General features: G+C 43.0%; 1 non-coding gene and 1 pseudogene across 1 annotated transcript; one reads left to right on the top strand and one right to left on the bottom strand.

The window, feature by feature from the left end:
* Nucleotides 1-67,563: 67,563 nt before the first annotated feature.
* Trnas-cga lies at nucleotides 67,564-67,638 on the top strand. The gene has a single exon. It is a non-coding gene; the product is annotated as a tRNA-Ser (tRNA).
* Nucleotides 67,639-198,354: 130,716 nt separating this feature from the next.
* LOC124723985 lies at nucleotides 198,355-198,472 on the bottom strand (annotated as a pseudogene).
* Between the last annotated feature and the right edge of the window lie 378,244 nt (nucleotides 198,473-576,716).

The following is a 576,716-nucleotide window of genomic DNA, read 5'->3' as shown; positions in this document are numbered from 1 at the left end:
TCAGCTCGGAGACCATGGCTGCGGTTACCCTTGACGCTGCATCACAGACAGGAGCGCCTGCGATGGTGTACTCAACGACGAACCTGGGTGCACGAATGGCAAAACGTCATTTTTTCGGACAAATCCGGGTTCTGTTTACAGCATGATGATGGTCGCATCCGTGTTTGGCGACATTCGGGTGAACGCACATTGGAAGCGTGTATTCGTCCTTGCCATACTGGCGTATCACCCGGCGTGATGGTATGGGGTGCCATTGGTTACACGTCTCGGTCACCTCTTGTTCGAATTGACAGCACTTTGAACAGTGGACGTTACATTTCATATGTGTTACGATCCGTCGGTCTACCCTTCATTCGATCCCTGCGAAACCCTACATTTCAGCAGGATAATGCACGACCGCATGTTACAGGTCCTGTACGGGCCTTTCTGAATACAGAAAATGTTCGACTGCTGCCCTGGCCAGCACATTCTCCAGATCTCTCGCCAACTGTATATGTCTGGTCAATGGTGGACGAGCAACTGGCTCGTCACAATACGCCAGTCACTACTCTTGATGAACTGTGGTATCGTGTTGAAGCTGTATGGGCAGCTGTACGTGTACACGCCATCCAAGCTCTGTTTGACTCAATGCCCAGGCGTATAAAGGCCGTTATTACGGCCAGAGGTGGTTTCTTTTGGGTACTGATTTCTCAGGATCTATGCACCCAAATTGCGTGAAGATGTAATCACATGTCAGTTCTATTATCATACATTTGCACAATGAATACCCGTTTATTATCTGCATTTCTTCTTGGTGTAGCAATTTTAATGGCCAGTAGTGTAGGAAAGAGTTACAGTCAGGGAAAGTAACAGTCAAATTTCACGGACAAGCCGTCATAGACCAGTTGCGTCACGTGCGTCTAGTCTTGGGTACTTTACTGGAAGTGCGCAATTGAAATCGATCATTCAGTTTATGCAAGAGGCAGATAGGAGGCGAAAGTAAAAGGAAGAAAAGAGACGGTAGGAAGAAGACCAAGGACAGGAGACCCTCATTAACTTTATTAGGGAAAATCAGAAGCGACAAAACAAGGAGCAAAAGATATAGGACGAAGTCAGGAAACAAACTGAAGAAATTCAAAGGAGGGCTAATGATTGTGTCGAAAGAGTGAATCAGGTCAGAAATTAAGTTTAATGGTGTAAAAGCTTATGTTGAAGACATTAGGAAAACATCAGCTGACAGACGAGAAGAAGCGGTAGAACCTAAACGTGAGGGTAGAACAGTCAGATTAGTAACACGAGATGCGCGAAAATATGCCCAAATTGCGCGAGATCGGGCAGCGCTGGCAAACATGCAAACGAGCTCAAGCAAGAAGGCTATTTCTGCCCTTAAAAAACAGGGACACAGAGTAGTTGAAAAGACAAAGGAAGAAATGCTAGAAATCAAAGACGAGCAAACACGTCTCACTACCCAGCAGAATGAGCTGGTGGATGAGATGAGACAAATGTGCGAAGGGGTCGCTCAAGTAGAAATTGAACCAGAAGCAACAGCACGTCGCCGTGAGTTCGTGGGCCACCTGGAACGTCAAAGAAAAAATTTTGCAACTCAACCCGTAGCCACATCTCCGGCACAGGCCGATAAACGGCAGAAATGCCCGCTTAAATTGGGGACCGCTCGCAGTCAGCGGCGCGCAGTGCTCGAAGTACTAGGCCGGACCACATTTGCGCACCACTCAGTCGTACGGATACAGGACTTCATGGCTCTGGTGACACTAGACGGGGGTATAACAGTGTTCAGGGATCGATCGGCTATGAAGTCTTTGGCGGACGCTTCCCGGATGTTAGAGAAAGTCCAGTGCCACAAAATAACGAATATTTCGACTCAAAACATTTTATCTCAATTCAGAATTTTGAGGTTGTTGTAACGGCGACTGAAACAGTTGTGGGGTTGAAGTGACGGAAAACACGGCGGGACCCGTGGAGCGGCTCGCGAACAACAACACAACGGAGAGGACGGACACGACCAACGAAGGACCTTACGGCAACAACAAGTACGAGACAACATTTTGGCGACGAGGCAGACGGTGGTCGTTGCTGGTATGGAGGCGAAGTTGGTCTGTATGCTGGCGCAACAGCAGCAGCTCATGCCGCAGCAGCAGCAGCTCCAGTTAGACATCTTACGAAAGTCGCTGCAGTTGCTAACGGACAAAGTCGATGCCGAGGACGCGTTCCCACAACAGCTTCAGAGTCCTCGGGTGTCCGATGCTTTCCCACGTCCGCCGTCGTTTCCACCCTTTAATGACTCTAACGAGGACTGGGAAACCTACTTACATCGGCTGAAACAACATTTCACGGCTTTTCAAGTCACACACGACTCCTTGCAGTGGTCGTTGTTTTTGTCTTGGGCCTCCCCGGACACGTTCTTTCTTCTCCGCAAGTTGCCACCGTTGTCCGATCCTGTGGCTCTCTCTTTCCAGGAGATCTGCCTTTTGCTGACAAACTATTACTCCCAACGCTACCATGTAGTCGCCTCTCGGCTGGAGTTCCGCCAGTACCATTAACAGCCTGGTCAATCGTATCGTTCCTGAGTCACGGACTTGCAGGGCCTCAGCCGTCGATGCGATATACGTGCACTAATCAGCAGAGTAAGGCATCGGATGCGGGCTCCCTGATCCGCGATGTGGTGGTTCAGCTGGCTCCCGATCCTGAGGTCCGTTCTGCGTCGTTGAAACTCGACAACCCCTCATTGGAAGAGATTCTTCGCATTGCCCACTCCGGTGAAATTGCTCAAGCGGCGTCACCGATAGAGTACTTAAGCACCTGCTTGGCCCCTGCAAGCACATGTTCCACTGTGACGCCCTCACGCTAAATGCGGGCCAGGAGGCTCGGGCCGCTACAGCTTATGGCGCGGTGGTGCCGACACCTCTAGGGATCTTCGACGTCCATGACGTCTGGCGGGGATTCAAATTCCGCAGCGCGCGGTACCAGACAGGTTTACAAAGAGAACCACAATTCATTACATCCCAAGTCATGGGTTTCTCAGTATGATAGGATAGTACCCGAGTTACGGTCACTACTATAAAAATTGGAATTTGTCTCTCGATACCTGGAAGATTCGATAGCAGAGCACATGTGTAGTGTTGAAGCAAACTGCCATAGCTACGGCGAATTCAGAGAGGCTTTCTTAAGGACCTACCGGTCACAGGACATCCAAGAGAGGATCACACAGGAGATTCTATTAAGTTTACGAAGCAGCGGGGAGCCGCAATCCGGTCAAGATTCTCGAGACGCTTGTCAACAAGAACCGTTGCCTGGACCACTTGCCGTGTGGTAGCGTTCTCGCTTCCCGCGCCCGGGTTCCCGGGTTCGATTCCCAGTGGAGTCAGGGATTTTCTCTACCTCGTGATGACTGGGTGTTGTGTGATGTCCTTAGGTTAGTAAGGTTTAAGTAGTTCTAAGTTCTAGGGGACTGATGACCATAGATGTTAAGTCCCATAGTGCTCAGAGCCATTTGAACCATTTTTTTTGGACCACCTGCATAGTGATAAGTACACAATGCAACACTGCTACATGAAACTGCCATTGAGTTATCAGGGGCTGCTCATCGGCAAATTTAATGACACAGTAGAGCCCTGCGAAAATCTCTACGGGAGTTAGAATTTATCAAGAAAGCACAAAACGCGAGGCGCCGAATCGGACATAATGAACGAAATTCAAATTCAGATGGCTCTAAGCACTATGGGACTTAACATCTGAGGTCATCAGTCCCCTAGACTTACAAGGGGAGGCCATGACGTTTGACACGCGGATTTACTGCAAACTTCGTACACTCGTAGTACTCCACGAGGACAACAAAATATCAAAGCAGTAGCGCGTACTTCTCAAACGTTATTTAGAAAATCGCAAGACAATTTCGGTCGTCAAATATATACCAGTGCGTGGCCATTTTTACCATGAGCCGCCTGCAGCCGAGTTGTTAGCGTTCAAGCCCGCCGGCATGGTTACTCAGCGTGTTCGGTCAGAGGGCTGCTCGCCTTCTGTAATAGAAAAACTGAGTAAAGGAATCAACGATAAACTTGAACGGATGTCTTGTGACGTCCGCCCAGACCAAACGCAACAAACTATATCGAATAAAATGAAAAAAAAGCCCGTAATCGGTGGGTCGCTGGATCGAGTCCCGCTCGTCAGTTTTTTTTTTTAATTTAAAACACAGTCATTTTCTTTGCTATTTATATTACAATTGATGTAATGGGAAAAATACGTGTTATCGGATGAACTTTTATTAAATTTGCAATGTTATTTGGCAGTCTACAAATTCTTATTATCACAAATAATATAATATTCACAACTGCCGACTATTGAACGGCCAAACGCATAAAGTGATACTGAAAATGTATGCTTGTCCGTGATTTGAGAAATCCTTTGTACATGGAAGGAGCCCGAAACGACTTGTTACCTCCAAGTTTTGTCCGGCACAGACGGCTTTCGAAAGATGTACAATTAATCGTCGCTTTCGACATCACGAGTACAAGTTGCGGGATGGTATTTTTCGTAAAAACATGAAAAACAAATTTAAACGGCACCAGCTGCATTGAATAAATGCGATGTTTCCGCACACGCAAGGTCCTTTGAGGTTTTCCGTGGAAAAACAAACCTCGTTAACATTTTCAGAAACCTCTCTTTCAGCCGATAACTTGGAAGCAAACCATGCATAGAGCAGCATTTCCTTAAATATCGGCGCTGATCATTGCCCATGCAGTATCGAGTGTATTTTAATAGCGTCTTCACGAGAAGCAATTTCTCGTTCTCTTTCGATTAAATACGAAAATTTTGAAGACACGGGCAAGCACACATTTTCAGTATCACTTTATGCGTTTGGTCGTTTACTAGTCGGTAGTCCTGAATATTATATTATCTATGATAATAAAAATTTGTAGACTGCCAAAATAACATTGTAAATTTAATAAAAGTTCATCCGATTACACGTATTTTTCCCATTACATCAATTGTAATATAAATAGTAAAGAAAATGACTGTGTTAGAAATAAATAAAAAAACTGACGAGCGGGACTCGATCTAGCGACCCAGCGATTACGGAGCTTCATCGCTAACCGCTTTATCTTTTTTCCTTTTTTTTGGTTCGATGTATTTGGTCGAAGCGGACGTCACATGATATCCATTGAAGTTCGTTATTGATCTTTTCACTCAGTTTCTTTATTACGGAGACACGCCAGGTCTCTGACCGAACACGCTGAGCTACCGTGCTGGCACTACTCGGCTGCAGCCGCTTCATGGTAAAAATGGCCAAGCACAGGCATATATTTGACGACCGAAATTACCTTGCGATTTTCTCAATAACACTTGAGAAGTACGCGCTACTGCTTACACATTTTGTTGTCCTCATGGAGTACTAAGAGTGTACGAAGTTTGCAGTAAATCCGCGTTCCAAACGTCGTGGCCTCCTCTTGTTAGAACTACTTAAAACTAACTAACCTAAGGACATCACACACATCCGTGCCCAAGGCAGGATTCGAACCTGCGACCGTAGCAGCAGCGCGGTTCTGGACTGAAGCGCCTAGAACCGCACTGTCACATCGGCCGGCTGAATGAAATTCTCAAGGTACATCGGGTGGAAATAATGACCTTTTTTTTCATTTATTGAATTTCGATTCCCCCCGAAGGGGGCGGGCTCGCAGCAGCTTAGTATGCCGCTCTTCAGCCTACAGACTTTGTTTGAATAAGATGAAGAGAATAAATAATAAAAAAGGCGATAAAATCGGAGACTTAAATAGTAAACAGGGATACAAAAAATTGTGGAACTTACAACATAGAACAAAGGGCCGATGATGCGAATAAAATACGTACTAAGCAGACAGGTAAAATAAAAGACAGACAGTTAAAAAAACACGGCGACAGTCTGGTTTCTGTTCGCAAAAGACATAGAAGTCACACCCAGCGACAGCATGGTTTCTGTTGGCAACACGAAAAAGACGAACAACACTGAACATTCACTGGAACACTGCACTAAAAAGTTGGCAAATGTGACATACCACAGCCGAGAGCAGGTGGGGGGAAAACGGGACAGATGATGGAAAAGTAAGAAAGGGGGAAGGAGAGGAAAAGCGAAGGGGAGGAAGGGGGAAAGGAGCCGATGGAGGATGATGACCCAGAAGAGGGGAGGGGGGGGTGCTGGGCAGGCGCGACAGGGAGTGGGGAAGGCAGAGGAGCGGAATACAGAAGGATGCGGGGGGGGGGGGGGGAGAGAAGGGAGGTAAGGAGAGATTTGGTGGGGAGAAGACAGGATGGAAGGGGGGGGAAGAGGGAGCCCAGGGAAAGGACGGAGGAAAGGAGGGGGGTGAGAATCAGGGTTGGTAGGAGGGATAGATGGAGGGAGAGAGGGCATCATCCAGGAGGGGGAGTTGATGGAAGCGACCTTGGGAAAGGAGATGAAGGGTGTAGAGATGGAGGGTAGGGGGGACACAACAGTGAAGATGTGGCAGGGGGCGGGGTTGGGAGAGGAGAGGAGCAACCAGGGGCTGAGGGGGATCAAGGCGGCGGGAGGTGTAGAGGATGCGGACATGTTCGAAGAAGAGGAGCAGATGTGGGAAAGGAATGAGGTAATTGAGGATCCGCGTGGGGGGCGTATACGGAAGGAGAGGCGGAGTGCATGACGCTCAAGGATCTGGAGGGACTTATAGAATTTGGGGGAAATAATGATGGGCAAAACGCAAATAGAAACAGGTCGACAAAAAACCAATATCAAGTCCAAAGGTTTAATAAGGAGCCTCAGTGGAATGTCAGAGTCTGACGAGGGACGCATGGTGGTAACTTTTAAGACAACAGAATTTTCAACAGGAGGAAAAAGCAAAATTGTAAGCAGTTCATGCAGCTGGTATGGAACTCACAAAGGAAACTCCCCATCGACCCGCAGCAGATTTAATGGTGAGAGGGCGCTGTGGACAGCCCGACAAAAACTGAACACAGATCAAGCATGAAAAGAGTGAGATGGTGGACTGGACTGTGAACAAAAAAACAAAATAGAAACAGTTAACCGTCTAAGAACAAGAAGTACAATATAGAGCAAGTGTAAAGTTAAATGGCGTCGGAATTAAGTGGTTACGGTGTCGGATTGCCATCCTTGCGCACCTTGTTCAAACCTCCCTCATGCCCTTTTTTCCGCTGTTCGTGTTATTCAGATTTGTGTCTGTGTTGTGGTGTAACGTCCGTTTGCAACAGCCAGGTGTAAAGTAGGGACTTATAATGACAGTTGATTCTGCACAGCTACACTAATAGCAGCCGAAAGGAAGTGGCTTTCGAATGGGAACCGCAAACATTTGATTACAAGGCGGCAAGTCAGCCGAATCCTCCACCGGAAAACACGTCTGACGTGTCATACACGGCATTAGTGGCATTGCGTGTGTCATATGATAGGAATCTCTTATCGACACACCCAATTTGTACGATGGGTAAATGAGTGAGATATGCCTCCTTGCCTGATACAGGTGTTTGTATAAATATGAATGTGATCACGCCCAACGAAGTGATGAAAACGTGATAGTTTGTCACATAGGCCGCAACAAATCAATGCAACAGTTTCACAATCACACAGTTTGTCTGTGCTCTGTTAAAATATTTGTTTTTAACATTTCTGAAGTTGCGTTCCGTTTTGGAAGTCTTGACTCTTGAATTCGTTTGTTGTAACAAAGTTCACACCTGCTTGTTTGTTGTTTTCATTTCTGTGAGATGCCTATGTCGTATCTCTCCTTCTCTCACTATTGATCACGTTTACTTGCTACTGTAACGTTTTCTTACCACATGACTCATATTCCATAACTAATGACAACCGCCGAGGCCGGCCGGTGTGGCCGAGCGGCTCTAGGCTCTTCAGTCTGGAACCGCGCGACCGCTACGGTCGCACGTTCGAATACTGCGTCGGGCATGGATGTGTGTGCTGTCCTTAGGTTAGTTAGGTTTAACTAGTTCTAAGTTCAAGGGGACTGATGACCTCAGATGTTAAGTCCCATAGTGCTCAGAGCCATTTGAACACCCGCCAAGACCACAGAAAGAGGAAAAACATTTCAATGACCGGACGGAAAGTTCACAACGTTGTAAAAAAAAACATTGCAGAAGGTAGTTTTAAACAAGACTCGCTCACTTGGTAGTCTAAGACCATGACCACTTACCAACGACGCCGTTGTTGTCGGTACTGCTCTTCATTACACATCTTTTTCTTGGACCGTTCACTGTTTCTATTGTTTTTTCACTCTTCAGGACACCTTCTTCCTGTTTTCATGCTTGATCTGTGTTCAGTTTCTGACGGTCTATACATTGGGCCATCTTACCACCAAATCTGAGGCGGAGCGATGGAGATTTTCCCTTGTCAGGATCAAACAAGGAGTACTGGAAGGATTGGTAGGCGAAATCCGCAACTCGATCGCCAGAATGACGTAATGGAAATCAGGCCACTTAACCCCTAAAACAAAAACCGCAGCCAAAGTCCGCGTAGGAATTGACGGTTCTCCGCTGCGGCCTGAGCCCAAGATAAAAGTCGCGCATAAAATCGGAACGGGCAACAAAATTAGACTTGTACAGTTATATCATTAACTTAGTGTTAACAATCAATTGTTTCCATTTCATTTATGTAGTCATTCAGAGTTTTGTTCATTATTTGTTGATACATACACATTTTGGATGGTTTATTATTTTAATTATTGTATAAAATCTTTTCCTGTGACATCTGGTCAATGAGTTAGGCGCTTGTAATTTTCCGTACAGCATTAGCACTTTGATAATTTACCACAAATGTGAGACGTACTGGTATTCTGTGACTTTTCGCAGATAGAAAACTTTTTCATGGATGGGAATGCGCCGATTTATCGGTGGAAGACTCTTGGGATTATAACAAAACTGCAATATTGGAGTGCCTGCATTATTCTGATTACGATGCGAAGTTCCTTAGGACATTCGTGCATCAGCTTTACAATGGAACGGCGGCAAGGAAAATTTGTGCAGGACCGGGACTCGCCGGCCTCTGTGGCCGAGCGGTTCTAGGCACTTCAGTCCGGAACCACGCTGCTGCTACGGTCGCAGGTTCGAATCCTGCCCTGGGCATGGAAGAGTGTGGTGTCCTAGGGTTAGTTAGGTTTAAGTAGTTCTAAGTCTAGGGGACTGATGACCTCAGATGTTAAGTCCCATAGTGCTCAGAGCCATTTGAACAGCGACTCGAATAGGATTTCCCGCTTATCGCGAGCGTTCGCCTTACCACTTTTTTTGTTAACATAGGACGTTTTCTTTGGTGGGCAAGTGCCCTACCCTCCTTTTTTTAAAACTGAAAACAAAACAAAAGTCCCTGTTTGTTGGTATTCCACTACTGGCCATTAAAATTGCTACACCAAGAAGAAATGCAGATGATAAACGGGTATTCATTGGACAAATATATTATACTAGAACTGACATGTGATTACATTTTCACGCAATTTGGGTGCATAGATCCTGAGATATCAGTACCCAGAACAACCACCTCTGGCCGTAATAACGGCCTTGATACGCCTGGGCACTGAGTCAAACAGCTCTTGGATGGCGTGTACAGGTACAGCTGCCCTTGCAGCTTCAACACGATACCACAGTTCATCAAGTGTAGTGACTGGCGTATTGTGACGAGCCAGTTGCTCGGCCACCATTCACCAGACGTTTTCAATTGGTGAGAGATCTGGAGAATGTGCTGCTCAGGGCAGCAGTCGAACATTTTCTGTATCCAGAAAGGCCCGTGCAGCACCTGCAAGACGCGGTCGTGCATTATCATACTGAAATGTAGGGTATCGCAGGGATCGAATGAAGGGTAGAGCCAGGGGTCGTAACACATCTGAAATGTAACGTCCACTGTACAAAGTGCCATCAATGCGAACAAGAGGTGACCGAGACGTGTAGCCAATGGCACCCCATACCATCACGCAGGGTGATACGCCAATATGGTGATGACGAATACACGCTTCCAATGTGCGTTTACAGCGATGTCGCCAAACACGGATACGACAATCATGATGCTGTAAACAGAACCTGGATTCATCCTAAAAACGACATTTTGCCATTCGTGCACCCAGGTTCGTCGTTGAGTACACCATCGCAGGCGCTCCTGTCTGTGATGCAGCGTCAAGGGTAACCGCAGCCATGGTCTCCGAGCTGATAGACCATGCTACTGCAAACGTCGTCGAATTGTTCGTGCACATGGTTGTTGTCTGTCAAACGTCCCCATCTGTTGACTCAGGGATCGAGACGTGGCTGCACGATCCGCTACAGCCATGCGGATAAGATGTCTGTCATCTCGACTGCTAGTGATATGAGGCCGTTGGGATCCAGCACGGCGTTCCGTATTACCCTTCTGAACCCACCGATTCCATATTCTGCTAACAGTCATTGGATCTGGACCAACGCGAGCAGCAATATCGCGATGCGATAAACCGCAAGCGCGATAGGCTACAATCCGACCTTTATCAAAGTCGGAAACGTGATGGTACGCATTTCTCCTCCTTACACGAGGCATCACAATAACGTTTCACCAGGCAACGGCGGTCAACTGCTGTTTGTGTATGAGAAATAGGTTCGAAACTTTCTTCATGTCAGCACGTTGTAGGTGTCGCCACCGGCGCCACCCTTGTGTGAATGCTCTGAAAAGCTAATCATTTGCATATCTCAGCATCTTCTTCCTGTCGGTTAAATTTCGCGTCTGTAGCACGTCATCTTCGTGGTGTAGCAATTTTAATGGCCAGTAGTGTACAAAATGAGGTTAACAATTTCTTTATACAGGGTGAGTCACCTAACGTTACCGCTGGATATATTTCGTAAACCACATCAAATACTGACGAACCGATTCCACAGACCGAACGTGAGGAGAGGGGCTAGTGTAATTGTTTAATACAAACCATTCAAAAATGCACGGAAGTATGTTTTTTAACACAAACCAACGTTTTTTTGAATGGAACCACGTTAGTTTTGTTAGCACATCTGAACATATGAACTAATACGTAATCAGTGCCGTTTGTTGCATTGTAAAATGTTAATTACATCCGGAGATATTGTAACCTAAAGTTGACGCTTGATACCTCCGACGTTCAGTTGCGTGTTGTAACAAACACGGGCCACGGTCGGCGAGCAGCATCTGCAGGGACATGTTTACGATGACGACCGTGTTTAGGAGTGTGGCTGTAGTGCACTGTTGTGGTTTGGTCTAGCTGTCGCAGTGTCAGCATGTAGCGCTTGCTGCTATTGTTATTCTGCATTCGTCTCCGCACGCAGACCAACTGTAGTACACCGTGTTACCAGACGTCTGTGATAGTGCAGTGTTGTAGGAACTGTGACCATGGTGTATTCGAGCTCTGAAAAGGCGGAGATGATACTCATCTATGGCGAGTGTCGACGAAATGCAGCTGAAGCCTGCAGGGTGTATGCAGAGCGGTACCCGGACAGAGAGCATCCAACGTGCCGCACATTGCAAAACATCTACCACCAACTGTATGCAACAGGTGTGTTCGTAGCACGCAAACGGGTCCGTAACAGGCCCGTCACAGGAGAAGCGGGTGCAGTTGGTGTGTTAGCTGCTGTTGCCATGAGCCCACACATGAGTACACGGGACATTGCGAGAGCCGGTGGACTGAGTCAAAGTAGTGTCATGCTCGTACTGCATCGTCACCGCTTTCACCCGTTTATGTGTCGCTACATCAGCAATTACATGGTGATGACTTTAATCATCGAGTGCAATTCTGTCAATGGGCATTAACAGAGAATGCGTTGCAGTTCTACCTGTTTACCGATGAAGCGGGTTTCACAAACCACGGAGCAGTGAATCTACGGAACATGCATTACTGGTCCGTGGACAATCCTCGCTGGCTCAGACAGGTAGAGCGACAGCGACCGTGGACTGTCAAATTATGGTGCGGAATCATTGGCGACCACCTCACTGGTCCTCACTTCATTGCAGGGGCCCAAACAGCTGCAACATACATCGCGTTTCTGCAGAATGATCTGCCAACGTTGCTCGAAAATGTCCCACTGGAAACGCGTCGACGTATGTGGTATCAGCATGATGGTGCACCTGCACATTCCGCAATTAACACTAGGCTGACCCTTGACAGGATGTTCCACGGGCGTTTCATAGGACGTGGAGGACGCATAAATTGGCCAGCCCGTGCTCCTGATCTTACACCTCTGGACTTCTTTCTGTGGGGTACGTTAAAGGAGAATGTGTACCGTGATGTGCCTGCAACCCCAAAGGATATGAAACAACGTATTGTGGCAGCCTGCGGCGACATTACACAAGATGTACTGCGGCGTGTACGACATTCATTACGCCAGAAATTGCAGTTGTGTGCAGCAAATGATGGCCACCACATTGAACATCTATTGGCCTGACATGTCGGGACACACTCTATTCCACTCCGTAATTGAAAACGGAAACCACGTGTGTACGTGTACCTCACCCCTAATGGTAATGTACATGTGCGTCAGTGAAAAAGACCAATAAAAAGGTGTTAGCATGTGGACGTAATGTGCTGTTCCAGTCTCTTCTGTACCCAAGGTGCATCACCGTTCCCTTTGGATCCCTACGTAATTCGGTGCTCTCCGAGACACACGATCGAACAGCGGAGGAGTGGTACTCAAGCGTCAACTTTAGGTTACAATATCTCCGGATGTAATTAACATTTTACAATGCAACAAACGGCACTGATTACGTATTTGTTTATATGTTCAGATGTGCTAACAAAACTAACGGGGTTCCATTTAAAAAACGTGGGTTTGTGTTACAAAACTTATTCCGTGCATTTTTTTATGGTTTGTATTAACCAATTACACTAGCCCCTCTCCTCACGTTCGGTCTGTGGAATCGATTCGTCAGTATTTGATGTGGTTTACGAAATATATCCAGCGGTAATGTTAGGTGACTCACCCTGTATGTGAACTTATATAAGCTGAACACAATAACTGTAAACCAGACTGACGTAAAATTAACATCGTGATAAGTAGTAAACTTTGGGAAGTTAAACATACGTCAGAAATGAAAAATACAATAAAATTATGTTAAAAAGAAATACTTCTCCAACTATGTTTCAAATGTCAATGAATATCTGTCACAATTTAAAGCAAGTCCTGCTTCACTTATAACATGTAGGTGAATTTGAATTTCGGTAACAACCACTGCACTGTCATACCACAAATAATATTTCTGTATTGCTTGAAACCTGGTAAACTGAACATCATTGTCGCATTACGAAAAGAAAGAAAAATACTTCACAGTGGAGAATAGTGTTTCCAATCCCCCTTCCGCTGTTCTGTCATCCGGGTACGTCTTCTCGTGAGTATATACGGTATCCACGGTTCTTATAACCCGTTCATTCTTTCTTCGTGTCGATAATTTAACTTCTCCTATCCAGGACGTTCCAGCTATGCGGGGGCTCTTGAAACACACTCCATAGGAAGTTAGAGAAATACTGTCGGTATTTGGGATTGTTCACTATCTTTAGATGCCGTTCTTTTAAAAAGGTCCAAAAGCCCATTACCTTCTTTGGGCCATCTCTGAACATAGAGCTATGTCTGGCCTAGAAGCCACGTTACGGCATTCGTTTTGGTACGTGGGTAGTACGTCCCGTCCGGGAAGAATATAATCCCTTGTTCAATATTGTGTTGTCACATTCGAAGAAAGAAAGCGATCATTTGTGTCTCCAAACACCACCCTTCTGACGAGGGGCCGCATATGATGCGGCGTTCATCGTTGTCCAAATTTTGACACTGAGGGTATAATGGTGAATCTGTCATATGAATCGCGTGAAGTTTGGAATGGGTGACATTTCTACCACTAACTGTTAGGAACCACATTGCACGTGTCTCTGTGTCTAAGGAAACATGGTGTATCGATCGCCATGCTACTTACCAATTTATATGTGGATGCTTCCTCTCAATATCATTGCTGCGTCGTCCGGTCGTTAGTATCCGATAGATGTCACGCAACGTTACAGGTCTGGTTTCCGGCAGAGCCATCTCAACTTAGCTGTATTCTATAAAAAAAAGTGCTTATATGTGCTGGACCGCCACTGGCGTCATTCCTCTATTAAGATTCCTGCCAGACAAGTTTGGTGTCTTCTCCACAGTTTTAACATTGTGCTGATATACAGGGCCACCGGACGATCACGAACATGAGCAAGACCAAGTCCACTCCTACTAAGAGGGGGGGGGGGGGAGGTGTCGTATCTTACTTTAAATAGTAGACCTGCACTCACAAAGGCCGGCCGGAGTGGCCGAGCGGTTCTCGGCGCTACAGTCTGGAACCGCGCGCCCGCTACGGTCGCAGGTTCGAATCCTGCCTCGGGCATGGATGTGTGTGATGTCCTTAGGTTAGTTAAGTTTAAGTAGTTCTAAGTTCTAGGGGACTGATGACCGGAGAAGTTAAGTCCCATAGTGCTGAGAGCCATTTTGCACTCACAAAGGAACCGAACGCCACCAGTATTCGTCGGGCTATCGTCACCAGCATTGGGAGTACTTGAGAATGCGGAATTCGTGACACCAGGTGGGTGTTAACATACATGACTGGTTGGATCATGTCTAATGCCCGTGTGATGTTCCCCCTAGCGCCCGTCCGGACTGACTAAACTAGTCTCTTATACACTACTGGCCATTAAAATTGCTACACCACGAAGATGACGTGCAACAGACGCGAAATTTAACCGACAGGAAGAAGATGCTGTGATACGCAAATGATCAGCTTTTCAGAGCATTCACACAAGGTTGGCGCCGGTGACGACACCTACAACGTGCTGACATGAGGAAAGTTTCCAACCGATTTCTCATACACAAACAGCAGTTGACCGCCGTTGCCTGGTGAAACGTTATTGTGATGCCTCGTGTAAGGAGGAGAAATGCGTACCATCACGTTTCCGACTTTGATGAAGGTCGGATTGTAGCCTATCGCGATTGCGGTTTATCGTATCGCGACATTGCTGCTCGCGTTGGTCGAGATCCAATGACTGTTAACAGAATACGGAATCATTGAGTTCAGGAGGGTAATACGGAAGACGTGCTGGATCCCAACGGCCTCGTATCACTGGCAGTCGAGATGACAGTCATCTTATCCGCATGGCTGTAACGGATCGTGCAGCCACGTCTCGATCCCTGAGTCAACAGATAGGGACGTTTGCAAGGCAACAACCATGTGCACGAACAGTTCGACGACGTTTGGAGCAACCTGGACTATCAACTCGGAGACCATTGCCGCGGTTACCCTTGACGCTGTATCACAGACAGGAGCGCCTGCGATGGTGTACTCAACGACGAACCTGGGTGCACGAACGGCAAAACGTCATTTTTTAGGATGAATCCAGGTTCTGTTTACAGCATCATGACAGTCGCACCCGTGTTTGGCGATATCGCGGTGAACGCACATTGGTAGCGTGTATTCGTCATCGCCATACTGGCGTATCACCCGGCGTGATGGTATGGAGTGCCATTGGTTACACGTACGGTCACCTCTTGTTCGCATTGACGGCACTTTGAACAGTGGACGTTACATTTCAGATGTGTTACGACCCGTGGGTTTACCCTTCAAATGGTTCAAATGGCTCTGAGCACTATGGGACTCAACTGCTGATGTCATTAGTCCCCTAGAACTTAGAACTAGTTAAACCTAACTAACCTAAGGACATCACAAATATCCATGCCCGAGGCAGGATTCGAACCTGCAACCGTAGCGGTCTTGCGGTTCCAGACTACAGCGCCTTTAACCGCACGGCCACTTCGGCCGGCGTCTACCCTTCATTCGATCCCTGCGATACCCTACATTTCAGCAGGATAATGCACGACCGCATGTTGCAGGTCCTGTACGGGTCTTTCTGGATACAGAAAATGTTCGATTGCTGCCCTGGCCAGTACATTCTCCAGATCTCTCACCAAATGTAAACGTCTGGTCAATTTTGGCCGAGCAACTGGCTCGTCACAACACGCCAGTAACTGCTCTTGATGAACTGTGGTATCGTGTTGAAGCTGCATGGGTAGCTGTACCTGTACACGCCATCCAAGCTCTGTTTGACTGAAAGCCCAGAAGTATCAAGGTCGTTATTACGGCCAGAGGTGGTTGTTCTGGCTAGTGATTTCTCAGGATCTACGCACCCAAACTGTGTGAAAATGTAATCACATGTCAGTTCTAGTATAATATATTTGTCCAATGAATACCCATTTATCATCTAATCTTCATAGTAGATTGTCAGTACGAATGAGGCATTCTAGGTCGAAGGTGCAAGCCCTAGCGAAGGCTAACACGGATGCCGGCCGGAGTGGCCGAGCGGGTAGAGGCGCTATAGTCTGGAACCGCACGACCGCTGCGGTCGCAGGTTCGAATCCTGCCTCGGGCATGGATGTGTGTGATGTCCTTAGGTTAGTTAGGTTTAAGTAGTTCTAAGTTCTAGGGGACTTATGACCACAGCAGTCGAGTCCCATAGTGCTCAGAGCCATTTTTGAGCTAACACGGAGTAAACAACCGTGTGTGAGCGAAGCTCCGCAGCATGGACGTGAACAGCCGTCCGAGCCTCGCGACTGCGGAAAGCAGACTTCCCATTTGGCCCTCCGTGCACGACTCACGGCCCCTACCAAACTTCCATATGTCGTCAACCACGCGTTTTCAACCTGTACTCCTACATCCATTATGCATATTCCCATACAGGTCAGACGTTGTATTTGAAAGTCGCTTGCTCGGTATCGGCAGATAAATACGACATTACATTGCCTGTGTTATTCTGATTGTGGGGCAGGCAAAGTTCCTTTGGCCCTCGCGATTAACACTTTAGCATTGCTGTATTAGTAGCTTGTCTCGTCACAGCAAAGGTATGTGCTAGAACAGCATGAAAATTGCATTTTTAATTCAGAAGTAATTGCACAAATCTTGGAGACACAATTCTTCCCAGAATCCATCTTGGAATGTAGTAATTGTTCGGTTTCTTCCGTTGATATTTTGTGCGTTGCCAGCGGGGCGAATGCACGGTATGTTCCACCATTCGTAGCGAGGAGGCGATAGTGGTGCAACAGTAGTTGATTTGCGATCCGCTCATGCATATTGGCGTGGTTTCAATCATCTACGGATACCGATGGGGTATCTTGCAAGAGGGACATCGTTTGTCTAGGCCAAAGGCGTGTTGACGTTCAAGCATGGTTTTTTTCGTCGTGGTTCGATTAGGTTTATCGCCAGTGGAGCTATGTGTTCTCGTTGGTGGTTTTCGAGTATGGTTACGCTTGTGGATAATAGCCTATGACGAGATATTTTTCCGCTGGTGATCCTTTTTCGACTGTGGTTTTCGCTTATGGATTATCGCCAACAGTGCGATGATGTTTGCCTTTTGATAATTCGATTGTGGATCGCCAAGACCAGAAGCGTGTCATCAGCAAAGTTTGGTGAGCATGGGGAGTGCCAGTCACAGTAGTACGTTTCTGGATAAAAAAGGAAGATAATCACGGATTCTTGTGCATTACAAATTACAAAATCTGGTATCTTATGTCTTTGCAGCGGCTGTTTATTGATGATATCTGTACGACGATTTCTGAGAGTTGTATGTCAGTTTCAGGGGGAAAAGCGAATTCGTGAACAAAGTCTGATTTATCCTGATATCCTGGTAAGGGGTGAGCGGATGGCGGTGGATGGTATTCGTCTCGGCTTCTGTGTCAGATAGATGCATCAGCGACAACACCCAAAAAGTTGGCATTGGGAGAAGTATCCAGATTATCGTAAAGAAGAAAGGGGTATAGGTAGCTGGACCTGGTAATGAATAGAATATAATTATAAGTAACTGTTGCATGGTGTGAGAGTGCTTGAGGTATGGATGTGCAGGCTGTGCCCACTTAGCCCATTGGGATGTATGAGTAGTGTTGGGAAAACAACAAAAAGATGACATACACTACAGCAACACGACCACACTACTAGAAAATGATTAATTTATGTTTTTAGATAAGCGATTAATGATCAATGTTTATTAAAATAAAAGAAATGTATCTGTGAAAGACTGCAATTTTGTAAAGGAGCCTTAGTAGTAACATTGTTAAAATAAAAGAATGCAGTAAGGCATGTGTCAGTTCTTTGCATTAATCATAGTGTAAAGTTTCAACTACAAACAGTTCAAGTTTTTGTTATGATTTTCTATCTATGTGTTTTTGTAAACATTCATTGTAAAAACACAGCACTAAGATATGCGATACGGATTGTGCAGAGGGGTAGAGCCTTCCAAACATTGATCTAGAAGCAGACCTGTGCTGGGCTGGTAGTACTCATTGCAGTGCAGCTGCAACACCGACTCAATGGAAGGCCTCGGCGCTTGTTCGTGACGTCACGTCAGCTAGGCACGGCGAACGCCAGGTCTGTTGCAGGCATACTCATAATGGTGGTGTCTGCCTCTCTGACACAGGAAAATGTGAAACTATTGGCGGTAGTTGACCAACACACATAGTTCTGAGAGATTTCTGCAATCAGTTAATTGTGCAATTCATTACACTTCTTAACAAATAGTCTACTCCTGAACTTAAGTTTCCACCTGTTTTAAGGATTGACATACAAAAACAACTTCGTGGTCCAGCAGCAACAGAATTTGTGCTTCTTTACCTTATTTGTAAATCTGAGGAAGTGACGTTTGTATCTTTAGGTACCTTGGTTAACTATGGGGTGAGGAGCACTGAATGTTAATGAAATATCTTGAGATTGTACACGTTGGGGGAGCGGGTGGGGGACAGAAGAAGAGGCAAAAGAGAGATACTTGTTTTATCAAATAAAATTTTTTTATCTTATAAGGTTTCTCCTTTCTGTTGCAAGAGGGGAATATTTATCTTTTCTAATGTGCATGTTAAAGCTCAGCAGTATTTTCGATGTATGAAGCTATTTTGTTTCCTGTTTAGAATTCCTTTCGTTGAAAACGACTGTAAACTAATGACTGGCAACAGTTGGACATTTACACATGTAAATTAGTTCATATTTCCAGTGACGATGTCAAACGAAAATAAATAAATAAATAAAAGAAACGAGTTCATTGTAAGGGCGTTGGGTTAAGTTTCGATAACAAAACGGATCAAGTAAATATGGCTACTTGAATGTAAAATTTCCGAAGCTTGAAATGGGGCAAAGCATCTTCTCATATTGATCTACGTCTGTTTCGACAGGATTCAGTAATACAGAACTATGATCTTCATTTGTAGCTTTACGATAGTAAGAAAATCTTTCATCTAAATAAAACTGCAGAATCCAAAACAATACCAAACATTTTGTCCAAAAGTAAGAGATTTATAGTGATGAACACGCCCAGGTGTTTCTGCCTGCAACAGACCTGGCGTTCGCCGTGCCTAGCTGACGTGACGTCACCAACAAGCGCCGAGGCCATCCTTTGAGTCGGTGTTGGTAGCTGGCGGGGCTGGTGTGACGTAGCGCGACGTCGCCTGCAGCTGGTAATGTGACGTCACCACATGGCCATCAGCTGAGTCGAGCCATCGCATGGCCACAGCAGCAGCTGTCAGCTGCAGGTGACCTGTCCCCCCCCCCCCCCCCACATCTCCCTACCCCAAAGCGACAGGGCAGACAGCCGGCTGACGTGACTTCATTGGGGTGGCTCACAGACGATAGATGCATGCACAGAGTCCCTCTCGGCCCTTTCGCTCACGCCAATGGAGAGGGAAAGGAATTCCAGACACTGTGGCACATCAGCACGGAGGCCTTACCAGCAGGCAGCAGATAACGAAGGTTCGCCCCTGACGTCACGCGCCCAACTGGGGCCACTATCGTTTGATGCAAGAGGCTTGAAGAATCAAATCTGAAGGCAACGCCACCGCCGACGAAAAACGTGGGACTAGAGAGCTCCAAACCAAGTGATTAACGTCTCCGGACACTCGCCACAATACTGGCAACTGCTGCTGGAGGACAGACTTCAACAAGAGCGACAGTCTGTCAACTGCTGCTCCATCTCTTGACTGTCAATAGCCCAGACGCCAACCTGTTGCTACCATAGACAGGAGGCAGGTCCTACTGCCACCCATGATGCTATTAAGTAAAGGAGTAAGGTAACCCTTCTCTTAGAACCAACAGAGCCGCCATAGCTGCCATGTCCAACTTGTTACACACCTAATGAGTTTATTTGTGTGATTAATGTAAAGTCTCCCTAAAGACCCTTGAGAACGGAACAATAGGAGACTTGAAAATGTTTGCCTTTTTTCATTCTTATTTTTGTGTGCCTTCCTATATTTATTTTATTAGGTTAAATGCAATTTCTACTTTTCTTTCCTACTACGTTTGACATGAGGGACAATACCATTTTCTGATGTGTACTGGGGTACAAGGTCACTCTCATCGAAAATTTAACATTGACAAAAGATCACACAAAACAAATACACTAATATATAAACCAGCCCGCCCGGTTGGCCGTGCGGTCTAATACACGGCTTTCCTGGCGGGAAGGAGCACCTTGTCTCCAGCACGAATCCATCCGGCGGATTTGTGTCGAGGTCCGGTGAACCGGCCAGTCTCTGGATGGTTTTTAGGCGGTTTTCCTTATTCCGCCTCAGTTACACTACGTCAGCAATTGCTATGCAAACAAGTTGTCCACATACGCGCACACCACCATAACTCTACCACGCAAACATAGAGGTTACACTCGTCTGGTGTGAGACGTTCCCTGGGAGTCCACCGGGGGCCGAACCGCACAATAACCATGGGTTCGGTGTGGAGCGGTGGAGGGGTGAAGTGGACTGCGGTAGTCGTCGTGGGATTGTGGACCACTGCGGCTGCGGTGAGGACGGAGCCTCTTCGTCGTTTCTAGGTCCCCAGTTAACATACATACAATATTCAAACCACTTTTTGAGGCTGACTCGTGTTTTTATTTTGTCTGTCATTTGTGTAATGATTAAGCTTATACATTACGGATATTTTAGAACACATGACTGTTAATTGAATGTAAATACATAAAACTGCAACCAGTCACTTTTTCGAACCGTTATTTATTATTCCTTGAACCGGTCCTCGAACCTCTTCAGGTCATCTTCAGATGTTTTCCCGGAAGTTACAGACCTATTTCTAGCAAATACTTCTTGTCACAGAGCCAGCACCCAGCATTATGCTATGAACAGATATGTAACTTCTGGAAAACCATCTGAAGATGAACCTGAAAAGGTTCGAAAACCGGTTCATGGAATAATAAATAACTATTCAAAAAACCGACTGGTTACAGTGTCATGTATTTACATTTGTATCAAGCCTCACTATGTTTCACATGTCATTTATATGTTGTTTATTTTGTGTTAACTCTATTTACACCATTGAACTAAAGGAACAGAACCTTACTATGAAATAAGGGTGACAGATGACACAAGTCACAGAAACACGCACGCGACTTGCCTAGATATGCTGAACACTTGGATAAAATTTTGGCATTTCATTTGTCTCTATAGAGGATTGAAACATTGTGAATGCTTGGGTAGCGGTAAAAAAATCTACAAAGTCTATGAGGCAGAAAATGTTCAATACCAAACGATATTGTATTGTGGTTAGGATAACCAGTCATCTCTGAGATCAGCTTCGGTGTGAATGGGTTACTTAAATGTCTGCATGATCTTTTAACCGTTCGCTTACTGCACTTACAATCAGATGTTTATGTCACTAACCTGAGGGTCCACAGGAAGAATTCTAACATCCAGAAAATCACGTAACTTTTGCAGGCATGCAGCAGTGTGTGTGTGTATAACCCCTGGTTGAATGAGATCAAGACAAGGTGTGGTATTTTTAATTAGTAAGGCTGTCATGGTCCAGCATGTCATTCTCGAAGTAGCCGGCCTCGGTGACCGAGCGGTTCTAGGCGCTTCAGTCCGGAACCACGCGACTGCTATGGTCGCAGGTTCGAATCCTGCCTCGGGCATGGATGTGTGTGATGGCCTTAGATTAGTTAGGTTTAAGTAGTTCTAAGTTCTAGGGGACTGATGTCCTCCAATGTTGAGTCCCATAGTGCTCAGAGCCATCTGAACCATTCTCGAAGACCCAATTAAAGTATAATAATTTCTTCTGCCCCATGTCGCACTAACCTTTTTATTGAAGTATGACACTCTCCATGCAGAAATTGTTGGGTAACGGGATTGGATCGGATTGTTTGGGGGAGGAGACCAGACAGCGAGGTAATCGGTCTCATCGGATTAGGGAAGGACGGGTAAGGAAGCCGGCCGTGCCCTTTCAAAGGAACCTTCCCGACATTTGCTGGAGCGATATATGGAAATCACGGAAAACCTAAATCAGGATGGCCGGACGCGGGATTGAACCGTCGTCCTCCCAAATGCGAGTCCAGTTTGGATAACGGGGAAGTAGCCAGAGGAGGCACACTAGTCTCTCATTTTAACAATACTGTCAGTCAGATTAACTTTCATATTTTAGGGTGTGATCTCGGTGTTACCCAGTCCAACATTTCCTGCATATGGTTAATGACTTTTTCTGCGTGAGGAAATTGTGGGTAGAATGTTCTTGTGACTGCATGTGTAAGCTGTAGAGAGTTTGTACCCAGGTGAGACCAGGAAGAGGAAATGAGATGAATTGGGGCCGCAAATGCTGAGCACAGTGACCCATCTGTGCAAGTCATTCACGGAAACAGTTTTCAGTGGTTCTTACCTGCAGAGGGCTTCTGGCCAAAGCTCTCTTCTCCTTCTGCTTAGGATCGGACACAAGAGCGGCAGATTACAAAACATTTTACCTGGGCCAGGCGCCAGTGTGTCGTGGAAGACAGCTGGGTGGAGGATATCATTTCAAAGAAACTGCTGTAAACTGAGCTATTGTGTAAATGACAGGAAGGCCATACAGCTCTGTACATTCTCATGTTAGAAGATGGGATGATACTAAATGAGTAGCTGGTGTACACTGGAGGTAGCACTGCAATCCCTGTTCCCCTGACGCCAGGAAATAGTCAGGTTCTTTTAGTGACAGGCAAAAACGTATATTACAGGGGCACGACTGTCTGGGAAGCTTAACAGTTTTCTTTCAGAAACTGGATATGGTAGGTCTGGAAAGATTGGATCATTTCCTAAACGAGGGACGTTGTCCCATGTAGGCAGATGTTTTTTGCCGAAACGTGGCCATTGTTACCGTGAGAACGATGCCTATATAGTCTACAATCTTCTTTTTACAGACAAGACAGACTTGGAAGCCGGCCGTTGTGGCCGACCGGTCCTAGGTGCTACAGTCTGGAACCGCGCGACCACTACGGTCGCAGGATCGAATCCTGCCTCGGCCAAGGATGTCTGTGATACCCTTAGGTTAGATAGGTTTAAGTAGTTCTCAGTTCTAGGGGACTGATGACCTTAGAAGTTAAGTCACTTAGTGCTCAGAGCCATTTGAACCATTTTGAACAGATTTGGAGTCGCTGATTGGCTTCTGTCAGGATATGAAAAGTAGAGGCTTATTCCCCCAGTGTGGGAACTCCGGTCATGTGTCTAGATTGGCTACCAAGCCAACAGAACCGTCAAGAGAGGAGATTCGTTCAGAAGAAGACAGTTCGATTGGTTTGTGCAATGTGGGGACGGTTTTCGTTTTCCTATTTCGGCTCCCATACCGAGGCTTAGTGGAAAGTGGTGGTGATTCTTCTGGGTCTTTATCTTCTGGACCTCCCCTCCTGGGGATCTTCAGGTCTTTCCTTGGTGGGTGAGACTTGTGGTCTGTATCTCGTGATGGACTAAAAGCCTGTTGCAGTTTCCAGCTGTACAGTGGAACATCATAGATTAAGGGTCGACCTGCGACAGCAATCGCACAAGTTGCGTACGGGCCGCAAGGTGCCGCCACGAGCGCAACCGTATATAAGTGCCGACGGAGTTCGGCCAGCTCTCATTAGGTTGGCATCTCATTTTTGCCTATTCCCTTATTTGCTTAGTTGCTTAGCTCTTATTCGTTTATGGCTAATGTTATTGTGGTCTCTTTCAGCCATTCTGATTGTTTTGATTTACTCCCAATTGAGAAGTGCTCATTTTGGCATTTCACTTTAGCATATTTCTCATTTTGCTAATAATATGCTCCTTAGCTTTTTACAGTTGAATTAATTAACATAGTCTCATGTACTGTTTGTTCATTTCAGCCTGTTCACATTTTGATGTTCTTTAAATATTGTAATAATTATCGGTATCGGAAGCATTTCTTCCCTTAAACTTGTGTAAAGTATTCTCGATGTAGGATTTGTTCTGTGACACAGGTGTAAGGTTTTGAATATAAATTATATACGAAACTGTGCTTTAAAAGGAATTTATTTTTTCAGTTGTACTACCTCAGACGACAATTTTATGATATGGGGGAGAAATTTGAGGGGCGAACCCATGGAAATAGTCTTAAGTGATCCCCTTTAAAAATAAACATTTGTGTGACACTGAATGACGTAACACTGTAGGCACCGAACATATATATATATATATATATGTCACAACAGACAGTGGATTTGCATATTATCTTGGACATACTGTGTGCCACGGGGTTGAACTTATTCGTCCTGCATCGGCCAACTGACGTTGCACAATTGCAGCTTCCACCATCGTCACTGTGAGTCAAAATGGTTTGGCCAGATCAGCGAATGGGTGCACCTCACACTGAAATCTGTGGGTATTTCAGGGCTCTGATAGGGAAGTTTCCTGCTTTCTGATAATCAGAACGCCAGACCGTGTAGTTCGCATACTTTCGTGGACTCGTCAGAACATTACAGCTGCCAAAGCCGCCGTTTCTCGCCCACAGCGCGCCTTTTTCTGCTGCCGCATGAATCAAGGTGAAAGGGTAAAGTACTGCTTCACCAGTGTAGGGCTGTTAAGTGATATTCACAGTTCCCTGTTCTCAGGTAATCCGTAGAGTGTGGTATAGTTGATCGTAGTTGATTACATATAAAATAGAGTTAGGCCTCACAGTGGATTCATATAAACAGAGTCAGATTTCGTTGTAAAAGGGATTAATTCATGGGAGAGTTTGTACAGCTTCCACTCCAATATATGCTTTGCCTATCCAACACTATTCCTTATCTGATTCTTGTTTTACATTTTAGTGTAGGATTTATCAACTAGTTGTAGTTACACTACTGGCCATTAAAATTGTTACACCACGAAGATGATGTGCTACAGACGCGAAATTTAACCGACAGGAAGAACATGCTGTGACATGCAAATGATTAGCTTTTCAGAGCATTCACACAAGGTTGGTGCCGGTGGCGACACCTACGACGTGCTGACATGAGGAAAGTTTCCAACCGATTTCTCATACACAAACAGCAGTTGACCGGCGTTGCCAGGTGAAACGTTGTTGTGATGCCTCGTGTAAGGAGGAGAATGGCTATGAGCACTATTGGACTTAACATCTATGGTCATCAGTCCCCTAGAACTTAGAACTACTTAAACCTAACTAACCTAAGAACATCACACAACACCCAGTGTAAGGAGGAGAAATACGTACCACCACGTTTCCGACTTTGATAAAGATCAGATTGTAGCCTATCGCGATTGCGGTTTATCGTATCGCGACATTGCTGCTCGCGTTGGTCGAGATCCAATGACTGTTAGCAGAATATGGAATCGGTGGCTTCAGGATGGCAATATGGAACGCCGTGCTGCGTCCCAACGGCCTCGTATCACTATCAGTTGAGATGATAGGCATCTTATCCGCATGGCTGTAACGGATCGTGCAGCCACGTCTCGATCCCTGAGTCAACAGATGGGGACGTTTGCAAGACTACAACCATCTGCACGAACAGTTTGATGACATTTGCATCAGCATGGACTGTCATCTCGGAGACCGTTGCAGCGGTTACCCTTGACGCTGCATCACAGACAGAAGCGCCTGCGATGGTGTACTCAACGACGAACCTGTGTGCACGAATGGCAAAACGTCATTTTTTCGGATGAATCCAGGTTCTGTTTACAGTATCATGATGGTCGCATCCGTGTTTGGTGACATCGCGGTGAACGCACATTGGAAGCGTGTATTCGTCATCGCCATACTGGCGTATCACCCGGCGTGATGGTATGGGGTGCCATTGGTTACACGTCTCGGTCACCTCTTATTCGCATTGACGCGCACTTTGATCAGTGATAGTTACATTTCAGATGTGTTACGACCCGTGGCTCTACCCTTCATTCGATGCCTGCAAAAACCTACATTTCAGCAGGATAATGCACGACCGCATGTTGCAGGTCCTGTACGGCCCTTTCTGGATACAGAAAATGTTCGACTGGTGCCCTGGCCAGCACATTCTCCAGATCTCTCACCAACTGAAAACGTCTGGTCAATGGTGGCCGAGCTACTGGCTCGTCACAATACGCCAGTCACTACTCTTGATGAACTGTGGTATCGTGAAGAAGCTGCATGGGCAGCTGTACCTGTACACGCCATCCAAGCTCTGTTTGACTCAATGCCCGCCGGCTGGAGTGGCCGAGTGGTTCTAGGCGCCACAGTCTGGAATCGCGTGACCGCTACGGTCGCAGGTTCCAATCCTGCCTCGGGCATGGGTGTGTGTGATGTCCTTAGGTTAGTTAGGTTTAAGTAGTTCTAAGTTCTAGGGTACTCAAGGCCTCAGATGTTAAGTCCCATAGTGCTCAGAACCATTTTGACTCAATGCCCAGGTGTATCAACGCCGTTATTACGGCCAGAGTAGGTTGTTCTGGGTACTGATTTCTCAGGATCTATGCACCCAAATTACGTGAAAATGTAATCACATGTCAGTTCTAGTATAATATATTTGTCCAATGAATACTCGTTAATCATATACATTTCTTCTTGGTGTAGCAATTTTAATGGCCAGTAGCGTGCTAATGGGTTAATAAAACTTGACATTGTTTTGTATATTTCAATATGCCACTTTCTCATGCACACTCCCTCTACTATTCACTGTTTTCATTTTATTGTGGTGGTACATGAGTAGCTTCACTCAGACATACATTTATGATTTAAGTGCGCGATGGCCCGCAATTGCGAGGCACAGCTTGTCATACAGAAATTTGATAAATTACGTTACCAGCCGCATTTGTTCCGGATCTTGATCTGTTTGTTGATTGTTTTATAACTATGGCACAAATGTAGGTACTCAAAGGATATGTAATGTTTACAGCTAACAGCTGATTTTATTGCTATAGTAAATTTCGTTACAAGTATTTCATTGCTATAAATAACTTCTGTCATAAATTACCATGTAAGTAAGTTCCTTTTTTGTGTCCGTACTGTTGGTCAGTTTTAACTTGTTACTTGATCAGGCATTCCTAAATAACATAAGCAGTCTTGAAATTCCTGATGTATCTCATTGACTAACTTGAAATGTAGCTTGTAAGCGACTCTGCAATATTTAAGAGTCAGAATTCACAAATCTCGTCAGCGTTTATTTGTCACTGGGTAGATTTAGTACACAATTAGAGAGCTATCATAGGTATTGATCACTATTACTATCAAATTGACATATGATTTTGCAGACATTAACTTTATCGAGTAAGAGTGATACATACATCAATCTTAGCCCAGAAAAAAATTCCCACTCCTTCTTCTGTTTCATGACCTTTAGCGGTATAACATTCTCAGTCGCGATTTCTAGTGCTATACTTCCAAACACACTATGGGGTGACAGAAGAATGTAACGACGTTATAATATCGTTCTCCACAGGACGAATGCTTTTTCTACACCATGGTATTGATCAGTACAAATCCTATTTTCTTTGCACATTAAAACGAATAACACGTGCCTGTGTCTAATCAGGCAGGCAATTTGCTTGCAGTAATGTTTTTACACTAAGGATGGAAATTTAGAACGAAAGCTATTTTACAATGTAACTTTCAATCCGTCTTGATTGCAAAACGCTTATTCATATGACCGGTTTCGGTTCCTCTAGAACCATCTTCAGATCTGTAAAGATAATGATACTGATTTACTATTTCATGAATGCGAGCCTTTTTCATTTTATCTGATCAACATCAAATGTACCAGAACGTACCTGATATTTCGGTTACAGGAGTAACCCGTCCAAATACAACAACTTTCACATGCTGCGTCACATAAAATTGGTTGGCAGAACGAACGTCATTTATATTAATTATAACACTTTTAGCGACAGGTGGCGTCTGGTACATTTGTTACATTATAAATGACGTGCATTCTGTCAACCAATTTTATGCGGCGCAGCATGTGAAAGTTGCTGTATTTGGACGGGTTACTCCTGTAACCTAAATATCAGGTACGTTCTGGTACATTTGATGTTGATTAGATAAGATGAAAAAGATTCGCATTCGTGAAGTAGTAAATTAGTATCATTCGCCCGGTTGGCCGTGCGGTCTCACGCACTGCTTTCCGGCAGGAAGGAGCACCGGTCTCCGACACGAATCCGCCCGGCGGATTTGTGTCGAGGTCCGGTGAGCCGACCAGTCTGTGGATGGTTTTTAGGCGGTTTTCCATCTGCCTCGCCGGGCTGGTTCCCTTTATTCCGCCTCAGCTACACTATGTCGGCGATTGCTGCGCAAACAAGTTCTCCACGCACGCGTACACCACCATTACTCTACCACGCAACACGTCTGGTGTTACACGTTCCGTGGGGGAGGGGGGGGGGGGGACACCGGGGACCGAACCGCACAATGACCCTGGGTTCGGTGTGGAGCGGCGGAGGGGTGAAGTGGACTGCGATTGTCGTCGTGGGGTTGTGGACCACTGCGGCTGCGGCGGGGACGGAGCCTCTCCGTCGTTTCTAGGTCCCCGGTTAACAGAACCTAACATAACTTCATTATCTTTACAGATCTGAAGATGGTTATAGAGGAACCGAAACCGGTCATAGGAATAAACATTTTGCAATCAAGACGGATTAAAAAAAGTGGTTCAAATGGCTCTGAGCACTATGGGACTCAACATCTTAGGTCATAAGTCCCCTAGAACTTAGAACTACTTAAACCTAACTAACCTAAGGACATCACACACACCCATGCCCGAGGCAGGATTCGAACCTGCGACCGTAGCAGTCCCGCGGTTCCGGACTGCAGCGCCAGAACCGCTAGACCACCGCGGCCGGCAAGACGGATTAAAAGTTACATTGTAAAATCAGTGACTGCGGCTATTTTATCAGACATTATGTCTGTTTTTGCGAAAGATATTTTGTTGTAATTACTCAATGCCTAAGTACGATATACGCCCTTGGGATGTGAGAATTGCAACAAAGGATCTTTTAGAACGAAGACGCATCGCACCGCGCCAACGCGGCCAGAAGGTACACTACTGACAGGGATTTTCGGGACGTTCGCGTGGCAGCAGCTCATTTGGAACACGGGATGTCAACAGTCGTACGTAATTAATAAATATTTCATCCAGGACATACAAAAGTTAAACCATAAATACATCGTACATTGCGAAACGAATACTGTTTCGCGTGTATGTAGAAAAAGTGGTGTCAGCTTCAGACGCGGAACAGTTTGAGGTGAGCGGCTGCGATGACGTCCTTGCAGTCGACGTCGGGGCTGTGCCTGGCGAGCGCGAGGACGAGTCCAATGAGGAGCCCCACGACGAGCAGCCCCAACGCCGCCACCACCAGCACCAGCCTGCGCTCCAGCTTGGTGCGCGGCCGGCACATGCAGTACTGCTCATGCACCACCGTCCTGCAACACACCCCTCCACTTAGCACAGCTGCTCTGCTTTCACTATTACGCAATACACTGTGTATACACTACTGGCCATTAAAACTGCTACACCACGAAGATGACGTGCAACAGACGCGAAATATAACCGACAGGAAGAAGATGCTGTGATATGCAAATGATTAGCTTTTCAGAGTATTCACACAAGGTTGGCGCCGGTGGTGACACCTACAACGTGCTGACATGAGGAAAGTTTCCAACCGATTTCTCATACACAAACAGCAGTTGACGGGCGTTGTATGGTGAAACGTTGTTGTGGTGCCTCGTGTAAGGAGGAGAAATGCGTAACACCACCTTTCCGGCTTTGATAAAGGTCGGATTGTAGCCTATCGCGATTGCGGTTTATCGTATCGCGACATTGCTGCTCGCGTTGGTCGGGATCCAATGACTGTTGGCAGAATATGGAATTGGTGGGTTCATGAGGGTAATACGGAACGCCGTGCTGGATCCCAACGGCCTCGTGTCACTAGCAGTCGAGATGACAGGCATCTTATCCGCATGGCTACAACGGATCGTGCAGCCACGTCTCGATCCCTGAGTCAGCAGATGGGGACGTTTGCAAGGCGACAACCATCTGCACCAACAGTTCAACGACGTTTGCAGCAGCATGGACTATCAGCTCGGAGACCATGGCTGCGGTTACCCTTGATGCTGCATCACAGACAGGAGCGCCTGCGATGGTGTACTCAACGACGAACCTTAGTGCAAGAATGGCAAAACGTCACTTTTTCGGATGAATCCAGGTTCGGTTTACAGCATCATGACGGTCGCATCCGTGTTTGGCGGCATCAGATGGTTCAATTGTCTCTGAGCACTATGCGACTTAACTTCTGAGGTCATCAGTCGCCTAGAACGTAGAACTAATTAAACCTACGCGGTTGCTCGGTTCCAGACTTTAGCGCCTAGAACCGCACGGCCACTCCGGTTGGCGGCATCGCGGTGAACGCACATCGGAAGCGTGTATTCGTCATCGCCGTACTGGCGTTTCACCTGGCGTGATGGTATGGGGTGCCATTGGTTACACGTCTCGGTCACCTGTTGTTCGCATTGACGGCACTTTGAACAGTGGACGCTGCATTTCAGATGTGGTACGACCCGTGGCTCTACCCTCCATTCGATCCCTGCGAAACCCTACGTTTCAGGAGGATAATGCACGACCGCATGTTGCAGGTCCTGTACGGGCCTTTCTGCGTACAGAAAATGTTCGACTGCTGCCCTGGCCAGCACATTCTCCAGGTCTCTCAATAATTGAAAACGTCTGGTCAATGGTGGCCGAGCATCTGGTTCGTCACAATACGCCAGTCACTACTCTTGATGAACTGTGGTATCGTGTTGAAGCTGCATGGGCAGCTGTACCTGTACACGCCATCCGAGCTCTGTTTGACTCAATGCCCAGACGTATCAAAGCCGTTATTACGGCCAGAGGTGGTTGTTCTGGGTACTGATTTCTCAGGATCTATGCACCCAAATTGCGTGAAAATGTAATCACACGTCAGTTGTAGTATAATATATTTGTGCAATATATACCCGTTTATCATCTGCATTTCTTCTTGGTATAGCAATTTTAATGGCGAGTAGTGTAATATCCGGTAGCGACGAAGACGCTGTTGGCCCGACAACGGCGCCCGCCTACTGTGTTGGCCGCCTACTGTGTTATCGTCAGTCTGCCTCAGTGTGCGCCAGAGCGTTAAGCTGTCGGCGCACAGACCGTGCTGTCGAACGTTAACGTTGAGCGTGCCAAGTTCATCGTGCTGCTGAACGCTCAGGAACGATGCGACTTGTGCATACGGTACGTCGGCCCCAACGTGGTATACGCAATCGCAACGATCTCCAGCTGGAGTTGCGGGATGTTTCTATTTTGTAAATCACACTGTTTACTCAACGGGCGCGAGCAAAATTCTCACGTTAGCTCTATTAAAACGCACATTTCCTCCATAGTCCACGAAAAGGAAAGTACCATGTCCAATCAATAAGGACACAAGCTTATAAAAGTTCCACTACAAACACTGCGGTACAAATTTGGAATACTTCTCCGCATAAGATAAACATTATTTCATCATTTCCACATTTTAGTAAAACTCCGAGGTCAGTCTTACTTGATCACTGTTCCTACCCAGTAGCAGAATCTTTGCAACATGCGAATTACGAAGCACAAAAGAAAAAGGAGCAAATTATCTTTATACAAGTAGCGCAAGCTGTCCTGTAGATTAAGCCAATCGAACAAAGTCACCCCTCAAGAAAAGGTGTACTTATATTTGCATAACATCAAATATTGTAGTATATACTTATATTAAACTAATAATAATGTATCAGAACCTAATAAAAACGCGAATGCTTGGAAAAAAAATTTGGAAGTGTCAATGAGTGAACCACCGCCCCAACAAATATCTGAATTCCCAACTGTGGTGTTACCCATTACGCTAAAACAACAGCACACACTGCGTCTTAATCATATTATCCTACTCCTTGCTGGAAACCTTACTCGTAGATATGCTACCAATTGAAATTTGATTTTAACAAATTGTACCATGAACAATGTGTTTTAGGTGGATCTTCAGTTTGTCGCTGCCTTCAGATAGCACACTCTCATAATACGCATATTACAATAATTATTTTGCCCCGAATATGATGTATCTCATTATTTTATTGTAGCGAATCACACAATTAACAACGGGTTTTCCAGTGATTCTCAATTTGCTGGTGCTCAGAAATGGCATGTACAGGGTGCTCCATTAATATTTCTTTACGTACTACACGACTATGTAATAAAAAGTGGGGGTTTTTTGTTTAAAAAAACGCAGTTGATATCCGTTTGACCTATGGCAGCGCCATCTAGCGGGCCAACCATAGCGCCATCTGGTTTCCCCCTTCAAGCTAGACGAGTTTCGTTCTTTGTAGTTTTTTCGTTTGATGCTTATTTCGTGAGATACTTGGCCCGGTCGCTATCAATGGACCACCCTGTATACATATAGGCTTGAAATGAATGCCATATGGCGCCTCATAACTCTGTACTGAAGAGAGACGGCGTGCGTGTGACGTAGTTGGCGTTGTGCCATCTCATTGGTCAACGCTCAGACGCACGCTCAGAATATCTGACATGTCAGATATTGCTCTGCACGTTCGGAAAGACTCCCGAACGATCTTTTCCACGCTATGACGTCAGAAAATCGGCACGATCACCGCTCAACGTTCTGATGCACGGTCTGTGTGTCGACCCGACGGCTTCACGTACATCGTGTTGTTCGGAAGACGCCGTACAATACCAGTTTTGTGACCTCGCTGTGCGTGTGGACGGTCAGAACTTTGCCGTTGAGGGACTTTCTTGTATTTACGGAAGAAGTGTCTCCTAACTTCTCCTGTGGACACACGTATTTCTTGACGGGGCATCACAGCTGTTTCCACTCACAACTTCCGGGCTGATAGGCCATGGTGATGCATAAAACGCTCTCCTGACGTTTCGTCTCTGACTGCGAGAGATATCCTCCGAGGTAAAGCTGCGACCTACAAAGAGAACTCGAGGAAGCGCTGATTATACAGGGTGGTCCATTGATCGTGACCGGGCCAAATATCTCGCGAAATAAGCGTCAAACGAAAAAACTACAAAGGACGAAACTTATCTAGCTTGGAGGGGACAACGATGGCGCTATGTTTGGCCCGCTAGATGGCGCTGCTATAGGTTAAACGGATATCAACTGCGTTTTTTAAAAACAGGAATCCCCATTTTTTATTACATATTCGTGTAGTACGTAAAAAAATATGAATCTTTTAGTTGGAACACATTTTTCGCTTTGTGATAGATGGCGCTGTAATAGTCACAAACATATGGCTCACAATTTTAGAGGAACAGTTGGTAACAGGTAGGTTTTTTAAATTAAAATACAGAACGTGGGTACGTTTGAACATTTTATTTCTCTTGTTCCAATGTGGTACATGTACCTTCGTGAACTTATCATTTCTGAAAACGCAGGCTGTTACTGCGTGATTACCTGTAAATACCACATGAATGCAGTAAATGCTCAAAATGATGTCTGTCAACCTCAATGCATTTGGCGATACGTGTAACGACATTCCTCTCAACAACGAGTAGTTCGCCTTCCGTAATGTTCGCACATGCGTTGACAATGCGCTGATGCATGTTGTCAGGCGTTGTCTGTGGATCACGATAGCAAATATCCTTCAACTTTCCCCACAGAAATAAATCCGGGGACGTCAGATCCGGTGAAGGTGCGGACCATGGTATGGTGCTTCGAAGACCAATCCACGTGTCATGAAATATGCTATTCAATACCGCTTCAACCGCACGCGAGCTATGTGCCGGACATCCATCATGCTGGAAGTACATCGCCATTCTGTCATGCAGTGAAACATCTTGCAGTAAAGTCGGTAGAACATTACGTAGGAAATCAGCATACATTGCACCATTTGGATTGCCATCCATAAAATGGGGGCCTATTATCCTTCCTCCCATAATTCCGCACCATACATTAACCCGCCAAGGTCGCTAATGTTCCACTTGTCGCAGCCATCGTGGATTTTCCGTTGCGCAATAGTGCATATTATGCTGGTTTACGTTATCGCTGTTGTTGAATGATGCTTCGTCCCTAAATAGAACGCGTGCAAAAAATCTGTCATCGTCCCGTTATTGCTCTTGTGCCCAGTGGTAGAACTGTACGCGACGTTCAAAGTCGTCGCCATGCAATTCCTGGTGCATAGAAATATGGTACGGGTGCAATCGATGTTGATGTAGCATTCTCAACACCGACGTTTTTGAGAATCCCGTTCCTCGCGCAATTTGTCTGCTACTGATGTGCGGATTAGCCGCGACAGCAGCTAAAACACCTACTTGGGTATCATCATTTGTTGCAGGTCGTGGTTGACGTGTCACATGTGGCTGAATACTTCCTGTTTCCTTGAATAACGTAACTATCCGGCGTACGGCCCGGACACTTGGATGATGTCGTTCAGGATACCGAGCAGCATACATAGCACACGCCCGTTGGGCATTTTGATCACAATAGCCATACATAAACACGATTCGACCTTTTCCGGTATTGGTAAACGGTCCATTTTAACACGGGTAATGTTTCACGAAGCAAATAGCGTCCGCACTGACGGAATGTTACGTCATACCACGTTCAAAAATGGTTCAAATGGCTCTGATCACTATGGGACTTAACTTCTTTGGTCATCAGTCCCCTAGATCTTAGAACTACTTAAACGTAACTAACCTAAGGACATCATACACATCCATGCCCGAGGCATGATTCAAACCTGCGAGCGTAGCGGTCGCCCGGTTCCAGACTGTAGCGCCTGGAACCGCTCGGCCACTCCGGCCGGCAATACCACGTATTTATACGTTTGTGACTATTACAGCGCCATCTATCACGAAGCGAAGAAAAGTGGTCCAACTAAAACATTGATATTTCTTTACGTACTACACGAATATATAATAAAAATGGGGGTACCTATTTAAATAAAAACGCAGTCGATATCCGTTTGACGTACGGCAGCGCCATCTAGCGGGCCAACCATAGCGCCATCTGGTTTCCCCCTTCAAGCTTGACGAGCTTCGTTCTTTGTAGTTTTTTCGTTTGACGCTTATTTCGTGTGATATTTGACGCGGTCACTATCAATGGACGACCCTGTATAGCCAGTACAGAGGGCGCTACTGTCCATAGCGTGGCGTCGGCCATGAGACTGTCTGTGGTAATGCTAACATTCTCGATTGAAAGTAATCCATCGTTACGTTTCCCGTGAAACGCTGACATCCAGATTTTATCACGCAAGTACCGGGATGGTTCCTTTGTAGAGCCTGTGATTCGTCTCTAATGACTTTGAAATCGACGAGTTCTTAAACGCTAATTTTCTTTCCCTTTCTTTCTGAAACAGGCAACGCTCTATTAATCCCGCATGCAGTTCTTCAGTGTGTTCCGACATCTCTGGACCGCTAACGTTTCTTGTCTTTCAGACTTCTGACAATGTTCGGGTATAGCATCTAATGTTACATACGGTACAATTTTCCAAACGGTATTGTAAGTCTGAACTTCTCTTAAATTATCATAACAGAGTCCTACATCAAAAGCCGTTGGCATTTGTTTTGCCTCGGAAGTTGTATGTAGCGCTGTGATTGCTAGTATTAGGAACATTCTCTCTACATGGGCCGTACCTGAAATTGAAACTACTGTGTTAATCTGTTGGAGGGACTTTTGATTCTTTCGACTTTTATTACTACCTTCGGGGTTTCTATGCGTTCTGCTTCACATGGCCCTTGCCACTATGACTCTAACTTTCTAGATCTCTCACGTCTTACTGAATCATCAAAGAACAACAGTTTGTCACCCACTTTAAATTCTTTCGGGCTCTGTGTCTCATCAAATTGTTCCTTAACGTCTTTCTTAATCTTTACTATGAACTCTCTTACTATTCTGTGTGCTGCCTTGCTTTTCACATATGATTCATTATCGTAAGTTATCTGTGTTGACCCTTGTTGCAATATTCTTTCTTCCTTTTGCTTGCCCCATTTTCCTGTCAATATGCAGGGTTGGCATGGTGAATCGAATGTGGCAATGTTAGTTGAAAGGGTGGCTGGATGCACTAGCTACCGCCACCACGTACCTCCCCCCCCCCCCCCCCGGAAGGAATTTGTGTACTCCAACTGACTGCGACTAGTGTAATCCATGGAATAGTGCAAAACTGTTCAGATGTCTGCGAGCCGTGTAACTGATGTACGTGGGGACCAGCCCGGTATTCACCTAGCGGGATGTGGAAAACCGCCTAAAAACCACATCCAGGCTGGCCGACACACTGGCCCTCGTCGTTAATCCGCCGGGCGGATTCGATCCGGGGCCGGCGCGCCTACCCGAGTCCAGGAAGCAGCGCATTAGCGCGCTCCGCTAACCTGATGGGTTACTCTTGTTGCAATATTCCTGGTTTGTTTACTGTTCTAGCATAGACTAGTTCGAATGATGCGAACCCTGTTCAGCTGTATGATGTGGTACTAAACACTAAAATTGCTTACTCGTATTGTACCCAGTTTTTGCAAGAACTTTGATCATCTGCTACAAAATGTGTAAAATATTCAACTAGTGCAGTATGACTCTTACTCATATGCAGTTTATCGGAAGAAGCAAGCGAGGCCTGCAATAAGCACTTTCGTCTGTACAGACAAACGTTTACCAGGAAATTCTCATGAGAAGAAGGCAATCTGGACATAATAAACAGGCTACTACTGATATCTCATCCATAAATAATAGGTATGACACCGAAGCCAAAGAAAACCAGCGAACCTTTTTAAAAAAACATTACGTTTACTGTTCTCAAGCGAAGAACTGATTAGTCAGGTCCCTTAAGCTCAAAATGATGATGAAGATAAACAAGACTGGGAGACATCATCTGGATAATACGAGGGCGAGTCAAATGAAAACCTTAAATTTGTAATAACAAATCGAAATTTCGCGCCGTCATCCTGTAAGTTGGTAGGCGTGCTACAAACAGCGTGCAGAATAGTCTGAAGGTGGCAGCATAGTGCAGACGCACATACCGTCGCAGTATCAGTATAAAGATCGCCGCCCCACTTGCGACTTGCACCAGGGAAGAACAGCTCTCTGTTATTCGGTTTTTGTGTAGTGAAGGTGTGAAACCTATTGAAATTCATCGGCGGATGAAGGTTCAGTACGGTGATGCATGTTTGTCACAGCAGCAAGTCTACGAATGGAGTAGGAAGTTCGCAAATGGTGTGACTTCAGTGGATGATGCTCCTCGTCCAGGTCAGGCACAACGAGTTGTGGCTCCACAGAACATTGCAGCAGTTGAAGCCATAGTGAAGGAAAACGGCCGAGTGACGCTGAATGACAGTGCAGCATGTTTACAGATTAGTCATGGGTCAGCACACCACATTGTGCATGATGTGCTCAAGTTTCACAAAGTGTCTGCAAGATGGGTGCCACGGCAGCTGACTCCTGAAATGAGAGACCGACGTGTTATTCTTGTGAAGAACTTTTTCGGCGCTTTGAACGAGGAGGTGATGGCTTCCTTGCAAGAATCGTTACTAGGGCGAAACCTGGGTTCACTTCCACCAACCGGAAACGACGAGAGAGAGCATGGAATTGCGCCATTCCTCATCACCAAAACCAAAGAAGTTTCGAACAGAACCAGCAGCAGGGAAGGTTATGCTGACACACTTTTGGGACGAAAAAGGCGTCATTTGGAGCATAACATGCCTAGAAAGACCACTGTCACCAGTGCATCATAGACAGATCTCCTAAAAAATTATTTGCGGCCTGCAATCAAATCAAAGCGACGTGGATTGCTGTCAGCAGGTGTCCTTTTGCAACATGACAATGCAAGGCCCCACACTGCCAGTGCAACAATTGCAACAATCACAGTCCTGCATTTTGTGTGTCTTCCTCATCCACCATACTTACCAGACCTTGCCCCGAGTGATTTTCATACGTTTGGACCACTCAAAGACGCAATGGGAGGAAAGAAGTTCCGTTCTGATGAAGAGGAATGCCACGCAGTGCATGAGTGGTTGCCCGGACTGCCAAAGGAATTTTTTTCTAAGGGAATTTATGCACTTCGTAAGCGCTGGAGGACTTGCATTTAAGGTTTTCATTTGAGTCACCCTCGTACATGTTATTGTAGCTAAGAAATAAAGAATCTAATAAAAATACCATAATTCTGTTTTATTTCATGTTATAAATTATGTAAACACATTATATCCTACAAATATGTTCTCTAGGGCCTCAAGTACAGAAAATACCAAACACTAATTATGGCCAACTTTTGGCATCAAATACCCCCATGTGCGGCTTTTGGGCAGTGCCTGTTTAGCCACTTCATGACTGGAATGTCAGTGTTGACAGTAGGAACGGGAGGACAACACAACACCAGTCCCCAAGCGGAGAAAACCTCCGCCAGGGTCTGGAATCGAACCCGGGCTCTTCCGCTTAGCAATCCGCTCACGATGACCCCGCAGCTAACGAGGCTGACCGACTGGTGTTAGCAGAACGGACTTATTAACAGACGGACAGCCAGCCAGATACAAGGGTGTCGTCAGGCGTGGGCCAAGAAATGTGATAGGACAGCTGATATTTCCTGGACACAAAAATGATCTGACAGACAGGGTGAGCAGCAATCTGCAGCTGTTTGGTTATGATGCTGTGATGTACGGGAAGATACTGTCTTTGGGTGACTGTAGGTGGATACATGATGGACGGCCTCTGTGGCCGAGCGGTTCTAGGCGCTTCAGTCCGGAACCGCGCTGCTGCTACGGCTGCAGGGTCGAATCCTGCCTCGTGCATGGATGTGTGTGATGTCCTTAGGTTAGTTAGGTTTAAGTAGTTCTAGGTGACTGATGACCTCAGTTGTTAAGTCCCATAGTGCTCAGAGCCAATTTTAAATACTTCTCATCCTTTGTTTGTTGTTGTTGTTGTTGTTGTTGCGGTCTTCAGTCCTGAGACTGGTTTGATGCAGCTCTCCATGCTACTCTATCCTGTGCAATCTTCTACATCTCCCAGTACCTACTGCAACCTACATCCTTCTGAATCTGCTTAGTGTATTCATCTCTTGGTCTCCCTCTACGATTTTTACCCTCCAAGCTGCCCTCCAAAACTAAATTGGTGATCCCTTGATGCCTCAGAACATGTCCTACCAACCGATCCCTTCTTCTAGTCAAGTTGTACTACAAATTCCTCTTCTCCCCAAACCATTTATCATCCACGTTTCACTTCCATACATCGCTACACTCCATACAAATACTTTCAGAAACGACTTCCTGACATTTAAATCTATACTCGGTGTTAACAAATTTCTCTTCTTCAGAAACGCTTTCCTTGAACAGTACGCAGAGGCTTACGTAGATACTGTCCATATGCAAAAATGGTTCAAATGGCTCTGAGCACTATGGGACTTAACAGCTATGGTCATCAGTCCCCTAGAACTTAGAACTACTTAAACCTAACTAACCTAAGGACATCACACAACACCCAGTCATCACGAGGCAGAGAAAATCCCTGACCCCGCCGGGAATCGAACCCGGGCGCGGGAAGTCCATATGCATTTCTTGGGTTAGTACTATTAGTAGATCGTGTCATTATTCTGTTCAGTATTAGTGGACTTTGTGGAAAGTAACCCCCATCCCTCCCACCGCCCATCTGGCATGTCTGCGGACTGCGTCGCCAGTGCTTTATAATGCGCGCTGCGGAGGATCGGTGTAACTTTGTGAAACAACCTGTGGTTGCTTTTTGCAACGTGGTGGGGTAGACAGAGTGGGACAACACCTGTCTGCAGACCTATAATGCAGGGAACTGCAGGACCACATTCCGGCGACCGAACTTCCCTCGCCGGCCGCTGTGGCCGAGCGCTTTTAGGCGCTTCAGTCCGGAACCGCGCTGCTGCTACCGTCGCAGGTTCGAATCCTGCCTCGGGCATGGATGTGTGTGATGTCCTTAGGGTAGGTAGGTTTAAGTAGTTCAGCTGTTAAGTCCCATAGTGTTCAGAGCCATTTGAACCATTTGAACTTTCCTCGTGCTCCTACCCTTCAACCTGTTACAGCCCCAAAACAAAATTAATCCCTTAAATTGATTCTGCTGCACTTAGACGTGGTACACAAATATAGTAATTGTTCTTAACCTACTTCAGTTAAAAATAAATATTACTTTTATGCCACTAAGAGGCTATTTTTAACCCAGATAGTCCTGAATTATTTGTTTTTCAAAAATTGATTTACATCTTATCTACATTCATTCACAAGGTTGTAAGGAAGAAAGTAAAAACAATTTTGAGTATTTATTTTTGTTTAGTATTTCCAAAAATGGGCGTCCTTCCAGAAGGACGTCAGGACAATAAGGGAACATGTTTTTAAAGTATATGACATTGCACAATTAACTTGTTTTGGTTTTTATACTTTCAAATAAACATAAATGAATTTGAATTATGGGCTAAAACAGCTAATAAATACAAAAAAACAAAGAAATAACCTATACACATAATTAATGCTCTAGTATGATAAGACAAAAAGCAATAAACATGAAGCGGTTCGTCACGTTTTACACATAGTAGTAGATTTTTTGTGGCAACTTCGAGATTTCAGCTGCTTCTTCTTTTTTGTTATCTCGTCCGTTGGTAATTCAGCAACATAATGTTTTCTTCCATCAAATCTATAATCTAGTTTTGCCCTCTTACTAGGACATTCTCTGCTGGTAGTGACTCTTTTGTTACTTTCAAGAATTGCAGTGACAATTCGACGACGAAATGTCAGATGATCTATGGGTTATTTGTTGTGCTTGTAAAGATCCCACGCATTTTGCTCTGCAATGTCTATAGAATGTGCAATGATCGTGAAATACCACTTTTTCCCTCTTATAGAGCGTCTATATAGGGATTCATTTAGGTTAGTTCGATCTATGCCTCCCATATGAGTATTGTAGGAGTGTAATAAGTTAGGTTGAAGCATGCTAATCTTTTTCTTTTGTTCCCTGGAAAATCTAGCTACAGAGCGTAGTGGTTGCACTCTGTCAAAGTTGGTGGCTACAGTAACAACATTGTTGTCATTACAACGTACAATGGAAATCCCGGATGCTGAGTCAGAACAAATTTCATATGATCCTCTATTTTATCATTTTATCTACAAATGATAGAGTACAATTCTTAACTCTGTTTCCTCTTATTGTTCCTGTTGCTTCCACGGCCCTCTCTTTTAGGTCATGTAGCGTAGTAGCATTGAGCTGACTTGCTGGTAATTTATCTACACTTGGATTTTATTCAGCACCCGAATCTTCATCTGATACGTCATCAGTTGAATTTAGAGGAGGGTGTAACGTTACATTCACTCCAGTATTAGGTATTTCCTCATCTTTTGATTCTAACATGTCCAAAAGTTCCATAAGTGTACATAGTTTTCTGTGAATACAAAATGACAACATATTACCCTGACGTCCTTCTGGAAGGACGGTTGAAAACATTATTGAATTAAAACTGACGAAAACTTTCAATCGTAATATGAGCCCATAAATAATATAGGTTAATTCTTTAAGATATTATATGACAAGTTTCAGAATTATTGACGCAATATGAAAGAAAATATACATACCCATCGATGACAAGGTCAGTCAGTTCGTCCATGGTAAAATCGGCCCTATTTTGAAGAAACAGTTTCTCACTCACTATGAACGACAGCGTTAAACTGACTGTCGCAGCGCGCAACTGACTCTGCCTACTTCATATAACAATGCGACACAGTCCGTTGCAACAATGCATTATTTGCAAAAATAAATAATTTCAACAGTGAGTTATGTCGTCCTTCCAGAAGGACGTCAGGGTTATCTGGGTTAATAATATAAGATTTCACGATCCCCTGCAATGCGAAAAGTGTTAGATCTACTGAAAAAATGAATAGGATGCTTTTCGTAGGAAGTTTAATGTAGCTTAATTTGAGAAACATTTTCGCTAGAAGCCAAGGTTTTCGAGTTATTCAAAAAACGTAACTTTTAAACGAACCCCCACCCCAACGCGCACACCTCACGGTTGAAAGTTTCTAGAATATTGCTCATTTCACTCTTCCTTATCACTGTACAAAAATCTGTGGCTACACGAATTTTTTCTCCTATTCATCCTGTTTTCGTCTTCATTGCCTGGGTTCTAACGCCTGGCGCTACGTGTGACTGCAGGCCACTACATCACCGCGTTCGACCGTTAACATCACCTCGCTCGGCGTTGCACAATAAGCTCTCGCGTGCCATTCCGCCTAAGCATTACCTTCAGTTTTCCACAGGGAAATTTATGTATCAAGTCAAAGATATAGAACTAAAGTGTCGGTCTTCGGCAGTTTCTCCAACTATCAAAACAAAATCTGTTTGATCACATACAAACTGTAGGTTCAAATGGCTCTGAGCACTATGGGACTTAACTGCTGTGGTCATCAGTCCCCTAGAACTTAGAACTACTTAAACCTAACTAACCTAAGGACATCACACACATCCATGCCCGAGGCAGGATTCGAACCTGCGACCGTAGCAGTCGCGCGGTTCCGGACTGAGCGCCTAGAACCGCTAGACCACCGCGGCCGGCCAAACTGTAGGTATTAAATAATTTTCTATGGTTACTAATAACACGAACCTTCTTTAGTGATCTGAAGGTATCGTCGCACATTCATTGTCGATACAACTGAGAGAATCTAAGTGGTATCACTGAGACCGTAAGACTAGCCCTCCTCAAATCATTCAGTGTGAAGCCTGAGTCTTGAGCGGATGAACAGTTTTGGACAAATCGAGAAGGAGTTAACTTATTAACACTGTATATTGAAAACTGAGTTCTCCATTACATAGGACAGGAAGGCTTCACTTCAGTCGCCTCAATGAGGCGGAATGTTGACCGACCATTCACAAATCCTGTTTGCCAAACGAACAACACGCATGATTCTTCTGCAGTTACCGGTACTTAACTGCAACCAGAAACTATAAATAATGTGGTAAACGTGAAATGAGGACAAGCTGATGTTGGAAGGGGGAAAATTACATTGCACATGCAAGGAAAATAAACGATCATCTAACCAGGTTGTCAGAGTATACAAAATGAAACCCCGAAACCAAATATAAATATGAAGAAATGCGAGTCGTCCGTATGCTTATTCTGCCTGCCCTATAAGTCAGATTTGTTGTACCACAATACATGGACTCTATTCAAGATAAGTAAATGTTCAAGTAAATAAAGAACCGTATTAATCCTCACGTCCATTTCTGTTGAGAAAGAGGATACCGGCTGTGTTCAGAGTAATTCTGAGACCAGAAAACATCGACTGCTTGTGAATGGCATTGCTCTGTGTTCAACTATGTTTCTGCACCGCCCTGGACGACCATCGGGCATGGATGTGTGTGATGTCCTTAGGTTAGTTAGGTTTAAGTAGTTCCAAGTTCTAGGCGACTGATGACCTCAGAAGTTAAGTCGCATAGTGCTCAGAACGATTTGAACCATTTATTTGGCCCAGTCACTATCAATGGACGACCCTGTATATACACTGATCAACCAACATTATGTCCATGTGCCTAAAAGCCAGTATGTTCACCTTTGGCATGGACAGCAGCAGCAGTGCATCATGGCTTGGAACGAATGAGACCTTGGTAGGTTGATGGAAGGAATTGGCAGCACATCTGCACATACAAGTCACTTAATCCCCGTAAATTCTGGAAAGGTGGTGGGGGGAGGGGAGGGGGCGGGTGGCGATGAGCTCTGACGCAACAGTCAATCACATCCCAGATGTGTTCGATCAGGCTCAGATCTGCAGACCTTGTTGAGTTAGGGGACTAGCACATCAATTATAACGCGCCGCTGTGTTCCTAAGACCACTCCATCATACTACTGGCCTAGTGGTAAGCCACATTATCTTGTTGAAAATGCCACTGCCATCGGCAAACATGATAGTCATGAAGGGGTATACGTGATCTGCAACGAGTGTACGATATTCCTTATCCATCATGGTGTCTTGCACAAGCTCCACTGGACCTATGGATGCCAACATAGATGTTCCCCAGAGATCATTGGAGCTACTGCCAGCTTGCCGCCATCCCACAGTACGTATGTGAAAGAGCTGTTACCCCAGAAGACGGTGGATTTGCGCCCTCCCGTCAGCATGATGGAGAAGGTATTGAGATTCACCAGACCATGCAACGTTCTACTTCTGTGCAGACGTCCAGTGGCAATAGTCACATGCTCATTTCACTCATAGTTGCCAATGTTGTGGCGTAAACATTGGCACATGCATCGCTCGTCAGCTGTGGAGGCCCATTGTTAGGTGTGTTCGGTGCAATGTGTGTTAAGACTCAGTTGTACTCTACCCAGCGTTAAAGTCGGATATTAGTTCCGCCACAGTCTGTTGCCTGTCCTGTTTTACCATTCTGCCCAGCCTATGGTATCTGGCATCTGTGATGAGGGATGGCCACCCAACCCCACAATGTCTGGACGTGGTTTCACCTTATTTTCACCAGAGTACTCCTCGAACACCTAACAAGATGTGCGGTTTCTGAAATGCTCGTGACAAGCCTTTGGGCCATCACAGTCTGTCCTCGATCAAACTCAGACAGCCGGCAGGTGTGGCCGAGCGGTTCTAGGCCCTGCAGTCTGGAACCGCACGACCGCATGGATGTGTGTAACGTCCTTAGGTTAGTTACGTTTAAGTAGTTTTAAGTTCTGGTGGACTGATGACCTCAGATGTTAAGTCCCATAGTGCTCAGAGCCATTTTTGAAACTCAGACGGTTCACAAGCCTTCCCATCCTACATAGAGGCAGCACATTCACTGATACTACATGCACTGTGCGTGTGTCTGACTTGCAGATTCCTCTTCATGTGATATATATATATATATATATATATATATATATATATATATAAGGTGTAAATTTTAAGTTGACAAACCAGAATTACTAGAAAAATAAGCTTCACACGAAAAAATGTGTAGAATCGAAAGTTGATTATCTTTGGGGGGGGGGGGCATCTGCTGGTGCTGAAATTAGCCCGCCACCCCAGCCTTGCTGGACTCGGGTAGGCGCGCCGGCCCCAGGTCGAATCCACCCGGCGGACTAACGATGAGGGCCGGTGTGGCAGCCAGCCTGGATGTGGTTTTTAGGCGGTTTTCCACATCCTACTAGATGAATACCGGGGTGGTCCCCACGTTCCGCCTCAGTTACACGACGCGCAGACATTTGCTACATGTTCGTACTACTCCATGGGTTACACTATCCGCAGACAGGTGGGGTACACACATTCTATCCCAGGGGGTATGAGGTGGCGACAGGAAGGGCATTCGGCCACCCCTCAGAATTAACACGCCAAATCCAGTTAACCATAACAGCAGACCCCGCCAGTCGGGATAAATGCTTGGAAAGAGAAAGTGGCGCATCTAGCAACACTCTTATGCTACTGGCACAAAATATGAAGAGACATCATCTTTCATATGTAGAAGCTCATCGTCGAACTGTGTGTCACACAGCTCCTTGATGTTCCGATTTTTTTGCGTCAGTGTATAATGACCATTGTACTACGTTTTGGTGTGTTACTCGAGAAAGGGCAATCTTTATGTGGGACTTCATTACCACCCAGTGCTGTGGTTTAAAATACAAGCAGAAACCTTCACTATACAGACACAGTACAATATCAAGAACCAGTTAGAAGAGTTGTGGGCTACAATGCCTCACGAGAGGCTCTACAACACCTGTCCGAGGGAATCAGTGTATGCATCCAGGCCAGAGAGAGGGCAGCTCCTAACGATAACTGAGATCATACAGCCAAGCTCTTTCCAAATTTGACTCGATATTGTAATTACTGGAATAGCATGACATACCATCCCACCATGACGAAGTTTCATTTCTTTTTAACCTCCATTTCTGGGTTCTTCACTTTCTTTGTCGATCAGAGTAAATTCCGCATGTCACTGTTCGGTGTATAGCAGACGAAATTTCGCACGAATATTAGCAATGGTCAGTCCTACTCCACTAGTGCATGGAGCGAGGTCATGCCCTGAACTTCCTCAGCTTTCTTGGCCACCAGTTCTCTATAATTTACCCAATTTATGTTCTTGGACACCGGTGTTGCGTTTCCGTAAGACTTGTATCAACTTGTTACGACCTTAGCGACGCGTTTTTGAATGCGTTCCATGTTTGTTGTAATGCCTATCAGAAAAATGAAGAAAGCTGTAGATATAATTTAGAAATTGGAAATTTGTGGTAAGGTCTTATGGGGCCGAACTGCTGAGGTCATCGGTCCCTAAGCCTACACACTACTTAACCTAACTTAAACTAACTTACGCTATGGGCAACACACACACCCATGCCCGAGGGAGGACTCAAACCTCCGACATGTGCAGCCGCACGGACCGTGGCATGGCGCCTAGACCGCACGGCTACCCCGCAGGGCCGATATAATTTAGACTTGGGTGCATTAGAACCTTGTATTATTTTTCATAACAGATGCAGGGTGTCATATCGCTTTGTAATATTCATCTCCGTATGTGAGAGGCTAACAATCTGTACAACTAATAGGATATTTGGGGTTCTTCCTCTTTGTTACCAGCGCTATCTTGTAATTATCGACACTTAAAGAGAGTTTCCTCTCCTTACACTAAGTGTAAATATTGCCTTCGTCCTTCTACATTTCATAGGCTTGGTCAGGGAAAATTTATCGTTATTTAAATGCTAAGTTTACTCATGTCCGTACTGAAGATCGTCATAGAGATTTTTCTCCATTTCACCACACATGGAGGAATATGATTCGAATGGCGGTCATGAAAGTAATCATAATTTCTAAAACTTTTTCTAATATAGTGTTGTTAGTCACCAGATCACATCGAACTGAGTATCCCAATTACCCTCCGAAAGCTCACTTTAGTGTCGCAGGGACACAAGGAACAGTGTATTCAATGATCGCCCGTCTATGAGATGGGTACTTTAATAATTTCAAATACTTCTGTCCATTCTAACCGATATCCACTGCCGACATCTCTCTTCAGGAAGCTACGATGTCTCCAGTCATGTTGATTACTTTTTCCACTTTTTTGATAGCATTCTTTCAGCAAAATACACTACTGGCCATTAAAATTGCTACACCAATAAGAAATGCAGATGATAAACGCGTATTCATTGGACAAATATATTATACAATAACTTACATGTGATTACATCTTCACGCAATTTGGGTGCATAGATCCTGAGAAATCAGTATCCATAACAACAACCACGCGCCTCAACAACGGCCATGATACGCCTGGGCATTGAGTCAAACAGAGCTTGGATGGCGTATACAGGTACAGCTGCCCATGCAGCTTCAACACGATACCACAGTTCATCAAGAATAGTGACTGGCGTATTGTGACGAGCCAGTTGCTGGGCCACCATTAAGCAGACATTTTCAATTGTTTAGAGATCTGGAGAATGTTCTGGCCAGGGCAGCAGTCGAACATTTTCTGTATCCAGAAAGGCCGGTACAGGAGCTGCAACATGCGGTCGTGCATTATCATGCTGAAATGTAGAGTTTCGCAGGGATCAAATGAAGGGTCGAGCCACGGGTCGTAACACATCTGAAATGTGACTTCCACTGTTCAAAGTGCCGTCAATGCGAACAAGAGGTGACCTACATGTGTAACCAATGGCACCCCATACCATCACGCCGGGGGAAACGCCAGTATGGCGATGACGAATACACGCTTCCAATATGCGTTCACCGCGATGTCGCCAAACACGGATGCGACCATCATGATGGTGTAAACAGAACCTGGATTCATCCGAAAAAATGACGTCTTGCCATTCCTCCACCCAGGTTTGTCGTTGAGTACACCATCGCAAGTGCTCCTGTCTGTGATGCAGCGTCAAGGGTAACCGCAGCCATGGTGTCCGAGCTGATAGTCCATGCTGCTGCAAACGTCGTCGAACTGTTCGTGCAGATGGTTGTTGTCTTGCAAACGTCCCTATCTGTTGACTCAGGGATCGAGACGTGGCTTGTTCGTGCAGATGGTTGTTGTCTTGCAAACGTCCCCATCTGTTGACTCAGGGATCGAGACGTGGCTGCACGATCCGTTACAATCATGCGGATAAGATGCCTGTCATCTCGACTGCTAGTGACACGAGGCCGTTGGGATCCAGCACGGCGTTCCGTATTACCCTCCTGAACCCACCGATTCCATATTCTCCTAACAGTCATTGGATCTCGACCAACGTGAGCAGCAATGTCGTGACACTATAAACCGCAATCGCGATAGGCTACAATCTGACCTTTATCAAAGTCGTAAACACGATGGTACGCATTTCTGCTCCTTACACGAGGCATCACAACAACGTTTCACCAGGCAACGCCAGTCAACTGCTGTTTGTGTATGAGAAATCGGTTGGAAACTTTCCTCATGTCAGCACGTTGTAGGTGTCACCACCGGCGCCAACCTTGTGTGATTCCCGGGTTCGATTCCCGGCGGGGTCAGGGATTTTATCTGCCTCGTGATGACTGGGTGTTGTGTGCTGTCCTTAGGTTAGTTAGGTTTAAGTAGTTCTAAGTTCTAGGGGACTGATGACCATAGATGTTAAGTCCCATAGTGCTCAGAGCCATTTGAACCATTTGAACCTTGTGTGAATGCGGTGAAAAGCTGATCATTCGCATATCATAGCATCCTCTTCCTGTCGGTTAAATTTCGCATCTGTAGCACGTCATCTTCGTGGTGTAGCAATTTTAATGGCCATTGGTGTAGTACGAATCCTATGTGAGTTAATTAAATAACAATGACTAAAATGAACCACGTCCCACAGTGTCTTAGAAACAGACTGTCCCAAGCTAGGCATTTGTCATGGAAACATAAAGGCACGGAAGAGGAGTGCTGTGAAGGTTGCCTTGTTCGATAGCATACGCTAAGGGGAGTGCCTCAAATTGAGTACCGTCACTACTTGTGTTTACGAGAAGTCTATTCGAGCAGCTGCAATGTAATCTTCATTTGCTTCTATTTCTCGTGGTTGAAACTCTCAATAAATTTTTTCTAAACAGTGCTTCTTTTTCAGGTCAGTTTCTTCATTCAGTACCCGGATCGGGAATTATGTGTGTATCTGTAATTCTTCCCCAGTGTTCATGGTACATACTTTAGATATTTTCTGTAAAAATTTTACACTGTTTTCAATGCGTTGTGCTTTGTCATTTTCATTTTTAAGATGTAGGTACAGAGTTGACTAATTGCTTTCGCATGATCTCGTAAGTCCTTTGAATCTAATGTTGATACTTCTGACCGTTTGTGCTATGTAGAATTTAATGATAAATTTTAGTTGCAATGGGCAACTGTGTAGTAGGAATAATTGCAAACATATTCAGAAATACACTATGTGATCAAAAGTATCCGGACACCCTAAAAAAAACATACGTTTTTTTATATTCGATGCATTGTGCTGCCACTTACTACCAGCTACTCCATATCAAAGACCTCAACAGTCATTAGACATCGTGAGAGAGCAGAATGGGGCGGTCGCGGAACACGTGGACTTCGAACGTGGTCAGGTGATTGGGTGTCACTTGTGCCATACGTCTGTACGAGAGATTTCCACATCCTAAACATCCCTAGGTCCACTGCTTCCGATGTGATAGTGAAGTGGAGACGGGCAGGGAAACGTAGAGCACAAAAGTCTGACAGAGACCGCCGACAGTTGCAGAGGGTCGTAATGTCTAATAGGCAAACATATATCCAGAACATCACACAGGAATTCCAAATTGCATCAGGATCCACTGCAAGTACTATGACAGTTAGGCCGGAGGTGTGAAAACATGGATTTCATGGTCAAGCAGCTATTCATAAACCACACATCACGCAGATAAATGCCAAACGACGCCTCGTTTGGTGTAAGGAGAGTAAACATTGGACGATTGAACAATGGAAAAATGTTGTGTGGAGTGACGAATCACGTTACACAATGTGGCGATCCGATGTCAGGGTGTGGGTATGGCGAATGCCCAGTGAACGTCATCTGCCAGCGTGTCTAGTGCCAACAGTAAAATTCGGAAGCGGTGGTGTTATGGTGTGGTCGCACTTTTCATGGAAGGGGCTTTGCACCCCTTTTTGTTTTGCGTGGCACTATCACACCACAGGCCTACATTGACGTTTTAAGCACCTTCTTGCTTCCCACTGTTGAAGAGCAATTCCTGGATGGCGATTACATCTTTCAACACTGCCGAGCACCCGTTCACAATGCACGGCCTGTGGCGGAGTGGTTACACGACAATAACATCCCTGTACTGGACTGGCCTGCACAGAATCCTGACCTGAATCCTATAGAACGCCTTTGGTATGTTTTGGAACGCCGACTTCGTGGCAGGTCTCACCGACTGACATCGATACTTCTTCTCAGTGCAGAACTCCGTGAAGAATGGGCTGCCAATCCCCAAGAAACCTTCCAGCACTTGACTGAATGTATGTCTGCGAGAGTGGAAGCTGTAATCAAGAATAAGGGTGGGCCAACACCAGACCGAATTCCAGTATTACCGGTGGAGGGCACCACGAACTTCTAAGTCTTTTCAGCCAGGTGTCCCATTACTTTTGATCACATAGTGTACATCAGAATAAAAAATTATTAGTTCCATCAGACAATTAATGAAAAACATTATATGTTACTACACATACATGGACGACATCCTATTGCTGAAAATGATGACATTCAAGAAATACACCAAAAATTTAAAATTTACATCGAAAAATAAACTTTACTATGTAACCTGAGACCAATGACTCTATACATTTTCTTGACCTGGAAATAAGTAACAACAAGAATACATTCGAAACATATAGAAAAGCAGCCACTACAGACAACATCATTAATAAACATTCTTGTCACCCGAATACAGATAAATAAGCACTTTTCAAATCGGTGACCAACAGAATTGTAAATGTCCCCTAGAGCATCACACAATACGAAAAGAAATCAAAACACTATAATAAATAGCACAAAAAATAATTCTCACCCACGTGTAATACCCATAATGTACAACCAACAAAAGTACGCGCAAAAAAATTATTTGGGCCACACAATGAATAAAATGAACAAATTTTTACATAACACAAACGAAAAATTAGCGTTCCACACGACCGATGACCTGAAAATATTAATTCGATTAGGAAAATCCGAAATCTCAGAATTTCCGAACCCAGGACTCTCCAGAATGTTTTGTGAAAACTTAAATAAATTCTAAATCAGACAGACAAGAAGAAACATCAACATTAGATTTAACGAACATATGAGAACATGAGAAAGCAATTGTTCAACTTTCGACCAACACCTTAAAAATGAAAACGGCAAAGCAGAACACATTGAAAACACTTTACAAATTTTACACAGAATATCTAAATGACGTTCCATGAACATTTTGGAAGAATTAGAGATATACACACATACGAGAAATTTCGCGAACGGCCTGGTCAGTAAACAAACTGACTTGCAACTGAAGCCCTACTTAGAAAATTTTATTGAAATTGCCTGCCACTAGAAAGGTTAAAGAGATGAAATCACAAATAACAAATACATAAAAATTTTAACCAAATAATAGCTATGTTACAAACACTCCATCCCTGGTACTCAAAGATAAAAAAATCTGTAAGCATCTAAGATTCTAGCTGTCAAACACTTATCACAAAAAAATTCATGTTATAAAAATTACGTGATTCTAATAATATTATTTCGTACCAGACAGCTCACAGTTGGCCCCTAGGTGCCATGTGATCGTCAACTCTACGTAGACGTAAGTAAAAATTTAAATTATAAAAATGACATTATTGATCATAAGTAAGCCGAAAATAAGGTTTACTGTTCACAATATCCACAGGTGCACTTCAAAATGGCATTGTAAGCCGAAACAGGCAAGCATGTTCTGCAAAAATCTTGAAAAGCATGCAAATTGGCTCATTACAAAATGTCATATTTCGACTTAGCTCGTGCTGTAGGCCCTACTGACAAGCGACTTTCGTTTATAATAAGATGTTGACATTCGGAAATAGCCTCAAATGGGAGCTGAAGGAGAAGTCTATAAACGCCGTAGATGCACGCTTGTTACGAAGTAAATGCTATCAGGAATCTAATTCATAAGCTAAAAGATGACATTTGTTAAAAATGACGTCAAAATGCATCCTCAGGCAGGCGAGCTCGGCCGTCGATATACGATAAACTGACTTCTGGCACTGAAGTAGTTCATTGAGTGTTGAAGACTCATAAACGCACTTCTTAATATTTTTTTTTAGTGATAGCCGATTGCAGTATTACTTCTGATCTCCTACTCCGTAGACAGTGATAGAATATTAATTTTTTTTGGTGAAATATTCAACGCCAAAAACGAATGTAACAATGTGCGTCGATGCTAATTTTAGTTTATAAAGTTGTCAAAGACGTCCCGAACAACATTACCGACCACGATGCAAATCCTACTGAAGAGTGTTGACAGGACAACTGAAGAAACAATTACCCAAGGAACGTATGAACTGAACTTAGCACTTATACAAGAAAATTACATTATGTATACTTTTACCAGCTCTCTGTGATGTGCTACCATGTGACGTACTTTAAGAGGATTACTTACTATCTGAAGATAGAGAACGATGAATTGCCAAGATAGCTTGTAAAGCCTGTTCAGTACCTCGCTTTGAGGAAGTACAGCGCTTGCGCCTAGAGCTGTGAAAAGCAGCAAGCCACCTTACGGTTGAGTTTACTTGACCGGCCCAGGAGCATTTTATTCAGCCCGTCTCAGCAAACAGATAGGAACATGCCGATGGAATGCATTCAACTGCTAAATGCAGCTATAAATGTGGTAATAAGTCTGCACAATTTGGTTGACTTCTTGAAGTAACGTCGAGAAGTATTATCCTCTGGTAGAAATGCTACTGTCACAACAACTATATTACTTTAACTTCTTTCTTTCTTTTGCTTGTGCCGTTTGCCCGCAGTGACGCAGGGTCGGCATGGTTAATCGGATTTGGCAAGGTTAATTTAAGGGGTGGCCGGATGCCCTTCCTGCTACCATCCCGTACCCCCCCCCCCCCCCCCGGACGACGGAATGAGTGTACCCCAACTGTCTGTGTCTAGTGTAATCGATGGAATAGTGTGAATGTGTTCAGATGTCTGCGAGCCGTGTAACTGAGGCAGGACGTGGGGACCAACCTGGCTTTAACCTAGTGGGATGCGGAAAACCGCCTAAAAACCACATCCAGGCTGGCTGGGACACCGGCCGACGTCGTTAATCCGCCGGGCGGATTCGATCCGGGGCCGGCGCGCCTACCCGAGTCCAGGAAGCAGCGCATTAGCACTCTCGGCTAACCTGGCAGGTAATTATATCACTATAATAGAATTTCAAAATTTTATTTTGCTTCAGCGTCCTTTGGGAAATAAGACGATGATCCCGACAGCTAAGGATATTATACCGTTTGACAGTTCCTGCAGTAAAATTTGCCGGAAATTTTTACTATAGTTTTGAGAACCGGCCTGAAAATATAGGATATAAAGTTATCTGCAATGGAGCCTAATTTAAAGGTAGAAGTCCTCTGCTTTACATTTAATATATAACGTTCTTTCCTAGAGCATGTGGCAGTGATTTGTAAAACACGCCATTCCGTTGAATACTCGTATCATCAATTTGCACTTAAATCCAAATAGACGCATACTTCCGATGCCGTTTATTACGCATTACTAGAAAACTTCCAAAAATGCCTTAGTTTTCTGTGAAGTTTCTTTGTGAGGGAATCATTTATAAGGATAGATAAAAAAATATTTCTTAATAAACGTGCTATCATAAACTAATTACCTAATAGACTCGAGTAGATGGGAATATGGTGTACGTAAAATAAGCTCTAAAAGGAAACTACGCCCCAAAAAACTTATAACTACTGAAATTTATATGAAGTGGCTATTAAAATCTTTACAAGATCGCGTATTTGATTGTCATTCTTAGAGTAAGGTAACACCTGCAAGAGTAGTGAAGGAATGAAAGAGCATAATAAGAGGAATGAGTCAGATGCTACATATTTTGGTTGTAGATTTGGTATTAACATTCCAATGGCATGGTATGCTACCCTTACATGATGCTGAAGATGCAGACGATACATTCACCCCGTGCATCTGCAATTTCTTCAGGCTAACCAAATCTGACCGGAATGAAATCGTATCTGAATCTCCCGGTTACCAACACATCATTTTATCTTTTTGTAAACACCTTCTGTGTTCTGTTGGAAAAAAATAAGAATGCATTAAGCATTCAATGAACATGATACATTACAGAAAATATGTCCACCAATATTATATTTACTATAAATATAGTTTTTGTGTCTTATCGAGAGGTATTTGATACTTACGAAACTTGAGAGATATTCCCCGCACTACCCATCTGCATAGACCCAAATGTGGACGGGGCAGACGTCAAAGTATGTATGTCAAGGGTACTGGGTGCATCTTCGATTTGATCATTGGTTCTTTTCATGGTGACTCCCTCTGAAATAAAATTAAAGCTCTTAATTTTTTCCTACCAGAAGTCATACATAATACAACTATTTGCATTTCACTTATTCTAGACATATTTAAACTATATAACGCTTACTGTTGTAAAGCCAGCGAAACGCAGATGAGTTTATGTACCTCCACCTCCATTATCTTTAATTGAACTCGCCACTGTTTTACAGGAAGAATGGTATACACCTAGATCTCTACTAGAGTTTGGAATAATCGTTGCGAGGCCATCTTCACCAGGATCTGTGTTGGGTTTTATTTGATTGACGTAACTTTTAATCATTTCCATGCTTGGTGTTTTTAATTTTCATTTGGGATACTATCGTGGAATTCCAGTCGTTCCGCCGATTTTTCACATTTCAATGGCTTTTAAAAACAGGCTGTCAGTAGCTTACAGTATTCTTCATTGTTAAGTACGCGTTTTGGATTTTCTGCCCTGAAGCTTAGCGATTGTGGAACATACCCCTATATAGAGCTGTTGAACATTTTGTTATAGTCCGTGTATTATATTTTTTAAAGCTTTCATCCATGATTTGAAGGAGCTTCTTTGTAAAGCACCTCTTGTGTGACCTATTAATTTTATCTTGTCGCTTCTTCTCAGTCTGATAAATTTTCCAATTATTGCTTGTTAAGCTGCTATAAAAATGGTTCCTAGCTTTATTTGTTAGTTGTAACTGATTCTTCAAATTCGTTATTCCACCACCTGTGCTTTCTTTGTTTGTTCTCTGGAGCTATTTCAAATGCAATATGTTTCATGGTTTCTATAAGGTTGTTGGCATTAATATTCACACCTATCAACATCTTTTGAAAATCACATTTCGTTTCGCTCAAAGTTGCGTTACTAGTTCTCTTAGTTGTACTGGTTCGTGTCATGATTTTATGTTTTGAAATAAATATCATATGGATATCCGTTGGGCAGTGATCTGAATCAATTTCCATTTCTCTAATGATTCTGGTGTTCTTGATTTCTTGAAAATTATGTCTGGAGATGGCGATATCATCATTTCGAGACTCTTTCAAATCGGGGTTTGGTTATATCCATGTTTTTGGCTTTCTGGGTGGTTTTTTGAAGCGTGTTCCATGATATTAAGATCGAATGAGTTGCATATATCTACCAATCTTGAGCAATTTGTGTTAGACATTGTGAGCTGGATAGTTTCGAATAACTTTTCGGAATGATTTATTCTTACCTAGCTTGCCATTTAAGTCCCCGGCGTGATTATTATGTTCTTTTTGTGAGTTTTCCACAGTCTGTTTTCCAGATTTTCCCTGAAGTTTTCTACTTTGTCTCTGTTTTCCTTGTTTCCTTCATTTGCTGATGCGTGGCAGTTGAGTATTGAGAAAAATTTGTTATTTCATTTAATCACTAAAAGAGAATCGTTCAATAAAGGACTCAAAATCAAAACCATTTCGGATTATATTTTTGTGAATTTCTATGGTTGTTACCAGAATTCTGAGGTTTGAGTTGGAAAGTCTAACTGCACGTTTATCTTTAAAAATTCGATAGTTTGCCTTCTCCACTGTTAGGTTATCAGCATAACGTGTTTCTTGGATGGCTGCTAGCAAGGTGGTAGTTGAAGTTCAAGACGTTTATAGTTTGGTTTGGTTTTCCGTATTTGCATAATGTGTTAATATTTATGGGTGCAAATTTATATTTGCTCTTAAACTTCAATTTGAAATTACAAAGGTTTTCAGCGTCCCCAAACGTTCCTTGCGTGATGGTGCAGACACTCAAGAATCCGAACGTCTGCTTGCACTCCTTTCACAACGGGATTGGCAATCTGGAGTAATACTGGTTTTCTTAATCACACGCCATGATTATCCAGTTTTTGCAATGTGAATAGACATTTGTCTAGCAACGTTATAACTCAGATTCTTAGTCCTAGAGTGTTCTTTTCCAGTAGGATGTCTACACTCTGTTTGTCCATCCTCTTCTGAAGTATTACTGCGCTGTATGGAACCCGCATCAGATAGGACTGACGGAGAACATTGTAAGATTTCAGAGAAAATCAGTTCGTTTTGTATTATGGCGAAACAGGTGAGAGAGTGCCACAGATACTATAAGCGAAATGGGGTGGCAGTCATTAAGACAACGGCGTTTTCGTGGCGGCAGGATCTCCTCATAAAATTTCAGTTACCAACTTTTTCCCCCGAATGAGAATATATTTTGCTGACATCCATTTACATAGGTAGAAACGATCATTGTAATAAAGCAAGAGAAATCGGAGCTCGCACGAAAAGGTTTAAGTGTTCGTTTTTCCTACGTAATGTTCGAGAGTGCAACGATAGAGATATACCTTGATGGTTGTTTGACTAACCCTCTGTCACACACTTAATAACGAATTACAGAGTAGTCATGTAGACGTAGACGCAAACATTATGGCAGATTCCATAAGTGAATATGATCTATTTCGCGTTAAAATTAAAAAACAAGCAGTCAGTTCATACCATGTTAAAATAAAAACCAAAACAGTAGATTAGGAATTCGAAACTGAAGAATGAATCAGAGTGTAGTTGTTGAACAGCAATCAGTTAATTCTAAAATGATGGGAATATTAAAAAATATCAGCGTTAATATGAATACTATGAACAGAAATATAGGTATTCTACAATGTGGTCTTACTAGCAAGGTTGAAGAAACTAGTAAAATAGATATTAATATTTGTAAAACGCAACATAATAATAGCAAGATGGAATATAATATTAGTAAACAGGAGACGAACCGTACTAATATGAAGAAAGAGAAGATTACTGAATTAGATAAGAGTCTTACAGTTTACATGATGCACTCCGCAAGCACGAGGTCCTCAGTCATACCCGCACGTAGCCCTCCGAGTTTCGCTGAGCGGGAAGGAGGAAGAGAAAAATAAAGGTTGCATCCAAACGCCACTAGAACAAACCATTCGCCATCTCAGGCGTCAAGCAGTTTGCTGACAATACTACCTGCGTTAAATTAGATTTACATTCTGCATTAGGAATACTACGGCGTATCGTCCTTGTCTAAAAGAGAAAAAGTAGAGAAGCCAGATCGTTCTATGCTGAATGGGAACTGTCATACTTTCGTATCGTTTAAAGGCCCTGTAATATGCTTGGTGTGGCATCACACGATCATGCGCTGGAAAATCAGTTACTGGAAAGTCATTACGACATCAGCCAGAACGACGGTACGAAGCACTTGTCTTCTGACAAGCCACAGTAAGTGCTGGCTGAACTGTAGGCGGCCATTAGGACAGAAACTCAGTTAATGGTAAGTGTAGTAGTGATAAAATCTTCTGTGGTCGACATCAGCAATTATTTGAATTCATTAAGCGTGTTAATGCAAGGTGTCAATCATTTAGTAACAGATATGGCGGACAAGACTGATGCTGTCAAACAAACAGAAACCATATGGAAAAATCAACTTCAAGTTCACGATAGAACATTTCCCGTATCTCAAGACAATCATCTGTAGAATAGACATGACTGACTATCTTTTAGTAATCGAAACATTTCATCATGAGTTCTCAAAGAGACTCCAGGACAATGAACGAATGAAGACGGATTTCGATTTATTTGTCAGACCGTTCCCGCTTTTCGCTGATAATGTATCTCTTTACTATCAACTTGAAGCGATAGACATACAGTGTGTCACCGAGCTCAACGACTGTTTGTTCAGTCCATGGACTTAAAAATCTTTGATAAATGTTATCCTAAAAGCAATATCCTCGACTGCACATACAAGCTTCTGAAGTTATTTCAATTAATGACCTTCTGTAAGTCCCATTTTAAAACATTTGTGCACACTAGTTGTTTGTCACTCACTCCGCCCCACTGCAGCCGCCTAATGTTCGAGTTGCAAAGTATTGTATACCGGAGTAATAAAAATGGTTCAAATGGCTCTAAGCACTATGAGATTGAACATCTGAGGTCATCAGTCCCCTAGACTTAGTACTACTTAAACCTGACTAACCTAAGGACATTACACACATCCATGCCTGAGGCAGGATTCGAACCTGCGACCGTAGCAGCCGCGAGTTGTGGACTGAAGCGCCTAAAACCGCTCGGTCACAGCGGTCGGCCCGGAGTAATAACCAGAGCACAATGTTGAAGGAGACAGGGAGATCGACACATTTGCCCAACGTGTTTTGAAATCTTACATATTCTGTCCTCACAATCGTATTCTGCACATAAAGATGCTTCATTCGAACCCAAACTCGATAAGGTAGAGTCAATTTTGTATGAATTCATGTAAGCAATATGCAAATCTAATAAGTAAATCTCAAGTACGCACCAAGGTGTATTAGTTGAGGATGGCATATACAACATGATGGCCACAGGAATTTTCGTTCTAAAGAGGAAACCAGCACGCTGGGAAGACCGTCCCTTCAGAGGGCTGGGTCAACAACATACGTACTTTGTCCGAAGCGACTGCCCAGAGGGAAGACAGCTTTTGCCAGAGCAAAGGGATAACGCCCCCCGTGTTCGACTCAAAAGCAAATTCCGCTACATTGTGTGGGAGCGCCCAGAAGGCGCATTTTTTCACAGACCGACTGCATAGTTATGGAGTTCTCCCAGGAGGACAGTATATGCCTAATGGAGATACTACAGATTTCTGCATTGGTCGATTTATACAAAACATCATTCTCCCGTTTTAAAGAGCAACGCTGATTGGCGAAATATTTCTGACACAAAGAGTCAGAGGAGTGAGGGAAGGCAGCAAATGATATACCCTTGCATCTTTACCAGAAAAAGGGGCCATTCCGTTGTCGCTCTTGGAGCGGGAACACGTAACACAAAGAACGAGGAACACAGTCTCCCCTCAGTACTTCACTGGGAGAGCACCTCTGTCGCTAGCGAATCGGAGTGACACTCTATATTGAGTCGCTCACGATTAAGCGTTGTTCACTGTGTTGGCCACCACATTTATTGTGCAGTGTGAACATGGACAGAGTACTAGTTAATCACCTGTGAGTGAGTATTGAGTGGCATCACAGTGGACTGGTTATCTGACCGTTGTACCATGCCAATAGTTAGACTAGGGGCGGATAGGAGTCCTTGACTTCATCAAGGCATAGGGAGAGTTTGATTGGCGAAGGTCAATCCAGATAGGAAGAGATAGTTGTGTTATTTGTCAGCAGCGAGCGACACAGGCATCAGTCGTCTCAGCTCACGGTATTGTGTGCTACAGCATATGCGGGCCCCATCTGCCCTCCCCAACAGTACACTCCACTACATTTCTCACGCGACAGCCTTGACCACACCTAGAAAATTTATTCAAGTTTTGTAGGCACGGCTCTTAGCCATACTGCCGAGTAAATAACATTCTTAAAGAAAATGGAGAAAAGAACCTTTCAATACTTTGTAAAATAATAATAGCATTCCTATTCATAAGAAGCAATCTACTGTTCCGAAAAGAACCCAGAAATCTATTATTATTTTATAAGAAAAATTTTCGCTTGATTTCTCAGAATTTTTTGTAATAAATAATATTTTTCATTCGTTTAATGTTTTTCTTACACTAGCAATACTCCCGTACCCAAGTACCCCACAAGTTATGTAAGAATATACAGAATATTTTTGTGTCTTTTCCTTACAGTGGACGATTCCAGAAGATATTTGTTGCTGAATGTTTTTCAAACAGTCCATGTTGGTACATTAGGAGCGTCTGTCTGACTTCTGTAGTAGTGTGAGGTGAAAACTGCTTCTTGCAGGAGCCAACGGGTACTTGTTGGATCAATCCATTGCGCAACTTGGCAAAAAGAAAACTCACACACTCACACTGTTTAACTCAGCTGTTTAGTCCACACCTAAGATCTCCACCAGTGGGCTGTGATCATGCGGGTGGGAGCCGTTAAGAAGTCACTTTTTATGTTTTTGTCTTGAATAGCTCGAAAACTATTGATTTCTCAGTACAAAATTAAATTACATTAAATTTCCTAAAAAAAAGGTACTATCCATTTTTTTCTCTTGGACTATTGGTTTCTGCCTTACATGGGATGGAAAAATCGCAGGCTGGAAAGAAGAAGCACGAGGGAAGTTAGGTCATGGGAATTTGGTCATGCATTTCCCTGCATCATAGGTCTGCAAAGTGAGGAAGGAGCAGTTCATTCCCCACTCTATTTACCCCACCACGACACAACAAACAATTAAAAGCTGTTTCACAAAGATACACCGATCCACCGCAGTGTGCCTTACGAATCACTGGAGACGCAGTGCGCAGATATGTCAGGGGAAAGTTTATTTTCCACAAAGCGCCTTAACATTACGTGGTATATAGATATAAGTTACTAATAACGCAAGAAACGCATATAGACTCAATCCACGTAAATCTCTGTACATTGTATTGTATTGTATTATATGGAACTGGGGACCCAGAAACGATGGAGAGGCTTCATCCCCACCGTAGCCCGCAGTGGTTCACAACCCCACAACAGGCTACAGCAGTCCACCCACCCCAGCGCCGCCCCACACCGAACCCAGGGTTATTGTGCGATTCGGCTCCCAGTGGAGGCCCCCCCTCCTCCCTCCCCCCCCCCCCTCCCTCCCCAAGGAACGTCTCACACCTCACACCAGACGAGTGTAACCCCAATGTTTGCGTAGTAGAGTAATGATGGTGTACGCGTACATGGAGAAACTTTTTGCGCAGCAATCGCCGATACAGTGTAACTGAGGCGGAATAAGGGGAACCACCCCGCATTCGCCGAGGCAGACGGAAAACCGCCTTAAAAGCCGTCCACCGACTGGCCGGCACACCGGAACTCGACACTAATCCGCCGGGCGGATTCGTGCCGGGATCCAGCACGCTTCCCGCCCGGAAAGCAGTGCGTTAGACCGCATGGCTAACCAGGCGGGCTAATCTTTGTACACTGTTGTACACCGCTAGAGGCGAAATTGATTCTTAGGCAGCCTGTAAGGCAGCTGTTGTGTTCTTCCGGGAAACGCCGCCTTCCTTTCCATCGCAAAGAATGAGAGCTGTGTGTTTATCTCTTAAGTGAAGATGACTGTAATGGTGTCTGTATAATGTAGTGTCGTTTCCGTGTTGGAGCTGATAAGGGACACTTGGGACAGACCCTTCAGTGTGGTAGACAGCTGACTGCTCCAGCTTTGAACTTTTTCACGTAACATCTCACTTAACAGCTCCAAATAAGTTCTCTATTAGGAAGGTCACTCCAAAAGGAATGCACAGTATTTTTGTAAAAATACAGTTTTCATTCTGTCCATATGCATTTCTTGAATTACTATTACTGGTAACTCATACCCGTATTCCATGTAGTATTCATGTACTTTGTGGAGAATAAACGCTTCCGGGAATGTCTGTGCACTGCGTCACCAGTCATTCATAAAGCGCGCTGTGGAGGGTAGTAAATCTTCATGAAACACCCTGTAGTTGCTTCTTGTGGCGCAGTGGGGTAGTCAGAGTGTATAATCACATGCTCGCTCTTCAGTCAGCAGACTTATGAAGGAGCGAAATGTATGACCACAATCCGACGACCTACCTTCCCTCGCGCTTATACTCTTCACCCTATTACAACCACAAATCAAAATTTATCTCCTACTAAGGCTTTAATGCACCTGGACGTGGAACACATTTGTGCATCACCCATTTCATTTAACAGTAAATAATAATTTGATACCAGTGAAACACTATATATAATAATCTATGATTATTTCATCCTCCGCCAGGCGGAAACAGTTAGTCCTAGAGTAAAAGTGAATAAAATCTTTTTTTTTAGGAAATTTAATTTCACTTCATTTTGTACTGCGAAACATTTTCGCTGGAAGCCGCGGCTATTCAAGAATAACATCAGAAAGAGACCTTTAAAGTTCTCCTGCCCCACCTCCACTCTCACAGCATACCGCTGGGGATTTTTAGTATGTTGTTCATGACACTCCCTCCTTCCACTGCACAAAAATTTGCAACTACCCGATTTTTCCTTAATTTTCCATCGTTCTCTGAACTAATGTTACACGAAAAGTGGTAGTATGACTACAAAATATGTCAGTCTTACACATATACACGTTAAACGTTACTTTAACAGTATTCTTGTATCGATATTCTGCACCTGTATACTCGGATATGCATTAAAATCAAACCGAATAAATCCAAGCCACTGAAGAATTGTTAAGAAATGAAGTTAATGATTTTCAGTGTACAATTTAAGCATGCTAATCACGTTGAAGAACAGTTCATCTCCTGCAAATTAACTACAAAAATCAAATGGTTCAAATGGCTCTGAGCACTATGGGACTTAACTTCTGAGGTCATCAGTCCCCTAGAACTTAGAACTACTTAAAGCTAAATAAACTAAGGACATCACACACATTCATGCCCGAGGCAGGATTCGAACCTGCGACCGTAGCGGTCGCGCGGTTCCAGACTGCAGTGCCTAGAACCGCTCGGCTACCTAGGCCGCCAATTAACTACACTTTAACACTGCCAGCTTTAAAATCCAAAGAAATGGTAATCATTCAAGAGCTACTTCTTTAATGTTACACTCATTTATTTCGTTTATTTACACTGCATTCGTAAATAGCCACATAAAAACGTTCAAAACACTAAGGTCTGTGACTTCCGCTACAGGTTAGAATCCGTGCACTTTAACACAATGAACATTTCTGATGGCCGACCGATGTGGCTTAGCGGTTCTAGGCGCTTCAGTCTGGAACCGCGCGACCGCTACAGTCGCAGGTTCGAATCCTACCTCGGGCATGGACGTGTGTGATGTCCTTAGGTTAGTTAGGTTTAAGTAGTTCTAAGTTCTAGGGGACTGATGACCTCAGATGTTAAGTCCATAGTGCTCAGAGCCATTTGAACCATTTTTGAATAGTTCTGATGACAAAAGATTATTTCACAAAGCTTTTACTCACACCACTCTGTACTACTTTGCGCTTTGACACTAAACTGTTGCAGTAAGGGTGGGGCGAGTGACAACGGCAGCGCTCGCCTGCTTAAAAGCTGTGCTTTCAGAAGGCCGTAACTGCATACTATCGGGATTATAGTCCAAATTCGTAGCGTTCTCGCTTCCCACGCCCGGGTTCCCGGGTTCGATTCCCGGCGGGGTCAGGGATTTCCTCTGCCTCGTGATGGCTGGGTGTTGTGTGCTGTCCTTAGGTTAGTTAGGTGTAAGTAGTTCTAAGTTCTAGGGGACTGATGACCAAAGATGTTAAGTCCCATAGTGCTCAGAGCCATTTGAACCATTTTTTGAATGTGATCGATTTCTGGGGCTGATATCTTTTTTTCCTTAAAATATGATGTCAAACTGCTGATGTTTCCTTGTCAGACAAATCAATACAATCTTCCGAACAAAGAACTAGAATGCAGTTTAAAAAGATCTAGATCCTAAGATTTACGTTAACCAGTCGTATTATTAAGAATATTTACCGTCTGAAGTTCTGCGAACAGTGACATACCATCATGTGGAGTCCATGTCACAAGTCACTAATACGAGGGTGAGTCCAATGAAAACCTTAAATATTTGTTTAAACATTATTAATTGTGCAGAAGTGGTACAAAGCTGTATCACTTTTCAACAAAATCTCTCCCACGCTCAATGAAAGTCCTCCAGCGCTTACAAAGTGCATAAATTCCTTTAGAAAAGAATTCTTTTGGTAGTCCGCGCAACCACTCATGCACCGCCTGGCGTACCTCTTCATCAGAACGGAACTTCTTTCCCCCCATTGCATCTTTGAGTGGTCCAGACATATGGAGATCACTTGGGGCAATGTCTGGTGAGCATGGTGTGTAAGGAAGACACTAAAAGTGCAGGTCTGTGATTGTTGCAACTGTTGTACGGGTAGCATGGGGGCTTGCATTGTCATGTTGCAAAAGGACACCTGCTGACAGAATACCACGTCGCTTTGATTTGATTGCAGGCCGCAGAGGATTTTTTACGAGATCGGTGTATGATGCACTGGTGACAGTGGTCCCTCTAGGCATGTTATGCTCCAAAATGAAGCTTTTTTCGTCCAGAAAGAGAGTCAGCATAACTTTCCCTACTGATGGTTCGGTTCGAAACTTCTTTGCTTTTGGTGATGAGGAATGGCGCCATTCCTTGCTCGCTCTCTTAGTTTCCGGTTGGTGGAAGTGAACCCAGGTTTCGTCCCCACTAACGATTCTTGCAAGGAAGCCATCACTTTCTCGTTCAAAGAGCCGAAGAAGTTCTTCACAAGCATCAACACGTCGTTCTCTCAATTCAGGAGTCAGCTGCCGTGGCACCCACCTTGCAGACACTTTATGAAACTGGAGCACATCATGCACAATGTGGTGTGCTGACCCATGACTAATCTGTAAACATGCTGCAATGTCATTCAGTGTGACTCGGTGGTTTTGCTTCACTGTGGCTTCAACTGCTGCAATGTTCTGTGGAGTCACAACTTGTGGCTGACATGGACGAGGGGCATCTTCCACTGAAGTCACACCATTTGCGAACTTCCTAATCCATTCGTAGACTTGCTGCTGTGACAAACATACATCACCGTACTGAACCTTCATTCGTCGATGAATTTCAATAGGTTTCACACCTTCACTACGCAAAAACCGAATAACAGAACGCTGTTCTTCCCTGGTGCAAGTCGCAAGTGGGGCGGCCATCTTTATACTGAAACTGCGACGGTATGTGTGCATCTGCACTATGCTGCCACCTACAGGCCATTCTGCACGCTGTTTCTAGCACGCTTACCAACTAACAGGATAACGGAGCGAAATTTCGATTTGTTATTACATATTTAAAGTTTTAATTTGACTCAGCCTAGTACTTCAATGTTCTTTCTACACGAGACCGATTTTATTTAGGAAGGACCGCTTTCAGACAGTGCCGACATATCCAGAGTGTTTGGAAGCACACTGCTGTGGACTGTTAGTATTTCGTGCATAATGAAGTCACGTATTTCGATATTGTTCCAGGGAGGCCAGTCTTGTCTAGAAATACATTTACCGGCTTTCAGGAAGCGTCCTGTTCTTGAGTCTTTTGTCCATCTTTGAGTGGTTTCTGGAGACTGGAGAAAGTTTATCACTGCCACTGACAGGTTAGAACAAGCCTGGTAAACCGGTATCCTTACTTACGGCGGTGGGGGGGGGGGGGGGGGGTAGGTAGGAGGGAGGTAGGAGGGGAGGTAAGACTAGTTATTAGCTGTTTAGTCTGTATCCACACATCGATGTGAATACACACGCAGCTGCCGCCACTCTATCCTGGCGATACCTCTTGGGGTCCGTTTATGTGGCAGCTGTGTTATTACAAGTATTTTTTTTCAGCTCTAAGTGCATGTGTTACATTATGATGTACATGAGTGGTGGATTTTCATGACAATTTCTGCGTGCAATTTGAGCAGTGAAACATTTCCATGAGTTGTCTAGCACCTGTTAGCCTTTTTACACTCCAGTGAAATTTTTGATGCCCTATCCCTTCGTACCATGTATGTATGCATGTGTACAAGTTTCTGAGCAGCTATACACTTTTAGATTGGTAAGAGGCTACTCTTCCTACACTTCAATGATACTTTGCTGTCTGAGTCCTTTTTCTGCTGTGTATCCGTGCTCAAGTTCCTCAGCAACTGTACGCTTGTAGATCAGAAGGAGACAATTCTTCCGGCAGTGGTGTAGGACAGTTCCTCACCAATTTCGAGTGGTATTGTGGACTAGGGCACACAGAAAGGCGAACACACAATCAGAAAGGGGAACAAAACACATTTCAAGCATCCTCAATCAAGTCCCATACACAAAGGTGAGCACCTCTGTTTCATTCAGTCTGGGGTTAGTGGAATAAAACGAAGTTCCAGAACGAGATTTTCACTCTGCAGCGGAGTGTGCGCTGATATGAAACTTCCTGGCAGATTAAAACTGTGTGCCCGACCGAGACTCCAACTCGGGACGTTTGCCTTTTGCAGGCAAGTGCTCTACCAACTGAGCTACCGAAGCACGACTCACGCCCGGTACTCACAGCTTTACTTCTGCCAGTATCTCGTCTCCCACCTTCCAAACTTTACAGAAGCTCTCCTGCGATCTTGCAGAACTAGCACTCCTGAAAGAAAGGATATTGCGGAGACATGGCTTAGCCACAGCCTGGGGGATGTTTCCAGAATGAGATTTTCACTCTGCAGCGGAGTGTGCGCTGATATGAAACTTCCTGGCAGATTAGAACTGTGTGCCCGACCGAGACTCGAACTCGGAACCTTTGCCTTTCGCGGGCAAGTGATCTACCAACTGAGCTACCGAAGCACGACTCACGCACGGTACTCACAGCTTTACTTCTGCCAGTATCTCGTCTCCCACCTTCCAAACTTTACAGAAGGAAAGCTTCTGTAAAGTTTGGAAGGTGGGAGACGAGATACTGGCAGAAGTAAAGCTGTGTGTACCGGGCGTGAGTCGTGCTTCGGTAGCTCAGTTGGTAGATCACTTGCCCGCGAAAGGCAAAGGTCTCCAGTTCGAGTCTCGGTCGGGCACACAGTTTTAATCTTCCAGGAAGTTTCATATCAGCGCACACTCCGCTGCAGAGTGAAAATCTCATTCTGGAAACATCCCCCAGGCTGTGGCTAAGCCATGTCTCCGCAATATCCTTTCTTTCAGGAGTGCTAGTTCTGCAAAGTTCGAGAAGAGCTTCTGTAAAGTTTGGAAGGTGGGAGACGAGATACTGGCAGAAGTAAAGCTGTGAGTACCGGGCGTTAGTCGTGCTTCGGTAGCTCAGTTGGTATAGCATTTGCCCGCGAAAGGCAAAGGTCCCGAGTTCGAGTCTCGGTCGGGCACACAGTTCTAATCTGCCAGGAAGTTTCATATCAGCGCACACTCCGCTGCAGAGTGAAAATCTCATTCTGGAAACATCCCCCAGGCTGTGGCTAAGCCATGTCTCCGCAATATCCTTTCTTTCAGGAGTGCTAGTTCTGCAAGGTTCGCAGGAGAGCTTCTGTAAAGTTTGGAAGGTGGGAGACGAGATACTGGCAGAAGTACAGCTGTGAGTAGCAGGCGTGAGTCGTGCTTCGGTAGCTCAGTTGGTAGAGCAGTTGCCCGCGAAAGGCAAAGGTCCCGAGTTCGAGTCTCGGTCGGGCACACAGTTTTAATCTGCCAGGAAGGTTTTAAAACGAAGTTGTCTCCTGCACTGTGGGCTGACCGGTCATTTCAAGAAAAATTAACAGATCAAGCGCAGGCAGAAGTCTTTACGAGTTGCGATATCATCCTCAGTCCATCCTCCTGCATCACCATTATTTGCTGAAAAGTATTGCCTCTACCCTCATCTAATAACACATCCTTTCAGTTCTCATGTAGGAGGCTATAGATGTAGTCCTCAGCTGTACGCTTACAGGTAATCCACTTACTAAATTCTGTAAGTAGGCTGTTTAGGTTTTTATGTTGGTAACGTCACGTAGCGCTCTGTATGAAAATCACTGGCTGTGCTGTGTGCTGTGTGTGGCTGGTTGGCATTGTTGGAATATTCGCTATTGTAGTGTTGGGCAGTTGGATGTGAACAGCGCGTAGCGTTGCGCGGTTGGAGGTGAGCCGCCAGCAGTGGCGGATGTGGGAAGAGAGATGGCAGAGTTTTGAGAGCGGACGATCTGGACGTGTGTCCGTCAGAAAAACGAAATTTGTAAGACTGGATGTCATGAACTGATATATATATTATGACTTTTGAGCACTATTAAGGTAAATCCATTGTTTGTTCTCTAACAAAATCTTTCATTTGCTAACTATGCCTATCAGTAGTTAGTGCCTTCAGTAGTTAGAATCCTGGCGCTCACTGTATTGCAGTAGTTCGAGTAACGAAGATTTTTGTGAGGTAAGTGATTCATGAAAGGTATAGGTTATTGTTAGTCAGGGCCATTGTTGAAAGTCAGATTGCGCTGCGCTAAAAATATTGTGTGTCAGTTTAGTGATGATCAGAATAAGTAAAGAGAGAAATGTCTGAGTACGTTCAGTTTTGCTCAGCTGTTTGAAAATCAAATAACGTAACGAGTTTACCAGCACTGCCATTCCTAAACTTTCTAAGGGGAGGTTTCAACTCCTCTCTGATTGACGCCATCATCTCGTCAATTGAACACATTGCCTGCAAATTTAATTAATTAATTAAATTACTGCTTACATAAATAAGCAAATTATTGCTCGAATTATCCGCCAATTTCATGTAATGAGAGCGTTTTTCTATCATTGCGCCAATTTTAAGCAGTTACACTATGTGATCAAAAGTATCTGGGCACCTGGCTGAAAATGACATACAAATTCGTGACGCCCTGCATCGGTAATGCTGGAATTCAGTATGCTGTTGGCTCACCCTTAGCCTTGATGGCAGCTTCCACTCTCGGAGGCATACGTTCAATCAAGTGTAGGAAGGCTTCTTGGCGAATGGCAGCCCATTCTTCACGGAGTGCTGCACTGAGGAGAGGTATCGATGTCGTTCGGTGAGGCCTGGGACAAAGTCGGCGTCCCAAAACATCCTAAATGTATTCTGTAGGATTCAGGTCAGGACTCTGTGCCGGCCAGTCCATTACAGGGATGTCATTGTCGTGTAACCACTCCGCCACAGGCCGTGCATTATGAACACGTGCTCGATCGTGTTGAACGACGCAATCGCCATCCCCAAATTGCTCTTCAACAGTGGGAAGTAAGAAGGTGCTTAAAACATCAATGCAGGCCTGTGCTGTGATAGTGCCACGCAAAACAACAAGGGATGCAAGCCCCCTCCGTGAGAAACACGAACACACAGAAACACCACCGCTCCGAATTTTACTATTGACACTACACACGCTGGCAGAAGACGTTTACTGGGCATTCCCCATACCCAAACCCTGCCATCGGATCGCCGCATTGTGTACCGTGATTCGCCACGACCCACAAAGTTTTTCCACTGTTCATTCTTCCAATGTTTACGCTCCTTACACCAAGCGAGGCGTCGTTTAGCATTTACCGGCGTGATGTGTGGCTTATGCGCAGCCACTCGACCATGATATCCACGCTTTCTCACCTCTGGCCTAACTGTCATAGTACTTGCAGTGGATCCTGACGCAGTTTGGAATTCCTGTGTGATTGTCTGGATAGATGTCTGCCAATTACACATTACGACCCTCTTCAATTTTGGCAGTCTCTGTCAGTCAACAGACGAGGTCTGCCTGTACGCTTTTGTGCTGTACGTATCCCTTCAGGTTTCCACTTCAGTACCACAACGGAAACAATGGATGTAAGGATGTTTAGGAGGGTGGAAATCTGGCGTACAGACGTATGACACAAGTGACACCCAATCACCTGACCACGTTCGAAGCCCGTGAGTTCCGCAGAGCGCCCCATTCTGCTTTCTCACGATACTTAATGACTACTGAGGTCGCTAATATGGAGTACCTGGCAGTGGATGGCAGTACAATGCACCTAATATGAAAAACGTATGTTTTTGTGCGTCTCCAGATACTTTTGATGACATAGTGTATGTTTATCTGAATACAAGCAGCAAGGCTTTAGGATAATTTTCATTTTAAAATCCCAGCCAAAATTCAGGAAATTCTTCCAGCAGGATAATACATATATAAATAAATGAATACACTTCTCAAGGCAGTACCTTAGGTCATTCCTCTCCAGCTGCTCAATAGTCTTTTTTCCACCAGTTCAAAAGTGCAGGAGGGAAGAGAAATTAGGGTGAGGAAGGGGGAAGTGGGGGATGTGAGGTGATGTTAAGAATTGAGAGGAATCGAGGTGGGGACGTCAACAATGTGATGTTGTGACATCTACCCCCATGGAGAGAAGGTGCAGGTAATATCCAGGAAGAGCCGCCATCTCGAATAAATTTGGCAACAACGCATACTGCACCAGAATGAACTTCATGCTACTACTAAAGCAGACATCATTGTATCATTGCCGAGGCATATTTCATGTATTTTTTACAAGCATTATATCACCATGAAAATCAACGTGGATGGCCAAGAAAGCCGGCCAGAGTGGCCCAGCGGTTCTAGGCGCTTCACTCTGGAACCACGCGACCGCTACGGTCGCAGGTTCGAATCCTGCCTCGGGCATGGATGTGTGTGACGTCCTTAGGTTAGTTAGGTTTAAGTAGTTCTAAGTTCTAGGGGACTGATGACCTCAGAAGTTAAGTCCCATTGTGCTCAGAGCCATTTGAACCATTTTTGGCCAAGAAAACAACTGACTGCCATTTTTACTCACATTTTAACTACGTCTGTTGCGGAAATAAATAAGTTGCTATCATACTATACATCTTATATGGATTTAAAGTTCCTTTGCCATTTAGCTCTGGTTTGAATCATTTTTCTGTTCAAAGTTTTTTGTGAGTGTTCTTACCATTAAAAAGTTAAAGTTATTCTTTACTGATCTTCTAGAATGTGCATTTCACTATATAATAAATGCTAGTGACTTTCCCATGGCTCTGTGTTACACTACCTCCAACTGTTGATCTAAAATGCCTAAAATATCATCATATGCACGGCAAACGTTTTCCCCTACGACAGTAGCTTATTCGTATTTGTAGTATCCAATGACTGACTCAAATGAAAGGTCAGCCTCCAAGCTACTTTCCTTTCTTTTTTGTGTAGATATTTATCTGGCAGACTTGTATACACTGAAATGGCAAAAGTCATTGGTTAGCGATATGCACATATACAGGTGGCTGTAGCATCGGATACACAAGGTGTAGCAGGGCAGTGCATTGTCAGAGCTATCATTTGTATTCAGGTGATTCGTGTGAAGAGTGTTCTGACGTGATTAAGGTTACAGGACGGGAACTGACGGACACTACACACGAAGTCGTAGTTGCAGCCACAAGAATGGGGCATTCCATTTCGGAAATAGTTAGGCAGTTCTACGTTCCGAGATGCACAGCGTCAGGAATGTGACGAGAAAACCAAATTACAGGCATTATCTCTCACCACGAACAACGCAGTGGCCGATGGCCTTCACTTAAGGAACGAGAGCAGTGAGATTTGCGTATAGTTGTCAGTGCTAGAAGACAAGAAAAAGTGCTTGAAATACCCGCAGAAATCAATGTGGGACGTACGACGGACGTATCCATTAGGAGAATGTGGCGAAATGTGGCGTTAGTGGGCTATGGCAGCAGACAATCGACGGGAGTGCCTTTGTTAACATCACGACATTGCCTGCAGAACCCCTCCTGGGCTCGTGACCGTTTCGGTTGCATCCAAGACGACTGGAAAACCGCGTCCTGGTCAGATGAGTCCCAGTGTCATTTGGTAAGAGATAACGGTAGAGTTCACGAAGCCATGGACACAAGTTGTCAATAATGCACTGTGTAAGGTGTTGGTGGCTCCATAATGGTGTGGGCTGTGTTTACATGGAATGGACTGGGTCTTCTGGTCCAACTAAACCATTCATTCACTGGAAATGGTTATGTTCGGCTATTTGGAGACCATCTGCAGCCATTCGTGGAATTCATGTTCCCAAACAATGATGGAATTTTTATGGATGTCCATGTGCCACTTCACCAGACTGCAGTTGTTCGCCATTGATTTGAAGAACATTTTGGACAATTCGAGAGAATGATTTGGCCATCCAGATCGCCCGACATGAATCCTGTCAAACATTTGTGGGAGATAATGAACAGGTCAGCTCGTGCACAACATCCTGCACTAGCAACAATTTCGCATTTATGGACTGCTATAAAGACAGTGTAGGTCAATATTTCTGCAGGCGCTCCCAGCGTCTTATTGAGTCCATGCCACGTAGCGTTTCTGTAATACACTGCGCAAAAGGAAGTCCTACACAATATGAGGAGGTATCCCATGGCTTTTTCACCTCATTGTATGTCCTGCAAAGATGTTATTTTCTGCATGTTGTGTTACATTTGGAAGAGCTTCCGCATGGTGCGGCAATATTTGTTTTGTATAATCACCTGCATCTTTTAATCGTACACTCCATATCGCTTAGTAATCTCTGCAAGTAGAAATGCGTGGGTATATGTGTTCGAATCTATCTAGGTAGGTTGCCTGGAGAATGAATATCACCCCCCACCCCCCACCCACTCCCTTCTCCATGGCATCCGCCATTGGCTGGCGTTTTTTAACGGTTGACAATGTTTGAATCAGACAATTTTCCGCCCATCCGTCTCCAGGAAGCATTCAAAGGGTTCAAATGGCTCTGAGCACTATGGGACTTAACATCTATGGTCATCAGTCCCATAGAACTTAGAACTACTTAAACCTAACTAACCTAAGGACAGCACACAACACCCAGCCATCACGAGGCAGAAAAAATCCCTGATCCCGCCGGGAATCGAACCTGGGAACCCGGGCGTGGGAAGCGAGAACGCTACCGCACGACCACGAGATGCGGGCCAGGAAGCCTTGGCTATCTACCACAAACAACAGCGGGTCTGACTTCAACAGTCGCTATCGGGCCCCACAGTATTGTTATTCGTGGTCCGCATGCTGGTGTGGTAAGTATTACGTCCTTCTGAGCATATTTTGGTACACCTTTGTGTTTTGACTAGTGAGAATAGATACTCCTTTTGACTATGTTATGTGATGTTAACCGGGGACCTAGAAACGACGGAGAGGCTCCGTCCCAGCCACAGCCGCAGTGGTACGCAACCCCACGACGACTGCCGTAGCCCATTTCACCCCTCCGCCGCCCCACACCGAACCCAGGGTTATTGTGCGGTTCGGCCCCCGGTTGACCCCCCAGGCAACGTCTCACACCAGATGAGTGTAACCCCTATGTTAGCGTGGTAGAGTAATGGTGGTGCACGCGTACGTGGAGAAGTTGTTTGCGCAGCAATCGCCGACATAGTGTAGCTGAGGCGGAATATGGGGAACCAGCCCGCATTTGCCGAGGCAGATGGAAAACCGCCTAAAAACCATCCACAGTCTGGGTGGCTCACCAGACCTTGACACAAATCCGCCGGGCGGATTCGTGCCGGGGACCGGCGCTCCTTCCCACCCGGAAACGTGCGTTAGACTGCACGGCCAACCGGGCGGGTTTTTCTTTTGACCAAGTAGTTGCTTCATTTAATGGAAAATCCAGGGTGGACTATAACAATTTTGACAAAGGCCTTCTTGCCGAAGGCTTATTTCGTGACAGTCTTTTTGTTGTGCCTGTCTGCGACTCAGCATTTCCGCTATTTTGTTAATTGCTTAATATATTTAATTAAGAATTCTACATTGTAATTCGCTTAGAATCGTAGAGTTCTTTTTGATCAGTCTACGTGGGTGATCAATGAGTTACATTTCTCTTTTTATTCGTGCCAACGTGACTCATGTGCATTCAACATTGGTTTTCCTTCAGCCGAGAACCACTTCGAATTTCTTAAAAATCAGATGTTTTTTAAATTTTCAAACGTAGCAATGTTAATAATAATTTGATTTCTTGATATAAGCAGATTGATGTAGCGTAAGGAGCCTCATGTAGAAGAAAAGTTAAAGTTTTGGGTCCTACTTATCCGAATTAGAGCCTTCAACGATTAGCTCGTAATGCTGAAGTGAGATATGAAATTCTTCATTTATCAATTGAGTAGGAATTTCTGCGTTTCTGGACTGCCATGTGTGTACAAAGCGGAGATACCGCTTTCACAGGGCTTATTAATGAATGGAATGAATATTTCCATGCAAAATTTCATGAAAATTTACGGAAAAAATGTGGTGGGAGAGATCTGACTTAGACTTAAGCCCGTCTGTAATACGATCTCTTGCTCCAGTATGATTCAGTTAATGATGCAGGAAGTCTCATTCCTTTGTGTTACTCCTTTGCGGCCGGCCGAAGTGACCGAGCGGTTCTAGGCGCTTCAGTCTGAAACCGCGCGACCGCTACGGTCACAGGTTCGAATCCTGCCTCGGGCATGAATGTGTGTGATATCCTTAGGTTAGTTAGGTTTAAGTAGTTCTAAGTTCTATGGGACTGATGACCTCAGATGTTAAGTCCCATAGTGTTCAGAGCCATTTGAACTCCTTAGCGTGTGTCTATTTTAATATTAATGCAGAATTATTCTCCGCTTTTTCCATGTATTCTCAAATTTTATGGCAGTACTTTTGAGACCATCCGCACTGGTGCACCCCCATAACTTCATTTAAGTCAAACTTACACCGCGGAGTGGCCACGCGGTTTGAGACGCCATTTCACGGTTTACGCCGCCCCTCCCGCAGAAGGTTCGAGCCCTTCCTCGGGCATGGCTGTGTGAGTATTCTTAGCATCTGTTAGCTTAAGTAGCGTGTAAGTCTAGTGACAGATGGTCTCAGCAGGTTGATACGTAAGGAAATCATATACAGTTGAACATTTTAAGCCAAACTTCTACAAATCCGAGACTACATAAATTTTATTGTTAGTCTAACATTACGTTAAATGTGCTTGAGTTGTCAATTATTGTAACAATTTACAGTAATTAATCAGAGTTGCCTTCCAAATGTTTCCCCTCGCCATGTACTCACGCATCCTATAAATGTTCCCCGAAAGCTATAGATTTCAAGTCAAATCCTAATCATGTGTTTATGTATAATTACCCTACTGGCCATTAAAATTGCTACACCAAGAAGAAATGCAGATGATTCATTGGACAAATATACTATACTAGAACTGACAAATGATAATATTTTCACGCAATTTGGATGCATAGATCCTGAGATATCAGTACCCACAGCAACCACCTCTGACCGTAATAACGGCCTTGATACGCCTGGGCATTGAGTCAAACAGAGCTTGGATGGCGTGTACAGGTACAGCTGCCCAGGCAGCTTCAACACGATACCACAGTTCATCAAGAGTAGTGACTGGCGTATTATGACGAGCCAGTTGCTCGGCCACCATTGACCAGACGTTTTCAGTTGGTGAGAGATCTGGAAAATGTGCTGGCCAGGGCACCAGTCGAACATTTTCTGTATCCAGAAAGGGCCGTACAGGACCTGCAACATGCGGTCGTGCATTATCCTGCTGAAATGTAGGGTTTCGCAGGGATCGAATGAAGGGTAGAGCCACGGGTCGTAACACATCAGAAATGTAACGTCCACTGATCAAAGCGCCGGCAATGCGAACAAGAGGTGACCGAGACGTGTAACCAATGGCACCGCATACCATCACGCCGGGTGATACACCGGTATGGCGATGACGAATGCACGCTTCCAATGTGTGTTCACCGCGATGTCGCCAAACACAGAAGCGACCATGATGATGCTGTAAACAGAACCTGGATTCATCCGAAAAAATTACGTTTTGCCATTCGTGCACCCAGGTTCGTCGTTGAGTACACCATCGCAGGCGTTCCTGTCTGTGATGCAGCGTCAAGGGTAACCGCAGCCATGGTGTCCGAGCTGATAGTCTATGGTGCTGCAAACGTCGTCAACTTGTTCGTGCAGATGGTTGTTGTCTTGCAAACGTCCCCATCTGTTGAATCAGGGATCGAGACGTGGCTGCACGATCCGTTACAGCCATGCGGATAAGATGCCTGTCATCTCGACTGCTAGTGATACGAGGCCGTTGGGATCCAGCACGGCGTTCCGTATTACCCTCCTGAACCCACCGATTCCATATTCTGCTAACAGTCATTGGATCTCGACCAACGCGAGCCGCAATGTCGCGATACGATAAACAGCAATGGCGACAGGCTACAATCCGACCATTATTAAAGACGGAAACGTGATGGTACGCATTTCTCCTCCTTACACGAGGCATCACAATAACGTTTCACCAGGCAACGCTGGTCAACTGCTGTTTGTGTATGTACCGATTGGTTGGAAACTTTCCTCATGTCAGCTCGTTGTAGGTGTCGCCACCGGCGCCAACCTTGTATGAATGCTCTGAAAAGCTAATCATTTGCATATCACAGCATTTTCTTCCTGTCAGTTAGGGATTTTCTGTGCCTCGTGATGACTGGGTGTTGTGTGATGTCCTTAGGTTAGTTAGGTTTAAGAAGTTCTAAGTTCTAGGGGACTGATGACCATAGATGTTAAGTCCCATAGTGCTCAGAGCCATTTGAACCATGTTTGAACCTTTCGGTTAAATTTCGCGTCTGTAGCACGTCATCTTCGTGGTGTAGCAATTTTAATGGCCATTAGTGTACTTTCTCTAGGAAGTGAATTTCATCACCAAGCAGTCGAACCGTATTACCGGTACATAACTATTGCACAATTTAATCAATTTAAGATTAGGATCTTGATAAATCTCGAAAAACATCCCAGGTGATCGACATTGCACGCAAGGTGGCTGAGAATGACACGAAAGCTACTTTAATGACTTGTTTCCTCAGTTACATATGCACGACCAGTACCAAAATCCGTGACAATGCCCATAGGTGTGCAGTCTTCTGGGATAAAGTGTCTCTTCCAGATCGAGGACAGATTTTAATAGCAGTGTTTTTAATGGGAGTAGTAGTTTTGAACTTGCTGGTTTCTGTCAAAATTAGGTGCTTTCAAGAAGCCGAGGTCAAGAAACCTATACCGGAGATTGTCTAGTGATCGCTGGAGAGCCTCGTTTAAGCATTTTGAGCAGCTTCACACATGAAGACTCTATAATCTGGAGTTGTGCTGCCTACTCCCCCCACCCCCTCCTCCCAGAGAGGGTAACCTTCTTCACTGCTTCGGCCAGCCACCTGTAAGAACAGCGGATGCCTTTGAAGATTGTAAACAGCTGTCATGGAGGCTGACTGGAGCAACTGAATTCCTCTGGCTGCATTCGGTGAGTCAGATAACTGTCAACAGCCTACTACCCATCTCCAAGTAGGACTGTATTTCGTGAGATTATCGTGAAGGTTTTTGCGTTATCTGTATTGAACTACAGACAAGTATTGTGTCCCTGGATGTTGAAACATTTACAGTCTCAGAGATGATAACAGCTACGTCAAGGAATTACGAACCTCAACAGATCCGGACTTACACAGTGAAAGGATGATAAAAATTACGCGGAAAGACTGGGCACCTGTCAAGATATCAGTGGCGCGTACTAAGCTATTCGGAGAAGAAGACTTAATAAAATCTTAAGGAAATGAACACAAAGATCCACCAGTACGACAAAAATTCCAAGAATTTTCCCGAATCTACCACGTCGTTAAAGTGTGGCAGTAAAATCTGATTGCAGTGACTGCAAGAACGATCCTAGTGAAAGTATTACTGAATCAACAGGGAAGCCTCAGTGAGAGATCTGAAGAGTGACTTGTAGAAGATGCAGTTCAAATATTTACAAACGTGTTTGAAAATGTAGTTAAGGTAGTTCAAATTAGCAAATGGCACCGTACAATAACAAACGATTCACCGTTTTTGTGCAAATTAGCGATGGAAGGTATTCCTCACATATAAACGTGCGTAACATAGACAATAATCTGTATGTTAAATTGTGTACCGCGGATAATATGTGGCGCATAAGGCGTCCATAGTTCAAAGGAAGTCAGTAGTCACAGGTGAAAAATATTTAAAGATATGAAATCACTGAATGACCCAATTTAAGATGTGAGTAGTGTTCCGTCACAGAACAAGAAAAACCCGTGTCACTTTCTTACGGTAAATATTTTTATCGTGCGGTATGAACAAAAGGTTCTCTGAATATTTTGGTACATTTTTTTATACACATATATGTTTTCAACAGGCTAGTGCAGTATGTAGTGACTTTTCAGTCTGCCACAATCAGAGTCAATTCAAATACGCACGAAGTCGTGATGAAAAGTAATACCTCCGCATTTTTATATGAAAACTCTTAATGCTTTTTAAATAAAAAAAAAGGTTATTAACACTCCACAACTTTATTCTTCGTATCTACAAATTTATTTCTCGACATAGTACACCTAGCGATGAACATATTTCTCCCAACGAGAGACCAGTTTGTGATACTGTCACTGTAGAATGTTTGACGTTGTTGACGAAACCATAACCTCACCTTCTCTTGCACAGCTTCATCACTATCGAAGTGAAGTCTTCGACGGTCTTCTTTAAGTTTCGGAAACAGATGAAAATCGGATGGGGCTAAGCCGGAACTACAGGGAAGATGATCGATGACAGTTAACCCGAGAAGTCGGACTGTTGCAAATCTCGCAGCACCCGTGTGTGGTCTTGCGTTGTCATGTTGATGGAGAGGGTGCTTCATGTGTGGAATAATTCATCGAATTCGAAACTCGATTAAAGCACGCTCCGTCTCATGCACCGACATATTTACTTTAAAAACCACCTTGTTACATCCTACAGTTCGGACCTATTGTGCGTGCGTGCGTGTTCGTGTATGTGTGTGTGTGTGTGTGTGTGTGTGTGTGTGTGTGTGTGTGTGTGCTGCTGACAAATCTGTGTGGGTTCTGCTGTCAAAGTATACTGCCGCTGTTCTTGCCTCCACCTGCCACAGCTCGAGGAACAGCCTGAATGTATATTTGGTCTATAGAGTAGATCGCGCTCCTACTCATACGCAAAACTAAAATGTCCATTAGAATAAATAAGCCATACAGAATACAAGTTACGTGTCGACATGCAATTCTTAATGGTAACTGAAGACAGGCCCACTCCTCCTATGATAAAATGTGGCCCATTCAGCATACAGCAGTTTAACGAATAATGTAAAGGGAAATTACTGTGAGTTCTGCAGCGTTAACGGAAACCAAAGGCGTGGTCGAGAAAGCTGGAGCTGATAATCTAAATACAGAGATAAGCTATTCACGTAGTATGAGATTAGATACACCTGGTATTGCAACAAGCAAGATTTGAGACTAGCTACAAACAGACAATTTACCAAAGGAGAGAGCCGGAACATTTTGAAAATTCTTCGGTAGTCGACACATATCCATATTCTGTAGCTCCAAAACTGGAATTGCTAGGATGAATTAAATGCAAAAAAAATTTCTTAAGATGATTCGATATACAGTACTCGATGGTGAACGTAGTGAAATATAGATGACATGGGATATACGCCTTATGCAAGACACAGTTTTGTTTCATTTTGTTCACCCATACATGTTTCAGCACTTTTTGTGCTATCTTGATTAGGTTTTTTCATTCTTTTCTTTCTGTAAAACTGTTATAACATGTTATCATCTTGTATGAGTAGTGAACTTTTGGTACGAAAAAAAAATCTCAACACCAAGAAGGAGTTGCGCCACACAGCCCGCCTCTCACGTAAACAAGCCTGTGTGAAGCATGCAGCCGACCACACGTCACCCAACGTAGAGTGGGGGAGGAGAGCAACTACCAGCACGTTATTACGGAGTGAGCGTCAACGGTGTGCAACTGACGGATCCCAATCAAATGAAGGAACAGGATTTGGATACCTCTGTACCACAACGGTAACTTGAGGTGTATACAGACTTTCCCTCAAGAGAGAAGCTATACGGCCGTGGTAGTAGCAATGAGAAATGCACTCGGGAAAGAGGACTGGAAAGTTGCACAGGTCACACCAATATTCAAGAAAGGTAGCATGAGTAATCCACTAAATTACAGGCCCCTGTCGTTAACGTCGATATGTAGCAGGATAGCCGGCCAGAGTGGTCGTGCGGTTCTAGGCGCTACAGTCTGGAACCGAGCGACCGCTACGGTCGCAGGTTCGAATCCTGCCTCGGGCATGGATGTGTGTGATGTCCTTAGGTTAGTTAGATTTAATTAGTTCTAAGTTCTAGGCGACTAATGACCTCAGAAGTTAAGTCGCATAGTGCTCAGAGCCACTTTTTGTAGCAGGATATTTGAACATATATTGTGTTCGAACATTATGAATTACCCCGAAGAAAACTGTCTGTTCACACACAGTTAACATGGGTTTAGAAAACATCGTTCCTGTGAAACTCAACTAGCTCTTTATTCACATGAAGTTTTGAGTGCTAGAGACAACAGATTTCAGATCGATTCCGTATTTCTGGATTTCCGGAAGGCTTTTGACACTGTAACACACAAGTGGCTCGTAGTGAAATTGCGTGCTTATGCAATATCGTATCAGTTATGTGACTGGATTTGTGATGTCCTGTCAGAGAGATCACAGTTCGTAGTAACTGACGGAAAGTCATCGAATAAAACAGAAGTGATATCTGGCGTTCCCCAAGGCAGTGCTGTAGGCCCTTTGCTGTTCCTTATCTATATAAACGAGTTGGGAGACAATCTGAGAAGCTGTCTTCGGTTGTTTGCAGATGACGCTGTCGTTTATCGACTAATAAAGTTATCAGAAGATAAAAAAAACTGAAAAACGATTTAGAAAAAATATCTGAATGGTGCGAGAAGTGGCAGTTGACCCTGAATATCGAAAAGTGTGAGGTCATCCACATGAGTGCTAAAAGGAACTCGTTAAACTTCGGTTACACGATAAATCAGTCTAATTTAAATGCCGTAAATTCAACTAAATACCTTGGTATTACAATTACGAACAACTTAAATTGGAAGGAACACATAGAAAATATTGTGGGGAAGGCTAACAAAAGACTGCGTTTTTTTGGCAGGACACTTAGAAAATGTAACAGACCTACTAAGGAGACTGCCTACACTACGCTTGTTCGTCCTCTTTTAGAATACTGCCGAGCGGTATGGGTTCCTTACCAGATAGGACTGACGAAGTACATCGAAAAAGTTCAAATGATGGCAGCACGTTTTTATTACCGTGAAATATGGGAGAGAGTGTAACAGAAATGGTACAAGATATGGGCTGGAAATCGTTAAAAGAAAGGCGTTTTTCGTTGCTACGGAGTCTTCTCACGAAATTCCAATCACCAACCTTCTCCTGCGAATGCAAAAATGTTTTGTTGACAGCGACCTACATAGGGAGGAACGAACACCAAGATAAAATAAGGGAAATCAGAGCTCGTACGAAAAGATATGGGTTTTCATTCTTTCCGCGCGCTATACGGGATTGGAATAATAGAGAATTGTGAAGGTGGTTCGATGAACCCTCTGCCAGGCATTTAAATGTGATTTGGAGAGTATCCATGTAGATGTAGATGAAAGATAGTATGAGCGTTTCTACATCTGAAAGATGGCGTCTGTTCAGTTTCCGCCCGCCTAAGGGTGACGCAATGAGGATGCAAATCAGGTTTGGTTTACATGGAGGCTGTAACGGTCGCTAGCGTTAGTTACCTTTGAAATTGGACGTGGTGAGTTGATGTTAGTCAAGAATGTGTTTATGGTGACAAAGACGCCATTATCAGCACCTCACTCAGTTTTGAAGAGGGAAGACCATCGTGTTCGGCGTATGACTCTGGCGCATCCTAATGCAACTGCAATAGCAATTTGACCAGCAGTTGGCACCACAGGGACACAACGAATTGTAACAAATCTGTTACTTCAAGGATAGATCCAAGCTAGATGCCCTGTAGCGTGCGTTCCACTGATCCCAAACCACCCCATTTGCGACTTCTGTGGTGTCAAGCGAGAGGTCACCGGCGGGTAGGCTGGAGACCTGTTGTGTTTTTTAATGAAAGATGGTTCTTCCACGGTGTCAGTAATGGCGGTGTGCTGGTTGGTCGGAGGCCACTTGAAGGCCTGCAACCAACCTGTCACATTGGAAGTTCACTTGAGTCATGATCTGGGCTGCGATTTCGTATGACAGCAGGAGCAATCTCGCGGTTATCCCTCGCCCCTGAGTACAAATTTTGTACATCAGTCTTGTGATTCGACGTGTTGTTCTAGCATTCATGAACAGCATTGCAGGGGGCATTTACCAACAGCATAACGTTCACCCACACACCACTCTTGTAACCCACCACGCTCTAGAGAATGTTGACATGTTGCCGTGGCGTGCTCGGTCAACAGATCTGTCTGCAGTCGAGCACATATGGGATTTCATCGGGCGACAAGTCCAGCGTCATCCACAACCACCATTAACCGTCCCTGTATTGACCGACCAAATCCTACAGGCATAGAATTGATTTAAACATTCTTCAAACTAGTGACAGCCTGTACCAGAAGTTAACAATGGAAGAAAATCATCATACCCAAAAATCAATAGCCCAAGGAACTATTTGGATACACATCACTGTGCAATAAAACACTCTTTGCCACAACTGAAGAATTACATAAACCATCCACAACCCAAAAGTGCATATGGCCTCCCTTTGAAATTAAATTTTCCTCCATATACCCCAGACCAGTCACTCAACCTGCCTATCTCTAACTCCCTCAGTCCCCCTCTCTCTGACTCTCTCCCTTTCTCTGTCTCTCTCTCTCTCTCTCTCACACACACACACACATACACACACACATGAACCAGACATTAAAAACGTGAACAACGTCTCAAATCCGCACACCAAATCCCAAACAAACACGACACGAAACGAATGAACAACAAAGAGCTGTAACAACACGTAATAGCGCAGAAACTTTGTTCTTATAGCATGCCAGGTTAAAGACAACATCCTAAGAAATACGTATGTTGCTTCGGCACAAAGAATGGAAAAAACACCACATCAAAAACCAGGTAACTCCTAAATAACCTTATATAAAGCGATTTTCAGTCGGAAATGAACAACAAGCAAAAAAAAGAAAAAAATGTTTTGCAGATTACAAACCGTAGATTGTGTAAGATTGTGTAGTAGGTTCAAGGTAAGGCTCTAAACAACCAATGGCTTCATTTGAGGTATGTAAACAAATGTATGCATCAATTTTATATCTAAATGTACTGTAAAATTAAAAGCTTCAGACAATCGTAAATGAACAATATGTAATGCCTTAGGTCAGTGATATAAATATGCCTCAACTCTATATTGGATGCAGACTAATGTAAAATATTTGACATTTTACAAATGTAAATATCTTGTGAAAAAAGTCCGTACAGCCCTTACAAGAGCTTGGACAGTAAAAAAAAAAAAAAAAAAAAAAAAAAAAAACAAAAAAAAAAGCTTGTCTGGGCCATTTTTTTTATTCTCAAAGCCAGAGTTTGCCGGCCGCAGTGGCCGAGCGGTTCTAGGCGCTACAGTCTGGCGTGGATGTGTATGTGTGTGATGTCTTTAGGTTAGTTAGGTTTAAGTAGTTCTAAGTTCTAGGGGACTGACGACCTCAGATGTTAAGCCCCATAGTGCTCAGAGCCATTTGAACCATTCTGAAAGCCAGAATTTGATATGTAACAACAGATGTTTTGTGGATGAAAGCAAAACTGCAATGTTTCGGGCAGTCGTTCTTCCCACGAATCATACGCGACTGGAACAGGAAAGGGAGCCGCGCGGGATTAGCCGAGCGGTCTCAGTCGCTGCAGTCATGGACTGTGCGGCTGGTCCCGGCGGAGTTCAAGTCCTCCCTCGGACATGGGTGTGTGTGTGTGTGTATGTCCTTAGGATAATTTAGGTTACGTAGTGTGTAAGCTTAGGGACTGATGACCTTAGCAGTTAAGTCGCATAAGATTTCACACACCCGCAGGAAAGGGAAGTAATGACAGTGGGACGTAAAGTGCCCACCGCCACACACAGTTGGGTGGCTTGCGCGGTGTAGATGTAGATGTAGAAAGCTGTTAGCAAATGGCTCTGAGCACTATGGGACTAAACATCTATGGTCATCAGTCCCCTAGAACTTAGAACTACTTAAACCTAACTAACCTAAGGACATCACACACATCCATGCCCGAGGCAGGAGTCGAACCTGCGACCGTAGCAGTCGCCCGGTTCCAGACTGTAGGGCCTAGAACCGCTCGTCCACTCTGGCTGGCACTGACTTTAAACATAAACAAATGTAGCATATTGTGATTACGTAAGAGAAGAATTCCAGTACTGTACAAACAAACTAGTGATGGCAAATTGCTGGAAACGGCATTTATCATAATATATCTAAAAGTAACCATCCGGTACGAACGTTAAGCTGAATGACCACGTGAAACAAATACTAGGAAAATTAGGTGCCAGACTAATATTCGCACTAAGAATCTTGAGAAAATGTAGCCCACCACGAAAGAAGTGGCTAATAGGTCAGTAGTTCGACCGATTCTTTAGTGTTGCTCAACAGACTAGGACGCTTACTAGGTAGGATAAATAGAAGAAATAGAGAAGATCCAACGAAGAGCGGCGCGTTTAGTAACGGGATCGTTTAACTGCCGTGAAAGCGATATAGAGAGGCTCGACAACCTCCAATGGCAGTCTCTACGAAAGAGGTGTTGTGCATCACAGAGAGGTTTGCTATTGGAATTCCGAGAGAGTATGTTATGGAAGAGTACGGACAAAATATTATTTTCTCCCACATACGCCTCTCGAAATGACAAAAATCGAGAAATACAGAGGTTTACCGACAATCATTCTTCCCATTCGCGAATGGATCAGTGAAGGGGGGTCAGTTAGTGGTTCCAGAAGTACCCTCGGTCACACACCGTCAGGTGGCTTGCGGAGTATTGATATAGGGGCAAAGTATCAAAGATTTTTAGTTTTATACTTCACGAAAAGATACCGACATTAGACTGATTGCAGCACTTGACAGCAGTATGCATTAGACAGCCGTAACAAGAGCACAACTCCAGCACCATTTCCAGCGTTACCGTTTTCAGTTGCTTCATATCTTCTGTTATGTCTCTGACACGCCTCAGGTTACTACTATGTAATAAGTATTTCATGTTACTCAATTTTACACTAGCCCTCCATCTACTTTAGGAGTAGGGCTTCAGAGCTATCATTAATTCCTTCACTTTCATTGGTGTCCAGTTTTAATTGTGTGTACCATAAGCTGAACAACGACATTTCATGTGTCATTCTCAACCAGTAACAAGGAAAACAGGCAGTACGTGAAAAATGTCGAATTTCATAAAATTTAAATGTGCATGCGGCAGGTCTTTCACTGATTCAGGGAAAACAATTTTTCTGTCTTATTACAGATAACGGAATATCAAAATGTAGCCACCAAAGCCTGAATGTACTACCGGTGCCTAAAAATGGGGCTTAGCTCAGAGACACGTTGAACATGAGCTCAAAAATAGTCATACTATGCTGGGTGTCAAATTGTTGACACATGTTGAACACAACAGAAATGTGCACGCATATTACCGCTGTTAATGACTTGCACCTATAATCTGTATGACAAACTGGGAAAAATAATTTCCATGCATGCCACATTAGAGTAAAATGCAAATAAAAAATAAATCATAAATATGGTTTCTTGAAGCCGCTAGCTAATAAGAGCAATAATTTAGACCCTTTTGGACCTTTTCATCTATATTGTTTTAACTTCAAAATCTTAAGAGGACTACTGTACCTCGTTAGCAAGCTGGAACTGTGTGGTTAACTATGAAGTCGTCTGAGAATCTCTGCCTTACGCAAACGACATTTCGTCATCGAGGCGCTCTCGACAATTTGACGTAAATGTTCCAACTATCAGCATATGTGAACAGACAGAATTTTTCAGCCAGAATGTGTGGTGTGATAGGTAGGGTAATTTAGCGGAGCGCAAGAGACTTTGGTCAATCCTTAGCCGTCACATCCTTCTAATTTGCCAGGAACGTTTCTAACGAGATTTCGATTTGGAATCAACCCCTAATTCATTCTCTTCGAGGAGTTCCTATTAGGTCATATGCGTCAAAGCCTGCGCGTGGCTGATAGAATTAAGCAGGGGTGCTGGACTTGGAGTCGAAAAGGAGGATTAGCTGTTAAAAATTTCTGAATGCGGTAGTTAAGACAACACACAGTTATGAAATTTGTTTAAACGCAAGCCAGATTTCATTGGGAATAAAACTACAACTGTTGTAATGCTATCCAGAAAAGAAAACCGTTAGAAGGGTCAGAATCGCACGAAGCAATGCATTCGTGTGAGCAAACAGAAGCAATTTCTAACAGTATAGATTAAATTTTATATTTTCCACTAGGACTTCAGTACGCTATTGCAAAGCCTGAAAGTAGCCTTGAGTCAGGCAGTAGTTGCCGACCGAGACAGACGCAGCAACAGGGAAGCAACCGCTTTTGTGACATTTACGAGTTCCTAACCAGGAACGAATTTTATTATATCAGCTATGTGTTTTAATAGTTTAATTTCATGAGTCTCTGATTGTAAATTTAATATCTAATAGCCACCGTTCACGCGTTTTCGTTTGCGTCGGAAAGTAAACCGATTTTGTGACACATTACAAGTTCCTAATCAGGGGCGAATTATTTAATTTCACCTGAGTGCTTTGGTAGTTAGGTTTTTGAATATCTGAGTATTATTAGCCACAGTTCCTGCGATTTCGTCAGGGTCTACAGCAGAGTTGCGCAGCACGTGCCAATAGTCCGTTTATCTGCATAGTTTCGTTTTCCACGGTCTGTAGCATGGGCAGGGACTGCTATTATTGTGTGCGGATGCGAGCCGAGTTGGTGACACTTCGCTCTCAGCTTCAGGCTGTGATGGCTTCGGTTACACAGCCTGATGCTGCAGTGTGGATGGGCACTACTGTTGTGGGCCGGCCGCGAGGATCCAACGGACGTCCAGCACGGCCGAGTTCTCCGATCGATCCTCACCAACCCAGGTACTGCTCGCACTGAGTTTGAGCCCTCAACTGTGGTCGAGTGCGAGGTCGCCCCGGGGCGAAGCAGGTGGCGAAAGACTTCTCAGGCATCCGCAAGTAAGGCCTCCCCGGCTTGTCTGACAAACAGGCTCCAGGTGCTGTCTGTGGCTGACACTGTCGCTGAGCCATATGCTGTCGCCTGTCCTGTTTCAAAGGAAACCACTCAGCTTGCAAGACCCAGGCAATCACAAAGGGTGGCATTGTTGTTAGTTGGGAGCTCCAACGTTAGGCGCGTTATGGGGCCCCTTAGGGACTTGGCTGAAAAGAAGGGAAAGAAAACTTACGTGCACTCCGTGTGCATACCGGGTGGAGTCATTCCAGATATGGAAAGGGTCCTCCCGAATGCCATGAAGAGCACAGGGTGCAGCCAACTGCAGGTGATTGCTCACGTCGGTACCAATGATGTGTATCACTTTAGATCAGAGGAGATCCTCTCTGGTTTCGAGCAGCTAACAGAAGTGGTAAAGGTGGCCAGTCTTGCTTGCAAGATGAAAGCAGAGTTGACCCTTTGCAGCATAGTCGACAGGTCCGATTGCGGACCTCTGGTACAGAGCAGAGTGGACGGTCTGAATCAGAGGCTCAGACGGTTCTGCAAACCGTGTAGGCTGCAAATTCCTCGACTTGCGCCAAAGGGTGGTTGGGTATCGGGTTCCGCTGAATAGGTAGGTGTCCGCTATACGCAGGAGGCGGCTACACTGGTAGCAGGGGCTGTGTGGTGTGGACTGGGTGGTTTTTTAGGTTAGAGGGTCTCGGGAAGACACAAGAAGGGCTTCAGTCACAGAGGGTGTAGGCTGAACAAATGGTTTAAATGGCTCTGAGCACTATGGGGCTTAACATCTGTGGTCATCAGTCCCCTAGAACTTAGAACTACTTAAACCTAACTAACCTAAGGACATCACACACATCCATGCCCGAGGCAGGATTCGAACCTGCGACCATAGCGGTCACGCGGTTCCAGACTGAAGCGCCTAGAACCGCACGGCCACTCCGGCCGGCGCAGGCTGAACACGTAGATACAGGAACCGTTGGTATAACAGTTGTAAATTGTCGTAGCTGTGTTGGGAAAGTACCAGAGCTCCAAGCGGTAATAGAAAGTACTGATGCTCAAATCGTTATAGGCACTGAAAGCTGGCTAAAGCCGGATATAAGCTCAGCTGAAATTTTTGTGAAGAACCTAACGGTGTTCCGAAATGATAGGCTAAACACGGTTGGCGGTGGCGTGTTTGTTGCTGTTATAAGTAGTTTAACTTGTCGCGAAATTGAAGTAGATACTTCCTGTGAGTTAGGACGGGCAGAGGTCATTGTTGGCAGTGCGGTAACGTTCTCGCTTCCCACGCCCGGGTTCCCGGGTTCGATTCCCCGCGGGGTTAGGGATTTTCTCTGCCTCGTGATGGCTGAGTGTTGTGTGATGTCCTTAGGTTAGTTAGGTTTAAGTAGTTCTAAGTTCTAGGGGACTGATGACCATAGATGTTAAGTCCCATAGTGCTCAGAGCCATTTTAACCATTGTTAGCAACCGGAATAAAATAATAATAGAACCCTTTTACCGACCTCCCAATTCAGATGATACAGTTGCTGAAAGGTTCAAAGAAAACTCGAGTTTGATTTCAAACACGTATCCCACTCATACAATAATAGTCTGTGGTGACTTTAATTTACCCTCGATATTTTGGCGAAAATACATGTTTAATCCTGGAGGTACGCATATCATCCGAAATTGTGCTAAACGCAGCCTCTGAAAATTATTTCGAGCAATTAGTTCATGAGCCCACGCAAATAGTAAACGGTTGTGAAAACACACTTGACCTCTTAGCAGCAAATAATCCTGAGTTAATAACGAGCATCAAAACCAAAACAGGGATTAGTAAACACAGGGTTGTCATAGCGAAATTGAATATTGTAGTCCCCAAATCCTCGAAAAATAAGCGAAAAGTATACCTATTCAAAAAAGCAGATAAAAATTCACTTGACCCCTTCCTGAGAGGCAATCACCACTCATTCCAAATTAATAATGTATGTGTAGCCCAGATGTGGCTTGAATTCAAAGAAATAGTATCTGCAGGAATTGAGAGATTTATACCAAATAAATTAACAAAAGACGGAGCTGATCCTCCCTGGTACACAAAACGGGTTATAACACTATTGCAGAAACAACGAAACAAACATGCCAAATTTAAACAGATGCAAAATCGCCAAGATTGGCGATCTTTTACATAAATGTTCAAATGTGTGTGAAATCTTATGGGACTTAACTGCTTAGGTCATCAGTCCCTAAGCTTACACACTACTTAACCAAAATTATCCTAAGGAAAAACACACACACCCTTGCCCGAGGGAGGACTCGAACCTCCGCCGGGACCAGCCGCACAGTCCATGACAGAAGATCTTGTACAGAAGCTGGAAATTTAGGGCGGACTTCAATGCTACAGCCTTGTAATGGTTTCCACAATGAAACTTTGTCTCGAAACCCGACAGACAAATCCAAGAGATTCTGATCATATGTGAAATATGTTAGCGACAAAAACAATCAATGCCTTTTCTGGGCGATAACAATGGAGATACTATCGAAGACAGTGCTGCCAAAGCAGAGTTACTAAACACAGCCTTCCGAAATGCCTTCTCAAAAGAAGACAAAGTAAATATTCCAGAATTCGAATCGAGAACAGCTGCCAACATGAGTAACGTAGAAGTAAATATCCTCGGAGTAGTGAATAAACTTATATCACTTAATAAAAGCAAGTCTTCTGGTCCAGACTGTATACCAGTTAGGATCCTTTCGGAGTATGCTTATGCATTAAATTCATACTTAACAACCATATACAACAGTTCGCTCGTCGAAAGATCCGTAAAGATGCACAGATCTGGAAAGTTGCATAGGTCACAACAATATTCAAGAAAGGTAGTAGGAGTAGTCCACTAAATTACAGGCCCATATCGTTAACGTCGATATGCAGCAGAATTTTGTATATATATTGTGTTCAAACACTATGAATTACCTCGAAGGAAACTGTGTATTGACAACTGTCAACATGGGTTTAGAAAACATCGTTCCTGTGAATCTCAACTAGCTCTTTATTCATATGAAGTGTTGAGTGCTATTGAGATGGGATTTCAGATCGATTCCGTATTTCTGGATTTCCGGAAGACTTTTGACACTGTACCACACAACAGGCTTGCAGTGAAATTGCGTGCTTATGGAATATCGTCTCAGCTATGTGATGGATTTGTGATTTCCTGTCAGAGAGGTCACAGTTCGCAGTAATTGACGGAAAGTCATCGAGTAAAACAGAAGAAATTTCTGGCGTTCCCCAAGGTAGTATTATAGTCACTTTGCTGTTCCTTATCTATATACACGATATGGGAGACAATCTGAACAGCCGTCTTAGGTTGTTTGCAGATGACCCTGTCGTTTATCGACTAATAAAGTCATCAGAAGATCAAAGCAAATTGCAAAATGATCTAGAAAATAATCTGAATGGTGCGAAAATTGGCAGTTGACCCTAAATAACGAAAACTGTGAGGTCATCCATATGAGTGCCAAAAGGAATTCGTTAAGCTTCGGTTACACGATAAATCAGTCAAATCTAAATGCCGTAAATTCAACTAAACACCTAGATGTTACAATTACGAACAACTTAAATTGGAAGGAGCACATAGAAAATGTTGTGGGGAAGGCTAACCAAAGACCGCGTTTTATTGGCAGGACGCTTAGAAAATGTGACAGACTTACTAAGGAGACTGCCTAGACTACGCTTGTCCGTCCTGCTTTAGAATTCTGCTGCGCAGTGTGGGATTCTTACCAGATAGGACTGACGGAGTACATCGAAAAAATTCAAAGAAGAGCAGCAAGTTTTGAATTATCGCGAAATATGGGAGAGAGTGTAACAGAAATGGTACAAAATATGGGCTGGAAATCGTTAAAAGAAAGGCGTTTTTCGTTGCTACGGAGTCTTCTCACGAAATTCCAATCACCAACTTTCTCCTTCGAATGCGAAAATATTTTGTTGACATCGACCTACATAGGGAGAAACGACCACCACAATAAAATAAGGGAAATTAGAGCTCGTTCGGAAAGATATAGATATTCGTTCTTTCCGCGCGCTATACGAGATTGGAATAATAGAGTATTGCGAAGGTGGTTCGAGGAACCCTCTGCCAGGCACGCAAATGTGATTTGCAGAGTATCCATGTAGATGTAGATGTAGATATCAGTAAATGATCTGAATGGATTAATTTTCCGATTACCAATTAATTAATCTTCATAAGCTTCTAAATCGTGGAACTCATTCGGCTGTTTGAAGATGTTAAACCCGCCATTGCATAACGTTATTCTATAATACCCGACCTTAAGTTAGGGCCCTATCAAATAAAATTTTGTGGTTATTAAGCAGTAAATACTGCTTTTAGAACTGTTTTAGAATAAAAAGCCTACAATGTAGCAATGATGATTTAATATTTAATTTTATTGTACGATTTAGAAAATTAAAAAATTGAATTCATTATGATATACAACACAATTTATCGCATCGTTATGAATAACTACACTCTTTTTAACAAAAGAAAAAAGTTGTTATTCAAGTCCATTCAAAATCAATATTTTAATTTTAAGAATAATATGTTGCAACTATAAGCAAACATGCTTCTAAGGCAAACGTAAAGTATCAAAAGGTATGTAACAGCCAAGTAAATTTTACTTATACTTAGTTCTGATACAATAGTTTCACAAACAATTAGTCTTAAAATGAGCCGCATGGGATTAGCCGAGCGGTCTCAGGCGCTACAGTCATGGACTGTGCGGCTGGTCCCGGCAGAGGTTCGAGTTCTCCCTCGGGCATGGGTGTGTGTGTTTGTCCTTAGGATAATTTAGGTTAAGTAGTGTTTAAGCTTAGGGACTGATGACCTTAGCAGTTGAGTCCCATAAGATTTCACACACATTTGAACATTTTTTCTTAAAATGAAAGTTTCAAACAATCTTACAGGCTAATTGGTTCGCACCTATACTTCATATTAATGAAGTTACTTATAATCTGACAATAGCTCAGGGTGGCTGCTTGAGCTTTTTATGTCACGACTCAGTAAGCTATTTTTCAGACGCTGTAGGTCTGAGAACGTCTTTTACGTTTCCTCCAATATACTCGCAAGAAATAAAATTACCTGAAAATAGTGTTCCCCAGCTAGAAGAGGTTAAGAATCTGCATCTTGCTACAGGCAGTGAAGAAGAAAAAAATTATGGTTCCTTGTTTCGATGAAATGGGTTATGGAAGACATAGTCTTTCTGCGATATCGAACTCACTCACAACTGCCAGAATTCCGTCAACCATTCTTTTGAAAGTGTTAGCGGCTTTGGCACACGTTCGACTGGGCTCTACTGTCATTTGCCGTGTTGCAACGCGGGATTTGAGGGGTGAATGTTAAAATAATTCGTATCAGTTGCCAACTGAAAACTTCAGCCAAATAAGCATATACGAAATAATTGCTTCTACGTCTTTTAGGACTAGAGGGACCGCAGTATGGTATTTAACGAATTTTTAATTTTAAATTTTGAAGATTTTGGTCTCTACACTGCATCCTAGATAGCCTGCATGGTGATGTGTCTCTGACAAGAAGGACTTATCAAAGTACAGTATGTGTCATGAATAAACTCAAAATATTTGTTGATGCATCTTGGGTTGGGTTCGGATTAGGTTTAGTTTTAGGTTTAGGTTAGTAAGAAAACCCGCACAGAAATCTGTCTCTGGCTTGAAGGAGATTTGGCAGCATATGTTAAGGATAAACTCAAAACATTTGTTAATCACGTCGGTTAGGCAACAGAACTTAAACACCCAGCTATAAAAGGCTGTTTTCTGACGTACTTGTAAAAACGGTGATGTTGACTTTTCTCTTCACATTATTATAACATGCCTTTGCCATCAGTATGTCTGTGAATGTTATGCTGTTGTGATGATGTGACGTGAGGATACAGACTTCCAACAGGGGATAACTGTTTTGAGTACATAGTTTGTTCGTGCATGACTACGCTAAAAAAATCTCCTTTGGGTAAATATATCTATTGTGTCTACCACCAGACAGTATAGGCCTACAGAGTTTTTAGAGAAAATTCACATAGCTTATAGTAAACAAAATACTAGCTGGAACATTATACTTACTGACGGAGAAATATTCTTTAAAGGGGATTGTTATCTCCCATGAAAATAATTAGCAACACTGCTAAGAAAGTAATTGCCGAACTTTATATACGTCTACTAGAACACAGGTGCAATGAAAACATAGATAGAGGCACAATTACCAAACCATTTGTGGAACAGGTACTGTACGTCTAATGGAGATGTTTCTTTCGTGAAAGGAGTATAAAATCTGAATTGTCGAACATTGAGAACCTCTACTGTGCTCTCTTGTTGTATTGATCTATAACTCAGGACGTGTTTACATGAGGAAAACTACACGAGAGGAATACAGTTCAGATCATTTTCTTAGAACTAACAAACATGGAGAAGATTTTTTAAATGATTAATTGTTCATAGCTGCATTTTTGGAGAACACTACGAGAACAATGTAAAAATTATTATAAGTTTTTATGATCAATGCAATTATCTCAGATGAATACATTTATTCAGTGACGCAGGCTTTGTGCCTGGAGGGATTACATCTTGCAAGATGAAACGCACTCACCTGGCAAGAATTACTCGCGTCTTTGCGGGGATGTGCAGCAGCCACATCTAAATATTTTTAAGCTAGTGTCTTTTGTATGGGAAATATAATTATCGGTCCATTACTGCTCCAGAGTCTCTCAAAGAACTGAAGCAATTTCTTTGCGAGTAATGGTACAGAGTCTCGTCGACGCGACTCGTGATGTAACTGAACTGATGCCCAGGAGGAAAAAAATGGTTCAAATGGCTCTGAGCACTATGGGACTTAACTTCTCAGGTCATCAGTCCCCTAGAACTTAGAACTTCTTACACCTAACTAACCTAAGGACATCACACACATCCATGCCCGAGGCAGGATTCGAACCTGCGACCGTAGCAGACGCGCGGTTCCAGACTGTAGCGCCTAGAACCGCTCGGCCACCCCCAGGAGGATCTGGGTGGCTTTGATTATTAGATTGAAGCTTTGTATGTATGTATGCATGAGCGTGGTTAAAGGTGCGTACTACAGCTGTTACATGTCACACGCATATTCCTAGATGTGATGTTTGAAATCTCGGTCTGACGGTTCTTAGGGAGAGTTCAAATTATTTCGGTGGATAACACTACCTACGTGTTTTTAGGTTTATTAGGCACTGACAGTGATACAACATTCCCATCCCATCGTATCGACTCACATATCTACACTACTGGCCATTAAAATTGCTACACCACGAAGATGACGTGCAACAGACGCGAAATTTAACTGACAGTAAGAAGATGCTGTGATATGCAAATGATTAGCTTTTCAGAGCATTCACACAAGGGTGGCGCCGGTGGCGACACCTACAACGTGCTGACATGAGGAAAGTTTCCAACCGATTTCTCATACACAAACAACAGTTGACCGGCGTTGCCTGGTGAAACGTTGTTGTGATGCCTCGTTTAAGGAGGAGAAATGCGTTCTATCGCGTTTCCGACTTTGATAAAGGTCGGATTGTAGCCTATTGTGATTGCGATTTATCGTATCGCGACGTTGCTGCTCGCGTTGGTCGAGATCCAATGACTGTCAGCAGAATATGGAATCGGTGGGATCAGGAGGGTAATACGGAACGCCGTGTTGGATCCCAACGGCCTCATATCACATCAGTCGAGATGACAGGAATCTTATCCGCATGCCTGTAACGAATCGTGCAGCCACGTCTCGATCCCTGACTCAACAGATGGGGACGTTTGCAAGACAACAACCATCTGTACGAACAGTTCGACGACGTTTGCAGCAGCGCGGACTATCAGCTCGGAGACCATGGCTGCGGTTACCCTTGACGCTGCATCACAGACAGGAGCGCCTGCGATGGTGTACTCAACGACGAACCTGGGTGCATGAATGGCTAAACGTAATTTCTTCGGCTGAATCCAGGTTCTGTTTACATCATCTTGATGGTCGAATCCGTGTTTGGCGACATCGCGGTAAACGCACATTGGAAGCGTATATTCGTCATCGCCGTACTGGTGTATCGCCCGGCGTGATGGAATGGGGTGCCATTGGTTACACGTTTCGGTCACCTCTTGTTCGCATTGACAGCACTTTGAACAGTGGACGTTACATTTCAGATGACCCGTGGCTCTACCCTTCATTCGATCCCTGCGAAACCCTACATTTCAGCAGGATAATGCACGACCGCTCGTTGCAGGTCCTGTACGGGCTTTTCTGGAAGCAGAAAATGTTCGACTGCTGCCCTGGCCAGCACATTCTCCAGATCTCTCACCATCTGAACACGTCTGGTCAATGGTGGCCGAGCAACTGGCTCGTCACAATACGCCAGTCACTACTGTTGATGAACTTTGGTATCGTGCTGAAGCTGAATGGGCAGCTGTACCTGTACACGCTATTCAAGCTCTTTTTGACTCAATGACCAGGCGTATCAAGGCCTTTATTACGGCCAGAGGTGGTTGTGCTGGGTACTGATTTCTCAGTATCTATACACCTAAACTGTGTGAAAATGTAATCACATGTCAGTTCTAGTATAATCTATTTGTCCAATGAATACCCATTTATCATATGCATTTCTTCTTCGTGTAGCAATTTTAATGGCCAGTAGTGTAAAAAAGGTAAATTCCTTTGAATCGTAGGAGGTACCAAATAGGTGCAGCAGAGGCGGAAACAGTATGGAACAGAACACTTTGCGTCCACTCGCAGTACCCCAAAACATCTTCGAGTCCATATTAAAAACAAAACGGTAACGAAGCGGATACTTTGTTACTCGTTAGAAAACGGAAGTACGTACAGATAGACAGATGGCACAATGCTGCTACAGACAATGTGCATTTAGGAATGATAAAGCAGAGAGAAAGTCAACCGCATTCTTTCCAATGTGCAACTTTTGAATGGAAAACTTTGTCCCACAACACTCCGTCGAAAGAACCGTAATCTTCGATACACGATGCTGCGACACAGTAAACACTTAATACTTCCTGCACTTTTAACAAATCTGATACCACACCACACAGCAATACTAGAGAATAAGGGGGACAACTATAGGGTAAGCAATCTCTTTCGTAAGCCTGTTGCATTTTCTAAGCGTTCTGCCAATGAATTGTAGTTTTTGGTCAGCTTTCCCCACAACATTATCAATCTTCCTGTTTTTCTTCAGTTGTTATTGTTATTTACGCCTGCATGGATTGCTTATGAGCCCTTCTGTTTCTAGGCACTATCAATAACAATGAATCACAGCTGCAGTGATCGAGCAGATTGACTCATCCCAGACAATGAGCATACAGGGGTGGACCTCCATGATAGACGTGCAGAAATATAAATAATTCATTTCCCTCCTTCTACAATAATTTTACACTTAAGTACGATGTTTAGGGGCAGTTTTGCAATTTTCTAGTCGCAGCGATGGAGGAGGATATGGATCTAGATGTACTACTAAGAATCAACACGCCAACAGACGATAATGTGAGGTCCATATTTATGTCCAGACACATTTCTACAGAAGTACCAGAAATTACCGCATGTGGTTCTTGGCCGGCCGAGTGGCCGAGCGGTTCTAGGCGCTACAGACTGGAACCGCGCGACCGATACGGTCGCAGGTTCGAATCCTGCCTCGGGCATGGATGTGTGTGATGTCCTTAGGTTAGTTAGGTTTAAGTAGACCTAAGTTCTAGGGGACTCATGACCTAAGCAGTTAAGTCCCACAGTGCTCAGAACCATTTGAACCATTCGTAGTCCTTGTTTTCAAAATCATTACACGCACAAGAGACTTATCAGTATCGTTTCTTCTTCTTCCTAGAACGAATTCTGGGTCTGCCTAGAGACAGGTTTGTGGCAATAATAGTGCACCTTAACTCCTTCGGGGATGCGTTCGCCAGGACCGTCAACGACACACCTGGGTCAGTCAGTGTCAGACACAAGTCTTTCAGTACTGAGCATGGACTCATGAACGATACGCTCCCCGTATGCAGCCACCACAAGCGCCCGAACGAAGATGCGGAACACAAGACCAGAGAAGGCGGAGAGGAAACGTCGACCAGTGGTGCACGGAACTAGGCCGCACTGCGCCAGGAGCGCCTCCTGCAAGAAGTGAATACACTACTGCCCATTAAAATTGCTACACCACGTAGATGACGTGCTACAGACGCGAAATTTAACCGACAGGAAGAAGATGCAGTGATATGCAAATGAGCAAATGATTAGCTTTTCAGAGCATTCACACAAGGTTGACGCCGGTGGCGACACCTACAACGTGCTGACATGAGGAAAGTTTCCCACCGATTTCTCATACACAATCAGCAGTTGACCGGCGTTGCCTGGTGAAACGTTGTTGTGATGCCTCGTGTAAGGAGGAGAAATGCGTTCCATCACGTTTCCGACTTTGATAAAGGTCGGATTGTAGCCTATCACGATTGCGGTTTATCGTATTGTGACATTGCTGCTCGCGTTGGTCGATATCCAATGACTGTTAGCAGAATATGAAATCGGTGGGTTCAGGAGGGTAGTACGGAACGCCGTACTGGATCCCAACGGCCTCGTATCACTAGCAGTCGCGATGATAGGCATCTTATCCGCATGGCTGTAACGGATCGTGCAGCCACGTCTCGATCCATGAATTAACATATGGGGACGTTTGCAAGACAACAACCATCTTAACGAACAGTTCGACGAAGTTTGCAGCAGCATGGACTATCTGCTCGGAGACCATGGCTGCGGTTACCCTTGACGCTGCATCACAGACAGGAGCACCTGCGATGGTGTACTCAGCGACGAACCTGGGTGCACGAATGGCAAAAAGTCACTTTTTTCGGATGAATTCAGGTTCTGTTTACAGCATCATGATGGTAGCATCCATGTTAGGCGCCATCGCGGTGAACGTACATTGGAAGCGAGTATTCGTCATCGCCATACTGGCGTATCACTCGGCGTGATTTTATGGGGTGCCATTGGTTACACGTCTCCGTCGCCTCTTGTTCGCATTGACGGCACTTTGAATAGTGGACGTTACATTTCAGATGTGTTACGACCCGTGGCTCTACCCTTCAATCGATCCCTGTGAAACCCTACATTTCAGCAGGATAATGCACGACCGAATGTTGCAGATCCTGTACGGGCCTTTTTGGATAAAGGAAATGTTCGATTGCTGCCCTGGCCAGCACATTCTCCAGATCTCTCACTAATTGAAAACGTCTGGTCAATGGTGGCCAAGGCACTGGCTCGCCACACTACGCCAGTCAGTACTCTTGATGAACTGTGGTATCGTTTTGAAGCTGCATGGGCAGCTGTACCTGTACACGCCATCCAAGCTCTGTTTGACTGAATGCCCGGGCGTATCAAGGCTGTTATTACGGCCAGAGCTGGTTGTTCTGGGTACTGATTTCTCCGGATCTATGCACCCAAATTGAGTGTTAGTGTAATCACATGTCAGTTCTAGTATATTTGTCCAATGAATACCCGTTTATCATCTGCATTTCTTCTTGGTGTAGCAATTTTAATGGTGAGTAGTGTAGATCTTTTCACGGGGGATTTAATTCCCTTTATTTCATTATGATTATCGTTCTTCCCTATGTAGTCTGCATCAACAAAATATTTTTGCATTCGGAGGAGAAAGATGGTGATTGAAACTTGGAGGGAAGGTTTCTCCGCAACGAAAAACACCTTTGTTTTAATGATGTCCACCGCAAATCCTGTGTCATGCCTGACGCTTTCTTCCTTATTTCTCGATAATACAATATATGCTGCTCTTCTTTGAACTTTCTCGATGCACTCCGATAATCCTATCTGGTAAGGATCCCACACCGCGCAGCAGTACTCCAAAAGAGGACGGACAAGCATAATGTAGGCCCTCTCTTTAGTAGATCTGTTGCGTCCTCTAACTAGTGTTCTGCCAATAAAACGCAGTCTTTGTTTCGCCTTTCCCACAATATTTTCTACGTATTCTTCCCAATTTCAGTTATTCGTAAATTCAATTCCTAGATATTTAGGTTAATTTACAGTCTTTAGATTTGACTAATTTATCGTGTAACCGGAGTTTAACGGATTCCTTTTAGCAGTCATGTGAATGACCACACACTTTTCATTATTTAGGATCAATTTCCAATTTTCACACCATATAGGTATCTTTTTTTAAGTCTTTTTGCAATTTGTTTTGACCTTTTGATGACATTACTAGATGATAACCGACAGCATCATCTGTAAACAACCTAAGACGGCTGCTCTGAATGTCTCCTAAACTCTTTATATAGATAACAAACAGCAAAGAGTCTATAACACTACGTTGGGAAACGCCAGAAATCACTTCTGTTTTACTCAATGACTTTCCGTCAATTACTAGGAACTGTGAACTCTCTGAAAGGAAATTACGAATCCAGTTACATAACTGAGACGATATTCCATATACACGCAGTTTGACTAAAAGCCGCTTGTAAGTTACAGTATCAAAATCCATCCGGAAATCTAGAAATACGGAATCAATTTGAAATAACTTGTCAACAGCAGTGAACAATTCGTGCGAGTAAAGACTGTTGCGTTTCACAAGAACGATGTTTTCTAAATCCATATTGACTGTGTGTGAATAGACCGTTCTGTTCGAAGTAATTCATAATATTTGAACGCAATATATGTTCCTTAATCCTGCTGCACATCGACATTAATGATATGGGTCTGTAATGTAGTGTATTACTCCTACTACCTTTCTTGAATATTGGTGTGACCTGTGCAAATTTCCAGTCTTTGGGTACGTATCTGCCGTCGAGCGAGCAATTGTATATGGTTTTAAAGTATGGAGCTATTGCATCAGCATACTCTGAGAGAAACCTAACTGGTATACGGTCTGGGCCGGAAGACTTGTTTCTATTAAGTGATTGAAGTTGCTTCACTAGTCCGAGGAAATTTTTTCTTCTAAGTTACTCATGTTAAAAATTGTCCTTGATTCGAATTGATTCTTTGGTGAAGAAATTTCGGAAGGCTGTGCGTAGTAACTCTGCTTTAGCTGCACTGTCATCGACAGCGCATGACACAGCCATATTCACTTCAGAAACGTGCTGAGACAATGCACCAAGAGAACATACACCTCAAGACAGCTGCACATCCAGAAGATGCAAAGTTTCAGCTCATGATGAGCAAGAGGTCTTCTTCCCATACGAATATCTGGATTCAATGGAGAGACTCAACAAAACGACACTGCATGACATAGCCACATTCGCCAAAAAGTATACAGGCAGTGCCTTTACGAATGCAAAGTATCTTGGCAGGAGTTCAATATCTCTAATTGAGGGGAGTATGCAAAGCTATATGTGGACAAGGATGTACGCATGCTTACAGATATTTTCTAGATAATGTATGCATGACCATATACAAGCTCGATCCTGCATCTATTATACTGTGCCATGGGATGCAGTGTCGAAAACTACACGTTTCAACATCGAAAAACTGACTGTTGTCGACATATTGTTCTTTTTCGAACGTGGAATTTTCTGGGAACTTCTACAGGGTGTCCATAGGCACGCCGTGGCAAATTACTTGCGATTTGGTGAGCATTTCTAGGCATCTGATGAAGTGAGTCACATAAAGTACCAAGATGTTAATAACTTATATGGGCTTGCCATGCAACAATCTCTGCCTTTTGGGGAGTTCCGGTACCCGCCCAATAGGGAATTCGTTAGGATTACAAAATTGTTAAGGCTTTCGTGGCCACTTGTTGACAAACTGCCTATTCTCTTCTGTCTCGGGTTCTTCGGCCGATGTTCATCTAATGATTTCTCTGACGTTTCGCCAGCACGAGTGGCTGGCATTGTCAAAGCTTCACCCTCCATTGCCAGTTCACCACCGGCAATGGAGGGTGAAGCTTTGACAATGCCAGCCACTCGTGCTGGCGAAACGTCAGAAAAATCATTAGATGAACGTCGGCCGAAGAACCCGAGACAGAAGCCAATAGGCAGTTTGTCGTTAGGATTAGATAAATTCACCGATATGGCAGCGAAATCTGGTGCAGCATCTGTCCTGGGGGCAGACCTAGCCTATCCTAATAGTTTGCATGGCATACACAATGATAGACTGTTCCAGAGGTCTAGTTACGGACAAAAGTTCCATCCCCAACCTGATGATGACACTTTGGGGTAAACATATGTGCATTACGTACTATAGAAATCTCCAGCAGTGTCTCAATTTGGGAACGAAAGTGATTAGAGTCATCCGCACTATCTCATTCATGCAGTGACGCTGGCTGAAGGTATATTGATGTTAATATCAAGCAGAGGGCACTCACAACGTGCGAATATGAAAAAGACTTTTTAAATTAATTAATAACGCTATTTTCGGGAAAAGTACTGGAATATCTGTGAAACTACTGCAAGATTAGCATAGCATACTGGCTGGATGGGCGTTATGGCCTACATGATTATATCGCCACGCCATATTTTAAATGGGCCATTATTATCAATCAAGGATTAGTCGTTCTGGAGATGGCTAAGATTTTGGAACGTTCACAAAACCTGTCTGTATAGATATGTGTATACTAGACCTTTCCAGGTTTCACATGTACCATTTTCATTATGTTACTTGCGAAAACTCATTTTGCATATCCAAAGTTTTAACCAATCGAGTAAGTACTCAGTTCTTTGGTAGAGCGAAACTGGTAATCATACACTGAAATGTAAGCTCTAAGATCAACTACAGTCCTTTTACCCTTTGATTCTGAAACACTAAAATTCACTCTGAGTCTCAGTTTCGGGCATATACAGTTCCAAATCCGAAGATGAAGTTTTGTCTGTATGCATAAAACTATTCACAGATATACCAAACAGAATGAGGAATCAGATGCAGCAAAAAGACCAGTAAGAAATAATAAATGTTTAACGGCAAGCTCCAATAGAAATTATGGTCAGTTTCTCGCTAATTTTTAGGCAAAATAGAACTTAGCGATTTCGGTGGTCTACGGGTATGAAACTACAGGGGACAGTAACGCAATACGCTACGCTTTGCCTTATTACAATTAGAATTTAATTTGAGAAAATGACTACAGTATTTGTGTCCTGTTATGACATTGTTTCTAATTTACCCACAAGACACTACTATTGCTGAAAACAATTTTGAATATAGAGGAAAGGTGCCTATTATGGGAGAGTTCCCTAATGTGAAACAGTTAGGTCTGATAAAATTAAGTGCCCGACTCAGTTGGAACTTAGTTCACACAGCGGCGGGAGTATACGGTATGACAGTAAGAACGTTACAGAGCTGGACATTGTACACAATCCTTGATTGTAGAGGCGTTAAATTTCAAGTTTTTTAATGTATGTGCCTGTAGGGCTTTAATATCTGAAGTTGAGTAGCTGTTGCAACAATATTCGTATGATTACATTCTTCACAGAACATAGTCGTTGGGTCACTGCAAACCGAGCAGTGTAACTATGTGGCTATGTTTAGAGCGCAACAGGTTTGTTCTTAATATACGATAGTTCGAGTAGCCTAATAGGTGCAGTATCTCATATTAGGAGACGCTATCTCGTAATAGGATAACTTCACCTTGTCACCTTAGTAGCTGGATTCATACTCAAATTCTTGATAAGCGGTTCGACAATATAGTGAACTTTGTGAAGCCATCTGGTGGTGATCCTGTTTTGCTAATATTTGATGGGCATCATATAACATTTCTTTAACAGACAAAGCAAGAGAAAACCATGTCCACATCATCTGTTTATAGCCCCATTCCACACATAAAATGCAATCTCCTCTGTGGAATTAATGACACCGTTTAAAACGCACCATCCCCAAGAAATAGAAATCTGGTGGGAAAATAACCCACGTCAAGTAGTACCTTCATTTTCATTACCAGGAAACTTGGAACGGCCAACTTCAAAGCAGGAAAAATGCATTATGATACGAACGGCCTGTAGGAAAAGGGACTCTTCCAATGTAACAGGCATGCACGTAGAGACAACGACTTTGAAATACAACAGGAGTTTGACGTACAAGATGCAGATTTTGTGTGTCCTGACTGCACTTCGGTTGCAAAACAAACGCAGAAAATGCTGGAGAGGCAATAAGAACGAGAGTATTATTGGTTTAGCGTTTGCCTATTCTTGTATTGGTCGATACCAAGCGATTTCTCTGATTGTCTCATATTAGGACGCCGTTTCCATTTCGATTTAAATGGACTTCTTTGTGATTTTCTTCACATTGGCATGTATCACGTTTTAAGTGGAACGAATTCAATAAATAAAATACGAAGTGCAATGGCTTCTCGTAGATTTCCGATTAACAAACACTACTGGCCATTAAAATTGCTACACCAAGAAGAAATGCAGATGATCAACGAGCATTCATTGGACAAATATATTATACTAGAACTGACTTGTGATTACATTTTCACTGAATTTGGGTGCATAGATCCCGAGAAATCAGTACCCAGAACAACCACCTCTGGCCATAACAACGGCCTTGATGCACCAGTTGCTCGGCCACCATTGACCAGACGTTTTCAATTGGTGGGCGATCTGGAGAATGTGCTGGCTAGAGCAGCAGTCGAACGTTGTCTGTATCCAGAAAGGCCCGTACAGGACCTGCAACAATAGTGTAGGCTCGATTGCAGCACCTGGCACCAATCACACAGGACCGAAATGACGCGTGCTCGAAAAGCGAGTCGCGCGACTCACAGCATTTTCAGTTTGCCTCAGGAATAGCTTTCAGCTGTCACCGATGAAGGACGCCTTGCGAATCGGCAGAAGAGGCCAAGCCGGCTGCTTTCCTGCCATACTATACAGCAACGAGAAGCAACTTAGTACGTATGCTGCGTAGATGTGGACTGAGGCCTATGTTCTTGCCTGACCCCAAAATATGAGATATTCTGCGACCTGTTAATGAAGCTCTTCATGTGTGCCCGCATCTCGTGGTCGTGCGGTAGCGTTCTCGCTTCCCACGCCCGGGTTCCCGGGTTCGATTCCCGGCGGGGTCAGGGATTTTCTCTGCCTCGTGATGGCTGGGTGTTGTGTGCTGTCCTTAGGTTAGTTAGGTTTAAGTAGTTCTAAGTTCTAGGGGACTGATGACCATAGATGTTAAGTCCCATAGTGCTCAGAGCCCTCTTCATGTGTCCGATGTGTTTGTGTGTGTGTGTGTGTGTGTGTGTGTGTAGGTCAAAATATTGGCAGATCTTCGGAGTGTTGTACTGAGCATAATGACATATTAAACAGAGGGAGCTTGAAAAGTCTACCACAGCTGATTACTGCCTGGAAAATAGACGCAAAATACTGTTTGAAAAGACGAGTGTCTTATCTTATGCCTCAATATATAGGAATTCTGTTATAAAGAAGGCAGCCGATATTTGAATAAATATCAACAATTTTAACAGAGGCCAGGATACACATTTAGTAATGCAAGCTGGTGGGTTCCGGATATCGAAAGAAAGCAAAGCCGGATGACTAGCGCCTGTAGGAAGGCGGGAGCGGCAGTTTCAAACGTGGAACCAGCACCTCGCTGCACGTGACATTGTTGGAGCTGTTGTGATCTGCGCAACTTGACTTCTGAGTACGAGTCATTTCAGCTCTCTGTTGCAATCGTGCAATTGTATGCGGGGCGTGCCGCTGCGAAAGACTCCGAGGGCACGAAGTCGCTTACGCTAGTGGATTTCCCCATATCATCGCTCGAATGAGTGCTCATGCGTCTCTGCTGCTCACTTTCTTACCGCGTCAACTACCCACAACACAATCAGGCGGTACTCAATCTGTCGACAGGCAGCGGTCATGACGTTTTGGATCATCAGTGTAGGCGCAGTGTGCTTCTTTCTCAGAACATGACTAATGTGGTGCATCCAGCTTAAAACTCTCCTCATCAATGCCATTAAATGTTTGTTTATTTGACTTTATGCCTGTGATTGAAATCCGAGTAACGTAGAAGTAAATATCTTCGGAGTAGTGAAGCAGCTTAATAAAACCAAGTCTTCTGGTCTGACTGTATACCAGATCGGTTCCTTTCCGAGTAAGCTGATGCATTAGCTCCATACTTAACAATCATACACAACCGTTCGCTCGACGAAAGATCCGTACTCAAAGACTGGAAAGTTGCGCAGGTCACACCAATATTCAAGAAAGTTAGTAGGCGTAATCCACGAAATTACAGGCCCATATCGTTAATGTCTATATGCAGCAGGATTTCAGAGCATGTATTGTGTTCGAACATTATGAATTACCTCGAAGGAAGCGGTCTATTGACACACAGTCAACATGGTTTTACAAAACATCGTTCCTGTGAAACGCAACTAGCTCTTTATTCACATGAATTGCTGAGTGCTATTGACAAGGGATTTCAGATCGATTCCGTATACTTGGATTTTCCGGAAGGCTTTTGACATTGTACTACACAAGCGGCTCTTTGTGAAATTGCGTGCTTATGGAATATCGTCTCAGATATGTGACTGGATTTGCGATTTCCTGTCAGAGAGGTCACAGTTTCTAGTAATTGACGGAAAGTCATCGAGTAAAACAGAAGTGATTTCAGGCGTTCAACAAGGTAGTGTTAAAGGCCCTTTGCTGTTCCTTATCCGTATAAACGATTTGGGAGACAATCTCAGTAGCCGTCTTCGGCTGTTTGCAGATGACGCTGTCGTTTATCGACTAATAAAGTCATCAGAAGATCAAAACAAACTACAAAACGATTTAGAAAAAATATCTCAATGGTGCTAAAAGTGGCAGTTGACCCTAAATAACGAAAAGTGTGAGGTCATCCACATGAGTGCTAAAAGGAATTCGTTATACTTCAGTTACAAAGTAAATCAGTCTAATCTAAAAGCCGTAAATTCAACTAAGTACCTAGGTATTAGAATTACGAACAACTTAAATTGGAAAGAACACATAGAAAATGTTGTGAGGAAGGCTAACCAAAGGCTGCGTTTTATTGGCAGGACACACAGAAAATGTAACAGACCTACTAAGGAGACAGCCTACACTACACTTGTCCGTCCTCTTTTAGAATACTGCTTCGCGGTGTGGGATCCTTACCAGATAGGACTGACGGAATACATCGAAAAAATTCAAAGAAAAGCAGCACGTTTTGAATTATCGCGAAATATGGGAGAGAGTGTCACAGAAATGGTACGGGATTTGGGTTGGAAATCATTAAAGGAAAGACGTTTGTCGTTGCGACGGAATCTTCTCACGAAATTCCAATCACCAACTTTATCCTCCGAGTGCGAAAATATTTTGTTGACACAGACCTACATAGGGAGGAACGACTACCACGATAAAATAAGGGAAATCAGAGCTCGTGCGGAAAGATATAGTGTTCATTCTTTCCGCGCGCTATACGAGATTGGAATAATAGAGAATTGTGAACATGGTTCGATGAACCCTCTGCCAGGCACTTAAATGTGATTTGCAGAGTATCCATGTAGACGTAGATGTAGAGTGTGACCTTCAGTATGTCCTGGAAGGCAGCACCGAGAGCAACTGTGCAAAAATGTTGCCATTTAGAGCGGTATCATTCTGGATAAACTGGATTCTACAGCTTCTGGAGAACTACAGAAGGGCGGCAGTAGTTACTTTTCTGCTGCGTTCAAATAACAGGTACATCACGAAGTGCGAAATATATGGAGCGTTAACTGGAAACGTAAACCAGAGCTGAAGTACGCGATACAGCACTATTATTGTGGGCAAAATTTCTAATTTACGTACAGATTCATCAGGAAATTCTAGCGGTATACAATCCAAATGCAATGCTGCGTACAAACAAAGCGAAACGTTGACAACGTTTTGACCAAGGCCGTATGGAAGCAAGTGGTTTTGGTCGGGAAGGCGGGAGGAAGGTGTGATTTCAATCTTTTCCGCAAACTGAAAAAGATCTGTATGGAAAGAGATGGGGATGTTCACACAGCGTTTCTCGAGTGGTTCCCTGACCGAGTAGCGGATTTGTATCGTCGAGGAACTGAACGAGTGGCAGGACGTTCAAAAAAGGGTAAAATGGCTCTAAGCACTATGGGACTTAACATCTGAGGTCATCAGTCCACTAGACGTAGAACTACTTAAACCTAACTAACCTAAGGACATCACACACATCCATGCCCGAGGCAGTATTCGAACCTGCGACTGTAGCAGCAGCGCGGTTCCGGACTGAAGCGTCTAGAATCTCTCGGCCGTTGTTTACATATAATTGGTGACTATGATGAAAAATTTGCACTTACAAGTGAACTGCAGCTCTCAATATTGTGTATTTTCAGCGCACGTGAGATGATCGAAAGGCGAAAATGTAGTGCGATTATCTTCATTGAAACAGTTTGAATTTCTTGATCACGGTGGCCACTATGTGGCTCCATTTTCTGTACATTATCACACAGTGTCACCGTGAACGCTAACAGACCGATTCTACTAACTTTTAATTAGTGAGCCTCTAAGAATAATTTTTGCAAAAAATATTTCCCCGACTTTTTTGTTCTATTTAAATCAAATTTCGGAAACTACTCCGCCTACAATAGTGGTACTGAATTTATTTTAACATCCCAAAAATATTTCTAATGTAAGTATTTGTTTCTCAGGGAGCAATCCTGTATTTCTTCTATAAGCTTAATTCGTTCATAATGTTCATAAATCGTAAGAGGTCTTATGATCAGCGAAGAACCTAATACGAGAAAATTATACTGGTGTAGCTCTGTAAATTATATCCACAAATATTTCCGTAATTGAGCATATTCACAACCGGATTCTTGGAGAAAAAAATGTTCAAATGAGTGTGAAATCTTATGGGACTTGACTGTTAAGTTCATCAGTCCCTAAGCTTACACACTACTTAACCTAAATTATACTAACGACAAATACACACACACCCATGCCCGAGGGAGGACTCTAACCTCCGCCGGGACCAGCCGCACAGTCCACGACTGCAGCGCCTCAGACCGCTCGGCTAACCCCGCGCGGCGATTCTTGGAGAAAATGACCGCAAAACATAGTCATTTGGCTGTAATTAAATTGCAGTACTTGAGATATAACAGTAGCAACTTTTTAAGTGGAGCCGCGGCCTGATATCTTTTCACAGAGTACAAATTCCCTGTACTAATTTCGGCTTGTTAAGTGGAAGGAAATACTAAAACCCAGTGTTTAAAAACATTCGTACGATTGTATTGTGTGACGTTGTTGGATGCCAGTCATGGCGGTGATGATCACGGAGAGACTGCTTCACAGTAAGTTAAGATTCCTAAGCACAACAATATTGTCACACTTCCCGAGCAACTCACGATCCACTGGTAAGTTGGGTACAACGAAGCAGAGGCATGAAATTTCAATAAAACATGAATAAAAATCAGTTAACATCTATTCCACTTTCCACACGTAAAAACAAATGACAAACATTTTTTGCCGGCCGATGTGGCCGTGCGGTTATAGGCGCTGCAGTCTGGAACCGCGAGACCGCTACGGTCGCAGGTTCGAATCCTGCCTCGGGCATGGATGTGTGTGATGTCCTTAGGTTAGTTAGGTTTAAGTAGTTCTAAGTTCTAGGGGTCTGATGACCTCAGATGTTGAGTCCCATAGTGCTCAGAGCCATTTGAACCATTGACAAACATTTTAGCTGATGATACAAGTTTTACACGAAGGAAGTCAATTATACGTGATACGCTAGAATTTAAAATTAACTCACTATGATCTTCAATTACAGGACGACGATATTGTAATACTTTATGTCATGTCATAACGCAGTAAGAGATATAGAAAAATTGTAGAATTTGTAACAGCGACGAGCATCGTTCGGAAAACTGAGATGAACGATTGGTTGCGTGTATTGGTATCTGAAGCGAGCATTTCATTTGTATTAATATAGTTTGGCAAGACAAGAGCGATGAAATATCGAGTGATGCCGCAATTAGCTTTGAAGCTAGAACCGCAAACATAAATACCTTGAAGCAGTCGGCGTGCTGAGGTATCACCTGATGAGCTGACCGTTGACAACAGGGAGAACACGCGCCGACTCTCCTCTGACACCTGCCCACCGATAGCAGATAACACTCTTATCAGAATCGCTCTCCTGTTTCCACGACACGTAATCTATGAGTGCAGTCCTTATCTTGGTCCAGCAAAAGACGGGCAGGAAATTGACGCACGCCGATACCACTGCTAACTAGTGCGCTTCCTTCGCGCAGGTCACGTTCCGTGCTAATGCGGAACATTGCTTATAGAGAGGGGAAAGATTTTCGTGAAAACACAGAGCACCATAATCACTATTCACTAATAAGAAGTATCGTTTTGTCATATCGTTAACGTCGATATGTAGCAGGATTTTAGAACATATATTGTGTTCGAACACTATGAATTACCTCGAAGGAAATGGTCTATTGACACACAGTCAACATGGGTTTAGAAAACATCGTTCGTGTGAAACACAACTAGCTCTTCATTCACATGAAGTGCTGAGTGCTATTGACAAGTGATTTCAGATCGATTCCGTATTCTTGGATTTTCGGAAGGCATTTGACACTGTACCTCACAAGCGGCTCGTAGTAAAATTGCGTGCTTACGGAATATCGTCACAGTTATGTGACTGGATTTGCGGTTTCCTGTCAGAGAGGTCACAGTTCGTAGTAACTGACGGAAAGTCATCGAGTAAAACAGAAGTGATTTCAGGCGTTCTCCAAGATAGTGTTAGAGGCCCTTCGCTCTTCCTTATCTATATAAACGATTTGGGAGGCAATCTGAGCAGCCGTCTTCTGTTGCTTGCAGAGGACACTGTCGTTTATCGACTAATAAAGTCATCAGAAGATCAAAACAAACTGCAAAACGATTTAGAAAAAATATCTGCATGGTGCGAAAAGTGTGAGGTCATCCATATGAGTGCGTAAAGGAACTCGTTAAACTTCGGTTACACGATAAATCAGTCTAATCTAAAATCCGTAAATTCAACTAAATACCAAGATATTACAATTACGAACGACTTAAATCGGAAGGAAACCTTAGGAAATGTTGTGAGGAAGGCTAACCAAAGACCGCGTTTTATCCGCAGGACACTTAGAAAACGTAACAGGCCTACTAAGGAGACTGCCTACACTACGCTTTTTCGTCCTCTTTTAGAATACTGCTGCGCGGTGCGGGATCCTTACCAGATAGGACTGACGGAGTACATCGAAAAAGTTGAAAGAAAGGGAGCACGTTTTGTATTATCGCGAAATATACAGAAATTATACAGGATTTGGGCTGGAAATCATTAAAAGAAAGGCGTTTTTCGTTGCGACGGTACCTTCTCACGAAATTGCAATCACCAACTTTCTCGTCGAAAGCGAAAATATTTTGTTGACACCGACCTACATAGGGAGGAACGATCACCAAGGTAAAATAAGGGAAATCAGAGCTCGTACGGAAAGATTTAGGTGTTCATTCTTTCCGCGCGCTATACGAGATTGGAATAATAGAGAATTGTGAAGGTGGTTTGATGAACCCTCTGCTGGGTACTTAAATGTGATTTGCAGAGTATCCATGTAGATGTAGATGTAGATTGTGACCATCAGTATGTCATGGTAGGCAGCACCGAGAACAACTGTGCAAAAATGATGCCATTTAGAGCGGTATCATTCTGGATAAACTGGATTCTACAGCTTCTGGAGAGCACATGCCAGAGCATTCATTCAGCAGACATAACCATTGACCTATCTTACAAGCTCCCAGTGCATAAATTTTGAGTAGTTGGAAAACAAGAAAGTACCCACACTACTTTTGCAGAATATTTCAAACGCTACACGGCAAATGAAATGGAGCCCTAAAGATTTGATTATAGCCTTAAAATAAATAAATACAATTGAACATTTTTTGTTGTTGGCGCGTACATGCCTGCAGTATGCGAAATCCCTGGGTCACAGTGCCGTGGTCTGCCGAAACAAATGTACCATGTACTGCTGAAAAGGAAAATTGGGTGGCTAATCGTTCTCTGCATTAGAATGGGAACAACAAGCCATGCTGAGCTAATGGAAGTGCTCGGATACATTGCACCATCATATCACATAGTGGTTAACTAGTCAAACAAGGCCAGCCTGTGTGGCCGAGCGGTTCTAGGCGCTTCAGTCTGGAGCTGCGCGACCGCTATGGTCGCAGGTTCGAATCCTGCCTCGGGCATGGATGTGTGTGATGTCCTTAGGTTAGTTGGGTTTAAGTAGTTCTAAGTTCTAGGGGACTGATGACCTCAGATGTTAAGTCCCACAGTGCTCAGAGCGTATGAGTGACGAACCGGCGGTTGTAAGATAATCGAGGACTGGTGCGTGAAGATGGCACGTCACCATTGATGCTATAGAGGAAAAAATTAAAATTAGTCGTGGATCAGTGTTCAACACATTTCGACATTTTGAACATGACAACGGTCACCGCCCGCTCAGAGGTAATTTTGTAGTTGTCACACACCAGTTCAGATGATTTCCTTAGCTGCCTAATCACAATGGGCGAGTGCTGGGTGTATTACTTGTACTGTATTCCAGAGTCAAAGTACAAAGCGTGATTTTTTTTAAATTTTTCAATTTTTTATCTTTCAAGTGGTAAATGTTTACTGTCAAAAACAGTCTGGATCACAATTTATATATTACGGTGACCGGTTTCGACCACTACGGTAGTCATCTTCAGACCAATGAGTAAGATCCGCCTTCTGCTGGAGAATCACTAGAGAGTAGTGATTCTCCAGCAGAAGGAGGTGCTTACTCATTGGTCTGAAGATGACCACCGTAGTGGTCGAAACCGGTCGCCGTAATAAATAAATTGTGATAAGACTGTTTTTGATTGTAAATATTTGTAACACACTGATCACTGTCACTCCCATAATGTATTCAAAAGTAATTAATTTCAAGTGGTAATTCTTAAATATTCATTTAAGCAAAGGATTTTTTATATTTATTAATATGATGTAATTTGAGTGCAATCAAACGTTAGTGAGAGGATATGCGACATACAAAAACACAAACGCACACACACACACACACACACACACACACACACACACACAGAGAGAGAGAGAGAGAGAGAGAGAGAGAGAGAGAGAAACGAAAATTTAGGTCTCCAAATCACGAAGTGGTATTTGATCCGAAACAGCCAACTGTATGTACCCCAGACTCGGCATTTTGCAAAGACTATAGTCCTGTATTTGCATCCAACTTTTTCAGTGCACAATGCTCACTCAAATTGAAAAAAAAAATGGTTCAAATGGCTCTGAGCACTATGGGACTTAACTTCTGAGATAATCAGTCCCCTAGAACTTAGAACTACTTAAACCTAACTAACCTAAGGACATCACACACATCCATGCCCGAGGCAGGATTCGAACCTGCGACCGTAGCGGTCGCGCGGTTCCAGACTGTAGCGCCTAGAACCGCTCGGCCACTCCGGCCGGCTCAAATTGAAGATCACAATATTATTCTCACGTCTAAATTGTCTACAATATTTATCAAAATAGATAACGACATCGATACTACTGGACTGAAAGAGACAATCAGAGAGCTTCCTATGTCAAATATGGCCAAGGGGAGGTGACATGTTATCATTCTCCTCCAGTTGTGACCGTAACTGTATAACATCCGCATATGATTGTCTGCAATCCATATACTTTGTTTATCTGCACGCAGCCAAGTCCTTGCAAATGTCTGGTCCGAAAGCTGTTAGCTGAAATTACCTATCTAACTGCATTCATGCATGAAGGACTTGAAATATGCTGTTTGGTATGGAAGTGTAAACAGGTATAATAGGTATACATCACAAGAAAACATTGATATTTATAGCTAAGAATATTATGGAATGTTGCATTGTCATAATACATCTACTACCCACAGATTATAAATTCAGTTTCATAATATATCTACAGCATTTATGCTATAATTTCTATTTCTTAATACGTATACAACCAGTAGTAGCTTTGAATCTCATTTTCATAATACAGCTAAAAATTCCCGTTTTACTCTAACGATTTTCTGCTCAAAGTCAACTACTCGGTTTGAATGAGCGTCGAGCGCCTGAGTGTAAATCAGCAGCCAATCATAACGCTAATAGATTAGTGACGTCAATGATCAACCTAGAGCTCCTACATGATAAGATGGATCGCCATGTTTTCTCCAGCTCTGAGAATTCGGCTATGTTTACCTTGTGGACGGTTAGTTATATTCACGCAACATTATAAAATATTTCTCACAAACTATTTGATATTGGGCGTATGGAGTGTACAGAACAGCAGTTACTGTGTATAGAATGCCGTTTTCATATAACAGACAAACTGAAATGTAATATTATACAGCTATAGAAATACAGGCTCAGAACTTGCGTGGTAGTTCGTAAATATTAAAAGCAATGAGTTCCTCGGTACCAATGTCTCTAAATATGGGTGTAATACAGTAACAAACTGTGCCTATTTATTAGTTGTCGCCCATATATAGGCACTTGTAAAAGTGGTTTTTATACCTTTCCCTCCTCTGTACAATGAAAATGCCGCATTTCTTAGAGTACATACTTATGATTAAAAGAGCGGTCTAAGGCGCTGCAGTCATGGACAGTGCAGCTGGTCCCGACGGAGGTTCGAGTCCTCCCTCGGGCATGGGTGTATGTGTTTGTCCTTAGGATAATTTAGGTTTGTGTAAGCTTAAGGACTAATGACCTTGGCAGTTAAGTCCCATAAGAATTCACACACATTTGAACATTTTTTTATGATTAAAAATTAGTTTCATGTTACAGCGCAACGAATTTTTATGAAAAGTTTCATCTGTTGTTTAACCAGTATTCATTTGTACTTCACGATAGGTATGTTGCTTGTTGAGTTGTGGTAAAAACTTCGGTCTTTCACGGTTGTGTTACTTGTGCAGGTTCCTTCACAGTGACCAACCCGACAACGTGTATGTATGTTTGTGATAACGACGTATAAATACATAATAAATAATCGTATCAACTTTGCTAACTGCGAGAATGTCTCAGGAATCAAAAACAAGGCGAACTGCTTCATTATAGTTTTTGACTTGGGGAAGAAACACTATTGTACACAGTTGGTTTCATGTTTATAACTACTTTTACTAACGAACAGTTACAATCTTGGTTCCCGGTCATCTCTCCCACAATTTATGGCCGTGGGCCCATCTTTGGCTTTATCCGGGGTCACTTGGTAATCTAAACATACGAAAACCGATTTTGTAATGGTTAGTGCAATTCACAGCTGAGCGACCACCCATATTTATGACAAATTCTTTAATACATTTAGTTATAAATCTCCACTCGCGTGGTGCCTCATGCATAAACAAGTATAAATATCCTGCACTTTGGGGAAAACATGTCGGACAGTTCAGCTTGGGTTGTAGGAGTCCTGGATCAACCGACTACGCCGAGTGCGGAGTTCTAAAATTCCGAGTACGCAGAAGCCATAGCTGCGCCATATTTGTTCACAGTCGTGAACCTCCTTCAGAAGACGCGCCTCAATTTTTCACGGAACACTCATAGTGAGTATTCATCGTCACTTGTTAATTAATGTACTGAACTTCGTGGTATTGTCAGAATATATTTATAAATATTTGTATTTTATAAGTCTGTGGTATTTTCTAGAAATGGAATGGACAAAGAACTCTATGACTCCCCTGATTTTTGCTTATCACAAGGACTGATACGGAACATCCACTGTATCACAATAGGGTAAATCTGCAACGTCTGTAATATTCTTTGTGGTCCTTATACACTGAAGAGCCAAAGAAACTAGTACCTGTCTAATATCGTGTAGGGCCCCCGCGAGCACGCAGTAGTGCCGCAACACGACGTGGCGTGGACTGGACTAATGTCTGAAGTAGCGCTGGAGGGAACTGTCGCCATGAGTCCTGCAGGGCTGTCCATAAATCCGTAAGAGTACGGCGGGGTGCAGATCTCTTCAGAACAGCACGTTGCAAGGCATCAGAGATCTGCTCAATAATGTTCATGTCTGGGAAGTGAGGTGGCCAGCGGAAGTGTTTAAACTCAGAAGAGTGTTCCTGGAGCCACTCTGTAGCAATTCTGGACGCATGAAGTGTGGCATTGTCACGCTGGAATGCCCAAGTCCGTCGGAATGGACATGAAAGGATGCAGGTGATCAGACAGGATCTAGGGTCCCATATCACACCGACAGCACACGCCCCTTACCATTACAGAGCCTCCACCAGCTTGAACAATCCCCTGTTGACAGGCAGGGTCATTGGATTCATGAGGTTGTCTCCATACCCGTACACGTCTGTCCGCTCTACACAATTTGAAACGTGACTCGCCTGACCAGACAACATGTTTCCAGTCATCAACAGTCCAATGTCGGCGTTTACGGGTCCATGAAAGGCGTAAAGCTTTGTGTCGTGGAGTCGTCAGGGGTACACGAGTGGGCCTTCGGCTCCAAAAGCCCATATCGGTGATGTTTCGTTGAATGGTTCGCATGCTGACACTTGCTGATGGCCCAGCATTGAAATCTGCAGCAATTTGCGGAAGGGTTGCACTTCTATCACATTGAACGATTCTCTTCAGTTGTCGTTAGCCCCGTTCTTGCAGGATCTTTTTTCGACCGCAGAGATGTCGGAGATTTGATGTTTAACCAGATTCCTGATATTCACGGAACACTCTTGAAATGGTCATACAGGAAAATCCCACCTCATCTCTACGTCAGAGATGCTGTGTCCCATCGCTCGTACGCCGACTATAACAACAGGTTCAAATTCAGTTATATCTTGGTAAGATATCATTGTAGCAGCAGTAACCGATCGAACAATTACTCCTGACACTTGTTGTCTTATATAGGCGTTGGCGACCGCAGCACCGTATTCTGGCTGTTTACATATTTCTGTATTTGAATTCTTTCTTTATTTCTTTCTTTTGCTACTGCATTTATCCCGCATTGTGCGCAGGGTCGGCAGGGTTAAGTACGGATTTGGCATGGTTAATTTGCAGGGGTGGCCAGATGCCCTTCCTGCCACCACCCCGAAACCCCGGGACGGAATCAGTGTACCCCAGCTGTCTGCGTCTAGTGTATATCGTGAAATAGTGTGAATGTGTTGCAAATGTCAGCGAGTCGTGTAACTGAGGCGGTACGTGGGGACCAGCCCGGTATTCAACTAGTAGGATGTGGAAAACCACCTAAAAACCACATCCAGGCTGGCCGGCACACCGGCCGTCGTCGTTAATCCGCCGGCGCCGGCGCGCCTATCCAAGTCCAGTAAGCAGCGCGTTAGCGCTCTCGGCTGCCGTGGCGGGTATACCTCTGTATTTGAATACGCATGCCTATATCAGTTTCTTTGGCGCTTCAGTGAATCTTTATATTACGTATAGATGCAAGTAGATATGTACACGTGTAGAGAAATATGTTGGAACACCCTGCATTTTCTAGAATTCAAGGAAGGATAGTTTGGATCTTGTAGTGATAAAGGTAGCCCTAGTACTGCAACACGTTACTACCTATGACTGCAAGTCAAAGTTTTCAACTTTGCGGTCTCTCTACGGACCAAAACTAAACAAAATATGCTAGAGTGAGAGGAATGGCTCCTGCGGCGCCGTATACAGACCAAGAGGCTTGTGATTTGATCTGTAACATTTTCTTAAAGATTTCATAACACCACGTGAAGGACGAAGTAACATTCCGAACAGCTGTATTTTCATTCTGATATTCAGTAGTTTGGAAGACTGTTCTCTATTGACAAAGTTCATATTTGATAATGATGTTAGTTCTGTACTGAGACGAACAAAAAGAACCTACTGAATATTTAATAGAATACTGAGCATGGTTTATGAGTTAAGCTATTTAATGTAGGAAGAAGGGCATGCTCAAATTGTTTCTTTTATCACTGAAGCAAGAATTAGTTAAAAATTTTCGGTAGTAATCTAATATACTGCTTGGAGTAGTAACTACAAAAATGTTCATGAATGTAGCATAGGTGGCTATATTTATTTTATCACTGAAGCAAGCAGAAGTTAAAACTTTTAAGTAATAATCGAATATGTTGCTGGGAGTAGTACCTTCAACCACTAAAAGCTATCTACATACCGGATAAGTAAGGTTGCACCTAATACAGACATTACAGTCATGCAGAATTTACATTCTTGAGTCCAAGTACACATATCTTAGAGTGGCTAATGAGATATTCATTTATTTTGCATTTAAATATTTGGAATTTTCGGTTTCTTGCTGGATGTCGACTGGTAACTTGTTATTATTCTACTACATCAGAATGTAAAACTTCACTCTAAATCCTAGAGAGGGGTACAGTTTATATGAAAATTGTTACTTTTAGTGTTGTAGCTGTGAATTGCTGAGTTCAGATTAAATACCATTAGGGAGTGTACATATCGGGAATTAAGAATCCCTAGGTCCTAGAAGAAGCGCCAGCAAGATGTTCAGTTATCAATTTTACACAATACTATTACCGCCCACTTCTGCAAAATAAACACTTATTTCCACAAAGTTGCTATGCCCCACAAGATGTTGGCACAGGATAAAATGAGTGCAAGAATGCCAGCAGTCTCGTCTGCAAATCAACATAATGCAAGACGTTTCTAAGTGCAAGTCATGAAGAACTGAGCTTTTGGGTTAACGTATCCACCATGCTGGTGCCACCTCAGTTTATTACCCACCTGGGTGCCTAGGTACTTAATACTTGGAGTCTCATCCATTGAATGCACCATTATTCCCTACTGCTGGTACACGTTAAGTCATTTTGATATGTTTATAATTGCACGTTATGAGTTTCTGAAATTTTAAATGATACCTTGTTGGCTGTGAACCAGCTGTAGGCTCGTTTCATTATTCTGCTGGATGTCTCCAGTATGGATATGTTTGGAATTTTATGAGTCCAGCAGTGCCACCAGCAAACACTACAGTTTTTGAGGAATCCTCAAATGCTCGTGATAAATCATATACGTAGACCAAGAACAGGTGTTAGCCAAGTGTCTAACCTTGCAGCACGACATATTAATATTTTCCCACTCTGAATCTTTTTCTTATTCCCATTGTATCATTTGTTAAAGCGAGCGCCCCTTTTTTGTTGTTAAGATATGACTTCGACCTTAAATGGGGGAGACCACTAATGCCATACAATTGTAGTTTCTGTAGCAGAACTCTATGATTACGCAATCAAAGGACTTTGCAAGATCACAAAAAACGCCAGTAAGATTTTTCATTTACTTTTACAAGAACTTAGTTTTTGAAATCACATATCGGATTCTCGGTAGAGAAGCCATTACCAGAAGCCAAATTGAGCTGTTAGAAGATTATTCTCAAGACTACTTACATTAACAGTTGCAGAGTGAACAGTGTTGTGTATCCAAATTTAATAACTGTACTACAGTTAGGCGTAATCACATAATCAATGCAAAAATGCAACCTAAATTATCACTTAAAAACCTCTTTACATCAATGTGCAAATTCGCGTGAAGGAAATGGTAAATGCCGCAGTACATGCAGGATGTAATGCATTTGAAACGCAAATACTAACAATGCTAGACTACTATAATTTCTCAACATCAAGAATAAACAAGGTAGCAAAATGTGCTCTTCAACAGCTTACTCGCGGATTAGGTAGGAAACAGTAACATTTGGTCTTAATAAACGTTCTACTAAAGTTAGTATATGTAACTGATATCGACTGAAATACGCTTTTCCAATTATGTTTACAGTGCCACTGACTTTATCCTATTGATGAACGAATTTGAATGACAAATCACTTGTAGTATTCTGCAAGAAATTTCCACGAAGTAAATACACACATAATAATTATAATCCTAACAATATGGTATATTGAATTCCACATGTTCTTACTTTCCGCTAGGAGAAATTTATTCTCTCATGACGGTGTCTTTGTGACGAATGTTATCGCTAATGAACGCCAACAATTTGTCATAACATCCCTTATCCATACGTATAGAATTGAGAAACTAAGTGGGGCCCTCTGGCTCCAATTCGTCCATCAACATGCTGTTAATACCCCCCCCCCCCTCCTTCTTCTCGTCTTTGCATCCAATGTCGCACCCAACAGCCTCTGTTTCTGCCTATTCTATCTTTCTTTTCCTCTTCCAATACAGCGACTAATATCGTCGCTGCAGCAATTTCTAGCAGATTCCGATCCATTGCTGTTTCTTCAGAACGTTGAAACAAGTATACAGGGTGGTCCATTGCTCGTGACCAGGCCAAATATCTCACGAAATAAGCATCAAACGAAAAAACTACAAAGAACGAAACTTGTCTATCTTGAAGGGGGAAACCAGATGGCGCTATGGGTGGCTAGCTAGATGGCGCTACCATAGGTCAAACGGATATCAACTGCGTTTTTTTAAAAACAGGAACCACCATTTTTATTACATATTCGTGTAGTACGTAAAGAAATACGAATGTCTCAGTTGGACCACTTTTATCGCTTTGTGATAGATGGCGAGTAATACTCACAAACATATGGCTCACAATTTTAGACGAACAGTAGGTAACAGGTATGTTTTTAAATTAAAATACATAATGTAGGTAGGTTTGAACATTTTATTTCGGTTGTTCCAATATGATACATATACCTTTGTGAACTTATAATTAAAGCAATAAATGCTCAAAATGATGTCCGTCAACGTCAATGCATTTGGCAATACGTGTAACGATATTCCTCTCAACAGAGAGTAGTTCCCCTTCCGTAATGTTCGCACATGCATTGACAATGCGCTGACGCATGTTGTCAGGCGTTGTCGGTGGATCACGATAGCAAATATCCTTCAACTTTCCCCACAGAAACAAATACTGGGACGTCAGATCCGGTGAAGGTGCGGGAGATGGTATGGTGCTACGACGGCCAATCCACCTGTCATCAAATATGCTATTCAATACCGCTTCAACCGCACGCGAGCTATGTGCCGGACATCCATCATGTAGGATGTACATCGCCATTCTGTCATGCAGTGAAACATCTTGTAGTAACATCGGTAGACAATTACGTAGGAAATTAACATTCAGCGCACCATTTAGATTGCTATCGATAAAATGGGGGCCAATTATCCTTCCTCCCATAATGCCACACCATACATTAACCCGCCAAGGTCGCTGACGTTCCACTTGTCGCAGCCATCGTGGATTTTCCGTTGCCCAATAGTGCATATTATACCGGTTTACGTTACGACGCTTAGTCGCTAAATAGAAGGAGTGCAAAAAATCTGTCATCGTCCAGTAATTTCTCTTGTGCCCATTGGCAGAACTGTACACGACGTTCAAAGGCGTCGCCATGCAATTCCTGGTGCATAGAAATATGGTACGGGTGCAATCGATGTTGATGTAGCATTCTCAACACCGACGTTTTTGAGAATCCCGTTCCTCGCGCAATTTGTCTGCTACTGATGTGCGGATTAGCCGCGACAGCAGCTAAAATACGTAATTGGGCATCATCATTTGTTGTAGGTCGTGGTTGACGTTTCGCATGTGGCTGAACACTTGCTGTTTCCTTAAATAACGTAACTATCCGGCGAACGGTCCGGACACTTGGATGATGTGGTCCAGGATATCGAGCAGCGTACATAGCACACGTCCTTTGGGAATTTTGATCACAATAGGCATACATCGACAAGATATCGAGCTTTTCCGCAATTGGTAAAAGGTCCATTTTAACACGGGTAATGTATCACGAAGCAAATACCGTCCACACTGGCGGAATATTACGTGATTCTTATACGTTTGTGACTATTACAGTGCCATCTATCACAAAGCGAAAAAAGTGGTCCAACTAAAACATTCATATTTCTTTACGTACTACACGAATATGTAATAAAATTCCGGCCGCGGTGACCGTGCGGTTCTACGGGCTGCAGTCCGGAACCGTGGGACTGCTACGGTCGCAGGTTCGAATCCTGCCTCGGGCATAGGTGTGTGTAATGTCCTTAGGTTAGTTAGGTTTAAGTAGTTCTCAGTTCTAGGGGACTCATGACCTAAGATGTTAAGTCGCATAGTGCCCAGAACCATTTGAACCATTTTGTAATCAAAAATGAGGGTTCCTATAAAAAAAAGGCTGTTGGTATACGTTTGACCTATGGCAGCGCTGTCTATCGGGCCAACCATAGCGCCATGTGGCTACCCCATGCAAGCTAGACGAGCTTCGTTCTTTATAGTTTTTTCGTGTGATGCTTATTTCGTGAGATATTTGGAACGGTCACTATCAATGGATCACCCTGTATAATTGCACGTGATTAAATGCATATCGCCATTACACTGAATGCACTGAATATAATGCAACAAAATGCACGTCTATATGTAAATTAGATGTACCTTTAGGGCTGAGACACGACAAGCGGCAAAAAGATTCAAGCAGCTTCGAAATGTGCAAAAGATACAGCTAACAAACTGCACAGCAAACACCACGAACTCGCGCGAATTTGCCCGCCAGAAGTACAAAACGAAAACCGCCAGTCGAAGTAAGTGTAGCCCAGTACCGCCAGGGCCGTTGCAGTATACACACTCGCCACGAGTAGGCGACCGGCATAAGAAAGTCGTTCGTTAAATGGGACTCGAGGCTGCTAGTGACAGCTGCGGCCTGCTATCGTAAGGGGAGTCACCGCCGAGATATGCACGTCACGTGGCGCTATCCACTGGCGAATGTTTCCCTTTGAGCCTGTGACCTAGGATCGCGACGCGGAGCGCTCCTTGTTATACCTCGCAGCTGTTCGTGTAGCGCCACTGCACACTCAGGCTGACTCAATCATAACTACACTACTGGCCATTAAAAATGCTACACCAAGGAGAAATGCAGATGATAAACGGGTATTCATTGGACAAATATATTATTCTAGTAATGACATGTCATTACATTTTTACGCAATTTGGGTGCATAGTCCTGAGAAATCAGTACCCAGAACAACCACCTCTGGCCGTAATAACGGCCTTGAAACGCCTGGGCAATCAGTCAAACACAGCTTGGATGGCTGTACAGGTACAGCTGCCCATGCAGCGTCAACACGATACCGCAGTTCATCAAGAGTAGTGACTGGCGTATTGTGACGAGCCAGTTGCTCGGCCACCATTGACCAGACGTTGGCAATTGGTGAGAGATCTGGAGAATGTGCTGGACAGGGCAGCATCGAACATTTCCTGTATCCAGAAAGCCCCTTCAGGACCTGCAACGTGCGGTCGTGCATTATCCTGCTGAAATGTAGGATTTCGCAGGGATCGAATGAAGGGTAGAGCCACGGATTGTAACACATCTGAAATGTAACGTCCTCTGTTCAAAGTACCGTCAATGCGAACTACAGGTGACCGAGACGTGTAACCAATGGCACCCCATACCATCACGCCGGGTGATACGCCACTATGGCGATGACGAGTACAGGCTTCCAATGTGCGTGCACCGCCATGTCGCCAAACACGGATGCGACCATCATGATACTGTAAATAGAACCTGTATTCTTCCGAAAAAATGACGTTTTGCCATTCGTGCACCCAGGTTCGTCGTTGAGTACACCATCGCAGGCGCTCGTGTCTGTGATGCAGCGTCAAGGGTAACCACAGCCATGGTCTCCGAGCTGATAGTCCATGCTGCTGCAAAAGTCGTCGAACTGTTCGTGCAGATTATTGTTGTCTTGCAAGCGTCCCCATCTATTGATTCAGAGATCGAGACATGGCTGCATGATCCAAATGTTCAAATGTGTGTGAAATCTTATGGGACTTACCTGCTAAGGTCATCAGTCCCTGAGCTTACACACTACTTAACCTAAATTATCGTAAGGACGAACACACACACCCATGCCCGAGGGAGGACTCGAACCTCCACCGCGACCAGCCGCACAGTCCATGACTGCAGCGCCCCAGACCGCTCCGCTAATCCCGCGCGGCTGCACGATCCGTTACAGCCATGCGGGTAAGATGCCTCCATCTAGACTGCTAGTGATACGAGGCCGTTGGGATCCAGCACGGCGTTCCGTATTACCCTCCTGAACCCACCGGTTTCATATTCTGCTAACAGTCATTGGATCTCGACCAACGCGAGCAGCAATGTGGCGATACGATAAACCGAAATCGCGATAGGCTAAATCCGACCTTCATCAAAGTCGGAAACGTGATGGTAAGCATTTCTTCTCCTTACACGAGGCATCACAACAACGTTTCACCAGGCAACGCAGGTCAACAGCTGTTTGTGTATGAGAAATCGGTTGGAAACTTTCCTCATGTCAGCACGTTGTAGGTGTCGCCACCGGCGCCAACCTTGCGTGAATGCTGTGATAAGCTAATCATATCACAGCATCTTCTTCCTGTCGGTTAAATTTGGCGGCTGTAGCATATCTTCATGGTGTAGCATTTTTAATGACCAATAGTATATATGAAGATGGTATCTTTGCCCGAACTCTTATGGGACTCGGTAAGATTGTCTTCCGCGAGTAATGAGTGTAATGGTCAAGGGCACTGCGAATGTAATGTGTGGACATTATGTTGGGAATGTGGGTCTCAAGGGGAGCATGCAAGGGATAAATCCCTGCAGTCGCACTACCCTCTGTGCCCTCGGTGGTTCAGATGTATAGAGCGTCTGCCATGTAAGCTGGAGATCCCGGGTTCGAGCTTAGCTATGTCACAGAAGCCTTCCCAACAACACGACTACCGACGTCGCAAGATGTATACCAACTCTTACAGCGCCGGTGCCCCAGGAATACCCTGGAAAAGAAGTGCCCAGACAAGAACTGGCGACAGATATGGCGCGTTACACGGAACGTTTACCTCCCAACGTCGGTGCGCTCAACGTGGTACGTGGTGGTAAATAAGAAGTTCGCAACGAATCAACGGCGGCATGGGATTCATTTGGCACACTCCACTATGTTTAAGCTGTGCAACAGTGGACACTGATGAACATCGTTTAGCATGTGGTGGGACGGCTCCGGTGTGGCACTTGGCACGACAGATATTGGCGTTCCTATTACACTCCGCTCCTCACACCATTTCATCGGACACACTTTTTTTCCCCCAAGAATATTATTTTCAGGTCCAAAAAACCAATGCAGTGCCATGCATACGGACAATGGTTGTGGGCTACGTCTACAACAAATCGGAAAAGGACAAAATGGATTTTTGGCATTTTCTCCTGGATGAACACGCGAAGCTGCAACAGCATAAGAAATACAGGTAAGACTTGGCTAATTACCTGCGACGGACATTTACCGGCCCGCCGGCCAGATGATGTGTGACGGGTGAGAGATGAGATACACGAAGTAAGCCGAAACAGTCATCGATCACACTTAACGGAACCATAGTTATTTCCGAGAAGACGACCCAGTCTTACGCCAACGTCTGGAGAACGGGTCGATAGATGGCTCTATTGCTCTATCGAACGTCGGGTGATGATCACGTGTCGCCCCCGACATGAATTTCGTTTCATTCCTAGAGGAGCATGTTTCTTTTGTATTTGTACTATCCGCAAAGTCTTCATGTCTTTTCATTTGGACATTTTCAGTTTAATTCATTTCCTTACTTAACTAACTTTCAAATTAGCCACTATTTGTCAACATTTCGACATTGTAGACACTATTTATGCAGTAGTGTAACAAAATGTATGTCAGCAAATGTTTTAAGTCTTACCTTGTAAAAGAATTATTCTTTGTAATATATATATATATATAAGTGGCAGAGCAAAAAATAAAAAAAATAAGAAAAAGAAAAGGAAAAAAAGCTGGATAGAGCGTCTGCCATGTAAGCAGGAGATCCTGGGTTCGAGTCCCGGTCGGGGCACACATTTTCAACTGTCCCCTTTGATGTACTGGGTGATCAAAAAGTCAGTATAAATTTGAAAACTGAATAAATCACGGAATAATGTAGATAGAGAGGTACAAATTGACACACATGCTTGGAATGAATTCCTTGCTCACATGGAAGTGGACAATGAATGGCCATGGGACATGCTGCGAACAGACGAAGTCCATTTCCATCTCCAAGGACATTCCAATACGCAAGGCAACGGAAAATGCGAACGATTGTTGACCGACGAACTTGAACAGTAATGCACATTGAACGGCATTGATGGTGTAATAGTTCAAATGGCTCTGAGCACTATGGGGCCAACATCTGTGGTCATCAGTCCCCTAGAACTTAGAACTAATTAAACCAAACTATCCTAAGGACATCACACACATCCATGCCCGAGGCAGGATTTGAACCTGCGACCTTAGCGGTCACGCGGTTCCAGATCGCAGCGCATAGAACCGCACGGCCACACCAGCCGGCGATGATGTAATGTGTAACGGGCGGTCCATTGATCGTGACCGGGCCAAATATCTCACGAAAGAAGCATCAAACGAAAAAACTACAAAGAACGAAACTAGTCTAGCTTGAAGGGGGAAACCAGATGGCGCTATGGGTGGCACGCTAGATGGCGCTGCCATAGGTCAAACGGATATCAAATGCCTTTTTTTAAAATAGGAACCCCAATTTTTATTACATATTCGTGTGGTACGTAAAGAAATATGAATGTTTTCGTTGGACCACTTTTTTCGCTTTGTGATAGATGCCACTGTAATAGTCACAAACATATGGCTCACAATTTTAGACGAACAGTTGGTAACAGGTAGCCCTTTTAAATTAAAATACAGAACGCAGGTACGTTTGACATTTTATTTCGGTTGTTCCAATGTGATACATGTACCTTTTTGAACTTATCATTTCTGAGAACGCATTCTGTTACACCGTGATTACCTTTAAATACCACATTAATGCAATAAATGCTCAAAATGATGTCCGTCAACCTCAATGCATTTTGCAATACGTGTAACGACATTCCTCTTACAGCGAGTAGTTCGCCTTCCGTAATGTTCGCACATGCACTGACATTGCGCTGACGCATGTTTTCAGGTGTTGTCGGTGGATCACGATAGCAAATATCCTTAAACTTTCCCCACAGAAAGAAATCCGGGGACGTCAGATCCGGTGAACGTGTGGGCCATAGTATGGTGCTTCGACGACCAATCCACCTCTCATGAAATATGCTATTCAATACCGCTTCAACTGCACGCAAGTTATGTGCCGGACATCCATCATGTTGGAAGTACATTGCCATTCTGTCATCCAGTGAAACATCTTGTAGTAACATCAGTAGAACATTACGTAGGAAATCAACATACATTGCACTATTTAGATTGAAATCGATAAAATAGTGCCAATTATCTTTAATCCCATAATGCCGCACCATACATTAAGCCGCCAAGGTCGCTGATGTTGCACTTGTCGCAGTCATCGTGGATATTCCGTTGCCTAATAGTGCATACTATGCCGGTTTACGTTACCGCTGTTGCTGAATGACGCTTCGTCGCTAAATAGAACGCGTGCAAAAAATCTGTCATCATCCCGTAATTTCTCTTGTGCCCAGTGGCAGAACTGCACAATGTGCACGACGTTCAGAGTCGTCGCCATGCAATTCCTGGTGCATAGAAATCTGGTACGGGTGCATTCTCAACACCGACTTTTTTGAGAGTCCCGATTCTCGTGCAATTTGTCTGCTACTGATGTTCGGATTAGCCGCGATAGCAGCCAAAACACCTACTTGGGCATCATGATTTGTTGACGTTTCACATGTGGCTGAACACTTCCTGTTTCCTTAAATAACGTAACCATCAGGCGAACGGTCCGGACAGTTGGATGATGTCGTCCAAGATACTGAGCAGCATACATAGCACACGCCCATTGGGCATTTTGATCACAATAGCCATACATCAACACGATATCGACCTTTTCCGCAATTGGTAAACGGTCCAGTTTAACACGGTAATGTATCATGAAGCAAATACCATCCGCACTGGCGGAATGTTACGTGATAACACGTACTTATACGTTTGTGACTATTACAGTGCCATCTACCACAAAGCGAAAAAAGTGGTCCAACTAAAACATTCATTTTACGTACTACACGAATATGTAATAAAAAAAAGGGTGTTCCTATTTTAAAAAACGCTGTTGATATCTGTTTGACCTATGGCAGCGCCATCTAGTGGGGCAACCATGCCGCCATCTGGTTTGCCCCTTCAAGCTAGACGAGTTTCGCTCTTTGTAGTTTTTTCGTTTGATGCTTTTTTCGTGAGATATTTGGCCCGGTCACTATCAATGGAACACCCTGTATATAGTCTCGTATATTTTCCCAGAAACTATAATAAATTTCCATTGAAATTAGCCTCTCTACTGTGTCATCATTTCAGTTCCTCTTTATGTCTCATATCATGTACGTATGTGCTTGTGCACATCTTTTCACCTCTGTCTCGTCGTAAAATGATATCTCAGAACTTCTTTTTGGCGAGAAAGTATAAATACTAGACTTCTCGAACTCGTCACTAACTCACAGTACAAACGTTACTTAGCGTCAGTTCACCTCCTCGCCTGCCACTGACAGATAACAGAGGTTCAGCTACTTACGATATTAAGGTTATTGCAAATTTTGGTGATAAATATACCAGTAAATTATAGTACTATGCCTATTTTCATTCACTGCTTTCATATGGCATCATATTTTGCGGTAATTCTTCACTAAGAGAAAAACTATTCATTGCACAAAAGTGTGTAATCAGAATAGTAGCTGCAGCCCACCCAAAATTACCTTGCAGACATTTATTTAAGGAACTCGCCATATTCAAAGTGCCTTCACAGCACATACGCACACTTATGAAATTTGTTTTCAATAACCCATCCCAATTCAAAGATAATTGAGAAGTGCATAGTTACAACACTAGAAGAAAGTATGATCTTCACTATTCTGGGTGAAATCTGACTTTGTCACAGAAAGGGGTGAATTATGCTTTCACAAAAATCTGTGGTCATTTGCCAAATAGCATTAAAAATCTGACAGATAACAACTAACATTTAAAAACAAATTAAAAGAGTTTCTGAATGACAACTGCTTCAACTCGACAGATGAATTTTTAAATATGAAGTTGTAACTTAAAAAAAAGTGTAATGGAAACTTATGTTAAAATGTCACATTCCATACCGTTATGAAATGTCGTATTCATGTTCTATGGAACAAATATTACTCTAATGTAATGTGTCCGGGTGCATAGGGAGTTATATCTGCATGTCTCAGCTATCCTGATAAGATGTGGTGCAACTGAGAGACAGATCTTCACTAATGTTTGTGTGTGTGTGTGTGTGTGTGTGTGTGTGTGTGTGTGTGTGGCACGCAAGCAAATTGCAGAATCAATATGAACGATGGCAAAAAATAAGTCAAACACAAAATATGGAACATATAAGATTTACTATACAATTACTCTGACACAATGTTTTCTATTTTATTCTCCCAGTATATGAGCAATAACAATCAATGAGTGAATTTAAATTGAAAAAGTATACAGTTTAGATTATTTAAATTTTTGCAAACAAAGTTTCTTTACCTGAAATGTTTTTTACATTCAATGTGTTTACAGTGGATCATCGAACTTACATTGAAGAGTATATACAATTTACAATAAAAACAAATTACGATGGATGACTCAAATTTTTGTCTCAATCACAAGAATGTGGCACTAATCTCACTTTACGCTATTTTCTCTACCTATACTCTTTCTTCCATCAGAAAAATGTAGTATTCACCTCAATCTACGTTATTTACGGTATTTACAGTTTATCTTCCATCAGAAGAAAGGTGGTATTCACGTGAAGTTAAAATCTACAATTTACAATATTTACATAAATCAAGTATTTATAGTGTTTACAGTCATCATTATTTTTGGTGCGGTGATATCCTCAGGCCAGTGCATACACCTTACCGGGAAGTATATATCTTTTTCATCCAGAACAGATAAAGAGAGTTTAAGTTGTTTAATAATCGAAACAACTTGTTGATTGGAATGAATGACAAAGTACTCATTGGTTTTCACTTTTGAAACCTGGATACACTGCTTGTAATCGTCAATGGTTAGAGTTGAAACGTCCGCTTAGAAAAATTAATTAATTACTGTGCTGATAAACCTCTTACATTATTTGATTTTCAAACAGCTGAGCAGAACTGAACGCACTCAGACATTTCGCTCTTTACCTATTCTGATCAACACTAAACTGACACACAATATTTTTAGCGCAACGCAATCTGACTTTCAAAAATCCCTACAAAAGAATGGCCCTGACTAACATCAACCTATACCTTGCACAAATCACTTACCTCGCCAAAAATCTTCGTTACTCGAACTGCTGCAGCTAAATAAAGATTCAAACTACAGAAGGCACTAACTACTGATAGGCATAGTTAGCAAATGAAAGATTTTAATAGAGAACAAACAATGTATTTACCTTAATAGTCATAATATATATAGCAGTTCATGACATCCATTCTTACAAATGTACTGTTTCTGATGGACACACCTCCAGATTATCCATTCTCAAAAATCCGCCATCTCACTTCCCACATCCACCACTGCTGGCGGCTCATCTCCAACTGCGCAACGCTATGCGCTGTTAACATCCAGCTGTCCAGCACTACAATGGCAGACAACAATGCAAACTAGCTGCAGACTGCACACAGCACAGCCAGTGATTTTCATACAGAGCGCTACGTGGCGTTACCAATAAGAAAACCTAAACAGCCTACTTACATAGCCCCCATGCTCCCCACAAAAAATTTTACAATTTGTTTTGGGCAGTGGCTAATAATGATTTGATAAAATCTTTCATAATTACAATAACAAAGATATCAAATGCACACACTTATTGATACAATGTTGGTCGAAAGCTAAAATTTTCTCACAGTCCATAAAGACAGTCCTGATCATTCATCACAGTAAAATTGCAGTGTTTTTCTCAAAGTCTGAGTAGTAAAAGAAAATGCACACGGAAGTAGTGGATTTCCATGCAGTCTTGAAGAAGTAGTGTTGTCCTTCCAACAGAAAGACAGTGCTGACTCTTGACATTCACACAGGTAATGGGCCACAGCAGAGGAAAACCACAGCAGAGTCAGTCGAAGATTTGAAGAATACTGGTAGGTAGGTCATCACAGAGTAGACCCACTGTAGTCCTGACAGAGATTACGGTATTGGTGGGCCACCAGAAGTGCAGACCAACTGCAGTCCTTGTAGAAATAATGGTATTGGTGAGTCATCAAAGACGCAGACCCACTGCAGTCCATGTAGAAATAATGGAATTGGTGGGTCATCAAAGGTGCAGACCCACTGCAGTCCTTGTAGAGACGGCCAGCAGCCATCTGTTGCGACTGTGCAGGTGCACAATCACCATCGAAGAGTCTTGCGAAGAATATAGCAAGTCCATAAACCACCACATGTGCACTCACAAAAATTTTTTTTGAAATGTCCTTAGAACCAGCAATGCTGTTATCCAGTCCCTTGCTGAATTATCAACACACGTGCAAGCACTAACAGTCCCAACTTCTCACATACTGTGCATATATTATGACCAACAGAAACGTATGCAGTGAAATGATACTTAATTTGAAGAACTGGTGTCTATACAATTATAAATTTACAATATAAGAATACAATTACAAAGGTACAAAATACATCATTAAAGAACATAACAGTACAGATAACATTTGTAGTAACACAGGCTTCACAAAAGAATAGAAATAAACATATACATCAGTGTACAGGAATTATGACATAAGTAAATACATAAAAGATCAGAATAACTTTTGAAACATCACCTTCACACATGAGCATTAAAACAAAACAGAATAACTAATGTCTAAACATCTTTGCAAAGTAAATAACATATTATCAGAAAAATTCTACAACGTAACTCTCATCAGATAAACACATAAAGACAGGAAGAACACAAATACGCAAGGGTACACAAACACATAGCGGAATAATACAAAAGGAAAGGACAGGGTTTGTTTTACTGCAGTATTTTGCAAACAAAACTTTCTTTACTTCTTGGAGATCTCCCTTCATTTACCATTATTCCCAAAAAGTCCTATCTATACCTGCTTTCTGTATTCTATTCATATTCCTTTCAAAATAATTATTTCTCAGTGTACAATACTCATTTTGGCCCAAATCTTTTTCATATAACTTCTCAATGCATTCTTTCCCTATTCTCCATAGTTAGTTTCTTGTATAGTCTACCCTCTCTTAAGCTAACTTAAATCTACTGAGGTCAGATATATATACTAAGGGACGAGGCAATGCAGCAGTACAAAATAATTAACATATACAGCAATGATAAAAAAATGCAAATTGGCAAAGCAAGCAGCAGTATAGCAAAGCAAATGCAACATTACAACTAATATAAGGCAGTGTGCAGCAACAAGAAAAATAAATCAGTAGTAAAACTGGCTTAACAGAGTAATACAAAGTGACATTCAGTAGCAATATGCCTGGCAAACAGCAGCAGCAAATGCAATAACTTATATCTAATCATGACAAAGCTCAAGCAGAAAAAATGTTACAGTAAAAATGGCCATGTTTAATACCTATTTTACATCTTAACACTAGAGTGATGCATCACCTTGACTTACTGTAGCAGACAAGTTACCAAACCTTTAAAAAATTATTTTTGCAATTCCTGTGAACGGAAATGTCTATTTGTGCTCTCTTTTCTACGAAAGTACATCATAAAATTATTCTTTACTGGGTCTGTAGACAGAAAATAGTGATATTAGTACATCTATTAAATTTTATTTTAACCAATGCTGCAGTGCAGCTAGAAACTAGATATTAAACAAAATGAGCAAATATGTACAAAGGAAGGCATGAAACATCATTCACTAGCCATATAGCATTTCATAAGGCAGTAAAAAAAATCTCTCAACTAGAAAGACAGTAGTCGTAATCAGGTGTATAGACATAAAATATTTCTCGTCATTTCATTAGGCATTTCAGTAAATATCATAAATTAAGAGCTCCACAGTGTAATCATATGTTTTCAAGTTTGAGCGTGTTGTATTTGCGATGCTTTCTACAAAGAAATGGCAATAGCGAGGATAATGGCCTTTTTTTTTAACTAATGGCTTTTTCTCCAGCCGACTGGCACACCTGGGCGCCACCTGGGACACTTAGCTTCCTTACCGAAATATTTATTACAGCAGTTTGCACTAGAATGACAGTCTCATATAAAAATTTCACAGGTCGAGAATTTGGGTTACAAATGTGTAGAAACAAAATCTTACTAATAGAACAGTGTCCAAAAAATTTTCGTCGGCATTGTAATACATTCAAGCATTTACACACATTTCATAACTCTTAAAGTACGATTCCTGTTTTCCAACATCATTTTTCACAAGTCAGAGTCCCTAACCACTACTCATTATCCCTTATCTTATTACACATATACATATTCGTCGACACTTCTTCAATATTTCGTCATAATAAATGCATAGCATAAACAAATTCCTCATATGGCATCAGCTTATTGATCATAAACATACCTCAACAGCATAATACACATTGTCATAATAATAATATCATAAAAACTCAGCCAAATCTCTAAACCTCAGAAAATATTCTCTGCTCATTTCAATAGTGTCATCTACCTCAAACGTACTTTAAAAATCATGATCCCATACCAAATACATCATTCAAAGCTCTCATAGTATCACAATGGTTCCGAAAAAATATGAACAGTTCACAAAGTACAGACAAAATACAATTTCATAAGTGTGAAGTAATTACTTAAACATGTGTCACTGATGTAGTAAAAAAAAATGTTTGTCTCTCTGAGTTAAATGATCAGATAGCTGTGTAATTATGTGTTAGAGAAATATTGTACCGATGTGTAAAGTTGTATAAGCAAATTCCATATTAGCTGGGGCTCCTTGTGCTTGCCATACACATGGTACACAAAGTAAGCGTGTACCCCCCTGAAGATTAATGTAATTATACCCTCAGGTGTTACAGATTACAGCAATGGAATGAAATGTATCATGGAAAACCTTTGATTCATTGTAATTCAAAAATCTTTAAAAATAAATATTTTAAGTACAAAATTAATCACTCAAATACGTGTACTGTAGCGCTAAACTGTGCGTCTTGTTGTAAGATAATCTCTGTGGAAGTGTCGTAGTTATCGTCCTCCGAAAGCTAAGTTCTGCAGAAGCCAATGTAGTTACCTCATGATTAACAAAAGTGAAATGCTTTGCGTATAGATATCTTAGTTATTACGCTTATTGCCGTGATGAAGAAAGTACTGTGCTGCAACGTATTGTTGTGCTACGGAAAAGGCAGTCTCAGTGTAGCTATACCACAAAAGTTACTACTAAAACATGTTTTACTTTCCAGAATAATACAGAAAAACTGTGCAGCTATAAAACAGAAACACTGCCAAAGCAACACTGTAAATTGTCACTCATTAGTAGCGTATGATAAAATCGTGTAGCTGTCACATAAACTAACCACTGTGTCATCTGGTATCTCACTGAAAGTACTTTAAATCCATAATGTATTTTCAAGTAAACCAAAATGTTGCATTAAAATCTCATTAGCAGTACCAGTATATGTTCTAAGTATGTGAGCCATATAGTCGTTACGTAATCGTGCAACTAACAAGCAAGAATCTACACACACAATAACACTGTGTCGTCTGTTCACAATGACAATGCATTCGTAATTTCTGTTTAAATAAGTTCTCTTGGTTCTTGACTGGATATTTAACTTCAAACATAATTACATGTTAACAGTTTCTCAGTGTGACAAATTGTACTAGTAGCGTGAAGTGAACAATTTTATGGCAAAGACTAAGTTAAAAAGCAGATTATCTCTCAATAAACGGTTTTACATGTGAAATGTGGTGCAAGCCTTTACTCTTCCTACTATGCAAAGCTCGAGCTTCAACGGAATTATCATGTCGTATACGTCCGTAAAGAATACTGGAATTTTTCTCAAGGTTAGCGTCTATGTAATTTTTCCCTGAGCCAGCCGGCGCACGTGGCTGCATGCGGTGCGAGTCATTGTCTGTCCTTTGTCACAAATTGTACTAGTAGCGTGAATTGAACAATTTTATGGCAAAGACTAAGTTAAAAAGCAGATTATCTCTCAATAAACGGTTTTACATGTGAAATGTGGTGCAAGACTTAACTCTTCCTACTATGCAAAGCTCAAGCTTCAACGGAATTATCATGTCGTATACGTCCGTAAAGAATACTGGATTTTTTCTCAAGGTTAGCGTCTATGCAATTTTTCCCTGAGCCAGCCGGCGCACGTGGCTGCATGCGGTGCGAGTCATTGTCTGTCCTTTGTTGGCGCGCTTCTACAAATTCATCTTGCCGAGAGGGCCCAGCCCTGTTAGAATCCCGCCAGTTCTGATGAAATTCACGTCTGTCGTTACGATTATATCGTCTGTCGTCATGTCGGTAGTTCCTGTAGTTTCTTTCTTGTCGGTTAAGTGGTGGAGAATTTCTCCCTGAATTATCACTGTACGGTGGACTGTTGCGTCTGAAGTTATTCTGTCTCCCGTGATAATAATAGCTCTGGTCGCCACATTGTCTGTTTCTATGACTGTCTCTGTCATATTCATTACTATGAAAATGCGATCTTTCTCTGTAACTGTTACTCTGCCAGTGGTTGTCATACGGGTGGTGTCTGTTTTGAACACGATTTACGTTGTAAGAATAGCCTTGTCGTGTCCATTTATTATTTCTGTCATTGCGGAATTGTGACGGATGTGACCTATAATTGTTGTGCTCCTGTTTTCGCGTTCCACGATTGTCAGTGTCAATTTCCAATTCTTGTAAGAGTCCCTGAAAAGCTTCAATGTCGTTTTTGCAACGTCCTGCCAAAATAATGTGTCGTAAATGTTCAGGTAATTTGATTAAGCAAATGCGAATGGGTTCTGAGGGGCTGTATGGGTTTGACAGGTACTGATTCTTGTGCAACATGTCTTCAAAATATTTCACAAGACTGGAAAATTCAGATTGTTCGAAATGTTTCATCATTATGATGCTATGTTTTACTCAGTCTTGTGTAGCTTGAGACCAATATGCTGAGAGGAAGGCATGATAAAATTCTCCTTCACTGTGACAATCGTGAATGACCGATCGCATTCTTTCAGCTGGTTCATTCTCTAAGTAACCACACATGAATTCTAATCTGTACTCCAATGACCAGTTGGGAGGAAAACAATGAGAGAATTGATGGAGCCACGCTTGTGGATGAATGTCGTTGCCAGAATTCTTAAATGTTTTAAATTTACGTGTAGTAATGAACAGCTTATAGTCAAAATCATCATGTCGGCGACTCGCATATTGGTCATTGTTACGTCGTGTTGGCGGTTACATTTCAAAATTCGGTGCACCTTGCCAATTTATTTCATAATTTCCGAAATGCCCTGTGTTATTATTTTGCGGCTTTTCCGTATTTCCAAGTCCCTCTTCCCGTGTTGGAGCGCGAGTGTCCTCTGAAATATGTAATTTTTGTATTACTTGTGTCAGCTGATCTTGTACTTCCCGGATTTCTCTTTGGTGTTGCGTATTAATTTGATTCTGATTTTGTTTGAATTTCCTAATTTGTTCACACTCTTCTGTGTCATTAAAGACTACCGGTTTTGTGTCATTCAGATTATCATCTACCTTCGTAGATAAATTATTTAGCTGATCCGAAAGTTCAACTACTTTCTCTGATAATGAACTAATTTCCTCCATGTGTCTTTCTGGACCAATTTTCAGAGTATCTTCTGTGTCCTTTAAGTTTTCCTGAGTTTTTGAAAGTTGCGTAACCGAATCGGTAGATGCAACTGAGTCAATTTTAGCTTGCAAGGTCTCATAATTTCCATGAACAATAGTTTGCAGCTCTATTATGGCTGCTTCGTGATTCTGTAATGCATTTTCATGCCGCGAAAAAGTAGGTTGGAAATGCTCACAAATTTGTGTTTTTACGTCATTACAGACTTTTTGACATTTCGATTCCATGTTATGTAACTCAGTAGTTAAATCTTCACGTGTTTGTTCAAGTGTGGTGTCCAACTTCCGAAGATTTTGTTCCATTTTGTCTAACTTTTGAAGCTTTTGCTGTGTTTGTCCCGTTTGTTGCATTAATTGTAATAACAATGCACTGGTGTCTGAAACATGTTCCACAGTGCTTATCGGCAGTGAATTTGCACCGGCAACATTCACATTTTGACAAGCAGAAAATGTGTCTTGACTTATTTGAGGAAACGGTGAGGACCCAAAACCTGAATCTACAATATTTGCGAGATTGTGTACTGTCATTTCGGATTCCTGAGGTGAGCTATTGCCGACCGATCGATCGATAATGCCTCCCTGTTCACTAATTGTTCCACAGTCTACGCCATTATTTGCCACCCACTCCATTTCCCTATGCACAATTACCACATTACTACTTTGAATGTCTGTTAATTCATTACACAGTGGTGCTGATAAGCTACGCTCGTCGTCACTATTATTTCTCAGTTTACTTTGGAGCCTAGTGTTACGTTTTTCACACGCCATTATTGACACAACATTTCACACGATAACACAGAAAAGCACAATTTGAAGAGCATAAATAAGAGAACACATTAACATAGCACTCAAAATAATATCTAGTTAATTGCAAGCGCAGCTGCGAAATACTTGGTGCAAATCTACATGCATGACAGAACTGTATTACTATACAAGAATGAAAAACTACAACTACAAAGGAAATTGTCTGTACAATTACGCGCTAGCAATAAACAAAGGCTGCACTAATTGCACAAACTACAAGAAAAAATCGGAAGATTCCAGTCAGGTATCCTCGGCTAAGGGTCGACATAAGAAACGTCCCCTTAGAAAAATTAATTAATTACCATGCTGATAAACCTCTTACATTATTTGATTTTCAAACAGCTGAGCAGAACTGAACGCACTCAGACATTTCGCTCTTTCAACACTAAACTGACACACATTATTTTTAGCGCAACGCAATCTGACTTTCAAAAATCCCTACAAAAGAATGGCCCTGACTAACATTAACCTATACCTTGCACAAATCACTTACCTCACCAAAAATCTTCGCTACTCGTACTGCTGCAGCTAAATAAAAGATTCAAACTACGGAAGGCATTGACTACTGATAGGCATAGTTAGCAAATGAAAGATTTTAATAGAGAACAAACAATGTATTTACCTTAATAGTCGTAATATATATAGCAGTTCATGACATCCATTCTTACAAATGTACTGTTTCTGATGGACACACCTCCAGATTATCCATTCTCAAAAATCCGCTATCTCACTTCCCACATCCACCACTGCTGGCGGCTCACCTCCAACTGCGCAACGCTACGCGCTGTTAACATCCAGCTGCCCAACACTACAATGGCAGACAACAATGCCAACTAGCTGCAGACTGTACACAGCACAGCCAGTGATTTTCATACAGAGCGCCACGTGGCGTCACCAATAAGAAAACCTAAACAGCCTACTTACAGAGTATTTGCTGACGATTGTAGTACACCTTTTGCTTTGTGCGTCATTTGCCCAGACTCAGTCTCGAGGGGATACATTTTATACGAGTAAACCCGCAAATTCTGCAGCAATTTACCCATTTAGTTCGACTTCCATCAAACAAAACATATTTTTATTCACTAGCAGTATACTGTACTCGTTATTCGCTGGGTACCCCGAATATCTAACCTTGTATGTGCATCACTCCCGATATCCTCACAGATATTGGTAGTTTTGATTTGGTATATCAGCGTCGTATATACAATTTAATGGACATTCGTTCAGTATTTATCCGCAAAGGAAACAGATAAAGGAGCATTTTCGGAATATCTAAACTCGCCATTCCAAAGTCGAGTGTCTTGACGAAGGCGACACATAGTATGCAAAGTTCAACGGCGACATTGTTTTCGTTAAAATGACGCACCTTCCAAAATTACGTATTGCAATTAATGCAGGCGCACCAACTCTGTCCTGCCATGATGCTGCAAGGCTGATGTCCCAAATCTTCCGCATGTTTTTCATGGCCTTCAGAATGCGCTATTCTTCATGTGTTCGAAGAAATTTTGCTCAAACTCTTTGCTTGCATTTATGAAGTTTTGTGCGTTGGTCTCTATATGTAGCTTCATTCAACAACAACAAAAATGAACTCCAAGGTAGAGATGTGTTAACCACTTTGCACTCTTCCATGTTTTAACGCACTTCACATCCTTGAACGACTTCGGTGATGCAATATTTATTCAGAATGTCTATTATTCCGGTATCTTCAATGTATGCTACGAATGCCACATCTTTAAATATGAACTGTCAATGCTCGTCATCATAGAAACCCTGAGCGTCTGCAATGATGTTCGCACCTCGAAACACCATTGTAGAATGCACCGGGAATGATGAAGCACCTGTTCATTTATACAGCTCGTTGCACAACACTGGTGAGTGGGCAGTAGTTGTTCACACGGTCATATAGAACTAGAGCATACGCTGCAGTGCGTCCCAGGAAATATGCCGAAGATTCACATTTAGTTTGTACATCTATAGGACCAGATTTAATTATGTCGTTCTGTTTTGAGCAGCCTATTACGATGATTGGCGCCAGCTCTTTGAATTTCCGTGGCCGTAGTAGACATCTTTCCTCTTCTTGATAGTAAGAAGCACGGAACCTCGCATACATGTCATATCCTAGACTGTATACATGTTCAATTCCACTGTAGGTGTAAATTATCATATGGGTTGAATTCAGAGTTCACGTAGACTCTAGCATTGGTTCACTTGCAGTTATCAAATTAGGTGGAGTCTTTTGTGATATTCCCTCTTCTATCGGTCTGTAATGCAAGTATGACGAATCTAGGCGTCTGCAGCTGAGAGGTGGTTTTAGTGCTTTCAGTCGGTACTCGAAAACCTCCCAAGAACAGAAAGATAGCGGTAGAAGCACACTGGCATTCAGAACTTTTAAAAGCTTCAAACGCTGCTCATCCAATACTGTGATGTGTGGCATTTTCCACATTTTTTTATTGATGTTGTTCTCGTTCTCGTCTTGACTTCCTTGAATGTATGGGTTGTTATCCGTTGCACTCCGTGCCAGAATAAATTCTTGCTTAGCATTCAGAAGAATTCGCCACATGTCTTCAAAGTATCCCAAAAGCAGTTTTAAAGATACACGCAGTAAATCTCTTGTACACAGACACTGTTCTATCCGCTGGTTCGTCATTAAAGCACCCAGAATTTTCTAAATCGTTCAAATCCGAGGGAGAAGCAGGGACATACGTTTTAAGAGTTGATTTTGTGCCTACATTGTACCGCCGACCGGTGTGTCCGAGCGGTTCTAGGCGCTTCAGTCTGGAACCGCGCGACCGCTACGGTCGCAGGTTAGAATCCTGCCTGGGGCATGGATGTGTGTGATGTCCTTAGGTTAGTTAGGTTTAAGTAGTTCTAAGTTCTAGGGGACTGATGACCACAGAAGTTAAGTCCCATAGTGCTCGGAGTCATTTGATTTGCTCAGAGCCATTTGAACTTACATTGTACCGGGTGATCAAAAAGCCAGTATAAATTTGAAAACTTAATAAACCACGGAATAATGTAGATAGAAAGGTAAAAATTGACACACATGCTTGGCATGACATGGGGTTTTATTAGAAGCAAAGAAAACAAAGTATTGCTAGACGCGTGAAAGATCTCTTGCACGCGTCGTTTGGTGATGATCGTGTGCTCAGCCGCCGTTTTCGTCATGCTTGGCATCCCAGGTCCCCAGACCTCAGTCCGTACGATTATTGGCTTTGGGTTTACCTGAAGTCGCAAGTGTATCGTGATCGACCGACATCTCTAGGGATGCTGAAAGACAACATCCGACGCCAATGCCTCACCATAACTCCGGATATGCTTTACAGTGCTGTTCACAACATTATTCCTCGATTACAGTTATTGTTGAGGAATGATGGTGGACGTATTGAGCATTTCCTGTAAAGAACATCATCTTTGCTTTGTCTTACTTTGTTATGCTAATTATTGCTATTCTGATCAGATGAAGCGCCATCTGTCGGACATTTTTTGAACGTTTGTATTTTTTTGTTCTAATAGAACCCCATGTCATTCCAAGCATGTGTGTCAATTTGTACCTCTCTATCTACATTATTCCGTGATTTATTCAGTTTTCAAATTTATACTGACTTTTTGATCACCCGGTATATACGTTCAATCCCGACCCATTTAAGTTCATATGGTATCTCATGAAACAGGATCACTAAACAGTAAGTGTAAGGTTCGATGCCGTTGCAGCAATAACATCCCTTTTTGTAAATGATCCATCAAGATATATGAAACTCTTGTATGGGAGGATTAAAGCGTCCTGGTGCTGGATGACAGTCCTAACTTCATTGTTCTTCTTAAATGTCATTGATGCATAAGATTTATGCGACCAATATTCCTGGCGTACAATACTCTCGTCATATTCCACTGGGCTAGTTATATCGAACCCTCATTGCGCGGCTTCAGACTCACTGATTTAAGAAACTCGTAGTTTGCACGTGTTATCGCCTTGCTGTTCTGTCGTGAAGTGCCACGCCGCACGTTGTGTACTTTGGTTTTATACCTGACGCCCATCCTGTCTTCGTTGACAATACAGGTCTGCTGCGATCCCCTGACTGGTTGCAGCTCGCCGCCACTGCTTCTGGGTCTCTGCAGATTCTTTAAGGTCGCTGCTGGTTCCGCGATAGATGTAACCGTACAATGATTTCCTCGCCACGAAAAGCGACAAGTTGATTATCCTGGTCCACAATACGCAGTTCCAGATAGTCCAAAGCCTGAACTGTTACCGGGAGGTAAATAGCGTTGGTAGGGGTCACAACGATTTTATACGCCGTTCCCACTGATGGGAAGAATCAGTAAACTCTATGAATCAATCTGTTGTTGAGGTAGCAGTTCATTGCAATGCTACACTCGACACGGACTATACTGACTTGGAGTATATCCACTGACTGGTTGGATCTGTAGAATTTATTAGGATCCTTCTTCAAAACCTGTCCTTTAGTAAAACCCAGTAGCCGTCCTACTATCATTTCTGATGTCTTTATTTCCGATTTAAGTGTACTGATGACCGTTTTGAAGATTTGTATTGTGAATACCGTATGCAACAGGTACTTTTTCCACAATTTCTTTTTCACCATCAATTTCCAGATGACGTTTATTGTTAGCGTCTAATCAGTGAAATAATCCACTCCCCATTGCTTAAATCAATCGGTGGGAAGTAATTCACATGTAATACTGACGATTGTTCTTTTTAAGTCAGAGTATGTGGCACTGCATCTGAACCTCGACTGACGGGTGGATGCTTAATGCATCTCCTTATATACACGCTTCTTCACAAAAGTTACGATGAACATGATGCATAGATCCCCGAATAAGTAGGTGTTACAGTCTTAATAGCGATGAAAATTGTGGAACATACGTCTTTTATCGGTGAAGTATCGTTGTAACTCTTCTGGCGGTTGCAAGTCTCCGAAAGAGTCGAAATAGTAGACGTTATTTCAATTTTTCTCAATATTCGCCACCAAGTGGGGTTCCTGGTACCCCAGAAACATATAAATTCACAATTCCAGATTCACTAGATTCCCACATAGTCTTCGGTAAAGTATCCCGCATAAACACACCACACATCTAGTTGTTCCTGGGAGTTCCGTGCGTTCTTCACGGTTCTGACAACAGGCGCTACACCACCTGCCACTGAACCCACCGCTGAGAGATTGCGACGGCAGGAATGAGGAAGGGAATAATTCCACCTGATGTCTTGGGCGTCGGTAGAACCCTGGGTGCTTTAACCGATCCTATATGCTTCAGGGCACTTTTAGCTGCATACGGGACGTGTTTTTTTAAGTAAGTACCGTTTTGAAATTAAAAAAAAGACGTGCTAAGACATCTCAATAATTTCATTTTTACATGAAAGCCCGTACGTTAATCTAAGAACTGACGCCATTACAGTCTGATTCTTCCTTGTTTACGTTGTGTACTGAGTGTTTAAGATGCCTCCGATAATCGTGAGTCCCGCCGACTGTGAAGTACGGGCTGTTATAAGATTTCTTAGTGCTAAAGGCCTAAAAGCGATCGATATTCATGGAGAGATCTGTGGAGTTTATGGAGAAAACATTATGAGTGATGGAATGGTAAGAAAGTGGGTGAGAGCATTTATAGATGGCCGCACAAATGTGCATGATGAACAATGGAGTGGGCGTCCTTCGGTCGTGAATGAAAATTTGGTGCAGGAAGTGGGCAACAAGTTGAGAGAAAACAGACGCTTTACGATTTCCTCCTTGCGGGATAACTTTCCTAATGTTTCTCGTAGTGTTTTGTATGGCGTTGTGACCGAGCACTTGAATTACCGAAAATTGTGCGCGTTGTTGGTGTGGTGTCACCGCCAGACACCACACTTGCTAGGTGGTAGCCTTTAAATCGGCCGCGGTCCATTAGTATCCGCCGGACCCGCGTGTCGCCACTGTCAGTGATAGCAGACCGAGCGCCACCACACGGCAGGTCTAGAGAGACGTACTAGCACTCGCCCCAGTTGTAAAGCCGACTTTGCTAGCGAAGCTACACTGACCGATACGCTCTCATTTGCCGAGACGATAGTTAGCATAGCCTTCAGCTACATTTGCTACGACCTAGCAAGGCGCCGTATTCAATTGATATTTATTATGTGAAGCATGTATCATCAAGAGAGATGTTCTACAATTGTGGATTAAAGTTAAGTATTACTTCATCTACGTACTTTATTTGCAATTCTCAAGATATTGTCCTGTTTCAGACCTCACGCCAGTCAGCGTGTAATTAAACGCGTGTATTTCGGCCTCCTCTAGAAACACAGTGTTGGCTCTTCTGCCAACACTGCAGTTGGGTACCGAAAATGTTGACGGATGTGCACAAAACCAAACGTTTAGACAGTGCATTGACTTTCCTTGAGCGGTACCACAACGCCGGAGAGCCAAATTGTTACGGGCGATGAAACATGGGTGGCCTACGTCACATCAGAATCAAAGCAACAGTCCATGGAAGTTGAGCAAGGGCATTATTTTGCTGCAAAACAATGACAGTACGCATGTGGCGAATCGGACCAAAGATCTCATCAAATCTTTTCGATGGGAAACTCTAGATCATCCTCCGTACAGCCCAGATCTTGCGCCCAGGGACTACCATCTGTTCTTGCACTTGAAGAAACACCTGGGCGACCAGCGTCTTCAAGACAATGACGAAGTCAAAACAGTGGTGATGCAGTGGTTAACAAGTCAGGCGGCAGACTTCTATGAGGAGGGTATTCAAAAACTGGTACAACGTAATGACAAGTGCCTCAATATTGACGGAAATTATGTAGAAAAGTAGATTAAGGTACAGGATTTCATGTAAAAATAACATTATTGAGATATCTCAGCACGTCTTTTTTTAATTTCAAAACGGTACTTACTTAAAAAACACGCCTCGTACACCGCTGACAGGATACAATTTTTTAAACACCCCTTCTCCTCCTTCTTCTTCTTCATCGTTGTTTTCTTCTTCAGTGCACGATAAGCGGCACTTATCACTTGCTTGAAATTCATCACCCCCTAAGCCCAACTTAATATTGCCACGTACGGTTTTATCAACTACAAATTCAGTAATGCGCTGTCCAGATCAGCGTCCTTTCTTCTGCGTATCGTCTTGACTTTATCAGTTAAATTCGATCAGCGGCGTGACGTCTTGGGATATCTTTACGTTTTGCGTGTGTAATGTCGTGTTCAAAACACAGCTGTCAAGCGGGTTAATCCGCTTATCATCACAGGCCAAGCGTTTTTTAGCTTTGTACCAGATCCACAGTACTATTATCCCAAAATATGCAATTCCCTCCTATAATGCGTCTCCTATCTCCCATGTTATACTGCTGCGCTGGTTGTGCGATATGCACCCCATTATACAGGGTGGTCCATTGATAGTGACCGGGCCAAATATCTCACGAAATAAGATTCGAACGAAAAAACTACAAACAACGAAACTTGTCTAGCTTGAAAGGGAAAACCAGATGGCGCAATGGTTGGCTCGCTAGATGGCGCTGTCATAGTTCAACCGGATATCAACTGCGTTTTTTTAAATAGGAACCCCCATTTTTATTACATATTCATGTAGTAGGTAAAGAAATGTGAATGTTTTAGTTGGAACACTTTTTCGCTTTGTGATAGATGGCGCTGTAATAGTCGCAAACATATGGCTCACAATTTTAGACGAACAGCTGGAACAGGTAGGTTTTTTAAATTAAAATACAGAACGTGGGTACGTTTGAACATTTTATTTCGGTTGTTCCAATGTGATACATGTACCTTTGCGAATTTATCATTTCTGAGAACGCATGCTGTTACAGCGTGATTACCTATAAATACCACATTAATGCAATAAATACTCAAAATGATGTCCGTCAACCTCAATTCATTTGGCAATACGTGTAACGACTTTCCTCTCAACAGCGAGTAGTTCGCCTTCCGTAATTTTCGCACATGCATTGACAATGCGATGACGCATGTTGTCAGGCGTTGTCGGTGGATCACGACAGCAAATATCTTTCAACTTTCCACACAGAAATAAATCCGGGACGTCAGATCCGGTGAACGTGAGTGCCATGGTGCTTCGACGACCAATCCACCTGACATGAAATATGCTATTCAATACTGCTTCAACCGCACGCGAGCTATGTGCCGGACATCCATTATGTTGCAAGTACATCGCCATTCTGTCATGCAGTGCAAGATCTTGTAGTAACATCGGTAGAACATTACGTAGGAAATCAGCATACATTGCGCCATTTAGATTGCCATCCATAAAATGGGGGCCAATTATCCTTCCTCCCATAATGCCGCACCATACATTAACCCGACAAGGTCGCTGATGTTCCACTTGTCGCAGCCAGCGTGGATTTTCCTTTGTCCAATAGCGCATATTATGCCGGTTTACGTTACCGCCGCAAAAAATCAGTCATCGTCCCGTAATTTCTCTTGTGTCCAGTGGCAGAACTGTACACGACGTTCAAAGTCGTCGCCATGGAATTCCTGGTGCATAGAAATATGGTACGGGTGCAATCGATGTTGATGTACCATTCTCAACACCGACGTTTTTGAGATTCCCGATTCTCGCGCAATTTGTCTGTTACTGATGTGCGGATTAGCCCCGACAGCAGCTAAAACACCTACTTGGGCATCATCATTTACTGCAGCTCGTGGTTGACGTTTCACATGTGGCTGAACACTTCCTGTTTCCTTAAATAACGTAACTATCTGGCGAACGGTGCGGACACTTGGATGATGTCGTCCAGGATACGGAACAGCATGCACAGCACACGCCCGTTGGGCATTTTGATCACAATAGCCATACATCAACACGATATCGACCTTTTCCGCAATTGGTAAACGGTCCATTTTAACACGGGTGATGAATCACGAAGCAAATACCGTCCACATTGGCGGAATGTTACGTGATACCACGTACTTATACGTTTGTGACTATTACAGCGCCATCTACCAGGAAGCGAAAAAAGTGGTCCAATTAAAACATTCATGTTTTTTTACGTACTACACGAATATGTTAAAAAAATGGAGGCCCCTCTTTAAAAAAACGCAGTTGATATCCGTTTGACCTATGGCAGCGCCATCTAGCGGGCCAACCGTAGCGCCATCTTGTTTCCCCCTTCAAGCTAGACGAGTTTCTTTCTTTGTAGTTTTTTCGTTTGATGCTTATTTCGTGAGTTATTTGGCCCGGTCACTATCAATGGACCACCCTGTATAGCTAATCACTAGTGTCAGTCCAGCTGTTTTTTGTCGCGGGAAAACTAAGCCCTTTAATTAGTGCTCTATTCCTTCGACGTCTTATGCCACGCTCTATGAGAAACGCGTGTGGTTCTGAGCGCTTCTGTATTTCTTAGATTTAAAAGCATCCTAGAATTTCAGTGCCACTTGTATCCATTAAAGTATAAGTTCTACGATTTGTTCTCAGCAATTTGGAAACTGTGAATATTTTCGGAGGTATGACTTCTCAGATGTCGTTTCGTGTTTTGAGAGACGTACAAAATCATCTACATTAAATTTCTGTTTACATGGACCCAGCATTTTAATATGATAGTACACCGTATTCGTGAGTCCATTATCACGAATTTCGATTGGTCTCGTTTTTATTGTCCTATGTTTGGCTCGATTATACTGTGCAATTATTTCTTGAAGGATATCTATCCACTAGTATGAGCCGCCAAGATTAAAACTCATCCACATTTGACCTTTTATTGTTCTGTTCAAACGCACCAAGATACTCGCCTTCAGGTGAGTAACGTTGAGTAGTGATGTATTTCGTATCGCTGCATTATAGTCTTGAAATACCTATTGTAAAAATCTCCACCGTGGTCGGTTTGGAGGTTGTCCAGCATCGGTTCGTACCTGTCTGCAACAAACGCTCCAACACATTCACAATATTTCTTCCCGTTTTTGGTTTAAGAGGTAATGCCCAGGCAAATTTGGAGTATGTACCAACAGCCATCAAAATATATTTGACTCCATTATTCTCATGTGAGTATTTTTTTATATCTGCAAGACACGCCTGCCATAACTCATCCAAATCCTTAATCATAACATACCTGCAAGGGTATATTTTGCGTGCTGGTTTGCGCAGTTCTCGAAGTACTGTCTCCGTACTTACTCTATAATACCTCTCTCTAAGCTCTGAAACTGTTGATACAGCCTCCTTCGAATGAGCCATATTGCCCACAGCAGCTGAAACCATGAGCAGTCGTAGTCAATCAGTTATCTCATTGGGGTCGTCGTAGCGTATAAACTGAGGAGAATGAATGCTGACTCTTTTATGCTGATGTCAATATCATCAACACTGATATACCGATCGTATGGTTTTATGATCTCCTTGTATTTCGCACTGGGTTGGTTTCCTGCTTTCCTGTGTACACCGGTCCATTTTAATATTTCACCATACATCTCCAGATCTTTGGGTGATAATTTTACTGTTATTGAGGGTTTGAGGAAAATGAGGTTCAGTAGACCTAATTTTTTTAAAAATTCCCTGTCCCCTATTTCTATTGTTTTTTAATTTAAAGTTATAGGCTGTGTGCCCAACATGTATGGGTTTTCTCCACTGATACCGAGTGTTTTGTCTATTGTAGCATTGCTGTGACGGTTAATGAATCCGACGATAGCAACATCGTCGTCATTGTGTAATTCCGCAGAAAGTTCATCGAGAGATTCAGGTAACTGGTTTGAACGTTTCTCGCAGTGTTTGCTCTCGATCCGTAGGTCCTAACCTCAGCAACCGTAACTTCTCTCGAACGGCCTTCGGTTCAGTTGACATCAGTTTATTTAGTTGACATCTTGCCATATACTAAACTGGATGATTCACAGGCTGCACCCTGTGTACATTACCCTCGACCTTTACAGTTAAGTCATGTACTTTATTTTCAATTCCATCGACCTTTACGGCTAAGTCGTCTACTTTATTTCTCAAATCGACGCTGGTATACCTCTCTGGTTCCTTAACAACAGTATATAATTCATTTATCAGTCTCAGAAGGTCCTGGGCATACGTCTCTAGATGCTTCTACATCCACATCTACATGGGTACTCTGCAAATCACATTTAAGTACATGACAGAGGGTTCAGCGAACCACCTTCACAATTCTCTATTATTCCAATCTCGTATAGCGCGCGGAAAGAATGAACACCTATATCTTTCCGTACGAGCTCTGATTTCCCTTATTTTATCGTAGTGATCGTTCCTCCCTATGTAGGTCAGTGTCAACAAAATATTTTCGCATTCGGTGGAGAAAGTTGGTGATTGGAATTTCGTGAGAAGATTCCGTCGCAACGAAAAACTCCTTTCCTATAATGATTTCCAGCCAAAATCCCGTATCATTTCTGTGACTCTCTCTCCCAGATTTCGCGATAATACAAAACGTGCTACCTTTCTTTGAACTTTTTCGATGTACTCCGTCAGTCCGATCTGGTAAGGATCCCACACCACGCAGCAGTATTCTAAAAGAGGACGGACAAGCGTAGTGTAGGCAGTCTCCTTAAGCAGGTCTGTTACTTTTTCTAAGTGTCCTGCCAAAAAAACGCAGCTCACACTTTTCGTTATTTAGGATCAACTGCCACTTTTCACACCATTCAGATATTTTTTCTAAATCGTTTTGCAGTTTGTTTTGATCTTCTGATGACTTTATTAGTCGATAAACCACAGCGTCATATGCAAACAACCGAAGATGGCTGCTCAGATTGTCTCCGAAATCGTTTATATAGATAAGGAACAGCAAAGGGCCTATAACACTACCTTGGGGAACGCATGAAATCACTTCTGTTTTACTTGATGACTTTCCGTCAATTACTACGAACTGTGACCTCTCTGACAGGAAATCACATAACTGAGACGATATTCCACAAGCACGCAATTTCACTACGAGCCGCTTGTGTGGTACAGTGTCAAAAGCCTTCCGAAAATCCAGGAATACGGAGTCGATCTGAAATCCCTTGTCAATAGCATTCAGCTCTTCATGTGAATAAAGAGCTAGTTGTGTTTCACAGGAACGATGCTTTCTAAACCCATGTTGACTGTGTGTCAATAGACCGTTTCCTTCGAGGTAATTCATAATGTTCGAACACAATATATGGTCTAAAATCCTGCTACATATCGACGTTAACGATATTGGCCTGTTATTTAGTGGATTACTCCTACTACATTTCTCGAATATTGGTTTGAGCTGTACAACTTTTCAGTCGTTGGGTACAGATCTTTCGCCGAGCGAACGGTTGAATGTGATTGTTAAGTATGGAGCTAATGCATCAGCATACTGCTCATGGTACCTAATTGGTATACAGTCTGGACCAGAAAACTTGCTTTTATTAAGTGATTTAAGTTGCTTCACTGCTCCGAGGATATTTACTTCTACGTTACTCATGTTGGCAGCTGTTCTCGATTTGAATTCTGGAATATTTATTTCGTCTTCTTTTGTGGAGGCATTTCGGAAGGCTGTGTTCAGTAACTCTGCTTTGGCTGCACTGTCTTCGATAGTATCTCCATTTTTGTCGCGCAGAGAAAGCATTGATTGTTTCTTGCCACTAACATACTTCACATACGACAATATTCTCTATGGATTTTCTGCCAGGTTTCGAGACAATGTTACGTTGTGGGAACTGTTACAGGCGTCTCGCATTCAACTCCGCGCTAAATTTCGAGCTTCTGTAAAGGATCGCCAATCTTGGGGATTTTGCGTCTGTTTAAATTTGGCATGTTTGTTTCGTTGTTTCTGCAACAGTGTTCTAACCCGTTTTGTGTACCAAGGAGGATCAGCTCCGTCGTTTGTTAGTTTACTTGGTATAAACCTCTCAATTGCTGCCCATACTATTTCTTTGAATTTAAGCCACATATGGTCTACCATTATATAATTAATTTGTAATGAGTGGAGATTGTCTCTCAGGAAGCCGTTAAGTGAATTTTTATCTGCTTTTTTGAATAGGTATACTTTTCGCTTATTTTTGGAGGATTTGGAGATTACAATATTCAGTCTCGCTACGACAACTCTGTGTTCACTAATCCCTATATCGGTTTTGATGCTGGTTATTAACTCAGGATTATTTGTTGCTAAGAGGTCAAGTGAGTTTTCACAACCGTTTACTATTCACGTGGGCTCATGAACTAACTGCTCGAAATAATTTTCAGAGAATGCGTTTGGCACAATTTCGGATGATATTTTATGCGTACCTCAGGAATTAAACATGTATTTTCGTTAACATATCGAGGGTAAATTAAAGTCACCACCAACTATTATCGTATGAGTCGCGTTCGAGAGACTGAAATTTTCCATCTATGTACAGACGCATTCTCTGACTATGCACACCTATCCTCTCAGACTGAGTTCCTGACATAGGTGCAAATTTGTCCAAGGTGTGATGTGTACTGACATACTCATCACTTTTTACATAGCTATGTATATATTGAAACTCCTGGAAGTTCCGTCTATACATACCATCATTCAGTTTTCTGGACTTAGAAATAACAAGAAACCTGTACTATGTGTGGTTCTAGCAATCTGCACATATCTTTACATAAACATTCAATGATATATCAGTTCCTACATGTGCTGGATAAATGTGTTTTAGATTCAAATGGTCTGAAAGCTATAATGAGATTTCCATTATCACTCATAAACTGTTTCTAGATTCTGGAATATGTCTGACTCAAATAAAAGCATCAATACCCATAAGGCTTCCAAAACAGAAATATCATAGAATTTTATCTAGGTTTCCCACAGTAACACCATCAAATATGAGCACTGTGTTTGGCTTTACTTTTTCTGGGGGTGGCGGTGGGGGGGGGGGGGGGGGGGATATGATTGCTTTGACTGAATGTTGTCCATGTTACACCATCAACATCCTGCAGTATCTTTTGCAATAGCTGGTACTTGGGTAGAAACAGCGTTTTTTAAAACACACATACATGTTCAAAGAGGGCTCCATATGGATGTGTTAGTAATGAAGTAAGAACATCTGTCTTGTCAAAATTGGATGGCCCTACAATTAGCGTTGTTATGTTATCGGGGCAGAGTACCCCATTCTTCTTCCTCTGGTCTCCTACTGCATCATCACAGGACCAGTCACTTAAAACTAAGTCCTGATGCTTCACCCACCCGGCTATTATGCCGATTACGTCAGGTTTCGGTGTGCAACAGGCTTTTATAGAAAAAATTAACGCTTGTAACAATAATAACAATAACAACAACAATAATAATAATAATAATAAAAAGGCCTACGACTCAATAGACAGAGTAGCGCTCTGCAGGACGCTGGAAGAATTCAGCATTGACAGAAAGACACGAGCAATCATTCAAGAAACATTAACTGACACGGTCTCCAAGGTTAAATTTATGGGGGATATCTCTGAACCATTTGAAATCCAAACTGGAGTGCGACAGGGTGACGGACTTTCACCATTACTCTTTAATATCATTCTTGAAAAAATTATCAGGACATGGGAAAAAGAAGTCAAAGGAATCCAAATTGGCATTAGAAAAGATAATAGATTCAATGTGAAGTGTTTAGCTTTTGCGGATGGCCTTGCAATCCTCACAAATAATAGAAAAGAAGCCACTAACACCATAGAGAAGTTACACGAAATTGCACAAAGAACTGGCCTGCAAATCTCATATGAGAAAACCCAGTACATAGAAAGAGTGCCACAAGACAAATTGCCTATTGTGACAACCCATGGGAAAATCGTACAAGTACCACATTTTAAGTACCTGGGAGAAATCATCCAGCCATCAGGGATCCACCTAAAGGCCAATGAGGAAAGAATAAAAAAGCTACAGAAAGCATATAAACTCACATGGAACTATTACAACAAAAAGTCCATATCCTTTAACGCAAAATTGAGGCACTACAACACTGTCGTACTTCCGGAGGCACTGTATGCATCTGAAACAACACAAATAGGTGGGCAAACTAAAATCAAAGAAATAGAGAAACAAGAAAGGAAAATTCTCAGGAAAATTTTTGTACCGATACAAGAGCAAGGAATCTGGAAGATGAGACCATCAGAATTACATAAATACACAGACAAGATTACGGATACAATAAGGAAGAGTGCAGTTCTACGGACATATCCACAGGATGAATGAAAACAGAATTTCAAAGCGAATTCTTAAAGTCATCAACTCAGGCAGGGGAAAAACAAAATGGATAAAAGAAGTTGAAGAGGACCTCAGACAAGCACACATAACAGTAAACGATGCAGAAAATAGAACTGAATTCAGGAACATCGTCAAAAAACATAAATTTGACACCACAACACAGAAGATACCAGGATGCAAATGGACAGCGGAGCGAAAGAAACAACACAGTGAACAAATGAAGAAAATTTGGGCTCAGAAGAAACATAAACAATCATCATAAAGGAATTCAAGTTCAAACGCTCTCTTAAATGGGAATAATCGAAAATAATAATAATAATAATAGATATAACAATAATATACGTAGCCACCACAGCGCAATCAACGTACCGAATGAGGTACAACGACTACACCTTACGTTATGCACTGAATCGCCGAAGAAACTGGTATAGGCGTGTGTGTTTAAATACAGAAATATGCAAACAGCAGAATACGACGCTGCAGTCGGTAACGCCTATATAAGACAACAAGTGCTTACCGCAGTTGTTCATATGGTTCAAATGGCTCTGAGCACTATGAGACTTAACATCTGAGGTCATCGGTCCCCTAGAACTTAGAACTACTTAAACCTAACTAACCTAAGTACAGCACACACATCCATGCCCGAGGCAAGATTCGAACATGCGACCGGAGAGGTCGCGCGGTTCCAGACTGAAGCGCCTAGAACCGACGGCCACATCGGCCGTTGTTAGATCGGTTACTGCTTCTACAATGGCGAGTTATCAAGATTTAAGTGCGTTTGAACGTGGTATTACAGTCGGCGCACGAGCGATGGGACACAGCATCTTCGAGGATACAACGAAGTCGGGATTTCCCTGTACGACCATTTCACGAGCGTACCGCGAATTTCAGGAATCCAGTAAAACATCAAATCTCCGACACTGCTGCGGCCGGAAAAAGATACCGCAAGAACGGGACCAATGACGACTGAAGAGAATCATTCAGCGTGACAGAATTGCAACCCTTCAGCAAACTGCTGCAGATTTCAGTGCTGGGCCATCAACAAGTGTCAGAGTGCGAACCATTCAACGAAACATCATCGATATGGGCTTTCGGAGCCAAAGGCCCACTCCTGTGCCCTTGATGACTGCATGACACAAAGCTTGTTTTGGCCCGTTAACACCGACGTTGGACTGTTGATGACAGGAAACATGCTGCCTGGTCGGACGAGTCTCGTTTCAAATTGAATCGAGTGGGTGGACGTGTATGGGTGTGGACACAACCTCATGAATCCATTGACCCTGCATGTCAGCAGGGGACTGTTCAAGATGGTGTAGGGCGTGTGCAGCTGGAGTGATATGGGACCTGTGATACGTCTGCATACCACTCTGGCGGGTGACATGTACGTAAGAATCCTGTCTGATCACCTGCATCCATTCACGCCCATTGTGCATTCCGATGGACTTGGACTATTCCAGCAGGACAATGCAACACCCTACACGTTCATAATTGCTACAGTGTGCTCCGGGAACACTCTTCTGAGCATAAACAATTCCGCTGGCCATCAAACACCCCAGACATGAACATTATTGACCATATCTGGGATATGTTGCACCGTGGTGTTCAGAAGAGATCTCCACCCCCTCATACTCTTACGGTTTTGTGGACAGCCCTGCAGGATTCATCGTGTCAGTTTACTCCAACAATACTTCAGACATTAGTCGAGACTATGCCGCCATGCGGCACTTCTGCGTGCTTGCAGGGACCCTACACGATATTAGGCTGGCGTACCAGTATCTTTCACACATCATGATGTGGTAGTTACACTACTGGACATTAAAATCGCTACACCACGAAGATGACATGCTACAGACGCGAAATTTAACCGACAGGAAGAAGAAGCTGTGATATGCAAATAATTAGCTTTTCAGAATATTCACACAAGGTTGGTGCCGCTGGCGACACCTACAACGTGCTGACATGAGGAAAGTTTCCAACCGATTTCTTATACACAAACAGCAGTTGACCGGCGTTGCCTGGTGAAACGTTGTTGTGATGCCTCGTGTAAGGAGGAGAAATGCGTACCATCACGTTTCCGACTTTGATAAAGGTCGGATTGTAGCCTGTCGCCATTGCTGTTTATCGTATCGCGACATTGCTGCTCGCGTTGGTCGAGATCCAATGACTGTTAGCAGAATATGGAATCGGTGGGTTCAAGAGGGTAATACGGAACGCCGTACTGGATCCCAACGGCCTCGTATCACTAGCAGTCGAGATGACAGGCATATTATCCGCATGGCTGTAACGGATCGTGCAGCCACGTCTCGATCCCTGAGTCAACAGATAGGGACGTTTGCAAGACAACAACCATCTGCACGAACAGTTCGACGACGTTTGCAGCAGCATGGACTATCAGCTCGGAGACCATGGCTGCGGTTACCCTTGACGCTGCTTCACACACAGGAGCGCCTGCGATGGTGTACTCAACGACGAACCTGGATGCACGAATGACAGAACGTCATTTTTTCGGATGAATCCAGGTTCTGTTTACAGCATCATGATGGTCGCAACCGTGTTTGGCGACATCGCAGTGAACGCACATTGGAAGCGTGTATTCGTCATCGCCATACTGGCGTATCGCCCAGCGTGATGGTATGGGGTACCATTTGTTACACCACCTCTTGTTCGCATTGACGGTGCTTTTAACAGTGGACGTTACATTTCAGATGTGTTACGACCCGTGGCTCTACCCTTCATTCGATCCCTGCGAAACCCTACATTTCAGCAGGTTAATGCACGACCGCATGTTGCAGGTCCTGTACCGGCCTTTCTGGATACAGAAAATGTTCGACTGCTGCCCTGGCCCGCAGATTCTGCAGATCTCTCACCAATTGAAAACGTCTGGTCAACAGTGGGCGAGCAACTGGCTCGTCACAATACGCCAGTCACTACACTTGATGAACTGTGGTATCGTGTTGAAGCTGCATGGGCAGCTGCACCTGTACACGCCATCGAAGCTTTGTTTGACTCAATGCCCAGGAGTATCAAGGCCAGAGGTGGTTGTTCTGGGTAGTGATTTCTCAGGATCTATGCACCCAAATTGCGTGAAAATGTAATCACATGTCAGTTCTAGTATAATATATTCGTCCAATGAATACCCGTTTATCATCTGCATTTCTTCTAGGTGTAGCAGTTTTAATGGCCAGTAGTCTATAAAGAGATGACGCAACCGTAGATAATTGTGGTGCAAAGATTACAGTTGACGATGTGTCATGTATTGCCCACAAATAGGGGCAATTTTCCGTTACTGACTGCCGAATAGTCACTGGGAGCAGTCACGTCCATTAAATACCTGCAAGTATTTTTTATAGTGGTTTGCTAACATAAAATTAATCCCATGAAAAGCAGATGCCAAACTTAGGTTCAGTGTTGTGTAGACCTGGTAGTTAACAAAAGCGGCGTTCCAGAGATACTCGAGTATTTCTTGATAGTGTGGGACTTTTACCAGATAGCACTGACAGACTAAATAGAGAAGATCCAAAGAAAAACACTATGGTTCGTCACAGGATCGTTTAATAAGCGTGATATTCTCATTAAAATCCAGAGACATATGCTACATGAGCGGCATTGCGCTTCACAGTGTGTTTAATTTTTATATTTCCTAGAGCTTACTTTGCCAGAAGAGTCAACCAGTATACCTCATTCTACCCTACACATTTCGTCAAAAGAGTACAAAGACAAAATTAGAGAGATCTGAGTTCGTACGGAGGTTTACCGACAGGCCGTATTGTAAGGGAAACGCAGGTGACCGCCATCTCCCCAAATTTTTTACATTACTTTCATTGCCTCCCTTATTTACATTATTCTCCATTCTGAGTTGTTATTGTTGATTAGATCTTCAGTCAAAAGATTGATTTGATGCAGCTCTTCCTGCTATTCTATCATGTGCAAGCTTTTTCATCTCCAAGTACCTGCTGCAACCAACATCCTTCTGAATCTGCTTAGTGTATCCATCTCTTGGTCTCCCTCTACGATTTTTACCCTCTATGCTTCCCTCCAGTACTAAATTGGTGATCTCTTGGTGCCTCAGAATGTGTCCTACCAACAGATCCCTTCTTCTAGTGAAGTTGTGCCACAAATTTCTCTTCTCTCCAATTCTATTCAGTACCTCCTCATTTGTTACGTCATCTACCCATCTAATCTTCAGCATTCTTCTGTAGCGCCACAAATCAAAAGCTTCTATTCTCTTCTTGTCAAAACTGTTTATCGTCCATGTTTCACAACCATACATGGCTGCACTCCGTACAAATACCTTCAGAAAATACTTCCTGAGACTTGAATCTGTACTCGATATTAAAAAATTTCTCTCTTTCAGAAACGCTTTCCTTGCCATTGCCAGTCTACATTTTATATCATCTCTACATTGACCATTCTTAATTATTTTGCTGCCCAGATACTAAAACTCATCTACTACTTTCCTAATCTAATTTCCTCAGCAACGCCTGATTTAATTCGGCTCCATTCCGTTATCCTCATTTTGTTTCTGTTGATGATCATCTCATAGCCTCCTTTCACGACATTGTCCATTCTGTTCAACTGTTCTTTGCTGTCTCCGACAGAATTGCAATGTCATTCATTAGAAAACCTCAAGGTTTTATTTCTTCTCCCTGGATTTTAATTCCTACTCCAAATTTTTCTTCGGTTTCCTTTAATGCTTATTCTATGTACATATTGAATAACACGGGGACAGGCTACAACCGTGTCTCACTCCCTTCTCAACCATCGCTTCCCTTTCATGCCCCTCGACTCTTATAACTGCCCTCTGGTTTCTGTACAAATTACAAATAGCCCTTCCTTCCCTGTATTTTACCCCTGCCACCTTCAGAATTTGAGAGTACTTCAGTCAACATTGTCAAAAGCTTTTGCTAAGTCTACAAATTCTATAAACGTAGGTTTTCCTTTCCATAACATAGCTTCTAAGATAAGTCGTAGTGTCAGTAGTACATCGCGAGTTCCTACAATTCTACGGAATCGAAACTGATCTTCCCCAAGGTTGGCTTCTACCAGTTTTTCCATTCGTCTGTATGGAATTCATCTTAGTATTTTGCAACCGTGACTTATTAAACTGATAAAAAAAATGACTCTGAGCACTATGGGACTTAACTTCTGAGGTCATCAGTCCCCTAGAACTACTTAAATCTAACTGACCTAAGAACATCACACACATCCATACCCGAGGCAGGATTCGAACCTGCGACCGTAGCGGTTGCGTGGTTTCAGACTGTAGCGCCTAGAACCGCTCGGCCACCCCGGCCGGCTATTAAACTGATAGTTCGGTAATTTTCACACCTGTCAGCACCTGCTTTCTTTGGAATTGGAATTACTCTATTGTTCTTGAAGTCTGAGGGTATTTCGCCTGTCTCATACATCTTGCCCACCAGATGGAAGAGTTTGGTTATAACTCATAAATCATATCAGCTGTGAAGTCAACTGAGAAGTGGTAAATGGCCCAGACAAACAACGCAATAAAAAAAGAACAGTGGACATGCGGCGCGTGGGATACGCCGATCTAGGGTATATTGTCATTTTAAATACGTCATGTCCATGTTCCACGAAAATGATGTCTGACAAAATTTAACTCCCTTCTGAGCTCTTCCGAACACTGATTTGCGTTCTTTAACGGTGGAAGCGAACTTGACTCCTGAAACCTAAGCTGTAAGATAAGACATTACTGACATAAAAAAGCATTGCGCGCTCCCTTATGCTGACATTGCATTCTTCACTGATCCAAAAACAATATCGAATGTGGACTCTTGACTTGACTCTCTGCTATGATGATATTGTTGTGCTACAAACTGAACACCTATTTCTTATTTTAAGTCATTGTCTTGTCTTTCTTTTGTGCGTTTACAGTACAACTGTTAACACCTTTAATCGTTAGTGCGCAGAGGTTTAGTTTTCTTCTAGGTGAAGTTATAGACTTTGTGGCGAGCAGTGCTGTTAACTTACACGGTTCTACCTATTGGTATTACTTTGCTGTTTTAAAGCCTGGCATATTATCTACATCTACGTAATTACTTTACTATTCAAAATTAAGTGCCTGGCAGAGGGTTCAATGAACCACCTTCAAGCTGTTTCTCTACCGTTCCACTCTCGAACGGCTCGCGGGAAAAGCGAGCACTTAAATTTTTCTGTGCGAGCCCTGATTTTTCTTATTTTATCGTGATGATCATTTCTCCCTATGCAGATGGGTGCCAACAGAATGTTTTCGGAATCGGAGGAGAAAACTGGTGATTGAAATTTCATGAGAAGATCCCGCCGCAACGAAAAACAGCTTTGTTTTAATAATTGCCACTCCAATTCAAGTACCATGACTGTGGCACTATCTTCTCTATTTCGCGATAATACAAAACGAGCCGCCCTCATTTGAACTTTTTCGATGTCAATCGTCAGTCCCACCTGATGCGGATCCTACACCGCACAGCAATACTCCAGAGTAGGTTTGACAGGTGTAGTGTAAGCAATCTCTTTAGTAGATCTGTTGCACCTTCTAAATGTTCTGCCGATCAATCGAAGTCTTTGGTCTGCTCTACCCACAACATTATCCATGTGATCGATCCCTAAGTATTTAGTTGAATTTACAGCCGTCAGATTTGTGTGAGTTATTGCCTACTCGAAAGTTAGCGGATTTCTTTTAGTACTCTGTGACACTCTCTCCAATATTTCGCGATAATACAAAACGTTCTGCCTTTCTTTGAACTTTTTCGATGTACTATCTGGTAAGGCTCCCACACCGCGCAGCAGTATTCTAAAAGAGGATGAACAAGCGTAGTGTAGGCAGTCTCCTTAGTAGATCTGTTGCATTTTCTAAGTGTCCTGCCCCTAAAACGCAGTAATTGGTTAGCCTTCTCCACAACATTTTCTATGTGTTCCTTCCAATTTAAGTTGTTCGTAATTGTAATATCTAGGTATTTAGTTGTATTTACGGCATTTGGATTAGACTGATTTATCGTGAAACCGAAGTTTAACGAGTTCCTTTTCGCACTCATGTGGATGACCTCACACTTTTCGTTATTTAGGACCAACTGCCAATTTTCGCACCATTAAGATATCTTTTCTAAATCGTTTTGCAGTTTCTTTTGATCTTCTGTGGTCGATAAACCACAGCGTCATCTGCAAACAACCGAAGGCGGCTGCTCAGATTGTCTCCCAAATCGTTTATATAGACAAGGAACAGCAAAGGGGCTATAACACTACCTTCGGGAACGCCAGAAATCACTTCTGATTTACTCGATGGCTTTCCGTCAATTACTACGAACTGTGACCTCTCTGGCAGGAAATCACAAATCCAGTCACATAACCGAGACGATATTCCGTAAGCACACACTTTCCCTACGAGTCGCTAGTGTGGTACAGTGTCAAAAGCCTTACGGAAATCCAGAAATACGGAAACAATCTAAAATCCCTTGTCAACAGCACTCAACACTTCATGTGAAGAAATAGTTAGTTTTGTTTCACAGGAACAATGTTTTCTAACCCCATGTTGACTGTGTGTCAATAGACCGTTTTCTTCGAGGTAATTCATAATGTTCGAACACAATATATGTTCTAAAATCCTGTTGCATATCAACGTTAACGATATGGGCCTTTAATTTAGTGGATTACTTCTACTACCTTTCTTCAATATTGGTGTGACCTGTGCAACTTTCCAGTCTTTGGGTACGGATCTTTCGTCGAGCGAACGGTTGTATATGGTTGTTAAACATGGAGCTAATGCATCAGCATACTCCGAAAGGAACCTAATTGGTATAGAGTCTGGACCAGAATACTTGCTTTTATTAAGTGATTTAAGTTGCTTCACTGCTCCGAGGATATTTACTTCTACGTTACTCATGTTGGTAGCTGTTCTCGATTCGAATTCTGGAATATTTACTTCGTCTTCTTTTGTGAAAGCATTTCGGAAGACTGCGTTTAGTAACTCTGCTTTGGCAGCACTGTCTACGATAGTATCTCCATTGCTATCGCGCAGAGAAGGCATTGACTTTTTCTTGCTGCTAACATATTCGCAATGGTACTTGCAAAGTAGAGGAGGGGCAGTTTAGCAATGATACTGAAAGCATGCTGTCACATAATTGGTTGATGTTGAAATTGCTGTGAAATTGCTAAAATGGTTCACACAATCAACTGTGATGCTTATTATTACATTACGTCGATGATGTCTTTTCCAACCCATCCATCCACTGGTACGCTGTTGGTTAAAACATAATGACTGACTGTCATCGCTTGTTTGAGATGGAGATAGAGTCTTGCTGGAGTGCAACACCTTATGTGGGTGGCTAGCAACGAAACAGTTATCATGTACATGACTGCAATTTGAGGAATCAGTCGAAACGGAATGCAGAGCCATCAGCTATCCTGTCACTGTGACAGATGAGTTTAAATGTAGTGGTCGCCAATCACCTTCGGACAGACATTGGGAAACGCTCCACAACACCACAAAACTCTTCAAGTTTCCTCATGTTGTGACTGTCATTTGTTTATTTTCTGTGTCTTTCAATTATTTTCTGTGAGAGGCAATGCATCAGAACGTGTTAATATCAGTTTAGACCTGACAGAGACCTCAAAGTTGTTACGGAAAAAACAAAATGTATGGTAGTGTACAGAACTTGTTACAGCAGAAAAAAACGATGTTTCAAACAACAACGCAGGGAGCCTTTCTTGTGACTCACGGTATAGTCTGTGGGATACGGTCATCCTCTTACAGTACAAGTGTTGACACTTTACACTGGTCTGTGCAAGCGACTTCGATCACTGGCTGCCTGCTCCAAAGAATCAATACCTGTATGTTTAATAGGATCGCCACATTGCCTCGATGCCAACATGTAGATGGTATTTGTTTTCGATGAATGGGAAAAGAGAGATGCTGTAAACATCTTGTCGATTTCTCTATCGTATGGAGATATCAAAGCTTTTATAGTTCGTAATTTTTCTCTGTTGGATGGTACATAAAACGATGATAGAGTGCTGAGGTGATAGACATGAATGGACCCTGAGGGATGACACTCAAAATACTGAACTTGACAGTGAAGAAGATGACGAAAAAAGAAACCATAAGTGAAACATAATGTAAATAGATACACACACACAACCTTTCACATAAATTATTAATCTCAGTCATAGCCACAACAGTTTAGAAAGCGTAATTTTTGCGTAAATGAATTGCCTACATTAAGTTGTATATAGTTGCAGGTGACAAACTGTAAAGAAAAACAGACACTATAAAAACTTAATACAGTACGAAAATCACACCATGTGGTAAGAAGGTATGAATACACTATTTTCTGTGCTCCTCAAAAACCTGTTATTACGGTTTGGAAACTAATATTTATATGTATTTAAATAGTAATGAACATTCCTTATGTTTAACAGCCATAACAATAAAAAACACCACTGATGAAGCTACAACTGCAGTGAAACATGTCTGGGACAAAAAACAAAATTGTGCTTTGCTAAAGGCAGACCCATTCAAAAACACATGTTACTGTTAAAGCAAACACAGACAAAAGAGCTTCAACAACAAGTTGAACATATACTTTGTTAAGTTGGTAACATGTTGGTAAACAAACCAAAGAGGAGGAAACACATAATGAAGCTAACGCAGATCACAGTAAAGTGTAAGTTATTACTTATTTATTTTAAAAACGCCAAGTGAACTGTTTGATAATTTAAAAATAACAAAACTGTATCGTTATAGATCCTGTAAGTAGGCTGTTTAGGTTTTTATGTTGGTAACGCCACGTAGCGCTCTGTATGAAAATCACTGTCTGTGCTGTGTGCAGTCTGTGGCTGGTTAGCATTGTTGTAATATTTGCAATTGTAGTGTTGGGCAGTTGGCTGTTAAGAGCGCGTAGCGTTGCGCAGTTGGAGGTGAGCCGCCAGCAGTGTTGGATGTGGGGAGACAAATGGCCGAGTTTTGAGAGCGAATGATCTGGACGTGTGTCCATCAGAGACAGTAAATTTGTAAGGCTGGATGCCATGAACTGCTATATATATTATAACTTTTGAACACTTTTAAGGTAAATACATTGTTTGTTCTCTACCAAAATCTTTCATTTGCTAACTATGCCTATCAGTAGTTAGTGCCTTCAGTAGTTAGAATCCTTTATTTAGCTGGCAGTATTGGCGCTCGCTGTATTGCAGTAGTTCGAGTAACGAAGATTATTGTGAGGTAAGTGATACATGAAAGGTATAGGTTATTGTTAGTCAGGGCCATTCTTTTGTAGGGATTTTTCAAAGTCAGATTGCGTTGCGCTAAAAATATTGTGTGTCAGTTTAGTGTTGATCAGAATAGGCAAAGAGCGAAATGTCTGAGCACGTTCAGTTCCGCTCAGCTGTTTGAAAATCAAATAACGTAAGGGGTTTATCAGCACAGTAATTCATTAATTTTTCTAAGGGGATGTTTCATAATCCCACAGAACATGCCTTTGAGTAAGAAAAAGGCGAAATGCGCCTGGGAAAAATGAATTATGTTGCAGTAAGGAAAGGCTGTTTTATTTACAAAACAAGTATTTTTGCACTTGCTGCGGAGGATGGACATGCAAACAAACTCGTCAAGGGGAAGAAAATCTAATAAAAATGTAAGAGATTATAGAGGGTAGAGAAAACTTGTGTCACGAATTTTTAACCCTGGGTAGCTGATGCCAGTAGAAACCAAAGTTACTAATGTTGTGTAGATCGATAACACAGTTTTTAAACTATGGAAACTTGGCACCATGCGCTCCGATTGGCTGAGGGATTGCCCTGTTGCCGGATGCTCTGGACAACACATGACCGCAAACGCTTTGCCTGCCGCTATCGAGTCTGTTTCCCCACGTCGCCGGTGAATTACTGTAAACGTTTGCGGGTGTGGGTGGCGTCTTGCTGGGCACCGTTCCTCATACAACCATTGAGCTTCATGCACATTACCTTCAGCTAGTCCATAAACAAAAACCATATGTCGTTGTTCTTCAAACGAATACTGTATGTGCTCCGAAGCAAAGCTTACGTGTGAATGACTCTGACGTGAGGTGGAGACAAACAGCAAGACCTATCTGACACGTGTGCGTATCACGTTGGAGAAGTGATGGGGCGAGGGACATTTGTATGTGTGAACTGACAACTGTAGTCAACCGACGAATGGCAACAGGGCAATCCCACAGTCAATCGGAGCGCGTCGTGCCAAGTTTCTGTAATTTAAAAATGGTGCGTTGTCGACCCACACAACATTAGTAATTTTGGTTCCTATTGGCATCAGCTAATCAGCGTTAAAATTTCGTGACACAATATTTCTCCACCCTGTATATACAACAGTGGGTCAACGTTCCTGGAAACCTAATACCAGACGCTCCTGAAACCAGGCGTGTCTCGAAAATGGGTAGGAGAGCAGAGGGAGTGTACAGTTCTTCACTATGCTTGCCAAATATACACCATAAATCACGGAATGCAGTGAGCTTGTCTGCTGTTCTACTTTGAAATCTAGTATGTTGGTCATAAAATCTCCATTATTGATCAAAAAGTGGGCTCGGTGTTTCGTCATAACTTCTCGGAAAAATGGGGACCCGTATACTAGAGACCGCGCATCAGTACAATAGACGTGCACATGTTTTAGAGCTCCACACACAAAAAATATACCAAATAATGTTTTATTTCCCTTTGGTTGGTATCTCCAGCATACCATTGCGGCGATGTGAACTTTGCCCTTGAATCAGCCATTTTATTGTTTTTTGTACGTAATTGTTAGTGAAACCATGTCATTACTAAACAACAGTTCCAATAATTTCATGGGAGACGTTACGTTTGTTGCCTCGCCTAGTCCACCATGCACTTGTACCACTATATTCATTGCTGGCACTCTCGACACTTTTTTATCGAAAGGGTGTGTGTTTCAACAATACCCATTTCTGCTATATAAAATTTTCCTTACTTGGCGATCATCTTCATCTGATGAATCAATCTCAAATGGCGTTACATCGAATTCGTTATTCTCCTTGTCGTCTGTGATGTGAATGTCAACAAGTTCACTCATATCTTTGGGTGAGTCACTGTAATACACGTTTTCAGCCTCTTGACACTCAAATTCTCTTATTATTTCGTCTGGATCTCTTAATGTTTTGTCAGAAAACATTTTATATGTCTGCAAAAGAAAGTACCATCTATTTTGTAAACAAAAAATTAACATAAATAACAATACAGGGTAATTTTTTACCCCGACGGATAAATTTCTCAATTTAAATGTTAAAGGATGATGGAGAATAAAGCCTGAGAGATTATAGCCTCCTCAACGTGAACAACAAAATTGAATGGAAAAGTAAACAATGACTCTCGCCCGAGAAGCCAGTAGTGCCAACATAGGATAAAAGATCATTTGAACTGGGGTAATGTTTTACCCCACCTTGTTATCTAGGGTTAACTGAAAATAGCTCTCTATAGGTACAACCACTTACCACTCCCATAATATTATTAACCATCCACAGAAGGCTTATTCTTGAATCCTTTTTATTTACACAGCAGATTGCATCAACCGAAACTTGGGAGCAGTAAAAATATTGACTGGAGGGGCAAGTAAATAACGCGTGTCGTCCATATCTTTTGCTTGCCTCCTCCATCGTCGCGTATCGCTCATCTTTAGTTGTCAGAAATCGGCAAAAATCGGAGCCATCGATCAAGTAGTATATCTGCTCCATCACCCGCTTGCCGACCTTTGAGATCCTAAAATATTCCGCGAAATAGCAGTAAGAATTTAATATCTTTGAAAATGGGCGTAGGCGACAGTTGTGTAAACACAGCGCATTGTTATCATATTAGCTATGTTAGTGACAGTAGTTTCTTGAGGAGTAGTCGTTTCATTATGATGTTGCTTAGACGAAATGACTCTGTAACAACAGAACGATTAATTCTTAACCGTCTTCCTTTCGTTTTTCCACATCTACATTTATACTCGGCAAGCCACCCAACGGTGTGTGGTGGAGGGCACTTTACGTGCCACTGTCATTCCCTCCCTTTCCTTTTCCAGTCGCGTATGGTTAGCGGAAGAACGACTGCCGGAAAGCCTCCGCGCGCGCTCGAATCTCTCTAATTTTACTTTCGTGATCTCCTCGGGAGGTATAAATAGGGGGAGCAATATATTCGATACCTCATCCAGAAACGCACCCTCTCGAAACCTGGACAGCAAGCTACACCGCGATGCAGAGCGCCTCTCTTACAGAGTCTGCCGCTTGGTTTCGCTAAACATCTCCGTAACGCTATCACGCTTACAGAATAACGCTGTGACGAAACGCGCCACTCTTCTTAGGATCTTCTCTATCTCCTCTGTCAACCCGACCTGGTACGGATCCCACACTGATGAGCAATACTCAAGTATAGGTCGAACGAGTGTATTGTAAGCCACCTCCTTTGTTGATGGACTACATTTTCTAAGGACTCTCCCAATAAATCTCAACCTGGCACCCGCCTTACCAACAATTAATTTTATATGATCATTCCACTTCAAATTGTTCCCTACGCATACTCCCAGATATTTTACAGAAGTAATTGCTGCCAGTGTTTGTTCCGCTATCATATAATCATACAATAAAGGATCCTTCTTTCTATGTATTCGCAATACATTACATTTGTCTATGTTAAGGGTCAGTTGCCACTCCCTGCACCAAGTGCCTATCCGCTGCAGATCTTCCTGCATTTCGCTACAATTTTCTAATGCTGCAACTTCTCTGTATACTACAGCATCATCCGCGAAAAGCCGCATGGAACTTCCGACACTATCTACTAAGTCATTTATATATATTGTGAAAAGCAATGGTCCCATAACACTCCCCTGTGGCACGCCAGAGGTTACTTTAACGTCTGTAGACGTCTCTCCATTGAGAACAACACGCTGTGTTCTGTTTGCTAAAAACTCTTCAATCCAGCCACACAGCTGGTCTGATATTCCTTAGGCTCTTACTTTGTTTATCAGGCGACAGTGCGGAACTGTATCGAACGCCTTCCGAAAGTCAATGAAAATGGCATCTACCTGGGAGCCTGTAGCTAATATTTTCTGGGTCTCATGAACAAATAAAGCGAGTTGCATCTCACACGATCGCTGTTTCCGGAATCCATGTCGATTCCTACAGAGTAGATTCTGGGTTTCCAGAAATGACATGATACGCGAGCAGAAAACACGTTCTAAAATTCTACAACAGATCAATGTCAGAGATATGGGCCTATAGTTTCGCGCATCTGCTCGACGACCCTTCTTTAAAGCTGGAATTACCTGTGCTCTTTTCCAATCATTTGGAACCTTCCGTTCCTCTAGAGACTTGCGGTACACGGCTGTTAGAAGGGGGGAAAGTTCTTACGCGTACTCTGTGTAGAATCGAATTGGTAGCCCGTCAGGTCCAGTGGACTTTCCTCTGTTGAGTGATTTCAGTTGCTTTTCTATTCCTTGGACACTTATTTCGATGTCAGTCATTTTTTCGTTCGTGCGAGGATTTAGAGAAGGAACTGCAGTGCGGTCTTCCTCTGTGAAACAGCTTTGGAAAAAGGTGTTTAGTATTTCAGCTTTACGCGTGTCATCCTCTGTTACAGAGCCATTATCATCCCAGAGTGTCTGGATATGCTGTTTCGATCCACTTACTGATTTAACGTAAGACCATAGACCATAACTTCCTAGGATTTTTTGTCAAGTCGGTACAGAGAATTTTACTTTCGAATTCACTGAACGCTTCACGCATAGCCTTACGCTAACTTTGACATCGTTTAGCTTCTGTTTGTCTGAGAGGTTTTGGCTGAGTTTAAATTTGCACTGAAGCTCTCTTTGCTGTCTTTACACCCACCCTGTACCTACGCTATTGGCGAGGGACTACCTCACCATCAATCGGTAAGGACGTGGAAATTTGTGTAATATGAAACAGTATCCGAACAGATGAAAATTTTTGTCGTGCCCTTTTCGAAGCTGAAACCTGATGTCCTTTCGGAAGCTGAAACCTGATGATTTATTGAAAATTTGATCCACAGTTCTCTCGTGAGCAGCAAACGGTATACATTACAATTTATTGCTCTTTCTCCTGCTGGTACTTAGTACTTGGTCGTTTCGCATCAAGATTCCAATATCGTCATAATTTTCCTCGTCTATAAACGGAAAATGTTGTCTGAAAATTACAGATTCACAGATGTGCGTCTTGAGAAAGTGTAGTCTTTAATGCTTGTTCATCTAGCTAGCACCTACGTAGCTTCTATTTTTGATTGCTATGTAACTGCATCTCTCACATTTTAGTACTCTTCGAACAGTCCTAAGTTGCTGTGTTCCTTTAATTTCTACAGCAATTCTGTTGCATTTCATCGAGGCTTACAACGTTCTAGTGGCCTTTTTCTCCACGTACATCGCAGCCGCTTGCCAACTCTCTGAAGAGTTTGTCATTTTATGCAAATTTAGACACCGAAGGAAAAATTATCGTTTTCCGCGAAAATGCTGATTGTCTGTCTTCTGCCGCGTTTCCTACATTTTTGACCGAACGTATATTCTTTCGCGAGCAAATCTATTAAAGCTCTGGGGGTCCAGTAACTGATTACTGAGAAACAGCTCTGCTTCGCTGTAATGGACTTTTCTTCTTGCGCACTGTGTAGATTTGCCGGGAATCAAATATATGAATGAAAAACCCAGTGAATTTCATAATTTATTGTTGTACGCTATAAATTGATCTTCACCACGTCAAGTGGTCCGCCCCTGGTAGCTGAGTGGTCAGCGTGACGGTATGTCCTACCTAACGGCGCGGGTTCGAGTCCCGGCTGGGTCGGAGATTTCCTCCGCTCAGAGACTGGGTGTTGTGTTGTTCTTATCATCATCATTTCATCCCCATTGACACGCAAGTCGCCGAAGTGGCGTCAACTCGAAAGACTTGCCCCAGGCGAACGGTCTACCCGACGGGAGGCCATAGCCATTCGACATTTACATTTTTACCACTTCAAGTACGTCGAAAGTTCATTAGGAGAACGTTAGTGTTTCCCACCAACAACGGAATCTCCCTGTCGCATTCCCCTCAGATTTAGTGGTAAGATGGCCCAGTGGATAACACATCAAAAGCTGAACACAGATAAAGCATGTAAACAGGAAGAAGGTATACTGAACTGTGCAAAAAGAAGCAAAATCGTACCAGTGAACGGTCCAAGTTCACGATGTTCAACACTGATCGCACTTTTGTGGCCATGGCGTCGTGGTTATGTGGTCCAGGGATTGGACTGCAAAGAGGAAAATCCATGTTCAAATCTCCCTCATACCCCATTTTTTCACAAAATTATGAACTTTCTGTCCGGTCATGGGCGTGTCTGTTCGCTGTATTCCAATTTGTGTCTGTTTGCAAGTGCGAGGGGTAAGGAAGCGACCTCCAGACGTACGTATCTGCCAATTGTTCTACACATGTACTACTTGTTATGATTTTTGCGTTCCGTTTTGGAAGTTTTGACTTGAATTCCTTTGTTGCAACATAGTTCACACCCGCTTATTTGTTGTTTTCGTTTCTGTGGACGGTTTATGCGACTTCTCGCCTGTTCTCACTATTCATCATATTTACTTGCGACGGTAATATACAGGGTGACTCAAAAAGAATACCACAACTTTAGCAATTTAAAACTCTGCAACGACAAAAGGCAGAGCTAAGCACTATCTGTCGGCGAATTAAGGGAGCTATAAAGTTTCATTTAGTTGTACATTTGTTCGCTTGAGGCGCTGAACGTCAACTACCCGAGGCGATGGATCGGCCGCCAGGCAGCCCGTGACAGAGCACTTCATCACTGGCCTCCAAGAGGCCCCTGCGATTTTTTCTTATGGGGGTATGTTAAGGATATGGTGTTTCGGCCACCTCTCCCAGCCACCATTGATGATTTGAAACGAGAAATAACAGCAGCTATCCAAACTGTTACGCCTGATATACTACAGAGTGTGTGGAACGAGTTGGAGTATCGGGTTGATATTGCTCGAGTGTCTGGAGGGGGCCATATTGAACATCTCTGAACTTGTTTTTGAGTGAAAAAAAAACCTTTTTAAATACTCTTTGTAATGATGTATAACAGAAGATTATATTATGTTTCTTTCATTAAATACACATTTTTAAAGTTGTGGTATTCTTTTTGAATCACCCTGTATTATTACCTCATGACACATATTCTGTAACTAATGTATAGCACGACAATCACCAAGACTACAGAATGAGAACACACACATGAACGACCGGAAAGAAAGTCCATAGTCTTGTTAAAAAAAGAAAAAGAAAAAAGCGCAAAAGGGAAAACTAAATACGCACCTCCCGCTTTTTGGTGCCTCACCGTGACCACACAACCACGACGCCGTGAGTCTTGCATTTTGCTCGATGTTGCACATCCTGAGCCTGGACAGTTAACTGTTTCTGTTTTGCTTCTTTTTTCACAATTCACCTTCTTCCTGTTTTTATGCTTCACCTGTGTTGTGTACTGGGCCATTTTACCACTAAATCTACGTGGGTGCGATATGGAGTTTCACTCGGAAGAGACAATAAACTTCTTGGAAATGACTACTCTTTATGAATACTTCTGGCTGTATGTGTTTCCCGGAACGACGAAATAATCTAGCACGTGTCTATGGGGTATAACAGGAATTACTTCAATATTGGCGCTATAAAGCAGTTCAGACATTTAGCGCTATCTACTAGCACAGAGTGACTATTCAAGATGGCAGTTTGGTGCTGCCATCTATTGCACCTGTCAGTTCGACACCCGTCTAGTGCTGCCCTCTACGCTACGAAACTTCTGTACTGTGTGCAACAGATGGCATGGCGTGGCTATTGAAGATGGCAGTTTGGTGCTGCCATCTATTGCACCTGTCAGCTCGACACCCGTCTAGTGTTGCCCTCTATGCTGCGCAACTTCCGTGAGTCCGTGCTGTATGCAGCAGATGGCACTGCAGTATTCGTGAGCTTGCTCCCGGCCGACCAGCCATACGAAATTCACAAAATTACAGTTATAAAAAATGTAGCATTTAAGTTCAAGAAAAGTGTATCTTCTGAAGTAGTTACGTACAAAATAGTCTTTCAAATATTTTGACACACATTTTTAAGTTTGTGAATGTTCACATGCTTCTCTTACATTACAGCAATGAAGACGGCATACAATGCTTGTGTCAAATATATTATATTCTGAACAAGTGAAAACATCTACAAAAATTCTAAGTACATACTTCTTTAGGTTCAGTATTTCAGGAGGCTGGTAGTCAAACGTTAGAATTAACTTCCTCACTATTGTAGCCAAGACACACGCATACACCCTAGAAAAATCACTGTCTGTACTGTTAGGTGGTATGTTATCATTAACTGCTTTGATAGCATTAGCATAATGAATTCAGTCTTTCTCATTCACAGGAATGGTTCGAGAACTTTTTCCATATAAGCGACGTATCACTTAGCGCCTCCCTCCCGTTTAGTTCCTCCCTCATACATTAATTGCCGTTCCTTGGGCTTTTGGTAAGACCTTTAAAACTAAATGAGGGTGGAAATGGGCTGTTTTCGCTACTAATTGCACCCTGTCAGCTTGGCGCCCCAAACGCACTCTTGTGTCGCTTGGGCCTTTAACCGGCCGTGTTTATTATCTTGCTTCACGACTTCGATGGGCGATAACTCAAACGTTTCATTCTATATCTTTCATCCAGTTTTCTGAAAGTGTATTAAGATCTGGGGTACGAAATTTTCACATTACCCGTCTGACATCCTTCTTATTGTTTCTATTTTTACGACACGTTCATCATTAAATACATTTCTGTCGATTATCAAATAAAAATTTCTCTATGAGGCACAACTTATTCCTAACATTAATCCATTATACATGTATATTTTGTGTTCCCTATTTCTGTTGTTCTTCTCCTGCCTTGTACCTTGAAACACCTGTACGATATCCCCAGAAGCACTTGTCACCAGTGAAAACTGGCCCGTTTATAGTTTTTTCTGCCTAGAGAAATTATAAACAAATGCACAGGCACATTTCATCTGTCGCTGCGTGCTCATGTGGTTCACTAGTTTGTTACATTTGTAAAATTTACTTCATTCACGATGTCGGTTCAAATGCACAGGGTGATACCCTAACACCGCAAATATTTCTCAAACGAAGATGCTGTCAAATTTCACCGGCCGAGAAATTTGAAAAATAATGGAACGGGAATGATGTGATACATGCATTATTTTACAACGAAACTAATGGCAGAAATAATTTCTGTCTCAGTGGAGTTTGCTGCACATGGTTCATTAAATATGGTCTGCACACTCTATGAAGTTCCAACCTGACACACAGCTTTATTCTGTCAGGAAAATGCATATTATAAATTGGTTATCATAGACAACAAATACGTCAGTTTCTTAGTACAGTGTGCTCCCTTAGTGTTAAGGCGAAATATTTTAGTGAGAAAGAGGAACATATGACAATATGAGGATGGGGATGGTTGCCCAGCAAAAGCGTAGCCAGGATTATTTATTTTTATTTGTTTATTTATTTATTTATTTATTGTTCCGTGGGACCAAATCAAGGAGAAGTCTCCATGGTCATGGAACGAGTCAATACATAAAATTATAACACGATAGTAGAAACAGATAAAATGAAACATAAGAAACATATTCAGGCGACAAGTCGTAAGATTAAATAAAGAAAATCAACAGTGTAACACTGGAATTTGCTTAATTTTTCAGCTCTTCCAGGAGCTCCTCGACAGAAATGAAGGAGTGAGCCATGAGGAAACTCTTCAGTTTAGACTTAAAAGTGTTTGGGCTACTGTTAAGATTTTTGAGTTCTTGTGGTAGCTTATTGAAAATGGATGCAGCAGAATACTCACTCCCTTCTGCACAAGAATCAAGGAAGTGCATTCCACATGCAGTTTTGATTTTTGCCTAGTATTAACTGAGTGAAAGCTGCTAACTCTTTGGCATAAGCTAATACTGCTAACAACAAACGACATTAAAAAAATATATATACTGTGAGGGCAATGTCAGAATTCCCAGACTATTGAACAGCGGTCGACAAGAGGCTCTCGAACTTATACCACATATAACTCGAACATCCCGTTTTTGAGCCAAAAATACCCTTTTTGAATCAGAAGAATACCATACGACATAAGCGTATGAAAATATGCGAAGTAGACTACTTTTCGTGTTGAATTGTCACTTATTTCAGATACTGTTCTAATGGTAAATAAAGCAGTATTTAGTTTCTGAACAAAGTCCTGAACATGGGCTTTCCACAACAGCTTACTATTTATCCGAACGCCTAAGAACTTGAACTGTTCCTCCTCGCTTATAATATGCCCATTCTGTCTGATCAAACTATCGGTTCTTATTGAATTGTGAGTTAGAAACTGTAAAAACTGAGTCTTACTGTGATTTAGCATCAAATTATTTTCCACAAGCCACGAACTTATTTCATGAATTACATTATTTGATACTGTTTCAATATTACACACAAGATCCTTCACTACCAAGCTGGTGTCATCAGCAAACAGAAATATTTTTCAATAACCTGTAATGCTAGAAGGCATATCATTTATATAAACAAGAAACAGCAGTGGCCCCAGCACCGACCCTTGGGGAACGCCCCACTTAACAGTGCCCCATTGGGACTGAACATCACTACCACTCTCAATATTGCGGAGAATTACCTTCTGCTTTCTGTCCTTAAAGTAAGGGGCGAACCAATTGTTAACTACTCCCCTTACTCCATAATGGTCCAACTTCTGCAGTAATATTTTGTGGTCAACACAGTCAAAAGCCTTCGTTAAATCAAAGAAAACGCCTAGCGTTTGCAACCTTTTATTTAATCTGTCCAGAACCTCACAGAGAAAAGAGAATATAGCAATTTCAGTTGTTAAACCATCTCCAAAACCAAACTGTACATTTGACAGCAAATTATGTGAATTTAAATGCTCCAGTAACCTTGTATATACAACCTTCTCGATAACTTTAGCAAACACCGATGGCATAGAAATAGGTCTAAAATTGTCAACATTATCCCTGTCGCCCTTTTTATAAAGCGGCTTCACTACCGAGTACTTTAATCGGTCAGGAAACCGACTACTCCTAAAGGAAAAGTCACAGATATGGCTAAGTACTGTGCTGACATACATAGAACAATACTTTAGTATTCTGCTATATACCCCGTCAATCCATGAGAGTTCTTGGTCTTTAGTGATTTAATTATTAACTCAATCTCCCTCTTGTCAGTCTCATGGAGGAGCATTTCTGGTAACATTCTCGGAACACTTTGTTTCTAAGAGCGCTATATGATTCCCTGTTGGGACTAGGTTTCTATTTAGTTCACCTGCTATATTCAGAAAGTGATTATTAAATACTGTACATATATGCGAATTATCAGTAACACGGACATTCCCACTACGCACTGATTCTATATCCTCGACCTGTCTCTGCAGACCAGCCACTTCCTTTACGACCTACCATATGGTTTTAATTTTATCCTGAGACTTAGCTATTCTATCCGCATAACACATACTTTTTGCCTCCCTAATAAGATTTTTAAGCACTTTACAATACTGTTTGTAATGGGCTGTTGAATTTAGATTTTGACTGTTTCTAACGTTTTGATATAACTGCCACTTTGTTCTACAAGATATTCCTATCCCTCTAGTCAGCCACCCAGGCTGCCTGTTTGTGCTAGTACCCTGTTTTGAACGTTCTAACAGAAAGCAGCTTTCAAAGAGCACGAGAAAAGCCTTGAGGAAAGCATTATATTTATCGTCTACTGTATCAGCACTATAAACATCTTGCCACTCTTGTACCTTGATAAGGTTTACAAAGGTCTCTACAGCAACTGGATCAGCTTTCCTAAACAGTTGATACCTATATTTAACAAGTGTTGCAGCATAAAAATCTTGTAGAGTTAAAATTTGTGCAACATGATCTGAAAGGCCATTCACCTTTTGCTAACCGTATGCCCTTCTAGTAATGAGGAATGAACAAAAACGTTGGCTATGGTTGTTCTACTGTTCCCTTGCACTCTCGTTGGAAAGAATAAGAGGTCTTTCTCTCTCTCTCTCTCTCTCTCTTTCTCTCTCTCAGTGAACATTTGCGCTTGCATACACATCGGCAATTCACGCTTCATCAACAAGTAGTACCATTTCAAACAATAATGAGTCAGTCAGTGGTGGAAGCAGCACAATGTAGGGAAATAAGTTTAACGTTTTTCGTCTCGTCGACAGCAAACGGCATTAGAGACAGAGTTTTACTCGGATATTTTTTATTATTCGAGGGGATAGAAGTGGTTGTGATTTTTTAAAGCAGGCTGTTCCAGCTCGTGGGCTCCGTTGTGAGCCGCGGAGCGCTCCCTGCTCCAGGGAGCAGTGTCGGTCGCTGCGACCAGTCAAGTGGGCCGGCACGCCGGCACGTGGCACGGATGGCTGAGGCAGGCGGCAAGGCAAGCGTTCTGATGTGCCAGCTGCGTCTTACAAGATCGACAACCTCACACTCTTAGCTGCTAAGACGTGGTGACGTGCTACACCAGGAAATACGATCTTCAGGAAATAAATAAGAAACAAATGTTTTACAAGAAATTGCATACTAAATTTATTGGGCCTCTGTAGTTCGAAATTTTCTTTTCATTGCAAGATCGGAAATGTCAGGCGTCAAAGTGTTCGCAGCGTTAATGCGGAGGATGGCCTTCATTGTTGCATCCTGAAGAAGCGATCGTTCCTTACTTTATAACTGTTTTCATTGCTCAGAAAAGCTGCTCACATCAAAACGTAGATCCAAACATGCACATGATCTGAGCGGCATTGTTGTGAAGTTTGGGAAATGTTTTTTCTCTAATGAACACTACCATCGTGACAAATACAACGTGTTGTAGTACCTCTCTTTCAACAATGTTGAATTTTGCAAATCAATAATCTCCAATTGAAGTGACGATGACAAGTAATCGGTGGAAACTGAAAAAGGAGTGCTGAACACCTTAAGTTCCATTTCCAAACTAGTGAGGTCTCGGAATCGTGTTTCAAACTACGCGATGAGCTGCTTTAAGTTTGTTTGGTAATCGCCGAAAGTAGTACCTTCAGGTAGTTTCAAAGAAGCAAGATGATTGAAGAACATTAGATGTCCATTACTCATCTGCCTCTCAAATAAACGTAACTTTTCCATGAACACTTTGATCTGGTCGTGCATGTCAACGATTAGCTGCCCTTTGCCCTGCAATGACAGATTTAAATTATTCAGATGCATAGTTATGTCAGCTAGGAACGCCAAGTCTGATATCCATTTTATATCTTTCAGACAACGCATTTCTTCCCCTTTCATTTCGAGAAAAGGGGTATTTCCTCACTAATGGCAAAGAAAACATCAAGAACTTTTCCCCGACTCAGACAACGAACTGTACTGTGGTAAGATATATCCCCATACTCCGCTTCCACATCTTTCAGGAATCCTTTGACGACGCACAAAATTCACACACTTCACGACATCTTTCATTACGCCACCTAGCTCTACTGTTTCAGCACACAGTGCCTCTTGGTGCATTACAGAACACGAACTATGTTGCATGTTTTGATACCGTCCGTATTACGAATCCGTTTTTAAACATACGTCTACTGGTATGTCGTTCTTAAGCCTGGCTACCAGTTTCTCTGCGTGCAACGCCTTCTACCTGACTGTATTTAATTCTGTATATTGTACCTCTTCGCAGAATTAAATACTTTATGACATACAAAACACAGCGGTCGACCATCCCTCTCAATGAACAGAAAGGTATCCTCCAATAGAGGTACAGAGCTCCCGCGGCTAGTCATAGCTGTCATTGAGCACGGATTATTACGGCTGCATGCGGCCAGGGGGCAGTGAGTTCGCTTTCCCCCTCCACGCGGGCTCCGAGCTGCCGCAGTGAGCGCTCCGGAGCGCTCCGGCTCCCTGGAGCTCGGTTGGAACAGCCTGTTTTAAAGGAACCATCGTAGTACCCAGAACAACACCTCTGGCCGTAATAACGGCCTTGATACGCCCGGGCATTGAGTCAAACAGAGCTTGGATGGCGTGTACAGGTACAGCTGCCCATGCAGAGAGTGAATGGGAAACCATGGAAAACCAAAATCTGGATGGCCGGTTGTGGCGCACAAACCGGCTCTCCCGGAAGCGAATCTAGCGCGTGAGGCACTATGTCAATCCGCCCGGTAGCAACACAGAACTGACAGACGAAAATTATAAGGTTTCGTGAAACCATAGAATAGCAACACCTGCGTTCAAATGTGTTACTTATTAGTAGTAATGAATATGAATTAAGCATGTTGTAAAAAAGTTAGATCGCTAAATTTGGTAATGTGTGGCTGCTACACGAACTTTACCGCCAATACTAATCACCACACCCGCGAAACGGCGGCCAAGGGCTAGAAGGCCAAGAAAATTTGAATTCTGTCATCCAAAAATTAGTGGAGTTCTGGAAGCTGATAAAAGCTGATAAAAATACTCCCAGTTCTCTCCCATTTCTGAATGGAACTTCACCCTTGATGAAAGGAAAACTATTGAAATTTCGCACTCGTTCACGTTTTTCTCAAATTCTTCCGAAATTACGTGTTTAATGGAAAACAAGATTACCAAGCATGTAGAGCATTAAATTCTACATCGGATCACCGATAGTGAGTTTACATGAGCATTTCGTTACGAAGAGTGCACTAGATTTACCGGGTGATCAAAAAGTCAGTATAAATTTGAAAACTGAATAAATCACGGAATAATGTAGATAGAGAGGTAACACACATGCTTGGAATGACATGGGGTTTCATTAGAACCGAAAAATACAAAAGTTCAAAAAAGTATATTGCTAGACGCGTGAAAGATCTCTTGCGCGCGTCGTTTGGTGATGATCGTGTGCTCAGCCGCCACTTTCGTCATACTTGGCCTCCCAGGTCCCCAGGCCTCAGTCCGTGCGATTATTGGCTTTGGGGTTACCTGGAGTCGCAAGTGTTTCGTGATCGACTGACATCTCTAGGGATGCTGAAAGATAACATCCGACGCCAATGCCTCACCATAACTCCGGACATGCTTTACAGTACTGTTCACAACATTATTCCTCGATTACAGTTATTGTTGAGGAATGATGGTGGATATATTGAGCATTTCCTGTAAAGAACATCATCTTTGCTTTGTCTTACTTTGTTATGCTAATTATTGCTATTCTGATCAGATGAAGCGCCATCTGTCGGACATTTTTTGAACTTTTGTATTTTTTTGGTTCTAAGAAAACCCCATGTCATTCCAAGCATTTGTGTCAATTTGTAACTCTCTATCTACATTATTCCGTGATTTATTCAGTTTTCAAATTTATACAGACTTTTTGATCACCCGGAATTATGTGAGATAGTACATAAACGCATGTTCACTGTGAGTTCATGTCTGAATCGCTATGGTAGTCTTTAGCGAAAATAGATAAAAGCGTTTACTTTAGCAATAAAATTCGGGGTAATTTTTCATTGTTTCACCAAAGCTAACATGTACAGAGCAAACTGGTAAACGATGCAAGTACAGAAGTATTAGCCATGAAAAAATATACACCAAATATTTCATTCCGAATCTCTAGATGGTAGAGATACACCATGCTACACAAACAACATTGAGAAACGTCTTATGCAACCATGTATTCTCCGCAGTAGGTACAAGGCAAGGCATAGACCGAAGACAGGCAGCTGCTGATCGAAACACCGGTGACAATCAGAAAGGCAATGCGTGAAGAGTTCAGTAACTACCAAAGCAAAACATTACCATAGGAATTTTAATTTTAATAATCAACAGCCTCAGTTGCACTGTTTACCTAGAATTTACCTAGGTTTCAGTCGAGATAACCCACCCTTCTTCAGAATAACAGTAACTACCGTTTGTCCATATTGGACATCGTGGACACCGTCAAGCTAAAACTACAAATCCATAAATTATCGTCAGACTATAAAACTTATCTGGTACTGCCTCGGCCCCACTTCGCAACCGCGATGCGGCAGCCACGTGGCTGAAACCTAGGTAAATTCTAGGTAAACGGTGAAACTGAGGCTGTTGGTTATTAAAATTAAAATTAATATTTATGCAGTTGCTGACAGGGCCGCGAAATGTTGAAGATATTATCATAGGAGCTCTCCCTAAACCTCAAGAATTTTTGGTCTTTTGGTAAGGCACTCAACGGCAAAAACTGAGTCCTCACACACTCGTTGTCGAGCCAAGAACCGAAGTAAAAAATAGAAAAACTAAAGGCGAAATATTAAATTCCGTGTTCAAATGGTCGTTTACAATGGATGATCAAGAAATATTACAGTCATTCAAAAAACAATTGTCCAAATGCTTGTGCGACCCATATTTGAATACTGCGCAAGTGTCTGGGACCCATCTCACTCCGGACTGGTGGGGGACATAAAGCGTGAACTAAGGACAGCATGAATGCTCACAGGTATGTCTGACTGGGAAGAGAGCGTAACGGTTATGCAGAAAAAAAGTCTGAAGTGGGAACACTGGAAGAAAAAAGTCGTATATCTCGTGAAAATATACTTAAAAAATTGCAAAGGCCAGATCTTATGGCAGGGATGACATTCTTCTGCCACCTTTGTGTCGATCCAGTCAAGATCACGAAGCTAAAATTAGGGACATAAAAGTTCGCACACAGGCTTATAATCAGTCGTTCTACGCAACCTCTGTTCGTGAAAGGAATAGGAAGAAATCCCAGTATACGCTACATATAAAGTACGCTCTGCACGCACCTTGCAGGGGTTCGCATATTTTAGTTGTAAATATACATGTGGCATCTGATAAATTACCCATTAAGTGTGCCATTGTATTTCTTGAACATTTTGACAACTAAATTCGGGGCACTGTATACATTCTTTAAAATGCATTTACAAATTGCGAATACGATTCTAAAAGGGCTATGCGATTTACTAGGAACGTATGAAAATTTGTGGTGGGCCGGAACTCGAACCAGGATTTCCTGCTCTACGTTGGTGGTCGCCTTAAACGCCTCGGCCATCCAATCACGCCTCCAAGACCGACGCAAACTTCCATATGTTCAAGTGACTACGCCCCGTAATGCTCGCATACTGATCTTATGATTCCTGCAGAGGGAGAGGTATTGTTTTCCTCGTCAGATTGCCTTGGTTCAAAAATGATTCAAATGGCTCCAAGCACTATGGGACTTAACATCTGAGGTCATCAGTCCCCTAGACTGAGAACTGCTTAAACCTAACTAACCTAAGGACATCACACACATCCATTCCCGAGGCAGGCTTCGAACCTGCGACCGCAGCAGCAGCGCGGTTCCGGACTGAAGCGCCTAGAACCGCTCGGTCACAGAGGCCGGCTGGGTTGCCCTGCTTTGGCATGATACAGAGTAGGGAAGTGTCTGTATTTTACAGTCTCTGTAGAGTTTGATGCAGTGTTCCTTTAGACATGCATACATATCCGAAAGAACATAGTTATAGAATTTTGGAATACATATTATGTTCGAGTATAATGACTTTTATGGAGACTAGAAATTTACTCAGTAGGAATCAGCATGGGGTTCGAAGAAGACGATCGTGTGAAACCCAGCTCGCGCTATTCGTCCACAAGAGCCAGAGGGCCATAGACACGGGTTCCCAGGTAGATGCCGTGTTTCTTGACTTCCGCAAGGCGTTCGATACAGTTCCCCACAGTCGTTTAATGAACAAAGTAAGAGGATATGGACTATCAGACCAATTTTGTGATTGGATTGAAGAGTTCCTAGATAATAGAACGCAGCATGTCATTCTCAATGGAGAGAAGTCTTCCGAAGAAAGAGTGATTTCAGGTGTGCCCCAGGGGAGTGTCGTAGGACCGTTGCTATTCACAATATATATAAATGATCTTGTGGATAACATCGGAAGTTCACTGAGGCTTTTTACGGATGATGCTGTAGTATATCGAGAGGTTGTAACAATGGAAAATTGTACTGAAATGCAGGAGGATCTGCAAGGAATTGACGCATGGTGCAGGGAATGGCAATTGAACCTCAATGTAGACAAGTGTAATGTGCTGCGAATACATAGAAAGAAGGATCCTTTATTATTTAGCTACAATATAGCATGTCAGCAACTGGAAGCAGTTAATTTCATAAATTATCTGGGAATAGGCATTAGGTGTGATTTAAAATGGAATAATCATATAAAGTTGATCATCGGTAAAGCAGATGCTAGACTGACAGTTATTGGAAGAATCTTAAGGAAATTCAATCCGAAAACAAAGGAAGTAGGTTACAGTACATTTGTTCGCCCACTGCTTGAATACTGCTCACCGGTGTGGCATCCGTACCAGATAGGGTTGATAGAACAGATAGAGAAGATGCAACGGAGAGCAGCGCTTTTCGGTACAGGATCATTTAGTAATCGCGAAAGCGTTGCGGAGATGATAGATAAACTCCAGTGGAAGACTCTGCAGGAGAGACGCTCAGTAGCTCGGTACGGGCTTTTGTTGAAGTTTCGAGAACATACCTGCACCGAGGAGTCAAGCAGTATATTGCTCCCTCCTACGTACATCTCGCGAAGAGACCATGAGGATAAAATCAGAGAGATTAGAGCCCACACAGAGGCATACCGACAATCTTTCTTTCCACGAACAATACGAGACTGGAACAGAAGGGAGAACCGATAGAGGTACTCAAAGTACCCTCAGCCACACACCGTCAGGTGGCTTGCGGAGTATGGATGTAGATGTAGATGCATTGACCTATACAAATCAGGCAGCCTGTATGCAGGCACTATGGTACGTAGACAGTAGAACATACGGAGGTTTGAGTCGGTTCTGCAGACGTGCTTCGAGGGAGCCGGCAGGGCAGCTCGGCGTGTTCGGTCAGCCTTAAAAACCTCTATAAAAGTCTCTGGAATCATTTGTAACAAAAAACTGAGTGAGTGGATCAGCGAAGAACCTAAACGGGTGTCACCGGACGTCCGCCTCGAACAAATTCTACACAAAATATATAACAAAATGAGATCCACAAAAAACAAAAAAAAAAGAAAAGAGATTCTAAAGATGGTTAAGGCGAGCGTTCGCGTAAGCCGGGCAATCCGGGTTCGAGTAAATCGTATAGCCGTTCTACAATCGTATTCACAATTTGAGAATCCATTTCACAATTTAATACGGCTGTTAATCGTCAGCACTGTCTGTTTTTGTGACATGTCTGAAGGAATACTGCATCGAACTATGCAGTTACTGTAAAATACAGTGGCTGCATAGTACTGTCCTACTCTATATCATGTCAAAACTAGATACTCTGACCAAGCAAAACAATGTCTATCCCTGTGGTGAAATCGTAAGTTTTATATTCGAGCACTACGGGACGTAGACACTTGGACAGATGGAAGTTTGGGTCGGTCCTGGGGGCGTGCTAGGGTGGTCGAGGTGGTGACAGCCTGCCCTTGACAGCCACAGCGGTGCGTACGGAAATTTTGAGGTGTTTACGTGCTTCACCAGCCGTCCCGCGAGTGAGTGTCTTTCGACGTAAATGGCCATTTCCTATCGGAAATCGTCGTTGAAATTCAGTTTCTCGACTGAAAATGCACGTCCCAAGGCGTTCGGAGTAGAATGATTTCTTCGAGACGATGTGAAGAGCCGGCCGATGTGGCCGAGCGGTTCTCGGCGCTGCAGTCTGGAACCGCGCGACTGCTACGGTCGCTGGCTCGAATCCTGCCTCGGGCATGGATGTGTGACGTCCGTAGGTTAGTTAGGTTTAAGTAGTTATAAGTTCTATGGAACTGATGACCTCAGAAGTTAAGTCCCATAGTGCTCAGAGCCATTTCAACCATTTGAACGATGTGAAGATCCCTGTACTGGTCTTGTTGCAATCCACTTCCCAGTTGTGAGCAGTGTTGTTTACGTTAAACTGATGCTGTATGTGACGGAATTTTAGAGAAGACGAGTGATGGGGACCCTTAGGGATATGGCAGCAAGAGAGGGGAAGAAAACCAATGTGCACTCCGTGTGCATACCGGGGGGAGTCATTCCAGATGTGGAAAGTGCCCTTCCGGATGCCATGAAGGGTACAGGGTGCACCCATCTGCAGGTGGTCGCTCATGTCGGCACCAATGATGTGTGTCGCTATGGATCCGAGGAAATCCTCTCTGGCTTCCGGCGGCTATCTGATTTGGTGAAGACTGCCAGTCTCGCTAGCGGGATGAAAGCAGAGCTCACCATCTGCAGCATCGTCGACAGGACTGACTGCGGACCTTTGGTACAGAGCCGAGTGGAGGGTCTTAATCAGAGGCTGAGACGGTTCTGCGACCGTGTGGGCTGCAGATTCCTCGACTTGCGCCATAGGGTGGTGGGGTTTCGGGTTCCGCTGGATAGGTCAGGAGTCCACTACACGCAACAAGCGACTACACGGGTAGCAGGGTTTGTGTGGCGTGGGGTGGGCGGTTTTTTAGGTTAGATGGCCATGGGCAAGTACAGAAAGGGCAGCAGCCTCAACGGGTGCAGGGCAAAGTCAGGACATGCGGGACCAAGCAGCAATCGGTATTGTAATTGTAAACTGTCGAAGCTGCGTTGGTAAAGTACCGGAACTTCAAGCGCTGATAGAAAGCACCGAAGCCGAAATCGTTATAGGTACAGAAAGCTGGTTGAAGCCAGAGATAAATTCTGCCAAAATTTTTACAAAGGTACAGATGGTGTTTAGAAAGGATAGATTGCATGCAAGCGGTGGTGGAGTGTTCGTCGCTGTTAGTAGTAGTTTATCCTGTAGTGAAATAGAAGTGGATAGTTCCTGTGAATTATTATGGGTGGAGGTTACACTCAACAACCGAGCTAGGTTAATAATTGGCTCCTTTTACCGACCTCCCGACTCAGCAGCATTAGTGGCAGAACAACTGAGAGAAAATTGGGAATACATTTCACATTAATTTTCTCAGCATGTTATAGTCTTAGTTGGAGATTTCAATTTACCAGATATAGACTGGGACACTCAGATGTTTAGGACGGGTGGTAGGGACAGAGCATAGAGTGACATTATACTGAGTGCACTATCCGAAAATTACCTCGAGCAATTAAACAGAGAACCGACTCGTGGAGATAACATCTTGGACCTACTGATAACAAACAGACCCGAACTTTTCGACTCTGTATGTACAGAACAGGGAATCTGTGATCATAAGGCCGTTGCAGCATCCCTGAATATGGAAGTTAGTAGGAATATAAAAAAAGGGAGGAAGGTTTATCTGTTTAGCAAGAGTAATAGAAGGCAGATTTCAGACTACCTAACAGATCAAAACAAAAATTTCTGTTCCGACACTGACAATGTTGAGTGTTTATAGAAAAAGTTCAAGGCAATCGTAAAATGCGTTTAAGACAGGTACGTGCCGAGTAAAACTGTGAGGGACGGGAAAAACCCACCGTGGTACAACAACAAAGTTAGGAAACTACTGCGAAAGCATAGAGAGCTTCACTCTAAGTTTAAACGCAGCCAAAACTTCTCAGACAAACAGAAGCTAAACGATGTCAAAGTTAGCGTAAGGAGGGCTATGCATGAAGCGTTCAGTGAATTCGAAAGTAAAATTCTATGTACCGACTTGACAGAAAACCCTAGGAAGTTCTGGTCTTACGTTAAATCAGTAAGTGGAACGAAACAGCATATCCAGACACTCCGGGATGATGATGGCATTGAAACAGAGGATAACTTGCGTAGAGCTGAAATACTAAACACCTTTTTCCAAAGCTGTTTCACAGAGGAAGACCGCACTGCAGTTCCTTCTCTAAACCCTCGCACAAACGAAAAAATGGCTGACATCGAAATAAGTGTCCAAGGCATAGAAAAGCAACTGGAATCACTCAACACAGGAAAGTCCACTGGACCTGACGGGATACTAATTCGATTCTACACAGAGTACGCGAAAGAACTTGCCCCCCTTCTAACAGCCGTGTACCGCAAGTCTCTAGAGGAACGGAAGGTTCCAAATGATTGGAAAAGAGCACAGGTAGTCCCAGTCTTCAAGAAGGGTCGTCGAGCAGATGCGCAAAACTATAGACCTATATCTCTGACGTCGATCTGTTGTAGAATTTTAGAATATGTTTTTTTCTCGAGTATCATGTCGTTTTTGGAAACCCAGAATCTACTATGTAGGAATCAACATGGATTCAGGAAACAGCGAACGTGTGAGACCCAACTCGCTTTATTTGTTCATGAGACCCAGAAAATATTAGATACAGACTCCCAGGTAGATGCTATTTTTCTTGACTTCCGGAAGGCGTTCGATACAGTTCCTCACTGTCGCCTGATAAACAAAGTAAGAGCCTACGGAATATCAGACCAGCTGTGTGGCTGGATTGAAGAGTTTTTAGCAAACAGAACGCAGCATGTTGTTATCAATGGAGAGACGTCTACAGACGTTAAAGTAACCTCTGGCGTGCCACAGGGGAGTGTTATGGGACCATTGCTTTTCACAATATATATAAATGACCTAGTAGATAGTGTAGGAAGACCCATGCGGCTTTTCGCGGATGATGTTGTAGTATACAGAGAAGTTGCAGCATTAGAAAATTGTAGCGAAATGCAGGAAGATCTGCAGCGGATAGGCACTTGGTGCAGGGAGTGGCAACTGACCCTTAACATAGACAAATGTAATGTATTGCGAATACATAGAAAGAAGGATCCTTTATTGTATGATTATATGATAGCGGAACAAACACTGGTAGCAGTTACTTCTGTAAAATATCTGGGAGTATGCGTGCGGAACGATTTGAAGTGGAACGATCATATAAAATTAATTGTCGGTAAGGCGGGTACCAGGTTGAGATTCATTGGGAGAGTCCTTAGAAAATGTAGTCCATCAACAAAGGAGGTGGCTTACAAAACACTCGTTCGACCTATACTTGAGTATTGCTCATCAGTGTGTGATCCGTACCAGATCGGGTTGACGGAGGAGATAGAGAAGATCCAAAGAAGAGCGGCGCGTTTCGTCACAGGGTTATTTGGTAACCGTGATAGCGTTACGGAGATGTTTAACAAACTCAAGTGGCAGACTCTGCAAGAGAGGCGCTCTGCATCGCGGTGTAGCTTGCTGTCCAGGTTTCGAAAGGGTGCGTTTCTGGATGAGGTATCGAATATATTGCTTCCTCCTACTTATACCTCCCGAGGAGATCACGAATGTAAAATTAGAGAGATTCGAGCGCGCACGGAGGCTTTCAGACAGTCGTTCTTCCCGCCACACACCGTTGGGTGGCTTGCGGAGTATAAATGTAGATGTAGATGTAGATGGGCTCATCTTCCAACATTCGAACGGCAACATTTGTCCGGTAACTATGGATCATGCGGCTCTCGCTCTCAGGACGATCCTCATATTCGAAGTCTCATTCGAAATGCCGGCAGATGATGCGGTGTCTGCGCTCAGGCCCTCTGGAAAGATTCACGGCCACGTCATGGAGGGCACAATTAACCAGCTCCTCTGTACTGAATGGAGTGCAACAAGTAGGCTTTGATCTCGTACATTCAATCCTACCTCTGTACTGGGGGATACAGAGCGATCACCACTTATGCAAAATGCCGTAGACTTGCTCAGGTTGCAGGAAAGATGGCCACACAAGCTCAGAGTGTCTGTGGCGACAGATTGCCTAGCTCTGACCTAGGGATCTCATGTCTTCCACCATCCCATCTTTACCTGTCGTATACACTACTGGCCATTAAAACTGCTACACCAATAAGAAATGCAGATGGTAAACGGGTATTCATTGGACAAATATATTATTCTAGAACTGACATGTGATTACATTTTCGTGCAATATGGGTGCATAGATTCTGAGAAATCAGTACCCATAACAACCACCTCTGGCCGTAATAACGGCCTTGATACGCTTGAACATTGAGTGAAACAGAGCTTGGATGGCGTGTACAGGTACAGCTGCCCATGTAGCTTCAACACGATACCACAGTTCATCAAGAGTACTGACTGGCGTATTGTGACGAGCCAGTTGCTCGGCCACCATTGACCAGACGTTTTCAATTGGTGAGAGATCTGGAGAATGTGCTGGCCAGGGCAGCAGTCGAACATTTTGTGTATCCAGAAAGGCCCGTACAGGACCTGCAACATGCGGTAGGATTTCGCAGGGTTCGAATGAAGGGTAGAGCCACGGGTCGTAACACATCTGAAATGTAACGTCCACTATTCAAAGTGCCGTCAATGCGAACAAGAGGTCACAGAGACGTGTAACCAATGGCACCCCATACCATCACACCCGGCTGATACGCCAGTATAGCGATGACGAATACATGCTTCCAATGTACGTTCACCGCGATGTCGCCAAACACGGATGCGACCATCATGATGCTGTAAACAGAACCTGGATTCATCCGAAAAAATGACATTTTGCCATTCGTGCACCCAGGTTCGTCGTTGAGTACACCATCGCATGCGCTCTTGTCTGTGATGCAGAGTCAAGGGTAACCGCAGCCACGGTCTCCGAGCTGATAGTCCATGCTGCTGCAAACGTCGTCGAACTGTTCGCGCAGGTGGTCGTTGTCTCGCAAACGTCTCCATCTGTTGACTCAGGGATCGAGACGTGGCTGCACGGTTCGTTACAGCCATGCGGATAAGATGCCTGTCATCTCGACTGCTAATGATACGAGGCCGTTGGGATCCAGCACGGCGTTCCGTATTACCCTCCTGAACCCACCGATTCCATATTGTACTAATAGTCATTGGATCTCGACGAGCGCGAGCAGCAATGTCGCGATACGATAAACCGCAATCGCGATAGGCTACAATCCGACCTTTATCAAAGTCGGATACGTGACGGTACGCATTTCTCCTCCTTACACGAGGCATCACAACAACGTTTCACCAGGCAACGCCTGTAAACTGCTGTTCGTGTATGAGAAATCGGTTGGAAACTTTCCTGATATCAGCACGTTGTAGGTGTCGCCACCGGCGCCAACCTTGTGTGAACGCTCTTAAAAGCTAATCTTTTGCATATCACAGCATCTTTTTCCTGTCGGTTAAATTTCGCGTCTGTAGCACGTCATCTTCGTGGTGTAGCAATTTTAGTGGCCGGTAGTGTATGTAGCGGCACTCCGGACGGGTCCCAGTCAGGTGCTTGGGTCCGACCACCTGCAACATCATTCGCAAACGGCGATGTAAAGAAGGGACGAGGAGGGGTGGCCGACACCTTCCACTCCGTCAGCTCTAGAAGCAGGTGAAGAGAAGACCCGTGGCTGAATGGAAGCTGATGCAATGATTGTACCCAGAGCCGTCTTCGTGTCGGAAATCATTCCGCCTATCTGACACGGAGGCAAACCCTCTGAAACAATGGTTACCAAATAGGCATAAGAAGCGAAACATAACCTCAGCCGTTGCGCAGACGACAGAGTCGCTTCCCGATGCGATGTCTCACCACCATGATGGGCTTCTGATGGACACCTCCAGGCCGGATTGTTTCCCACGTTCGACCACCGGCCTGCCGCCGACCCCCCGCGTCAAACTTGCTGCCGCTGATTGTCGACCAACGAGACGCACAACGCCTTGTGTTCTCTCAAATATCCCGGCAGCCACCAAATTCTATTGGGAAGGCGTCTGACGACTTCACTAGTCACCCGGTGGCAAAGACTAAGGTTTGACTGATTGAGCTATTTACTCTGGCTCAAAGTATGTATAACACAATCTGAAATTATCGATGTTTCCATGACCCTTTCTGCCTCTTCCTTCACACCCGCGACTTCCTTCTTAACTTGCCCTGTACTTTCAACAAACTGTTCAGTTGCCATCCGTATCTCCTTCGTCTCGTTAGTGACTAATTCCTTGATCCCCTTCATCTGCCTTCATCTCCTTTGCCTCTTCTTCTCCGCTTCCTGTCTTTTCTTTTCCGCTTCTTGCATAAATCGGATGAGGGCCTCAAATTGAGATCCTCCACTAATATCTCCGGGACTAGATGAATGCCATTCCATCGCTCTGCGATGTTTTGTTCATGAGTCTGACCTGCCACTTTTACCAACGGTACGTCTTGCCATGCCTGCAGATTCTACATGGCGCTCTGCCGCAGTTTCACCTTCGCCCTCTTTGTCTGACTGAATTTCCTCGTCATAATCAAAGAATTCAGCATTCGACATATCCTCCATGTCAGCTGCTAAATACGACTGAGAATTCTTTGCTGCTTCCTCTTGATCGATGCCACCAAACTGACATTGATCCATTCGTGACGAGATTCGAATATTCTCACTACTTGTGTGGTGCAATGTCGTGCTTCTACTGAGCATGCATTCAGATTTCTTCAGTGGCAGATTTCAAATGCTGCCCATCGCAATGCCACACAATTCTACCTAGAAATTTGCTCTAGCGATCCATTAATTCTAAATCGCTAACAATTTATATCAAATAAAACAACCCCATCTGCGATAAGTGCAATAGTCATATCTAATCTACCATCCCACACGTTAACACAACGCCGTTCTCCATTCAGAACAATCAGTAAGTGACACAGAAATCACAACAACAAAAGTGTGAAAAAATGCAAGACAACAAAACACACAAAATTTAGAAGTAATCAAGATATTTAGCGCCAGAAATTCTTATGATCGTGCAAAACTAATTTTCCTCAGTGCATCGAATTTCAACAGGTAAAAATAGAGATCTAATGGCGGAAATCGCATCTGAAAGTAACACAAGGTGCCATCGATTCACGATCCTAGTAGCGGTCATCAAATTGCAAGATTACTCTGGACTTGAGGTATGTTTTGGAAGGAGACAGGCCATAACCTGATGGCAGCACAAATATGCAACGATCTCAGTTAACAACCTTGTGAGTCAGCTGGTTGACAAACTTGCTCAAAATAAGGATAACGCAATCTAAATTTATCTGACACTGAATAGACCTTGATGGATTTATTCTGCATAGAAGTTATACTACGGTAGTGCAGCTGAAAACAAGTGGCGAGATTGTGATCTTGCTTGCCCTTTTATCGATGTGCAGCGCTACCTCAGGCGTCGGTTGTGGTTCCAGCGTCTGCAGAACAGCAATGTGTGGCGCCCACAATTCCCTATCGCGGGCACGAAATATGCGAAGTCGCTGCTAGCAATCTGTTAGACAGATCGCAATTACTCCCTAGCGGAGCCCTGAAATCTCGGCAGATTCCAGCATGTGAGACAGCTGTTCTTCATTCATACCATGTACCAATTTGACTCACTTCTACGGCGGTGCACACAAAGAGATCAAACTTCAAACGGCAGACTTGTCATGAATAAGATGCCCTCGGCACAGCGAGTTGTCCGAGATGTCTGAGGTCTAAATTGCTGGTACACCTAAGCCCTCACCACAGGCTTCCCAGTCAAGAGCAGTGCTAGTGCAGAGTCATGCTCTACATCTACATCTGAATCTACATATATACACCGCTAGCCACCAAGCGGTGTGTGGCGGAGGGCACAATTCGTGCCAAAGTCATATTTCTCCCCTTCTGTTCCACTCGCGGGTCGCGAGAGGGAAAAAAGACTGTCTGAACGCCTCAGTATGTGCTCTTATTTCCCTTATCTTTGAATGATGATCATTACGCGATTTGAAAGTTGGTGGTAATAATATATGCTCTACATCCTCGGCGAAGATTGGATTTCGGAATTTAGTGAGCAGCCCCTTCTGTTTAGCGCGTCGTCTATCTGCAAGTGTCTCCCACTTCAAACTTTCTATGAGATTTGTAACGCTCTCGCGATGGCTAAATGTACCAGTCACGAATCTTGCCGCTCTTCTTTGGACCTTCTCAATCTCTTGAATCAGACCCAACTGGTAAGGGTCCCATCCAGACGAACAATACTCTTAGACTGGACGAACTAACGTATTGTAAGCTACACTCCTGGAAATTGAAATAAGAACACCGTGAATTCATTGTCCCAGGAAGGGGAAACTTTATTGATACATTCCTGGGGTCAGATACATCACATGATCACACTGACAGAACCACAGGCACCTAGACACAGGCAACAGAGCATGCACAATGTCGGCACTAGTACAGTGTATATCCACCTTTCGCAGCAATGCAGGCTGCTATTCTCCCATGGAGACGATCGTAGAGATGCTGGATGTAGTCCTGAGGAACGGCTTGCCATGCCATTTCCACCTGGCGCCTCAGTTGGACCAGCGTTCGTGCTGGACGTGCAGACCGCGTGAGACGACGCTTCATCCAGTCCCAAACATGCTCAATGGGGGACAGATCCGGAGATCTTGCTGGCCAGGGTAGTTGACTTACACCTTCTAGAGCACGTTGGGTGGCACGGGATACATGCGGACGTGCATTGTCCTGTTGGAACAGCAAGTTCCCTTGCCGGTCTAGGAATGGTAGAACGATGGGTTCGATGACGGTTTGGATGTACCGTGCACTATTCAGTGTCCCCTCGACGATCACCAGTGGTGTACGGCCAGTGTAGGAGATCGCTCCCCACACCATGATGCCGGGTGTTGGCCCTGTGTGCCTCGGTCATATGCAGTCCTGATTGTGGCGCTTACCTACACGGCGCCAAACACGCATACGACCATCATTGGCACCAAGGCAGAAGCGACTCTCATCGCTGAAGACGACACGTCTCCATTCGTCCCCCCATTCACGCCTGTCGCGACACCACTGGAGGCGGGCTGCACGATGTTGGGGCGTGAGCGGAAGACGGCCTAACGGTGTGCGGGACCGTAGCCCAGCTTCATGGAGACGGTTGCGAATGGTCCTCGCCGATACCCCAGGAGCAACAGTGTCCCTAATTTGCTGGGAAGTGGCGGTGCGGTCCCCTACGGCACTGCATAGGATCCTACAGTCTTGGCGTGCATCCGTGCGTCGCTGCGGTCCGGTCCCAGGTCGACGGGCACGTGCACCTTCCGCCGACCACTGGCGACAACATCGATGTACTGTAGAGACCTCACGCCCCACGTGTTGAGCAATTCGGCGGTACGTCCACCCGGCCTCCCGCATGCCCACTATACGCGCTCGCTCAAAGTCCGTCAACTGCACATACGGTTCACGTCCACGCTGTCGCGGCATGCTACCAGTGTTAAAGACTGCGATGGAGCTCCGTATGCCACGGCAAACTGGCTGACACTGACGGCGGCGGTGCACAAATGCTGCGCAGCTAGCGCCATTCGACGGCCAACACCGCGGTTCCTGGTGTGTCCGCTGTGCCGTGCGTGTGATCATTGCTTGTACAGCCCTCTCGCAGTGTCCGGAGCAAGTATGGTGGGTCCGACACACCGGTGTCAATGTGTTCTTTTTTCTATTTCCAGGAGTGTATTTCCTTTGCTGATGGACTGCATCGCTTCACGATTCCACCAATAAACCGCAATCTCGTGTTCGCCTTAACCCTTTACTTGTGTAATCTGATCATTCCATTTGAGATCATTTCGAATAGTCACACCCAGATACTTGACTGATGTTACCGCTTCCAAAGACTGATCATTTATTTTGTACTCATACATTAATGAGGATTTTCGCCTTGTTATACGCAGTAGGTTACACTTACTAATACTGAGTGATAACTGCCAGTCATTACACCACGCATTTATTTTCTGCAGATCCTCATTGATTTGTCCACAACTTTCGTGTGATTCTACTTTCCTGTAGAGTACAGCATCATCGGCAAACACTCTAAGGCCGCTGTCAATACCATCAACCAGATCGTTTATGTAAATCGTAAAAAGCAGAGGACCTATTACACTGCCCGGGGCACACCTGAAGTTACTCTTGTTTCTGTTGAAGTTACCCCGTTCAGGACTACATACTGCTCCCTGTCTGTTAGAAAACTTTCTATCCAACCGCATATGTCATTGGACAGACCGTAGGCGCGCACTTTTTGTAGCAAGCGACAGTGCGGAACTGAGTCGAACGCCTTTCGAAAGTCGAGAAATATGGCATCAACCTGGGAGCCGGTATCTGGAGCCTGTTGTATATCATGCACAAAGAGGGCCAGCTGTGTCTCGCATGACCGCTGTTTCCTAAAACTGTGCTGGTTTCTGCAGATGAGCTTCTCAGAGTCTAGAAAACTCATTATGTCTGAACACAAAATATGTTCCATGATTCTACAACAAATCGATGTCAGTGAAATTGGCCGGTAATTATGTGCATCCGATTTTCTACCCCTTTTATAGATTACTATGACCTGGGCCTTCTTCCAGTCCCGTGGAACTTTCCGCCGATCCAATGATCTCTGATAGATGGCGGATAAGAATGGTGCTCCTATATTTGTACCACAGTCAACATAAAATCTTACGGGGATACCGTCTGGGCCAGATGCCTTTCTGGGATCTAAGGATCTTAACTGTTTTACAATCCCAGATACACTAAACACCGTGTCGGCCATCCTTTCGTTTGTCCGATGATTGAATGGGGGAATGGTGCTGCAGTCCTCTATCGTAAACGAGTTTTTGAAAGCTAGGTTTAGAATTTCGGCCTTCTGTTTATCATCATCAGTTGCACTACCCGTACTATCAGCAAGAGAAGGGATTGAATTATTTGTAGCGTTCATAGATTTTACGTACGACCAAAATTTTTAGGGTTATTTTTAGAATCTGCAGATAAAATATTGCTTTCAAATTCCTTAAAAGAGTCTCTCATTGTCCTTCTGACAGCTGCTTTCATTTCGCATAGTTTCTGTTTGTCAGCGGGGTAGTGACTACGTTTAAAACGACTGTGCAAAATTCTCTGCTTTCTCAGCAACTTGCTAATATGTTTGTTGTACCAAGGTGAATCCTTTCCCTCCCCTATACTTTTGCTAGACACATACTTCTCTAGCACATAGTGGACAATACCTTTAAATTCCGACCAAAGATGCTCAATATCTTTGTGTCCCGCGGTGAATGCTTGGAGCTGACTGACTATGAAGATATTCATTAGTGACACTTTTATTTGCTTTCCGAAACAAGAAAACTGTACGCCGTTTTTTTTTTTTTTCAACTTCCACTGACATAGAAGCCACAACGACATTATGGTCGCTAATGCCTTCTTCTAGATTAACTTCCTCAGAAAGATCAGGTCTGTTTGTCGCCAGGACAAGTGGCCCAAGGGCAGCCCACTCATAACAAAAGTAAGACCAGTTTTCTCTACAGACGAGAGTCTGAATTCGAAGATCCACTACAGACAGACATGTAAACTGGAAGACTATCTCCAGACAACAGTCTGAATCAGAAGACCAAGTACCACCTCTTCCCACTTTCCATCGAACCTTGGTAAGCTCCTAAAAGCACTCCCACAGTCGCACCCACAAGGGTTTCATGCAAATCAGTAGACTCCGTGAGTTCGATGTCTTCACCCTAATTCTCTGCTCTACTCATCGGCCAATCCTAATCAAAGTTAGCAATATAATTCTCTTTTCACGAGAAGTGGCCCATTCCTGACTCACAAATTCCCATGCAGAGATAAGATGATGTTGTGCTCCCGACTTGTTTTTCTTCCATGGCCATTTTAGGCAGCACGTTATTTTGAGTTTCCATAAGGCTCTAAAGTGAACAACACATTTATAATTGAGATCATCATCTGGGCTGCCTTAAGGTTACGGCATATCCAACCAGGTTCCGCAGCTAAACAGAGAAGAGCTTTTGTGTTCCAAAATTGATCGTTTCAGAGCCACCATAAATGTTTCTTCTAAAGGTGTTTTGAAGGCCTGAGGCTTCTCAAAAAACTCTGAAGGCCATAGGACGGCACCACTCGATGACTCTCTCGATAGCTCCTTTCCACGACGAACATGGACACTTGCGAATTTTTATGGCCGCCATCCCTGTTCACAAAGGCCGTTTAACTATGCTGTCATAAAGCATTGTCTGAACGACCTATATTTCTCTCGTGTCCCCGATCTCTGCTATGGCAAGAGGCGCCTAACAAGTACATTACTGGCCATTAAAATAGCTACACCACGAAGATGACGTGCTACAGAAGCGAAATTTAACCGACAGTAAGATGATGCTATGATATACAAATGATTAGCTTTTCAGAGCATTCACATAATGCCGACGCCGGTGGCGACACCTACAACGTGCTGATAAGAATAAAATTTCCAACCGATTTCTCATACACAAACAGCAATTGACCGGCGTTGCCTGGTGAAACGTTGTTATGATGCCTCGTGTAAGGAGGAGAAATGCGTACCATCACGTTTCCGACTTTGATCGCCTATCGCGATTGCGGTGTATCGTATCGCGACATTGCTGCTCGCGTTGGTCGAGATCCAGTGACTGTTACCAGACTATGGAATCGACGGCTTCAGGAGGGTAATACGGAACTCCGTGCTTGATCCCAACGGCCTCGTATCTCTAGCAGTCGAGATGACAAGCATATTATCCTCATGGCTGTAACGGATCGTGCAGCCACATCTCGATCCCTGAGTCAACAGACGGGGACGTTTGCAAGACAACAACCATCTGCACGCACAGTTCGACGACGTTTGCAGCAGCATAGACTAACAGCTCGGAGACCATGGCTGCGGTTGCCCTTGACGCTGCATCACAGACAGGAGCGCCTGTGATGGTGTACTCAACGACTAACCTGGGTGCACGAATGTCAAAACGTCATTTTTTCGGATGAATCCAGGTTCTGTTTACAGCATCGTGACGGTCGCATCCGTGTTTGGCGTCATCGTGGTGAACTCACATTGGAAGCGTGTATTCGTCATCGCCATACTGGCGTATCAGCCGGGTGTGATGGTATGGGGTGCCATTGGTTACACGTCTCGGTCACCTCTTGTCGCATTGACGGCACTTTGAACAGTGGACGTTACATTTCAGATGTGTTACGACCCGTGGCTCTACCCTTCATCCGATCCCTGCGAAACCCTAAATTTCAGCAGGATAATGCACGACCGCATGTCGCAGGTCCTGTACAGGCCTTTCTGGATACAGAAAATGTTCGACTGCTGTCCTGGCTAGCACATTCTACAGATCTCTCACCAATTGAAGACGTCTGGTCAATGGTGGCCGAGCAACTGGCTCGTCACAACACGCCAGTCAGCACTCTTGATGAATTGTGGTATCGTGTTGAAGCTGTACACGGAATCCAAGCTCTGTTTGACTCAATGCCCAGGCATATCAAGGCCGTTATTACGGCCAGAAGTGGTTGTTCTGGATACTGATTTCTCAGGATCTATGCACCGAAATTACGTGAAAATATAATCACATGTCAGTTCTAGTATAATATATTTATCCAATGAATACCCGTTTACAATCTGCATTTCTTCTTAGTGTAGCAATTTTAATGGCCAGTAGTGGAGGTCCAGGTGGGCCGTTTTTCGCCCATCGACTGAACTCATTGTCTACACAACGTGTGAGAACTTCTTGGATCACGTATTCTGTCACTGGTAAGTGCTTTGAGACGTTCTTTTTCATAATAGCTGAACGTGACTTTCAAGCCTCAAACGTCTACTGCAAGATTTTCTGTTAACTGATCCACTGCCTGCTTGTTTGCAGCTCGAGGACGTTACTATTGCCGGCCGAAGTGGCCGTGCGGTTAAAGGCGCTGCAGTCTGGAACCGCAGGACCGCTACGGTCGCAGGTTCGAATCCTGCCTCGGGCATGGATGTTTGTGATGTCCTTAGGTTAGTTAGGTTTAACTAGTTCTAAGTTCTAGGGGATTAATGACCTCAGCAGTTGAGTCCCATAGTGCTCAGAGCCATTTGAACCATTTTTTTTTGAATGTTACTATTCGAAGGAGAGCCAGAGCCGCCAGAAAGACCCCGCATGCATTAACATTGTACACGCGTCTATCAGTGCCTGCAGATGCTGTTAACTTCCTGTCAGCTCAGAAACATGACGTTCTGGGTGAAAAGTCAACATTAAGTTGTACCGTTGAACGTGGAGAATAGTGAGAGAGTGACTCGTCCTCTCTCAAAGAGATAAATAAAAAAATGCTCCGTGAACCGGACAATCGGGAGTTAATGAAATCGTGAAGGTTCAGATGGTTCAAATGGCTCAGAGCACTATGGGACTTAACATCTGAGGTCATCAGTCCCCTAGAACTTAGAACTACTTAAACATTACTAACCTAAGGACATCACACACATCCATGCCCGAGGCAGGATTCGAACCTGCGACCGTAGCGGTCGCGCGGTTCCAGACTTAACCGCCTAGAACCGCTCGGCCACACCTGCCGGCAAAGGGGAAGGAACTGGTCCACAAATCAACTGGTTATTATTTCATGCAAATACTATTTATTGATAAGTTAAAATTTAACTTATAATCAAATAAATAAGTACTGCAATTTAAATCTTAGGCCACATTTTAAAAGAAATATAACATGCTTTTAACAATGATAATAAAAGGGCCAGCTGCGCAAAAGTTCAGCAGAAATTTGCAATTTGAATGTTAAGGCCACAGTGTAGAGCAATATAACATGCTTTTAATAATATTAATAAGAAAAGAACCAGCTATGTATAAGTTGAGGTGATACTTACAATTTTAATCTTAAGGTCACAGTTTGAAGAAATATGCTTATAATAATAACAAGAAAAGGGCCAGCTACGTAAAACTTCAGGTGAAATTTGCAATGTAAATCTGAAGGCGACAGATTGGAGAAATATGACTACAAGGTTACTGTTTTCAGACTACTGTACCCAAACGAAGCCACACTTAATATTCATCTTGTGTAAGGTGACGGTGCTGCGTGGAGGCAAGAGGTGCCTATAGATGGTAATTCTTAAACAAACAATCGGGTGGCGTATCCGGGAGATCGGTCCAGGCTGAAGCAGACGAACCAGGCTGCGAGCGACGTGAAGCGGCAGTCCATACAAACCGATGAATTGCAGTGTCACTACCCAACGATCGGACGGCCACAAAGTCTCCCCTTTCCACAGCCGCAGACCCGCACTAACTGGCGGACCTAACGATGGCCGACCCCACCAATCGACCGACACGCCCCACACAACGCTCGTCTAACAGGCAATTTCCTGTGTCGGACGGTTGCAGCTTTCGCAGACCAACTTGGCTGAGACAGCCCAACTCAGCTCTCACATTGGAACCCGATGTCACAAAACAACTCGGCTCTAACCGTGCAACTCCGCTATCTCAGACCAGCTCCCTTCTCACCCAGGAACACGCCACACAGCCAGCACTTCGTCCTGGGCTGACTTCTACCAAAGATGCTTACTGAACAAATACACTCCTGGCCATTAAAATTGCTACACCACGAAGATGACGTGCTACAGATGCGAAATTTAACCGACAGGAAGAAGATGCTGTGATATGCAAACGATTAGCTTTTCAGAGCATTCACACAAGGTTGGCGCCGGTGACGACACCAACAACGTGCTGACATGAGGAAAGTTTCCAATCGATTTCTCTTACATAAACAGCAGTTGACCGGCGTTGCCTGGTGAAACGTTGTTTGATGTCTCGTGTAAGGAGGAGAAATGCGTACCATCACGTTTCCGACTTCGATAAAGGTCGGATTGTAGCCTATCGCGATTGCGGTTTATCGTATCGCGACACTGCTGCTCGCGTTAGTCGAGATCCAATGACTGTTAGCAGAATATGGAATCGGTGGGTTCAGGATGGTAGTACGGAACGCCGTGCAGATCCCAATGGCCTCATATCACTAGCAGTCGAGATGACAGGCATCTTTTATGCATGGCTGTAACGGATCGTGCAACCACGTCTCGATCCCTGAGTCAACAGATGGGGACGATAGCAAGACAACAACCATCTGCAGCAGCATGCACTATCAGCTCGGAGAGCATGGCTGCAGTTACCCTTGACGCTGCATCACAGACAGGAGCGCCTGCGATGGTGTACACAACGACGAACCTGGGTGCACGAATGGCTAAACGTCATTTTTTGGGATGAATCCAGGTTCTGATTACAGCATCGAGATGATTGCATCTGAGTTTGGCGACATCGCGGTGAACGCACATTGGAAGCGTGTATTCGTCATCCCCATACTGGCGTACCACCCGGCGTGATGGTATGGGGTGCCATTGGATACACGTCTCGGTCACCTCTTGTTCGCATTGACGGCACTTTGAACAATGGACGCTACATTTCAGATGTTTTACGACCCGTGGCTCTACCCTTCATTCGATCTCTGCAAAACCCTACATTCCAGCAGGATAATGCACGACGCATATTGCAGGTCCTGTATGGGCCTTTCTGGAGACAGAAAATGTTCGACTGCTGCCCTGGTCAGCACATTCTCCAGATCTCTCACCAATTGAAAGCGTCTGGTCAATGGTGGCCGAGGAACTGGCTCGTCACAATACACTAGTCACTACTCTTGATGAACTGTGGTATCGTATTGAAGCTGCATGGGGAGCTGTACCTGTACGCGCCATCCAAGCTCCGTTTGACTCAATGCCCAGGGGTATCAAGGCCGTTATTACGGCCAGACGTGGTTGTCTGGGTAGTGATTTCTAAGGATCTATGCACCCAAATTGCGTGAAAATGTAATCACATATCAGTTCTAGTGTAATATATTTGTCCAATGAATACCCGTTTATCATCTGCATTTCTTCTTGGAATAGCAATTTTAATGGCCAGTAGTGTAGTAATTCGATAGCAATCTCGAGCCAGTGTTGCCAGACTAGACCAACGCAAAGTGAAATATGGCGCCACGGCTCACTTCTGTTCCTGAAAAAAATTTAAAAACGTTGAAAGAAAGGCAGTTATGGGTATTGCTCGTGTAAAGTGGAAAATCTGGGCTCGAGCCTAGTCCAACACAAATTTTCATACGATGCAAATGCGTTTCATAATTTAATGCGGTTGTCAACTGTCAGCAGTATCTGTTCTATACTACACTAAACTCCGCCCGAACAGGTCGTGAAGGCCCAACGGAACCGACCGGCCGCCGTGTCATCCTCACCCAACAGGTGTCACTGGATGAGGATATGGAGGGGCATGTGGTCAGCACACCGCTCTCCCGGGTGTATGTCACTTTACGAGACCTGAGCCGCCACTTCTCAGTCAAGTAGCTCCTAAGTTTGTCTCACAAGGGCTAAGTGCACACCGCTTGCCAACAACACTCTGCAGACCGGATGGTCACCCATCCAAGTCCTAGCCCAGCCCGACAGCGCTTAACTTCGGTGATCTGACGGGAACCGGTGTTACTAATGCGGCAAGGCCGTTGGCATCTGTTATACACAAACACTGTAAAATACAGACATTACCCTATTGTACTTTCTTTTTTTAAATAATTTACTATCGTCTAAATCCAAGGGCTCATCCTTGGCATAATTCATTTCTAACTGTTGGTTATCGCTGCAACGGACTGCCTTTTTTACATTATGTTCTATTTCTCTTTAGCCATGAGGCCCCAAATGCTAATCGCAACTTTTCGATGGAATTTGGATGGCTTTTTGCTGGTTACAACTACTGCCAACTTCTTGCGTCTAACAATAAGTGGCCCACTGTAAAAGCAAATCCAGGGTGACAGAGGGAAATGGCTTCATAACTGCTTCCCTTAAACTTACTTTAACATAAAGAAACAAGAGATGTGATTTGTGATGTAATGAACAGTGTGTCAGAAGATCCATTAGTCGCACTGGCAGGACGGATCCAGAATGGACTGAGGTTGTGAAGCTTTGCTGGATTTTGAATAAAAGAATTTACAGTGTAGGAAATGAACAGTTGAAAAAACCAGTAAGAGCACTGAATACAAAAAAAGGGGCTGTGAATACTAATATCGGAAGGATTTCGACTGAGAATAGTCATAATGAGACCGGGGAAATTGGGGCAAATGGTGAGGCATAAAAGCTGTCTTTTTTTTCGCTTACTGCTCGTGAATGGAAACACCTGTAAGCAAATGATACTCATGCTAATATACCATAACTCAAGGACGTTGTTGTGGCTTTCGGGCTACAACCATACAAATGTAAATGTAGAAAAGCAAAATTTAAAAAAGGAATGAGATTATCATATCGCACACACTACCTGTTTCTTTCTCCTACACAACATTACTTAAACATTTAAAATGTTAACAATAATTTCGTCATTTACCAGGAAGCGCGGCGTTGACGGTAGTTCTAAGTTGCTGCCATGGAACAAATGTCTTCTCACTGCACCCACCGTCAATAGCTGTGATAATTAGGATAGGCCTCACCCGGCACTTCAGACAAACCTCACTCCTTTCAGACTCAGTTCACCAGTTGATGTGAATACTGTTGCTAACGCTGGATCATCGCTGTCGTAAGCCCCTTGCGTACTGCGCTACACTGACAATAGCGGCAGTTTGAAAACGCCCCAAATTTTGAAATAAAAATTCACATTGCTATCGATTTTAAAATCGCTTCTACCTTTTTTTACCTTCTTCAACATTTGAGAGGGGTTTGAACTCCCAAAATCCTCCTCTGATTACGGCCATGGTGCTCAGCGTATAGCATAGTATGTTCTGGAGCCCGGCTTCCGGCTTCAACAGAAGGATTCGTGATCTATTCAGCTTATCACCTTCATCTGAAACCACTTGATATTTTGTTATGAGGAAAGGAAATGACGACCATTACTAGTAAATACCGACTACATTAGAAGATACAAAACGTAGAATTAGAGGTAATGTACGAACGTTTTGTCTCAAATGCTACACAGAGTGCAAAACTGCAAATACGTAATTTCAATTCTTAATAGTAGACTTTCTTAGAATATACAGGGTGGTCCACTGATCGTGACGAGGCCAAATATCTCACGAAGTAAGCGTCAAACGAAAAAACTACAAAGAACGAAACTTTTCTAGCTTGAAGGGGGAAACCAGATGGCGATATGGTTCACCCGCTAGATGGTGCTACCATAGGTCAAACGGATATCAACTGCTTTTTTTAAAATAGGAACTCCATTTTTTATTACATATTCCTGTAGTACGTACAGAAATATGAATGTTTTAGTTGGACTACTTTTTTCGCCTTGTGATAGATGGCGCTCTAATAGTCACAAACGTATGGCTCACAATTTTAGACCAACAGTTGGTAACAGGTAGGTTTTTTAAATTAAAATACAGAACGTAGGTACGGTTGAACATTTTATTTCGGTTATTCCAATGTGATACATGTACCGTTGTGAACTTATCATTTCTGAGAACGCATGCTGTTAAGCGTGATTACATGTAAATACCACATTAATGCAATAAATGCTCAAAATTGTGTCCGTCAACCTCAATGCGTTTGGCAACACGTGTAACGACATTCCTCTCAACAGTGAGTAGTTCGCCTTCCGTAATGTTCGCACATGCGCTGACGCACGTTGTCAGGCGTTGTCGGTGGATCACGATAGCAAATATCCTTCAACTTTCCTCACAGAAAGAAATCCGGGGACGTCTGATCCGGTGAACGTGCGGGCCAAGGTATGCTGCTTCGACGACCAATCCACCTATCATGAAATATGCTATTCAATACCGCTTCAACCGAAAGCGAGCTATGTGCCGGACATCCATCATGTTGGAAGTACATCGCCATTCTGTCATGCAGTGAAACATCTTGTAGGAACATCGGTAGAACATTACGTAGGAAATCAGCATACATTGCACCATTTGGATTGCCATCGATAAAATGGGGGCCAATTATCCTTCCTCCCACAATGCCGCACCATACATTAACCTGCCAAGGTCGCTGATGTTCCACTTGTCGCAGCCATCGTGGATTTTCCGTTGCCCAGTAGTGCATATTATGCCGGTTTACGTTACCGCTCTTGGTGAATGACGCTTCGTCGCTAAATAGAACGCGTGCAAAAAATTGTCATCGTCCCGTAATTTCTCTTGTTCCCAGTGGCAGAACTGTACACGACGTTCAAAGACGTCGCCATGCAATTCCTGGTGCATAGAAATAAGGTACGGGTGCAATCGATGTTGATGTAGCATTCTCAACACCAACGTTTTTGAGATTCCCGATTCTCGCGCAATTTGTCTGCTACCGATGTGCGGATTAGTCGCGACAGCAGCTAAAACACCTACTTGGGCATCATCATTTGTTGCAGGTCGTGGTTGACGTTTCACATGTGGCTGAACACTTCCTGTTTCCTTAAATCACGTAACTATCCGGCGAACGTCCGGACACTTGGGTGATGTCGTCCAGGATACTGAACCGTTTTGGGCATTTTGATCACAATATCCATACATCAACACGATATCGACCTTCTCGGCAATTGGTAAACGGTCCATTTTAACACGGGTAATCCATCACTAAGCAAATACCGTTCGCACTGGCGGAATGTTACGTGTTACCACGTACTTATACGTTTGTGACTATTACAGCGCCATCCATCACAAAGCGAAAAAAGTGGTCCAACTAAAACACTCATATTTATTTACGTACTACACGAATATGTAATAAAGAATGGGGGTTCCTATTTGAAAAAACACAGTTGTTATCTGTTTCACCTATGGCAGCGCCTTCTATCGGGCCAACCATAGCGCCATCTGGTTTCCCCCTTCAAGGTAGACGAGTTTCGTTCTTTGTAGTTTCTTTGTTTGATGCTTGTTTCGTGACGTATGTGGCCTGGTCACTATCAATGGACCACCCTGTACAACGACATCACATGAAACATCTTTACCCGAACCGTGCAATGAAGTCCAATGTGAAATGTATGATTTCCGCTACAATTTTCTTAGCAACGAATAACGGCTTTCACGTGTCGCTGAGAGCAAGGACTGGGCCAGGAGGCAGGAAGTGTGACTTCGCCCCCACTCCAAATACACAAATCCAGTTCTGTTGTTATTTTAAACAAGTTTGACATGATTTAAACATTACACAACTCGCAGAATATTAGAAACACACGTAAATGCTCATTGGGATGAAATATATATTAAATATGATTTCTTGTCAAACAGGCGCTATACGCAGCACGAGATGTTGCCTGCGGAATTCGAACAGCTAACAGTTGCTCATGGCGCAATAGGCTGAATCACTGCGCTCGATCGTATACAGTGTCACTATTAAGAGCACTACATTCGGTTGCATTTTGGATAGAGTGTTATCCTGTATTACAGGACTTCTAAACATTCGAGAATGTTATACAGATTGTAACACGTAATAGAACTGTGTTCAGAAAGCAGACCCCCCCCCCCCCCCCCCAAAGAAATCGCGCTAATTTTTCCGATGCATATCACAAAATTTATATACATGTGTATCTGAGTAACTGTTCGTAATTTTCTGATGTAGAGGACAGGAACATAAACGCTGCTTATCAATAATGCTGTGTCATTAGACGCTACATTTTCTATAATAAAAGCCAGTTCCATCACTCAGATTTTATGCGCATTTGTTTCAGCTGTTTTTTTTTCCATGGAAACAACAAAATACCACAGTTAGTTTGATGCTATAAATCAAAGAATATCTTCTGTCATATTTGTTTATTCAGTTTCGGGTATTAAAATTCATATCACTGTCTTTCTACGGCTGTGTGGAAAGCCAGGCTTCCTAATTACAGAACTGACACGAAAAGTTAAATTTCCTGCCTCCACTATATAATTCTTTTCCGATCACATTTTCTGCATTCACATTCCTGATTTCCACACACATTTTCTATCAGAATTAGAACAAATTTCGTTAGCTACAAATTCTAATGAAATTTATAAATGTACATGCAATGTTCATTATATTTAATTACAGTAAATTCGTAGAAAGAAAATAATTTGTAGTATACTTACGTGAGGTTCCATTGCTAAGATTAAGCTCTAAATTTCAGACTCGGTTTGCATCAAAGTTCTTCCAGCACTTTTGTTACAATACATAGTTACCTTCATACCAGTACAAGTTCAATACGATGCATTAGTGGACACAATTTTCTCAAGAAAAATTTTAAATTCATGCCCTGTATTATTTCAAAAAACTAGAAATAGTTATTTTTATACAACTTGTATAATGTTCTATTGCAATCAAATTCATTTGAATGCAGTAAAACAAAACCAAAAAATTCTCGTAAGCCATGTCTCCAGTTTCCTACTTCCTCTTTAAGAGAACACACCAATGGGATAAATCATGAATAAGTATGCAAAGGTTAAATACAGGTTTGTCAGAAACAGTTTGAAAACCTTGCAAAGGTGTTGAAGGATAGGTTGTGCTGTGAAACAATTGTTAAGAAAAAAATTTGGGTATATTGCACCGTTTCTGACTTAATTTGCATTGACGTTAGGCAGTCTCATCGTTGCTATCGCAAACTAAAGCAGCCTGTCATAGACAGTGTTGCCTCTCATTTGGTTTTCTAACTTACTGACGAAAAAGGCACATTTTACCTAGTAATGAGCATTTGAACAAGTGGCTAGTCACAGACCCGCACATGTCTGTGTATTACCTCACTCTAGCGCGTTGAAGTCCTTGAATTTAAGTGCGCGACAACATGATTGGCTAATTTCAACGCTAAATAGCTCGGGAAAAAGGCATTATAAAGAATTTTCTTCTGGACTATTACTGCTCAGCACAACTTTCCCTGCAACACCATTACAAAGAATGAGTCGTGCAACGGATAGCATGGTGTAACCCGCTTGCCTACAAAACTGTCAATGGCGCTTTGCGATCCTTTCGTTCAGCAAATGTTTGAATCACAGAATCAGAGTGTAATTGCCTTACAAATTCATATTCAGTTGCCACTGCTCCCAAATCTGTGAGATGTTGTTAATGCATAGCTGATCTGAGACTGTTTTTAACACGAGTCGGAGTGCTGAATGACATTTCTGCTTCAGCTACAGTCACTGGAAGAGTGTAGAACATTGACAACTTGCATGCCTCAGCGACTCGATCATCAGTCGCCTTTGAGTTGTTTCATAACAACCTAAATGTTCCGTCTATAATCTTCATTGTTTCACATCTGGTTTTCAAGTTAGAAACTAGAGTGTCCATAATGACATAAATCTTCTGAATTACGTCCGTCACTTCATACCTGAGTTCATCATTAAATGATTTCCTCTTGTTAGTGCGCACTTCCGAAAATTCAGGGTCGGTATTAATCGCCATGGTAACAACTTTAGATTCAAGGAGAATGGTATCACAATTCTCGTGAAGATATTTTATGTTATATAATAGGTTCTGAAGGTGTCTTGCCTCAACATCAGTGGTAGTATTCCGTGCTTATAGTAATTTGTTTCTGCTGTCAACTGGTAGCTCCGACTTCAGCTGAATCGATAGTATGATTGAACACTTGAAAGATCTCACATAATCCAAAATACTCCATATCACAGAACGTCCTACAGCTGACAAATTTAACTTATTAAGAGTTTCAACGTCTATGGCAATATAATCCAAGTGACCTGCAATTGGTCTTACAGCAGCAACACAAGCACTCCGATAGGTACCAGACATGGAATGTAAAGAACTTCCAACATACTGTTTCAGAATTTCCCGTCGTTGCGGATTGCAACTGAACAGGTTGTAAAGAAGTTCAATCACTCTGAAAATGAATCTGATTCAGAACAAGTCTCAGCTGCATGTATACCACATAAGGCGACGAAGAGCACACAGAGAAAATTTTGCAAGAGGATTCCACTAAAGAAAATTTCTCTGAGGTCTTTCAGAAGAGCTTATATTGTTTCCGTTACTATAACCTTGTCGCTGACACAACTATTGATCGAATTAAATGTCCAATAGCAGCTCAGGTTTTCTGATTAAAATCTAATACTTCAAAAAACCGTTCATTTATTTCATGCTTAGCAGTTTTCATACTGAAGTTAATATAACGCAGAATAAATTATGCCTGTTCACCATGATTTGAATCAAGTTTTGCATCTACAATAATTGAGTAATACTTCTCATTCTCTCTCTGCTTCAAGATGGTACTCCTGTCGTGATCGGCGAGGCTAGTTGTAAATTCATTCTGAGTATCATTTGACAGATAATGCACTTGTAAAAGCTTTCCAGCTTCTTGTCCGTCTCTGACCTTGCTAACGTGCTTTGCAAGAACTAGATCATAATGACTAAATGTCTCTCAAATTCCAAGGAAATTTCTATTATTTTTATCTATGATTTTTTGAGATGGATCTCTAAAGACCAAGCCTATTTTACCAAGATATAATGTCACATCAAGTAACATGGGTGTTCCCATGTAAACTGGCTATTCTACAGACATACAAAAGAAGAACGAGCATCAGCATGGCCAATGAATCTCTTTCATGTAATTTCATTTCTTCACTCTTATGGTTCTTCTGGGGCAACTATACACAAATAGATACATTTATTTAGGGTTTACTCTTGAATGCAAAGTACTTTCTTTGTACTTCATGAAAAAACTCCTTGCGATTGCAATCAGAAGTGCCTTACCTTTGAATGTTGTTGACAGTGCTACCAAATTATAAGAACACTTCACAGCTTTTGCCATGTACATTTGTTGGGGACATGTTTCGGTAAGATCTCCAACAAGATTTAAGGTAGGAGCAATTTGCACTCTGTTGCAAGATGGTTTTAGCACAGGATGTTTAAATAAGGTATTGAGCACTTCAGATTAACCACAAAATAGAATTGTAAGCAGTTGGCCTGTAAGAACCATGAAAGTGAAGACTGAAGTGTAAACCAATAGAGCTGTGTTGGATCTTCCGGTTCTGAGGTAATGTTCTTTTATTTATTATATGATACAAAATTTATTTTCCAATAGCGTGCTGAAATTTGCCAAGAGAACAGCCTGGGAGATTCGAACCCTTAAGAGACTTGGGCTCCACATGAGGCTTGGACCACAGAGATTTTGCACTTGGCGCCACACCTGCCTTTTATCAGGGCTGTTTTGAGTAGTAAATACTTACTTCTGTAAAACACATACTCCATCACAAATCGAATAATTGCACTGGTTAATAATTTGACAGTCGACTTGGAAAATACGAGTGTTTGCATTGTAGGTTCTAGGCGATTTCCTTTCTCTCTCTCTCTCTCTCTCTCTCTCTATATATATATATATATATATATATATATATATACAGGGTTATTACAAATGATTGAAGCGATTTCACAGCTCTATAATGACTTTATTATTTGATATATTTTCACAATGCTTTGCACACACATACAAAAACTCAAAAAGTTTTGTTAGGCATTCAAAAATCTTCGGTATGTGCCCCTTTAGTGATTCGGCAGACATCAAGCCGATAATCAAGTTCCTCCCACACTCGGCGTAGCATGACCCCATCAATGAGCTCGAAAGCATCGTTAATGCGAGCTCGCAGTTCTGGCACGTTTCTTGGTAGAGGAGGTTTAAACACTGAATCTTTCACATAACCCCACAGAAAGAAATTGCATGGGGCTAAGTCGGGAGAGCGTGGAGGCCATGACATGAATTGCTGATCATGATCTCCACCACGACCGATCCATCGGTTTTCCAATCTCCTGTTTAAGAAATGCCGAACATCATGATGGAAGTGTAGTGGAGCACCATCCTGTTGAAAGATGAAGTCGGCGCTGTCGGTCTCCAGTTGTGGCATGAGCCAATTTTCCAGCATGTCCAGATACACGTGTCCTGTAACGTTTTTTCGCAGTGAAAAAGGGGCCGTAAACTTTAAACCGTGAGATTGCACAAAACACGTTAACTTTTGGTGAATTGCGAATTTCCTGCACGAATGCCTGAGGATTCTCTACCGCCCAGATTCGCACATTGTGTCTGTTCACTTCACTATTAAGAAAAAATGTTGCTTCATCACTGAAAACAAGTTTCGCACTGAACGCATCCTCTTCCGTGAGCTGTTTCAACCGCGCCGAAAATTCAAAGCGTTTGACTTTGTCATCGGGTGTCAGGGCTTGTAGCAATTGTAAACGGTAAGGCTTCTGCTTTAGCCTTTTCCGTAAGATTTTCCAAACCGTCGGCTGTGGTACGTTTAGCTCCCTGCTTGCTTTATTCGTCGACTACGCGTGAAACTTGCCCGCACGCGTTCAACCGTTTCTTCGCTCACTGCAGGCCGACCCGTTGATTTCCGCTTACAGAGGCATCCAGAAGCTTTAAACTGCGCATACCATCGCCGAATGGAGTTAGCAGTTGGTGGATCTTTGTTGAACTTCGTCCTGAAGTGTCGTTGCACTGTTATGACTGACTGATGTGAGTGCATTTCAAGCACGACATACGATTTCTCGGCTTCTGTCGCCATTTTGTCTCACTGCGCTCTCGAGCGCTCTGGCGGCAGAAACCTGAAGTGCGCCTTCAGCCGAACAAAACTTTATGAGTTTTTCTACGTATCTGTAGTGTGTCGTGACCATATGTCAATGAATGGAGCTACAGTGAATTTATGAAATCGCTTCTATCATTTGTAATAACCCTATATATATATATATATATATATATATATATATATATATATATATATATATATATATATATATGGTAGTAGTGGAGCTATGTGTGTGTAAATACAGCCTGCGCTTTGCCCTCCCTCCCTTCCCATCCCATTTGCCCTCTTCCCCTTTCCTCCTGCCTCTACATTTTGGGCTAGTTGCCTTGTGAATAAATGATGGCCTCTGTCTCCTTACTGAGGCATATGAGTGCAGCCCACATGGTTGCCAGGTATCCCATGTGTATTCAGGACCCTTATTAATATGATATATGATAGCTGCCACTATATATTTATGTCACCCTTATCTTCACTACTGCAATCTATGACTCAGTACTCCTGCCAGTTATTTCTTCAAGATCTTAATTAGTATAATTTAAAATCTAATACGACTACAAAAATTCTACCTCACCATCCCCCCCCCCCCCCCACAACAGTTGTACTGGCAGCATTCGTCCAGCTATGCTAGCCATCAGAGGGGACATCACTCGTGCTCCGTATGCCATACATAACGGTTAGGCATCATCATGATTAAGTGTAAGCAGATATCAGCCACCTTCAGACAGAATAAAAAACTCACTTGAATATTCGAAAGTAAGTATCAACTTTCTCTCATGTTTCTCATTATTATTATTCATTGAGTAAATATATATTCATTTATTATTATTCCTCCTTGGTGTAACAGTACACTCATGCATTGGAATTGGAGCAGAAATCAGCACTACCTGATATATCACAGCAGTACACACAAATGTTCCCAGACATTGAGTTTCCTTGTTTGAAGCATTGCTCATCTGTGTTCAATGTACTGCTGTTCACCACTACTTATAATTTGAAAGCCAGTGAATCTAAACCTGTAGATGTAGGCATGTGTGGAGACTCTTTGCAGTGCATTTTTAACATCATTCAAGTGTTGTGAATTGTGTGTTCTAATAGTGCATTAAGGTTTGTGATGGATGGCTTGAGTCTGTGGCAGCCATATGTCAAAGCACTACCCAATGAGCTTTGTGCATAAGCATACTGTATGTGTGAGAAGGACGTAGGTCAAAGTGTAAATTCATGTACTGATGCAATACTCAAGTATGCTGGAATTACCACCATAGGTATTAAATCTGTACACATGTAATCCGCAGATGTAGTACCTCAGTGTGAACACAATACAGGGTGAAATTAAGGCAGACAAAAGCAATTATTCACATATATTGCTATGAATGTTGACTGCGTAGCAAAAATAATAATAGCATCAAGAAACATATAATGAAATAATAGTATTACTTACAAATTTGAAGGACATGTATAGCGCCACCAACTACCAGAGCTTCTTGAAACGATAATGACTGAAGCAAGAATATTCTACGATGTCACATAGAAAATCCCACATTTTTTCAACCAAATTTGCAGAGAGATAAACTGTGAACCATTACTTGCTGAACGCCCCTGTTATAATGACTGCACTTCATTTGGAAGGGTTTTTAAGAAAGAGAAAATACACTTAGTACAATGAATAATTTATTATTTATTCCCTTTTACAACGCTCACACCGCAGTTTAATAGGAGGTCCATCGATCTGACATTCTTCATTCAAATCAAAGCGCTTATAATTATAATAGTCCTTAGCATAAGCATATCACTCTGAAACTTTTGAGGTAACGTGTGGAATATGTGTGAAATATTCCGTAAATGGGCATCATCTGATTAGGAAATTGCATTTAAACCCTGGCACTCTTCTGAAAGTTTTTTATAAATTTCAGGAAACAGCCTGTGGTTCATGGTGTGGGTTCCTGTTGTCATGTCCTAGTTCATGAACCACAGGCACCGTATGAGTGGCCAAGTAAGTGGTCCTGACAGTCGGGATACCAGTTACTTTGGAATAAGGCTGGGCATCACGGACATATTCTGCTTTGTGCTCAGACGGCAAAGAGTACGAAATCCACCGGTCAGTCCCTCAACCGTTAGGAGAAAACTCATTGGGACCCGGGGCAAGCAAGGCTAGCAAACCTGCTTCCCTGGTACTTTAAATATGATACTGGCAACAATCAGAGCAAAATGCCTCGGACCTTTGGAGGTGACAGAGCCCATCTCTAATTGACAAACCAGGGACTCCTAAGATACGACTCGGCAAACGAATGGTAACGAGATGGGGAGCTATTAATATCAATGGGGGCTACTCTGGGAAGAAGATAGAGCTGGCAGAAGCTGCAAGTAAGATGGGGTTGGACGTTTTAGCTGTTAGTGACATTCGGGTAAGGGGTGAGAAAGAAGAGGAAGTGGGAGAATACAAGTTCTACCTGTCAGGAGTCAAAGCAGGAATAGCACAATGGGATGTAAGGCTTTACATCAGGAAAGAAATGGAACCCAGCGTAGTTGCAATAAGCTATGTAAACGAACGACTGACGTGGATGGACTTGACAGTGTCTAGTAAGAAAATTAGGATTGTGTCAGTATATTCGCATTGTGAAGGGACAGATCAAGATAAGATGGATAGTTTTTATGACGCACTCAGTGATGTAGTTGTTAGAGTAAAGGACAAGGACAGTGTTCTGCGCATGGGTGATTTTAATGCCAGGATTGGAAACCGAACAGAGAGGTATGAAAAGGTTATGGGTAAATTTGGAGAGGATATGGAGGCCAACAGGAACGGGAAACAACTCTTGGATTTCTGTGCCAGTATTGGCTTAGTAATCACAAGGTCCTTTTTTGAACATAAGAACATTCACCGGTATACTTGGGAAGGCAGGGGAACCTGATCTGTTATTGACTATATAATAACAGATCAGGAATTCAGGAAGGCTGTGAGGGACTCACGTGTATTCAGGGGATTCTTTGATGACACTGATCACTGTTTAATCTGCAGTGAAATTGGTATTGTGAGGCCCAAAGTGCTGGAGGTCAGGTCTATATGTAGGAGGATAAGAGTGGAGAAACTGCAAGATAAGGAAATCAGGCACAGGTACATAAAAGTGATCTCACAAAGGTACCAGTTAGATGAATGTAGTCAATTACAGTCACTGGAAAAGGAATGGACAAGGTACAGGGACACAGTACTAGAAGTGGCTAAAGAATGTCTTGGAACAGTAGTGTGTAAAAGTAGGATGAAGCAAACAGCTTGGTGGAATGTCAAGGCAGCCTGTAAAAGGAAAAAAAGGGCGTATCAAAAATAGCTACATAGTAGAACTCAGGTAGACAGAGAAAGTTATGTTGAAGAAAGAATCAAAGCCAAACAGATAATTGTAGCATCCAAGAAGAAATCTTGGGAAGACTACGGAAACAGGTTAGAGACTTTGGGTCAAGTTGCTGGAAAACCATTCTGGAGTGTAATTAGCAGTCTTAGAAAGGGAGGTAATAAGGAATTGACAAGTATTTTGGACAGGTCAGGAAAACTGCTGGTGAATCCTGTTGATGACTTGGGCAGATGGAGGGAATATTTTGAAGAGTTGCTCAATGTAGGTGAAAATACGATCATTAATGTTTCAGATTTCGATGTACAATGGGATAGGAATGATGATGGAAATAGGATCACATTTCGGGAAGTGGAGAAAATGATCAGTAGATTGCAGTGCAATAAAGCGGCCCAGGTGGATGAAATTAAGTCGGAACTCATCAAATACAGTGGAATGTCAGGTCTTAAATGGCTACACAGGATAATTGAAATGGAGTGGGAGTCGGGACAGGTTCCATCAGGCTGGACGAAAGCAGTAATCACACCAATCTTTAAACATGGAAGCAGAAAAGATTGTAACAACTACAGAGGTATCTCTTTAATCAGCGTTGTGGGTAAAATCTTCTCATGTATTGTTGAAAGGAAAGTGCGAGTATTAGTTGAGGACAAATTGGATGAAAATCAGTGTGGGTTTAGGCCTCTTAGAGGTTGTCAGGACCAGATCTTTAGCTTACGGCAAATAATGGAGAAGTGTTACGAGTGTAACAGGGAATTGTATCTATGCTTTATAGATCTAGAAAAGGCATATGACCGGGTTCCTAGGAGGAAGTTATTGTCTGTTCTACCAGATTATGGAATAGGAGGCAAACTTTTGCAAGCAATTAAAGGTCTATTCATAGATAGTCAGGCAGCAGTTAGAGTTGACGGTAAATTGAGTTCATGGTTCAGAGTAGTTTCAGGGGTAAGACAAGGCTGCAACCTGTCTCCACTGTTGTTCATATATGTTGAAAACAATAGACTGGCTGGGTGACATTAAGATATATGAACACAAAATAAGCAGTCTCGCATATGCGGATGACTTAGTTGTGACGGCAAATTCGACTGAAAGTTTGTAAATTAATATTTCAGAGCAAGATCAGAAATGTAAGGACAATGGTATGAAGATTATCATCTCCAAAACGAAAGTAATTTCAGTGGGAAAGAGATATAAACGGATTGAATGCCAAATAGGAGGAACAAAGTTAGAACAGGTGGACGGTTTCAAGTACTTAGGATGCATATTCTCACAGGATGGCAACATAGTGAAAGAACTGGAAGCGAGGTGTAGCAAAGCTAATGCAGTGAGCGGTCAGCTACGATCTACTCTCTTCTGCAAGAAGGAAGTCAGTACCAAGACTAAGTTATCTGTGCACTGCTCAATCTTTCGACCAACTTTGTTGTATGGGAGCGAAAGCTGGGTGGATTCAGGTTACCTTATCAATAAGGTAGAGGTTACGGATATGAAAGTAGCTAGGATGATTGCAGGTACTAGGAGATGGGAACAATGGCAGGAGGGTGTCCACAATGAGGAAATCAAAGAAAAACTGGGAATGAACTCTATAGATGTAGCAGTCAGGGCGAACAGGCTTAGATGGTGGGGTCATGTTACACGCATGGGAGAAGCAAGGTTACCCAAGAGTCTCATGGGTTCACCAGTAGAGGGTAGGGGGAGTCGGGGTAGACCAAGGAGAAGGTACCTGGATTCGGTTAAGAATGATTTTGAAGTAATAGACTTAACAGCAGAAGAGGCATCAATGTTAGCACTGAATAGGGGATCATGGAGGAATTTTATAAGGGGGACCACGCTCCAGACTGAACGCTGAAAGGCATAATCAGTCTTAAATGATGATGATGATGAGCTTACACTCATTTTTAGATATAATCCGCTCAGACAAGTAATAAGCCTTAACATTCTCTCTCTCATAGAATCAAGAGTCTTCCAGTTGCAGATCATGACATATTTGGCAGTAATTTGTTGCAGATACAAATTTGAAGCAATCAACGAAAGCCTCAACACAAAATTAATGCATATTGGGTAGTATGATCAAGGCAATAACTATAATAGTTGAGCTGTGTTACTCCTTGGCAGAACAATTGAATTAAAGAATCTATCGATGTAAACCATATGTTGAGTGAAAAAACTCGAGCAATCAACACGTGTCAAAACAAGATTAACAAAATTCGATAGGTTTCTCAAGGCAACAGCTACAAAAGTTGAGTTGTACCAATTCCAGATGGAAAACATGAGTGAAAGAATCCATCATCATGGAACCGATATAGTACAGTTAAGAAAATGAAAAACCCATTCCCACTACTATTTCAAGTGTATGTGAGTTGTATAGCATCTCAAAGCATGTTTAGTATGCAACATCATGTCAACAAAAGGCTAAGTTACTAGGGCACAGAAGGCTAGTCAGGAGAAATTGTGACTGCTAAAACTGAGACAGTAGTAATGAGATTATTCCCTATCAGGAATATTTAGTCCTGAAACTCAAGGTCTTAAACAGCTCATACACACGCTCATTTAGCAGCTGGAGACAGAAAAGAAGAAGAAGAAGTCTATAATACTGTATTATGTGTTTCCTTAATTATGACAAATATACTGTGATACATGGAACGTATGGGGTAAGCAGTGAACAACGTTATATACTTGGTATGCAGCCTATGAGTGTTACAAAACATGTAAACAGGCTTGGAATAGAGAATTTAAAAGGATTCTGGTTTAGTGGCTCCACTACTTTTCAAAACTTCAAACCCCAACATGTATTTTTCAAAGAGATACAAATGTATGATGAAATATTATATGTGACTAATGTACATAGGAAAGGCAGCACCCCAAATAGACTAATAAAAAGCCCAAACAGTAGAAACCACAAAAATATTAAACCTCCGTTAGCTATTAGACCTAGCGCCGACAAAGCTATCAACATTCAGCATAATAAAATGAACAAGCGATCTCAAATAACAGAATGGGTCTACTGCAAACAACATCAGCTCCATCTAGTATATAGCTAATATGAATGACATCGCATCAGTTATTTCAGACCTTCAAGGAAGATGCATTATTTAATAATTATGGAGATAGTATTTCAAAAACACCACAAACTTGCACACAGAACATTCTTCTACAAGTGCACTATAATTCGAGTTTTGGATGGCTTATGGCAGATAAATATTTTAGATATAAGGCCATATTCACGATTAAAAAAGGTTTTAGGTATATTTTGACTGTCATTCATGCTGCTGTTGTGCGATCTTCAGTCCGAAGGCTAGTTTGTTGCAGCTCTCCCTACTACTCTATGCTGTACAAGCCTCTGCCTATCCGAATAAGTACTGCAACCTACATCCTTTTGAATCGCTTACTCTGTTCATCTCTTGGTATCCATCTACGATTTTTACCCCCCCCCCCCCCCCTCTCTCCCCCTACCATCCCTTTAGCAATAGTAAATTGGTAACTGGTGATCCCATGATGCCTCAGAATGTATCCTACCTATCGATCCCTGCCTTTAGTCAAGTTATGCCACAAATGTCTTATCTACCCATTTCCATTCAGTAACTCCTCATTAGTCATGAGATCTCCTCAGGATTGTAATGGAGCAGTATGCAATACACATCCACTGAATATTGTCCCAGATGAAGGCAAATATAATGGCATCTTTGAACAGAACGATAACAGTCCTACAACAAATGAAAATGTATCTTAATCTTCATGGATCATATGAATTGACCAATATTCCTCCGAAAACAATTGGGCAGTACAACCAAACAATATATCTAACAGTACGAATGAGACCAGTTGCTGTTCACAGTAATGAACTTCTCAATACAGCTGAGAACTGTTCTAAAACACATATTAATTTAATGTACATGATTTAGTATGTATTTAAAACTATGAGACTGCATTGATAAATCACACCTGCAGAAGTGCTCAACAGAGATATTCAGAGTTTCCGTAGTGTAATGAACAAATGCCAGAACTTAAATCTTAGAGGCTGATTCTGGTAGTGAAACAGCTGGTAATTTTTATACAGAATAATTACATATAAGCAGGGAAGTAATAAAGTCTCTCATAGGATGTGTCATAAGACATTGGGGGGATAAGCTCCTGGCTAAATGGTTTGCCTTCCTTCTATCCCACAACTGCTAAGTAAATGTTAAAGACACAGGATACAATAAGATGTGCATACCCTTCAATCATTCAGTAGCACAGTGTGTATGGTTGGATGTGCATCATGCATGGTAGTGTGATATTCTTGACAAGCTAACTGTGGAATTACACATTTCTCATATGACTATTGCAGTAGAGGAACAAAGATGGAAACGCAGCTGACACATGGTGGTAAGGAAATGAATGTGTAGGACAAGGTTTACAAATATTACAGTATCACATACACTGAAAATAAAGGTTTGTCAGAACGTCATGCAATAAGTCATATTTTAGCTGTAAAGCCAAGCTAATGTATGCAAGAGGGTACATAGGTATACAACATTTGCAGCTTTCAAAGCAATCTGCATGAAACATGTATATTGGGATAAATTTCCGACCAGTTATTTGCCATTAATTCCCCACTGAAGCCATAGAAGAAAGGTTGTTTAGAAAACGGCATCCCATAACGGGTGTCAGCTACTAAAAGTTCCTTGAAGCAGAAAGAGTAAGAAGATAACCAGTTAGAGACACTTGGGTTGTAGCAATATCTAGGACACTTGTCAGCGTCATCCGATTCCTAATTCCTGTGTTGGCATTACTTTTAACTCTTCCTGGAAAGCTCAAGTAAAGTATGAGAAGGTGAAACGACACAATAGCATGATGGAATCTATTGTTACTGGGAAAGGATTATACTTAAAAGCACCGTTCATAAACAAACGTGTCTCTGGTATACAACCTGAGAGTCCCCTTAGAAACACAAATCTGTTTAAATTCGTCATAAAATTCCACATTACAAGATTTTGTGGAGGGTTTACGCGGAATACGATACCTTAGATAGTGTGGCAAAGTAAAGAATGCAGGATCATAAATTTCAGGGTTGCAGGAGGACACAGAACTCACTGCATTGCATATATTAAATAAAATGGAATAATGTCTACCGCCTTGATTCATTTGGAGGCTTAAAATCGCCTGAATAATTCCGCCATTATTTTACCAACAACTATGTCTTCGAAAAAGTCGATACATATATGTATGAACAATTATGCCTCATGTTCCTTCTGACAGGAACATAAATGCAAGCAACATAAACATCGTGGTGTCACGTGAGATTCAACTGTGATGTCATACATTCCGATACTAAAAGAATGACGATTAGTTTTATTGAGCAAGAGGAAATAGAGTATTGCATTGATCAGGTGAGAAACATACAATAGCATTCCTAATATCACTAAGGCAAACAAAACATCTACATCTACTGAAGCAGAAAGTTGTAGAAATATCCTCTGCCGCATATGAGACTGATGATGTAAATGCAGTTATATAATAATCTGTAAAAGAGTTTCAGTTGTGTGAAAATTAATACTTTTAAAAGGGAGATAAAAGAACAGAAAATAGATAGACTTTCGTGTAACGATTCGGTAGAATCACTATTAGATTTCTCTAGGAGTCGACCTTTAGTGAATTCTGATATATATTATGAGTGAATTCAACCAGTGGGCATACTACCGTTTAGTACATTTTGTTGTTGTTGTTGTGGTCTTCAGTCCTGAGACTGGTTTAATGCAGCTCTCCATGCTACTCTATCCTGTGCAAGCTTCTTCATCTCCCAGTACCTACTGCAACCTACATCCTTCTGAATCTGCTTGGTGTATTCATCTCTTGGTCTTCCTCTACGATTTTTACCCTCCACGCTGCCCTCCAATAGTAAATTGGTGATCCCTTGATGCCTCAGAACATGTCCTGCCAACCGATCCCTTCTTCTAGTCAAGTTGTGCCACACGCTTCTCTTCTCCCCAATCCTATTCAAAACCTCCTCATTAGTTATGTGATCTACCCCTCTAATCTTAAGCATTCTTCTGTAGCACCACATTTCGAAAGCTTCTATCGTCCATGTTTCACTTCCATGCATGGCTACACTCCATACAAATACTTTCAGAAACGACTTCGTGACACTTAAATCTAAACTCGATGTTAACAAATTTCTCTTCTTCAGAAACGCTTTCCTTCCCATTGCCAGTCTACATTTTGTATCCTCTCTACTTCGACCATCATCAGTTATTTTGCTCCCCAAATAGCGAAACTCCTTTACTACTTTAAGTGTCTCATTTCCTAATCTAATACCCTCAGCATCACCGGATTTAATTCGACTACATTCCATTATCCTCGTTTTGCTTTTGTTGATGTTCATCTTATATCCTCCTTTCAAGACACTATCCGTTCCATTCAACTGCTCTTCCAAGTCCTTTGCTGTCTCTGACAGAATTAGAATGTCATCGGCGAACCTCAATGTTTTTATTTCTTCTTCATGGATTTTAATACCTACTCCGAATTTTTCTTTTGTTTCCTTCACTGCTTGCTCAATATACAGATTGAATAACATTGGGGAGAGGCTACAACCCTGTCTCACTCCCTTCCCAACCACTGCTTCCCTTTCATGCCCCTCAACTCTTATAACTGCCATTTGGTTTCTATACAAATTGTAAATAGCCTTTCGCTCTCTATATTTTACCCCTGCCACCTTCAGAATTTGAAAGAGAGTATTCCAGTCAACATTGTCAAAAGCTTTCTCTAAGTCTACAAATGCTAGAAACGAAGGTTTGCCTTTCCTTAATCTATTTTCTAATATAAAACATAGGTTCTAAGATAAGTCGTAGGGTCAGCATTGCCTCACGTGTTCCAACATTTCTACGGAATCCAAACTGATCTTCCCCGAGGTCGGCTTCTACCAGTTTTTCCATTCGTCTGTGAAGAATTCGTGTTAGCATTTTGCAGCCGTGGCTTATTAAACTGGTAGTTCGGTAATTTCACATCTGTCAACACCTGCTTTATTTGGGATTGGAATTATCATATTCTTCTTGAAGTCTGAGGGTATTTCGCCTGTCTCATACATCTTGCTCACCAGATGGTAGAGTTTTGTCAGGACTGGCTCTCCCAAGGCCGTCAGTAGTTCTAATGGAATGTTGTCTACTCCCGGGGACTTGTTTCGACTCAGGTCTTTCAGTGCTCTGTCAAACTCTTCACGCAGTATCTATCTCCCATTTCATCTTCATCTACATCCTCTTCCATTTCCATAATATTGTCCTCAAGTACATCGCTCTTGTATAGACCCTCTATATACTCCTTCCACCTTCTTTGCTTAGAACTGGGTTTCCATCTGAGCTCTTAATATTCATACAAGTGGTTCTCTTTTCTCCAAAGGTATCTTTAATTTTCCTGTTGGCAGTACATTTTGTAATAAGTGAAAAATTGTAATGAATTCGCATCTCTATAGCAGAATGATTAACAAAATTTACAGTTTCTTCCCTACAGTAGGGGCAGGTTGTAAATTCGTTGAGCTGACAGTCAGCACTACAAACCGTCAAGGGACTGTCCAACATTAGACTTTCTCAAACTGAATATTATAGACCAAGATGGTCATCTAGTCAACATTCAAGGTGCAAAATCATAACACATCTATACCTGAAGTAGATGCAGCAGCATGGGTGTAAGGCACAAAATCTGTCGATACAGCCATCAATACACCCCTTTGCAAATGAAGCACAATCTGATAACATGGGAGAATTACAAATTCTTTTAACTAAGAGGCTTGAAACTACACAAAAATGTAACTCAATATAACCACTCCGGTTCAATATAGTGAGCAAATTATATGCCAGGAATGTTTATCCCAGATACCTTTTGCTTCAGTTGAATTTAATAATAATTGTGGGACTAGGATTCAGATTCAACACCAGGATGGTTTAACAATTTCAAGCAGTGGTTTCCTATAGTTGGAGGAGAATTTGTGTAGAGAGACTGGAGCTCCTACACTGACGTCTAAACTAACCTGTTTCTAGAAATAAGATACAAACTGAATGCTGTTGGCACTGACCATACACGAAATGTTGGAGTCATGTCAAACATTAAAGCTTTTGTTTCCACATTAACTTAAGACTTGAGTGGTTTAAAAGGTATGGTATGCTTCTTGGATGTATCGATCAGAGACTATAAGCATTTTAACACGTTTATACTCTTCAAGATGCTGAGGGAATACTTTAAGGACATGAAATGAGTTAAAACGAATGCAAATGAGAACTAATTCTTCTACTAAGTGCAAGAGATAGTAACACGTATCTTCATGGACAGAAGTTGATCCCAAAGACGGTAAAATTGTGACGGAGAAATTAGTATTGTAAACGCCTCATATTTCTATAACCGACAAGGAATGTTTAATATTTTTAAAGGTACTGAATGGTGGTATTCAATGGCAACAAAGTTTTTGTTCATGGGAGCTATCTGAATGAGCTTCACTACCGACAACATCCAGAGAGATGGCTGTTAAAACAGCAGTTCAGCAGGAAACTCCTCGATTCATTACACTGGTGCTGCAAAACTGACAGGAAATGGAGTCTAAAACATTAGTCAAGTGAATTTGACAACTGTAAAACAACAAATACTGTGGTTTACCTTAATTTAGAGTTTACCCATATGATAATTTGCAGGTGGAGTTGGATAATAACGTTTACAGCCTAGTGTTTCAATCGTTTGCAAGGTAATGCCCTTGTTACAATATATGTGCAGCCTACAGAAAATTAAAAACATCTTCATTAATTGGCATGATAGATTACTCAAAGCAGAATGAGACAGTGCAGTCAGGACCGATAGACGTCCATATACAGGGTGGTCCATTGATCGTGACCGGCCCAAAAATCTCACGAAATTAGCGACAAACGAAAAAACTACAAAGGACGAAACTTGTCTAGCTTGAAGGGGGTAACCAGATGGCGCTATGGCTGGCCCGCTAGATGGCGCTGCCATAGGTCAAACGGATGTCAACTGCGTTTTTTAAAACTAGGAAACTCCATTTTTTATTACATATTCGTGTAGTACATATAGAAATATTAATGTTTTAGTTGGACCGCTTTTTTCGCTTTGTGATAGATGGTGCTGTAATAGTCACAAACATAAGGCTCACAATTTTAGACGAACAGTTGGTAACAGGTAGGTTTTTAAAATTAAAATACACAACGTAGATACGTTTGAACATTTTATTTCGGTTGTTCCAATGTGATACATGTACCTTTGTGAACTTATCATTGCTGAGAACGCATGCTGTTACAGCGTGATTACCTGTAAATACCACATTAATGCAATAAATGCTCAAAAATGATGTCCGTCAACCTCAGTGCATTTGGCAATACGTGTAACGACATTCCTCTCAACAGCGAGTTCCGTAATGTTCGCACATGCACCGACAATACGCTGATGCATGTTGTCAGGCGTTGTGGGTGGATCTCGATAGCAAATATCCTTCAACTTTCCCCACAGAAAGAAATCCGGGCACGTCAGGTCCGGTGAACTTGCGGGCCATGGTATGGTGCTTCGGCGACCAATCCACCTGTCATGAAATATGCTATTCAATACCGCTTCAACCGCACGTGAGCTATGTGCCGGACATCCATCATGTTGGAAGTAGGTCCTACATCGCCATTCTGTCATGCAGTGAAACATCTTGTAGTAACATCGGTGGAACATTACGTAGGAAATCAGCATACATTGCACCATTTGGATTGCTATCGATAAAATGGGGGCCAATTATTCATTCTCCCATAATGCCGCATTATACATTAACGCGACAAGTTCGCTGATGCTCCACTTATCGCAGCCACGCGACAAGTTCGCTGATATTCCACTTATCGCAGCCATCGTGGATTTTCCGTTGCCCAATAGTGCATATTATGACGGTTTACGTTACCGCTGTTGGTGAATGACACTTCGTCGCTAAATAGAACGCGTGCAAAAAATCTGTCATCATCCCGTAATTTATATTGTGCCCAGTGCCAGAACTGTATACGACGTTCAAAGTCGTCCTCATGCAGTTCCTGGTGCATAGAAATATGGTACGGGTGCAATCGATGTTGGTGTAAAATTCTCAACACCGACGTTTTTGAAATTCCCGATTCTCGCGCAATTTGTCTGCTACTGATGTGCGGATTAGCCGTGACAGCAGCTAAAACACCTACTTGGGCATCATCATTGGTTGCCGGTCGTGATTGACGTTTCACATGTGGCTGAACACTTTCTGTTTCCTTAAATAACGTAACTATCAGGCGAACGGTCCGGACACTTGGAAGATGTCGTCCAGGATACCGAGCAGCATACATGGAACACGTCTGTTGGGTATTTTGATCACAATACATCAACACGATATCGACCTTTTCCGTTCCGCAATTGGTAAACGGTTCGTTTTAACATGGGTAATGTATCACGAAGCAAATACCGACCGCACTATCGGAATGTTACGTGATACTAAGTACTTACGCATTTGTGACTATTACAGCGTCATCTATCATAAAGCGAAAGAAGTGGTCCAACTAAAACATTCATATTTCCTTACGTACTACACGAATATGTAATAAAAATAGGGGTTCGTATATTAAAAACGCAGTTGATATCCGTTTGACCTATGGAAGGGCCATCTAGCGAGCCATCCATAGCGCCATTTGGTTTCCCCCTTCAAGCTAGACGAGTTTCGTTCTATGTAGTTTTTTCGTTTGATGCTTATTTCGTGAGATATTTGGTCTGGTCACTATCAATGGACCACCCTGGATAACTTGAATCATTAGAAAATTTCCCTAAAGATATTGTAGCATATGCGTTATTACTGCATAATAGTGTGATTATTCACTGCTCACTGAGGCTGTGCAAAGTGTTGCATAAAGGGACAGATACTGTTTCAAGTTTAAAGCATTTATCAATAGCAGCTCAAATTGTGAACATCATTATGTACAGACAAGAATTCAACATCATTGTGGATAGTTTTAATTTAAGGAAATTGGTTTCATCCCATTCACAAACGCTGGATGGGTTATCACAACGTTCTATACAAACACTGCATCACCGAAACAATTCAGAGATGATAGATGTGACAAGACACGTAAAAATGGATTATGGGTAATACATAATTATCTCAGAATACGGTGGGAAGTATCTAGGATAGTTTGCAAAGTTATGGTGACATCTCTTTAAATTTTTGACCACATAGACATGATTGTGCTCATGAAAGGAAGAGAGAAGTCTTAATGGATCTGTTATATTTATAAGCATGCTGCAAATTTGGAAACTGGCATTACACAGGTACCCATTCCTCCAGCAGCTTATGCAAGATTATGGAGAAGAACAAGAAAGTAATATTATGTGTGCGTCAGATAATGTAAATTTACTATTATGTTGAGAGACAGTAAAACTGATTTTTTTAACCAGTATTTATCATTTGTAACTTCCCCGTGTAACTTTATCTTGCTCACTCGTCCTCATTCTTCCCTCTGTTGATCAATTTCAGCAAGCTCCAACTTGTCCACCACCTTTGACTGCCAGATTTGAACAGGCTCACCTATGTGTGCAGGTAAGGTATGATCAAGGATTGTTATGGTAAAAAGAAATTTACTCACTGTATGTATACATACTCATTCACATGTGTTGTTGACGTCATATAGAGTGGATAGGTCTTTGGTTTATCTATAAAGGTGGCAAAGGTCATAAGCTGGCAGCTCCTATGTACCAATACGTACTGCACGATAGAGCCCCCACAATGTAATTAATTTGTGATCTGAGTTACACTTTGTATCTGCAAACTACACTTTCTTTGTGCTCACGTTGAGCATTTTTCTCTTATACTGAGTGGCTTCTACTCCCTATATATCTAATGAATGTTTATTACCTGACATTGTTAGAATGGAGAGAAGCTATCACAAATATATTTTATATATAAAAATTTAAAAACTTATATAAATTACTATTAATTGTTTGGATTTCAATGAGATGACAGTAATTAGATGACTAGCTTTGGTTGAAAATCACCATCTTCAGATATAATTTGGAGAGAAATTAGTGTCAACTATACATGTTATTGGATTGAAAAAGCATCTGAATAGCAGAATGCATTCCCATCAAAAGTATATAAAATGAACATTTGTGTACCACAGTGGAACCTCATTAACGCGATATGTTCCTTAAAATATACCAATCAACAGAAGAGCAACAAAATATTTCTACATCATGCTGAACGAAAATGCACACATGTAAAAGATATGGCAGTGCATCTTTAGGTGAAATAACATGTCACTTAACATAGGTACAATACGTGGATACGTAAGGAGGTGAATGTTGAAACTGAACTACTCAAAGCAACACAGCAGTGTAATAGAATGCAGGATGCAGTTTGTATATTTCGATGCATGCATTTCGCAAATTCTCGAAAATGTCTGTAAATCCATCCAAATTTTGCATACTCTCCTCAGTTAGAGATGTATAACTGGTGCCAAACAGCCACTCAACACCCATAATCCACATCAGCTATGGCACAGAATGCAAGATTACTGGAAAATGTGGCTATGTTGGTCATTGTGCTTTCGTTGAGCTCCTTCGTCAAATCAATAAAGTCGTTTGTATTGTGTGACACAGCTACCTAGATTTACTTCTGAAGGATGTCGGGTGGATACTGCAGCACACAAAAATATTAGATTACTTTTTTTTTAGTTTAACACAGTAAAAAACTTAACTTGGAACCACTCGATATCCACAAGACTGTCGCTATGTATTTGTTACTGTCGCTGAACACTATAAATGTTGTCCATTAATAGAATACAGAATTTACTCTCATATCAATTTATAATAGATTATAAACTTTGGTACACCAGTCTGACTAGTAGTTCCCTTAGGTCACAACAGGATCTGATATCACATAACGCTGGCCGCTGGCCGGCTTTCCAGCCGGGAAGGAGCTCCTGGTCCCCGGCACGAATCTGCCTGGTGGATTTGTGTCGAGGTCCGGTGAACCGGCCAGTCTGTGGATGGTTTTTAGGCGGTTTTCCATCTGCCTTGGCGAAAGCGGGCTGGTTCCCCTTATTCCGCCTCAGTTACACTATGTCGGCGATGGCTGCGGAAAGAAGTTTTCCACATACGCGTACATCACCATTACTCTGCCACACAAACATAGGGGTTATACTCGTCTGATGTGAGACATTCCCTGGGGGTCCACCGAGGGCCGAACTGCACAATTACCCTGGGTTCGGTGTGGGGCGGTGAAGGGATGACGTGGACTGCGGTAGTCGTGGGGTTGTGGACCACTGCAGCTGCGGCGGGGACGGAGCCTCTCCGTCGTTTCTAGGTCCCCGGTTACCATACAATACAATACAACACAAGATAACGATGTCAGAGTAGGCAATGATTACAGAGCGAGGTGAGCGTTGCTGCAATCCGACATAAGTAACCTTCAAGCAGTGGCGGCGTATGGAGCTTCCTGAGGGTGTGATTACGCTGACATCTCTGATTCGTTGCTGTGGCAGGAAGCGACTGTCCTTAATCGTGGTTCCATTGTGAGGTACCAGCTGTGACATGGAATCTCGTTCTTTGGACGACACCACATTCATCCCCCCACCCCAAACCTCCTCACCGTTGCTATGTAGCGCAGGATCACGTGATGACCTCTGTTACGTATGCCACAGGCGGCCCCTGCCAGGCAGACTACACTCAAGACACCCTTGTGTACCATATAACATACACAAGCACTTGCAGGCGCAACCAAGAGGAAAACACTTCTTCAAAACAAACAGAACTTGCTAGAGACTAATGGGAACCTTTTTCTGCAGAGGTCGCCTTACAGATACAGGGAAAGTTGGAGTACTCCGCCGGCCTCCGCTGGCTTTATAAGGCCAGCGCAGCAGCAGTACAGCCAGTTCCTCGCCGAGCTAGTTCTGACAAACCTCACCGACACTCTTGATGAATGGTCGTCTACAAGTTATTTGTTTTTGTGTGTATATAGTGATTGTTCAAGAAGTGTAGTTCAGTTTCAATAAACGACATTATACCGAGTGTTCTACAGTACTGAATATTCTCCAGCCTCAGAGGGGAAGTCCTGAATGAGTATTTAAAAGAGGAGATAATGAATGTAGCGACAGCCAATGGCAGATACCTGTCCACACCCCAGTATCCATCTTGCAATTGACTGTGAACACCAGCCGAAAAACTGGCTACAGGATGCACGTCGACTTTGAGGGAGGCAGACGACGCGGATGGAACTCCAGGGTCATCATGGTGGCAGTGTGGGGTGGGATTTCCACGGAAGTTACCTCACCCTGCAGTTCTGTTGGAGACGTAGTCGACGACGACGGCGACGGCACAAATGCGATCTCCATCGGCACCACTTTGGTCGACGCCGACAACTACGCGCAGATAGGCGGAGATGAATGCTATTACGGATCCTACCAGCACGCTGTGTCTTTTAGTAAAACCTCTGTGGCAGAATCACTGAAATAAGAGCACTGCAGCTGGTTCTGTTTACGCCGATGCAGCCCAGAGGAACCTTGAATGACACGAAATGAATGGGCCAATACTTATGTGATGGTACCATACTTCGATTGGTGTTTCGTGCCAAAATCATTAAAAAATGTTGTCCTGGGGCTGATACTTTATCCGGTCTTTCAGAACGAACTCATTCCATGGCAACTGCAGAAGATTCAGCACGGTACGGTGACGACGCCCTCCGGTCGCATGGCAAAGAGCGGTAGGAAGGAACAAAAATCTTAAGGATGCTCCCGTGTATGGGGGGAAAGGTGTTTCTTCATCTAACTTTTGAACGTACGAACAAATCGTTCGGATTAACCGTTACACTAAGCGTGAAAAGGAACACTATTTACATGTTGTACGCTTTTGTCAGCACAGAACTGTTAAAAATCGACGGTCAGTTTTCCGAGACAAGGACCTCACGAAGACTTTCAAGATGAAAAAAAAAAAAAAAAAAAGATTGAGGACAACGTCGACATACACACATCAAAGAAAGTTTTGCATCACCTCGGCTCAGAGAGTTTCGGAATCTGTAGAGAAAACTGGAATACAGATTAACATAAACATCATTTCCGCCATTTTTATTGCTCAAGTAAACCACACATTGCATGTTGTACCACCATACGGAGACACGTTCAGAGGTTGTGATCCAGATTGCTGTACACACCGGTACCTCTAACACACAGTAGCACGTCCTCTTGCATTGATGCATGCCTGTATTCGTCGTGGCATACTATCCACAAGTTCATCAAGGCACTGTTGGTCCAGATTGCTCCACTCCTCAACGGCGATTCGGCGTAGATCCCTCAGAGTGGTTTGTGGGTCACGTCGTCCATAAACAGCCCTTTCCAATCTATCCCAGGCATGTTCGTTACGGTTCATGTCTTGAGAAAGTGCTGGCCACTCTAGTCGAGAGATGTCGTTATCCTGAAGGAAGTCATTCACAAAATGTGCACGATGGGGGTGCGAATTGTCGTCCATGAAGACGAATGCCTAGTCAATATGCTGCCGATATTGTTGCACTATCGGTCGGAGGATGGCGTTTAAGTATCGTACAGCCGCCGTTACGCCGCCTTCCATGACCACCAGTGGCGTACGTCGGCCCCACATAGGGCAACTCTAAAACAGCAGGGAACCTGGCACTCGCTGACACTGTGTCTAAGGCATTCAGCCTGACTGTGTTGCCTCCAAACACGTCTCCGACAATTTTCTGGTTGAAGGCATATGTGACACTTATCGGTGAAGAGAACGTGATGCCAGTCCTGAGCGGTCCATTCGGCATGTTGTTGGGCCCATGTGTACCGCGCAGCATGGTGTCGTGGTTGCAAAGATGGACCTCGCCATGGACGTCGGGAGTGAAGTTGCGTATCTTGCAGCGTATTGCGCACAGTTTGAGTCGTAACACGACGTCCTGTGGCTGCACGAAAAGCATTATTCAACATGATGGCGTTGCTGTCAGGGTTCCTCCGAGCCGTAATCGGTAGGTAGCGGTCATCCACTGCAGTAGTAGCCTTGAGCGACCTGAGCGAGGACTGTCATCTACAGTTTCTGTCTCTCTGTATCTCCTCCATGTCCGAATAACATCACTCCGAGACGCCTGGACACGTCCCTTGTTGAGAGTCCTTCCTGGCACAAAGTAACAATGCGGACGCGATCGAACCGCGGTATTGGCCTTCTAGGCATGGTTGGACTACAGACAACACGAGCCGTGTACCTCCTTCCTGGTGGAATGACTGGAACTGATCGGCGTTGCTCATGCATGGTTGTTTGCAACTTTGGGCGGGTTTAGTGTCATCTCTGAGCAGTCAAAGAGACTGTGTTTGTGATACAATATACACAGTCAACGTCTATCTTCACGAATGACTGGAACTAATAGGCGTTGCTCATGCATGGTTGTTTGCAACTTTGGGCGGGTTTAGTGTCATCTCTGAGCAGTCAAAGAGACTGTGTTTGTGATACAATATACACAGTCAACGTCTATCTTCACGAGCTCTGGGAAACGGGGTGATGCAAAACTTTTGTGATGTGGTGGACGTCATGGGTACTACAAAAGGAAATTTACTGTATGTGTTACCATCAATAGCAATCGAGTGTTCCAGAATGAACCCGCTGAATCAAAATACATACATTGCCGCAGTCTCGACGGAAGTGGCCACTAACGAAAGTGCTGCAGTGGAGTGAACTCCACACAAACATTGAAATTGAGGTCAGTTGCTGAATTTGGGAGTCCATGCTCTACGTTGTACGATGACAGAGGGCGACTCGCTATGTATCAACTACGGTCCAGTGACGTTGGTGCAACAGTGACACATCTTTTCACTTGAGGGAGTGAGGAATCACAGCCCAGGCATCGTCATTCTCTTGATGCAACATCGGAACACGTGCCCTCGTGGATAGCGCTTGACGATTCGAAAAGAAGCGACGCGCCACTGCGTGGTGAATTTCAAACTATGCAGCCACCCATCTCGCGCGTATCGGAAAACTATCTGAAGATTTGGGTAGGAAGCAGTTCCTACAGCAATACGCTGAAAATCGAGAGGAAAATTTTGAAGAATTTCAAAATCTGGAGTATGAATCTGATAACATGAGTCAAACACCGTGGTGGTATCAGCTGGTAAGTGAGACATGTCAGCATTCGAATGTTGGTAAGAACATTCATAACTCTCGCTCGACACTGATTTTTTAGCAAGTGGAATTGGTACTATGGCAAACTAGGTGCATCTGAGGATTGTGAGAAAGAACATCTACAAAACTAACCACGTATTTCATAGCAAACACGCAACCTATTACAGGGGCACGCAAGGATTCTAATTCATGATTCTATGTTTCATTCGACAGAATTAATTTTCAAATGAAGTAAGTAGAATGAATCACTCCTTACACCTGATTGGGCTGATACCAACAGATCTGAACGCAATCTAAGTTATAAGGACTGAACCAGATCTAAAGGCCAAAATAATGTTTCATCAGAAATGCGTGTACTCACCAGCTGCCTGCCTCCGAGGCTCTTCGCGATCATTCCCCAGACGCCGTATTCCAGGTAAGTTCATCATGAATGGGTAGCGACTAACCAATCCCTAGCGTCGGTTAGAAAGCATGGGCTGCAGAGCCAATAAGGCCTGCTGAAAAAGGTCGGCCAACTGTTCCTCTTACATTCTGTCTGAACAACGATACGTCCCCGAAAGTTCTAGAAATATCGGTGAAGATTCTACGGGTAATTCAAGAGATGCTCTTCTGCAAGGGTTGCCCAGAAAGTAATGCACCGTATTTGTTTTCTACAACAATCCTTTATTGAAAGTAATGAGAATTACACACACGAAAGAATGGTGTTTTATTTTTCCACGTTATCTCCATCCCGTTCTGTGGTCTTCCTCCAGAGCGAAACAAGGGCGTGTATGTCCTGTCGGTATCAATCCTTGTCCTGGTGGCGGAGCCAGTGTTTCACTGTGTGAATCACCTCCTCATCGTCCTCAAAATGTCTTCCACGAGTGGCATCCTTTAATGACCCAAAGAAGTGGAAGTCCGAGGGTGCTAGGCAGGGCCGTATGGTGTATGGTCTCCCCGACCGCTGCAAATCGTGGAGCTCCGCCGAACCGCCTTCTCATGACCTCACCCTCCGTGCCCAGCGACTAACTGTACTCCTGTCGACAGCAGATGCTCCATAGACTTTGTACAAGCGTTTGTGAATATATCCCACAGTTTCTTTCTCTGCAGTGAGAAATTCAATGAAGGCATGTTGCTTCTAACGTACACTCCTGGAAATTGAAATAAGAACACCGTGAATTCATTGTCCCAGGGAGGGGAAACTTTATTGACACATTCCTGGGGTCAGATACATCACATGATCACACTGACAGAACCACAGGCACATAGACACAGGCAACAGAGCATGCACAATGTCGGCACTAGTACAGTGTATATCCACCTTTCGCAGCAATGCAGGCTGCTATTCTCCCATGGAGACGATCGTAGAGATGCTGGATGTAGTCCTGTGGAACGGCTTGCCATGCCATTTCCACCTGGCGCCTCAGTTGGACCAGCGTTCGTGCTGGACGTGCAGACCGCGTGAGACGACGCTTCATCCAGTCCCAAACATGCTCAATGGGGGACAGATCCGTAGATCTTGCTGGCCAGGGTAGTTGACGTACACCTTCTAGAGCACGTTGGGTGGCACGGGATACATGCGGACGTGCATTGTCCTGTTGGAACAGCAAGTTCCCTTGCCGGTCTAGGAATGGTAGAACGATGGGTTCGATGACGGTTTGGATGTACCGTGCACTATTCAGTGTCCCCTCGACGATCACCAGTGGTGTACGGCCAGTGTAGGAGATCGCTCCCCACACCATGATGCCGGGTGTTGGCCCTGTGTGCCTCGGTCGTATGCAGTCCTGATTGTGGCGCTCACCTGCACGGCGCCAAACACGCATACGACCATCATTGGCACCAAGGCAGAAGCGACTCTCATCGCTGAAGACGACACGTCTCCATTCGTCCCTCCATTCACGCCTGTCGCGACACCACCGGAGGCGGGCTGCACGATGTTGGGGCGTGAGCGGAAGACGGCCTAACGGTGTGCGGGACCGTAGCCCAGCTTCATGGAGACGGTTGCGAATGGTCCTCGCCGATACCCCAGGAGCAACAGTGTCCCTAATTTGCTGGGAAGTGGCGGTGCGGTCCCCTACGGCACTGCGTAGGATCCTACGGTCTTGGCGTGCATCCGTGCGTCGCTGCGGTCCGGTCCCAGGTCGACGGGCACGTGCACCTTCCGCCGACCACTGGCGACAACATCGATGTACTGTGGAGACCTCACGCCCCACGTGTTGAGCAATTCGGCGGTACGTCCACCCGGCCTCCCGCATGCCCACTATACGCCCTCGCTCAAAGTCCGTCAACTGCACATACGGTTCACGTCCACGCTGTCGCGGCATGCTACCAGTGTTAAAGACTGCGATGGAGCTCCGTATGCCACGGCAAACTGGCTGACACTGACGGCGGCGGTGCACAAATGCTGCGCAGCTAGCGCCATTCGACGGCCAACACCGCGGTTCCTGGTGTGTCCGCTGTGCCGTGCGTGTGATCATTGCTTGTACAGCCCTCTCGCAGTGTCCGGAGCAAGTATGGTGGGTCTGACACACCGGTGTCAATGTGTTCTTTTTTCCATTTCCAGGAGTGTATATCATAGACAGATGCCATTTTGAAACTGTCCTGCAGCTACGCTATCTGAAGGAAGTGACAGAAACTTTGCGCGCTCACTCAGGAGACTTCAAATAATACACTGCTGGCCATTAAAATTGCTACACCAAGAAGAAATGCAGGTGATAAACGGGTATTCATTGGACAAATATATTATACTAGAACTGACATGTGTTTACATTCTCACCCAATTTGGGTGCATAGATCCTAAGAAATCGGCACCCAGAGCAACCAGCTCTGGCCGTAATAACGGCCTTGATACGCCTGGGCATTCAGCCAAACAGAGTTTGGATGGCGTGTACAGGTACAGCTGCCCATGCAGCTTCAACACGATACCACAGTTCATCAAGAGTAGTGACTGGCGTATTGTGACGACCCAGTTGCTCGGCCACCATTTACCAGACGTTTTCAGTTGGTGAGAGATCTGGAGAATGTGCTGGCCAGGGCAGCAGTCGAACATTTTCTCTATCCAGAAAGGCCCGTACAGGACCTGCAACATGCGGCCGTGCATAATCCTGCTGAAATGTAGTGTTTCGGAGGGATCGAATGAAGGGTAGTGCCACGGGTCGTAACACATCTGAAATGTAACGTCTACTGTTCAAAGTGCCGTCAATTTGAACAAGAGCTGACCGAGACGTGTAACCAATGGCACCTCATACCATCACTCCGGGTGATACGTCAGTATGGCGATGACGAATACACGCTTCCAATGTGCGTTCACCACGATGTCGCCAAAAACGGATGCGACCATCACGTTGCTGTAAAGAGAACCTGGATTCATCCGAAAAAATGACGTTTTGCCATTCGTGCAGCCAGGGTCGTCGTTGAGTGTACCATCACAGGCGCTCCTGTCTGTGATGCAGCGTCAAGTGTAACCGCAGCTATGGTCTCCGAGCTGATAGTCCATGTTGCTGCAAACGTCGTCGAACTGTTCGTGCAGATGGTTGTTGTCTTGCAAACATCCCCATCTGTTGACTCAGGGATCAGGACGTGCTGCATCGCAACAACGTTTCACCAGGCAACGCCGGTCAACTGCTGTTTGTGTATGAGAAATCGGTTGGAAACTTTCCTCATGTCAGCACGTTGTAGGTGTCGCCACCGGCGCCAGCCTTGTGTGAATTCTCTGAAAACCTAATCATTTGCTTATCACAGCATCTTCTTCCTGTCGGTTAAATTTCGCGCCTGTAGCACGTCATCTTCGTGGTGTAGCAATTTTAATGTCCAGTAGTGTACATACGTAACGTTTCGCATTCGCAGCATTGTTTCCGGCTTAGGAAAACTTACTGTTCACAGCGCCATCAATGCGAAGAGGTGACCGAGATGTGTAACCAATGGCACCCCATACCATCACGCCGGGTGATTCGTCAGTTTGGCAATGACGAATACACGCATTTTCAGCATTATCAAAACAGATAGTCAGTTCCATACAGATGATGAATTGTGTGAGTGCCTGAGCGTTAATGGGTGTATCTAACTTTACTGAAACTTTTCAGGGGAGACCGAATCACATTACTTACTGGGAAACCGTCGTAAAAACGACGGGAAGTCTGGTTTCTGCCGTTAAGATATGTTCCCGCCAGCTAGGCATAAAGAAATGGCAAAGAACTTTCACCCAGCTCCTGAAACGAAGAAAGAATGGAAATTCTTCGAACTTGTGGTCAAGCCAATGTGTTCTCATCTCATATGTGGCTAGACTTGGTGTATAAGAAGAACTAAGGCTGCTGATTCCCGTAACAGAACAGAAATCAAAATACAATCGGTTGTTCAGCAGAAAATCCTCCTCCAAACATTGTACAGCAATAATAATTCAGGGTAGGACAAAGTTATGAAAGGAAATGCGAAAATAACAGTTCCAGTACACCGCCCCCTCCCCTTTCAGTGCTTCACTTTTTTCCATGCTGTGCACTGAATTATGTAGACCCTGGCTCCTAGCAGTAGTTCGTTCTTAATGTGATTAGGCAGTGGTGCGTACACTGACGGAAATGGAAAATGTTTTACCATGAATACTTTGAACGAAAGCTAACAGTGATTCTTCAGTATTTTCGTGCCTGTGGAGTATGTTGATTAAAATTTAATTCTTAATTGACCTTATTTTTAGCATTATCAAAACAGATAATCAGATCCATATAGATGATGAATTGTGTGAGTACGTGAGCGTTATTGGGTGTATCTAACGTTACTGAAACTTTTCAGAGGAGACCGCATCACACCCAAAGACTGGAAAGGTGCACAGGTCACACCAATATTCAAGAAAGGTAGTATGAGTAATCCACTAAATTACAGGCCCATTCCTTAACGTCGATATGTGGCAGGATTTTAGAACATATATTGTGTTCGAACATTACGAATTACCTCGAAGAAAACTGTCTATTGACACACAGCCAACATGGGTTTAGAAAACATCGATCCTGTGAAACACAGCTAGCTCTTTATTCACATGAAGTGTTGAGTGTTATTGACAAGGGATTTCAGATCGATTCCGTATTTATGGATTTCCGGACGGCTTTTGACACTGTACGACACAAGCAGCTGAAATTGCGTGCTTATGGAATATAGTCTCAGTTATGTGACTGGATTTGTGATTTCCTATCAGAGAGGTCACAGTTCGTAGTAACTGACGGAAAATCATCGAGTAAAACAGAAGTGATTTCTGGCGTTCCCCAAGGTATTGTTATAGGCCCTTTGCTGTTCCTTATCTATATAAACGATTTGGGAGACAATCTGAGCAGCCGTCTTCGGTTGTTTGCAGATGACGCTGTCATTTATCGACTAATAAAGTCATCAGAAGATCAAAACAAACTACCAAACGATTTAGAAAAAATATCTGGATGGTGCGAAAAGTGGCAGTTGACCCTGAATAACGAAAGGTGTGAGGTCATCCACATGAGTGTTAAAAGGAACTCGTTTAACTTCGGTTACACGATAAATCAGTCTAATCTAAAAGCCGTAAATTCAACTACATACCTAGGCTAACCAAATATTGCGTTTTATTGGCAGGACCCTTAGAAAATGTAACAGACCTACTAAGGAGACTGCCTACACTACGCTTTTCCGCCCTCTTTCAGAATACTGCTGCACGGTGTGAGATCCTTAGCAGATAGGACTGACGGAGTACATCGAAAAAGTTCAAAGAAAGGCAGCACGTTTTGTATTATCGTGAAATATGGGAGAGAGTGTCACAGAAATGATACAGGATTTGGGCTGAAAATCGTTAAAATAAAGGCGTTTTTCGTTGCGACGGAATCTTCTCACGAAATTCCAATCACCAACTTTCTCCTCCAAATGCGAAAATATTTTGTTGACACCGACCTACATAGGGAGGAACGATCACCACGATAAAATAAGGGAAATCAGAGCCCGTACGGAAAGATATAGGTGTTCATTCTTTCCGCGCGCTATACGAGATTGGAATAATAGAGAATTGTGAAGGTGGTTCGCTGAACCCTCTGCCAGGCACTTAAATGTGATTTGCAGAGTATCCATGTAGATGTAGATGTAGATTCCGTCACATCGTGCACGTGCTGATTATCACTACAGGGCTATTACAAATGATTGAAGCGATTTCATAAATTCACTGTAGCTCCATTCATTGACATATGGTCGCGACACACTACAGATACGTAGAAAAACTCATAAAGTTTTGTTCGGCTGAAGCCGCACTTCAGGTTTCTGCCGCCAGAACGCTCGAGAGCGCAGTGAGACAAAATGGCGATAGGAGCCGAGAAAGCGTATGTCGTGCTTGAAATGCACTCACATCAGTCAGTCATAACAGTGCAACAACACTTCAGGACGAAGTTCAACAAAGATCCACCAACTGCTAACTCCATTCGGCGATGGTATGCGCAGTTTAAAGCTTCTGGATGCCTCTGTAAGGGGAAATCAACGGGTCGGCCTGCAGTGAGCGAAGAAACGGTTGAAAGCGTGCGGGCAAGTTTCACGCGTAGCCCGCGGAAGTCGACGAATAAAGCAATCAGGGAGCTAAACGTACCACAGCCGACGGTTTGGAAAATCTTACGGAAAAGGCTAAAGCAGAAGCCTTACCGTTTACAATTGCTACAAGCCCTGACACCCGATGACGAAGTCAAACGCTTTGAATTTTCGGCGCGGTTGCAACAGCTCATGGAAGAGGATGCGTTCAGTGCGAAACTTGTTTTCAGTGATGAAGCAACATTTTTTCTTAATGGTGAAGTGAACAGACTCAGTGTGCGAATCTGGGCGGTAGAGAATCCTCAGGCATTCGTGCAGCAAATTCGCAATTCACCAAAAGATAACGTGTTTTGTGCAATCTCACGGTTTAAAGTTTACGGCCCCTTTTTCACTGCGAAAAAACGTTACAGGACACGTGTATCTGGACATGCTGGAAAATTGGCTCATGCCACAACTGGAGACCGACAGCGCCGACTTCATCTTTCAACAGGATGGTGCTCCACCGCACTTCCATCATGATGTTCGGCATTTCTTAAACAGGAGATTGGAAAACCGATGGATCGGTCGTGGTGGAGATCATGATCAGCAATTCATGTCATGGCCTCCACGCTCTCCCGACTTAACCCCATGCGATTTCTTTCTGTGGGGTTATGCGAAAGATTCAGTGTTTAAACCTCCTCTACCAAGAAACGTGCCAGAACTGCGAGCTCACATCAACGATGCTTTCGAACTCATTGATGGGGACATGCTGCGCCGAGTGTGGGAGGAACTTGATTATCGGCTTGATGTCTGCCGAATCACTAAAGGGGCACATATCGAACATTCGTGAATGCCTAAAAAAACTTTTTGAGTATGTGTATGTGTGTGCAAAGCATTGTGAAAATATCTCAAATAATAAAGTTATTGTAGAGCTGTGAAATAGCTTCAATCATTTGTAATATCCCTGTATATTTCTGACCTGGAGAATGATCGAATCACTGGAATATGGGACATCGGAGCATCATATTCACATACCGCACCGACAGTTGACGGTAGTGCAATGACTCAGGACAAGAGTGTAGCAACAAGATTATACGCGAGTCCTACAGGAAGGACTACACAACGAGAACATCGTAAGGCCGTACAACAGACCCTGACTAGTTGGATGACAGCTGAAATACGGACAGAGGTGACAGAGTGTCACCTCGAACTGTCGGGAACAGATTATTGGGATTTGTCTTGAGATCTCGAGTTGTCTGTCGTTTACATACCAGGGACCACAGAAACATGCAAAGTTTTGAGCCAAAGTCAAATGGGACATTCAATAGCATGCTTTAGTTCAACACTGAGTCCTGATTTTTTTTTATGATGATCAAATCGAAGCCTGTGTGTCCGCAGATGACATGGTAAAGGGTCACAGGAAGCCGTATTCTAGAGATCCATGCCTCCCCAACTTCTAGAATGGTGTTATGTCGAGCCACAGGGCTGATATGGTAGTTGTTGGATGGAGGCAGAATGCTCACCGCTACGTGACAAGAATGGTAAAACATGAAACTCCCTGGCAGATTAAAACTGTGTGCCCGACCGAGATTCGAACTCGGGACCTTTGCCCTTCGCGGGTAAGTGCTCTACCATCTGAGCTACCGAAGCACGACTCACGGCCGGTCCTCACGGCCCTACTTCTGCCAGTATCTCGTCTCCTACCCTCCAAACTTTACAGAAGCTCTCCTGCGATTAATTTTTCTTTTGCTACGAGTATACAAGACAAGAGGAGATGTTGAGTCATAAGCTGATTTACCAAAATCTTTATTATCAGTTTCAAACATATGATAAGTACGATAGGCAATTACATCTCTATCATTAAAACTTTCAAGACCAGGTACACTAGAAACTCCGCTACCACGTCTTACTATAGCAACAGTGAACCATCCATTTCCATGTGAGAAAGTATCGTTTAGGTCCAAGCTAAAATTAAGAGAACATCCAAGAAATACACAAGGTCCATCGACGAGAGCGTGGAGTTTCTAGTGTACCTGGTCTTTAGAGTTTTAATGATAGAGATGTAATTGCCTATCGTACTTATCATATGTTTGAAACTGGTAATACGGATTTTGGTAAATCTGCTTATGACTCAAGATCTCCTCTTGTCTTGTATACTCATAGCAAAAGAAAAATTAATCAAAATGAGTCTGTATTTATTTGGGTTAAAGGTAATGGTGTATGTGAATATGTAAAATTTGTGGCTGATTGTGCTTTATATTTCCATAAATAAAGAGCACTTTCCCGCGAAAGGCAAAGGTCCCGAGTTCGAGTCTCGGTCGGGCACACAGTTTTAATCTGCCAGGACGTTTCATATCAGCGCACACTCCGCTGCAGAGTGAAAATCTCATTATGGTAAAACACGTTACCATCCCCTTCACCGACAGGATACCAAATGGCATGTTCCACTACGACACTCTAAGTTTCCATACCGTACTTGGCACCACAAACGCCTTGAAGAACGTATGGATCCTTGACTGCCCTCCCCAGTTCCTTGATTTGTCATCGACTGAGCACGTCTGCAGTGCGATGGGAAGACGTGTACTCTCATACCAGCAACCAGTCAGTAATCTTCATAAAATGATACCGCATGACAACAAATCCTACGTGACGACATTCGGAGGCTTCGTACCCGTGACTGTCACACCTCATACTGATGTTGATAACTGACGTTAGTTCCGAACGGAATGGGAATACCTGTTATGCAATAAATTTTATAATGCTTCGTAGGGAACACTGTCCATTTCAGTTCGTGTAAATTGCAGGCAAGCGGCAAGTGGAGTCTATAGGTCGGATAGCCACGCCCATTACACGCGGTATTGACTCCGCCGTAATTCATTTCTAAGGCGACCATTAGCGGCCACCTTGTGATCATTCACTGTTGTCTTTGGTGCCCATAAAGGAGCGCTTCCACATCAGAAATTAAATAAATGCATTAGAATCTGTATTAAAGTTAGTAGTTGGCTTGGAGGGACGTATGGATTTGCATTTCATCCCGCATAAGCGTTCCGATCTGCCATCCTAATGTACTCGAACCAACCATAATCTTCACAGACGACCTTTTACCACGCCAAGAATTTTGGCGCTAACGTTCTGGCCTCCATGTCAGCATGTGAGCCTCTTGAAGTGGCTTGTGTGTCCGACAGCGGAAAAAAAAGAAAAAAAAAGGTTTCGCGCTGTTTCTGCTAACACCAAAATACCAGTGATTTGTTTCCCTATCTCTCTCTTACCTACCACTACAATCTAAGGAACATGACGTTAAAATTCAGGCTACATTTGCTATAACATGAGACGCTGGCAACGGTGATTCTGGCACAGTGAAAACACTCAAAATATTTCGTCTCAGCACGACTTTGTAAACTGTGCAACTCATGTAAGACTTCGTGCCCGGCTAGTCCCGGCGGAGGTTCGAGTCCTCCCTCGGACATGGGTGTGTGTGTTTGTCCTTAGGATCATTTAGGTTAAGTAGTGTTGAAGCTTAGGGACTAATGACCTTAGCAGTTAAGTCCAATAAGATTTCACACATATTTGAACACTTTGAACTTCGTGCCGATGATAAAATGCGTTGGAATTTCATGTCTTACTCATACAGCTTGTATCTGTCACTCTGATGGTTATTGGAACTTCTGAAGGCGGTATTGGTTCAAATGGCTCTAAACACTATGGGACTTAACATCTGAGGTCATCAGTCCCCTAGATTTAGAACTACTTAAACCTAACTAACCTAAGGACATCACACACATTCACGCCCGAGGCAGGATTCGAACCTCCGACCGTAGCAGCAGCGCGGCTCCAAACTGAAGCGCCTAGAAGCGCTCAGCCACAGCGGCCGGTGAAGACGATATTCTTGAGACTTTAGACTTTATCATGGAAGATCTTATTGTTTGCAGAATTCCTGGCTGTTCAAAAACTTTCTTAGAGACCCTTGTGTCTAAAGCTACGTAATAAATGACAGAAGTTACGTGTAGGTTTTCGCTTCGACACTAAGTAGAACTCTTTTTGCATCTATGTGCACGGTATGTTTTACTACAAAGTCAATTATAAATTAACGAATACAACATTTCTTGTAAAAACACTGCCTGTGTCAAGCAAGTGTACTGCGAGGGTCACTCCAAAAGAAATGCACACTACTTTTTTAAAAAACCATCTTTTATTCTACATGTTTGAAAGTTTTACAATGTGTACATACATCCTTTACGAACAATATTTTCATTTCTGCACATAATTTCCATCTCTCTCAACTGCCTTACTCCATCTTGGAACCAGTGCCTGTATACCCACACGGTAAAATTCTGGACCAACCTGTTGGAGCCACTGTTTGGCAGCGTGCACAAGGGAGTCATCATCTTCAAACTTTGTTCCACGAAGAGATTCTTTCAGTTTCCCAAAGAGATGATAGACACATGGAGCCAGGTCGGGACTGTAAGGCGGATGTTTCAGTGTTGTCCATCCGAGTTTTGTGATCGCTTCCATGGTTTTTTGACTGACATGTGGCCGTGCATTATCGTGCAACAACAAAACATCTTGCTTTTGCCGATGTGGTCGTACACGACTCAGTCGAGCTTGAAGTTTCTTCAGTGTCCTCACATATGCGTCAGAATTTATGGTCGTTCCACTTGGCATGATGTCCACAAGCAAGAGTCCTTCGGAATCGAAAAACACCGTAGCCATAACTTTTCCAGCAGAAGGTGTGGTTTTGAATGTTTTTTTCTTGGGTGAATTTGCATGATGCCACTCCATTGATTGCCTCTTCGTCTCTGGTGAAAAATGATGGAGCCATGTGTCATCACCTGTCACAATTCTTCCAAGAAATTCATCTCCACCATTCTCGTACTGTTCCAAAAGTTTGCTGCATACCGTTTTTCTTGTTTCTTTGTGAGCCACTGTCAACATCCTGGGAACCCACCTGGCACAAACATTTTTTAGCGCCAAGACTTTCAGTATTCTGCAAACACTTCCTTCCCCTATCCCAACGTAGTGTGACAATTCGTTCACTGTGATGCGTCTGTCAGCAGTCACCAATTCGTTAACTCTCTGCACATCGTCTGGAGTGTGTGCAGTACGAGGCCTGCCGCTGCGAGGACAATCTTCAATATTTCCCAACGACTAACTGTAATGCGATCGACAACAGCGTCTCCATACACCTTTTTCAACCTCTTGTGGATGTTTCCCACTGTCTCGTTTTCACAGCACAGGAATTCTATGACAGCACGTTGCTTCTGACGAACGTCAAGTGTAGCAGCCACCTTGAAGACACGCTGTGACGGCGCCACTCACGGGAACAGGTTGAACTAAGTTTGAAAACAAGAGGGAAGGATGTATCTGCACACTGTAAAACTTTCACACATGCAGAATGAAAACTGTATTTTTACAAAAATAGTGTGCGTTTCTTTTAGAGTGACCCTTGTACAATGCAAACATTAATAAAACCGACAAACTAGTCACGGATTCCTGACAGGAAATGGAGGAAAAAATGTTCTATGAACATATGTCCGGAAATTCATCCTCGCCACTGTAAATGGCGCTGACCACGGTGTTTGTTCCTAGTGTGTTGCAGGCTATATGATTGACGCAGCGTACCGTAAGCAGCCGAATGGTCAGCTATTTATGTCGGGAGCAAGTCGAGATGGTGTTTATCTATAGCCAAGAAAATGGAAATGGTCGAGTGGCAGCACGGCTATGAAAAAACAATTACCCTCACAGACACAAACCACATCACACATTGCAAGCCATTTTTGGGTGTATGCGTGGTAATGGGTCCTCTCAGACAAACAAACGCGCAGGAAGGCGGCGGACTGTGCCTGTATCGGGTTTGGAGGGCCGTGCTCTACAAGATATTGAGACAAACCCTAATATAAGCCCCAGGCAAGTAGTCAGCTAACTTGGTGTAAGCCAAAGTATGATTACGTGCATAGTGCATGGCAGTCGCTGCTATCCCTATCAACTGTAACGGTTTCAAGGATTATCAGCAGTGGATTCTCCTCTACAGGATGGATTTTGTCGACGGTTTTTGTCATACGTTCACAATTATGGGATTTCTGTCATCAGTTACCTTTTCCGACGAAGCAACCTTTACCAGAAATGGCACCATCAGTCTGTGTAATCGTAATTTGTGGGCTACAGACAATCCTCCAAAACTCAGCAGTGGAGGAACAACTAGAGGGACAACCTTTGCGCCAAACCACGCTGCATTGTTGCCAAATTTATCCAAGATGGAGGCGATGACGTCATCCAAGATGCCGGCATGTAGACTTGGCAACATCGCATGACGTCATCCAAGATGGCGGGAAAATAGGCCAATTGTGCTACAACCACTAACCTAACCCCATGAAAAAGTGGTGGGAAATTTGAATTTTGGCAGAAAACAGGCTAATTGTGCTACGTCCTCTAACCTAAGCCTCCAGAAGAAAAAAATGGCGGGAAGTTTGAATTCCAACAAGATAACGCATGCAAAGACTGTACTTGTCTTTTATTATTATTTATCATTTATTATGATTATTATTATTATTCGCCTGCCTCCAATAGAAAATTCCATCCAAATTCAAATTCCAACACTATAATGGCTGCAAAACCTTACCTTTGTTTATTATTATTCATTATCATTTATTATAATTCATTATCATTCATTGTCATTTATTATCATTCATTATCATTTTTGGACCGAGCTAGGTGGCGCATTGGCTAGCACACAGGACTCGTATTCGGGAGGATGACGGTTCAATCCCGTGTCCGGCCATCCTGATTTAGGTTTTCCGTGATTTCCCTAAATCGCTCCAGGCAAATGCCGGGATGGTTCCTGTGAAAGGGCACGTCCGACTTCCTTCCCCATCCTTCCCTAATCCAATGAGACCGATCATCTCGCTGTCTGGTCTCCTTCCCCACACAACCAACCAACCATTATCATTTATTATCATTCATTATCATTTATTACTATTATTATCCTTCATTATTATTATAGGCCTACCTCCACTAGAAAATTGCGCCAAATTCAAAATTCCAACATGATAATGTCTCGAAAACTGTACTTCTATTTATTATTATCATTTGTTATTTATTCAAGATGTCCGATTTTCTCGACGGGAAAGCCATTTTCCTTACATCCATAACAAAAATCTATCACAAGTTCAAATCCCAACACCATAATTGATCACACGTACAACGTTTCTCCATCACTTATCTTTTTTCAGTGGTAGCCTATCATAATCGCGTCAAATAATAAACTGCAGTTATAGTAATGTAAGTCACGTCCTTTGATTTTGCAGGGGAGAAGGGACTGAAGACTTTATTTCAAGCAGTACGGCCATCACTTGTTCTCCAACACAGTCAGCACACACATCTTTGATATCGCAGTGCAGCCACCACGACATCCGCACTCCAACTGAGTTAGTTCAAATCCTCGCCACCCCCTGGCCAGCGCGGGGAGACACTACCGACGCCTGTCATGTGAAGTGGCCGGCCACTCGCGCTGGGGGGCGAGCGCAGCGATCGCTCCCATGTCGTAAACATGTTTCGCCGGACACGCTGGAACTTGCCTAGTTTGACGTCACAGTGGTCTCTTGTCCGCTCACCACGTGTATTCGTCGCCTCCGCACGTTCCCGGACAAAATTGTTTGCCTCCGAGCTGAATCACACAATGGTCGGCCATTCCCTGCCATACTTTTGGCGCCAAAGTTGTTTTCCTGGACAAGTTCTAACCTGTCGATGCCGACCGCTCACCGTCCACCACATGTCCTTGTGGAATCGAGAACACAGTGCTACACTTTTGGCGGCAAAGTTTGCTCGACGGTGGAATCCGCCATGACTATATAACAGCACGTTTGGTCCGCACCAGAACGTTCGCTAATTGACTCGCTCTCGCGCGCGTGTAATAACTGTACAATCGCTGCGCCGCCGCCCCGCTTACGTTGCACACCCTACATGCATGTGACGGACATAGTCTTTTGTAAATACCTAAGTACTTAATTCCATTTCGATTTTAATCATATTAAGAAATTCAATTTACAATTTCATATACGTATGTAATGGTGTTCAACTACCTAATTTTAACTACTTTTCGAGGACCAGACAGCCACTTCTTCCTAGGAACCAGCGCCGAGTTTGAATTCTGGCAGTAAAGAAAGGGCATTTGTACCAACCGCCTAGGAACCAGCGCCAAGTCTGAAATCTGTCAGTAAACAAAGCTCACTTGCGCTCCAGCCACCAACCTAAGAAAATTGTTGCAAACGAAGCTCATCACCACTAATCTAAGCCACCAGCACTCAACCTCTTCCTACACGTTTCGGCTAAAAGGACTCACCCTGCACTAGGCCCATGGATGGAGGAACCAAATTACTTTATTTAGGAATGGAGTGTATGTATCACACCGACATGTTCCACACCATACAGACCTGCAAAACACTCCTACACAATTCATTTATAATGCTCTAGACACACGCTTGCTAATTGTAAACAGTTAAAAATAACTCATAGCACAGCCTACAGACACGCGAGCTGCTCGTAAATAATGCAAAACATTTTACGTCCAAATAGCCAAACAACTGCTAGTTTTCCGCAATAATTTCAGTGCATAGGCTGATGGAAGGAGAAACGAGTGTACTTTATTTATTTGTATATATTTTTTTGAAACTTTTGCTTCTCATAGGTTTCGATATGTAAGGCTGACCTAAGGCATGTTCTGAACTCCAGTAGTGCACTACACTTGGCAACCCAACCACATCCATCAAGATATTCATTCCAATCCAGACCTGTAACTCCTCTACAGATAAATTTGTCCAGTTATTTGTCGACTCACTCACCGTCTGACCAGATTGCCGTTATTGCGCAAAAACAGCTCAGACTGCGCTGTGCTGCTCGGGGAAGTAAAGAAGGACTGCACTCTATTTATTTCGAGCCCTTTTATTTAGTTGTGGAGTATATTTGTCACAAAACACCCTCACTGATCCGACTGTGGTCATCTGACACAGGCCACAAACACGTAAACAGCTCCTAATTTCACCACACAATAGCAAACAGCTCTTAAATAATGTTGTAGACAGTATCAGCAGACGAGCTTTGTACTCTTAAACTCTCCAAATAAAGCACAGCACAGTGCACAGACATGCTCGCAAAACAAATAGTCCAACAGACGCGCCCAAATACCCCCAGCTGCTAAACCGACAAAAAAGTCTCTGCTCGGCCTCCCCCAAACATGACCTCAGCACAGTCGCATTCGCGCCTAACACCGGAGAAATTGATATCGACTATGCGCCTTCGCTTACACTCCCAGACAGGCCCATGCCGCGCGTGTGCTGTCGGCGGAGGAGGGCGTTCCAGACCCTTCACTCAAGTTCAGCTCCCCAGCGCTCCCTCCTCAAAGCCGACCAGAAAGGGCACTCTCATCTGACACACGTGAAAGCTGTATTGTTCTTCTCATGTTTACCGCAATCGTCTCAGGTCTGGACCTGCCTTCACGTCTATTGTGAGAATAGTGCATAGCTCGTCGACACACATGAATAACGCCGCTGCGGTGTAATGATTGACAACACTCTATTAATTTTTTCGAACAACTTATTTAACCATGCAGTATATCTATCACGCTGTCACAAAACACCCACCCAGATGTGCCCTGGGCCATGTTCCACAGCCCACAGACACGCACCCAATCATAATTTCAGTACACACTACAGCAAACTGCTACTAAATAATACCTCACGCAGATGTGTAGCTACGCTCAGTACTCGTATACTATCCTAATAACGCATAGCAGAGCCTGCAGATCCTCTCGAAAAATAACTCAGCAGACGTACGCAGGTACCCCCACTCCGCAACCCGTCCACAGGATCGCAACGGTGAACCCGTCAGTCATCAGAGGACTTCCATCTGATGTGTGATGAAAGTTGACACATTCCTCTAAACATACTTTGATTTACGCGGTCCCCACGCTGTCGCATGCTTGGTGTAAAATCGAGACTTTAGCGTCATAACTAAGTTAGCTGTAGGTATTTGTGAGGGGCTGTAATCAGTGTGTACACACTTACCCGACAGACGGGTGTATACAGAGTTGGTGACGGGATGACTTGTAATTTTCACATGTTGGACGCTGCTGTTATGCGTATCTGTTTGCTTGTAGGATGTACTGGCTGCTAATAACTATCATTTTTATATGGGGTGTTACAAAAAGGGACGGCCAAACTTCCAGGAAACATTCCTCACACACAAATAAAGAAAAGATGTTATGTGGACATGTGTCCGGAAACGCTTAATTTCAATGTTAGAGCTCATTTTAGTTTTGTCAGTATGTACTGTACAATGTGATCAAATTGTAAATTTTCACAATCAACATGTGTGGGCTGACGAGAATCCGCACGCAATTGTGCAATCACGTCATCAACACAGATTTTCTGTGAACGTTTGGGCAGGCATTGTTGGTGATGTCTTGATTGGGCCCCATGTTCTTCCACCTACGCTCAATGGAGCGCGTTATCATGATTTCATACGGGATACTCTACCTGTGCTGCTAGAACATGTGCCTTTACAAGTACGACACAACATGTGGTTCATGCACGATGGAGCTCCTGCACATTTCAGTCGAAGTGTTCGTACGCTTCTCAACAACAGATTCGGTGACCGATGGATTGGTAGAGGCGGACCAATTCCATGGCCTCCACGCTCTCCTGATCTCAACCCTCTTGACTTTCATTTATGGGGGCACTTGAAAACTATTGTCTACGCAACCCCGGTACCAAATGTAGAGACTCTTCGTGCTCGTATTGTGGACGGCTGTGATACAATACGCCATTCTCTAGGGCTGCATCAGCGCATCAGGGATTCCATGCGACAGAGGGTGGATGCATGTATCCTCGCTAACGGAGGACATTTTGAACATTTCCTGTTCCAAAGTGTTTGAAGTCACGCTGGTACATTCTGTTGCTGTGTGTTTCCATTCCATGATTAATGTGGTTCGAAGAGAAGTAATAAAATGAGCTCTAACATGGAAAGTAAGCGTTTCCGGACACATGTCCACATAACATATTTTCTTTCCTTGTGTGTGAGGAATGTTTCCTGAAAGTTTGGCCGTACCTTTTTGTAACATCCTGTATAGACCTGATTGAGTAATACTATTATTTCTGACTCGTGATCTGGTGTGATCATTGGGCACTAGACGTGACCGCAGGGCTATATTGGGCTCGTATCATAGAAAGGAAAAGTTTTACGATTGGGGTAGAGATAGCTAAGCGTAGGGTGACCGGGGAGAATGATGTATGTCTGACAGGACAGAAAAGTAACCGATCTATGGTTATTGCGCGTTTTTAAGTGCTGAACGTTCTAGTCTTAGGAGTGTGTGCGTGTGTGTGTATGTGTGTGTGTGTGTGTGTGTGTGTGTGTGTGTGTGTGTTTGTGTGTGTGTTTATGTTCTCTGCCTGTCTCTCTCTCTCTCTCTCTCTCTCTCTCTCTCTCTCTCTCTCTCTCTCTCCTACCGGAACCTTCGATGCACAGATCATGGACTCTAGAACAATACTTTACACATGATAGATTGGATGATTTACTTAAAAATCTATCGAACTACGTTGTGTATAAATATCGCTCCGTTCTTGTTCTTCTTAACTGTATGCTATTAAATTAATAAGGCACTTTGAGATCTGTTACTATAGATCGATATGGTGTGCTAAACTCCAAGACTTGGTTACATTTCGAGAAATGTGGTGCAGGGGTTAGGACTAGGAAAGTTCTATTCAGTCAAGAGAGGTGGAGTGTAGCTGTATTCGTCTGCTCGGTTGAGGAATAATTGGGTAGCGATGTTGTGGGGTAGGTTGGTCAATGCCGAGGTGAGGATGATCTTTTAACGTAAGAGGACTAGATAGCTCTGTGACCGCCATACGCATAGAGATTGATGGAGTACTATGCGCGAAGTCTTAGAAATATGTATAGCGTTGTCTGGTATAATTTGATCGTCTTTATGTGTTCGAGAATTAAGTGTGAATGGACGTACTGAGCAGTCATCTATGAATGTTCGCAATGATACTTGCAAAGTAGAAGAAGTATGGTTTAGCTATGATACTGAAATTAAGAAAACAATTGGCCAGTGTTGGACTTACTGCGAAATTTTTCGCGATATCAGCTGTGATGGATAATATTACAGTAGATCGGTGGTGTCTTATCCATCGCATCTGTGCATTGAGTATCACATAATGATTGACTGACAATGCTTGCTTGAGTTGGGAGACAAATTTTGGTTGATGGACGGCAACTTCCGGGGTTGCTAGCACCGAAAACGGTGATCCCGTACTTGTGTGGAAAAATGACCAATCACTAGAAATGGAACGCAGAGTTATAAACTAATCGGTCACTGCGACATATGAGTTTAAATGTAGAGGTGGTCAATCACTTTCGAGGGAAGTCGCTACAATGCCAGCAGGCTCTTCTAGTTTCCTTGTGTTGTGGCTGTCCTTTATTTAAAATCATTTAATGTTATGCTATCGACTGTAAGAATATGATTTACAAGGTGCAAGGTATAGTTTCCTCTGAGAGGCTGTACATCAGTCCGTCTTAATGTCTGTTTAGAATCAGACACTGACTTCGAAGTCGCGGCAGAAAGACGAAATGCTCGGCAGTGTGCAAAAGCGTGTTAGAAAACACTGTTTGAACAAGGGCCAGGGGTAGCTTCTCATTCGCTTAGAGTATGGGTGATCAAACTTTAAAGGGGTCTCTGCAGCGTGTGTATATTTAATATGATCTTGTTCATATAGGCATCTGTAGTTTGAGGTGTCGGACTTGGCGAGTTGTTAGGAATTCTTGGATGGTCGCACACTGAGTTATTCGGGGGAGTATTGTGAATTCCGTTTGTCCGCGCTGGAGGTGGATCGCATTGGTGCCTTCGTGAATTTCACTGTTTGATGGTAGAGGATAAATATGATAGGGTGTTGAGAATCTGTTGTACTTGTACCTAGTTTGAGGCGTACAACATTGCGCGCATTTCCGGCGAATGGTCAAAACAAGGTCCTGTTCTAGTAACTGAGATCGTTCTGTTTATAGACAGGTTGCAGAAGGTGATAGATATGTCTTTCTCCAACTTAAATTGCAGAGATCAGATGGGTGAAGATAAATGCATACTCATCTATGCTTAGAAAGGGAGAATGCTTTTTTATTATTAAGTGAGTTTTGGCAGGAGTGAATATGGTTTTATATATGCGAACGTTTGAGATTTGTGAGTGGAATTTGTCAGCGAAAGGTGAATGACGTCGCGTTCGCTGGCTAGGGGGGGGGGGGGGGCACTTTTTACATGTCCTGTTGGAGATGCAAGGGGGAGATAGAGATTTGCGCTTTTCTGGAATCCATTTGTGCACTGTATGTCGTTAGACAATAGCTGGAGAGCAGTTATAGGGAGAGCCCACTTCAGCATTCTGGTCCTGGGGCTGAGTGGACGGCTGTTTAGATGGACAGCTATGTGGCTTTGACAAGCCGCCGGCGGCGCTCGGACACTCGCTTTATAAGACGCTATGGGATTAGTTTGAGCATTTAGTACTTGTTTCGATGGTTATTGGATTAAGAATTGAAATATTGAAGATCATGTCCTCAGCGGGACCGCTGTGTAATTGAGTAAGTGTGTTTACGTATTTGAAGATATGTTTCGCGAATGTTAATGTTAAGTTGATGTGTAAGTTGTTACTTTAATTTGTGGTGTGTGCGGAACTGATAGACAAGACCATAAAAGTGGGTTAAAAGCTGTGAGCTGTCTGGGGAAGTTAACCGTGCATTACTGCGCAACTGTTTCACCAGGTATCTAGTCTAGGTTTACCAAATTGCCAAACAGACTAACATTAATTATAATCTTTTAATAGTCATACAACAACCGGTAATATATATATATAAAAGAGAATTTAAATAAAAAGAAAGAAATCAGTTTATATTTGGAAATTTACTTTAAGATTGATCATTGAAATTTCAGCATATTAAACTCGATTCATAACTAAGCTGGTGTCTTATTTAGGATTGTGAAAATGTGAGATTGTAATCTTATGGAACACATCAAATATGGAGCCAAGATTGGGAGACTGCATACAACACTGCATTCATAAAATAACACACAAAGAACGTTGAAACATATGCAAGAGGAAATTAACCACAACCAACCGATTCAATTTTCACCCAAAGAAATTACGTTCGTAGCACAATCCTGTCCTTCATGTAATTACCACACACTGGTATACTAAATTCATACTAACTCTCTGTGAAATCTTCCCAAAAAGAATAGCTGAGGGCTACTTTGATGATTACACCACATGCTTCACGTGGTCAACTTGGTTTACACAAAGCGTATAACTCCACAATAATTTTGATAATTAAAATAAATTAGATCGAAAAGCAATTTACAAAAGAAAAACCTCGAACTGGTTACTATCGTCTTACTATTAACCTGATGGGTCAAACAATTGTATAAGCACGTGGTACTGGTTTCACAAAGTACACCCCACGTGGGTTGAACATAAAGAAAAGTTGCTATATTGAAAAATATTGTCAAGACGAGACGTTATAATCTCACGCACATTCGCATTTAAGATTGATGAACTTAGTTAGAGTTACTGATCAACACGTGGTTCCACTTTACTCACAAAGTAGTGACAAAGCAACTACCGGAATATATTCTGAACTTCACACGAGAATTACACTGCGCTGCAATTTAAGATAACATTAGATATTTTAGAGCTAAACCTGAAATAAAGGTGATTAAATTTTCAGTTAGGCTGAACTTAAGAAATCCATTGTCCTACGGACTTAGCAGACACGCGCTTAGCCGGAGATCTTACCACTTCAGACGCTCGCCACGGACAGACTGACCGGTCCCTTCCTGAGGGGTGGCTCACAAGTACAAACGGAAGTGGCCAGAGGGGCACCTTCCTATACCAACATGACAACGGATGGACAGGACCATACTAAGGATAGAAACCTCTTTGCTTTTAGAAAGCGTAGCTACCTGTACCAAGGTTGGTCCTACTGTTCTCTAGCAGACAGCCTTGTCTGCTACCCTCAAGCATGCAACTAGAAATACATTTGCTCATTCATCCTCTCACACAGAAGGGACGGGGGATGACAGTATCTTATCAAATACAGTATATAAAAGAAAGCGGATGTAGGTTCCGTATGAGACTGTGTGACATGAATTACATATAAACTGTGTTTTAAAGTGTAGTATGACAGATCGTTCTTGTTTATGTGTAAAAGTAACACGTTCCACTACTCAGTCTCCTCCCAGATAGTCAGAAACGCCACAGTAAATTTAGAAGAGGAATTTATGCCGTAAATGACAACAGATTTAAGAAATTAAACATGAAAGGAATCCAACAGAGACCTTTCATAACCCCAACGCTCCGGGAAAAGACTGTGCAGGGAATTTTCTGGCCATGCTAGGACATTCCCAAGCAGGCTTCTCACACCCTACTTAAACCAAAAGTGTAAAGAAAAGGCAAAAGGTCACCAGCTACTTGCTAAAACACAATAATTTTAACAAATCTTTAAAATCTACTAATTTCAAACAGAAAAAAAGAACACAATCTGTGACACCTATTTAAAAGATAGTGTAGACCTAATTCGGTCAGCAAGTAAAAACAATGGTTCCTGTGTCATTAATATGAAAACATTTTCTGGTTGTTACCCTTATCGAGTTCACCAGTATTTGCTCATTGCAAGATCCAACTGATCACAGGAAAATTTATGACTGTTTATTAACAAGCAAAATTTATGAAAATAGTAAAGGTGCCACAGCAATTAAAAAAGAACACGAAATAACATCAGTATTATAAAGCAGAATATTACAATGCACAATCCGCAAAAGCAAAAAAATGATAAGAGAAAAAACATGTTTTACAAAGTGGTTATCGCAAAAAAATTCTATATCTTATAAAACTGATAATTTGTAGTATTAAAATAACTTTGTGGCACTAATTTAATCACTCTATTATATTTCAGTTAGTTAGCAAACAATGACCACTGTGTCAATATACTGAAACTACAATTAATTAAGTGATTGTTACCCTTATGGGGTTCCTCACTATAAATATGCCCCATGCAAAAGCTAATCGATCACAGTCCAATGAGAATGAATAGCTATCTGATAAACGAAGCAATGCCACAGGAATGAATTTACGAAACAAAATATCACAAATCTAATACAGCACACAAGAACAAACATTGATCAATAAAACAGTACAATAGTCAACATCTAAAAAAAACACCAATAAATAAAACACCTGCAAAATACAAGAGTCAAAGTCCAAAAAAAAACAATAAATAGAACACCTGCAAAATACAAGAGTCAGTCTAATAAACACCAATAAATCGAACCCCTGCAAAACACACGAGTCAAAGTTTCTGTGACAGAAACACACGTATATGCATTGAACTAAGAACTGTATAATCACTGTTCACTGACACACTCAGTAGTTCCACTGTTCCGAGGCACAATATAAGGAGAAGGGGGGGGGGGGAGGGGGGGTTCGTCGCCGCAACTGTCAGTAGGGATTTTTGTCCATCTGTTGCGTGCAATCCCGCCGTCTCTGCCCTCTCATGAAGTTTCTCTTGGTGGCCCGTGTCACGTACATCTCGATTTGGTTCCATGTTTGTGTTGCCAAATTCGTGCGGTATCCTCGATTGACAAGCCAGGTTGATATTCCTGGGCAAGGATGACACTTAATGGCTCTTCTTTGTGCCACCCTTAGCTACCAGAGAACATCGAACTATGATTTACTGTCGCTTGACAGTGGGTATCCGTCAGGAAATGTTGACAGGCGTCGTTGAAGTCTGCCAATTTCTCTGGACAGTACGTATCAAAAAAGGCTCCACGCCCCTTTCTCCCCTGTCTTCTGTCGTTTCACCGCGGCCGTCTCGTCACGGTCGCGTGCGTGTGGTGCGTTGCCAGCAGATGGATTTCCGCGCGGTGGACCGCTCGCCCATCTCAGGTCATCGCCTCCAGGAAGGGTCGCACGGGGCGGCCGCCCATTAGCTCCGGGTGCAAGGGAAAGTGTTTGCCGCGTACCCTTCTTTTGTTGTCGGCCGCGCTCCCGAAGTGGCCCGGTTGACAGCGTGTCCTGCTGGGAAACCCGCTAGTTTTCAACTAGCCCTCCTCCTCGCTGCTCCCGCTGTCTCGTAAGAGTTTAGCCGGTTCGCTTTCACGTTCTCAACTGCATTCACAGAAATTGTTCATCATACTTATGTCATTACCAAATGTCATACATAATACCGCTTAGTATTGTCTTTCACAATTTTTTAAGAACAAAAGTGAGACTTATTCTTTTTTTTAAATAAAAAAATTACATGAATCGACAATATAAAAAATAAAAGTTAAATGGCTTGACAACATAAAAAAAATAAAAGTGAAATGACTTGACAGTATAATAATTAAATTTAAATGAACTGACAATATAATATTTAAATCCACATCACTAATGTGGTTCACTTACGTTTTAATAAATCAAATGCTACTTATTAATTCACTAAAATGAATAGTATTATGCCTTGTGCAAGTATAGGTCAGGACAGCATAGGGTTCACATGTTATTTACACACACACACACATGCACTCCTGTTGTCTATTCTACAAACTAACTACCCATAAACATGCATTACTCAAAATTTTACTTCAATCCACTACTAATTAAGCCAACAAGCTACTTCAATGCTATTTCAACACCGTGTATATACCACTACAACATTGTTCTAATTCGTCCTCTTCTTGACGCTCGCGGCATACATCTTGTCACATGATAAACATGGAGAAACGTTCCTTAAACATACACAGTAAAAAGAACAATGGTTATTTACACGCCAGAACACATATACCAGTTGACACACCTGATAAGAGACTCGCAATTATACATTTATCATACTCATATATTCACACATAAAACAGTAAGACAAATCCATCTAAAATTACGTTATCACAAGAGTTAATCACGCAGATGACTCTGAGAAGGTTAATTTTTTTTTTTTTTTTTTACAGTTTATATTACATTTTCTTACCCATTTTGCTGCGATTTCGTTCCTTCTGTAAGTTACCTTTCGCTTCCAAATCAGTTATTTCGCCTGTGGTGGTCATTCTGGATTCATTTCTCATGAATGGCAAAATTGTGGTCACCTCTATTCTGTAAAACAGTATCATCTTAACATATTGAACTTACAACAGACACAAAAGATCCGAATGCTCCTGTAGTCTAAATGACAAATGTTTTGCTTCATCCTTATTATATTAAACCAAGCTTTCCTTCGGTCGCATAATCAAAATTATTTAATCTTCCTCTACCTTCAAGAGTGAAATTTCCTCAGTACAAATCATGTAGGCTGCAGTGCATCCCACACCAGCGAAAACAGTAAGCTGTAATGCTCACAACATCAGCAAAACACATAAACGTCTCTTTTCTAGGACAAGTATTAACGCAGAATAATTTTTCAGGCTCTGGCTCAACATCAATCAAGACTACAGAAAGGATCCATATTTCTGTTCCATTCTCCATTTGCTGAAAAACTGCTCGTATTTGACTACCACAATAATATTTCAGGGCCACGTAAATTACACAAACCACAATTCTTCTTTCACCTTGAAGGGAAGCAATATACTGACGAAATCCACAGACAGCACTTTACATACTCAGCTATAAAGAACAAAAAAGACATATATCATCAATATTAACATATTAGCGTATATTGGGAAGCCATTTGTTAAACAATCGTATTATCGCATCCTGTTTTCAAGATTCTAAACTTACTCATTCCTTTCTCAGAGTTCTCCTATCTTAAAATAGTCATACAGCACGCATACTATAGTAAGAGATCCTCATTTATACTGACAGATATAGAATAGTAATAGATAGATAGTAGCACTGAAAGCAGAAAATCGGAAACAAGGCTACTAACAGCTGGGGACCTGGGTTTGCCAGACCCATAATACCCACAGATCGGATATTCCCCTGAATTTTGCATTAATTCAACACAGATCTTGCTTCCCTCAGGACCGACTCGTTTCAATTTACACAAAAAAAACATAAACAGCATTTCACTCGTTCACAAAGAAACCTTTTATGTTCACATTTGAACCAACCTAAATCCTAATTGCACAAGGAAAGAGAGAAAAAAGAAACTACAAACATCACTTCAATCAATCACATAGAAACATCTTTATCACTATTTTTACCAACATATTATTCAAAATGCATTTATCACAAATGTAAACTAATCAATTGTTTCTCTTCACCGTCCTCTCTACTTCTCACTGTCCTTTCTACTCATTTGCCATGTCGCTCATTTGTTCCGATTGGGCGCCTTCTGCGCTGATCGTTTGTCATTGCCGGTTTTGTTCATTTCCATTTGCTGGATTATGTCTAGGGTTAGCTGGCCGAATTTCAACATCATGAGGTGCTCCGCCTATAGTCCTATTCCCACCGTGTTCACCGTAGTATCGATTCTGGTTGCCGTAACTGTTGCGTTCACGATTCTGTCCACGTCCTCGATCATTTCCGTTGTTCCACCTGTGTTCGCGACTGTTACCCCAGTTTCTATACGGCCGGTCCCGATTATTGTTCCGTTCGCGTCGCGACGACCAGTCACGCCGTTGATTAGTACTACGGCCACGACTGCGATCGCGCTGCTGTGCCCCGTAATAACTTTGTGCCTGATTAGGCAGGCATTCTCCTGTATTGTATTCCAACTCTTGGAGAAGTGTCTTAAACGTTTCCACGTCCTCTTTGCATCGTCCCGCAAGAATGATGTGGCGCAAGTGCATCGGCAATTTGGTGATGCATATCCTAATTAGTTCCGCACGTCCGTATGGGTCGTATAAAAATTGATTTGAATGCAGCATGTGGTCGAATAGGCGTGCTGGGCTGCCGAAACCAGACTGGTTCAAATTTGGCAGCATAATTATGCCATGTTTCACCCTATCTTCTGCCGCTTCCGACCAATAGGCGGACAGAAAGGCTTGTCGAAACTCCCGAGTGGAGTTGCAGTGCCGCGCTGCCGACCTCATGGGAATCGCCGGTTCGCCTTCCAAATAGCCACACATATATTCTATCTTATGTGAACTTGCCCAGTCGGAGGGAAGACAAAACTCAAATTGCTCGAGCCATGCTCGTGGATGTATTCCTTTTTGCGAATTTCGAAATATCTCAAACTTTCTCACCGTAAGGAAATGTTTGAAATCAAAACGCCACATATCCTCCCGGCGAGGCACCTGAATGTTTCTATTTTTCTCATGTCTGCCCCTCAAATTACATTCTTCCCCGTCGTCAAAATCTCCCTCGTGGCCGGAGTCCCTCTCTGCACTGTTCATACGGCTATTTTTAGTGCTATTGGCGAGTTCGGAATCACACGCCATGCGGTTTTCCAGATGCGCCACGCGTTCTTGTAATTCGCCTGTTACAGCTTTGTGCTGCCTGTTCACTTCGAACTGTCCCTTCTGAAATCTAAGAAGCGAACGCACTTCTTCGGTCTCTGCGGCCGCTACCGGTGTAGTATTGTTCTCGCTTTCCGTCACTTTCATCGTGCCTACAATGTCCGCTAATGCCGCAATCTTATCATGTATTTGTCTCTTGTCCTCCACCCCAGTCTGCTTCAATTGTTCTACTTGCTGTTCCAGCGCGTGAATCGCTAGACTGTTGTCCGCTATTGTGTTGCTAACGGCGTGAGACAATGCGTTTCCGCCTCTTGGACCCTCGAGAGTACCTGCTGGTGTTCTCTTTGGCAATATTCTCTCAGCGCTTGGAAATTCCTAAGTAGCTTTTCTTCGTTCTCTTTAGATTCCGCATCGCTGCTCCGCTTGCCCCGTTCTAAGGCTTGCCGACGGTCATCGATTTGTTCAAATGTACGGCCTAATTCTTTCATAATATCACTTCTTATTTCACTTGCTAGATTGTTTATTCTTTGTGAGATATCATCGGACACTCTCTGCATCGACTTGTCGACTTTATTTGTCTGCTGGATTAGTTTTTCGTCCATTTGTTCGCCTAGCTCGCGGATCGATTTTTCAGATGATTCTTTTTGCTCTCGGAACGATTTTTCTGATTTCTCTGTGTTTTCTTTATTTTGTTGCAATAAGGCTTTCATGAGTTCTGCCAAATCAATTTGGTTAGTATCAGGCAAATTAATTTCTGGCTCTGGTGTAAGCCCGTTTGTCCTGTTTTGCATTTCATCTGAAGTATTCCCCATTGCATTTTCGGAACTGTCCGACGCTTTAATATTTGAAATCAAAGTATCCCCTTGGTCCATGTTGCTTAAGTTGTTGGACCGCTTACTTTTAGCTTGGTTACGTGTCTGCATTAGTGCAATTTATACCCGGTACGCGACACACTAATCAAAATAAATGTTTCCCCCAAAAATTACGACAGTCACACGAAAGATACCCAACCTAGTACGCACTTTTTCACATGCAAAACAAATTTTTATCTTTGATCGAAACAGTGGAATTTACAAGCGAGAAAAAAACACACACACACATATAAAACACACAAATATAGAAAACAAAACAACAAGACAAACAACACAATGCCACTCAACAACGCCGTGAATCATTTGAAAGTCTGATCAGAAACAACGCAGAAGTTGTTTGAGCGCTGCAGGGAAAAAAAAAATTAAGATTATACAACACTCGCAATCATACGTTTCAGAGATTCCAGAGAGTAGCGGAATCACAGAACAGGGTCGCCATGTGTAAGTTGTTACTTTAATTTGTGGTGTATGCGGAACTGATAGACAAGACCATAAAAGTGGGTTCAAAGCTGTGAGCTGTCTGGGGAAGTTAACTGTGCATTACTGCGCAACTGTTTCACCAGGTATCTAGTCTAGGTTTACCAAATTGCCAAACAGACTAACATTAATTATAATCTTTTAATAGTCATACAACAACCGGTAATATATATATATATATATATAAAAGAGAATTTAAATAAAAAGAAAGAAATCAGTTTATATTTGGAAATTTATTTTAAGATTGATCATTGAAATTTCAGCATATTAAACTCGATTCATAACTAAGCTGGTGCCTTATTTAGGATTGTGAAAATGTGAGATTGTAATCTTATGGAACACATCAAATATGGAGCCAAGATTGGGAGACTGCATACAACACTGCATTCATAAAATAACACACAAAGAACGTTGAAACATATGCAAGAGGAAATTAACCACAACCAACCGATTCAATTTTCACCCAAAGAAATTACGTTCGTAGCACAATCCTGTCCTTCATGTAATTACCACACACTGGTATACTAAATTCATACTAACTCTCTGTGAAATCTTCCCAAAAAGAATAGCTGAGGGCTACTTTGATGATTACACCACATGCTTCACGTGGTCAACTTGGTTTACACAAAGCGTATAACTCCACAATAATTTTGATAATTAAAATAAATTAGATCGAAAAGCAATTTACAAAAGAAAAACCTCGAACTGGTTACTATCGTCTTACTATTAACCTGATGGGTCAAACAATTGTATAAGCACGTGGTACTGGTTTCACAAAGTACACCCCACGTGGGTTGAACATAAAGAAAAGTTGCTATATTGAAAAATATTGTCAAGACGAGACGTTATAATCTCACGCACATTCGCATTTAAGATTGATGAACTTAGTTAGAGTTACTGATCAACACGTGGTTCCACTTTACTCACAAAGTAGTGACAAAGCAACTACCGGAATATATTCTGAACTTCACACGAGAATTACACTGCGCTGCAATTTAAGATAACATTAGATATTTTAGAGCTAAACCTGAAATAAAGGTGATTAAATTTTCAGTTAGGCTGAACTTAAGAAATCCATTGTCCTACGGACTTAGCAGACACGCGCTTAGCCGGAGATCTTACCACTTCAGACGCTCGCCACGGACAGACTGACCGGTCCCTTCCTGAGGGGTGGCTCACAAGTACAAACGGAAGTGGCCAGAGGGGCAGCTTCCTATACCAACATGACAACGGATGGACAGGACCATACTAAGGATAGAAACCTCTTTGCTTTTAGAAAGCGTAGCTACCTGTACCAAGGTTGGTCCTACTGTTCTCTAGCAGACAGCCTTGTCTGCTACCCTCAAGCATGCAACTAGAAATACATTTGCTCATTCATCCTCTCACACAGAAGGGACGGGGGATGACAGTATCTTATCAAATACAGTATATAAAAGAAAGCGGATGTAGGTTCCGTATGAGACTGTGTGACATGAATTACATATAAACTGTGTTTTAAAGTGTAGTATGACAGATCGTTCTTGTTTATGTGTAAAAGTAACACGTTCCACTACTCAGTCTCCTCCCAGATAGTCAGAAACGCCACAGTAAATTTAGAAGAGGAATTTATGCCGTAAATGACAACAGATTTAAGAAATTAAACATGAAAGGAATCCAACAGAGACCTTTCATAACCCCAACACTCCGGGAAAAGACTGTGCAGGGAATTTTCTGGCCATGCTAGGACATTCCCAAGCAGGCTTCTCACACCCTACTTAAACCAAAAGTGTAAAGAAAAGGCAAAAGGTCACCAGCTACTTGCTAAAACACAATAATTTCAACAAATCTTTAAAATCTACTAATTTCAAACAGAAAAAAAGAACACAATCTGTGACACCTATTTAAAAGATAGTGTAGACCTAATTCGGTCAGCAAGTAAAAACAATGGTTCCTGTGTCATTAATATGAAAACATTTTCTGGTTGTTACCCTTATCGAGTTCACCAGTATTTGCTCATTGCAAGATCCAACTGATCACAGGAAAATTTATGACTGTTTATTAACAAGCAAAATTTATGAAAATAGTAAAGGTGCCACAGCAATTAAAAAAGAACACGAAATAACATCAGTATTATAAAGCAGAATATTACAATGCACAATCCGCAAAAGCAAAAAAATGATAAGAGAAAAAACATGTTTTACAAAGTGGTTATCGCAAAAAAATTCTATATCTTATAAAACTGATAATTTGTAGTATTAAAATAACTTTGTGGCACTAATTTAATCACTCTACTATATTTCAGTTAGTTAGCAAACAATGACCACTGTGTCATTATACTGAAACTACAATTAATTAAGTGATTGTTACCCTTATGCGGTTCCTCACTATAAATATGCCCCATGCAAAAGCTAATCGATCACAGTCCAATGAGAATGAATAGCTATCTGATAAACGAAGCAATGCCACAGGAATGAATTTACGACACAAAATATCACAAATCTAATACAGCACACAAGAACAAACATTGATCAATAAAACAGTACAATAGTCAACATCTAAAAAAAACACCAATAAATAAAACACCTGCAAAATACAAGAGTCAGTCTAATAAACACCAATAAATCGAACCCCTGCAAAACACACGAGCCAAAGTTTCTGTGACAGAAACACACGTATATGCATTGAACTAAGAACTGTATAATCACTGTTCACTGACACACTCAGTAGTTCCACTGTTCCGAGGCACAATATAAGGAGAGGGGGGGGGGAGAGGGGGTTCGTCGCCGCAACTGTCAGTAGGGATTTTTGTCCATCTGTTGCGTGCAATCCCGCCGTCTCTGCCCTCTCATGAAGTTTCTCTTGGTGGCCCGTGTCACGTACATCTCGATTTGGTTCCATGTTTGTGTTGCCAAATTCGTGCGGTATCCTCGATTGACAAGCCAGGTTGATATTCCTGGGCAAGGATGACACTTAATGGCTCTTCTTTGTGCCACCCTTAGCTACCAGAGAACATCGAACTATGATTTACTGTCGCTTGACAGTGGGCATCCGTCAGGAAATGTTGACAGGCGTCGTTGAAGTCTGCCAATTTCTCTGGACAGTACGTATCAAAAAAGGCTCCACGCCCCTTTCTCCCCTGTCTTCTGTCGTTTCACCGCGGCCGTCTCGTCACGGTCGCGTGCGTGTGGTGCGTTGCCAGCAGATGGATTTCCGCGCGGTGGACCGCTCGCCCATCTCAGGTCATCGCCTCCAGGAAGGGTCGCACGGGGCGGCCGCCCATTAGCCCGGGTGCAAGGGAAAGTGTTTGCCGCGTACCCTTCTTTTGTTGTCGGCCGCGCTCCCGAAGTGGCCCGGTTGACAGCGTGTCCTGCTGGGAAACCCGCTAGTTTTCAACTAGCCCTCCTCCTCGCTGCTCCCGCTGTCTCGTAAGAGTTTAGCCGGTTCGCTTTCACGTTCTCAACTGCATTCACAGAAATTGTTCATCATACTTATGTCATTACCAAATGTCATACATAATACCGCTTAGTATTGTCTTTCACAATTTTTTAAGAACAAAAGTGAGACTTATTCTTTTTTTTAAATAAAAAAATTACATGAATCGACAATATAAAAAATAAAAGTTAAATGACTTGACAATATAAAAAAATAAAAGTGAAATGACTTGACAGTATAATAATTAAATTTAAATGAACTGACAATATAATATTTAAATCCACATCACTAATGTGGTTCACTTACGTTTTAATAAATCAAATGCTACTTATTAATTCACTAAAATGAATAGTATTATGCCTTGTGCAAGTATAGGTCAGGACAGCATAGGGTTCACATGTTATTTACACACACACACACATGCACTCCTGTTGTCTATTCTACAAACTAACTACCCATAAACATGCATTACTCAAAATTTTACTTCAATCCACTACTAGTTAAGCCAGCAAGCTACTTCAATGCTATTTCAACACCGTGTATATACCACTACAACATTGTTCTAATTCGTCCTCTTCTTGACGCTCGCGGCATACATCTTGTCACATGATAAACATGGAGAAACGTTCCTTAAACATACGCAGTAAAAAGAACAATGGTTATTTACACGCCAGAACACATATACCAGTTGACACACCTGATAAGAGACTCGCAATTATACATTTATCATACTCATATATTCACACATAAAACAGTAAGACAAATCCATCTAAAATTACGTTATCACAAGAGTTAATCACGCAGATGACTCTGAGAAGGTTAATTTTTTTTTTTTTTTTTACAGTTTATATTACATTTTCTTACCCATTTTGCTGCGATTTCGTTCCTTCTGTAAGTTACCTTTCGCTTCCAAATCAGTTATTTCGCCTGTGGTGGTCATTCTGGATTCATTTCTCATGAATGGCAAAATTGTGGTCACCTCCATTCTGTAAAACAGTATCATCTTAACATATTGAACTTACAACAGACACAAAAGATCCGAATCCTCCTGTAGTCTAAATGACAAATGTTTTGCTTCATCCTTATTATATTAAACCAAGCTTTCCTTCGGTCGCATAATCAAAATTATTTAATCTTCCTCTACCTTCAAGAGTGAAATTTCCTCAGTACAAATCATGTAGGCTGCAGTGCATCCCGCACCAGCGAAAACAGTAAGCTGTAATGCTCACAACATCAGCAAAACACATAAACGTCTCTTTTCTAGGACAAGTATTAACGCAGAATAATTTTTCAGGCTCTGGCTCAACATCAATCAAGACTACAGAAAGGATCCATATTTCTGTTCCATTCTCCATTTGCTGAAAAACTGCTCGTATTTGACTACCACAATAATATTTCAGGGCCACGTAAATTACACAAACCACAATTCTTCTTTCACCTTGAAGGGAAGCAATATACTGACGAAATCCACAGACAGCACTTTACATACTCAGCTATAAAGAACAAAAAAGACATATATCATCAATATTAACATATTAGCGTATATTGGGAAGCCATTTGTTAAACAATCGTATTATCGCATCCTGTTTTCAAGATTCTAAACTTACTCATTCCTTTCTCAGAGTTCTCCTATCTTAAAATAGTCATACAGCACGCATACTATAGTAAGAGATCCTCATTTATACTGACAGATATAGAATAGTAATAGATAGATAGTAGCACTGAAAGCAGAAAATCGGAAACAAGGCTACTAACAGCTGGGGACCTGGGTTTGCCAGACCCATAATACCCACAGATCGGATATTCCCCTGAGTTTTGCATTAATTCAACACAGATCTTGCTTCCCTCAGGACCGACTCGTTTCAATTTACACAAAAAAAACATAAACAGCATTTCACTCGTTCACAAAGAAACCTTTTATGTTCACATTTGAACCAACCTAAATCCTAATTGCACAAGGAAAGAGAGAAAAAAGAAACTACAAACATCACTTCAATCAATCACATAGAAACATCTTTATCACTATTTTTACCAACATATTATTCAAAATGCATTTATCACAAATGTAAACTAATCAATTGTTTCTCTTCACCGTCCTCTCTACTTCTCACTGTCCTTTCTACTCATTTGCCATGTCGCTCATTTGTTCCGATTGGGCGCCTTCTGCGCTGATCGTTTGTCATTGCCGGTTTTGTTCATTTCCATTTGCTGGATTATGTCTAGGGTTAGCTGGCCGAATTTCAACATCATGAGGTGCTCCGCCTATAGTCCTATTCCCACCGTGTTCACCGTAGTATCGATTCTGGTTGCCGTAACTGTTGCGTTCACGATTCTGTCCACGTCCTCGATCATTTCCGTTGTTCCACCTGTGTTCGCGACTGTTACCCCAGTTTCTATACGGCCGGTCCCGATTATTGTTCCGTTCGCGTCGCGACGACCAGTCACGCCGTTGATTAGTACTACGGCCACGACTGCGATCGCGCTGCTGTGCCCCGTAATAACTTTGTGCCTGATTAGGCAGGCATTCTCCTGTATTGTATTCCAACTCTTGGAGAAGTGTCTTAAACGTTTCCACGTCCTCTTTGCATCGTCCCGCAAGAATGATGTGGCGCAAGTGCATCGGCAATTTGGTGATGCATATCCTAATTAGTTCCGCAGGTCCGTATGGGTCGTATAAAAATTGATTTGAATGCAGCATGTGGTCGAATAGGCGTGCTGGGCTGCCAAAACCAGACTGGTTCAAATTTGGCAGCATAATTATGCCATGTTTCACCCTATCTTCTGCCGCTTCCGACCAATAGGCGGACAGAAAGGCTTGTCGAAACTCCCGAGTGGAGTTGCAGTGCCGCGCTGCCGACCTCATGCGAATCGCCGGTTCGCCTTCCAAATAGCCACACATATATTCTATCTTATGTGAACTTGCCCAGTCGGAGGGAAGACAAAACTCAAATTGCTCGAGCCATGTTCGTGGATGTATTCCTTTTTGCGAATTTCGAAATATCTCAAACTTTCTCACCGTAAGGAAATGTTTGAAATCAAATCCCCGCATATCCTCCCGGCGAGGCCCTTGAATGTTTCTATTTTTCTCATGTCTGCCCCTCAAATTACATTCTTCCCCATCGTCAAAATCTCCCTCGTGGCCGGAGTCCCTCTCTGCACTGTTCATACGGCTATTTTTAGTGCTATTGGCGAGTTCGGAATCACACGCCATGCGGTTTTCCAGATGCGCCACGCGTTCTTGTAATTCGCCTGTTACAGCTTTGTGCTGCCTGTTCACTTCGAACTGTCCCTTCTGAAATCTAAGAAGCGAACGCACTTCTTCAGTCTCTGCGGCCGCTACCGGTGTAGTATTGTTCTCGCTTTCCGTCACTTTCATCGTGCCTACAATGTCCGCTAATGCCGCAATCTTATCATGTATTTGTCTCTTGTCCTCCACCCCAGTCTGCTTCAATTGTTCTACTTGCTGTTCCAGCGCGTGAATCGCTAGACTGTTGTCCGCTATTGTGTTGCTAACGGCGTGAGACAATGCGTTTCCGCCTCTTGGACCCTCGAGAGTACCTGCTGGTGTTCTCTTTGACAATCTTCTCTCAGCGCTTGGAAATTCCTAAGTAGCTTTTCTTCGCTCTCTTTAGATTCCGCATCGCGGCTCCGCTTGCCCCGTTCTAAGGCTTGCCGACGGTCATCGATTTGTTCAAATGTACGGCCTAATTCTTTCATAATATCACTTCTTATTTCACTTGCCAGATTGTTTATTCTTTGTGAGATATCATCGGACACTCTCTGCATCGACTTGTCGACTTTATTTGTCTGCTGGATTAGTTTTTCGTCCATTTGTTCGCCTAGCTCGCGGATCGATTTTTCAGATGATTCTTTTTGCTCTCGGAACGATTTTTCTGATTTCTCTGTGTTTTCTTTATTTTGTTGCAATAAGACTTTCATGAGTTCTGCCAAATCAATTTGGTTAGTATCAGGCAAATTAATTTCTGGCTCTGGTGTAAGCCCGTTTGTCCTGTTTTGCATTTCGTCTGAAGTATTCCCCATTGCATTTTCGGAACTGTCCGACGCTTTAATATTTGAAATCAAAGTATCCCCTTGGTCCATGTTGCTTAAGTTGTTGGACCGCTTACTTTTAGCTTGGTTACGTGTCTGCATTAGTGCAATTTATACCCGGTACGCGACACACTAATCAAAATAAATGTTTCCCCCAAAAATTACGACAGTCACACGAAAGATACCCAACCTAGTACGCACTTTTTCACATGCAAAACAAATTTTTATCTTTGATCGAAACAGTGGAATTTACAAGCGAGAAAAAAACACACACACACATATAAAACACACAAATATAGAAAACAAAACAACAAGACAAACAACACAATGCCACTCAACAACGCCGTGAATCATTTGAAAGTCTGATCAGAAACAACGCAGAAGTTGTTTGAGCGCTGCAGGGGAAAAAAAATTAAGATTATACAACACTCGCAATCTTACGTTTCAGAGATTCCAGAGAGTAGCGGAATCACAGAACAGGGTCGCCATGTGTAAGTTGTTACTTTAATTTGTGGTGTATGCGGAACTGATAGACAAGACCATAAAAGTGGGTTAAAAGCTGTGAGCTGTCTGGGGAAGTTAACCGTGCATTACTGCTCAACTGTTTCACCAGGTATCTAGTCTAGGTTTACCAAATTGCCAAACAGACTAACATTAATTATAATCTTTTAATAGTCATACAACAACCGGTAATATATATATATATATATAAAAGAGAATTTAAATAAAAAGAAAGAAATCAGTTTATATTTGGAAATTTATTTTAAGATTGATCATTGAAATTTCAGCATATTAAACTCGATTCATAACTAAGCTGGTGCCTTATTTAGGATTGTGAAAATGTGAGATTGTAATCTTATGGAACACATCAAATATGGAGCCAAGATTGGGAGACTGCATACAACACTGCATTCATAAAATAACACACAAAGAACGTTGAAACATATGCAAGAGGAAATTAACCACAACCAACCGATTCAATTTTCACCCAAAGAAATTACGTTCGTAGCACAGTCCTGTCCGTCATGTAATTACCACACACTGGTATACTAAATTCATACTAACTCTCTGTGAAATCTTCCCAAAAAGAATAGCTGAGGGCTACTTTGATGATTACACCACATGCTTCACGTGGTCAACTTGGTTTACACAAAGCGTATAACTCCACAATAATTTTGATAATTAAAATAAATTAGATCGAAAAGCAATTTACAAAAGAAAAACCTCGAACTGGTTACTATCGTCTTACTATTAACCTGATGGGTCAAACAATTGTATAAGCACGTGGTACTGGTTTCACAAAGTACACCCCACGTGGGTTGAACATAAAGAAAAGTTGCTATATTGAAAAATATTGTCAAGACGAGACGTTATAATCTCACGCACATTCGCATTTAAGATTGATGAACTTAGTTAGAGTTACTGATCAACACGTGGTTCCACTTTACTCACAAAGTAGTGACAAAGCAACTACCGGAATATATTCTGAACTTCACACGAGAATTACACTGCGCTGCAATTTAAGATAACATTAGATATTTTAGAGCTAAACCTGAAATAAAGGTGATTAAATTTTCAGTTAGGCTGAACTTAAGAAATCCATTGTCCTACGGACTTAGCAGACACGCGCTTAGCCGGAGATCTTACCACTTCAGACGCTCGCCACGGACAGACTGACTTGTCACTTCCTGAGGGGTGGCTCACAAATACAAACGGAAGTGGCCAGAGGGGCAGCTTCCTATACCAACATGACAACGGACGGACAGGACCATACTAAGGATAGAAACCTCTTTGCTTTTAGAAAGCGTAGATACCTGTTCCGACGTTGGTCCCACTGTTCTCTAGCAGACAGCCTTGTCTGCTACCCTCAAGCATGCAACTAGAAATACATTTGCTCATTCATCCTCTCACACAGAAGGGGCGGGGGATGACAGTATCTTATCAAATACAGTATATAAAAGAAAGCGGATGTAGGTTCCGTATGAGACTGTGTGACATGAATTACATATAAACTGTGCTTTAAAGTGTAGTATGACAGATCGTTCTTGTTTATGTGTAAAAGTAACACGTTCCACTACTCAGTCTCCTCCCAGATAGTCAGAAACGCCACAGTAAATTTAGAAGAGGAATTTATGCCGTAAATGACAACAGATTTAAGAAATTAAACATGAAAGGAATCCAACAGAGACCTTTCAGATGGCACTGTAAAAAAATAGCTGTCTGCTGCTGAAAGAAAGAAAGAAAGAAAGGGGTGACCTTGCCCTCAGACGTGATGAATGAGTTATTACTTAAGAGCAAGTGATAGTTGCATGATGCTATGTGTTCGGATATAGGAGTCTCTAAATGGCGGGGCGAGATTTTTTTTATGTGGAAATTTATGTAATCTATAGGTAGTGTTATTCTACCGCTAGTGACAACAGTTAAGAGCGGAAAAAATAGGTACAAATCGAGCGCTGGCAGAATGTTACGGCAATGGCACGAATATGTAATTCTAGGTGGAGGTGGTAAATATCGACCAGGCTTTGAATATTGTCGTATGTGCTTGATGCTCTGTATAAAAGTTTGACTCTTTAATTGCGTTTGATGTTTCTGGGTGTGTGTAAAATTAATTTTACTGTTGAAAGTGCGAGAAAGATGAGTTGATTGGTGTTTAGATAGAGGCTACGTTTGTAATTCGAAAAGAGGGGGTGAGAATGGTAAATTGATTGATGGGCATGGTTTGTGGGGTGATATTTGAGTGTCAAGATAGGGTTGAGGACGTTAGCGTATGTTGATTGTGGGACGGGTGTGAGGTTAGGTGCGGTGGCAGGTGTAATTAGATCTTTTTTTTTTGGTTTAAAATGTTGTAAAGTAAGAATAATATTGAGAAGGTTTTAGATGGCTGGTCACGCGACTAGGCGAGAGCAGGGATGTGTAGTTATGTTTAGTTAAAGGGCAGTGTAATGCCGTGTGAGGAGCAATGCGCAGTGTTCTACAGGGTCATAGGAGGTAAAGACATGTGCTGCTATGATGTATCTAGCGTATGGAGACTGCGCTTTGATAATTATGCTACGTTGATATAAAGTTGACGTTCACCCGCGTTCGGTGGTAGCGGCTCGGGGTTGTGATGGATTGCGGTCCTGGATGGACGTATGTGTGTGCTTTGACCGCTGACGAGCGCATTGACCGCGCTAACTCACGCTTGCGGAAGCCGAGAAGGGGCTGTGCGAGGTCTGAAATCAGACGGATGGGTGACTTCACGGCTTTGAGGAGGGAGCGCTGGGGAGCTGAACTTGAGTGAAGGGTCTGGAACGCCCTGCTCCGCCGACAGCACACGCGCGGCATGGGCCTGTCTGGGAGTGTAAGCGAAGGCGCATAGTCGATATCAATTTCTCCGGTGTTAGGCGCGAATGCGACTGTGCTGAGGTCATGTTTGGGGGAGGCCGAGCAGAGACTTTTTTGTCGGTTTAGCAGCTGGGGGTATTTGGGCGCGTCTGTTGGACTATTTGTTTTGCGAGCATGTCTGTGCACTGTGCTGTGCTCTATTTGGAGAGTTTAAGAGTACAGAGCTCGTCTGCTGATATTGTGTAATACATTATTTAAGAGCTGTTTGCTATTATGCGGTGAAATTAGGAGCTGTTTACGTGTTTGTGGCCTGTGTCAGATGACCACAGTCGGATCAGTGCGGGTGTTTTGTGACAAATATACTCCACAACTAAATAAAAGGGCTTGAAATAAATAGAGTGCAGTCTTTCCTTACTTCCCCGAGCAGCACAGCGCAGTCTGAGCTGTTTTTGCGCAATAACGGCAGTCTTGTCAGACGGTGAGTGAGTCGACAAATAACTGGACAAATTTATCTGTAGAGGAGTTACAGGTCTGGATTGGAATGAATATCTTGATGGATGTGGTTGGGTTGCCAAGTGTAGTGCACTACAGGAGTTCAGAACATGCCTTCGGTCAGCCTTACATATCGAAACCTATGAGAAGCAAAAGATTCAAAAAAATATATCGCAAATCAATAAAGTACACTCGTTTCTCCTTCCCTCAGCCTATACACTGAAATTATTGTGAAAAATTAGCGGTTGTTTGGCTATTTGGACGTAAAATGTTTTGCATTATTTACGAGCAGCTCGCGTGTCTGTAGGCTGTGCTATGAGTTATTTTTAACTGTTTACAATTAGCAAGCGTGTGTCTAGAGCATTATAAATGAATCGTGTAGGAGTGTTTTGCAGGTCTGTATGGTGTGGAACATGTCGGTGTGATACATACACTCCATTCCTAAATAAAGTAATTTGGTTCCTCCATCCATGGGCCTTGTGCAGGGTGAGTCCTTTTAGCCGAAACGTGTAGGAAGAGGTTGAGTGCTGGTGGCTTAGATTAGTGGTGATGAGCTTCGTTTGCAACAATTTTCTTAGGTTGGTGGCGGGAGCGCAAGTGAGCTTTGTTTACTGACAGATTTCAAACTTGGCGCTGGTTGCTAGGTGATTGGTACAAATGCCCTTTCTTTACTGCCAGAATTCAAACTCGGCGCTGGTTCCTAGGAAGAGGTGGCTGTCTGGTCCTCGAAAAGTAGTTGAAATTACGTAGTTGAACACTTTTGCATACGTATATGAAATTGTAAATTGAATTATTTAATATGATTAAAATCGAAATGGAATTAAGTACTTAGGCTTTTACAGAAGAATATGTCTGTTGCGTGTATGGAGGGTGTGTGACGTCAGCGGGGTGGCGGCGCATAGATTGTACAGTTATTACGCGCTCGCGAGAGCGAGTCAATTAGCGAACGTTCTAGTGCGAACCAAACGTGTTGTTATATAGTCATGGCGGATTCCACAGTCAAGCTAACTTTTCCGCCAAAAGTGTAGCACTGTGTTCTCGATTGCACAAGGACATGTGGTGGACGGTGAGCGGTCGGCATCGACATGTTACAACGTGCCCAGGAAAACAACTTTCGCGCCAAAAATATGGCAGGTAATGGCCGACCGTTGTGTGATTCAGCTCGGAGGCAAACAATTTTGGCGGGAAACGTGCGGAGGCGACGAATACACGTGGTGAGCGGACAAGGGACCACTGTGACGTCAAACTAGGCAAGTTCCAGCGTGTCCAGCGAAACATGTTTACGACGTGGGAGCGATCGCTGGGCTCGCCCCCAGCGCGATTGGCCGGCCGCCTCACGTGACAGGCGTCGGCAGTGTGTCTGTGCGCTGGCCAGGGGGTGGTGAGGATTTGAACTAATTCAGTTGGAGTGCGAATGTCGTGGTGACTGCACTATGATATCAAAGATGTGTGTGCTGACTGTGCTGGAGAACAAGTGATGACCGTACTGCTTGAAATAAAGTCTTCAGTCCCTTCCCCCCTGCAAAATCAAAGGACGTGACTTACGTTACTATAGGTGCAGTTTATTGTTTGACGCGATTATGATAGGCTAGCAGAAAGGTGGAAGGAGTATATAGAGGGTCTATACAAGGGCGATGTACTGGAGGACAATATTATGGAAATGGAAGAGGATGTAGATGAAGATGAAATGGGAGATACGATACTGCGTGATGAGTTTGACAGAGCACTGAAAGACCTGAGTCGAAACAACGCCCCGGGAGTAGACAACATTCCATTGGATCTACTGACGGCCTTGGGAGAGCCAGTCCTGACAAAACTCTACCATCTGGTGAGCAAGATGTATGAGACAGGCGAAATACCCTCAGACTTCAAGAAGAATATTATAATTCCAATCCCAAAGAAAGCAGGTGTTGACAGATGTGAAAATTACCAAACTATTAGTTTAACAAGTCACAGCTGCAAAATACTAACGCGAATTCTTTACAGACGACTGGAAAAACTGGTAGAAGCCGGCCTCAGGGAAGATCAGTTTGGATTCCGCAGGAATCTTGGAACACGTGAGGCAATACTGACCCTATGACTTATCTTAGAAGCTAGATTAAGGAATGGCAAACCTACATTTCTAGCATTTGTGGACTTAGAGAAAGCTTTTGACAATGTTGACTGGAATACTCTCCTTCAAATTCTAAAGGTGGCAGGGGTAAAATACAGGGAGCGAAAGGCTATTTACAATTTGTACAGAAACCGGATGGCAGTTATAAGAGTCGAGGGGCATGAAAGGGAAGCAGCCGTTGGGAAGGGAGTGAGACAGGTTTGTAGCCTGTCTGGGAAGGGTGTGAGACAGGGTTGTAGCCTGTCCCCGATGTTATTCAATCTGTATATTGAGCAAGCAGTAAAGGAAACAAAAGAAAAATTTGGAGTAGGTATTAAAGTCCATGGAGAAGAAATAAAAACGTTGAGGTTCGCCGATGATATTGTAATTCTGTCAGAGATAGCAAAGGACTTGGAAGAGCAGTTGAACGGAATGGACAGTGTCTTGAAAGGAGGATATAAGATGAACATCAACAAAAGCAAAACGAGGATAATGGAATGTAGTCGAATTAAGTCGGGTGATGCTGAGGGAATTAGATTAGGATATGAGACACTTAAAGTATTAAAGGAGTTTTGCTATTTGGGGAGCAAAATAACTGATGATGGTCGAAGTAGATAGGATATAAAATGTAGACTGGAAATGGCAAGGAAAGCGTTTCTGAAGAAGAGAAATTTGTTAACATCGAGTATAGATTTAAGTGTCAGGAGTCGCTTCTGAAAGTATTTGTATGGAGTGTAGCCATGTATGGAAGTGAAACATGGACAATATATAGTTTGGACAAGAAGAGAATTGAAGCTTTCGAAATGTGGTGCTACAGAAGAATGCTGAAGATTAGATGGGTAGATCACGTAGCGAATGAGGAGGTATTGAATAGAATTGGGGAGAAGCGGAGTTTGTGACACAACTTGACAAGAAGAAGGGACCGGTTGGTAGGACATGTTCTGAAGCATCAAGGGATCACAAACTTAGCATTGGAGGGCAGCATGGAGGGTAAAAATCGTAGAGGGAGACCAAGAGATGAATACACTAAGCAGATTCAGAAGGATGTAGGTTGCAGTAAGTACTGGGAGATGAAGAAGCTTGCACAGGATAGAGTAGCATGGAGAGCTGCATCAAACCAGTCTCAGGACTGAAGACAACAACAACAAAGACAACCAGTGAAAAAAGATAAGTGACAGAGAAAGCTCGTACATGTGATCAATTATGGTTTTTGGATTTAAACTTGTGATAGATTTTTGTTTTTGATTTAAGGAAAATGGCTTTCCCGCCGAGAAAATCGGACATCTTGAATAAATAATAAATGATAATAATAAATGGAAGTACAGTTTTCGAGACATTATAGTGTTGGAATTTGAGTTTGTCGCAATTTTCTAGTGGAGGTAGTCCTATAATAATAATAAATAATAATAATAATAAATGATAATGAATGATATTAAATGAGAATGAATGATAATGAATGTTAATAAATGATAATGAATAATAATAAATGAAGGTAAGGTTTTGCAGCCATTATCGTGTTGGAATTTGAATTTGGATGGAATTCTCTAGTGGAGGCAGGCGAATAATAATAATAATAATAATAATAATAAATGATAAATAATAATAAAAGACAAGTACAGTCTTTGCTTGCATTATCCTGTTGGAATTCAAACTACCCGCCATTTTTTCTTCTGGAGGCTTAGGTTAGGGGACGTAGCACAATTGGCCTATTTTCCCGCCAAAATTCAAATTTCCCGCCATTTTTTCTTGAGTTTAGGTTCGTGGATGTAGCACATTTGGCCTGTTTTCCCGCTAAAATTCGCCATCTTGGACGACGTCATGCGATGTTGCCAAGTCTACATGCCGCCATCTTGGATGACGTCATCGCCGTCATCTTGAATAAATTTGGCAACGATGCAGCGTGTCTTGGCGCGAAGGTTGTCCCACTACTGGAACGTACCTGGACTTCCTGCAGAATACTCTGTCTGGGCCGCTTGAGAACGAGACTTTAGCAATACGACAGGTTATGTGGTTTCTGCATGACGGATCATCACCTCACTTCCGCATTATAGGTCGTCGACAGCTCGGCAACATCTTCCCCATCTTCCCCAGACGTTGGATAGGACACAGAGGCGCTGTAGCACGGCCTACTAGATCACTGGAATTAAACCCTCTGGAATTTTACCTCGGGAGGCACCTAAAAAGCGTTGTGTATGATTCACCAGTTCCTGATATGCAGAACCCTTCAACAGCGAGTTCACGATGTCTGTGACCCTGTACGGAGAGAGACTGGGACGTGCAAAGGAGTCCGGCAATCCATGATGCGACCCCGACTGCAGCCGCATCTGCGTGAATAGGGCTCGTATACACCACTCGGTATGCACGCGCGACTGGAACCATTCGGTTGGCAGTTTACTCACGCGGTATCACGCGGCGCTCACTCACGCAATGACGGGCAACAATCAGGTGGTCTTGCTATGTGGGTCAAGAAACAGACTCTACCTATACAGTTTCGACACAACGTGGCGGCACTAAAGGTCCTGGGAAGTGTTCAAACGCATTTAGAACTATAATTTCTTTTTAGCTGTCGATTTTCCATGTTTCCTATGGAGACGCCGTGCAGTGTATACCTGAGATTCACCAAGTGTTGCCACAGTATAGGAAAATTGAAGTGTGAACCGAATATTGAATGCTATTGAAGTCCATTGTTTCAGTTGTGGAACTATATATTTCAGTGAAATAATAGCTGACGAACTAACGCTCTCCTTCAGTCAGCTATTAAAACTGCACAGAAATTTAGGCATATTTAGATCACAACAAACTAAAAAGATTTACGTTGAGAGTGTGAGAAAAGGCTATTATTGTCAAGTTTGCTTAAAATTAATTACAGTCTTCAAACTAGTTACATGATAGGCTTTCTCGAATAAATCGAGCAAGTCAACTAGTTACATTTGGTTATATGAAGAGAAAATTTGAAAATTTGTGGTAAGTTCCTATGGGACCAAACTGCTGAGGTCATCGGCCCCTAGGCTTACACATTACTTAATCCAACTTAAACTAACTTATGCTAAGAACAACACAAACACTCATGCCCGAGGGAGCAGTCGAACCTCCGACGGGAGGACCCGAGCAAACAAATTTATTCGATAATAAATTATTTGTAAATTAAATAACGAATAACATATAATGTAACTGTATTTTATTTCTTTACTTCTTGTACAAAATTAGTATTTGTTCCCTTGGTTCAGTGCAGTTTCTGTTCTCTAAATAACTTATTAATGCTTCCAGAATGATATTTTCACTCTGCAGTGGAGTGTGTGCTGATATGAAACTTCCTGGCAGATTAAAACTGTGTGCCGGACCGAGACTCGAACTCGGGACTTTTGCCTTTCACGGGCAAGTGGAAGCTTGGAAGGTAGGAGGCGAGATATTGGCAGAAGTAAAGCTGTGAGGACAGGGCGTGAGTCGTGCTTGGAGAGCTCAGATGGTAGAGCACTTGCCCTCGAAAGGCAAAGGTCCCGAGTTCGAGTCTCGGTGCGGACACACACTTTTAATCTGCCAGGAAGTTTCAACTTATTAATGGTTTGTCCGGGAATGTGCCTTTGTAGCTCAGTGGTTTGATTTCCAAACTACACTACTTACGTTTAGGATTTGATCGCCCATTAGTCTTAGTATTTTCTCTGTTAGTACCGTTTCTTTCCACTATAACAAAGACAATAATGCTAAGTCAAGTGGCACCGTACTTCAGCGTACATATTGAAATCTAGATCCCCTACAACTAATTTTATCTATTCATAGGTCGGAGGAAGTAAAGGGCACACCACCAAGCCTAGTGAAGTGCTGCAGTGTTGAAACCATTGAAAGTTGAGCAGAGCTTTACATCATTTATTGTGAAACAAATGAAACATAAGAATGCTTATAGGAGGACGGCATCAAGAGATTGGGCTGGCCTAGCACAAAGTCCCATGCGACTAGGAATAGGCGCAGGTGACTCCGGTACACAAGAAGGGTAAAAGAACAGACCCGCAAAATTACAGACCAATCTACCTAACTTCTACTTTCTGCAGAATCCTTGAACATATTGCAGTTAGAAAATAATTAACTGAAAAGCTTATGTCCACAAATCAGCATGGTTTTAGAGAGCATCGCTAGTGTGAAACTCAGCTTGCCCTTTTCTCTCATGATATACTGTGATCTATGGATGAAGAGCAACAGGCACACTGTATATTTCTATATTTCCGGAAAGCATTTGAACGGTGCTCCATTGCAGGCTGCTAACGATGGTATGAGCATGCGGAATAAGTTCACAGATACATGAGTGGCGAGCCGGCCGTTGTGGCCGAGCGGTTCTAGGCGCTTTAGTCAGGAACAGCGCTGCTGCTACGGTCGCAGTTTCGAGTCCTGCCTCGGGCATGGATGAGTGTGATGTCCTGAGCTTAGTTAGGTTTAAGTAATTCTAAGTCTAGGGGACTGATGACCTCAGATGTTAAGTCCCATAGTGCTTGGAGCCATTTGAACCATTTTGAACGTCAGTGGTTCGAAGACATCTTAAATACGACGGCGAGTGTTCATCAGAGACAATGGTATCGTCAGGAGTGCCCCAGGGAAGTGTGACAGGAGCGCTGTTGTTCTCTATATACATAAATGAGTTGGTGGACAGGGTGAGCAACAATCTGCTGATGATGCCTTGGTGTGTGGTAAGGCGTCGAAGCTGAGTGACTGTAAGGAGGTACAAGACGACTTACAAAAAATTTCCAGTTGGTTTGATGAATGGCAGCTAGTAATAAGTGTGTAAAAATGTAAGTTAATTCGGATGAGTAGGAAGATCAAACCTCTAATGTTCAGATACTGTATTAGTAGTGTCCCACTTCATACAGTCAAGTAGTTTAAATATCTGCACGTAACATTGCAAAGCAATATGAGATGGAACGAACATGTGAGAACTGTGGTAGGGAAGGCTCTATTGGGAGAATTTTCGGAAAGAGTGGTTCACCTGCAAAGGAATCCACATATAGGACGCTGGTGCGACCTATTCTTGAGTACTGTTCGAGAGTTTGGGATCCGTACCAGGTCGGATTGAAGGAAGACACCAAAGCAGTTCAGAAGCGGGCAGCTAGATTTACTACCAGTAGGTTACAACAACACTTAACTGTTACGGAGATACTTCAGGAACTCAGGGAACTCAAATGAGAATCACTGGAGGGAAACACTACTGAGAAAATTTAGAGAACCGGCATTTGAAGTTGACTGTCGAACGATTCTACTGTCGCCAACATACACATATTAACAAAAAATTTTGCAAAAAGAATTTGCATGAACCCAGTTCCCAGAAGTCCTAAAAATAGACGTTGACTGTTGATATTGTTTCACAGACACAGTTCCTTTGACTGTTCAAAGATGTCACTAAACACGCCCAAAGATGTAAACAACCATGCATGAGCAGCACCTATTAGACGGACAGGGTCCGACAGCTGATCAGTTCCAGTCATTCCACCAGGAAGGAGGTACACGACTATTGTTGTCTGTAGTTCAAATTCAAATGGCTCTGAGCAATATGGGACTTAACATCTGAGGTCATCTGTCCCCTAAAATTTAGAAGTACTTAAACCTAACTAACCTAAGGACATCACAAACATTCATGCCCGAAGGAGGATTCGAACTTGCAACCGTAGCAGTCGCACGGTTCCGGACTGAAGCGCCTAGAACCGCTCGGCCACCGCGGCCGGCGTTGTCTGTAGTTCAACCATGCCTAAACCAAAGACTGCGTTTTATTGCCAGGACACTTAGAAAATGTAACAGGTCTACTAAGGACACTACGCTTGTCCGTCCTCTCTTAGAATACTGCTGCACAGTGTGGGATCCTTACCAGATGGGACTGACAGAGTACATCTAAAAAGTTCAAAGAAAAGCAGCACGTTTTGTATTATAGAGAAATATTGGAGAGAGTGTTACAGAAATGATACAGGATGTGGGTTGGACATCATTAACAGAAAGGCGTTTTTCGTTGCGATGGAATCTTCTCACGAAATTCCGGTCACCAACTTTCTCCTCCGAATGCTAAAATATTTTGTTGACACCGACCTACATAGGGAGAAACGATCACCAAGACAAAATAAGGAAAATCAGAGCTCGTACGGAAAGATATAAGTGTTCATTCTTCCTGCCCACTATACCAGATTGGAATAATAGAGAATTGTGAAGGTGGTTCGATAAACCCTCTGCCAGGCACTAAAATGTGATTTGCAGAGTATCCATGTAGATGTAGATGTAGATGAAGGCAGCCACATAAGCCCTCTACGACACAACCTGCTCATAATTTGCAGCGTGGAGCCAGCTGGCTGTTGCAGTGACTCATTACGCAGGCTACAATGCATGACTGGTCCCTATCATCGGTGTCTTCAACCATCGAAACGTTTCCCCCTCCCACCGCTAACATGACACAAGAACTCTACGTAAGCAGCCAACAATGAGAATGCAGCCAGCAAAAGCTCTCAGTCATCAAAACCTTTCTTAGATTGCTAATCCAAAGTGTTTTAGGGTTAACTGTGAGTGAGCTTGCTGTTAAAATATGGAAAAGTTTTCGATCCGATATCTGTCTAATCCGTCAATGCTGATACGTAGAATTTTGAGATACAAAAATTTCGGGTGAGACACTGGGTTCGAGTATGTGAAAGAGTCAGCGATTGCTACGCAAACACTTTCTCCACATACACGTACAGCATAATTACTCTACGATGCAAACATTTCTAGGTCCCCAGTTCCATACAATACAATACAATGTAAAAGAGTTCATAATACTACAGCACACTTGCAACTGGTGTATCATGAAAGTGTCAAGAGACGACTGTCAGATGTTTTTCGCCTATCTATACCAACTACAATTATTGCAGCAAAGTCTTACCCACGATTTAAAAACAAGTAGCCCACCTTCATTTTTGTCCATGACTAAGGAAGACTTATAACAAATTTCAGAAATATAATAGCCAAATAAATTTCAAAGAAATCGGGTCCCGGGTTTCAAATGAAGTTATTGATGATTTATCAATTCTTGCTGAAGATGATTATGAGCTGAAAGTCATACATCGAAGTTGTGATTGAAGACGAATCCAGTTGTGCACTATATGTAAAGAACGTACTTTCTTCAGCGTCACAACTGTAAATCTCTGTAAATCAAATAATGTTTCTGCTGAGACATTTGAAAAACAAGAGTTGTTCTGAAAACTAATTTAAAAGAAACGAAAAGTACATTCGTTTACCGAACACTAAGGAACCGGAGCTATAAATGCAACTGGATTTAAAATTTATCTACTGCCTTTGTGTAAGTGAATAACATTTAGAATAATATATGTTATTCACGTGTAACTAATATTTATACAGGGTGACACAGGGGAGACAGACGGTTTTTAATGCAATAATACTCAGCCAACTTCAAAATTAATGCATGTTTATTTACACAAAATCAAAGCTCATTATTTGCCATTTTAGTTAACAAAGTTATTTGTGAAAAATAATGTCGTCAAGGTGATGTCCATCATTTCGAATGCAGGACTCAAGTCTCTTCTCAAAATCCTCCATCACACGGACTAAAATCTCTGCAGGGATGGCAGCAATTTCTTGAATGATTGCATTCTTCAACTCGTCCAAATTTCGTGGTTTGTGGTTATAGACACAGTTCTTAAGGTACCCCCACAGAAAAAAGTCACATACTGACAAGTCGGGAGACCTGGGAGGCCAAGGAACATTGCCAAAACGTGAGATAATCCGGCCAGGAAGCATGCGTCTGAGAACTGTCATTGAAGTGTTTGCGGTGTGCGATGTTGCCCCATCCTGCTGGAACCAAATGTGTTTTAAGGGGATTCGTCGTCTTCTTAGTTCTAGTTTCAAGAATGTTTCAAGCATACGAATGCAACGAACCGAATTAATAGTAACTGTGGCCCCGTTCTCTTCAAAAAAATAAGGTCCAATAATGCCAACAGAGCCAAGAGCACACCAGACTCTCCAGGATGCTTCTTATCCAGTATTTTTCCAGTTGATCTAAAGTTTTCCACCCATCTGAGGATTGTGTTACGGCTCGGAACAGCTCCGTGTCGACCGACATTAAACCGCGCACGAAATAATCGCTGCATAGCAATAATAGACTCACCACTTTTCACGAAACTGTCATACACAAACACTAGACGTCGCAAGTCCCACTGCTGCATAGTGACTGAGTAAATGAAATGGCGTCTTGTGCGGATCAGAACTATCCCCACCACGACCACCTCCCACCACCGCGCCCTCAGTACTACGCAGTTCAAATCTGTCGGTCTCCCGTGTGTCACCCTGTATCTCTGTTCGTTATTCGTCATTCGCATACATTTCGCCCAAGTCTTGTTTTAAGCAAAGCGCGTCCAGCACGCGCACACTGTAAATTCGCAGCCTTTGTGGAGTGCAGACGTGTGAAATCCGAGTGGCACACCGGTTGTGAATGTGAGCTCACGCGGCTGTCATTAGCATCGGTAATCTTCTGCAGCTTCTGCCAACTTTTGCGAAGCGTATTAGCGCTCTCACTTGCACACTACCAGTGCGCCGGCCACGCGGATAGGTCACGCTGTTGCATGGCTTTTTGCGACGTGAGAACGCTTTCTTGTTTCCCATGGAGGCCACTTTGATCATCTGTTGTGACGTAGATGTCATGCAGCTCTGTACTGTTTTCCGGGACGATTTGTTGCCGCTGCACGCGCACCGTCCGTTTCGAACACATCTTCATATGACCTTCTTTCTTCCATTTGCAGTTAGGAACGCATTCCTGCAGTTTGTTGGTTTTATTAATGTTCACCCTGCCGGCCGCTGTGGCCGAGCGGTTCTAGGCACTTCAGTCCGGAACCGCGCTGCTCCTACGGTCGCAGGTTCGAATCCTGCCTCGGGCATGGATGTGTGTGATGTCCTTAGGTTAGTTAGGTTTAAGTAGTTCTAAGTCTAGGGGACAGATGACCTCAGATGTTAAGTCCCATAGTGCTTAGAGCCATTTGAACCATTTTTGAATATTCACCCTGTGTAAATTAAGAATTCGCTGTCGTATATTCTTTCGTAAAAAGGAGATTCCCATTTTATGTAGTAATAGAGTGACTCATACACAGATAGCTTAAAAAAATCAGGTGGCCTCACTTTTAGGCTTACAAGCTATACTGGATACAGACACTCACCACAACAAGGACGCTGAGAATACAGTTCTCCCAAGTTGTGGATCTAGGAGTGGCAACAGTTGATGTACAAATATCATGTCTGGGATCAAGGTAGGTGGTGCAGTCATGAGTGCGGTCATAATTATTTAGGAGAAGCAGGGCTCAAATCCTAGCCAGCTATCCAGATTTTTGTTCTATATGATTTGCCTGAAATGATGCGCAGATTTCCCTGAAAGCACGCACTGTATAATTCCTTCATAAAAACGCAACTGACTCTTTTACTCATCTTTGGTCAGTGCTAGGTGTGTGTGTACTGTGTGTATTAAGCCGGGAACCTAGAAACGACGGAGAGGCTTCGTCCCGCCGTAGCCCTCAGTTGTTCACAATCCCACAAGAGGCCACAGCAGTCCACCCACCCCACCCCGCCCCACACCGAACCCAGGGTTATTGTGCGGGTCGGCCCCCAGTGGACCCCCCCGGTAACGTCTCATACCAGACGAGTATAACCCGAAATGTTTGCTTGGTAGAGTAATTATGGTGTACGCGTACGTGGAGACAGTGTTTGCGCAGCAATCGCCGACATAGTGTAACTGAGGCGGAATAAGGGGAACCATCCCGCATTCGCAGAGGGAGAAGGAAAACCGCCTTAAAAACTATCCACAGGCTGGCCGGTACACTGGAGTTCCCCACTAGTCCGCCGGGTAGATTCGTGCCGGGGAGCGGCACGCCTTCCCGCTCAGGAAGCAGCGCCTTAGACTGCGCGGCTAGCCGGGCGGTCCATTGATAGGTATTAGTCACTACAGTATGATTTGTAAGTCGATGGGTCACTAAACGTTCGCTGATTAGCATGACGACGATGTCTGTGCTTGTCCACGCTCTTCTGAAGTAGACATGTTTCTCTTTACAAAGTTTGGTGAATACAGCAGGAATGTAGATTGCACTAAAAGCCTCGCCACTCCATAAGAGTGGTGTTCGTAGAATTAGTTTTACTTTATGGTGCTTAGAAATTGCATCACTAGACATTCAACGGCTGTAGCTATTTAATTGACTGCCAGTCTTGTAATTAGACTATGATGTGTTATTCTCCTTATTTATGTAAAATACGAAACATTCACACATACTGATTGTCAACTGCCAGTCTCTCCGTCTTAATACAGTTTTCCCTACCACGGCATCAGACTCACGAAGTTTCCAACGAGACTTGTTTCATTTATCATTAATAGTTATTTCCCTATAACGCCCTTAGTTATTTTTACATTTGTCGATTCTCCCCATTTGCACGAGCTACTGAGTTCTATCTGCTACGAAATTCTGAGTCCAATTTTAAACTAATTCTGCTTTTTCGTAGGCTGATATTTTGTTCACTGGTTGACAGGAAGGGACTATACCATGATTATTTAACTATTTTTTCCATTAATCTTATTATTTATTAAAACTGTAAGCATTATTCCAAAATACGCCATACTTAGGCTTTATACATGTTGGTTTATAATATTAAACTCACATAAAAGAGGCAATATTGGTGATGTTTCACTTTCATTATTATTTCAAACGTGTCAAACAAAAAACGAAGTTCATACTGTACCTCATTATTTCAAGAATGTTATTATGTTTTAGCGCCATATTATAGGTATATCAACACCTGTTAAACATACCGTTTAATTAACATAAGATTCTTTTAACTAATTTTTAATACTCATGATTGTATTAAACGTTTTTCTATGATTAGACGAAATGTCACTATACACTTCTATGGTACATCGGTGTTACGTACGCCATTTGTTGACAGTATTGACGTTTATTGCCAATCTTAACTACAGCAAAGATCCTATATTCTATGACTGCAGTTCTTCGTATGTTTTTTATAATCTTTGACGGTATGTCCTTTGACAGTTTGTAATATACACCTCTGTAAGCCTCAACGTTTTGGTTGTTAACAGCTAAGTGTCGTCCAGTATACACTGCTGCATTTTTGCGTATCATAGTGTTTTGAACGTTATTATAGGAGGGATTTGTACTGGACGTACAGTTGTGTTCTGTTCGAATTTAATGTGTTTTTGAATCTGAGATGTACAGCGTTGTAAGCGCCCTCCAGGGTATCGTTCTTCACACATATCTTTCTTTACTTTAAAAAGCTGTCTGATTATACTACATATGTTGTCCTGTTTCTTTATTTTATAGTCCTCCGTGATGATGTGTACTAAAACTGAAACTGGTTGAGAATAAAGGTGTATAAGCATAGTTAGTAGCTCAAATTGCTTTGCTTCAGCTACTTAACAGCCATTAATAGTCACCTACAAGAAGTTATCGAAATTTTTATTCCTTCTTCGTGAACTGTAATTCCCTTTGTAAATTTCTTCTTGGTTTCCTTTACTGCTTGTCCAATGTAGAGACTGGAAAACGGAAAGGCTACAACCGTCTCTCATACCCTTCTCAAATATTGCTGCTTTTTCATGTACTGCGACAGTTGCAACTGTAGTCTGGTTTCTGTACAAGGTGTAGATAATATTCCGCTCCCTGTATTTTTATCAGTTCATCTATCTTCTGAATTTCAAACAGTGTATTCCAGTCAATATTGTTAAAAGTTTTCTCAAAATCTATAAATGATGTAGACGTCGACTTACCTCTCCGCGATCTGGCTTCTAAGATACTTCGTAGGGGCAATACTGCCTCTGGTGACCTTACATTTCTGCTGAACCCAAACTGGTCGTCTCTGTTGTCGATTTATATCAGTCGTTCCATTCATTTGTAAATAATTCCTGTCAGTAATGATTTATTACATTACCCGTTTGGCAACGTTCATGTGTTCAAGCACCAGCCTTCTTTCGAAATGGGATAATTACATTCTTACTGAAGGCTGAAGATACCTCTCCTGTCCCATATATCTTACATACAAGTACCAAATGGAATATTTTTGTCATGTCTTCCTCTCCCTAGAATGACAATAATTCTGAATGTAGTCTGCTTCGGGTGCGTTGTTTCTACTTAGGCCTGTCAAAAGTGCATCAATATTTTCTCGCAGTGTCATATCTCACATTTTAACTTCACATATTAGTGATTAATTTTCCATAAGGTTACCTTCAAGTATTTCCTTCGCACAGCATTTTCCACCTTTCAGCCTCCTTTTCTGTAATTGGTACTTATCGGCTTCCCATCCGAGGTCTTGATATTCTGTTTTCTCCAAATGTTTCTTTAATTTGTCTACTGTCATCTACAGGGTTATTGCAAATGATTGAAGCGATTTCACAGCTCTACAATAACTTTATTATTTGAGATATTTTCACAATGCTTTGCACACATATAAAAAAACTCAAAAAGTTTTTTTAGGCATTCACAAATGTTCGATATGTGCCCCTTTAGTGATTCGGCAGACATCAAGCCGATAATCAAGTTCCTCCCACACTCGGCGCAGCACGTCCCCATCAATGAGTTCGAAAGCATCGTTGATGCGAGCTCGCAGTTCTGGCACGTTTCTTGGTAGAGGAGGTTTAAACACTGAATCTTTCACATAACCCCACAGAAAGAAATCGCATGGGGTTAAGTCGGGAGAGCGTGGAGGCCATGACATGAATTGCTGATCATGATTTCCACCACGACCGATCCATCGGTTTTCCAATCTCCTGTTTAAGAAATGCCGAACATCATGATGGAAGTGCGGTGGAGCACCATCCTGTTGAAAGATGAAGTCGGCGCTGTCGGTCTCCAGTTGTGGCATGAGCCAATTTTCCAGCATGTCCAGATACACGTGTCCTGTAACGTTTTTTTTTCGCAGAAGAAAAAGGGGCCGTAAACTTTAAACCGTGAGATTGCACAAAACACATTAACTTTTGGTGAATTGCGAATTTGCTGCGCGAATGCGTGAGGATTCTCTACCGCCCAGATTCGCACATTGTGTCTGTTCGCTTCACCATTAAGAAAAAATGTTGCTTCATCACTGAAAACAAGTTTCGCACTGAACGCATACTCTTCCATGAGCTGTTGCAACCGCGCCGAAAATTCAAAGCGTTTGACCTTGTCATCGGGTGTCAGGGCTTGTAGCAATTGTAAACGGTAAGGCTTCTGCTTTAGCCTTTTCCGTAAGATTTTCCAAACCGTCGGCTGTGGTACGTTTAGCTCCCTGCTTGCTTTATTCGTCGACTTCCGCGGGCTACGCGTGAAACTTCCCCGCTCGCGTTCAACCGTTTCTTTGCTCACTGCAGGCGGACCCGTTGATTTCCCCTTACAGAGGCATCCAGAAGCTTTAAACTGCGCATACCATCGCCGAATGGAGTTAGCAGTTGGTGGATCTTAGTTGAACTTCGTACTGAAGTGTCGTTGCACTGTTATGACTGACTGATGTGAGTGCATTTCAAGCACGACATACGCTTTCTCGGCTCCTGTCGCCATTTTGTCTCACAGCGCTCTCGAGCGCTCTGGCTGCAGAAACCTGAAGTGCGGCTTCAGCCGAACAAAACTTTATGAGTTTTTCTCCGTATCTGTAGTGTGTCGTGACCATATGTCAATTAATGGAGCTACAGTGAATTTATGAAATCGCTTCAATCATTTGTAATAGCCCTGTATATTTCCCGTAGTCCCGTTTTTCTCTTGCCATTAGTGCCTTGCCATTTTGCACACTCTCTCATTCATTTTGGCAGTTTCATTTGCTATATTTTTACATTTTTTTTCCTTTTGTCAATTAAATAAAGTCTCTCATGTGTCTCTCGAGAATTTCTACTAGGCCGTGACTTGAATGTCAGAGCCTGTTCAGAAGCAAGCAGCCACAGAGCTTTCCACCATGTGAAGTCATTGTGATGTTAGTGTGACATCACATTGCGGGAAACTCTCTGATTTGTTGTCTCTGAGTCAGTCCTGATAAATCTGCCAATCAGAAACCATCATTTAGCGAGTAATTTTGTCACCCGGTAGGAAGCTTTCTGACTTGATGTGTTACAAGTCGCTTGCTCGTGTCAGTACACAGGGTGGTCCATTGATCGTGACCGGGCCAAATATCACACGAAATAAGCGTCAATCGAAAAAACTACAAAGAACGAAACTTGTCTATCTTGAAGGGGAAAACAGATGGCGCTATGGTTGGCCCGCTAGATGGCGCTGCCATAGGTCAAACGGATATTAACTGCGTTTAAAAAAAATAGGAACCTCATTTCTATTACATATTCGTGTAGTACGTAAAGAAATATGAATGTTTTAGTTGGACCACTTTTTTCGCTTTGTGACAGATGGCGCTGTAATAGTCACAAACACATGGCTCACAATTTTAGACGAATAGTTGGTAACAGGTAGGTTTTTTAAATTAAAATACAGAACGTAGGTACGTTTGAACATTTTATTTCGGTTGTTCCGATGTGATACATGTAGCTTTGTGAACTTATCATTTCTGAGAACGCATGCTGTAGCGTGATTACCTGTAAATACCACATTAATGTAATAAATGCTCAAAATGATGTCCGTCAACCTCAATGCATTTGGCTATACGTGTAACGACATTCGTCTCAACAGCGAGTAGTTCGCCTTCCGTAATGTTCGTACATGCATTGACAATGCGCTAACGCATGTTGTCAGCCGTTGTCGACGGATCACAATAGCAAATATCCTTCAACTTTCCCCACATGAAGAAATACGGGGACGTCAGATCCAGTGAACGTGTGTGCTTCGACGACCAATCCACCTGTCATGAAATATGGTATTCAATACCGCTTCAACTGCCCACGAGCTATGTTCCGGACACCCATCATGTTGTAAGTACATCGCCATTCTGTCATGCAGTGAAGCATCTCGTAGTAACATCGGTAGAACATTACGCAGGAAATCAGCGTACATTGCACCATTTAGATTGCCATCGATAGAATGGGGGCCAATTATGCTTCCTCCCATAATGCCGCACCATACATTAACCCGCAAAGGTGGCTGATGTTCCAGTTGTCGCAGCCATCGTGGATTTTCCGTTGCCCAATAGTGCATGTTATACCGGTTTACGTTACTGCTGTTGGTGAATGACGCTTCGTCGCTAAATAGAACGACTGCAAAAAATCTGTTATAGTACCATAACTTCTCTTGTGCCCAGTGGCAGAACTGTACACGACATTCAAAGTCGTCGCCATGCAATTCCTGGTGCATAGAAATATGATACGGGTGCAATCGATGTTGATGTAGCATTCTCAACACCGACCTTTTTGAGATTCCCGATTCTTGCGCAATTTGTCAGCTACTGATGTGCGGATTAGCCGCGACAGCAGCTAAAACACGTACTTGGGTATCATCATCTGTTGCAGGTCGTGGTTGACGTTTCACATGTGGCTGAACAATTCCTGTTTCCCTAAATAACGTGACTATCCGGCGAACGGTCCGGACACTTGGATGATGTCGTCCAGGATACCGAGCAGCATATATAGCACACGCCCGTTGGGGATTTTGATCACAATAGCCATACATCAACACGATATCGACCTTTTCCGCAATTGGTAAACGGTCCGTTTTAACACGGGTAATGTATCACGAATCAAATACCTGTACAGTCCGCACTGGCGGAATATTACGTGATACCACCTACTTATACGTTTGTGATTATTACAGCGCCATCTATTACAAAGCTAAAAAAGTGGTCCAACTAAAACATTCATATTTCTGTACGTACTTCACGAATATGTAATAAAAAATGGGGATTCCTATTTAAAAAAAACGCAGTTGATATCCGGTTGCCTATGGCAGCACCATATAGCGGGCCAACCATAGCGCTATCTGGTTTCCCCCTTCAAGCTAGACAAGTTTCGTTCTTTGTAGTTTTTCCGTTTGATGCTTATTTCGTGAGAAATTTGGCCCAGTCACTATCAATGGACCATCCTGTAGAGGCGACATGGTTCAATATTTCTGCAGGGGACTTCCAACGACTTGTTGAGTCCTTGCCACGTTGAGTTCTGCACTACGCCGGGCAAAATGAGCTGCGACACGATATTAGGAAGTATCTGATGATTTTTGTGACCTCAGCGTGTATCCACAGGGTGCTGTCTCCTGCCGCATCTACTTCTGTTTTTGGTAGAGAATCAGTCTCCCGCTCCGATCACCCCGTCACAGAGCAGAATATTAGACTCATACGACTTTCAGAACCAAAAAGCTCGTGTATCAGAACAGTGTGGTACTGAACATCAATAATATGTCAATAGCTAATGGTAATAGCAGGAAAGGAAACCTAGGTATATGCCTCAGTATTTTTGCGTTAGAGATCTGAACGATTACTTAGGGCTTCAGTTATTTGCGTTTTTAAAATTTTGTATTTGACAGAGCACTGAAAGACCTAAGTCTAATCAAGGCCCCGGTAGTAGACAACATTCCATTACAACTACTGATAGTCTTGGTAGAGCCAGCCCTGACCAAATCTTATCATCTGGTGAGCAAGATGTATGAGACAGGCGAAATACTTCAAGAAGAATATAATCATTCCAATCCCAAAGAAAACGGGTGTTGGGAGATGTGAAAATTACCGAGCTATCAGTTTAATAATCCACGGCTGCAAAATACTAACACGAATTCTTTACAGACGAATGGAAAACTGGTAGAAGTCGACCTCGGGGAAGATCAGTTTGTATTCCGTAGAAATGTTGGAATACGTGAGACAATACTGACCCTACGACTTATCTTAGAAGCTAGGTTATCTCAGAAAATAGATTAAGGCGAGGCAAACCTACGTTTCTAGCATTTGTTGACTTAGAGAAAGCTTTTGACAATGTTGACTGGAAGACTGTCTTTCGAATTCTGAAGCTGGCAGTGGTAAAATACAGGGAGCGAAAGGCTATTTACAATTTGTACAGAAACCAGATGGCATTAATAAGAGTCAAGGGGTATGAAAGGGAAGCAGTGGTTGGGAAGTGAGTGAGACAGGATTGTAGCTGATCCCCGATGTTATTCAATCTGTATATTGAGCAAGCAGTAAAGGAAACAAAAGAAAAATTCGGAGTAGGAATTAAAATCCATGGAGAAGAAAAAAAAACTTTGAGATTCGCTGATGACATTGTAATTCTGCCAGAGACAGCAAAGGACCTGGAAAAGCAGCTGAACGGAATGGACAGTGTCTTGAAAGGAGGATATAACATGAACATCAACAAAATCAAAACGAGGATAATGGAATGTAGTCGAATTAAATCGGGTGATGCTGCGGGAATTAGATTAGGAAATGAGACGTTTAATGTAGTAAATGAGTTTTGTTATTTGGGGAGCAAAATAACTGATGATGGTCGAAGTAGAGAGTATATAAAATGTTGACTGGCAATATCAAGGAAAGCGTTTCTGAAGAAGAGAAATTACATGCTGAAGATTAGATGGGTAGATCACATAACTACTGAGGAGGTATTGAATAGAATTAGGGAGAAGAGAAATTTGTGACACAACTTGACTAGAAGAAGGGATCGGTTGGTAGGACATGTTTTGAGGTATCAAGGCATCACCAATTTAGTATTGGAGGGCAGCGTGGAGGGTAAAAATCGCAGAGGGAGACCAAGAGATGAATTCACTAAGCAGATTCAGAAGGATGTAGGTTGCAGTAGATACTGGGAGATGAAGAAACTTGCACAGGATAGAGTAGCATGGAGAGCTGCATCAAACCAGTCTCTGGAATGAATATCACAACAACAACATTTGATTTAAATAATAAATGTTTTCTGGTGTGGTAATTTCTGTGTTTGGGTATTCGTTAGCATAATAATTTGCCTCCGGAGAAGCTCGACCACAGCAGTACATGAGTTTACCTTTTCATTTAGCACTCATAATACGATTGCGGTTTAGGAGTAACAGTGTATAAATATTCTCTTTCGATACTTCGAATCTTTCAGTGCCACTCAGTTCAATAAAAGAAGCGTGACTATAGCAAGCGAAATATTTATTTGTGTTACTCTCGCAAGATAGTCTCGCTCCTTCGTTACTGCACATTTCTGTGGGCCATTTACTTGTCAGTTCAAATACACGTAATTAGGCCTCGAACTTCACTTTCACCAGAAATGTCACCTTCCGTCAGGATAAATGTAAATGTCTTGTGATTAGGGCCTCCCGTCGGGAAGGCCGTTCGTCGGGTGCAAGCCTTTCGATTTGACGCCACTTCGGCGACTTGCGAGTCGATGGGGATGAAATGATGATGATTAGGACAGCAGAACACCCAGTCCCTGAGCGGAGAAAATCTCCGACGCAGCCGGGAATCGAACCCGAGTTCTTAGGACTGGCTTTCTGTTGCGCTGACCACGCAGCTACCGGCGGCGGACTCCGTCAAGATGGGTATAGGCAATTCGGTCAAGAAATTAGACTCATCGACAGCCAGATGGGCTCTGTCGATTTCAGAGAACTCTGTACTCTTCAAGAATAATGGTTAATGAAAACTGTTACTTACAAGGGAACCTCCCCAACGCACCCCCCCCCCCCCCCAGATTTAGTTATAAGTTGGCACAGTGGATAGGCCTTGAAAAACTGAACACAGGTCAATCGAGAAAACAGGGAGAAGTTGTGTGGAACTATGAAAAAAATAAGCAAAATTTACAAACTGAGTAGTCCATGGGCAAGATAGGCAACATTAAGGATACTGTGGGCTCAGGAGGGCCGTGGTCCCGTGGTTAGCGTGAGCAGCTGCGGAACGAGAGGTCCTCGGTTCAAGTCTTCCCACGAGTGAAAAGTTTACTTCTTTTATTTTCACAAAGTTATGCTCTGTCCGTTCGTTCATTGACGTCTCTGTTCACTGTAATAAGTTTAGTGTCTGTGTTTTGCGACCGCACCGCAAAACCGTGCGATTAGTAGACGAAAGGACGTGCCTCTCCAATGGGAACCGAAAACATTTGATCGCAAGGTCATAGGTCAACCGATTCCTCTACAGGAAAACACGTCTGTTATATTCTGTACGACACTGGTGACGGCACGTGCGTCACATGACAGGAATATGTTGTCGACCCACCTAACTTGTACACTTGGCGAATGGGTAAAAAGATTCTTCTACCTTGCCCTACTTAGGTTTTCTTGCGGATGTGACAATCACTCCCAAAAAAGTAATGAAAACATAAGAGTTTGTCACATAAACTGCAAAAAATGAATGCAACAGTTTCACATTCGCAGTTTTCCCTGTGCTCTGTCAAAACATATGTTTTTAACGTTTTCAATTTTTTCCGTTTAGGTGCAGCGTCCCCATATTACGGCGCAGTTACCTCGCATCGGACGGACGGACGGACAGATAATAATTGTCCGAAAATAAAAAATTAAACTTTTCACTCGAGGGACGACTTGAACCAAGAACCTCTGGTTCCGCAGCTACTCACGCTAACCAATTTTTTTTTAAATCTCATTTTGTTCGTGTTTGTTCGTTGCTTCTGCTCGTGGCGGACGTCGCAAGACACCCGTTTCAGTTCGTCGTTGATCAATTATCTCAGTTTTTTTATTACAGAGGGCAGCTAACCCTCTGACCGAACACGCTGAGTTAACCGTACCGGCAAAATTTTCACTCGAGGGAAGACTTGAACCAAGGATCATTTGGACCACGTCGCTCATGATCTCTGACTGTCCTTGATGTTGGCCCGCATCTCGTGGTCGTGCGGTAGCGTTCTCGCTTCCCACGCCCGGGTTCCCGGCGGGGTCAGAGATTTTCTCTGCCTCGTGATGGCTGGGTGTTGTGTGCTGTCCTTAGGTTAGTTAGGTTTAAGTAGTTCTAAGTTCTAGGGGACTGATGACCACAGATGTTAAGTCCCATAGTGCTCAGAGCCATTTGAACCATTTGTCCTTGATGTTGCATATCCTGTGCATGGACTACTCAATTTGTATATTTTGCTTATATTTTTCATAATTCCACAAAACTCATTCCTGTTTGCTCGATTGATCTGTGTTCAGTTTTTCAAGGCCTATCCACTGTGCCAACTTATAACTAAATCTGAGGGGGGGGTGCGATGGGGAGGTTCCCTTGTCAGACCACTAAAAAAGCAAAAATCGCGTTTTTAGCTTTAACTTAGTGAAGCAGTGCTTTTGAAACTCGATTGGTCAGAATAATATTGTTCCAGCTTCTATAGAGTAGCCAGTGACTAAGTTAACCCAGCGCTGCGGCTTTTAGGACGAGAGAGTGCCACATCAATAAAATGAAATGAAAGCTGGGGCCTTCGCCGAACCTTCTCGAAGAAGAAGTGTTTCCGTGGTGAAAGGAAGTTGGCACAACGTAACAACAGATACCGGCGTGGGCACACTGAAGAAACAGCTACAGTTTTACAGTCAGCGCTCACATTGTCCTTGCTTACAAGAACAGATGGAAAGACGAAACGGCTCCAATGGAAGGTGTGAATCAATCTGTTCGAAATTTTGTGCAAGGCAATGGCTTCAAAATGGTTCAAATGGCTCTGAGCACTATGCGACTTAACAGCTGAGGTCATCAGTCGCCTAGAACTTAGAACTAATTAAACCTAACTAACCTAAGGACATCACACACATCCATGCCCGAGGCAGTATTCGAACCTGCGACAGTAGCGGTCGCTCGGCTCCAGGCTGTAGCGCCTAGAACCGCACGGCCACTCCGGCAGGCCAAGGCAATCGGAACAACGAATAATGCCCTCAGTGAAGTCTCATATATAACTTCTAGAGAAAAGAAAAAATCTATAGAAAGCTTCGAAAGCAGCAGACAGTTCTGAAAAGGTAAATAAACTGAATCAACAAACGTGCAGTTAGCTAAAAAAGCGATCACCAAGTCAATCAGGCAAATAGTGGATCACGGTACTGGCTGGCTCTGAGCACTATGGGACTTAACATCTGAGGTCATCAGTCGCCTAGAACTTAGAACTAATTAAATCTAACTAACCTAAGGACATCACACACATCCATGCTCGAGGCAGGATTCGAACCTGCGACCGAAGCGGTCGCGCGGTTCCAAATTGAAGCGTCTAGAACCGCTCGGTCACACCGGCGGATCACGGTACTCTAATGGATTGTAGCTAAAACAGTAGCCTATTAAAATTCGCTTCAAAATCAACTAAGGAAGCTACGGTGATTACGGAAACAAACAAAGAAGGTACAGAAACAGGGTTCAAGGATTCTGTCAGTTTGGAACGCCACTGGAAATCCCTTGAGCATGTGTAAAAATGCAAAGTTGATATTTCAAAAGAGGTACGCTCGAATTGACCTGAAGTTGAAAAACACTAGTAATGCCGGGAAGAAGTCAACAGTGACAGTGTTAAAGGATCCTTCACGACATTCGTCTGGAGTGACTTAAGTAAACCACAGAAAACTTAAAATTTAGTCGTCGGCCGATTTGATACGAGCTTTCGCGTTTCAACTACAGCTCTTCACTCTTATCTGGAACACAAACGACAACCCATTTTTAAACACGGTATATAAGGGGCGATCAAGAAGAGTCCGTCTGAGATCATTGCTGCAGCAATTAGAGAGATTCGAGCGCGCACGGAGGTTTTCCGGCAGTCATTCTTCCGGAGAACCATACGCGACTGGAACAGGAAAAGGAGGTAATGACAGTGGCTCTAAGGGTATCAGCCGAAACATCGGAAGAAGAAATAGTACTATCTCGGACGCATGCCGGAAAGGTGATGTAATATTCTACATACCGGAAAAACTTGAAGAAACATATTAGTCAGGTTATCCACGCAGTCTCGTTAACCTTCAAAATAGGGTATTGACTGTTTTCTGAAAATTCTCTTAAATGATTAATTATGTCATTTTATGCTCCTAACATGCCACACGCCACGTGCCACATGCCTCCATCTGAATTTCAGTATTATTCTATAAAAACGGAAATGACATCCAAATAATCTTGAAGCCCGCTAAAACGCCACATTCGAGTCATGCGATGCCTGTGACGTCACTGGCTAGCTGCCTGCTCCTCCTGTCATAACGCTAATTCGCAGTGATGTCTCGTTTTGGTATTTACATTTTGGAAAAAATGGTTCCAAATGGTGTGTGGCACCATACTGTACAATTACATCTATGAAAACTCCTGAAAAGTTGTTTTTAAGTGTGACGCATAAGTTCCCTAATGCACTGTGGAGTTAACATGTACGTGTGGCGCATTTTTTCCATCTACCATTGTGCATGCGTTGTTCGCCATTTTAAAACGTGTTGATAATTAGACTTTGGAGGATATACTTGTCGGTAAACGGTGCTCGGTCCTTATGGTCGCATTTTATAGTATCGTGACCTCTGCCCTCCCATTGTGAAAACGAAGGATAGCGTCATTCAACGAAATTAAACTCCTCTTGAAAATAGTCAGTTCACCTAAGTACATGTCAGTTACACGGTAGCTCATTTGTTAGAACGGTAGACAAAAAAATGGTTCAAATGGCTCTGAGCACTACGGGACTTAACTTCTGAGGTCATCAGTCCCATAGAACTTAGAACTACTTAAACCTAACTAACCAAAGGACGAAACTTCCTGGCAGATTAAAACTGTGTGCCGAACCAAGACTCGAACTCGGGACCTTTGCCTTTCACGGGCAAGGCAAGGCAAAGGCAAAGGCAAAGGTCACGAGTTCGAGACTTGTTCCGGCACACAGTTTTAATCTGCCAGGAAGTTTCATATCAGCGCACACTCCGCTGCAGAGTGAAAATTTCATTCTGCTAACCTAAGGACTTCACAAACATCCATGCCCGAGGCAGGATTCGAACCTGCGACCGTAGCGGTCGCGCGGTTCCAGACTGTAGTGCCTAGAACCGCTCGGCCACTCCTGCCCGCAAAACGGTAGACAATCGAATTTCACAAGGTAATGTCTATAGATCGCTGATTCGAATCTAAGCCGAAAGAACATTTTAACTTACTTGTAAAACGACTCTAGAGTCCTCTCATGTTGTTGTTGTGGTCTTCAGTCCAGAGACTGGTTTGATGCAGCTCTCCATGCTACTCTATCCTGTGCAAGTTTCTTCACCTCCCAGAACCTACTGCAACCTACATCCTTCTGAATCTGTTTGGTGTATTCATCTCTTGGACTCACTCTACGATTTTTACCCTCCACACTGCCCTCCAATACTAAATTAGTGATCCCCTGATGTCTCAGAATATGCCATACCAACCGATCCCTTCTTCTAGTCAAAGTGTGCCACAAATTTCCAATTCTATTCAATAACTCATTAGTTATGTGATCTACCCATCCAATCTTCAGCATTCTTCTGTAGCACCACATTTCGAAAGCCTCTATTCTCTTCTCGTCTATACTATTTATCGTCCACGTCTCACTTCCACACAAGGCTACACTCCATACAAATACTTTCAGAAACGACTTCCTGACACTTAAATCTATACTCGATGTTAACTAATTTCTCTTCTTCAGAAACGCTTTCCTTGCCATTGCCAGTCTACATTTTATATCCTCTCTACTTCGAACATCATCAGTTATTTTGCTCCCCAAATAGCAAAACTCCTTTACTACTTTAAGCGTCTCATTTCCTATTCTAATTCCCGCAGCATCACCCGATTTAATTCGACTACATTCCATTATCCTCGTTTTGATTTTGTTGATGTTCATCTTATATCCTCCGTTCAGGACACTGTCCATTCCGTTCAGCTGCTCTTCCAGATCCTTTGCTGTCTCTGACAATTACAGTGTCATCGCCGAACCTCAAAGTTTTTATTTCTTCTCCATGGATTTTAATTCCTACTCCGAATTTTTCTTTTGCTTCCTTTACTGCTTGGTCAATATACAGATTGAATAACATCGAAGATAGACTACAACCCTGTCTCACTCCCTTCCCAACCACTGCTTCCCTTTTCATGCCCCTCGACTCTTATAACTGCCATCTGGTTTCTGTACAAATTGTAAATTGCCTTTCGCTCCCTGTATTTTATACCTGCCACCTTCAGAATTTGAAGGAGAGTATTCCAGTCAGTCCTTTCATATGAAAACCAAATCACAATTACAATATTTAACCACACCTTGCTGTTTACATGCGCTTACATTTTCAATCGCTGCTCCCACACGTCACATTTTTTCTGGTTAATGTGACCACATACTTTTTTCCTTTACTAGAAACAATGTTTTTATCTTCGTACTGTCCAGGTGGGATCCTTATTGTTTAAGCTTTTGCAGTATCATCACCTTACATGAAAATGAAATAAGTCTGCTTCAGCCGCTAACGTTAGTTTACACTCCCAAACATCACAGCCCTTATGTTTGTGTCAGCTGAATGTTCTACACGCTTTATATCTCTCCGTATAACCTCATCCTAAACGTCGTTGTTCTGTGGGCGTACGGTGATACCTTCGCTACTAACACTGCTTTCCAAATAAGTGGTTTGCTCGCAAAGTAAATGCATTTATCTCCTGTTGTGCATTTCTCAGACTAAGACTAATGTGAAGCTAAATATAATACAACCTACAGTCAAAACAACTGCTAAAGCGATTTTCACATTTCGTGCAAAACTTTTAGAAGTACCGGGTGATCAAGAAGTCAACATAAATTTGAAATCTGAATAAATCACGGAATAATGCAGATAGATAGGTAGAATTTGACACACATGCTTGGAATGACATGGGGTTTTATTAGAACCAAAAAATACAAACGTTCAAAAAATGACCGACAGATGGCGCTTCATCTGATCAGAATAGCAATAATTAGCATAACAAAGTAAGACAAAGCAAAGATGATGTTCTTTACAGGAAATGCTCAATATGTCCACCATCATTCCTCAACAATAGTTGTAGTCGAGGAAAAATGTTGTGAACAGCTCTGTAAAGCATGTTCGGAGTTATGGTGACGCATTGGCGTCAGATGTTGCCTTTCAGCATCCCTAGAGATGTCGGTCGATCACGATACACTTGCGACTTCAGGTAAATCCAAAGCCAATAATCGCACGTACTGAGGTCTGGGGACCGGGGAGGCCAAGCATGACGAAAGCACACGATCATAACCAAACGACGCGCGCAGGAGGTCTTTCACGCGTCTAGCAATACTTTTTTTTTGTTCTAATAAAACCCCATGTCATTCCAAGCATGTGTGTCAATTTTTACCTCTCTATCTACATCATTTAGTGGTTTATTAAGTTTTCAAATTTATACTGACTTTTTGATCACCCGGTATATGACCCATGCAGGATTAGAACATGTGACCTGTTCTTCGGTAGTCGGATGCTCTATCCGTTGCACCACGAAACGCTTGCAGTGCAGTGTTTTTGCTGAATGTCTTCTACTGACGAAATCAGCACTACTTTTGGCAAGAATAATTTTATTGTGCTTTGGGTAGTAGCTCATGACTGACAGTCGACAATCTAGTTGTAATATGCGGGCTCATTTGAAAAAAATCTGCAATTCCTTTGTTTTGAGCGAGTTAAATGATGTTGCAGGGAACAGGCAAAAGGACGTCCGTCGTTGCACATATTGCCTCTCTAAATGGGGAAGCATAAACGCGTCAACTATCGAAAGACTTCCTCTTTCACTGTTGCCGGCTGCGGTGGCCGAGCGGTTCTAGGCGCTTCAGACCGGTACCACGCGACTGCTACGGTCGCAGGTTCGAACCCTGCCTCGGGCATGGATGTGTGTGATGTCCTTAGGTTAGTTAGGTGTCAGTAGTTCTACGTTCTAGGGGACTGATGACCTCAGATGTTAAGTCCCATAGTGCCCAGAGCCATATGAACCATATTGAACTGTTCATAAAATTCCTTCCTGTTATTACTTAAAAGTTGTAATTGCGTTTTCCATCACTAAGTAGGAAAACTATTTGCAGAGAAAGGACTTTAAAACCTCGTAACTTCGGCTAACGATCCTGTAACACACTGACGGTTTCGTCTTACTCCTTGTCTGTGACGTCACTAGAGCATTAGTCAATAACAGTGTGTTTTCCATCATGTAACCAGATCTTGATATCTAATCATTTTTAAGCGTTAATTACGGAAAAATAACTAATATTTTCTTAGAATTTTGACCGTAAATACTGTTTAAATGTTACAATCAATCAGAAGAACAGAAATTCGAACCATATTTTTAACAACATAGGAAAATAGTCTATTGGCAGTGACCGCAGTATGCCATACCGTGTCTCCCGGTGCTCCAGTATATGCCGCACGCAGCCATTCCTCGTAGCGATTCTCCTTCACAGCTGTACAACATTATTTGCTCGGTGAGTTTATGATCTGCTTTGTGTACACCTGTCTTCTCTAAGTTGTAATCCACAGAGTATAATGTGCCAGTAATCTAACAGTTGCATTCAACATATGATCTCCTCATGGTCTTCATTTTTCATTAGGCACTGTAGTTTTAGGAAGTATAAAATTTTTTTCCAGTTTCACATTAAAAATTTTGCTTTTACAATTGTACACCGTAAGCTCGAAAGATTAATGTTACCATTCTTATATACAGGGTGTTACAAAAAGGTACGGCCAAACTTTCAGGAAACATTCCTCACACACAAAGAAAGAAAATATGTTATGTGGACATGTGTCCGGAAACACTTACTTTCCATGTTAGAGCTCATTTTATTACTTCTCTTCAAATCACATTAATCATGGAATGGAAACACACAGCAACAGAACGTACCAGCGTGACGTCAAACACTTTGGAACAGGAAATGTTCAAAATGTCCTCCGTTAGCGAGGATACATGCATCCACCCTCTGTCGCATGGAATCCCTGATGCGCTGATGCAGCCCTGGAGAATGGCGTATTGTATCACAGCCGTCCACAATACGAGCACGAAGAGTCTTTACATTTGGTACCGGGGTTGCGTAGACAAGAGCTTGCAAATGCCCCCATAAATGAAAGTCAAGAGGGTTGAGGTCAGGAGAGCGTGGAAGCCATGGAATTGGTCCGCCTTTACCAATCCATCGGTCACCGAATCTGTTGTTGAGAAGCGTACGAACACTTCGACTGAAATGTGCAGGAGCTCCATCGTGCATGAACCACATGTTGTGTCGCACTTGTAAAGGCACGTCACCTTCCTTCAATTGGGCCAACTGGCCGGCCGAAGTGGCCGTGCGGTTAAAGGCGCTGCAGTCTGGAACCACAAGACCGCTACGGTCGCAGGTCCGAATCCTGCCTCGGGCATGGATGTTTGTGATGTCCTTAGGTTAGTTAGGTTTAACTAGTTCTAAGTTCTAGGGGACTAATGACCTCAGCAGTTGAGTCCCATAGTGCTCAGAGCCATTTGAACCATTTTTTGAATTGGGCCAACTGGTGGTGAATCGAGGAAGTACAGTACATACTGCCGAAACTAAAATGAGCTCTAACATGGAAATTAAGCGTTTCCGGACACATGTCCACATAACATCTTTTCTTTATTTGTGTGTGAGGAATGTTTCCTGAAAGTTTGGCCGTACCTTTTTGTAACTCCCTGTATAATACCCAAAGAAGATAATTCTTGATACGATCGTGTTTCTTTGTCTCTGCAGTTCATATTATTTTCTTTGAGAAGCACGTTGCTCGAAGGGAATGCTTGTAAGATGCTCGTACAGGTGCATGTCTTGGCGACTTCAATGCATTGTTCTGATGCATATATGCTACGGGTGTTGACATACCCGACAAAAATACAACCTTGTAATGCAGCACGAAAGCAACATATAAACACTAATTGATTCTGTGACTTACACATTACTTGAATAAAAACTTCTGTCTGATAATTTCAGTAAATACGTTTTACACCATAGAACCCGACGGCCGAATGGAGACCTGCTTACATACATAGCAAAATGAAAGGTATATTTGCCATTATTAGTAGATAGACCGGAGGGAAAATGTAAGGAAGAGGTCCCGTTTGCGCAACATTACCCGTATTGAACCATCGAAGCCAGAGAGTAGTAGCTACCGCAGTGCGGCACTAGGCGATCGTACATATGTGCTGAGCCAAGTTACGTACAAGTGTGTAAATGCATTTCCGTCAACAACTTCGGTTGCATCCAGCAAACAGTTTACGCATGTAACTTCGTTTCTTGTTAAGTCTTCAAACGGTATACGATACTTGCAGAACTAACATTGCGTATCAGATGCGCTTCTGTTTCATACAATCTGATTGTTCTATTGGTGAAGCTGAAACGTTTTCAAACAATAAATGAAGCTTTGTTTTTATTCCAAAATGGCAAGAATTCAGGGTAATGTATGCGAATCTCGACATTAGCTGAATAGTCACCACTAATAAGATAGGAAAACGTTTTCGTCGACTTATGTTTCATACAATCTGATTGTATTACTTGTGAAAAATGGATCGTATTCAAATAATACGTAAAGTTTTGTTTTTGTCCTAATATGGCAGAAATTTAATACAAAATTTAGATGAAATTCAAGGTAATGAATGCAAAAGCTCGACATACTGCTAAGGTCAATAATCACCACTAATAAGCTAGGAAGAAGGTTTCGTCGGCTTTTAGGGAATTCGATACGAATAGGCTAAATGTGATTCATTAAAATCACCAACCTTTTGAGGCCCCATGCATACCTGCTACAAAATGTTTTTGATTAAATGTGAACCATAACGGTATTTTTCATTATTTTTAAAACTGCTTTGAATACTGAGCAACACCACTTTTGTTACAAAATTTAGATTTTACTTTTTGGAGACACTTGGTTACACGTGAAAGAATTCTTTGGGGCCAGATCTACAGACCTAAAATATATAACACGTTTTATGCGACACGCATTTTTTCTTGTGATTACGTTTTGACATTGTGTACGTGGATTTTGTACAAGGCTGTCTAAATTTTTCGCGGAAGGATATAATGTTTATGATTTCTTTGGAAGAGATGTAATGTATTCATGAAAACCAGTAAGAAGCACTGGCAGCTTTTCCGCTTACGACACTTTATCTAAAATTAAGATAATGTCGTTTAAAATTCGTCCAGAACGAAGGTCCGCCCTACATAAAGCAATTTATTGCGACTGAGCGGAATCGAGAATCTTAGAGGTTTCATCTATATATCCATAGTTCTGCCTTCTAATGCAGTCACATCGATCGAATGTCCAGGTGTAGTAATGAAACGGAATGCACACACATTAACTGATGTAGAAACATTCAGCGTGGTCCACTGAAAAATACTTAGAAGCAAAGACGATCAAATGTTTTATAAAATGACAGTATAAAATTAAGAAATAAATCAGATTAGAGAAATAATTGATGCGCCGTTGAATGATGCTCGAAATTACATTCACCAAATGAGACTGTACAGTCCACATAATACATTAGACAAACGTTCTTTAGCACTTTTTAAAGTTATAAGTTTCTTAGTTCAATATTGAACTTTAAATACTCATCCAGCACTTCATTTGCAGTACGTGATTTCGAGCAGCATTCAAAGGAGCGTCAGCTGTTTCTGTTATCTGTTTTACTTCTTACTTTTCGACAAATCTTTTCACAAAAGATTTGACTGGATTTCTTTTTTCAGATATCACGCACCAATGCAACTTTTTATGCGCAAAATAGAGACAAACTCTTTGACACTTCATCTGCATAGGTAACCGATGCTGTTCATCAAATATTGTAATTTCCCTTCAAATCACTCATTAAATTTTCTTAATTAACCTGATTACTTTCAAGCAATTAAACATTTTTCCCAAAATTAGGACTCACATTGCTCAACTGTATACCCAATTTGTCCATTCCCCACTCTTCGTTTGGTTAAGAAAAAATATCGTGTAATATTCCCTCAAATTACTAATTCCGGTTTTCAAAATCCATGATTACTCTCAAGTGATTAAATAGGTTTTTCCAAAACTAGACCTCACGTCGATCAATTTGGTACCCCACTTGTCCATTTCTCACACTTGGTTTGGCGATGAAAATTCGGCCTAAAGTTCATTGTGTAATTTCTTGGGTGTCTCCTTTTCGCCTCAGACATTTGACCAAAAAGCGGGAAGGGGAATGGGGACTTTTCTGAAGAAAGTGTCACGTCTCTAACAGTCTTTTATTGTTAGAAATCTCTATCAACTGTTCTGAAATATCTATCCAGGGTGGTCGGAAATTCCCGTTACAGACTTCTAAGACTTGTAGAGGGGAGTGAGTACATCGTGTTTTGAATAGGAACCCATGTCCGGAAACGTCATCCAACGAGACTACAGAATGTCAGGCGCGGGTGTCCGTGAATGTACGTATACATTGTGTGATTCCGTGATGATGTTACAGACTTTCTAGGATGATGGAGAACGATAAATAAATGTATTAATTTGAGGTAAGGATCCCTGTACAGGAAACGAGCGAGTCGAAAGTTAAAAACGAAAACCGTTCTGATACCTCTGACAGTTGAATACATGTACCGGTTCTTGTGTTGCGAAGAGTGTAGGGTTGGTAACTTTCAGTGGTGGTAGTGTGGACAAAAACGAGAAAAAATGTCCAATAAACGTAGTTTAGAAAGTGCGTACCTTAACAGCTATGAACACTTGCTCACAAGGGAACCTCCCCATCGCACCCCCCTCAGATTTAGTTATAAGGTGGCAAATTCGATAAGCCATGAAAAACTAAACACAGATCAATCGAGAAAACAGGAAGAAGTTGTGTGGAACTATGAAAAAATAAGCAAAATATACAAACTGAGTAGTCCATGGGCAAGATAGGCAACATTAAGGATACTGTGGGCTCAGGAGGGCCGTGGTCCTGTGGTTAGCGTGAGCAGCTGCGAAACGAGATGTCCTCGGTTCAAGTCTTCCCACGAGTGAAATGTTTACTTCTTTTATTTTCGCTAAGTTATGCTCTGTCCGTTCGTTCATTGACGTCTCTGTTCACTGTAATAAGTTTAGTGTCTGTGTTTTGCGACCGCACCGCAAAACCGTGCGATTAGTAGACGAAAGGACGTGCCTCTCCAATGGAAACTGAAAACATTTGATCGCAAGATAATAGGTCAACCGATTCCTCCACAGGAAAACACGTCTGATATATTCTATACCACACTGGTGACGGTATGTCGACTAACTTAACTTGTACACTTGGTGAATGCGTAAAAAGATTCTTCTACCCTGCCCGATTTAGGTTTTCTTGTGGATGTGATAATCACTCGCAAAAAGTGATGAAAACATAAGCGTTTGTCACATAAACTGAAAAATAGACTTTTCATCCTAGGGAAGGATTGAACCAAGGACCTATCGTTCCGCAGCTGCTCACGCTAACCACGGGACCAGGGCACCCGTGAGCTTTTTCTTTCCTTGTTGTTGCCTATCTTGCGCATGGACTACAGTTTTTATATTTTGCTTATTTTTTCATAGTTCCACACAACTTCTTCCTGTTTTCTCGATTGATCTGTGTTCAGTTTTTCAAGGCCTATCCACTGTGCCAACTTATAACTAAATCTGAGGGGGCTGCGATGGGGAGGTTCCCTTGTCAGTAGCGAAGATGAACGAATGGACATAGCTCCTCAGGTACGCAATTTAGAGCCCACGTTTACTGGACATTTTTTCATGGTTTTATCCATACTACCACCACCGAAGGTTACCAGCCCTACACTCTTCGCAACACAAGAACCGGTACATGTACTCAACTGTCAGAGGTAACAGAACGGTTTTCGTGTATAACTTTCGACTCGTTCGTTTCCGGTACAGGGATCCTTACTTCAAATTAACACATTTATCGTTCTCCATCATCCTAGAAATTCTATAACACCATCACGGAATCACCCCGTGTATACGTACATTTACAGACGCCCGCGCCTATAACTTTGACGCTCTGTGGTCTCGTTGGATGACGTTTCCGGACATGGGTTCCTATTCAAATACGATGTACTCACTCTCCTCTACAAGTCCTAGAAGTCTTTAACGGGAATTTCCGACCACCCTGTATATAAAAGGCACTGCCATGACTAATGTATCATCGCCCAGTCCAAACCGCTAACGATAGAAACTTGAAACGTGGAGAAGGTGTGGATCTTATATTGTAGGCGTCCGTTAAGAAAGGAGTTTTCGAAATTCCGAACCTAAGGGGGTGAAATAGGGGATTAAGAGTTTTCTTTAAAAATGTCGCTATTTAGGCAATTTTGAAGTTAGACCTATGAAAATTGGTATTTGATTTCTCGGTCATAAATAAAGAACTATGTGTCTTAGCATTTTTGAGAATTTAACCCAACGGGGTGAAATAGCGGTTGGAAAATTTTTTGGAAAAATATTATTATTAACGAATTACTAAAGCATTTTAAAAGCTACATCTATGAACAGTGGTATTTTGCTGCTCGGTTACAAACAAAAATTTCAGAGTTTTTGAAAACTGATCTCCTAAGGAAGTGAAATAAGGGAACAGACTTTTTATGAAAATATTTTATTATGAAAGCATTTTTCAAGATCAATCTACGAAAATTTAAATTTGGCTACTCAGACAGAAATAAAAAATACTTGTTTCACTGTTTTTTGCAGATTCAACCCCTGACGAGGTGAAATAGAGTCAGACTGATTCACTGATTCATCATCGCCCAACTCAGACCACTAAGGAAATTTGGAGAGGGTATGGATCTTATACTGTAGGCATCACTTAAGAAGGGATTGTCCGAAATTCCACTCCTAAAGGGGCGAAATAGCTGATGAAAGGCTTTTTGAAAGGATATCGTTATTAAGGGAATTTTGAAGTTAGAACTACGAAAACTGGTACTTGATTTCTCAGACAGAAAATAAAAAATACACGTTTCAGCATTTTTAGAGATTCAACCACTAAGGAGGTAAATAGTGGGTGAAAATTTTTTTGAAAATAAATAACAGCTAAAGAACTACTAAAAGATTCTTAAGGCTACAGCTATGACATTGGTATTTGGGTTCTCTGTTATAAATAAACAAACATGTGTTTAAGTGTTTCTGGAAATTCAGCCCCTAATGGAGTGCAATAGCGGATGAAACTTTTAAGAAATTATTTCGTTACCTTTAAAAATAATTTATTGGTAAATTTATGAAAACTGGTATTTCACTTCTCGGTTAGATATAAAGAAATATTTGTTAGGGGATGAAAGTTGCTATGGAAACTTGCAACAAACTTTACACATAATTGCAAACCCTTTCAAAACTCTCTCACTGACTAGAAAAGATGAAAGGAAAAAAGGTTGTCGCATACTACATTTTTGCTGGTCATGTTGTAAACTGCGGCATCAGGCATAACGTTTTCATTTATTACTTCTTCACCACTAACTGTATTCGTAAAAACACAGAAAAAGATGAAAGGAAAAAAGGTTGTCGCTTACTACATTTTTGCTGTTCATGTTGTAAAACTTCGGCATCAGGCATGACGTTTTCAGTTGTTACTTCTTCACCACTAACTGTATTCGAAAACACAGTATTCACATATACCAGTGAAGCTACCCGCAAAATTATATAACTGCGCATCAAATAGTTCAGGACATAGGACATCATAAAGATTGAGGTGTGTTTTACGAAACTGCAAGGCAAGATTCGCTAGAGATACAGGTGAAATATGAGTACGAATGTGTCAAATGTAAGTGAAATATATTTGGCATGTGCGTATGAGGGCAAAGCCAGGGATAAAGAAACTTCTCCTCAACCCCTGGATCAATTCCGATTACACTTGGTGTACACATTGTTTTACTGTCTGGAAATAAGTACTGTGGGTGTAAGAACCAACAATCTCCCTGTGGGGTGGAGATGATAACACAGTGAGAGAATGGGGGAGAAAGAGATGGAGAGAAAGAGAGGGAGAAGGAGGAGATATATGGAGGAGGAGGAGGAAATGGACATAAAGGAAGAAAAGGAGACAGTCAAAGAGGGGGTGAGGAGGAAATAGGAACGGAAGAGGAGGTGGACAGAGGAAGAGGAGGTGGACTGAGAGGGGGGGGGGGGTAAAATGATATGGACAGAGAGAGGGAAGAGGAAGAAATGAGGTGAGGAGGAGAGAGAGGCCACAGGAGGAAATGGACATAGAGAGAAGAGGATTGACAGAGGGGAAGGAGCAGGTAGACAGAAGGAGGAAGAGCAGATGAACAGAGAGAGTGGGGAAGAGCTGATGGACAGAGAGAGTGCGGAGTAGCAGATGAACAGAAAGAGGGGCAGGAGGAGATGGACAGAGAGTGAGGGAGCCAGAAGATGAACAGAGAGGGGGGGGGGGGAGGGAGAAAAAGATGAACAGAGGAGACCGACATAGAGAAGGGTAAGGACGAGATTGACTAATACAAGTGGAATACACTGTCCAGCCAGAACATTATTACCACCCGCCTACAATCGATACAAAGCCGTCCAGAGCGATAGCAGCGTTACCTGGTGACGAATGACTGCTAGTTAGACACATGCACGGAGTAAATAGTATCAGTGGATGTGCTATCCATGTCTAGAATGGGGAAGGCGCAAGATCTATCTGAGCTTGACTCAGGGCTGATCTTGATGGCCCAGAGGCTCGACACGAGCATTTCGGAAAGTGCGCGACTTGTTGGGTGTTGGAGTAGTTATGTGATGAATTTCTTCCACAAGTGGCGAAACCAAGGTGAAACCGTGACCAGATATAGTGGGGTTGGGGGGCCACTCATTTTTACAGATGGATTTCGAAGGCTGAGCTGATTGGTGAAACAGGACAGGCGGCAACTGGGCAGTTCTGGGCAGACTACAAGTGTGTCTGAATACAGAGTGCACTGAACACTCCTAACGATTGGCCTCCGCAGCCGACTACCCACAGATGTGCCAATGTTAACACTTCGACATTGGCAACTATGCCTGACCATCGGCACTGGATGTTGGCGCACTGAATGGTAGTTCGAATCCCGATACCTTCTTCAACATGACGAGGGGAGGTCGTCTTCCAGGGAAACAGCTCCTTGACTCCTGTACAGCAGGACGGAGACATGCTGGCGGCGGCTCCATAATGCTCTGGGGAACATTTACGTGGGTATCCACAGGTCCAATGGAGCTTGTGCAAAGCACCATGATAGCCTAGGTGTATCGTACACCCCTTCACGAAGATCATGTTTCCAAATCGAAGCCATCAGGGATGTGACTGAACGTGGCGTCAAAGCTTATCGTCCCCCTCCCCGGAATTTACGGGAATTAGTTAACTTGTGTGTGCAGATGTGGTGCCAACTCCCTCCAGTGACATTCCAAGGCCTCATTACATCGTGTCACGACGTGTCGTCACTATCATACATAGACATACCGGCTATTAGGCAGGTGCTCACAACGTTCTGGCTGATCAGCGAAAGTACATGCCGGGGCAACTCCGGGTAGTCAGCTACTTTCAATATAAAGGGTGAATCACCTAAAACTTTCACCGCAAAAATTGCGGAAATCGAAAGTGCTGTTGATGTGCGATTTTCACAGAAAGGACTGGGAGTCAGGGTCTCGTATTTTTAGCCAATAAACAAACTGTAATAATACTTAGACAGTGTATTTTTTGTGCTGCCATACACTTTTCAAATGAACAATGCCTATAAACTGGAAGTAGGATAAACTGGAATGCCAATGGTGTTTGTTGCAGGTTTCTGTTGCGAGCCATTCACGAGATATTGTATTTGGAAAAGTTCCCACATCGACACTTGAGCAATGCCTGTGGTAGCACGCACTAAAGAACGACGCAGGTGCATACTCTAGCTAAGTGCATCTGACCACTAACGAGACTATTAACCATCACAAGTTGTGTTCAAAATGACAACTGGCAGTGTCAATACACGCCTCCAGTCTGGTATGGAACGACTGCTGCACACGTGCTAGCATTTCAGCGGAGATGTCCGAGCAGGCTACAGTAATACGTCTTTGCATATCATCGGGTGTAGCTGCTATGGCCTCGTACACAATTTCTTTCAGCTTTCCCTGCAGAAAAAATATCTACAGGCGTCAAATCCGGGGAACGGCCCGGCCGAGACACAAGTCCGTTGCGTCCTCCCCAACGATCTGGAAACTATTCGCGAAGAGATGCTGTAGTACTTCGGTCACTATGGGATGGACAGGCATCTTGATGATACCACAGGTTCCTCCTAGTCTGCAGAGGAACGTCTTCTAGCATTCGTGGTAGACGGTCTGTTAGAAGGCTACAATGCTTGTGCGCGTTCAGTTTTCCGCCTATGAAAACTGGACTATGAGCTCAAGGTTCACGATCCCACAACACACGTTTACTCTCCATGGGCGCTGACGTTCCACCTGTCGAAGCCAACGGGCTTGTCAACTGCCCAACAGTGCATGTTTCGGCGGTTTACCTGGTCATGGTTGTAAATGCGGCCGCATCACTAATCAAGATACTTGACACATCCGAAGTATCCTATCTTAATGCCCATGTGCAGAAGTTAACACTATTCTCATAATCGTTCCCCTGCAGTTCAAAGAGAGATGTTGTAGGGATGGAACCTACTGTAATGGGAATAAGTATTCATACACTAGAGCGTGGAAAAGTAAACTGCCTTTATTGACAATACGAAACCAAAAACACTAATTGGATATGCACTATACACAATGGCCAGTCGCCAACGCAGCTATGCTGGTATATAGAACGAGAATGACCAAGCCTTTACAAAACAAAATACAAAAACGTCTGCCAAGTTCTCTACTGCGCTGGGAATTAAGTATTCATACACCAACAGAAAATGACACTTCTAACAAAGCCAGAACATGTTTGATACTTCATATGCGTACCCTTCCGATGTATTACTTCTCGCAACCTCCGTGGCATGGAATGGACCAATTTTCTTGTAGTTCCCGATGTGATACCTGCCCATTCTCGAAGGAGAGCCTCTTTCAAAGAGGCCTTACTACGGATATCGTGTTCTCTCACTCGTGTTTCCAGCTCACTCCACAAGTGTTCGACGGGATTCAGGTCCGGACTCTGAGCTGGTGTTTTAAGAGTTTAAGGAGTGTTGTAGAGCAACCACAGCCGGACAATTTGCGCCGTATGTTTGGGATCATTGTCCTGTTGGAAGTAATAATTTCTAGGAAGATCCAAGGCGTCAACACTATGTTGTAAGTTCTGTTTGAGAATGTTCATATACACAAATCTGTCCAGGCACCTTCCACAAACACTAATTTTCCGACATCGGAGGCTGACTTACAGCCCCATACCATCACTCCACCACCTCCGTGCTTCACCGTGGGTTGAATGTTGTTTCGGTCGAGGTCTGTATTCGGTCTTCTCCAGACCAAGATCCTACCATCTTTGTGCACTATATTAAATTTGCTTTCATCACTAAACAGTACAGTATCCTAGAAGTCTGCTGTTTTGGATACATGCTGTTTCGCGAATTCCATCCGACACTTCCTGTTCTTTTTGCTGATGTAGGGCTTTCGTCTCGGGACACTGGCTCTGTAGCCCGAACGATTGAGAATGGTAAGAACTGCCCTTGGAACGTGCCGTTGGAAGTGGTCATGCACATATGCGGATAGTGCCGACGCTGTCGTTTTCGGGTTTTTCTTGATTCTTACTAGCATACTCGTCTCTCTTTTTGTAAGCTTCTGTGGACGGCCATGTCGTTCACTGCTTATTACTACATGTCTGTCCTTATATCGCTTAATGACAGATTGCACAGTCGCTTGGCGCCGGCCGCGGTGGTCTAGCGGTTCTAGGCGCGCAGTCCGGAACCGCGCGACTGCTACGGTCGCAGGTTCGAATCCTGCCTCGGGCATGGATGTGTGTGATGTCCTGAGGTTAGTTAGGTTTAAGTAGTTCTAAGTTCTAGGGGACTGATGACCACAGATGTTAAGTCCCATAGTGCTCAGAGCCACAGTCGCTTGGCTTCGTCCTATGATGTTCGCAATTTCGGCATACGACTTGTGTTGAAGATATTGGGCGACAACGATGTTACATTCCTCACTGGTCGTTTCCTTCCCCTTGCGGCCCATTCTGCTGTACCACGGTACCCACGTCCGATGTGCTGTTGCTTCACGGCAGACACGACTACACAAGTTCAAAAATGGTTCAAATGGCTCTGAGCACTATGGGACTTAACTTCTGTGGTCATCAGTCCCCTAGAACTTAGAACTACTTAAACCTAACTAACCTAAAGACATCACACACATCCATGCCCGAGGGAGGATTCGAACCTGCGACCGTAGCAGCCCCGCGGTTCCGGATTGCGCGCCTAGAACCACTAGACCATCGCGGCCGGCGACTACACAAGTGTGGCATGCACTCCGGGGCTGCGTCAGCCGTTTGTTTGGTTGAAAGTAGTCCGCTGTATGAATACATTTTGCCCTGTCGTAGACCGTGCGGAGTGTAACATACTTTATTTTCCCGGAATAGATTCTTGGCATACGGGAAGCTTCATTACCAAGAACATGGTTATTTGACGCTACATCATCGTACTTATTCGTATCGGCACTGTGGGTGATTTCCTATCCCAAGACACCATCGTAGTTTGTCACCACCTACTGTATGAATACTTATTTCCATGACTATGTGTTGATTGGGAATGCGTAAGACACTTGCGTGACTCATGCCACTTCGTAGAGGGATTGCGCGGGAGCTAATGTGCGGATCAACTGCAACAGCAGCAACATCTTTAATCTCCCCGTCTTCTGTCGTCACTTGTTTCCTTCTGTTAGGTTGTCTTGGTGTTAAACTACCACTTTCATGTAACTAGTTGAAGTTGTTGACAAATGATCGCCGAGATGGATGACGTCTATTGAGCTATCTTGTCACATACACGGTACTAGAACGAACTACATTCCTCCTGCACTCACCATGCACCACGAGCATGTCAGCTTCTCTGTATTTGTAAATCCCACCGTCCACTCACTACGTATTGCTTGGACTGTCGTACAGTAACTGACTAGAAAGTGGCTCTGCACTCAAGGAACACAAAAACACACCGTAAGCAAACAAAACATCGTACCTAGCAACTGCGCAGGTTGAATGGCACAAAAAAGTCTCGATGTGGGAGCTTTTGAAAATACTATGTCTCGTATACGACTCCCACTAGATGCATGACATTTTAATTTACTCAACTATTAATTTAATAGTGTCAATAGACACTGTTCCATTTAAAAAAAGTGTATGTTTGCACCAAAAATACATGTTCGAGGTATTATTACAATCTGTTTATTAGCTGACGATACGAGCCCCTGGCTATCAGTCCATTCAGTGAAAACAGCATATCAACAGCACTTTCTTTTTCCGCAGTTTCTGCAGTGAAAATTTTAGGTGATTCACCGAGTATAGCTTGCTATGGAAAATGAGAGGCATGGTTGTAAAATTCCCCCACTCCTTTATTTACTAAACTTCCAGACGTGTCTCAGTTTAGTTAGTGAGTGGGTAGAGAATGGCATAAGACGTGTCCTGCATGACCTGTAGTTCTTTTCTATATAGCAGTTACAGAGATTAAGATAACCCTTCCTTGCATTATGTTAGTGAGTCGTTGTGTAGGATATCCTCCTATCCGTTGTTCTGCAAAGCTCTCGTAGTTGATGTCCCTCGCAGAAGCAGTATGATCCCCAATTCCATATCCCGCAATTTCTAAGTGACGAAAGCGGGAAGCTATATTACTTGAAATAATGTTCTTGGATGGCATTAAGATGTATTTATTTACGAAGACGCCTTTATAAAACAATAATAAAACAAGCCATCATTTTTAACTCAAAACTAGCTATTTCCTGAGAAAATTGTCTTGCAATAGAAGTAAGTCTAAAGGCATCCAACCAGAGACTGACGACTGCAACGCGCAGTCTAGATCTCGTACTTAGAATCGTGGAATACTGTAACTGTTCCTATAACTTCATTATCTTACACATTGTTCATTGGTTTGTCGAAATGACTGCTTTCGTAATATTGTTGTAAGAAAGTGTTTATAACCAGTAGACTTCGCCTAATATAGAGAAAAAAATACAGAGGAAAAAGTGACTTTTATTAGCATATATTTATGAAACAAATTACATGTTTCACACTAGAGTAGCTAAGAGGTCCGGCCGGCCGGCCGGCCGTATGGAGGCGACACCCGTATGGCGAACAAGGTTTTTATATATAATAAGTAAACACCGTTATCTCTTTCTTTTGATTAAAATTCTGTTCGTGACCTCGAGACTATGTAGAATACTGCAGCAAGTATATAGCCTGAAGTGTTGGCAGAAGAGCCAACACCGTGTTGCTAGAGGAGGCCGAAATGCACGCTTTAAGCTCACGCAGTCTGGCGTGAGGTCTGGAATAGGGCAGAGAAATAAGACTAGCAAAACAGGAGGTAACTGGTAGAATACTTAACTTTAATCCATAAGTGGTGTACATCGGTCCGACGGTACAGGCATCACAAGTTAAATATCTATTGATAATGGCGCCTTGCTAGGTCGTAGCAAATGACGTAGCTGAAGGCTATGCTAACTATCGTCTCGGCAAATGAGAGCTTATTTGTCAGTGAATCATTCCTATTAACGTCGGCTGTACAACTGGGGCGAGTGCTAGAACGTCTCTCTAGACCTGCCGTGCGGCGGCGCTCGCTCTGCAATCACTAACAGTGGCGACACGCGGGTCCGACGTATACTAATGGACCGCGGCCGATTTAAAGGCTACCACCTAGCAAGTGTGGTGTCTGGTGGTGACACCACATAGCCTGTGTATCTATAATGAGCTCATCCCAGTGAATGCCATTTGACCGTGCACTGCTATATTTACACTACTGGTCATTAAAACTGATACACCAAGAAGAAATGCAGATGATAAACGGGTATTCATTAGACAAATATGAAATACTAGAACTGACATGTGATTACATTTTCACGCAATTTGGGTGCATAGATCATGAGAAATCAGTACCCAGAACAACCACCTCTGGCCGTAATAATGGCCTTGATACGCCTGGGCATTGAGTCAAATAGAGCTTGGATGGCGTGTACAGGTACAGCTGCCCATGCAGCTTCAACACGATACCACAATTCATCAAGAGTAGTGACTGGCGTATTGTGACGAGCCAGTTGCTCGGCCACCATTGACCAGACGTTTTCAATTGGTGAGAGATCTGGAGAATGTGCTGGCCAGGGCAGCAGTCGAACATTTTCTGTATCCAGAAAGGCCCGTACAGGACCTGCAACATACGGTCGTGCATTATCTTGCTGAAATGTATGGTTTCGCAAGGATCGAATGAAAGGTAGAGCCACGGGTCGTAACACATCTGAAATGTAACGTCCACTGTTCAAAGTGCCGTCAATGCGAACAAGAGGTGACCGAGTCGTGTAACCAATGGCACCCCATACCTTCACGCCGGGTGATGCACCAGTATGGCGATGACGGATACACGCTTCCACCGCGATGTCGCCAAACATGGATGCTGTAAACAGAACCAGGATGCATCTCAAAAAATGTCGTTTTGCCGTACGTGCTCCCAGGTTCGTCGTTGAGTACATCATCGCAGGCGCTCCTGTCTGTGATGCAGCGTCAAGGGTAAACGCAGCCACGGTCTCCGAGCTGATAGTCCATGCTGCTTCAAACGTCGCGGAACTGTTCGTGCAGATGGTTGTTGTCTCGCGGTGAAGACACATTGGAAGCGTGTATTCGTCATCGCCATACTGGCGTATCACCCTGCGTGATGGTATGGGGTGCCATTGGTTACACGTCTCGGTCAGCTCTTGTTCAAATTGACGGCACTTTGAACAGTGGACGTTACATTTCAGATGTGTTACGATCCGTGGCTCTACCCTTCATTCGATCCCTGCGAAACCCTACATTTCAGCAGAATAATGCACGACCGCAAATTGCAGGTCCTGTACGGGCCTTTCTCGATACATATTAAGTTCGATTGCTGCCCTGGCCAGCACATTCTCCAGATGTCTCACCAATTGAAAACGTCTGGTCAATGGTGGCCGACTAACTGGCTCGTCACAATACGCTAGTTACTACTCTTGATGAACTGTGGTATCGTGTTGAAGCTGCATGGGCAGCTGTACCTGTACACGCCATCCAAGCTCCGTTTGACTCAATGCCCAGGCGTATCAAGGCCGTTATTACGGCCAGAGGTGGTTGTTCTGGGTACTGATTTCTCAGGATCTATGCATCCAAATTTCGTGAAAATGTAATCACTTGTCAGTTCTAGTATAATATATTTGTCCAATGAATACCCGTTTATCATCTGCATTTCTTCTTGGTGTAGCAATTTTAATGGTCAGTAGTGTAGCTCCAATGGGTCACTTGTATTTGTCGTGATCAGATTATGCTATCTTTGTTTACCGAAACCGGTCAGCGAATAAAAAGAATTTACAAATACAGTCATGACTGAGAAGTTGTCTTCTTTCAAGTGGAAAGATAATAAGCAATATTAGATACGTAGATGACACTGTTGTCATAGCAAACAGTCTACCTGCGCTCCAGCACGTGCTAGACAGTTTAGTCTAGTGAAAGAAGAGTTTGGCCAAGTATCCTCCTCGATATACTTGGTAACTGAGATAGATGAATATGGTGGCTGCAAGAAGGAGATCAGATCTATGCTAGGAAACAATTTATCAGCACGGAAAACAGTTTCATAAAATCGGACCTTAGTCTGGAACAGTCAAAGCGAATGTTTCGTTGCTACGTGTTGTTCATTTTTGTCTGTGGTTGCGAAAGCTGGACTCTTAACTAATATCTGGAGAAAAACATTCATGCTTGAAATGTATCGGTATCGCTGTCTCTTAAGAATATCTTGAGTACTGAAAATTTTAAGCGAAGATGTCCTTCATCGGATGAGAATGCGAAAAGAACTATTGTTCACTATAAAACGAAGGAAAACTCAACATTTAGAAGGCATTATATGGGGTGAAAGATACCAGTTATTAAAACTCATCAATGATGGGAAAATACGGTGGAAAAGTTTTGATGAAAGAAGAAGGAACACGAGGCTGAAGCACATTCGGGGATGGTACAATTGCACATCAGAAGAAGTCTTCCACGTTACAACAACCAGTCCAGAGATTCGTGGGCTGTCATCCTCCGCCAGGTTCAAAAATGTGTGTGGAATCTTATGGGACTTAACTACTAAGGTCATCAGTCCCTAAGCTTACACACTACTTAACATAAATTACCGCCGGCCGGAGTGTCCGTGCGGTTCTAGGCGCTACAGTCTGGAACCGAGCGACCGCTACGGTCGCAGGTTCGAATCTTGCCTCGGGCATGGATGTGTGTGATGTCCTTAGGTTAGTTACGTTTAATTAGTTCTAAGTTCTAGGCGACTGATGACCTCAGAAGTTAAGTCGCATAGTGCTCAGAGCCATTTGAACCATTTTTGAACCTAAATTACCCTAAGGACAAACACACACACCGATGCCCGAGAGAGGAATCAAACCTCCGCCGGTACCAGCCGCACAGTCCATGACTGGAGCGCCTAAGACCGCTCGGCTAATTCCGCGCTGCCTCCGTCAGCTGAAGGCGCCTTAACCCTTTCAGACATGAATTTTTTTCTGGAGGAAGGAAAAGTTTTATTTGTGTGGTAATGTTCTTAGGTGAATTTTTAATGATTTTAGATGCCAGATGTATACAAAAGTATGTACCCATTTTCAAAACGTACTCTTGGCTTCGTTTTATGGACTAAAATAACTAATTACGAAATATTCTCTATTGTAGTAAATATTAAAATGATCATTCAATAATTACCGTGCAAAATAACAATAACAATATTCAATTATGCAGTGGAATATAGCGAACCAACGGCATCCATATATTCTGATGATCACGAGCTGCTGGTATTTTCATAGTGATACCCAACAGTTAGCAGCACTTTCGCATGATGAAAAGGTTCAAATGGCTCTGAGCACTATGGGACTCAACATCTTAGGTCATAAGTCCCCTAGAACTTAGAACTACTTAAACCTAACTAACCTAAGGACATCACACACACCCATGCCCGAGGCAGGATTCGAACCTGCGACCGTAGCAGTCCCGCGGTTCCGGACTGCAGCGCCAGAACCGCACGGCCACCGCGGCCGGCGATGAAAAGGTTGAACATTCACAAATATGTACCTCAGGTTTCCAAAATACTTCTGTGCAGCTAAGACACAATGAAAATTAATGTATGCAATTGTACCCAGAGGGTCTGAAAGGGTTAAGAAGAAGGATAGCTGTTATTCCAGCTGACCAGAATTTTATAAAATACTAGTTACTTGGCAGATATTTGTTTGAATAGGACCGAAATTTCAGTCATTCACCCTTATACTCATCACCCGTGTCTAACAACAGCATTAAGCACTACAATTCGTTTCTTCATAAAGTTATAACTTTTCTATTACAGTAAACGTGTATTTTATCGTGAAACTTTTTGTCGTTAGTATATCCTTGATACGCAGTTTTTTATTCTGTTCATGACAAAACTCGTCTTAGAGCTCCACTATCTATGAAAACACTGTGCTGCCACGAAAATAATGAATTACTTGTGGAGCCGGAACGACAAAAGACTGAACGAAAACATTTGGTCTATATTAAGCAGCGAAAAGACATTCAAATACTCGTCATTCGTAAGTGTGACATGATCAGAATAAGATGTTCTTTCATTTGAAGAACTATCCGTGATGAGAACGCCGCCCTTCTCTTTATGAAAATAATTACGCATATGGGGAACTTCGAAAGCGACGGGATAGATTGTCATAGCTCTTTTACAGGAAATCCAATGCCTTAGTACAAGCTCTGAATGAATCAAAAGGCTCGGTCCGTCTGCTTTCCAGACGGTTGTCGTATTGATCGACACCGAAACGTGTTTCACAGCTGACTGAGAAATGTTTAAAGGTCACTGCACCTCACTGGGTGACACAGGCGGACGCACCAGGAACTTTCACTCTTTCCGAAACAGGAAGTTTATGAGCGGTTGTAGAAGACTTTGTAACCCCTGACACGGTACTCGTTAAAACCTGTGCTATGGTAAGTGAGCGAGATTCACCTTATGAGAAAGGATTTTCGCATAGATATCGACCGCGTGTACCTGAATGGAGGCAAATCAGACTTACATCCACTCTGTAATAACAATGATCCGTCAAGTAAGTTCGAAATGAAATTACACGTCAGGATGGACCAAAAGCAAACCAGAAGATGCTACCAACGTGACAATGGTTCAAATGGCTCTGAGCACTATGGGACCCAACTGCTGTGGTCAACGTGACAATAATACGGTCGCCAACCTAATTAGGCATTAACTGAGTTTCTTCCCTGTACGAGTTGGTATATATTCATGTAAAACAACAAGTTGTGACGCTGCATAATATAGAAGAATTTTAGAACCAGAAACTCTATTGAACTGATAGTTTCACATTCTGTACTGATATGGAAAATCATGAATACATTACACTACACTATAATGTTTAGTACAAAACTTTATACTATCTATTAATCTGATTAAAATCTGGCATAGGTTACCCTAGAAACTGTGCTTTCATGCCACATACAAAATGTCAATTTTGATAAAGATAAAACACTGATAAATTTTGACTTTTATATTGACTTTAACTTTTGCTGGTCAAGCCAATTTACAACACTTCAGAATTCAAATGAATGAAGGGGGGCCCTGAAACTGTTATGATCGCTGTATTTTAAAAAAATGATTACTGAATTTATTATTCATTAAAGATTTCCAGCCGGCCGAAGTGGCCGTGCGGTTAAAGGCGCTGCAGCCTGGAACCGCGAGACTGCTACGGTCGCAGGTTCCAATCCTGCCTCGGGCATGGATGTTTGTGATGTCATTAGGTTAGTTAGGTTTAACTAGTTCTAAGTTCTAGGGGACTAATGACCTCAGCAGTTGAGTCCCATAGTGCTCAGAACCATTTGAACCAGTTTTTGAAAGATTTCCAGTATATAAGTTACTAACTCTTTTCATCTTACTTACTGCTCATTTAAATGCCTTTAAATCTGTCTCGAAATAATAAACTTCATTAAAATATCAATACTAAAGTTATCTTTCGACTTCGTTAGACCTTCGCTATTCATTTACTGGTTCATTAATAAAACATTTCTTTAAACACTATTCTAATATAGCTAGTTTTGCAAATAATTAGTATTAACACAATTTTTAATTTTCGGTTCGGGACACTCGAATTGCACAACGTTTGGAAAGGACCCTGTCTAGGTTAGTTGTGAGGATAATTAAATGATGGAAAAGTTCTGGTAAAATTTAGGTTATTATTGCACCAAACAAACACAGTTCACTTTTTGATCCACACGAATACAGTACTAAAAGTTTCAAACTGCTATTATCGATGCGGCGGTTGGCGGGCGGCAAGGTGGCGAGGCACAGAGCACACATACAACCACAGCTATGGCTCTTGACGTATCGGCACTTTAATTCTTCTTAGCGTAGCAATACTTTTCCATTTAGTGCCTATGGAATTTTGCCATGCTGTGTGGGCGTTGGAACGGCATACCCGAGGCTCAGTGAAGCTATGTCTTCCAGGAGAGCCTGTTCGCTCCAGAAGGTGTTGCTCAAACCGGTGCCAAACTCCAACTACTACTGAGCCCGTTGTGCCGTGCAGTGCCCCCGCTCGCCTGCCATCCACCTTTTACCGCTCCCTGACAGACCGGATATTCACCCGAGGTTTTGCATTCTACATATCCTAACACATTGCCTATGTGTGGACCAGACGCACCGTTACAATTTTAAACGTCTTACAACAGTTTCAACATTTGTATTACAATATTACTTGACATTTGACTAAACATTAATATTCATATTGAAACTTACTTACAGTTTTCTTAACATAATGCCATGAAACAAAAAGAAATGAAATCATAACATCAATTACACAAGTTTATCGTAAAATCAAACGAAAAGAATTTCTTATACGTACAATAGTACAGAGTCGTTGTTGTTACAACTTTGCTTGTATTCACAACAATTAACTGTAATGGCAGCAAGCTGTACAGAGCAGTGAGACGGGTTGCACGTCATTTTACAGCATTCCGACACTTGAAATAATATACAAGTCAGGTAACTTGTTAGCGGGCGATCAAAATACCGTGGTTGACTACATCACACTGAATATGTCATTATCAGAATGTACAACGGCAGCATGTTTTAAGACTTAAGCGTTCTTTTCGATGTCTCTAGGTCTTTAAATCTGCTTAAGATTTGTCCTAGTTTTCGGTGTTCTGTTAGTTGGTACTGCTATTCCCGTTTGGGTATCTGAGAATAATATGCACCATCCGTCCAAACACACACATCAAAAAAAGTTTTGCATAAATCCGGTTCCCAGAACTCCTGAAGATAGATGCTCACTGTGTGTATTGTATCACAGACACAGTCCCTTTGACTGTTCAGAGATGTCACAAAACCCGCCCGAAGACGTAAACAACCATGCATGAGCAGCGCTTATTAGACGCAGGGGGTCCGACAGCCGATCAGTTCCAGTCATTCCACCAGAAAGGAGGTATACGGCTCGTGTTGTCTGTAGTTAAACCATGCCTAGACGGTCAATACCGCGGTTCGATAGCGCCGCAGTGTTACTTTGTGCCAGGAAGGACTCTCAACAAGGGACGTGTCCAGGCGTCTCGGAGTGAACCAGAGCGATGTTGTTTGAACATGGAGGAGATACAGAGAGACAGGAACTGTCGATGACATTCCTCGCTCAGGCCGCCTAAGGGCTACTACTGCAGTGGATGACAGCTACCTACGGATTATGGCTCGGAGGAACCCTGACTGCAACGCCACCATGTTGAATAATGCTCTTCGTCCAGCCACAGGACGTCGTGTTATGACTCAAACTGTGCGCAGTAGGCTGCATGATGCGCAACTTCACTCCCGACATCCATGGCGAGGTCCAACTTTGCAACCACGACAGCATGCAGCGCGGTACAGATGGGCCCAACAACATGCCTAATGGACTGCTCAGGATTGGCACCACGTTCTCTTCACCGATGAGTGCCTTCAACCAGACAATCCTCGGAGCGTGTTTGGAGGCAACCCGGTCAGGCTGAACGCCTTAGACACACTGTCCAGTGAGTGTAGCAAGGTGGAGGTTCCCTGCTGTTTAGGGGTGGCATTATGTAGGGCCGACGTACGCCACTGGTGGTCATGGAAGGCGCCGTACCGGCTGTACGATACGTGAATGCCATCCGCCGACCGATAGTGCAACCAAATCCGCAGCATATTGGAGAGGCATTCGTCTTCATGGACGACAATTCGCGACCCCATCGTGCACATCTTGTGAATGACTTCCTTCAGGATAACGACATGGCTCGACTAGAGTGGCAGCATGTTCTCCAGACATGAAGCCTATCGTACGTGCCTGGCATAGATTGGAAAGGGCTGTTTATGGACGACGTGACCCACCAACCCCTCTGAGGGATCTACGCCGAATCGCCGTCGAGGAGTGGGACAATCTGGACCAACAGTGCCTTGATCAACTTGTGGATAGCACGCCACGACGAATAAAGGCATGCGTCAATGCAAGAGAACGTGCTGTTGGGTGTTAGAGGTACCGGCGCGTACAGCAATCTTGACCACCACCTGTGAAGATTCCGCTGTATGGTGGTACAACGCGCAATGTGTGGTTTTCATGAGGAATAAACAGGGCGGAAATGATGTTTATGTTGTTTTTCTGTATAGGTTCCGGAAATGTCGGAACCGAGGTGATGCAAAACTTTTTTTGATGTGTTTCTGTATGTCAAAAAATGGTTCAAATGGCTCTGCGCACTATGCGACTTAACTTCTGAGGTCATCAGTCGCCTGGAACTTAGAACTACTTAAACGCCGGCCGGAGTGGCCGAGCGGTTAAAGGCGCTACAGTCTGGAACCGCACGACCGCTACGGTCTCAGGTTCGAATCCTGCCTCGGGCATGGATGTGTGTGATGTTCTTAGGTTAGTTAGGTTTAAGTTGTTCTAAGTTCTAGGGGACTTATGACCACAGCAGTTGAGTCCCATAGTGCTCAGAGCCATTTGAACTACTTAAACGTAACTAACCTAAGGACATCACACACATCCATGCCCGAGGCAGGATTCGAACCTACGACCGTAGCGGTCGCGCGGTTCCAGACTGTAGCGCCTAGAACTGCTCGGCCACTCCAGCCGGCTTTTGTATGTCCATCCTTTTTTTTATGTGTGTAGTTCCGAGACACATTTTATTCGAGCTGTAGAAGCTGGAACTAGCAACTGAAAACAATAGATGTGCATTAGACTGATCAGTTGTGAGCAGGAAGACGTTCGGGAATTGCGTGTCAGCGTTGTGCCGTCAGAAATCGCAATGGAGGAGTTAAGTGTTAATGGCATTCTCCAGAATATTTTGAAGAAGCGTAAATGACTGTACAACGTCGTCCCCCCACACCATGTCTGCTGAACAAAAATAATGACGTGTGGACGCCGACCTTGACTTGACTGAATTGCAAAACGCTGATAATTATTTTCGAGAAGGAATTATAATGAGAGACGAGACTTCGTGTAACATTCAAGCCAATGTGAACTGCGAGTTGAACAACATAGCAAAGAAGGACTTTTCTAACAGTTTCACAAGGTTGTGTGAACGTTCTGTGGGTTTTACACAACCGGGGGCAAGGTAAGGTGAGATGAGGATGTTAGCTTCCTGATCAGTAGGCATCGCTCTGATGTACTGGATTAAATTCTCCGCTGTTTATTATGGAGTGTGGGCATCTGATAATGTTAATTGCGATTTGTCGGCCTGCCGCTGTGGCAGGCGCTTCAGCCCAGAACCCCGTGACTGCTACGGTCGCAGGTTCGAATCCTGCCTCTGGCATGGATGTGTGTGACGTCCTTAGGTTGGTTAGGTTTAAGTAGTTCTAAGTTTTAAGGGACTGGTGACCTTAGATGTTAAGTCCCATAGTGCTCAGAGCCACTTGAACCATTTTTTGCGATTTGTTAACGGGCGGTCCTCATGGTCATGTTAGCGAGGAGGAGGCCACGTACCAGCACCGGAACTCCATCACATCCATCTCTCTCGTGGTCGACAACATAAACACAGTTTCACTTGCTCTTTTCACACTCTCCATCAAACAACAGATACACTTACGACACAACTGTCGCCGTTCGTGAACGAACATGGTCATTATGCGCGAAGAAACAAAAATCTATATTTAGAGGTCTACAAGCCAATAATGCAAAGCCCGTCTTTCTTCCTTTTATTATTGCCAAACGTAGAAAATTCATTTCAGCAGCCTGTATTTGTTTTATTTGTATCAATTTTGTAGTACATTTTCGCTCCATTCAGCAGTAATACACTGAAGAGACAAAGAAACTGGTACACCTGCCTAATATCGTGTAGACCCCCCGCGAGCAGGCAGAAGTGCCGCAACACGACGTAGCATGGACTCGACTAGTGTCTGAAGTAGTGCTGGAGGGAATTGACACCATGAATCCTGCAGGGCTGTCCCTAAATCCGTAAGAGTAAGTGGGGTGAAGATCTCTTCTGAACAGCACGTTGCAGATATGCTCAATAATGTTCACGTCCAGGGCATTTGGAGGACAGTGGAAGTGGTAGTGGTAAGTTCCTATGGGACTAATTTGCTGAAGTCATCGGTCCCAAGGCTTACACACTACTTAATCTAACTTAAACTAACTTACACTAAGGACAACATACAAACACATGCCCGATGGAGGACTCGAACCTCTGAAGGGGAGAGCCGCGCTAACCGTGGCAAGGCGCCTCAAACCGCATGCCTACCCTGTGCGGCAGTGGAAGTGTTTAATCTCAGAAATCTGTTCCTGGAGACACTCTAAATCTATTCTGGAGGTGTGGGGTGTCGCATCGTCCTGTTGGAATTTGCCCAAGTCCCTCGGAATGCACAATGTACGTGAATGGATGTAGGTGATCAGACAGGACAGGACGCTTACGTACGTGTCACCTGTCAGAGTCGTATCTAGACGTATCAAGGGTCACATATCACTCCAACTACAGACGTCCCACACCATTACAGAGCCTTCACCAGCTTGAACAGTCCCCTGCTGACATCCAGGGTCCATGGATTCATCAGGTTGTCTCCATACCCGTACACGTCCATCTGCTTGATACAATTTAAAACGAGACTCGTCCGACCACGCAACATGTTTCCAGTCATCAAGAGTCCAATGTCGGTGTTGACAGGCCCAGGTGAGCCGTAATACTTTGTGTCGTGCAGTCATCAAGGGTACAAGATTGGTCCTTCGACGCCGAAAACCCATGTCGATGATGTTTCGTTGAATGGTTCACACGCTGACACTTGTTGACAGCCAAGCATTGAAATCTGCAGTAATTTGCGTGTTGTATCCACGGACCCAACCAACTAACTCGCGCACGCGCGCCCTGACCGTGACATCGCTGGCCACAGTTCCTGTCGCGGCCGTCGGCGTCTCAGGGCGTTACCGCCGACGGAAGAGGTCGCGCCATGGCTGAGCTCGGATCCGCAGCCCCCTCTGCCTTTTGTATATAAGGAGAAGCGCTGTCCCCGAGACGGAGTCCACCTTCTCCAGTATGCTGGTGACACCGCCTTCCTGGCTCTCTATCCTACCCTTCAACAGTCCCAACGTACCCTCCAAACCCACCTTAACCAGTTCACCACTTGGTGTATCCAGTAGTTCCTCCGTCTCAACCCCTCCAAAACCCAGGCAATCATCATAGGCCGCACCACTCGCTCCTTTCGCCTCCATGATTTCTACCTCACCCTTTATGGTCATCCCATCCAGCTCACCCCCACCCTGAAATACCTTGGCCTCACCCTCAACCGACACCTCGCCTGGACCCCTCATCTCCAGACTGTCCAGCAGAAAGCCCATTCCCACCTCCGCCTTCTGAAACTCCTGTCTGACCGGACATGGGGATTGCATCCTTCTACCATCCTCCACACCTACAAATCCCTCATCCGTCCTATCCTCTGTTATGCCAGCGTTGCCTGGATCTCCGCCCCCACCCGCTTTTACACGGCCCTCCAAATCCTTGAATGCCATGCGCTGCGCCTTGCCTTCCGTATCTGCCTTCCTTCCCCCACACGGCTCCTGTATGAACTGATCCCCTTCCCCCACCTCCTCCTGTTCCTCCAACATCTCTGCATCCTTTACATTGTCCGTAGGTTTGATCCCCCCACCCTCTGGTTTCCTCCTTCCTCTCCACCCCCCGCCCATTGCCGCGCCTCTATCGCTGTATCCCTCCCTCTCTACACCTCCCCAGGGCCCCCTTTTTCCTCTTCCCTCCTTCTCCCAGAGCGGATTTTCCTCCTTCCCCCCCCCCCCCCCTGAGACCCTACACCCCATACTTGCCTCTTTCCTTCTCACATCCCTCCCTACCTGGCCCTCCTCAGCACGCCCCCCGCTTGTCTCCCCCATCTCTTCCCCTCCCTCCCTTCTTCTGGTCTCCCTCATCTCCTTGAGCCTGGCAGATCCTCTGTTTTGATCATCGTCAGTGTGCCACATCAGTGTTGTGTTTAGTGCCGTTTCTCCTGTGCGTCAAGAGGTGTGATTTTAGTTGTATACTGCCTTGAGGTTCGCCATCAGTCTTTGTTATGTGCTACGCCATCCGTCGATACCATTTATGCTCCAGTCATACTGTGCCTTGTGTTCTTTTAATTGTCGCAGTGTGTGGCTTTTTGTGTGTGCTACTTTTAAACAGTTTTTTATCTCCATTTTACAGTCACCCCGTTTTTTGTATATTGCCTTCCATGATGTTCCCCCTTTTTTTATATCTATGTTCACCATATTCTCTCCTTTGTTATTTTTAAATGTCTTCTATTGTTTGTTTCTATGTCTTTCGGCTGAAGAGCAGCGCATATGCTGCTGCCAGCCCGCCCCGATGGGGAATTGAAATACAATAAAGAAAAGAAAAAAAACCCCGAGACGGACAGTCTATTGTCGATTGTCTATTGCTAGCCTTTCGTGGAGTTTATAGCGGAGCCATTGCACTGTGATATTTGCTATTGTATTCGACTAGGCTCAGTACATGGGTTACTCTTGGATATTACTTGGACTTGTATTGCTGGTGCACGTTTCGTCAGAAATAAAGATAAGTTATCTCTTCATTCTAGCTGGCGCAATTCTTGTCATTAATTATTTTTCGGCCAACAGACATAGCTACATCCTGGTCACTATCCACGCTTTATACTATTTGTGGTGGCTGCCCCAAAAGTACCGCCGAGGATCTTGGGTTAGGGAGCCGTCACAAAATTGCACTTCTGTCACGTTGGATGGCCCTCTTCAGTTGTCGTTGGTCCCGTTCTTGCGGAATCTTTTTCCGGCCGCAGCGATGTCGGACACTTGATGTTTTACCGACTGCTGATATTCACTGTATGCTCGGGAAATGGACGTACGGGAAAAATCTCCATTTCATGGCTACCTCGGAGAAGCTGTGTCCTATCGCTCGTGCGCCGACTATAACACCACGTACAAACTCACTTAAATCTTGATTACCTGCCACTGTAGCAGCAGTAACCGAACTAATAACTAAGCCAGACACTTGTGTTATATAGGCGTTGCCGACGGCAGCGCCGCATTCTTCCTGTTTATATATCTCTGTATTTGAATACGCCTATGCCTATACCAGTTTCTTTGGAGCTTCAGTGTAATACTAACGCTACGACTTGTAATATAAATAACGTTTCCCTTTTTACAGTGCAATTGACAACATCTTGCACTCTTTCTCACGGGCTGTCTGAATCTGTTAAATAACATGGGCACAATGTTTAGACTTTTGTTTTAATATTATGCGAAAACACCAAACTGGCAAGCCGGCTGAAGTGGCCGAGCGGTTCTAGGTGCTACAGTCAGGTTCGAATCCTGCCTCGGGCATGGATATGTGTGATGTCCTTAGGTTAGTTAGGTTTAAGTAGTTCTAAGTTCTAGCGGACTGCTGACCTCAAAAGTTAAGTTCCATAGTGCTCAGAGCCAACCACCAAACTGGCAATTTCTGTACTGGGATTGCCGGGTGTGTCCAGAAATAAGAGATCAATCCAGATGGGTAGTCCACTACTGGCCATTAAAATTGCTGCATCACGAAGATGACGTGCTACAGACGCGAAATTTAACCGACAGGAAGAAGATGCTGTGATATGCAAATGATTAGCTTTTCACAGCATTCACACAAGGTTGGCGCCGGTGGCGACACCTACAACGTGCAGATATGAGGTAAGTTTCCAACCGATTTCTCATACACAAACACCAGTTGACCGGCGTTGCCTGGTGAAAGGTTGATGTGATGCCTCGTGTAAGGAGGAGAAATGCGTACCATCACGTTTCCGACTTTGATAAAGGTCGGATTGTAGCCTATCGCGACTGCGGTTTATCGTATCGCGACATTGCTGCTCGCGTTGGTTGACATCCGATGACTGTTAGCAGAATATGGAATCGGTGGGTTCAGGAGGGTAATACGGAACGCCGTGCTGGATCCCAACGGCCTCGTATCACTAGCAGTCGAGATGACAGGCATCTTATCTGCATGGCTGTAACGGATGGTGCAGCCACGTCTCGACCCCTGTGTCAACAGATGAGGACGTTTGCAAGACAACAACCATCTGCACGAACAGTTCGACGACGTTTGCAGCAGCGTGGACTATCAGCTCAGAGACCATGGCTGCGGTTAACCTCCTCAGATCCCGCGTGTCTTATACGACACACGAAACTGGTGAACTTTGTTTAGCCACAGCTCCAATGTAACGCCAGAGACACATGTCTAAGTAGTTTCCCAGACGTCCGCGAGATGTCAGCATGGATTCTCGCGAGTTTCAGCCAACGAGTTAAAATTTCATAGAGTGGCTATAGGTCCGCCATGTTTGAAGCAAATTGAAGTTCTGGCCGCCATGTTTTCTTTAGTCAAGGCATTCGTCTGCTGTGTCCCGCCCCCTTGTAACTGCGTTTGACTTACTTGAAATAGCCCATACTAGCTTTATTTTTTCTAAAACAAGCAATAGACAGCAGTGATTTCAGTGTACACTGACAGCAAAAAGGGATGTTTTTGTCGAAATATGGCTAAACTTTTCGATGTAGATAACACTACAAGACAACTCAAATAAATCTGTCCATCCACTATAACGTTACTTGTTGCCCATAAATTAATGCAATTAGAGCAGGTACCACCAGAATATTACGGTGAAACTTCTAAACATGCTGTGGTTAACTATTAGAAACAGTAACGGGCGCAGAAATGCGATATTTTTGTCGCTATTTCAAAGTAAACAAAGCCTCAAAAACCAGTACACTGTGAACGAGAATTTATTTGAAATATGTGTTACAAGTAGTTAACACAAGCATAATAATTCAATAACAAAGTCGAAGCGTTCTTGGGTGGGGTAATTTCACAAATTTTCGTAAGTAGCTGTATGCCTTGGCAGAATAAAACTGTAGGGTCAGGGGAAATTTCCTTATTTGCTGAGAATAATGGCATACTTTTAGCACTGCACTGAAGTCCCAATAGCTCCTTCAACAAACCAACTACATGTTCACTGTTTAACATATCAGAAACTGAACTACATAGCCTTCTTCTCAAACCAGCAACTAAAGTCTGTAACTGCACTATTCTTCTTTTGTGTCGTACACTAAGTTGCTTCATTTGCTTTATCCGCTTCTTTAGTCGCACATTCTCTGCTTGTACTCTGTTATATTGTGTTTTCAACTTCTTAGGGCTTGGTAGACAGTAATTGTGGTCAGCAGAAACAGATGTGGGTCCAACAGGCACTGAAAGAATGTAGTTACATCATAAGTTTATAACAGAGTTATAGCATAAGATTATAATAGAAAGTATGTAATTCAAAGTAATAAGAACACGGAGTAAAATTAAATTATTGACTTACTTTGTGCTAATGATGTCACTGTAATAGCACTATCTTGCAAACTGTCGAAAGATCGCTTTCTGGGTTGTGGTCGTAATACTTTATCTTGCTTTTGTAAATGTGGTGGAAAGTTAAAGATAGTAGGTACTGGTTTTGACAAAAGGCGCCTCTGGACATTTGTGTGGTACATATATTTCTCTTCAAAATGAGCTGAACAGAGGTAACTGGCTGTAGTAGGAAACCAGTTTTCTCGCTTCATATTTATAACCCATCTTTTTGCAATTTCCTTATCTTTTAAAGGAAATCTGTAATCAACGATAAATAAATTACTTCCTGCATTTGTTTTAAGCATAATTACAGTTCCAATGCAAATGACTCTTTAATAAACATTAAAAAATGTGTGTCGTATTTCGGTACTAACATACTTACTTATAATATGAAATATTTGTTGTTTTATCGCTGCGATTTGTGCAGTTGAACGCTGAACAACTGCAGGCATGTTGACTTTATATTTTGTGACAAAAGTGTCAACTAGAAAAGTTAAATATTGCAGTAATATCACAACAGCTGACACACTTCCAACACAAACAACAGTAACGCTTTCCTAATGTTTTGACTAAGGAGAACATGGCGGCCGAGTTGGCGTTGGTTGCCGCTAGGAGCGCTGTAACTAGTATCTCAGCCACTCTATGAAATTTTAACTCGTTGGTTTCAGCGGTCTGGCGCGTAAAGTGACGAGTGTAAGCTTTGTTTTCTGAGTGCATGCGTGAAAAGGCGGACAAAATGATGTCGAGATATTGTAAGTACCCATTTATGTAAAGTTATTTACATTTTGTATTACTTTAGCATGCATAGTGTTTGAGGCAAACACTACTGCTCGGTATGTGAGCATTTTAAAACAACGAAATAATATTTTTCACTGTACTACAAAAGGCTTTGTACACGTGTGTCAGATAGGACACATTGCAACTGAATGTGTATTTCTGTGTACACTAGAAAACATGTCCTAAAAATTATTGAGCAATAGTCAATCGTTATCCTTAGACTTATTTTACAAACGTTGCATTAATTGTTTGATGCTGTAATTATAATTACTGGTTTTTTTTCATTTAAAGTAATTAAACCTTTCTTGACTTCTTCAGTGTCAGATGCACAGATCCTTGAAGAGTTGGACAGACCTCTGGAGTTCGATTGAGACATCTCAGAACTTGAATGTTTATCCAGTGATGAAGAATGCAATGAAGATACTGTTTTAGCACCAGAAGTGGAAAGTGATAACGATTCGTGTGAAGTTGTCTCAGATACTGTGACTGATCAGTTTGGCAGACAGAAATCCAGAAATGTTCCCCCTTGGCGCCATACAGACGTCTTTGAGCCGTTACCACCTGCACCAGCATTTGAAGAAACTGTTTGGCAAGGGAAACATTGTGAGACAAGAGAATATTTTCTTAAATATATTCCTTACAGTGTTTTTGAGCTGTTGTCATCCTGTAGCAATCAGTCATCTTTTTCACGCACAGGGAAATCACTAAATACAACTCCTGAAGAGATTATGACATTTTTTGGCATCTCAATCAAGATGTCATGCCTTGGCTACCCCAGATTAAATATGTATTGGGCTTTCGGGACGAGAGTGACTGATGTAGCAGGGAAAATGTCAAGGAAGCGGTTTTTTGCAATCAGAAGTGCACTGAAACTAGTTACAGACAATGATGTGTCTAGTGATGTGAGAGCAAAAGATAAATATTGGAAAATTCGTCCTTTGCTAAACACCGTCAGAGCAGGCTGTTTACAAAATCCTAGGACATAGAAGGTGTCCATTGATGAACAGATGATTCCTTTCTGGGGCAAGACATCGATGCGGCAATACATTCGTGGAAAGCCTAATCCGTGTGGCCTCAAGAATTTCGTTTCCACATCTCCAGATGGATTACCACTTGACTTTTTCATGTATGAAGGGAAAGGTGACAGTATACTGGAAGGCTATGATTACTTGAACATTGGCGGAAAGGTAGTAATGAGACTGGCAACTACGCTACCTGAAGGGTCTATAATTTATATGGACCGATACTTTACGTCGGTTGAGCTCCTAGACTGTCTACACTCAGACAGAGGCTGTCAGGCTACAGGGACAATACAGTCTTGTAAAGTTCCAAGAGCGAGCGATCTCCAGTCGGATACAGAAATGAAAAAGGCAGGTCGGGGTGCAGCTGATCAGTCTGTTCGTGGTGATGGACAAATTGCCATTATTAAATGGTATGACAACAAATCTGTAATTGTTGCCTCATCTGCAGAAGGAAAATTGCCTCTGGAACGGTGCAGGCGTTGGTCAAAGCAAGACAAACAATACGTAAATATCAGCAGGCCTCTTGCTATCGAAAAATATAATGAAAATATGGGTGGGGTCGACATGCTGGATCGTATCATTGCTGTTTACAGACAAAGTGCAAGATCAAGAAAGTGGACAGTGCGAATGATCCTGCATCTCTTTGATTTTGCTTGTGCTGCAGCTTGGATAGAGTACAGGAGAGACTGTAATGCACTGAAGAAAAGAAGGAAGAATACGATGGACTACCTACAATTTAAAATTGACGTATCAGAGTGGCTTATCCATTCAGGAAATGATAAATCTGATATTAATGACGAATCTACAGATGGAGATAAAGAATTAGATTTCGCCTCCAGCTCCTTGAAAAGAAAAAGTATTCCAGCACCAATTCCGAGTGATGCTAAACGAAAGGCCAGTGCTATTCACATGCCAGAGGTCACCAACGATGAAAAGACTCATCGTTGTAGGCGACCAGGATGTAAAAGTGTAAGAGCACGAGTTTTCTGCACAGAGTGCAAGATTCATTTGTGCCTCGTGAAGGGCAGAAATTGTTTTCGAGATTTTCACATGAACTGAACTCACCAAGAAAAATCAGTGGATGTTAAAATAATGTAATTTACAAATATTAACACGTTGATATTGTACAATGAAATTTGTTTCTTCATTTAACTTGCCCAATAAATTTATATTATAACATATGGAGTCATATACATTCATTCCATAATTGTCTGCCTTCAGTACCAGTGTGTCGTATATGACACATCAGATTCTCAAAAAACCAATCAAAAAAATTTTTAAAGAACAATGTTTCCTTACTAATGTTGACCATAACATCAAATAAAACTCAATTTTTTTTAGTAAAATTAAGTTTAGGAGGTAGAGGATCTGAAGAGGTTAACCTTGACGCTGCACCACAGACAGGAGCGCCTGCGATGGTGTACTCAACGACGAACCTGGGTGCACGAATGGCGAAACGTCACTTTTTCGTATGAATGCAGGTTCTGTTTACAGCATCATTATGGTCGCGTCCGTGTTTGGCGACATCGCGGTGAACGCACATTGGAAGCGTGTATTCGTCATCGCCATATTGGCGTATCACCCGGCGTGATGGTATGGAGTGCCATTGGTTACATGTCTCGGTCACCTCTTGTTCGCAATGACGGCACTTTGACAGTGGACGTTACATTTCAGATGTGTTACGACCCGTGGCTCTACCCTTCACTCGATCCCTGCGAAACCCTACATTTGAGCAGGATAATGCACGACAGCATGTTGCAGGTCCTGTGCGGGCCTTTCTGGATACAGAAAAAGTTCGATTGCTGCCCTGGCCAGCACATTCTCCAGATGTCTCATCAATTGAAAACGTCTGGTCAATGGTGTCCGACTAACTGGCTCGTCACAATACGCCAGTCACTACTCTTGATGAACAGTGGTATCGTGTTGAAGCTGCATGGGCAGCTGTACCTGTACACGCCATCCAAGCTCTGTTTGACTCAATGCCCAGGCGTATCAAGGCCGTTATTACGGCCAGAAGTGGTTGTTGTGGGTACTGATTTCTCAGGATCTACGCACCCAAATTGCGTGAAAATGTAATCACATGTCAGTTCTAGTATAATATATTTGTCCAATGAATACCCGTTTATCATCAGCATTTCTTCTTGGTGTAGCAATTTTAGCGGCCAGTAGTGCAAAAAAATGAAATATCGCTCATATTCTAAAGAACTTAATGTTGTTTTGAGTATCATATCGATCTACCGTATTTTCTCCTCTTTCTCGTTTATTGTACTGGTAACTAATTACAAGTTTCGGACCTATCGAAAATAATATTCTTTACAAGGATAATCACCAAAATATATATTCAAAATAACTGAGCAAGACGTTCTTAAAAAGGTCTTGCACCAATATGACATTTTCACTGGAAATATCATTTTATAAGCCAGAACCGCCAATAGGGTATGTCCGACAATGCTTGTCGTACTCTTATATGGCGAGAGGTGGGAACACGTAATGCACCCAGAAGTATTGTCGAACATGATGGTGTTGGTAGTCCATGTGTTGTGTGGGGAGGCACGACGTTCCAAGGGCGTAATGTCCTCCAGATCTTTAAACACCGTGCACTCAGTGGTGAAGTTACTGTGACACGGTACTCCTTCTACATGTGCGTCTTGTTGGTGGTGCATTCGGTACTTACTTCGTTTTTACGGATGACAATGCACGACCGCATAGAACAACGGCGATGGAGGAGCTTTTCGAACAAGACGATGTTCAGCGAACGGACTGGCGTCCCCGGTCCGTCAACTTACATCCCATGGAGCGCGTGTGGGATGCATTTGTGAAACGTACTGCGACACGCCCTGTACCAACAACATCCGGCAGTTGTCGTAACCTCTGGTGGAGCAACGGAACACCTGGCCACAAGAACTTCTCAACAACCTTGTGGTCAAAATTGGAGCACGTTGTCTCAGCATGCATTGCCGTACCTGGTAATCACACATCCTGCTAAGAACTATGGCTCGCCTTTTGTAATGCCCAGAGGACCATAATGAATCGCGACAATTTCAGTGTAATTATTGTTTTTGAATAAATGTGTATTTTCTCTATGTCTAATTGAGTATATGAACTGTTACCTTCTATACTGAATCAGTTATTACTATACAGGTTGGTCCATTAATAGTAACCGGGCCAAATATCTCATGAAATAAGCATCAAACGAAAAACTACAAAGAACGAAACTCGTCTAGCTTGAAGGGGGAAACCAGATGGCGCTATGGTTGGCCGGCTAGATGGCGCTGCCATAGGTCAAACGAATATCAACTGCGTTTTTTTTAAATAGGTACCTCCATTTTCTATTACATATTCGTGTAGTACGTAAAGAAATATGAATGTTTTAGTTGAACGGCTTTTTTCGCTTTGTGATAGATGGCGCTGTAATAGTCACAAACGTAGAACTACGTGGTATCACGTAACATTCCGCCAGTGCGGACGGTATTTGCTTCGTGATACATTACCCGTGTTACAATTGACCGTTTACCAGTTGCGGAGAAGGTTGACATCGTGTTGATGTATAGCTGTTGTGATCAAAGTGCCAAACGGGCGTGTGCTATGTATGCTGCTCGCTATCGTGGAGGACATCATCCAAGTGTCCGGATCGTTCGCCGGATAGTTACGTTATTTGAGGAAATAGGACGTGCTCAGCCACATGTGAAACGTCAACCACGACCTGCAACAAATGATGATGCCCAAGTAGGTGTTTTAGCTGCTGTCGCGGCTAATCCGCTCACCAGTATCAGACAAATTGGGCGAGAATCGGGAATCGTAAGAACGTCGGTGTTGAGAATGCTACATCAACATCGATTGCACCCATACCATATTTCTATGCACCAGGAATTGCGTGGCGACGACTTTGAACGTCGTGTACAGTTCTGCACTGGGCACAAGAGAAATGACGGGACGATGACAGATTCTTTGCACGCGCTCTATTTAGCGACGAAGCGTCATTCACCAACAGCAGTAACGTAAACCGGCATAATATGCACTATTGGGCAACGGAAAATCACGATGACTGCGACAAGTGGAACATCAGCGGCGTTGGCGGGTTAATGTATGGTGCGGCATTGTGGGAAGTAGGATAATTGGCCCCCATTTTATCGATGGCAATCTAAATGGTGCAATGTATGCTGATTTCCTACGTAATGTTCTACCAATGTTACTACAAGATGTTTCACTGCATGACAGAATGGCAATGTTCTTCCAACATGATGGATGTCCGGCATATAGCTTGCGTGCGGTTGAAGCGGTATTGAATAACATATTTCATGACAGGTGGATTGGCCGTCGAAGCACCATACCATGGCCCGCACGTTCATTCGATCTGACATCCCCGGATTTCTTTCCGTGGGGAAAGTTGAAGGATATTTGCTATCGTGATCCATCGATAACGCCTGACAACATGCGTCAGCGCATTGTGAATGCATTTGTGAACATTACGAAAGGCGAACTACTCGCTGTTGAGAGGAATCTCGTAACACGTATTGCCAAATGCATTGAGGTTGACGGACAACATTTTGAGCATTTATTGCATTAATGTGGTATTTACAGGTAATCACGCTGTAACAGCATGTTTTCTCAGGAATGATAAGTTCGCAAAGGTACATGTATCACATTGGAACAACGGAAATAAAATGTTCAAACGTACCTACGTTCTGTATTTAAATTTAAAAAACCTACGTGTTACCAACTGTTCGTCTAAAATTGTGAGCCATATGTTTGTGACTATTAACAGCGCCATCTATCACAAGGCGAAAAAAGTGGTCCAAATAAAACATTCATATTTCTTTACGTACTACACGAATATGTAATAAAATACGGGAGTTCCTATTTGAAAAAACGCAGTTGATATCCGTTTGACCTATGGCAGCGCCATTTAGCGGTCCAGCCATAGCCCCATCTGGTTTCCCCCTTGAAGCTAGACAAGTTTCGTTCTTTGTAGTTTTTTCGTTTGATGCTTATTTCGTGAGATATTGGCCCGGTCACGATCAATGGACCACCCTGTAAATCTACCAAATTTTATAGAGCTACGTTATTGACAGTGACACATGACGCGAAAGTTACTTTTGCACACCAGTGTATCTTTGGTGCTTACGTCAAATTGTTGACAGTCTAGAAGTTACTTTCACTTCACAGGCATGTGGATTCTCTGCCGATGACCAACTCCTCCGCCTCACTCATCTCCTCTACCTCCAGCTTAACTCCCGTCGCTCCGCCATTTTTGCCTCCCTCGACCTCGAAAAGGCCTACGACCGTGTCTGGCATCCCGGTCTCCTATTTAAACTCCAAACCTATGCCCTTCCTGTGAACTACATCCATCTGATGGCCTCCTACCTCTCCGCCGCCCCTCCTATGTTACCATCCATAATGCCAATTCCCACACCTTCTACCCCTCTACAGGTGTGCCCCAGGGCACTGTCCTCTCACCTCTCCTCTACCTCCTGTATACGGCAGATATGCCCCAAAGCCCTCCCTCCCCCCAGTCCAGTTCACCTCTTGCAATATGCTGATGACACCACATTCCCCTCCCTCACTCCTACCCTCCAACTGTCCCAACGCCTTCTCGAGAATCACCTTGACCTTTTTGTAACCAGTGGCTCCTGAAAATCACTCCTTCCCAGACCCAGGCAATCATTGTAGGTCGTGCACTCGCTCCTTCCGGCTCCTGGATTTCTCCCTTACCGTCTGCGCCCGTCCTGTCCACCTCATTCCCACTCTCACCTACCTTGGCCTCACCATTGACCGTTACCTCACCTGGATCCCTCATCTCCGCTACATCCAATCCAAAGCCCACAACAGCCTCCGACTCCTCAAAGTACTCTCTGGCCAGACATGGGGTTTGCACCCCTCTACCATATTCTACATCCACAAATCCTTAATCCGTCCCATCCTCTGTTATGTATGCCAGTCCCACCTTGATATCTGCCCCCCCACCCCAAATTCTGTAAGTCCCTCCAGATCCTTGAGCATGATGCACTCCGCCTCGCCTTCCATATACGCCTCCCGTCCCCCACGCGTATCCTCTATGACCTGATTCCTTCCCCCCATCTGCCCCTATTCCTCCAACATATCCACATACTCTACACCTCCCACAGCCTCGATTCCCCTCACCCTCTGGTTGCTCCTCTCCTCTCCCGTCCCCACCCCCTGCCACGCCTTCACTGTTGTGTCCCGCCTACCCTCCATCTCTACACCCTTCATCTCCTTTCCCAAGGTGGCTTCCATTAACTTCCCCTCCCAGATGATGCCCTCTCTCCCTTCATCTATCCCTCCTATCAACTCTGGTCCTCACCCCCCCCCCCTCCTTTCCTCAATCCTTTCCCTGGGCTCCCTCTTACCCCCCCCCCCTTCCATCCTGTTTTCTCTCATCCAAACCTCTCCCTACCTCCCTTCTCCCCCCCCCCCCCCCGAGTCCTTTTTGTATTCCGCTCCTCTACCTTCCCCACTCCCTATAGCGTCTGCCCAGCACCCCCCACCCCTCTTATGGGTCCTCATCCCCCATCAGCTACTCAGCTACTTTCCCCCTCCCCGCTTCGCTTTTCCTCTCCTTCCCCCCCTTTTTTTATTTTCACATCATCTGTCCAGGTTCCCCCCCAGCTGCTCTCGCCTGTGGTATGTCACATTTGCCAACCTTTTAGTGCAGTGTTCCAGTGAATGTTCAGTGTTGTTCGTCTTTGTAGTGTTGCGAACAGAAACCAGACTCTCACGGTGTTTTTTAATTGTCTATTATTTTACCTGTCTGCTTCGAATGTATTTTATTCGCATCATCTCCCCTTTGGTCTATGTTTTAGTTCCAAGATGTTTTTCGCCATGTTACAATTTAAGTCTCCGATTTTATCGCCTGTTTTTATTCTCTTCATCTTTTTAAAACAAAGCCTGTAGGCTGAAGAACGGCATACTAAGCTGCTGCCAGCCCGCCCCCCTTCGGGGGGGGAGGGGGGGGATCGAAATTCAATAAAGAAAAAAATGCATGACGACCCCTGTACGATCAAATAACGAATATGGTGTTATTTCCAAGTACTAAGAAATGCAATGTAACAGTCTTCTAAATGAAAATATAGGTATATGAGATATGAACAGGTATTCGGCACGACTTTCATAGCGTAAATCGTAATGTAGTAATGCAATACTGAACACTAATTGCAGAATCACTCGAAAATGCCTTCAAAGCTGAAGGACAGAAAACCGTAAAAAAGTTAAAACAATATCAGTTACACAATTCCTTATGACCGTGATTGCTACTAATAAAGAAATGATACGTTGTACTTCTTGTTCGGAAATATACGGATACTTATTAGAACGAGTGACTCTGGAATAGGGAAATGCGAGTGGCGTTACACCCCTCGAGCTGACAGCTAGCAGCGTGGGTGTGCGGTGGCCGGCTTTCAGAAGACGCAAATAAACGGTATCGACTTTGCTAGGGATTTTGACGAGCAGCGCATTCACGGCGCCAGCGCGCCGGGTGCAGCTTATCTGGGCAGCTCGCACGCCGCTTTCATCCCGCGCCGCCTCTGTTCCGCGCTGTCATCATGTAATTCACACACCCTGCCACTGGCGCAGGCAACCGACCACGGACACGCTCTCCGTTCGTTTATCGCCTCCTCGCAGGCACAAGCTGAATTCCTGAATAGGTCGACTTATACACCTTAATTAAATATGAACAACGATCGCCAGCCTATCTCAGAGAATGGGGCGTACATCTTAATAGAAGACAAATGTCTTCTTTCAGATGTTTTGTTACGATGGTATTTCTAGTCCTACTAAATCTGTATGACATTCGATGGGTAACCGTATATTACTTGTAGAGAACACTGTTACGGTTCAATTTTTATACTTTCTCTACAGTGCTGGTTTACATGAAGTGCTGAGTGCTATTGACAAGGGATTTCAGTTCGATTCCATATTTCTGGATTTCCGGAAGACTTTTCCCACTGTACCACACAGGCGGCTTGTACTGAAATTGCGTGCATATGGAATATCGTCTCAGCTATGTGACTGCATCTGTGATTTCCTGCCGGCCGGGGTGGTCGAGCGGTTCTAGGCGCTACAGTCTGGAACCGTGCGACCGCTACGGTCGCAGGTTCGAATCCTGCCTCGGGAATGGATGTGTGTGATGTCCTTAGGTTTAAGAAGTTCTAAGTTCTAGAGGACCTGAGAAGTTAAGTCCCATAGCGCTCAGAACCATTTGAACCATTTTGTGATTTCCTGTCAGAGAGGTCACAGTTCGTTGTAATTGACGGAAAGTCATCGAGTAAAACAGAAGTGACTTCTGGCGTTCGCCAAGGTAGTGTTATAGGACCTTTGCTGTTCCTTATCTATATAAACGATTTGGGAGACAATCTGAGGAGCCGTCTTCGGTTGCTTGCAGATGACGCTGTCGTTTATCGACTAATAAAGTCATCAGAAGATCAAAACAAGCTGCAAAAAGATTTAGAAGAAATATCGGAATGGTGCGAAAAGTGGCAGTTGACCTTAAATAACGAAAAGTGTGAGGTCATCCACATGAGTGCTAAAAGGAACTCGTTAAACTTCGGTTACACGACAAATCAGTCTAATCTAAAAGTCGTAAATTCAACTAAATACCTAGGTATTACAATTACGAACAATTTAAATTGGAAGGAACACGTAGAAAATGTTGTGGGGAACGCTAACTAAAGACTGCGTTTCATTGGCAGGACACTTAGAAAACGTAACAGACCTACTAAGGAGACTGCCTACACTACGCTTGTCCGTCCTCTTTTAGAATACTGTTGCGCGGTGTGGGATCCTTACCAGATAGGACTGAACATCGAAAAAGTTCAAAGGAAGGCAGCACGTTTTGTATTGTCGCGAAATATGGGAGAGAGTGTCACAGAAATAATACAGAATTTGGGATGGACATCATTAAAAGAAAGGCGTTTTTCGTTGCGACGGAATCTTCTCACGAAATTCCTATCACCAACATTATCCTCCGAATGTGAAAATATTTTGTTGACGCCGACTTACATAGAGAGGAACGATCACAAACATAAAATAAGGGAAGTCAGGCATCGTACGGAAAGATATAGGTGTTCATTCTTTCCGCGCGCTATAGGAGATTGGAATAATAGAAAATTGTGAAGTTGGTTCGATGAACCCTCTGCCAGGCACTAAATGTGATTTGCAGACTATCCATGTAGGTGTAGATGCAGATGTGCACTGAAATCCTCTCTCCACGTTACCGTAGACACCGCTAGAGGAGCCAAATGAGTTGGCGCGGTTCATTGTTGATGTGGAGGATGGTGCGGCTGCCGTAATTCCTTTTCTCCATTCGAAGGCGACAGTCCAAGTGTACGTCAACAACGCGCTGGCATATGACATAATGAGTAAACTTCCAATGTGGTTAGACAAGGCTGAATGTCTAAGAACGAAGTAGCGGCCATCTGTCTATGAAGAACCGGAAATCGCAAGAGAAGTGGAGGACTTGCTGCCGCGAATCGCGATCGTGAAAAATGGTGAGTTTTGTACATTTTGTATCAAGTTTTGAACATTACTTGTATTGGCACTCGTTAGTTTCCACGCCTGCTGGTACTCATTCAAAAATCCCGTCAAATCGAGGCAGCAGCGGAACTGAAACTTCCTGGCAGATTAAAACTGTGTGCCGGACCGAGACTCGAACTCGGGACCTTTGCCTTTCGCGGGTGAAAGACAAAGGTCACGAGTTCGAGTCTCGGTCCGGCACACAGTTTTAACCTGCCAGGAAGTTTCATACCAGCGCACACTCCGCTGTAGAGTGAAAATTTCATTCGAGCAGCGGAATTGTTGCAACTGGGGCAGAGCTGTCAAGATGACATTTTAGCGACGTAATCATCACAGTCGGCTCTGTGATCGTGAGACAGAGGTGTTGGGTAAGCAGTGGAACCACCGCTTAACAGGGCGAAGGCCCAACCACAATTGGGAAAGATGATGTGGATTGTTTTTTGGGACTTCCAGTGTGGTGTGCTAACAGCTTATGCTTGTAAAAGGCTAATTCGTCACAGTGGAGGACTGCCTGGGTTGTCGTCCTAAGAGTGAGGTCTCGTCGTAAAGCTAGTACCTACGGCGGCACCACAACATATAGACAATCAGTACCAGGCGCAGCCACGAATTTGAGACGTAGACCAAGAGAGGCTTTCCAGAATTTCCGTACGACGCCGTGTAAGGTAGCCTACTTACCAGCGGGTTGGTTTTATTCAGGATTCCAGTACGCCACACTATTCCCCACTCACTTGTCTACAAAACCCCATTTATCATCACAATATCCTTCCAATGCGACGGCCTTACGCCACCTTACTGTGGGCACGCATGGTAGCACTGTACCTGTCGACGTTAGAGTCAATCTCTTCCTGCATCAATAACGGCTCTTTCATCCACGTACTCTACCTGCTAAGTGCACCCTTCATTGGGGCAGCCGCGCGGGATTAGCCGAGCGGTCTCAGGCGCTGCAGTCATGGACTGTGCGGCTGGTCCCGTTGGAGGTTCGAGTCCTCCCTCGGGCATGGGTGTGTGTTTTTCTCCTTAGGATAATTTAGGTTAAGTAGTGTGTAAGCTTAGGGACTGATGGCCTTAGCAGTTAAGTCCCACAAGATTTCACACACATTTGAACATTCTTTTTTATTTATTTATTTTATTTTTTTTTTCGTTGGGCCAAGCAGATGTAAGTCAGAAGGTATGAGCCCCGCGCTGTAGGATGGATGAGGAACAACAGTCCAATGAAGTTTTGTGAGCTCCTCTCGGATCTGCAGCCTCGTGTGAGGCTTTGCGCTGTCATGGAGAAAGAGCAGTTCTCTTGCATTTTTGTGGCGACGAACAGCATGAAATCTCTTCTCCAATTTCCTGAGGGTGCGTACGACCGTCCGGCACGTGGGGCAGGTTTGAGCGACCTTGTTGCGATGATTACAGAGACTCGCCCAAAGACTCACCGTGCTTTTGTTCACTGCCAGGTCTCCGTAGACATTTTGCAAGTGCCTATGTATATCTGCAATGCTCTGGTTTCCCGCCAAACAATATCACTGACACCTCTCTGCTTGGAACGCACATCCATTAAGAGGCCATTTTGAAGGCTACCTTCCGAAACTTCATAAAACTACACTACTGGCCATTAAAATTGCTACACCAAGAAGAAATGCAGATGATAAACGGGTATTCATTGGACAAATATATTAAACTAGAACTGACAGGTGATTACATTTTCACGCAGTTTGGGTGCATAGATCCTCAGACATCAGTACCCGGAACAACCACCTCTGGCTGCAATAACGGCCTTTAGACGCCTGGGCATTGCGTCAAACAGAGCATCGATAGCGTGTACAGGTACAGCTGCCCATGCAGCTTCAACACGATACCACAGTTCATCAAGAGTAGTGACTGGCGTATTGTGACGAGCCAGTTGCTCGGCCACCATTGACCAGACGTTTTCAGTTGGTGAGAGATCTGGAGAACCTGCTGGCCAGGGTAGCAGTCGAACATTTTCTGTATCCAGAAAGGCCCGTACAGGACCTGCAACATACGGTCGTGCATTATCTTGCTGAAATGTATGGTTTCGTAAGGATCGAATGAAAGGTAGAGCCACGGGTCGTAACACATCTGAAATGTAACGTCCGCTGTTCAAAGTGCCGTCAATGCGAACAAGAGGTGACCGAGTCGTGTAACCAATGGCACCCCATACCTTCACGCCGGGTGATGCACCAGTATGGCGATGACGGATACACGCTTCCACCGCGATGTCGCCAAACATGGATGCTGTAAACAGAACCAGGATGCATCTCAAAAAATGTCGTTTTGCCATACGTGCTCCCAGGTTCGTCGTTGAGTACATCATCGCAGGCGCTCCTGTCTGTGATGCAGCGTCAGGGGTAACCGCAGCCACGGTCTCCGAGCTGATAGTCCATGCTGCTTCAAACGTCGCGGAACTGTTCGTGCAGATGGTTGTTGTCTTGCAAACGTCCTCATCTGTTGACTCAGGGATCGAGACGTGGCTGCACCATCCGTTACAGCCATGCGGATAAGATGCCTGTCATTTCGACTGATAGTGATACGAGGCAGTTGGGATCCAGCACGGCGTTCCGTATTACCATCCTGAACCCACCGATCCCATATTCTGCGAACAGTCATTGGATCTCGACCAACGCGAGCAGCAATACCGCTATACGATAAACCGCAGTCGCGATAGGCTACAATCCGACCTTTATCAAAGTCGGAAACGTGATGGTACGCATTTCTCCTCCTTACACGAGGCATCACAACAACGTTTCACCAGGCAACCCCGGTCAACTGGTGTTTGTGTATGAGAAATCGGTTGGAAACGTTCCTAATGTCAGCAAGTTGTAGGTGTCGCCACCGGCGCCAACCTTGTGTGAACGCTCTGAAAAGCTAATCATTTGCATATCACAGCATCTTCTTCCTGTCAGTTAAATTTCGCGTCTGTAGCACGTCATCTTCGTGGTGTAGCGATTTTAATAGACAGTAGTGTATAGGGGCTGAAGCGGGAATATTCCCTCCTATCCCACAAAAATTTCCGCAGTTTTTCAACCTGTACTGACTGAGAGAAAAAAAAAGTGTTGATTAACTTATTGAACGTAGCACCGCTCGCCCATCCTGACACTAACCTCTTCATTGTGTGGATCCGGTAACGATCTAGGGTCGTGTACTGAAGTTCACAGTTAAATATAACAAGCGATATTTGAATGTCGTATTGGGCTGAGAACCTTTCTGTGTAGAACAATTATTCAGTACAAGAACTATAAACAGTTGCGACAACAGCAGCACTATTATTCGATGTAAAGAACTGTTTATCATTGAATGTGTTTTGAGATTGCATGATGTATTATCGCCCCACATAAGGACATGGATGTCTTCTAAAGGTAAGTATTTGCTTTAAAGTATTATGCTGAATCTGATCGAATGATACGAGGCGTGTTTTTTAAGTAAGTACCGTTTTGAAATTTAAAAAAAAATGCTATGATATCTCAATAATTTTATTTTTACATGAAAGCCTGTACCTTGATCTGCTTTTCTACATAATTTCCGTCAATATTGAGGCACTTGTCATAACGTTGTGCCAGTTTCTGAATACCTTCCTCATAGAAGTCTGCAACCTGACTTGTTAACCACTGCATTACCACTGTTTTGACTTCGCGGTCGTCTTGAAGACGCTGACCGCCCATGTGTTTCTTCAAGTGCAGGAACAGATGGTAGTCACTGGGAGCAAGATCGGGGTTGTTCGGAGGATGATCTAGTTTCCCATCGAAAAGATGTGATGAGATCTTTGGTCTGATTCGCCACATGCGGACGGGCATTGTCTTGCAGCAAAACGATGCCCGTGCTCAACTTCCATGGACTGTTGCTTTGATTCTGGTGTGACGTAGGCCATACATGTTTCATCGCCCGTAACAATTTGGCTTAAGAAATCATCACTGTCGTTGTGGTACCGCTCAAGGAAAGTCAATGCACTGTCTAAACGTTTGGTTTTGTGCACATCCGTCAACATTTTCGGTACCCAACGTGCGCACAATTTTCGGTAATTCAAGTGCTCGGTCACAATGCCATACAAAACATTACGAGAAACATTGGGAAAGTCATCCCGAAAGGAGGAAATCGTAAAGTGTCTGTTTTCTCTCACCTTATTGTCCACTTCCTACACCAAACTTTCATTAACGTCCGAAGGACGCCCACTCAGTTGTTCATCATGCACATTTGTACGGCCATTTTTAAATGTTCTCACCCACTTTCCTACCATTCCATCACTCATAATGGTTTCTCCGTAAACTCCACAGATCTATCCATGAATATCGATCGCTTTTAGGCCTTTAGCACTAAGAAATCTCATAACAGCACGTACTTCACAGTCGGCGGGACTCACGATTATCGGAGGCATCTTAAACACTCAGTACACAACGTAAACAAGGAAGAATCAGACTGCAATGGCGTCAGTGCGTAGATTAAGGTACAGGCTTTCATGTAAAAATAAAATTATTGAGATATCTTAGAACGTCTTTTTTAAATTTCAAAGCGGTACTTATTTAAAAAACACGCCTCGTATTTAAACGCTGTAAAGGCTTCTCGACCTCCGTCGGAAGTTAACACCGTAGAAGTGTGGTCTAAGCTTCCTACGACACAAAAAACTACTGAAATCTCCGGATGAGGTTACGGGAGGCTATCAAGGCGAATCGCGCGGGTAGCTAACCAATGCGATGTTTTTGCTCCATGACAACATCCCAGCTGGTTCTGCACAGGTAACAGTTACTCATGCTGCTTCTTTGAACTAGAAAATTTTATCTCCATCCCACCAGTATTCCTCTGACGTGGCAGCAGGTGTTTTCTTCCTCTTTCCTCGGATGAAGAGTCCATTAGATGGAAGCAATTTCCAGACTAATCGTGTACAGGTTTTCGAAATGGAACGTATCCTACACAGCCAAAACTCAGACTGTTGCTACCAAAGTCTCCGCTGATTTATTCATCGGTGGGAGAAGTGTCGCATATAAGGATGAAGGTGTAGAGAAGAACTAATAACAGCACAGAATTTCATAGCTGCAGTTTAAAAATTAAAACCTGATGACTCCGTCTGTTGTGGTCCCGGCTGTACCAGGTTATCGTTTTCAGTATTTTCTAACTAATTCATCGGTAAGTCCTATGCCTCTGAAGACAATCAGATTCAGTCCCACACTTCGCTCACCTTCAAGTTGTGTGTACCAGGTAGTTCGAATCTGAATGATATAAGCAATTTTTGTCCGCAGCTCGTGGTCGTCCGGTAGCGTTCTCGCTTCCCACGCCAAGGTTCCCGGGTTCGATTCCCGGCGGGGTCAGAGATTTTCTCTGCCTCGTGATGACTGGGTGTTGTGTGATGTCCTTAGGTTAGTTAGGTTTAAGTAGTTCTAAGTTCTAGGGGACTGATGACCGTAGATGTTAAGTCCCATAGTGCTCAGAGCCATTTGAACCATATAAGCAATTTTTGTGGCTATTGGTGGAAGAAAGTGAATTCCTGATGCAGCATCATAGTTTATCCCTCAATGCCTTGTTATTGGTGTTTGTGCAGTTTACTATTGTGTATGTGCTACTATAGGTGAATAACACTGGTCCATGAATTTTCACTTCTTATTTCTTACAGAAACTAAAATAGCCGTGCCTTATAGATTTAAATGCGCTGAACACGGATGTGAATGCCAAAATTATCTTGTAGCTCAGAGTTACAAGCAAACAAGGTTTTTTTGTTTCGTAGTCACGCTTATGGGATGATATAAAATCTACAGGCAAAGGCATTCTGACAAGGGTTCCTCTGCTGTAGGTGAGTGGTGCGGACACTTCCAGTATAATTTGGCAACACTGCTTTTGACCATGACTCATGTGCGCACCATAGAGGCAAGTGAGCATTGCGTTGAGGTAGGAAGCGGATGCGATTTTAATGATCGTTGGTCAGTGCTGCGTGCTCTTGTGGTGTGATAGTTCACTTGTTACTCGAACGAGAGTCATTGCGATTGGTAGTGAATTTAAGTGAGGTGAAGTGTTTAAATTGAAGAACTGCGTTAGTGTGCACGTGTATGCTTTCACAAATATGCCCCGCACTTCAGTAACAAACCTGAAACTTTTGTTATATTTGTGCAGATGTTTTTTGTGGCTCAAGAAGTCGACCATTAATTAAAGCAACGAATCAAGTAAAACTAGTGTATTTCGGGTGTCGGGTTGGAGACCAAGATTAATTACAGGCTACACACATATGTTCAGCTCGTGTTTGTCCACAATGAATATTTGGATGAGCAGTGAAAACGTCGCCATGAAATTTGATGTGCATGCTATCTGGCATGAACACACAAATCATGCATCGGATTTCTATTTATATATGGTACCTTCATTGAGGAAAGGAGTCAATTCCAAGAGAAAGAGGCATATTCAGTACCCTGACATTCCATTTGCAATTCGCCCTTTGGCTCTTGAAGGATTGCCAGATCCTTTTTCCCTCAGATGTACCAGTATCAAGGAGTCATAACAATTATGCTGAACCGACACATACAGCCGGAAAAATGTAATCATCCGCCAGTAAAACTCCCCCTACATTTACACCTACATCGGCATCTGGAGAACCATACAAAACCACTCAGTGTGAAATCAGTGATCTGATTGGGGATTTAGATCTTCCAACGCATAAGGCCAAACTCTTGGCCTCACGACAGCAGCAGTAGAATCTCCTCTCACACACAGTACCTGTATTACACAATAGTACGAGGGTGAGTCAAATGAAAACCTTAAATATTTTTTAAAACATTATTTATTGTTCAGAAGTGGTACAAAGCTGTATCACTTTTCAACATATTGTCCCCCACGTTCAATTCAAGTCATCCAGAACTTACAAGGTTCATAAATTCCTTTAGAAAGAAATTCTTTTGGTAGTCCGCACAACCACTCATGCACCGCGTGACGTACCTCTTCATCAGAACGGAACTTCTTTCCTCCCATTGCGTCTTTCAGTGGTCCAAACATATGGAAATCACATGGGGCAAGGTCTGGTGAGTATGGTGGATGAGGAACTCACTCAAAATGCAGGTCTGTGATTGTTGCAACTGTTGTACGGGCAGTGTGGGGCCTTGCATTGTCATGTTGCAAACGGACACCTGCTGACAGCAATCCACGTCGCTTTGATTTGATTGCAGGCCACAGATGATTTTTTAGGAGATCTGTGTATGATGCACTGGTGACAGTGGTCCCTCTAGGCACGTAATGCTCCAACATGACGCCTTTTTCGTCCCAAAAGAGAATCAGCATAACCTTCCATGCTGATCGTCCTGTTCAAAACTTCTTTGGTTTTGGTGATGAGGAATGGCGCCATTCCTTGCTCGCTCTCTTCGTTTCCAGTTGGTGGAAGTGAACCCAGGTTCCGTCTCCAGTAACGATTCTTGCAAGGAAGTCATCACCTTCTCGTTCAAAGCGCCAAAGAAGTTCTTCACAAGCATCAACACGTCGTTCTCTCATTTCAGGAGTCAGTTGCAGTGCCACCAATCTTGCAAACATTTTGTGAAACTGGAGCGCATCATGCACAAGGTAGTGTGCTGATCCATGACTAATCTGTAAACATGCTGCAACGTCATTCAGTGCCACTAAGCTGTTTTCCTTCACTATGGCTTCAACTGATGCAATGTCCTGTGGAGTCACAGCTCGTTGTGCCTGGCCTGGACGAGGAGCATCTTCCACTGAAGTCACACCATTTGCGAACTTCCTATTCCATTCGTAGACTTGCTGCTGTGACAACCATACATCACCGTACTGAACCTTCATTCGTTGATGAATTTCAATAGGTTTCACACCTTCACTACGCAAAAACCGAATAACAGAACGCTGTTCTTCCCTGGTGCAAGTCGCAAGTGGGGCGGCCATCTTTATACTGATACTGCGACGGTATCTGTACATCTGCACTACGCTGCCACCTACAGACCATTCTGCACGCTGTTTGTAGCACGCTTACCAACTTACAGGACAACGACGCCAAATTTGGATTTGTTATTACAAATTCAAGGTTTCCCTAAATCGCTTAAGATAAATGCTAAATATTTCTTTTCAAAACAACGAGAACTACTTCCGTAGCTGTTACTCACCAAACCGTTCTTCTCTTCACTCTCTAATGACTTATTTGTTGACAGGTTGCTAAATCTTAATCTTATATCCTCGTTTACAGCGATATTCGGTGCAGTAAATCTCAGTGATAGCCAAATTCTGTGAGATTTTTTAAACATTGTTCCACAGACCTGTTACCGTGAATTTGACCGTTGTTTGGAGAGGATTCTAAATTCGAAAGAACAGTGGTGAATAGCATTTGAAAGACGAATTTTGTCTTCCATAGGTAATAAATCGTCCTGCTTTTACGTTTAGATGAGCAAATTTAGCAAATCCTTGGCCTATTTAAAAACCAACTAATTTCTTGTCATTCGCCCCACTGCTCAAAGCCTGAGTATATAGCACGAAAAGTACGGCTTAAGGTGGACTGTATTCCGAATAAAATCAGTAGCGATGTCACTTAATGGAAATAGTCACATTATATCTGTACTATGAAAACGAACTTTTCAACCAATACATTGCAAGATGAGTAAATCAAGATTAATACCCAGTTTTAAATATTACTGTACAGTTTGTATTGTTGGACACACACAGGCATCTAGTTCGATTACTTAGAACTGTGCAGCGAAAGTTTAGAAAAACTCTGTTGAACAATGTAATATCCATGACACTATGTTCTAGCCACAAGATGTTAAAATGAACTAAATGTAAAAACTTCAACAAATATTATCGATACTACGTACAAAAGAGACTACATCGCGTAAAAATGACGATAATTATTTCATTATTTCTGTAATAATTTAATTTCTGTGTGAATTAAAATTATTATCAGAGGACTACACTCATGGACAACGACAATTATAATTTTTTTGTTATCTGTGATAATTGGGGTTCAGTTGTTCTACGTGTGCTAACCGATGAACTGTTGGGACGTGAGACGTGTGACGTCTGTAAAGAGAAAACCTGTAACTATATATTGTTAATCATTATTTGAAAAATAGAGTCGCTATTGTCCAGACGTGGATTTGTATTTATTTCAGTTGTAATCCAATCTAATTAATGTTTATAAGTGTTAATTTTCAGCTCCGCAATTAGGAGCGCAGCCGTTTGCGCTAGTAACTTACAGCGGAGTTTACTAGTAGCTGGTATAAAAAATCTGACGGCATTTATCATTGAATATGATTTCAAATGCTAAAAAATAGAGATAAAAGGCTTAAAGAGTTTTCTCTAAATATATTAACTTGATATAAAAGGAAAGGTATCGAGAATAACAATAGACAAATTGACTATCGTTTATCTGCCGCCATCTTAGCAAAAATATCTCCGCGGCAGTTTTGAATCGAGAATTGTAACAAACATAAATGTAGTTAGATATAAATGAATGGAAATAAATGTGCACCGCTGGTCCCGAATCTACTTTAAAAGACAGAATTCAACTCGGATTGTATCCTTAAATACAGTGCTCACAGCACGTTACGTAATATTCTTATTTGCTGATGTATGAAGCCTAATTATTTCGCACGATTTACATGAAATGTTTTAAAAGGAGACATGCGTCAGTCCTGTGCGCGGGTAGTATTTTGTGACTAAATGTTCCTTTTGCTAGAGAAAAGTGCTTCCATGTTAAGCAACAGTGTAAAATCTGATAAATGATATGCAATTTAGTGTCGCTCACACGACTTTACAGACAACATTTTTACACAACGTCAAGTGGAGATTTCTTTAGCAGAGTGACAAATATTAGCCGGGATGAAACTTCCTGGCAGATTAAAACTGTGTGCCGGACCGAGACTCGAACTCGGGACCTTTGCCTTTCGCGGGCAAGTGCTCTACCATCTGAGCTACCGAAGCACGACTCACGCCCGGTACTCACAGCTTTACTTCTGCCAGTATCTCGTCTCCTACCTTCCAAACTTAACAGAAGCTCTTCTGCGAACCTTGCAGAACTAGCACTCCTGAAAGAAAGGATATAGCGGAGACATGGCTTAGCCACAGCCTGGGGGATGTTTCCAGAATGAGATTTTCACTCTGCAGCGGAGTGTGCGCTGATATGAAACTTCCTGGCAGATTAAAACTATGTGCCCGACCGAGACTCCGCTGCAGAGTGAAAATCTCATTCTGGAAACATCCCCCAGGCTGTGGCTAAGCCATGTCTCCGCTATATCCTTTCTTTCAGGAGTGCTAGTTCTGCAAGGTTCGCAGAAGAGCTTCTGTTAAGTTTGGAAGGTAGGAGACGAGATACTGGCAGAAGTAAAGCTGTGAGTACCGGGCGTGAGTCGTGCTTCGGTAGCTCAGATGGTAGAGCACTTGCCCGCGAAAGGCAAAGGTCCCGAGTTCGAGTCTCGGTCGGGCACACAGTTTTAATCTGCCAGGAAGTTTCATATCAGCGCACACTCCGCTGCAGAGTGAAAATCTCATTCTGGAAACATCCCCCAGGCTGTGGCTAAGCCATGTCTCCGCTATATCCTTTCTTTCAGGAGTGCTAGTTCTGCAAGGTTCGCAGAAGAGCTTCTGTTAAGTTTGGAAGGTAGGAGACGAGATACTGGCAGAAGTAAAGCTGTGAGTACCGGGCGTGAGTCGTGCTTCGGTAGCTCAGATGGTAGAGCACTTGCCCGCGAAAGGCAAAGGTCCCGAGTTCGAGTCTCGGTCGGGCACACAGTTTTAATCTGCCAGGAAGTTTCATATCAGCGCACACTCCGCTGCAGAGTGAAAATCTCATTCTGGATTAGCCGGGATAATCATTTTTGAGATGAAACGAATTGTCACGCAGACAATAGGTAACTGGTTTTATATTTTTTTGATCTATCTGAAATATCATTTATAAGTAATTAAAGTCACGAAATACTATAAACCGGTTCTGCCACAACAACTAAATAAACTGGAGAGAAAATGAAAATGAGATTACATTACCACGATTTCAATCAGCACATAGAAATTTTAAGCTGATATCCCGATTCCTCCACCTAGGATTGGGTTAGAAACACGAAAAATATAAGATAATATTACATCTGCATGTAAATAATTTAGAGTTTGATGCAAAATACAGCTAGAATGTGGAAGGGACCATGAAAATCGAACTGAAACGCACTTCTAGTGAAAGTGTTTTCCCTATGAATATTTTGTCGTTTATTTTTACTGACGTTGTGCATGTGGCCATACAGCTGTCGCTCTCGCACTATCTCTCTCTCTCTCTCTCTCTCTCTCTCTCTCTCTCTCTCTCTCCCTCTGGAGTGTTACAGTCACTGTACACGCAGGGCACAGCATGTCTGCCAGCAGCATCCGCCTCCTGTGAAGTTGCTTATCTGCCTGTCACCCACTGTTGCCTCTGCAGCTGACCCCTTTCCCCCGTCGGGATCGACTGCTTATGGACGTGAATAGCGACGGATAATCACTGAAGGATCTCTTACAATGCGTGCATTGTGAGCGACATAATAAGGGACGCGGCTCAGTGTCACTATTTCATTATTGTGATATCCGGATTCTTCTGTCTGTATTGCCCAGCAGTTGTTCTAGGCTGCTTTAAGAGTCATGATGTAACTACGGTGGCTCTCCTAAAGCAGAGGTAGCAGGCATAAAGCTAATCTCGGATGCGAATAATGCTCTTAAATATACTGGTCATATGTGTCTACCTTCATTAAATTTAGAAACAATCACAGCAATTACAATTTATGTACAGTCATGCTCAAAAGTATCCGAACTACCTGAATAGCCTTTCGCCTTATTCGCATGCAACCCGTATAACGCAGCTGTCTAGCAGGTCCTTCGTATTTATGATTTCCTCTTCACAGTAACATATCGTACTTAATATTTAACACAAAATGACATTAAAAATTTAAGTTATTCACGAGCAGCTAGCTGAGAATGTGTATGAACTTCAAATGACACGACGAACCATCTCGTTCTGCATATGGATTCAAACCAAGGTCATGCAGACTAAGCGAAGATTTCGTAACTGACAGAATTCAAATGGCTCTGAGCACTATGGGACTTAACTTCTTAGGTCATCAGTCCCCTAGACTTAGAACTACTTAAACCTAATTAACCTAAGGACATCACACACATCCATGCCCGAGACAGGATTCGAACCTGCGACCGTAGCGGTCGCGCGGTTCCAGACTGTAGCGCCTAGAACCGCTCGGCCACTCCGGCCGGCATACAGAGAGTGATATACCTCGATTTTAGACATTATCAGTTAGCAAATATCAACTTTAAATTACATAACGTAAACGTTTTTAACGGACGCGAATTCCTACCCAGCATCTATTGCCCCTGTAAACGAACTACAAGAGATGTTACATATTGCTTCTTCACAAGTAACTTACTTGAAATGCCGTGAGGTAAAGCTTTGTGTTGGACAAGATTTCGAACCCAGAACGTAATCGGATTGTTATCGAAGCACAATCAACTGTGACGTATCGAACTGATTTTCTAAAACATTCTCTGTCATACACAAGTTGAAACAGGTCACGTCGATCAAATCATATGGAAGAACTGACAGCGACGTATATCGGAAGGCAGTAAGATCCCTTGGCTTTTGGTTTGGCAGTATTCGACAGCCATTTCTATGCGCAAGTAAATGAAGAAAGGCAGCGCGATTTTGTTATCACGTAACGTCTTCATCAGTTACTTCAGTTTTAATATAATCTACGAGTAATTGCTGATGTTTGCTATTAACATGAAAAGGATTCTGTAGACAGGGAAAGAACCTGTTCTTGGGCAACTACTTCTGTAATGACCAAAAGACATTAAATGATCTTCAAGCACATGTGTTCCAGCAGCGGTATGAAGAAAATGATAGAAATAATGACGGTAATAATCGAATTATCCGGTAACTTCACACTTCACAGTGGATTTTCTCGAACTACGAAATTTGCTGAATTAGTGAAAATTTCATAATGGCTTCACATCCAGGCTATGATGCCTAGAAGAGTCTTTACATCCTGCTGGCATGAGTATAGCATAATCTCCGCGTCAGAAGCTTGGTTATACTAAACCATATAACAGACTCGTATTTTTTCAACTGTGACTAATTTTGTAAGCTAAGTACATCATCCTTTACACCACCATCATCCTTTACACAACACCACATTTCCCAAATGTGGCCACAGTGGTCTGGTGGAACCAACTATCGCAAGTGCAATGCGTGGGTTCAGGCATTTGCTTTTGAGAGGCAGAAACAGATTTGCTTTACCTCTGGTAACCTCGAGAGAAAGACGTTATAATCCAGAAATCGCTTTAAACATCACGTTCCTTCATTACCAACTGGGCAGAGCCGGCTTACGGGGGGGAATGTCATAGGCGGAAGTCATGGTAAACAGAAATACTGTCACCAGTAAACTTACTTACGTTAGAAAATTTTATTTTATATGATAAACCGATAGCTATTTAAAGGAATAGGGTTCTTATTTTACTTGTACTTGATTGAACTAGAGACGTTGAAAAATTTGGTGTTGGGCTGTGATTCGAATTCGTATCTCCTCTTTCTAGGATCTGAATCTCTCGGAACAGTATACTTCAATCATCTCGTTCCTTTCCCCAAGAAAGCAACCTTCTCTAGGCCTCCTCCAAAGGTAAGTATGTGGGTCCGAATCCTGATCCAGTACAAAAATATTCATAATTTCTATTCAAGTCCTATCACGTACACACCGGCCTGCTAGTGAATATTAACGTGCATTTTTAATGTCCAGCCGGCCGGTGTGGCAGTGCGGTTCTAGGCGCTTCAGTCTGGAACCGCGTGACCGCTACGGTCGCAGGTTCGAATCCTGCCTCGGGCATGGATGTGTGTGATGTCCTTAGGTTAGTTACGTTGAAGTAGTTCTAAGTTCTAGGGGACTGATGACCACAGATGTTAAGTCCCATAGTGCTCAGAGCCATTTTAATGTCTGTTCATGTGTAGCCAACAATCGCAATACGTGTCGTTATTTCTGGTCAAACACGCACACATCTTACTGTTGGTGAGTACGAAATTGATACTTAAGCTATATTCGTGGATGATAAAGAAGGACGGTAGGTGTGCGGTTCGATTGTCGCTCAGGCACAAAAATTTGTATCCTTATTTTAGATTCAAACACCTAGCAGCTGGTAAGAAAAACCAATACGTAACATTTGATTTTACTTAGTTAACATTCTGATCAAGTGTTGGGTTCGTATCTCCGTCACAGAACTTCACATCATGCACTTCATCTTTAAATGGATGCACTCTTTGTTACTTCTGAATGGAGGCATATCAGACATCTTTCGTGGTTAGTTAACAGGGATGAAATGGTCTTGATAGGAGTCCCGGTTTATTATAAAAACTGTCGTCTTTTATTTTTAAGTTTAGATTTGGTTACTGATATTGGCGAAAATTTCGGTAATTGATAACTCATCATCGCTAGTCAGCAGTATGATTACATTAGATTAGATTATATTAATACTTTTTCCATAGATCATGAATACGACTTTTCATAGTGATGTGGAACATGTTACTTTAATGAAAGATTTCCTTACATACCATGATTCAACTTCTTTACAACAATTTTTTACTCTCTCCCTCATTCTTTTTTATACTTCTCTCTCTCTCTCTCTCTCTCTCTCTCTCTCTCTCTCTCTCTCTCTCTCTCTCTCTCACACACACACACACACACACATACACACATACACAAACGCACGCACACACACACACACACACACACACATTCTTTTTATATTTTTATTTGTGAGAAAGAAGAGGAAGTGGGAGAATACAAGGTCTACCTGTCAGGAGACAATGCAGGAATAGCACAATGGGGTGTAGGGCTTTACATCAGGAAAGAAATGGAACCCAGCGTAGTTGCAATAAGGTATGTAAACGAACGACTGATGTGGATAGATTTGACAGTGTCTAGCAAGAAAATTAGGATTGTGTAAGTATATTCGCATTGTGAAGGGACAGATCAAGATAAGATGGATAGTTTTTATGAGGCACTCAGTGATGTAGTTGTTAGAGTAAAGGCCAAGGACAGTGTTCTGCTCATGGGTGATTTTAACGGCAGGATTGGAAATCGAACAGAAGTGTATGAAAAGGTTATGGGTAAAATTGGAGAGGATATGGAGGCCAACAGGAACGGGCAACAACTCTTGGATTTCTGTGCCAGTATGGGCTTAGTAATCACAAACTCCTTTTTTAAACATAATAACATTCACCGTTATACTTGGGAAGGCAGGGGAACCAGATCTGTCATTGACTATATAATAACAGATCAGGAATTCAGGAAGGCTGTGAGGGACACACGTGTATTCAGGGGATTCTTTGATGACACTGATCATTATTTAATCTGCAGTGAAATTGGGATTGTGAGGCCGAAAGTGCAGGAGGTCAGGTCCATATGTAGGAGGATAAGAGTGGAGAAACTTCAGGATAAGGAAATCAGACACAAGTACATAACAGCGATCTCAGAAAGATACCAGTTAGTTGAATGTAGTCAATTACAGTCATTGGAAAAGGAATGGACAAGGTACAGGGACACAGTACTAGAAGTGGCTAAAGAATGTCTTGGAACAGTAGTGTGTAAAAGTAGGATGAAGCAAACAGCTTGGTGGAATGACACAGTCAAGGTAGCCTGTAAAAGGAAAAAGAAGGCGTATCAAAAATGGCTACATACTAGAACTCAGGTAGACAGAGAAAGTTATGTTGAAGAAGGAAACAAAGCCAAACAGATAATTGCAGCATCCAAGAAGAAATCTTGGGAAGACTTTGGAAACAGGTTGGAGACTATGAGTCAAGCTGCTGGAAAACCATTCTGGAGTGTAATTAGCAGTCTTCGAAATGGAGGTAAGAAGGAAATGACAAGTATTTTGGACAGGTCAGGAAAACTGCTGGTGAATCCTGTGGATGCCTTGGGCAGATGGAGGGAATATTTTGAAGAGTTGCTCAATGTAGGTGAAAATGCGATCAGTAATGTTTCAGATTTCGAGGTAGAATGGGATAGGAATGATGTTGGAAAAAGGATCACATTTGAGGAAGTGGAGAAAATGGTCAATAGATTGCAGTGCAATAAAGCAGCTGGTGGGGATGAAATTAAGTCGGAACTCATCAAATACAGTGGAATGTCAGGTCTTAAATGGCTACACAGAATAATTGAAATGGCGTGGGAGTTGGGACAGGTCCCATCAGACTGGAAAAAAGCAGTAATCACACCAATCTTTAAACACGGAAACAGAAAAGATTGTAACAACTACAGAGGTATCTCTTTAATCAGCGTTGTGGGTAAAATCTTCTCAGGTATTGTTGAAATGAAAGTGCGAGTATTAGTTGAGGACCAATTGGATGAAAATCAGTGTGGGTTTAGGCCTCTTAGAGGTTGTCAGGACCAGATCTTTAGCTTACGGCAAATAATGGAGAAGTGCTATGAGTGGAACAGGGAATTGTATCTATGCTTTATAGATCTAGAAAAGGCATATGACCGGGTTCCTAGGAGGAAGTTATTGTCTGTTCTACGAAATTATGGAATAGGAGGCAAACTTTTGCAAGCAATTAAAGGTCTTTACATGGATAATCAGGCAGCAGTTAGAGTTGATGGTAAATTGAGTTCATGGTTCAGAGTAGTTTCAGGGGTAAAACAAGGCTGCAAACTGTCTCCACTGTTGTTCATATTATTTATGGATCATATGTTGAAAACAATAGACTGGCTGGGTGAGATTAAGATATGTGAACACAAAATAAGCAGTCTTGCATATGCGGATGACTTACTTGTGATGGCAGATTCGATTGAAAGTTTGCAAAGTAATATTTCAGAGCTAGATCAGAAATGTAAGGACTATGGTATGAAGATTAGCATCTCCAAAACGAAAGTAATGTCAGTGGGAAAGAAATATAAACTGATTGAGTGCCAACTAGGAGGAACAAAGTTAGAACAGGTGGACGGTTCCAAGTACTTAGGATGCATATTCTCACAGGATGGCAACATAGTGAAAGAACTGGAAGCGAGGTGTAGCAAAGCTAATGCAGTGAGCGGTCAGCTACGATCTACTCTCTTCTGCAAGAAGGAAGTCAGTACCAAGACTAAGTTATCTGTGCACCGTTCAATCTTTCGACCAACTTTGTTGTATGGGAGTGAAAGCTGGGTGGATTCAGGTTACCTTATCAACAAGGTTGAGGTTACGGATATGAAAGTAGCTAGGATGATTGCAGGTACTAGTAGATGGGAACAATGGCAGGAGGGTGTCCACAATGAGGAAATCAAAGAAAAACTGGGAATGAACTCTATAGATGTAGCAGTCAGGGCCAACAGGATTAGATGGTGGGGTCATGTTACACGCATGGGAGAAGCAAGGTTACCCAAGAGACTCATGGGATCAGCAGTAGAGGGTAGGAGGAGTCAGGGCAGACCAAGGAGAACGAACCTGGATTCGGTTAAGAATGATTTTGAAGTAATGGGTTTAACATCAGAAGAGGCACCAATGTTAGCACTGAATAGGGGATCATGGAGGAATTTTATAAGGAGCGCTATGCTCCAGACTCAACGCTGAAAGGCATAATCAGTCTTAAATGATGATGATGATGATGATGATGATGATGATGATGATGATGATGATGATGTACACTTACGAAAGAAATATAAAAACTATGAGAGTTACTGATTCATGATGGTTAGTTTTCAGGCAGTTCTAGGTATTATTAGTAACTGCCCTCCAGTCCCTAAACCTAGTTACAGAAATGCGAATCAGACGCATTACGTTTTCCAGGCCGTGGCAGCCGCGTCTTTGAGATGCCAACTATGGTCACTTCCCAGCCCGCTGTAGGAACACATCGGTTCGTCTTCTTCCTGCTGGTACTGTAACTGAGATTTGGCAACAAGGCAAGGTATGTTTGGCAACATTTTGATCGACGAGTTACCTCCTGGTGTGCACGGAATTAAGCCTCAAAGTTCACTTGATTTTTCCTGTCATTTCCATTGAATAATCTGAGTTATTACCGCTTGAGGTGTAACAAAAAATTGTAAATTTACAGTTTCCAGCGCAGGGAAGTCGCTGCACGTCGAAATCGCAACTAATCTCGTCCTTTAAATAGCGGTTTAAGAGTTCTACCCACTATTGACCACGTTAGAGGAAGCTAAGGCACATACCTCTTCGATAGCTCTGTGGTAGTGTGCTGACCTGTGAATAGGCGCCTGTAATGGTTCGTCGTTCCAGTCTCGCTGGCTGTGACTTTTTTATCCCTTCTATGAAAGAGCTACAAGCAGTCAGATCAAACATCAATAAGGAAATCGCACGAAAATACTTTCGGCTCATAGTGCAATGGTGATAAACTTACAATGCTGCACAACAGATAACGCCTCTTTCCTCTGCTGACAAGCAAATTTTGGGTTTCTAGGAATATGTAACTTTGTTTATGAAATGCCACATTTGCATACCTCTTGAGTATGATACAACATACCAATTAAACACAGACCCAATAGAAATCTAAGTGAGTAGTATTTTACTAATTCGTGCTGATAGAGGCACCCTTGTGTTCAGATACTCAGTTTTATTAAAACAGACTTTCGTCGTAAGGTCATTGTGGGTAGTTTTACTTCATTTCTTATAATACAGTGCACAATTTTCCTAAGGATTCTTGTTAAAACAACACTAAACATGAGAGAGAAATTAATCATCAACGATATATGCGAATTCTCTTACATAATCTATAACAGTCTGACACTGCACATGCAGTTTACTGATTACATGCATGTAGAAAACTTATTCCGAGTTAAAGCTGTCAAACAAGGTTTGAAGAAGAATAAAATGGCACTACCACACGACAGCTAATGTAGAAAATACTTTTCTGACGTATTTTGGCAAGACGCGCTCTCCCCATACATAATACAAAAGTTTCCAGATGCATCTGCTGCCTGGCCGTCTATTAAACCCGAAAAGAACAAAATGTCGCAGAAGTTAGCCCTTTTTCCACATGCGACTATTTTGGGTTGATAAGTAAAGGGAATTATGTTCAAAGTTCCATTAGATTGATAACTTCAGCAGACAACAGAAAAGCGTTTTAAAAAATGTGGCAGTGGTAGCCCTGCAGCCAGGTGACGGCGCGAGTTTTGGTCTTCTCGTAAAGATAAGTCATTTTAGATTATAAAACATATAGTTTACAACTGATTCCGTAGTAAATAGGTGAATTAGCGTGCCATTTAAGTGTACCATTAAGGGTTTCATTTTTCTTTATGTAACATAGCAGAAAACGCGAAAAGATCGTACAGTCGGATTTTATGTTTACGTTTTGCCGCAGCAGATCTATATAATTTCGTTTAATTGTTCTTTGCTCTCTCCAGCAATTTAACTGTAGCGTACCCCATCATTATTTAACTAGCATTTCCGGAAAGTAGCGTGAAGTTTAAGTTGTTGTTTCATAAACTTTACACTGTTGTTTTTGTTTACACACAGTTGCGTATAGGCCAGATTTGTGGAACCATATTTTCGTGTTTATCTGTAATTTAACTGACTCATTCCTAACAAACTATTACGTTTATCATGAGTGAAAAGTGCTTGACTTGCCGTAGAATTGTTAGGTCGGGGCTTTGGTGTGATGGATGCTGTAGTTTTTTCCATGTGGGTGACAGCAGTGGCGTGGGAATAGGAGAAGTAAATGAGACTCATCAGTGGTTTTGTAGGATTTGTAGTAGAGATAGGAAGATACTAGAACAGGAGGGGAAAATTGCCGCCCTTCAGGCTGAGTTAGACAAGGCCAGGGGAGATCTTGACAGGTTAAGGAGGGAGAAGGGTAAATTGAAAAGTGAGAAGGTAGGGAAATCAGCAAAGAGAGAGAAAGTGTTGTTGTTAGGTAGTTCCCATGGTAGAGGTGTTGGCCAACTTTAGCAGGATGAACTAGGATCAGAATACCAGGTCACCAATTTCTTTAAACCTAGTGCTGGTCTGGAGCAGGTGACAGAGGATTTAGGATCACTTTGCAAAGATTTCACTAAGGAAGACACCGTGGTTATAGTGGGTGGGGCAGGTAATAGTATTGACAGAGATCCTGGGTACAGTATAGAGTGTGACCTGGCAAAGATTGCATCAGCGTCGAAGCTTACTAGTGTTGAGTTTGTATCTGTTCTTGGGCGCCATGACCGACCTCATTTGAACTCTTCTGTCAAGAGAGTTAATTTGAAGTTGGAACGGTTGCTTATGTCGGGTGCAGGGTCACACATTGGTGTGGTTCCCGTTGATTCTCTCAATAGGTGGGATTATACTAGGCATGGCCTTCACCTCAACAGGAAGGGGAAGGGTAAACTGCCTGCGAAAATAGCAGGAAGGTTAAAAGGGGAGGCACTATCATGAGTGATAAAATACCAGTGGTTATAGGGTTCAGAAAAGACCCTTTTTTAGGGTAGTGAGGAATGAAAGAAACCAAATTTTAAGAGCGGTTAGGACTGAGACAAACCTTCAGTTTGAGAAAGAAACCAAAAAAACATAATTCTTACTTATTACATCAGCATAAACAGCCATTGGTAAAGAATTTTCAACAGTCAGCAGATATTTTAACTTTACCCAATTTTAATTCAGTCAATGTGAAATATCAGCTATCTTTCTTTATTGCATCAAAATATTCGAGGACAGAGAAATAAAATTAATGAATTAATGATCTGCATAGATGAATTAGAGTCTTCAAACTCAGCTGACATAATCTGCCTCTCTGAACATCATGTGACCACTGGTACAGAACTTTTAAGTGTTACGGGGTTTAGGTTAGCATCTCACTTTTGTAGATCAGAAATGGAGAAAGGAGGAGTTGCCACATTCATCAGGAGCTGTCATAAATTTAAGAACATAGACATTCACAAATTTTGCCTAGAACAGCATATGGTAGCATGTGCAACAGAAGTAGAATTTCACAAAAAATCCTTCATAATATTAAGTGTATATCGAGCACCTGCAGGTAACTTTAATCTGTTTGTAAACCACCTTGAAGCTGTGCTGCCCCATTTAACAACCAAAAGCAAAAAAATAGTGGTTGCCGGTGATTTCAGTGTAGATTTCCTTAAAGATTCTCCCAATAAGAACTTATCTGAGTTAGTAACACTATCATTCAACTTAATTCCCACTGTACATTTACCCACTAGGGTAGTCAATTGCTCACAAACAGCCATTGATAATATCTTTATAGAAAAGTCCAATGAACAAAATAATATTACAAAACCAATAGTCAATGGCCTCTCAGATCATGACATGCAGTTCCTTCTGTTAAATGTTAACACTGAGCAGGATATACAATCTGTCAAATCTGAGCTCAAGAGGGTAATCAATAAGCCAAAAATTGATTATTTTAGGACACTCCTCAGAGACATTCACTGGACTGATGTTTACAGTGCTCAAGGAATGAATGAAAAATATAACACTTTTGCTAATAAAGTGCTTACCTTATTCGAACACTGCTTTCCCCAAAAACTTACCAAGGTTAGAGCAAAGTCTACAAAGAAGCCATGGATTACTCGGGGTAGGGATATCTTGTAAAACAAAAAGAAAACTGTATCTGTCAATCCAAAACAGTTCCGATGTTGATGCTATAGCACATTACAAGAAATACTGTGAAATATTAAAGACTGTAATACGGACATCAAAGCAAGTATATTACAAGGAAAAGATAATCATATCAGATAACAAAATAAAGACAATATGGGATATAGTGAAGGAAGAGACCGGTAGAACCAGACATAAAGAGGGACAAATAGCATTAAGACTAAATGATACATTGGTGACAGATGTGTATAGTGTTGCAGAACTTTTTAACAAACTTTTCATAACTGTTACTGAAAAGATGGAGTTGTCAGGTTCTGTAGATGCTGCTATGGAATACCTCAGACCAGACATTTCAAGTAATTTCCATAATATGAATTTGACCCTCACTACCCCAGCAGAAATAACGTCCATCATAAAATCTTTAAAATCTAAAACATCTAGTGGGTATGATGAAATATCAACAAAGCTAATTAAAGAATGTGATTCTGAGTTACGTAACATATTAAGCTATCTGTGTAATCAGTCGTTTATCAGTGGAATATTTCCTGAATGGTTAAAATATGCTGAAGTTGAGCCACTGTTTAAGAAGGGAGATAAAGAAATAGCATCAAATTTCCGTCCAATTTCACTTTTGTCAGCATTCTCAAAAATTTTAGGAAAAGTAATGTACAATCGGCTTTATAACCATCTTATCTCAAATAACATACTGTCAAAGTCACAGTTTGGATTTCTAAAGGGTTCTGATATTGAGAAGGCTATCTACACTTACAGTGAAAATGTGCTTAATTCATTAGACAAAAAATTGCAGGCAACTGGTATATTTTCTGATCTGCCAAAGGCATTTGACTGTGTAAACCACAATATCCTATTAAGTAAATTAGAATATTATAGTGTAACAGGAAATGCTGCAAAATGGTTCAGATCTTATATCTTTGGCAGGAAACAAAGGGTGTTATTAGGAAAGAGACATGTATCAAACTATCACACATCATCCAACTGGGAACGAATTACATGTGGGGTCCGACAAGGTTCCATTTTAGGGCGCTTACTTTTTCTTGTGTATATCAATGACCTTTCATCAGTAACATTACCAGATGCCAAGTTCGTTTTGTTTGTCGATGATACAAACATTGCAATAAATAGCAAATCAAGTGTAGTTTTAGAAAGATCTGCTAATAAAATATTTGTGGACATTAATCACTGGTTCCTAGCCAATTCCTTGTTACTAAACTTTGAAAAAACACACTACATGCAGTTCAAAACTTGTAAGGGGTGTCCCACGAGTATATGCCTAACATATGATGACAAGCACATAGAAGAAGAGGACCTTGTTAAATTCTTGGGATTACAGCTTGATAATAAATTCAACTGGGAAAAGCACACCACAGAACTGCTGAAGCGTCTGAACAAATCTCTATTTGCAATGCGAACTGTGTCAGACATAGGGGATATAAAAATGAAAAAGCTGACATACTATGCTTACTTTCATTCTATAATGTCATATAGGATTATTTTTTGGGTTAATTCGTCAAGCCAAGCTGAAGTTTTCTGGGCACAAAAACTTGCAGTAAGAGTTATATGTGGTGTGAACTCAAGAACATCCTGCAGAAGCCTGTTTAGGGAACTAGGGATACTAACCACTGCTTCCCAATATATTTATTCTTTAATGAAATTTGTCATTAAAAATATATAACTTTTTCAAACCAACAGCTCAATTCATGGAATCAATTCTAGGAATAAGAATAATCTTCACAAGGATTTAAAGTCACTTAGTCTTGTACAAAAAGGTGTGCATTATCCAGGAACACACATTTTCAATAGCTTGCCAGCAGCCATAAAAATCTTAACAACCAATGAAATTCAGTTTAAGAAAAGCCTAAGGATTTATTGGTGGCCAACTCCTTCTACTCCATTGATGAATTTCTCAGTAGAACCAACTGATTTGTACAATATAACTTCTGCACAATTTCAGTGCAGTAACGTGTTCATTGTAAAAAGTGTGTGTGTGTGTGTGTGTGTGTGTGTGTGTGTGTGTGTGTGTGTGTAAGTACAATCTAACTTCTGCACCATTTCAGTGCAGCAATGTGTTCATTATAAATAAGTATTATAGTAGTTGTATTACACGTTTATTACCTTATAAATAAATAAATAAATAAATAAAACTTTTTTGTTTTAAATTCAATGCATTAATATTTGTAAAATGATTCTTTCATATAGTGTTCACTAAAAAATGACGATCATTCCACTTGGGACCTGTGAAATGGTACGTTAGCCTATTTGTTTGAATTGTAAATATTTGTCATGTATTGTTGTTTTTCTGACATGTTCTACATCCTGGAGGACCTCCTCACTATGGATCAATTGGAATGAAAATAAATCTAATCTAACGTACTCGAAATCGCGATGTCTTATCTATGGTGCATGATGCTTACCGTTACGCTACTAGCTGACATGTAGCTACATCCAGAAGTCAACAACAATTCCTCCAGAATTTCCGCATTCCATAGTGCTGTGAGATAATGCATATGGCCGTATCTAGACTTCTGAGAGAGAGACGGCTACAGTTTTTCTTTTGCACTGCACGACGTTTTCAACAAACTGATAGCACAATAAAGTAGCTAAAGTGGAAAGGAACACTTCCTATTTAAATTTCTGCATCCTACACTTTTGGCAGTTCTTTGTAGGTGCCAGTTATGTGATTTTATTTGGATAATTACAAAATAGAGTCAAATGTATCCACTGGGTAGCCGAGGAAGCTAACTAATGGCAATTTAGTCAACCAAGTAAATGAATGTACTGAACATGATGCAAACCACTACAGGGAGCCTGTGTGTCAGAATTCTCATCCAATGTGGCGCAACAGCGTTATGATAGAAAAATGAGTCATAGAGCAAAGGATTTGGTGGTCTGTTGGATTGATGATAGGTTCATATACTTATGGTCTGGGTTGGATTCCAATTTCTGCGGATGATTTTTGATAGGGAGAGATTCTGTTCTCTTCTGGCTATGCCAAGTGAAGAATGTATAATGGCACTGTGGTCTGAAATTCACATTAAACATGATATTCTTTCTCTACCATGTAGACGTTAGGTTGAACGACAATAAAGTCAGGAGTGGCGACATGTAGAAACTCTACCACCAGTAACCTTTCTTATACTATTTATTTATTTCTAGTGACCAAACAAACGCTATGTATGGTCACAGGAAACTTATTACATCTTTTAGTTGAGCTTCTGTATGTCGATAAAATTGGTTCTGAACTGGGAATGCAACTCAGACCGCCCTTAACGCGGAATTTGATCCCTTCGTGACAATACAGCTCGACTACAATTTTTTGTTTGTTCAAAACTGCAGATTCCTCAACATCTCCACATACAGCACATGAATGAATTCGAATCCTGGCCCAGCAATGAAGTTTCCATTATGTGTTATCAAGCTCTAGCATGAGAACACCTATCTGCTGGTGGATAATAATTTTGATTTTTAATGTACACTACTGGCCATTAAAATTGCTACACCAAGAAGAAATGCAGATGATAAACGGGAATTTACTGGACAAGTATAATATACTAGAACTGACATGTGATTACATTTTCACCCAATTTGGTTGCATAGATCCTGAGAAATCAGTACCCAGAACAACCACATATGGCCGTAATAACGGCCTAGGAGTCAAACAGAGGTTGGATGGCGTGTACAGGTACAGCTGCCCATGCAATTTCAACACGATACCACAGTTCATCAAGAGTAGTGACTGGCGTATTGTGACTCGCCAGTTGCTCGGCCACCATTGACCAGACGTTTTCAGTTGGTGAGAGATCTGGAGAATGTGCTGGCCAGGGCAGCAATCGAACATTTTCTGTATCCAGAAAGGCCCGTACAGGACCTGCAACGCGCGGTCGTGCATTATCCTGCTGAAATGTAGGGTTTCGCAGGGATCGAATGAAGGGTAGAGCCACGGGTCGTAACACATCTGAAATGTAACGTCCACTCTTCAAAGTGCCGTCAATGCGTAAAAGATGTGACCGAGACGTGTAACCAATGGCACCCCATACCATCACGCCCGGTGATACGCCAGTATGTCTTGCAAATTTCCCCATCTGTTGACTCAGGGATCGAGACGTGGCTGCACGATCCGTTACAGCCATGTGGATAAGATGCCTGTCATCTCGACTGCTAGTGATACGAGGCCGCTGGGATCCAGCACGGCGTTCCGTATTACCCTCCTGAACTCACCAATTCCATATCCTGCTTACAGTCATTGGATGTCGACCAACGCGAGCAGCAGTGTCGCGATACGATAAACCGCAATCGCGATAGGCTACAATCCGACCTTTATCAAAGTCGGAAACGTGATGGTACGCATTTCTCCTCCTTACACGAGGCATCACAATACATTTCTGTAAAGGATGAGCCAGACAGTAGGAGATTATACTGTATTATATGAGCTTCCAAACGGTAGCTCAATTTTTCCATTGCGGCCACGCCACGGCCGGCAGTGTTAGCTGCCAGTAAATTCTTTTGTCCCACGGTTTAGTAACAGGTAGTCAACACCGAGGAAGGGCACCTTGATCACGCGCCTCTTTCATGTGCTTACAAGGTAACGCCGCCCCAGGCGTCGTTTAGCAGGCAACGCTCTGGAAATTAGATGCCGCCCGCACAGTTTGCGCGATCCTGACCAATCAGGACGGAGGAAGCCGCGTAGTGCGTCGAATATACCCGGCCGCCCGTCGCCGGGCCTGCTCTCTGGTATTCTTACTCACCCGCGAGTCTGATGCGCGCCCTGTAGCACTGAACATCTTCCGCTTCTCCCGGTGCCGCGGCACTGTGGACTTAGTTTTGGCAGACAACCACTTTCGTTAGCTTCGTGAGCAATGTTTCGCCAAACTCTAAGCTCTGTCTCACCCTCACCTCCCTAGGCCTATGTAGCCCATTTCAACATGCTTTAGCCAATAAATGGCCTTTCTCTAAAAATAATCCTTATCATTCCATAACGCCCACCGCCTGCTCATACGCCCGTCCTGTACATTTCACCAGGCAACGCCGGTCAACTCCTGTTTGTGTATGACAAATCGGTTGGAAACTTTCCTCATGTCAGCACGTTGTATGTGTCGCCACCCGCGCCAACCATGTGTGAGTGCTCTGAAAAGCTAATCATTTGCATATCACAGCATCTTCTTCCTGTCGGTTAAATATCGTGTCTGTAGCACATCACCTTCGTGGTGTAGCAATTTTAATGGCCAGTAATGTATTTCATTCGTTGTCATCACGAACGTTATTTGACTTTTTTACTCCCAGTGGGACACTGAACTATTTGCGAGATCACTGTAAGTTCAAGGATGTTATTCCGAGCTGCTGTTGGAGAAAAAATCGGTAGCTGACGCCTCTTTGTGTGTAGTCAACAACGACTTGTGTGCGGTTCGATTACCAGTCAGCACTGAACTCTTCGTCATATTATTTCTAGTTCAAACATGCTCACATGTCGCTGCTGGTGTAAGAGACCCATATTTAACGTTCGTTTTCTCTAGAATATAACAGTGATAGGTGCCAGGTTGGAGTACTGCGAAGTAAAAAATTAATGTTTAATCTCGTTATTTCAGTAAAATCATCTAGCTACTGCCGAGAAAATCCCATATGTTTAAGTTGATTATGCTTCGATAACAACCCGATTAGGTTCTGGGTTCGAATCCCTGTCCAACACAAAGCTTTACCTCACGGCGTTTCAAGTACGTTACTTGTGAAGAAGTAATATGTACCATCTCTCGTAGTTCGTTAACAGGGGCAATAGATTCTGAGTAGGAATTCGCGTCCGTTAAAAATGCTTACGTTATGTAATTTAAAGTTGATATTTGCTAACTGATAATGTCTAAAATCGAGGTATATCACTCTCTGTATGCCTAGTCAGGAATGACTGTTAGTTTCCACCAGTCATGAAATCTTTTCTTAGTCTGCATGACCTGGCTTTGAATCCATATGCAGAACGAGACGGTTCGTTGTGTCATTTGAAGTTCATACATATTCTCAACTAGCTGTTCGCGAATAACTTAAATTTTTAATGTCATTTTGTGTTAAATAATAAGCACAGTATTTATCTTTGAAGAGGAAATCATGAATACGACGAACTTACTACGTGCATTACCTATCTGACGTAATAATGAGAGTGGTAACAATTCATGTATGTCATTTATTGTAATAAATCTGAGCTTACAAGCCTTAAGGACAGTCTTATCTGTGATAAGGTGTTCCCTGATATTTGTAGTATCGTGGTATTACTTTACATGTTGAGTTATTGCTATACATGGCAGTGTGTTCTAGTGGTGACTTGTTGGAACCATTTTCAATAGTCCGAGGAGCGATTAGAGGACCTGCTAGACAGCTGCGTTATGCGGGTTGCATGATAATAATGCGAAATGCAATTCAGGTCGTTCGGATACTTTTGGGCACGACTGTACATACATACAACGTCCTCAAAAACTTGTAATTGCGTGTCCGCTGATCCAAACACAGCCTTAATCACCTAAAGCCTTTTAGTTTGTATGGTTCGATATATCGAAACAAGGTACCCTGCAAATAACAGTAGGCGAATGAGAGCGTCATTTTATCATACTCTTAACTTTTGTATCAATCGTAATATTGAAGCAAGCATGGAGATTTTATTGTATTTCCATTTGGTCTTACTTTACGCATGACAGATGCAGGATCCGTTGCGATTATTATAAATCGATTTGTATCCTAACCTCTTTGTGATATCTCGAATCATTCACGACATAATGTGTGGAAGTTTGGGGCTGTTTACACCATGAATTACAGAAGATCTCGCAAATCTTTCGGGCCGTAAATGTACAGAGACTGAAGATGCTGCAGTGAGTATCTTGAGACAATTGACCAACGGCCGGAAATGAGTATTTCAGGTGGTGCGAGGTCTCCAATGATGCACATGCTCACTGAAGTACCTAGAAAACAATACGCAGTCACCCATGATGTGTACACTGTGGACTTTACCAATGTTTCTAATTCGTGAATTGTCAGTGATGTATCGTTACTCGTAATTTGAACTTGCAGACATGCGTTTCATTTATGGAGTGTAGTAAAGGCTATGTACTAAAGCCGACCGGATATATAGTGATCAATGCTTCACAAGAGGTTTCATCACAACTGGAAGAAATTCATGTGGATAAAATTGCATCATTCAAGCCAAGAAGAGGCAACCGCGCTTCTCGACAAGTATTTGTACCCATAACACGGATTTAGAAGGTGGTGAGGGTCAAGAAGGAGAAATGGTGAAGCAGAAAGCAGAAATCACACCCTTGCCGCTAACAGAATTTCGAAGCAAATAAGTCACATGATTTCGAATATACAGTTCAGTTCTGTAAATGGATTATGCTACAATATATGCTTTGAGCCTAATTTGCTGTTATTTTGTATAAACTGCTTATGTCGATAAATAAATTAAATCAGTTCCAATCCTTAGGACAATACCTCAAAAGTTTTCAAAACACACTGACTTTGTGCTCGTCGAGTCGCAAATCTTGCGACAAAAAAGTGCCAAAAGCACTGAACGACAAAATTATGCAGTGAATTATATTTGATAGTGTAAAATTAGTAGAACGATAACTTTTTGACGTATATCATTACTCGAGACAAAATGGCTGAAGAGCAGAAAGAATGTTCTGCTCCAACTGTGTAAGCGCCAATATAGATGAAATTACAGTAAGAGAGTAAGCTTAGGAGATGAATAAAAAAATATATTGTCAAATAAAATAAAAAAGCAGCAAAATTAAAGGCAGTGCTTTCGAATGTGCACATCTGTGAAACAAAAAACTCTGCTGGTGGGCAACAATAATACCACATTCCTCTATCTCAGTAGTGGAGCAAAGACAGCTAGTACAATTTATAGGATAATCATACAAATGAGCTGTCACATTCAAGGTCACCCCACCCTTCCCAATTACCCCTCACTCCACCCACCCCCTCTATCCTTTTATGCTTCCTTCTCTTTTTTTCAAGCCGTTGGGTGGGAGCAATAGCTGGCATAGTCTACACTTATGACGACACAAAGAATGGTGGACTATGACCACACTACCAAACAAGACAGCTTCCACCATGAATTGCCATATAAGTCAGCCAGAGTATTTTAGTTGAGTTCACTTACCACCACCATACACTCCACCTCCCTCAGACTTACTATCTGTAAGCCTGACTCCTCACTCATGCTCTACACACCATCAGTTCAATATCAGCTGACAAATGGTAAATAGTTATTAATTATTTGTGGTCCAAAAATTACTGTTTCACTTCAAACATGACTGGGAACTGAAAACTTAAGTTCATGATTGTGCTGTTCCTTTAGTGAATAAGCACAGAATGCATAGTTCACGGATAGGTTACTTCTTGTATAATTTGAAACATGATAAATTACAGATTCATCAGCCCAAAGTACTTTTTCCCTGTTTTAACGAACTCACGACGTTTAAAAAATGCAAGTGACATAGTATGGTCTACTTACGCAGGTGGCATCCATCAGAATATGGTGCACTCTTGCTACATAATGATCACCCTCTAGGTGCATAGCAATTTAGAGTATAGAGGTCTGTTATTACATTGTTTCTGGTGGAAAAGCTACCTATGGGTGACTAGTGACTCTACATAGCGTATCATGAACACATTTGTCCATTTAAGTATGCTTGTACCAAGTAAAATTTCAGACAGCTACTGCCTTTTTAAAAAAATACCATTACACACACACACACACACACACACACACACACACCTGTAGACACTGATAACGTAGACCGCAGCTCGACGTTTTAACAATTTTTACAGGAGTTTGTTATCCAGTCACTTTTCACCGTCATATGTCATACAGAGGAAGGAGAGGGCAATAACTTCTTTTTATTATTAACAAACACAGTATCTGTCAAGCACAACTGTGTGGTAGCCACGTCAAGCGGCAACAGCAATAGACCAGGCACAGAACGTTTTCCTGTGACATGGAGCTGCATGCATCTTAATTCAAATAAGATTACTGCTGAGGGTGCAAGAGATGCAAATGCAGGTCTGGGTGGATCATGATATGTGATCAGCCTTCTGGGGTTTCCAGCACTGGGGACGCTATCCCAGCAAGTGTCTTGGCTCAATTAACACAGTTCCATGCAGAGAGTGTCTTCACTGCAACGTCCAGTGTCAATAGAAAACAAACTTTCTGTACCATATACACCCCACCATATGGTATGTTGTACAGGGATGTCACTAAAACATGGAAACGACACAAGAAATGAATGGTAGAATATAAATTCAGATGCAGTCCAAAACTGGATGTGTTTAATATATTATTATCTGCTACTCCATTAATTATTTAGTATATTTAGTGCTTTCACAGATTTCCACGTCTCACTCCAAATAATACTGTCGTTGTCTGATGGGCCTTTGTTATTAGCCTTCGGGTGGAAGCCATAGAACCCTTGAAACCAGGAGGAATACATTGCAGTACTCATTTCCTACCACATTCAATCTATTGACGATCTTTAGCTACCATATGGAGTTTAGTGTGTATCATAACAGTAGAGCTCTATTTAACTGTCATCTGCTCCATTGATCAGCAAAGAGACTTTCTAAACGACATCCATGTTGAAGGAATCACGCATATATTCAACAGTAATGACAGAAAAATTGTGAAAATGTGAGATGTTTATAGCACACTCATAGAATCATATCCAGCAGAGTATAGCATCTAGGACTAGTGTTCATCAGAAATATCCATTGAACTTTCAGCGTCATAGTTGTGATGGTTTTGAGTCTGTGGCAGCAATGGGGACAGTGCTAAGGTGATAATTCAATAGATAATACTGCCACATGTCAGAACCATAAGGACAGGCTGGAAAAAGCACTTCCAATTTTTTTAAACTCTAAAAACTTTGTGACGAGGAACTCAATTAACTAACGTTTTACATCTTCATTCATCATGTCTGTATATTTTTTTTTTCAACAGACACCTTGGCAGTGAACAAATTTCTCCCAACAGAGGGACCAGTTTGTTGATACCCTCACTGTGGGAAGTTCGGCTTTGTTGATGGAGCCAAAACCTCACCATTGCTCACACTGTTTCATCAATGCCGAAGTGAAGTTCTTGAAGTTGTTCGTTAAGTTTTACAAACCGATGGTTATCGGATGGGGACAAGTCGGGACTGTATGGAGGATGACCAATGACAGTTAATCCAAAGTGTCGGATTGTTCCAGATGTCGCAGTACTCTTGTGTGGTCTGCCATTATCACGCTGAAGGAGAGAGGGTGCCACTTATAGACGAATTCTTTGAATTCATGCTTTCGGATTTCTGAGAATCTAGGTTCTAGGCGCTACAGTCTGGAGCCGAGCGACCGCTACGGTCGCAGGTTCGAATTCTGCCTCGGACATGGATGTGTGTGATGTCCTTAGGTTAGTTAGGTTTAATTAGTTCTAAGTTCTAGGCGACTGATGACCTCAGAAGTTAAGTCGCATAGTGCTCAGAGCCATTTGAACCATTTGAACACCAAGAAGAAATGCAGATGATAAACGAGTATTCATTGGACAAATATATTACACTAGAACTGACATGTGATTACATTTTCACGCGATTTGGGTGCATAGATCCTGAGAAATCAGTACCCAGGACAACCACCTCTGGCCGTAATAACGGCCTTTAGACGCCTGAGCATTGAGTCAAACAGAGCTTGGATGGCGTGTGCAGGTACAGCTGCCCATGCAGCTTCAAACGATACCACAGTTCATCAAGAGTAGTGACTGGCGTATTGAGACGAGCCAGTTGCTCGGCCACCATTGACCAAACGTTTTCAGTTGGTGAGAGATCTGAAGAAAGTGCTGGCCTGGGCAGCAGTCGAACATTTACTGTATCCACAAAGGCCCATACAGGACCTGCAACATTTGGTCGTGCATTATCCTGCTGAAATGTAGGGTTTCGCAGAGATCGAATGAAGGGTAGAGCCACGGGTCGTAACACATCTGAAATGTAACGTCCACTGTTCAAAGTGCCGTCAATGCGAACTACACAAACGTAGTTACATCACACATCTCTATGTTACGCACTACAATTCGTATCTCTATAGCATTGCAACTCGTGCCAATGAAGCCAGCAGGTAAATCACGTAATGTGCGTGACATGTAATACTTCAGTCGATATTGAGAGCAGAATAAAATATTCAGAGGCATTACTTTTCAGCACGCCCTCATACTTCTTTTCTACCTGCATTGCTTGCAACGAAATAAATTTAACTGATACCCATCCTCCAACTTTTGGCGTGTACTGTGCATTGTGTCTGAATGTTTAAAAGAAAATCAAACTGAGAACTGATGTGAATTCCATAAAAAATCTATGTAAACTTATCAATGGAATACATCACACCAAGTCATCACTGTATTAGATAATTCCCTTAAATTATTCACTGATTTCAGAACAATGTTGATGGATCTCTTTATTTCTGTCATGCAGACAGTGCTTTAGTAATCTCTGCAATGAAGATGGTGCATTCACGGAAAGGTTTTGCCACTGAAGCTCCGAAGATTGCAGACTACGCTGACGAGGACAGTGGGGGTATGTAGTCAGAAATTCTGGGGCAGGGGACTCCTCGCATTTGATACTACACACATTTGTAAGTAAGATTGTGATACATAATTATCCTTGGAGAAAGAAGTCGTGGTTTCACATTATGTAATAATCAAACACCTCCATTTTGTCCATCACATCTCTAATTTTGCATACCAGTCATTCATTTTTAACTGCCCTAAGATTATCACAAAACTTAATACATCTATGAGTGATACATACAAGAACGTAATCTCCCTTCTCCCCTCCACACAAAGTCAGACAGGAATGCATTGTAACACTTCTGTATAATCTATCAGCGCAAAAATTATTGCATATTAAGAGTTGACCAATTTTGGTATTATCTGTCTTGATATGGAATGCTGATGTGCGGTTTCTCACTTTAATTATGAATTGAGGTGTGAAACAGCACCACTTGTCTCCGATGCCATAGTGGCATGCATGGAGACAGATAGCAAGCAAAAGTATAGTATATCCAATACAGTTTTCACAGCACAGTATCCTTACAGGATCAGACACATCACACATCTAATTTATAATATTTATTTCCACATTTTGACAGGCTACCATACGGCTTACGCTGGAAAATCGTAATGAGGAATTATTTGGGTCATGAAACAGGTCCTCATGACTGTCTACAAGTACATGACATATATAGTCAGCTGACTTGGAACTGCACTAGATGCAGACTATGTCACTACTTTACATTTCTCGATGTGAGAGTTCTCCGAACACGAACAGGTTTTCCTCAGATGAAGCTAGGAAAGTGGGGTGCGAAGCAGATACACACCACCACACACAGTAAGGATGAGAGTACATCTGAAGTCAACCGGATTCATCACCGTGATTTCCACCAAGAGATACACCCTGTAGAGTAATGTGGTACGACGCTCCTGCCATTAAATATTTCATTAGTACTCCAGCCTTCTACCACACAGGTACCTCTAACGTCTATGCTGTTATTTACAAATTGCAATTTGCTTATGAATAGTGGTCATTACTCCAGCAGAGCAATGGAATAGGATGTGAACACATTTCCACATAGGTTAGTCAGATAATTAAAACTATGGGCAAACAGATTCGAGTTTATTACATTTTCCCAGTCTTGATTTTCTAGAAGATGCCTTCACCATAGCAACTTTATGCTTACATAAAAAGTATGAACTGACTACATCTGTTCTCAGGAAGTGAATAGTAAAATACGTGATAGGAACTTATATACAAGTTTTGTAATTTTAAAACAGTAATCACTTGTTATATTGTATTCATGTACCCAAACTTTTAATACAACCTCATTCTTCTTCTTTGTCTTTCATCAAAACTGTTTGCCACACAACAATACTTGTCAAATAACTGTTTATTATGCATGTAAAATTCAGCATGTATGTAGTGTTTCCCATGTGCAGCTATGTAATCGTCCATTCCAGGAACCACACACAGACGATGTTGCATTTTGGTTCTTACAATGTCACTGAATACGTTTTTCAGATTTCCACTTACTTGATACATTTGACGAACAGCAAAAGATATCACATCTAACAACTTCTCGATGGTTGAGACACTATTTTTTTTAACAATACACTACGTGTCCAAGATTTTAAGTTCTGTGCCACTAAATGCAGCAACTGCCAAGATGCTGAGAAGGGTTCTGTTGCTGGAGAGAATGCTGATGTTGATTTGGTCCAGTTTGTACACAATGGTTAACTGGCTCTCAGTGTAAGATACTCTGTCACACAGAGTCTCCACGTTGTTAGAGTTGACGTAAACTTCCTGCTATGCAACGCGTTCTCTGTCTCAACTACCACTTCAAACTCAATGTATGACGAAATACCATCATTGACTCATTGGAACCAACAATTGGCCTAATAAAATGTACTTGGAAATATCAACAGCAATTTGATGGTTAGGTGAAATGAGGGGTTTATGTACACACAGCCCATACCAAATACAGCTGATGTCTACCAATCATGACAGCCCACAACTGTCTGGTGGTGTGAGGTGGGGTGGAGTGGGCTATCGATCTGAAACCAGTCTGAATGTATCATACGATACATTGAAAGGCACTTGTTAACAGATCGTGATATGGAACCGTGTAATACAGCTCTAAATTTCCAGTTCTACTGCATCTGACATAAAAAAATGATGTTAACCCTATGGAAGGGGCTGTCCACATTGATATTTTCTGATAATTCTACGTTTTGACACTAAAATCATGATCCTATAATGCTGGTGAAGACATTGGTATCGGTTTTAACAGAACTAATACGATTTTTTGACGATGTAATATGAACAGTTTGGACTATGAGCAGTTCATTACCTAATTTCAATTAACTTCCAGCAGGCAGCAGAAGTCCTTTATGCAAGGTAAATGGTGCAGCTTTGAGCATCTGCCAGTATCAACTGGCCTCTGCCAGCACCTCCCTCCAAGGGCTTTTAGCAACACGTGGAAGAGAGGCTGATGCAGTGCCCCTACTAGTTTCTGCCTGTCACAGATTCTTGGACAACGACTGACAGGGTCAGTTGCGGTCTGCTGCCATTGACATCATGAACACAGCATGGATCATATATTTACTCTTCCAGTTTTTCAAAAGAAATGCTGAGATCACAATGTAATTAGATTAAGGACTGACGATCTAGATACTATCTGTCTGTATACATACCGTCAGAATGTGGCGTCTCATTTAGACACAAAAAAGGCCAAAACCTTTTCGTGTATATAAAATTATACATACGTTTTTGCTGACCCAGGGAGCTCTAAGGCAACACAAACTATAAAGAGTATCCCAAAACGTCTAGATACCTTCTATGTCCGAACTATCATGTAAAAGTATTATGCAGTAGTAATCACCCCTGGGACCCCTATTTTACCTGCAAGTACATCAGCATACATGTATTCTCCCTTGGCTTTTCACGATTAAATGTAATTGTAAATGTCTAGTTTGACATTTGGAGGAAAAGAAACGAGTGCTCTATACAGACGCTTTCTAGTTTTACTCTCCCTTGGTGGGCAAATCTGAATTACTGTTAAGCAATAAGAGCACAAATACACTACTGCACATTAAAATTGATACACCAAGAGGATGGCCGTGCGGTTCTAGGCGCTACAGTCTGGAGCCGAGCGACCGCTACGGTCGCAGGTTCGAATCCTACCTCGGGCATGGATGTGTGTGTTGTCCTTAGGTTAGTTAGGTTTAATTAGTTCTAAGTTCTAGGCGACTGATGACAGAAGTTAAGTCGCATAGTGCTCAGAGCCATTTGAACCATTTGAACACCAAGAAGAAATGCAGATGATAAACGGCGGGTATTCATTGGACAAATATATTACACTAGAACTGACATGTGATCACATTTTCACGCAATTTGGGTGCATAGATCTTGAGAAATCAGAACCCAGGACAACCACCTCTGGCCGTAATAACGGCCTTTAGACGCCTGAGCATTGAGTCAAACAAGGCTTGGATGGCGTGTGCAGGTACAGCTGCCCATGCAGCTTGAAACGATACCACAGTTCATCAAGAGTAGTGACTGGCGTATTGAGACGAGCCAGTTGCTCGGCCACCATTGACCAAACGTTTTCAGTTGGTGAGAGATCTGAAGAATGTGCTGGCCTGGGCAGCAGTCGAACATTTACTGTATCCACAAAGGCCCATACAGGACCTGCAACATTTGGTCGTGCATTATCCTGCTGAAATGTAGGGTTTCGCAGAGATCGAATGAAGGGTAGAGCCATGGGTCGTAACACATCTGAAATGTAACGTCCACTGTTCAAAGTGCCGTCAATGCGAACAAGAGGTTACCGTGACGTGTAACCAATAGCACCCCATACCATCACGCCGGGCGATAAGCCACTATGGTGCTGACTAATACACGCTTCCAATGTGCGTTCACCACGATGTCGCCAAACACGGATGCGACCATCATGCTGCTGTAAACAGAACCTGGATTCATCCTAAAAAATGACGTTTTGCCATTAGTGCACCCAGGTTCGTCACTGAGTACACCATCGCAGGCGCTCCTGTCTGTGATGCAGCGTCAAGGGTAACCGCAGCCATGGTCTCCGAGCTGATAGTCCATGCTGCTGCAAGCGTCGTCGAAATCTTCGCGCAGATGGTTGTCGTCTTGCAAACGTCCCCATCTGTTGACTCAGGGATCGAGACGTGGCTGCACGATCCGTTACAGCCATGCGGATAAGATGCCTGTCATCTCGACTGCTAGTGATATGAGGCTGTTGGGATCCAGCACGGCGTTCCGTATTACCCTCCTGAACCCACCGTTTCCATATTCGGCTAACAGTCATTGGATCTCGACCAACGCGAGCAGCAATGTCGCGATACGATAAACCGCAATCGCGATAGGCTACAATCCGACCTTTATCAAAGTCGGAAACGCGATGGTACGCATTTCTCCTCCTTACACGAGGCATCACAACAACGTTTCACCAGGCAACGCCGGTCAACTGCTGTTTGTGTATGAGAAGTCGGTCAGCACGTTGTAGGTGTCGCCACCGGCGCCAACCTTATGTGAATGCTCTGAAAAGATAATCACTTGCGTATCACAGCATCTTCTTCCTGTCGGTTAAATTTCGCGCCTGTAGCACGTCATCTTCGTGGTGTAGCAATTTTAATGACCAGTAGTGTATTCTTGTACATTTCTACATGCAGTATGGAGATAATATGAAAAAATGATTTGTACGTAAAATATGGAAAATTATTAAAGAAATGTGGACAAGAAATGTAAATATTGGGTAGCTATATTTACAGCAAAATACTAAAGGAGAGTGGTCACACGTTGATGTACAATCAGAAAAATCGATTGCTAGAAGAGAGTTTACTACATCCACAACAGTTTTACGTGATACTTCGGACATAGAAAATAAATAGGTGTGTTTGGACGTTTTGTATTGTTTATGTTTAATTAGAAATCCAATGGCGGAATTAGCAAAAAACTTTGTAGTATTATATATGTGCACAAAGAATGTGTCTTTTATTTGACACTGCAAATCGATAGCCTATGTAGTGACAGCTAATATTTAAATAGGTCAATTATTAATCTGACTACATTGTGATCTTGACACTTCCTTCAAAAACTGAGGAACTTCATGGAATCACGAATTTAGTACTGATACATAACGTGCACTGTGTTTGTGACATCAACAGCAGCTACCTGTAGCTGCCCTTCTTGTAGGCTGCCCTAGTCATAATTGGATAATTTTTTGCAGCAGGCAGATATGGGTTGGGAAGGCAGTACCACGTTATCTGGCAGTTGTCAGTAGAAGATCCTGCAGGCAGATGCTGGCACATGTCGGTAGATGCTGGTAGCTCCGCCATCTACCAGAGATAATGGATGGCTGCAGCAGGCCAGAAGTAGACTTGGAAGTAGGTCATGAACCGACCGAAGTCTAAATTTCCAGTATTATTTTGTCAAAATCTCGTCTTAGTTCTGCTAAAATCGATACCAGAGTTTTCAGCAGACTTATAGAATCATACGTTTAGTGCCGAAAAATAGAATTTTCAGTTCACTATAGGGTTAAAGTCATCATTTTTATACCCCACAGATTACAATTATTAAAACATTATACCTACACTACACAGTTCTGTATCAACACGTGCTAACAGGTGATTTGCAAATTCAGACTGTTTTCAACTTCACATCCCTGCCTACTGCTCTGGACCGATGTGGTCTGTCATGAACGTAGTTAGCTACTGGAGCAGGGAGGGACATAGTGACCGTTGAAACCCACTGGTTCACCCAGCTACAAAAGCAATGTTTCTGTTCATATGTAAAATTTATTTGACAAATTCTTGGTCACTACCTGTCATTGTCAGCATTTTGTCAGACATTGAGTTTGAAGCGGTAACAGAGATAGATGTTTCAGTTCACTCTAATAGAGCGGAGGCAGTTCTGCGACAGAATGTTATGGAACACGTATCATGTTCAAGTCTAATGACTTTTCTGGAGACTAGAAATCTACTTTGTAGGAATCAGCATGGGTTTCGAAAAAGATGATCGTGTGAAACCCAGCTTGCGCTATTCGTCCACGAGTCTCAGAGGGCCATAGACACGGGTTCGGAGTTAGATGCCGTGTTTCTTGACTTCCCCAAGGCGTTTGATACAGTTCCCACAGTAGTTTCATGAACAAAGTAAGAGCATATGGACTATCAGACCAATTGTGTGTTGGATTGAAGAGTTCCTCGATAACATGTCATTCTCAATGGAGAGAAGTCTTCCGAAGTAAGTGATTTCAGATGTGCCGCAGGGGAGTGTCGTAGGACCGTTGCTATTCACAATATACATAAATGACCTTGTAGATAACATCAGAAGTTCACTAAGGCTTTTTGCGGATGATGCCGTAGTATATCGAGATGTTGTAACAATGGAAAATTGTACTGAAATGCAGGAGGATCTGCAACGAATTGACGCATGGTGCAGGGAATGGCAATTGAATCTCAATGTAGACAGGTGTAACGTGCTGCGAATACATAGAAAGAAAGATCCTTTATCATTTAGCTACAATATAGCAGGTTAGCAACTGGAAGCAGTTAATTCCATAATTTATCTGTGAGTAGGCATTATGAGTGATTTAAAATGGAATGACCATATAAAATTAATCGTCGGTAAAGCAGATACCAGACAGATTCATTGGAAGAATCCTAAGGAAATGCAATCCGAAAACAAAGGAAGTAGGTTACAGTACACTTGTTCGCCTACGGCTTGAATACTGCTCACTGGTGTGGGATCCGTACCAGATAGGGTTGGTAGAAGAGATAGAGAAGATCCAACGGAGAGCAGCGCGCTTCGTTACAGGATCATTTAGTAACCGCGAAGGCGTTACGGAGATGATAAACTCCAGTGGAAGACTCTGCAAGAGAGACGCTCAGTAGCTCGGTACGGGCTTTTGTTGAAGTTTCGAGAACAGACCTTCACCGAGAAGTCAAGCAGTAAATTGCTCCCTCCTACGTATATCTCACGAAGAGACCATGAGGATAAAATCAGCGAGATAAGAGTCCACACAGAGACATACCGACAATTTTTCTTTTCACGAACAATACGAGACTGGAATAGAAGGGAGGACCGATAGAGGTACTCAAAGTGCCCTCCGCCACACACCGTCAGTTGGCTTCCGGAGTATGGATGTAGATGTAGATGCAGATATAAATCGAGAGCAAATTAACAATCATGTACTAACAGGACCAAATCAGTGTCAATATTTTCTCCAGCAGCAGCAGCAGCCACCATAGACCTCAGTAATAACCTTGTTTGGAGGTATAGCACCTATATAGTATTTCTTTCTTCCCCACTTTCTGTTTATTAATAACGTTGCTCACCTCTTCCACTCCCACTTCCCCCAATTCTAACCAACGCTTTTCCCATAGTTGTTCTACTACGATTGAAGTGATTTATGATCATTCTTTGATACGTAACTGCATTTCCTTTCCTTGGCACACATGATTAGTTGCAGGACCTTATATGTTTTGGTAGCTAAAACGTTGTCCTTAGGCAGGTCAAAATGCTATAATTATTTTATCGAAGCTATAGTCAGAAAATTACAGTCAGTGGGTTTCAATCAGAATGTCAGCTTCAATAGTTTGCAGAAAGTTGTTATAATGAGATGGCCACTAACTTTCTATTTACAGCCAGAAAATTATTAGCACTATTTTACACTCTATAGCTTAGCCATATACTGTTGCAGTTAGTTCCTGCTCGTCTACACACAATAGCTTGGCCATATGGTGTTGCAAAAAAATGACTCTGAGCGCTATGGGACTTAACTTCTGAGGTCATCAGTCCCCTAGAACTTAGAACTACTTAAACCTAACTAACCTAAGGACATCACAGACATCCATGCCCGAGGCAGGATTCGAACCTGCGACCGTAGCGGTCGCGCGGCTCCAGACTGTAGCTCCTAGAATCCCTCGGCCACCCCGGCCGGCTATGGTGTTGCAGATAGTTACTGTTAGTAGTCGCCTGGTAGTTAGACATTTATAGTTACTGACAGTACGCCACACACAACTTACATCGGGTGATTCACTTTTGCCACAGGTGATTAGCCATTCATAAACAACGAGCTATATGCTTTCTATTTTATAGCTACAGGTGCTTTTCCCTGTAGCTGCCAATAGTGATAATGGCTAACAAGCAGTGTTAGTCATTTAACGTCAGTCAGTCAAATCTATTTTACTGATACAAGATACAGTTACTTCATGAAGCAGATTTACGGCTTTGTATAGGTTCATTTCACTGTAGCAGAAGTACGCAACTATAGCCACATTTCTTTTCTTTTGTAGTTGCTTTTCACCCTTCATTTTGCCTACTAATTAGGAACTGTTTCTCTGTTTACTCCAGTTATTGTTTCTGGCCCCATGGTGCGGCTTACACGCTGTTTGCATAGGCACATTCCCTGCAAGCCCGCTAGTCACATCTCTGCATCAGTTCAATGAAGTGTTCTAAAACTTGCAATACAACTGGTATGAAAGTCGCCACTTTCACGAATCGTATTTGCGACCTTGCATACGTTCCAGTACTAGTTGCTACACTATAATAGAGATATACAATCGTGCCCACGATATAGTCATTTTCTGATCCTTCATATTAGATACTGACTGAGAATTTTCTCTTTACTTAGTTCAATTACTACTTCCGGCACCACGATATGGTTCGCACTTTGTTCTCGCCGACAAGTTAACTTCTACCATGCTACAGACCTCACTACACCTTTTACGTGATCAGCTTCTTAACCTCACATGCATATCGCCAATTAGCGTTTGTATTAACTTATTTTATTTGTGATTAATATGTAGAATTTTGTGTATTAGTTAACACAATGGTTATGTGCACTTATATTTTCGTCTGTTTTGTGGTAACTATAGTTGCGTTAGTTATTGTTTTATCACTCTATGTTATTTTTACCCCCACTCTGAGCTTTAAGATTTGCATGTCATCAGTTTAATACCTTCAATTCTTGCATAATGTCTTCCCTTGTTGTTAGGTGTCCTTATAACATACTTGTACATACACTGCTATTCATATGTAAGCACTTAAGATCTCTTTTTGCATTAACGCATATTGTTCTCGTATTTTTACAGAATTACAGTACTATTCTGCATATACCGGTTTATTTTCGATACTCGCTAATCATGCTATGTATGTACGAATGACATCTCTTTCTCTTTAAAATTTTAAACTTTTCCTTCTTAACTTTCTACTAGGTGCGTTCAATAAGTAATGCAACACATTTTTTTCTAGAAAGCAGGTTTTTTTTTTTTGGGACTCCTACAAGCTATATTATTCTCCACTCTTTCGGCTACAAAACCGCATTTTTAACACAATCTCTGTTCAATGCGACAGCCTTACGACACTTTACTGGGAAACCTGTGTGCCTGCGTGGCAGCACTCTATTGGTCGCCGCCGAAACCAACGTCATACTGCATCAATAATCTTCATGTGATGCATATACTGCTTCCCACAAAGTGCATCCTTCCATGGTGTGCTGGTGCGTTTCTGGCGCCAGTTTCCATCGATCGTCATTCTGATCTTTGAGTCGACTTCGATGCTTATTTGTCTTCTGCTCTTCTTTGGCGGCGCGGATTTAACGGCAGCACGTGCGCTCTGCTCGAGAGGTGTGTCGGGATCGGCGGTGAGCGAGAGTCACGTGGGACTCTGTATCTAGGCAGGACGGAAGGAGGACGAGTCGGACAACGAAGGAGCTGGGCCAGCGGCTACGGCGTGTTGAGTCGTGAGGGCAGATCCACCGCCCATGGTGATCTGGCTTTCCTAGAGGTCGGAAGCACAAGCTCCTTCGAGTCTGTTATAAGCTACGCCGGCCGATGGAATTGGAGTCGCCGAGTTGCTTCGACGGGTTGCGTGCGGCTTAATTGAATATGCCAGTGTACTAAAAATCCTTTGGAATTGTTTTAGTTGTTTATCACTTACCTCGGTGTCGTGACTAACTATCTTGACGGCAGTTGAGGAAGTGTGGCTACGCCCAACCAACCGACATGTAGCGTGGTTAAAGACGTAGCTAGAAGTGCAATGAGGAGTGAGTAAGTCCGGCTCTGGCGTTTCAAGACACGCCGAGATACGTCCTCTATTGTACCTTGTAGTTCATTTGATAGTTTGGCGTGTAAATGTGCGCCGGGATAATTCTTGTCAGCTTAACTTTAGGGCATGATTTTTAGCGAAATTATTAATCGAAGTTTAAGGGCTGGCACTGGCCAAGTAATTCGTGGAGGCTAATTTGTTTCTATTCAGTTGTATTGATCACCTGTTGTCTAGATATGATTGTGTAGTTTATGTCTCAGAATATCGTCTGCGGTTCATGTGTGTTGTGTTACAGATAATTGGCAGCGGTCGACGCGAGCATACTGGGAGCAGAGCTCCACGGGGGCAGAGAGATATTCAAGGCCCTGTCCTCTGCTTTGCATCTTGGGTTATGTTGTCATTGTTGCGTGATTCCATATTTCCGGTGGAGAATTGTGGCATCTGAAGTTCAACTGCAGCGCAAAGTTGAGTACATTTTTATGTCATTTCCTGTGTCGTGGATCTCTCGTATTGATTTGAATCCTTGGTCTGCTCGCGTCTATCGCTAATTCACACGCAATATTGAAGGAACCTCATTTTAGGGGTACTGTCATATGGTCATGTTCTAGTTTTAATCATTCTAAGAATATTGTTGATTAATCAACTGAATAAATTTGAAGATTGGTTTGGTTAGAATTAAAGCACCTCCCTAATTGTTTTAGTCATTTGTATATAGTTTTGTATAGGAAAATTGGATAGCCAAACTTTAAAAGATCTGTGTTCTTACCCTTAATCTGTCCCTCAGCTGATTGGAAGTAATGAGTTCTGATGGGAATTGTATGGACATTTGTACTATTTAAGTAAAGCTTTACCTGAGTATATTCACCTACTCATGTTCAGATTTCAAGTTTTATGGGTCTTGTTCCGGTTAAAGAAATTTATTTGTTATTTGTACAAGTGATCTGGCCTTGTAAGGCAGTCTCCTGTATTATTGTGATTGTGATTTTATAATGCTTTTGACTGTAATAAAATATGTAAAAACTGCAACGGATTACTATTGTGATTTTGATGTGTCACTACTATTACCACATTTTACATGGGCTATGCAGATGGAAGTCGAAAGATGCGAGATCCGAGATTTATGGTGGATGAGGACGAACAGTCCAATGAAGAGTTGTAAGCTCCTCTCAAGTGTGCAGACTTGTATAAGGCCTTGCAGTTTCATGGAGCACGAGAAGTTCGTTGGCAGTTTGGTGGCGACGAATACACTGAAGTCGTTTCTTCAAATTCCTGAGGGTAGCACAGTACACTTCAGAGTTGATTATTGTGTCATGAGGGAAGACGTCAAAAAGAATTACCCCTTCAGGGTCGCAGAAGTCCCACTCCATAACTATACCAGCTGAGGATGTGGCTTTGAGCTTTTTCTTCAGAAGAAAGGTGGCGTGGCGAAACTCCTTGCGTTTTGTTTCCAGCTCGAAGTGATTAACTCCTATTTCAGCGCCTGTGATGATGATCGACAAAAAATTGTCACGGTCGCCCTCGTAAAGCGCAAGCAACTCCACACAGATGGTCGCCCATCGCTTTTTATGGTCTTGTGTTAGGCAGCGAGACCCCAGCGCACACACATCCTTGTGTACGCCAGCTGGTGGACGAATTGGTCAACATCTGCAACAGAGATGTTCAGCTGAGCAGCAAGATGTTTGATTGTCATCCGTCGATAACCTCAAATAAGAGACTATGCCTGTTCCAACATCAGAAGTCACAGCTGTGTGCAGCTGGCTGTCACACGGGAGTTCGAATAAGTTTGCGTGACCTTTTTCCAATGATGACAAACACCTAGCTCTACGACTAACCATTCTATTGTTACTGGTGGGACTACCAACTGGTTTCAACAACCAATTGTCTAGTCCAGTGGTTCCCAACAGGTGGTCCGCAGACCCCCAGGGGTCCGCGAGCTATGCCAGAGGGGTCCGCTAGATGCTATTAGAATAAAAAATATATTTCGTATGATAACAGATTTTTTGTTTTGGGCGCCTCCTGCATGAGCAGTTTTAAGCTCAATATTTTTTCAATAATGAATATGTCAATGTTTTTCTAAGTACCAAAAATAGAAAACTTATAAAAAGACTCTTAATTTGGCTTTTTTAGGTACTTGATACTGTGATATGACAAGGTACCAACCATGCTCGATGAGAGGGTCCTCGAGAAAATTTTGTTGGGAAACCCTGGTCTAGTCGATTTATTTTTCGATCAGTCGATTTTTTCAGTCAAATGAGATAACTGAATTAAAATTTGTCTCTGGCCACGTCACGCTTCAGGCTGCATACAGTAGTTTCGCTTAATGTGGCACAACTGAAAGTATTTATTTGTTACATCTGTTAGATACACTACTGGCCATTGCTACACCACGAAGATGACGTGCTACAGACGCGAAATTTAACCGACAGGAAGAAGATGCTGTGATACGCAAACCATTACCTGTTCAGAGCATTCACTCAAGGTTGACGCCGGTGGCGACACCTACAACATGCTAACATGAGGAAAGTTTCCTCCCGATTTCTCATACACAAACAGCAGTTGACCGGCATTGCCTGATGAAACGTTGTTGTGATGCCTCGTGTAAGGAGGAGAAAGGCGTACCATCACGTTTCCGACTTTGATAAAGGTCGGATTGTATCCTATCGCGATTGCGGTTTATCCTATCGCGACATTGCTGCTCGCGGTGGTCGAGATCGAATGACTGTTAGCAGAATATGGAATCGGTGTGTTCAGGAGAGTAGTACGGAACGCCGTGCTGGATCCCAACGGCTCGTATCACTAGCAGTCGCGATGACAGGCATCCTATCCGCATGGCTGTAACGGATAGAGCACCCTCGTCTCGATCTTTGAGTCAACAGATGGGGACGTTTGCAAAACAACAACCACCTGCACGAACAGTTCTACGACGTTTGCAACACCATGGACTATCAGCTCGGAGACCACGGCTGCGGTTACCCTTGACGCTGCATCACACACAGGAGCGCTTGCGATGGTGTACTCAACGACGAACCTGGCTGCACGAATGGTGAAACGTCATTTTTTGGGATTAATCCAGGTTATTTTTACAGCATCATGATGGTCGCATCCGTGTTTGGCGACATCGCGGTGAACGCACATTAGAAGCGTGTATTCGTCATCGCCATACTGGCGTATCACCTGGCGTGATGGTATGGGGTGCCATTGGTTACACGTCTCGGTTACCGGACGTTACTTTTCAGATGTGTTACGACCCGTGGCTCTACCCTTCATTCGATCCCTGCGAAACCCTACATTTCAGCAGGGTAATGAACGACCGCATGTTGCAGGTTTTGTACGGGCCTTTCTGGATACATAAAATGTTCGACTGCTGCCCTGGCCAGTACATTCTCCAGATTTCTCACCAATTTAAAACGTCTGGTCAATGGTGTCCGAGCAACGCGCTCCTCACTATACGCCAGTCAGTACTCTTTATGAACTGTGTTATCGTGTTGAAGCTGCATGAGCAGCTGTACCTGCACACACTATCCAAGCTCTGTTTGACTCAATGCCCAGGCGTATCAAGGCCGTTATTACGGCCAGAGGTGGTTGTTCTGGGTACTGATTTCTCAGGATCTATGCACTCAAATTGCGTGAACATGTAATCATATGTCAGTTCTAGTATAATACATTTGTCCAATCAATACCCGTTTATCATCTGCATTTCTTCTTGGTGTTGCAATTTTAATGGCCAGTAGAGTAAATGTTTTCACTCAGTATGTGGGGTTTTACTGACACCACATACGTACCTTTTCACCCCTTTCCATGGGGATTGACGGTCGTTGGGGCGGTCTCGTGGCGCCGCTGCGGGAGCCTCGTCCTCCTCCTCCTGCCGCTGCTTGCTGCTGCTGCCAAGGCTAGGGACGCAGCCGGTGCGAGAAGGTGGAGCAGTGGCTGATGCGAGCGCAGCGCTTCTGGGACCTGTGTTCCAGCGGTGATTGACTACCTCTCCAGCCGTCAGCCGCCCTAGCTCTTAAAGCATCAGGACGCTGGCGTGGGCGGAACATGAAGTGCAGTCTCAGAGGCTACATTAAAATGGACGTCGTCATCGATCACACCTTTTCAGTAAAACGCAATGCAAACAGTCACAAACTTTTGGTAACGTTCCTTTCTTCTTTACATATCTCTGAAACTACTTTCATGCTTGCTCAGATTTGTACTCCCAGTGAAACTTTATTAGTTACATGTTAATTGCACTAGCAATAATACAGGGTGGTCCATTGATAGTGACCGGGCCAAATATCTTACGAAATAAGCATCAAACGAAAAAAATACACAGAACGAAACTCGTCTAGCTTGAAGGGGGAAACCAGATGGCGCTATGGTTCGCCGCCTAGATGGCGCAGCCATAGGTCAAATGGATATCAACTGCGTTTTTTTTAAATAGGGACCCCCATTTTTATTACATATTCGTGTAGTGCGTAAAGAAATATGAATGTTTTAGTTGGATCATTTTTTTCGCTTTGTGATAGATGGCACTGTAATAGTCACAAACGTATATGTTCAAGGTATCAAGTAACATTCCGCCAGTGCGGACGCTATTTGCTTCGCGATACATTACCCGTGTAGAAAAGGACCGTTTAACAGTTGCGGAAAAGGTCGATATCGTGTTGATGTATGGCTGTTGTGATCAAAATGCCCAACGGGCGTGTGCTATGTATGCCGCTCGGTATCCTGGACGACATCATCCAAGAGTCCTGACCGTTCGCCGGATAGTCACGTTATTTAGGGAAACAGGAAGTGTTCAGCCACATGTGAAACGTCAACCACGACCTGCAACAAATGATGATGCCCAAGTAGGTGTTTCAGCTGCTGTCGCGGCTAATCCGCACATCAGTAGCAGACAAATTGCGCGAGAATCGGGAATCTCAAAAATGTCGGTGTTGAAATGCTACATCAACATCGATTGCACCCGCACCATATTTCTATGCACCAGGAAATTGCATGGCGACGTCTTTGAACGTCGTGTACAGTTCTGCCACTGGGCACAAGAGAAATTGCGGGACGATGTTTAGCGACAAATCGTCATTCACTAACAGCAGTAACGTAAACGGGCATAATATGCACTATGGGGCAACGGAAAATCCACGATGGCTGCGACAAGTGGAACATCAGCGACCTTGGCGGGTTAATGTATGGTGCGGCATTATGGGAGGAAGGATAATTGGCCCCCATTTTATCGATGGCTATCTAAATGGTGCAATTTATGCTGATTTCATACATAATGTTCTACTGATGTTACTATAAGATGTTTCACTGCATGACAGAATGGCATTGTACTTCCAGCATGATGCATATCCGGCACATAGCTCGCTTTCGGTTGAAGCGGTATTGAATAGCATATTTCATGACAGGTGGGTTGGTCGTCGAAGCACCGTACCATGGCCCGCACGTTCACGTGATCCACTGACGACGCCTGACAACATGCGTCAGCGCATTGTCAGTGCATGTGTGAACATTACGGAAGGCGAACTACTCGCTGTTGAGAGGAATGGCGTTACAAGTATTGCTAAATGCATTGCGGTTGACGGACATCATTTTGAGCACTTATTGCATTAATGTGGTATTTACAGGTAATCACGTTGTAACAGCATGCGTTCTCAGATATGACAAGTTCACAAAGGTATATGTATCACATTGGAACAACCGAAATAAAATCAAACGTACCTACGTTGTGTATTTTAATTTAAAAAACCTACCTGTTACAAACTGTTCGTCTAAAATTGTGAGCCATATGTTTGTAACTATTACAGCGCCATCTTTTATCAAGCGAAAAAAGTGGTCCAGCTAAAACATTCATATTTCTTTACGTACTACACGTTTACGTAATAAAGAATGGGGGTTCCTATTTTTAAAAACGCATTTGATATCCGTTTGATGTATGGCAGCGCCATCTAGCGGGCCAACCATACAGCCATCTGGTTTCCCCCTTCAAGCTAGACAAGTTTCGTTCTTTGTAGTTTTTTTCGTTTGACGCTTATTTCGTGAGATATTTGGCCCGGTCACGATCAATGGACCACCCTGTATAGTGCACAACAGTCTATTTATCAGTTGAAAATGGTAAAAAGAAGAATTCTTTCAATAGATAATTAAATGAATATGTATATTGCTTACTGAGATATCTTCACGTACACTTGGGGGTGGGGCTATCAGCTGGTGGCATGTGTACCCTCGGTTTGTATTGTATACCACTGCTTTACTTCACCTGATGAAAGTACTACAGACAGGTTTCAAGCAGAAAGATAACTGGGTAACTCAGTCAACTAAACTACTTAGCAGTGGTTTCAGTTGAATAAACGGGTGAATACATGCTTCAACAAATAGAAAATCTAAAGACTGATTTCGCTTGAAAAGAAAGAAGAAATAACACAGTAAGCACGCAAAACGCTACCGGATTGTGTCGACGGTTATCATTCGATTGCTCCCAGAGACGGGTTTTACATTAAAGAAATGAATGAATAGTTATCCAATTGATAAGTAAAATTACAACCAACTGATTCGATTGTTAGCATTCGGTTGCTTCCATGGACTAGTTTCACTCAAAAGAATGAATGAATAATTGAACCATTATGTAAAGCTACAATCAAATGCGTTAACTGTTTTCCAACAACTGATTAAATCGATTGTTTTCATTTGGTTGTTCCCATCACTAGCTTTTGTTCACTTCCAGATCTCTGTAGATATTCCGAATACGACTGCAAATATCCATGATACTCTGGTTTTCCCCTGAAAGAAACTCAGTGACAGCTTTCTGCTTAGAAAGCAGCTCCGTTCTAGATACCATTTTAAAGGCTACATAGAGCACTGCTACCCATCGGAACTTCGTGAAACTATGAGGGCTGAAGCAAGAATATTCCACGATGCTCCACAACCAATTCCGCAACATTTTTAACCAGAGTTGGTTGAGAAAAACTGTGTGTTAGTAGTTATTTATCGCCCTCATAATACTCTTATCTGACTTACTTGCGGTATATTTTCCTGTACAGTCTTCTGAAGGAGGAAACTGCGTGTCTAAAACCGGTAAAGAAATAAAATTGCTTTTGCGCAACTGGTTGCCAATTCTTTCAACAAATATACTGCAGTTTTAGTAGCTTTCTGTCTCCGTGCACACCGTCGTAATGTCGCAGACATCTGTTTTTTGAAGGGAGAGACTGTATGTCACCACCCTATACCGAGACAAACAGCATATATGTAGGTCAACCATTAATATGACCGCTATATTTACATCGTAATAGTATACGAAAGTATTACAATACCCTCCTGTCTGACTCTGCACCAAACGGGTTCTTGTATTGTTCACCCACTCATAATTTAAGTTTCGTGGCAATGTTATGATCAAGTGGCCTGGAGTGGAAAATTGGAGAAGTGACGGAGGAAATGCATGTGTATGATTCTTACCAACCATCAAACCATGACTTGTGTGTTTATGCTGAGGGATTATCAAGGAAGCAGGAATACGATTATGCACTCCAGTCTGTTCGACTGCATGGGAGACAATTTATGTGCTTTAAACAATGACAATGCAATTCCTTATAGCCTATGCTTCCTCACCCCATAACAGTTCTTAATTTTTGATAATAGACTCAACCCACACACCCTAACAGTAAAAAATCATTACAAAAAGGTTGCATTCTATAGTGTACAATTCACGCACAACTTTTTGCTTTTTCCTTTTTACCAGCTGTACGTAGGATCCTTGGTGCACAATATGTGTAGCTCAACATGGCACTCTGTACATCGTTGTCATAGCCATGTTAGATTATATTCCACAACTCCATAAGGTCAGTGCACACACATCACACTTTAAACATGTGCGTGTGTTAGTGGTATGGATGGAAAGGGCTGCCTCACTCTTAACTGGCTGATTATTTGAGGCCGGCAGATACGTATAGGGCGTAGCTGTTTCATCCTGGCTGTGGCCGAGCCTATCTCTACATCTGTTGGTTGTGTTATGCAGTATTAAATAGAAAAAGTAGCAATTGCTAACGAATGTCTGTAAGTAGGTGTCTGGTGCCACCTAAAAGTAGGACAACTACATACAAAGAATTTAGGTTTGGTTGGTTGGTACTTTAGGGCGCAAAACGTAAAAATAGCAAATACTGAATAAAAACCTGAGGACAAAATGGCAAAAACCCAATCAAGTAATTTCAAAAGAGGATCAGCTAAGGAAGTCCTTAGAGAAATCTTCTCAAAACATCGTTGAGATGGTGGAGGTTCCCGCAGGGGGGATCAAATATGCTTCGCCATACCACTGCGTCGAATAAAAGTAAGACGTGATCGACAGAACGCGTGTCATCCACTAAAACATTCGGCAGAGTAGACGCAAACATAGACATAAACATACATAGTTAAAAAATGGGCACCGGATCAGAAACGGGCGCGCCGTCAAGGATTGTGAGCAGTAGGCGAAGAGTGGGGCATGGTCGCCACTTAACAAATGGTGGTGACTATATGGACAGTGTCCTATACGCAGCTGTATTAGAACGACCATGTCGTGACGTGAGGGCTCAGAGGAAGTCGACAATGCTATTGGGAGAGGTTTAATGTCCCGGAGTTTTTTTCCCCTGGAGAGAGGGTCATTGTGGACTCCAGAGTGATACTATATGCCGACACACAGCGACACGAATATCATCAGAGGATACAGAAGGACTAGCAGCCAAGGGAGAAGAGCTGCAGCCTTTGCAGTAACATCAGCAGCCTCCTTCTCTGGCACGCCGATGCGACCTGGAACCAACAGGGGCACCAGGTTGGCTCCCCCCACAGTAAGCGAATGGAAGCATTCTTGGATCCCTTTTACTGAAGGGTGGACTGAATACAGTGCGCGAAGGCTCTGAAGAGCACCGAGAATCTGAGCAGATTATACGATTCGGAAGTCCGTGCCGTCAAATGTACAGGGTGGCCTGATAAAGAGCGTAGAGCTATGTGGTAAAACATTGGTCAAAAAGCCAATACTGAAAAGGATCGTCGCCAAATACAAAGGCAAACCCGACACCATGGTCTGTCTTGGAACCGCCGGTGTAAACGAAGACACTGTCTCCAAGCCATGTGCAAAGTGCGAGAAACAAGCTGCACTAAGCCAGGACGGGAGAAATGTCCTCAGAAAGCGAATGGAGTCCGAAATGGACACGTACCTCGGCAAGAAACCAGGGCCGAGGAGATCAAAGATGACGAATTCCAATCAAGAACAACTGCCAAGATGAGAAACATAGAAGTACATATCCTCGGTGTAACAAAGCAGTTTAACTCACTTAATAAAGGCAAGGCCTCCGGTCCAGATTGTATACCAGTCAGGTTCCTCTCAGAGTATGCTGATAAAATAGCTCCATATTTAGCAATTATATCGTACCACTCGCTCACAGAAAGGTCCGTACCTAAAGACTGGAAAATTGCTCAAGTCACATCAATACCCAAAAAGGGAAGTAGGAGTAATCCGCTGAATTACAGGCCTATATCACTAAGGTCGATTTGCAGTAGGGTTTTAGAACATATACTGTATTCGAACATTATGAAGCACCTCGAAGAAAACGATTTATTGACACATAGTCAGCACAGATTCAGAAAATATCGTTCTTCTGAAACACAGCTAGCTCTTTATACTCATGAAGTAATAAGTGCTATCGACAGGGGATGACAAATTAATTCCATATTTTTAGATTTCCAGATGGCTTTCGACACCGTTCCTCACAAGCGTCTTCTAACCAAACTGCGTGCCTACGGAATATCGCCTCAGTTGTGCAACTGGATTCGTGATTTCCTGTGAGAAAGGTCACAGTTCGTAGTAATAGACGGAAGTCATCGAGTAAAACAGAAGTAATATCCGGCGTTCCCCAAGGAAGTGTTATAGGCCCTCTATTGTTCCTGATCTATATTAACGACATAGGTGACAATATGAGTAGCGGTCTTTGGTTGTTTGCAGATGATGCTGTCATTTACCGTCTTGTAAAGTCATCAGCTGATCAAAACGACTTGCAAAATGATTTAGATAAGATATCTGTATGGTGCGAAAAGTGTCAATTGACCCTGAATAAAGAAAAGTGCGAAGTTATTCACATGAGTACTAAAAGAAATCAGCTAAATTTCGATTACGCGATAAGTTACACAAATGTGAGGGCTATAAATTCAACTAAATACTTAGGGATTACAATTACAAATAATCTAAATTGGAACGATCACATAGATAATATTGTGCGTACAGCAAACCAAAGACTGCGATTCATTGGCAGAACACTTAGAAGGTGCAACAGGTCTACCAAAGACACTGCTTACACTACGCTTCTCCGCCCTATTCTGGAGTATTGCTGTGCGGTGTGGGATCCGCATCAGGTGGGACTGACGGATGACATCGAAAAAGTACGAAGAAGGGCAGCTCGTTTTGTACTATTGCAAAATAGGGGAGATAGTGTCACAGACCTGATACGTGAATTGGAGTGGCAATCATTAAAACAAAGGCGTTTTTCGTTGCGACGGAATCTTCTCATGAAATTTCAATCACCAGTTTTCTCCTCCGATTGCGAAAACATTCTGTTAGCACACACCTACAAAGGGAGAAATGATCATCGCGATAAAATAAGAGAAATCAGGGCTCGCACAGGAAAATTTAAGTGCTCGTTTTTCCCTTTCGAGTGTGGAACGGCAGAGAGACAGCATGAAGGTGGTTCATTGAACCCTCTACCAGGCACTTTATTGTGAATAGCAGAGTAATCACGTAGATGTAGATTTCGCACACAAGGGGAATGTGGCAGGGAGCGTAAAGTAGAGCTATCGAAGCAGCAAACTAAAGCGAATTCCGGGAGGCAACAGGGAAGGCGAACGCAGCCCATACTGGTGGGCAAGGGAATCATCAAGAAAGGGAGCATAGGATGCGTGACCGGGCATAGAAGACAGACGGCTGGAGTAAAGACTGAGGAGAACGTCCCGTCGGTAGGACAACAATAAGTCAACAGCCTCAGCATAAAGACTCTCAAGGAAACTGGTATAGAAGGCACCAGTAGATAAATGTAGCCCGCAATGATGAATTGTGTTAAGACAACGTTAGATAGACGGACGTGCTGACGAATAGACGCTACATCCATAATCCAGTTTCAAACGGACAGGAGACCAATATAAACGAAGGAGTATGGTCCTATCCGCTCTCCACGAGGTACTACATGAAACACGTAGAACACTGAGGGAGGGAGTAAAACGAGCTGCCAGGTAAGAGACGTCGAAAGACCAACAGAGTTTATTATCAAACATGAGTCCCAAGAATTTCACTGTGTCGACGAAAGGAAGGAATGGGCAGAGACGTAGGGACAGGAGAAGGAGCTCCTGGCGCCACAAGAAGTTCGTACAGAGAATCATGTCAGCGCAAAAGCGGAATCCATTATTGATGCCCCACGAGTAAGGATGATCAAGACATCGCTCAAGAAGCAACTCAAGTAGACAGGTTGGTTGAGAGCTGTAATAGATCGCAAAGTCATCAACGAAAAGAGAGCGTGAGATACCAGGCACGAGACAATCCATACTATGGCAAATAAGACGACGCTGATCACAGAACCCTGAGGCACAACATTCTTCTGAATAAAAGTGTCCAACAGAGCAGAGCCCACCAGTACCTTGAAAACAAAGTCTTTTAAAAATTCCGGGATGAAAAGAGGCAGGCGACCCCAAAACCCCCACTCGTACGTAATACGGAGGATACCCGTCCTCCACCCCCCATGAAAGGAGGATATAAGATGAACATCAACAAAAGCAAAACGAGGATAATGGAATGTAGTCTAATTAAGTCGGGTGATGCTGAGGGAATTAGATTAGGAAATGAGGCACTTAAAGTAGTAAAGGAGTTTTGCTATTTGGGGAGCAAAATAACTGATGATGGTCGAAGCAGAGAGGATATAAAATGTAGGCTGGCAATGGCAAGGAAAGCGTTTCTGAAGAAGAGAAATTTGTTAACATCCAGTATTGATTTAAGTGTCAGGAAGTCATTTCTGAAAGTATCCGTATGGAGTGTAGCCATGTATGGAAGTGAAACATGGACGATAAATAGTTTGGACAAGAAGAGAATAGAAGCTTTCGAAATGTGGTGCTACAGAAGAATGCTGAAGATTAGATGGGTAGATCACATAACTAATGAGGAAGTATTGAATAGGATTGGGGAGAAGAGAACTTTGTGGCACAACTTGACCAGAAGAAGGGATCGGTTGGTAGGACATGTTCTGAGGCATCAAGGGATCACCAATTTAGTATTGGAGAGCAGCGTGGAGGGTAAAAATCGTAGAGGGAGACCAAGAGATGAATACACTAAGCAGATTCAGAAGGATGTAGGTTGCAGTAGGTACTCGGAGATGAAAAAGCTTGCACAGGATAGAGTAGCATGGAGAGCTGCATAAAACCAGTCTCAGGACTGAAGACCACAACAACAACAACCCGTCCTCCAGCAGGTGTCATACGCCTTCTCCAAATCAAAAACCACGGCCACAGTTTGGTACTTCTGCAAAGAAACGTTCACATTATGAGTTGACAAGGTGACAAGATGATCAACTGCAGAGCAGTGCCCACGGAATCCACATTGGGCATTAGTGAGGAGATTCTGGGATTTAAGCCACCACACCAGCCGACCATTAATAGTACATTCCATGACCTTGCAGACGCGACTGGTGAGGGAAATTGGGCGGTAGCTGGAAGGAAGCTGTCTCTCCTTACCAGGCTTAGGTATGGAAATGACAATGGCTTCACGCCAATGACTGTGAAATGTGCCATCTGTCCAAATGCGGTTGTATGTATGGAGGAGAAATCACGGGCCCTAAGGAGACAGGTGCTGCAAGATTATAATGTGAAAGTCTTCTGGTCCTGGAGTAGACGACCGAGAAGAAGAGAAAGCATGTTTAAGCTCCCTCGTAGTAAAAGCAGTATTTTAACATTCACGATTCTGGGAGGAGAAAGATATCGTTCTTGCCACCGCCACCCATTTCAGAGGGAGGAAGGCAGGATGGTAGTGGGTGGAATTCGAAATGTCTGCAAAATATCGGCCCAAGGTGTTGGAGATAGCAAGAGAGTCTGCAATGGCATGGATCGCTATGGTCAAATTAGGACTTGGCGAATGAACCACGGTACCGGAAAACCGACGAAGATTATCCCGAACAATAGAGGGGGGATTAAAAGTGTTGAAAGAGCTTTGAAAAGAAAACAAACTAGCTTTTTTGCTATCCCTGGAAATGCGGCACACTGCGCACTTAGCTGTTTATAATGAATACAGTTCGTCATTGTGGGACTCTGTTTAAGAACGCGGAGAGCTCGTCTCGACACACGGATGGCATCACGGCATGCCTCCGTCAACCAGGGGATGGGGACACTTCGCGACGAGGAAGGGGTGCGAGGTATGGAACATTCTACAGCAATAAGGATAGCGTTTGTAGGGTCGTCTACTTAGTCATCAATGAAGGGGAAATGGTGTTCATCGAAAATGGCCAGTGAGGAGTAAAACTGCTAGTTAGCTTTGGAAAGATGCCAGTTGGCTAGACGCACAGATGGGCTAGGCGTTAGAAAACCAATGGCTCAGGGGAAATGGTCACCCAAATGTGTGTCGGAGAGAACGGACCACTCGAGACGAAGAGCAAGCTGAGCAGTATAGATCGAAAGCTCAAAGTGGGAGAAGGACAGCGTAGAATCGGAAATAAATATGAGTGTACCCATGTTGATCCAAATTAGACTGATCTGGTTTAAGATATTTACTAGGAGAGAGCCTATCAGACAGGGGCATGGAGAGCCCCAAAGGGGATTGTGGGCACTGAAGTCGCTGAGCTCCAAAAATGGAGGAGGAAGTAAGAGCAAGAAGCTGCAAAATGCATGGCCTGGTGACAGAAGATACGAGGGGGAGTAGACGTTGCAAAGAGAGAAGGTGAAACAGGAAAGGGAAAGACAGACAGCAACACCTTGAAGCTGGGTGTGCAAGGAAATGTTGCGACTATAGACGACGTCTCGAAATAGCAACATGACTTCCCCACGAGCTGGAGTACCCTCGTCAGGGGGAAAGTCAGAATGGACTCTAGTGAAGTGTGGGAGGTGAAAGCGATTGTGCGGGTGTCATTTTGTTTCCTGAAGGCAGAAAAAACTTTACAGTATCATCCCAAGTGGATCTGTAATTCAACCCTATTGGATCTGATGCTGTAAATGTTCCATTGGAGACTAATCATAACTGATGATAGAAGATAGGTCAAACAAGGAGGCAGTCACCGTGGTGGCTGCTGAGTGCATAACGTGCATAATAACCAGGTTCAGAGGCTGGAGGGTCCTGGTCCATTAGTTCGACAGAGGTGTCGCTATTCAACTTCGGTTGGCCAGCGGACTGATAGTTGGCGGTGTGTCCCGGTTAAACGCAGGTCGGCTGGATGAGGGTATCGTGGAGTGGCAACTTTGAAGAAGAACACCGAGCTGGAGAAGGTGAATATCTTTTGCCTTTGCTTGACTGATTAGTACTTTGGTGAGTTTCAAGTGCAGACCCAGGCGTTGGCTGGTTAGATGTGCGCAGAAAGTCATTGTGGGAGTGCTCCTTTTTGGGTTCTGTGCTTCTGTTTGCGAGGCATGCCACTTCCCTGGCGCAGGCGAAGGTTTGTTTGTATGGTGTGCACCTGAAGCAGGTGATCTTGAGGATGTGACCTTGGAGCTAGACGATTTCACAACCGTGGCACTGAACAGGAAGTCACAAGTCTGCATAGCCATGTCCTTCCTAGGTAGGGGTGTAGCGAGAACTGTACTGTAATTCCCAGAGGGTGGTGTATTAGGTATGCAGCTAGCCAACATTTTCCCAGCAATCTGAGTAGGAACCTTTCCTAGATCTCCTGAATGGCTCTCTCATTGAGGCAGATTTGACAGTCATGGGAGGAAGCAGCGTGATCACCCTTGCCGTTGATACAGTGAGGGGAAGGAAGTGGACACAACCTCATGTGCGTCCTTGCCGCAAGTTAAGCATTTGGCTGCATTTTCACAAGATTCACGGGTGTGGTTGTAGCACTGACATTTATACTAATGCGTGGGATTTGGGATATATAGTTTGACAGGAATAGCCTCATAGCCACCCTTAATTTCTGCCGGAAGTACAACACAGTCAAATGTGAGGAACAGAATGCGGGTTGACATTAATTCTTTATCAGCCCTTGTCATGACGCGGTGAACTGCAGTTACTCCCCAGTCAGTGATATAGGCTGTTATGTCAGCCTTGGTCAGATCATCAAGCAGCCGAGTGTATATGACACCGAAGGAGGAACTGAGTGTGGTGGGGCCCTGCTTTAACAGGATATCTGTTGAGAAGTGTTGCATCAAGCAATTTCTGTGCTTGAAATGCACTATCCGTCTCCAAAAGCAAGGTTCCATTACAAAAGCAAGAGCTGGACTTCACAAGACCGGCAATGGCATCTACACCCTTCTGAATAAAGAATGGATTAACCTTTGTAAAATTGTGACCATCTTCTGTGACACCACGAGGTATCGGAGTGCAGCCGGGAGAGGCGTTTTTCAGACGACGAACTCATCGTGGAGAAATTACCCTCGATTGCCAGCGTCTCTGATGACGCGCTCCTTCCTACTGGGAGCACCCTCAGGGGTGGCTGCCCCCACCTTAGGTGATTATCCACACCTCAGTTACACTTCCAGGACTCGAGACAGAGGGATCAATCGGCATAGAGGAAGGTACCAGCTGAGGCAATCATCCCTCCCTGGCCTTTACCACGCGTATGGCCTACCTGTCGAGCCATGGCTGGGTATTATGCGTTACTCAGTCATCTTTTAGCGTCCAACGCGTGATCTGGCCTTGTAAAGGAAAAAGAGACCTCAAACCCCAAACTGCAGGATGGATAAGAAAAGGTTGGTTCAAATGGCTCTGAACACTATGGGACTTAACATCTGAGGTCATCAGTCCCCTAGAACTTAGAACTACTTAAACCTAACTAACCTAAGGACATCACTCACATCCATGCCGGAGGCAGGATTCGAACCCGCGACAGTAACGGTCGCGCGGTTCCAGACTGTAGCGCCTAGAACCGCTCGGCCGCAACGACCGGCGATAAGAAAAGGAAGGATAGGGAAAGAAAATGGGTGGACAGGACAAATCCATACACAGTTTTACCGAGAAATTTGGTTTTCCAAAGAAAGCATATGATTCGATCCCCAATGGAGGGGGAAAAGAATAGCAGTAGGACAGACATGTAGCATGGAAAGGGACATACCGTTGAAAAGTCTGGGGCTCTCTAGTGGCCGAGAACGTACTCATCAAATAGTGGTGTTGTGGGGAGGGAGGTAAAGATGTAGGAAAAGATATATAGTGGGCTAGTATTGTCAGTCTCAGGTCGCATTAATATACAAGGTTAAATAGGATCCTAACACATGTGATAAGCTGGTAGAATACAAAAACCAGCATCATAAACTCAGTGTTATGTGAGTGGTTCTGGAAGGGTGCTGTACTGTGAAAAATGTGTTCGCCATATTCCATTTTACGTTCTATCTGTCACCATACATAGTTTTTTTCCTACACTTGTACCTCATATTGTCTGTATTTAGTGCTGTTTCGTATCAGCCGGAACTACACCGGCAGATAGTTGAAAGGAACTATTTTACGTCCCGTTGTTAAATGCCTCGTTACGTTTTTCCACCGGTAACCAATGTGACAGGCTGTCGGGACGTGTGTGTGACGTGATTGGCCCTGGAGGGAGTGCTGTGTTGGGAAAATTGTATTCCATATATGTCATTTTTTTGTATGTTAGCCGGCCTAAGTGGCCGAGCGGTTCTAGGTGCTACAGTCTGGAACCGCGCGACCGCTACGGTCGCAGGCTCGAATCCTGCCTCGGGAATGGATGTGTGTGATGTCCTTAGGTTAGTTAGGTTTAAGTAGTTCTAAGTTCTAGGGGACTGATGACCTCAGAAGTTAAGTCCCATAGTGCTCAGAGCCATTTGAACCATTTGTATGTTACCTGTCTCCATGCGACCTGTTTGTACACAAATCCCCGATATCGTCTGCATCCATTGTGTTTCACATCAGCAAGTTCTACACTTGTGAATCTGCAGATAACCTATAGGCACTGTTTCAGGCCCCAAATATTAATTTTCTCGCTATGTATAACACCGGTGACTTATGCGATTGGCTGCAGGAATGTGAAACTCAGTATTACAAACAAACTGTGTGTGGCATCACTGACCTTTGAAGGGTGCTGTGCTGTGGAACCCCCCCCCCCCCCCCACACCCATGAACCATGGAACTTGCCGTTGGTGGGGAGGCTTGCGTGCCTCAACGACACAGATAGCCGTACCGTAGGTGCAACCACAACGGAGGGGTATCTGTTGAGAGGCCAGACAAACGTGTGGTTCCTGAAGAGGGGCAGTAGCCTTTTCAGTAGTTTCAGGGGCAACAGTCTCGATGATTGACTGATCGGGCCTTGTAACACTAACCAAAACGGCCTTGCTGTGCTGGTACTGCGAACGGCTGAAAGCAAGGGGAAACTACAGCCGTAATTTTTCCCGAGGGCATGCAGCTTTACTGTATGATTAAATGATGATGGCGTTCTCTTGGGGAAAATATTCCGGATCTCCGGGTGGGGCTACTCAAGAGGATGTCGTTATCCGGAGAAAGAAAACTGGCATTCTACGGATCGGAGCGAGGAATGTCAGATCCCTTAATCGGGCAGGTAGGTTAGAAAATTTAAAAAGGGAAATGGATAGGTTGAAGTTAGATATAGTGGGAATTAGTGAAGTTCGGTGGCAGCAGGAACAAGACTTTTGATCAGGTGAATACAGGGTTATAAATACAAAATCAAATACGGATAATGCAGGAGTAGGTTTAATAATGAACAAAAAAATAGAAGTACGGGTAAGCTACTACAAACAGCATAGTGAACGCATTATTGTGGCCAAGATAGACACGAAGCCCACGCCTACTACAGTAGTACAGGTTTATATGCCAACTAGCTCTGCAGATGATGAAGAAATTGATGAAATGTGTGATGAGATATAAGAAATTATTCAGATAGTGAAGGGAGACGAAAACTTAATAGTCATGGGTGACTGGAATTCGACAGTATGAAAAGGAAGAGAAGGAAACATAGTAGGTGAATATGGACTGGGGCTAAGAAATTAAAGAGGAAGCTGCCTGTTAGAATTTTGCACAGAGCGTAACTTATCATAGCTAACAGTACTACAAGGTTTTGAGATAGATTATATAATGGTAAGACAGAGATTTAGGAACCAGGTTTTCAATTGTAGGATATTTCCAGGAGCTGATGTGGACTCTGACTACAATCTATTGGTTATGAACTGTAGATTAAAACTGAAGAAACTGCAAAAAGGTGAAAATTTAAGGAGATGGGACCTGGATAAACTGAAAGAACCAGAGGTTGTACAGAGTTTCAGGGAGAGCATAAGGGAACAATTGACAGGACTGGGGGAAAGAAATACAGTAGAAGAACAATGGGTAGCTTTGAGGAATGAAATAGTGAAGGCAGCAGAGGATCAAGTTGGTAAAAAGACGAGGGCTAGTAGAAATCCTTGGGTAACAGAAGAGATACTGAATTTAATTGATGAAAGGAGAAAATACAAAAATGCAATAAGTGAAGCAGGCAAAAAGGAATACAAACGTCTCAAAAACGAGATCGACAGGAAGCGCAAAATGGCTAAGCAGGGGTGGCTAGAGGACAAATGTAAGGATGTAGAGGCTTATCTCACGAGGGGTAAGATGGATACTGCCTACAGGAAAATTAAAGAGACCTTTGGAGGAAAGAGAACCACTTGCATGAATATCAAGAGCACAGATGGAAACCCAGTTCTAAGCAAAGAAGGGAAAGCAGAAAGGTGGAAGGAGTATATAGAGGGTCTATACAGGGGCGATGTACTTGAGGACAATATTATGGAAACGGAAGAGGATGTAAATGAAGATGAAATGGGAGATATGATACTGCGTGAAGAGTTTCACAGAGCACTGAAACATCTAAGTCGAAACAAGGCCCCGGGAGTAGACAACATTCCATTAGAACTACTGACGGCCTTGGGAGTGCCGGTCCTGACAAACCTCTACCATCTGGTGAGCAAGGTGTATGAGACAGGCGAAATTCCCTCAGACTTCAAGCAGACTATAACAATTCCAACCCAAAGAAAGCAGGTGTTGACAGATGTGAAAATTGCCGAACTATCAGTTTAATAAGTCACAGCTGCAAAATACTAACGCGAATTCTTTACAAACGAATTGAAAAACTGGTATAAGCCGACCTCGGGGAAGATCGGTTTGGATTCCGTAGAAATGTTGGAACGCGTGAGGCAATGCTGACCCTACGACTTATCTTAGAAGAAAGATTAAGGAAAGGCAAACCTACGTTTCCAGCATTTGTAGACTTAGAGAAAGCTTTTGACAATGTTGACTGGAATACTCTCTTTCAAATTCTAAAGGTGTCAGGGGTAAAATACAGGGAGCGAAAAGCTATTTACGATTTGTACAGAAACCAGATGCCAGTTATAAGAGTCGAGGAACATGAAGGGAAGCAGTGGTTGGGAAGGGAGTGAGACAGGGTTGTAGCCTCTCCCCAATGCTATTCAATCTGTATATTGAGCAAGCAGTAAAGGAAACAAAAGAAAAGTTCGGAGTAGGTATTAAAATCCATGGAGAACAAATAAAAACTTTGAGGTTCGCCGATGACATTGTAATTCTGTCAGAAACAGCAAAGGACTTGGAAGAGCAGTTGAACGGTATGGACAGTGTCTTGAAAGGAGGGTATAAGATGAACATGAACAAAAGCAAAACAAGGATAATGGAATGTAGTCGAATTAAGTCGGGTGATGCTGAGGGAATTAGATTAGGAAATGAGACACTTAACGTAGTAACGGAGGTTTGCTATTTGGGGAGCAAAATAACTCATGATGGTCGAAGTAGAGAGGATATAAAATGTAGACTGGCAATGGCAAGGAAAGCGTTTCTGAAGAAGAAAAATTTGTTAACATCGAGTGTTGATTTAAGTGTTAGGAAGTCGTTTCTGAAAGTATTTGTATGGAGTGTAGCCATGTACGGAAGTGAAACGTGGACGATAAATAGTTTAGACAAGAAGAGAACAGAAGCTTTCGAAATGTGGTGCTACAGAAGAATGCTGAAGATTAGATGGGTAGATCACATAACTAATGAGGAGGTATTGAATAGAATTGGATAGAAGAGAAATTTGTGGCACAACTTGGCTGGAGGGAGGGATCGGTGGGTAGGACATGTTCTGAGGCACCAAGGGATCACCAAATTAGTACTGGATGGCAACGTGGAGGGTAAAAATCGTATAGGGAGTCCAAGAGATGAATACACTAAGCAGATTCAGAAGGATGTATGCTGCAGCAGGTACTGGGAGATGAAGAAGCTTGCACAGGATAGAATAACATGAAGAGCTGCATCAAACCAGTCTCAGGACTAAAGTCCACAACAACAACATGTGTCTCCACGCACTTTGTCATGATATTGCAGACATGTAGCGCTGTATCATGTTCCAAATGATAATTAAAGTCAGACTCCGCCCATAAAGTCAGATAATACCTAGATACATCAAGTTTTAATAAGTCATTATGTTTACATCGTGATAGTATACAGAAGCTTTAGACTGCAGTTCCGGCTGACAATGCAGGGGATGGTGATGGTGGTGGGAAGGGGGATTCTTGTGTGGTTAACCCATACGTATATTAAGTTTTGTGACAGTATTAGGGTAACTAAATAATAACTGATCAAATGTACTGACATGAAAAATTCTGTTCACTGTAGTTCCATACATGCAGTTGGCAGCACGAGATTCTTGTCCGAATATGACCAAAACGTCGATCAACATCACATACCTGGATGTGAATAGCCTATATAGCTGGTCGATGTTGCAACATCTTCTCGTATGCAGTTTTGAATAGCTTCCGTCAGAGACCATTAAAAATTTTTATGTGGAAAGATACGAGACGATTCAAACAGAGTACATAGCGGGAGCAGACCTTGAATATCCCGAAAGTATTCACGATTGACATTCGGATTTACCCCTGTGTCCGAAAAAAATGGCGACACTATCAGACAACAAGACACCAAAGAAACTGTAGTTGACCCTGATAAGGAAATTTGAAACAATGTTTCAAAAACAAATTGGTTTTGAAAAGGTTCATCAAATTTTAACTAGACACGCTCCCTGTATGAAGTGTTAATAGAGATTCATAGATAAAACCGCATGAGTGATCAGAATGAGTTTGACAAGAATTTATTCAAACTCATGAACTATGCCGTATTCGGCAGAAACATTCGAAATATTCGGAAGATGCTGGACGCTGCACTCGCAACGTCATGAAAGGGCAGGTCCGGGGCAGCTACATTAACCGCAAAAACCTAATTTTTTAAAGGTATGTCATTTTAAAGATAATGTTGTCGCCATTGAACATCGTCGACTAAATCTCGCCCTCGATAAACGAACCGCAGTTGAACTGACGATTTTAGATATCTCGAAAAAGCTCATTTTCGATTTCTATAATGGATATCTACCGAATTAATCTCCGACAATTTGTGTAAAACTGTGCTACATCGACACTGATAGCCTTGTATATCAAAACAGGACTACCAATGTCTACGAGAATGTCAGGAGTGATGCGTATACTAATACCGATTTCAAGAAAAAAATGGTTCAAATGGCTCTGAGCACTATGGGACTCAACTTATGAGGTCATTAGTGCCCTAGAACTTAGAACTAGTTAAACCTAACTAACCTAAGGACATCACACACATCCATGCCCGAGGCAGGATTCGAACCTGCGACCGTAGCGGTCTCGCGGTTCCAGACTGCAGCGCTAGAACCGCACGGCCACTTCGGCCGGACGATTTCAAGATTCCTAGCTAAAAACCAATACGATATTCCGCTGGTGAATAAAAAGTGATTGGTTTGATAAAAGAGGAACTAAATGGGGAGCCTATCGTAGAAATTATGGGTCCGTGTGTAAAAACGTATGCTCCTGAGTCCTAGTGCGGCCACATAATGCACAGAGCAAAAGGTGTAAAACAATCTCTATAAGAAGGTTCACCACTGGCGATTACAAGCACAGCGTCCTGAATTCCTAAGTGATAACGGAGCAGTTCGTAATTCGCTCAAAACTCCATGTTACAACTACGAAACCATTAGGCTCTCTTTATCTGCACAGGATGGCAAATGATAGATATATCCCAACAAGGTAAATACACTGTCCAGGAGACATTGCCACATCAGAAGTGTAGATTGTAAGTAGTTGACAGGGTGGAGAGGAAAGGAGACACCAGGGGGTGGTGGGATCAGGGCGGCGGACAAAATATAGGGTGCGGATATGTTCAAGGAAAAGGAGGGAATGAGGTTGTAGGGGATGCGTGTGGGGGATGGATGGCGGATGAGGAAGGTGAGGCGGAGTGCATGGCGTGTAAGGATTTGGAGGGCTTTATGGAACCTGGGAGGAGTGGAAATCCAAGCAATGTTTGTGTAACAAAGGATGGGGAAAATCAAGGATTTGTAGGTGTGAAGGATGGTGGAAGGATGCAGACACCACGTATGGCCGGACAGGAGTTTCTGGAGGCGGAGTCTGTTGTGAGCTTTGTGTTGCATGGCAAGGAGATGGGGAGTCCAGGTGAGGTGGCGGTCGAGGGTAAGGCCAAGGTATTTGAGGCTAGAAATGAGGTGGATAGGACAGCCATGAATGGTGAGGTAGAAATCATGGAGACGGAAAGAGCAAGTCGTGCGGCCTATGATGACCGCCTGGGTCTTGGAGGGGTTGATACAGAGGAACCACTGGTTGCACCAAGCGGTGAATTGGTCAAGGTGGGTTTGGAGAGTACGTTGGGACCGTTGAAGGGTAGGATAATGGGCTAGGAAGGCGGTGTCATCAGCAAATTGGAGGAGATGAACAGGCAGGAGAGGTTTGGGCATATCATCAGTGTACAGGAGATAGAGGAGAGGGGAAAGTACGGAGCCTTGAGCACGATGACAGAGGGATGGAAAGTACGGGAGTTGGAATTGTGGATAGTAACAAAGTAGGGACGACGGAGTGGAAGGAAGGAACGAGACGGACGAAGCTGATGGGGAGAGCATAGGTCTGGAGTTTGAAGAGGAGCCCAGGATGCCAGACACAGTCGTAGGTGTTCTGGACGTCAAGGGATCAAAGATAATGGAGTGATGGGAGTTAAGTTGCAGGAAAAGAAACTTCCTGGAAGATTAAAACTGTGTGCCGGACCAAGACTCGAGCTCGGGACCTTTGCCTTTTGCGGGCAAGTGCCCTACCAACTGAGCTACCCAAGCACGAGTCACGCCCCGTCCTCACAGCTTTACTTCTGTCAGTACCTCGTCTCCTACCTTCCAAACTTTACAGAAGCTCTCCTGAGAACCTGCAGAACTAGCACTCCTGAAAGAAAGGTTATTGCGGAGACATGGCTTAGCCACAGCCTGGGGGATGTTTCCAGAATGAGGGAAAGAAGATTCTTAAGATTAAGGAGCTGGTCATCGGCTGAGAAGGAAGGCTGGAAGCCACACTGGGTAAACATTAGTCCTGTAGCAGCACCACTGGAGAATGGAACACCCTATACCTATTTACGAGTCGCAAGTCGCATCCTAGCCAACAGAAACATGGAAAATACTTTGCACGATATTTCTTACGAGTGTAGTCATTAACTTACTTGAACACGGCATTTGAAGACGAGAAGCCTGGTCTGTCACCTCCAGTCTAGTCCAGCGCCATCTACCGAGGGCATTGTTTACCTGATGGCCCATCAAATCGGAATCTTTCCTTAGACCTGAGTAGTCGGCACAGGCTACGCCATGGCTTCCCATCAGCCGACCTCTCGTCACTGCACATGCCACGGAATGTCGCTGCTAATTCCTAGCACACTCTGAAACAAGCAGGTGCGATTTGGGGTGAATGAAGCCTCATACGCACTCCTGCCACTGTACGTGGCACATTGCGATACAAGCTGACGTGACTTAGACATATAGTTGTAACTGCAATTTCACCCCTGACATAGAGCTTCCCCAGTTTTTTAAAAAAAAATCCACTTTACGCAATCTGAGACAGGGATGTGGTTGTCTACTCTGCTTGAATTTCTCACGCCAAATTTAGATTCATCCCTATTATGTACGTTATTTTTGAAGACAGAACAAATCGGAGCATACACTCGTTTTCATATCACTAAATTATCGTTCTTAGTGTGCATATCCTGTACAATGGAATGGCATAAGCTATAAGCCCTCTACGTATTCTTTCATTCTGAAAAAGAAGTCCATTCATATCAGCTTAAAATCTGTTACGCCCTGCATCACAGGACTACAACATTTGTGAAAACGAAGCCATTACCGTTGGGTGTTTTAAGATGCAGGAAATGTGCAATATTACCTGAAATTACCGAAGCTGCTGCTCGAGTGAGGTGCAGGTTAAGAATGGCAGTCTCAGGATGCTGAGGACTCTAAGGAGCAATGGGGGCTATGGTGTGGAAACAACCAATAGCAGCACAGTGGTGGTAGGAGAGGCATGAGCACACTGAAACGGCGAGGGAGAAGTTTTTTTTGTGTCATAAACTACAATAGTTAAAGTGACGTTTATCACTTTACACTAAAAGCATCTGACCATTAACTAATATCTGGGAAAGATGAACCCAATTCCCCTACTAGGCCGCATCTTATCGATAAATTACGATAATTATCTCGAGAGTTGCTGACCATTAATTGTCATTATTATCACAGTTATTGCCCATTAGTTACACCATAAATAAACAAAATATGGGCTACAGCGACTGGCTGTTTTATTTACTTAAGGAGAAGAATGGAGTCTTTGTCAGAGAACACACATATTCCCACCACTAACACAGGCTCTCAAATATGTGCACATTATTTGTATGCAGCATCAAACTCAAAAAATAATCACTTCTCAGATATTACTAAAACGATTGTGGGTGACAGAGTACCATTTGTGTAATTTGCATGTCACCAGTGGTGAAGAAATGGAGTACGTTAAATGAAATGAAATATAGCTGAAGACTTTCGTTGTACATGTCCAAGTGTCAAATATTGTGATTGTGTGGACGTTAATTATAGAGTCGTGATCACTTTCAATTATGGGAAACAGTCTGGGGCACCCTGTATTTGGATAAGCGTTTGTAGGTGATGAGTATTTTGTTCTTAAGTTCATACAGGCCCAATCCCTTATGCAGCAAGACCTTAGCGGATATATTGCGCCAAAAGTTAAATGGGACGCAGTTACATGTAATGTAACAGGACTGCAGTCAGTGTAGCCCTAGTCAGCTATTACTTTTAGATTGCTTTTAGTTATGTCATGTTCCATAGATCATTTTCCCGATTATTTTATCGATATGATGTGGAACAAGTCAGATTACAAGATATATATACACACATGAATACTGATAATATTAATATTACTGAAGTTTTTAGTTCTACACATGCAATTCCATTTAGAGATACAGTTTTTTATAACCATTTCTGAAACAATCTCGTCCGTGGAGTAGAAGGAGTTGTCCAAAAGAAATGATTTTAAGCTAGATTTAAAACTTGATCTGCTACCTGCTAGACACTTTATGTTGTTGGGCAAATGATCAAAGATTTTTTTTGCTGAATAATGTACTTCTTTTTGAGCAACTGACAGCTTCAGTAACGAATAGGAAAGGTCATTTTTCCCTCTAGTGTTGTAGGTATGAACATCCCTGTTCTTCGCGAATTGAGATGGATTGTTTGTAACGAATTTCATTAGCGAAAACATGTACTCTGATGGTGCAGTTAAAATACATAACTCGTTGAAAAGGTGCATACATGACGTCCTTGTGTTAACACCACTAATTATTCTCACTGCTCTCTTTTGTGCAATCAGTACTTTATGTCTAAGTGGTGAGTTACCCCAGAAAACTATTCCATAAGACATAATTGAGTGTAAATATGCAAAGTACGTCATATGCTACATCAGTTGCCGGTATGACTCTATTCACTGTACAGACCTGGATATAATCAGTTTTTTTTTTCAAAATTAAGGGAGGAGTCCATTTTCTGAGAACCATTTAGTAATTCTTTGAAAGACAACCTTAACAAATCTTCAGCTGCTTTTTCTGGAATGGAATTTATTATATCACTCGCGTCATCTGTAAAAAGTACTAGTTCCACTTGTTGAACGTTAAGTGGGAGGTCATTCACATGAATAAGGAACAGCAGAGAACCTAAAATTGAACCCTGTGGGACTCACTTTGTGATAACTCACCATTCACTAGAATTTACCACCCTCCCAACATTATTTGTGCTATTCAGCACAACTTTTTGCTTTCTGTTCATTAAGTATGATTCAAACCAGCTGTGTGTATAACCTTCAATTCCATAAAACCTGAGTTTTTCTAAGAGTGTGACATGATCCACACAGTCAAATGCCTTGGAGAGAGCACCAAAAATACCAACTGGCAATAATTTGTTATTTAGGGCTTGTGCTATTTGATGGGTAAATGTGTAGATAACATTCTCAGTCGAGTAACCCTTCTGGTATCCGAACTGTGACATGCTGAGTAAATTATTTTCACTTCAATGTGAGGCTACTCTTGAATACATAACTTTTTCGAATATTTTAGAAAATGAAGTCAGCAATGAGATTGTCAGTAATTATTTAAGTCACTCTTGTCCCATTTCTTATGAAGAGGTTTGACAGTTGCGTATTTCAATCTGTCTGGAAAAATTCCCTGTGTCAGTGAAGGACTCCACTTATTAAATTAGAACAACACTTCAAAATTCTGTTAGAGACTCCATCAACACCACATGAGCTCTTACTTTTCGGTATATTTATAATGCCCTTAATTTCAGTGGGGGATGTTGGTGCTATTTCTAAAGGCCTAAAGTCATGGGGAATGACATTGTTAACATTTTTTTGCTTCTTCAACTCAACCCTTTAACTCTATTTTTGCTGCTACATTCAGAAAGTGATTGTTAAAAATACTTGCAACTTGTGAATTATCACTCACATCATCATTTAGCTTTATTGCTATAGTATGCTGTTCACTGTCAGGCTGCCCTGTCTCCCTTTTGACAATATTTCATATATTTTTAATCTTATTACCCGTATTATTAATTTCTGTCAGAACACATAAGCTTCTCGACTTCTTAATGACTTTCCTTAAAATATTACAGTATCTTTCGTAGTAAGCAAGTAACTTCAGATCCTGACTTATTCTGGCCTGTCCATATATTTTCCTATTCCTCTTACACAATATCTTAATTCTCTTAGTAATCCATGGTTTACTTGACATTGTAAGGCCTTTTTGGATAACGTTTCAGGAAAGCAACTCTCAAATATTGAGACAAATTTACAGCGGAATAAATTTAATTTGGCATCAGCATCATTTTCTGTGTATACTTCATCCCATTCTACCTCTTCTAGGCTGCTCTGTATCTGCTCTGTATCTTGTTCGCATTAATAAGCCTCCCTGAATTGTATGAACATGCCTGAAATCTGTAAGGTGCTATATGTGTTATTTCCATTAACTGTGCATCATGATCAGATAGCCCATTAACAACTGGGTACACATTAATTGTTTCTGTCTGAGCACTGTCTATGAACATGTTATCGATAAGTGACCTACTATCATGCTGCACACGAGTTGGAAAATTTACAACAGATACTAGATTGAAAAAATCCAAACAATGATTTTAGCTGATTTTTGCTATCCCTATCTTTTAAGAAATCTACCTTAAAATCACCACAAACCACTAACAGCTTGTTTTTGTCTGACAGGTAGCTCAATAATGCCTCAATATTTTTCATGCATAGCTGAAAGTTACCTTGAGGGGACCTGTAGATTGTTTAAATTACTATAGAAATATATTGCAGTAGCAACTCACAAGCACATGCTTCAAGGATCTGATCTACACAAAAACTATTTGTTTAAATATTTTTCACTTTGTGTCAAGTTTTTATATAAGTAGCATCTCCTCCTTTTTCCATGTTGACTCTATGTGAATAAGATGCTACTCTGTAATCACTTAAATTTAACTTCTCCATCCGTACACAAAACATCTATACCTTCAGAATTTACCCCAATTTCTAGGCATAAAAGAAGCTCATCTGTCTTATTTTTCAGTCCTATAATGTTCTGATGAAACACAGAAATTTTATTTCTTTGGATACTGCTACAGACATTATGGCACTGTTCTGTTTTAATCTCTTTCAATACTCTGTCTGTAACCTGAGTAACCTAAAAAATGTGTCCCTGACTCCAGTAATCACAGGTATTTTGTCTTGTATGCATGTGGCCCCCCTTACATTTTCTGCAAGAAGACTAACCTATCTATCCTGCCCCCTCCTATCCACGTGCAGGCCATGTCTAGTGTAACCCCACCTCCCAATTGCATCAACAGGCACAACACAGATATAAGATTTAGTTTCTGCCAGCAGTAACCCGAATTTTTTGCACGCGCTCTATTTAGCGACGAAGCGCCAATCACCAACAGCGGTAACGTAAACCGGCATAATATGCACTATTGGGCAACGGAAAATCCACGATGGCTGCGACAAGTGGAACATCAGCGACCTTGGCGGGTTAATGAATGATGCGGCATTATGGAAGGAAGGATAATTGGCCCCCATTTTATCGATGGCAATCTAAATGGTGCAATGTATGCTGATTTCCCACGTAATGTTCAACCGATGTTACTACAAGATGTTTCACTGCATGGCAGAATGGCGATGTACTTCCAACATGGTGGATGTCCGGCACATAGCTCGCGTGCGGTTGAAGCGTTATTGAATAGCATATATCATGACAGGTAGATTGGTCGTCGAAGCATGTATATATGTATATGTAATAAAAAATGGGAGTTCCCATTTAAAAAACGCAGTTGATATCCGTTTGACCTATGGCAGCGCCATCTAGCGAGCCAACCATAGCGCCATCTGGTTTCCCCCTTCAAGCTAGACAAGTTTCGTTCTTTGTAGTTTTTTCGTTTGAAGCTTACTTCGTGAGATATTTGGCCCGGTCACGATCAATAGACCATCCTGTATAGTCCGAACTGCTAGCCAGGCTGTTTCCTGCTCCTCCTACCATAAGAACATGGTCCTCGCCATCAAAATCTTTGCACAAGGCCCCTAGGTTTTCTGTAACCTGGCTAAGCTTACCATTACGTTTCACAATGCTTGTGACCTTCTAACAATACCACCACTTGCAAAGTAGGTTAGAAATCAGATTAATAATGTTGCTCACGCGGCATATGTTCGCTTTATCGGGCAACAACAAAGTTATTGACTGTGGATGGTATCGTCAGAATGGAAACAATGAAGTCAGTGTAAAAAAACTCGTTAATTTTGCTACTTATATTGAATGGATTCCCACGTAGATTTCGTCGAAGTTGTTATGGTTCATATTGTTGATTCTAGGGTGATTCCACTTTCACTGCTATAAGGTCCAGATCTGTATTTTATCAATATTTGAAGACCTAACAAATGCGCTTTTCAGGAAATTCTTAATGATCAAACAATCCCAGATCAGAACAATGGTATGATAGAAAGATTTTTTGACGTGGTGTTCACGATCCACATTTTTATTAAACTTCCTGTAAATTCACATATACTTCTTCTTAATTGCCACATCATCAAGAAAAAGTTTTGTATCAGTCTTCATATATTTAATTTCCAGTTTAACCAAACACTGGACTTGACTGTTCTTTTACAAAACGAAATAACAACTTAACTTCTGCAAAGTGAAACAAAGACTGTTCTGTGCGCATTCGCGCCAAAACGATTACAAGTAAGTCAAAGATCATGACAGTCTCACAGAAATGAATACATACAAGAACCATATCACTGTAATATATCGATACATCGGAGTACCTATACGTTAATAAAACCAAATGTGAATATTGTCACAAAAATATGTCTGTTACTTCGCAGAAAAGTAGTACGATATTACTGGTATCGAGAACTGAAGTTGGAGTGCCGTAATGTTCACGTAAATAACGAACCATTACAACCTGCTACTCGACTCCTAGCCTATCCTGTAGCAACTGGCCTACGCCTCTCCCGTGATTGTTACCTAACAGCAGGACTCTTTTCTTTCTGCTTGACTTTACTCCCGACCTAGCATTACAACCGTTACTACAAGTCTGCTGCACCCTACTTTGCTCAAAAACTGTTTGAGGCTCTTCTACTTCATGTAAAAAATCAAACTGATTGCTCATTGGAATCTGAAAAGTGATTTCTGAGGTTTTCTCCTTCTGACTACGACTTGTTACCTGTTCCCTGCTCCCATTGTCTCTTTCCCCCTTCAACCTGTCTAATTCAAAGTACACCATTTCTAGTTCAGCCTGAAGGGCACAAATATTTTTTTCCCTGTTCCACGATTTTCTTGTCACGGCCACATAATCTACAACTCCATTGTCGAGCCTCATCTGACACTATAACATCTTCCCCGCTACAATTTCCACAGTGAAACACCAGCCCACAATCCTGGCATTTCACTCCCGTGCTCACTAATTTACGACAACATCCACATTTGTCACACATGACGGCAAATTAAACAACACAAATTACACTACAAACAAACAACACAAATACAAACAATACTAATTACACTGCAAACAATTCCCCTACACCAATTAATAATTATCAGGAAGTAACTTAGCTTGCGGTGACCTGAGCAGTGAACTTCTGGACGTCAGGCGAACGTAGCAGCAGGCGAATGTGAACAGCGCGAAGTTAATGGTTGGCGTAGGTTATATTGGTGGAAATCACGAAACGAGTAAGAAACTGAGGAGGCTCGATATTTTCTGACGACAGATTTGAACAGGCGCTATCACTGATTTATGCATAAATACCCTAATGGAAACAGAAACACCACTTAACGACTTTTCAGTGCGGGATCAGCCGAGCGGTCGTAGGCGTTGCAGTCATGGACTGTGCGGCTGGTCCCGGCCGAGGTTAGAGTCCTCCCTCGGGCATGGGTGTGTGTGTGTGTGTTTGTCCTTAGGATAATTTAGGTTAAGTAGTGTGTAAGCTTAGGGATTGATTACCTTAGCAGTTAAGTCCCATACGATTTCACATATCACACACTTAACGACTTTACTGCACAATATGGAAAATTAACTGTACGGAAGTATAGAAACACAGAAAACACGAAACGAATGCAAAGTATACACGTACGATACTCTTCACAATAAAGCTACACAGACACTACCCGGAAATTATCGAATAATCACATAAGTTACTGCGGTCAATAACGAAAACAAACCCCACGCAAAGGCTTGCACTTTAGAACAGTTAACTTTTCACAAGAATTACGCAACTAAAAGCGACACCCTCAATATGTAGATCACAATGGATACTAATTAACTTATTTAAGCTATAATATTGCCTTAATAAATTGTTTTTCCACGAGAAAACACTTATATTTACTAGCGTGCTGAGTAAACACACACGACAGCACCAAAGAGCTTCGTTGTCACTCCTTGTACTCTGTTTTCACTGTTTTCACTACTGTGGGAGGCAGCATACACACAATCAAGGAAGGAGAGAAGTTGTGATGACCAGTGGATGGAATCCAAAATGATTTGCAAATAACCTTTAAGATTAATTGAACGCTTTATTTCTAAAAAGAAAAGAAACTTAACTTATTGTGCCTCCTACATGTAAGTACTTTTCTCCACTATTACTACTATAAGATTGCAGGTTAAGTAGCGTCTTCCTATTACTCAGTACTGATGCTCTCAAAGTCTGAGATCTAACTGGGCTGACCAGCGATGGGCGGCTGGTTAAATCAGCGTTGACAGAGGGCCCTGAACTCTGTCTTCCTGGAAGTGGGGCGCTGCCTGCTCTTTCCATTCGTCCTGCTGCGCTACTCAATTTAGAGTCATTGCTTTAGGAATGCACACGTGGTGCACATATCACTTACTCTCGAAGAAGAAAGCAATGTGGGGGTAAGAAACACCTACCTTCCGAAGTGGTGGGGTTGGATTGGGGTTGGGTTGTTTGGGGGAAGAGACCAAACAGCGAGGTCATCGGTCTCATGGGATTAGGGAAGGAAATCGGCCGTGCCCTTTCAAGGGAACCATCCCAGCATTTGCCTGGTGCGATTTAGGGAAATCACGGAAAACCTAAATCAGGATGGCCGGACGCGGGATTGAACCGTCGTCGTCCCGAATGCGAGTCCAGTGTGTTACCACTCGCCATCTCGCTCGGTCCAAAGTGGTGGGGTGTGGGTGAAAAACGAGTCTGGCTCATGACACGCAAATAGCCAGACTATTCACTGATAACGAGAAAACTTAGTGACTTGAAAAAAAACTTTACACATATTTTCCAATCATTACAAGACTTTCTCTCACAGTAGCCACAAAATGTAAACAAAAGATTTATTATTAATTACATTTTCGCTGTGCATGCATTAAACGTGCCACATGAAGCATGACCTTTTAATTTAATACCTCTTAATGATACGTTTACTCACAAAACATTTTGCGGACAGTATTCACATATACCACTGAATGTACCTGCAAAAATGTCATTTTACGATTCATAGTTCGTGACGTCATAAACATTGAGTTGCGTGCCAACGAAACTGGATGGCGAAATTTGCTAGAGATACAAGTGAAACATGTGTACAAGCATATGTGAAATTTGTTGAATATATGCGAAATATATACGACTTGTGTGTTTGTGGAAAAGACAGGTAAAAAATTCCTTCTAAATGAAACTTCCTGGCAGATTAAAGCTGTGTGCCGGGCCGAGACTCGAACTCGGGACCTTTGCCTTTCTCGGGCAAGTGCTCTACCAAGCACGACTCACGCCCCGTCCTCACAGCTTTACTTCTGCCAGTACCTCGTCTCCTACCTTCCAAACTTTACAGAAGCTCTTCTGCGAAACTTGCAGAACTAGCACTCCTGAAAGAGTCTCGGCCCGGCACACAGTTTTAATCTGCCAGGAAGTTTCATATCGGCGCACACTCCGCTGCAGAGTGAAAATCTCATTCTGGAAACATCCCCCAGGCTGTGGCTAAGCCATGTCTCGGCAATATCCTTTCTTTCAGGAGTGCTAGTTCTGCAAGTTTCGCAGGAGAGCTTCTGTAAAGTTTGGAAGGTAGGAGACGGGGGTACTGGCCGAAGTAAAGCTGTGAGGACGGGGCGTGAGTCGTGCTTGGTAGAGCACTTGCCCGCGAAAGGCAAAGGTCCCGAGTTCGAGTCTCGGCCCGGCACACAGTTTTAATCTGCCAGGAAGTTTCATATCAGCGCACACTCCGCTGCAGAGTGAAAATCTCATTCTGTAAATTCCTTCTAAATCCTTGGAACGATTTCAACTAACCTTGGTACATGTATTACTTTCTATCTGGAAGTAATATTGTTGCGCTAAAAACTAGCAACCTTCTATTGGGGTAGGGGTGATATCGTAGAGAGAGAAGAGGGGAGGAAGAGATGAACAGGCAGGGTGGGGGAAGGAGGAGATGGGCACAGATATACCAGAGAATGAGATGAACTGAGAGAGGGATAGGGAGAAATGGACAGAGAAAGTGCAGACGAGGAGATTGACAGAGAGAAGGGAATGAACAGAAAGGCAGAAAAAGGAAAGAAGAGTAGATGGATGTACTTCAGGAGATGAACATAGAGGGGGCAGCAGCAAGAGTAAGGAGCACATGGACAGAGAGATGGGGGAGGAGCAGATGGACAGAAAGAGTTAGGAGTAGCAGGTTGACAGAAGGTGTGGCAGGAGGTGATGGACAAAGAGAGGGAGAGTGGGGAGGGGGTGGAGGCTGTGGACAGAGAGAAGGGGAGGTGGGCATGGACAATGAGGAGTGGGGATATGGATCAATAGAACTGGGATAAATACATACTCATCCAACGCTGTGTACTCAGCTAGTGACTAAATAAAAATCAGACATTCTAACTGTTTGCTACTCTCTCGCCAAGAACTATTTTACCATCCTTATTTTGCCTATTGCGTATCACTGTAAGTGCTGACAGCCAAAGACGTTAAGATGTTCATCGTATCAGTACACAACCTAAAAATTTATTCATTCACAACCTGCTTTTAAGTATATGAAAATCGCTGGCAGAGGAAAGGAAGATGTAAAAATGTGTCTGGTCCCCTTTGTGAACAAAAACTGCGTAACACATATCAGTATCCAGACAGTTTTCTGCATCTCCTAGGGAATGTCTTTATTGAGCAGTCCACAATGAGTTTTACTTATTCTTGTTGAAACATGTTCCAAAAGTAGTTGTCCACATTTTTTTACTTTATCTGAATGTCGCTGGCTCTTTCAAGAGTTGAGCCACATTTTCTGACTTGGGGAATTATCTCTGCTCGAAATACTTTTCCCATCTCGAAACTGTTTTCTTATAGAAAAGAAAGAATGGTTAGAGTTAACTGTGCCATCGACACAGTGTCATTAAACACAGTTGGCAAAAGTGAGGGAACAATATTTTTAGTGATTTAAGCAAATCATAGACAACCTCTTTGTGCCTGGATAGAGACACGTGCCCCACTACTCGTCGTATGACTTTAGCTTCTCAAGCGTTACTACACTTGGAAAAGTTTTCCCACTGGAAGCAAACCCAAATTATTCACATTAGGAAATGATTTACCGGGATGTGACGGACAGTCTGCTGACCTGACTGCTAATGATAAACTGAACAAACATAAATAATGAAGGCGCTGCAGTCATGGACTGTGCGGCTAGTCCAGGCGGAGGTTCGAGTCCTCCCTCGGGCATGTGTGTGTGTGTTTGTCCTTAGGATAATTTAGGTTAAGTAGTGTGTAAGCTTAGGGACTGATGACCTTAGAAGTTGAGTCCCATAGGATTTCACACACATTCACACATAAATAATGGAAGTAACTGACGGAAATCAATAAAATACTACGGCATACGACTGACGTCGCTAAACTGATTACGGTATGACTTTTGCAATTTGTTGAATCAAATTTTCGGAATACGATGTTTTAATGAGTTATGAAGTGCGGAGTGTTGAGACAAATTTTTATTTTCAATGTTGGTGTATCGGCTACGTAACGAAATAATTAGTGCTTGAGAAGAAGTGACAGCTTCCTAATTCTTCTTCTTGATAAGGTAGGTGAAGGAGAGTCTGGTTAGCATATGTATACGTCCTAACTGTTAGCGACTGCTAGTTTTAACAGCCATCATAAAATCCATTGGATGCGGTGTTGGCAGCACTATTCCTGCTTCTATTACTATCGAGCACATCACAAACTTCAGCAGAGAAAACCTTTGGTAAACGGCAGTGCTGCGGCAGATGAGAGGGGTGTGACTCAGATGAGAAACGCGGATCTCGTCAGGACCCAGGGACCTATTGCGTGCAACGAGTTTCATATGACCATATACAGCACGCTAAAGAGCAGGTATCAGTTCTGATGCTGATCTAATTTTCCTCAGTCGTACCGTTCGGGTAAAAACTAGTTTTCAGTCTCCTCGTCTTCGATTGGTATACATTAGGAACGCGTATAGATATCGTTGGTGTCCCCTGATGTGTTCATTGCTGTATGTCACATCTACAATACTGGCCATTAAAATTGCTACACCACGAAGATGACGTGCTACAGACGCGAAATTTAACCGACAGGAAGAAGATGCTGTGATATGTAAATGATTAGCTTTTCAAAGCATTCACACAAGGTTGGCGGCGGTGGCGACACCTTCAACGTGCTGACACGAGGAAAGTTTCCAAACGATTTCTCATACACAAACAGCAGTTGACCGGCGTTACCTGGTCAAACGTTGTTGTTATGCCTCGTGTAAGTTGGAGAAATGCGTGCCATCACGTTTTCGACTTTGATAAAGGTCGTATTGTAGCCTATCGCGATTGCGGTTTATCGTACCGCGACATTGCTGCTCGCGTTGGTCGAGATCCAACGACTGTTACCAGAATATGGAATCGGAGGATTCAGGAGCGTAATACGGAACGCCGTGCTGGATCCCAACGGCCTCGTATCACTAGCAGTCGAGATGACAGGCATCTTATCCGGATGGCTGTAACGGATCGTGCAGCCACGTCTCGATCCCTGAGTCAACAGATGGGGACGATTGCAAGACAACAACCATCTGCACGAACAGTTCGACGACGTTTGCAGCAGCATGGACTATCAGCTCGGAGACCATGGCTGCGGTTACCCTTGACGCTGGATCACAGACAGGAGCGCCTGGGATGGTGTACTCAACGACGAACCTGGGTGCACGAATGGCAAAACGTCATTTTTTCGGATGACTCCAGGTTCTGTTTACAGCATCATGGTGGTCGCATCCGTGTTTGGCGACATGGGGGTGAACGCACATTGGAAGCGTGTATTCGTCATCGGCATACTGGCGTATCACCCGGCGTGATGGTATGGGATGCCATTGGTTACACGTCTCGGTCACCTCTTGTTCACATTGACGGCACTTTGAACAGTGGACGTTACATCTCAGATGTGTTACGATCCGAGGCTCTACCCTACATTCGATCCCTGCGAAACCCTACATTTCATCAGGATAATGCACGATCACATGTTGCGGGTCTTGTACGGGCCTTTCTGGATACAGAAAATGTTCGACTGCTGCCCTGGCCAGCACATTCTCCAGATCTCTCACCAATTGAAAACGTCCGGTCAATGGTGGCCGAGCAACTGGCTCGTCGCAATACGCCCGTCACTACTCTTGATGAACTGTGGTGTGTTGAAGCTGCATGGGCAGCTGTACCTGTACAAGCCATCCAAGCTCTGTTTACTCAATGCCCAGACGTATCAAGGCCGTTATTACGGCCAGAGGTAGTTGTTCTGGGTACTGATTTCTCAGAATCTATGCAACCAAATTGCGTGAAAATGTAATCACACATCAATTCTAGTATAATGCATTTATCCCATGAATAGCCGTTTATCATCTGCGTTTCTTCTTGGTGTATCAATTTTAATGGCCAGTAGTGTAGAATGTCTTATTAGTTGACGTATGATGTGCCTCGGTGGTGACTTTGCGGTTGCTTCATTTGCACCGTTCTTCGTTTGTAGGATAGTTGGTGCGAGATGAGCGGCCAGCGTGCGTCGCAGTGTGGGCTGCAGAGGCGCCGCCGGTATCGATTGCCGCAAGGAGGTGCACTTGAGCCCGCGCCAGCCAGCCGCGTTTATTTTCACGCAGGAGACACTCGTATCGAACTTCGCGCTGCCTTTGTGCTGCGCTTACTGGTGGCAGTCTCCTATGGGTCGCTACAGTTTAATACAGCTCACTCCCACCAACGTCATACGAGGTTGTACTCTGGCAAATTTTCAAGTACGCGGGTCACTCCAAAAGAAATGCACACCATTTTTGTAAAAATATAGCTTTCATTCTGCATGTGTGACAGTTTTACAGTGTGTAGATACATCCTTCCCGCTTGTTTTCAAACTTAGTTCAACCTGTTCCCGTGAGTGGCGCCGTCACAGCGTGTCTTCAACGTGACTGCTACACTTGACGTTCGTCAGATGCAACGTCCTGTCATCGCATTCCTGTGCTGTGAAAACGAGACAGTGGGAAACATCCACAAGAGGTTGAAAAAGGTGCATGGAGATGCTGCTGTCGATCGCAGTACAGTTAGTCGGTGGACAAGCAGGTTACGTGATGAAAGCGGGCACGGCAATATTGAGGATTGTCCTCGCAGCGGCAGGCCTCGTACTGCACACACTCCAGACAATGTGCAGAGAGTTAACGAATTGATGGCTGCTGACAGATGCATCACAGTGAAAGAATTGTTACGCTACGTTGGGATAGGGGAAGGAAGTGTTTGCAGAATCTTGAAAGTGTTGGCGTTAAAAAAGGTTTTTGCCAGGTGGGTTCCCAGGATGTTGACAGTGGCTCACAAAGAAACAAGAAAAACGGTATGCAGCGAACTTTTGGAACAATACGAGAATGGTGGAATTGTGACAGGTGATGAAACATGGCTCCATCATTTTTCACCAGAGACAAGAGGCAATTAATGGAGTGGCATCATGCAAATTCACCCAAAAAAGAAAAAAGTTCAAAACCACACCATCTGCTAGAAAAGTTATGGCTATGGTGTTTTTAGATTCCGAAGGACTCTTGCTTGTGGACATCGTGCCAAGTGGAACCACCATAAATTCTGATGCATATGTGACGACACTGAAGAAACTTCAAGCTCGACTGAGTCGTGTTGGAATACATCGGCAAAAGCAGGATGTTGTGCCGTTGCACGACAATGCACGGCCACATGTCAGTCAAAAAACCATGGACGCGATCACCGAACTCGGATGGACAACACTGAAACACCCGCCTTACAGTCTTGACCTGGCTCCATGTGGCTATCATCTCTTTGGGAAACTGAAATACTCTCTTCGGGGAACAAGGTTTGAAGATGATGACTCCCTTGTGCACGCTGCCAAACAGTGGATCTAACAGGATGGTCCAGAATTTTACCGTGTGGGTACACAGGCGCTGGTTTCAGGATGGCGTAAGGCAGTTGAGAGGGATGGAAATTATGTGGAGAAATGAAAATATTGTTCCTAAAGGTTGTATCTACACACTGTAAAACTTTCAAACATGTAGAATAAAAGATGGATTTAAAATACATAGTGTGCATTTCTTTTGGAGTGACACTCGTATCTCAATACTTATAAGGTGAAATATACACCTGCTATTTGGGTACAGAAAATGTTCGACTGCTGCCCTGGCCAGCACAATCTCCAGATCTCTCACCACCTGAAAACGTCTGGTCAATGGTGGCCGAGCAACTGGCTCGTCACAATACGCCACTCACTACTCTTGATGAACTGTGGTATCGTGTTGAAGATGCATGGGCAGCTGTACCTGTACACGCCATCCAAGCTCTGTTTGACTCAATGCCCAGGCGTATAAAGGCCGTTATTACGGCCAGAGGTGGTTTTTCTGGGTACTGATTTCTCAGGATCTGTGCACCCAAATTGCGTGAAAATGTAATAACATGTCAGTTCTAGTATAATATATTTGTCCAATGAATAATCGTTTATCATCTGCATTTCTTCTTAGTGTAGTAATTTTAATGGCCGGTAGTGTATTTCGTTTTTGCCTCTAGCGAATTTCACCCTGCAGTTTCATTTTGACACAGAGCAGTGTTTATAACATCATATCTCATGAACTATGAGTCATACAGTGATATTATTTTCCAGGTACGTCCAGTAATGTATGTGGATACTGTCTGCCAAGCGTGTTGGGAATACAGTCTGTAGTAAATAATTAATAGATTAAAACGTCATGTATGAGAGGGCAGTTTGTCACGCATCTCTACATCTACATCCATACTCCGCAAGCCACCTGACGGTGTGTGGCGGAGGGTTCCGTGAGTACCTCTATCGGTTCTCCCTTCTATTCTATCTCTGTGTTTACGACGTCATATCTCCTGAACTATGTGTCGTCAAATTATATATTTTTGTGAGTAGATTCAGCGACATTTGTGGATACTGTATGCGAAATGTGTTGCGAAAAGGTGGCTCTGAGCACTATGGGACTTAACATCTGAGGTCATCAGTCCCCTAGACTTAGAACTACTTAAACCTAACTAACGTTAGGACATTACACAGATCCATACCCGAGGCAGGATTCGAACCGGCGACCGTAGCAGGAACGCGGTTCCGGACTGAAGCGCCTAGGACCGCTCGGCCACAACGGCTGGCTTGTTGCGAAAAGAGTCAGTGTTAAAGAAGTAATAAATTTAACTGTCAAGCACAATGCGGAAATTTTTCACATATCGTGCTGTTTATGACGTCATGTCTCCTGATCTGTGTGTCGTTAAATGATGTAGATTTGCAGTTACATTCAGTGGTATATGTGAACACTGTGTGCAAAATACGTCCAAAATATGTCGCGCATACAGTTATTACTTAATAAGCAATATATTAAAACATCATGCCTCATGCAGCAGGTTTACAGTAGTAGGATACTGGCGGCATGAGCGCAATTTTTTGTATCAAATTGAAATGCAAATTGATTAAATTGATGAATTAATAACCCCCCAAGCCACATCAGCTCCAACCCCCAGATAATGTCATGTGTTATCGTCAGCCTGCACTTGGGTCCTAGCCCCCTCCCCCAATCCCCCCACCCCTCCCCCTCAGTCGCCACCAACCTACACTATCAGAAGGAATTTCGAATTTTTGTGGGAATTTCGAATTTTGACGGGAATTTATAATTTTGATGGCAACGTCTACGCCCCAGGGCTGTGCTGACGTCCCACTCACCCCCACCTGTGAACTGGTGGCCAATTAAAAATAACAATACCCTTTCTGGGACTCAAACCCTGGTCCTACTAGATAGAAAGCCCAAGTGCGCACCCCGACACATGGAAACTGTGCAGATGCAGGAGAGGAAGTTTAGTTAGTGTACTTTATCTATTTAGGTCAGGAAACTGATGCAAGGATCTTTAGTAATTACGTAATTAGTAAAGATCAGGCTGTATGCAAAGCGTTACACAGTGACTGCCAAAAAACGCAGTACAGCTCGAAACGTGACGACGCTGTACAATAGGTGTCATCCGCTATGAAAAAATTTCACAATATCACTCAAAACTAGTGACAGACGCTGTCAAACTCTACCCTTCACCTACAAGCTGGCAGGAAAAAGGCTGCGGTGTAAGGCACTGTCTTTGTTCTTTCTGGCAGGAAATATGTTCAACTGATGAAAAAAATGGTTCAAATGGCTCTGAGCACTGTGGGACTTAACATCTGAGGTCATCAGTCCCCTAGAACTTAGGACATCACACACATCCATGCTCGAGGCAGGATTCGAACCTGCGACCGTATCGGTCACATGGTTCCAGACTGAAGCGCCTAGAACCGCTCGGCCAAACCGGCCCTCGGACTCATCCGACCGGGCTACGGTTTTCCAGTCGTTTAGAGTCGAACCGATATGGTGACGAACCAGGAGAGACGCTGCAGGTGATGTCTTGCAGTTAACAGAAGGCACTCAAGTCGGCCGTCTGCTGCCAAAGCCTATTAAACACGAAATTTCGCCGCACTGTCCTAACGGATACGTTCGTCGTATGTGCCATATTGGTATCTGCAGTTACTTCACGCAGAGTTACGTGTCTGTTAGCACTGATAACTCTAAGCAAACGCCGCAGGTCTCGATCGTTAAGTGAAGGCTGTCGGCCAATACGTTGACTGTGATAAATGGTAATATCAGAAATTTGGTATTTTCTACACACTCTTGACACTGCGGATCTTGGAATATTGAATCCCTAACGATTTCCGAAATGAAATGTCCCAACCGTCTAGCACCAACTACACTACTGGCCATTAAAACTGATACACCAAGAAGAAATGCAGATGATAAACGGGTATTCATTGGACAAATGTATTATACTACAACTGATATGTGATTACATTTTCACGCAATTTGTGTGCATAGATCCTGAGAAATCAGGACCTAGAACAACCATCTCTGGCCGTAATAACGCCCTTGATATGTCTGGGCATTGAGTCAAACAGAGCTTGGATGGCGTATACAGTTACAGCTGCCCATGCAGCCTCAACACGATACCACAGTTCATCAAGAGTAGTGACTGGCGTATTGTGACGAGCCAGTTGCTCGGCGACAATTGACCAGACGTTTTCAATTGGTGAGAGATCTGGAGAATGTGCTGGTCAGGGCACCAGTCGAACATTTTCTGTATCCAGAAAGGCCCGTACAGGACCTGCAACATGCGGTCGTGCATTATCCTGTTGATATGTAGGGTTTCGCAGGGATCGAATGAAGGGTAGAGCCACGGGTCGTAACACATCTTAAATGTAACGTCCACTGATCAAAGTGCCGTCAATGCGAACAAGATACCATCACGCCGGGTGATACACCAATATGGCGATGACGAATACACGCTTCCAATGTGCGTTCACCCCCATGTCGCCAAACACGGATGCGACCATCACGGTGCTGTAAACAGAACCTGGATTCATAAGAAAAATGACGTTTTGCCATTCGTGCACCCAGGTTTGTCGTTAAGTACACCATCGCAGGCGCTCCTGTCTGTGATGCAGCGTCAAGGGTAACCGCAGACGTGGTCTCCGAGCTGATAGTCCATGCTGCTGCAAATGTCGTCGAACTGTTCGTGTAGATGGTTGTTGTCTTGAAAACGTCCCCATCTGCTGAGTCAGGGATCGAGACGTGTCTGCACGATCCGTTACAGCCGTGCGGATAAGATGCCTGTCATCTCGACTGCTAGTGATACGAGGCCGTTGGGATCCAGCACGGCGTTCCGTATTACCCTCCTGAACCCACCGATTCCATATTCTGCTAACAGTCATTGGTTCTCGGCCAACGCGAGCAGCAATGTCGTGATACGATAAACCACAATCTCGATAGGCTACAATCCGACCTTTATCGAAGTCGGAAATGTGATGGTACGCATTTCTCCTCCTTACACGAGGCATCACAACAACGTTTCACCAGGCAACGCCGGTCAACTGCTGTTTGTGTATGAGAAATCGATTGGAAGCTTTCCTCATGTCAGCACGTTGAAAGTGTCCCTACCGGCGCCAACCTTGTGTGTATGCTCTGAAAAGCTAATCATTTGCATATCACAGCATTTTCTTCCTGTCGGTTAAATTCCGCGTCTGTACCACGTCATCTTCGTGGTGTAGCGATTTTAATGGCCGGTAGTGTACTTGTACACATATTTGTGAAAAATGTTTAACATATGTGAAATATATCTGACCTGCACGCGTATGTGCCAAGCCACGAATAAAAATCTCCTCTTAAACCCATGGATTGATTTCAATCAAACTTGGTACACATATTACTTATAATATGGAAAGAAGTAATGTCTAGATAAGAACCAGCAACTTCCCATTGCGGCGTGGTTTATAGAGTGGAGAGAGAAGGGGTAGAAAGGAGATGGACAGACGGACACAGATAAGGCGAGAGGGAGATGGACAGAGAGTGTGGGGAGGAGGAAATGGACATAAGGGGTGGGGTAGAGGAGGTGGATGAGAGGAGGAGTGGAGGAGATGGACGGAGAGGGGGGGTAAGAGATGATGGAGAGGGTGAGGGAGAAGAAGATGATTGAGTGGTCAGCTACTTAACGACAATGATGGAAAAAAGTTGTTAATTAATTAATTTTGTTTATTAATTAATGTTGTTTATTTTTTATTGTTTATTAATGTCTAGCAATGAAATTTCGGCAATACAGTTTTTTAGGTAACTTATTTATGTGGTTAACATTACAAGTCCACAGGTTAATTAAGCACAAGATAAGCCACTGCAAATTTGTAACAATTAGTGTAACCAAGAGAATGTAAAATGCAAACGTACAAACGTGCATGTATTGTGTTGTGAAGGTGCTGGGTGTCCGTTTGTGGGATGTAGTTCCATGGCTGTTACACTTGTTCTGCCAATACGGGGACAGTTATTGTCGGTTGTGGAAGATGCTGGAGTCGTCGTGTGATGATGTCCCATAAGTGCTCGACTGGAGACGTATGTGGTATTCAAACAGCTTAAGGCAACATGTCGGCACGCTGTAGAGCATGTTGGATTACAACAGTGGTATGTGGGCGAACGTTATCCTGTTGGAAAACACCCCCTGGAATACTGTTCGTGAATGGCAACACAACAAGTCGAACCACCAGAATGATGTCCAGATTTGCATGCAGTCATGGTGTGTGGGACAATCACTAGAGAGTTCCTGCTGCCATACGAGATGTTACTCCTGATGGTAACTTCAGGTGTAGGTCCAGCGTGTCTAGCAGACAGACAGGTTGGTTGCAGGCACTCAGGTGGCCTCCTTCTAAAAAACAGACAGGCATCATTGGGAGCGAGGCAGAACTGGCTTTCATCGGAAAACACAGCAGACCTCCACCCTGCCCTCGAATGAACTCTCGCTGGGCTGAAGTGCACAAGGTACTGTAACTAGCCTACCACTTTACCATCACTATTACAAAAACGTCCAGGATAACCATGTGTTCCTAAATAGTATTGTGTTCCATTACCAGCAAATCCATGAGCACGTTTCCTACTTTTAATTATACCAATAGTTGGTTCATATTCATAACTGAATGATACATTTTGATCAACAGCTCTTGAAGCAATACCTATTTCATGCGATTTACGTAAATGATGAACTCTAAATACTTCATCTCTAGCAAATAAATTTCCATTATCGTCAGATTTACCTTGTGGTATTATAAAAGAATCATAAAAAGGCCAGTTACGTGGAACAGTTAAACATGTAGGATGATCATTCATTGAACTTGGACCCCATAAAGTACTTTGTATATGACCTTTTGCTGCAATACCACTAATAGACATAGGTTTAGTTTGTTCAGTCGTAACTTTAACTGGTTCATGAGCAATTGCAAGATTCTCACCTTTATTATAAATTAACATTGGAACATGAGTAATACTTCCGCTTGCACTTAATGTACTTCCAGTTTTCACACTGGCTTCTAAACCAACAGGAGTTAACGATATCCATAATTTCTTTAGAAATGAATTATGTGGTAATGAATCAAGTTGTGCTTTACTCATAAACTGACTTAATTGGTTGGTCATAAATTGAGCTCCAGACGAAACTAATCTTTTAGCTACAACTTTGTTATTATTATCAGGAGCAACTGCATCAAACCATTTATATGCATAACCCCATACAAAAAATATATGTGTATTAATAATTATAACACTGTTTTGTTTAATTTGTTCTACTGACTTCCAGAACTGAACTGTAGTTAATTGTCCAGAACTTGTACCACCAGTTGGTGAATCAGTATTGCTAGTACCTTGCCGTAATTGTTGAGAAGATCGTGGTTGTTCTTCTACTTCCATTTCTGTGGCTGCAGAAGTACTGGGAATTTGTAATCCTTGATCCTGAAACTCGTTGTCTATTAAATTAGGTTGATTATCAGGTCTTGAAGATGGTCCTGGTGTCGGTTCGTTGTCTTGTTTAGGATGTTTCGCTTCAGATGGAGTATTACTAAATAATTCAGTTAAATGGAAATCTACTAAAGCATCAAAAAATCCTTGTCTTCAGTAGTTAATTCCAATGAATCATCTAAAATATATCTCTTACGTTTTGCGGCACGTTTACGATTAAACTCTCGTATTGCTGACCAAGGTAACCGCTTCTCTTCACCACGAGTAGTATACTTTTTAAACTTCCCACGATTTGACACCATAACCCATCGTCAACTAACAAGGGAACCTCCCCACCGCCCCCCCCCCCCCTCAGATTTAGTTATAAGTTGGCACAGTGGATAGGCCTTGAAAAACTGAACACAGATCAATCGAGAAAACAGGATGAAGTTGTGTGGAACTATGAAAAAAAATAAGCGAAATATACAAACTGAGTAGTCCATGCGCAAGATAGGCAACATCAATGATTCTGTCAGCTCAGGAGCGCCGTGGTCCCGTGATTAGCGTGAGCAGCTGCGGAACGAGAGGTCATTGGTTGTAGTCCTTCGAGTGAAAAGTTTACTTACTTTATTTTCGCAAAGTTATGATCTGTTCGTTCGTTCATTGACGTCTCTGTTCACTGTAAAAAGTTTAGTGTCTGTGTTTTGCGACCGCACCGCAGAACCGCGCGATTAGTAGACGAAAGGACGTGCCTCTCCAATGGGAACCGAAAACATTTGATCGCAAGGTCACAGGTCAACCGATTCCTCCACAGGAAAACACGTCTGATATATTCTATACGACACTGGTGACGGCATGTGTGTCACACGACAGGAATATGTTGTCAACCCACCTAACTTGTACACTTGGCGAATGGGTAAAAAGATTCTTCTACCTTGCCCGATTTAGGTTTTCTTGTGGATGTGATAATCAGTCCCATCACTCGCATCGAACGGACAAATAATAATTGTCTGAAAATAAAATTTTCACTCGAGGGAAGACTTGAACCAAGGATCTTTCGTTCCGCAACTACTCACGCTAACCACGGGACCACGGCATTCCTGTACATGAACTTTCCTTGATGTTGCTTATGTTGCACATGGACTACACAATTTGTATATTTTGCTTATTTTTTTCGTACTTCCACACAACTTCTTCCTGTTTTCTAGAGTGATCTGTGTTCAGTTTTTCAAGGTCTATCCACTGTGCCAACTTATAACTAAATCTGAGGGGGGTGCGATGGGGAGGTTCCCTTGTACCATAAAGTCCAACGCTGCCTCTTATATACCTTCTCGCAACTTCATTTGTAATACAAATGAACATTTGTAATACAAATGAGGACATTTTTACACAACTGATTACTTGCCAACGACCCCCAGCCACCCACCGACCCTCGGCCGTGACGTCACGGCCGCCACATGGTGCTACTTTGTGCCTTCGGCAGCGGCGGCCGTGAAGAGAACAATCTTCTGCAGATTCCGCATCCAAATCCAAGGCTTCTATTTGCTTGCTACCCTCTTTTTTTTTCTTCTTCTTCTCTCTTCTGACTGGTTTGATGCGGCACGCCACGAATTCCTCTCCTGTGCCAGTTTCTTCATCTCAGAGTAGCACTTGCAACCTACGTCCTCAATTATCTGCTATATGTATACCAATCTCTGTCTTCCTCTACAGTTTTTGTCCTCTACAGCTCCCTCTAGCACCATGGAAGTCGTTCCCTAATGTCTTAACATATGACCTATCATGCTGTCTCTTCTCCTTCTCAGTGTTTTCCACATATTCCTTTCCTCTCCGATTCTGCACAGAACCTCCTAATTCCTTACTTTATCAGTCCACCTAATATTCTAGATTCGTCTGTAGTACCACATCTCAAATGCTTCGATTCTCTTCTGTTGCGCTTTCCCCACGGTCAATCTTTCACTATCATACAACGCTGTGTTCCAAACGTATATTCTCAGAAATTTCTTCCTCAAACTAAGACCTATGTTTGATACCAGTAGACTTCTCTTGGCAAGGAATGCCCTTTTGCCAGTGCCAGTCTGCTTTTGATATCTTCTTTGGCCCGTCCGTGACTGGTTATTTTGCCGCCTAGATAGCAGAATTCCTTAACTTCATCTACTTCGTGACCATCAATGCTGATATTAAGTTTCTCGCTGTTATCTTTTCTGATACTTCTTATTACTTTCATCTTCCTTCGATTTACTCTCAATCCATATTCTGCACTTATTAAACTGTCCATTCCATTCAGCAGATAATGTAATTCTTCTTCACTTTCACTCAGGATAGCAATATCATCAGTGAAGCGTATCACTGATATCATTTCACCTTGAATTTTAATTCCACTCTTGAACCTTTCTTTTATTTCCACCATTACTTTTCCAATGTATAGATTGAACAGTAAGGGCGAAACACTACATCCCTGTCTCACACCCTGAGCGCTCCGTTCTTCGTCATCCACTCCTATTCTACCCTCTTGGCTCTTGTACATTATCCGTCTCTTTCTATAGCTTACCCCCATTTTTCTCAGAATTTCGAACACCTTGCACCATTTTACATTACCGAACGCTTTTTCCACGCCTCAGATCCTATGAATGTGTCTTGATTTTTCTTTAGTCTTGCTACCATTATTATTAACCGCAACGTCAGAATTGCCTCTCTGGTGTCTTCATCTTACCTGAAGCCAAACCGATCCTCATCTAACACATCCTCAGTTTTCTTTTCCGTTCTTGTATATATGATTTTTGTCAGCAACTTGGATGCATGAGCTGTTAAGCTGATTGTGTGATAATTTCGCACTTGTCAGTTCTTGCAGTCTTCGGAGTTTTGTGGATGATATTTTTCCGAAAGTCGGATGGTATGCTGCCAGACTCATACATTCTACACACCAACGTGAATTGTCGTTTTGTTGTCACTTCCCCCAATGATTTTAGAAATTCTGATGGAGTATTATCTATTCCTTCTGCCTTAGTTGATCTTAAGTCCTCCAAAGCTGTCTTAAATGCTGGTTCTGATACTTGATCCCCTAGCTATTCTAAATCTACTCATTTTTCTTCTTCAATCACATCAGACAAATCTTCCTCTCATAGAGGCCTTCAGTGTACTCTTTCCATCTATACACTCTCTCCTCCGCATTTGACAAAGGAATTCCGGTTGCACTCTTAATGTTACCACCCTTGCTTCCAATTTCAGCGAAGTTTGTTTCTTCGCTGTTACCTTCTTTGTATCTATGTTTTTCTTTCCAGCTTCTGTGATTGCCCTTTTTAGAGGCGTCAATTCCTCTTTAGTTGTACTGCCTATTAAACTACTCCTTATTTCTGTATCCATAGACTTAGAGATCTTCATGCGTATCCGTCATTCCTTAGTACTTCTGTATGCCACTTCGTTGCATTTTGATTCCTTCTGACTAATCTCTTAAACTTCAACCTACTCTTCATAACTACTACATTGTGATCTGAGTCAATATCTGCTTCTGGGTATGCCTAACAATCCAGAATCTGATTTCGGAATCTCTGTCTGAACATGATGTAATCTAACCGAAATCTACCCTTATTTGTAGGCCTTATCCAAATATACCTCCTCCTCTTGTGATTCTTGAAGAGACTGTTCGCTATTGCTAGCTCAAATTTACCACAGAACTCAGTTGGTCTTTCTCCTCTCTCATTCCTTGTCCCAAGCCCATATTCTCCTGTAACCTTTCCTTCTACTCCTTCCTCTACAGCTATATTCCAGTCCCTCTTACTATTTGCTCTTCATCTCCCTTTGCGTATTGAATTACCCTTTCAGTATCCTCATTTACTTACAAGCTGAAGATGAAGAGGTAGCTCTTCATCTTCAGCTTGCGAAATCGGTATGTATACCTGAACTATCGTTGTCGGTGCTGTTTTCTGTCGATTCTGATAAGAACAACACGATCACTGATCTGTTCATAGTAACACAGTCTCTGCCCTACCTTCCTATTCATAACGAATCCTACTCCCATTATACGTTTTCTGCTGCTGTTTTGATATTACCCTATACTAAAAAACAAAAAGTCAGTAGGCTTAAATGAAGTACCAATGTGTGTACTTAAACAATGCATAGGGATTAACAAGGCCCCTTAACAAATATAATAAATGAATCCTTCACATCAGGGACATTTCCAGAGCAGTTAAGACAGGCAAGAGTTGTACCTTTACTTAAGAAAGGTAATACAGAAGACATAGAAAATTACCGGCCCATTTCCCTGTTGTCCGCATTCTCAAAAATAATAGAAGCAATTATGAAAGACAGGTTAATGAAATACCTGAATACATACAATCTTTCAAGCGAATCACAGTTTGGTTTACAAAGTGGCAAAAATACGGAGTCAGCCATAGTAGAATTCACAAAACTTGTACTTGATGCTCTTGATAAAGATGAGTGTGTCACAGGCATATTTTTGCATCTTTCTGAGGCGTTTGATACAGTCGACCACAAGATTCTATTAAATAAATAGAAGCATTAGGAATAAGAGGGGTAGCTAATGGCTGGTTTAGATCATACCTAGCATATAGGTACAAAGAGTAGAGATAGCACATATTTCAAATAGATCTAAACATTTAGTAAAACACTTATCAGAACCAAAATACATTAATATAGAGGTTCCACAAGGTAGCATATTAGGACGAATACTGTTCCTGATATACATCAATCACTTTCCCACTAGTGTTACTCATGATGAAAAAATTCTTCTCGCTGATGACAGCAATATTATAGTCACTCCTTGCCGAAAAAGCAAATGTAACCCTCAAGGACGTTTATGATTGGTCAATAAGCAATAAAGTGCCGTTGAACATAAAGAAAACTAATGCCATGACTTTCAGTTTGAAGAGGAAAAATGACAATGTTAAACGTAGATAGCACCACTATAGACGGTGTAACAATTGTAAAATTTCTAGGAATGAATATTGATTCTTAGTTGAAGTGGTGTGAACACACAAAGGTACTTGCAAACAGAATGTCATCAGCATGTTATGCCCTTATAATTCTATCGTCAGTGTGCAACATGCAGTGTCTTCTAGTTACATATCATTCATATGTACAATCAATTCTTAGCTATGGCATTCTTTTTTGGGGAACAAATGCACAAAATATGAAAACAATTTTCAAACTCCAGAAAAGAGCCATAAGAATAATAACCAAAAATAGTAGTCAAGCACATTGTAAAGATCTTTCAAAACACTGGAGATTTTAACTGCTCCTTGTGAATTCATTTACCAGTCAGTTATACACATCAAAAATAACATTGGTAATAACTGCACAAACAGCTCTGTCCATGACCATGCAACAAGAGATAGACTCAACTTACACTTACCAAGAAAAAATAAACATAAAACTCAAAACAGCATTTTCTACCAAGGAATAAAACTGTACAATAAATTACCAAAAGAGCTTAAAGAAATTGGAAAAAATACACTCATTTAAAAAGGCAGCTAAAAAGTACCTGTTGTGCAGTACATTTTATACATTGAAGGATTACTTAGATAAAACAGAGCACGGGTTTGATAAAAATGTTGTGCAAATAAATAATAATAATAAAAATGATTATAAAACATCCAGCATTCCACATAACACCTTCACTTTATGTTTTTTCCCTTCTTTTTTCCTTTCTAGAATACTTACCCCCAAGCTATGCATGGCACAATATTAACACCTCTTTTTCTTTCTGATCTCAACATCTCACTCGTCGACCGCTGCGGTCGCAGGTTCGAATCCTGCCTCGGGCATGGGTATATGTGGTGTCCTTAGGTTAGTTAGGTTTAATTAGTTCTAAGTTCTAGGCGGCTGATGACCTCAGAAGTGAAGTCGCATAGTACTCAGAGCCATTTGAACCATCTCACTCATCTCTCCGTCTAATAGGCGCTGCTCATGCATGGTTGTTTACATCTTTGGGCGGGTTTAGTGACATCTCTGAACAGTTGAAGGGACTGTGTTTGTGAGACAATATCTACAGCCAACGTCTATCTTCAGGAGTTGTGGGAACTGGGGTCATGCAAAACTTTTTTTGGTGTGTGTATTATTGAAGAAGCTCAACCGCATCCTAAGTGTCCAAAAACATCTTCCTACGAACATTACCCAGCGTGCATTTTACACCGTCCACAATCATCAGCCGGATAATCGTCACAGCAACAGCCTCTATCTACACCGTTATCTTGTGATGGAACAGGATATTATGAAGAAACTTATCCCACGCAATCTAGTTCTTCTTCTTCTTCTTCATCTTCTTCACAGTCTCCATCAAAAACCACCGAAGACGACAGTATTGATAATTGTGTTACATCACAACTACTTACTTGTTTCGGTGAATCATCAAGTTAATTTTACTTACTACATAATGTAACATTAACAATTTCATTATTGGTAAAAATGTTCTTTAATAAAACATACCTTAATGTGATTAGCAGTTTCTCTTCAATTCCTATGCATTGTCGCATTTCTGTGTCTGTACCTTTTATGCTGTCTCCAATTTTCTTTAATATTTCATCAAAAGTTCTTAAAGACATTCTAGAGAAAATGAAGAATTTAACTTCGTGTTCACGAATTTCACAAAAAAAGTAACAAACATTCCGTTTGTAGAGCAGGATTGCAACACAGGATGTAACCAATAACTTTTGTTCTTTCGTTCTACATCTACATCTACATTTATACTCCGCAAGCCACCCAACGGTGTGTGGCGGAGGGCACTTTACGTGCCACTGTCATTACCTCCCTTTCCTGTTCCAGTCGCGTATGTTTCGCGGGAAGAACGACTGCCGGAAAGCCTCCGTGCGCGCTCGAATCTCTCTAATTTTACATTCGTGATCTCCTAGGGAGGTATCAGTAGGGGGAAGCAATATATTCGATACCTCATCCAGAAACGCACCCTCTCGAAACCTGGACAGCAAGCTACACCGCGATGCAGAGCGCCTCTCTTGCAGAGTCTGCCACTTGAGTTTGCTAAACATCTCCGTAACGCTATCACGCTTACTAAATAACCCTGTGACGAAACGCGCCGCTCTTCTTCGGATCTTCTCTATCCCCTCTGTCAACCCGACCTGGTACGGATCCCACACTGATGAGCAATATTCAAGTACAGGCCGAACGAGTGTTTTGTAAGCCACCTCCTTTGTTGATGGACTACATTTTCTAAGGACTCTCCCAATGAATCTCAACCTGGTACCCGCCTTACCAACAATTAAATTTTAAAAGATCATTCCACTTCAAATCGTTCCGCACGCATACACCCAGGTATTTTACAGAAGTAACTGCTACCAGTGTTTATTCCGCTATCATATAAATACAATAAAGGATCCTTCTTTCTATGTATTCGCAATACATTACATTTGTCTATGTTAAGGCACAGTTGCCATTCCTTGTACCAAGTGTCTATCCGCTGCAGAGCTTCCTGCATTTCGCTGCAATTTTTCTAATGCTGCAACTTCTCTGTATACTATAGCATCATCCGCGAAAAGCCACATGGATCTTCCGACACTATCTACTAGGTCATTTATATATATTGTGAAAAACAACGGTCCCATAACACTCCCCTGTGGCATGCCAGAGGTTACTTTAACGTCTGTAGACGTTTCTCCATTGAGAACAACGTGCTGTGTTCTGTTTGCTAAAAACTCTTCAGTCCAGCCACACAGCTGGTCTGATATTCCGTAGGCTCTTACTTTGTTTATCAGGCGACAGTGCGGAACTGTATCGAATGCCTTCAGGAAGTCAAAGAAAATGGCATCTACCTCGGAGCTGTATCTAATATTGGGTCTCACACGATCGCTGTTTCCGGAATCCATATTGATTCCCACAGGGTAGATTCTGGGTTTCCAGAAATGACATGATACGTCAGCAAAAAACATGTTCTAAAATTCTACAACAGATCGATGTCAGAGATATAGGGCTATAGTTATGCGCATCTGCTCGACGAGCCTTCTTGAAAACTGGAACTCCCTGTGGTCTTTTCCAATCATTTGGAACCTTCCGTTCCTCTAGCCACTTGCGGTACACGGCTGTTAGTAGGGGGTCAAGTTCTTTCGAGTACTCTGCGCCTGACGATGCCAGAGGTACACAGCAGCTGCTATACTGAGCTGCGAGCAACCGACTGCCAGCCGTGTCGGCTACCCGCAGTCTTGTTTGCAGTGGTTGCGGCCACGGCTAGCCGTTGGTCGTAGCCGAGGCCGCACTAGTGCGCTAATGCCCTTAAAACCATGAAATGCTGCAAACAGTTTCGCAAATTGTACTTTTCTGATTAACACACACAATTAATTGAGTCACCATTTCACACGCAATTCAAATCTCGTAGCACTTCACAAACTACCGCTACAGAAGTTTGTCTACAGAATGATAGCGAAAATGGGAAACTACACTTTACATGGAACAGCAACAGAGACTTTGCCACTTCTGTTAATTATAATAACCAAGCTGGTGGCATAATAGTTGCAGAAAGATACACTACTGGCCACTAAAATTGCTACACCACGAAGATGACGGGCTACAGGCGCGAAATTTAACCAACAGGAAGAAGATGCTCTGATATCCAAATGATTAGCTTTTCAGAGCATCCACACAAGGTTGGCGCCGGTGGCGAAACCTACAACGTGCTGACATTAGGAACGTTTCCAACCGATTTCTCATACACAAACAACAGTTGAGCGGCGTTGCCTGGTGAAACGTTGTTGTGATGCCTCATGTAAGGAGGAGAAATGCGTACCATCACGTTTCCGATTTTTGATAAAGGTCGGCTTGTAGACTATGGCGATTGCGGTTTAACGTATTGCGACATTGCTGCTCGCGTTGGTCCAGATCCAATGACTGTTAGCAGAATATGGAATCGGTGGGTTCAGGAGGATAATACGGAACACCGTGCTGGATCCCAACGGCCTCGTATCACTAGCAGTCGTGATGACAGGCATTTTATCCGCATGGCTGTAAGGGATCGTGCAGCCACGTCTCGGTCCCTGAGTCAACAAATGGGGACGTTTTCAAGACAACAACCATCTGCACGAACAGTTCGACAACGTTTGCAGCAGCATAGACTATCAGCTCGGAGACCATGGCTGCGGTTACCCTTGACGGACAGGACTGCCTGCGATGGTGTACTTAACGACGAACCTGACTGCACGAATGGCAAAACGTAATTTTTTCGGATGAATACAGGCTCTGTTTATAGCATCATGGTCGTCGCAGACGTCTTTGGCGACATCGCGGTGATCGCACATTAGAAGCGTGTATTCGTCATCGCCATACTGGCGTATCACGCGGCGTGATTGTATGGGGTGCCACTGGTTACACGTCTCGGTCACCTCTTGTTCGCATTGACGGCACCTTGAACAGTGGACGTTACATTTCAGATGTGTTACGACCCGTGGCTCTAACCTTCATTCGATCCCTGTGAAACCCTACATTTCAGCAGGATAATGCACGACCTCATGTTGCAGGTCCTGTACGGGCCTTTCTGGATACAGAAAATATTCGACTGCTGCTCTGACCAGCACATTCTCCAGATCTCTCAGCGATTGAAAACGTGTGGTCAATGGTGTCCGAGCAACTGGCTCGCCACAATACGCCAGTCACTGCTGTTGATGAACTGTCGTATCGTGTTGAAGCTGCATGGGCAGCTGTACCTGTACACACCATCCAAGCTCTGTTTGACTCAATGCCCAGGCGTATGAAGGGCGTTATTACGGCTAGGGGTGGTTGTTCTGGGTACTGATTTCTCAGGATCTATGCACCCAAACTGCTTGGAAATGTAATCACAAAAAATGTTCAAATGTGTGTGTTGTGCACATAGTTCCGCGTAGTCAGCGCGTACACAACTTTCCCACTAGAGCGCGCCCCTCTAAGCACAACTGCACTGGCGCAGCGCTCGTCCGTCTCCGCACTACGAGATGGCGCTGCCATAGAGACGGACCAATTTCTGCTTCCGCCCAATCTATAGTCAAGTTTCAGTCTGCGCCTAATAAGATTACCATATTCCTGTACGTAGCCATGAAGATAAATGTATAGACACTTTTGTCAAGTATCAGAGATATATGTGAGAATAAGATTAACGTACCAATACCAAAGGAACTTCCACTTGTCAATTGTAAATAGCATCCAGAACCAAGTTAAGTAATTTTTATGCTTGTTATTATTTTAATAAATGTGTGTGAAAATTAATCAAGTTCTATTTAAAGTTGGTCACCGTCAATGTGCTACTCTAAGCATGCAAGTGGCATTTCTATCGTCTGACCTAACGGCAGAAGATAAACACGCCACGATAAGTCCACGAGACATATTGCTGAGACTCGTCTACTTCGTTAGAGCGACAAGTCAAATAATCTGATGGTGTGTGTACTGAAGGTCTTACAGTACACACACGACAGTGTGTGAAATCTTATGGGACTTAACTGCTAAGGTCATCAGTCCCTAAGCTTACACACTACTTAACCTAAGGACAAACACACACACCCAAGCCCGAGAGTGGACTCGAACCTCCACCGGGGGTAGTGTAATTGGTTAGAGGTCCTGCCTTTATATGTTGTCTTCTGTCGAGTTTCTGGTCTGAAATTCACGTGTGACGTGCCTGCGTAGTCTGCACCCAGCGTCGTAGCAGCAGTACTCGTTCCGTTGTGGCATGAAACAGATAAACATAAATATTACACACAGAGTCCCGGCCTAAACGATCGCCAGTTTAACTTGCTTCCCCCTGAAATTTAAAGTCTAATTATTATGATCGAACAGTATCTAGTTACTTGAATGGAAACTTGTTGGCGAGAGAAGTTGGCTCCCCAATATTTGCGCACAATTATCTTCCACACCTTCAGGTGCAAAATTATTTATTAGTTGAGTTCTCAACACCGTAAAACAAAATGATAAGAAATTACAGTTCATAATCATACTCTGTCTGACCCTCATTCTCGGAGTTAGTACCTGGAATAAAATCTCTGTGGCTTTGCAGAATTCCGGCTATCGTCGACTCTGAAAATTCTTAAAATAATCAGAGGCACACCCGTACGCCGTGGGGAAGCCGTCTTGGGTACTGCGACGTACTCACTGTGCAGCATGGGAATCAGTGTGCACGTTGGGTATGTTTCAATAAAGTCCAGAATTTAATGTCTTAAAACAGAGAACAAACGACTATGGTCCAGGCTCTACTGATTTCCCAGGATTCAAGGATCCATACAAGCTGCGACACACCAAATATTGCTCGGAGCCACAGACAAGGGAAGAGTTAAATAACCAAAGAATTAAACATAATTTTTCCATTCGTGAAATTATAATTTTCGATAAACGATTTTCCTAGTTACATTCCATTATACATACATCATCCTCTTGTACGAAATGAAATGATATCACAATTGATCAAATTTCATTCGGTATTCAAGATGACAACTTACAACAACGCCGCTTATTACAGTTCCACTGCGATCCTACTTCCCGCAGTTCTAAATCCGAATAAGTCAGTCCATTGTACAGGTAATGATCCACATTATATCGACAGTTTTTATGCCGCGAGTGAGAGATAATCTGTCTCTTACAGTCGTAACGAGTCTTTGGCCATATAAATGACTTGCTCGGTTATTCATAAACATTGGTGCTACATGAGTAAAAAAATAATACTACAAGGGGAAAGTGCGTCTTCCAAAACTTCATGACGTGTTTACAGACCTTTAAGGATTCCATTCTCCTCTCACAGTCCTTCTTTCGCTCTCAGTGCTTTATCTTTTCGGTCTGGCTTCTTCGCCTTTTTTGTCTTGTCTACTCAAGTAATAGTTTTTATTTAAATTGCAAAAATGAAGACTATAGAGTCGGAAAAGAGACTATACAGTCGGAAAAGGAATTCTGTTCCTTAAGGTTAATGAATATAGCAGTCTTCACAGCCATAATTCTTTTATAATGTTTTTATTGCTGCTGTCGCCTCTTCATTTACGTGGGTTTTAAATGATGTTAGTGTTGCAGAATAACTCTGTGATGTTGGTACTTTGGTACCACTTCTAGTGGTTTATTTTGAAAGACCAATGTGTCTTTTGGTGGGGTTTTACCACTTCTCCTGAGAATAATCTGTTTGGTTTTGCCGTGGGTATTCGTAGGTCATTGTCCAGTGACCGAGAAGTGATCCTGCTTAGCCCTTTTGGAACTCTTCTTTGCCTTCTTGACAATATTAACCAAGTCGTCCACATAGAGTATGAGTGTTTCTGAGTTGTGCCTAATGATGTGGTATCTGTTGTCACCATGATGAACAGTGTTCTACTGATCTGGGTCTCCTTCTAGTACTCCATTTGCTTCCGTTAATTTCATGGATAGTGTGATATGATCGGATATTGGGATGTGGTGTATCTTAGGATGTCTGAAATTACTTATGTTATTTGATGGGTGTCACCAACTAACAGGCTAAGGTTTAGGGTGAGTGTTTGCCTGTTAATAGTGTCAAAGGCTTTGCTAAAGCCTATAGAGATTACAAAGTATTTTTTCCCTGGATGCCTTAATGTGCCTTGAGCTTGCTCTATTAAGCAGTTTACAGCATGTAGGGTGCTTCTTCCCTTTCCGAAACGAAACTGGCTTTCTGTTATTTGGGCATCTACTTCACCAGTCAGTCTTCTTAGCAAAATACTGGTCGCGGGAACATCAACAAAGATTGCGCCAAGAAGTATTTTACCGTGAACAATTCTCTTTCAAGCAAGGGACGTTAAGGAAGTACTTTGAAAAAGAACTCAATAGACGTCGTTACTGGGACGATCCGTTACCACAACAGGGTATAATGAGAATATTAAAAGCTATATTACCGGTCATTGACGGAAATCAGGTAGTTAATGTGTCAGACAAAAATTTGGAGGAATTTTTATCTCTATTATATTCGATTGACCTGATTCAAGAAGACCTGAAGCCCACGTCAGGACCGAGTAAAGGGTATAAAGTGCGAACACTGGTGTTTATCACTCAGAAAGTAGCAGTGGAAATGGTAGTGATGCACATAACACCAACCAAATGGATAAAGGAACTCCAAGCAATGTACCAAATGGTAATCCAAACAATAGCTGAAAGAACAACAGTGGAAATGGTAGTGGCTTTCGAACGTATGCACCTCACTGATGAACAGAAGCATCGATTAACAAGCCTCCTATTACTTCACTCGAATGTTTTTGAAGACAAACGCGGACTCATCAAAGGATATGGGTATCATCTTGATGTTATGCCACATAGAACATACGGTCATAGCTTCTATCCGGTTTCCTGGTGTCTTAAGAAACCTATGTGAACATCCTGCTTCATTCCTCAATCAAATTCACCCCTGGTGAGCTAATGTTTAGAAGAAAGGAAAGAAATGATTGGGTAGATAAAATTCCGCTGACGGAAGATACTGACATACCTTGTGAAGAGAAAATTAGATAAGCTCTGGTTAATCTCACCGAGAAGGCTAGGATCAGAAAAAAGGGTTATGACAGGACACTCAAACATATGCAGACAACCAGAATCGGCGAAAAGGTATTGTTGCGAACACATCCACGATCCTCATTACTTTTCGAAAAGAATAGGAAGTGGTAATTATTATACTCTGGACCATTCGTAATTGTGAGGATTCCAAACCCTGGTGCGTATTTATTGAAGTATCCAGAAAATTTACGAATCGAAGGACTGTCTTCCCCTCAAGACAGATTATGAAGTGATTAATCCCATGAAAATGATTATGATGATTAAATTGATAGTGATTAGGAATTACATAGTGAGGAGTGATGAACTATGATTAAATATATAGTAATTGTGATTTCTGTTGGACTATGGTGCACTCATAGTGAGATCAGAGTTACTAATAAGAGACCATGCACCGCATAGTGAGTACTTTAGAGAAGTAATGATAGCGTTTATGTACGCAGCAACTAATTAATTATTTTTATTGATGAGCAAGTTAATTCTTTATTCTTAGGAAGAATGTATACAAATTTGTATGGTTGTGAGATCTTCAATTTCAATTACTTAAGTTTTGATTTAGGATGTGTCTATGTGTTTTATCCACTCATGCTCATGTATCTTAAGTTAAGTGAGAGGAAATGTACCTGAACTGACTGAACTTACCAGGAGAGGTATTCTGATTTATAATGATGGTGACGTTTTAGGGACTTGCAGGAATCATTGATAATGAAAAGTTAAATTTTGCTGAATTCTTGCCACTTAATGTGGTTGCAAGTTGCTCGGTACGTAAGGTGTAGATAGCAACTGGTTTGATGGTTCCTGGCCCTAGTGAATTTCACTTTCAGGAAGATGAAATCCTTTATAAATGTTTGTGTGATTTATTTGATTTCAAATGATCATGAATGTAAGTGAATTCAGATTCGGACGTGGTTTGACGAGGAATTGAGAAGACATAGGCGTTTAATAGAGAGATGTATAACGGAAGCATAGAAGTGGTGCGAAGGCAAGGTGATTTATAGTCTACGTTGGAAGCATTTCCCTCGTGGAATATTCACTTTGGATGTACAAAAAAATTTGTCTCGTCTTACTGTGAAGAATGATAACATGATATCGAGGCTCAGAGAGAAGGATTCCTAAAAGGAAGGATGTTCTTTCTGGAATATCGGCTCATATGAAAAATTCTTATATGTAGAGTTATGTGGTATAAGCTGAAAAAAGTATTGGATGAACTGTCGACTTCATAGAGTCCGAAAAACCCTGAACGTAACGAATTGATCATGAGCAGTGATTTACTTTGGATGGACTTATTTAAAATTAAATAAAAGCGATTGCTATGCAGTGGACACTGCAGTCGATCATACCTTTTTCGAATCTACTGAATTCATGAAGCATCCGATGGAGAAATGTGTTACTAATCCGTACTTTACAGTGTGTAAAGTAAAGATCTCCGACTTATCCAATGTTTGAAATGGTTTCATGTCCTCTTGGTCGGATCTGGTGCTGTGAGCTTCGAGATTATTCCACTTTCCTACAACCTGGTTCCTGATTCATGCAAAATTCTTCCTACATCAACCTCCAATAGTTCCAGTCAGCCTCCAGTATCCAGCCATCCGTGTGACGACCAACTCCATCCAGCTCCATCAACCTTCGTCGAATATTTCTAGTCAAGGCAACACATTGTTATTGTTGTTCACTGGACTGTTTTAAACACACAAACTGTAGTTTATTCTCTATTACTAATCTGAACATTCAAACACTTTACCAAACGACATTCTTAACGTTTTGTAACACCCAAGGTGATTTGTACATTATATTTGAGTTTTCTCTTTTCTGTGGGGAATTTTCAAAATTTTAATATCCATCTTAACTATTCATCGCGAATAGCTTAGGGTGGCGGGCTATATTACGGGGATTTCCATGGTTTCCCCCTGGAGTACAGCTCCCTACTCGGTAGACCTGAATTTATTGTGATCTTCCATGGTTGTGTGGTACACAGAGATCTACCCCTCTCCACACGTAAAAGTCAGCAACCTTGTGTCACATGGCGTAGCTTTTTGTAAACCCATGCTAAGATAAAGAGATTGTATAGAAATTTTGTAAAAAAAATGATTAAGGTAACAAATTTGGACTGTTTGCAAATGAACATGATTAATAGTTACTCATTCTCAGTAAATTAGTAATATTATACAACCTTTTTTAATTGGTAGCAACAAAATTTAATTGGGATTTGAAGTTTGTTGCTCCCGCGAGGGATATTTCTAGTATCATTTTCTGTCTCGTGTGGCACAAATGTTTACGCATAATCGAGCAAGTAATTTATATGGCCAAGGACTTCTTACGACTGCGATTGACAGATTACCTCTGACTCGTGATACGAAAACTCTGTGGATATAATGTGGAACACTACGTGTACAATGGACTGACTTACTTCGGATTTGGAATTGCGGAGAGTAGGATCGCAGTGGAACTGTAACAAGTCGCGTTGGTGTAAGCTGCCATCTTGCAATACGGAATGAAATTTGATTAATTGTTATAACGTTTCAGTTCATACAAGAGGATGATGTATACTGTAATGTAGCTAGGAAAATCGTTAATGGAAAATTATAATTTCATCAATGGAAAAGGCACGTTCAGTTCTTTGGTTACTTTAACTTTTCCGTCGACTGTGGCCCGGAACAATATCTGGTGTGTCGTAAGTGACAGGGAACTTTGTATCCTGGGAAATCAGTAGAGCCTGGACCGCGGTCGTTTATGCTCTGTTACAAGAGTACGCCACAGCAATCAAAACGGCTTCCCCACGGCGTACGAGTGTGCTTCTGATTATTTTAAGGATTTTCAGACTCGGCGATCCCCGGAATTGTGCAGAATCACAGAGATTTTATTCCAAGTACTAACTTCGAGGACGAGCATCAGAGAGAGTATGATTATGAACTGTAACTTCTAACCATTTTGTTTTATAGAGTTAAAACTCAACTAAATGTAAAATTATTGGGGAAGCGACTTCTCCAGCCAAAGAGTTTCCATTCAAGTAACTAGATATTGTTCAGTCATAATAATTCAACTTCAGAATTCAGGGAACATCAGCCTGTTAATTGCTGACACGCATAAAGTAACAAAAATTTTTTCAGACATGCCAAGATAAAATCACATCCAAATTGCTGATGATATCACGCAACCATGAAACTGACGCAAACAGGTGGAGTACTAGAAGGAGACGCTGATCATTCTGACTCTGTTCAAGATCATGACAACAGATACCACATCATTATGCACAACTCAGTAATACTTACACTTCATGCGGATGACATGGTTAATTATTTCAAGAAGGCAAAGAACAGTTCCAAAAATGCTAAGCAGTTTCACTTCTTGGGCACTGGAAAATGACCTACAAATAAACCACGGGAAAACAAAAATAGATTACTGTCAGCAGAAGTGGTAAACTCTCACCAAAATACACACTGGTCTTTCAAAATAAGCTACTAGAAGTGTTACCAGAGTAAAACATCACAGAGTTATCCTGCAAACAACACTAACATCACTCAAAGCCCACGTATAAGAAGAGACGACGGCAACATTAAAAAATCATTGTAAAAGAATTATGGCTATGAAGACTGCTCCACTCATTAACCTCAACGAATAGATTCCTTTTTCGAACTGTAAAGTCTCAATTTTTGCAGTTTAAATAAAAACTACTACTTAAATACACAAGACAGAAAAGCCGAAGTAGTCAGACCGAAAAGACAGAACAATGAGAGCGAAGGATTGTGAGAAGAGAATGGAATCCTTAAAGGTCTGTAGAATCATTTCCCGCAAAACGCAAATTCTCTGGCTCGATTCTCTGCCCGGCAAACCGTTTTAATACGTTATGAAGTTTTGCAAAACGCACTTTCCGCTTCAAAGTGAAATAAGCTATGTGATCAAAAGTATCCGGACACTGCTGTCTAATGTGCAATTAACCAGTAGATGTCACGAGGTGAGGGCCTAGCAGTATAAAATGTGGTATAGCATATTGTGTTGTTGTTAGCAGTGAAGCAGTGACAGCAGAATTTATCTCTCATCAGAGCTCAGTGAGTTCTAACGTGGACTAGTCACTGGATGTCACCTGAGTAACAAAGCCATCAAAAATATTTAAACCCTTATAAAACTGTCTAAATCGACTGTTGGTAATGTGACTGTCAAGTGGAAACGCAAAGGAACAGCCGTAGCTAAACTAAGATCTCATACACGGGTGGACAGAAACAGTCGGGCATTCTGGGGATGGTTTAAAAAACCGCGTGAGGATAGTTTAAAAAACCACGTGAAATCAACGGAAGGATGTATGTGCCCTTACATACCGCTAGATTTCGTAATGATAAAAGGTGTTAACGATAATTATGCAGGAAGTACCAAAATGGTTTTTTTATGTGTGCTTCTATAGCTAAAGGTGCAATGTGTTGGGTTCCCAGGTACAGTGATCAGTAAGACTTGGATCGAATTCATTATATTAACACTGACCAGTTTGAGTATAAATCTCGGCGGTGTCAGCCTCTTGACAGGAAAATTCCAATCTAATTCGCCAACTTCCGCCTCAGTACCACAATAATGCTACAATTAAAATATAAATATGCACAGGAAAAATTTGACAGAGATTTACCCAAGGCTGGCGAACACCCCAGCACAGAATAAAAGTGAAAATTGAGATAATTCTGCAATGGGCCAAATCTAAGCCGACAATTTTATAGGAGAACCAAATTATGAATGAAACGATGTACAGGGTGATCAAACGTCAGTATAAACTTGAAAACTTAATAAACCACGGAATAATGTAGATAGAGAGGTAAAAATCGACACACATGCTTGGAATGACATGGGGTTTTATTACAACAAAAAAAAAGTTCACAAAATGTCCGACAGAGGGCGCGTAAAAAAGATCTCTTGCGCGCGTCGTTTGGTGATGATCGCGTGCTCAGCCGCCACTTTCGTCATGCTTGGCCTCCCAGGTCCCCAGACCTCAGTCCGTGCGATTATTGGCTTTGGGGTTACCTGAAGTCGCAAGTGTATCGTGATCGACCGACATCTCTAGGGATGCTGAAAGACAACATCCGACGCCAATGCCTCACCATAACTCCGGACAAGCTTTACAGTGCTGTTCACAACAGTATTCCTCGACTACAGCTATTGTTGAGGAATGATGGTGGATATATTGAGCATTTACTGTAAAGAACATCATCTTCGCTTTGTCTTACTTTGATATGCTAATTATTGCTATTCTGATCAGATGAAGCGCCATCTGTCGGACATTTTTTGAACTTTTGTATTTTTTTGGTTCTAATAAAACCCCATGTCATTCCAAGCATGTGTGTCAATTTGTATCTCTCTATCTACATTATCCGTAATTTATTCAGTTTTCAAATTTTTACTGACTTTTTGATCACTCTGTATATAGAAGGAGACTCTCGTGTTTCATCGAGTATCTGATATTTCATATACTAAGCATATTTTTAAGGCTGTAATCATAACAGCTCTCACATGCGCTGTCAACCTATATATACACAGCAAATTGTACTTACAGCACGGCATTCGCTGCAACAATTCTATTGAAATCGTGATTGATTTCTTTGCTAAAGCTTAGATATCAGTTTAGGATGGTAATCTAAAGTTTTCGACTAACCAATGTTAATATTAGTTAAAGTACTTCAAATGATTTTGACAATGTTATCTCAGGCATCATTGTCACTTTGTGCCAGCCCTTGATCACCTGTGGTTGTCCTGTTTCAGCATGATGACTGTGTTGTCTTCCTTCCACAAAAATATTAGTGTTTTAAGTGCTGTGTGCCAACTTTAATTTCACCGATTTAAAGTTTACTCTCTGTACTCGCGACACATTTTGCAGGCAGTAGTCACATATACAGCGGAATGCGCCTGCAAAATTATTGTAGCAAGACACATAGTTCAGGCGATTTGATGTCATAAACAGTGACATGCGCGAAAAATTACCGCATCATGCATGACGTTTAAATTTATATCTTCTTTGCTTCTAAATCTATTCACAACATATTTCACAGATGGTATTCGTTTATGCCACTTGTAAACTGGCAGCTTCAGTGAATATCAATTTTGCACCTGACATGATATTTTATACATTGTAACAAGTAGATGAATTTGTCACCTGACATACTTCGGCGCTAATGAGCAGATTTGCCTATCAAAATGTACAGTATGTAATGCAAAGGAATGTCACTCGATTCGACGGTATTAACACACCGAACCCAAATCCTGTATGTCAATGAGCAAAAGGTGACAAAAGCTACTGGAAGAAACGTTTTAGTTTGGGGGCAGACGCGAGTTGCGCCGTCATGAACCGCATACAACGGAAGGCTTCTAAAACGGGTTGGTGATCCGTGGCGAGAGGAACAACGAACGCGCCAGGCGATACATCGAGTGGAGCAGGCAGCCGCGCAATGCTGCTTGCGACAGAGAAATTATGTAGAAAACTGCGTTGAGGAATTTCCAGATGGTTACAAACAGACCAGTAACACAGTTGATCATGTGAAATGCCTGTGGTACGCTCGTGATGTACGCGTGTAACTTTTAGGCGTCAGGAGTGGACACAAAATGTCCGATTGGCTGAAATAAACTTGGAAGGAGTAAAAAGGGGCGATATTTCGACGCAATTTAAAGGTAGGCCCTTTGCTATTGGCAGAGGTAATCCCCACAAGATGCAAGGGACGCTCCCATTGGTCTAAAAAAGCCGCCATAACATGATGCATGAAAGGACACAGGTAGGGGACAGTTTGCTCTGACAGACACAACACCGAAAACTTCGGGGACTCTCCTCTGAACCAGCGTCAAGTGTAGAACAGAGCGTATCACGCTCTGTACGATTCCATAAAGAGGGATTTTGTGTGAACACTGCATTATCTTTGGCTGACATTCAGCTAGAAATTAGCTGAAGAGTCGTTGAGCTCCGACAGCGGAGAAACGAAACAGCCACGTAGTTAGCTGTTCTTGCAAGAACTATGAGGGCATCGAAGCAAAAACGCTGCTCCATCTATGCATATGTATATCACCATATTTTCCAGGCTAGAGATGAGTGCATATTTTCTTGCCTAATGAGAAACATGGGACAGTTTCAGCTGATAAAATCAGTAAATATTTTGATTAGCTTTTTATAGGATTTACAGAGGGCGAGATCAGCCATGCAGCCAACAGCACATCAGAGTTGAAGGTAAATGCTGCTCGCAGAGGCGTAAACTTGTTGGTTCACCAGCTTGCGTCCACTGTGAACTCGAGCAACCTTTAGTAATCTTTTGCTCATCTTGTCACAAAAACTAACCATCCTCCGTAGACTAGATTCTCATCCTAAATAGTACCGAACTTAAACTAGAATCAGATGATTTGTCGTAATATTGGCCATCTTCACCGTGTATAAGTAAGAAAAGTCTTACAGACATCATTATATTTATATTTGATATTGTTGGGTTCAGTATTATTTCTGATAAACAGGACATAATGCGTTATATTGACAACCGTCCTGAAATTGTCATGTTACAATCTATGTAAACTTGTATGCTTCTTTAACAAGAAAACAAGAATAAACCAATTTTACGGCTAAACGCCAATGTGCTCTGTCCTAGAAAAAGGGTCCACTCGTAACCCCAGTCACTGATTCTGGTGACGCTAATGCACTCACAGGATGTTTTTGTTGATGTCTGACAAACGTGAAAAGGAGTGGAGTGTCAGATGCTGAACGCACCTACCAAGTCATATCACTGTACAACACATAGTTTAAGAGATGTAATAGGCTGCTTGACAATGAAACTATATGGCGAAATTCGCTAGAGATTCAGGTGAACTATGTGTACAAATACGTAGGAAATAAGTTAAATATATGTGACACATACATATGCAGGCAAAGCCATGGGTAAAACTGTGATGACCTGACATAACTACAATCGTCCGCTCATAACTTTGATTGCTCTGGGAGATGGATGGCTGATTAAAACTGCAACACATTATAGTAAGAAGATGTACTTAACTTTGTACAATCCATAGCCACAGGAATGTGCCAAATAATTAAACTGTCTTTGACTATTAAAGCATTACTTGGTGCACAGGTTCACAAAACTCTTCTCTTGAAGTACAAAGTTCTCATTACTAAAAAAGTACAGTTCCATCTACGACATGAGTAACACAGGAGCCCTAACTAGTCAGTGTTGTCTTCTTGGTTGGAGGTCACGAACTGGAGCAAGACCTTCCACCGTTCGGCTATATATCGGCCTCAGTGCGGTGGGCTACAGAGCTGGGAAAGAAGGTGTGGCTCCGCTAGCACCTCCCATTCGTGTGGAATGCAGTGAGACGTTGCTAACCTCTGTGGTATCAATGCGAGCTGCCGACTTTGGTATGGCACTGCAGTCTTTGGACGATACCACAAAAGCTCCTCCTAAACACCTAGATCGATTTCAACCAAACTTGGTATACATACTTCTTACTGCAACACCCCACCCGTCACTTATCTGGTTTTGGCGTGTGTTCACCCCAGCTAATTGATTAACAGATCAACAGAGAGTGCAAAACTGCCGCAATATTGGATAATGCAAAGAAAGTAATTACGCCCTGTGACTCCTGATTGAACTGCGGTGGCAGTGTTGACATTAATTGATTCACAATTAATCACTTTTAATTAAAAAGGGGTGCACATTGATGTTATATTCAGCTATTGAACACCAGATGCAAATGTTGAACATAAAATTAATTAAGAAAATGACTTGGGTTTTCAACTACTTGACTGAGAACAGATGCAGTCGATTAGCTCAAATTTATTTTAACTCCCGACCTTCAATCATCACATTACAAGACTCTCCTATCAGGCACTGGTAATAAATTGGTTTGCGTGGAGTAAAGCGCGATAAATCAAAAGTAATTCCTATCAACTGACCCAGGCGTAATGCGAAGTGCGAGAAGAATTCTACAGTACACGGCCCATTAAACCCTCATGGAAACTTTGCCGACGTGATCCAACAAATTAATCAGTGGCCGGAGCAGGCGCAATATCACCGAATTCAGCATGGCAGGGCGTCGTCGTTTGCGGACGTCGCCCAATCTCGTGGTGCTGCAAGGCTGCGATCGTCTATTCACTTCTAGCTATCTTGCTCAGTACATACCTGAACGAAAACTTTCTATCTCCAAGCTCAATCGTTCTGTTTGCTAAGTCCTAAACTGCAGAGATGCTCACTCTCTCTCAGGCAAGCTGAGTAAAGAACGCCACATCCACACTCTAGGCAAGCTGGGAATGGAAGACCTCTATGGGGACTTCTCCCAGTCCGCTCTTCGCCTCGGTTTCCCCTCCAGCAAAATCACTTACGCCAATTGCAGCGCAAGTCAAGTTAATTATGCGTCGCTTCCCAGCACCGACCAATGCCTGCTCTGGGAAGTGAACAAATTCCCACAAAATTTCCCTTCCAATCAACTTCTGCTATTTACCTCCTCTCAGGCCACCCATCAAGGATAGTGTCTGCACAAAACACCAGTTTTTCCGGAATTCTGACTCCCAGGAGAGTACTTCAAATTCCTTGATCCTACGTTCCCATCGGAGGCCGGCGTATTTCATTCTGCCGCTCTTCACCTCATTTACTTCAGACTCTGCAGACCGTGAATTCAGCGTGAAGTTGCTATAGTCACGAACACGCATATTTTGGCCTCTGTTGACCGCTCCACCATAGCTTTGCGCGGCTTTCTCACATGTTTCACTGAAAACGGAACGATGGACATTTATCAACAGGTGTACAAGTTCTCCGTCTGCTTCCCGGTACGTCAGCATGGGGTCAACCACCCACTCACTGTCACTCATATTAAGGCAGCTGGAGGCCGCACCCCGTTACCACTTTCTCAAGAGTTTGAGCCGCCCTAAGCTGCCTATTGTTGCTCCCCTTTGCCGCTCCCCAGCCGCGCGCCATGGTCAACTCGAATACTTCCATGGGGTAAACTAGCCTCCAGTAAATCGACGCATTTCCACAAAGTTTTCATGTTGTGTGAATTACTTTAAAACCATCACCCGACATTAATTATTCCAATACATCCATACTATACCCTCTATAAGATGCATTGTGCATTGTCAGTCATTTTTGTTCAGCCCTACTGTTCGCTCAACGTGACTTAGGTGATCTTTAGTGACTTCATGTAAGGGGAATAGTTCTTGCCATCTTACATTACTATCTGGAAAGAAATACCGTGTGGGCAATAAGCAGCAACCTCCCATAGGGGTAGTGGTGATAGTGTGGAGAGAGATGAGCGAGGATGAGATTGACAGATCGGGATGTGGGGAGGAGAGGCTAGACACAGATGAGGAGGTAGAGGAGATGGATACATGAAGGGGAAGGAGGGCATGGACAGAAAGGGAAGAGGGGAGAGCAGGAGATGGGCAGAGATAGGAAAGAGGAATACATGGACGAACAGGGACGAGAAAGAGGTATACATAGGGAAAGAGAAGAAGATGGACAGTGAGAAGGAGGAGAAGAAAATGAACAGAGAATAGAAAGAGATACACAGAGAGGGGGGAGGAGACAGTGGATAGAGAGAGAGGAATAGGAGATGTACAGAGAGAAGGGAAGGAAGACATGGACAGAGGAAGCAGGAAGGAGGAGATGGACTTTGGAAGTAAGGAGGAGATGTAGGGGGATGAGGAGATGGATAAGAAGGGAAAGGAGCACATGGACAGAGCGGAAGGAGCAGATGAAAAGAGAAAGGAAAGAGGAGGAGATGGACTGAGACAGGGGAAAGGAAAGAGGACAAGATGGATAGAGGAAGAAAAAATGAGTGGAGATGGACAGAGAGATCAGGGAGGAGGAGACAGGTAGAGATGAAGGATGAGGAGATGGACAGAAAGGCAAGGGAAAAGAGAGGGACTAATAAAAGACTGGAATAAATACATGCCAGTCAACGCCAGCTACTTAGCTAGTATTACAAGTATTCTTCCATGATTTGCTGCAATTTACGCTTTACTGAATCGTAATGTTTACATCACAACGAGCTCGTTCGGCATTTTTTACATTTTCGAGTGGTTCTGCGATGATGGTACAATTTTTTTCGAATATTATACAATAAAATTATATTGCTTACATCTCTGATGGTAGTTGTTTGTTCTACAACGTTTACTGCCATGTATTATTTTGCTACAAGATCATAAGGGTTAGGTCTGTTTTAAGGATTTTTTAGTTTATGTTCCAATACAGGATAAAAAAAAGTATATGGCTTATAATGTATGTTAGAGCTGCTTGCTTTACATCTCAGATGTTACGACATGTATTACAAAATGGTTCAAATGGCTCTGAGCACTATGGGACTTAACAGTTGAGGTCATCAGTCCCCTAGAACTTAGAACTACTTAAACCTAACTAACCTAAGAACATCACACACAACCATGCCCGAGGCAGGATTCGAACCTGCAACCGTAGCAGGCACGCGGTTCCAGATAATGTATTACAGCATTCCCTTCTGGAGCGTCTTTCTGATTACCTCTTAGGTGTTGTACTATTGGCAAATTTTTGTATGTGATTACGTCTGTAATAGAATATTTGTGATCACATTTATAATAACATTTATAAAAGTTGCAGTTTTAAAAATGGCTTTTTCTCAGCAACTCTATGTAAATTTCAACATATAAATCACACAGCCAGCCAGTTGCAAATAATTGTTTGTTACACTGACCTAGGTTTAGACACCTCTAAAGATGTCTTCATCAGAATGAAATTTTGAGAAATCCCGTGTTTAACAAATTTTTCTTATGTCTCTGTACTTTGACACAGCCTTAGATACCTGGGCCAGTGGAAATGTCATAAGCACAGCTGGTTCTCCGCAACCATATACAAATTTCAACATACGAGTCACACACCTAACCAGTTGTAGATATCGGTTTAGTACACTGACGTAAATTTCGACATCTCTAAGGATGTCTTCATCAGAATGAAATTTTGAGAAGGCCTGTACTTAACAATTTTCTTCTTGTATGTTTATAGTTTGACACAACCTTGGGTAACTGGGCCAGTAGAAATGTTACAGTTTTAAACATGACTGTTTCTGAGCAACTGTATATAAATTTCAGTTTAGGGATCACACATTCAACTGGTTGCAAATAACTGTTTTGTACACTGGGCTAGGTTTAGACACATCTAAGGTTGCCTTAATCATAAAGAAATTTTAGGAAACTCTGTGTTTAACCATTTTCTTCTTATTTCCTTGTACTTTGACACAGCCTTAGATATCTGTGATGGTAGAAGTCTTAGAGGTGTCAAAAGTAGGTCAATGTACGAAACAGTTATTTGCAAATGGTTGGTTGCGTGATTCCTAGGCTGAAAGTTATATACGCTTCCTGAGAAACAGCCATAATTGAAACCAAAAATTTCATTCTCATGAAGACATCCTTAGAGATGTTAAAACCTAGGTCAATGTAACAAACAATTATTGGCTACCGGTTGGCTGCACAATTCCTATGTTGAAATTTATAAATGTTTGGCAGCTTTCTTCAGTGCTGCTTATATGTTGACAATTATAGTTATTCGCGAAAAATCAGTGATTATAAGCACATGACAACGGCTGTATAACTTATTCGCTTCTTGTACAAAGATATTTATGCTGGGTATTCTACGTAGCAAATTTGTCTTTTCTCTTTTAGGATATCAATATAGTTATCCAGAATTCTTTTTAATGTTTAAGTTCTGCTTGTCCCTGGGGAATTTGGTTTGGGGATACGTCTGTGTGGGTGTATGTTTCAAGCTGTTTCAAAATATTTGGGTACCATATGCCCAATTTTTAAGTGCGTTTTCTATATTTTCTGCTTTATGTTTTTGGTTTGGTTGACGCATGTAAAACGTAGACTGATTGCTCTTACAGCCCCAGGTGTGTTCCTTAAACTTGTTTTCAAATGTCTACCACTTTCTCCGATGTAAATCTCGCTGCAGTCATCATCCCTAGAGACTTCGTAAACTCTCAAATTTGAGAAAACAGAGACATTGTCTTTTCCTGATAGTATTTTTGTTTTCAAATTATTGTTAGTACGAAATGTTAGTCTTGCTATCGTCTTTCTAAGCAGATTGTTTAGTTTTCTTGAAATCTGGCTAGTGGGGTTGAAAGTATTCCGCTGTTCCATGACTTGTAATGTTTTTATTTCTTTTTGTACTGCGTCAGTATTAAACGTAAAATTATCATTCTATTAATCACTAATCTGAAGAATGCATAATTATGTGAATTTGGAAAATAGGCTTGTGTCTCTATAATAAAATCTCCTGTGGTGGGCTTCCCATATATTTCATATCTATGGTAGTTGTCATTGTTACTTATTGTTAAGTCTAGACTATATAGCGACTTATTTTTCTACTTCCATTGCGAATTTTACTTCAGGTTGCAAGCTGTTTGATTGTTTGTTGATCGTTCGAATGTCGTTGTCGCTACCATTTATCTAAATTAGGGTGTCGTCTATATGTCTTTGGTGGTAAATAATTTTGTCTGAATTGAGCCAATTACAATTCAAAATTATCGCCTTCAATGTATCAATAAATGTAGTTGTAATTGTGCCTGCAATGTCATTTTATCCATTGCACACTGTTAGTTAATTTTATTCTCCTGTTAAGCATAATTTTGTGACAACATAAGTTGTTTATTACTTCATATGCTTCGATGGCAAATACTTTCCCGTTGTGTATAAGGTACTTCTTCATAATTGCGATTGTCTCTGTTACTGGCATATTTGTGTAGGTGTCAGCCAGTTTCACCTTGGTATTAAAATGAGGAGCCAGTTACTTGAACTGCGTAAAAATGGTGTCATGTTCGAAGACGAGCGGTATTTCCGAACAAAAATTACGTAAACCTCCCTTGAACAGCCCTGATGTTCAAGGATATTTCTGTGAAATTGCGTTATGTTCAAAGATATTTGCCTCTGAATTCAGTATAAACATATACACGCGCTCGGGCACGTACACACACACACACACACACACACACACACACACACAAAACCACTGAATAGTGCTCCACCTCTGTAATTACTATATTACGTCATCATTAAATTTCATCTCACATGTGAGCTCAAAATAATTCATTTCATTTGGGTGATCAGAATTTGGTGATCAAAATAGTCTCACACTTATTTTCCAATCATTCTGAATACAGAGCTTCCCGTGAATTATAACGAGAAATAGCATCCTTCCACGTGGCGACACGATGGTTCATAAATTCACTCGTCTTTCTTAAACTGGAAGCTGATGTATAGGATGGAGCAATATCTCTTCCATTTTTTGCATTAAATATTGAGTTGTATCATATTTTTCTGCATTACAAATAGCTTATTGCTTTGCTGGAAGACATATCTCCAAACCATGCGATTTAGTGGCTTCTTTAAGAATTTCAATTCATGTTATCTATACTGAGAACCTATGAGGTCTTTGTGATATGTCTGCTCAGTTTTGAGAACAATGTGTTAAGTATTTGTGACATATCTGTTAAATATTTCGTGTAACCTAAGTCATTCCTTTATTACTTTACGTCTTTACACGCTAGTATTTATGCCACCATCTTATGTACACCTCTTGCTGTAGTCTCGTGGCATGAGTGACTTCGAGGCGCACAAATTCAGGAAACTGGATGCTGTCTTCGAATGCAGATAACTGTAGAGGACTTGCCCTCATGATTTTGTATAACAGTGAGGCATTCCCAATTTCCAATAGGTTGTGCAGATTTTCCTTTTACACCACTGGCCATTAAAATTGCTACACCAATAAGAAATGCAGATGATAAACGGGTATTCATTGGACAAATATATTATACTAAAACTGACATGTAATTACATTTTAACGCAATTTGGCTGCATAGATCCTCAGAAATCAATACCAAGAACAACCACCTCTGGCCGTAATAACGGCCTTGATACGCCTGGGCATTGAGTCAAACAGAACTTGGATGGCGTGTACAGGTACAGCTGCCCATGCAGCTTCAACACGATACCACAGTTTATCAAGAGTAGTGACTGGCGTATTGTGACGAGCCAGTTGCTCGGCCACCATTGACCAGACGTTTTCAGTTGGTGAGAGATCTGGAGAATGTGCTGACCAGTGCAGCAGTCGAACATTTTCCGTGTCCAGAAAGCCCCTTCAGAACCTGCATCATGCGGTCGTGCATTATCCTACTGAAATGTAGGGTTTCGCAGGGATCGAATGAAGGGTAGAGCAACGGGTCGCAACACATCTGAAATGTAGCGTCCACTGTTCAAAGTGCCGTCAATGCGAACAAGAGGTGAGCGAGACGTGTAACCAATGGCACCCCTTACCATTACGCCAGGTGATACACCACTATGGCGATGATGAATACACGCTTCCAATGTGCGTTCACCGCGATGTCGCCAAACACGGATGCCACCATCATGATGCTGTAAACAGAACCTGGATTCATCCGAAAAAATGACGTTTTGCCATTCGTGCACTCAGGTTCGTCGTTGAGTACACCATCGCAGGCGCTCCTGTCTGTGATGCAGCGTCAAAGTTAACCGCAGCCATGGTCTCCGAGCTGATAGTCTACGCTGCTGCAAACGTCGTCGAATTGTTCGTGCAGATGGTTGTTGTATTGCATACGTCCCCATCTGTTGACTCAGGGATCGAGACGTGGCTGCACGATCCGTTACAGCCATCCGGATAAGATGCCTGTCATCACGACTGCTAGTGATACGAGGCCGTTGGAATCCAGCACGCCGCTCTGTATTACCCTCCTGAACCCACCGATTCCATATTCTGCTAACAGTCATTGGATCTCGACCAACGCGAGCAGCAATGTCGCGATAGGATAAACCGCAATCGCGATAGGCTACAATCTGACCTTTATAAAACACGGAAACGTGATGGTATGCATCGGTTGGAAACTTTCCTCATGTTGGCACGTTGCAGGTGTCGCCACTGGCGCCAGCCTTGTCTGAATGCTCTGAAAAGCTAATCATTTGCATATCACAGCAACTTCTTCCTGTCTGTTAAATTTCGCGTCTGTTGCACGTCATCTTCGTGGTGTAGCAATTTTAATAGCCAGTAGTGTAAATTACATCATTCATTTGGAGTCTACATTTAGTGATTACAGATTCGAGGAAACAGTCCCACAGCAGAGCTCTTATCTATAAGTAGAAAATTAACTCATTTTCTATGTTTTGGATAGGATTTTGTGAGTGATTACCTACTATTTGGGCGTTCGAGATCACAGCTATACAAATGCATTACCGTTGCGGGTATATTACGCACGTGTGTGTGTTCTGTGAATATTTCTATACAAACATTTATGTAATGCAACATAGCTTAATAGATAGGAATTTCAGTAACTACTCGTGATAGCTTAAATTTTAACACATCAAACCGCATACATAGTATAGCTGTGAAATTGTGATTTCCTAAAAATGAAATCAAATATAGTAAAAGAAACTAGCATGAGCATATCTTCTAAATGATCAACTCAGGAAATTAAAAGTCATAAACTGAGAGAAGAAAGCGGTGAAATTCAGGGAGATTGAAAAAGGAATGGCTACTGTAAACGGTGTGTTCCTACCACCAGATGGGAAGACGATAACGAATAAGTCTACCCAAACAGCTAGCCAAATACACTTCTTCAATTTCAGAAATAAACTGGAGAGTAACGATAGTATTTGAAAGGACTGAGCTACTTTCTGTCGTCGGCAGAATTGGTGCGCAGCGCATCTGTAACCTTTGAACTATTGGAGGGTAATGGCGCATATCAAAGCTCCCACTGCGATTCAGGGACTTCCGCGTCCCCTCCAGGAATTCCGCAGAAACCTAACTCCACCAGCAGTTACGACCTATGTGAATTACGTGGCGGCGCTCCATTTCACTTACAGTGTACGACTACAATAAACAATGTTCCTCAAAACGTAATGCTGTTATTACAAGTAAAGTGCTGCATTACAAACTGTGATTCCGAAGGGAGTGTGGTATTCACACACAAAGGAACACACTAACATCAGGTTTTTAGACCTGATTCCATGTGTGGAATAGCTCCAGATTTGAGCCGACTCGCATATCCAATGTTTCAGCTAGCTTCAAAGTTTTCTTCTCATTTTGCATTACCAAGCAAAGACTGGTTCTCATTCGTTATCCTGATTTTGCTACGTTCACCTTTCCCAGATTCCGGTGAACTACTCTGTGAGTCTAGCAGCTCGACGACTGTATTTTGGTTGATATGTTTTTATTTCTCTTTCACAATGGCTCTGAGCACTATGGGACAACATCTATGGTCATCAGTCCTCTAGAACTACTTAAACCTAACTAACCTAAGGACATCACACGACACCCAGTCATCACGAGGCAGAGAAAATCCCTGACCCCGCCGGGAATCGAACCCGGGAATATTTCTCTTTCGTCTAACAAGGGAATGGACAGACTTGTCATGTCGATACCTGCGTTGCTTCTTTTACCATTGTGAGTTAACTTTGAAAAAAGTTCATATGGAATATTTTAGCTGCTAACATGGCCCGGAAGTCTGTAAAAACTTTACGAAGTAACGCATTTATCGCTTGGTTTCTGCGCTTGTAGCTGCACATTGTAAAGCCCTGACTTCTCTCGCTATGTTATGCCACCGCCACCTAGGGACAAGGTGGCGTTAGCAATGCGCCGTTCTCTTGCCACAGCTATAAGAGACGTGACCTTCCCAGTGAAAGCGTGGCCGAGCGGTTCTAGGCGCTATAGTATGGAACCGCGCGACCGCTACGGTCGCAGGTTCGATTCCTGCCTCGGGCATGGATGTGTGTGATGTCCTTAGGTTAGTTAGGTTTAAGTAGTTCTAAGTTCTAGGGGACTGATGACCTAAGAAGTTAAGTCCCATAGTGCTCAGAGCCATTTGAACCATTTGAACCCAGTGAAAGCGATCGTAACATAATTAAAACATTAGTTGACAAGTACAACTGATATGTTAGTGTTTCAAATAGGACTTTACAACTTTGGAAATTCATTTAACTTCATTCACAGTACCTACAGAGGTGACTGTAGTGTCAATTTGTATGGAACTACATCAAGTTTTACCCCGCGTAGTTCGCTAGTTCGGAATCGCACCGTAAGGAGCGCTAGCGGCAGTTGCGTTAAAGATGGCTGCCTTCACTGGACCTGAGCATGCGAGCTGTGTGTTTTGGTTTGAAGAATCCAAGTCGGCGACAGAAGTTCAGCATAATTTCCGTACCAAGTACGCTAAAGATCCTCCTAGTAGGCCTACAATTTATAAGTGGCATGAATGTTCTGAAGAAACAGAGTGCTCGGTAAGACATGGGAAATCATCAGGTCATCCAAGCAAATCTGACGTTGCGCGAGTGAGACAACGTTTTGTCAACAACCCTACGATATCGACCAGGCGTGCATCTCGCGAACTGCAAGTCCCATATACCACTGTTTTGCGTGTGTTGAGGAACCGTTTGCATTTGAAATTGTACAGACTGATCATTGGGCAAGCAATAAAAGACACTGATACAATTTGCTCACATGAACTTTTGTGTGGATGTGTTAAATCGATTGCATGAGGATGAACATTTCTTGGACAAAATCATATTTTTCTGAGAAATCGACTTTTCACTCAAGTGCCAATGTTAACACACACAACTGTAGGATTTGGACAGTGAAAATCCACACCAAACATTGCACCATGTTTGTGATAGCCCTAAACTGAACGTTTTTTGTGCATTGAGCAAGAACAAAGTGTATGGCCCATTGAGAGAACCATCAATGGGGTAGAGTACCTGGACATCTCACAACAATTTGTGATACTGCAGATCGATGAGGATGACCAAGAACGAAATGTTTAATTCATGTGAGATGGTGCATCACCCCACTAACTGGCTGATGTCTGCGATTTTCTCAGTGACCGCTTTCCAGGTCAATGGATTGGCCATGATGTGCCAATTGCATGGCCCCCACGAACCCCAAACTTGACACTACTCGATTTTTTTTATGGGGATTCATCAAGGCTACCATGTTTGTACCTCCTGTGCCGGTTCCTGTACCTGAACTTAGGGCAAGAATTTAGAACACGTCGAAATTAATTTCGTTTCTTGTGACTACCGCAAAAATGCGAAATATTGATCATATGTTTCAAACATACAATTTTTGTGCACCAAGAACATATAAGTAAAGACAACATACAACAGTGCTGCTAGTCACAGACGTTATTAGACGTTCTTAGACAAAACTGGGCCGCTGTTAGAAAAAATCAGGCTTAGAAACTAATTCTCTGCAACTTTTCTGTAAAATTCCTCCCACTGATGGAAAAGTTCTGTCCGACGATTGCCGGGTGGAATCTGAAGTATTTCTATTCCTTTATTAGGGCGAGATCGAAATACAACTTTTAACGAATCAGAACTTTTATGACCTGACCACGAGGGGAAGGGATTTGTTCCCACAGAAGGGAAGATGAGCATGACGCATGAAACCTGTAAAATTCTCATTTCCTGTTCTTTTCGACCTGATGGGCCTTCCACAATACTGTCTGAGTAGAACATTGTTCTTTTGACACGTGGTCCAAAACCTGTAATTGATTCTTGAAGACATGCCTATAGTTTAGGCAGCAATGAAGCATCCAGACTAATTATGAGCATTGTAGTATATGAATGTGTGGGTGCAGCCGTGGACTGCACAGTCGTCTCTGTATATTTTCCCACTTTGAATAGCAGTGTTCTTTTTAGCTCGCACTTACTTTTGGAAACCGGACTGATCTGCATTGTAAACGTAACATTCACTAAAGTTAGCGATCTTATGCTTTTCTTTCGTAATAAAAACTTGTATAATTTCGATTTGAATCACTTCATTTTCTGGCCTGTTTTTTGTTATATTTCTTGCCACGATTTAATGCTATCTTTTGAAGCGACTTATAGAATTTTGAAAAGGCGTAAATTTTTTAGCACCTTCCGCTTTGGCAATATGTAATGCCTAGTCACGTAAAGTTGTATTGCTGACACTAAATGACTTTTGTCTGGCTTCGGTAAATAGGTCAAACAGTCGCGCATTTAGCGCTGTCGCAGTTTCCAATCGACTCTTACGTCGTCCAGCAACTTCCTTTTTCAATCTATACAGTTCACGTTCAGAATGGTGAAAGCAATATTTCTTTTGAACAGTACTGACTCATAAGTAGTGGAATAAAGAGAGAGCTAACACAGTTTTAATATCAAATTGATATCGAATTAATTATTTACTTAAACTGAGAAATCCCCAGCTCACTGTGTGATCCTTCTCCCCCTCGCCAAAGTTGACAAAGGCTGTATTGTTGCCAAATTTATTGAAGATGGCAGCTGACCCAGATGGTGGGCCCACCCACTGTGGGGTATATGTGGCAACATCACACTGGTGACGTCACCATCCCCCATCCCTCCTTGCAGCATCCATAGCCTCCTACATGAGGAATGGGAGGAAGTGATAATACTTTTCAGCAAATAGTGATGATGTAGCAGGATGGATAGAAGACGCATGTCGAAACTCGTTGAGACTACTGCCTGTGCTGGAGCTGTTCATGTTTTTTGATATGGCTGCTCAATCCCTGGTACAGGAGACAGCTTAGTTGTATTCCACTACCCCAGACTGAATGAACCAGAGGTGCTGGCCTTGGTGTATGTGGCTCAACTGAGGATGCTTGAAAGAGGTTTTGTTCCTCTTTCTGATCACTTGTGTGTATATGTTCACCTTGACTGGCGCCCTAGCTTTCTATATCAATAAAAATTTTCTTTATTTTTGGCAGGGGAACCTAACCGATAATTGCCCTACTGCCCTGCTGCTTGAAATTCAATAAACACAACAGCTCAAAATTCTGGTGGGGTGATAGAACAATGTTCTCATGAAAAGACAATGGTCCATGCACAGAAAAGCGCTCAAAAATCGGTAAACGAAACGAAGCCATAATCTACATATCGAAAAATGCTCTCATCATAGCTCACTGCATATTGCAAAAAACTTTGAACCACACATACAAAGAATTCGACGAAAATACACCAGTTCTAACAACACACTGCTGGCTACAGATATAAAAACTTAGTCTGTAAAGATATAAAAACACACGTGTATACAATTTGCAAATCAAGCAATCAGATTAAAAAAAGAAGCTCTCCACATACAGATAACAGCACCAAATATATGTGAGACCTTGTATGCACCGACATTTGAGAACATAAGCACCCTTCTCTATGCACTCCCTGTAACCCACGCACCGCCAAATGTAAGTGCTGGGTGCTCACTGCCATTGCCACTTCTGTCGGTGCTCAACCAGCATTCTGGTTACTTTGCTATTCAGTTGCCCAGAGGGCGCCGCCACTACTGCCACCAGGACTTGTCCCCATGACAGCAGGCCGAAGATAATTTTTTATGACCAACTGGCGACCTGCAGCTGCAGTGTATCAGCTCCCTTTGATCTCACAATCCAGCCACATTTTTGGATAGCGGGCTGGAAGGCGACATCCTTTAATGTTCGATACCCAGGAAATTCCCACCAGACCACCTCTGCCCTCTCTCAAGTAGTTACTTTCTGTTGTAACACCTGCGCCTGAAACCTATGGACTAAAGTGTTCTCCTTCCTCCCCACCCCCTGAATACTGTGTTACTGTTGGCTAATGCTGAATCACTAAATTTATGTAAAAGTTACCCTCACCCCCAGTCTTCATCTTTCTGCCATCATCCATGGTTGTCTCAGGTCGCTTGTCACCTTCCTTGTGCGCTAATCATCATACTTTATTAGCTAGTTATTGCGAGATGAAGAGTTCAGCCAACGACAGCAGCTGTTCCAGTGGCCAACGCCCTATACAGTCAGAGGAATGGGAACTACAAAGTAATTACATTTATACATATATTTCGTAAAAATTTTTGTAGCTAGTGTGTTTAAAGAAATATTGTCAAATTTCGTAGTATATTTTCATCAGTAGAAGTTTACAATGCATGTTGTTATTGCAGCGTATAGCGCTGGAGTGTTGGATGAGCTTCACCGATGGCTGGAGGCTGAAAGCTAGCAGCAGCAGCCTAACGAGTCTGAGCAGCCTCCAGGTGTCATTCCACCACCACAGCAGCCATGTAAGTACATATTTCCGTAGTATATTTTCTTTTTTTAATGATGTGTGTTTGAATTTCGTGGTATAATTTCGTTATAAAACGTTTTGTAGCAAGTGTCCAATAAATTTCATATTTCGTAGAGTATTTTAATTACAAAAAGTTTCCAATTCCTGTCGTTGTTCCAGTATATATCCTAACCCCGATCTAGCAGCAACTGGAGGCTGTTTGTGAGCAGACCAACCAGCCTGAGCAGCTTCCAGCGGAAATTCCACCATCACAGCTGGATTGTGAGTACGTATTTTCGTTAAAAATTTTGTCATAGTGGTGTATTTTTGTACTTTTGTGTGTTTGCTATGTGCATGTTTTTTAAATCGATGTGTTCTTGCTATTGTAGGTGATTTCAAGAAGATTGAGGTTGATGCTACACCATCCCCACTAAACCTACTGCAGATGTCCTGTAAGTACATACTCTTTCACTAAACTTTGTTCCATAGTGTTGTATAGGTTTTTAAATCAATTTTTTGTTGTTGTTGTAGCAGCCACTATCGCTGACATGAACCAATCGCTCCATACTGGTCCAGGTACAGAGACGCCACAGTGAAGAGAGAAGATGTAGCCGGAGGAGATGTTGTGTGATCATTTTGAGGCTGAGATGCCTGAGTGGGTGGAGGAGATCCCTGATGACCTCAGGGATACGCTGTTGTATGGGAGATGAGATAGGTAATTTATTTCTTGCTGTATATATAATCAATGTTCTTTCTTTCTTTGCAACAGCAGCAGTAACATACTAGTTTATGGCAAGTGTACTTATCCTTCACTGTTCTTTCTCCACAGCTGGCAACTCAACACTGCCTGGAGTGCGAGCTTCCCCTCCACCAACCCCACAGTACACCATGGTATGGGTACCAGGGCAGGCAAAAACAATATCAAAACGCCATCCTGTGGGGCACACCTCTCTTATCAGGATGAGGCTCACAGCTGCACAAACTGCCACCACCTCAGCTGCCTCTGCCCCAATATCCCAACCGCTGGCGTCCCTACCACTGTCCCTCCACAGCACCGCTCTGATCACCGTGGGTCTTCACCTCTCTGGTTGCCAGATCTCCACCACTGCAGGCAACCGGCTTGGGGCTGGGATCTGCCTGCAGCTCCCAGCTGCCATCCAATAGTCTGGATGCTCACACTGTCTTGGACCAGCACCTTCTCCTCCTCGTCACATTCAGGTTGTTGGCACTGGCCTGATGTAGCAGCACCACAAACTCAGTGGGCCTGTAAGACTGGTGTGCCACTCCATTTACCTCCTCACTCCACCCCACAACCACCTTCACAAATGGGATGAATACAGTCCTGAGCTGCTATTAATAGTGTTTCTGGGATTGTCAGGAGGTAACTCTCTTATCCTAACAGTGATCAGCACCAGGTTAATAACGTCATACCGGAGCTAAACTACATGGTGATTGAGGATGCTATTGATGAGCAAATCTCATTTTTGTCAATTGAAAAATTAGTAATGGGGTACAAAGACCAGGTAGGGTTTCTGAAATCGTTCCTTCCCCTGCTGGAGGGAGAGCTCACTTGCGTTATTAATCATCTGTGATACCCCTCCATTAAGTGCACTGTAGTTATGTGCTGCAAATCTACGCATCCTGCCAAACAGGGAAGTGCTGCAGAGGACACTAGCATCCTCTACATTTTGGGAGAAATGGAGTGGTATCGTGGAGCACCTCAATCGCTGCATGGTTTGATGAATTCATCTTGAGTTCTATACAAGATATGTGACATAGGCGTGACATGCAGGAATTTTAAAAGACGATACAAAGAACATATCAGATGTTGGAAGTACGAAACAAACCATTCCACATTTTCAGAACATTTAAAACACCAAAACTACCATCCTAAAAACATGGAACAAGAAATGAAAATAATGACAATAAGCAACCTTGACAAACATCTTATACAAATGCAAGAAAACTTCCACATTCAGAAAGCCATCGCTGAAAATAAACATGTGATAAATGAACAAACACACGTCAGTACAGGGATACTACTCTTAATAAAAGAAATCATAAGACAAAAAGCGTCCCTTTCACACAAGCAGGGAAAAAAGTATCTCGCCCCTCTCGTCTTATTGACACACACACACACACACACACACACACACACACAATGCATACACAAACAAATCACAGGTGCTTCAAAAATTACACTCGAAAGTTGGCAATAACACTCGATCTTTGGCAATAACATCTGACACTCGGCAACACAAACCAAAACAAGTGTTCAGTTCCTAGGGCTGAGAAATGTGGGAAATAAACCGAAAATGGCATTTATGAGAAGAGGAACGGCACCAAAAATAGAACAGAATCTTAATATGTAGAAAATCGTCCACGCAACCTGTAAGTACACTTCAAAATATTACTTCATAATAGCCAAAACGAGCCACCAAAACTGTTTATAACTATAGGTACACTGCCCAAAATGTAAACTAAATATTAAAAATATTTGGATGTTCCAGGCTACTGAAGATGCCTTGCAGAGAATAAAGGCGAAACGCGTATGGCACGAAAGAAATTTTTGTTTCATTCATTTTTAGTCAGACGGTTCAAAAAGTAAAAATAATCAATATACCGTAATATTACACGCAGCTAGGAAGACAGGACTACAAAAGTTGAAGATGAAAATGAAACATTGTTTGTATTATTCAACAGTCATTATTATTCAACAGCCATATAGTGGGCACACTTCATCAAAACATCAACTGGTTCATTCTTCATCTTGACACCTGTACAGTATTTAGCAAATAAAGTTTTCTTGTATGCACGAAATTCAGTGTGTATTTCTCTCCAACTGGTGGGTGTTCCTTTATCTTCCTTTAGCATCTGACTCGGCCGGCTAAGAGCAATAATTTTTACTGGTATATCGTTTTTCGTCAGTATTCGCCACTGGAGGCGCTGCAACTCTTCTTGCGCCAGGGTCTAGCAGCGACAACTGAGCGCTTGCGCATTACCTTAGCTCATGCGCTTTCGTATTATCGCTGCATACAGAGGTTCTGTCGTTCACAATGAATCAGTTATCGGCAAGAGCGGCTTAGCTTTTCTCAAGTGATAATGGCATCCAGATGTACCGCGAAAATATTGTGTGCAGATGACAGTTTGATCCAGCTGAAGACCTGACAAGAATTTGACACTGTTCCCTGATGTTTCTATACCACTTTTGAAGCACTTTGAACCGCTAGCTGTTAAATTAAATGTTGAAGTGAAGAATGTTATGGCACAGGCAGGAAGCGGCAGCTTCTCATCCATCAAACCAACGATCTGTCCTTTCAGTAACAACTAAATCTTCTGGCATAGTGTGTATGTTGCAGACCAGTACTGACCTCCACCGTGTGGAGTAAGACCCCCAACGCACTTCTTCTTAGAATCAGAGACAGGCTTCAATACACAAATCAATGAGTAGGATGGATACTAGCAGCTTATTGTTCTACACCAACATGTTGGTCATGTGCGCTACAGGATACCACAGGATTCCGCATGCTGCTGCAGGTCCCAGCAAGCTGGAGGTCATTGTCACTTGCATGAATCCTGATACACTTGCAGGTAACATGCTGGAGGGGACCTCAGCTATTGAACAAAGAAGAAGAATCATCATGTACATTAGCAAAAATAATAATAATAATAACAGCAACTACAAAGAAGCAGAACAGCCATGTGCAGCAGCAATAGCACGTATAAAGAAAGATCTGTAATAAGCACGTAATCTTCCATTTCTTCCTATTCTGCTGGGAGACACTGGACGATCTTGACTGATGCTGGTGCTGTGAACGCCTCATGGTCCTTCCACTGACTGGCCGAGGCCACTGAGCTGCCGTGCTTGTATCCCTGACGTCATGATCACGTGAACAGATGCAGCATTGTCATTGGTTCCCGCCAGCTTTTCGCCCATGATTTCGCAATTTTGAGCACCCTCTGGCGGCAGACTTGTCAATTAGACTAGTCGGTCTAGAGCTGTGGAAGAGAACAGGCTGCTGCAAACCCATCTGTTTGGCTGCAGAGAGAACCATTATTAGTCCAACATATTATTAGTGTTGGTGCACTGTCCACCATAAAAACAAAGCGACTAGGTGCGAGGGTCACTCCAAAAGAAATGCTCACTATTTTTGTAAAAATGCAGTTTTCATTCTGCATGTCTGAAAGTTTTACAGTGTGTAGATACATCCATCCCGCTTCTTATAAGGGAACCTCCCCATCGCACCCCCCTCAGATTTAGTTATAAGTTGGCACAGTGGACAGGCCTTGAAAAACTGAACACAGATCAATCGAGAAAATAGGAAGAAGTTGTGTGGAACTATGAAAAAAATAAGAAAAAATAATACAAACTGAGTAGTCCATGCGTAAGATAGGAAACATCAAGGAAGATTTGAGGTCGGGAGCGCCGTGGTCCCGTGGTTAGCGTGAGCAGCTGCGGAACGAGAGGTCCTTGGTTCAAGTCTTCCCTCGAGTGAAAAGTTTAATTTTTTATTTTCAGACAATTACTATCTGTCCGTCCGTCCGATGTGACTGTGAAACTGTTGCATTAATTTGTTGCAGTTTATGTGACAAACTCCTATGTTTTCATCACTTTTTTGGGAGTGATTATCACATCCACAAGAAAACTTAAATCGGGCAAGGTAGAAGAATCTTTTTACCCATTCGCCAAGTGTACAAGTTAGGTAGGTCGACAACATATTCCTGTCATGTGACGCACATGCCGTCACCAGTGTCGTATAGAATATATCAGACATGTTTTCCTGTCTAGGAATCGGTTGACCTATGACCTTGCGATCAAATGTTTTCGGTTCCCGTTGGAGAGGTACGTCCTTTCGTCTACTAATCGCACGGTTTTGCGGTGCGGTCGCAAAACACTAAACTTATTACTGTGAACAGAGACGTCAATGAACGAACGGACAGATCATAACTTGGCGAAAAACTTTTCACTCGAAAGAAGACTTGAAGCAAGGTCCTCTCGTTCCGTAGCTCCTCACGCTAACCACGGGACCACGGCGCTCCTGACCTCACACTATCCTAGATGTTGCCTATCTTGCGCATGGACTACTCAGTTTGTATATTTTGCTTATTTTTTTCATAGTTCCACACAACTTCTTCCTGTTTTCTCGATTGATCTGTGTTCAGTTTTTCAAGGCCTATCCACTGTGCCAATTTATAACTAAATCTGAGGGGGGTGCGATGGGGAGGTTCCCTTGTTAGTACAACTTGCTCCCATGAGTGGCGCCGTCACAGCATGTCTTCAAGATGGCTGCTACACTTGACGTTCGTCAGAAGCAACGTGCTGTCATAGAATTACTGTGCTGTGAAAACGAGACAGTGGGAAACATCCACAAGAGGTTGAAAAACGCGTATGGAGATGCTGCTGTCGGTTGCAGTACAGTTAGTCGGTGGGCAAGCAGGTTACGTGATGAAAGCGGGCACGGCAATATTGAGAATTGTCCTCGCAGCGGCAGGCCTCGTACTGCACACACTCCAGACAATGTGCAGAGAGTTAACGAATTGGTGTATGGCTCTGAGCACTATGGGACTTAACATCTTAGGTCATCAGTCCCCTAGAACTTAGAACTACTTAAACCTAACTAACCTAAGGACATCACACAACACCCAGCCATCACGAGGCAGAGAAAATCCCTGACCCCGCCGGGAATCGAACCCGGGAACCCGGGCGTGGGAAGCGAGAACGCTACCGCACGAGATGCGGGCAATTAATTAACGAATTTGTGACTGCTGACAGACGCATCACAGTGAATGAAATGTCACGCTACGTTGGGATAGGGAAAGGAAGTGTTTGCAGAATACTGAAAGTGTTGGCGTTAAAAAAGATTTGTGCCAGGTGCGTTCCCAGGATGTTGACAGTGGCTCAAAAAGAAACAAGAAAAACGGTATGCAGCGAACTTTTGGAACAGTACGAGAATGGTGGAGATGAATTTCTTGGAAGAATTGTGACAGGTGATGAAACATGGCTCCATCATTTTTCAGCAGAGATGAAGAGACAATCAATGGAGTGGCATCAGGCAAATTCACCCAAGAAAAAAAAAAAATTCAAAACCACACCTTCTGCTAGAAAAGTTATGGCTATGGTGTTTTTCGATTCAGAAGGACTCTTGCCTGTGGACATTATGCCAGGTGGCACCACCATAAATTCTGATGCATATGCGACGACACTGAAGAAACATCAAGCTCGACTGAGTCGTGTTCGACCACATCGGCAAAAGCATGATGTATTGCTGTTGCACTACAATGCACAGCCACATGTCAGTCAAAACACCATGGAAGCGATCACAAAACTCGGATGGACAACACTGAAACACCCACCTTACAGTCCTGACCCGGCTCCATGTGACTATCATCTCTTTGGGAAACTGAAAGACTCTCTTCGTGGAACAAGGTTTGAAAATGATGACTCCCTTGTGTACGCTGCCAGACAGTGGCTCCAACAGGTTGGTTTTACCGTGCAGGTATACAGGCGCTGGTTCCAAGATGGCGTAAGGCAGTTGAGAGGGATGGAAATTATGTGGAGAAATGAAAATATTGTTCATAAAGGATGTATCTACACACTGTAAAACTTTCAAACACGTAGAATAAAAGATGGATTTTAAAAAAAGGAGTGTGCATTTCTTTTGGAGTCTCCCTCGTATAATATTATGTACCTTCTGGAATGACAGCAGTCGTCACTTGAGCTGTGGAAGAGGCCGACTGACTAGCCACTTGAGAAAAGAAGAAGTTGAAGCACACGCAGACATCTGTATGAACTGCAAAGTGCATCTTCACCCCATCCTATTGTATCACTATTTTTTTGCTGAAGGGTATTCGTTTTGTGTTGCTGCATTACCATTTCCTTCCATTTCAAATGTAGCAAGCTGTGGACGCAGTCCTCAGCTGAATGCTTCCAGTTAGTTCAGTTATTTAACTCCTCTCTGTTCGACACCAGCATCTCATCAACTGAACACATTGCCAACTTTTCCCGCCACCTGCTGACAAGTTAACCTCAGACATAAAGACAGTACCTTCCTCACCAACAGTTCAACGCAGACTGAGCTTTTCCCATCATTTCAGAAGTTGGGCTGAGGAGGGGTAGTGCGAGGAGTGGGGGTCGTGACGTCATCACTGCGGCACAGTCACCAATCACATGTCTTCGGGTTAACAGTTCCATATTTTCTTACCTTATGAAAATGTAACGAAGTAATTACAATGATCGTGATACGCACATGTTGTGCCCCTTAGTGCTCTCTCGGAGGAGTAGGCTGTGTTTTGTCAATGAAATCAATCGACGGGCAGCCCCTGTCCCTGTTGTCAACAACATAGTTACAACATACGGCTATCAGCACAGTTGCTCTCTTACCTCTCTGAAAAGGTAACAAGATGCGCAATTTCAGAAAGAGTTTCCAAGTCATTACAGTTAAGTACCCCTTGGGATTTGCCTGCTAAAAATGTTTACATATTGGTTTAATCTACATCTATGTTTTCATGACTACTCTGCAATTCACAGTTGAGTACCTGGCAGAGGGTTTACCGAAACACCTTCAAGCTATTTCTCTACCGTACCACTCTCAAACAACGCGCAGGAAAAACGAACACTTACATCTCCCTTGCAAGCCCTTATTTTATTGTGACGATCGTTTCTCCCTACGTAGGTGGGAGCTAACAAAATATTTTTCCATTTGGAGGGAAAAGTTGGTGACTGAAATCTCATGAGGAGATCCTGCCGCAACGAAAAATGCCTTTGGTTTAATGACAGCCACCACGTTTCACGTATAATATCCGTGACACACTGCCTCCTGTTTAGCGATAATACGAAACGAACTGCCCTTCTTTGAACTTTTTCGATGTCCTTCGTCATCCCATCTTATGCGGACACCGTACCGCGCGGCAATACTCCAGATGAGTACGGACATGCGTAGCGAAAACAGTTTCTTTAGAAGACCTGTTACATTTCCTAAGAGTTCTGCCAATAAATCTCAGTCTACAATATTTTCCACGCGAGTGTTCCAATTTAAGTTATTCGTAATTGTAATCCCTAAGTATTTAGGTGAATAGACAGCCTTTAGATTTGTGAGACCCGTAGTGTTACAGAATCTTAGCGGAGTCATTTTAGTACTCAAGCAGATGACCTCACACTTTTCGTTATTTAGAGTGTATTGCCACTTTTCTCACCATACAGGTATCTTGCCTTAATAATGTTTCATTTGTTTTTGATCTTCTAAAGACTTTACAATACGGGTAAATGGCAGCACAATCTGAAAATAGTCTGTAGTGCTACTCGGATTGTCTCCCATATCATGTATTTACAGCAAGAACAGCAGAGGGCCTATAGCTCGTCCTTAGGGAACACCAGGTACTATTTCTGTTTTACTCGATGACTTTCCGTGAACTCACAGGAACTCATAGATCCAGCCGAACAACTGAGGCGATACACCGTAGGCACTCAATTTCATTATAAGTCACTTATAACGAATGGTGTATAATGCCTTCTAGAAATCTAAAAATATGGGACCAGTTTGAGATCCCCTGTCGATAGCACTCATTACTTTGTGAGACTGAAGAGCCATTTGTGTTTAATAAGAATCCGTGTTGGCTGTTTATCAATAAATCTCTCGATTCCAAGTTAATCATAATGTTTTTGCACAATACATATTCCAAAATTCTGCTGCAAATCAAAGTTGTTGATATGGATCTCAAATGGTTCAAAGGGCTCTGAGCACTATGGGACTCAACTGCTGAGGTCATTAGTCCCCTAGAACTTAGAACTAGTTAAACCTAACTAACCTAAGGACATCACAAACATCCATGCCCGAGGCAGGATTCGAACCTGCGACCGTAGCGGTCTTGCGGTTCCAGACTGCAGCGCCTTTAACCGCACGGCTACTTCGGCCGGCTATGGATCTCAAATTCAGCGGATTACTGGTATTTATTTTCTTGTGAATAGGGATGACCTGTTAAACTTTCCAGCTTTTAGGTACAGATCTTTCGACAAACGAGCGGTCGTATATGACTGCCAACTATGGAGCTATTGTATCAACACACTCTGAAACGAACCTTACACCTTCGTTAAGTGATTTAAACTGCTTCGCTACATCTAAGTTCCTCATGTTGGCAGTTATTCTTCATTCGAATTCTGGAATGTTTACTTTGTCTACTTTGTCTACTTTGGTTAGCAGGCCGCCGTGCTGACGGCGCAGCTACCGCGGCAGACATGTTGACCGATAGCTATTTTCGTTAATCGTCTGTGTGAACAGAAATTTGCCAAGTACTGGGAAAAGGGAAACTGTAAACCTTCACTAAGAGACCGAATGCTTCGACAAAGAGAACAATTGCTACTCCAAATGTAATACAGTAAGAAAATTGTTAATGTGTTCATTGCTCTTCCTGGTATCCAGCATTACTTTCAAGACTACATTATATATATGACTCATATCGTTATTGACATCTTGTTTCCCTTCGAATGTCCATTAGTTCATATTTTCGTTCAATAAGGTATTATGAACTTAAGCTGTAATAATGTACAGGGTGTTTCAAAAATGACCGGTATATTTGAAACGGCAATAAAAACTAAACGAGCAGCGATAGAAATACACCGTTTGTTGCAATATGCTTGGGACAACAGTACATTTTCAGGCAGACAAACTTTCGAAATTTCAGTAGTTACAATTTTCAACAACAGATGGCGCTGCAAGTGATGTGAAAGATATAGAAGACAACGCAGTCTGTGGGTGTGCCATTCTGTACGTCGTCTTTCTGCTGTAAGCGTGTGCTGTTCACAACATGCAAGTGTGCTGTAGACAACATGGTTTATTCCTTAGAACAGAGGGTTTTTCTGGTGTTGGAATTCCGCCGCCTAGAACACAGTGTTGTTGCAACAAGACGAAGTTTTCAACGGAGGTTTAATGTAATCAAAGGACCGAAAAGCGATACAATAAAGGATCTGTTTGAAAAATTTCAACGGACTGGGAACGTGACGGATGAACGTGCTGGAAAGGTAGGGCGACCGCGTACGGCAACCACAGAGGGCAACGCGTAGCTAGTGCAGCAGGTGATCCAACAGCGGCCTCGGGTTTCCGTTCGCCGTGTTGCAGCTGCGGTCCAAATGACGTCAACGTCCACGTATCGTCTCATGCGCCAGAGTTTACAACTCTATCCATACAAAATTCAAACGCGGCAACCCCTCAGCGCCGCTACCATTGCTGCACGAGAGACATTCGCTAACGATATAGTGCACAGGATTGATGACGGCGATATGCATGTGGGCAGCATTTGGTTTACTGACGAAGCTTATTTTTACCTGGACGGCTTCGTCAATAAACAGAACTGGCGCATATGGGGAACCGAAAAGCCCCATGTTGCAGTCCCATCGTCCCTGCATCCTCAAAAAGTACTGGTCTGGGCCGCCATTTCTTCCAAAGGAATCATTGGCCCATTTTTCAGATCCGAAACGATTACTGAATCACGCTATCTGGACATTCTTCGTGAATTTGTGGCGGTACAAACTGCCTTAGACGACACTGCGAACACCTCGTGGTTTATGCAAGATGGTGCCCGGCCACATCGCACGGCCGACGTCTTTAATTTCCTGAATGAATATTTCGATGATCGTGTGATTGCTTTGGGCTATCCGAAACATACAGGAGGCGGCGTGGATTGGCCTCCCTATTCGCCAGACATGAACCCCTGTGACTTCTTTCTGTGGGGACACTTGAAAGACCAGGTGTACCGCCAGAATCCAGAAACAATTGAACAGCTGAAGCAGTACATCTCATCTGCATGTGAAGCCATTCCGCCAGACACGTTGTCAAAGGTTTCGGGTAATTTCATTCAGAGACTACGCCATATTATTGCTACACATGGTGGATATGTGGAAAATATCGTACTATAGAGTTTCCCAGACCGCAGCGCCATCTGTTGTTGAAAATTGTAACTACTGTAATTTCGAAAGTTTGTCTGCCTGAAAATGTACTGTTGTCCCAAGCATATTGCAACAAACGGTGTATTTCTATCGCTGCTCGATTAGTTTTTATTGCCGTTTCAAATATACCGATCATTTTTGAAACACCCTGTACGTTAGCTCTAGACGATGATGAAAATAAGTGAGGTGTAGTTTCAATGAGATAACCAACAGCGGAAATATAAATTTCTTCCATAGGAACTACCGCAAGTCAGTGACGAGTCACGGACAACATCTGTTATCTCTAATATACGAGTGGAAAATAATTGCCATATTCTTATTTAGTAAACTTGTTTCTCGTGTACCATGCTGTTTGTAGCCTATGATGCGTATTTGCAGTCTGCTTCCTAGCGTGTCTTTTAAGGCCTCTAGTCGCGTTTTCCTTGCCTGAAGCTTCGAATTCCAAGCAGGTTTTCATTTTTTTAGCAAATAGCATGAGAGTGGCGCCGTCGTTAAAAGACGTCGTTGATGGGACGTGAAATGAAGGCGGCACCACATAATGGTATCGAACGTGGAGAGCTCGTCGCGCTTCCGCCTTAACAGCGTGCAGCTGCAGTCAGTATTGGTCCACGTTCGGCAGAATCCGTACTGACGGGCGGTGCTTTGACGGCCTACACCTCCGGCAAACTCAAGATAAGTAAAGGTTGGCAGGGAAGCGTTGTGGTCAAATAATCCTACTCAATGTTCCAGCGATAACTCGACCACATAAACAGGAAGCGAGGTTTTCTGAGGTGAAAATAATTATAGCAAAATATGAGGATGTCGCATGACCAAAAAAATATCGTGCTCTCACCCTATCGTAGGGGAGGGTCCCAATCCGTAGTAATAAAAAATTCAGTGAAATTAGTGGAACACACAGCCCCATATTTAAATAAATATCGAGACAAGTTGAAATATTGTTCTCCTAGTCAACGCGGTTTTCACGTCTGACTCGTGTGTGCATACGTGAATTGCACACTACTAACCTCAAGTTGAATATCTGAAAATTCCACACAAGAGTCTGAAGACCGTATCTGAAGGAGTGAATTTCACCCTGTAGCGCTGCCCTCTGTGGCCGAGCGGTTCTAGGCGCTTCAGTCCCGAACCGCGCTGCTGCTACGGTCGCAGGTTCGAATCCCGTCTCGGGCATGGATGTGTGCGATGTCCTAAGGTTAGTTAGCTTTAAGTAGTTCTAAGTCTAGGGGACTTATGACCTCAGATGTTAAGTCCCATAGTGCTTAGAACCATTTTTTTTTTCACCCTGTGATATTCAATTTCAGGTCCGACATTTAGTAGAAATTGCACCTAGTCGTAATTATTTGTAATAACGCATCTGACATACATGAACTGAATGTGGTTCTTCTTCACAACGCTTGTGACTTACGTGAAATAAAGTTGGTACTTCTTCCAAAAATGAATTCATAGCATACAAACTACAAGGATGAAAACAAAATGTTTCTTTCAAAGAATATAATTTATTCTCACCACATAAAAATAGACATTGAACATGATTTCAGCAACTGCTGATCACATTAAACATAGACGATAAGCTCTGTCAGAAAAACAAGAGTGAATTTAATTGAATTTGTTGTCATATGTTTGGATACAGAGGAAGAGGAAATAGAAACCAACAGATTTGCTTCTTCTCGTTCACGATAAAACACATGTTAACGAAGCTGTGGATTACCCTGTGTCTTGCCACCTGACTTTCCTACCATGTCAGAGCTCAGCGGTACTTTACCATGGCGAGTGATCGGCCACGACGACTGGCGCTGGACTGCATGCATTCTTATATGGTGCGAGCTAACAGTCTCGTCTCATGGTGGTTGAATCACAACTAAACCTGACCTACACTGGAGTAATTTTCCGAAGAAGTCCTATCCCAGCTCAAGTTAAAGAGCAAACCCGAGACCTATCTTTAAACTTGTGCAAATTTCAACACGTGTTGTTGTAGTCTTCAGTCCTGAGACTGGTTTTATGCAGCTCTCCATGCTACTGAATCCTGTGCAAGCTTCTTCATCTCCCAGTACTTACTGCAACCTACACCCTTCTGAATCTGCTTAGTGTATTCATCTCTTGGTTTCCCTCTACGATTTTTACCCTCCACGCTGCCCTCCAATACTAAATTGGTGATCCCTTGATGCCTCAGAACATGTCCTACCAACCGATCCCTTCTTCTAGTCAAGTTGTGCAAAAAACTTCTCTTCTCCCCAAACCTATTCAATAACTCCTCATTAGTTATGTGATCTACCCATCTAATCTTCAGCATTCATCTGTAGCACCACATTTCGAAAGCTTCTATTCTCTTCTTGTCCAAACTATTTATCGTCCATGTTTCACTTCCATACATGGATACACTCCCTACAAATACTTCCAGAAACGACTTCCTGACACTTAAACCTATGCTCGATGTTAACAAATTTCTCTTCTTCAGAAACGCTTTCCTTGCCATTGCCAGTCTACATTTTATATCCTTTCTACTTCGACCATCATCAGTTATTTTGCTCCCAAAATAGCAAAACTCCTTTACTACTTTAAGTGTTTCATTTCCTAATCTAATTCCCTCAGCATCCCCCGACTTAATTCGACTACATTCCATTATCCTCGTTTTGCTTTTGTAGATGTTCATCTTATATCCTCCTTTCAAGACACTATCCATTCCGTTCAACTGGTCTTCCAAGTCCTTTGCTATCTCTGACAGAATTACAATGTCATCGGCGAACCTCAAAGTTTCTATTTCTTCTCCAAGGATTTAATTCCTACTCCGAATTTTTCTTTTGTTTCCTTCACTGCTTGCTCAATATACAGATTGAATAACACCGGGGAGAGGCTACAACCCTGTCTCACTCCCTTCCCAATCACTGCTTCCCTTTCATCTCCCTCGACTCTTATAACTGCCAAGTGGCGAAGAAAACCTTCTAGCGGAAGAGTAAAAACATATGATCCTGAGTGACGCTCCTGAAGAACCTCGTGTTTAGAGCCAAGGCTTCCCTAACGTGGATCAACAAACACGACCATAACCAGCAGTCTGACAAATCTTATTTATTCTGTCACAACTGAAAGTTAAACAGAAAACGATCTACTTGCCTATGTGCTAAGGCAGCTGGCTTGTCTGCACTTACTAATTACCGATCAGAAGTACCTGCTGTCCGTTCGCAGAGCAGTCTGCCTGACTCAGAAAATAGAAGAAGAATGCTGAAGGGTGGAAAAGGAACGACGCCAGACTCTCACGTTGGAAATAACGAAGCTTGAAATTCCCCCACCTTCTATCAATTCTTGCATGCCTCTCCCAATCACAGGTCAGAGCACAGTGCAGTGAGTTTGTATTATAAAACAAAAAAAAAAATAGTTCAGTCCCATACGCTATTACATTTTATGCCTGCTTGGGAAGCGTCTTACACCTCCCCTGCGACATCATGGCGTATAAGCCAATGAGCATTTCTCTTTCTACAAGTTGTTAAAGTCACTGCGTTCGCACACTTGGTTCGGAATTTCTCTAAAAAGAGCAAAACAAACCACCTCCCCAGTGTGGGGTGTGGAACGCTCTCTCGCTCTGCAGTGCAGTGAAACGGGAACAAGAAAGCTTGTTCTGAGTTTTCGCCAAACCTGAGACTTACTGTGTCCTTCAGGGGCAAAAGCTGCCTTCTTCGTGAGGCCACCCAAGAGCTGCGACTCTTTGCGAGACCGAAGTGTCTGTCTCAGTGGCTAGTGCCACCCACGCGGCTCTCTCGCCTTGCCAGCGTTGTGAAGGCATATATCTGGAAGCCCAGAGCATGCCGGTGACGACTGTCCGATGTGAAATCTGCTTCCTCGCTCAGCCCTGGGAAAGTCTGCTCTGCCTTAAGCCTGTTGTTGTTGTGGTCTTCAGTTATGAGACTGGTTTGATGCAGCTCTCCATGCTACTCTATCCTGTGCAAGCTTCTTCATCTCCCAGTGCCTACTGCAACCTACATCCTTCTGAATCTGCTTAGTGTATTCATCTCTTGGTCTCCCTCTACGATTTTTACCCTCCACGCTGCCCTCCAGTACTAAATTGGTGATCCCTTGATGCCTCAGAACATGTCCTACCAACCGATCCCTTCTTCTAGTCAAGTTGTGCCACAAACTTCTCTTCTCCCCAATCCTATTCAATACCTCGTCATTAGTTGTATGATCTACCCATCTAATCTTCAGCATTCTTACAGTAAAGCTGCATGCCCTCGGGAAAAATTACGGCTGTAGTTTCCCCTTGCCTTAAGCCTAGTCTTGCAATAAAAAGCTGAACTACAATCGTCATAAGAAGTAGATTGGATTGGATTGGATTGTTTGGGGGAAGAGACCAAACAGCGAGGTCATCGGTCTCATCAGAGTAGCGAAGTCGGCCGTGCCCTTTCAAAGGAACCATCCCAGCATTTGCCTGGAGCGATTTAGGGAAACCAGGGAAAACCTAAATCTGGATGGCCGGACGCGGGATTGAACCGTCGTCCCCCCGAATGCGAGTGCAGTTTGCTAACCACTGCGCTACCTCGCTCGGTTAAGAAGTAGAAACAAGGGTATTGAATCAAAAGGGTAAAGAGAGAAAATGTATGCACACTCATTGACTACTCATACTAGTAACATAATAAATTTGAAAAACCTCTAGTTTTAATGTTTATTTATTTATTTATTTATTGTTCCGTGGGATCACATTTAGGAGAAGTCTCCATGGTCATGGAACGAGTCAATACATGAAATTATAACACGATTGTAGAAACAGATAAAATGAAATATAAGAAACATATTCAGGCGACAAGTCGTTAGTTTAAATAAAGAAAATCAAGAATGTAACACTGGAATTTGCTTAATTTTTTAGCTCTTCCAGGAGCTCCTCGACAGAATAGAAGGATTGAGCCATGAGGAAACTCTTCAGTTTAGACTTAAAAGTGTTTGGGCTACTGCTAAGATTTTTGAGTTCTTGTGGTAGCTTATTGAAAATGGATGCAGCAGAATACTGCACTCCTTTCTGCACAAGAGTCAAGGAAGTGCATTCCACATGCAGATTTGATTTCTGCCTAGTATTAACTGAGTGAAAGCTGCTAACTCTTGGGAATAAGCTAATATTGCTAACAACAAACGACATTAAAGAAAATACATACTGTGAGGGCAATGTCAAAATTACCAGACTATTGAATAGGGGTCGACAAGAGGTTTTCCAACTTACACCATACATAGCTCGAACAGCCCGTTTTTGAGCCAAAAATACCCTTTTTGAATCAGAAGAATTACCCCAAAAAATAATACCATATGACATAAGCGTATGAAAATATGCGAAGTATACTACTTTTCGTGTTGAAATGTCACTTATTTCAGATACTGTTCTAATGGTAAATAAAGCGGCATTTAGTTTCTGAACAAGATCCTGAACATGGGCTTTCCACAACAGCTTACTATCTATCCGTACGCCTAGGAACTTGAACTGTTCCGTCTCGCTTATAACATGCCCATTCTGTCTGATTAAAATGTCAGTTCTTGTTGAATTGTGGGTTAGAAACTGTAAAAACTCAGTCTTACTGTGATTTAGCATCAAATTATTTTCCACAAGCCACAAACTTATACCATGAACTACATTATTTGATAATGTTTCAATATTACACACAAGATCCTTCACTACCAAGGTGGTGTCATCAGCAAACAGAAATATTTTTGAATCACCTGTAATACTAGAAGGCATATCATTTACATAAATAAGAAACAGCAGTGGCCCCAGCACCGACCCTTGGGGAACGCCCCATTTAACAGTGCCCCATTGGGACTGAACATCATTACCACTCTCAATATTGCGGAGGATTACCTTCTGCTTTCTGTTCTTAAAGTAGGAGGCGAACCAATTGTAAGCTACTCCCCTTACTCCATAATGTTCCAACTTCTGCAGTAATATTTTGTGGTCAACACAGTCAAAAGCCTTCGTTAAATCAAAGAAAACACCTAACGTTCGCAACCTTTTATTTAATCCGTCCAAAACCTCACAGAGAAAAGAGACTATAGCATTTTCAGTTGTTAAGCCATTTCTAAAACCAAACTGTACATTTCACAGCAAATTATGTGAATTTAAATGCTGCAGTAACCTTGTACACTCCTGGAAATTGCAATAAGAACACCGTGAATTCATTGTCCCAGGAAGGGGAAACTTTATTGACACATTCCTGGGGTCAGATACATCACATGATCACACTGACAGAACCACAGGCACATAGACACAGGCAACAGAGCATGCACAATGTCGGCACTAGTACAGTGTATATCCACCTTTCGCAGCAATGCAGGCTGCTATTCTCCCATGGAGACGATCGTAGAGATGCTGTATGTAGTCCTGTGGAACGGCTTGTCATGCCATTTCCACCTGGCGCCTCAGTTGGACCAGCGCTCGTGCTGGACGTGCAGACCGCGTGAGACGACGCTTCATCCAGTCCCAAACATGCTCAATGGGGGACAGATCCGGAGATCTTGCTGGCCAGGGTAGTTGACTTACACCTTCTAGAGCACGTTGGGTGGCACGGGATACATGCGGACGTGCATTGTCGTGTTGGAACAGTAAGTTCCCTTGCCGGTCTAGGAATGGTAGAACGATGGGTTCGATGACGGTTTGGATGTACCGTGCACTATTCAGTGTCCCCTCGACGATCACCAGTGGTGTACGGCCAGTGTAGGAGATCGCTCCCCACATCATGATGCCGGGTGTTGGCCCTGTGTGCCTCGGTCGTATGCAGTCCTGATTGTGGCGCTCACCTGCACGGCGCCAAACACGCATACGACCATCATTGGCACCAAGGCAGAAGCGACTCTCATCGCTGAAGACGACACGTCTCCATTCGTCCCTCCATTCACGCCTGTCGCGACACCACTGGAGGCGGGCTGCACGATGTTGGGGCGTGAGCGAAAGACGGCCTAACGGTGTGCGGGACCGTAGCCCAGCTTCATGGAGACGGTTGCGAATGGTCCTCGCCGATACCCCAGGAGCAACAGTGTCCCTAATTTGCTGGGAAGTGGCGGTGCGGTCCCCTACGGCACTGCGTAGGATCCTACGGTCTTGGCGTGCATCCGTGCGTCGCTGCGGTCCGGTCCCAGGTCGACGGGCACGTGCACCTTCCGCCGACCACTGGCGACAACATCGATGTACTGTGGAGACCTCACGCCCCACGTGTTGAGCAATTCGGCGGTACGTCCACCCGGCCTCCCGCATGCCCACTATACGCCCTCGCTCAAAGTCCGTCAACTGCACATACGGTTCACGTCCACGCTGTCGCGGCATGCTACCAGTGTTAAAGACTGCGATGGAGCTCCGTATGCCACGGCAAACTGGCTGACACTGACGGCGGCGGTGCACAAATGCTGCGCAGCTAGCGCCATTCGACGGCCAACACCGCGGTTCCTGGTGTGTCCGCTGTGCCGTGCGTGTGATCATTGCTTGTACAGCCCTCTCGCAGTGTCCGGACCAAGTATGGTGGGTCTGACATACCGGTGTCAATGTGTTCTTTTTTCCATTTCCAGGAGTGTATATACAACCCTCTGGATAACTTTAGCAAACACCGATGGCATAGAAATAGGTCTATAATTGTCAACATTATCCCTGTCTCCCTTTTTATAAAGTGGCTTCACTACCGAGTACTTTAATCGGTCAGGAAACCGACCACTCCTAAAGGAAAAGTTACAGATATGGCTAAGTACTGAGCTAACATACGTGGAACAATACTTCAGTATTCTGCTAGATACCCCGTCATATCCATGAGAGTTCTTGGTCTTTAGTGATTTAATTATTAACTCAATCTCCCTCTTGTCAGTATCATGGAGGAGCATTTCAGGTAACAGTCTCGGAACACTTTTTTCTAAGAGCGCTATATGATTCCCTGTTGGGACTAGGTTTCTATTTAGTTCACCTGCTATATTCAGAAAGTGATTATTAAGTACTGTACATATATGCGACTTATCAGTAACACGGACATCCCCACTACGCACTGATTCTATATTCTCGACCTGTCTCTGCAGACCAGCCACTTCCTTTACGACTGACCATATGGTTTTAATTTTATCCTGAGACTTAGCTATTCTATCTGCATACCACATACTTTTTGCCTTCCTAATAACTTTTTTAAGCAATCAAAAAGGTAGTTTTAAATGAATAAAAATATGAAAAAGGCTTGCACATCCAAGATGTTTTTCAAAACCAACGAATAATTAAAACAAAAATACAAATCGAGTAGTTCTGTATCCCGCCTGGAAGGCGGCGCGTGGGTCTGCTCTTGAAAACTGAAAGGTTGGCCGAATGAAGGTAGTGATAGGTGCAGGAAAAGGTAATACATGTCGGTACTGCAAGAAAGTAAAAGTGGTTTACTGGTGCATGAATATATACAGGACATACATAAGTTTGTACTGATGAGCAAGCCTTAAACCCGTCGTAAGTAGAGCAAAGTATATGAAGCGAAGCTGAAGCGAAGTCTCCCAGCCGTCCGCTCTCGAGCCATTGGGCGGAATCTGGAGCGGAGCTCGTAGAGATCTCCCGCTCCAGCTAGAGTGCGCTGTCGTCGGTGTCTGTCGTAGTGCCAACCTAGCAGAGCGCACCTACGTTGTAGCATCGTGGTATCGACCACAAGTAGTGTTTAAAATAATTCTGATTCTGAAATTAAAGAAAGTTCAAGAATGAACGCATGTGTGGCTGTTTGCCGCCAAATACGAAAATCTCAGCTTACCTATACCAACACGTCCCAGTCACCGCGACTGACGGAGATCCCTAAATAGGCAGGCCCCTCTCCCACCATCAACCGTCGCTGAGGTAGACCACGACATAAATACGGCAAAATTTGGAAATATGAAAATCGTAAACCAATAAAAATACTACCATTCCGTATTAACGGTGGCTTTACACTGATTTCAGTCATCCTTAATGATTTTCTTAATCTCAATTATTTCATAAATTTCACTGATGAAAGAAAACATTCTGACCACCTGCTTAACAACATGGGCACAGGTGGAACGGAATATAGCAGCATTTTTGCGCGCATGGACTCGAGAAGTTCTTGGTATAAGTGCGTGGCAACAGATATCTACGCACAGCTCGCGCAATTTTTCTCAATTACGGGCTGGTTGTTTTTGGGTGTGGAGCTAATATCCTATAGCGTCTAACATTTGTTCCATCCGGTTCAGATCAGGTGAATTTGGTGTTCAAGACATCAATGTGTGCGATACAGCTGACATAAGTACAACAAGTTGTATATTACTATCGTCGCCATACTCTTAATGTGAGTCATGTGTATTGCATCTGCTGTATATATGTTATAAGTAAGTACTTATACTCTAAGACAAAAACCAAGCGACTCACTAAGAAACAGTTATACTAATGGGACGGAAGTCAGATGTGCCACACATGTGCAGATAAACAAATGATTAAAATAAAAAAAAAAATTGACGATTTATTCGAGAGAAAGAGCTCCACAAATTGAGGAAGTCAATAACTTGTGTCTGGAAACGCACTGGACAAAGGTGGGATACCAGTCTGACTGTCACCTGCCACACGGCCCGACAACCGGGAGTGATGGTCTGGGATGACATTTACTATCGTAGCAGGACCCCTTCGGTCGTTATCCAAGGCAATTTTACAGCACATCCGTACGTCGACTATATTCTACGCTCCATTTTGTTGCCCTTCATGCCAAGCCATCCTGGGCTTACGTTTCAGCAGGATAATGCCCGCCTACACGCGGTGAGAGTTTCTGCTGTTTGTCTTACTGATTGCTAAATCCTACCTTGGCCAGCACGGTCCCAGATCTCTTCCCAGTTGACGGCGTTTGAAGCGTTATGGACAGGGTCCTCCAATGAGATAGGCATTTTGTAAATGTAACACTCGATTTCGATGGAATTTGGCATTATACCCCACAGAAGAATATGCAAAACTATATCAATCAATGCCAAGCCCAATAACTGCTTGCATAAGGGACAGAGAGGGGGGAAGGCGTTATTGACTTTCTCAGTTTGTGAAGCTTTTTCTCTTGAATAAATCATCCAATTTTCCTGAAATTGTAATCATTTGTTTGTCTGTAAATGTACGTAACATCTATCGATTTCTGTGCTATTTCGACAATTCTTTCGTGGTGCATCGCTTTTTTTTAAGTCTTGGAGTGTATTTATGTAACTAGCGGTGTTTCCCTGCTCTCTTTCAGTTTGCATTCCAGTGGCCTACTGACTATTTTGTACTCTCTGTCGATTGTGGTAATTCTCCTCTTTATTTAGATACTTTAACGATACTATATTTAGAAGTTGTAATAAAAACACTGCAATTGATGTTATCATGTCTTTGTGTTTGAAGTACTTATTGATCAGTACTTGCACTACAGAATGGCTGTTCTCAAAATATTCGTCTCTTTATGAGCTTTGGTCTTCTGTGTCCCAAACTTTTTATATTCAGAACTGCAAGGTTCGCAGGAGAGCTTCTGTAAAGTTTGGAAGGTAGGAGACGAGGTACTACCAGACGTAAAACTGGGAGGAGGGGGCGTGAGTCGTGCTTGGGTAGCTCAGTTGGTAGAGCACTTGCCCGCGAAAGGCAAAGCTCCCGAGTTCGAGTCTCGGTCCGCTACACAGTTTTAATCTGCCAGGAAGTTTCATATCAGCGCACACTCGGCTGCAGAGTGAAAATCTCGTTCTATGTACTGGTTTTATTTTTAGATTGTGCTGTTCTGTAGTTTCATGGCACAGTGCTAAGCAGAAGACTGTTGCTCTTTCTAGCACAGATTCTGAGAACGTGGTTATTTCTGAGGGTTGTTGTGAGGCCATTTATTTAAAAAATGTGTTGCATGAACTTATGTAATCTATGTAGTTTTATTTAATATTAGTCAGAATGCGAATTGTTTGTTGATCCTAAAGTTCTTAAATGGTCTAATCATTTTGATGGTAGAAATTATTATATAAGGAATGTTGTGTCTAACAAAGTTCTAAAGACACTGTGTTTATAAACAAGTGATGTGCCAGCAGTCATAATGACAAAAGAATTAAGAAAAGAAAAACATGAGTTTTTGAACTGTACAGGTCATGATTTTTGAAAAGTATGATTTTAGTGTTTTGGTAGGGGTTTCTTTAGTTTAGTTAACGGCATTCAAACGAACATCCGTAAATTTCTGTGAGCCATGATCTTTGTATGTTTTGCTTTTATGGAACAGTGTCTTCCCTTAGCTCTTTATAATTATGTGGCCACTTCACTGTACGACTACTTGCCAGTGTACATCTCCTATTATGTAATGTCCTTTGTGTCATGTTATATTAGTTGTACATTGTGTCATGTAGCACTCACTGAAGTATAATTAGCGAGTTTCTTTTAATCTGAAGTGGTCTAATAAACTGAGCAATAAAATGTTTACCAGTTCAACAGAAAAAGTTTATTAGCAGTATCCACAACTTCCAACGATGTTGACATCGATGTCAACAAAAATTACTCAGATGTAAACAGTAGTGCGCCATGAACGTCCTTTGCATTACTGTCATGTCTCTGGTGGCAAAAATAGTCACTACACGGACAACATTGGTAACTGACCATGTGGCCACAAATACAGACATGGGAGGGACTGATGTAGCTGTAAGAGATCTTCAACGCTCAGACCATTTCTGCCAAATAATAACAGTAAAATCAGATGTGGAAAACATCCACAAACAGCAGACCTACAAAAGACCTTTACCAGAAGTCAAAATGTGATCTTTTCCAACAGACTAGCAAACCAAACGTGGGATGGAGTTTGTAGAGAAAATAAATAAATGCTAAATTCTCTATGTTCTCAATATCAATTAAACTCAACTTAGAAAAGAAATTTCTGAAAGCACCAACATCAGTAGCAATGTACTAAAAAGACAAATGGATAACAGCAGGTATTACGAAGTGCTCCCAGACCACCAAGTACCACAGTTCCATTGAGTCATAATAAGCCAGAGTTCTTACATCTCTCCCACAGGCGCAAAAGAGGCTTGTAAAAGGATGCTGACTGCAGGAAAAATTCTTTTGACAGCAAGATAATTCAAATTCAGTAAAAAAGGAAACCAGACTTGGATGTCATAAACAAGAGAAACAAAGAAAAAGCACAATAGGTATAACGTAATAAACAGTCCATATCAGATAGCAAATTTTGTGAATGAGTATTTCTCAACCACTGCAGAGAAATTTTAACAAAATTACCCAAAAACAAACATAATATCTGCAAATAATTATGTACTAAGTGCTACTTATTACGAAACAGCTAGCATGAAGTCAGTAAATATGTACAAAACGTAAAAATAGTCAGGAGGCCTAGATGAAGTATCAATCTACGTGTTTAAACAATACTTATAGAGCATACAAGCCCCCTTAACGAACTTCATAAATGAGACGTTTGCATGATGGACATTTCGAAAGTATTTGAGACAGGAAAGAGTTGTACCTTTGTTAAAGACAGAACTCACAGAAAATTACAGGGCCATTTCCCTTTTGTCATAATTCTCTTACCATTGTATGATCAATCATAAAAGAAAGATTAGTGAATTTGTTGCATAAACATAAGATTCTTAGTAAATCGCACTTTGGGTTCAATAAAGGTAGAACAACTCAATCAGCCGTAGTAGAATTCATAAAAATGTATTGGAGAGCGATGAGAAGGCCACAGATACATTCTTAGAACAGAGTAAGGCTTTTGACCGTGTTGGCCATAATATTCTCCTTTATAAATTAGAATTATTAAAAGTAACAAAAATGGCTAAAGACTATGCCTGATCGTATGTAGCAGATAGGGTATAAAGAGTAGAGATAATACAAACATCAAATAAGGCAAATAATGAAACACTTAGTAGAAAAAAAGACCTTAACACAGGGTGTCTGGGTTAAACATGTACTAATATAAAAGGTAACAACTCCAGAAGTATTTGATATATTTATTGTTGGCCTGTTTTTACAAGTATGGTAACGCAAAATGTTTCTTACACACCTAATACTCCTCGATATGTGTGCCAGTAGTGGCGCGAGATATCTAATTTGTATTCTACTTCTCTGCAAGTGATTTGCCGCAACACAGGCGTAAAATTTGGAACAGTCTGTTAGACATGATTCTTGATAAACTCCCACAGAAAAGAACCAAGTGGCGTAATGTCTGGGATTCGAGGGTGCCAAGCAACCGATGGACTTTCCCTCCCAACCCTTCGATCTGGGAACTCATGATCCAAGAAATTCTTCACAGTGTTCGCAAAACCTCTGGGTGTGCCGTCTTGTTGAATGTTACGTCACGGAAGCTGTGGTATAGTAAACAGCTTCAACATCTCTACGTACGTTGGTGCATTAACTGTAGTCTCGGCGAAGAAGAATGGGCCTATAACCCTGTTCTTCGACAATCCACACCACACAGTCACTTTCGGAGAGTCACATTCAACACTCTATCACTACTTTGGGGAGGGAGTCAGTTCCCAGTATGTGGCAATTGTGCGTGTTTACGGTGCCGGAACTGTGGAATGTAGCCTCGATCGCGAAAGTGATAAAATCGAGAAATTTCTCATTTTTAATCCTTTTTCGCCCGAACTGTCTCGGCGACTGTCTTCCACCGGGGTCTGTTCTCAGGCTCGATTTTGTGACGAAACTGCAGTTTGTACGCCCGTAGCCGCAACCTTCTATTCACGACATCGTGTTCTGTCGAACGACGACTCCGCTGGAAGGAAGTACGGATTAACTCAACAGCAGAGTCTCAAACTGCTTGCTTGGTGTGGTGGCCCGACATCGAAAGCAAACTCTGAGTTTCACGGATCCGATTGTTTCATCTATTGATTGCTACATAAGTGGCAACGTCGTCAGGTGGTCGCAGTCCATATTCACGCCGAAAACGACGTTGTACCAGTATAACAGACTTCCACTAGAGGAAGCACACAGGATACCTGGTGTGTGGGACACATGGCTACTGACCCTCGTTTGCGGAAACAAAGCATTAACGAGCGTGCGCACGCAGTACCAACTGCCACAAGCAAACACAAAAAACGTTCTGAATTACCATCCTTATAGAAGATAACCACCAATAAATTACGCCTCAAGTTATTACTTTTTACATTGCTTTATTATACTTTTAACTCGGACATCCAGCATATGTGTTTTTTATAGTAGCATATTAGGACCAGTTACTGTTCATGATATACATAAACGTTTTTCCATCAGCATCAATAAGGGCGAAAAAGATCCTCTTTCTCCATGACAGCAACATTATAGTCACACGAAACACAAGAGAATTCCTTGCAGTGGAAGAAAATGGAAAGCTACGGAAAGTGTGCAGCTGGTCAATATATAATAAATTTACATTGACTGTTAACATACGGAATAAATTCCAAATTCAAGAGTGTAGATAATACTTACGTTATGTGTCAGTGGTAGCGCTACAGACCGCATAACAAAACAAAAAAGCTTCTTGATATAAATACTGAATCTCAGCTGAATTTAATCAGCGTCCTATGGCCTCACTGTCATGCCATAAGTGTGCAACAGACAGAGTCTTTAGTTACATACTATTCATATGTACACTCAATTAGGAGCTGTGCTATTCTTTTCTGGGGAACAAAATCTCAAAATATGAATACAGCTTTCAAACTTCAGAAAAGGACAACTAAAGTAGTAAGGAAAAATAGTAATCTAGCTCACTGTAAACATCTTTTCACAACATTGGGAATGTTAACTACATCATATGATTACATATATCAGACAGTTACACCCGTCAAAAATAGCTTTGAAAGATATTAAACAACCACCTCTGGTCATGGTAATTAAAACAGCTATAGTCCGAACTTGCATTTACCAAGAAAGAATAAACTTAAAACTCAATACAGAATTTTATACCAGGTAGTAAAATTGTACAATAAATTGTATACATTTTAGTATTACTTAAATATCACAGAGTATGGGCTCCGTATAAAAAAGTTATACAAGTAAATAATAATAAAAAAAACATCTCTGTCATTTCACAACACACTTTACCACTACAATGTTTCCTTTTCTTTTCTGGAAAACCTCACTGCAAAGCTCTACGACGCCCCATGGAGTTCAGCATATTATTATTTATGCAGATATGTTGACTCAATTTTTCAGGCTAGCATGTGGGAAGCTGCGGTACACAAAATGGAAATCGGACATCGTCATGATCCTGATGTCCACTGGTAGTGTGTGCAGTGTTCCATTGTAAAATGAGTTGTGCGTAGTGAACGCATCTTGCATTATTAAATAACTTGTTTACAAGGGTGTCTAATCAAAATAGTATCGTAAAACGGGAAAAAACGAATGAGATTAAGCTACTTTCAGTAGAATGGCCCGTATTCTGGAGTATCGATGCTCCATTCTCCATCGGGCCATCATGATTTAAGTTTTCCGAGTTTCCCCTTCGATTAGCTCAGGTAAGTACTATACTAGCTGCTATTGTAAGGCAGCTGCAGACTATGTGTCCCATCCTTGTGAAACTAGATCCATAATTATTTAAAATCTAACAGATGAAAGTTTTTTGTTTTTAAGTACTAATACCTTGACGTGTCAAACATCGATGATCAGACTTCCGAAAACAAGATAACCATAATTAAAATAGCCTGTGTCAAGCACCAGAGTGTCACACACGCTGTTTTCTGGGCACCGCTGATTTGACTTTAATTAATAACTACCTGAGTATCTGGTGTTGACCAGGTATGTATTCACTGCCCCGTAGACATTTGTTACATATATTTCACGTATATTTTAATATATTTCACTCATATCTGTACACACCCTTCACTTGCATCTCTAGCAAATTCCCACAATAGTATTGTTTTTTCCCAACTCAATTTTCGAAACATCATGTCTCCTGAACTATGCGTCGTTCAATATCATTTTCCAGGTACATCCAGTGGGTGATGTGACTGCTGTCTCCGGTATACGTTACGAACAGAGTTAGTAGTAAAGACGTAACTAAATAGAAAGTCGTGCCAACTGTAGCAACTTTACTGCATGAACAGCGAAAATGTAGTAAACTATAAATATTTTCTTTTAACCATTTTTGTGGTGTCACATATCAATACAACCCATGGGTATATGTAAGTCGGCCACAACCGCCGGCTAGTTAAGTAAATCTTCTGTTTTCTGTGTTAACTTGTTCGTTAATCATTTCTCCTTCTGTACACCTTTACTACAACGACAGTTTCTGCAACGGCACCAGTAGCCCACCTCTCCTTACCGTTGTGCAAGAAGTCAGTCACACCAATTTTGTGTGAGGTGTCCGCTAGAGAGAGTCTCCTACAGATTTAAAAGTATATCCAAAATTTGTTGAGCAACTAAGTGCAGTGACTCTCAAATACTGCATAAATACATCCTGGTTATTTACACTTCGTGAGCTACGATACCTTTTCACACACACCGCCACTCCTTTGAGAGAGAAGCAGATATTACACCCACAATGGTTCCTTTTAGAGAGTAAGTGGTATGTGTACCACGTTTGTTTGAAATCGATCCAGTAGTTTAGGAGGAGACGTACAGAACAAGATAGAGACTTGCATACGCTTTTATAATACGTACAGGTTACGTCGAATGTCGAATTGAAAAAACAAAGTTCTTTTTAATCAGAACAGAGAACGTATCGCTTATAATGTTCTTAGAGGACTCTTAATACACTACTGGCCATTAAGATAGCTACACCAAGAAGGAATGCAGATAATAAACGGGTATTCATTGGACAAATATATTACACTAGAACCGACATGCGATTACATTTTCACGCAATTTGGGTGCATAGATCCTGAGAAATCAGTACCCAGGACAACCACCTCTGGCTGTAATAACGGCCTTGATACGCCTGGGCATTGAGTCAAACAGAACTTGGAAGGTGTGTACAGGTTCAGCTGCCAATGCAGCTTCAACACGATACCACAGTTCATCAAGAGTACCTAGTGACTGGCGTATTGTGACGAGCCAGTTGTTCGGCCACCAATGACCAGACGTTTTCAATTGGTGAGAGATCTGGAGAATGTGCTGGACAGGGCAGCAGTCGAACATTTTCTGTATCGAGAAAGGCCTGTACAGGACCTGCAACATGCAGTCGTGCATTATCCTTGCTGAAATGTAGGGTTTCGCAGCTATCGAATGAAGGGTAGAGCCACGGGTCGTAACACATCTGAAATGTAACGTCCACTGTTCAAAGTGCAGTCAATGCGAACAAGAGGTGACCGAGAAGTGTCACCAATGGCAACCCATACCATCACGCTGGGTGATACGCCAGTATGACGATGACGAATACACGCTTCCAATGTGCGTTCACCGCGGTGTCGCCAAACACGGATGCGTCCATCGTGATGCTGTAAACAGAACCTGGATTCATCCGAAAAAATGACGTTTTGCCATTCGTGCACCCAGGTTCGTCGTTGAGTACACCATCGCAGGCGCTGCAGTCTGTGATGCAGCGTCAATGATAACAGCAGCCATGGTCTCCGAGCTGATAGTCCATGCTGCTGCAAACGTCGTCGAACTGTTCGTGCAGATGGTTGTTGTCTTGCAATCGTCCCCATCTGTTGACTCAGGGATCGTGACGTGGCTGCACGATCCGTTACAGCCATGCGGATAAGACGCCTGTCATCTCGATTGCTAGTGATACGAGGCCGTTGGGATGCAGCACGGCGTTCCGTATTACCCTCCTGAACCCAACGATTCCATATTCTGCTAACAGTCATTGGATCTTGACTAATGCGAACAGCAATGTCGCGATACGATAAACTGCAATCGCGATAGGCTACAGTCCGACCTTTATCAAAGTCGGAAACGTGATGGTACGCATTTCTCCTCCGTACACGAGGCATCACAACAACGTTTCACCAGGCAACGCCGGTCAACTGCTGTTTGTGTATGAGAAATCGGTTGGAAACTTTTCTCATGTCAGCACGTTGAAGGTGTCGCCACCGGCGTCAGCCTTGTGTGAATGCTCTGAAAAGCCAATCATTTGCGTATCACAGCATCTTCTTCCTGTCGGTTAAATTTCGCGTCTGTAGCACGTCATCTTCATGGTGTAAAAAATTTAATGGCCAGTAGTGTATTACCAAGTGACGCAAACCATAAAGTACTGAATCTCCGTTTCCACTCATCAAAATCTACATATGTATTGTAGCAGGATGGGGTGGACTGGTCATTGTTGTTATTCCATGGGTCTTAAGAAACACACATTGGAAACGTGTATTCTTCACCGTCATACTGGCGTATCAGCCGGCGTGATGGTATGGGGTGCCATTGGTTACACTTCTCGGTCACCTCTTGTTCGCATTGACGGCACTCTCAATAGTGGACGTTACATTTCAGATGTGTTACGACCCGTAGCTCTACCCTTCGTTCGATCCCTACGAAATCCTACATTTCGGCAGGATAATGCACGACCGCATGTTGCAGGTCTTGTACGGGCCTTTCTGGATACAGAAAATGTTCGACTGCTGCCTTGGCCATCACATTCTCCAGATCTCTCACCAATTGAAAACGTCTGGTCAATGGTAACCGAGCAATTGGCTCATCACAATACGCCAGTCACTCCTCTTGATGAACTGTGGTATCGTGTTGAAGCTGCATGGGCAGCTGTACCTGTACACGCCATCCAAGCTCTGTTTGACTCAATGCCCAGGCGTATCAAGGCCGTTATTATGGCCAGAGGTGGTTTTTCTGGGTACTGATTTCTCAGGATCTATGCACCCAAATTGCGTGAAAATGTAATCACATGATCTAGTATAATATATTTGTCCAATGAACACCTGTTTATCATCTGCATTTCCTCTTGGTGTAGCAATTTTAATGGCCAGTAGTGTATTTCACAGAAGAATGAAATTACTGTGTTTGTAGCTCAACATGTATACAGGACTGTGCTTGGGATCCTTAGGCTAAACCTTCGTATTACCTGGAATTTTTCGAAACGCGTGTGGGAGGATGTAAGCAGCCAAAATGATATTATGTAAGCCGCTTTTTCTTTAGGTGGTGAATAGCAATTACTTAAGATTCTGCCAACGAATCGCAGCAGAACATCTGATTCCTCTACAAGTTTTTCTATGTAAACATTCCAAATTTAGGTGTTATATGCTTGTTACTGATTACAGTGGCTTACTAGCATTAGCGCAATGGATCAGTTAAGTACCTTTTCGCGTCTTTATTTACACAATACGTTACATTTATTTACAGTCACTATTCGTCGATGATCGTACACAGTTATTATTCATGCATTTCGCTGTAGCCTACGAGAACTGCAACCTTCCTACAGATAAACACATACTTCACAAGCGACTGTTCAGTGCATGGTGGATGGTACAGTGTAGCAGTATCATCGATGTTCTTTCCTAGTTCCCTGCGGGCCGGAGTGGCCGTGGGGTTCTAGGCGTTGCAGTCTGGAACCGGGCGCGACCGCTTCGGTCACAGGTTCGAATTGTGCCTCGGGCATGGATGTGTGTGATGTCCTTAGGTTAGTTAGGTTTAATTAGTTCTAAGTTCTAGGCGACTAATGACCTCACAAGTTAAGTCACATAGTGCTCAGAGCCATTTGAGCCAGTTCCCTCTCACACACTGATAAGGGAAAAACTGACAGTCTGTATCTCTCTGCACATGCCCTAATCCCTCTTGTGATCGCTATGCTGAGTATGCAATGGGTGGCGACATAGTGTAATAGAAGTCCTCATTAGTAGTATGGGTATGGGTATACCAGCACACAATTCCAGTCGCTGCCACTACTTGGCACCACGATCGCAGTCTCTTTTGGCAGAGAATTCAAAAATCCGAGATGATTGGATATTCATAATAGACCAGTTGCCTATGTATAAAACGCAGAAACTTTTAAAGAAATAAGGAGAAACCTTAAGGTGGGAAATAAAAGAAAGAAGATAGAGCTGGTGGGGAAATTAAAAAATGGCGGGTCAAAGTCAGCCTAGCCCAGTTATGCTATGTAGACCTGTCCTTCCCTGTTTCCTCCCAGCACCACTTCTCTCTTCGCCTTCATTCTATCCAGCCCGTCATAGTGAACTATTGCAAAAGAAAGTGCCAATAAAAAATTCGAGATGCTAGAACTCTGCTGCGTTAGTGGTAAATTAAAAAACGGTCTTCCTCTAAACCATCCTCCCCTTAGCTCAACCCACTCAAAAAATCCAAGAGGAAGGAATCAGCTCAATCTTAAGTTATGCCCCACACCTCTACTTCTCTTTCCAACCAATCGCAGTAAAGTATTGGAAATAATACAGTCTATCAGAAATCCACGATGGTGGAACTCGCTCAGCTGTTCTTTGTACCCCATGCCACCCTACTCTTTCTAACGAAGCAGAACGCATAATATTGATGCCAGATATGCAGTAAAATATTACATCTCTGTTTTTCATACGACAAATTCTGTACAGCTTAAACACACATGTTATATCTACGAGACAAAGCAATCAAATTCTCTCCCCCCCCCCCCCCTCCCATCTCTCTCTCTCCCTTTCTCCTCCCGCCTCCTCTCTCTCTCTCTCTCTCTCTCTCTCTCTCTCTCTCACTCACTCACACACACACACACACACACACACACACACACACACACGCATTAAGTTTCATCTCGCATTTGTGTGTACGCACGTTTTTTCAGCTCTGTCTCGTCATTAAACGCCACCTCATAACGTTTTCGCGAAAAAGTATGAATACTAGAGCTCTCGAACTGTCTTCGTCTCAGAACTCACAGACATGCATGTTATACACGCCATGTAGTGTCGAATCACGTCATCACTTGTCGCTGCAAGGCAGAGAGATAGAGGTGCAATGCAGAAACACGGAAATGTATCTCTGCCCAACTCAGCCATCCTGATAAGACACAGACGAATCAACTCTGTTTAGAGATAGAGAGAGAGAGAGACTTTCGCTACTGTTGTGTGTTGTTTGAAGGAATAAAACTGTAGAGGGAGTAGGAAGGAAGATAATAACACAAAAAATGCCCTAAATATAAAACTAAATTTCAAAAACCATTTTCTTACATCAATTTTTTACGTTAATATTTCTTTTTTATTTCTTACAGCGAAAACCTATTAGATATTTACATTATATACAAGTATCATATTTTAAACATTTACATTATTTACAGCTATTTGCAGTATTTATGGTCATATTTGATGTGGTAATGTCCCTAGACCAGGGTTTATACTTTATTAAGAACTACACTGACAAGGGGAGGCCGCCAGTTGTGAAATTCAGATTCGATTCATATTGCTCATAATAAAAGCTCATGGCCAGAGGTGTAATGTGGCAAAGCACCAAGATGCACTTCTCAGCCGTTGTCGAGAAAATCGACAGTTAAAAGAAACCGTTTCGGTGAAATACTCTCTACGATTAATGATATTCTACAGTGTCGTGGCGCAGCGGTAAGCGCTCGGGTTCGTAATCCGAAAGTCGCCGGATCGAATCTCGCGCCATGCAATTTTTTTTATTATTAGTTGTTTGTAATTCAAACATTAATGAATTGCTTATGCATGTTGGTGAAGGCGGATCGCTCTCCAATTGTACCGCCTCCATTTTTCCGTTTGTTTAACAGGGTGTACCAAAGCTCTCACGTCCGCACTGTTTTGCGACGATGTTATAAGTTGCGCTAGGGACCGCATCTACCTTCCTTCGAAGTTAGCAGGCAACTACGCTGTTATGCGGCGGCTCGTTTCGGCCCATTCAACATCTGTCCTTCAAGTGTAACGAGCGAGTAACGGAGTTTATATTTCATACCTGCCACAGCAAATTTGTGTTCGTGGGGTCTCTATTCTAATTCGAATGTTTGACTTACGCTATACGTATTCGTTTCGGAATATCGTTTCTACGTCTTCCGTTAACAGTACGTGGTTAACATTATGAAGACAATTAATAACATTTGTGAAATACAACTTTGTTTGCGGAAAACATAATGATGTTCGAAGTCGCCAGTTTTTCCACGACAAACGACTTTCAACAACTTATTATATTCATAATTGTTGTAACTGATTGCCGGGAATTATATATATATATAATCAGTGCGGACGTGAGAGCTTTGGTACACCCTGTTAAACAAACGGAAAAATGGAGGCGGTACAATTGGAGAGCGATCCGCCTTCACCAAGATGCATAAGCAATTCATTAATAGTTTATATATATATATATATATATATATATATATATATATATATATGAATTACAAAAAAAAATAATAAAAAAATTGCATGGCGCGGGATTCGATCCGGCGACTTTCGGATTACGAACCCGAGCGCTTGCCGCTGCGCCACGACGCTGTAGAAAACTGTTACTCGTAGAGAGTATTTCACCGCAACGGTTTCTTTTAACTGTCGATTTTCTCGACAACGGCTGAGAAGTGCATCTTGGTGCTTTGCCACATTACACCTCTGGCCATGAGCTTTTATTATGCGCAGTATGAATCGAATCAGAATTTCACAATTGGCGGCCTCCCCTTGTGAGTTCGTGTCGGACCTCCATTTGCCAGACGCAGTGCAGCAGCTCGTCGTGCTATGTACTCGACAAGTGGCTACGAGTTATCTACGGGAATACTTAGCCATGCTGCGGGAGCCTGTGCGCTAACTGACCTCTCGATAATGTCCTATAAATGTTCGACTGGATTCATGTCGGGCGAGCTGGGTGGCCAAATAATTCCTTCGAAATATCCAGTATGTTCTTCAAACCAGTAGCGAACTATTGTGGCCCGGTGACAGGGCGCATCGTCATCCATTAAAATTCTATCGTTGTTTAAGGACATGAATTCAATAAATGGCTGTAGACAGTCTCTAAGTAGCCGAACATAAGCGTTTCCAGTCAGTGATCGGTTCAGTTGGACCAGAACATCCAGTCCATCCCGTGTAAACACAGCCCACACCACGATGGACCCACCAGCAGCTTGCACATTGCCTCGTTGACAACTTGGGTCCACGGCTTCGTGGAGCCTACCTACTAAAATCGCGAGTCATCTGACCAGTCGACGGTTTTACAGGCGCCTAGGTCCCAACCAATATGGTCACGAACTCACGAGAGGCACTGCAGGAGATGTGCTGTTAGCAAAGAACTCTCGTCGATCGTCTGTTGCCACAGCTCATTAACGTCAAATTTCGCCGCGGTGTCATAACAGATACGTTCATTGTGCGTCCCACATTGATTTCTGCCGTTACTTCACGCAGTGTTGCTTGTATGCCAGTACTGTAAACTATAATCAAACGCCGCTGCTCTCAGTCGTTAAGTGAATACCGGCAGCCACTGCTGTGACCGTGGTGAAAGGCAATTCCTGGAATTTGGTATTCGCGGGACACTTTTGACACTGTGGACCTAGGAATATTGAATTCCGTAACGATTTCCGAAACGGAATGTCCCAAGCGTCTGGCTTCAATTACTATTCCGCTTTCAAATTCTGTTAATTTCCGTCGCGTGCCCGTAATCATGTCGGGAACTCTTCATATCCTTGACCTGATAACAAATGATTACTGCGCCAAAGCACTGCCTGTTTATACCTTGTGTACGCGATACTACCGCCATGTACGAGGGTGAGCAAATGAGAACCTTAAATTTTTTAAAAAAATATTTTTTATTGTGCAGAAGTGGTACAAAGCAGTATCACTTTTCAACGTAATCTCCTCCATGCTCAATGCAAGTCCTCCAGCGATTACAAAGTGCATAAATTCTTTTGGTAGCCCGCGCAACTACTCATGCACTGCGTGGCGTACCACTTCACCACAACGGAACTTCTTGTCCTCCCATTGCCCCTTTGAGTGGTCCAAACGTATGGAAGTCACTTGGGGCAAGGTCTGGTGAGTATGGTGGATAAGGAAGACACTCAAAATGCAGGTCTGTGATTGTTGCAACTGTTGTATGGCCGGCCGGGGTGGCCCAGCGGTTCTAGGCGCTACAGTCTGGAACCGCGCGACCGCTACGGTCGCAGGTTCGAATCCTGCCTCGGGCATGGATGTGTGTGATGTCCTTAGGTTAGTTAGGTTTAATTAGTTCTAAGTTCTAGTGGACTGATGACCTCAGAAGTTAAGTCCCATGGTGCTCAGAGCCATTTTTGAACTGTTGTATGGGCAGTGTGGGGCCTTGCATTGACATGTTGCAAAAGGACGCCTGCTGACTAGCAGTCCACGTCGCTTTGATTTGATTGCAGGCCGCAGATGATTTTTTAGGAGATCTGTGTATGATGCACTGGCGACAGTGGTCCCTCTAGACATGTAATGCTCCAAAATGACTCCTTTTTCGTCCCAAAAGGGAGTCAGCATAACCTTCCCTGCTGATGGTTCTGTTCGAAACTTCTTTGGCTTTGGTGATGAGGAATGGCGCCATTCCTTGCTCGCTCTCTTCGTTTCCGGTTCGTGGAACTGAACCCAGGTTTCGTCCCCAGTAACGATTCTTGCAAGGAAGCCATCACCTTCTCGCTCAAAGCGCCGAAGAAGTTCTTCACAAGCATCAACACGTCGTTCTTTCATTTGGGAAGTGAGCTGCCACGGCACCCATCTCACAGACACTTTGTGAAACTGGAGCACATCATGCACAATGTGGTGTGCTGACCCATGACTAATCTGCAAACATGCTGCAATATCATTCAGTGTCACTCGGCGGTTCTCCTTCAGTATGGCTTCAACTGCTGCAATGTTCTGTGCAGGCACAATTAGTTGTGCGTGACCTGGACGAGGAGCATCTTCCACTGAAGTCACACTATTTGCGAACTTCCCACTCCATTCGTAGACTTTCTGCTGTGACAAACATGCATCACCATACTGAATCCTCAGTTGTCGATGAATTTCAATAGGTTTCACACGTTCACTACGCAAAAACCGAATAACAGAACGCTGTTTTACCCTGGTGCAAGTCGCAAGTGGGGCAGCCATCTTTATTCAGATACTGCGACGGTATGTGTGCATCTGCACTATACTGCCACCTACAGGCCATTCTGCACGCTGTTTGTAGCACGCTTACCAACTTACGGGATAACGGCGCGAAATTTCGATTTTTTATTACAAATTCAAGGTTTTCATTTGACACACCCTCGTTTTTAAACCGCTATCCCGTGACTTTCGCCACCTCAGTGTATATGCCGTTTGTTATAATGTGCAGATAAAGACCCTTTATGTTGCTTAATAGTCGAAACATCTTCATACACTGAAGAGCCAAAGAAACTCGTACACCTGTCTAATATCGTGTAGGGCCCACGTGAGCACGCAGGATTGTCGCAGTGCTTGGTTCAAATGGCTCTGAGCACTATGGGGCATAACTGCTGTGGTCATCAGTCCCCTAGAACTTAGAACTACTTAAACATAACCAACCTAAGGACATCACACACATCCATGCCCGAGGCAGGATTCGAACCTGCGACCGTAGCGGTCACGCGGTTCCAGACTGTAGCGCCTAGAACCGCACGGCCACTCCGGCCGGCTGTAGCAGTGCGACGTGGCATGGACTCGACTAATGTCTGAAGTAGTTCTGGAGGGAATTGGCACCATGAATCCTGCATGGTTGTCCATAAATCCATAAGAGTAGGAGGGGTTGAGATCTCTTCTGAACAGCACGTTGCAAGGCATCCCAAATATGCTCAGTAATGTTCATGTCTGGGGAGTTTGGTTGCCACCGGAAGTGTTATACTGAGAAAAGCCACTCTGGAGCAATTATGGACGTGTGGGGTGTCGCACTGTCCTGCTGCAATCGCCCAAGTCCGTTGGAATGCACAATGGACATGAAAGGATGCAGGTTATCAGACAGAATACTTAAGTATGTGTCACCTGTCAGAGTCGTAGCTAGACATATCATGGGTCCCATATCACTCCAACTGCATATGTCCTACAGCATTACAGAGCCTCCACCAACTTGAACAGCCCCTGATGACATACAGGGTCCATGGACTCATGAGCTTGTCTCCATACTCGTACAGATCCATCCGATCGATATAACTAGAAACGAAATTCGGCCGACCAGGCAACGTGTTTCCAGTCATCAACAGTCCAACATCGGTGTTGAGGGGCCAAGGCGAGGCGTAAAGCTTTGTGTCGTGCAGTCATCAAAGGTACACGAGTGGGCCTTCAGCTCCGAAAGCCCATACCGTTCATGTTTCGTTGAATGGTTCACACCCTGACACTTGTTGATGGCCCAACAGTGAAATCTGTACCAGTTTGCGGAAGGGATGCTCTACACTACTGGCCATTAAAATTGCTACACCACGAAGATGATGTGCTACATACGCGAAATTTAACCGACAGGAAGAAGATGCTGTGATATGCAAATGATTAGCTTTTCGGAGCATTTACACAAGGTTGACGCCGGTGGCGACACCTACAACGTGCTGACATCAGGAAAGTTTCCAACCAATTTCTCATACACAAACAGCAATTGACCGGCGTTGCCTGGTGAAACGTTGTTGTGATGCCTCGTGTAAGGAGGAGAAATGCGTACCATCACGTTTCCGACTTTGATAAAGGTCGGATTGCAGCCTAACGCGATTGCGGTTTATCGGATCGCGACATTGCTGCTCGCGTTGGTTGAGATCCAATGACTGTTAGCAGAATATGGAATCGGTGGGTTCAGGAGGGTGATACGGAACGCCGTGCTGGAGCCCAACGGCCTCGTATCACTAGCATCTTATCCGCATGGCTGTAACGGATCGTGCAGCCACGTCTCGATCCCTGAGTCAACAGATAGGGACGTTTGCAAGACAACAACCATGTGCACGAACAGTTCGACGACCTTTGCACCAGCATGGACTATCATCTCGGAGACCATGGCTGCGGTTACCTTTGACGCTGTATCACAGACAGGAGCACCTGTGATGGTGAACTCAACGACGAACCTCGGTGCACGAATGGCAAAACGTCATTATTTCGGATGAATCCAGGTTCTGTTTACAGCATCATAATGGTCGCATCCGTGTTTGGCGACATCGCAGTGAACGCACATAGATTCCTCCAACTTTAATATTAACCTCATATACGGGGTGGTCCATTGATCGTGACCGGACCAAATATCTCACGAAATAAGCGTCAAACGAAAAAACTACAAAGAACGAAACTTGTCTAGCTAGAAGGGGGAAACCAGATGGCGCTATGGTTGGGACGCTATATGGCACTGCCATAGGCCAAACGAATATCAACTGCGTTCTTTTAAATAGGAACCCCCATTTTTTATTACATATTCGTGTGGTACGTAAATGTTTTAGTTGGACCACATTTTTCGCTTTCTGATAGATGGCGCTGTAATAGTCACAAACATATGGCTCACAATTTTAGATGAACAGTTTGTAACAGGGAGGCTTCTTAAATTAAAATACAGAACGTAGGTACGTTTGAACATTTTATTTCGGTTGTTCCATTGTGATACATGTACCTTTGTGAACTTATCATTTCTGAGAACGGATGCTGTTACAGCGTGATTACGTGTAAATACCACATTAATGCCATAAATATTCAAAATTATGTCCGTCAACCTCAATGCATTTGGCAATAAGTGTAACGACATTCTTCTCAATACCGAGTAGTTCGCCTTCCGAAATGTTCACACATGCATTGACAATGCGCTGACACATGTTGTCAGGCGTTGTCGGTGGATCAAGATAGCAAATATCCTTCAACTTTCCCCACAGAAAGAAATCCGGGGACGTCAGATTCGATGAACCTGCTTCGACCAATCCACCTGTCATGAAATATGCTATTCAATACCGCTTCAACGGCACGCGAGCTATGTGCCGGACATCCATAACGTTGGAAGTACATCGCCATTCTGTCATACAGTGAAACATCTTGTAGTAACATCGGTAGAACATTACTTAGGAAATCAGCATACATTTCACCATTTAGATTGCCATCGATAAAATGGGGGCCAATTATCCTTCCTCCCATAATGCCGCACCATACATTAACCCGCCAAGGTCGCTGATGTTCCACTTGTCGCAGCCATCGTGGATTTTCCGTTGCTCAATAGTCCATATTATGCCGGTTTACGTTATCGCTGTTGGTGAATGACGCTTCGTCGGTAAACAGAACGCGTGCAAAAAATCTGTCATCGTCCCGTAATTTCTCTTGTGCCCAGTGTCAGAACTGTACACGACGTTCAATGTCGTCGCCATGCGATTCCTGCTGCATAGAAATATGGTACGGGTGCAATCGTTATTGATGTAGCATTCTCAACACCGACGTTTTTGAGATTCCCGATTCTCTTGCAATTTGTCTGCTACCGATGTGCGGAATAGCCGCAACAGCAGTTAAAACATCTACTTGGGCATCTTCATTTGTTGCAGGTAGTGGTTGACGTTTCACATGTGGCTGAACGCTTCCTGTTTCCTTAAATAACGTAACTATCCGGCGAACGGTCCGGACACTTGGATGATGTCGTCCAAGATACCGAGCAGCATACATAGTACACACCCGTAGGGCATTTTGATCACAATAGCCATACATCAACACGATATCGACCTTTTCCGCAATTGGTAAACGGTCCATTTTAACACGGGTAATGTATCACGAAGCAAATACCGTCCACACTGGCGGAATGTTACGTGATACCACGCACTTATACGTTTGTGACTATTACAGGGCCATCTATCACAAAGCGAAAAAAGAGCTCCAACTAAAACATTCATATTTATTTACGCATTACACGAATATGTAATAAAAATGGGGGTTCCTAATTAAAAAAACGCAGTTGATATCCGTTTGACCTATGGCAGCGCCATCTAGCGGGCCAACCATTGCGCTATCTGGTTTCCCCCTTCAAGCTAGACGAGTTTCGTACTTTGTAGTTTTTTTCGTTTGATGCTTACTTCGTGAGACATTTGGCCCGGTCACTATCGATGAACCACCCTGTATAGTTATTACACATAAGTTGCTATATTAATGCTTGGGAAGCATATTTGGAACGCAGGACTTTTTTTAAAGTGATATACCACACATCGTAATTCTGTTTTGAGACAGATAATATCTAACGGAGCGAAAGTCTTGAGCAGACTTAGAGATCCCCTACTAGAGATTTTATTCTGCAGCTTGTATACGGCGGTAAAAGGGCGGATGAAAGTTGACTGGTGCAGAAGGACGCCCTCCAGGCAATTAACTCTTTGACTGCTAAAAACGTGTTCCCTGAATTCTGGGGAGAGGGAGGCTTTGTTGTCGCCCTATACCGCTGCCAGCGCTGGGAGCCCACGTTCGAGCCGCCACCTGTGAATTGGTTCTGCCTCGTGGCGCGACCCCTCTTGTGCTAAATGTTCCAGGTGGGCTGCTAGTGGCGATTTCATCTGCCATACTGGGTTTCGCCATCCCGGTACAAAATAAATGCAGTTCCTCTAACAATTTCAGTTTTTCACTTTAAAATCACTGCATAGAGAAACACAGTTATATCAATATCGTTTCACGTCTAAGAATTACATCTTTCCTGGAAATTTTTGTGGAGTGTCAGAAGCCTATGAGGAAGCATCTCAGTAACTTAGTGTTCTTTCATAGTTGCTGTTTCATAAACTTGCTCTCCTACAGATATTTATAACCATAATAACTCAAGAAAAGGAAGAATCTGACAGTGATATCTCTCTAATACATCAGCAGTCCTTGAGAATCACAGTAATAACTTTTTCCACGTTCGTTGATTCTGTTTTGGGACTGTTAGTGACGCGGCTGAGCAGACATGCGGGCCACTAATGAAACACTTATCATCCGGTTTTAAGAAAACTATTTGGTAAAAAAATTTGAACCTCTCGCATCTAACAGCACGATATTTTCACTCGATAAGGAACTGAATTTGTTTCCGTTATTCGTCTTAGTTACTGTGCTGCATCCACGCATTGTACGATATTTTAGGAGTTTTGCACAGGTAAAAGCACATTGTGTAGACTCTGCGTTTGTTCTACGTCAGTGACTGAAGAATACGAAATGTAGCTAACATATCGAAGTTGTATTTAAAGCTGAGAGCAGAGCAGTGTGTATCACTGTTCCCAAGATGTTGTTTGTTATATTTATGGGAGGTTTACGCGAATTGTCGACGTTGCAGTTGAGTAAACATCCCGACTACTATGAAATGCGTATCATGCGATATTAAGAAAATTACTTGGCGAAAAAAATTGATTCATTAGTATCTGGTATATTCACTCGATACACGTCTGAATTTCCTTTCGTCTGGGTCACAGTGCTGCATGCAATGAAGTAAAGCGTTGTAGAATATTCAAATTTTTGTATTGGTAAAAACACATTGTGTAAGTTTTGCATGTGGTTCGTTTTATGTCACTGATTCCAGTACACAGAGTGTAGCTAATGCATCGAAATTGTATTTAAAGCTGAGAGCAGAGTGATATATATTACCGTTCTCAAAATACTGGGTTTTTTATGTATGGGAGTGTTATGAGTATTGCGGCCAGTGTTCTGATGCGCAATGTGAATCATATGGTCGCAACACCCGTCGTATTCCACAAGCGGTTCATGATATCGAAACATGGTTTTCCGTAAATTAAAGTACACAGAGAGATTGATATATTGCTGTATGATTAATATTCGAAATTTTTTTATCTGTTGCGATATAGACGTACTTCTTTTAATAGCATTTAATATCTCGTCAAAAAAGAATATTGTGGAATTGCACACTTTTATCTTTACGATACTTAGCCTCGGGCATGGGTGTGTGTGATGTCCTTAGGTTAGTTAGATTTAAGTAGTTCTAAGTTCTAGGGGATTGATGACCGCAGAAGTTAAGTCCCATAGTGCTCAGAGCCATTTGAACCATTTGCAACCGCTAAGTAAAGCAATGTTTGTTTATTTCATGTTCCATCAAGATCTTTTGTTTATTTACAACCTATAGAATGCATTATAAGGATATGTAATGACATCAGTATGATTGCTACTTTCTCCAGAAACTCGATTCAACGGTCTTTATAAGGAGGCCTCTTATACTCAACTTATGTTTCTTTTATCCTCTGTCGCCAAGTTCCAGGCGTGACTGCCTCTCACCATCTTTATAGTGTCTCCATGTGTACAACCACAACGCTTTGCCACTTTCTCTGTAAAAAACTAAGATCAAAACAGCCGAACGATGGACAGCCGCTGAGCGTTCGAGGCAGAAATGCAGTTACTTCGCCATTCCACCTGGTCGCTAAGTGCCTCGCACGTTAACGCGTTTGGAGTACACAAAGACCCGTGCGACTGGCTGTGTTGATGATGGAAATGAGCGTTTGGCGTCATTGGCCGGGAGGCCCCTCGCGGGGCAGGTCCGGCCGCCATATCGCAGGTCTTATTACATTCGGCGCCACATTGGGCGACCTGCACGCCGGATGGGGATGAAATGATGATGAACACAACACAACACCCAGTCCCTGAGCGGAGAAAATCTCCGACCCAGCCGGGAATCGAACCCGGGCCCAGAGGACGGCAATCCGTCACGCTGACCACTCAGCTACTGGGGCGGACACTGGCTGTGTTAACACGCCGAGAGGTCAGACTACTTCAAGAGTGCGCGCGTTTAAACGTCTGTAACACCTCACGGAAGAATCGCAATTAGTTGGCATTCTTCAGTATGCTCTTCTACATGACCTAGACACTGTTGCACTTCTTGCAACATGTTGCCAGTCTTATACATACACTCACTTTGATGGGGATACCAATCATCAAAAGAACGTTGGCGATACATGGATCGTTGCTGTAGGTATCGCTTTTTACTGTGCAGGGGTGTAATATAAGTGTCACTTTAACATACGAATATGTAAAGGGAAAAGCTCGGAAAAAGATAACATACTTCTTGTGAAACACTATTGAGAGGAAATGCATTCAACGAGGGCTGTGATTAAATTATTTCACCACCATTGTATATCCGGTGTAGGAATCATACGAGGGATTAGGCTACGTAGAGAACCATATAGACTATCATTCTTTTCCTCGATCGTCATATGAGAGTGAAATAGGGAATAAAGACATAATACTGCTACAGTGTACTCTCTGGCATGTACCGCACAGCAGGTTGTGGACTATGTGTTTAGGTGTGGAAGTAGACGATACTATGGGGGGCTTGTAATGCCGGCAGACTGTAGCGAAATGGATGAATAAGACCGACGATTAATGTCGGAAATGGCTGTAAATAAATGTAACATGCTGTTCAAATGGTTCAAATGGCTCTGAGCACTATGGGACTTAACACCTGTGGTCATCAGTCCCCTAGAACTTAGAACTACTTAAACCTAACTAACCTAAGGACATCACACACATCCATGCCCGAGGCAGGATTCGAACCTGCGACCGTAGCGGTCACGCGGTTCCAGACTGAAGCGCCCAGAACCGCACGGCCACACCGGCCGGCAGTAACATGCTGTGCACAGTATATAAAGACGTGAAGCTGTCCATTACTGTTAGATTACGCTATGGTAGTACGCCACTAGAAACAGTAACAAGCATATAATACCTTGATATAGAATGTTTACATAACACAGATTGTAAGAGAATCAGATGCGACGCTGAAGATCGCTGGGAGAATCTTAAGGAAGTACGATTTATTATCCACGGAATAAGCGGCTTCCAAAGTATCACTTTGTCCGATTACATCCTCCGAAAAACGTCCCGAAAAATTAATGGTTAATATGAAGACTCATCCTAATGGCCCCAAGCACATTGTGTAGTCCTATATAAATGTTGATTACGAATGCGGTAATTTCAAAAAAAATGGTTCAAATGGCTCTGAGCACTATGGGACTTAACTTCTGTGATCATCAATCCCCTAGAACTTAGAACTACTTAAACCTAACTAACCTAAGGACATCACACACATCCATGCCCGAGGCAGGATTCGAACCTGCGACCGTAGCAGTCGCGCGGTTCCGGACTGCGCGCCTAGAACCGCTAGACCACCGCGGCCGGCGCGGTAATTTCACTGCTCTGTGTAATATTGCCAAGCGATGCAAAACGTGATGTAATGGATCTCTTTCTACCCAGATACATCTACATACACGAGGACTTTCTGAATAGTAAGGCCTCCGAAATTTGTGTGAAAACTCTTAAGGCTTTTAAATAAAACTAACGTTATCAACGTTCTACATCTTTATTATTTTTAGTTTCTCTGTAGGAATAATTGACAACGCTGGATACGTATAAACGAGTAACATATTACCCGTATTTTCATTCACTGATGTTCAGTAGTTCATTATTTAGGAGTAAGTGTTCATTCATACAACTAGCAGTCAGTTTTAGAAAGAAAATAAAGCGCAATATTTGTGAAATGTATATACATCGATTTCGTAGATATTTAGAATAAAGTGCTTGAAAGCACACTTGTAATTTTTTTACTATATAATCCATGCTCGAAAATTACATCGTCATTCGTAATTATCGTTTTAGAAAGTAATATTACCTACACTGACCTTTACTAACGACCGGTCATTGGTTCAAATGGCTCTGAGCACTATGGGACTTAACATCTGAGGTCATCAGTTCCCTAGAACTTAGAACTGCTTAAACCTAACTAACCTAAGGACATCACACACATCCATGCCCGAGGCAGGATTCGAACCTGCGACCGTAGCAGTCGCGCGATTCCAGACTTCGCGCCTAGAACCGCTCGGCCACCGCGGCCGGCGACCGGTCATTAAGTAGCCCCTAACGCACAGCTGTATAAATGTATGATAAACTGCCAATATATGTAAAATTTTGGAAAGACAACAGAAGTATACACAAAAACACGTTAAAATTGTGTAGTCTGTAGTTTCCGTAACCTACGTTTATTGTAACTTAACAGTCATTTATATTCTTATAACTGATTATCAGAATTTGTTGTTGTACAGGCGAGACTTCGAATATCATGACATTTCTCTTTAATATAACTCGTGGATCATAAAAGTGTGTGTGTGTGTGTGTGTGTGTGTGTGTGTGTTTGAGGTTTAGAGGCGCTCGTCACAAAAGTGCCTGACTCTAGCTGCTGTAATAAAGATTTACAAACATAAGGTAATCAATGGCTGGAGGCGTGAGGTGCTTGGAGCGGACAGTCACACGATCGATGACTAGTTAGGCCAGCGTTTATTTGTCGCTCTGGTTCCCCTCCGAGAGCGTGCCCGCTGACTCAGCCTGATTTCCATACGAAGACGCCGCCGAAACCCAGGTGTTGTGATGACCACTGTCCAGCGGCAGTTAAATAAGGCTATGTCTTACCCCTTGCCATGGCTCGTAATTCGTAATCTTTATCTTTCGCCAAATCTTTGGTAAACGCTAAGGCTGCTGATGATTAAGGTGGAATTTACAGTTCTTGAAGAACATATTATACAAAACATTACACACGAGCTGGCGTCTGTCTTCGTCTGCCAGTTCTGTATATTCAGTAACTCCGTGACACTCAGCTATTGGTCAAACAAACCTAGACCACTCGTGTTGTTGCTCTGTGTATACGTTCAATATCTGCTGTTAGTCCCGCTTAGTATGGGTCCCACAAACTTGAGCAATATTTTAGGACGATTCGCATGAATGATTTGTAAGCAGTCTCCTTTGGAGATTGATTGATTTCCCTCGGTATTGAACAATTTAATCGACTTCTACCATCTGCGGTACCTACGACTAAGGCGGTGTGATCGATCCATTTCCCTACAAAGTGTTACACCAAGTATTCATATGCGCTGTCCGATTCCCCCTGTGACTTGTTGCTGCTGTAATCATAAGAATTTGTGAGCTGCATAATTTTACCTTTTTGAACATTTAAATCAACTCGATAGTCTTTGCAGCATTGTGAAATCTTATCAAGATCTGATCGAGATTGTGCTGTTCAGATAGTCATACATCGTCTAGATGAAAAGTTCTATGTCTGACACAACGACGGCGTCGTTGAAGGCAATGACAGTTTTTATATACATTGCTGTGAAATAACGTAAGCCAAACATTAACTGCACTGGTAGGTTAGCATTTTTTAAAGTAGTCATGTTGTGTCCTTTTCCTAAAATGAATATAAACTAGAATACAGTATTTGCATATTTTTGTTTTGGGCAGATCTTTGCCAGCAGCAATTCATGAAAATGTATTATGTATAATGTACAAATACCGTTTATTAATAATGAAAACGAAGAATCGCTTTTATTATTAATAAACGGTATTTAATAAATTAGTGGTTGAACAGAGACATGGCCGCATTTGTCTATGGTTTGTCTATCATTTTTCGATGAGTATTTCACATACATAATGCTGAAAGGAATCGAAAAACTATTTTCTTGTGCAGACTAATATTTACGGAGCTACTGCAGCTTTTCCGTAGGTCACAGACAAGAAGTAAAAAGATCATATTATGAAGACCATGTAGCTATTTTATGTAAACAAATAACCTCGGTCGCAAAATCAAATAAGCGAAAGCGAATACTTCCTCCAGTGTACTACTTCTGTTTCCATCTCAGCTTGCGCGAGCCATTCTGTAGGAAGGCAATGTTGCGAGCTTCGCTGTGAGAGAATCACCACGTACTGTTCCGACAACCGCGCTATGCTGGTGTTCCGGCCGCATGCGGTATCTAAAGCTCGTTTCTATGAACAAAAGACATTTACGTTAAGTATTGACTACGTCGTCGCCCAAAGAGAAGATGGAAGAGGGACTAACAGGAGACCCATCGATTTGAATCAAAACGCCACCCGGAGAAAATTTGAAGTATTAGTGTGGTGCTTTTTACATCAAGAATGCAAGAGAGGTTCGAAATTACAGAACGCTGTGCAAAAGCAAAATTGGAAGCAAATTTCTTAACAACACTGGGATCGTTTGAAAATGAATGAAAATATCCCAGTAGTAGGGGTGGGGGAAACGGGGGGCAAGGTCAGCACGAGTGCATCTTGTTATTGCACGTTGCCTATATTCAGGTGTAAGCATACATTCAGAGGCAGACCTTTGATCTCTTTAGAATGACAGGATCTTGACCTATTGTTCTCCTAGGTGGATTATGAACTAGTGGGGATAATTCTCCCTTTTGATTGACAGGTCCTTAACCTATTGTTCCACCACCCTTCCCCCTCCCCCTCCCCCCTCTCCCCCTTCCCCACCTTTGCCCAATCCATCTGGGAAATCCCCTCACCCATACAACCACACTTTTGATATCAATTTCATTGACTTATTAATTAAATCGACCAATTAATTAAATCGACCAATTAATTAACCCCCCTCTCAGAAATCCACCTGCCATCCCTCTCCCCTCCCCCACCCAGAAATTGGCAGGAAAGAGACTCATTTCAAAAAATGGTTCAAATGGCTCTGAGCACTATGGGTCTTAACATCTGAGTTCATCAGTCCCCTAGAAATTAGAACTACTTTAACCTAACTAACCTAAGGGCATCACACACACCCATGCCCGAGGCAGGATTCGAACCTGCGAGCGTAGCAGTCGCGCGGTTCCGGACTGAAGCGCCTAGAACTACTTTAACCTAACTAACCTAAGGGCATCACACACACCCATGCCCGAGGCAGGATTCGAACCTGCGAGCGTAGCAGTCGCGCGGTTCCGGACTGAAGCGCCTAGAACCGCTCGGCCACCGCGGCCGGCGAGACTCAGTTGATCGGCCATTTTGAGGGATAGAGTCTGCAGTGTGTGGAATATTTAAACAATTGCGGGGCTTTTCTCAATCCGATGGCGTTACGAAACACGTAAATACACTGTCACAGGTCGTTTAAACATATCTGAAAAACTTTCTCGCATCTCGCCACATGCGCAGGCTGCCTGGAGTCGAGATGCACTGGGAGCCTCGCGAAGCGGCGTCTCCTTCAGCAGCAACACCAGGCTACAGCGCTGTCGGCTGTCGGTGGCTCCACAGCTATGTGAAGTACCGCGCTAATCCCTGAACAATAGCATCGGGTGGCGGCAACCCTTTGGTATTGACACCTGAGAAACTCCTGTCGCCATCTCCCCCGCCATCTCCAGTGGTCTACACCTACATATATACTCCGCTAGCCACCAAGCGGTGTGTGGCGGAGGACACAATTCGCGCCAAAGTCATATTTCCCCACCCCCTCACCCCTCTGTTGTACTCGCGGATCGCCTGAACGCCTCAGTACGAGCTCTTATTTTCCTTACCTTTGAATGGTGATCATTGCGCAATTTAAAAGTTGGCGGTAATAATATATGCTCCATATCCTCGGTGAAAATCGGATTTCGCAGTTTAGTGAGCAACCCCTTCTGTTTAGCGCGCCGTCTATCTGCAAGAGTGTCCCACTTCAAACATTTTATGAAATTTGTAACGCCCTCGCGATGGTTAAACGTACCAGTCACGAATCTTACCGCTCTTCTTTGGACGTTCTCAGTCCCTTGAATCAGACCCAACTGGTAAGGGTCCCGCACAGACGAACAATACTCCAAGACTGGACGAACTAACGTATTGTAAGCTATTTCCTTTGTTGAAGGACTGCATCGCTTCAGGATTCTACCAATAAACCGCAGTCCAGAGCTCGCCTTACCCGTTACTTGTGTAATCTGATCATTCCATTTGCGATCATTTCGAATAGTCACACCCAGATACTTGACGGACGTTACCGCTCCAAAGACTGGACATTTATTTTGTACTCTTACATTAATCGGGATTTTCGCCTTGTTATACGCAGTGGGTTACACTTACTAATATTGATAGATAACTGCCAGTCATTACACCACGCATTTATTTTCTGCAAATCCTCATTGATTTGTTCACAACTTTCGTGTGATACTACTTTCCTATAGACTACAGCATCATCGGCAAACACTCTAAGGCCGCTATCAATACCATCAACCAGATCATTTACGTAAATCGTAAAAAGCAGAGGAACTATTACGCTCCCCTGGGGCACACCTGAAGTTACGGTTGGGTTGTTTGGGGAAGGAGACCAGACAGCGAGGTCATCAGTCTCATCGGATTAGGGAAGGACGGGGAAGGAAGTCGGCCGTGCCCTTTCAGAGGAACCATCCCGGCATTTGCCTGGAGCGATTTAAGGAAATCAAGGGAAAACCTAAATCAGGATGGCCGGACGCGAGATTGAACCGTCGTCCTCCCGAATGCGAGTCCAGTGTGGTAGCCACTGCGCCACCTCGCGCCGTCCTGAAGTTACGCTTGTTCCTGTTCAAGTCACCCAGTTCAGGACGACATAATGCTTCCTGTCTGTTAGAAAACTTTCTATCCAACCGCATATGTCATCGGATAGACCGTAAGGGTGCACTTTTTGTAGCAAGCGACAGTGCGGAACTGAGTCGAACGCCTTTCGAAAGTGGAGAAATACGGCATCAACCTGGGAGTCGGTATCTAGAGCCTGTTGTATATCATGCACAAAGAGGGCCAGCTGCGTCTCGCATGACCGCTGTTTCCTAAAACCGTGCTGGTTTCTGTAAATGAGCTTCTCAGAGTCTAGAAAGGTCATTATGTCTGAACACAAAATATGTTCCATGATTCTACAACAAATCGACGTCAGTGAAATTGGCCGGTAATTATGTGCATCCGATTTTCTACCCTTTTTATAGATTGCTATGACCTGGGCCTTCTTCCAGTCCCGTGGAACTATCCGCTGTTCCAATGATCTCTGATAGATGGCGGATAAGAATGGTGCTGCTATATTTGTAGCACAGTCAACATAAAATCTTACGGGGATACCGTCTGTGCTAGATGCCTTCCTGGCGTCTAAGCATTTTAACTGTTTTACAATCCCAGATACACTAAACATTACGGGAGCCATCCTTTCGTTTGTTCGATAATTGAAAGGGGAATGGTGCTGCAGTCCTCTGCCGTAAACGAGTTTTTGAAGGCTAGGTTTAGAATTTCGGCCTTCTGTTTATCATCATCAGATGCATTACCCGTTCTGTCAGCATGAGAAGGTATTGAATTACACTCCTGGAAATTGAAATAAGAACACCGTGAATTCATTGTCCCAGGAAGGGGAAACTTTATTGACACATTCCTGGGGTCAGATACATCACATGATCACACTGACAGAACCGCAGGCACATAGACACAGGCAACAGAGCATGCACAATGTCGCCACTAGTACAGTGTATATCCATCTTTCGCAGCAATGCAGGCTGCTATCCTCCCATGGAGACGATCGTAGAGATGCTGGATGTAGTCCTGTGGAACGGCTTGCCATACCATTTCCACCTGGCGCCTCAGTTGGACCAGCGTTCGTGCTGGACGTGCAGACCGCGTGAGACGACGCTTCATCCAGTCCCAAACATGCTCAATGGGGGACAGATCCGGAGATCTTGCTGGCCATGGTAGTTGACTTACACCTTCTAGAGCACGTTGGGTGGCACGGGATACATGCGGACGTGCATTGTCCTGTTGGAACAGCAAGTTCCCTTGCCAGTCTAGGAATGGTAGAACGATGGGTTCGATGACGGTTTGGATGTACCGTGCACTATTCAGTGTCCTCTCGACGATCACCAGTGGTGTACGGCCAGTGTAGGAGATCGCTCCCCACACCATGATGCCGGGTGTTGGCCCTGTGTGCCTCGGTCGTATGCAGTCCTGATTGTGGCGCTCACCTGCACGGCGCCAAACACGCATACGACCATCATTGGCACCAAGGCAGAAGCGACTCTCATCGCTGAAGACGACACGTCTCCATTCGTCCCTCCATTCTCGCCTGTCGCGACACCACTGGAGGCGGGCTGCACGATGTTGGGGCGTGAGCGGAAGACGGCCTAACGGTGTGCGGGACTGTAGCCCAGCTTCATGGAGACGGTTGCGAATGGTCCTCGCCGATACCCCAGGAGCAACAGTGTCCCTAATTTGCTGGGAAGTGGCGGTGCGGTCCCCTACGGCACTGCGTAGGATCCTACGGTCTTGGCGTGCATCCGTGCGTCGCTGCGGTCCGGTCCCAGGTCGACGGGCACGTGCACCTTCTGCCGACCACTGGCGACAACATCGATGTACTGTGGAGACCTCACGCCCCACGTGTTGAGCAATTCGGCGGTACGTCCACCCGGCCTCCCGCATGCCCACTATACGCCCTCGCTCAAAGTCCGTCAACTGCACATACGGTTCACGTCCACGCTGTCGTGGCATGCTACCAGTGTTAAAGACTGCGATGGAGCTCCGTATGCCACGGCAAACTGGCTGACACTGACGGCGGCGGTGCACAAATGCTGTGCAGCTAGCGCCATTCGACGGCCAACACCGCGGTTCCTGGTGTGTCCGCTGTGCCGTGCGTGTGATCATTGCTTGTACAGCCCTCTCGCAGTGTCCGGAGCAAGTATGGTGGGTCTGACACACCGGTGTCAATGTGTTCTTTTTTCCATTTCCAGGAGTGTATTTGTAGCGTTCATAGATTTTACGTACGACCAAACTTTTTGGGGTTATTTTTAGAACCTGTAGATAAAATATTGCTTTCAAATTCGTTACAAGGATATCTCATTGTCCTTCTGACAGCTGCTTTCATTTCGCATAATTTCTGTTTGTCAGCGGGCGTGAACCAACCTGCCGGATACCAAGTGCAAGTGAGATACATTTTAAATCCACCTGACAGGGAATCGATCCAGAAATATTGCTGAAGTTAATAAATAATTAATCTCCGGTCACATAATTGTGTTGTAGGGAATATAATGCGGCAAGGTAGCTACTTCACACACACACACACACACACACACACACACACACACACACACCAAATTGACGATGTCACAAAACTAGTTGCAAGGTGACTTGACATGCACTTTAAAAAAAAAGATCATTTCGTACAAAGAGGGAGTTGTAGTTTGCTTTGCAGATGACACCGGAACTAGCATGCGATATTTCATTCTGTCATGGGCTCTAAATTGCCTCAGACTTCTTGGCGCACTTTATTGAGGTGCATTTCACGAACTTCTTCCAGTCCATATGTGGCATACAGCAAACCAGTGCTTAACAGTATTGGTTACAAACAGTGTTGGTAGCAATTTTAGTTTCTTTATTTTTGAACGACGCGTTTCGCCTTATTTAGGCAAATTCAGGTTATCTTAATTTGGTATTTCTTAGAAGAATCCTTTAGTCAGTGTAGCCAAAGGGCATCGTCGAATATCAGGGAAACATCGCCTTCGTTAAACTCAGTAAAATACTTTTCTAGATGGACTCGAGTGACACCAAGATCTGCATAACGCGTTCCCGTTCACAGGAGCGAGTAACAGAATAAGATATGGCATTATGCTTACTACCTGAGCCCCCATCTTATTCTGTTACTTGCTCCTGTTAACGGGAATGCGTTATGCAGATCCTGGTGTCACTCGCGTCCATCTAGAAAAGTTTTTACTGAGTTTAACGAAGGCGATGTTGGCCTGATATATTAGACGATTCCCTTTGGCTACACTGACTAAGGGATTCTTCTAAGAAATACCAAATTAAGATAACCTGAAGATGCCTAAATAAGGCGAAACGCGTCGCTGAAAAATAAAAAACTAAAATTGCAACCAAGACTGATTTTAACCAATAATTTCACGAACTGCTTCAGGAGTTAGTAAATCTGGTGTCGAATATCACATCTTGAAGATGCCACAAATGCTGCTTCACAAGATGTGCCGCGGGAAATATTAATTAAATAGTTGATATAGGGTCCAAACAATTTGCTTCACACAATTTAAAACTACTAGAAGTAAGAAAAAAAATTGCCACGGCACACTAGTTTGCGTGCATAGACAAAGGTGTTATGTTTTTTAACGGTAAATTTCATTACATAAACCAAACCTGTAACTATTTGACGACACGATTTCAAGTATGAAATGATAGCTGGAATTTCAAATTTCGACGTGAATTTATTCTGCCATGGTTACAAAGTTCCTGACCACTACATGTCTGGTAAGTTTATTTATTTATTTAAGCTCTATAGATTTCCTGAGTTGACTAGTTCTCTCCGCTACACCAGGAAGGAGAAGGAGGGAGGAAAGGGTCTGCCACGTGATGGTATAGTAGTGACAACAACGTCAAATACACTACTGGCCATTAAAATTACTATGCCACGAAGACGACGTGCTACAGACGCGAAATTTAACCGACAGGAAGAAAATGCTGTGATATGTAAATGATTAGCTTTTCAGAGCATTCACACAAGGTTGGCGCCGGTGGCGACACCTGCAACGTGCTGACATCAGGAAAGTTTCCAACCGATTTCTCATACACAAACAGCAGTTGACCGGCGCTGCATGGTGAAATGTTGTTGTGATGCCTCGTGTAAGGAGGAGAAATGCGTACCATCACGTTTCCGACTTTGATAAAGGTCGGACTGTAGCCTATCGCGATTGCGGTTTATCGTATCGCGACATCGCTGCTCGCGTTGGTCGAGATCCAATGACTGGTAGCAGAATATGGAATCGCTGAGTCCAGGAGGGTAATACGGAACGCCGTGCTGGATCCCAGCGGCCTCGTGTCACTAGCAGACGAGATGACAGGCATCTTATCCGCATGGCTGTAGCGGATCGTGCAGCCAAGTCTCCATCCCTGAGTCAACAGATGGAGACGTTTGGATGACAACAACCATCTACACGAACAGTTCGACGACGTTTGCAGCAGCATGGACTATCAGCTCGGAGACCATGGCTGCGGTTACCCTTGACGCTGCATCACAGACAGGAGCGCCTGCGATGGTGTACTCAACGACGAACCTGGGTGCACGAATGGCAAAACGTCATTTTTTCTGATGAATCCAGGTTCTGTTTACAGCACCGTGATGGTAGCATCATTGTTTGGCGAGATTCCGGTGAACGCACATTGGAAGCGTGTATTCGTCATCGCCATATTGGCGTATCACCCGGCGTGATGGTATGGGATGCCATACCATCACGTCTCGGACACCTGTTTTTCGCATTAATGACACTTTGAACAGTGGACGTTACATTTCAGATGTGTTACGACCCGTGGCTCTACCCATCATTCGATCCCTGCGAAACCCTACATTTCAGCAGGATAATACACAACGGCGTGTTGCAGGTCCCGTACGGGCCTTTCTGGATACAGAAAATGTTCGACTGCTGCCCTGGCCAGCTAATTCTCCAGATCTCTCACCAATTGAAAATGTCTGGTGAATGGTGGCCGAGAAACTGGCTCATCACAATACGCCTGTCACTACTCTTGATGAAGTGTGGTATCGTGTTGAAGCTGCATGGGCAGCTGTACCAGTACACACCATCCAAGCTCTGTTTGACTCAATGCCCAGGCGTATCAAGGCTGTTGTTACGGCCAGAGGTGGTTTTTCTGGGTACTGATTTCTCAGCATCTATGCACCAAAATTGCGTGAAAATGTAGTCGCATGTCAGTTCTAGTATAATATATTTGTCGAATGAATACCCGTTTATTATCTGCATTTCTTCTTGGTGTAGTAATTTTAATGGCCAGTAGTGTATATACGCAGCTTCAGCTATCCTCGGCCGCTTAGATCGGCGCGAGTCTGCAACGCGTTTAGTGCTTCGTTATCAGGCCGTATTGTTTTCATGTCGCCTCTCGCCATCGACATTTGTTATAATCAAGTTAAGTATTGTCAATTTGCTTTCTGGAAATAAAACTACCAATGTTATTTGATTGATCTGTTGTATAGCGTTCCGAGAACGCTGAATCCCGTAGGCATCCTACTAGCAACGAGTGGGGGAAGACACCACAACAGGCGATGAGTCTTATCACGGAACTACGTGCGTGACGGCCACGGACTTCTGTGTGTGTGTGTGTGTGTGTGTGTGTTTTTTTTATGTGCAGGCGCCTTAATTCTCTCTTGTGTTTACTGTGCAGGGTCGCTCGCTTTGCTTTAACAGTTTCTGGTCGTTTTTGCTAACGGGTGTTTTCCGGTGGGTGTTGCAGGTAATTTCTTTGATTTTTTCGTTCTTTACCTTGCTTGTCATATACATTTTTTGCATTTGTGCCTTCCAATATGCCTTCCGGAAAGCGTTTGACTCGGTACCCCACAGCAGACTCCTAACTAAGGTACGAGTATATGGGATTGGTTCCCAAGTATATGAGTGTCTCGAAGGCTTCTGAAGTAATAGAAACCAGTACGTTGTTCTCGATGGTGAGTGTTCATAGGAGGTGAGGGTATCATCTGGAGTGCCCCAGGGAAGTGTGGTAGGTCCGCTGTTGTTTTCTATCTACATAAATGATCTTTTGGATAGGGTGGATAGCAATGTGCGGCTGTTTTTTCTGATGATGCTGTGGTGTACGGGAAGGTGTCGTCGTTGAGTGACTGTAGGAGGATACAAGATGACTTGGACAGGATTTGTGATTGGTGTAAAGAATGGCAGCTAACTCTAAATATAGATGAATGTAAATTAATGCAGATGAATAGGAAAAAGAATCCCGTAACGTTTTAATACTCCATTAGTAGTGTAGCGCTTGACACAGTCACGTCGATTAAATATTTGGGCGTAACATTGCAGAGCGATATGAATTGGGACAAGTATGTAATGGCAGTTTTGGGGAAGGCGGATAGTCGTCTTCGGTTCATTGGTAGAGTTTTGAGAAGATGTGGTTCATCTGTGAAAGAGAGCGCTTATAAAACACTAATACGACCTATTCTTGAGTACTGCTCGAGCGTTTGGGATCGCTATCAGGTAGGATTGAGGGAAGACACAGAAGCAATTCAGAGACGGGCTACTAGATTTGTTACTGGAAGGTTTGATCATCACGCGAGTATTACGGAAATGCTTCAGGAACTCGGGTGGGAGTCTCTAGAGGAAAGGGGGCGTTCTTTTCGTGAATCGCTTCTGAGGAAATTTAGAGAACCAGCATTTGAGGCTGACTGCAGTACAATTTTACTGTCGCCAACTTACATTTCGCGGAAAGACCACAAAGATAAGATAAGAGAGATTAGGGCTCGTAGAGAGGCATATAGGCAGTCATTTTTCCCTCGTTCTGTTTGGGAGTGGAACAGGGAGAGAAGATGCTAGTTGTGGTACGAGGTACCCTCCGCCACGCACAGTATGGTGGATTGCGAAGTATGCATGTAGATGTAGATGTAGATGTAGCGTGAAAATTTCATTCTGAAAACATCCCCCAGGCTGTGGCTAAGCCATGTGTCCGCAATATCCTTTCTTCCAGAAGTGCAAGTCTTGCGAGGTTCCGAGGAGTGCTTCTGTGAAGTTTGGAAGGTAGAAGACGAGATACTGACGGAAGTAAAGCTGTGAGGACGGTTCGTGAGTCGTACCTGGGTAGCTCGGTGTACCGAACCACAACCGCCTTCCCACTCGCCTTTGTGACGGCACGGGATTGTATGTCAAGCTCTCAGAAGAAGCGGTTCATGGCCCTCTCCCATGACTGACAAAACCAGAGGTGTCACAGCATGTAGCCACCGGCAGTCCCGCCCGCAAACATGATTTCCGACCGGACACACACACACACACATTCGAAGTTCACAAGGATTCCTGCGAGAGTCTTATGGAGACTTAAGACCGTATTTCATCAGCCACAGCTTTTTTTACCGCAACGACGAGAATCTTTTCCATCCTCAGACACAGATACACATTGTAAGAAGCAAAAGCCGCACAAATACCGCAACAAGCGCCGCGAGACATCAGAATCGGCCCCTGAGCAGCCTTCTCAAGAGGAAGAGCTGGCGGATAAATCTGACGGTATAAACGATAAATCTTTTCTCGCTGACACAGAGACGCATTTCCCATTGGACTCTGAGTCGTTCAGCAGAGATGATAAACAGCACGTCCGCCGTCGCCGAAGCGACTGACCCAACTTCCCAACTTCGCCAGCGCCGCCACCTCTCACCAATGTTGAAACTGACTTACCGTTTTCACGCTTGGATGAGAGGGATTTGCCACCTCCATCAGACACGAAAATGAGATCTGTACCTCAGTTACACCAACACTAAAATGGAGGAACTTCCCACGACGATTCCTGCGACCGCTATGACCTTCCATAATCATCCACGACAACCTTCAGCAGCCATGAGCATATGGACAGCACGGATATCTCCTCCCCCTCCCCCTCAGGAAAGCTACTATCAATACCAATAATATCAGCTCCCATTTTAAACTTTGTAACACCCCACCCGTGACTTATCTGGTTTTGGCATGTGTTCACCCCAGCTAATTGACTAACAGATCAACAGAGAGTGCAAAACTGCTGCAATATCGGATAACGCAAAGAAAGTAATAAGGCCCTGTGACTCCTGATTGAACTGCGGTGGCAGTGTTGACATTAATTGATTCAGAATTGATCACTTACACGACTCTCCTACCAGGCAATGTAATAAATTGCGTTTGCGTGGAGTAAAACTAGAAAACTCAAAAGTAATTCCTATTGACTGACCCAGGCGTAATGTGAAGTGCGAGAAGAATTCTACAGTACATGGCCCATGAAACCCTCGTGGAAACTTTGCCGACATGATCCAACAAATTAATCAGTGGCCGGAGCGGGCGCAATATCACCGAATACAGCGTGGCGGAGCGTCGTCGTCGTGTGGACGTCGGCCGACCTCGTCGTGCTGCAAGGCTACGCTCGTCTATTCACTGCTAGCTATCTTGCTCAGTACATAGCTGAACCAAAACTTTCTATCTCCAGGCTCAATCGTTCCATTTGCTAAATACTAAACTGCAGAGATGCTCACTCTTTCACAGGCAGGCTGAGTAAAGAACACCACGTCCGCACTCGAGGCAAGCTGGGAACAGAAGACCTCTACTGAGACTTCTGCCAGTCCGCTCTTTGCCTCGGATTCCCCTCCAGCAAAACCACTTACGCCAATTGCAGCGCAAGTTGCGTTAATTATGCATCGCTTCCCAGTGCCGACCAATGCCTGCTCTGGGAAGTGAACAAATTCCCACAAAATTTCTCATCCTCTCATGGTCTTCTATTTAGCTCCCCCCAGGCCACCCATCAAGGTTAGCATCTGCACAAACACCAAGTTTCTGACTCCCAGGAGAGTACTTCAAATTCCTTGGTCCTACGTTCCCATCGGAGCCCGCCGTATTTCATGCTGTCGCTCTTCACCTGATTTACTTCAGGCTCTGCGGACCGTGAATTCACCGTGAAGTTGCTATAGTCACGAACACGCATATTTTGACCTCTGTTGACCGCTCCACCGTAGCTTTGCGTGGCTTTCTCGCATGTTTCACAGAAAACGGGACAATGGACATTTATCAACAGGCGTAAAGTTCTCCACCTGTTTCCCGGTACAGCAGCATGGAGTCGGGGTCAACCACCCACTCACTGTCACTCATCTTAAGGCGGCTGGAGGCCGCACACCGTTACCGCTTTCTCAGAGCTTGAGCTGCCCTATGCTGCCTATTGTCAGTTCCCTTAGCCGCTCCCCCGGCCGGTCACACTCAACTCTAAATGCTTCCCTGGGGTAAACTAGCGCCCAGTAAATCGACTCGTTTCCACAAAGTTTTCATGTCGTGTGACTTACTTTAAAACCATCACCCGACATTAATTATTCCACTACGTCCATACTATACCCTCTACAAGATGCATTGTGCCTTGTCAGTCATTTTCTCCAGCCCTACTGCTCACTCAACGTGAGTTAGGTGATCTTTAATGACTTCATGTAAGGGGCATAGTTCTTGCCATCTTACAGCTTCAACTACTGCGACACGCTAATAGCAGCGGATATCGACATTGCCCTGCTACAAGAACTGAGGACAGCAACATGGTCCGGGTCTTATGAATATGAGACATATGCGGCCCCAACAGATACGGAACACAAGGGCGCGGTCCTTCTCTGCCGAGAAGGGAATGTAGTTTCTGATGAGTCATATCTATCAAAGGCGCGAGGGGTGGTCCTGACAGTTGAGGGGACTGAATCCATAAATATCTACGGATCGGATAAAAGGAGGGGCTGCTTCCAGTCCAATGCAGCAGATACACTGCTGGCCATTAAAATTGCTACACCAAGAAGAAATGCAGACGATAAACGGGTATTCATTGGACAAATATATTATACTAGAACTGACATGTGATTACATTTTCACGCAAGTTGGGTGCATAGATCCTGAGAAATCAGTACCCAGAACAACCACCTCTGGCCGTAATAACGGCCTTGATACGCCTGGGCATTGAGTCAAACAGAGCTTGGATGCCGTTTACAGGTACAGCTACCCATGCAGCTTCAACACGATACTACAGTTCATCAAGAGTAGTGACTGGCGTATTGTGACGAGCCAGTTGCTCGGTCACCATTGACCAGACGTTGTCAATTGGTGAGAGATGTGGAGAATATGCTGGCCAGGGCAGCAGTCGAACCTTGTCTGTATCCAGAAAGGCCCGTACAGGACCTGCAACATGCGGTCGTGCATTATCCGGCTGAAATGTAGGATTTCACAGGGATTGAATGAAGGGTAGAGCCACGGTTCGTAACAACATCTGAAATGTAACGTCCACTGTTCAAAGTGCCGTCAATACGAACAAGAGTTGCCGAGACGTATAACCAATGGCACCCCATACCATCACGCCGGATGATACGCCAGTATGGCGATGACGAATACACGATTCCAATGTGCGTTCACAGCGATGTCGCCAAACTCGGATGCGACCATCATTATGCTGTAAACAGTACCTGGATTCATCCGAAAAAAATGACGTTTTGCCATTCGTGCACCCAGGTTCGTTGTTGAGTACACCATCGCAGGCGCTCCTTTCTGCGATGCAGCGTCAAGCGTAACCGCAGCCATGGTCTCTGAGCCGATAGTCCATGCTGCTGCAAACGTCGTCGAACTGTTCGTGCAGAGTGTTGTTGTCTTGCAAACGTCCCCATCTGTTGACTCAGGTATCGAGACGTGGCTGTACGATTCGTATCAGTCATGCGGATAAGATGCCTGTCATCTCGACTGCTAGTGATTCGAAGCCGCTGGGATCCAGCACGGCGTTCCGTATTAGCCTCCTGAAACCATTGATTCCATATTCTAATAACAGTCATTGGTCTCGACCAAGGCGAGCAGCAATGTCGCGATACGATAAACCGCAATCGCGATAGGCTACAATCGGACTTTTATAAAAGTCGGAAACGTGATGGTACGCATTTCTCCTCCTTACACGAGGCGTCACAACAACGTTTCACCACGCAACGCCGGTCAACTGCTGTTTGTGTATGAGAAATCGTTTGGAAACTTTCCTCATGTCAAGACGTTGTAGGTGTCGCCACCGGTGCCAACCTTGTGTGAATGCTATGAAAAGCTAATGACTTGCATATCACAGCATCTTCTTCCGGTCGGTTAAATTTCGCGTCTGTAGCACGTCATCTTCGTGGTGTAGCAATTTGAATGGCCATTAGTGTATTATACCTTTATTTTTGGCAGGTACGATCACTTCACCGTGGGCCGAGATTTCAGCTGTGTTATTGTGTGCACAAAACAATATCCAATTTTCACCAGACGCCAGGAACCTCGGTTCCTCGCCTGCTGCCTTCGTCGACGCTTGGAAAGCGGTACACACATTACGAGCCACTCCGCCAGCTGGCTCGATAAAATATATATCACTGACGCTCTAACAACTTATCTTCTCAACACGGAACGTTGATCGTATGCCATTTCGGATTATGACATCTAGATCTGTACCATCAACTCAACGTTGCACTATTGTGAGACCCAAAATGTCGACAGCAGGTCACAAACACATGGCACGCTTGTATGAAACACATCATGCATTACGAGACGGTACTGCTATGGTATACAGTGTGCTAAACCGCCATCTGCAGCACCTTGACACAAAATGCCAAGTGGAACAGCCACACAACAGATTTCTACTATAGCGCTCTGCGCGATCTCGTGGACAATGCCCCACTGCCAGACCGTCAAAAAGAAGCTCAGAGCATCAAGACAAAAATTTTAACCTTGACCAGGTGCTGTTTGGAAGGAACCTTTATACAGGAACGCGGCCAGGACAGGATTTGCGGTGAAGAACCTTCTGTGCATCATATCGTTCAAAATGTTCAGCCACATAGACAGGCCTTAATGTCAGCTTTAGACCTACCTGATGAACGACGGCCGATATCGCAAGCTCCCATCGCCGATACCTTCACACCGCACTACAGACGTCTGTATCGAGAAATATCGGCTAGTGCAGAGGCTATCTCTGAGGTTCCCCACATTCATTGTACACTAGACGCTGCGGCAGCAACCTTCCTCACTGCGGAAATGACCACCGACGATGTCCTTGCAGTCGTGAACAAAGGAAGCCTGAATCGGTCTCCTGACTCAGATGTTTACCGCTCGAGTTTTGCAGAACCTTCCAAGATCCGATGTTGCCACGATGGAGAGACATGTACACGGAATTTTCGTCCGCCGTGGCACCCCCACCACCAACGTTCACGGAAGGCTTACTTACATGAATTCCAAAACCTGCAGAATGGACACGGCTTGATAGTTACGGCTGATCACGTTATTAAATTCAAGATTTTCACATGCCTTCTAGCTATGCGACTCAAACATGTGTTATGACAAGTTACGTCACAGAAACAAACCTTGGGAGGCGATAATAATATCCATACGGCCCTCATTGAATATCGAGACATAGTTACACGCTCTTGGTTGCCAGGCATTTTAATCTTCATCGACTTCAGCCAATCATTTGACCGTGTCAGTCATTCATTCCTCAATGCAGTGATGGACCAGATGGCGATTCCCCCATTGTTCACGCAGGTGATCATGCGCCTCCTTCGAGCAGCGACATTCACGCTTCTCGTCAATGGAAGACTTACAGAACCTATACGGATCGAACGTGCAGTACAGCAGGATTGTCCACTGTCGACCATGTTTTATGCTGTTGCGATGGAGCCACTCGTCTTTGGATTACAGCGACACTTGATGGATATTCCACTCCAACAGCACGTGTTTGCTGCTGTGCCTATGCGGGAAACTTGGCTCTTTTCGTATGTTTAGCAGCCGAGGTACAAGCTACGATTCAGTGCAGGGGCAGGGAGCACTATAAACGTCACAAAATCATACGCCATGAAGATCGGTCTTGGCCTTCCCACAGACAGTGCTTCCCCCTTTCAACTGATGGACACCCTCCGCTATCTTGGAGAGACATACACCAAACCTCGGTGACCAATTTTCAGGTGCTACTGAAACACATCCAGGCAAACCTAACCTAGCAGACTAGATACGCCACGTATCACAGATTCTGCCCTTCACTGTGACAATGGTGGCCAGACTGCAAGCGGCTTTCGGTCATTTTATACACTACTAGCCATTAAAATTGCTACACCAAGAAGAAATGCAGATGACAAACGGGTATTCATTGGACAAATATATTATACCAGAACCGACATGTGATGTGGTTGAATAGCTCCTGAGAAATCAGTAACCAGAACTACCACCTCTGGCCGTAATAACAGTTTTGACGCCTGGGCATTGAGTCAAACAGAGCTTGGATGGCGTGTACAGGTACAGCTGGCCAGGCAGCTTCAACACAATACCAGAGTTCATCAAGAGTAGTGACTGCCGTATTGTGACAAGCCAGTCCCTTCGCCACCATTGACCAGACGTTTCCAGACGTTTTCAGTTGGTGAGAGATCTGGAGAATGTGCTGGCCAGGGCAGCAGTCTAACATTTTCTGTATCCAGAAAGGCCCGTACAGGGCCTCCAACATGCGGTCGTGCATTATCCGGCTGAAATGTAGGGTTTCGATGGGATCGAATGAAGGGTAGAGCCACGAGTCGTAACACATCTGAAATGTAACGTCCACTTTTCAAAGTCCCATCAATGCGAACAAGAGGTGACCGAGACGTGTAACCAATGGCACCCCATACCATGACGCCGGGTGATACACGCTTCCAATGGGCGTTCACTACGATGTCGCCAAACACGGATGCGACGATCACGATGCTGTAAACAGAACCTGGATTCATCCGAAGAAATGACGTTTTTCCATTCGTGCACCCAGGTTCGTCGTTGAGTACACCAGCGCAGGCGCTCCTGTCTGTGATGCAGTATCAAGGATAACCGCAGCCATTGTCTCCAAGCTGATAGTCTATGCTGCTGCAAACGTCGTCGAACTGTTCGTGCAGATGGTTGTTGTATGGCAAACGTCCCCATCTGTTGACTCAGGGATCGATACGTGGCTACACGATCCGTTACAGCCATGCAGATAAGATGCCTGTCATCTCGACTGCTGGTGATACGAGGCCTTTGGGACCCAGCACGGCGTTTCGTATTACCCTCATGAACGCACCGATTCCATATTCTGCTAACAGTCATTGGATCTCGACCAACGGGAGCAGCAATGTCGCGATACGATAAACTGCAATCGCGATAGGCTACAATCCGACTTTTATCGAAGTCGGAAACGTGACGGTACGCATTTCCCCTCCTTACACGAGGCATCACAACAACGTTTCACCAGGCAACGCCGGTCCGCTGCTGTTTCTGTATGAGAAATCGGTTGGAAACTTTCCTCACGTCGCCACCGGCGCCAACCTTGTGTGAATACTCTGGAAAGCTAATCATTTGCATATCACAGCATCTTCTTCTTGTCGGTTAAATTTCGCGTCTGTAGCACGTCATCTTCGTGTTGTAGCAATTTTAATGGCCAGTAGTTCATGTTCCAGACACATCTTCAGAGTCCAGTACGATTCACTCGCTTTACCAAAGTGGGATGGTGGCGTCACTCTGGTTAACGTGAGAGCTAGGACCACGAGACTTTACACTGATACTAGGTTCCAGTTGTGGAAAAGCCAGGATATTAGCTTTATCGGAATGTTAACCACAGAGTTGGTACCAAGACGTCCGCCGGCGTCATTGGCACATGTCCCACTTCCAATGTTATAAATCGGCCGGTTCTTCTTGGAATACACCTACACATGCACCGAGCTCCCCATGACCAGGAAGACGACCACTCGTGACATCTACCGCCTTCTCCGACCGTCCCCACCCCGAAACCACGTTGAAGCACGTCACTCCCAGGTTTCATGACTTACAGTTTGGAAAACGATCCATCAACCATACCACACCACCACACCACCGCGATCTGATACGTTGTCATCAACGGCAGATATACTAAAAGACAAAAGCTGTACTGCATCGTGCTGGTGGACTCACCCCTGTGGCTCAAGTGCAACGTGAAAGATGCGGATTTACACCGTTTCGAGAGTGGGGCATCAGCAGCTGTCTGGACCCTTGTATAGAATATCGTGGCTTTCTACCTCCGAGTACCCCTTCATTACGTCTCTCCCACAGCGATGAGATATCCTGATGCGACCTACTTTCCATCATCCAAGTGGCACGCCATGACATTGCGGCGGCGCGGTTCCTTTCTGGATTTTTTGCCAGCACCTACCTGTGAACTTGTCGCAGCAGATCGCCGGTATGAAAGCCGAGCAGAAACCTACCGTACTGCGACTCACACCAGTCTGCATACAACGTAACTATTCTAAAAATCGAGAAAAGGTCTTCATTTTGAATGAAAGGTGGAAATACTGGCAAAACTTCGATATATTCTGAAGCTGAGAATTACAAGTTCACTGCCAAGCCCGTGCTAATCCTAACACAGCCATGCACAAACCCTTTCATTCACGTTAGCAAGTTTATGCTAACGTATTTCCCAAAATCTGAACAGCTAATAAACACGAATTGTTCTTAAATGAAAATGCTCGCCACACTATTAAGTTTGTCAGTGTCTAAGTTTGTTGGTGTCTAATGCACTCAAGTTTTTGGTCACCGATCTGCTCAATATGCCACGCGGAATTACTGTCCTTTCTCATACATAAAATTACTTAAAACATCCGTAGTTTCTAAAAAAAACACACCGTAATGAATTTGTCTTCACTTTAAAGCACTTTTGAGGGATGTAGCATAACTAAAACCGGCAAACTATAACTTATTTCGGCGCTCGTACTACAAACGACCATACAATTGACAGGCTGAGCTCGAACTGCTTAGGTAACCATTCTCTTCCTCCAACAGAAAAGACGCGCGTTCGGATTGGTCAGTTTTCATTAAGGCCAATAGAAGAACATTGTTCTCTCAGGTTAGTCCGCGCTTTTCATGACTAGCTAATCAACAAAGTACACACTTTTGAACTGTACTTTTTCCTGAAAAAATATTTTACATTCTGATATTTTATTTATACTTTACGTTATTAACTATTTTTATTTGCACTCGAATTAGCTTTCCTCTTACCATAAACTTACCCTTATGATACAAAATTCCGCACAGACGCATTCACACTGTCTTAAAAATTTCTCACGCTAGTTCGTACAGGGATTGTCAGTATAACAATGATCTACATATTTACTTTAGACCACATTCACGCATCATTCACACTACTAGAAACATATACGAAACTGTACAAACATAACTAACAAAAAAATTCAACAAATAAACAGAACAGTTCACAAAAACATTCTCTTGAGCAGTTTCTTCAATGCCCCTGTCCGCTAATGTACTCTGGTGGATGAAAATTAGAACTACATACTCGGCTGAACCCACTTCAGACCATATGTCAGCTGTGCACGCATGAGTCATTCTCACGATACACAAGCTCCAGACAGGAGTGATATAAAGGCACGCCTCACACACCCCTATGATTACAAAGTTTTTTCCAAAATTTTAGAATTATACGAAATTATCGATTCTGTCTTTAAATTTTAAATCTTTCAAAGAAATCTCAATCTTATAAACTAAAATTACAAATTTCCTACTCCGGACTTGGCAGTCTACAACTACATAGCCTAATCTTTTAATTTCTTTATGAAAAATCATTTCTCACCTGTCAAAATTGACACAAGTTTTCAAAACAAATTTTCTACATTTTAATAACATTTTTGTGAAAGTCTTCTGAAGTTACCTTTTTTCGCTTTTTTATTTAAAGGCACTGCAATTTGTATCGTTCCATTTAATAATGGTATTTTATCCTACCTTATCACAAGCACATCACTATAGTTGTCATATACATTTCTCAGGTTTTTGATTATGGCACCTTTGCATTGTAGTGTCCATAACATTCTTCCATTCTCCAAGTATCTGTCCTTCCAGGGTTTACAGGCAACATTTTCCCTGAAACCATACTTCTGTCTAGGACTACTTTCTTTACATACACCCTAATACACAATCACTATTAAAAGAAATTATTTACAGATTTTATATTTCGTTTAACTTGATTCCAAATAAAAGTAAATTAATAGAGTATTGGTTTTTTTAATTAGCATGATAAAATCTACAAGAAAATTTTTTCAAGAATTAATTTATTTTAGAAGACTTAATGAGTTCTTTAGAAAGAAAACTAGTTACTATTGAAAGCAAGACTTAAACTTTTTCTTCACTTTAACTAAACTGGAGAAAATTTAATGTGAAAAACACGTATCAGAGAAATCAATTATTTACAAACCTTTTATAATACATAGTTACCACTTTTATGCAGTCTCTCTTTGCATCACTTCCTCTTCATACTTTTTTTTACCAGTATTGAATGGAAACCAAAATTGTATATATATATATATATATATATATATATATATATATATATATATATATATATAATCTCCACATTTATTCATATTCCTTTCATAATAAATGTTCTTCATCTTCATCCAGGTATATTTTTCGTCGTATTTGTTAAACTTCCTTTTGCCTATGTGGCCACTGTGTATCCCTTTTCGTCATTACAACACGCCTTTTCCTGCCGCTACACTGTAGTGTTTATCATCAAAATTTCAAATTAATTGCACTTGTCACATCCGGTTACTATCATTTCCCTAAATTAACATACTTATGTCGTCACTTCGCTCCATTACAATTTTACCCCCACTTCTCTCACCATAAAAGTTATTTTGCCATAAGACATCATAGCGCCCTGTGAGGTACTCAAACACTTTACCTTCACTGATAGAGAAAAAACATAAAGATGATAGATTGAGCTAAGAATGGCAAAAGAGGATGACTGACAATACGAAAAGAAACTGAAGTAGCATTGTCAATAACTCGAGCACCTGGTGTTCGTCAAACACCTAGCATTACATAGGTTGCAAACCCCTTGAGGCCTCCAAGCTTAGCTCACATCTAACTCTGGACTAATGTATCTTTTAAAATCGATTATTACCTTCATTCCCTAAGGGTCCAGACCCAAACCATCTCCATACTTACTGTAGCCCTCTAAATCCTCCCGTCTTCTACAATACCAAATTGGTATATTGGATACTTCTTCTCTGATAAAATTATTTTTTCGAAAAAATGGTACAACGACATCTTTCCCATTTATTTCAACAATTACTACAATTCTTTAAAATTCAATCTCCCTTTGTACTGGTTAAAGAAATCAACGCCAATTAGCATTTTTGTACATAGACCAGGGATTATCTGCACCCCCATTACTGCCATTATTACAAGTTCATTTCTATTTGGCAACGATTCTATCCAACTTTTACTCAAAGCACATAAATCACTGCCACTATCTGCTAAACACTGTACTTCTTCGTTGCACACTTGCAGACTAATTGCTGGGTGACTCAACACCTTCCTTTCATTGCTAGTGTCAGAAACCTCCTCCAACAAATCGTTCACAACCTCCCTTCCATCGAAACCTTCCCTGTTTCGAGAAATTACACAGATTTTTGCAGAATTACCCGCATCACTTTTCTCCCCCATACTAAATATTCTGTCCACTAACGACAGCTCAAAATTTTTTTACAGCATTTCACCGTTCTCCCTTTCCTCTCTCTCTTCCTTGTTTTCCCCAATTAGTTGGCTGACCCCCATATTGATCACAATTTTCCTTCCTCTCCCTTATAACCTCACAAATGTCATCATTTATAGATGCTAGTATTTCTTCTACATTGACATCGCTAATCTCCTGTAATTCTGCAGCTTCTGTACTTCCTCCTTCTCCAGAACATGACTCGACTTCAACTTGGTTGCTAAAGACTTTCCGGCAATCAGGTTCTGTCACATTTTCTACTAATACATCACCTATTCCGTCTGCAATACAGTTCTTATTATGTTTATGTGTGTTTAAAAACTCCGATAAACCTTTGTCAAATGTACATTTTTTATGTACACACATCAAAAAACGTTTCACATCACCCCAGTTACCAGAACTCCTGAAGATAGACGTTGACTGTGGATATTGTATCACAGACTCTGTCCCTTTGACTTTTCAGAGATGTCACTAAATCCGCCCTAAGATGTAAACAACCATGCATGAGCAGCGTCTGTTAGACGGAGAGAGTCTGACAGCCAATAGGTTCCAGCCATTCCACCAGGAAGGAGGTACACAGATCATGTTGTCTGTAGTTCAAACGTGCCTAGACGGTCAATACCGCGATTCGATCGTGTCCGCATTGTTACTTTGGGCCAGGAAGGGCTCTAAACAAGGGAAGTGTCCAGGCGTCTCGGAGTGAATCAAAGAGATGTTGTTCGGACATGGAGGAGACACAGAGAGACAGGAACTGTCGATGACATGCCTCGCTCAGGCCGCCCAAGGGCTACTACTACAGTGGATGACCGCTAATAATGCTTTTCGTACAGCCACAGGACGCCGTGTTACGACTCAAACTGTGTGCAATAGGCTGCACGGTGCACAACTTCACTCTTGACGTCCGTGGTGAGGTCCATCTTTGCAACCAAGACACCATGCAGCGCAGTACAGATGGGCCCAACAACATGCCGAATGGACCGCTCAGGACTGGCATCACGTTCTCTTCATCGATGAGTGTCACATATGCCTTCAACCAGACAAGCTTCGGAGACGTGCTAGGAGGCAACCGGGTCAGGCTTAACGCCTTAGACACACAGTCCAACAAGTGCAGCAAGGTCGAGTTTCCATGCTGTTTTGGGGTGGCATTATGTGGGGCCGACGTACACCACTGTTAATCATGGAAGGCGCCGTAATGACTGTACGATGTGTCAATGCCATCCTCTGACCGATAACACAACCATATCGGCAGCATATTGGCTAGGGATTCCTCTTCATGGATGACAAATCACACCCCCATCGTGCACATCTTGGGAATGACTTCCTTCAGGATAATGACATCGCTCGACTAAGGTGGCCAGCATGTTCTCCAGACATGAAACCTATTGAACATGCCATTGCGGCCGAGCGGTTCTAGGCGCTTCAGTCTGCAACCGCGCGACTACTACTGTCGCAGGTTCGAATCCTGCCTCGGGCATGGATGTGTGTGATGTCCTTAGCATAGTTAGGTTTAGTTTAACTAGTTCTAAGTTCTAGGGGACTGATGACCTCAGATGTTAAGTCCCATAGTGCCAAGAGCCATTTGAACCATTTTTTTACGATCGATAATTGTGCACCTGCTCCCCATTATTTCGCCTATCATTTGCTGGACAGCACCACCTCTCGGTGCCTCTGCTCCTGCTATTTCCACGGTACACGTCAATTCTGTTAACTTGTACATTCTGCCGCGGTTCTACATTATTTGGTGGTCTGACACGACGATTTGCGTGCTTCTCCTCATGCAACAACTTCTCGACTCTCTCCAAAAAATTAATGAATTTATGAACGTCATCCCTCGGAGCTGCAATAATTTTGTTTCGCCAGCCAGAAGACCTACTGACAGTCGAGCCGCAGAGAGATATTGGTAGAGAACAGGACATGATTATGCGGAGCAATATGTAGAAAACTGCATTCCAGTGCCCGACAAACAGATCTGAGTCACTTAAGAGAATACCAGAATCGGAAAAACCTTTTCAAATCATAGGAACTGATAATTTAGAATCATTTAATAGGAGTTTAACAGATAAGTATCTACTGATAATAATTGACCATTTTTCAAGATTTGTACTGACAGCAGTTCACATCAGAAAGCTGTAGCTCAAGCCATGGTTAACAATTGGTTCTTAAGTTTGGTGTAGCAGAAACAGTAGTCACAAACCAAGTAACTAATTTTATGACTGATATGCTGAAACAGTTATGTCGTCTATTGAGAGTAAAGAAATTGTGGACTAGTCCGTCCCACCCGCAAGCTAATAGTCTTATGGAATACCATAGGAAAAATGTTAAGTCACTATGTTAATAATCAACATTTAGAATGGGCTGTCTATTTAAGCTATGAGGCGAGCACGTACAACTCAAAAATCCCCACAGGGACAGGTCTTTCGCCATACGAAGTGTGTATGGGCAAAAGGCGTTGTCACCTTTTGATTTAGTGCAGACATGGACAGGAACACAGGGCGAACATATGAAGCAATTCCCGAAAACGTTAAAAGAAGCTTGGCAATAAGTGAAACGTGCTAACACAGTGGCGATGGAGTATCAAGAGCGGATTGGGGAGGGTACGAGTAGACTACCTAAGTACAGAGTATTATAATGGGTTCTGTTAGCAAATCAGATACTCCAAAGGGTAAAACCAAGAAATTCTTGACGAAGTTTCAACGAGCGTACCAAGAAGTGGAAATGACTTTACCAGTCAGTGTCAAGTTGCAGTCACCGACGAAAACATCAGCTGTACATGTTAGTTGATTTAAACGTTTCTAGGGTACAGATAGTGCATTACCACAAATACCTGCACCGTTACCACACAAAAACAAATTATGACTTGGAACGAGAGTAACACAGAGCGTACCTTATGAACTTAGGTCTAGGGATAAGTAATAGGATAGCAAAGTATTGTGTTTGATTTTGTGTTGGGTTACCTATTTTAACATTTCTACTATAGTAGTCTTCCGTAAGATGGCTTCCTTCGTGAGAAGGGAGGGAATCCATGGTAATTCCTTACTCCTATGTGGTGTCGAAGATGACGTCGCGATTTTTTAACGTGTGTGTATGCTCTTGAAAGTACAGGGTGACAACTATTGAACTATATGAAATAAAACCGTCATTACGTCTGAACAGTTTGCTTTAGGACGTTCAAATTGCACGGTTGGCAGCGGAGCATTATGGGAATTAGTACTCATTTGCGCACGCGCCTTTGGTTTGGTTTAACAACGAAGCCCACTTTCGTTTGGATAGGTTCGTCAATAAGTAAACCCTCCTCATTTGGGGCACTGAGAATCCGCATTTTGCGATCGAGAAGTCCCTTCACCCTCAACCAGTGACTGTGTAGTGTGCAATGTCCAACCACGGAATAATAGGTGCGATATTTCTTGATGACACGGTATGTAAAGGTTTAGGAAGACGATTTCATCCCCCATTATCCAAAGTGACCCTGATTTCGACAAGATGTGGTTCATACAAGACAGAGCTCGACCCCTTCGAAGCAGGAGAGTGTTTCATGCCCTGGATGAGCACTTTGGGAACCGCATTCTGGCTCTGGGCTACTCAGAGACTACTGGTATGGGCCTCGAATGGCCGCCATATTCTCCAGATCTGAACAGATGCGACCCCATTTTGTGGGGTTATATTAAAGACAAGGTGTACAACAATAACCCCAAAACCATTGCTGAGCTTAAAACAGCCAGTCAGGGGGTCATTGAGGCCAAAGGGTTTGCCGCTGTGGTAACACCAGTTCCCGTCACCAAGGTAGGCGCTGTCGGACTGGACTAGCACTTGGATGGGTGATCATCCGTTCTGCCGAGGGCTGTTGGCAAGCGGGATGCACTCAGCCCTTGTGAGGCAAACTGAGGAGCTACTTGATTGAGAGAAGTCGCGGCTTCGGCCCCTGAAACTGACATACGGCCAGGAGATCAGTGTGCTGACCACATGCCCCACAATATCCGCATCCACTGACGCCTGTGGGCTGAGGATGACACGGCGGCCGGTCGGTACCGTTGGTCCTTCATGGCCTGTTCGGGAGGAGTTAAGTTTTTTTTTTTTTTTTTTTTTTTTTTAAGGAGGTCATTGACAGCATAGATGTTCCGACACTTCAGCGGGTCATGCAGGATTTCGCTGTTCTTCTGCTCCACATCAGAGCCAATAATGGCAGGAATTTCGAACATGTCATAACCTAAACCCGAATATCTGTAGTGACGTCTAAATGTTGAATAAAGTGTATGCACGCCGTGGTTTGTAACTAATTTACATTCTTTTTTCATACCGTTCAGTAATTATCACCCCTTATATGAAGCAGAGGCGATTAAAGTACAGTAGTTTTATTGGGATTGCAGCAAGTGGAAAAAGAATTTCCAACAAGGATACGACACATTGTACCTCTAATGGAAAGTTTCTTCAGTAAATTCTTATTCAGATCAAGCCAGGGTGTACACTAATATACAGTTTCCAGTTGAAAGTTAAAATTCTTGTTACAAGTGTTCCACACTCCATCCGAACCTGGTCAAACGTAAAATTACCGATAAGAAGGTACGAGTGCAAACTAATGTGTTACTTGCGGCGAACAAAGAGATATATCTGTTGTTATGTCAATATGGGATCTTAGCAATTGGGGCAATGAGCTACTCACCATTTTTTCCAGCACAGCTAGTTACATCAGACAAACGATCGGGTGAAGTTTAGTTGTTCCCAGGGAATTTGGAACACCAAAGTGTAAAAAAGTGTTATCGGCGCTGTAGGCATATTTTCAGAGAATTGACAGTCACTGGCTACATTCTATATTTTCGCCAGAAACAGTAATAGAGTAATACCAAATTTCACCATTGATGACACTTACGGGGGATGGGGGGGGGGGGGCTGAATCAAAGCTAAAACAAAGTGGATTACTAGTAAATGCAACCAAGTATGATACAGCCCAACGGAAGTTTCACTTTCCTGCTACGAGTATGGGTACCACAATAAGTACAAAAATTCAACTAATGTTGTATTGGCCAGAGAAACCTTTTAGCATGTTCCCCATACAAAACCTAACCTTCCTAAATAACACATTAGATTCCACATTACTATGACCAATAGATGAATTAAATCAAATGTTACTGCATTTTCGGAGATATCAAGAGAAGCACAAACAAAATATCAGGACATTCATTATATTAACCACCAGTGTTATGTTGATATTAGCTTTTATTTGTGCAGTGTACATTTGCCTCAAGCAAAGGGAACAACATTTCAAGAAATTTCTTTGGAATGGATTCATTCTAGAAAGTATGAGATTTTAGAGCAAAATATAAAAAGAAGGAAGCTACAAAAATAATGTTGAAGTAGAATGAGATGTTTTATGATCAAAGGAAGAGAAGGTTCAAAGTAAATTTACGAATGTAAGATAGTTAACGAAATAGATAGAGAAACTTAAAAATTCTGTACGAATTTTGTTAAAATTGAGGAGTATGTTATACGAACAAATTAGTAAGGCCACGTAAGATTAAATTTTCTCTAAGTTCGAACTGCTGACATTACGGAATCACGTGGTAGTGTAGCCAGCCACCAATCGGAAACTGTACACATTTCAACATCGTCCCTGGGCCACGAAGACAGCCGAGACGACACTTTTAAGATAGACTGCGAGCAACTCAGCAGAAAATGGTTAGAACAGTGCAGACGGAACCGCTTTCGTTAATCCTATAAGACTGCATAGGAAACATTAAGTAGGACACAACAACGTTTAGCAGTAAAGACCCTGTAAAAAAGCCGATAAGCAAATGTATCGAAACTGAAGATCCTGACGACTCGGGAAGAGCGTAAATGATTCGGTCATTACGAACGACATCGTAGAGCAGAGCCTCTGCTGGGCAACGTAAATACTTCACTCCCAGTAGCTTCGGCACTCGATCAATAGGTTCTATGGCATTCACGTCGTTCGCACTCGATTCTCTGTTTTGTTGTTGTTGTGGTCTTCGGTCCTGAGACTGGTTTGATGCAGCTCTCCATGCTACTCTATCCTGTGCAAGCTTCTTCATCTCCCAGTACCTACTGCAACCTACATCCTTCTGAATCTGCTTAGTGTATTCATCTCTTGGTCTCCCTCTACGATTTTTACCCTCCACGGTGCCCTCCAATGCTAAATTTGTGATCCCTCGATGCCTCAAAACATGTCCTACCAACCGATCCCTTCTTCTAGTCAAGTTGTGCCACAAACTTCTCTTCTCCCCAATCCTAATCAATACCTCCTCATTAGTTACGTGATCTACCCACCTTATCTTCAGCATTCTTCTGTAGCACCACATTTCGAAAGCTTCTATTCTCTTCTTGTCCAAACTAGTTATCGTCCATGTTTCACTTCCATACATGGATACACTCCATACAAATACTTTCAGAAACGACTTCCTGACACTTAAATCTATAATCGATGTTAACTAATTTCTCTTCTTCAGAAACGCTTTCCTTGCCATTGCCAGTCTACATTTTATATCCTCTCTACTTCGACCATCATCGGTTATTTTACTCCCTAAATAGCAAAACTCCTTTACTACTTTAAGTGTCTCATTTCCTAATCTAATTCCCTCAGCATCATCCGACTTAATTTGACTACATTCCATTATCCTCGTTCTGCTTTTGTTGCTGTTCATCTTATATCCTCCTTTCAAGACACTGTCCATTCCGTTCAACTGCTCTTCCAAGTCCTTTGCTGTCTCTGACAGAATTACAATGTCATCGGCGAACCTCAAAGTTTTTACTTCTTCTCCATGAATTTTAATACCTACTCCGAATTTTTCTTTTGTTTCCTTTACTGCTTGCTCAGTATACGGATTGAATAACATCGGGGAAAGGCTACAACCCTGTCTCACTCCTTTCCGAACCACTGCTTCCCTTTCATGCCCCTCGACTCTTATAATTGCCATCTGGTTTCTGTACAAATTGTAAATAGCCTTTCGCTCCCTGTATTTTACCCCTGCCACCTTCAGAATTTGAAAGAGAGTATTCCAGTTAACATTGTCAAAAGCTTATTCTCTGTTTATGGTATGGTAATAGCTCGCGTGGGAGTTTGTTCTACTGTTGGCCTTACACTTGCTGCCCTACGAAACGATCAGCGATCCCGAGCCATGGCTGATGGAGTCCAGCATCCAATTCTGACGTCAGAACAGGAGCCAGTGCTGATGGGTGGTTCCTAAACTCCAGAATTGCACGGGTCTTAAAACCCACCTTACCGGCGCCAGGTTCAGAATACAGCACGACTACACGGCACCTGAGATTGCGGTCCACCTGAGGGTAACGTGGGTAATCTTCGAAGGACTGAGTACTTCCCAAAGTGCCGTGTGCGTCAGTACTCGCACCTCGTTGTCATTGCTGTCTCCTAGCCGAGCTATCGACGGGGCGTGTCTACCTCACCAGTGGGCAGCAAAGCCGCCGCATCAGACTGTTATCTACTACCACTCTGAGCTGATGCAGGTCCTCGGCAGCCGCGAATCCGCTGTTGGATTCAGGGGATTCTTCTCCGTATTAAGTAGCCGCCTGTCGACACAGGAGAAGCAGCAATGACTTGTGCTTTCAGTAAAAATGGAATAATTCTGAATATTGTTTTATTGCGTCTAATGACGCTGCACAGGTTCTCGGTCTAGACCCTGACGAATTAGAAAGGGCTTCCAGCCCGACAGAAGACAGCACCTACGTAGTGAAAGAAATTTATCACAATATTCGAGATTAAAATTAGGGTATTGCTCATAAACGTTGACTCATATTACTGATATATCAGAGCACCACTTTAACACTGAATTTATTAACATATTAAAAGACTGAATTGTACAGGTCATTGAACGCTGTGCAGAAGCAGTTGAATCCAGTGCAACTAAACTTTTGATTATAATTACCTGTAAGTCGCCTAACTCTGATTTCGGGATATGTCTGTTCAAGTTAGAGAGAGTTTTGGTTCACGTTATAGAAAGTATCAAAATTTAATTGTTTATTTTATAAGAATACAGAAAGCACTGCAGCTCTAGTCACATAGGTGCGGAAAGTTGGCTAAAGCCGGAGACACGTTCAGCCGAAATTTTACAGAGGACCTAGCCGTGTTGAGAAGAGATACAGTTAGTGGCGGAGCGTTTATTGCTGTCAGATGTAGTTTACCTAGTAGTGAAATTGAAATACAGAGTTCCTGTGAGTTAGTATGGATTTAGTACGGGTAGAAGTTATAACTGACAACAATTGGTGGTGACTTCACACTTCCCTCGAGACGTTGGCAAAAATACATGTTTGAAGTCGGTGGTACACATAAGACGTCCGAAATCGTACTGAATGCTTTCTCAGAAAATTATTTTGAACAACTGGTTCAGGGGCCCACTCGAAGCGTAAATGGGCATGCCAAATTTAAAACAACGCAAAATCCGCAACATTGGCGAAGTTTTACAGAAACTCGAAATATAGTGCGGCCTTCAATGCGAGATGCTTTAAATAGTTTCCAAAAAGGAACTCTGTCTCGAAATTTGGCAGTAAACCCAAAAGACATCCTGGTCCTATGCAAAGTACAGTAGCGCAAAGACGTAATCAACACCTTCACTACACGATGGCAATGGTAATGTTACTGATGACAGTGCCACTGAAGTAGAGGTACGAAACACGGTTTTCCGAAATTCCTTCACCTAAGATGACGAAGTAAATTTTCAGAATTCGATTGAAGAACAACTGCCAACAAGAGTAACTCAGATGTCATACCCTCAGTGTAGCGAAGCAGTTTAAATCAGTTAGTATATCAGTGAGGTTCTTTTCAGAGTGTGCCGGTACAATAGATCCATACTTAGCAATTCTATACAATGGCTCGCTAATCGAATGATCCGTACATAAGCACTGGGAAGTTGCAGAGGTCACGACAATACTTACGAAAGGAAATAGCCGTAATCCGCTGAATTACGTAGCAATACCACAAACGTCAGTTTGCAGTAAGACTTTGGAAGATGTAGTGTGTTTGAACATTGTGAATTACCTCGAAGGAAATAATTATTGACAAGCAGACAACACGGATTCTATAAATGTCGTTCCTGTGAAACACAACTAGCTGTTTATTCTAAGGAAGTAATGAGAGCTATCGACAGGGGATCTCAAACTCATTCAACAGTTTTAGATTTAGAAAAGACTTTGGATACCATTCTTCACAAGCGACGTCTAATCAAATTGCGTGCCTATGGAGTATCGTCTCACTTCAGCGACTGAATTCACGATTTCGTGTCAGATAGGTCAGAGTTCGTAGTAACTGACGGATAGTCGTCTAGTAAAACAGAATTAATAACTGGAATTCCCCAAGGAGGTGTTGTAGTGCCTTTGCTGTTCCTGACCTGCATAAATGATTTAGCAGACAATCTGAGCAGCCCTGTTAGATTATTTCAAATGATGCTGTCATTTTCTGTCTTGTTAAGTCATGATATGATCAAACCAATTCAAAAAAGATTTATACAACATAAATGTATGGTGCGACAAGTGGTAATTGACTCTAAATAATTAAAAGTGTGATGTCATGCACATCAGTACGAAAAGAAATCCGTTAAATTTCGGTTAAAAGATAAATGACACAAATTTAAAGTCTGTCAATTCAACTAAATACCTAGGAAATACAATTACGAACAGCTTAAGCTGGAACGATCATGTAGATAATGTTTTAGGGAAACAAAAGATTGTGTTATTATCTGAACTGTTAGAAGATGAAACAGGTCAACTAAACAGACTGCCTACACTATGGTTGTTCGTCCTCTGCTAAAATACTGCTGTGCAGTATGGGATCCTTACCGGATAGGATTGACGGACGACATCGAAAACGTCCGGAGAAGGGCAGCTCGTTTGGTATCTTCGCGAAATAGGGGGGAGAGTGTGAAGCATTACATGGACAGACCCACGAAATTTTATGAAAGTTTAACGTTGCAAAAACCACGGAAAACACAAAAATGTGCACTTATCTATTTATTGACTTAAATAACTTAATCTAAATAACTTAGGTAAATTAGTTTTGAGAAATATTATTATTTCATGAATAATATTTCAGAGATACAGCCGCAGTCAGCCTGGTGTGATTGCGATCGACAGCAATACGTTTTTTTTTTTTTTGTTTCAAGCAGTACGTGACGAGCTTTCCTGCTCGGATCTCTCTCTGTCTCTCTCTTTTGTCTGTTAGCCTTTATGGTGATACGACGCACTGTAGTTGCGTTCTTCGCGTATCTTTAAACAATCATTCTTTTGTGTAGACAAACTGGTGTAACAGTCATTATTAGTTTTAGAGCCAATTGCTATTAAATTAATATAAATTACGTCTTATGAGTTCTCATTTTAACAGTTCTTCTAATGGGTATATGATACATGAAATGATTTAATACTTTATTGTTACAGTCAGCTACCAATACGAGCTTAACGGACCGTGGCGTGGAGACGCAATGGCCGAACACTATTAGTATTATTATTAGAATATTAACCGAGGCGTATCCGAGAAACAGGAAAATCATACCAGTCCTCACACGCCGTGTTGTAAACGAAGTAAGAGACATCAGCATTGCTAGCCTGCTTTGCATTTCGGCTACGTCTTTCATGTTTCGCGTATTTAATGTAAGACTCATTAAATATAACATTTGTAAAGAATTATTTTCATTACCGTACATGTACAAGATTTTCTCATAAAGCATTGTTGTATCCGAAGTTGCTAAAATGACTGCTCTTGCATAGTGTCCACAAGATGGACAGCTCGCCACTCTGCCCTCTCTGTAAATAGGCATCCATCTTGTCTTTCGTAGTTGCAAATTATTTTTCTGCGGTATTTATATGTTTGCGTAACTTCTGTTATTTATTATCTGATTATGACAAAAGTCGGAAAACCTGAAAGCACGGATGTAAATAAGGAAAAACAAAACCAGAATTCAGTCGATGGTGACAATGCAGTGGATCCAACTGAACAGAAGGCAGATTCTGATACAGAAACGTCAGATTCTGCAGTGGAAAATGTAAATGTCTTGTTTGAGGAAGTGAATGTACAGTTGCAAATTTGTGAACCGGTCATGCCGGCAGTACAGTCAGCTTCCCCATTAGACGATTTGATTGCGCCAACTGCTGCGAGTTTCACTAAATTGTCAAAGAACGAAGTTTAGATATTTCCAAAAAAAACAATCTGATGAAACTGATAAAAATTCAAAGAAAAATCCGAAAATTTAAAACAGCAAAATATTGCAATGGCGCAACATCAGTGCAAAACATTGGATACAGAGTTCGATGCCGTAGCAGAAGATATAGACACACGGATCACTACGACATTTGACGTAGTCAAAACCGAAATTTCAAATTTGACTAAGCCGTACCGCGATATACCCGATGTCGCAAATAAATTATCAGATGTTGTTACAAAAATAAAACAGAAGCAATCCTAAACAGAGATTAAAGTCTCGATCCTCACTAGCGAGGTAAATAAGTGGTTTCTTGAGCAGGGTCGGAAGGAGACACAAGAGCTAACTTCTCAGGCGGGAAAATATGATAAAGCATTTCAGGAACAAGTTTCTAAAAAAGATACAGAAATAAAGAAAAAGGCCGAACAAGAAATACGTACTACGGTGCAAGACGTATGAGCGGAAGTTGTGTCCGAGCCAGGGCGAAAGTATTGGCACAGAACTAGGTGAAATGTGGAAAACTGTAACAGAAGATTTACCCCAATGGTGCGACAATGTTAACGCTCAAGTAACCGACCTCTAACAACAGATAGAAAGAGTTTTTAACACATCGCATGACACGATACAGACTCCCACGCGCATGCCGCAAACGTAGGGGAATGTAACGATGTAAATCCGGAAGTACAAAATGAAAGAGGATCTTATGGTACATGTGCAGGATGCAGTAACGATTCTGCCTGCGCAGCACCGACGTTAGCAGGCGTGCTTTTGGAAGAAAGCCTTCTTAAGCACAGGCAGTTTCACGTGTTTGTTCCAGAAAAAAGGTTTCCACGTCCGGTGATATTTATACGTGGAATGAACGACAGAAAATTCAGTTGCCACCTCGTATATGCAAGGAGAGTTCCCGTTATGAGCCGCGAAAACGGCAGAATCCTGTTCGATGTATGAACAGCTCTTAAACAAATACTGGTCACCACATTTCAAGCACGTCTAGAACGTAAAGTATTCAACCCAGGCTACGGCGTCTTCGGAAATATTTTGAAAAGTACACTGCAAAGAAACGGCACTAGGAAAATCACAGATCAGACAAAGATGTGATAGGATATATATACTAAGATGGTATCTGTCCTTTCGGACGTGTCCGAAAGAACAGATACCATCTTAGTATATATATAGTTAGGGCTCACCGGCCTCTTGACCATCTTCTTCTGTGCGGATGCACAAACAGTGTACGAACTCTTACGGGAATCGGCAACGCGCAGCGAGTAATGAGTATAATGGGCGGGGCCACTCCGAATGCAGTGCGGGACAATACATTGAGAATGTGGGTTTCGCGGGAGGCGTGCCAGAGATAAATCCCTGCAGTCGCACTATCCTATGTATCCTTGGTGGCTCAGACGCCGGCACGGTACCTCAGCGTGTTCGGTCAGAGGGCTAGCTGCCCTCTGTAATAAAAAAACTGAGTTAATCGATCACCAACGAACTTAAACGGATGTCTTACGACGTCCGCCCCGAACAGAATACAACGAACAAAAGCGAACAAAATGAGATTTAAAAAAAAAAAAAAAAAAAAAAAGGATGGATAGCGCGTCTGCTATGTAAGCAGGAGATCCCGCGTTCGAATCCCGCTCGGGGCAGACATTTTCATCTCTCCACGTTGACGTATGTCAACGCCTGTAAGCAGTTAAGGGTTTTCATTTCATTGTAATTTCATATGAAAGGAATTTTAAAAGGCAAATTACCAATCAATATTCGAGAAAAGTTAATATACGCGTCCGAAGACACGTTGGAAAACTTTTTATCTGTTGTGGATTCGCCTGATTTAATCGAAGAAAACGTGAAAAGCGTGAACGGCAACCACAGCGCAACCTGCAACGTATCGCGAACCACAACAACAATGGTAGGAATCACGACGTGTACTGGCCAGCACAGGAATGACAGTGCGCACGCACAAAATCAGAACAATTCTCGATTTGTGTGTCGGAATAAAAATAATAACCACAGATATTGCCCCGGGCATCAGAGTAATAGACACTCGCAAAATCAGAGGTACTGGGGGCAAAACCAAAACCAAAATTTTCGGGGGCCACCACCCACAAATTTTTCAGAGCCGTCTCCCGACTGGTAAGAGCATCAGCATTAAGCCGGATATAATAACTAACCAATACAAATAGTTGACGTTACCGTTCAGTAACCTCAGCAACAAAATCAGACGTCAGACTAAAAGCGGTCCTATCCTGCTCCCGGATGTCGGCCGCGGAATGGAATGGGGGCGAAATGAATAATGTTATGACGTACATGAGTAGTTATAACAAAGGAACTGACATAAGGCATGAGTTATGTAACGATCCAATGTTGAGTACAGAATGTGATGACGAGCAAGTTCAGGCAGCAGTAAATTCTGTACTAGGTGGAATAGCAACCACCGTCTTAATAGATAAGGGTGCGAAATTAAATGTACATGCTTTAAATTTTTTTAATAAGATAAGAGAGACCAGAAAGATTCCGACTTCGCCTGTGCAGAATTGTGTTGTCTCGGGAGCCACTGGTGCACGGACTCAAAGGATTGAAAGGCAAGCACAGACTGAAATATTATTTGAAAACGGAGCTATAGAATGCACGTTTTTCATCGTTAACGTATTGTTTGTGCGCTGCCTATTAGATATGGAATTCCTACGGAGGGAGGATGCAAAGATCGACCAGCGGAGTGGGACATGCCAAATAAATGTTCAAGGTAAAGAGTTTATTTTGAATTTGTTGCGCGCTATGGCACGTCAAGGCAAATTTTGCCACAACTTTAAATTGAAGACTATGGGCAGCAAGTTCTTAAGGGAAGACAATCATCTTGTTGACTATATCATGACAGGCCCGTATCTGATCAAGAAAATGATGATTTACCTGATTCTAACGAGACCTTTGCTAAGGCACGAGAATCAGAATACTTCAGCGATCAGTAGAAAACTTTCGTGTCTGATTTGTTATATCTTTTGTAAATGTGTTTTCTTGTAAATCTGGAGTTCTAAAAGGATATGTTTACAAGATGAATGTTGTTTCACATGAAACATTTTCAGGTCAAACTTATTCCATTCCATGGTCGAAAACGGATTCAGTTAAAGGGGAAATACAAAAGTTGCGCATATGGAATATTATGGAAAAATTCACGTCACTTCATAGCAGTCCTTTGTTAGCAGTAAATAAAGCAGGTGGGGGAGTGCGTCTTGTGCTTGACGCTCGGAACATAAACAAAATTATTGTACCTGTGAGGGCCAGCCCTGAAGTTGTGGAAGAACAGCTTCAGAAGTTTCAGAGAGCAAAATATCTATCAACAATCGATTTGCGATCATCGTTTTGGCAGGTGGTATTGTCTGAAGAATCTCGGCAGTATACGGCATTTGTATGTTCCAAATGCTGTTGCCAATTTAAAGTATTACATTGTGGTTTGAATGTCAGTACAGGTGTTATCACAGTCCTTGACACTATGCCAGGCCGGCTTTATTAGATAATGTAATTGTATATGTAGACGATTTGTTAGTTGCTACATCTACATGGGATAAACATCTTTGTTTGTTAAAAAGGGTATTAGAGAAGTTTTCAGAGTCAGGTGTTACTGCAAACCTTGACAAGTCGAAATTTGCCAAGGCTGAAATTAAATTCCTGAGCCACATCATATCTTCTAGTATTTTCCCAGATCCAGACAAGATGCCTCCAATTGCGATCTTTCCACTTTTTACTAAAAAACAGGCCACTAAAAGGATTCTATGGTCTCGCCTCATCCTTTAGAATGTTCGTGCCAGATCAGCTGCTCAGCAGTCAGGACCTGTTACATCTGTTAAAAAAAAATTCTCCCTGGATTTGGACAGTAAAGTGCCAGGAAGATTTTAACAATATTTAAAGAGCTTTCCTGTCTGTCAACGTTCTTCACCATCCAGACGTGACTAAAGGTTTTTGTATTGCCTCTGACATGTCGAATTCAGGACTTGACACATGTCTGTTTCAGATGATTGAAAATAATGAGAAAACTGTGATTCACATTATTAGTTTTGCTAACAGACTGTTATGAGCGTTAGGAGTTACTCAACGGCATAATTATAAGCATTGATTGTCGTGTGGTCATTCCGCCGATTCAATTATTACATATATGGCCATCATGTAAAGATATTTTGCGATCGCAAAGCGTTGAGTTTCCTCCTATCATGCAGTTTATTTCACCAGAGATTAACGAAGTGGTGTCTCATTTTGCTAGAATATAATTTTCAGATTGTTTACATTAAGGGTAATGAAAATATCATAGCAGATGCACTCTTCAGGTTGTCACAAAGGCTTCCTGTATTCACCGAGTTAGTAGAAGGGACGAGCGATTGCAAGATCTATTTAGCGAATGACGCTGGCCGGCCGCGGTGGTCTAGCGGTTCTAGGCGCTCAGTCCGGAACCGCGCGACTGCTACGGTCGCAGGTTCGAATCCTGCCTCGGGCATGGATGTATGTGTTGTCCTTAGGTTAGTTAGGTTAAAGTAGTTCTAAGTTCTAGGGGACTGATGACCACAGATGTTAAGTCCCATAGTGCTCAGAGCCATTTGAACCAATGACGCTGCACATCGCAACTACTATCTAGAGATTTGCAAAAATACGAGCATTTTGCAGAATGCTGATCCCAGGTGGAATAAACTGAAGCAAATCATTCAAAACCAGCCTACACATGAGATTGAAAAATTTTACAGATTACGTAATGATGTTTTATTCCATAGAATTAGTCCTGAGTCCTGAGCATAGCATGTTTGTATACCTCAAACGCATGAATAAAACCAAATTAGGTACAAGCACTTAGCGTGGGGACATGTGGGAGTAGAAAAGTGCAAACGGAAGATTGCAGCATACTTCTACGAACTAAGCCAACACAGACGTGTGCATCAGTTATTAAGAACTTGCTACGTCTGTCAGAGAGAAAAATCGATAAACTCCTCCAAGAAGCTACCACTACACCCCACTCTAACCTCTGAGCATGAGGAAATCACAGCAACTGACATTGCAGGACCATACACTACTGGCCATGAAAATTGCTACACCAAGAAGAAATGCAGATGATAAACGGGTATTCATTGGACAAATATATTATACTAGAACTGACATGCGATTACATTTTCACGCAAAATAATGGTTCAAATGGCTCTGAGCACTATGCGACTTAACTGCTAAGGTCATCAGTCCCCTAGAACTTAGAACTACTTAAACCTAACTAACCTAAGGACATCACGCACATCCATGCCCGAGGCAGGATTCGAACCTGCGACGGTAGCGGTCGCACGGTTCCAGACTGTACCGCCTACAACCACTCGACCACTCCGGACGGCCATTTTCACGCAGTTTGGGTGCACAGATCCTGAGAAATCAGTACCCAGAACAACCACCTCTGGCCGTAATAACGGGCTTTATACGCCTGGGCATTGAGTCAAAATGAGCTTCGATGGCGTGTACAGGTACAGCTGCATATGCAGCTTCAACACGATACCACACTTCATCAAGAGTAGTGACTGGCGTATTGTGACGAGCCAGTTGCTCGGCCACCATTCACCAGACGTTTTCAATTGGTGAGAGATCTGGAGAATGTGCTGGCCAGGTCAGCAGTCGAATATTTTCCGTATCCAGAAAAGCCCGCACAGGACCTGCAACATGCGGTCGTGCATTATCCTGCTGAAATGTAGGGTTTCGAAGGGATCGAATGAAGGGTAGAGCCACGGGTCGTAACACATCTCAAATGTAACGTCCACTGTTCAAAGTGCCGTCAATGCGAACAAGAGGTGACCGAGACGTGTAACCAATGGCACCCCATACCATCACCCCGGGTGATACGCCAGTATGGGGTGACGAATACACGCTTCCAATTTGCGTTCACCGCGATGTCGGCAGACACGGATGCGACCATCATGATGCTGTAAACAGAACGTGGATTCATCCGAAAAATTGACGTTTTGCCATTCGTGCACCCAGGTTCGTCGTTGAGTACACCATCGCAGGTGCTCCTGTCTGTGATGCACCGTCAAGGGTAACCGCAGCCACGGTCTCCGAGCTGATAGCCCATGCTGCTGCAAACGTCGTCGAACTGTTCGTGCAGATGTTTGTTGTCTTGCAAACGTCCCCATCTGTTGACTCAGGGATCGAGACGTGGCTGCACGATACGTTGCAGCCATGCGGATAAGATGCCTGTCATCTCGACTGCTAGTGATACGAGGCTGTTGGGATCCAGCACGGCGTTCCGTATTACCCTCCTGAACCCACCGATTCCATATTCTGCTAACAGTCACTGGATCTCGACCAACGCGAGCAGCAATGTCGCGATACGATAAACCGCAATCGCGATATGCTACAATCCGACCTTTATCAAAGTTGGAAACGTGATTGTATGCATTTCTCCTCCTTACACGAGGCATCAGGCAACGGCGGTCAACTGCTGTTTTTGTATGAGAAATCGGTTGGAAACTTTCCTCATGTGAGCACGTTGTAGGTGTCGCCACCGGCGCCAACCTTGTGTGAATGCTCTGAAAAGCTAATCATTTGCATATCACAGCATCTTCTTCCTGTCAGTTAAATTTCGCGTCTGTAGCACGTCATCTTCGTGGTGTAGCAATTTTAATGGCCGGTAGTGTATATTCAAGATAGAGGTGGTATCAAGTATCTTGTAGCAGTACATGACTTATTTACCAAACACGCTCGGCTGTACACATTTAAGTCAACAAAGGCATCGCCGATTGTGAAGAGATTAAAGGTGACTATTTTACACGTTTCGGTAAACCAAACGCAGTTCTATATGATAATGCTGAAAATTTCAGAGGCAGGGCGTGGCGTTCTTTCTTGAAGGAAAATGGAATCAAGTAGATTTTAACATCTCGTTTCCAAATCGAAACAAATTGCACTGAAAGTATATTTAGTGAGTTTAACCGATTTATATGCACGTATACACCAAATAGACAGACCCGATGAGCACAATTTGTAACACTTTTTGAACATATTATGATTGGCTTGTCACACTTTTCCACAGAATTCACTCCAGATAAGCTCATGTTAGGCAAATAACAACCAAATGGGTGGGTTAATCCGCTTCCTCAGATACCAAACAACAGTGTTCCATTACAAGAGAAAATACCACGAGGGTCCGTCTACTGCTGCTACAAAGTGAAAGGGTGTGTATGGAGTTCGAGGGGCTAAGCATCAAGAATTTCGTAATAGTAAGGAAGTGTTTCAGCTGCTGGTGCCTTGGCCATCTTCCGAAACGCCGTGACTGAAAACAGGTGTGTGGGAACATGCGAAACCAGGATACAGGAGGGCAGGCTGCCGAGAAGAAACAGCTGTGGGATGCATACGGTGCAAATATCGAAGTAAGGTCTGTGACAACACTGGGAACCTTAATGCCCAACATACAGGCAGTTATGTGAACGACAAATTGAACGCACGTAATATGTGATCACGGACAAAGTTCACTACTACAGAATATAGCCACACTGCCGGTACAACAATCCCCATCTCAAACATAGGTACAGACTATAAAACAGAATCTACAGTTAGGAATAAGCATAAGTCACCGACAACCAGGAACAGAACTTGTCGTCGTACTGACACCTGGAGGGAACACATGCGTCCTTTACCAAACGCGTACCTACAAACAAGCTAACGGCCGTTGCTTGATTCGTGTGATACAATTCAGCAGAGATACTTTCATATGAAAGACTACATCGACGATACATGTATGCAATGTGCCATAGACTACTACGTAGCCAGGCAAATCAAGCACAACATGTATTGGCGGGCCATCTTTCTAACCGGGATTTCCTCAGAATGGAGCAGCTTGAAGCGGAAATTTTCCACCGCGATAGTGATAATGCGATACACACATATAGACACACCGAATCATCAACTGAATAACTGCAGTACTCAGCACCAGAAAGGCGAAATTAATGAAACAGCCATACGCCTGGACACACATCAACTTCGCACTAACAGTAACACGTCTCAAAATAGTAATAAAACACAAAGCCGTAACACACCCACAGTAGAGACACCGAGATTAAAACCAGATTACGATACAAGGAAATGTTGACCTTACATAAAGCCAATGCACTTTGCATATGGAGGATGTACATGCAGCCAACACATTCAAGTTCCTGTAAAAGCAATACCAATAACAGTTAGTCGGAAGGAAGGTAACAGTAATTTAGTTGCCACAAACACACATACGGGCACGAGATCCACACAGACATAGAAAATAAAACACTGTGAACAAAGACAATCCGCAGCCATCTGTGTTACGTATGTTAACATCAGACGCACAGTATCCTACGCAAATATCACAAACCTATATAAATTCCATAGAGTCACACCTAACTAATAAAGACAACCATCAGGACATATCACCAGAAGAGACTAAAAAACGTGGACGTGACATAATAAATGTAATCGATTATGATGACATTGAGACAAACGTGCGTATCAGTAGGCTCGAAAATACGGCACTGCGCTTGGTTACTGTCATCCAAATGGACACACAATATGCTACCCGCCCACTGAGCAGACGGATCGAATGATCCTTCGAATTCTAAACGTCTTAACCAATAAACGTGAGCTCTGCAACCTCTTGGGACCAGCATGTACAAGGAGGAGAAAGAGCTTGAACTTAGGAAAAGTCTACAAGCACATTGCAAGAGCTTATGAACGCTTCTACTTCAACGCCAAGGAGACTACACCTCTGTGTTTGGTTCAAATGGCTCTAAGCACTATGGGACTTAACATCTGAGGTCATCAGTCCCATAGACTTAGAACTACTTAAACGTAACTAACCCAAGGACATCACACACATCCATGCCCGAGGCAGGATTCGAACCTGCGACCGTAGCAGCCACGTGGTTCCGGACTGAAGCACCTGGAAACGCTCGGCCACTCCGGCCGACCCTTCTGTGTTTCGCCTGCACTAAATATCCATTGTATGAGGGGTACATCGGTAGGCATCCAACTTAGTAGGCTTCTGGACAAAGTGGGGGCGGATGTACTCTGTCTCGGGGAATAAAACATGTGTAGTGGAAAAATTCAAGGCCAACAGCGCAAAGACTGCAATTGTGGTAACAAACATGACCTTCACGGTAGCAAAAATAACACAGCTCTCTTCGGAGTACATAGCCACAGCTGAAATCACTAATGGCCGCGAGACATGGATAATCACATGAATGTACATACAGTATACGTACGACGTTCAACGTTTTGCAGACCTAATCACAGAAGTTGCACAATTTTCCACAGAAAAAAGACTACTTGTACTTACAGACATTAACGCCCACTCTACGCTATGGTGTGTTGGTAGAACATATACTAGAGGGCATGCAACAGCAGACGTCATAAATGAGTGCTACGTGAGAATATGCACCAATATATTGAGGTAACACTGGAGGAGTATAATATAGGCATATCACTAGCAAGCAAAAACTCGCTAGCACACGTAACAACATGAGAAATACTATATAAAGCAACACACAGTGACCACAATGACAAAGTCATTCATACAGGCGGCTGGTCCCGGCGGAGGTTCGAGTCCTCCCTCGGGCATGGGTGTGTGTGTTCGTCCTTAGGATAATTTAGGTTAAGTAGTGGGTAAGCTTAGGGACTGATGACCTTAGCAGTTAAGTCCCGTAAGATTCCACACACAAAAAAAGAAAACATTCACACAGACACATACACGAACATACACACATCACAATCCCTAAACATCAGCGATTACTTCTAGGTAGGGCAACTCGCAGAAAATTAGAGACACAGTAGAAGATTTTGCACTACACTATATCATCCACTGCCAGGTCAGTCCTGTGCCGACCTACTTCCATTTTGTATTACCTGTCTCCAGAGTACCAACCGCCATTCAGAAAACTTCTGAGTGGTATATTTTACACTTGATCATTTCACGACAGTTTTACTTAAACCACTGAGACCAGCCTATCATCACCGGTACAGCTGGGTCATGCCAAGACACTGTGCCTCTGCCAGTTAACGCCGTATTCATGGCACAGCTGTCAACACCACCACCGTCACTAGGCCGTAAACTGCATGAGTGGTTCTGTGTTCACCACACTTGGTAGTTCCACTTGGCGGCATCTGTGTTGCTGTCCCAACGTCCTTAATAAGCAGCATCCGTCTGCAATAATCCACAGGAAGCAAAAGTCTATGCTACAATTCACCTCCATAGGAAACTCTTCTGTCTACATCTATATACCACCGCACTCAGATCCGAGGATCGTCGCCCACCGCCTGCCCACTGCCTGCTGCAGAAAAACTGCTATAAGTTTTATTTATGATTGGAAATAAAGAACTTTAACAGGAAATTGGGCTGCTTATCTCATCTGCAATACCATCCACCTCCAGGAGAGAGCCAGTCGCCCATAGTTTCCTATCGACACCCATTACAGTACTCTTAATGGTATGGACATCGAGGTAAGAGATGAGTTGCTCAAGTAACGTCTCACCACCCTTCCGACAGTGCTGCAATTTTTCCATGATAAAGAAACGACAGGGGTAAAGACAGAGGAAAACCTTACTCTTAAGACGGCTTCCCTACTTCTGTGGAACTTCAGTGGGTTCAGGACACATGAGGAGGAACTACCTGTACTAGTTCTAGATAGACAAATGGGGTTATGTCTTCAGGAGACTCATTTTAAATTGTATGACAGCGGGTTCCCAGGTAGATGCCGTGTTTCTTGACTTCCGCAAGGCGTTTGATACAGTTCCCCACAGTCGTTTAATGAACGCAGTAAGAGCATATGGATTATCAGACCAATTGTGTGATTGGATTGAAGAGTTCCTAGATAACAGAAAGCAGCATGTCATTCTCAATGGAGAGAAGTCTTCCGAAGTAAGAGTGATTTCGGGTGTGCCGCAGGGGAGTGTCGTAGGACCGTTGCTATTCACAATATATATAAATAATCTTGTAGATAACATCAGAAGTTCACTGAGGGTTTTTGCGGATTATGTTGTGATATATCGAGAGGTTGTAACAATGGAAAATTGTACTGAAATGCGGGAGGATCTACAACGAATTGACGCATGGTGCAGGGAATGGAATTGAATCTCAATGTAGACAAGTGTAATATATTGCGAATACATAGAAAGAAAGATGCTTTATCATTTAGCTACAATATAGCAGGTCAGCAACTAGAAGCAGTTAATTCCATAAATTATCTGGGAGTAAGCATTAGGAGTGATCTAAAATGCAATGACCATAAAAAATTAATCGCCGGTAAAGCAGATGCCAGACTGAAATTCATTCGAAGAATCCTAAGGAAATGCCGTCCGAAAACAATGGAAGTAGGTTACAGTACACTTGTTCGCCTACTGCTTGAATACTGCTCACCGGTGTGGGATCCGTACCAAGTGGGGTTGGTAGAAGAGATAGAGAAGATCCAACGGTGAGCAGCGCGCTTCGTTACAGGATCATTTAGTAATCGCGAAAGCGTTACGGAGTTGATAGATAAACTCCAGTGGAAGACTCAGCAAGAGAGACACTCAGTAGCTCAGTACGGGCTTTTGTTGAAGTTTCGAGAACATACCTTCACCGAGGAGTGAAGCAGTATATTGCTCCCTCTTACGTATATCTCGCGAAGAGAGCATGAGGCTAAAATCAGAGAGATTAGAGCCCACACAGAGTTATGCCGACAATCTTTCTTTCCACGAACAATACGAGACTGGAATAGAAGGGAGAACCGATAGAGGTACTCAGGGTACCCTCCGCCACACACCGTCAGGCGACTTGCGGAGTATAGATGTAGATGTAGATGTAGATAGAGCTGCTTCGCTACAGTGTCCACGAAAAGGGCTACCTTGCAGGAGAGAAAGTTAATAGAGGTATAACTGTTTTAGTAAATAACGCCTACCATTCATTGCTTCCCTCCCCCTCAACCAGCCGTCAAGCAGTCGATTGATGACATGTACCCTCTGCCTGCCTTCACATGAGGTGCTAGAAGAAATGAGCCTCGGTGAACTTATCCTGTGTGGTGATTTTAACGCACACAAAGTGCTTTAAGGCCCTGTCGGGACCTGTCCCATGGGTAGAACAGTTCACAGCCTTCTCATATCATCACACCATTTTCTGTTGAGCATGGGCCAAAGTACACACTTCAACAGTGTAGCAGTATCGATCTCTCCATATAGTCTCTTGCCTTCGCACAGACTGCTCAATGGAAAGTGGTCGACGAGTTATACACTAGAGGCTATTTCCAGATATGGATTCAAGTGTCACACGGACTGGTGTCCCATAATAGTCTGTCACAACAGATGCTCATTGGGGCAGACTGGTCTCTTTACAGCCAATGTGCAGTGTTCCAACGTCGTGACAGAGCCCAGAAATGGGTGCAGCATATTACGAAATGAGTCACCGCGCCACTGAAGCATTCACTCCACAGTGTTCTAGCCAGCTAAAGATGCAGCCTGTTCCCTTGGTGGAGCGAGGAATGCCGCTCTGCAATCACGACTAGGTATTGAGAGCGAAATGTCGTCAAATTATCAGAGCCAGAAAAAAGATGTCTTGGAATTAGTCCCTGGCTATCATTAACCGTTTCATTAAAGGTAAAGTCATATGGGAAATCACTTGGAAAGTCTCCAGGAGATGGGGGAGGTGTCTAGTGGCTGCTGTGATGGGAAGTAGAAGGCTCCAGACCAACCCGCGAGACGCTGTCCAGATTATGGAGGCCAATTTACCACAGTTAAGTCCTCTGCGACTCACGGTTCAGCTTTCCGACGCTATAGAGTGGTCACTGAGAGACGCATTTCCACCACTGATGAAGAATACAACTGCCCCATTTCCATGTGGGAATTGAATTTTCCGTTATCTGCAGCTTGTGATAAGTCACCTGGTGACGAAAAGACCCATGGCTTCTCGCAGGACAAAACAAAAAAATCCTTCTCACGCTTTTTAACACCATTTAGGTGTCATGACACATTCCTGACTCGTCGCGAGAGGAAATTTTAATTCCAGTCTTAAAATCTGGGAAGGTCCTGATATGCCATAGTAATTATCAGTGTGTTGCCCTCAGTAGTTGGGTAGGAAACACCTAGGAGCAATGGTCAACTGCCGTCTTGTTTGGATCTTACATTTAAGACATCTCGTCAGTCACTTTCAGTGTGGGTTCAGGAGGTATCACTTCAGACACTACCATCTGATTATTGATCAAACTTAGAAGTATTACTTGAAATTTAAGAGATTAAATTTGTAATTTTCGGTTGATATGATGGCAACAAGCCGAAGAATACCAACGACAGTTGATTCCTTCGAAACGCGAAGAAGAGCTAAAAATAACTTAATAAACTTTACTTAACTTTGGCATTTGGGTTGATTATTGCCTTGGTTCGTATCATGTAATAATTAACCGGTCACTTTTCTGCATGCATTTTCTTCCGTTTATTATTACTATTTGCAGCAACATATAATTATACTTCTTTTACTCTGAACATTGCGTGCTGAGGTAGTTTCACATAGGTTTAATTACAGATCACATGACAGACTCAGAAACAGACAGACATGACGCTAAAATCAGACTAAAGACAGACCAAGAATCTGCAAGTACCCCGAGATGCAAACTGTACTAACTTGGCACTGATCTCTGTCGTGGTACAAATAAAATACAACAATGACAATATTACAGTACTATACACTTAATTAAACTTATAATATAAGTCTACAACTTCACAAACTATTCGAAACCGTACAATAGTTCAAAAAACAGAAGAAAATGTTTTATACGGTTGCTATTTTAGCTGCCGAACTTTTTCAGTACGAAATTGTATAAGTTATGTTTAGACAACAGTTCCTTTTAATTAATCATAGATTACACTTTAGTTATATGATGATTAAGATTCCTGACATTCCCACAAAAGACAAATCAAATGCTGAACAAATTATTATAGTTAGTTATTTCGTTAGTGAATGGGAAATATTTTAGAGACAAATTCATGTTGTCATGTAATCTGCCAGAAAGCTCCAAAACTCCAAAAACAGTTTTTTATCCAGCTGCAATATTTTGACATCTTAGTAGTAAATTTTGATAATTATAATAGCTGGATACATTGTTGCACCGTGGTACACTTTTCTGAATGTCACCTCTAGCTACCCATGTAAAAAAACTTTATTACATTTTCTTAGTCCATTTTTAAATGATGTATTGACTTTTTATGTCTTTAGTCTATTTCTGTAATTACAAAAATTGTTGTTGTTGTTGTGGTCTTCAGTCCTGAGACTGGTTTGATGCAGCTCTCCATGCTAATCTATCCTGTGCAAGCTCCTTCATCTCCCAGTACCTACTGCAACCTACATCCTTCTGAATCTGCTTAGTGTATTCATCTCTTGGTCTCCCTCTACGATTTTGACCCTCCACGCTGCCCTCCAATGCTAAATTTGTGATCCCTTGATGCCTCAGGACATGTCCTACCAACCGATCCCGTCTTCTAGTCAAGTTGTGTCACAAACTTCTCTTCTCAGCAATCCTATTCAATACCTCCTCATTAGTTACGTGATCTACCCACCTAATCTTCAACATTCTTCTGTAGCACCACATTTCGAAAGCGTCTATTCTCTTCTTGTCCAAACTATTTATTGTCCTATGTTTCACTTCCATACATGGCTACACTCCATACAAATACTTTCAGAATCGACTTCCTGACACTTAAATCTATACTCGATGTTAACAAATTTCTCTTCTTCAGAAACGCTTTCCTTGCCATTGCCAGTCTACATTTTATGTCCTCTCTACTTCGACCATCATCAGTTATTTTGCTCCACAAATAGCAAAACCCCTTTACTACTTTAAGTGTCTCATTTCCTAATCTAATTCCCTCAGCTTCACCCGACTTAATTCGACTACATTCCATTATCCGCGTTTTACTTTTGTTGATGTTCATCTTATATCCTCCTTTCAAGACACTGTCCATTCCGTTCAACTGCTCTTCCAAGTCCTTTACCGTCTCTTACAGAATTACAATGTCATCGGCGAACCTCAAAGATTTTATTTCTTCTCCCTGGATTTTAATACCTACGCCAAATTTTTCTTTTGTTTCCTTTACTGCTTGCTCAATATACAGATTGAATAACATTGGGGAAAGGCTACAACCCTGTCTCACTCCCTTCCCAACCACTGCTTCCCTTTCATGTCCCTCGACTCTTATAACTGCCATCTGGTTTCTGTACAAATTGTAAATAGCCTTTCGCTCCCTGTATTTTACCCCTGCCACCTTTAGAATTTGAAAGAGAGTATTCCAGTCAACATTGTCAAAAGCTTTCTCTAAGTCTATAAATGCTAGAAACGTAGGTTTGCCTTTCCTTAATCTTTCTTCTAAGATAAGTCGTAGGGTCAGTATTGCCTCACGTGTTCCATCATTTCTACGGAATCCAAACTGATCTTCCCCGAGGTCGACTTCTACCAGTTTTTCCATTCGCCTGTACATAATTCGCGTTAGTATTTTGTAGCTGTGGCTTATTAAACTGATAGTTCGGTAATTTTCACATCTGTCAACACCTGCTTTCTTTGGGATTGAAATTATTATATTCTTCTTGAAGTCTAAGGGTATTTCGCTTGTCTCGTACATCTTGCTCATCAGATGGTAGAGTTTTGTCAGGACTGGCTCTCCAAAGGCCGTCAGTAGTTCTATTGGAATGTTGTCTACTCCGGGGGCCTTGTTTCGATTCAGGTCTTTAAGTGCTCTGTCAAACTCTTCACGCAGTATCGTATCTCCCATTTCATCTTCATCTACATCCTCTTCCATTTCCATAATATTGTCCTCAAGTTCATCACCCTTGTATAGACCCTCTATATACTCCTTCCACCTTTCTGCTTTCCCCTCTTTGCTTAGAACTGGATTTCCATCTGAGCTCTTGATATTCATACAAGTGGCTCTCTTTTCTCCAAAGGTCTCTTTAATTTTCCTGTAGGCTGTATCTACCTTACCCCTAGTGAGATAAGCCTCTACACCCTCACATTTGTCCTCTACGCATGCCTGTTTGGCCATTTTGCACTTCCTGTCGATCTCATTTTTGAGACGTTTGTATTCCTTTTTGCCTGCTTCATTTACTGCATTTTTATATTTTCTCCTTTCATCAGTTAAATTCGATATTTCTTCTGTTACCCAAGGATTTCTACTAGCCCTTGTCTTTTCACCCACTTGATCCTCTGCTGCCTTCACTACTTCATCCCTCAGAGCTACCCATTCGTCTTCTACTGTACTTCTTTCCCCCATTCCTGTCAATTGTTCCCTTATGCTGTCCCTGAAACTCTGTACAACCTCTGGTTTAGTCAGTTTATCCAGGTCCCATCTCCTTAAATTCCCACCTTTTTGCAATTTCTTCAGCTTTAATCTAAGAAAATTAGGGTTTTTCCCAAACATAAAACATTTTCTGAGGTAGAACATGGTCATGCACCTTGGATCAAACACTTTATGTAAATTCAGAAGTCTTGTAATCGAGAAAATCTTGTCAATACTATATTTAATAGTCTAGTTGTTATGTTATTACTCTAGTATACACCAATTATCAAAAAGTAGAAATACATAAAGGGGAATTATTATAAAAAACCAGTTACAAGCTATAAGCTACATACATTTTGAAACAGAGGGTATTGACAGGTGACATAAATTCTCGTTTTCAAGATAAGGAAAATTGTTCAGACATAAAAGAAACTTACTTTACTTGAAAGTATCACATGTTCCATGGTAGAAGTTGATCTTCTGTTTCAAGGTGTAAGATGCTGCACAACGGATAAAGTATGGATTAACTGTCTACATGGTACATAAATAGGCCTCAAAGTACACATGAAGCATTTTAAGATTGTGTGACTGAAGAATCAACAATATATTCGTAATAGTTTAAATATATTATACAGCATTTAAATTTGTAGAACGATAAATATTTACAAATGCTTCAGAAAACACAAACTCATACCTAACAACAACAAAAACTTTATAAAATGGTGAAGTTGTTGATGTTAGTTTCTGGTATGCATTCCTTCGTGTAATTCTAACATCAGTCACTGAACTGTAGTGTTGACCAAAAATCATCATCTGTTCCTTGGTGCACTATCCTCTACACACAACACTCCGCTCTTTTAGTTAACCCAAGTAACATATGAAGCACGAAAATTAAGTACAAACAGCGATTATATATGATTGCTACACTCAGGATTTTTGGATCAGGTGTTACACTAGGGGTGAGGAACGGCTTGTAAAACCCTAATGGTTTACCTTCTAATGCATTAGCAACATAGTGCCAAAGTTTGAAGTACTCTAGAAAAGCAGTGAAGCTCACATAATGCTTGTTGCAGAAAGCTAGTTGAAATCTGAAACTGATTGCAGTGAGCGTTTTGCGGAAAATTTAAGTGCACATTGAAAGAATAGTCAAATGGGAAATGGAGGTAGCATATTTTCGCAGTAGACAAGAAACTCAAATCCAGTGAGACAGAAATTGAAGCTGCATACGAAACTGTTTGGGCAAGAATCAGTTTTAGGGGTGTGCATAAAATGAGAATTGGATCCTTCTGTTGCCCACCAGACTCGTCTCGTGATGTAACCAAACTCTTTAGCGAAAACCTCAGTTCACTTGTACGTTAAGTTCCCAAATCAAACTGTAACCATCAGTGGCGACTTTAATCAGCCAACAATCAATTGAAAAAATTACAGTTGTGTTGGTAGTGGGAATGATAAGAAATCTTGTGGAATATTATTGAATGCTTTCTCCGAAAACTACCGTGAACAAATAGTCCAGGACACCACTCCTGATGGAAATATATTGGATCTAATGGCAACAAATAGACCTGACCTCTTTGAGAATGTCCACATAGAAGCTGTTATCAGTCCCCATGACACCACGATGGGAAGCATGATAATCAAAGTACAAAGCATAACTAAAACAATCAGACAGATACATATGATAAAATATCTGAAATATTTCTGCCAGTTTCTGTTAGTCGCAAGTTCCTTTTAGGTTTCGTAATACATTATTAAATTGTTAATTACATCTGAATGACAAACTGACCACATTGAATAGGTATCATCATGTGGGCTATTTCGATAACACTGCATAAGCTTCTCTGGGAAAGCTGTACATATCCTCTATACAGTCTCGATGTCTGTCAGTGCGATTTCCATATTTCTGGAGCTCTGAAGATAGACATTCGTGCCATCTATTTGCTTCGGACGAAGAGGTACACGCCTGCGTACAGTCATGGTTCCGCAGGAAACCGCAGACACTTTTCCATGAAGGCACTGGCCGTCTTGTGTCTCAGTGGGATAAATGTATGAACAGTAATATCGATTACTTCTGAAATAATAAACCGTTTGCTTCTTTTTCCCATCTGACTCGTTTTCATTTGATTGCCCTTTTACATGCTGTGTTGAGCATTCGATTCCTACCGGTACTTCTTCAGGGTAGGTTAGTGTCTCATAAACGTGATGATATACGGGTATTCTTATGAAGTACCTCTTGCATTCGGAGGCAGGCAGGTGGCGTGTATTCAGATAGCCGCAGATCGACCGAGTCTCGGCGGATTATTATCTATAAATAGCAAAATCAATGTGTCTGCCACACAGGTCGCAGTGCCGACGCGAACGTCTGTCTCTGCCCGCAAAAATTTTACAGCTGCCGTGCGATCTAAGAACAAAAAGAACAACTTCCTACGCAATTTTCACGCTAAAATGGTACAATCAATCATCCCAGACCACACTCAGTATACTGAAGTCATATTTAGCAGTCTAGTTTGTCAGTTGTAAACCTAAATGACGGACAGTAAGCCGTTGCTTTCAGGCAATTGCCTGCCTCTTAACACGGTCAGAAAATAGTGTGGCTGAGCAAAGCTGCGTGCCCGTTAACATACGAATCCTTTGTCCACTGCATTTTGCAACTAGAGTATTTTTGAATCTGTGTAGATATATACACTACAGGCCGTTAAAATTGCTACACCAAGAAGAAATGCAGATGATAAACGGGTATTCATTGGACAAATATATTATACTAGAACTGACATGTGATTACATTTCACGAAATTTGGGTGCATGGATTCTGAGAAATCAGTAACCACAACAACCACCTCTGGCCGTAATAACGTCCTTGATACGCCTGGTCATTGAGTCAAACAGAGCTTGTATGGCGTGTACAGGTACAGCTGCCCACGCAACTTCAACACGATACCACAGTTCATCAAGAGTAGTGACTGGCGTATTGTGACGAGCCAGTTGCTCGGCCACCATTGACCAAACGTTTTCAATTGGTGAGAGATCTGGAGAATGTGCTGGCCAGGGCAGCAGTCGAACATTTTCTGTATCCATAAAGGCCCGTACAGAACCTGCAACATGCTGTCGTGCTTTATCCTGCTGAAATGTAGGGTTTCGCAGGGATCGAGTGAAGAGTAGAGCCACGGGTCGTAACACATCTGAAATGTAACGTCCACTGTTCAAAGTGCCGTCAATGCAAACAAGAGGTGACCGAGACGTGTAACCAATGGCACCCCATACCATCACGCCGAGTGATACGCCAGTATGGGGTGACGAATACACGCTTCCAATTTGCGTTCACCGCGATGTCGTCAAACACGGATGCGACCATCACGATGCTGTAAACAGAACCTGGATTCATCCGAAAAAATGACGTTTTGCCATTCGTGCACCCAGGTTCGTCGTTGAGTACACCCTCGCAGGCGCTCCTGTCTGTGATGCAGCGTCAAGGGTAACCGCAGCCATGGTCTCCGAGCTGATAGTCCATGCTGCTGCAAGCGTCGTCGAACTGTTTGTGCAGATGGTTGTTGTGTTGCAAACGTCCCCATCTGTTGACTCAGGGATCGAGAGGTTGCTGCACGATCCGTTACAGCCATGCGGATAAGATGCCTGTCATCTCGACTGCTAGTGATACGAGGCCGTTGGGATCCAGCACGGCGTTCCGTATTACCCTATTGAACCCACCGATTCTGTATTCTGCTAACAGTCATTGGATTTCGACCAACGCGAGCAGCAATGTAGTGCTACGATAAATCGCAATCGCGATAGGCTAGAATCCGACCTTCATCGAATTCGGAAACGTGATGGTACGCATTTCTCCTCCTTACACGAGGCGTCACAACAACGTTTCACCAGGCAACGCAGGTCAACTGCTGTTTGTGAATGAGAAATCGGTTGGAAACTTTCCTCATGTCAGCACGTTGTAGGTGTCGCCAACGGCGCCACCCTTGTGTGAATGCTCTGAAAAGCTAATCATTTCCATATCACAGCATCTTTTTCCTGTCGGTTAAATTTCGCGTGTGTAGCACGCTATCTTCGTGGTGTAGCAATTTTAATGTCCAGTAGTGTATGAACGTTTACGTTCTTCCCAGCTTACCTTCTGAGTCACTACTACAGCGTAACGCTTTCTTCGAAAGTAATCATTATAGAAACACAAATTATTAAACCAAAAGATATGAAAGAGACATAAAATCTCGTTAGTGTAGTTGACTCACTTCACGACGGTGGTGCAGGATATACCTCATCTGCGTATTTTGTTAAAAGGAAACAGCCGCGACGAACACTATTACGTAATTATAATGTTGAGAATTTTTTCACTGAAGTAATCTTCTCGGGGCATTAGTCGAGTGGTAGTATCGTCTTCGTAGGAAAACTCTTTGAAACGTTGCTACAAAACGATGTCGGCACTCGCCTGATATCCAGAGAAAATTGCGTCAAATCGTTTCACCGAGAAAACTCGCATTCCCATATAACTTCAGAAAATCTTAAAAATCTCACAGGTGACTTACAAGCAGTTCTTTCGTGAATAGAAAAAGTTTCTCCATATCCTACCAGAGAACCAAAGAATATCAGGTGGTTACCCCACAACTGATCCTATACTATTGTTCCCTTTTATACCTCTACATAATGGTACTAGAAACGTGAGTAGCACCTATTATTATTCATAAGTCATGTAGTGAAAGGCACTACAGTCTTCACGTTTAGTGAAGCGAAAACTCTACATATGTCAGCATTTGCAGACAGTGACTCTTCCTGTCAGGTAGAACATTTTTTTAAAGTTAAAGACGCCTACTCGAGCTAACGCACCGTTCGTTTTTTTTAATGTGTTCTGGCTGAGAGACAGATATCTTGCCATGAAATGTGCTACGTAATTGTGTTTGTCTTGTAATGGGTCTCATAATAAGGAAAAGATCCTTTCGTGAGTTCGCGGTTTTTGTTCTTACAACATCTTCAATGATTATAACGGGGATAATTTATTCAACTACTGAACTGATAATTTTGGTCCAGACTAACCCAAATTGTAATTACTTTCCGCGAGCAGACACGCAAAAAGCAAGCACACGTTTATGAGATTTATCAGATTACGAAACAAGAGAAAAGACAAGCCATAAAAACTGGTACACTCTGACTGTCTCTTAGGTCTGCTTAACAAGTCCACAAGGAATGACTAACGCCAGGGTGACAGTCGTCTCAACAGGTTGTCCCACTGATACGCATGATCGCTGTTGGGTGCATACTGACTGTCCCGATCGTACCAGGTAACGGTTCTTGATCCACATTTGAATATTTGAACCTACTGGGTCTTGGGTGAGCTCTCTGCTATAAGACGAAAAATCAGGCAGCGTTGTGTAACCCAGTTTAAAACAAACGGATTGAAAACATTTAACGAGTTTCCTCCCGGGATAGCCCACACTCATAGCTGCTCTCACCAGAATCGACAAGACCTGGGCAATGGTCTGCTGGCAGTGACGAGATGATTGTCGTCCACGTCTTCCTCCACGTTCCCCAAAAAACTGTAAGCCCTTACATTCCTCTCCCGCAATAGCCCGCAAAACCTTTAGTACACCAGTGGGAAGGTTCACGCATAAATTGTTTAGTAAAATTTTAGAGGGAGAGCTCCCACATTCCACAATATCTGATATTTCTTCAAGCCATCCAGTGAAGTGGTTTCCCGTCAAGTGAGAGAGAAATTTGTTGTTCGCGTGGTTTTGGGTTCACATGGCTCCATTCGTGGAGAAACTTTAACAGCAATTGCCACGTTCCTTTCCCACGTGTAAGCAGTGAGATCGCTACCTTTTGCCAGGACGGCTTCCTCCAGCTTTCTCAGAAGGCCTGTCGGCGAAACCGCACCTCCGAGACGTTCTTTTTAATAGGGATAGCATATCGCAAAACAATTCATTTTGCATCAGGGAGACGCACAACATTGTTCCCAAACCGAGCTTTTCATCAAGACGCCCCTGCCATGCTGGACAAAGTTCGCAGCTCTATGGACCCGAAAGCATGTGCAGAAAAAGTTCTTGGCAAAAGTAGACAATCAGATGCATCTATGCAGTCAGAAATAATGAGTCTTGTAGACAATATTTTAAAAAACTAAAAATACTAACAGTTGCTTCCCTCCTTGTATTATGTCGTGTGATACATACCGAAGAAAACCAACACAGTAGTGATGTACAACAACAGATTGACGGTACAATTGCTCGACTTACGAAATCTCAAGATACTTACAGGTACATAGTGCTAAATCTACCTAACTTTTTCCACTACAGGCACACAGTGCGTCAATAAGTATGTTTAAAAGCACCACAAAGAAATGGCGTAGAGAAAATGGATTTTATACAATAGATGAGTTCAAAATGTGTCCTGAAGGTGATCTTAAGTACTAATATAGTTTCATTTACGTTCAACTTCTATATGTGAATATATTGAACATAACATGTGCAGTATAATGGACAATAACGATCTAAAATATCTTTAAAATATCTTTAACACCATGTATGTTATTTATGTAATTGAGTATGAAAGTGTGTATATATACAAAAGACGACATAGATTCCATTTTAACAGTTAAAAATGGATGACAAATACATCTAAATGTAAAATGCCCAATGCTGCCATGACAAAGCGGCGTGGCCACTACCTGCTAATTGTTGGTTAGGGTACAGTCCTTTCCTCGGGTAGAACTCGCTTGAGTAATTGCCCCATCGGTCGCGAAATGAAACCCACAGTCAAAATCCAATAAAGTTTTGCGCATATGTATTGTCACTGTCTCTAGTATTGCCGTAGATCGCTTCACGTAGCACTTTTTAGTTCTGAGGGCACAATGACCACGTAAAAATGCTTAACAATAGACTCTCCCATCAACTGTGAGTTACCTACTGAGAGATACCCCCTGATTTCATACGACTCACATATCGTCAGTCATGCATTTCCTTCTTCACGACAATTCTCGGCCACAGGTTGCAGATGCAACAGCAACGCCCCTGTAGTGTTTGAGATGGGAAGTGTTTGATCGTCCCTCACACAGCCCAGATACTGCTACTTCTGATTTTCATCTCTTCGCTCACACGAACCACTGTCCATGAGGACTTCATTTTGGCACAGACAGCGAGCTGCAGACCAACGTAGGGAAATGGAAGAGAGCACTGGCAACTGACTTCTATCACGAAGGTATTGAAAAGTTAGTACTATGTCGGAGCGACGACTGCACAGAAAAGTAGCTGGCAAGTGTAGTTAAACGTTGCGAATAAAACATTTTAGATTTTCACTTTGATTACTCGAACGATGCACAGTATAGTTCAGGAAACTGATTCTGGTCAGTTACAAGGATGATTAAAGAGTGTTCAAATTGGTAATGAGAAGAAGAAAATTGTTTAATTACACTACTGGCCATTAAAATTGCTACAGACGCGAAATTTAACCGACAGGAAGAAGATGCTGTGATTGGCAAATGATTAGCCTTTCAGAGCATTCACACAAGGTTGGTGCCGGTGGAGACACCTACAACGTGCTGACATGAGGAAAGTTTCCAACCGATTTCTCATACACAAACAGCAGTTGACCGGCGTTGCCTGGTGAAACGTTGTTGTGATGCCTCGTGTAAGGAGGAGAAATGCGTACCATCACGTTTCCGACTTTGATAAAGGTCGGCTTGTAGCCTATCGCGACTGCGGTTTATCGTATCGCGACATTGCTGCTCGCGTTGGTCGAGATCCAATGACTGTTAGCAGAATATGGAATCGGTGGGTTCAGGAGGGTAATACGGAACCCCGTGCTGGATCGCAACGGCCTCGTATCACTAGCAGTCGAGATGACAGGCATCTTATCTTCATGGCTGTAGCGGATCGTGCAGCCACGTCTCGATCCCTGATTCAACAGATGGGGACGTTTGCAAGACAACAAACATCTGCACGAACAGTTCGACGACGTTTGCAGCAGCACGGGCTATCAGCTCGGAGACCGTGGCTGCGGTTACCCTTGACGGTGCATCACAGACAGGAGCACCTGCGATGGTGTACTCAACGACGAACCTGGGTGCACGAATGGCAAAACGTCAATTTTTTCGGATGAATTCAGGTTTAGTTTACGGCGTCATGATGGTCGCATCCCTGTTTGGCGATATCGCGGTGAACGCACATTCGAAACGTGTATTCGTCATCGCCATAGTGGCGTATCACCCGGCGTGATGGTATGGGGTGCCATTGGTTACACGTCTCGGTCACCTCTTGTTCGCATTGACGGCACTTTGAACAGTGGACGTTACATTTGAGATGTGTTACGACCCGTGGCTCTGCCCTTCATGCGATCCCTGCGAAACCCTACATTTCAAGAGGATAAAGCACGACCGCATGTTGCAGGTCCTGTACGGGCCTTTCTGATACAGAAAATGTTCGACTGCTGCGCTGGCCAGCACATTCTCCAGATCTCTCACCAATTGAAAACGTCTGGTCAATGGTGGGCGAGCAACTGGCCTGTCAAAATACGCCAGTCACTACTCTGTATGAACTGTGGTACCGTGTTGAAGCTGCTTGTGCAGCTGTACCTGTACACTCCATCCAAGCTCTGTTTGACTCAATGCCCAGGCGTATCAAGGCCGTTATCACGGCCAGAGGTAGTTGTTCTGGGTACTGATTCCTCAGGATCTATGCACCCAAATTGCCTGAAAATGTAATCACATGTCAGTTCTAGTATAATATATTTGTCCAATGAATACCCGTTTATCATCTGCATTTCTTCTTGGCGTAGCAATTTTAATGGCCAGTAGTGTACTTATTGATCTGAGGAATACTCCCCGAATTAGGGAAAAATATTTACCCTTAGAAAAAGCTGTTTACTGTTTGACTTTTTAACCTTGTCCTATTTGTGAAAATCTTTTTATTGGTTGATATGTGCTACGTGATATGATTCAAAGTAATCAAAATATTGCGTATACATTCTTCAAAGCGTTTAATTTATTCTTCCACACTATTTGTTGCGTAATGTAGATACTGCTTAATGTGTAGCTACTATGTGCGCTATCCAGTATTTGAGAACAAGAGCACTTACAGACTTGCAGCAAACTTTACAAATAAATTCAGACATTTAAGAAACTTCCTCGTTTATAATCCCCCCACAATGATGAAAAAGTTTATCACTCACTACATTTTCGCTGTTCATGCAGTGAAACCGCCTGACGTTTTCATTTATTTCTCCTTTACTACTAACTGTATTCATGACAGATGTTGCAGGCAACGTATACCTTTTTTTACACTCAAATTTCCTGCAAATTTGTATCACTGTACGACACAATGTTCAGAATATATGACGCCATAAACACTTAGATGCGTGAAAACCTGCTCCATTCGCACCATCAACACAACAGGCTCTGCTAACGCTATACCACGTCTTCCACATCGCTGGCAACGGGTTCTACACAACGCTGGTGACTACTTTGAAGGACAGTAGCAGGTGCAAACATGTAACTCTTTTGTATCGGTTGTGAATAAATAGTTGCCACTATTTAAGTTCCCTTGTATATCTACGGACATCTGTCCCATTCAGATAGTTTCCTCGTGGTTGGCCATTTCTTTTTGTCGTAGAGGGGATTACGTAAATATCATGGACTTCGTGTGATTTTGAAGTACCATTTTAACATTGCCCTCTGATCCGTTGGAAAGAGGATGTGGAAAGGGTACAAATCACACCATCAGTCTGTATATAAGTAATATAATTTGAAAAATTTGTTATGCCAGAAATAATGAATAATTTTGACTTTCAAGCAAATAATGCACATCTTTGACTATAAAGTTGAGATTACACAATTTTCTGCTGCATTTGTGGCATATCGTTCTGGTTTTTATTTCCATCATCTAGGACTTTTTCATTGGTTGTTTCATTTTAATACTGCGCCATGGAAGATATTGGGGAGGGTAGAGTAAGGGAGATGATTTTTAATTTCCCATTAATAGAGTTGAGTTAGTTCCGACATCTTGAGTGTCTGATTGGCTGTTTCATGTTTCACAGGGCGGTATGGTTGATTGAGTATAAGAAGTATTGTGATGTGACTGACTGGAGATATGGAGACTGGAGAGGAGGAGGGCAGTATTTTTAATTTCCCACTAACACAGTCGGGCTACACGAGGCATCTTGGATTTTTCATTGGTTATTTCATTATTAATACTGTACCATCATTGTCTGGAGGTAAGAAGAAAGGAGGCTACATGGAGGGGGCATGACTTACCACTGATAAGGATGATGATATCACTACTATATCACTTCCACTGCATCTGGATGTATGCAGCCCCGATTGAAAGGTGAAAGTAGCTTGGAACATACTAGTACATAGCATTACTATTGACAACATTCCCTTTATTGTAGACATAAATCGTAAACTTCACTTTACTGGTTGCTCAAAAGTATCTGAACTTTCTGAATTTCTACATTTTTGCGCCATACTTGTCCAAAACATTAATTAAACTATTTAAATTTCATTATTTCAAAGAAATTTACACGGTGCTCTGAATGTCAGGTTTGTGCGACGTATAACCAAAAATTACGTAGAGGATGTAGCATCCAGTATTTAAAAGTACTTTACATGGTGCTCAAGTATCCGAACGTTCTGAATATCTTTTTGGTGTCACATTCACCCAAATATTAGGTAAAGGGTATAACTTGTAGAATTTGAAAATACACTCCTGGAAATTGAAATAAGAACACCGTGAATTCATTGTCCCAGGAAGGGGAAACTTTATTGACACATTCCTGGGGTCAGATGCATCACATGATCACACTGACAGAACCACAGGCACATAGACACAGGCAACAGAGCATGCACAATGTCGGCACTAGTACAGTGTATATCCACCTTTCGCAGCAATGCAGGCTGCTATTCTGCCATGGAGACGATCGTAGAGACGCTGGATGTAGTCCTGTGGAACGGCTTGCCATGCCATTTCCACCTGGCGCCTCAGTTGGACCAGCGTTCGTGCGGGACGTGCAGACCGCGTGAGACGACGCTTCATCCAGTCCCAAACATGCTCAATGGGGGACAGATCCGGAGATCTTGCTGGCCAGGGTAGTTGACTTACACCTTCTAGAGCACGTTGGGTGGCACGGGATACATGCGGACGTGCATTGTCCTGTTGGAACAGCAAGTTCCCTTGCCGGTCTAGGAATGGTAGAACGATGGGTTCGATGACGGTTTGGATGTACCGTGCACTATTCAGTGTCCCCTCGACGATCACCAGTGGTGTACGGCCAGTGTAGGAGATCGCTCCCCACACCATGATGTCGGGTGTTGGCCCTGTGTGCCTCGGTCGTATGCAGTCCTGATTGTGGCGCTCACCTGCACGGCGCCAAACACGCATACGACCATCATTGGCACCAAGGCAGAAGCGACTCTCATCGCTGAAGACGACACGTCTCCATTCGTCCCTCCATTCACGCCTGTCGCGACACCACTGGAGGCGGGCTGCACGATGTTGGGGCGTGAGCGGAAGACGGCCTAACGGTGTGCGGGACCGTAGCCCAGCTTCATGGAGACGGTTGCGAATGGTCCTCGCCGATACCCCAGGAGCAACAGTGTCCCTAATTTGCTGGGAAGTGGCGGTGCGGTCCCCTACGGCACTGCGTAGGATCCTACGGTCTTGGCGTGCATCCGTGCGTCGCTGCGGTCCGGTCCCAGGTCGACGGGCACGTGCACCTTCCGCCGACCACTGGCGACAACATCGATGTACTGTGGAGACCTCACGCCCCACGTGTTGAGCAATTCGGCGGTACGTCCACCCGGCCTCCCGCATGCCCACTATACGCCCTCGCTCAAAGTCCGTCAACTGCACATACGGTTCACGTCCACGCTGTCGCGGCATGCTACCAGTGTTAAAGACTGCGATGGAGCTCCGTATGCCACGGCAAACTGGCTGACACTGACGGCGGCGGTGCACAAATGCTGCGCAGCTAGCGCCATTCGACGGCCAACACCGCGGTTCCTGGTGTGTCCGCTGTGCCGTGCGTGTGATCATTGCTTGTACAGCCCTCTCGCAGTGTCCGGAGCAAGTATGGTGGGTCTGACACACCGGTGTCAATGTGTTCTTTTTTCCATTTCCAGGAGTGTACTTTATAGGGTGCTCAAAAGTACGTAAACCATCTGATTCCTTTTATTTTCACCCCAGCTATCTACAGAATTACGTAAGGGGTATAAATTATATTGTTTCGGACTAAATTACAGAGTACTCAGAAGTGTCAAAACACTTTGAATTTCTTTTCTGGGCCATTTTCAAAAATATTTATCCGAAAATTACGTAAAGCGGCAGTTGCACATGTACAGAGTTATGTTTCTGGCTTAAGACCCAGTGGAACCTAAAATTAATTATTTTTCGCATTTACATTGCCGTCAAGTCTGACAAGGCAGGAAGACAGACAGGCAGCGCTGAGTACAGACTCGCTGGCAGAGCATTTTGCTAGTTCTGTCAGTCTTTTGTTTGCTGACAAGTAGGGCATTTGAATCTCTTAGCACAGATTAATATGATACTCATGTTGTATTGCAAAATATACAAGGGCACTACTTCTGATACAACTTACAGCTTAAAGTGCACTTGTCGACGAGAGTAAACAATTTTATTCTCACGTCAAAAACACGTCTCTCGCTACCAATTCAAGACTCGAAATTTTACGCTATTACTGATGCTGATCTTACTTTTGGAAGTAACAGACAGAAGCTGACTACAAAATTCTCACTGAATGGATTTTTCAGTCATGTGTTAATGGATTAGTTTTTGATGCAACAGCATTAAAAGCAGATACTATGAAAGGCGCATGTCTCTTCGCTGAAAAAGACCTCTTATAGTATCCTTGTAGACATTACATATATGAAATCAGACTCAGAATCGTTTTCGAGGAAAAGATGAGCTGTAGAAACATAGGTCCGACTATACTAGACTTACAAAAATTTCAAAACGCTTGATATTGATTCAGTGTTAATAAATTGTAAATTAGAGACAGTATGAGATGCGTATTACCTGCCTATTACCTGCATATTACCTGTCTCTGCGTCTATTGGGAGATCCTCTCCACGAGACCGAAGGATCAAAAAATGGTTCAAATGGCTATGAGCACTATGGGACTTAACATCTGAGGCCATCAGTCCCCTAGACTTAGAACTACTTAAACCTAACTAACCCAAGTACATCACACACATCCATGCCCGAGGCAGGAATCGAACCTACGACCGTAGCAGCAGCGCGGTTCCGGACTGAAGCGCCTAGAACCGCGCGGCCACAGCTGCTGGCACCGACAGATCGCTGAATCTATTATCAACATTCAAAATGAAAGTATCGGAGTGTGTTCTCTTACTTCTGGTCTTACTATCAACTGCCAGTTCCCACTACTCCATCATATCCCTCCGTAGCTCTTCCAGTTCCTGTATAGCATTCTTCATCGGAGCCTGAAGGGCACATATTCTCACTTCCTGGTCAGTTATAATATATTCCTATTGCATGTCCTGCAGGTGCAGGAGAGGGCCTCCCTATATTCCGTACCAGCTTCTCCTTCACATTGAACCTTGTAAAACAGTTGCTGCACAATTCACAACATACACCACAATTCACTAACCTAGGACAATCCACATGCTTTTTACTCAGGGCCACATTTACGATATCGTTAAACAAATATATGTAAATAACCAGAAATTTCTCACAAAAAACACTCTACAAACTGTCAGTAAACTATGTTATCAAACAAAATGAAAGCTTTATAAGAGTACTAGTTGAGCACCTGGCGTTTCCCAGGTACGTATTTATTCCAAATTCTGTGAGTCCATCAACTCCTCCCACCCACTCTCTTTCCACCTCCTCCAACCCCCTCCCTGTGTCCATTTCTTCCTACGTCTCACTCTGTCCACCTACTCCTCATTCTCTCTCTGTCCATCTCTTCTTCCCCCTTCCCTGTGTCCATCTGCTCCTTCTCCCTCTATTCGTCTGCTCCTTCCCCCTTTGTCCATCTTCGCCTCTCTCCTCTACCTCCTCCCTACCTCCTCTAGGTTCATCTCATCCATCCCTCTTTGTCCATCTCCGCCTCGCCCTCTCTTTGCCCCATTACCCCCCCCCCTTGCCCTATCTGTGTCCATCTACTCTTTTCCTATCTCTCTGTGCCCATGTCCTCTTCCCCCACCCTTCTTTGTCCACCACACTCCAATTTGCTGGTTCTTGCCCCCACTGTACTAAGATCGCCATCTAGGATAGGGGTTTAGGAGAAACTTTTTACATGTGGCTTTGCCTGTGTACTCTCATGTCACATATACGTAACTTATTTTATACATATTGCACCTGTATTTCTAGCCCTGCAGTTTCGTTTTCACGCAGCTCAATGTCCATGACGTCATATCCCCTGAACCCTGAACTACAGCCGCGCGCTCTCAGGCGCCTGCCACGGTTCGCGCGGCTTCCCCTCTCCCCCCCCCCCCTCACCCTCTCCCCACCCCCACCCGGCCACAACACTTGTCGGAGGTTCGAGTCCTCCCTCGGGCATGGGTGTGTGTGTTGTCCTTAGTGTACGTTAAAGTTAGATTAAGTAGTGTGTACGCCAAGGATGCCAAGGGACCAATTACCTCAACAGTTTGGTCCCATAGGAAATTACCACAAATTTCCTAATTTCCTGAACTACATGTCGTCAAATGATACATTTTTGCAAGTATATTCACAGATATATGTGCATACTGTCTGCAAAACGTGTTAAGTAATAAATAACTGCCTAATGCGGCAATTTTGCTACAAGAACAGTAAAAATTTAGTATTCGGCACAATATCCATCAGGAAGACATCTAACAACTCTATCAATCAATGCCAAGCCAAATAACTGCTTGGATAAGGGCAAAGGGTGAACCAACGCGTTATTGAGTTGCTGATTTTGTGGAGCTCTTTCTCTTGAATGACTCATCCACTTTTTCTGAAATTGTAATGAGTTGTTTGTCTGTACATGTACATCATATCTACCGATTTCCGTCCTATTCGGATAATTACTACGAGATGCGTCGTAATTTTTTTTTAGACTCAGATTGCACTGCGTAAAGACACTCTGCGTAATGTACCACCTTCCTCCCACCACTCCAAACAAAGAGTAGTATCGTAGTCGCTATTAAAATGAAGGAGCCAATTACAGTGTAGTCCAAACTGGACTGTGTTCAAAAGCATCCAAAAAACCGGAATTACTTACCAAAATAAAAGACGTCACACACCTACCGGTCCTCTTCTCCAGTCAGAGGGTAATATCAAAAGGAAAGTGCTGATTACGACGTAGCTCCATATGGGCTTTCCTCAAAACTATCAGAACGACCTGAATTAATTGGTTGGTTCAAATGGCTCTGAGCACTATGGGACTCAACTGCTGAGGTCATAAGTCCCCTAGAACTTAGAACTACTTAAACCTAACTAGCCTAAGGACATCACACACATCCATGCCCGAGGCAGGATTCGAACCTGCGACCGTAGCGGTCGCGCGGACCCAGACTGTAGCGCCTAGAACCGCTCGCTGAATTAATTACCCCTCCCCGCTCCCCCAAAAAAAGAATACGTCACACACTTCCCTCTCCTCTCCCTCGATCAGAGCCTAGTATTGTAATTAAAGAGCCAGTTACAGTTGAGGTTCCTCTGGGCTATAGTCACAGTTATAGAAGTGACGTTTATCATTTATATAAAAAATGCATGACACGTCTCCCTCTGCTCTCATCCAGTCAGAACCTGGCACTGCTATTACAGTGTAGCTCCATCTTAGCTGTGCTCAGAAGTATCTGAAACATATATCAGACTATACGTCAAAGTGTCTGAATTGCTCAAAATACATAAAATATTGTAAAATTTGTTTGCTTCGAAAAAATTGTTCGTGGACTGTTTCGGCAGTCATATCGACAAATGTTATTCAAAGTTATATTCCACTTGCTATGGAATATTGGAATGAGTATGCTACACACTACCTATAAGTAATTAAAAATCATATATGACGGTAGTATCTGTTCCCGAAAGAACAGTTACCATTGATGACCATACAGCTTTGCTAGAAATGAAATGATGATTAAATTGATACCCTAGCTGCAAACCAGCGTTGATATACTTCATTGGGGACATGTTGAAAATGTGTGCCCTGACCGGGTCTCGAACCCGGGATCTCCTGCTTACGCCGGCCGCGGTGGTCTAGCTGCTCAGGCGCTCAGTCCGGAACCGCGCGACTGCTCCGGTCGCAGGTTCGAATCCTGCCTCGGGCATGGATGTGTGTGATGTCCTTAGGTTAGTTAGGTTTAAGTAGTTCTAAGTTCTAGGGGACTGATGACCACAGCAGTTAAGTCCCATAGTGCTCAGAGCCATTTGAACCATTTGAATCTCCTGCTTACATGGCAGACGCTCCATCCATGCGAACCACCGAGGGCACAGAGGATAGTGCGCCTGCAGGGTCTTATCCCTTGCACGCTCTCCGTGAGACCCACATTCCCAACATGTCCACACCACTACATTCGTAGTGCGCCTAATAGATGTTTGCCCATCATAGTCATTACTCGTGGCAGATTAATCTACCAAGTCCCGTACGAGTTCGGGCATAGCGTGTGCGTTTCCACAAGAAGGGCAATGGCCAGGAAGCCCTCGTGGCTCAGATGGATAGAGCGTCTGCCATGTAAGCGGGAGATCCCGGGTTCGAGTCCCGGTCGGGGCACACATCTTCAACATATACCCACTGAAGTATATCAACGGCCGTTTGGAGCTAGGGTGTCCATTTAATTATCATTTAATTAAAGACCAATGTTTACTTATAGAATGTGATTAAGAAATTCCTGATGAGACAGAAAAGTGTTTGCTATGGGTGGGCATTGACTTAAATCAATGGGGAAAGTTGAAAAATTCTGCTAGATTGGCTTTTGAACCCGTGTCTAATGCTCACTAGTCAGATGCACTGCGCGCTGCGCCATCCGGACACAGAGGTCATTGCAACTGCACTCCCATCAGACCCAAATTCTCAACTTCTCCACGCACCATTAAGGTAGTGTCCCTTGCCCATTATCGTCACTACTAACAGGAATTCGCCGATTCGTGCAAGAATCAGAACCTGGTGTGCATCTGCACTGAAGAAATCGTGGTCGTCCTCGCCTTAATTACATATGGTGTCTGTTCTCTCAGACGTGTTCAAAAGAACAGTCTCCATTTTGATTCAGTAGCCACTATAAATTAAGAAAGGAATGAATTACAGACATTGGTCGCAAGTGAGCATTGATTTAAACCTGTGGGGAAACTTGAACATTTGTACCAGACCAGGATTTGAACCTGGGTGTCCTGCTTAGTACGCAAATGCGCTGAGGACTGCACCATCCAGATAAATTGCTCATCGCTATGCACAGACTACCCTAGTACACCTCCTGTGAGACGAAAATTCTCAACTTGCCCACAGACTATTAATGCAATGCCCCTTGCCTTCATGTACTAATGACATTTCGTCAATTTCTGTAACAGTTCAAGCCTGGTGTGCAACTGAACTGAAGAGCACACTGGCCCCATCCTTGTGCACTGAAGAGCGTGTGGTTTCTGTGCCTTTGGACAAGTCCAAAAGAACAGACATGGCATTTATCTCACTAAGGCGAGAATTGCCAGTGAGTTTTTCAGTGCAGACGTGCACCAGACTGAAACTCTTATCGGAATCGGCAAAACGCTGCGATTGATGAGAAAAATGACCAAGTGGCACCCCATTGGAAGTGTGTGTGGATAAGTCGAGAATTTGGGTCTGAAAGGAGGCATGCTAGTGTAGTCTGTGCAAGTGCGATAACCACTTTGTTAGGATAGCTCAATATTAGTGCACCTGACCAATGAGCAGGGAACCTGCTTTCGAATCCTGGTCAAGCACAAATTTTCAACTTCCCCATTGATTTAAATCAATGTCCACTAGCAGCCAATGCCTACAATTCCTTTGTGTTTAATTAATAGTGGCTGCTGAATCAATATGGTGTCGGTTCTTTTGGGCATATCCGAAAGGTTGCACACCAAATATCTATAACTGCTGTTTGTAACTATTTAGGAATGGAAATACATTGGAGTACTTACTATAGAGTTGACAATCATCTTTTAGGCACTAATTTGACAATGATGTGTCTATGCGAAAATTAACGTTATGGTACTTTATGTAAATAGTGCATTTTCTTTACATTTCAGGGTTTGTGGAATACTGTTTAAAGTAAAACTTACGTTCAACAACTACATGTTACTAATTCAGTAATCAAATTTTGTACAGAAACACTGGTTTTTAATTTTCTTCACAGAGTATGTTGTACACTCCTTCTAGTGCCCACGGCGAATGGCACATTTATCTGAATGAAATTAACCAATGTGACTGGTGATCCAGTCCATAAACAATTTCTTGGAAGGCGGTAATGCGTACACAGCTGACAATATTTTCGGTATTTTAGTCAACTCAGATACTTTTATGTATATTTTGATAAATATTTCATATAATATTGAGCACAGCCCATATGGAGCTACACTGTAAAAGTAATACTGAGCTCTGACTGCTGGAGACCAGAGGGAAATAAGTGATGTATATTTTTAATCAGTATTTATGATCATTCTGTTACATTTTAGTACAACTTACATGGGACTACACTGTAATTGTTTCCTTCATTTTAATACAAAGCTGTGATTGGAGGATAGGAGAGGGAGGTATGTGATTTTTTGTTTTTGTTTTTCAATAATTAAGGTCGTTTGGATATGTTTGAATACAGCCCAGCTGGGACTTTTCTGTAATTGGCTGTTACTTTTTAATGTTGGCTACAATTCTATGCTATGATTGGAGGATATGGATGATGATGTCACTGATGACGTCACTGAGGATGTTACTGTCCCTGTATGTAGACGCCAAAGCAGAACTTAGAGAAAATAAATTTCCATTAAACATGTATACTATCATAAATTTCTTAACCTTGTTTTAAACTATCTTGTCATCGAGGTATGTCATGCCTAGTTGTTGTGATGAGAAGTTTTTTAAGATATCTTTTTTGAGAGCATTCAGTTAATCTCCAGGGATGTGCAGCTTGCACAATGTGTTTGGCAGCCACAGAGTCTCACAGCTGTTCATGGCATTTTCTTCCGTTTTGTTTTCGTGTCATGATCAACTCCTTTTTCTTTCATCTTTCTTATAAGCATTATTTCTCCACCCTATAATGAAAGTAGGATCCTTCTCCTTGCTCCACAGGCATGAGCGCTGTAAGGGCTCTGTAACGTCCTGTACCATCACACCGCATCTGCAAGGTTTGCGAAATCGTTGGCGCACTAAATCTTTTTACCTTGATGCGAGTTTCTTTTTATTGCAAGACCAGGCACAGACTCGAAATCAGCATTTAGGCCTTGTAAGAAAAGCTACAAACCATTGGATTCTGGCGGTCCTTGTGATGTCCATTATTTACTACCGGTACTAGGCGACTTTAGGGCCCAAGCGCATACACAGTCGTAATTACACGATAGGACGTTGTGTGAAATGCCAGATTGCGGAACGAAAGTAATGAGCTTTTTCTACCTTCTGCTTCTTTTCTTTCTCGTCTCTCTGCATTCACTTTCCCGATCGTTTATTCTTTTTCTGTCCATGCCTTCTGTTTTTCGTAAGTGGTAGTACCTTGATTGGTTAACTCAATGCACAAAACTATGAAAGAGAATTGATCTGTGCTACCCCTGTAAGTTTATAAGAGAGGATACGACAACTTCCAGCTGTTATCCCCCAGAGGGCAGCGAAATTTGTTGATATGAAGTGATGTATGTCGTTGATTTATTGAGGTTATTGGTGTGTTGTTTTAAGTGATGTTAAATGGTCTGTTGCATACTGCCCCCCCAGAAGTCAGCGCAGGACCGTTAACCATGATTCACTTTGCCATGCAGCGAGTTTTCAGTCGAGACAGTGTCTTTTTAGCCGTCTAAATTGCGGCCTAAGCTCCCAGTGAATGCTTTCTATAAGCAGAGACCGCATGACGCAAACACGTGGACTGTCACATCTGTCGCCTTGCGATAAGCCAGTCACGCCCCCAAACGGTACCACTTCTATCCCTCTTCTTCTTCGTCTTGCCTGTTATAAATTACGTCTAATTTTAATTTGATTTATAAGTCATTTATTGCAAGTTTTTAGTGACAATGTACGGAGTGTATTAAGTGTTTAAAGGTACCTCTCCCAACTACTGTATAAGTATTTGTTATTTGATGATTTTAAGCTGTTTGTATTATTCAGCTTTGTTGCAGAATTTTTGTATTGTACTGTATTTCACTTTTAGATTTCCTTTATTGACAATGATTTTGTTTTGCCTTTCGAAAGAATGCATAAAGTTTACCTTACCAAAGTTTTTCTACAATGCCACTCTTTACAAGCGTACTTCGTTGAACGTTTCGTTTTGTTGTCAAACCTAGAATGTGGAGCCCCTCCTTACGGTGTTTATTCTATTTGTCTTTTATTGTTCAATAGACTGTAATACTTCGGATTTTCATCTAACTTATGAAAGTAATGTTCCACTGCTTTGCAGATGAGCTAAGCCTACTGTCGCTTTAGAAGCATTTATTTCCCTGTTTTCATTCAAGCTACCAAAGATTAAAAAATGGTTGCGAGTTTTTCATTAACACACCCGCTACGATGTGCATATTCGTGGAAATCCTTGCTAAGTGAGAGATCCCCGTTTGTTTATTCAAACAAATACACCCATGACGTAATGTGATTGAAGCACCCACTGAAATAAGCACTAAATTGTTGATGATTAGCACCCATGACGCGACGTCATCTCCCAAGCGCAGTATCGCGTTATCTTGTTGAAAAGTAGTTAGCAACAGAAAATGGCTCTGAGCACTATGGGACTTAACTGCTGAGGTCATCAGTCCCCTAGAATTTAGAACTACTTAAACCTAACTAACCTATGGACATCACACACATCCATGCCCGAGGCAGGATTCGAACCTGCGACCGTAGCCGTAGCGCGCCCGCAGAGTGCCCATTTGATCGGTTTATTCTTTTAGTTTTCGCTTTCATAAATTGATCGCCTACCTGTCTCTTTCATCTATACATCATTGACACATCACTATTGCCGCGCGGTATTAGCCGAGCGGTCTCGGGCGCTGCAGTCATGGACTGTGCGGCTGGTCCCGGCGGAGGTTCGAGTCCTCCCTCGGGCATGGGTGTGTATGTGTTTGTCCTTAGGATAATTTAGGGTAAGTAGTGTGTAAGCTTAGGGACTGATGACCTTAGCAGTTAAGTCCCATAAGATTTCACACACAATTGAACACATCACTAATAGGCTCGCATTCGTCTGCACCCTGGTGGGTAGCCAATGCTACTCAGACACATTGCCTCCCCCCAGAACGTGTTCCCGATTATACCCAATCCCTTATTCTTTAACGTGAGCACCCTTCCGGTTCGTTGCGGGTGGGTCGCTCGGCATAAATGGCCAATATGTCGGGCTACCCTGGCGTTGCGATCGCGGACGGCTGTCCACGATTATACCCAGAAAAAAACCTCTGCGTTAAACGCAACACAATTTCCTCATTAGCCAAATCCCTAAAGCTTCCGATTCCGCAAATCACTTACATAATCACTAAATCTCGCCGGTACACGCCGCCAACCGTGCTTCAAAAACCGTTTGCTTCAAGATCGCCTAAGCAAGCACACGACGCCTCCCCCCCCCCCCATTCCCCATCCCTTGCACTTACCTCCCCGCTCTTTCCCCTCCCACAAGAAGTGCGTTACGCCACAGATAATACACTCTCCATCACCCACTAGAGAGAAGCGCCATTGAAGTTTGTCGACGTCGCACTTCCCCGCCGGACAAGTCATGTGCTCTACTCCCGCCAGTTGAAACTCTGTTTACAAACAATGCGTGCTCTTCTGCCGCACCGAACCACATTGTAGCTGTGAATCTTTTCGTATTTTATGAGCTGATTATAAACTCACTGCATTCTTTCCCTTCTCTTATGTGAAATTTTGTGACTAGGTATATTTCTTCTTTTTGCTTTGCTGAGATTTTCACTATCATTTGGCCGTATTGGCCATTTTAAATTATGTATCCAAGTTGAGGCAGTGATAGCTCATCAGATGCTCTGGTTACTTTATGCTATAATGTTTCCAATTGAAGCTACTGAGTAATTTTGACGTAGGTGTAATATTTGACTATTTTACTCCTTTTCTCTGTATTCC

The sequence above is a fragment of the Schistocerca piceifrons genome, chromosome X, assembly GCF_021461385.2.
Source record: "Schistocerca piceifrons isolate TAMUIC-IGC-003096 chromosome X, iqSchPice1.1, whole genome shotgun sequence".
Lineage (NCBI taxonomy): Eukaryota > Metazoa > Arthropoda > Insecta > Orthoptera > Acrididae > Schistocerca > Schistocerca piceifrons.
Note: the sequence above shows the minus strand (reverse complement) of the source record. Positions and strands in the feature narration are given on the sequence as shown.